This window comes from Miniopterus schreibersii (assembly GCF_964146895.1).
Source record: "Miniopterus schreibersii genome assembly, chromosome: 20".
NCBI lineage: Eukaryota > Metazoa > Chordata > Mammalia > Chiroptera > Miniopteridae > Miniopterus > Miniopterus schreibersii.
This window is the reverse complement of record NC_138122.1, coordinates 12,795,752-13,319,908: the sequence shown is the minus strand read 5'-3', so window position 1 is coordinate 13,319,908 and position 524,157 is coordinate 12,795,752. Positions and strand designations below refer to the sequence as shown.

The 524,157-nt window shown below is 49.5% G+C and overlaps 24 protein-coding genes, 2 long non-coding RNA genes and 1 pseudogene across 55 annotated transcripts; 15 read left to right on the top strand and 12 right to left on the bottom strand.

The window, feature by feature from the left end:
* The first annotated feature begins 17,049 nt into the window (after positions 1-17,049).
* YPEL1 (yippee like 1) lies at positions 17,050-35,043 on the top strand. The gene is made up of 5 exons (XM_081122459.1): positions 17,050-17,199; positions 25,548-25,830; positions 30,134-30,177; positions 30,709-30,817; positions 32,078-35,043. The coding sequence occupies exons 2-5, from the start codon at positions 25,714-25,716 to the stop codon at positions 32,165-32,167; spliced, it is 360 nt and encodes a 119-aa protein (XP_080978585.1). The 5' UTR covers positions 17,050-17,199; positions 25,548-25,713; the 3' UTR covers positions 32,168-35,043.
* PPIL2 (peptidylprolyl isomerase like 2) lies at positions 34,713-61,299 on the bottom strand. 2 transcript variants are annotated; one of them, XM_081122457.1, is made up of 21 exons: positions 61,162-61,299; positions 56,793-56,842; positions 53,836-53,881; positions 52,268-52,330; positions 50,788-50,839; positions 49,804-49,855; positions 47,615-47,706; positions 46,710-46,799; positions 46,215-46,290; positions 45,305-45,462; positions 44,106-44,181; positions 43,442-43,548; positions 42,944-43,033; positions 42,604-42,637; positions 41,865-41,982; positions 38,269-38,325; positions 37,539-37,611; positions 37,379-37,441; positions 37,144-37,283; positions 36,824-36,949; positions 34,713-36,007 (listed from the first exon to the last, which is right to left on the bottom strand). In XM_081122457.1, the coding sequence occupies exons 1-20, from the start codon at positions 61,191-61,193 to the stop codon at positions 36,853-36,855; spliced, it is 1,566 nt and encodes a 521-aa protein (XP_080978583.1). In that variant the 5' UTR covers positions 61,194-61,299; the 3' UTR covers positions 34,713-36,007; positions 36,824-36,852. The 2 variants fall into 2 exon arrangements, with proteins under 2 accessions (XP_080978583.1, XP_080978584.1); XM_081122458.1 differs by lacking the exon at positions 34,713-36,007 and adding an exon at positions 36,057-36,287.
* Positions 61,300-62,790: 1,491 nt separating this feature from the next.
* On the bottom strand, positions 62,791-68,633 carry LOC308549968 (uncharacterized protein). 2 transcript variants are annotated; one of them, XM_081123205.1, is made up of 6 exons: positions 68,200-68,633; positions 67,826-67,949; positions 66,317-66,555; positions 65,629-65,699; positions 65,265-65,369; positions 62,791-63,054 (listed from the first exon to the last, which is right to left on the bottom strand). In XM_081123205.1, exons 1-6 carry the CDS (start codon positions 68,419-68,421, stop codon positions 62,880-62,882), a joined length of 936 nt encoding a protein of 311 aa, XP_080979331.1. In that variant the 5' UTR covers positions 68,422-68,633; the 3' UTR covers positions 62,791-62,879. The 2 variants fall into 2 exon arrangements, with proteins under 2 accessions (XP_080979331.1, XP_080979332.1); XM_081123206.1 differs by lacking the exon at positions 62,791-63,054 and adding an exon at positions 65,004-65,126 and having other exon boundaries at positions 68,200-68,505.
* Positions 68,634-70,688: 2,055 nt separating this feature from the next.
* On the bottom strand, positions 70,689-73,209 carry LOC308549967. The gene is made up of 3 exons (XR_013997822.1): positions 73,011-73,209; positions 71,723-71,792; positions 70,689-71,440 (listed from the first exon to the last, which is right to left on the bottom strand). It is a non-coding gene; the product is annotated as an uncharacterized lncRNA (long non-coding RNA).
* Positions 73,210-73,311: 102 nt separating this feature from the next.
* LOC308549916 lies at positions 73,312-77,123 on the top strand. The gene is made up of 3 exons (XR_013997815.1): positions 73,312-73,768; positions 74,696-74,751; positions 77,029-77,123. It is a non-coding gene; the product is annotated as an uncharacterized lncRNA (long non-coding RNA).
* On the bottom strand, positions 75,845-79,870 carry SDF2L1 (stromal cell derived factor 2 like 1). The gene is made up of 3 exons (XM_081123073.1): positions 77,697-79,870; positions 77,130-77,326; positions 75,845-76,253 (listed from the first exon to the last, which is right to left on the bottom strand). Exons 1-3 carry the CDS (start codon positions 77,881-77,883, stop codon positions 75,972-75,974), a joined length of 666 nt encoding a protein of 221 aa, XP_080979199.1. The 5' UTR covers positions 77,884-79,870; the 3' UTR covers positions 75,845-75,971.
* Positions 79,871-82,166: 2,296 nt separating this feature from the next.
* CCDC116 (coiled-coil domain containing 116) lies at positions 82,167-86,557 on the bottom strand. The gene is made up of 4 exons (XM_081122769.1): positions 86,146-86,557; positions 84,878-85,426; positions 84,233-84,763; positions 82,167-83,071 (listed from the first exon to the last, which is right to left on the bottom strand). Exons 1-4 carry the CDS (start codon positions 86,215-86,217, stop codon positions 82,355-82,357), a joined length of 1,869 nt encoding a protein of 622 aa, XP_080978895.1. The 5' UTR covers positions 86,218-86,557; the 3' UTR covers positions 82,167-82,354.
* A 1,736-nt stretch (positions 86,558-88,293) lies between these two features.
* Positions 88,294-102,022, top strand: YDJC (YdjC chitooligosaccharide deacetylase homolog). 5 transcript variants are annotated; one of them, XM_081122658.1, is made up of 5 exons: positions 88,298-89,137; positions 89,227-89,386; positions 89,587-89,686; positions 89,784-89,961; positions 90,179-90,862. In XM_081122658.1, exons 1-5 carry the CDS (start codon positions 88,974-88,976, stop codon positions 90,546-90,548), a joined length of 972 nt encoding a protein of 323 aa, XP_080978784.1. In that variant the 5' UTR covers positions 88,298-88,973; the 3' UTR covers positions 90,549-90,862. The 5 variants fall into 5 exon arrangements, with proteins under 5 accessions (XP_080978785.1, XP_080978784.1, XP_080978786.1 ...); XM_081122659.1 differs by lacking the exons at positions 89,784-89,961; positions 90,179-90,862 and adding an exon at positions 101,884-102,022 and having other exon boundaries at positions 88,294-89,137; XM_081122660.1 differs by lacking the exons at positions 89,784-89,961; positions 90,179-90,862 and adding an exon at positions 99,051-99,316 and having other exon boundaries at positions 88,299-89,137; positions 89,587-89,690.
* UBE2L3 (ubiquitin conjugating enzyme E2 L3) lies at positions 95,698-127,624 on the bottom strand. Of its 3 annotated transcripts, XM_081122663.1 has the most exons (5): positions 127,562-127,619; positions 115,906-116,835; positions 112,203-112,298; positions 100,327-100,513; positions 95,698-97,127 (listed from the first exon to the last, which is right to left on the bottom strand). In XM_081122663.1, exons 2-5 carry the CDS (start codon positions 116,080-116,082, stop codon positions 96,973-96,975), a joined length of 615 nt encoding a protein of 204 aa, XP_080978789.1. In that variant the 5' UTR covers positions 116,083-116,835; positions 127,562-127,619; the 3' UTR covers positions 95,698-96,972. The 3 variants fall into 3 exon arrangements, with proteins under 3 accessions (XP_080978789.1, XP_080978790.1, XP_080978791.1); XM_081122664.1 differs by lacking the exon at positions 115,906-116,835 and having other exon boundaries at positions 127,562-127,624; XM_081122665.1 differs by lacking the exons at positions 115,906-116,835; positions 127,562-127,619 and adding an exon at positions 112,715-112,855.
* A 9,471-nt stretch (positions 127,625-137,095) lies between these two features.
* Positions 137,096-142,018, top strand: LOC308549684 (RIMS-binding protein 3B-like; the record flags this gene model as incomplete). The annotated part of the gene is made up of 1 exon (XM_081122657.1): positions 137,096-142,018. One exon carries the CDS (start codon positions 137,096-137,098, stop codon positions 142,016-142,018), a length of 4,923 nt encoding a protein of 1,640 aa, XP_080978783.1.
* A 9,020-nt stretch (positions 142,019-151,038) lies between these two features.
* On the top strand, positions 151,039-178,383 carry HIC2 (HIC ZBTB transcriptional repressor 2). The gene is made up of 3 exons (XM_081123290.1): positions 151,039-151,196; positions 169,878-169,976; positions 171,805-178,383. Exons 2-3 carry the CDS (start codon positions 169,951-169,953, stop codon positions 173,627-173,629), a joined length of 1,851 nt encoding a protein of 616 aa, XP_080979416.1. The 5' UTR covers positions 151,039-151,196; positions 169,878-169,950; the 3' UTR covers positions 173,630-178,383.
* Positions 178,384-182,215: 3,832 nt separating this feature from the next.
* On the top strand, positions 182,216-185,778 carry TMEM191C (transmembrane protein 191C). Its single transcript, XM_081122808.1, has 10 exons — positions 182,216-182,429; positions 182,727-182,850; positions 182,980-183,030; positions 183,155-183,232; positions 183,393-183,449; positions 183,574-183,633; positions 183,789-183,853; positions 183,930-184,002; positions 184,260-184,300; positions 184,411-185,778. The coding sequence occupies exons 1-10, from the start codon at positions 182,275-182,277 to the stop codon at positions 184,613-184,615; spliced, it is 909 nt and encodes a 302-aa protein (XP_080978934.1). The 5' UTR covers positions 182,216-182,274; the 3' UTR covers positions 184,616-185,778.
* Positions 185,779-191,279: 5,501 nt separating this feature from the next.
* Positions 191,280-288,333, bottom strand: PI4KA (phosphatidylinositol 4-kinase alpha). The gene is made up of 55 exons (XM_081123072.1): positions 288,108-288,333; positions 273,011-273,127; positions 270,329-270,422; positions 267,875-267,963; positions 266,633-266,705; positions 265,763-266,022; positions 265,168-265,234; positions 261,967-262,115; positions 260,316-260,381; positions 257,725-257,821; positions 255,473-255,664; positions 254,756-254,856; positions 253,967-254,096; positions 252,992-253,124; positions 252,211-252,306; positions 251,653-251,836; positions 251,099-251,202; positions 248,735-248,903; positions 248,145-248,195; positions 228,987-229,095; positions 228,502-228,638; positions 228,192-228,325; positions 225,520-225,602; positions 223,366-223,436; positions 223,157-223,281; positions 222,489-222,570; positions 222,168-222,251; positions 221,048-221,137; positions 218,774-218,893; positions 216,351-216,443; positions 215,060-215,216; positions 214,679-214,806; positions 212,544-212,702; positions 212,087-212,238; positions 210,138-210,245; positions 209,401-209,528; positions 207,811-207,930; positions 207,579-207,658; positions 207,279-207,472; positions 206,225-206,315; positions 205,703-205,870; positions 204,921-204,974; positions 200,391-200,511; positions 199,496-199,625; positions 198,986-199,056; positions 197,340-197,412; positions 197,191-197,261; positions 196,116-196,225; positions 195,602-195,706; positions 195,384-195,509; positions 194,944-195,064; positions 194,352-194,511; positions 193,515-193,604; positions 192,880-192,963; positions 191,280-191,753 (listed from the first exon to the last, which is right to left on the bottom strand). Exons 1-55 carry the CDS (start codon positions 288,249-288,251, stop codon positions 191,702-191,704), a joined length of 6,297 nt encoding a protein of 2,098 aa, XP_080979198.1. The 5' UTR covers positions 288,252-288,333; the 3' UTR covers positions 191,280-191,701.
* On the top strand, positions 232,252-243,618 carry SERPIND1 (serpin family D member 1; the record flags this gene model as incomplete). The annotated part of the gene is given in 6 exon segments (XM_081122960.1): positions 232,252-232,281; positions 232,283-232,302; positions 235,267-236,153; positions 239,461-239,734; positions 241,905-242,049; positions 242,754-243,618. Coding segments are annotated over 6 exon segments (1,548 nt in total). The 3' UTR covers positions 242,946-243,618.
* A 71-nt stretch (positions 288,334-288,404) lies between the features above and the next one.
* SNAP29 (synaptosome associated protein 29) lies at positions 288,405-308,570 on the top strand. The gene is made up of 5 exons (XM_081122583.1): positions 288,405-288,965; positions 297,925-298,121; positions 299,846-299,931; positions 301,977-302,075; positions 304,555-308,570. The coding sequence occupies exons 1-5, from the start codon at positions 288,729-288,731 to the stop codon at positions 304,710-304,712; spliced, it is 777 nt and encodes a 258-aa protein (XP_080978709.1). The 5' UTR covers positions 288,405-288,728; the 3' UTR covers positions 304,713-308,570.
* Positions 308,571-309,769: 1,199 nt separating this feature from the next.
* LOC308549761 (phosphatidylinositol-glycan biosynthesis class F protein-like) lies at positions 309,770-319,901 on the top strand (annotated as a pseudogene). Its single transcript has 4 exons — positions 309,770-309,787; positions 310,638-311,057; positions 311,282-311,505; positions 319,752-319,901. The product of its transcript is annotated as a phosphatidylinositol-glycan biosynthesis class F protein-like (transcript).
* A 68-nt stretch (positions 319,902-319,969) lies between these two features.
* On the top strand, positions 319,970-345,877 carry CRKL (CRK like proto-oncogene, adaptor protein). Its single transcript, XM_081122582.1, has 3 exons — positions 319,970-320,811; positions 330,664-331,129; positions 342,410-345,877. The coding sequence occupies exons 1-3, from the start codon at positions 320,501-320,503 to the stop codon at positions 342,542-342,544; spliced, it is 912 nt and encodes a 303-aa protein (XP_080978708.1). The 5' UTR covers positions 319,970-320,500; the 3' UTR covers positions 342,545-345,877.
* A 7,701-nt stretch (positions 345,878-353,578) lies between these two features.
* On the top strand, positions 353,579-368,324 carry AIFM3 (AIF family member 3). 7 transcript variants are annotated; one of them, XM_081123007.1, is made up of 21 exons: positions 353,579-353,626; positions 356,474-356,645; positions 360,367-360,580; positions 360,821-360,930; positions 361,171-361,280; positions 361,378-361,422; positions 361,649-361,745; positions 361,821-361,933; positions 362,209-362,295; positions 362,993-363,084; positions 363,195-363,325; positions 363,427-363,542; positions 363,642-363,713; positions 363,809-363,872; positions 364,435-364,511; positions 364,614-364,731; positions 365,975-366,073; positions 366,349-366,424; positions 366,969-367,073; positions 367,711-367,731; positions 367,954-368,324. In XM_081123007.1, the coding sequence occupies exons 2-21, from the start codon at positions 356,615-356,617 to the stop codon at positions 367,991-367,993; spliced, it is 1,818 nt and encodes a 605-aa protein (XP_080979133.1). In that variant the 5' UTR covers positions 353,579-353,626; positions 356,474-356,614; the 3' UTR covers positions 367,994-368,324. The 7 variants fall into 7 exon arrangements, with proteins under 7 accessions (XP_080979133.1, XP_080979134.1, XP_080979132.1 ...); XM_081123008.1 differs by lacking the exon at positions 367,711-367,731; XM_081123006.1 differs by lacking the exon at positions 367,711-367,731 and having other exon boundaries at positions 353,595-353,626; positions 362,146-362,295.
* An 875-nt stretch (positions 368,325-369,199) lies between these two features.
* On the top strand, positions 369,200-384,979 carry LZTR1 (leucine zipper like post translational regulator 1). The gene is made up of 21 exons (XM_081123409.1): positions 369,200-369,502; positions 369,971-370,033; positions 373,249-373,305; positions 374,762-374,841; positions 375,221-375,329; positions 375,813-375,896; positions 376,832-376,889; positions 377,507-377,646; positions 378,901-379,102; positions 379,517-379,672; positions 380,053-380,163; positions 380,590-380,682; positions 380,866-380,961; positions 381,043-381,208; positions 381,425-381,594; positions 381,702-381,858; positions 382,626-382,752; positions 382,840-382,989; positions 383,570-383,675; positions 383,763-383,843; positions 384,078-384,979. Exons 1-21 carry the CDS (start codon positions 369,303-369,305, stop codon positions 384,192-384,194), a joined length of 2,523 nt encoding a protein of 840 aa, XP_080979535.1. The 5' UTR covers positions 369,200-369,302; the 3' UTR covers positions 384,195-384,979.
* Positions 384,980-385,696: 717 nt separating this feature from the next.
* Positions 385,697-388,898, bottom strand: THAP7 (THAP domain containing 7). Its single transcript, XM_081123410.1, has 5 exons — positions 388,813-388,898; positions 388,562-388,641; positions 387,995-388,150; positions 387,355-387,495; positions 385,697-387,162 (listed from the first exon to the last, which is right to left on the bottom strand). Exons 2-5 carry the CDS (start codon positions 388,639-388,641, stop codon positions 386,598-386,600), a joined length of 942 nt encoding a protein of 313 aa, XP_080979536.1. The 5' UTR covers positions 388,813-388,898; the 3' UTR covers positions 385,697-386,597.
* Positions 388,899-389,674: 776 nt separating this feature from the next.
* Positions 389,675-409,855, bottom strand: LRRC74B (leucine rich repeat containing 74B). 2 transcript variants are annotated; one of them, XM_081122723.1, is made up of 13 exons: positions 409,684-409,848; positions 409,212-409,354; positions 408,661-408,793; positions 407,531-407,737; positions 404,506-404,615; positions 403,380-403,495; positions 402,959-403,037; positions 401,288-401,383; positions 399,857-399,898; positions 394,334-394,556; positions 393,306-393,454; positions 392,356-393,036; positions 389,675-390,070 (listed from the first exon to the last, which is right to left on the bottom strand). In XM_081122723.1, exons 1-13 carry the CDS (start codon positions 409,814-409,816, stop codon positions 389,774-389,776), a joined length of 2,409 nt encoding a protein of 802 aa, XP_080978849.1. In that variant the 5' UTR covers positions 409,817-409,848; the 3' UTR covers positions 389,675-389,773. The 2 variants fall into 2 exon arrangements, with proteins under 2 accessions (XP_080978849.1, XP_080978850.1); XM_081122724.1 differs by lacking the exons at positions 389,675-390,070; positions 392,356-393,036; positions 393,306-393,454; positions 394,334-394,556; positions 399,857-399,898 and adding an exon at positions 397,876-399,806 and having other exon boundaries at positions 409,684-409,855.
* Positions 409,856-410,733: 878 nt separating this feature from the next.
* On the top strand, positions 410,734-418,436 carry P2RX6 (purinergic receptor P2X 6). Its single transcript, XM_081122533.1, is given in 13 exon segments — positions 410,734-410,906; positions 411,622-411,772; positions 413,137-413,208; positions 413,966-414,041; positions 414,222-414,315; positions 414,391-414,471; positions 414,568-414,709; positions 414,798-414,907; positions 416,273-416,366; positions 416,454-416,519; positions 416,689-416,766; positions 416,853-416,891; positions 416,894-418,436. Coding segments are annotated over 13 exon segments (1,236 nt in total). The 5' UTR covers positions 410,734-410,772; the 3' UTR covers positions 416,993-418,436.
* Positions 418,437-419,021: 585 nt separating this feature from the next.
* SLC7A4 (solute carrier family 7 member 4) lies at positions 419,022-419,718 on the bottom strand (the record flags this gene model as incomplete). Its single annotated transcript, XM_081122766.1, is given in 3 exon segments — positions 419,022-419,150; positions 419,154-419,396; positions 419,668-419,718. Coding segments are annotated over 3 exon segments (423 nt in total).
* Positions 419,719-423,827: 4,109 nt separating this feature from the next.
* Positions 423,828-431,060, bottom strand: MZT2B (mitotic spindle organizing protein 2B). 2 transcript variants are annotated; one of them, XM_081123174.1, is made up of 4 exons: positions 430,833-431,060; positions 430,423-430,571; positions 429,326-429,505; positions 423,843-424,091 (listed from the first exon to the last, which is right to left on the bottom strand). In XM_081123174.1, the coding sequence occupies exons 1-4, from the start codon at positions 430,994-430,996 to the stop codon at positions 423,934-423,936; spliced, it is 651 nt and encodes a 216-aa protein (XP_080979300.1). In that variant the 5' UTR covers positions 430,997-431,060; the 3' UTR covers positions 423,843-423,933. The 2 variants fall into 2 exon arrangements, with proteins under 2 accessions (XP_080979299.1, XP_080979300.1); XM_081123173.1 differs by lacking the exon at positions 429,326-429,505 and having other exon boundaries at positions 423,828-424,091.
* Positions 431,061-431,642: 582 nt separating this feature from the next.
* On the top strand, positions 431,643-453,289 carry SMPD4 (sphingomyelin phosphodiesterase 4). 8 transcript variants are annotated; one of them, XM_081122734.1, is made up of 20 exons: positions 431,643-431,717; positions 433,339-433,422; positions 435,136-435,222; positions 436,076-436,218; positions 436,356-436,431; positions 436,978-437,086; positions 437,204-437,256; positions 437,791-437,942; positions 439,351-439,483; positions 441,730-441,801; positions 444,810-444,896; positions 447,517-447,662; positions 448,372-448,462; positions 448,698-448,798; positions 449,386-449,549; positions 450,026-450,231; positions 451,048-451,281; positions 451,536-451,667; positions 451,856-451,984; positions 452,108-453,289. In XM_081122734.1, exons 2-20 carry the CDS (start codon positions 433,384-433,386, stop codon positions 452,435-452,437), a joined length of 2,484 nt encoding a protein of 827 aa, XP_080978860.1. In that variant the 5' UTR covers positions 431,643-431,717; positions 433,339-433,383; the 3' UTR covers positions 452,438-453,289. The 8 variants fall into 8 exon arrangements, with proteins under 8 accessions (XP_080978860.1, XP_080978864.1, XP_080978862.1 ...); XM_081122732.1 differs by having other exon boundaries at positions 431,667-431,907; positions 450,026-450,153; XM_081122731.1 differs by having other exon boundaries at positions 431,667-431,907.
* Positions 453,290-456,664: 3,375 nt separating this feature from the next.
* Positions 456,665-462,211, top strand: LOC308550007 (coiled-coil domain-containing protein 74B-like). 4 transcript variants are annotated; one of them, XM_081123286.1, is made up of 8 exons: positions 456,665-456,993; positions 458,032-458,076; positions 459,372-459,428; positions 460,358-460,517; positions 461,200-461,386; positions 461,464-461,546; positions 461,628-461,684; positions 461,781-462,211. In XM_081123286.1, exons 1-8 carry the CDS (start codon positions 456,747-456,749, stop codon positions 461,962-461,964), a joined length of 1,020 nt encoding a protein of 339 aa, XP_080979412.1. In that variant the 5' UTR covers positions 456,665-456,746; the 3' UTR covers positions 461,965-462,211. The 4 variants fall into 4 exon arrangements, with proteins under 4 accessions (XP_080979412.1, XP_080979415.1, XP_080979413.1 ...); XM_081123289.1 differs by having other exon boundaries at positions 456,692-456,993; positions 460,370-460,517; positions 461,826-462,211; XM_081123287.1 differs by having other exon boundaries at positions 456,692-456,993; positions 460,370-460,517.
* Positions 462,212-462,835: 624 nt separating this feature from the next.
* On the bottom strand, positions 462,836-518,952 carry MED15 (mediator complex subunit 15). 3 transcript variants are annotated; one of them, XM_081123283.1, is made up of 18 exons: positions 518,778-518,952; positions 497,701-497,788; positions 492,290-492,341; positions 490,278-490,307; positions 488,525-488,737; positions 482,216-482,454; positions 480,514-480,843; positions 479,248-479,352; positions 473,787-473,906; positions 467,701-467,837; positions 467,475-467,602; positions 467,111-467,245; positions 466,958-467,021; positions 465,948-466,014; positions 465,295-465,455; positions 465,030-465,196; positions 464,477-464,575; positions 462,836-463,861 (listed from the first exon to the last, which is right to left on the bottom strand). In XM_081123283.1, exons 1-18 carry the CDS (start codon positions 518,843-518,845, stop codon positions 463,725-463,727), a joined length of 2,340 nt encoding a protein of 779 aa, XP_080979409.1. In that variant the 5' UTR covers positions 518,846-518,952; the 3' UTR covers positions 462,836-463,724. The 3 variants fall into 3 exon arrangements, with proteins under 3 accessions (XP_080979409.1, XP_080979411.1, XP_080979410.1); XM_081123285.1 differs by lacking the exon at positions 473,787-473,906; XM_081123284.1 differs by lacking the exon at positions 479,248-479,352.
* Between the last annotated feature and the right edge of the window lie 5,205 nt (positions 518,953-524,157).

The following is a 524,157-nucleotide window of genomic DNA, read 5'->3' as shown; positions in this document are numbered from 1 at the left end:
CTTTGCTGGTACCCTGGAGTCAGATTGGCATGAAACCACTAACTGCATTCTAGAATCACTGTAGCCATAGGTTGTGTGCTTTTTATTAATCATGCCAAACTTGGTTTAATAGTTCAGAGGATTGTCGGGTACCTGTGAAAAGTACTAGCTGTTATGTGTGATAGACATCATTTGGATCTTCTTGCAAATCTAAAAATGTACAGATTAGGTCATAAATTTATATTGGTGAGACCGAACACTTCTATTACTGGTATGCTCACATAAGCTTTCAGATTAATGGCTTTTTTTGGTGTCTAAAATGTAAGCAAAAAATTCCTGTTGAAACATTCCAATTCTTTCATCTAGCGTGAAATAAAATACCTAATAAGCCAGTGGGATAGATTTGAGAGAACTCATGATGACTGTGTTGACACAGGTCTTCAGAGCTGATAGAGACACCATTTTGATGCATGGGTTGAAGAATAGCTTTGTATTTGTGTGCAGTACATAGTGCTTGGTGTGTTCACAGTGATTCCTTCTGCTGCAGGCAGGCATAGGTGATGAGTGTGGAGGTACCTGTTAGCTTTCTGGAGCCACATGTGGTTCATTAGTGGTTGTCTCTAAGGAGTCACAGGTATACTGCCCATACTGCGTGCCACGTAATATTCAGACCATTCAGAGGAGACTGTTTTACCTTTATTTGCTTATATGTTAATACGGTTTTTAAATTGGTAACTTTTATATAGTATGGTAACAGTGTGTTAATATACACCTACATATGCACACATGCTTTGGGTCCTTCCATAATACTTTTATATTTGTAAATCAATGTTTTGGAGCAATCCCAAGTTTAAGGGAAATATTTTTGTAAATGTAGTGGTTTTGAAAATCAGAGCAATCCTTTTGCTTCTACATTTTTAAAGCATTTGTGCTTTAAAATTGTTATGCTGGTGTTTGAAATATGATACTCCCATAGTGCAGATGAGAAGCATGTAGCAGTAGAGTGAATCTGTGGTTTCTCTAGCTGTAACCCAGCTTGGCAGGGTGGGTCAGAAACGACTGGGAATCCAGAGCAAATTCTCTAGGGTTGCACCAGGTTTACCTAAAGCTCATTGCCTTTTTTGTGCTGTTTATCCGTGTAGAGCACTCAAGAAAGTTCTGAAACTGCTTTGTATCTGCTTTGTACTGTTGGTGCCTTCTTGGTATTGTACCCCAAAACTCTGCATAGATTATTTAGTATAATGGTAAGTTTTAAAAAAAAAAGTTAAAGGAAGATTTTATTAAGAATCTGAATGTTTATTCATTATATTGTTACAATTTAACATTTATTTGTGGTATTTGTGATTTGGTTAATCTGTATAAAAATTGTAAGTAGAAAGGTTTATATTTCATCTTAATTCTTTTGATGTTGTAAACGTACTTTTTAAAAGATGGATTATTTGAATGTTATGGCACCTGACTTGTAAAAAAAAAAAACTACAAAAAAATTAGAAACATTAAATTGTGTCCCTGTGTTATCAAAATAACATAGTATTGTGCATGTATAGTTTAATTGGAATTTTATGTGTGAAAATATGAACTCTTCTAGTCCTTTATTAGACTGTTTCCCAAATAAGTGTATCTTCCTAACCTGACTTTGCTGATGGTAATTAGTGATAGAACCACAAGCTGGAGCTCTCAAGGTCAGTGGCATTTCAGTGTTCCATCAGGTTCTCCAGATTGTTCTTCAGACCACTGGCTATGGGGGAAAGAAGGCAGTGCTGGGAGTCCTAACACAATGCCCATGTGTGTCTCTTTCCACCTTCTTGAATTTCAGCAACACTGCACCATAGCAGATGTCATTAGCAGCCTGTTTTCAGACCAAGAAATCATGACTATATTAGGGACTCTTGGACATGTGGTTCTTGCCAATATTGGGCATCATGCAGTGGGATATTTATTTGCAAAACAAAATATTAGAAATGTTTCTGGTGTAGTATAGAAAGAGCAGAGGTTTTAGGCCCATAAGTGGGCCCTCTGCTTATAACTACAGCTGGTCACTGTGCTGTTTTGCATGCCGGTCCTTCACCTGTAAAGTGGAACCAATATCCTTCTCTTGGATGTGGTAAGGATTATGAAAATATATTTCAACTGTCTAGGACCTCAAAACAGTTAGTAAGTAGCAAATTTTCCTAAATGCTTTTTATTTCTTTAAATTTTGTTAAGGTGGCACTAAAATGTTTGCTAATTGAACTAACTGTTTTCTACTAATCTGAGAGAGGAAAACCTGTCCACAGCTTGCTCCAGAGAAGTGGGCTGATCCCACCTAAGCTGGGAGTTTATGATGAGTATTTTAAATACTCATGAGAGTGTGGCATTTGCTTTACCTTTGAGAGTAACACTCTTCATTGTCCAGATCCTATAGAAAGCAATTAAAATATTCATCTTCCTTATTCAACACAGGAATCTAATAATCATGTTCTTTTCCGCTTTAACTACGATGAATTCTTTGCCTTAGCAGTAAGATGGCCATTCCAGCTGGTGAGACAGACCAGCACCCTGGGTGGCCCAGTGGCTGGCTTTAATCAGAACCAGAGTGTTCAGAGCTGACTAGTGACTGCAGAGCGGTCCTCTGAGAAGAGCAGAAACCAAACCGAGGTCCTGGGGGTTGCAGAGCAAGTGGAGGCGAGTTGCGGACCCCCTGAGTCCTGAGTGTGGAGGGAGGAGAGAGTGGCTGTGTCCACAGAGGAGCAATGAAAGGATTGGTTTTCTTGAAGGACACACTTGACTGTCTTTGAGTTTAAGTGAGGAGGGAGAGACAGTGATGGGATGATGGAGCCTGGCCTTGCAGGGCTAAGAGCATGTAAAGAGTGGGTCTAGGTGGACAGGGACTGTAGGGGCTTTTTCTAAATCTAGGGCCAAGGGAGTTGAAGACAGAAGGTCATTTTCTAGGTGGGGAGGGAACAATGGAGTGAGGTTGTTCCGGTGACATGTCTTTCAGGTGAAGTGGGAAACAGTCTGCGGAGAGTAAAGGAGGAGCCGCCGATAGAAGCAGAGATGGGAGTGCCCAGCACCGTGGAGCCAGCTGAGGCGCCACCCAGTCTATGTGTAGTGGAGTAGACCTGTGGGCCTACAGCACTCTTCTCTTGCGGTGATGCCATTCATTAGCTGGATAAAGCAGAAGCCTGCGAGGACTGGGGAGAGGGGGCGAGGTGACTGACCAAGAGGGCTGCCATGCAGTTGTGGAAGGGGAGCCTGAGGTGCAGGGGATATGGTAAGAGACGCTGAAAAGTAGGAGGCAGTGGTCAAATCCCCGTGATGCTCTTTGAAAATGAAGCTGCATGGCAGGGGTGGGGAATGTCCTGCCCACGGGCCGTATACGACCCTGCGAAATCATTTGGTCTGGCCCTGCCGAGGTTCACCAGAGAAGCAGTTTCAGCCATCACATTAGGGGTGAGTTAATATTAAATGTTTGACCAAATATAGCAGGCTAATTTTTAAGTTGATAATTTTGTATGGCCCACACGAATGATGTTATAAATACCCAAATAGCCCTTGGCAGGCATTCCCCCCCCCCCCCCCCCCCGTATGGGGTCTGGTACCCAAGTTTCCAATGTTGGTGGAGTGGGGTTTTCCATACAACAACAAGCAATTCTTGGGACAACAACTAGGTGTCCAAGAATTTAACTTCACTATGATGCTATCCTCCCAGAGAGAGCATCCGATCCCACAGGTTACGGGCTTAATTGTGCAAGACTGTCTCCCGTCCCTAACTTCAGATACCAGTCACAAGCTCAGGTTGTCACTGGGCTTCTGACCAACAAGTTATAGATTGGAGGTTCCCTACCTCTCCTTTGGTTGAATTAATTTGCTAGAGCATCTCACAGAACTCAGGAAAACACTTAAGTTTATCACATTATTAAGAGGTGCAGTGATACTGATGAATGGCCAGGTGAGGAGATACGTAGGGCGAGGTTTGGGAGGGTCCCAAGCACAGGAGCTTCTGTCCCCATGGAGTTGGGGGGTGTCAACCTCCCAATGTGTAGAAGCTCCTCAAATCCCTTTCTTTGGGGTTTTATGGAGGCTTCAAATAGGCATGATCAGTCATTAACTTCATTTTCAGCCCTTCTCTCTTCTCAAAGAAAGGAATGGGACTGAAGATTCTAAGCTTCTGATCATGGCCGGTTGTTTCCAGTGACCAGCCCTCATCCAGGAGCCCACCCAGAGTGGCCTCGTTAGAACCAAAGACAAGCCCAGCACTCAGGAAATTACAAGGTTTGCAGAAGCCCTGTTTCAAGAGCCAGGGTCGCCCGGCTGGGCGTGGCTCAGCGGTTAAACGTCGACCTAGGATCCAGGCGATCAGGGTTCGATTCCCGGTCAGGGCACATGCCCGGGTTGCGGGCTGCAGCCAATCAATGACTCTCTCATCATTGATGTTTCTGTCTCTCTCTCCCTCTCCTTTCCTCTCTCTGAAATCAATAAAGATACATTTAAAAAAAAAAAAAAAACCAGGGTCAAAGACCAAATGTTAGAATAACAGATGCTCCTAGCACTCTTATCTGTCAGGAACCAGGGTCAGAGACCAAAACATATTTTTCTGCTCTCCCACAGGCACTCACCCAGCATGATTAGAGCCTCTGGGGGAACAGAGAGTCATTAGACTAGGGCCATTCAGAGAACTGTGAGGCTCACAGTGGGCTTTGTCACACTGGGGTGTTTTCATGTGACGGGAGATGGTCAGCAGCGAGCAGGGAAGGAAGAGACCCTGTCCATTTCTATTTGCAAATCACCCAGTGGAAGAAACCAGTTGTGTGGATTTACTTTTGCTGGACTTCATGCTGATTTTACTAATCTGCTCTCAGATGAGATCAGCACACTGAGTACCTGCTATATACTACACCTGATGCAAAGCCAGCCATGGTCTCTAAGGAAATCCTAATGTTGCAGATCTCTGAAGGAAGGGAGGAAACCTTTCAACTGTAAAAGGCCAGGAACTATGTCCAGTGGCTTTGCAAGAGTATGCATGTGGGGTCCACAAGTGTATGGATTCAAAAGCTGAATGATTACAACGGGAATATGAAAAAGTATTCTTATCTAGAAGCAAAGTTTTCTTTCTGAGAAGATCAGGAAGACCCTATGGGTCATCATCACTCCCCTCACCTGGGCCTTGAGAGCCTCTGTGGGTACACATAGGAAATAGCCAGGGACCTCCTTATTTTGAATGAAAGTCATTTTAATCGCCAATGCCTGGAAGAATTACTTCCTGTTTCCTTCTTCCCCTTTGTCTTCCATTTCCTAATTTCTAAACTTGAGAGTCTGAAGACGTGTCTATGCAATAATGTCCTGTGTTCACACAAGGGGTGTAGAGATGCTTTCCACTAGAGCATGGTTGGTGTCCAGCCGTGGTGCCAGGAGCTGTGATATGCTGGGCTGCGCCCAAGGGCAGAAAGCCCAGCTGTTTAAGCTCGATAACCCTGACCGACCGCGCTGTAGCCCACTGGCTTGGGAAGGAAACATTGGGGAATAAAAACATTAGGGAAGGGAAGCACCTAATTCGGTGGGAGTTGGGGAGGATTACTCTTGAATTTCTTAGCCTGAGGAGCAAAGGAGCCAATTCCTTTTTTTTTTTTTAACATATCTTTATTGATTTCAGAGAGAGGAAAGGAGGGGGGGAGAGAGAGATAGAAACATCAATGATGAGTCATTGATCAGCTGCCTAGCCCGCAATCCGGGCATGTGCCCTGACCGGGAACCGAACCCCAATCTCCCAGATCCTAGGTTGATGCTCAACCGCTGAGCCATGCCCGGCCAGGCCCTTTTTTTTCCAATAAGACCAAAAGGTAACGGAATCCTATTAGCTGTGGGAGGACAAGAGAGGCGCATCTTTGTGGGGGGAAGGGAGTGTGCAGTGACCAGGGCCAAAGCTTTCAGGCCCCAGGGAGGCCTGCTGCAGACAGCCAGTGCAGGCACATGAGTTGGGTGTCCCCTTGCAGTGGGCCACCACAGCCAACGGCTGAGGTCAGCTTGGAGATTCAGGCAAGGACTAGTGGCCACATCACCTGTGCCCCTTTTTTTATTTCCTCTGAAGCCCCGACAGTGCTCTTACTTCCCAGAGTTGCCACTGTTTCCACACTAGAGTATTCCCATTCTGTGAGCATGCAGGACTGGCTGACTACAGGCGAGAAAATGTGTGTTTTCTGAGATTGAACCAGCTACCCAAGGAGGAGGCAGGCCCTAGTAGTGCAAGACCTCAGGAATGAGGAAGTGTGAAGATGGCACCAAAAAGCCAGTGCTGGTTTCTTTTGAAGGATTATGGTTTTTAAAATTGCCTTTGAAAGTCTTTGCTGCTTATATACATCCCACACAGCAGTTTTCAACTTTTCAAATATTTCTATCACTGGTGCCCTTTTATGAAATGAAGTCAGTAAAAGTTCACCTGCTCTGAGTAATAAGCTAGGGTGGGGTAGCCCAGCACCCCCACCTGTCTCCTCCCACAGAAGAGCAAATGCCTGCCACAAAGAGAGCAGTTGAAGGAACACCAAGCCACAGATGACTGTCAGCACCTCTGAGGTGGGCCTGCGAGGGGGTCAGGAGTGTGGGAGTCACGACAAGAGGGCCTTGAGAGTGCCTTAGGCAAGGTCAGCCTCCTGGTTTTTAAAGTACAGGAAAAATTCCGGCCCCTGGAGACGTCATGCAAATAGGGGTTGGGGTGGAGCAGTAGGTGGTATTCTAGAAAGATGAACTTTTAAGGAGTGAAGAGCAAAGCATTCAGTGCTGATGCTTGTGTGGGGCCCCACTGCATGCTGTAGGCGTTGCACTACAATCCCTCATGGTGCTGGTAACCTGGGAGGGAAGGTGCATTAAGTGAGTAGTTACACGATAGTGGAAACTACAAATCGACCAAGTGCTTAAAGGAGAACAAGTGCGGGCGTGAGAGAGATGCACCAACTCGAGCACTGTTAGAAGAGGCACCGTCACTGCTAGATTGAAAAGTTGTTGATCTGCAAAGGCAGCTACATTGGCTCTCACTTGGTTAAGGACATGCTGGGCCACAGCAGGTTTCAAAAAGGAGGGTGGAACTCTCAGTAATGGCCTCCCAGAGCAAGAAGATGAATAAAACTGGGGGGACAGTGTTTGCAGGTTCCATCCCTGGCAGGCTGGAACAGCGGCCTGCAGTAGGGCACACAGGACAAGGGTGAGTTACGGGAGGGGCTGGGCTGGCAAAGTTCCTTCCCTGAAAAGATGAGTAGCTACTTGCCTGTGGTGTGCATAGTACAGGTGTGCGCAAAAGTAGGTCTACAGTTGTGAGTATGCAAAACACAGTTTATTATTGTATTATTACTTACTGTATTTATTTGTATTACAACTGTAGACCTACTTTTGCACACCCCTGTATTTTAGTGAAATCAGAAGGGCAATAAAGGCAGGTATGTCGTGACAAGACAAAACAGGCCTTAGCCCCTCACAGGTGAAGGCAGCCAGCACACGTGCATTCAGCTCTGTCCCCTGATCGACAACCGGGGCAAAGGGAGAGAGAGGGCAGGGCTGGCCACGTGGCTTCTGTCCAAAGGAAAGGAGGTCCTGGACTTGCCCGAAGCCCAAGGCATGTCTTCCCCATTTTCAGATGTGCTGGGTTAGACTGCCCTGCCAGTAGGCACTAGAGACCCTGTTGGATGGGTGATGGTGGGCTCACAGTGGCTAATTCCCTCCCCCAGGGTGGCATGTGACTGCACCTGGTCTGCAGGGTATGGGGAGCATGCAGAGCTGGCACGGATGCCCCTTTACCCCCTTTGTTGCTCATATTTTCTACACTGACTGCTATAGAGCTGTGTTCAAGCTCCCTGGTCTCCAACACGCAGTCATCGAGGTAGGATGCCCCCCCTGAGATCAGAAAACAGGTGTCTACAGACAAAGTAGTTCCACAGGGAAGGCAGATGTACCCTGTCCACCCTGAGTGGCCACAGTCTGGCCCCCAAGCTGTTGACTAGGCCCCACTTGGTCCCAGTGCGAGGTGCACAGACGCGCCCTGGGCCAGGTAGAGAACTGGGCCTGATCTTGACCTCACTGCTGAGGAGCTGAGGGACTTCGGGCAAGGCCATCCCAGCCCTCCGTCTCTACTGGTGAAATCGAATGACTGAACCTGCCTCCCAGTGGCTCCCAGGATTCACGAGCACACGTGTGTCCTGCACCCGCAGTGGGTTCCGTCCCGGAGCTCCCCTGCCTTTGCCTTTTCCTTTTCCTTTGTTCTTTGTTGGTTTGGCTTTACGTTGTGCTTTTCCTTGAAGGTAACAGATGTATATTTCTGGTTCCGGAGGTCACATCAGGCCCCTAAGGGAGCCCCCACCCCACCACCACTCTGGGGGCACCACGTCCCCGCCTTCATCCTTCCTGGATAGCAGTCACAGGGAATTAAATCTCCAGGTCAGGTCACAGTGATCTCCCTGTGAAGTCCCTCCTGTGGATGGCCCTGACCTCGCCCCCCTCCTGCTGCTACAGCCCACCCACCCCATGCCCTGCTGGGCTCCCCCCTTCACACCTGCCCTGAGGGTGAATTTGCCCCTGGTGTTCCGGCTCCAGTGCAGAGCAAACAAGGATGGAGGAAAGGCCAGAGGTCCCCACGCATGGCAGCCCTGCCCCGTGGGTTGGCCTGACAGGAACTGTCCCAGTGTCCCCAGTTTCAGGCAGCATCCTGGTACACAGGGGAACTTATGTAGTGCAGTTGAAAGAAAGGTATATCAAGAGGCTTAATACTTGGTATTACTATGGTAAAGGAATCATTAGAACCAAAAAGCATTTTATGGAAGATGCCATATCACAAAGTGGGGAGCCTGCATATAGGCCAGAGAATTCCAGGACATTATCCACAAAAATCTTACATTTTACCTGTTCCTATTGATGCCTTCTGTCCCATGCACCAAAAGGTCGCCAGTTCGATTCCCAGTCGGCACATACCCAGGTTGTGGGTTCAATCCCTGGTATGGGTGTGTCCAGGAGGCAACTAATTGATGTTCTCTCTCTCTCCCTCTCTCTCAAATCAATCTATATATGTATGTGTGGATATATCTTCTCGGGTGAGGATTTTAAAAAAAGATGAAATGCCATTTTGTGCATACCCTACTTTCTGTTTTTTTCAGCAAAAGCAAAATTATAAAAGCCAAATGTGATGTAAGGAAGTACGTAACCTTAGGCATTGCCAATAGTGCTGTAAATTAATACAGGGAAATCTGGCAGAGACTGGAGCCAATCAGAAGATGTGTTTTGACTCAGTAATTCCATTACTGAGATTTTTCCCCCTAGATGATAATTGTAGAAAAAAGAGCCACATGTACAAAGGCATTTGCACCAGCATCATTTGTAATGACAAAAACAAATTAAAGCAGCTTCCATGCCAAGCATTAGGGAATGGCCTAGCAAACTTGCAAGTCGGTACAGCAACGGCAGAGTTTTAAGTGTCTTAATGTTACCTCCTCCAGGCTTTGATCCCCCAACATGCAAATCCCAGCCACACTTCTAAATCAGGCCAATTTCTGTCCACTCCTCTGAAGTGACGTTGCCCCTTCTCTTGTCCCCCTGCCAGGAAATTCCTGGAAAGCACACTGTGTGTGGCTTGCTCACTTTGGTATGCCTGCCACCTACCTTGGGCTCCAGTACAAAAAAGGCTCTATTGCCCTAGCTGGTTTGGCTCAGTGGTTAGAGTGTAGACCCTCAGACTGAAGGGTGTCAGGTTCAATTCCAGCCAAGGGCACATACCTCGGTTGCAGGGTCAATACCCAGCCCCAGTCAGGGCACATGCACAGACAACCAATCAATGTGTCTCTCTCTGACATCAATGTTTCTCTCTCCCCCTTCCACACTCTCTGAAAAGCAATGGAAAAAATATCCTCAGGTGAGGATTGAAAATTAAATAATAGCCCAGCCAGGCGTGGCTCAGCAGTTGAGCATCAACCTAGGATCCAGGAGATCTTAGTTCGATTCCCGGTCAGGGCACATGCCCGGGTTGCAGGCTCAATCCCCATTTGGGGGGGTGCAGGAGGCAGCCGATCAATTGACACTCTCATCACTGATGTTTCTCTCTCTCTCTCCCTCTCCCTTCCTCTCTCTGAAATCAATAAAGATATATTTCTTTAAAATTTTTTTTTAATTAGAAGTAATAATAAAAAGAATCTGTTAAAGCCTGACGCACAGAATGTGGGCCATAGACCCCCTGTATCAGCATCGCCCAGAGCCCATTAAAAACACAGCATCTGTTGCTTAAGATGGTAAGTTTTATGTATATTTTTTCACAATTAAAAATTAAAATGCAGAATCTCAGGCCCCACCTCATACATATGCATTTCAACATCAGCTTTTTTTTTCTTTTTTTAATATATCTTTATTGATTTCAGAGAGAGGAAAGGAGAGGGAGAGACAGACAGGCAGAAACATCGATGAGAGAGTCATTGATCGGCTGCAGCCCGCAACCCGGGCATGTGCCCTGACTGGGAGTCGAACCCCGATCTCCTGGATCCTAGGTCAATGCTCAACCGCTGAGCCATGCCCAGCCAGGCGACATCAGCATTTTTTAACAAGATGCCAGGTGATGTTTAAATTTTGAGAAACCCCATAGTTTGTGTATAGTTACTATTAAAATACAAATTCCCGTCATTAGTTACTATTTCTAATTAAGATATATATTTCCTTTTCCTCCCTCTCTTATTTCTTTTCCTCCCTCTCATTTCTTTTCTCTTGAAATCCTTCATTTGCAGGAAACAGAGAAATCACAGTGGCAGCTGGCAGACTCCAAGGACAGCATGATGCCATGGCAACCGCTTCCATCAGTAACTTAATTTCATCTCTGCTTTTCCATCTTTCTCTCCTTAATCTGAAGCTGGAAATTTTTTAATTTGGAAAGAACATAAAATGGCTTGTGGTTGCTATGCCAACAGTAACAAACGGCACGCTTCCTAATGGGTTTGACTATCAGAAAGGAAACTGTCAGCAAATCATAGAATTTTAGACATCAAGGGGCTACCAAGAGCCTTCATCCCCTAACTTGGCCAAGGAGAGCCCCAGGCCTGGGGGTGAAGCTCCCTGCCTGCTGCACAGCAACCCGCCAACCTGCACTGAAGTCACACCTAAGAAGGCTGCTTGATCTGGCCACCCTGAGGGTTTTAGGAAGAATATGGGGACAGAGGCCAACTGGCAGACTTTAGGAGAATTGCTTTAGATGACACCTACACTAAAAACTGAGCTTGCTGGGCCTGCCATAACAGTACCACAGGCTGGGTAGCTTGACAGATTTTTTTCTTTCCAGTTCTGCAGGCTGGAAGTTCAAGATCAGGGTATTGGAAGGTCTGATTTCTCCTAAGGCCTCCCCTTGGCTTGCAACAGTCATCTTCTCCCTGTGTTCTTACATGGTCATCTCATTGTGTCTTTTCTTACAAGAGCACCAGTCAGACTGGGTCAGGGCCCACCCTAGCGGCCTCCTTTTAACTTAATCACCTCTTTAAAGACCCCCATCTCCAGATGTAGTCACACTTCGGGGGACATGATTCAGCCAGGCTGATCCTCAGGGGATGACTGCCCCTAGCCCTCAGCCATCTCTCTCTGTGCGTGAACCCCGTGCCGGCCTGGGTCCCGCACGGGTCAGCCAACGTGCCATGGCGCCCTGTGGAGCTGGAGAGTCTCGACCCCACAGAGCCACCTGCAATGCTTGGCTTCCATATTCACATCCATTTTTGAAATGTGTGACCTGTGTCCATTCGCCTGTGTTGGGTTTGAGTCCCTAGCACAAGGCAGGCTTGCTAGTAGGTGTTTTATGACACCACTGAACACTGTGCACCCCCCATGGTACACCAGGCTCTGGCGACTGCCCACACTTCTCGGTGCTGCTTCCAGTGCCCTGGGTGTCCTGAGAAGAGAGCTGGGGGATGCTAATGTTTCCTGGGCTGGCTCCAGGACACACCTCTGGGCCGGTTCATTGATCCTCAGTCATCCTGCAGGAGTCAGTCTTCCAGCAAATGCTCTAAATGGCGGAGACACAGTGGAGAATAAACTAAGTCCCTGTCATCAGGGGACTCACATCCTAGTGTGGGGAGACAGACAAACCAAAGAAAATGCAGACTCTGGGGTGGGGTGGAGTCATAAGGAGAAAAAATAAAGCTGGTGGGGGCGTGGTGGGTGAGGGCTGCTGGTCCCCAGAGTCAGGAGGGGGTTGCTTCTCTGCTGGAGACACATTCGAGGAGAATCCTGAAGCAAGAGGGGCCTTCCCGGGGAGGGGACAGCAAATGCCCCATCCCTGAAAGGAGCGGCCAGGGGCCATGTGTCTGGAGAGAGGTAAGCAAGGGGACTGCTGAGGGACAAATTTAACCTCACCTCCAAGGAGTCTGGCCTGTGCCCTCTGCTCAGGGAAGTAACCTGTAAGCCCTGACAGGAATGTCTGTTTGCCTAGGGGCCTGGGTCCACCATACCATATAGTATCAGGGTGGGGCCGAGTACAAGAAAGACCAAATACATGGTTCAGGGTGGGTGTTTTGGGTCACGCACATGATGGACTGGTGGGGGGGATACTGAAGACTTAAGATCAGGCACGTGAACAATTTTTTAAGATTTTTTTTGTTTTTGTTTTAAATATATATTGATTTCAGAGAGAGGAAGGGAGAGGGGGAGAGAGAGATAGAAACATCAATGATGAGAGAGTCATTGATCTGCTGCAGCCCGCAACCTGGGCATGTGCCCTGACCGGGAATCGAACCCTGGTCGCCTGGATCCTAGGCCGATACTCAACTGCTGAGCCACGCCCGGCTGGGCCTCTTTTTTAAGATTTTTTATTACTTTTTAGAGAGGTGAGGGAGAGAGAGAAACATCTATGTGAGAGTGAAACACCCATCGTCTGACTTCTGCACGCCCCTTACCGGGGGTTGAGCCCACAACTTGGGCATGTGCCCTGACTGGGAATCGAACCTTCTGGTGCCTGGGATGATGCCCAACCAACTGAGCCACGCTGGCCAGGGCTGTTTTGAGGGTTTTTTAATCTGGAGGTCTCAGGTGAGGATCTGAGCTTTCCAGGTGTGTCCTTTCAGGGTGGTTGGTGGTCTCCACCGATTAGCCAGCACCAGGGCAGGGGATCATTAGTCATCGAAGCTGGTCCTGATGTCAACCATGGTGTTGCCCAGCTGGCCTCGTTGCTTTTCTGGGCCTAGAGCTAAAGCACAACTGAGGCCTAGATGTTATCTCTAGGGCTTAATGCTTAAGGGAGTGCCCTGCAAGGGCTTATATGGGAGTCTAATGAGGCTGCCCTCCGCCCCCCCTTGTCCTCCCTCTGAGGGAGTCGACCACATGACTAGTGACATGCTAGGGGAGGAGGGGTCAAGGGAGGGTCTGAACCACATGGCCAGTGATACACCATGTGAGGAAAGGTTTTCCCAGGTTTGCTCCTTGTTAGCTACCCTGGGCTTTCTGCCCTGGTGACCCTCCACACCTGGCCTATGGTGCCTACTCTGCTTACACCTGTCTGACTCTGGCTTTTAGTCTGAGTGAACTAGAAAGTTCCTAGAGGCTTTGAGGAGGGACAGATCTGGCTTTTGTTCTAAAAGAATCCACTTGTGAAGAATAGAGCTATGGAGGGAAAGTTTGCCTGTGCTGAAAGGAGGCAGTGCCTTTTGCCAAGGTGGCGAAGACTGTAGCTTAATTCAGGGACACTTAAGCCTGAAGTTCAGGGGGAGTCTGTGCTGAGGTGCGGGGTGGGAGGTGTCAGGCTACGGGTGGTGGTCAAAGGAGCTTGGTGGAGACCCCTTATCACAAGAGCATAGGGGAGATAAGCGGCCCAAGGACTGAGCCCCCAGGGCCTCCAGTCTCAGGAGGGTGGAGAGAGCTGGTAAAAGGGTAGACGGGAATGGGTCTACAGAAAGTGCCCGGCTGTAGGAAATGCTGCTTGGACTTGGCTGAGTCCAGACATGAGGTTTGGCACCCTGCAGGTCGAGTGGCTGAGAGGGAAACTTAAGAATGGGAGAGCCTGGCGCTGAACAGTTGCAGGAAGCGTGATGACAGCGAGAGGGGGCTATGGAGATGACAGCGTGTCTCGCTCTGATGGGACAACCCAGTAAAGAGGGGGTTGGGATGCAGGAGAATGGGGACATCATGACTGAACTGTCCCTTCAGCATGCACAGGGGTGGACTAAATGGACTAGTGACTCATGGGGTCTTGGAGAGAACATAAACGACATATTCATGGCGGGGGGGGGGGGGGGGGGCGACAGGAAGGTGGGGAAGGTCAGTGGTGGGAGCAGGAGGCTTGCTCTCCTGTTGATGTGGATGTTTTCAGTAAACTAGGACACAGCCAGCATGGGGAGGAGACGTAGGATCATCTTCCAGGAAAGCGGGAAGACAGACACGAGGTGGAGCAGGTGTAGGGTTGCCAGGAGGACTGCACTGCCCTAGAAACTAGTCTCCACAAGGAAAGCATCTCTCCGGCCCTGCGGAGTCTCATTTACCCAGGATGGGGGTCTGCCGGGCAAGTATGTGACGTGAGAAAGGGGCTAAGGGAGGAGTGAGCTTATGAGGGAGGACAGCCAGCAGGTAGGTGGAGGGGACAGTGCAGTGTGCTTCCTAGTGTGGGTCAAGGTGGCTGTGATCAGCTCACTACTGGAGGAAGCCAGAGAGGAGCAGCGTCCTGGAGTGGCTGCCCAAAATTGAGGTTGTGATGACAGGGAATGTGAGGCTGATGGGTGCCTTGTGAAATCACATAATTAATAAAAATAAAACAAAAGTATAGAAAATCTTAGGGCATTGCATAAAATAAGAGTACAGTGTGTATCAAATCTTGAAACTATACTGGATCATGAAGAGTATATTTTTTTACTATATTTTTTAAAATATGTGTTTATTGATTTTAGTGAGAGAGGAAGGAAAAGGGAGAGAAACATCCTTTGGCTGCCTCCTGCACGCCCCATACTGGGGACTGAGCCCCCAGCCCGGGCATGTGCCGTGACTGGGAATCAAACCAGCAACCTCTTGGTGCGCGGGTGACACTCAACCAACTGCGCCACAATGGCCAGGGCTTTTTTTTTTTTTTTTTTTTTTTACTATCTTTTATTGTGGTAAAACACAATAACATAAAATTTGCCATTTTTTAAAATATGTTTTATTGATGTTAGAGAGAGAGGAACGGGGGAGAGAGAAAGAAACATCGATGAGAGAAACATTGATCAGCTGCCTTCCATACGAGCCCCGACCGACCTGGGATCAAACCAGCAACCTGGGTATGTGCCCTGACTGGGAATCGAACTGGCAACCCTTCAGTGCACAGGATGACACTCCAACCACCCGAGCCACACCAGTCAGGGCCATTTTAACCGTTTTTAAGTGTATAATTCAGTAGCATTAAGTACATCCACACTGCTGTGCAACCATCACCACTATTCCCAAAATTATCATTATCCCAAACAGAAACTTCATACCCATAATATGTATCTTTTACTGTGGTCACAGTTAAAAGACATTTGAAAGGCACTGGTCAGTGGTTAGCAGGGGGATTCATATCTGGGACCAAGCAGAGGACAGGATCCTTGCTGGAGAGGGGCCAGTGAGCTGACTGGCCAGGGTGCTGGGAGGGCCATCTACAATTCATATACATACTGCAATCACATTTTAGGGAAAAGCTTCTCCAAGAATGAAGCTAGGAACCATAATGCAAAGAACAATAGTAAGTCTGGTGCTGAAATTTTCAGAGAATGAAGGGGTCTGCAGAAATAGAGCAGAAATCATCAAAGTGCCTAACCACCACACAGATATGTAGGTAGGTGTATGTTAAGTTCAATATTGTGCAGCCACTAAAAATATTTACAAAAAGTTGCAATAACAGAAAAATGCCCCTTCAAAAAGCAGAATACAAAATTATGTAAACTTTGGATCATATCAAAATTATAATTTTTTTAACAAAGGGCTAGCTGAGAAAACATTTGCAATAGCAAACAACAAAAGCTTAATATTTAAGACAAAGTAATCCTGACAATTTCCAAGAAAAAGGAAACTTAGTTGGAAAGTGATGGAGACCTGAAAGACTTAACAGTTGATGAAGACATCTCTGAAAAACTCATCTTAAAACGATCATGAGTTCCCACTTTGCAGTCGGGTTTCTGGAAGCAGGGAGCTGGAGACATCACTGGAAGAATGGCTAAGTTCCAACAAATGTTTAAGAGGCAGTATCCAGCTGCTTTCTAGTAATCAGGTGATACCCAAAGACAGATCTTTACAGTGCATTGCGCAAAAACAAGATCTAAAGGTTGCTAACATACATTGTGACTTCAACAGGGTGGGATTTCAAAAGTTATGTAATTTTTAAATTATAGAGAAAGGCTATGGGACCAACAAAATAATGACGGGAGTGGGGAAACAAAGTGTGGCCAACGGGAGAGGGCGGGCTGCCTGGGGGCGAGGGCGCTGTCGGGCCCTATTTAGGGGTTCCAGAACACAACTAGGGGCCAGGTGCAGATCCAGAGGTTCTCGGGTGAAAGGCCTGAAGAGTTCTGGGAGGGTGGTCAGAGCACAAGAGCGCGCAAGACCCGTACTTCGCGGACAGGGTCGAGGGTCTGGCCTGGAAAAACCGGGCGCCGCGCACAGTCGACCCGCACACCCCACGTCGGCTCCGGGAGCTGCGAGCCCAACCTGTCCACGGCCGAACCACGCGTGCGGAGAGAGTAGGTGACCTGCGGGCTTCCTAGGGCGCGGGATCCACAGAGGCGGAGAATCCTGCGGGATAAGCGCCCAGCCCGGGCCCGCACGCGCCTGCGCGCGCGGCGCTCTCCGCCGAGTACGCCCCCCGAACCCCGCCCCGCCCCGCACGGTCCCGCCCCTGCGCCCCTCCGCCCTCACCAGCTGGTTCCGAGGCCAATGGAAGCGCGGCGCGCCCCGTGGCACGTGCGCCCCTGCCCAGCCCCGCCGAGCGTGAGCGGGCCGAGCTCCCGAGCGCAGAGCGCGCGGGGCGGGGGCGCGCGGGCGGGGCGGGGCGCGGGCGGGGCTGCGTGCTGATTGGCCGGGACCGCGTTCCGAGGCCGTTAACGGCGGCGCGGCGGGGCCGCGGCTCCAAAACAAAGGGCTGGCGGCCCGCGGGGCGGCGGCGGGAGGATGCCTCGCGCCCTGGGGAGGTACCAACGGCCGCACGCGTCCCGGGGCGCGCCGGGGCCGCGTGGGACCTGAGCCCGCGCTGACCGAGGCCCGGGCCGGATGGGCACTGCGGGCCGGGGCGCGGACCGCCGAGCGGCCGTGAGTACGGGCGGGCCTGGACACTGTTGCGCGGGCGGCTACTTTGTGGCGACCCGAGAAGCCTGCGGGTGCGGGCAGGGTCTGGAGGCACCTGTTGGGCGCCCAGGCGGGCAGGCGGGGCGCGAGCGGACGCACCTGTCGGCGTTTTCCTTCTGGTTTGGTTCTCTGGTTTGTTGATATTTGGTTCCCTCCGTTTTGGAGCGGACCAAAGAGCCTAATCTCTGATTTTGCCCCCCGCTTTCTTCCCTCCTCTCCGCCCCCGCCCCCCAGCCGTAAACAATGTACAGAGGGAATGAACCACATGACGACAGGCTTTTCCCTCTTTAAAAAAACAAGTCGCCATTGGGGAGGAAGATGCGCACAAAGAGGTCTCCTAGGAATGACTGTGGAAAGGGGGAGACGTTTCCAGTTGCCCGCGTAAGGATCGTGGCTAAGATGAAATGCCCTCGGTGCTAGCTCACCACTTGTGGCACCGGGCGCTGTTAAAGCAGAGCTCGCAAATGCCTTCGCTGTGGAAACCTGCTAGGCAGGGTCCCCTCCCCCAGCCCTGCCTGTGATTGGCATCTTCGATGTCCAAATTAGGTGCCGAGTTTTAGGATGGAAAAAAGGCTGAATTCCTTTTTAGATAGACAGTGGCCTTGGAAGACAACAATTTCGCCACCCCGGGGCCTTTTCTGTTCAGTTGCATTTCTTCTTTCTCTTTGTATCCAAAACATACACACCTTAACCTGCCCATTCCTTGGCCAAGATGTTATTTTTTCCACCAACCAATCCCTCACCTAAAGCCTCTGACAAGGCTTGCCTCCTGGGAAACCCTTTTCAGGGGCTGCACCTGAGCACACTGCCTCGCTCCCTTCACCGGCGCACCCTCCAGCCTCTGCTCTGTGCTAGTGGATGTGACGAATGCTTGCTGAGGCGCTGTGCTGGAGCCCAGTGTTGCTGAGTTTCATAATCCTGCCCTGGTTTCCCCTACCCTAGCTGTGGGCTCCTGGGTGACAGTCGTGGCACATGTGAAGAACGCTAATACTGCGGCTCTCCTAGACCTCCATGCTCCCTTCCTTGTGGGAACCCCTGAGAGCTAGGACCAGGGCACACTCATGTTTTAAAACGACCGTGTAGCACAGGGTCTGGCCTGTTTTGGACACTTTAAAAAAAAAAAAACTGAATGAGTTTAATTAGTAATCTGAGTAATAGTGTTTCTGCTTTTTAAATGAACTTATTTTGGGATAATTTTAGATTTACAAAGTTGCAAAATAATACAGACAATCCCCGTATGCCCCACACCCAGTGTTACCATCCCCATTGTCACTGTCCCACATTGCCATGATATATTTGCCAAAATTAGCAACTGACATGGGTACATGAAGTCAATTCCAGACGTTAAGTCTTTCTGTTTTTGAAGCACTAAAATTTGTAAAGCTCTTTATGTTGAGAGCAGTGTTCCTATAATGTCTGCCTTCGATTCTGCCCGCCTTCCCGAAGTTCCATGGGGACCCTGTGTGGAGGGGCAGGTGTGGGAGTGTGGAGGGCAAGGGGCTATCATGTCGTTTTCTCGTATTTTTCTCCCTAGAAGACTGATGAAAGGAGTATAGTTTAGAATATGGAGCATCAGTAGAAGTCTGCCAACTTGAGAACCATCCTGTGTCACTTTGCATTCGAGATTCATTTGGTTTAGAATTTTTAGAAAAGTAGTTCTGTTAATCAGAACCTCTAGGGAGTGGGAATTTTGACAAGAGATTTCAGCTGAGGTTGGAGAAAGTACTCAACAGCCAAGTCACTGGAGGGCCAAGGGTTCTGGCGAGGGCAGTATGAGTTAGTTTCTGGAAAGGAGTCAAGAGGGTGACATTGTGACAGAGACGGGGCACTGCGGAAAACCTGTGCACTGCTGAGAGTAAAACTGAAATCCTGGAGCCAGCCAACCCACTGCCCCGGGAAGAGACCCCTACCCTGGCACCTGCTGTGCCTCGGAACCAGGCCCAGGACTCCCTGTGGGGTTTGCGAGGTTGTGCCAAGCTTGGTAACTCTGCCATACTATCGCAGTGACACGACCTCTTGTGAGGGTCTCTGGACCACCTTGTGAAGTGTGTTTTGCCCCCATTTTACAGGTAAGGTAACAGCTTGGCCACCACTTTGTGCCACAGTTTGAGTGGAGCCTTGTCCCCACCCCCCACGCCCCAGCAGCCTGGCTCTTGCCAAACCTCACCTGCTGGCTCCTCCTGATGCCACCTGTCTTCCCAGCTTCATCGCTCTCCCCCAGCCCTGGCCCCCTTTCCGATTCCTCTCTGCATTTCGGGTGTTTCCCTCCCCCTGCCCAGCGCAGGGCTTTGAGTGTTTGCTTGTGTTTTATTTAGCAGGTGACTAATCAGGATTACCCACCTCTTTCCTCTTCAGTCCGTCTTCCAGGCCTAGTCCCACCGTTGAGCGTGTGTTGTGGTCCCTGCGGTCTCCCCTTCTTGTTAGCTAGGGAACAAGCAGCCTTTGCTAGAACGTCCCGAGGCCGCGACGGGACACTTTGTTACGAGTGGGAGGACTGAAGTATGTATTGAAGGGTCTTCCAAAAGAAAGGCTCCGTGCAAACTCATTAATCATGGTCTCATGGGTGATGGAGACAGGACCTGACCACGGGTGCGGGGAGAGTTGAGAGAGCCTGGAGGGCAGACATGTCCCGGCCACTGGGCGATGCAGGACCCCAGACCCCTCTGGTTCCCCGGAGAGGCAGGGGCAGTGGAGCCCACAGCGGGGTGAGGGGGTTTTATCTGAGGACACCCGCATAGGTGGTAGGACTGAAGAAAGGGGTTTTCTCTCCCCTCCCCGGGGATCCAGTCATCCACCAAGGCTCCAGTTCCTGAAATGCGGAGAAAAGGTTTTCATTCTAACTCAAGTAGGAAGGAAGGTAGTGTGGGGGGGAGCTGGTCCTGCCAAAGGCAAATTGTACCCATGCCGTCACACCTTTGGATGTCAGGCCTTTCCAGGCCTGTGTGTGCACGTGCCATGTGAGTTTGAATTGTCGGTACATACACTTGGTCTCAAAATCAAACGTTATACACAAAAAAAAAAGACAGAAAGGAAGTCACCTTCCCTGTCCTTCCTGTCCCCAGCCTGAGGTCCCACTTTGGATCTATTTCTGGTTCATGTTTATCAGCACGTTTGGCTAGTGTCTGGGTTAGACTTGAGGCGGTTTCTAATCTTATTACAGGCAACATTGTAATAACTGTTATCCAGTTATATTGCTCGTGTGCAAGTCCAGAGGTAAATGTCTGGGGGGCGCCCGGGAGCACTGATGGGTGTTACCAAATGGCTGCATCGAAGCGTGTTCTCACCAGTGGTGTTACCAACTTTTTAAAAACCTTTGCCAGCCTGCTATGTTGTAAGGCAGATATCAGCGTGCTTTTAATTTGCATCGATGAGTAAAATTCACACCTGTCTGCGGGCACTGTGGTCCAGGGTATAGACTCTCTGGCTTTGAATCCAGCCCCTCAGCTTACTTTGCAACATTGGCAGATTGATTCACCTGTCTGGGCCTCAACTTCCCTGTCTGCAGAGTGGGACTAAGAACACTCATCTCCTAGGGCTGCTGTTAATGCATTTGGTTTTCATAAAGTGAACTGCTTAGAATGGGGCTGGCTTGGCTGTGAGGCTGTTTGGGAGAGTCTACATTTCCTTTTGCATGATGGACGTGATCTCCTGCGCACGCCACCTGCCTGGGGCTCTGCTTTCTCCAGGAACTCTGGCCAAACAGCAGGCCGTGTGAGCACGCACTGTCTCTTTTGAGCTGTGTTTTCTTCCTGGGCTCCCCTGGAGCTCTGTCCCCAGCACAGGGAGACCCCAGTTCCCTCTGACACTGACAAGCTCACTCCTTTGCCTGCCTGGGACTGGAACTCACCTGCCAGGTTGTGGCAGTGCTGTGCCGGGAGGAAGAGCAGGTGGCGTCTCGGGGTCTGCTGTCCTGTGGTGTGAGGACCTGGCAGGGTGCTTCTGAGAGAGGGAAGGGAGCCCTCGGCCCTTGGGCAGCTTCCATTCTCTCCTGAAACTGTCACAGCTCTTTTGTTTGCGGTTTATTTCTCAATGTTTTTGTCTTTAGAAGTGTGGTAACGGCACCATATGGACACGAGCCTGATTCACGTTCTCTTAAAATAATTATACATGCTTGTTTTAGGAGAGAAACTTCTGGAATCAGAATATTGGTTTTGCTCTAAAAAATTAGCCCACATTAATATCTTTTGGGAGGATGATAGCCGCCCTCCCTGCGCGGGAATGTAATGCCCTGGGATGGACGTGGTTCACTTGATGCATTTGCCTTTTAGTTGCTTAAAGGTGGTTCCCAAACCCAGACATGACAACTACTCTGCCAGGACCCCCTTTGAGGGGTGTGACAGGAATGGAGGTCAAGACCGAGATAACGGAACACGTGGTGTGAGCCACAACCCACCCTGTCTTTAAGAGCTGACCATAAGCGCTGAGAATGGGCCAGGCTCTTAGAGGTGACAGGGCCATGAGCAGGGCCACCCCAGGGAAGGGGCCCTCAGGACTGCTGGTGGCTCCTCAGGTAGAGGAAGCCTTAGGGTGGGGGCTGTCCAGTGGAGCCTCAGGAAACTGACCGGCATACATGGCATTGAGAAATTCAAAATAAACAAAACCCTTGGCAAGTTGCCACTTTTAAAGGTGTTGTCCCATGCAAAGGTTAAGAAATGAGGACTGTCCCCCATTCTAATTATAAATGAGTGAGAATCACTTGTTTAAAAGCCACGAATGAAGCGCAGGGCACTTTCCGTAGTTCTCTGTTTGGTCACCGGGAGTAGTGTTTCCGCCACTAAAGGGGCCCGAGAACTCTAAGACCTGAGTCACTGCCTCTGGCTGATCCAAGATTGTGCCTCTCGGGCCCGCACATTGTGCTTCAGAAGGAAGCTGGAGGAAAGGAGAGAAGGGATAAAACAAGTTAATTAACTTAAGGCTCCTTTCAATAAAAAAAACTTGGGGGAAGGCGTTACAGCACTCCAGGTGAGTTCAGTAAGGGGCGACGTCGGGACAGGCTCCCCTTGCTGGTAATTCCTGACAGGTGGGCCGCGTGGACCGTGTTGGACCCCTGCGCGGGGAGGAGAGTCGCCCGGGAGGTGCAGGTGGTGTCCGGGTGACACTTATCTCCGCGATCTCCCCGGGCAGGTCAGTGAGCTTACCGAAGGTGAGGGTAATGCAGGGGTTCAGATGCATCAAGCGTCCAGGGGCCGTAGCAGCGGATGAAACCTGATCAAATGAACCGCAAGGTCTGGGCAGTTCTGAATGTTATTACTCCATGTTATTCTTGCTAAATGTTAAAGTGTAGCCCAGTATTTTGCAGACCAGCTTCATAGGAACCCAAGGGATTAATGTAGCCAACTGCAAAGAAGAAATCAATGTGTAATGAACAAGTAGTGTATCTAGGCAGTGGCCACGCCTCCCTTCGGGAGACAGCTTTGGATGTGCATCGCGCGTCCCTCACTGCAAGTAATAAAACTACCTTGGGACACCCAGGTCTTCTGGAATAGAGCACCCCAAGTGGTGAACCCTTTGAGTTCGGTAACACCTTGTCCTTGATTCTAAAGAAACCCGAGGGAAAAATTCAGGATGGACACCTGATTTAATGGCAGCTAATGGGAAACGTGTGTTTTGGGAATTACTAATTGGGAATATTCGATATAATCGGGCTTGTTCATTAACACCTTCACTTGGTCGTGAAGACCATATATTGGAGAAGGAAACAGGCCTCATTTTAGGAGACAGGTGTGTGGGTGTCGGCATGTGGACCTTGTGTGGAAATTTTCTCCACCGTCGTCCTGCTAGCTGGTTTTCTCTGTTGGAAAGTTTGATAAGCTATTAGTTTTTGTTATGGCATGAAATAGAATCCAACTTTTTCTTTTCCTAGGTACGCAATTGTCCAGCACCATTTAAAAAAAAATTTGCTCTTTCCCAGTGAGCCACAGTGTCACTTTGCTGTATCTGGTGTCCTGTGATATGCGTAGATCTGTTTCTGAGCTCTCTTTCATGTCAAGTCTACTTGTTTTTTGTCCCAAGCCAGTATCAGACTCTTTAAAATATATATATATATTTTATTTTAGAGAGAGAGAGAGACAGAGAAAGAGAAACGATTTGTTGTTCCACTTATTTATGCATTCATTGGTTGCTTCTTGTACATGTCCTGACCAGGGATTGAATCCTCAACCTTGGCATATTGGCACAATGTTCTAATCAACTGAGCTACCTGGCCAGGGCCTGGGTTTTTTTTTAAGTCCTTACCCAAGGATGTTTTTTATTGATATTTAGAGAGAGAGGAAGGGAGGGAGAGAGAAACAAACATCAATGTGAGAGAAACATGGATCGTTGCCTCCTGTACACCCCTCTCCCAACCAGGGACCAACCGGGGATCAAACCTGCAGCCTGGGTACATGCCCACGTTCTAGCCTTATCTGTTCAGCCTTCTGTGTCCTTATGTTTAAGATGCGTCTCTTGCAAATAGCATCTACATGAATTTTGTTTTCTGCTCAGTCTGAAACCTTAAACTCTGTTAACCCGTTTCTCTTTCCTGTAGCATTGATATATTTGGGTTTAATTCTTTCTCCTTTCTCTGGGCTTCCTAGTCTCTGTCGGGTTTCTTTTCCTCTCCTTTCTTGCCTCCCTTTAGACTGACATTTTATCATTCCCTGATATTCCCTTTATGGGTTTGGAAGTCACACACCTTTGTTCTTACAGAAGTTTCATCAGAAATTACATTTCTCTGTAAGTTCTTTTTTGGACCATACAAGGACTCTGGAACGTTCTCACTTCAGTTTTCACCCTGACTTGTCGTCATGTATCATAATCGTACCTTTAAAGCTCTACACGACCTTGTTCAGTTTACCCAGGTATTTACCATTCCCTTCGTTCACCATTCCTTCTCTTAATCTGAAGTTTAGACTTTATCTAGAGTTGTTTTTCTTTTGTCTGAAGCACATCCTTGAATTTCTTTAGTGACATTTTGCTGAGGTCAAACTTTTTAGTTGTCTGTAAATATCATTTCCCCAAATCCTTGAAAGGTATTTTCGCTGGATACGGGTTCTGGGACAGCAGTTACTGTCTTTCAGAACCTTCAGGCCCCTTTCCCTCCTGCCCTCTGGGTTGCATTGTTTCCCTTGGAAGTTGTTCCATTGAAAGGTAATTTTCCCTTCCCTTCTGGATACTTATAAGGCTTTTTTTTCTTTTTCTTTGGTTTTCTGCAGTTTTATTATTATGTGGCCAGTTGTGACTTTATTTTTATTTATTCTACTTGGAATTATTGGACTTCCTGAGTCTGTGGATTGGTGTCTTTCTTCAATTCTGGAAAATCCTCCCTCTTTCTCTCCATGTAATGCCTTTGCCCCATTTTCTTCTAATTTTTTTTCTGTAAATCTGCATGCATGTCTGTGCTTTTGGTGTCATCTAGGAAGTCACTGCCAAACCCAATGTCATAAAATTTCTTCCTATATTTTATTCTAAGAGTTTTACAGCTTTAATTCTTACATGTAGGTCTTCGATGCATTTTGAGTTCATTTTTGTATATGGTGTAAGGAAAGGGTTTAACTCATTCTTTTGTATTCCGATGTCCAGTTTTCCCAGCACCATTTGTTGAAAACACTGTCTTTCCTCCGTTGAATGGTCTCGGTGCCCTTGTTGAAAATCATTTGACCATATACATGGATTTATTTCTGGACCGATAGGCAATTTTTTAAAGATTAATGAACAGCGGCTCCAGCCCTGGCTGGTGTGGCTCATTTTGTCGGGCGTCGTCCTGTGCACGACAGGTCGCTAGTTCGATTCCCGGTCAGGGCACATGCTCGGGTTGCAGGCCTGTCCCCAGTGGGCGCGCAGGAGGCCGCTGATCGATGTTTCTCTCTCTCTGCCCTCCTTCCTCCCTCCCTCTAAAATACATAAAAACATATTTTTTAAAACTAGCGGATCCATCATTTATTCATGAGTGTCGTGGAGCTTTGAGTCATTTATTCCACGATTTGGGACAAGATGTATCCAGTGGTGCCGTCGCCTCACTCAGGCGGGAACCTTGTTGGCTGCTGTTTTCTTTCACTTTTCCTGAAGCCACACATAGGATAAGATGCATTTGATCAAATGTTTTTCTCAAATGTTTTTGTATATAAAAGTAGTTCACCTGCCACGTTGAACTAAATTTGGGATGGTTAAACAGTGGTTAAGTATTAGTATTCTTTGTGTGGACAATTAATGACAGGCCTCGGTCTTTAACTTCTAGTCCCGCCCTCCCGGTTCTTCAGCACACATGCGTCCTAAACGCACCATCGCGGTGTATTTCGCTCTCTCCGTAACTCACTGTCTTGATTTATTGACAGGTTGTGGCGTTTTTCTCTCGTCCCAGCTGTGTGGACAGTGCCACACGCCCTCTGAACAACAACGGCTCTTGCGTGCCTGTCCCAGTGTTTCTTCTGTCAGAGAGCCCAGCAGAGCCGCAGTTCTTTCAGTGCCAGCCCTGAGCTGAGCGAGGAGTGCCCAGGCGAGATGGTAAAGATGACAAAATCCAAAACTTTCCAAGCTTATCTGCCAAACTGTCACCGAACGTACAGCTGTGTCCACTGCAGAGCCCACCTGGCCAATCACGACGAGCTGATCTCCAAGGCAAGTGGTTTGTGTCTAGAAATTGATGAGGTTCCCTTGACAGTGATGTCATTCCTCAGTAGCAGATGAACATTGAACCATCGCGTGGCTTTCTGGGTTTGCTGTGTCCTGAAAGTCTAGAGCCTCTGGGCAGCGTTGATGAAAGTCTTGTGCGTGACTAAGTGTGGCTGTGCCACATGCTCATGATCTTGACACTGTGGGTGGGTTTGGAAGGCCGGCAGCTGGGACTCCCAGAGATCACGGAGCGCCAGATGAGTCAGTTATTTGTCAGAGCAGTAAAATTAGTGTGAAACCAGACACGTTGAAGGAACAAAGGAAGTCAAGAAAATCTGTGGAAATAGTTTAATAAGAGAATTAAGAATTTTTTAAAACTTAGAATGGCTGGGAAGAAAAGAGGCTTTGTGTGGGAGATGGGCTCTTTCAGGAAAATGCCCAGGAGGGAGCTCTGGGCACCGTCTGCAGGACCTGGAGCAGCCTGGTAGATGTGACAAGAACGGCCCCATCCTGTCTTATTGGGTCGACGTCTTTATTAGCAGTATGTAATGCTTGTACTCAACCACTTGTGAACATTTAAAACAATCCAAACAGCCTGGCCGGCGTGGCTCAGCCGCTGAGCATCAGTCTAGGATCCAGGAGATTGCGGTTCGACTCCCGGTCAGGGCACATGCCTGGGTTTCGGGCTCCATCCCCAGCAGGGGGCGTGACTCTCCCATCATCCATGTTTCTATCTCTCTCTCTCTCCCTTCCTCTCTCTGAAATCAATTAATATATATAAAACAATCCAAACGGAGTAGATGAGTGAATGTTCCCTTGGGAAGCAGCAACAGTCCTCCCCCCCCCCCCACAGGTCATGACCCCCCATTCTCACAGATCGGGACGCTCACCCACCCTCACAGGTCTGCCTTCCTGGGCTGCAGGCACCTCACTCTCTTTCTAAAACAGTCTGTCGGGAATCTCCGCTGAGGCTTGTTGTTTCACTCAATTAGAAGAACATTTATCTGCTTGTGTGTTAACGAGGTAGTAATGACAGGTTGTTTCATTTCTGTTCATTATCCGAAATAAAAACTGTTAAACAAGGCAGAGTTTCTGTTCTCCTGCAGCTCCTTTGTTCATTCAGAGGTTTCAGGGCAGAAGTGGAAGTACCTCAGGCTCGGGAGAGCCGCTCCAGGGCCCCCAGATTGGGGCTCAGTGTCCCTGGCTAAGCTCATGCCACCTAAGCAGGCGTCAGTGTCAGGCCCCATTACGGTCTTTGTTCTGAAGCATGTGGGCGGATCCACTGTGAGGTGGGCCGAAAGGAATGTGAGCTGCTGCTTCCAGAGCACCCAAAAGCCATTAAGCTGTTTTAAATCACATCAGAGCAGAGGCCTGCCAGGTGGAAACAGTCATGACATTAAATGAGCACTTTAGGATGAAAGGGAGCTGAGAACCTAAACTCTTCAAGCACACAGGCTGCCAAGAGGTGTCAGACTTGTGTTTCAGCTGGTGCTGAAGTAAACTGCTTTTCCCCCCCTACATCAGCGATTTTCAACTTTTTTCATCCCGTGGCACACACAAACTAATTACTAGAATTCTGTGGCATGCCCAGCCCGTGTGGCTCAGCAGTTGAGCGTCGACCTCTGATCCAGGACGTGACGGTTTGATTCCCGGTCAGGGCACATGCCCAGGTTTCGGGCTCGATCCCCAGTAGGGGGCGTGCAGGAGGCAGCCAATCAATGACTCATCATTAGTGTTTCTGTCTCTCTCCCCCCCCTTTCCCTTCTTCTCTCTGAAATCAATAAAGACATATTTTACCAAAAAAAAAAATTCTATGGCACACCAGAAAATATATATTTTGCCTATCTGACCAAAAAAATAGGAATAATTTTGATTCATTGACACTGGATGGCTATTGTGTTGGCTCTTGTCATTTTTTTATTTGACAGTCTAAGGGAAAAAAGGTCAGTGCCCCTGACTAAGTAGCCAGGTAGTGCATCTTTTAAAAATTCTTGCGGCGCACTGGTTAAAAATCGCTGTCTTATATTGTTATCCCACATCATTTGTAACATAAAGCAGAACCCAGTCCATACGAGGCTAGAGTTACCTTCCTGACAGGCTCCCCAGCCCCTGGTGCATCTGTGCACTAACAAGCAGTCCCCTGGCCCGAGGAAGCCCTCTTGGTGCAGGCGGGTCTGGTTGTTAGAAAGCTCTGTCTGGTTTGCAGACTCTTATCTGCAGGCCACATCTGGCAGACCAGCTATTCTTGTAAAGTTTTATATTTCATCTGTGGCTGCTTTTGTGCCAGAGGGTATATGGCCCTAAAGTATTTATCTGGCTCTAATTTACAGCAGTTTGCAGAGCCCTGCTGTAGTCAGGCAGTGGCCTGAATCTGAACCATAGATCTGAGCACATCTTGGATCCAAACCCTGTGTGAAAAATGAGGATTTGCAGAATAGGTGAGAATTAGGAAAATCATTCTAGAAAACTGAAGGCTGATAGGGATGTGTGAAAAGTTCGTATGATGATTCTTTGTTAAATTGGACAAAATAATGTTCCTCATTCTAGGAAGCTACTTAAGGGAAGACCCCTTTTTAAGTCTGAAAGCTGTATATTTAAAACAGTGGTAGTCTCAGGCTTAGTTTTGCTGCAGTAACAACCCCAAATCTCAGTGACTTAAAACAAAGGTTTATTTCTTTTTTTAATCCTCACCTGAGGATATGTTTTTTGTTGACTTTGGAGAGGAAGGGAGAGAGAGAGAGAAACATTGATCAGTTGCCTCCAGTATGCACCTCGACTGGGGATCTAACCCACATCCTGGGGCTGTGCGCTGACCGGGAATCCAACCCGCCGCCTGTCGGGGTGTGAGACAGCGCTCCGACCAGCTGGGCCACGCGGCCAGGGCCAAGCGGAGGTTTATTTCTTGCTCAGGTGGGGTGTTCATCATGGGTCGGCCAGGGCTCTGCTTTCTTCAGTTATAAAAGATACTTGTTTGAAATTATAAAGTGATGTGTATGTCTAAAGTAAAAAGTGAGAATACCTTTTCCTCCTTCCTATCCCAGCTCCATTCCTTAGAGTAATCACTTAGTAGCTTGGTGTGTATGTTGTCTGGTCTTGGTTGGTTGGTTGGTTTTTTGTTTTTTGGTGTGTGTCCATAACAACACATTTTCACTTTATTTTTTTATTTAATCTATCTTTATTGATTTCAGAGAGAGAAGAAGGGAGAGGGAGAGATAGAAACATCACTGATAACAGTCATTGATCGGCTGCCTCCTGGACGCCAACTGGGGATCGAGCCCGCAACCCGGGCATGTGCCCTGACCGGGATCGAACCGCGATCTCCTGGATCCTAGGTCGATGCTCAACCGCTGAGCCACGCCCGGGCGTATTTTTCACTTTAAATAAAGAGCTCACGACGCACATCGTTTTACAGCTGGCTCCCTTCCCTTAACAGTCCTCTGTGACTGTCTTTCCACACCCTCTCACCCATCTGTTTTGTTTCCTTTTTAATGTCTGCACGAGTCCCGGATGTGAAGTGAAGGCACTTGTTTGCTCACTTATTGGTGGGTGTCTGCCTCCAGTGTTTTTGCGACTACAAACACTAATGGTGACCATTCTTGTCACATTTCCTCAGGCACTCAAGCTGACCTGTTCTTTACAGTTCGTTCTGGGAATGGGATTGGTGGGCCATCCAGTCAGCCTTCCTTTCAGTCTTTTGAATTTTTGGTGACAGTGTTCTTGATTCTGTTTGCATTTCACCGACAATTTTTGTGGTCCCTCTGTTCCGTTTGGTCATTTGAGCCTGGGACCGGAGCAGATGAGCCCCCAGCCAGTGTTCCCTCTTGTTTCCAGGAAAGAGGGGGTTGTGAGAGCTGAGTCTGGGACTGACACGAATACCCCATCCTGCCTCCTGAATCGTCTTAGAGTACATAAATATGCTGTGAGCCATTTCTTAGCTTGAAACACTCTCCTGGGTGAGCTGTCTTTCCTCCAAGTAAGGGGCCATCGTGGGCTGTGACTTTCTATTTCAATGGAAAAGCATGAAAACGTCCCCTTGCCCCTAGTATCGGACAGGCGTGGTGCATCCTGTGCTGGCAGAGCGACCTGGGCAGCTCTCTGGGGCGCCCTGTGACTCCCCGGCCCTCGGGAAGACGCTTGGCCTGCTCGGGGCCCTGAACGCAGCCCCCTCACTCTGCAGGGTGGCCTTTCAACTCACGTCAAGGCCCAAGACCTGAAACACAGCTGCTCCATTTTCATTCCAAAATGCCAAACTCATCATCACTTTTTGTCTTATCGCAATAACCTTTTAAACCTTTTTTCTTCTTTGCAGTCCTTTCAGGGAAGCCAGGGACGCGCCTACCTCTTCAATTCTGTGTGAGTAGCGCTGCGGGTTAGCCTTGCGGACGTGCTGTGCTGTCAGGCCCACTTATCGCAGCTTCTCTGTGCCCGTTCCGTTATTCAGCTGGAATATATAGTGTCCCCAGTGGTCTCGAATTACCCAGTGTCTCTTACGTGATCTTAAAGAATTTCCTCTCTAGTCTTAAGAGTTTCAGGAAAGCATAAGGCTCCTGAGGAATTAGCCCTGCACACATGCTGTGGTTCGCTTCCCATTTGTGGGAGGTTTTCAGTTTTACTACAGCAGAACTGTGGTCACCTCCCCAGAACCTGTCCCATCCTGGGATTCTTGTGGGGAGATAAAAAGTTGTTCCTTCTCCTAAGAGGTGGCGGGGGGCAGGGGCAGGGGAGGCCGGGAGTTAAGAGGAAACACTGCTGCATGTCTGGTAACCAGTTGGCTCAAGAAATCACCCCAGGGTGGGAGCCATCCCTAGGTGGGGGTGGAAATGCTGCCAGCCCGGGCCCCCCCAGGAGGCAGGGTCTCCAGCGCCTGCTGCCTCCTCCCTGCAGGGTGAACGTGGGCTGTGGCCCCGCAGAGGAGAGAGTCCTTCTCACTGGCCTCCACGCCGTTGCAGACATCTACTGTGAGAACTGCAAAACCACGCTCGGGTGGAAATATGTGAGTAGCCACTGTGTTCTGACATTCCGGAGAACACAGATTTACTGTAATAAAATGTTTACAAATGGAAACAAGACTTGCAGAGGTGTAAAAGCTGCCCCGGAAGTGTGATCCTATCAACCAGAGTTCATGTTTTAAAAGAAATTTCTTTTGGGCCAATTAAAGCTGTGTGGGCACACCTGCACGCAGACCCTGTGCCCTGTGGGTCCCATGCAACAAGGGAAGGGAGGCTGTTCCCACTCATCTGGGTGGCCAGGGCTCGGGGCTGGTGACGTTACTTTCCAACAGCCATCACAGCAGACCCTCTGCAGTGCTTGGCGCCTTGTATACGTAGAAGCCCCTGCCTATAGGCTCTTAGTTCCAGCCCCTTCTTTCTCCTGGCGCCTGTGCTGAATGTTGCCACCCTGCCCCATCTTCGGTCTTTACCTCCTGCCCCAAGCTTCCTGCAGGCACAGGTGCCGCTGTCCCCACCAAACCTGACCTGTATCTGGTAACTGAGCGTTTGGCGTGGGAAGTCTCTGCCATTTTCTGCTTCCATCTCCCTCCCACCTTTCTGACTGATCTCCTCTGATCTCAGCTTGTTTTGACCTTTATGTTGACAACTCCCAGACTTGTTCCTGTGCCCCAGCTTCTGTCCCATGTCCCCAGTGTGCCCTGCCATCTTGTGCACGTCCCCCCCCAGATTCGGCATTTAAGAGGCCCATCTGGAGTGGTGCCTGAAGTTGTCTTTTGCAGCCATTCTCATTTCCTTCGTCAGGGCCACCTGCTCTCCCCCTTGGAATTCTCTATCGTTGCTGGTGTCCCATGTCCCCATCAGAGAGACAGGCTCAGTGAGGCCTGCACACTCCCCCAGTCCTTCCACCTACTGGGCCTATCGCATTCCATCCCTGAACCACCCCCAACAAAGGGCCCTGTCTGTCGCCAACATCTTTGAACTGCCCGGGGCTTTCACAGTCACCTTTACTTTGCTTCTACCTGGTGTCCCTGGAAGGAGCGTCTTGCTCTCCCTAGCTCCCAAATTGCCCTGCAAATGGAAGGTGCTCAGTAACAAATTTGAATTCATATTTCCCTTGAAGTTTGACCATAACTTGATGACACGTGTACACTGTCACCCGAGACAGACCCCTCCCAGCCATGAGCCGGAAACAGCTGGGGAGACACGTTACTAAAGGCTGTTTTCTCTGCTCAGAATGCAATGAAGTTGAAAAATGAAACAGTCTGTCCTGAAACCTTCTCTGTCTCTACTTTTTTACCCCCAAGGAACATGCCTTTGAGAGCAGTCAGAAATATAAGGAAGGAAAATTTATTATTGAGCTTGCCCACATGATCAAAGACAATGGTTGGGAGTAGAGTGAAGGCCTCCTGTTCTCTTCTGAGTCCTGTTTTGTGAAAGAGACTTTAATGGAAACATAGGAGCATCCTGGATGACAATATTCCTTGAACTTGAACCTTGCAAGCCGGCCTCTTCTGACCATCCCATGGGTAAGGCTCCCTCGGTCTATGTCTTCATGTATGTGGTCGTTTCTGAAATGTTTCAGTGACCTTTTTCTAATGTTTCACATTCTAGAGAAAGAATTAACCAACTGATGATTTACCCGTCTAGTTAATACCTTCTTTAACCTATGCCTTTAAGATAAAGTTTGGCTGCTCTTTCATGTTTGATAGAAAGAGACCGAATCTCTACAGACCACAGGGACAGGGTCTCTTTAGAGAGCAGGTTCACCCTGTCATTTAGAATGAAGGTTTTATAGGCCACTTTTTTCCTAATTTGCAAAATTACAAATTGGTTATTTCTCTTGCAAATGAGCTGTTAAGTCATAGGGCTCATTTCAGAATCTTCCAGAAGCAGTCACAAATCTGTACACCAAGGGTGTGTTTTTTAGCCTTGTTCGAAAACAGAAGATACCATTGATAACGTTTTAGATAAGCTATAGAGAAGTGGGTCTAATGCAACATCTTGTTATTTAAGCCAGTAGCTTCCTTATCTAGAAAGCAAATGAACTAGTCGTTAGCGGAGACTGTTCCAGGGGCCCGCGGCGCAGCTGCGCCAGGACCACAGCCCTGGACACGGGGCTCCGGAGGTGGGGCTCAGCCGGGCACTGAGGGGCTGCTCCATGGAGTAATAGTTTAACACACTGGACCGAGTAAATCGGATTTCCTTTTCTACTCTGATGTACTTGAAGAAAAATTATTTTTGCATATGAGAGAGGCCAGAACTAACAGGATAAACTTTCAAACTTGAGATTTGGTAGATTGTTTCAATGTTTTCAGAAGAGGTTAAAATTGCAAGACAGGTTTAAACTTTGTAAATGGGATGTTTGCTCAGCGGGTCCCACTGCCTTGCCTGGTCTGTCCCATGGGCTGACACACAAGGGGCCTGGGCAGTCTCCTAAGTCCTGAGTTGCCGCCACGTGTTTCAAGTTTCGATCCACCCGTGCTTCAGCAGGGAGTGGGCCCGACACAGGTTTTGGCCAATTTGCAGAAAATTGAGGTCAAAAACTTTTCCAAGTAAGTTTTTTCACTGTTCTAACCTGACTCCAGCCTGTGGGCCCAGCCTGCTGCTGCAGGTGTGTGGGGAGGCCTTCTGTGTGGTCACCATGGCGTGAGACTCCCTGGGTCCCAGCACCAAGGGCAGGAACAGGGCCCCGGGCAGGCAGTGTGCCCAGGTGTTTCTCGGCCTGTAGGACGGCTCTGAAACTGCCTTTGGGTGAGGCTAGTCCGGCGGCAGCAAGCCTGAGCCCCTCCCCTTAGCACAGAGCTCCCGGCCATGCAGGCAGGAGGCTCCCCTGCCGGTTCCGGTTTGGCCGCTGCCCTCTCGGCACCACCTCTGCCTGTCTTGCCGCCTTGGAACATGGGAACGTGGCGGCCCCGACTCCAGGGTGGGTTCGCACAGAGGAGCCCCTGCCGCTCGTCAGCCGAGAAGGGAAGACCTTTGTGCAGCCGTGGAAGCCTCCCTTCCAGCAGGTGCTCCAGCTGGCGGCCGCTTCCCTGAGCTGTGTCCAAAGATCTGGGCTGTGCCAGCGTCTGTCCGACCTGGCGTCCGGCGCGCAGCCCCGGGGCTCGCTGCCGTGGCCGAAACCTGCAGAGGCCTCAACCGTGAGCACCTGCGCGGCCCCAGTGGCAACGGAAGGGCCTGAAGGACGCCGCCCGTGGGAAGTGAGTACTAACTGCAAACGTGGCCTAAGCTGACTCCCCTTCTCGTTTGGGGTCCTCTACGAGCCTCACGCTGCACCCGGCGGCCGGACCAGGGCAGCGGCCCGAGCGTTTCTCCGTGAGGTCTTCACTTCAGCTGAAGGATCTTTCTAAAATTCTTCTGACCAATTTTTGTATATACTAAACTTATATTTAAAGCTTTTATATGTTCTGGGCAATTTTACTGCTCCTTCCATTTGAGCACTTTGGTTTTGTATCGTCGGTTGTGATGACATTGAAACCTTTTTCCTAGCGGTCTTATGACTTGTGTTTTTTTCTTTTTTTTGGTAATTGATACAAATACTCTTACCACTTTTTTGTTGGTCTTCTAAAAAATCCAAGCTCCTTTTGAAACCAAACGAACTGAGCATGAGCTGGCTTTAGGGAAGGACATCCACGAGCCACAACTACGTGCTAGTGAAGTGCTGGAATGTTCCACCCTCTCAAATTCCTAAACAGTGAATGTCATCCCCTGACTTTTATTTAAGTTATTTAAAATATTTTTTCCTTGAAGAGTGGGAGGTGATGCCAGGATTATAAATGCATTTAACTTAAAATTGTGCCATGTCCTCTGGCTCAGTACATTTGCTTTAGAACTGTGGTTTAGTTTTGTTGCCATTTTTATATACATATATAGTATTTTTATACCTTAACACTTATTCTTGATGGCATCTGTCAGATATTAGCAAGGATCAGAAATGGGAATTTTTCGGAAGTCCTTTAATTTACCTGATGACCTTACCAGGTACTTAAAAAATCCAAGTGCTTTTAATTTCTGGAAAAGTACAATTTAAGCTCCAAAACCACCTACAAAAATGTAAACCCTTGCTTGTCCTCCCATGTGGGGCGGGTCCGCGGGTCCGCGGGTCCGCGGGTCTGCGGGTCTGCGGGTCCATGGGCCACAGCCCGGGCTGGCCCAAGGGTTCACCCCTCGGAGCAGGACCGCCAAGCTTGAGCGCACAAGCCTCCCTCGGCCTCCCTGTGTCCAGCCCTTGGTCCTCTGAGCTTTAAAAATAAAGCTTCCATGTCCAGTGTCTCCTTTTCAGTAGCACTTGTGCTCAGGTGCTCTCCTCTGATGCTGAGGGACAAGGCCCTGGTGCCGTGCAGCTCCCACCAGGAACACAGGGGTCTCCTTTCCGTAGGCAGTTCTGGTCCTGCGCTGTCATATGCAGAAGTAGCCCCTGGGCGCTGGCCACCAGGCTCACCATCTGTTTGGTGTCTGCAAGTGTGGCCTGAGAAAAGCCTAACCCTGCAGTTTCCGGGCTGTGGCTAAGCCACACTCACCTCCTTCTGAACTGCTGAAGGGCTAGGCCTCCACGCCTCAGGAGCCCAGGGCTCTTGGTGTGCTGTACCCACCCCACCCCCGGGGTCTTCACCCCCACCCTGCCTGCCCTCTCCTCCCGTGTCAACCAGGTTCTCGGAGACAGTGCTGGTGCAAACACAGGTGAGTTCTCAGACGTCTGTAGCTTGGAGGGTGGCGTAAAGGGGTTGTGAAAAAGTGAGGGACCACTGACTAAAGGCACGGAGGGGCTAGACAGTCACACTGCAGAGGGACAGGGTATAGGCAGCAGTGTCTGGCCTGAAGCGAGATAATAGGCCAGCGAGCGGATGCGCAAGAGGGCCAGAGACAGGCAGGTGAGAGAGAACGGGGTGGGGCCTGGTGGTCAGCGTCAGGGCTGGGAAAGAATTGCCAAGGTACATTTTGGAAGTAAGAGTTGTCGAGACTTACTGTCAGAATTGAGGTTTTGGGTGAGGGGGCAAAGAACAAAAACCAAGGATGGAACTGGGTTAGAATTTCAGCATAACGAGAAGGGGGGAAGCCTGTGCCGACCTGAGGACCATAAGCACTGAGAGAGGGTGTGAGGGAACAGTGACCCTTGCAGAGCCCAGAGCTGAGGTCCTGGAGGAGGCAGCTGTCCCCAGGTTTCTCCAGAGGCACTTCAGGAAAGCTGAGGTAGCAGAGTCAGGTCAGGAGAATGGAAGCCGGGCTGGCACAGCCTGCAGAACGAACAGAAAACAAGGACGGGCAGGCAAGAGTAAGTTTTTTAAGACATTTATAGAAAAACAGGATCAGGGAAGGGAACTTTTAAGTTAGGGCTTTCGGGCCAGCCATACTAGCATTTCCTAAGAGCTGAGGGCCAGTGTTTGAGCGCAAGGATGGGCCCTGAGGATGGGCAAGGGGGCGTGCCAGCTGGCAGGGCCTTCATGTCCAGCAGGAACAGCTGTCTTCACCTACGTGTGGTCTCATCACCATCCTGAGACAGAGAGGTGGGCAGTCCTGGAGGAGAACCCAGACGCAGGCTTGCAATGGGCACAGCTGGGACTGCCCACGGTCCTTGCTAGGCTGGACTCAGCAAACCCAAGCAAGAGGTGGCAAGAAAGTTTTTTGGAAATAACATGTAGGTTCTAGTCCAGGGTTCTCAAATCACTGGCATCAGAAGCCCCTGAGCTTTGTCAAAACATAGACCTCAGCCTCCAGGTCAGAGACCACATGAAGTAAAAAAAAGACCCCGAGATGATGGAAATGGGTGGTGGTGATAAGAAAACCGCGATCAGGAGATGACAGCCCTTCTCCCAGACCTAGACCCAGTGCCTGGTGGTCCAAGATGTGGGCTCCAGCAGGGCGCAGGACTGGGAAACAGGGCCAGGATACTCTGCACTGGGTGACAGAAGAGGAGGCCCATGGGCTCCTGGGGCCAAGAAAGGGAACCCAAGCAATAGGCAAGGGCTTCATTGAGGTGCAGCCCAAAGGGCAGGTTTATGAGGGCAAAAACCTCAGGGGCGTGGACACAAGCCCCAGTATTGTGTCCCTACCTGGGTCCAGAGCAGCAGGCCTGCTGCTACTACCATGAGCTGAAGTCCCTGAAACCTCCACTGGGCTTTTTCTTGGCCACGGAGACAGCTGCACTGGTTGATGGTTCCTCATCTGCTACACGTTTCCTGGGAAGAGAGCACACCAGGCTCTAGCTGCTATGGGGGCCAGGCCCCAAGCTGGAAGCCATGTTCTCAACATCACCCCCACCCTGCAGAGGCTTCCCAGCACCCGCTCACTGCTCGATCCCCGTGCCTGCTATGAGATCAGTAAGCACATGGACTATACCATGGAAACGGACACCAGCTCCCACCCCACTCACGTGGCTGCTGGGTTGATGTACTTGCCCACCCCCTGGCGGTACGTGGGGGGGCCCTGGCTCCCTGGCTTGGGCTGGCTTTTCTTCACTGTGTTCTCTGGGGCTGCCTCCTCCAGCTGTGTCTTTTTCCGCTCCTCGGCAATCTGTGGTGGAGCAGGGACATGGCTAGTCCGGAGCCCCTCGGGCTGGAGAGGATTCCCCCAAGTCCCTCCCCATGTGGTGGCTGGACACTCCTCACCTGGACATCAGCCTCCTCATAGGGGTCCACAAACACCGTGGTGGATTCAATGCGAATCTCCTCCTATAGCAGGGGGAGGCCAGTGAGCAGGGCTGGCAGGACCCCACGCCTGCCTGGCAGAGCCTGGGGAGTGGCCCCTTTGTTCTCCCAGGGTACATACCTTAGGGCGGTCAGTTTTGGGGTCACTCTCCACATTCTCCATGGCTGTTAGTGTGTCAAAGCCCCCAACAACCCTGCAGGAGAGGGGGGATCTGAATATGAACCTGCTCAGGGCACCCCCAAAGGCCAAGTCCCCACAGCACGGCAGGAAGAGGGGCTGAGAATGGGCCCAGGCCGCAGGCCCACGAAGGCCTCACACAGGGTGAGGGGTGCAGACAGACTGGATTCAGAAAGACCCACAGGGCCAGCCCAGGACTGTGGGCCAGGAGAGGAGGGGTGTAAGAGGCAAGGCCAGCAGGTGGCCAGTAAAACTGTATTAGGACACAGCATCCACTGCTTCCACACTGACATAGCTGCTTTTGGGCTGCAACCACAAAGCAGAGGAGTGTGACAGAGATCATATGCCACAAAGCTGGAAATACCACCTGGGCCTTCACAGGGAAGGTCTGCTGGCCCTGGACAAGAAGCTGGAGAGAGGAGGTGACCCAGATGCGCGATTTGGGATCACCCAAAGAACCCAAGGGGCTGACTGGGCAGGACAGCCACCAGGCAGGGCTAGAGCTGGGCTCCTCTCCTTAGCCAAGGTCCCCTGCTCAAAATAGAAGCCCCAATTCCCTGTTTCTGCACGGCCATAGCCTCAGCGGGGACAGTCAAGAGGGCAACAGAGTACAGGGCCAGGCCTAGGGAAAAGGCAGCAAGACCCCAAACCTCATGCAGGAGCTTTCTCTTACCGCCCGAAGATGGTGTGCTTCTTGTCGAGGTAAGCGCAGGAGCGGAAGGTGATAAAGCTGGGGAGGACAGGAGGGTCAGGAAGAGTGTGAGAGCTTCCCCACTCCTACCTTGGTCCCCCAGTCCACTGGGCACAAATCAGCCCCCCCACACACACACCCTGCCCCAAGCCTGCTCTGGGAAGCTGCTCACTTGTGTACACGACCCCCATACCCTATCTGTCCAGGGCAGGCTATCAACCAAAGTGCCACCCTGGGGACTGGGGCCTCTGGCCCCCCCAGGAGAAATCCTAATGCACAGCCACCAGGAATGGTCAGGGGAGGCTCAGGCCCGGCCATTGCCAACCTACCATCAGGCAGACACTGTGCCCAGAGCCTGGAGGCAGAGGCTGCTCTGGAGATGGAGCAAGCAGACCAGAACCCATCCACTGAGACTAAAGCACCAAGGACTCTGAACCAGCAGGAAGGAGGCAATGAGCAGGACAGGAGTAAAGATTTACACAGAGACATGGGTGCACGTAGAGCAACACTGACCTAGAACATTTCCACTTCTGATTTGGCAAAAAAAAAAATGGAATTAGGTCTTGGCTGGGTACCTGGTTGGTTAGCGCATCATTCCGATGTGCGTTTGATCCCCGGTCAGTACATAACGAGAATCAACCAATGAATGCATAAATAAGTGGAACAACAATTTGATGTTTCTCTCTCTTCCCTTCCTCCCTCTCTCTAAAATCAACAAATGGATTAAAAAAATTGTCTTTAGTGGATGACATAATTCCCGACTACACTGATGTGGATGGTGGGGGTGATTGGAAGGGTCTTGTCTGGGAGGGAGGGAGGGGTATTAACTAGTAACTTCACAGTTTAAATAGATGTACTTGATTTAAGGCTAGAAGTAAAACATCCAATTTCCAAACCAGGAGAAAGAGAAAAGGAAGAAATAGAAATATTGAAAAAGGTTAATCAGAAAGCACAAGTTAAGATAATGGCAGTATACCAACTGGAAAGATAAGTACACACTTAAGATTCTCAGGTTGAATTAAACCAAAATCCGTGTGTGCGCCATTAAAAAGCCCTAAAACTCCAACAATCTGAAAGTAGAAGATGGAAGAAGGTATCAGACAAGACATGAGGGCAAAAAGCATTCCAAGGCAGGCTGTAGTGCACGAAGCCACTCCCCAGGAAGCGGTGCAGGCAGGGCAGCCCTGCTGTGACCATGACACACTGCCCTCATCCTGACACCCCACGGATACAGAAGGACAGAGGTTTCAACCCCCCAGCTTTATCAATATGCATCACCACATTCAACCAGGGACAGTTCTCCCGAGCCCCCAGGTCCGACCCAGCAAGGCCCGCAGACAGGTCACAGCTGTCAAAGCCTGTGGCTGTGCAGACCTGACTGGCCACCCAGCAGGTATCTCAGTAGCTCATTTCTAACACAGGGAAGCTTAAAAGACAATAAAATAGTCCTGAAGAAAATATAAAAATAATGAACGGGGAAAAATATAACAGTAAATAACATCTAAAATTAGTTCTTTGAACTAGAAAGAAACTGAAACTACCAGCAACTAACAAGCAGCGAGAGGGAAAGGCACGCACTGCATGTGTACAGACTTGACTGTCCTTAGTGGCAGAGAGTAAGACGTGAAAGAAGAGATAACAAACGAAGTTAAAGGTGGAAACTGAAAACAGTTACACAAAGTAAAAACAGACAAGCCCTTCACAAACCATTCAGGAAAAAGGAACACAGATGTGATCAGGACTGAGAGAGGAGACGTGAGCACTGAGACACCAGGAAAACCATCTTGGAAATCTAGAGCTGGACGAGTTAATTTCTGGCAAAACAGAAACACTCCAGCTGGCCCATGACCTGGAGCCCAACTAAGGAATTAGCATGAATGATCTGCAAGCTGTCTTTGCCCAGCTAACTTCACAAGCAGCTGACTCGAGCGTAAGTTAAACTACCCTGGGCCATAAAGTCATAGCAGGCTCACTGTATTCAGCTGCACCCCACATCCAGACCCAAGCTGACCAGGTGAGACTGGGAGCCCGTACAAAGACAGGCACTCAAGTGAAACTAGTAGCCAGTGGAACACAGTGCAGCAAGAACCAGCCAGATTTACTCCAGGACAAAACAGTCACAGAAAGGCTGCTCAACCTAGTGGTCACATCCACAGACTTCAGGAGAAAAATCCTATCACAATAACAGATGCTAAGAGAAAAGCATCTGGAAATTCCACCACCTCTCCTAAAAAAGCAGGTCTCACAACAAATTTAAGCAGATGGCAAAACAGCACGTCGTGTAGCGGATGCCACGTCCTCTCCCTCTCAGGCCTCACAGGGAGGTGACTGGTGTTCGCACCAGAAAAGCAGAGAGGACACCACCTTGTGCTGATAAATGTATCTGGAAATTCCAAAGACACTCTTAACAAAAAAACTATTTCAATTATAGAAGAATTTGATAAAGTGGCTGGATATAAAATAAATAGGTTTTCTCTACATAAGCAATAGAACTAGGGAAAAAATTCCACTTAAAACTCCACTTATAATTTGTGGTAATAAATTATAAAATCCCTGTAGAGTAGATTTATATAGAAAGGCAAGGGACCCATGTGAAGAAAACTATAAAATCACATTAGACAATATAAAACATATCCACAGGGAAAGCCAAGTCAAATTCTCAGATGGAAGATGTCACATCTTTTCTTCCAAAATACAGACGTCACGTCATTCCAACTAGACTCCCAACAGAGCTCTAGATAAAAGGATCTTAAAGTTCCTATCAGAGAGTAAAGCCAGAAACTAATGTGAGAGCAGAGTGGAACTGCCTGCATAGCTTCCTACAGAGCCAATGTATTAGTAAGTGTAACGCTGGTGCAGGAATGACAGGCAATGAACGGACAGAAGTCCCGATTTACACAAATGCAGTATGCGGCTCTGGAGTGAGAGGAAAGGGGCCAGAAGCCTATCGGGGAACACCCGCCCCCTGCGCCAGGTTGGGTCCAGCCGCTCCTCTCCCCACACTTGCTCCTGGTGGGCCCCTCACCCCCACCCCACCCCACCCTTTACATCTGGACATGCGGACACCCAGGCCTGTCCCTCTAGCCCATCCGCATCCTCTCAGCACCAAAACTTAGGCCCACTAGGAACAAGGTGGTGTCCCAGGCATCTGACACACAAATGTTCAGAGCAGAATTCCTGTCCCCTCACCAAGTACCCCCATTGTTATAAATGCACCACAACCAACGGCTGCTCAAGCCAGACCTCGATTCTGGCCCCTCCTGCACCACTACCCCTCCCTGCCATTCCTTTGCCTGGGCACCTGTGCCCACACCCACATCTGCTTCCTGTGGCGCCTTCTCCAGGCCTTTCCGGATCTCCTGGGAACTTGTATCTATTTCTTCACAGGTGCATGCCCCAGACAACAGTGCTGCCTGCTGACTTGTTCTGCACGTAGGTACACACGCCTGTACTTGGGCAGATCTGGTCTGAGCTGTGTCACGTGTGATGCTACCACCTCCCCAGGGTGCTGCTGCACACCTTGCTTGGAGCCCCTGGCCGCCTCCCCAGGCCCATCCCAAAGTCACCCAGCAACTCACAACTGAGACTTGTTGGTGTTGGGCCCCGAGTTGGCCATGCTGAGGATGCCCCGGCCCGTGTGCGAGAGGTTGGGCCGAAACTCATCTTTGAAGGGTTTTCCCCAGTACGACTCCCCACCTGGAAGAGAAAGCAGCACAGATGTCAGCAAGAACGACTGGTTGGTCCTAGCTGAGTGCAGCCAGCAGGATGCAGCCCTGCTCCAGAAATCTATGCTAAGTCTCAAGGGGCACCGGGCACTGCTGGGGCTGTGTCTGGGGCAGGGGCACCTTGGAGGGCAGCTCTGGCGCTCATGAGCCCCCCAACCCCTCGAAGCCCCTACGTGGGGTCTTGCCCCGAGAACAAAGTAAAAGGTGAAGCCACACATCGTTACTGCTTACCCACACAGGCAAGGGAATGGGCCTGGGCCCAAGCAGCTGACAAGCTGAGGGGGCCTCTGAGAGGCAGTAAGAGGGTAGCCAGACATCTGGTACAGGGGAACCACCTCCCTCTGCTGTGGGATCCCTGAAGCACCCCTTGGTCCACTGACAAAGGTGGGTGCCCTGGAGGCCTGTGGAGGAGGCAACATGCTCCCACTTCCATCCATCATTTAGGCCTATGACCGTCTCAAAATGAGAAAATAGGGATGTGCCCAAGGTCACCTAACCACATCTGGAAACTTAGCATGTCCCCACCTACCTACCCCCTCATGGCTGATGGAGCAGCCAAAGCTGCCCAGGGAGCCCCAGCACCAGTACCTACCTGTGCCTGTGCCAGTGGGGTCACCCCCCTGGATCTGCAAGAACAAAAACCAGTGAGCAAGCCATGCCTGTGACCCCATGGCCCTGCCGGCACTTCCACAGCCGCCCACAGCCCACTGCCCACAGGAGCAATTCCCCACCTACCAGATGGACTCAAAGGGGTCTGAACTCTTGTTGAGGACATAGGCCCTCCCTGGCCACGTATCTGCACAAGCCCAGTGTGGCCAGGCTGTATGCTGAAGGGGCAGGTGCCCTGCCCCTGAGAAGGGGCTCCCACATATGACAGAAGTCACCTCCAGGATTCACCTGCCCTGAGGCCATCGCTGACCCACATCACTCACCACAAAGTTCCTGATGGATCTGTGGAAGATGGTGCCATCATAATACTGCTTCTTGCAGAGCTTGATGAAGTTCTCACAGGTTTTTGGTGTCTGCAAAACAGCCCAGATACTTCTGTGAGGCATGAAGCAGCCAATAGAGGGTCATGAATGCCACCCAAGCCCTGATCGCACAGTGGAAGAGGCTCAGCTACCCAGCCCAAGCGATGGTAAGGACCCACGTTGCTAAACTACTAGACACTTGCAGCTGCCAAGTCCAAGAAAGGGAAACAGAGAGACGCCAACGGGGGGGGGGGCAGACGGGACGTGTTTGCCACCCAGACTGGGGCCGAGAAAATTGCAGCACATGGCTGACAGAGTCCAGAGTCCCTTCTGGGGAGGGACGTGGGGGCACCACACCTAGAGAACAGAGTTTTCTACTACAAGCACATCCTAGGTGCAGCTCCATGTTTAATACCTGGAAATGACCCTGGGCAGGGGAGGGACGGCTGCCACACCCACCATGTCGCAGTGCAGCTCCAGGTTGAGGTCGCCCCGGCTAGTGTGCAGCCGCACGTAGCCCTTTTTCTTCACAAACTGGTAGCGCAGCACGTCCTCGTCAATGGCGGCTGCAAGCAGAGGCCAAGTGCTGGGTCTCCCTCTACCCGAAGACACCACGCCCACACCGGGCACAGAGGCCTGGAATTCGGCCCCGGCCCTGGGGAAGCCCAGGGTCTGCCCCAGCTGAGCACAGGAGGGGAAGGACGGGCTCAGCAGTTGAGGCAGGGATGCTGGAAAAGCCTGGACCCAGGGTGGGAAGGAACTGAAGAGAGGGGAGTGGAGAGGGGAGGGCTGGGGACCTAACTGGCCGAAAACACAGGTGGAAGAGGGCTTGGGGACAATGACAACAGCAGACTTGGTGGAGGGCTAAGACACCCACGGGCAGCCTGGGAAGAGGCCAAGATGGAGGCGCCAGCAGGCAGGGCAGGGTACAACGCAGGGAGGGCTCCTGCCCCCGGCCTAGCCTTCCCCACCGCAGACGCAAACACACCTTCAAAAGGGCCTGTCCCCCCGACCACTTCTGAGCGGCCTAAGACCCCACAAAGCCCAGACATGAGGACAGGCAGGCAGGGCACCTGCCCCGGCCACTATGGAGCAGCACCACTGGTGGAGCAAAGGCAGCTACCTGCTTCATGTACGGTCTCCGGAACCATGGCGGTGGAGGTGAAGGAGGCGCTGACCTTCCCAGTGGAATAGTGGGCCTGCCAAGAAAACGGTGGAGGAATGTCAGCAGCGTCCTGGGAGGCTGGTGGGCTGGGGACATGGCAGCCAGCTGGCCCAGTGCTAAGGCCCCTGCTCAGCGCCTCTCCTCCAGGAAGGCGTCCCTGGCCATCACCCAAAGATACCACCAGAAACCTCCTGGAGGACAGGATGGCCCAGCCCGGACTGGCCTTTCCCTAAGGCCCCAAAGGATGAGGGACTCTAGAGTCCTTTTAAAAGTTTCCAATTTCTACAATAAACACATTATATTTTTAATCAGGAAAACATAAACCCCAATAAATATTTTTTTCATCCTAGGGAGAATGAAAAAATAAAAGGAGGGATTTCTCCCCCTCAGGAGGAAGTACACCAAAATGCTAACAGCCATTGTGTTAGTGGTGGAACCATGAACAACAAACTTTTTCTTTTACAAATTTTCCTGAATACTTCTTTAAGGAGGGAGCCGCAGAGCTCCACCTCCCCATCCCCACAGCCCCAGCTCGGGAAGCTGAAGAGAGGAAGGGGCAGCTTTAGGGCCTGGCAGACCAGAGCACAAATCCTGGTGCCATCACTGCCAACTGAGGGCCTCAGGGCCAACTACTGGGTATTGTAAAAAGTGAACCTGACTGCCCAGGAGGGCCCGGCATACAGCAGTCCCCAGCACCACTTGTTCCCTCCCCTCAGCACACAGCGCCCCTGAAAAAACCCCCCTCTCTCTCCCTGGGTTTGCTCTGGGCAACAAGTGACCAGCTCAGTATAGCACTGACTCCGTGCCCCACGGGACATCCCCTCCCACAGACCTGAATGCCTGAGGCTACTATATCATGTGGTACCACCAAAGCCACTGGGCATCATCCACCCAGCATGTCTGTTCCAGGCTCCCCAGCTTAGGCCAGAGCATGAAGCAGACCCTCCATGGCTGGAGGTCACCTTTCCTGCATGGACCCCAGTACACCCATCTGTCACCCCCAGCCTCTTCTGTGCAGCTGTCCTCTAGGCCGCCAGGAGCTCCTTGACTCTGGGGTCCCACCTGCTTCCCCTCCAAATGTATCCCAGGAGCCCTCCCAGGGGCCATGAGGGGCAGGTGGCTCAGGCGGGCAGCTGTGTGCCCCTCTACCTACTCACAGCATTCAGCTTGTCCACCTTCTTCTCGGGGGCCTTCATGGTGGCCGCCAGGACCTCATCCCCTTTGAATTCCTTGTAGAGCTCCTGCAGTGTCTCTCGGGTCTCAGCGTTAGTATTTTTCAAATAATAAGATGGGTCCTGTTTGGCCTTTTCTTCATCTGCAAAACAGCACGGTGGACCGGAGGAGCTGAGCCCCCAGGAATGTCCCCAGGTGTGCATGACGGGGACAAAAGGCCAGAGCTGGCTACACCAGCACAAGTCCCAGACCAGGACACAGGCCGAGCCTCCATCACAGTGACACCTTCATAGTTGCGGCAAACCCAGGGAGGCATGTGTAGGGAGACAGTGAGGAACAGCCCAGAGGGCAGCAGTCTGCGCACCAAGGCTTTGGTCTCTGTCCCTGGCCCAGCCTTGGCCCCAACAGTGTTCAAAAACAGCCCCGAACCACAGGACCCTGGTGGTGGTGACTCGCTAGCTGAGCAGTACCCACACTCACCACCCATCACGGGACCCACCTGCCTAACACCTGTCCCTGCAGTGAGAACAGAGACAATTTCTAAGGAGCAGAGACAGGGCACACCCAGGCACCTGAGGGCCTGGGCAAGGAAGGAGCCCAAGGGTCCTTGGAGCTGTCTTGAGTGGGAAGATCGGGTATACCAGCCTCTCCCGCATGAGGCTGTGGGCACTAAGGCGTAAGGCCTGACTGGCACCTACAACATCAGGCCCCCTGTGGGCAGATGTGGTCCTGCCAGTCTTAGCACAGGAGAAGGTGAACGTCAGCTCAGGAAATTCCAGACCTGCCTCTGCCTAATCGAGGCTCTGGTCCCAGGAAGGCAGGGGCTTTGGCCAGGGAGCACTGACCTACTTTGCCGCAACCCCTGGCACTCAGACCACCCCTGGCTGTTCATACCTGGGTCTGTTATTTTCATGTTATTCTTAACATGAAAGAAGTTGGAGACGTTGAATTTGTCCAAATTAGTAGGGTCCTGTGGCAAAAAGAACACACATAGCGGAGTGAGCCCAGCCAGGTCCCAGGCTGTGGCCATGCAGCTGCCCCAGGCAGCAAAGGATAGGTGGGTGGCATGAGGGTCCTGGAGCCAGGAGGGGAGAAGCCTGTCACTGCAAGGAGACCTGGGGGTTGAGCAGGGAACAGGGGTGCCAGGGAGAGGGCTCTGCCCCGTGCAGGGCCACAAGCAGAGGTGGGGGGCAGACTGGCACAAATGGCTAGCTGCTCCCCAAAGGAGAGCTGGAAATGGGGGCCCTGCCAGGAGCAGCTGGGGAACCGCAACCAGACAGGTGGTGAGGAAGCCACTGAACCTGGGTGGAGAGATGGGGCTGGTAGAGGGCAGCCGTGCCAAGGTTCTTGGATGACCCCTCCTGAGAACACAGGGGAAGGGACACTCACCTGGAGGGTGATGATGTCCTGCCGGGAGAAGGGCTCATCGGTCAGCAGGTCTCGGAAGTTCTTGGCCTTGATATTTAGCTGCTCCACTGCCTGAAGCCAGGAAGAAGCCAGTGGTCACGGTGCCTGTCCCTAACCTGGCATTGGGAGCCTACAGCCCGCCCAAATAGCTGGCACTATTCCAGCATGAGGAAAGACAGACTACTCTGCACCCCCCACGGGTGCAGGCCCTGCCACTGAGGAGGAAGCTTGTAGAGCCCCAGAAACTCAAACTCAGCCCTTTGAGCAAGGTTCCTCACAGGACACTCTCATGACAGGTGTTACACATCCGCAAACAGGTTCAACGAGTCCGCCCATCTGTACCAAGCCCCCCAAATCTATGCACACTCGGGTGTCACCTCCAGAGCCGCTAGGGCAGCACTGGCCACCTGGACCCTACCAATGGCCAGGGACAAGCATAAAACAGCTCAGAGAGGGCTTCCTGCTACGTGGGGCCCATGCCCCTGCAGTCTGTACCCTCTGCTGGCACACCTGGAGGAGGACTGGTGTGGAAACCAGAGCTTCCTCTCCCCCACACCTGCCCACCAGCCCACGTCCACTCCTCTTGGGAACTACCAGGAACTGGGGGGCTTAAGACTCCCCTCGAAGCCCCAGAGCCTGCCCTCAGAGCACAGGTTCCCTCCCAGGGCCTGGCTAGTAAAAGTCTTCCCTGAAGATGACTGTGGGGAAGACACCTGGATAGAAAAAAACTATGCAGGTTTTAGGTCAGAGGTCACAGGAAGGCCCTTTCTAGACTGTGCCGATGGCTCTCAGAATGTCGGCTCCACAGGGACAGGCTGTGCAATCCCAGAGCGCCCAGGAGCACACACTTAAAGAGCCTATATGTGACACAGTCACAGAGAACCTACCTCATAGGCATAGACGTTGCCAGTGGTCCTGATGGCTACGATGTGGGTGTTGTTGGTGAACACGGTGTACAGCACTGGGCAGTGGTACTTCTCTAGGGAGAAGGCATGCACAGCGAGACCCGTCAGAGAAAGGGAGAAGGCAGAACCCTGCTTCAGCATGGCCAGAGCAGGGCTCAGAGGGACAGCTGCTTAAGCCCCCTCCTCCCTCACATGGCCTTCCTCAGAGGCTTCTGCTCCACCAGGCCCCAGCCCGCCACTGACAACATTGCCTTGGCCGCCGCCTCTACTTCAGACTCTGCCACGTCCCTCACTCTGTCGCCTGGGATTTTGCAACAAACTCCTGCTGCTCCCCTGCTCCACCAACTGCCTGCAGGTAGCTGGGAGCCTGTTCAAATAAGTCCCAACAAATAAACTGCAAAAACGGGGGGTGGGAGAGACACATAGATTACGAGACTTAGAGGTATCAACCACATGTACTTGTGTGGACTTCTAAAAAATCTTGACTTGAAAACTATATAAAAATAATTACGAGAGCATTCTGGAAATTTGACTACTGGCTGGACAGTCAATGATATTAAGGAATTCCTGTTAATTTTTTAGGTGTGTATGTACTGAAGTATTTAAGCATGAAATGACACAATGTTTGCAATTTGCTTTAAAATCACCTAAGCAGGTGCAGGTAAAATTAGACCAGCTGTGAGTGGCTGGAAACTGAAGCTGGGTGATGGATACTGCCCAGAGGGTCATTATATTAATTTTCTCTACTCTCATGTGTCTGAGATTTTCAATTAAAAACAGAACAAAACAAAACAAAACAAACAAAACAAAACAAAACAAGGTGACTGCTAGGTCAAAGTTGTTAATAGGCAAAAATTAGGACAGATATCATTTCTCCTTTCTGGCTCCCGTCTGAGTCCTCCTGTGGCCACTCAAGAGCCACAGGACTGCTCTGCACCCTGTGCTCCATCCCACCCCAATCCCTCTGACTATGCCTCTGCTTTCCGCCTCTCATTCACACTGTTCCAGCAACACTGAACTCCTCGTTATTCCCAGACTAGCCTCAGGGACTTTGCACTGGCTGTGCCCTCTGCCTAGAATGTTCTCTCCCCACACAGCTCCCTCCCTCCTTCCCATCAGATTTCCACTCAAACCCTGTCCATGAGTCTTCCTATGACCACCCCTCTCCCTACCCTGCTTTACTTTTGTCCCTGGTAGAAGCAGCAGCACCTGACACACTATGGTGATCTGTTTCCAGTTTCCTCCCTTCCCACTATGTAAGTTCCAATCATTCCAGAGAGATCTGGCCTGCTCTGCTCTCTGCACATGGCAGGCACTCCCTAAAGATTTGCTGAATGAGACATACTGTGGGCCTCCCCAAATCAGCTGATCTCCAAGCAGGGAAGCCCACAGCACTTGGCCACCAGGGCGGAGCTCCCTGACACCCAGGGACTGTCTCTGAAGTGCTGTGCTTCTGTTTCCCTGAGACCCATTAACTCATCACTATGAATCAGCACCTACTATGGGCCAGGATCAGGGGTCAAAGATGAGTGTTAGACAGGCCCCAGCCTCAGGTGCTTCAGCATCTCACTGAAATGCACACACCCAGTGAGCATGGACACCAGCCTTGACCATGTTATCTGCATGGGCCAAGAGAACCACGTCAGGCCCAGCAAGAACAGAAAGCAACGCCAGTGCCCTTGGGGGTTGCCTCATCTGACCAATGACAGGGTGTGTGCAGATATAAAGCAGGAGGACCCCCGATGGACTAGGGCTTTACGACCAGTGGCAAGAAGACCAGTCCAAGAACCACCCAACAAATCCATCAGACCCCCACAGCCACTGCCCAGTCACTTGCCCTGGGCCTCTCAGCCTGTGCAGCTTCTGCCTCCAGCTATGAGCAAACCAGACACAGGGCCCACCTGTGCCCACAAAGGCCACCAGAGGCCCACATGGCCCAATTGCCTTTGTGGGAAGAAATACCCAAAACCCAAGGTTTCACCCCTCCACCCTCAGCTTTAAAAACTATTTGGACCTTTAAGAAAAAATGTTGTTATATCTTTAAGAAATTAAAAGCAAGCGTCCAGCCTGATCAGAAAGGAAGTTCTCTGGTTGTACAGAGAACTTGGCAAGAGGCAGAGGCTGGGTTCTGACGGCCAGTCCTTGAGTTGGCTGTAAAAGAGACCCCTTACCTTCGCTGTTCTTTGCAAAGTTCAACTTGATCAGGGACCGCCCATCCAATTTCTGGAAGTAGAATTCATAATTAATAATAATGAATAAGTGGCTGATATGAAGAACTGCTGAGGCTGGGTGACACAGACAGACTGGAAAAGTCTGACCACTCAAGCCTTCACCAGAGGAGGCAGGGGTGCTGACCTGGGGGCCCCAGGACACAGTGATTAACCTAGGTAAGGGGGCTGTACAACAAAAGCCCAGCCTCTGAGCCAGCAAACTGGCCCCAAGCACAGGGGTTGACATCCAGGCTGGAGGTCAAGGCCGAGGCCCAGGTTTGTTTATACTCTATGATGTTCAGACAGTTTCATGGCAATCACTGATTATTTCTGAAACTGAAAAACAAATGTATGCCCTGGCCGGTTTTTCCCAGTGGTTAGAGCGTCAGTCCGCAGACTGAAGGGTCCGGGGTTCAATTCCGGCCAAGGGCACATAGTTCAGTTGCCAGCTCAATCCCCAGCCTGGTCAGGGCAAGTGCAGGGGGCGACCAATCAATGTGTCTCTCTCACACTCTAAAAAAAAAACAACGAATTATTTCTTCGGCTCGGTAGTGGTCGCCTTATTCCGTGTGTAACTATTTAAGAAAGACAAAACACTAAAAAGTAGGGGAAAAGGAATAAACATACCTAAATGCTAAGAGCAGTTGTGATGGGATCCTCTGTTTTGTTTTTAATCCTCACTCGAGGATATGTTTATTGATTTTAGAGAGAGGGGAGGGGGGAGAGAGAGAAACATCAATAGGTTGCCTCCCATACACTCCCTGACTGGGGATCGAACCCGCAACCTAGGTATGTGCCCTGACCAGGAATTGAACCCACAACCTTCTTGGTGTACAGGATGACTCTCCAACTGAGCCACCCAGCTGGGGAGGGATCCTCAGAACCAAAGGGCAGGCGATAGAACAGTGTTCACTAGCATCACTTAACCTCCTGCACAACCCTTACCTCGCCATTGCTGGGGTTGGTCCCATACTTCTTAAGCCAAGGAAGAATGTTCCTGAAGGGAAGAGAACAGAGAGCATCAGCGTGATGGGCAGGTACGGCACAGTCCAGGTGGCTGCTTCCGGGGACAGCTGTGAAGGGGCTTTGCTCCGCTTCACTTCTGCTAGCAGAAGCCAAGGAGAGGAGCACCTTGCCTCATCAAAGGAAGCGGGGGAGCCTGGCCAGCTGTGGCTCAGCGGTTGGGCATCGACCTAGGATCCAGATCGTGGTTCAATTCCTGGTCAGGGCACATGCCTGGGTTGTGGGCTTGATCCCCAGCAGAGGGCGAGCAGGAGGCAGCCGATCAATGACCCTCTCATCATTTGATGTTTCTCTCTCTCCTCCCTCTCCCTTCCTCTCTCTGAAATCAATAAAGATATATTTTTAAAAAAGGAAGCAGGGGATATTTCTGGAAACATGGTTTCAAAGTATATTCAGGGTTTTTATTGAGGTTATGTATAAACAAGACAAACTAGCAAAAAAAAAAAGATGTACATAAACGGTGATACATCTATAAAATGAGATACTGGACCACCATCAAAATTATAACTTCCAGAGAATTCTTTTTTTAAAAAAATATATCTTTACTGATTTCAGAGAGAGGAAGGGAGAGGGAGAGAGATAGAAACCCCAATGAGAGTCATTGATCGGCTGCCTCCTGCACGCCCCCTACTGGGGATCGAGCCCGCAACCCGGGCATGTGCCCTGACCAGGAACTGAACCACGATCTCCTGGATCCTAGGCTGATGCTCAACCGCTGAGCCACGCCAGCCGGGCCAGAGAATTCTTAATGACATGGGAAAAGCTCTCTTCATGACTGAGTAAGGAATGGCTCCAGAACTCTCCATGCTATTATCTCAACCATGTTACCACAAATAAACTCAGAAAAAGAGGAGGAAAAATGGTTATTCCCAAACAGTGTGACCACGGTACATTTTTCTTTTGAAATTTCTTACAATTTTTCTAAAATAAGTCTGAAACGTGAGAAAAGTATATAAGCTGGCTTATGTTGGAACATAAAACTGAACATAATGCTTCAAAATACAGCACTGGAAAAATATGCACCCTGATTATGACTCTTTCAAAAAGTGAAAAATATTTAGTTCATTAACATTCCAAAACAAGTACGAGCGGCAATTAGAACACGCGGAACCCACGTGGGGGGAGGTCAATGCCACTCCAGGAAGAGGCAGTAGCACCTGCCAGCAAAGCCGCCTGCCAGGGGTCACAGCAGCATTGCTGCTTCATCTCTGAGGCCCTGGCTGTCCCTCCTGTGTCCCCAAAAGACCTACCCAGGGCTCCCGAGGCTTCCAGGGACCCCAGCATGGCCTGGCTTGGCACTGCTTAGAACCACAAACCCTCCAGCTGGCCCCACATCCCCTTCCCGAGTGGGTATCAACAATCTCACCCCATTTGTTAGCTCAAAAGTCAAGGGAGAACTCACAGCAAATCAAAGACGACACCTTCAGGGGTGCAGACTGGATAGTTGAAGGGCTGCAGAGAGAGGCTGAGAAAGAACATGGTCACTGCTGGTCATGCAATGGACTAGCCAGGCCACTCCCACATGGCTATGACCTCCCTTTGCTCCTCCCTCTTTCGGTCATTCCTCCAACAATTCTGGTGCTCCTCTGCACAGCATGGGTTAGATGCCAGCACAGAGGCACCCTCACATCCCTGCCTCTCAGAAGCTCCCAGCACAAACCAGTAAGTACAAAGCAAGGGTTCCAGGAGGTGGTAAGAGGGGCTTAGGGACAACTGCAGCCTGGTCCTCTCCATACTCTGTGCTGTGATATGTAATACACATGGGATCATGTTCAAGCCCAAAAGAGGTCCCTGGAGGTGGCCTGGGAAAGGCAGGACTAGAATTCGCTCACTCTCCAAAACCTCACATAGCAGGCATAGGTAGGCCATACTTTTCTACTGAGAAATGCCCTCTCCCATCTGAAGAGACTCTGATGGGGTCTCATAACCGGGGGTGCCCTGCCTGCTCCTAACCACAGACTGTACACACAGTTCTCCCCACATTTCCTAGGGGCAGACACGTGACTCAGTTCTCATATTTGGATGGGGGGTAGAAGGGCCTGCAGAGGCGCAGGCTACCACAGGCCATTTGCCACCTCAGGAACGGTCTCCTTAAGAAAAAGTGCCCACAGATGAAGGGAGACCATACCTGGTGGACTTCCTTCAGCCAATACCCTTTTCCTTGCATGGGATTTCTGTCACTAGCCATCAAGAGCCCTGGCTGACGTGGCTTATTTATGTATCGGTCACCTACAAGTTTGGTCAGCACAGATCAGTCCCCAGGACCTAGACAGCCTGGCAGCATGGGGGAGTACCTACCTGGACGCTGCCCCAGGAAGCCCTCATGGGGCAACCTCACCCCTTTCTATCTGGCCCAAAAGTCTACTCTAACCTAGTAGCGCTGCTAGAGCAGGACCTGGCACCAAATCAAGCTCCAAGCAGCAAGAAATGTACATATATCCTCTACCAAATGCAACCTAAAGGGCACATTCTCAAAGCACATTTTTACCCAGAACCCAGTGTAGTTAAAAAATAGGAGAGACACAGATCAGAGACCTCTTGCAGGAACTGGGAACCAAGGATGAAAGTATTTTCATAAAACCAATTCATACCCAATCTGAATAAGACATTCTCATGGGGCTGATGACAAAACCTGGTGGGGGTGGGAGAGAAATCCAGCCAAAGACTTACGGGCCTCATTCTGAGCACTGATTCTCTCAACAGTCAAACAGGCTTAACAACTCTACCCACCTTGGACGGTACAAATGAGGGTAAAAAAACAAAGCACTTGTAAACACAGGCACAGAACAAGCAGAAAAGAGACATTAGCTCTCCTCATTGTTGAGTCACCTTCTCCCAGTTCAGAGAAGATCTGGGTGGGGGAACGAAGACGGAACCCACATCTGCACCTCCAAGGGTCACATTCACTGTCAAATAACTAAGTATCAGAGAATGATTAAAAGAGAAAAATTAAACTCTCAAAACTCTTACCTGCAGTGGTCAAAAGGTAAACGACGAAAATTTGATTGTGGGATGTCTGTTTAAAACAAAAATAAGAGACAGAATATTTATTCTGTAAAAAATTTCATGTATGCATCCCTACTAACAAATCAATTACATTTTTAAAAATATATCTTTATTGATTTCAAAGAGAGGAAGGGAGAGGGAGGGAGGGAGGGAGAGATAGAATCATCAATGATGAGTCATTGATCAGCTGCTTCCTGCACGCCCCCTACTGGAGATCGAGCCCAAAATCCAGGCATGTGCCCTGACCAGGAATTGAACTGCGATCTCCTGGATCATAGGTCGATACTCAACTGCTGAGCCATGCCAGCCAGGCCCAAATACATTTTACCTAGTGCAGCAATTGCTTTGGATCAAAAACTTTCAATAAATAAAACCAAAACACATGGGGTACATCAGGAAAGAATTTAAGAGGAAAAACAACATACGCCATACCTAGTAGATACTGGGGGTTTGATTCCAGACCACCACAATAAAGTGAATATTGTAATAAAGTGATTCCAACAGATTTCTTTGTTTCCCAGTGCTTATAAAAGTTATGTTTATACTATTCTATAGTCTATTAAGTGTGTACTAGCACTATGTCTAAAAAATGTACTGTACGTACCTTAATTAAAAAACACTTTAGTGCTAAAATTGCTAACCATCATGAGCCTTCGGTGAGTCATAATCTCTTACTTGGTGGAGGGTCTTGCCTTGATGCTGATGGCTGCTGACTGATCAGGGTGGTGGTAGCTGAAGGTTAGGTGGCGGAAATAATTTCTTAAAATAAAACAACAGTGAAGTGTGCCGCATCTATTGACTCTTCCTTTCACGAACAATTTCTCTGTAGCATGTAATGTTGTTTGATAGCATTTTCAGAACTCCTCTCAAAATTGGAGTCAATCCTCTCAAACCCTGCCACTGCTTCATCAACTAAATTTATGTAATATTCTAAATCCTTTGTTGTCATTTCAAAAACCACTTTCTTTGCTCATCCATAAAAAGCAACTCCTCATCCATAAAGTTTTATCATGAGATAGCAGCAATTCAGTCACATCTTCAGGATCTACTTCTAATTCTAGTTCTCTTGCTATTCCCACTACGTTTGTGGTTACTTCCTCCATTGAAGTCTTGAACCCCTCAAAGTCATCCATAAGGGTTGGAATCAACTTCTTCCAAACTCCTGTCATTGTTGATACGCTGACCTCATCCCACGAATCACGAATGTTCTTAATGGCATCTGGAATGATGAATCCTTTCCAAAAGGTTTTCAATTTACTTTGCCCAGGTCCATCAGAGGAATCACTATCTATTGTAGCTACAACCTTATGAAATGTATTTCTTAATAAGACTTGAAAGTGAAAATTACTCCCTTGATCAATCCATGGGCTGCAGAATGAATGCTCTATTAGCAGGCTTTAAAACAACATTAATTCCATTGTACATCTCCATCAGACCTCTTGGGTAATCAGGTATATTGTCAATGAGTAGGAATATTTTTTTTCGGAGCAGTAGATCTCAACAGTGGGCTTAAAATATTTAGTAAACCATGTTGTAAACAGATGTGCTGTCATCCAGGCTTTGTTGTTCCATTTACAGAGCACAGGCAGAGTAGATTTAGCATAATTCTTAAGGACCTTTGGACTTTTGGAATGGTAAATGAGCACTGGCTTCAACTTCAAGTCCCCAGCTGCATTAGCCCCTAACAAGAGTCAGCCTGTCCTTTGAAGCTTTGAAGCCAGGCATTGGCTTCTCCTCTCTGCCTAGGAAAGTCCTAGATGGCATTTTCCCCCAATATAAGGCTGTTCCATCTACATCAAAAATCTTTTGTTTCTTGTTGCCACCTTCGTCATCTTAGCTAGGTCTTCCAGATAACTTGCTGCAGCTTCTACATCAGCACCTGCTGCTTCACCCTGAACTTTTATGTTATGAACACAGCTTCTTCCCTTAAACCTCATGAACCAGCTTCTGCTACCTTCAAACTTTTCTTCTATGGCTTCTCACTTTTCTCAGTATTCACGGTACTGAATATAGAGTTGGGGACTTGCTCTGGATTAGGCTTTGGCCTAAGGGAATGTTATAACTGGATGCTCTTCCAACCAGACTACTGACACTTTCTCAAGGCTGTTTTGCTTTCATGTCATTTGTGTGTTCACTGGAGTAGCACTTTCAATTTCCTTCAAGAGCTTTATGTTGCATTCACAACTTGGATAACTGGTGCAAGAGCTCTACCTAGCGTTCGGCCTATCTCAGCTTTCCACATGCCTTTCTCACTTAATCATTTCTATCTTTTGACTTAAGGTGAGAGACAGGCAGCTCTTCCTTTCACTTAAACACTTATAGACCATTGTAGGGTTATTAATTGGCCTAATCTCAATACTGTTGTACCTCAGGAATGTGGAGGCCCAAGGAGAGGGAACGACCAATTGGTGAAGCAGTCAGAACACATGCATTTATTCATTGTGTTTGTTGTATTATATGGGCATGGTTCATGATGCCTCAAAACAATTACAATAGTGACATCACAAGATCAAAGATTACCACAACAAATATAATAATGAAAAAGTCTGAAATATTGTGAGAATTACCAAAATGTGACACAGAAACACAAAAGTGAACAAAGGCTGTTGAAAAACCATACCCAGACTTGCTCTAAACGCAATGTCTGCAAAGTGCAATAAAAGCAAGGTATGCCTGCCTGTATTAACCTGAGAAAAGAATGTTATTTTAACCTACATTAAAAAAAGCAAAAACACCAAGATTAAGTATTTTCTCATATTTTTGGTGTTCTTCCTCTTTTTTGAATTGTCTGCGTCCTCAGCGCATTTATCTACTATGTTTCCATGTTCTTGTTAATTGTTAATTTTTACAGGTTCATTGTATAGTGAAAACATCATTCCTTAATTACATACCAAGGGGAACAGAAGGATTTCATGCCTTACCTGGTTTCTTGCCACCATAGAAGTGAGTGTATTCAGCACAGGTAATGTACCTGAAGAACAGAGAGAGAATCTTACTTCCACCCCTTTGTGAAGAGGACAGTCTCTGGAAGTAATGAATAACTGAATCACTTCACTCATTCAGTAAATGCTTATTAAACACCTACTATGTAACAGGTACATAATGATAAACACAACAGACCTGGGGGTACAAAAACAACTAAGCAAATTCTACCAGTACTGCTTTGCTCTCAAGAAAATGAACTGAATATAACAGAAGGCTTGATGGTGAGAAGGAGCTAGCTATGTGAAGATCTGGGGGAAGAGCTTTCCAGGCAGAAGGACCAAACAGGCATATCACATATAAAAGCCAGGAAGCAGGAAAAGCTCTTGTGTTCCCAAAAAAGGGTGAAGTCACTGACAAACTATGCGTGGGGGACTGTGGCAGCAGACAAAGGACACAGATGGTGGTTATATCATGAGGGGTCCTGCAGGCCATGCGAGGACTCTGGATTTGCTATAAGCGGGATGGAAAGCTGTTGGAGGGTTTGGAGCAGAGTTCTGACATGATCTAATGTAGCCCTTAAAGCATCACTCTGTTTGCTCCGTGTAGAGGGACAAGCAAGAGAGGCAGCAGAAATCTAATCAGGAGATGGATTTTATCGGAGAAGCAAGATGGCGGTGTAGGTAACAGTTGCACTCGCCGCCTCCTGCAACCACATCAAAGTTACAACTAAAATACAGAACCACCGTCACTCAGAGCCTCCTGAAATCTGGCTGAACAGAAACCCCACAACCAGGGACCTGAAGAAGCACCAAGACCGGTAGGAGGGGCAGAGATGCAGACGGATAGGGGCTGAATCCCGGAGACGCAGCCGGCGGCCCACACCCAGTGCCGCGCTTTAAACCCGGGAGGGAATCTCGGGGTGGAGGTTTCCCGGAGGAGAGAGGGGTTCCAGCCCCACATCAAGCCCCCAGCCCAGGGCTCCAGGGCCAGGAAGAGACTTCCTCACACCTTCGGGCTGTGAAACCAGCAGGGACTGTCGCTGAGGGTCGCGGAGGCTGCAGGAGCCCCAGGCAGCTCCTCTTAAAAGGCCCGCGCATGGACTCACTCAGACGCCCTCCCTCTGAGCCCAGTGCCGCCGGGCAGCAGCCAGAAAGGACCTGGGACAATGGGGAGGAACTAACCTGCCTGAAATCGGGGGGAGAGCTGGAGGGGCAGTTTTCTCCCAGGCAGAAGAGCTGACAGAGGCCACTGCTCCTTTGTCGAGTTGTCCCCGCACAGAGCAGGCAGGCAGGCGCCATATTTGAATCGCCAGCACCTGAGACTCACACCTTTGGCCCCGCCCCTCCCCACCTGCAGCTCATCCAGGCCATTTCCAGTGGCTTTTCTACACAAGTGGTCTCTCAAGCCTCATGCTTAGGACTTTCCTAAAATCTCTCAAACAAGCAGCAGCTGGCCTCAGCATGCCCCATACATCTTGATAAGTGGCCCCAGGCCTGGCACTAGCGGCAGCTGCATTGGTTCATAGCTTGGCCTCTCCTGGGCTCCTCCAAGCCCAGCACAAGTAGCAGTCAACTACGGTTTGCTGTGTGTAGCTCATGCTGGCGGCCCTGGGCAAGGCGCTGGCAGAGGCTGACTTTACACCTCCCAGGAGACCCCAGAGACAGTGCACCTGGTGGTCAGACTCCACCACGCTGGATTACAACCCTACCACACCCACAACTGACACACTGAAGGGGGGCACTTGGTGAACATCAAAGCCCCACTAAAGTAAATCCTGCTCCATAGGGGTGTCCCCAGCACAGCAGCTATTTGGCTGTATTGCAGCTGGTCCTCATAGCCGATTGGCCAGAGGGTTAATTCCTCCCAGTGATGCCAACAGCAACCAAGGCTCAACTACAACAGGACAGTGCACACCGCCCACACAGGGGAGCACCTAGAAGGCCAGCTCAGGTGACGGGAGGCTGAGCCACTGGACCCACAGGACACCTACTACACAAAGCCACTCTACAAATTCCAGGAGACACAGCAGCTCTACCTAATACATAGAAACAAACACCTGGAAGCAGCCAAAATGTGGAGGCAAAGAAACATGTCACAAAGGAAAGAACAGAAGAAATCTCTAGAAGAGGAACTAAATGAAATAGATCCAAGCAAGCTAACAGATTCAGAGTTCAGAATTTTGTTTATAAGGATGTTTAAGCTGACTATTAGGGAAATAACTGAGAAAATCGATAACATAATAAAGGACCAATTTGAAATGAAGGCTACAGAAACTGAAATGAAGAATAATTTACAGAGAATCAAGAGCAGAGTAGGGGACGCTAAGATTCAAATCAGCAATTTGGAACATGAGGAAACAAAAAACACCCAACCAGAAGAGCAAAAAGAAAAAAGAATCCAGAAATATGAAAATAGTTTAAGGAGCCTCTGGGACAACTTCAAGAGGCCCAACATTCATATTATTGGGGTGACAGAAGGGGAAGAAAGAGACCAAGGAATTGAAAACCTATTTGAAAAAATAATTACAGAAAACTTCCCCTACCTGGGGAAAGAAATAGACTTACAAGTCCAGGAAGCACAGAGGGTCCCAAACAAGAGGAACCCAAAGAGGCCCACAGCAAGACACATCATAATTAAAATTCCAAAGGTTAAAGACAAAGAGAGAATCTTAAAAGCAGCAAGAGAAAAGCAATTAGTTACCTATAAGGGAGCACCCATACGACTGTCAGCTGATTTCTCAACAGAAACCTTGCAGGCCAGAAGGGAGTGACAAGAAATATTCAAAGTGATGAAAAACATGGAACTACAACCAAGATAACTCTACCCAGCAAAGATACCATTTAGAACTGAAGGTCAGATAAAGAGCTTCACAGATAAGAAAAAGCTAAAGGAGTTCATCACCATCAGACCAGCAGTACAGGAAAAGTTGAAGGGTCTTCTTTAAGAAGAAGCTAATGAACAAAAGAATCTGACAAACTAAATAGATCCAGAGACATTGACACATGCAACAGACAGTCATATCTCAGAGGAAAGATGGAAGGGGGGTGGAGGGTGGGAAGAGATAAACCAAAGAAGTTATATGCATATATGCATAACCCATAGACACAGTCAATAACAGGGTGAAGTCCTGGGAAGGGGGTGGAAGCAAAGTGGAGGGGGTCAATTTGGGGGGGGGGGAATGAGACACCTGTAATACTCTCAACAGTAAAGATAAAATAAAAAAAATAAAACAAAACTGCTCTCTTGATGAGGCTAAACCTTTAAAAAAAGGAAAGAAATCTAATCAGGAGATGACTGCAAAGGTCCAAGGAGTTGACATAAACTCCGCCTATGTGGGGATTGGTGGGCAAGAAAGTGGTCAGTTCCTGGAAGAGCCAGCAGGACTTACTGATGGACTAGAGGAAAATAATTGCTGAGGGAAAGAGGCACCAAGGCTAACTCCCAGACTTCTAACCTGAGCAAACTGAGATAGGGAAAATGGGGAAGGGGCAGGCTCAGGAACTGAAAAACAAGGGTTGTGTTTGGGGCATATTAAATTTGAGATGTGTACTGGACCTCCAAGTGGAGATGTCGAGTAAGCAGCTGACTATTGCAAGACTAGACAGATCACCCACTGGGAGATGGGAAGGAGGATCCCAAAGAAGGGCTTCAGAAGGAGAGAAGTGGTCAATTGTATCGTATGCTGTTGAGGAGCCCAACAAAATGAGGACTGCGAATTGACCACTAGATTTAGCAAAATTGACCACTAGATTTAGCAAAATGGAAGTTACTGGGATCCTTACAAGAGTAGTGCTGGAAACACTAAAGTCTGACTGAAGTAGTTTCAAGAGAGCAGAAAACAGCAAGTACACACAGCTCTTTCACGTAAGAAACACGGTGGCAGCTGGAGGGAAATATGAGTAAGGTTGGTTTGTTTTAAACTGGAAGATTCTGTACATGTGTGTAAGCTGATGGGCGTGAACCAGCACACTGGGAGGGACAGGAGGCTAATTCAGGAGCAGAGCTCGTGAGTGGAGAGGGGGGCGGTCCAGGGCAAAAGCGAAGTCGAGGGGGCTGTGTCCGAGTAGCGCCGAGGCGGCGGGAAGGCCGCGCCCAGGTGAGGACACCTAAGGTCTATTAGAGGAGACGCCTCCAAAGCCGGGATCCCGGGAGATCTCCGCGGCTCGGGGGGAATTACCCCTCTGGGGAGGAGGCGGAAGCTTCGGGAGGAGGCAGAAGCTTCGGATGGAAGCGACACCTGGGAGGGGCTCTGGGGACCAACTCCGAAAGAGGGAAGGGGGGCACCGCAGAATGCGGAACAGGCGGGGACTGAGGCAGGGCAGGACTCAGGCAGAGCCAGGAGCGCCTGGGTAGGGCTCAACTTACATCTTGTCCTTCTGGTGTTGTCGCTTCCCCATGGCGGCAGCGGCGGCGGCGGCAGGACCAGCGAGCGTGGAAAATGGTCAACAATCCTGTCCACGGCGTCTTGACCGAGCTCCTCTAAGTACTTCCGGGTCCCGCCCCGGAAGCGGGCGCTTGGCATGCCGGGAACTGTGGTCCCTGAAGGCAACCGCTCCCGTCCCTGGACGCCGCCGGACCCTGGGCGGAGTCCCCAATTGGGCTGAGCTGCCCTCGCCTAGAAGGGCCATCTTCCCCGGAGCGCCTCGCCTACCCGCTCAGCCCCGACTCAGTGCCATCCCCACTCAAACCCGTCCTGGGTTCTCAGGTCTTTTTCAGTCCGCCTCGAGCCTAAAGTCCCACCAGCCTCCGCCCCATCTCTACTCCCCTCAATGACAAATGCCTCCAAAGCGACGTCCACATTCGCTGTGTACCCGCTCACCTCCCATTCTCTCTATTTGGTCCCCACAGCTTCCAGGACCCTCTCCTGAGTGGCCCAAGCCAGAAGGTACAAAGTCCTCACTGGTACCCTGGGTCCCTCTCTTCCGATCGACCCTTCTCTTGACCAGATCACGTTTGTGTGCCCCAGCTAAGTCCTGGACCTCTGTCTACACTCAAGCACTGGGCGATCTTGCCCTGGCTCGTGATTTTAAGTACCGCTTGTAACCCTTGGCTCCCATCACTGAATTGCCAGTGCTCCAGACTCCTGATCTCTGCTTGGGTACCCACTGATTTCAAATTTAACATGTCTCCTCAAAGCAGAATTCTCCATCCCTCCCCTCTCCCCCAGTTTCCTCTCCCCTCCACCATTCCACTATCCACCTAGTCACCCAAAGCCAGATGTCCTTGCCTATGTCATGTCATGTCATGTCATAGCTGGCTCCTTCTCATTTCTAGGTTTCAACATAAATGTCATCTCCTCAGAGAGCTTCCCTGCCCACCCACCCACCCCATACATCTCTATGTCAGTTCTCATAATGCTTATCACAACTTGAAATCCTGTATTAATTTGATCTATATACTGGTTTACCACACACACAGAGAAGGATAGGATGTAAGCTCCTTAAGGGAAGGGGCCCCAACTGCTTGGTTTATTATCTCCAGTCCCAAGCAAGTTGTGGGGCATACACAAAGGCTCAATGAATATCTGCTAATGTCCAGCAGTCATCAAACATTTTGTGAGGACTCACATCTCACATGCATGTTTGATTCTAAGGTCAGTGTGTAAGGCAACAACTAGAGTCACTATCTTTGAAATTCCTTAGGGAGGTGCCAAGTTGGAAACTGACACACCAGCTCATTTTCCTCTAGGGAAGGAACACATCACTGTTTCTAAACTTGCACCCAAATAAGGCTTGTGTTTAGGGGCCAGGTGTAGGGGGGGAAAAGGTAAACCTGCAACTCAATGAGGTCAAGTGAGGGGTCACAGAGTTGCTGCAGGGGAAGGCAGCACTCTCTTCTCACTCATTTCTCTTTCAAAGTGCACGTGGCTGAATTCCCATGTTAGATTGAAAATGAGGGAATATCACAGTAGCACTGACCTGACCATCTACTGTATGCAAGCAGGCCTCAGGATGGCACTACCCTGACAACCTCTTCAGGCTGGAGGGATCCCATGGGATTGCACAGCCCCTAGGGAGCACAGCATGAAAGGCAGCTCCATGAGAACTTTATTCACTCCTCCACCACAGTCTGTAGGGAAGAAGTTATGGGCCCCTCTTGTGGGGCACAGACTCTGCGCTGCCAGGGTCATTCTCTGAGTCATCTTTAGGTCTGGGCACAGGCTGGAACTTGAGCAGGACAGGTGGAGTGAAAACAGAGGTCTTCACTGAATGGGATGGTGTCTCCTCAGTGTTGGGGGAGTCACTATAGGGTGAGGTCCTGTGCAGGAGACAATCAAGACATGTCCATGAGAGGTGGGACACCAGCACACAGGGCCATCAGAAGTACACGTGACAGCCCTGGCTGGTGTGGCTCAGTTGGCTAAGTGTCATCCCATGAACCGAGAGGTTGCTGGTTCAATTCCTGGTCAGGGCATATGCCCAGGTTTTGGGCTCTGTCCCCAGTAAGTTGCATGCAGGAGGCAGCCGATCAATGTTTCTCTCTCTCACCCTTCCTCTCTCTCTAAAAAAAATTAATAAAAAACACATTTAGCTGGTTTGGCTCACTGGTTAGAGCACTGGCCCTCGGACTGAAGGGTTGTGAGTTCAATTCCAGCCAAGGGCAGGAATCCATTGCAGGCTCGATCCCCAACCCCAGTTGGGAGTTGGGGCATGTAAGGGAGGCAACCAATAGATGTGTCTCTCTCACGTGGATGTTTCTCTCTCTCCCTCCCTCCTCTCTTCTACTTTCTCTAAAAATCAATGGGAAAAATATCCTCAGGTGAGGATTAACAACAGCAAAACAACAAAAAAGAAGTACACATGAAACAGCCCCGGTCGCAGGCTGTGGGATGGCTCTAAATACATTTATACTTCCAGAAATCTCTCCCAAGAATGTTCAAGGCTGCTCGCTGCAGCAATACTCTGATTGTGAAAACCTGGAAACAATCTAAACTTCCATCAGGAACCAAGGTACAGCCATGCAGTAGACTATTCTGGAGCTGTTTAAAGAATGAGGTAGGTCTGGATATTCCAACAAGTAAAGACACACCAATGGTACAGTAATGGAAAAAATGCCTGAGTTGTGGGCTTGATCCCCAGTAGGGGGCATGTTAGAGGCAGTCGATGTTTCTCCTTCTCCCTTCCTCTCTCTAAAAATCAATATAAAAAACATACATATTTTTTAAAACAGACAAGTGTTAATGAGGATGTGGAGAAATTGGAACCTCATATACTATTTGTGGGAATGTAATGTGATGCAGCTGCTTTGAAAAAGAGTTTGGCAGTTCCTCAAATTACTAAACACAGAGTTGCCATATGACCCAACAATTCCACTCTTAGGAGTATACCCAAGAAAAGTGAAAACTATATACACAAAAACTTATACACAAAGTTTATAACAGCATCGTTCATAAAAGCAAAAAAAAGGAAACAACCCAAATGGATAAATAAAATGTAGTCTATATCCATACAATGAAATATTATTCAACCACAAAAAGAAATTCAACCCATGGAATGTACACCACCAAGAGTGAACCCTAATGTAAACTATGGACTTCAGATGATTATAAAGTATCACTGTAGGTTCCTAGCTTGTAATAAATGTCTGGTGGGTATGTTGACAGTGGGGATACTATGGGGCAAGGACAGGAGGCATATGGGAACACTCTGCACTTTTAGCTTAATTTTACTGTGAACCCTAAACTACTCTAAAAGACAAAAATATATTTTAAAAAACTGTTAAGTAACGATTCATGCTACAACATGGATGAACCTTAAAAACTTTATGCCAAGTGAAAGAGGCCAAATATTAAAAAGCCACCTATCTTGTTATTCCATTTATATGAAATGTCCAGAATAGGCAAATCTATAGTGGTTGCCAGGGGCTGGAGGAGGGAGAATAGAGGGGTGATGGCTAAAGGGCTTCTTTTTGGGGTGATGAAAATGTGCTAAAATTGATTGTGGTGATGGATCATAACTGTGAAATACTAAAAACACTGAATTGTATACTTTAAGTGGGTGAATTATATGACATATAAATATCATATCTCAATAAGGCTGTTAAAAAAAAGTCATCTGATGCAATGAAACAGTCTAAATCATATTTTGGAATAACAATGATACAGAAAATACTTAATATGTGTAAGTGAAAACACGGGCGATTTTTTAAAATCCCATATTCAGTAAATCCCTGCTTTGCAAAACACGCATGCATATAAATCATAGGGCTGCCCACAGTGGATAGAATCATTCCCTTTCTGTTGGCCTCTGAGCTGTTTGTTTCTGATTTCTCACCATTACAAACACTAGGGAGCAACTTTTCCAGCACCTCTGATTACATAAGGGTCCTTCCTAGAAGTGGAAGAATATTTGTAAAAAAAAAGAACATTTGTCCAGCCCTTGGCCACACCACGACAAAGCTGGGCAGAGGTGAAGCAGGGCTGAGCCAGGACTGTTTCTGGCCGAAGAGAGGCTCAGAAGCACACTTACCACGGGAAGCCAGGGCAATGGAGCTTCTGCACACTGTTTCTGGGCAGATACGAGAAATGGAAGCCTCCAGGATTGAGAACCAAGGGGGTCAGATCAACCATGCGGCTGCAAGACAGGGCAGAAAGGCACTGTCAACTCTGGGATCCTCCCAGGCAGGGTGTCCCCAGTCTTGGAGGGCACCACTCTGACATGGGGACAGGGACCTCTGAGCCCAGACTCCTTCCCTGGACAGAGAATAACCACTCAGGACTATGGTGAGGGTTAACTAAGAGGTGGGAAGAAATAATAGCTGAGCCCGGCACAGAGGATGCTCCCCCAAATGCTCCCTTTCACTTGCGTCAAGCCCAGAATAAATTCCCTTTACCTCCTTGGGTTCGATGACAGGCCAGTCCAGTTTAATTTCACTTCAGAACTTGAAATTCCCAATTTCTCTGTCTGCAGGAAACAAAGGTAATCTCAGGACAAGTTTGGGGGCCTTACCATGAAAAAAAAAAAAAATCACCTGTATGAAAACTATGCGACTTTCATTCAATCAGCAAACATGTCAGGCTCATCCTCTGCGCCCACCTTGAGCTTGGCGTTAGGAAGACCAAACTGGATGGGGGCTAGGAGACAACTGAGACGGTCCTAATCCAGCCTGGGGGTGGGGTGGCCGGCTGGAGTGAGTGTGTTGGGGAAGTAAGAGTCAGGAGGAGCAGGAGGGCAGGAAGGGCACTACAAGAGAATGACACCCTAGGGGAGAGACACAGCAGGGGGCCCGTGGTTCTCCACCTGTCCTTTGGCAGCTCTAGGATTCTACCTGGTTCATTTGGGGCTGCTTTGCTCGGCTGAGGCCAAGCAGGTAGAGCTCTGTGCCTTCAACCCCCACCCCAACTCTTCAATCAGAGTAGCCCCCCTTTTATCACTTTATCTGTTTGCCTGTAGTCTTTAAAAGGGCTCTGCTGCTTAGAAAGTTTGAGAGTCACTGCTGTGGGCCCTGAAGAGCTGTGGGGGTGGTTCTGAGCAGGCTGCCCCTCCCAGGGCTGTATGGAGAGGGCAATACACCCACTGACCGACTTGCTACGCAGTGCAGGAAAGGGGCCAAAGACCCTGGGCATAGTGTAGACAGGGGGTGGCGGGGCCACCACAGAGGGTATGGTGGTGGCAGGTGGTGGCAGTGGCGGAGGCGGCGGCAGGGGCGGAGGTGGCAACAGTGTTGGTGGCAGGCATGGGGAGGTTGACTGGTTCCTCAAGAGGATAGGTCCTGGTTTCTTCACTTTTGGCTTCCTTCTCCTCTTCTTCTTCTTGGCATCTGTGACAAAAGGTGCCAGTGAGTGCCTACCCCTCAGCTCATCTAGGATGGGGCCAGGCACGATGGTGTGGGGTATTCCAAGAAAGAGGGGAGGCAGATCCCCCAAAGGGCACCACATAGCAATGTTTAGAACCACTGTTGACAGGCACCAACGTGCACCATCTCAACACCACAGCTGCCCCACGTGGAAAGGGTACTTTTGTCTCTATCTTCAAGGGGAACCAGAAACTCCAACTGTACAAGGCACAGGCAGGATCCACAACCAAGCTGTCTGGCTTCAAGGGCAGAATTTCATGGGAAGTGGTAAGAGTGTCACTGCCAAGGAGGGCTGGGCTTGGCCTGGGCAGGTTGGTCTGCTGCCACCACCCTCTAAGCATCATGGAAAGTGCTTGAATCTGCCGGTACTCTTGGGAATCCAGGTCCTGGACAACGAGCCCACTGACAGTACCCAACCGCAGGGCTGTCCTGAGGGTGTACAAAAGGTCCTTCTATGAGAAAACCCACATGGAGGTCTTGCAGAAGGGGCTCAGGAAGGGAATCTTTGAGCGGAAGGACCCTGGGGTCTGCCCCCTCTCCTCTCTCCATGTTAGGTTGTCCTCCTGTATTCAACAAGTCTGGCTACTTTTACTGTTCAGAGTTGAAGACTACCAGCAAAGTGGAGGTCAAAAAGCTCCTCATACCCCCCACAAAAACAGCTCATCTAAGATTGTGATAATCAATACCAGGGAGCATTGTCCTGGAGGCTAAGAGCCTGTATCCTATAGCAACCCAGACCTGAGTTCAAGTCCAGGTTCCACGACTTACTATGTGACCTAGCCTCCTTAGTGAAGAGAAACCTGAGGCCTAACACCCAAACCGATGTGTGGGCTTTCTTGGGTCCTGAAATGACAGGGCAAGTGTAGAAAGACTTCTATCAACCTTCTTCGAGATCTGAATATGGACTAAGCATCAGTTAATATTAGGGAACTGTTGTTAATTATGTCAGGTTTGACATTGTGATTTTGTCAGAAACTCTTTTTTTTTTTAATTAAGAAGCACTCAAAAGTATTCAGGAATACAGTGATGTCTAAGATTTCCCTTAAAGGGTGTATAGAGAGTGACACAAGCATGGCAAGACAGGGGTAGTTGCTGAAGCTGGTGACAGGTACTTAAGTGCTCCCTGTAGCCCCTAGTTTTGTGTATGTTCATTCTCATAATGAAGACTTCAGGGACAAGGGGTCCTGGGTCAGGTTTGCTGGGTTACTTGGGCCAGGCAGAGATGGAGCCTCACCCTGGGAATAGAGGTACACGCGGTGGATGCCCTTCTTCAGGTGCTCCAGGCGCTGGTGCATCTCCTGGGCGCCCATTCTGTTGCAAAAGTTCAGCTCCCCCTGGACTGCACAGAAGAATTTCGCCTGCGACAGCAGCGTAAGAGGTAGGACAATAGGAAGGAGGCTGGACCGGCGAGACGCCAGCCCCCTGCACTCGCCAAGCTGGGCTGCCTCAGGCTTCTGGAAGACCCAACTCTGCACATCCAGATGGGCCCAAAGCCCTCCCTTCCCCCCACGCCCAGGGTCCCGCCCTAGAGGGCAGGCAGCGGCGGGGACAGCCCCCACCCTCGTGACTCCCACCCCACCCTCCCGCAGCCCCGCCGGCAGCCCGCACCCAGAGGAAGGAGAGCGGCCCGCGGCGCTCGCACTCGGCCTGCTTGACCTTTCGCACCACCCTCTCGGCCAGCGCGGGGTTGCGGTCGAGGCTGCGGAAGAGGCGGCGCAGCGCGCGCTCCGTGTAAGTCGCCGCCTGCCTCTCGAAGTCCTCCTCGGATATGAGCTGGCAGAAGGTGACACTCTGCGGGAACTCCTTGTCGAACTCGTCCAGGACCTCCATCCGGGGGCAGCTGGGGGCTGGCCCCCGGCTGCCTGCGGCCGTCGGGGCGGGCTCACCGAGGGTCCAGGCACGCCGACCCCACCCGCTGCAGGCAGGGGCAGAGGGGCCGCTCCCAAGGCCCGAGCTCAGGTCACCCGGGGCGGCGGGGCCCCTCAGAACGCGCCCGCGGCGGTCCCTACAATCGCAGCGCCGCGGCCCCCACCGCTCCAGCCAATCCCATCGGAGATCGCGGGCGGCCCAATCCGCGCGAGAGGGCCGCACGTGACAATGCGCGCAGCTCTGGGCATGCGCTCTCGCACCTTCGACGGTGGGAACGCCGCCGTGCGGGGCTCGACCCCAATCCCGATGGGGTGCAGCCGGGCTTTGATCGGGGCCCACCTACGGCCACACCAAGAACCTAGTAAGCGCAGGAACTTTCCAACTTCTTTAAGGCCCACATCCCTGGGCTGGTCTCCATCTCCTCCCTGTCTCAGCTGCTCCCCCTCCTCATGGTCTGTAGCCTCCCAGTCCTCCAGCAGGAGCAAGTGCCAGGGGACTTCATGCTGCCCCTACTCCATTTGCCCCGGGACTTCTCACCCTCTTCCTCGTCCTCTCCAGCATCAAACCCACCCTTCTCCAGCTTGCCCTCTCTCCCCCGATATAGTAGGCAGTTAGACATATGAGCATAGTAGGAAGGCCAGGTACGTAAAGTCACCAGGGTGCCTAGAAAAGAGGTAGTTGTAGGATGGGACCTCACTCCCAGGGTGACCTTTCCTCTCCTAGCATATCCCTGGTCATGCCCCTGGTTACACAGTTTGGACTCTCCCCTGACCTTTCCTCCCCTGGCATTCCCTACTCATGTGGTAGACTCCCGTAGAGGAACAAGGGGCTGAAAAGTAGCCTCATATGACTCCCATACAAGCCTTCGCACAACCATTCCCTTAAGCATTAAGCCCTCAAGACAATGAGGTTCTGACCCGAATCTAATAATCTTAGGAACAAAGCCTCTGGTCTGTTGATGACAGTCTTGGTCAAACTAGAGATAAAATCTAGGCCTCAGTTGTGTTTCAGCTCCAGGCCCAGAAAAGCAGCAAAACCAAACACCATGGCTGAGGACTGGCTTTGATGACTAATGATCCCCTGGTGGGGGCTGACCAATCAATGGAGACCAGGACCCTGAGGAGACACTTCTGGAAAGCTGAGGAATATTCTATTAAGATCCTCCCCTGAGACCTCCAAGTAAAAGCTCTTAAAATGAAGGACCCAGAGTGCTCAAGCTTTCTCTCGAGTACGCCCTTGCCGTTCCCCCTCTCCTTCCCCAGGTGTGCTTTCTTAGCCTTTCTTTCTCCGAAGCTGCAAGGGTCTTTCTTTTGCCTCTGTAACTTGTTTCCTGAGTCCATACGGCCCAGCTGGCTCACTTCTTCCATGGCTTATTTCTTCCATAGCTCATTTCTTCTACCCCTGTGACTTTTAAATAAACTTTCACTTGTATTTGAGTCTTGGCTCTGAATTCCTTTTTAGCCAAACTCAAGGACTGAGGTCTAATATCTGGTACTGTTTCACAATTAACACCCCTTTACAGCCACTTCTTTGCTGTATACTCCCTGTTGCGTCTTCTACAGCATCTCCAGCTGCAACTTGCCTGTTTCAGAAGGTACTGTCTCCACCATACCATTTGGACCATCTTACTCACTTCTTGGTCCCAACCCAGAACTGCCTTAACAACCCTAACCTGCCTCTCAAACTCAGACCTCCCTTGGGTTCCAGACCCACATCCAGTGTCTGCTGGGGACATTTCTTGGGCATCTCACACTGAACACATCCAGATTGGCACACAGCTTTTTCTCCCCTCTCCTACTTGGTCAGTGGCTGATACCACCATTCACCCCAGCCACTGAGAGGCATGCAACCCTAGACTGTTTCCTCCCTGTCTCCTCCACACACCTTTCCCCAACCCTCTAAATCAGCCCTGAGCTCCATGGAGTGCACCTAAAAAGTTTAATGAGATTTTTCACCCCCTACCACCAAACCACCAGCCCTCTAGGCCTCAGCTCTCCCCATCATAGGAATTGGCATTCACTTCCTCCTGCTTTGAAGACACCCAAGGAGGAAGATCTGGCCTGTGTATTTGTCTAGGGTTGCAGGCAGATACACCTAGGTTCAAATATCCATTCTGCTTCCTGACCCGTGACTTAGTAGTATGTGCCTTTTCAAAAACAGGACAAGCATTCTCTGAGGGGTCAAAAAGATCCTTGATTAACCCTCCAATCATGTTATGCTAATATTACTTCATATTTATACATTTATTTGTATTTTTTAAAAGTGTAATAGGTCCCTCTCTATGCCAGGCACTGCCAAGAGATTAAAAAAAGACATGGTCCTTGCCCTCAGGGGTTCCCAATCTAATGACTTTGGCCACAGGGAGAACATTTCAATCTAACAGGTTCTGCTGGAGGGACAGTGGATGCTCTTGAACCCAGATAAGGCTTCCCCTAAAAGGGAACATTTAAACAGACCCCTGAGTCCACAAGCCTCACCAAGCAAGGGCTCCAGCCAGTGGGTGCAGAATCTGCACAGGAGTAAGGGTGGCCACCTCCAGTCATGGCACCTGGAGCCAAGGGAGAGGGTGGACAGGCCTGAGTCAGGTGGCCTTGGGATGAGGAACCCCAAGAGATGAGGCAAAGGAAGCAGGAGAGCATGTGTCATTGCCCCTCATCCATCCCATGGACACCAGGACTTCTACCCCCAGGATGGGGGTGAAACTGGTACCCCAATGTGCTCAGCCATGGTTGAGAGGTACTCCCAAATGCCCATCTAGAACCTGGGCTTCCTCTCAAGGAGAAAGGCTTGAATAACTGTCATAGGGCACATAACTGTCATTGTGCATTGTGTCAGGTCTTGATGGTGGAGGTGGCCCTGCCAGCATGCCTATGGCCAGGCACCTTGGCAGTTCAGCTCCAATCCCCCCAATTCCAGCTGTGAGGGTGGGCATGCCAGGCACCTCACAGTCCCTCCTGCAGGTTCAGGGCAGCATATCTCCCTGTAAGAAAATAAGAGGGTGCAGTTGGTGGGCATCACCTTCGGGCTTCATATCCCAAGGATACCTGCCCACCCCAAATAGCGCTGCTCCTGCTGAGAACCCAGGACATTGTTCCAGAGTCTGGTCCTCCCCAAGCCTTCAAGAAGGGCTTGGTCCAGTTCACCTCCACGGGGTCAAGGGTAAGCTGAGTCTGAGCCAGGCCCAGACAGACCCTCCATGCAAAGCAGTGGGCCTCTATTTTTTCTACAAGACCAGGACCAAACCCTGAGTTCCCAATCTTACCCAGGGTGCTGGTATGAAAGATCCTCTTCAAACCAGAGCTTTTCTCAATCCAGGGCCTCTGATTCTGCACCTGTCCAGTGGTGACCCAGATGGAGAGCTTAAGGGCAATCCCCCAGCTCTGCACTCACCTAATCCTCTGATGGAGGGTCCAGCCCAGCTCTGAACCAGTATCTAACTGCTGGGAGGTGGGCTGAGGCAGCAAAACTCCCTCTCCCCAGGTGCTGTGTGTAGTGGGCTGGACCTGACTGATGCCCTTTCATCATTGCACTGCTTCCCAGCGGCCCACAGTAGTGCAACAGGGAAAGAGTGTCAGGCAGGCCTGCCAGTGCCTGCCTCGCCTCTCCCGGTGGTCTGTCGGTGGGGAATCTCTCAGGCTAGGAATGCAGGCCCACTGGGGCGGGGCCTCTGCCTGGGGGAAGGGTGCCCTCTGACCCCAGAGGCCCAGGCCCGGCCAGGATCTCAAGTTTCCATGGAGAAGGGAGCCAGCAGGGCAGGGGGGAGGGGAGACCTGCAGGCCGAAGGGGCCCTGCCTGGGGAGGAGAAGGTGTGGGGGAGGGGGGTCCCCAAGGTTGGTCCCAGATGCCATGACAATATCATTGCACTGCTTCTCAGAGCACAGTAGTGCAACCTCGTCAGAGCACCTGCGGCCAGCAGGAGGGACCCCCTCCCCGAATACCCGTAGTGTGGGAAGCTCAATCGTGGGTGGTGGGGCTAAAGGCCCCGTCCTGGACATCAGGGCCGGGAGGGGGGATTTCAGCGGGGCTGAAGTCCTCTGGATCCTCAGGATCCCAGGGCACCCGGATCTTATTCAGCCCGCTCCAGATAGCGGTGGACGAGAGATCCTCAACTAAGGGGTAGCTCCAAACCCGGAGCGGGATCGGACGGGGGAGGGGGCACACACACAAAGGAGAGGGGCCCATCCTCCACCGCAGTCCGAAGCCCACTGACGCCCGAAGCTAGGGTGGGTACAGCCCGACGACCCTGCGCGCTCACCAGCCAGCGGCTCCGGGATAAGAGCGGCCCCACTTAGGGACGACGCGACCCTGCCAGCTCAGGCCCCCATACCCGGCCCCTGGCCCCCCAACTTGGGCTCTGCGTTCTGTCCCAACAGATTCGCTGCCCCAAGGCCCAGAGCGGCGCAGAGGAATGGGGGTGGGGATGGGGTTCCCGCCCTTCTGGAGTTCCCTGCCTGGAGAGAGCGCCCGGGGTTCGGGCTGCGCCCCTCCACACAGTTCCGCCGGGTAGGGCCGACCTGCCCGCTCCCCTCGCTTGGGACCCTGCTACTCACGCGGCGGGTGACCCCTTCCGCCCCTGGCCTGGGCATGACTCGGAAGGTTAGCGGGAGAGAGGTCCCGGTAGCCGTGCGTGCCAGTGGTCTCCACCAGGAGGACCCCGCAACCTCGTGGCGCCCTCTCGCCCGCCGGCTCCATCTTTATCCCGCTGACAGTCGGCGGGGCCGGGCCCCCAGCTCCTCAGCTTAACGCCGCGCTCATTGGTCGGCGCCGGCGCGGGGCTTCGCCTCCCGCACTCCTATTGGCTGATACCGGAGCGATTTCAAAATAGCCTCCGGGCCGGGATTGGCGGTGCCGCGGCCGAGTCTTCGGCTCTGAGGTTTTAACAATGAGTTCTACAAACACTTTCTCCCCATTCATAACTTATCAAAAGGAACTTTGCCCGCCTTTTCTCAGCTGCAGTGTTGGGGCGCTTTCTACCCGCGAGGACTAGAACACTTGGAAGTCAGTGGGGGGCGCCGGCCGCGCGGCTGAGCCCACGGAGGAGGGGGCTGCGACCCTTCGAAAATGCCCGCGGTGGAGCAGAGCTACGGGTCTGCTTCGTTTTGCTTGCTGATAGCGCTCCCTGTACCTCGCAGACGGGATATTCGACTGCGGCGGTCTTTCTGGCCGGGATAGCTCCCACCCCACTCTCCTATCACCCCCTCGCATCGTCCGGCTTGACCCGAGTGGAATTTGCCAGAAGCCACCCGGGTAGGCCTGGGCTGCGGAGACCAGGTCCTGGAACCCGTGGAACCTTGTGGATCTGTGGGAGGTACGGGGTGTCAGCTTGGGTCCCGGCGTGGTTGCGATCACGCATTGGATAAGCAATTGGATCACTTTGTGGATAAGCATTCATAAGTGCGGCCCCTGGCCCACTGGCCCTCGCATAGCTGTAGAGTGTGTGTGGGGGGGCGGAGGCAGAGTGCTTAGGTCTCCTCCTGTTTTATTTTCTCAATCCAATGGCTGAGAGCAAATGTTTTAGAGGCAGGCAGAACTAGGTTTGAATTTTTACGAACCTCGGTTGCCTCCTCTGCAAAATAAAGACAATAACTGAACTTGCTGTATAGGGTTACCGCCAGGAGCAAACGAGATGCTGTGTCAATCGTTGGCCTGGCGTCTGGCGCTTAGTGTTCAATAAATGAGAGCTCTGCTGCTGCTGCTGTGGTTTTAATTTTTGGTCTTGTCCTCAATTCTGCCCGGAGCCATCTTACCTGCTCCCACCTTGGTTTCCCACAGATTTCTACATGTGTGCACTGTTTGATTCTGTTCTTAACACTCTGCACTTATGTCTGTGGGGACTCTTATGGCCAGGAGGGGCCAGGGATGGACCAGAGTGCCCAGTTGGATGGGCAGAGTGTGGCCCACACTACTGGTGTCCTGCCCACAGCCCCAGGGCAATCCACACCACAGAAAGGAAGCCCCCTGCCAGACTCTTCCTCCGGGGTTTATTCTGGCTGTAGAATAAAGCCCTCAGGCACACTTCTCAATGTCCAGGGCAAGTGGGAAGTGTTGCAGAATAATTCCCCCACCCACCTAGCGGCCCTCAGCCAATGAGGGCAAATACTTTGGTTGGATAACTTTGATGTTTTTCCTACACTGGGTCCCAGAACTCCCCATGGAATTAAGCTCCAGTTGCCCACAAGGGTAATTTGCTCAACAGTGCAACCTTCACCGGCTGCCTCTCCTCCTTCTCTCACAGCCCCACTGTGAGGATCACCCCAGAAACGCTTGGACTGCCATCCTGTCTCAGGTCAGGTGAGTGATGGGAGAGGAATGTAGACTTGCAGACTGCTCAAGAAGTTTGAGCAGAGCAGGAGTGCAGTGGGGAGAGGGTGGGGAGTAATGGGCTTACATAGGACCCTCCTCCCCTCAGGCCTCAAAATTGGCTACAGCTTCTCCCACCCCTATAAGGCCAATTGATTTCTCAAATATAAAGTGCTCTGCCCACACTCCTCCAAGCCCCCTCCCAACCAGTTGCTACCCCTAGCCTCTCCTGGGACTCTTTTACACATTCAGGAAAATGGCGCCCTCTTCCCCAGCAGCAGCCTTAAGCCCCTACCCTCCCACACAGCCCCACCTGGGTGGAGTTTAGCCACGTCCAGGAAGCCTGTAATCTCTGCCACAACCTCTAGAGGTCACCCACAAGCCAGCAGAGCTGTTACCTTCATTAGCGCCCTCCTACTTATTGTTCCTGCCTTTAAGTTGTAATGCTTCACCCGACTAAATTGTGCCTCTTCTTCCAGGAAGTCTTCTCAGATCTATGCAGGTAGCAGTTCCTTGAAGTTCTCTTTCCACGCAATATATTTTGAAGTTTTCTTATCTCCTCAGGACCTTGGAAGGTCGTAGTTGGGGTCCGAGATTCCACAGGCTGGGGTGCATGGGGTGCCATTTACACCAAAAATGAGGGAGCCTGTGATGCTAATATCCAGCAGATGGGGCAGAGTCCTGGACTGGTGCTTGCTTAAAAACAAATGTCAAGGCTTTCACAACTGCTAGGGGAGAGGTGCCAGGAGAATAGGGGGGCCTCAAGGGGTAAAGGGTCTGGAGAGCTTGTACCTCATCCCTGCTGAAAAGAGTAGGGCTCCCACTCATCCTGCTGAGGCCCTGGATCCAGCTCTTAACAGGAAGGTTCATGATGCTCAGGGGTTGGAGAACAAGGGTCACTTGCCATCAGATAGTCTAAGGTTGACAGGGCAGTGTTGGAATGCATGGAAAAGCACCAAAAGGGTTTGGACAGGTTCAATTGTTCGACTGTGTGGGAAACAGCAGTTTTGCACTGAGGAAGAGATGGGGAACTAGGCCAGGGAGAGCTGGGACCTCCTGGTCACCCCCAGGCTCACTCCAAAACTATCACAGACCAACATTCTTTAATTAACAAAGGCACTTAAGAACCCCTACAAACCCAAAGTCTTCACCAAGAGTGGCCCTGCAGATGCCCTCACACTGCCACCCTCCCATCCACCCATCCATGGCACTCAGAGTTCATCATGACCTGCAGAGGGATCCACACTGGGCTTGATGAAGATGCCTTCCATGGCCTTCCATGTATTGTGTGTGTTGGCGCTGGGCATGCCGTGCACCTCATGCTGCCCACGGATGGGGCTCCCATATTGCTCGCCAGTGACAGACAGGAACACAGAGGTGCCCACGTGCTGGAAGCGCACGGTGGCCTCCCGCTCCCAGTGCTGCCCTGAGCAGCGCACCATCCACAGGTCAAGGTCGTCACCCTCACCGTCTTCCCCAAAGGCGCTCACCTCCTATGGGTTGGGGGGGGGCAGTAGTCACCACAGAGGGCACACTGAAACCCCTGTGGTCACTTGCCTGGCAGCAGCACTCACACTCACACCTAGGGCCTGGGCCTCAGGTTCTTCCCAGTACCCCTGAGCCTCAGTTTCCACAGCTGCAAAATGGGACAACACAACCCCTAGCCCCACTACCCAGTAGGAACTCCCCAACACAGGTTCTTCAAACACATGCAAACCCCACCCCACCTGTCTGGGTGGTGACCACTGTCCCCCACAGAGCCAAGGCCTCCTCTCTCCTCCACCATGTCCCCCTCCCCCCACCCTAACCCCTCTGATTCTCAATATAAAGTCCACAGGCTGACGGTCAAGGTCTCTACTTAGCTCATACTTTTTCTTTTAACAGCCCTCCAAAAGCACCCTCTTTTCCACACCCTAACTTCTCACCTTTCCTCCCCTCCCCTCTCCCTCCCCCCTCCCCAGTTCCTGTGAATTCCATGCACAAGCTCTTCCGCCAGCTGGGAAAGATGCTCTGCTCCTCTCTGTGGCCTAAAGGACTCCTACTCATCCTGCCAGAGCAAGCCTGAGTTCCTCCTCCCTGCGAGTTTCCCACCTCAAAAGCCATGTGGATCCCCCTCCAGGGTCCAACTCGCCCCCAGGAGTGGAGCTATCCAGCAGGATCAGATCACTCTTCCCTGTCCCATCTTTCCGCTGGACTGGCGGAGTCACCTGTGTCCCCAGAGGGGGAGCTCAGGAAACATTTCTGAATTGAAATTCCTATTTCACACAGGAAGCTGAGGCCCAGAGAAAGTGTGAGGAAGAGTGGGCTCTGTCCCCAGCCCCTCACACACACACCAGAAGCCTCTTCCGGGGCTGGGCAAGGGGGCTCACCTGGTTATTGGACAGCGGCGATGGGAAGTGGTGCGTGTGCAGGTTCTTGCCAGTGAGCACGTGTGTCAGCCTCACCGCCTGCCCGCAACGCACTGGGGACCCGCGCAGGCACCCGCCCTCCGAGCTGCCGCGGATGCGCCAGTAGCTATTCGCGTCGTCAGACGCCTCCACGCCGGTCACCGACTGTTGGCCGCTGCCTGAGGGCGACACCCCACCCCACCCCCGGGGTCGCCTTCAATCCCGGAACTCGTGACCCTCAGCCCGGACACCATAAACTTTCCAGGACAACCTCAACCCTGGCACCCCAACGGCCCACCCCAGCCCCCACCCTTGGTCCTCGGCTGCACTCCTAGTCCTTTGGCCCACAGCTCCCAGACGACCCTCCTTCGCTCCCAATATACCGACGACCCCCTCCAACTGTCAGCCCTTGTCCCCCCCGACCCCCTAATAACTGCAGCCAGACAACCCCAGACCCTTGGCCCGCAGACCCCCACGTTCACCCAGCCCTCAAACTCCCAGCCCCAGGCCCCGCCCCCTAGCGAAGCCCGGGTCCTAGGCCCCGCGCACCGGATCCGTATTTGACGTCGTGCGAGTGCAGCCGCACCCTGTGCTGCGTGTTAAACAGCTTCAGCACCGACCCGCAGGTCACGAGCCCCGCGCCGGTCTTGGCGGCACCGCTGCCGAGCACCAGGAGCGCCAGCAGTAGCCCCAGCAGCGCTGCTCCAGCAGCTCGGCCGCGTCCAGCGCTCCACATCGCCCCAGCCGGGCTCCGCCAGCTCGGATCCTTGAGCCGCTTCCGTCTCCGCAGCCGGCCAATCCGGCTTTGACAGAGTCCACCGCGGCAGCCAGTCGTGGGTCTGCACGGCGTTCCTCCTACCCTACCATTGGGTCGCCGCGGAGAGGACCCTCCCCCCAGCCTTCGAGAGCCGCTGCTGGGAGGGAGCTGGAGACACGAGGAGGGTTTTGATTGGTCCACGCTTCCGAGGACTCACCAATGAGCACGAAAGGAAGGCTGGTGCGGCTCCATGCTGTGGGAGAGCTGCCTGGGAGCAGCTGTAGGTGAGGGCTCCCCAACCAGCCCCCTTTGAATTCCTGTTCATGAAGCTCCTTCACCCCAGATCCCCGAGCCCTCAGTCATGGCCTCTCCCCTCAGACCCTGGGTTCGCAGCTGCAGGGTCTTGAGGTTGCTCGACCACTAAGTTTTGTGGTCACAAAGTCGACAGATCTCAGACACTGAATCACCTGGCCCTTCAGTTCCCGGACCCAGGGATTAAATAATCCCCCAGTCACTTGGTCATTGTCCCCTCTCTAACATTGGGTCACCTCCCTGGACCCTGGGGTTTCTGAATTCACATAGCATCTCACCCACTCCTTCCATGACACTACTGCCACTGGGCAGCAGATGGCAGCAGGGAGCTGTGGTGGTTGGCACAATGGCATGTTCTCCCCAGAAAGCCCCAGAGCTGTCTTAGGAAACCAGAGCCCCGGTAGAAAGTGACTGTAGAAACCAAGCCTCGGTGAATGTGTGTCCCAGGTTTCTGACATGCATGGGTCCCAGTCTCACTGCCTTCTCAGAGGGCTGTCAGCTCGGTCTTCAAGAGTGGGAAACTTACACCCCTGCTTATCTACCCATTAGTGAAACATTCTGACATTGACTTCACTCCAGGCCCTGTGCTGAAGCCACCCGGGAACTGGCTCTGGGCTACATTAACCAATAGGCTGAATACCCATGCACTTGGGCACCAGCAAAGCAGGGAGAAAAGTTCATGTTTAATTAACTCATCCAGAATTTCACATTCAGAAAATTCAGAGTAGAGCCACTTTAATTACAGCAACATGTTATTTTGGGGATTTCGTGCTTAATATTGTTTTTACTTCAAATTATTTATGGGATAGTGCACCTCCATCTTTCTAGCACTTAAGAGTGTCTAAATTGCTAAAAGTCTGCCTTGGATTTGACAGATCCTACACTTGAGGGGCCTCCAGTCCAGGGTGGAGGGGTTAAAGTACAATCTGGGAAGCAATGGATGTGTCCTGTTGCCCATACCAACCAACACCTCAAACTTAATATGTCCAAAGCAGAATTCCAGGTCTCCTCTCTCAAACTACCTCCTACCCCCTGCCAGGTTTCCACATCCCAGTAATGGCACCTCCAGTCACCAGTTGCTCAAACCCAAAACTTGGGATTCATCTTTGATTCCTCTCTTTACGGCACTCATATCTAATCCAACACTGGCTCCAAAACAGATTGTGAGGCAACTCTCCTGCATCCCTCATCAGCACCCTAATCCAAGCCACCTCTCTTCCCCTCCAGATATCTACCACCACATCCTGATTTCCCTGCTTCTGATACTCTGGCCCCTCCAAGACATTCTCCACACAGGAAAGTGACTTAGGCATTAAAAAGTATAAATCAGATCATTCCAGGCACTTGCAGAAGGAGACAGCTGTCAAAAAGGAAAGTGTTCATCATTCTTTTTGCTCCCTTTTCCTGTTTCTCTCTGGAAATTGAATGACATTCCCTGAGTTAGTACAAGCAACTTCTTCGGGGTCACTGGAATGAAGGTCATGGTCCCAATAACACAACCCTCAAATATACAAGATTTTTTCATTCCCCAATGTCATATTTGTGGGTGTCTATGGCTGCAATAGACTGTATTTCTAGGCTTATTAATGAAGCAAACCCCTAGTTGGAATAAAAAGCATTTTAAGAGAGATATTTTATAATTCAGTTATATGCTAAATGATCAACCTAGTGTATGGCCAGTTTTATAAAAAAATTGCTTGTTTCAAAACAGTGTATTTCTTTTGTGTTGGGTGGGCTCAGGGTTCAGTATATGTCTGAATAGTCAAGCTTCTTGAGTGTTTTGCAATCTCTTGTTTTTTAATCCTTACCTGAGGATATTTTTCCCATTGCTTTTCAGAGAGAGTGGGTGGGAGAGAGAGAAACATTGATGTGATAGAGACAAATCGATTGGTTGCCTCCCACACACTCCCCGACCAGGGCCAGGGATCGAACCCAAGACCCTTCAGTCTGCGGGCCAACACTCTAACCACTGAGAAAACCAGCCAAGGCTGAACTCTTGTTCTTCTACTGAGCAAGTTTATAATAATTACCCCACTCTAGAAGTGAATTATAAAAAAAATAGCCCTGGCCAGGTGGCTCAGTCGGTTGGAGCATTGTCCTGTACACCAGAAGGCTTCAGGTTCCATTCCCAGTCAGGGCACATGCCTAAGTTGTGGGTTCGATCCCCAGTCAGGGCATATATGGGAGGCAACCGATCTATGTTTCTTTCTCACATTGATGCTTCTCTCTCTCTCTCAAATCAGTTTTTAAAACCCCCCACCACATATCCTTGGGTAAGGATAAAAAATATAAAATAAAACCCAGCATCATAACAAATGGTTTGGAGCCACTTAAGTCTCAGAGTGGTTTCTTACACAGCAACAGACACCTGGAACAGGAGCTAAGGTCAGGTGTCTCTAGTACCATGTGCCAATGGTTCCCAAAGAGAAGGGTCTGCTCCCACCCCAGGACAGTCCCTGGACATGTACCTCTGAGGCTGAGGTAGCGATATGTTCAATTCTCCCTTGAGGACTTAGCAGTGGGACCTGGGAAGTTGGTGGATATCACAGCAGCTGCTCTCAGAATCTTAGGGCTCCCCTTCTTGGCTCCCTCCTGCCATCAGGATTTCTTGCCTCTCTGGAGAGGGGTGGAAGATGGCTACACTTCACCATCCATGCTTGTCTTCAGCCATCAGTGCAAACTGAACCAGAGGCTCTCACTGCATCCCCATTGCAGTCTCCTGGGAAAGAACCTTACTGGCCTAGCTTGGACTGGAGATTGTGGCCCCACACTATGGTGGTGGTGGTAGTGGGTGGCCTCAGGGAATAGGTCTTATGGGCTGAACGTGTTCCCTAAAAGATCCTACCAAAAGAGCTCTGTGGAAAAATGGGTCCTTGACCCACCCCCCGACCTTAGGACTCCGGTCCCTCTGACTGGCAGTGGAGTAAGCTCTTCCCCCGAAGTTGTAAGATGTGGGTTGTTGTGCGGAAGGTCCTCCCTCCCAGCTCCAGAGGAAGCTCTACAGTTGCTGTGTCCTTACCCGGGGACCACTGACCATGGTCAGGCTGGGTTGAGCAGGCCAGGCCTCTCTGCACCCAGGTGGGCTCCAGGGGGAGGCGTGAGACACCCCCTGCATGGTGAGGCAGCGTGGAGCATCTTCACGTGTTCTCTCAACCATGGAAAAAGGGTGGTGAGGGGAGAGGTTGCGCTGGTCCCTGGGCAAAGATGCCTGAACAGGGGCACAAACAGGCTGCCCTAAGAAGGCAGAGGGAAGGAGGGTGCTGAACTGGTGGCACAGGAAAGCCAGAAGCCCCAGGAGAACCTTGGAGATGAGATCTGCTGGGCCTACAGACCCTTCTGGAGAAAGTAGCTCTGCCCAGCACCACTAAAATAAGGGTAGTCATGTGGCCAACTTGGGGCAGTCAGTCCACAGCTTAACCAAATAGCAGCCCCCATGTGGCTTGGCATAGAACCCCCAGATTCAGGAGTTGAAGGTAGGAAATACAAATTACGAAAATTACGAAGACAGGTGGCTGTGGAACAGCAGGAAAGGGTGGTTCCTCAGTCAGAATGTGAGGGTGTGGCATGTCACAGGGAGGAGGGAGCTGCCCTGGCAGAGGAGCAGCCCTCTGGAAGCAGAAGCCGTGATGCACAGGAGTTGTGATGTAGGAGCACCAATGACCCAGCGAGGCCTGAAGAGCCAGGAAGCTGAAGACTGGAGTACAGAAACCCACGAACAGGGATGTGTGTTCAACAGAGCACGTGCGGTCACAGGGTCAGAGCACTGCCAGCTGTCATGAAAGCCAGCTGCGGCCAGGCCTGGCCCGCTGGAGGTGCTGTCCAAGGACAGGTGAGCAGATGCGTGAACGGGAGGCTGAAACCTCCAGACAAGAAAACTGTGCTCCATCAACAGAAGCTTTATTTTTCCTGTTGGCTCTCTCGAGAAGCCAAGCAGAGCTTCTTGTGGGCATTTAGCCCATTCCAGCCTCTGCTCAGGGCAGGGGCCGGCTGGGGGGCAGCATTTCCCTGGGGCAGGAGAAAGAGTAGGGGATCCAGAGCTTGGTTCAGCTTAGGGGGGCCTTGGAGAATCTCCAGGGCCATCTAAGGAGTGGCTGATCTCTGCCTACACTTGAGGCTCGGGGTGCCGTGGGTCTCACGCTCATCCCCCCAAACTTTCGTAGTCCTTGTCCTCACTCTGGTCCTTGTCATCTTCCTCCGCATCCTCAATGCTCTGGCTCTCCCCCACGTCCACTGCTTGCTCAGACTGGTGAGAGCCGTCAGTGCTGTAGCATGTGGAGAGCGTGGGCTCCAACACGTTCACGGGCTCTTGCTCCTCAGCTGTACTTTTCTCCTGAGGGGTGGGAAGCTCGGGACCTGGCAATTCAGAGTGGAGGGAGGGCTCCTCGGCCACCTTCTGATCCGTGACAATGGCTGGCGTGGACGACATGGAGGGGGCCTCTGTGCTGTGCTGGGAGGTATCTTGGTTGCTGGTGTCCTGGTGGGAGACAGTGTGCTGGGAGGTACTGTGCTGGGGGACGCCATGCTTGGAGGCCTGCAGAGATATCTGCCGGGCCCATTGGGCCTCCTCCAGCTTTTGCAGCAGGCAGTTCCAGTTGACCTCTGAGGACAGGCAGATGTGGGAGCCTTTCACTTTCTTGAAGCCCAGCAAGAGGTCGAGGAGGGTCTCGGTGATGGGGAAGGAGATAAGGCCCAGCCGCTTGTTGAGGTTCCTCTCAAACTTGTACTTGCAGACAAGCAAGGAGACAGCCTGATCCATCAAATCGTTGACAAGCTCCTCTAACCAGGGGGTGGAGAGGTGGGACGTGGACTTGGAGGAGATGGAGGGCAGTGTCATCTTCTTCATGTAATTGGGGCTCTGTGCAGCAGCCAGGGAGGGAAAGGGAGACAAGTCATGCCACTCTTGCTGCCCTGGGATTCCCCTCACACCCAGAGTACCCTAAATGTCACCCACATGGACACCATGCCTGTCATACTAAGGGTATGGCCTTGACACATCTGCTCTGCTGTCCTGCTCAACAGCTGAGTACAGGTCCTGCATGTGGGCCAACCCTCACACTTATCACACTTATCACACCAGCCACACCAGTCAGGCCCAAGACAAAGCTGGTGACTAGTCACATTGCCAGCCAAACTGGAGCCTGGACAATCTAGGTTCCAGCAGGTCTTGCCCAGGCCAAGGTTCAGAGGAGGGAAGTATGCCTGGGTCTTGATGGATAAGAGAGGGTCTGGGGCTGTGCTGGAGACCCACCAGGGTGAAGCCACCTACATCTTCCCCATACCCTTCCTGGTCAACTCCCTGTCATCAGCGCAGATACACTGAAGCCCTGTTCTAGGCAGCAGGACCAGAAGGTACTAGACCTAGGATTCAGGGCCCCACTCTGGCCTCAGGCTGCTGTCCACAAGGAACAGGACCCTCCCCACATGGAGGGCCTGAGATTCACATGCAAATGTTAAAAAAATACCCAGAATTAAAAATAGCCTTTATTCATCTTTGACAACACTGGCAGTAACTAGGCCAGGGTTCCTAGTCCCCATCAGCCTGTCCCCTGCTCAGGTGGTTTCCATAGTACTGGGCAAGAGACCTAAACCATGGGCACCTGCCAGTGCCAGTGGCTGCTAGGAATGGTGGCTGAAGGGGCCTCTCCCTTGCAAACTTGTCCCTAAACCCCCCAGCCCCACGCTTAAAGAGGTTGTCTCCGGACACAGTGGAGTGATGGGGAGAACTTCCTTACCAAGGAGGCAAGTGGTGAGGACACAGGGAAGTGGTGGGAGGAAAAAGGGCAGGGGGAGGCATGCAGAGGAGCTGTGACTTGGGTGAGGTGGGTCTGGCTGGACACTTCCACCTTGATCCTGGGGGAGGGCAGGGTGAAGTGTAGGCTCCACCAGGGTTGGCCCTTTGGCTGGAGTTCAGGGGCCCAGGAAAAAACATGGGTGGTCTCTGTTCTTTGGGGTCCTGGTCAGGTGCCTCCTGCCTGGGATGGGGTGAAGGAACCTTGGGCTCTTCTCTGGGTATCACCTGGAGCCTAAATCTGGTGGTCCCTTGGGGATTAGACATGGAGGAACCATCTTCCTTCAGCTTGCCCCGTGTTCTGGACTTGGTGTTCTTTCTTCCACCCATCTTGACACTGGAGGTTGTGGTGGGGGCCGTATCATCAAAGGACTCCTCCCCTTCAGCAGGTGTGGCCCGCTTAGAGCCTGGTGTGTCTTCTGAATTGGGCTCCCATTCTGATGGGAAGAGAGGGCAGCCATTCTGGCAGACAGCACAACTGAGCTTGTCCACAGCCTGGCTGACTACACTCTGCAGGGCAGGGAAGAGTTGGTGCTTGGCCAGGAGGTCTAGGGTCCGATGGGGCTCACGGAGCGAAGAGTAGCCAGGCAGGTCTGGCTGGCTCAGCAAGGACTTGATCTCCTTGTTGAACTCTCTCTTGAGGAAGGTCAGCTCTCTCTCTCCAAGCCCCGGCTCTGATGCTTCGGTTGTGCCCAAGCTTGAGGCCAGCGAATCCCACAGCAGGGAGTCTCTCTGGGAGCAGAATTGCCCCAGGCGTTTCTACAGAGAGAGGGGGATTCTCAGAGGTGTCCAGGAACAGCCAAGCCAGGCATGACCCTGGGCTCTGGGCTAAGCTCCATCCTACCTACCCCAGGCCATGGCCCCACATCTCACCCCTCTGTTCTCCAGCTGCAGCAGCCGTTTGAGGCTCTTCTCCTGCAGAAATTTGTCCCTTATGGGTGGCAGTGGGCCCAAGCCGGGGTAGCCCAGGTTGCTGTCCTGGCAGCCAGCTGTGATACTGCTATGTGAGTCGGACAAGGAGCTGGAGCAGGATGGGTAGTTGTTGGGGTGCCCAACACAGAGGTTGGGCCGGACATGGTGCCGGTGCACAGTACTGAGGCTAGGCCGGGCACGCACCCGCCGCCCACCCCTCGGCACCTCCACTGGATCCTGCACCTCCACCAGGGGCACCCCAGTCTCTGTCTTCATGGTAGCCATGCGCTCAGTTGCTTCCTCCACCACCCTCTGCAGGCTGTCCAGCACCTGGCCCTCGACAAGAAAATCCAGGAAGCTACCAAATGGTGGAGGGCCCCTCGAGTTTCTTCGATGGCTGCGAGGCCCTGAGCTGCCCGAAGGACCACACATTGTTGGCGGGTGTGGTATGCGGCCCAGCTTGGAGGTCTGCCCCATTTCCGGGAACACTGGCTTCTTAGGTGGCTGCACCTAGCAGACAGGCATGTCACAGTGGGCAGGAATGCCCCAGAGGAGGAGGGATCCCTGGGGTCCTCCTAAAGTACCAGGAGCTAGGTGGAGAGTGGGCAGCGGAAGGAACTGTGTTTTGGAGTCAGGTAGCCCTGTGTTTAGATCATGATTCTGCCACCTTCAGGCTGTGTAACTATGTGCACAATGGCCCATCTTGAGATCAAGTTTCCTCTTCTGCAAAGTGGGGTCTATTTAGGATTGCTCTGAGCTTCCCTGACCTGTACATTTCACGTACACAAGCCCTGGCCTGGAAATCTGAAGACCCACTTCTGCCCTCACACAGGGTGTGAATGGGTGATCACAAACCCCCTCTGAGTCCCACTTGGGCTCCTCATCTGTCTGTAGAGCAGGCCAGCCCTGTTCCACTGCTGGGCTGCACAGACCCCCTGAGGTCCTGAACCCTGCACACCCCACAGCTACTTCTGCAACTTGAGTCCTAAGCCCTGAGTAGACTCCATGATCCCACTCCGGCGGGGTCTATTAAGCTCCTCCCAGGCCTCTGGAAGTCATGGGGACACAGGATGAAACTGAGGGTGACTAGGGTCAGAGCAGTGGTCAAGGAGATAAGGACGTCATTAAGGGGCCCAATGAGAAAGGGATGTTGTGATCTGGGGTACCGAAGCTGGTGAGGAACATCATGGGGTCGGGCCCTAGAGCCTGGCCCTGCGGGGCACACTTACCCGGGCCCGGTGCGTGATGTGCCCGGCCTCATCGTCCGCAAAGTATCCCGAGTGGTGGCGGCAGCTGGTCATGATGTGGGTACACCGGTCCGCTGCCAGCCTTCCTCTCTCCTTGGTTTTGTCGTGCAGCCGCGGATTCCTCTCCGCGCTGGGCGGGGAGATGGCGTCAGAATGTCCTCAGGGTTCCATAGGTTCGAGTCTCCGTCCGTCTGTTGGACACTGCGTCGGTGGCCCAGGGGTCCACAGGTCCCTCTCCACCCCCGCCCCAGGTCCCTCACGCGTCTGGCCCTTCCCTGCTCGGAGACCCCTGGGCGTCTGCGTCCACGTCCACGTCCAGAATCGTCGGGGGTGGAGTCCCTGAGGACGTCCTTATCCTGTCTCTGACCATGTCCAACCCTCTCCCCTCCCAGACCCCGGGCGTCCTGGCGTCTGTCCCCCGAGGAACCCACAGGCTCACCAGAGTTGGCGCCTCGCCGGGCGCCAGCCAGTACAATCTGCGCCCGCTGGAGGGCAGCGCGACTGTGCTCTGAGTAGCCCGGAGACCACCCCGCTTGCTCATTTGCATGCGGCATCTTGATTGGCTGTCGACGGGCGCTCTTTCTCTAGCTCCCCCGACACAAAGGTTGTGGGCGGGGCCCACATTGGCCCCTCCCCTATTTCCTCCGGCTCTGCCACTCCCAAGTTTGGAGCTGCGAGTGAGAGGCTGTGATCCCTCCTCCATATCTGCCCTGAGGGGAGCCTAAGGGACAAAGTCAAAGTCTCCTCTGGTGACACAAGCACATTCTTCGGCTCCCCTCAGGACCCTGCGTCGTCCTGGGCCTCCTGCTCTTCTTTCCAGTATCCTCCTCTCGCCCAGTGTGGACAACCCCAGGGTCTGTCTCGAGCCCTCTTCCTTCTGCAGTCCGCCTGAGCGCAGTGGAAAGAGTCCTGGCTCTCATTCCCACATCCAGCTTCAATTCCCCCTCTGCTGTTTCCTGCCTGTAGACTCAACCTCTGTGATCCTCTGCTCCTCCTCTATAAATGGAATTGAATGTCCTCCCACATGAGAGTATGGAGATTAAATTTTCATACAACACACCCCGCACCCCATTTGATCCCCATATAGCTTTGCCTCTTCTCCCCCTCTGCCTGGTAAACTCCTCAAGCAGTCCCCCTCCCAGGTGTCCCGTCTCAGAGAAGTCTTCCTAAAAGACTCACCCACCTTTTCCCAAACAGAATGATCGCAAACTCTGTCCCAGATTCTGCCACACTTTGTTACTTATTTGTCTACCAGATGGCCTCCTTGGAGGTAGGAACTGAGGCACTCACCCATGATATCTTATATTTCTAATACCACTAGTAGTACTAAAATAGATGCTCAATAAATGTCAATTCCCTCCTTCCAATCTTCGGACACTCAGGACCCTTGGCCTTTCCAGGATCAGCTTCCTAGTGGAGAATGCTGGTTGATTGAGGCCTGATGATTTTTTAAAAATCTGTTTTTATTGACTTTAGAGAGATATGAGGAGAGAAACATTGGCTGCTGTCTCCTGCACACCCCCTACTGGGGATGGAGCCCACAACAGGGGCATGTGCCTGATGGGGAATGGAATTGGGACCTCTCCTTGCACTGGACCACGCTCAACCAACTGAGCCACACTGGCCAGGGAGAGGCCCGACGATTTAATAATCACATTGGAACCCAGCAGTCCTTATCCCAGGAGCTCAGTGAACTCTTTGAGGCTTCCGATTCTTGCACTGCGTTCACAGAAATTGGTATAATTTGTTATTCTCCAGCTCAGCTTTCCTCCCTGCCCCGACCTAGGGGCAGGCAGGGCCTAAAGGATCAGAGCAGACCCAGAAGCAGGCTCAGAGCTTCGGAGGTAGTCCCAGCTCCACTACTCCTGGGCCACTTTAGGGAAAAAAGTACCCTTCTCTGAACCTCAGTTTCTTCATCTATAAAACAAATTGGTAAACAGAAAAGACATTATCAATGTCATAGGCTGAACACAAATGCTGCATTTCCCATTGGGAAATGGAAGACAGTCACATCATAATGAAAACTCTGGTTATCAATGAGACTATTTGTACAGTCATGGGTAAGGAAAGCTTCTATGGACCACAGAGAAAAAAAGGAGGCAATGAATGTAAAATTAGCCTGGCACAGAGCTCAACAGATAGAAGCAGGGGCTCATGCTTTCTCAAATGAAGCCATTGGTATTACGTTTTTCTTTCATTTTATTGTTCAGCACTTTTGCAAATCACACACACACACACACACACACACACACACACACACACACAGCCTCTTAAAAAAAAATCAGAAAAAGACAAACAGGCAACATGAAAGAGAAGAAATATAAAGAGCTAATAAAAACATGAAAAAGTTCATAGTCATTATAAAAAATTAAACATTACAAAAATGAGATAACATTGATTTGATCATTATTTCTCAAAACTTGGGGTGGGAGAGAAGAGGAATTGGGTGTCTGTTTGCTTAGCGAAAATACTGGAAGGACACTATACCCAGAAAGTTAGCAGAGATCATCTCTGGGAAGGGTAAGAGATTTCTTCCTTCAGGTTTTCTTTTCTGCATTTTTCACGTTAAATATCATTTTTGCAGTCACTGAAAGTTTCGCGTTGCAATAAATCCCGCGGTGGTCTGGTGAGGTTGGAGTCCCCTGGGTAGAGGTGGGAGGTCGTTGCAGGGCCACAGCGGGACCGCTAGGTGGCCAGAACAAAGGCGAAGCGCAGACGCGTCGGGGTGGGGCCTCTGGCTGCGTTTAAGGGCGGGGCCTGGGCTGGTCCACTCCCGAGCCTCAGGTCCCCAGCCGCCCGCACAGGCAGAGATGGCTTGGCCGCGCGTGCGGCTTGTGGTCACTGCGGACGACTTTGGTTACTGCCCGCGGCGGGATGAGGGCATCGTAGAGGCCTTCCTGGCCGGGGCTGTGACCAGCGTGTCCCTACTGGTCAACGGCGCGACGGCGGAGAGCGCTGCGGAACTGGCCCGCAGGTGAGGAGTGACCCCCTACAGAGTCAGGGCGGGATTGGGGCGCGGCCACTCCGCGGCCGCCAACGCTCCCGCTCGCGTTCCACCCTCAGGCACCAGATCCCCACGGGACTCCACGCCAACCTGTCCGAGGGCCTCCCGGTGGGCCCGGCCCGCCGCGGCGCCTCGTCGCTGCTCAGCCCCGAAGGCTTTTTCCTAGGCAAGATGGGATTCCGGGAGGCGGTGGCAGCTAAAGATGTGGCCTTATCCCAGGTGCGGAAGTGCGGCTGCAGGAGGAGGACCACCCCTCCAAGGCTCCTCCCCGAGGGTGCCGTGACGCAATCAGGGGCGGGAGCGGGCGCTGCGTGCGTCCCGGGTTCCAGTTCTGGAGCGGTCACAGGGAGACGCAGGGAGGGGTTCTCTTCCGTAGCTGCTCCCGGACGTTTAAGGTGCCTATTGGCCTCTCATTCCAGGTGAGGGAAGAGCTGGAGGCCCAGCTGAGTCGCTTCCAGGAATTACTAGGCAGGAACCCCACTCACGTGGACGGGCACCAGCATGTGCACGTGCTCCCAGGTTGGTGGTCCCAGGCAGGGGGCGGTGTGCCCAGGTGGGGTGGGAGGTGCTCCCAGGTGAGGAGACCCGCACCTCCCTGACTGTGCCCCGCCCGTAGGCGTGTGCCAAGTGTTCGCAGAGGCGCTGCAGGCCCACGGGGTGAGCTTCACGCGGCTGCCGCTGGAGCGCGGATTGGGCGGCTGTACGTGGCTCGAGGCTCCCGCGCGCGCCTTTGCGTGCGCTGTGGCGCGTGACGCCCAGGCTGCTGTAGGCCCCTTCTCCCGCAGTGGCCTAAGGTGAGGCCCCCCCCAACCGCAGTGCCCTGTTCCCTGCCTGGCCCAGGTCCCAGTGGGTCCAGCTGGCCGATCAGTTGGCCAGCTGAGTCCGTTTCTCAACATCAAAGGGAGTCAGGCTTCTACCAGTGGTGTCTCCACCCCTGATCTATCTGCCCTGGGCCTAGCCCTGCCCGTCATTGACCTACCAGTCCCTGCTCTGATGCCTGGGTATCCACAGGTGGACTGATGTCTTCGTGGGCCTGAGCACCTGTGGCCGGCACATGTCTGCTCATCGAGTGTCAGGGGCACTGGCTCGGGCCCTGGAAGGTACACCCATGGGCCACTCTCTGACAGCCGAGCTGATGGCCCACCCAGGCTACCCCAGTGTGCCTCCTGCGGGAGGTTGTGGTGAGGGTCCTGATGCCTTTTCTTGCTCTTGGGAACGGCTGCATGAGCTGCGTGTCCTCACCGAGCCCACGCTACAGGACCAGCTTTCCCAGGATGGCGTGCAGCTCTGTGCCCTCTATGACCTAGATTCCAAGAGACCTGGGGAAGGGGTCTCTGGTGAAGCCACTCTAGAAACCTTCCTGGAGTCCTCCCAACTGTGACCCTGACAGCCAAGAACTAAGGCCTTAGTGCTCAGGAAGGAGGCAAGGGTTGAGCTTTGGCACAACCCACAACCAAGCCCCAGAGTGGGTTCTGTGACTTCCCTGGGCAGAATGATGGCCCCTCTTTGCCCAGGTCAGAGTGGTGGCCAGAGCTCCAGCAAGCCCTCTTGGCTGCAGGCTAGTCAGCCTGTGACATCTTGGCCTGGGGCCTGCGAAGAATTTTGTACTCTTCAGGTTTCCACATAAGCATCTTTGTTTAGGTGTAGTGGGGAGAGATCATTGTATTAATAAAATAATGTGTCTTGTAAACTTTGAATGATTTATTAACTGTGCCCAGAAAACCTTCTTAGACACACTTATGGACAAAAGCAACTCCTTCGGGGCCCAAACCAGGTCACTATTCCAGAAAAGATATGTAAAGCAAACTCCACTCTCATTTTGTTCATGCTTAGATTTTATTCTTTTGGGAGGTGTAGGGGGAGAATGTCCCACCTGGATACTTTTTGGGAGGTATATGATAATCTCAATTTTTGTTTAAAAGTCACCTGTTCCAAGTAAGCAGCCCTTTGTCATCCTAGAGGACAGGTCAGAGGAGATTCTGCAAACTCAAAGAGTACATTTAAATTTTTCCAAGGGGAACAATCTTCTGTGGAAGTGGGATCCTGGATTCCCAACTGGATCTGGTGATGTGTGGATCCCCTGTGACTAGAGTCCATGTGGCTTTGATCAGGCGATGCAGGGAGCAGATGGGAAGGGGTAGGGAGTTCTTGGGAGCACAGGGAGTCCTGACCCGCTGTAGAGGATGGAAAGACAGATGGAACACCACATGGTCCTTCTTGTCTCTTGTAATACTGCCTAAGTGCAGGCACTAATGTTCCCATTTTATGGATTTTAGAGAAAGGGGAAGGGGGGATAGGGGGATGAAGAGAAACATCGATGTGAGAGAGAAACATTGATTGGTTGCTTCCCGGGGATCAAACCCGCAATCTAGGTATGTACCCTGACCGGGAGTCAAACCTGCAACCTTTCCAGTGTATGGGACAATGCTCCAACCAACTGAGCCACACTGGCCAAGGCATGTCCCCATTTTACAAACCTAGAGGTGGGAGTGGCAGAGCAGGGCCTTGAAGCTACCTGTTCATGTATGTGCCAGGCATGAAATCAGGTGTCAACAGAACTCTCTCCTGGCCCAGGCAGCCTTGAGGAATGTGCAGCTTTCTGAAGAGGTAAAGGGGGGGTCTCATTCTTCCCTGCCTCCACCCACCTACAACCCCATCCTTGATTATGGCTTCAGCGCCCTCTTTTCTGCTTGTCTTCCATCCTAACCTTTCCTTGACCTTTACTCTTCAAGGTACAGCCCCTTTCCTCCTATCTTTCATCCACGACTGTGAACTGGAATCTGTGAGTTTAGTCCCTCCTGTTGCCTCCCCCTCACCCCTTTGTCTCAGCCCATGAGGTCTGGCCATACTCCTGCAAGATGCTGGCTGGAGCTGGTAGGGGGGCCCTGAAGGCAGCCTGTTGGCACAGGGGCACCTCCCTCAAGGGGGGTTCTGCTGTTCTGAGAGGAGGAGGCAGCTGGACAGGTGGTGGACGGGAGAGAGACTTGGGGATCTGCACAGATGCTAGATGAAACTGTCATCCCAGGGAGGGAGAGAAGCATGAACAGAGATGAGGGCCCAGACCAGTCCCAGGGACCATGAATGTTTAACAGTGGGGAGATGAGAGGGCCAGTATGGGAGGACAATCGGGAGACCAAGGTCTACCTCTTAAGTAGAGGGAAGGTGATAAGGCAGAGGGCCACAGGCAGCACAGGACCCATTTTGGGGCTGGCCATTGGTGGCCCACCCACTAGGAGGCAAGGGTATTTCTTATTCCAAATCTGCTGTGCACTGGGTGACTTAGATAAGAGGTTTACTGTTATCCACCAATTCATCAGTCACATATAGAAGCCTTGCTCTGTGCCAGGCCAGGGCTAGGTGCTGGGACACAGCCTGGTCTACAAGGAGCTGTTTGCTACACAGGGACAGTTGGTGTGATCCAGGCTGCAATGAAGGGGGGTGGGGCCAAGGGGGGTTCCTAACCCAGTCAGAGGCAGTGACTTCCATCCCTGGGCCTTGGTTATGGCCTCTGTGGTATTGGGTAGTCATTTTTGCTGTGATCCTATGAGGCCTACATGGTGCCCCCAGGAGCCCAGTCTGCAAGCAAAAACACTTCCAATCACCCAGGATTGGCCATTAACAAGTACTGCCTGGCCCCAGCACTATACTGAAGTCCCAGCTTTAGCTTTGGTCCTCAGGTTGTTGCCACTCCTCCATGTTACATGGGGGAAGCAAGGAGAGAAGCTAATTCTCAGATGGGGCAGGAAGAACTCGGACCAGCTCTGGCTTTGCTCTCCGCTGGGTCAGGTGGCTGCCCTGCAGGGTGAGGACAGAGGAGCTGCCAAGTGATGAGAACAGGGCTGAGGCCACCAGCCTATGGACTTGGCCCTGAGGAAGCCCTGAGGCCCTTGCCAGAGGATCCTCAGGGCTAGAGGATAACAGAAGTCAGGCTGCTGTGGGCACAGGAGTGATAAAGTAGCATATTTTGAGCTGATTAAAACTGAAGGAAGGCCCCGGCTAGTGTGGCTCAGTTGATTGGAGTGTTGCCCCATGCACCAAAGGGTCGCAGGTTTGATCCCTAGTCAGGGCAGATACCCAGGTTTTGGATTCAACTTCTGGTCTGGACACACTTGAGAAGCAACTGATCAATGTTTCTCTCTTAGACCAATGTTTTTCTCTTACTCTATCCCTTCCTAAAGTCAATTTAAAAAAAAAGGCCGGCCAGGCATGGCTTAGCGGTTGAACATATTGTGGTTCGATTCTGGGTCAGGGCACATGCCCGGGTTGTAGGCTCCATCCCCAGTGGGGGGCTTGCAGGAGGCAGCCGATTAATGACTCATCATGTTTCTCTATCTCCCCCTTCCTCTCTCTGAAATCAATAAAGATATATTAAAAAAAAAACAAAAATGAAAGCAATGAAGGCAAGAAAACGGTAACTCCAGGGTTGAGAGGGTCTTCCAGGCCTCTGGCTTTGGGGAGGGGGTAACTCTGGCTGTGTCTGGGCTCAAAGGGACCAGTGGTGGAATTCAACAGGAGCTAGACTAAAAACACAGGCCTTGTGCCCTTGGCTGTCACTGAGGCTTAGTTTGTTCCTCTGTAAAATTAGAATAATGGTGCCCATGGGGTTGTACTGAGCTTCACAGAGAATAAAATGCTGAGACATGGCAGAGTAACCCAGCTGATGATCAAAGGAAAGGATTCCTTGCTTCCCGTTAAAATGACACCCCAGATAAAATATTCCCTCCCAGAAACCTGCACACCTGGCTGACAGGGCAGGCCTGGTCTCAGCTGGTGTCATTACAGGCAAGGAAGTTGGCTGATAAAAAAAAATAGCATTAGATGTCATGGCCAGGTAGCTCAGTTGGTTAGAGCATCGTCCCAATGTGCCAAGGTTGTGGGTTCAATCCCCAGTCAGGTCACATATAAGCAACCAATATATCCGTAAATCAATGTTCATCCCTCTCTCTTTCTCTAAAAAAATAAATTTTAAAAATAAATAAAATAACCCTGGGCTGAGTCAGTGCCTCAGCAGCCCACTGTCCTGGGGACTCAGAGGTTTCTGGGTGGAACCCTTCAAGGAAATGGCCTAAGGATACCCTCAGGCACACCCTCATTAGTTCCACGACCTTTATCAAGAGAACCAGTTTGTTCTGCTAAATGTGGATCATCACTACTTTGGGGCTGATTTGACTGAAGTGATACATATAATACACCGAGGTGCTGTCCCTTCCCGACACCCAAGGCAGACCCCAATAATAGGGACTCCAGCTTTTCCTGCTCCTCTTAGGGAAGGCCTCTGTGAGCCTCTTTTGGAGACTGGATCATGGGAAGAGAGGAGCAAGCAGAAGCTGTGAGAAACCAGAGGCCCTAGGACCTGGGCCCCAGCTACCGCTCCCACACCTCTGAGTGCAGACCCCGGCACTGCCCACCACCAGTAAGGAAGAAACCCACGCAAACAAGCCAGTGTTGGAGAGCATTTTTATTAAGGGCAGCAGAATGGGATCGCAGCATCTCAGTCTATTCTCTGCCATGATGGGCAGGGGCAGGGAGGGAGGGGGAGGACCCGGCCCACTTTGGTTCAGTTCAGGTGGGTGTGAATTCCTGAGTGGGCCCGGGCCGTGGTGACAGCCCTCCCCTTCCCCAGAGGACCCAGCTTGTTTGGTTGCGGAGCTGCCAGGGCACCAGTATGCTCAAAGCCTGTTCTGAGGGCTCAGCGAACACCTGAAACTGCTGCAGGCTGGATGGAGCAAGCCACCCAGGTATTAGGGAGGGACCACCCATGGCCTCGCTCTCCCAGGGCCAGGCCTCTCCTGACAGGGACAAACCAGGGTCCAATGCCAGGGCTGAGTCCTTTGAGGGGCTGCCGGCATTAACAAAGGTACCTCCTGTGGTGAACAGAGAAGTGAGGGGTGACAGGCAGGTAGAACTATGCTGGTAGAAACACGAAGCAATGGGACGGTTTCCAAGAATAGCAATAATTCTGGATTCAGAAAAGCAACAACGATGGCTTATTTGGATTGCTTCGACATAATTTGGCATTTTATTACAAATCTGTGTGTGAGTGCAATAAAGTCCATCATCACCTTCCTGCTAATGATGAGACAGATGTGGAAATGCTGGCCCAGCTCTCCTGGGCACACAAGAGTCTCCAGAGCCTGCCCCTTGAGTATCTAGGACAAAAGAAGCTGAAAGTGACACACTGCAGGGGCCATGAGCCTGGACAACTAAACAACGTTATGCTGCCTAACCTACCCCATTACTCCCATTTCTGCACAAGTAAAACAAAGCTGTCTTACAGGTCATAAGCCCTAGAAAGATCTCAAGTTTTAGAACTAAAATTAACACAAAGCAGTTTCTTTAAGTCATTTCTCCACAGAATCTAGTACCCTGGAGAGCCAAGAAGGGAAGCCCGCCAGTGGCAGAAGCGGAGCTGGTGACACATGGCATTTGGACCACTGGCTTCCTCTGGCTGTCAGTGTATTCTCTACTATTTCAGGGACAGTCCCATTTGCTTTGAAAAAGACATTAACATTCAAATCCTTACAAGTTCATCTGAGGATAATTCTAAGGTCAATTTTTATTTCTACAAAAAAAGGCAGTCAAAACAATATAAAACACATGTAAAGGATATTATTGAGTGAGCCTCAAGTGGAGCTTGACTCGGCAAAGGCTGTGAGTCCAGAGGGAGAGTGAAGGCCATCTTGTTCCTGCGCTGGTCTGGCCGGCTGCTTGGAAGGAAGAGGCCAGCAGGGTGTCGTTGACCCCAGACTGGTTCTGGCTATAGCCAAGTCCTGCCAATTCCAACCCCGCAAAGGGTCAAACTGTGCTGAGGGAGGGCTGAGGTGGGGCTGCTGCACTGAGGAGGTGGAGAATAGGCTCCGTGGCACATTCGGATGGAGCTTGCTGACAGGTGAGCGTGGAATTTCAAATGGACATTCTGGCTTGAGCGTTGTCTGCAATGACCAGCACATCTTCTAAAATGGCTGTAGAGAGGAGCGCCAAACTTTGACCTCAGGAGCCTCTCCGATGAGAAATTCCTCACACAAGTGCAGTGTCCTCTGGCTGACAGGCCCTCCCCTGGTTGGCTACAGACCTGATATTGCAGGGTCTCCCCAAGCAGGCCGGGCCAGGCTGGAGTTCAGTCACACACACAGACGTAAGGGTTGCCATTTAATCAATGTTATTGTGGTAACATTGGCCAGATTTTTACATAAGAGGTGGGCCTCCCTTTTCACAGTTTTTTTTTTTGTGGGGGGGGTGGTTTGCTTGTCTTTAAACTTTAATAAAGGATATTATAAATTGGAACCAGGAAAATTTGAATGAACTCCCACACTGTGCAGTGCAATATGGAAGAGAAGCCACCAGACTGGAAAGAGCTGTCTCTTCTCCTTTGTGGAGGAGACGGGGCCTGGATCTGAGGAAGTGGATGAGTGAAAAATAAACTGAATGCAAGAAAGTGGGAGTTGAAAGGGCATGGGAAGAAAGGGAACCACAACCTTTTATTTTAAACCTTAAGGTCTAAGTGTAAATTGAAGATTTTTGATAAATTTGGACAAGAAAAGAAACACCATTCTTTCAGAGTAGATTGAAGCAGTGATTTTTAAAACAAAGAAAGCAGAACTAGAACATCTTAAATTTTTAATCCTTCTTTACAGGTTACCTAAGACCACTTTTGATTAAGAAAACTGTAGAAAGTTAGTAACTGCCACAAGCAAACGCCAGGTGGTGGCCTGTGTCAATTTTCCACAGAGTCCTGCTTTGCGGGGTGTCTGAATGCACTGCTCGGGGTCTCTGCTCACACTTGCTGGAATCAATCGTGGCAGATTTTAGTCCACAGGTCGCTTTTCCCCATATTTCTTTGTAAACTCTTCAGCATTCTTACAGAATTTTTTACGGTCCTTAGAGTATTCTTCAGCTAGGTCAGCCCGAAGGGGGTGCTCAGGCTGGGGGTCATTCACCAGTGCTATGAGAGACTGGATTACTGCCAAGAAAAGGAGAAGGCATTGCTGGTTACAATAGTCCTCAGAAAGGGCCCAGGCAAGATATGCAACTCTGACTTTAATACTGATTTATATCTACGTGCTTCTAAGACAAAGTGGCCTCCAATTTATCCAAAATTCTAACCACAAGCACTTAACTTTCCTCTGTAATGAGGAGGAAGTCATGGACAACAGTCAACAGTGGATAACTGTTCAGAGCAATGCCGCCTCCTCCTCCTCTTCCAGGAAATTTCCTGAATTGACACCCTTAGGATGTCTCAGCCCCTAGTCACTCCCATCCTTCCCCCAGACTCTGGAGACTTCAGGGCTGACTCTCTCTCTCTCTTTTTCTCATGGGTGCATGCCTGAATCTTCTCCAGAGCAGGGACTGGGTGATATGTTCCAGAGCTGCGCTGAGTTCAGGGTAGTTTCAATGAGTGAGTATGAGAATGAATGGTGCACGACAGGTCTGCACCATGTAAATGCATAATGAGCCCACTCTGAAAGACCCCGAGGAGCTTCTGAACCAGCTGAGAAAGATTCATTTCACTACCCTGCCTAACCATTGGGAGGTTAGCCCCCAGTGGCATTATACTGTCCATTCCAGAGGCAGAAGTCACACCAGTGGATGGGGTGGGTTCTACAATGCTCCCCCAAAGAGCAGTAAGTCCTAGATGCACTGGAAGGCTAACCCTGGGACAGAAGGACCATGAGGGAACCGAGGGTGGGATGGGGAGATTGAGGGAGAAGTATGGAAGGTCCAGGAGCCCCAGGCCTCCTCAGAAATGGGGTACATACAACCACCACACCTCTCACACACAATTCCTCTTAACCCCTGGCCCCATCAGGACTAGTTCCCCCAGAATGCTGCATTCCTTCCCACTGCCACATTCCTAGCACCACATGCCTAGCAAAAAGGCATCTCTCCTCTGGACTGCCAATACCATGGACTCCTGTACTGGGGCCCATGTTTTCACGCTGGCATTACGAGGAATGGAATCAAATGCTAGTGCTGGCTGAGTCATGCACAGAGGCATAACCAGTCAATAGCACCATCCTGAGTGAGGGGGAAAAGCACAAAGTACTTCTGGCCAGGCATCCAAACACCACCTACTCCCACCTCTCCTTATTAGTGACACCAGATGGTGAGACGGGGCAACCAAGGGTTCCTGCCCACCATGGTGGGCACAGATGAAGCAGTGGGGTAAAGGCAAGGACATTCTAACCACTAAGCCACACTGACCAGGGCTCCATATAATTTTTTTTTTTTTTTAAATATATCTTTATTGATTTCAGAGAGAGGAAAGGAGAGGGAGAGAGAAAGATAGAAACATCAATGATGAGAGAGTCATTGATCGGCTGCTGCCCGCAACCCGGGCATGTGCCCTGACTGGGAATCGAACCCTGATCGCCTGGATCCTAGGTCGACGCTTAACCGCTGAGCCATGCCCAGCCGGGCTCTTTTTTCCTCCCATATAATTTTGTTGTTGTGTTGTTTGATACATACAAAAATCAGTATTATGCTGGCTTTGTTACTGGCTGTATTTTATATGACAAATTTCATTAAACCACCAAATTAAGCTCTTGCTCTGCTGCTAAGATATCTACTAGAACCAGGCACATGGCTAAACAAAACTTTATTCTACCTTTCTGTTTGATACAATTTTGCCTTGTTTCTTGACTTTTCTCATGCTATTTTTGCTCAATTTTTAATGCTTCTTTACTTTCTTTTAAAAAATTGAGATATAATTCATATATCAAAAAATAAACTCTTTTAAAAGTATACAATTTGCCTGGCTGGGAGGCTCAGTTGGTTGGAGTGTTGTCCCATACACCAAAAAGGTTGCAGGTTCAATCCCTGGTAGGGGTGCGTACAGGAGGCAACCAATTGATGCCTCTCCCTCTCTCTCTCTCTCTCAGGTGAGGATTAAAAAAAAAAAGCCCGGCCAGCGTGGCTCAGCAGTTGAGCATTGACCTAGGATCCAGGAGATCACGGTTCGATACCCAGTCAGGGTACCTACATCAACCAATGAATGCATAAAAAAGTGGTACAACAAATCGATGTTTCTCTCTCTGTCCCTAAAATAAAACAAAAAACAAAAATCTCTGTCAAACTTTTATAAACATCAACTTGTACATGACCAAGTGCCAAGTCCACTAGAGATCTTTCTATTCTGACTCAGCATTCTGACCCACTCCTTTCTACTATTCAGCTGTGTCGAGTTCGAGGCTGAACTTTCCACATGAAAGGCTTTCAACTCCATCTTTCAGGGGTTCCACTGAAAAATAACTATTTATATCATTCACTGAAAAACCACCTGCAGCCTCGCAAATTCCAGCCTTATCTATTCTCTTTCATCTAAAAAGACCTTATAGTGGTTGTCTGGTAACTTATAAGAAAGCCACCCAAAATATAAAATTAGGACTTCAAAAAAAGTTCTGGAATTAGGAAATAAAAACTAAACACAATCCATAACAAAATCTAATTAACTTCCAGGGGACAAGAGAGAGGCCAACTACAATAATGAATTAAGCACCCCCCCTCTCCCCCCGAAATGAGTATGTATGCTTACACAGAGAAATCCAGACACATGGACACAAATGGCCACATCCAATTCCAGGAAGTTCCAGGCCCGCTATGTGCTTTCATTTGGGCACACAGCCCTCAAGTCTGACCATATCCCCACCCCCACACCACTCACTTTGAGCCACTGGCTTTCTGCTGCTGCCCACCAGGCAGCTTTGGCTTGTATCCTTCTTTTAGTCTAGAAGGCCCTCTCCAACCTCCCTTCTCCCTACATGTCTGACTACATATGCTAACTGCTTTGTGAGGCCACTTTAAATACCACTCTCCTTCCCTGAGACAGCCCCATAATCCCTCATGAAAACTTCCAGGAACAATGCCTACATCCCTCACTGCACTGGCACCAAGTACTGGGCTGGTCTATCTACATGTGCCCCTACTGGGCTGCAAGCACAGGAAGGGCATCCTCAAATGCCTGCATGGGTCAGCAGTTTGAGATGTGCCATGCCCATAGGCTTGGTGGGACCTCAGCTGCACTTGTGTGTGCACTGGAGCTGGTAAGTAAGATTTCTCTGGACTGTGCTTGACATGGCATTAGAAGGCACTGAGAAGCCCCTGTCCCACAGCAGCACCCCCAGAAGAGCACCATCAGAAGAGGACACAGGACCATGCCTTACCTTGGTCAGTTTTCGTTGCTGGCTTCCAGTTTTCAGCACTAATTACTGGCAGACAGACCTGTCCCTTTTCGTCGATGTTGGGGTGATAGATCTTTGTTTTAAATGTGATCTTCGGTGGTTTGAATGGGTATTCTGCTGGAAAGTTGATTTCGATTCTGAAGGCCCCCTTATCATACGGAGGGTTGTCCTGCAGGGAAAGAGATCAAAACGAACACACCATGGTAAACAACTCTGCAGCTGAGCCAGGAATGTTACGTTTACTTGAAAATTAATTCATTTCAAGTGGTAAAGCAACCAAAGCTTTGCCACCTTAGGGCTACCACCAATCAATCAGTGTTTCTAGAGCAAGATGTCTGCTAAGCTGTGAAAAGGTCTGAGATTGATGGTCTGGATTATTTTCTTTAAATAGACTTTATGTTTAAGAGTCATTTTAGTTTCACAGCCAAATTGCCCTGGCTTGCACAAGCACAGCTTCCCCCACTATCAACATCTTGCAATAGCATGGCATATTTGTTACCACTGATCAACCCAAAATGACACATCATTATCACCTAGGCTCCACATATTTTATTTATTTTTAATTTTTTTTTAGAGAGAGAAGGGGGGGAGAGAGAGAGAAAAAGAGGGACATCGATCAGTTGTCTCCCTCCTGCACACATCCTGACTGGGCCGGGAATCAAACCCATGACCCTTTGGTGTACTGGACACTCCAACCAACTGAGCCACATGGCCAGGGCAGAGACTCCATATTTTATATTAGGGTTAGCTCTTGGTGTTGTACATATGGGTTTTGTACAATCATACACTATAGTTGGAATCATACAGCATGCAGCTTTTTCAGAATGGCTTCTTTCACTTAGTAATTTGCATTTAAAGTTCCTCTGTGTCTTTTCTTGGCTTGATAGCTCATTTCCCTTTAGTACTAACTAATACTCCATTGTCTGTATATACCACAGTGTAATTACCCATTCATCTACTGAAACACATCTTGGTTGCATCCAAGTTTTGGCCATTACAAAAAAAGCTCCTATAAATATCTGCATGCAGGTTTTTATGTGGAAATAAGCTTTCAACTCCTTTGGATAAATCCAAGAAGCGTGACTGCTGTATTGTAGTGTAAGAGTATGTTTAGTTTGTAAGAAATCGCCAAACCGTCTTCCAAATAGCTATACCACATTGCATTCCCACCAGCAATGAGAGCTGCTCACTAACACATCTTCCCAGCAATGGTGCTGTCAGTGTTTTAGGTTTTCGCCCTTCTTATAGGTGTATAGTGTTATCTCGTTTAAATTTACAATTCCCTAATGACACGATGTTCAATTTCTTTCAAATGCTTACCTGCCACCTGTATATCTTCTTTGGTGTCTGTTCACAACTTTTTTGCCCATTTAAAAATTAGGGTCTTTCTTATTTTTGACTTTTAAAAGTTTTTTTGTATATTTTGGATAATGGTCCTATATCAAATATGTCCTTTGCAAATCTCAATACTTTTAAGATATAAAGAATCACATCAGAAGTAAATAACAATCCACAGCTAAACACACAACTCTCTTGCAGCCTCAGAAGAAATGAGGATAGTCCTCCCACTCCCTGACTTGGACTGCTGCCACAAGGCGCGTCCCCACCCCACGGTGTGTGCACAGCTGACTGACACCACATGCAGAAGTCATGGCTGACGACGCATACAAGTGGCTCCTGATTTGAATCTACTGAACACGCTGTCCCTTCTTCATTCCAAGCATCAGACAAACTAAAGACTCTGTGCCACTTCTTTTTTTTCTTTTAATTCACTACCAATCTTTACTTAAACATTTTCAACTTACGAACATTCAAAACTACAAAGCTCTGCCTCTGTGCCACTTCTGTCCAGATTGGTAGTGAGCCCTCAGCAGCATCCTTTCCCATGGCTAATCCTTTTTCACTCAGCAAGTTAGCAAAGCCCAAGCTTTGCTACCACAAGGATGTCTAGTCCAGGCGTGCCCTGCTGGCTGCTTATCCCCCCCCCAAGTCCCTGTTTTGTTATAGAGTGACAACAGAAGGTAGTCTGCTGTGTTCTGAATGCCCCAGGCTGGTTTCTATGTTTTCAAACCTTCATGGTCCACCCTAGGATCTTGTCAAGTTCATGGGTATTATGAATACAGACTATATCTCCTTACCCTTCATAGACTGTCAAGTATTTATAATCTGCTATCTTTTCTGAAAACAAGCTTCCTGGTTGCCTGAATCACAAAATCTGCCCAATTGGCAGATTCATGTTATAGTAACTTTGCTTTCTTTCTTTTAAAAAAATTAAAAATTGATTTTTTTGGGGGGAGAGAGAAACGATTTGTTGTTCCACTTATTTATGCATTTACCGGTTGCTTCTTGTATGTGCCCTGACCAGAGATCAAACCCCCAACCTTGGCATATGGGGACAACGCTCTAACCAACTGAGCTACCTGGCCAGGGCTGCTAACTTTGCTTCCTGAAGATGATTTCTCTGTACTGTTTTCAACAATTTGCTTTGTAGGACTTTTCATAGTACAGTCAACAAATATTCCAACATTAAGGAATTCTATTCCCTTTGAAAAGAAACATTAATGGGAATAAGTATTTCCAGAACTGGTATACCAATCTTTCATGACCAAACTACTCTCTGGATTATATCTAAATTTAAAATCACAATCTCCCTTAATTGGAATTAAACAAGGAACTTTCTCTCCTCTGAACTTACATACCTCTCACAGCATAATTCATTTTCCCCTCAAGAATGAAAGTAGCTCTATTGTTTTCATAAAAATATACCATTTATACCAAAAAGGTAGTATTAAACCTTCCATTCCCTAGGATAACAGCTATTAGGCGCCTGCTGCATGGCCATGGTATATTCTCTATGCATATTAGTACACACAAAGGCTTTTCATTCTAGACATCTATATACTACTCATATGTAGTTCTAAAACTAGACTCATGCTGTCTATATTCTTTCATAACTGCTCATGCTGCCATCCATTGTCTTCCAGTCTGCAATGCAGATGTTCTCCTCTTCTGTTAGGCCATAGTGACTTATGGCTTTTGTTCACAAATCCTGTGCATAGGTTGTGAAAGCTCAGTAGCCTCTGATGACATAAAAGTATAACCCCAGTACCCTAAGGTTGGCAGCAAAATTATTTTTATGTGTGGCCCTGTGTCAGAAAACAGGGCTCTCTTTATTTCGCCTCAACCATGACAGTTACAGAAAGCGAGAAAAAGCTACAGAAGAATTAGCAGGAAACACTGTAGGGCCTGAGGGAGGAGGGACATGGCTCCACCTTAAGACCAGAAGAGCAATACAGAAGGAAGGAAGGGATCTGGTGGGTGAGGATTTCCGGTGCAATGGGCTACACAAATGAGGAAGAACACAGAGAGGAAGGTGAGAGATCTGAATTATAAATGTAGCTACAAAGATGAAGGAAGGAAACCAAAGCTTCAAATGCACTCCTGGAGGCAGGGCTAAAGTTGAGGGAAATCTTCCTTCTTCCTTAACAACAACAACAAAAAATAACCTCTAACATTGAAGGAACTTTCATATTGTGCCCAGGACTGTGCCAAGTGCTTTTTATCAAGAACACCACACCAATTACCAGAGCCAAAAAAAATGGGGGGGGGGGGCTGAAAACTGCCTCATAGGTATCGAAATATTCTACTAGCTTCAGTAAGTTTTTAGGTTTTGTTACAAATGGGAAAATATTTAATTGAGGTGACATTCACAAACATACAATTAACATAATTGACATACATTACTGTATAAGTTTAAGAAATATATCATGATGTTGATTTGTGAGATGGTGGCCAGGGTCCCTTGATGTTTTGGTGGGATCCCTCTCTCCCTCTCTCTTCCTCCCTGTCTAAAATCAATCTAAAAAAAAAGTACTGCGGAAACTGTCAGATCAGCTTTGTCAGAACTCTGGAAAACTGTCAAAGGTTTACAGCAACCAAATGCATGTAGAATCAAGAAAAAGGCAACTAAAACACGGTAGGAAATCTTTGACATTTTCACTTGCCCTTACCCCACCCCCTTCCTGGCTGGGAAGCTGACATCTTGAAGATGGCAGCCTCCGTTCTCAGTGTGGGACCCTGGTCCTTAATTTCAGAGGAAGCAGAGCAGACCTTATTCACAATTACTGTGTCTATCCTAACCTGCCTGGGGGCTACCTGCAGGACTAACACAAGGTGCTCATCTGTTTCGCCTAACTCAGAACCCACACAGGTTGGAAAAGCGCACACACTGCTGAAAAAGACTGTATGGTAATGAAAACCCACAGCTCCCCAGAGCAAAAGATAAGTTGAAACATACAAAAGACTGCCTAAAGCCAAGGAATAAAGCCAGGGAGAAATCTGTGGGAAATTAGGGCATTCAAAAGTGTCCAGGTAGGGTACAGAGGGAAGGGGAGACCTGACTAAGGTTTCTGGGTCTTTCACTGGCCAGGGTATTTCTCACAGCCTTCAATCATGTATCTTTCTGCCCAGTTGGCCTTAGCATCCAAGGTCACTCTGCCTCCCCAACTACTGCTATGGGATGAGCCACTGAGGCACCCAGGCAGACAAGAGGAAGAAACCCTCCAGGGATCAGTCGGCGCACAGTGGCTGTGGAACCCATTTCTGATGAAAACTGACATCTGTTCTGTGGGGACAAAGTGGAGGTCCTAGAAAGCAAGGATGCTGGGAAGCAAGGCAAAGTGGTTCAAGTTATCCGGCAGCTGAATACACATTACCACTAAGTTGGCAAGACCAAGGATTACCAGGGACCATGATCCCTAGTGAAGCACCCTAGCTCCACAACCAGTCAAACTTGTGGATCCTGTTGATAGGAAACCCACTGAGGTGGAGTGGAGATTCATTGAGGCAGGAGAGGAGGTCTGAGTTGCCACAAGATCAGAAAGAATTACACTGGAATCTCGGTTCTCAAACTTAATTCGTTCTGGAAGGCTGATGAAGCAATTTGTTCGAAAACCGAATCATTTTTCCCCCATTAAAAATAAGTAAATTTAATTAATCTCTCCAAACCCCCAACTGATTCTGTTTTAACCTTTCTTATATACAGTACATGTCTAACGTACTGTCTAATCTATAAGCAAACACATATCACTACCTCCTAAATACTATCACCGGTTAACTGTTTTTCATTTATCCAAATCAACAATTTCCTATCTCTTCAATTGTCTGTGAATACTTTCATACCCTTAGCAACACCAGCACTCTTTTTTTTTAATCCTCACCTTTTCCCATTGCTTTTCAGAGAAAGTAGAAGGGGGGGGGGGCATTGATGTAAGAGACACATTGATTGGTTGCTTCCCGTACTCACCCCAACCTGGGCCGGGCATCGAACCTGCAACCCAGGTACATGCCCTCAACTGGCAATGGAACCTTCGACCTTTTGGTGCACAGGCTGACACTCTAACCACTAAGCCACATCGGTCAGGGCAGTGTGGTTATATTTAGAATAAGGAAGTAATTAAGGTTAAATGATGTCATAGGGTGGAGCCCAGATCTGACAGGATTAGTGTCCTTATAAGAAGAGACACCAGAGAGCTCCCTTGCTCTCTCTGGCCATGCACTGAAAGGTCACGTGAGGATACAGGAAGAAGCTATGGAGGAGAGTCCTTACCAACAACCAACCCTGCCAAACCTTGATCTGGGACTTCTAGCATCCAGAACTGTGAGAAAATTAATCTCTGGTGTTTAAGCCACCATTTTCTGTTTGTTTGTTTATTTGTTTGTTTTGGGGATGTGGGGGGCAGCCTGAGCTGAGTAATACAGAGGATAAGACTTGCACACTGAAAATTACAAAACACGCCCAGCCGGGCATGGCTCAGTGGTTGAGCGTCGACCTAGGATCCAGGTGATCGGGGTTCGATTCCCGGTCAGGGCACATGCTTGGGTTGTGGGCTTGATCAATGACTTTCTCATCACTGATGTTTCTATCTCTCTCTCTCCCTCTCCTTTCCTCTCTCTGAAATCAATAAAGATATACTTAAAAAAAAAAATTATAAAACAATGCTGAAAGATATTAAAGACCTAAGTAAATAGACATTTTGGGTTCATGAACTGGAAGCCTTAATGTTGTAAAGATGACAATACTACCCAAAGTGATCTAAAGATTCAATATAATCTCTATCAAAATTCCACCCTAAAATTCACATAGGATCTCAAAGGACCCTGAATAACCAAAACAATCTTGAAAAAGATCAGAGATGGAGAACTCACAGTTCCTGACTTCCAAACTCAATACAAAGCTACAGTAAACAAGGCTGGGTAGTACTGGCATAAGGGCAGACATATAGATTAACAGAACAGAGTCCAGAAATAAACCCTCACATACATGCTCAACTGATCTTTGTCAAGGATGCTAAAAATCATTCAATCAGAAAGAGCAGTCTCTTCAACAAATGGTGCTATGAAAACTGGAAAAGAATGAAGCTGCACCCTTACCACATCATCCTCACACCATATAAAAAAATTAACTAAAATGCATCAAAGACCTGAGTTTAAGAGCTAAAACTATAACAAGTCTTCTTTAAAAACATATATATCTTTACTGATTTCAGAGAGAGGAAGGGAGAGGAGAGAGAGAAACATCAATGATGAGAGTCACTGATCAGCTGCCTCCCGCACGCCCCCTACTGGGGCTCGAGTCCACAACCAGGGCATATGCCCTGATCAGGAACTGAACCGAGAGCTCCTGGATCCCAGGCCTACACTCAACCGCTGAACTGTGCCACGCCAGCCGGGCTGTAACAATTCTTAAAAGAAAACAAGGGAAAACCTGCACAACCTTGGATTTGGCAATGTTTTCTTAAATATGACACTGAAAGCACAGGCAATGGACTTCACTAACATTAAAAACTTTTGAGCATCAAAGGACATAATCAAGAGAGTGAAAATATAACCCACAGGAGAAAATATTTGCAAGTCATATGTCTGATAAGTGTTTAATATAGAGAATAAAGAGCTCCTACAACTCAAAGACAATCAATCAATCCAACTAAAAATATTTATAGCAGCTTTATTCATGATTGCGAAAACTTGGAAGCAACAAAAATGTCCTTCAGTAGGTGAACAGGTAAATAAATAAACCGTGGAACATCCAAACAATGGAATATTATTCAGTGCTAAAATAATAATAATTTAAAAAAGAGCTATCAAGCCATGAAAAGACATGGAGAAATCTTAAGTGCGTATTACTAAATGAAAGAAGCCAATCTGAAAATGGGTAAATACTGTGTAATTTTAACCATTAGGCATTTTGCAATTGGCAAAACTATTAAGGCAGTAAAAAGATTAGTAGTTGCCAAGGAGTGGCGGGGGTGGGAGTTGGAGAGAAACAGGGCTAAGTAGGGAAGAATGGGTGAAACAGAGAATTTTAGGGCAGTGAAAATATTCTGTATCATACTAGAATAACAAATATATCATTAAATATTTGTCCAAACTTAGAATGTAGACCCCAATCCTTTAGGTGACTATGTGTCGATGTACATTCAATTATAACAAACATACCATCCTCCAAGGAACGTCGATAAAGATTATGCATATCTGGGGGCAGAGGGTATATAGGAAATCTCTGTACCTTCCTCTTAATGTTGCAGTGAACCTAAATCTACTCTTTAAAAAAAAGTCTTTAAAGGAAAAAAAAGGGGAGCAAAGTACTTGAATAGACATTTCTCCAAAGATATACAAATGGCCAAGAGACACATGAGAAGATGTTCAAGACTCTTAGTCAAGAGGAAAATGCAAACCAAAACCACCACAAGACACCAGTTCATATCTACTAAAATGGCTATAACTTTTAAAAAGGGAAAATAAGTGATAAGGAGGATGTGGAAAAACTGAAATCTGTGTACACTACTGGTGGGAATGTAAGATGGTGCATCCACTGTGAAAACAGTTTGGTGGTTCCTCTGAGTTGAACACAGAGTTACCACATGATTCAGCAATTCTACTCATATACCCCAAAAAACTGAAAACTGGAACTTAAGCAAATCCTTGCATGTTGATGTTCATAACAACATTATTCACAATAGTCAAAAGGTGGAAACAGCCCAGCCGGCGTGGCTCAGCGGTTCCAGAATCCAGGAGATCATGTTTTGATTCCCAGTCCGGGCACATGCCTGGAGTTGTGGGCTCAATCCCTACTTGGGGGCGTGCAGGAGGCAGCCGATCAGTGCCTACTCTCTCATCATTGATGTTTCAACTCTCCCTCCCCCTCTCCCTTCTTCTCTCTGAAATCAATAAAGATATATTTAAAAAAAAAAAAAAATGGAAATAACCCTAGTGTCTATCAACAGATGAACAAATGAACAAAATATGGTATACACATATAATGGAATATGACTCATCCATAAAAATAGTGTTTTGATACATGGTACAACACTGATGACCTTTGAAAAAATTACGCTAAGTGAAATAAGCCAGATAAAAAGGTACAAATATTACATGACTCACTTTTAAAAAAAATTTAATCCTCAGCCCTGGCCGGTTTGGCCCAGTGGTTAGAGCGTCAGCCCGTGGAATAAAGGGTCTCCGGTTCGGTTCCAGTCAAGGGCATGTACCTCGGTTGCAGGCTCGATCCCCAGCCCCAGTCGGGGCACCTGTGGGAGGCAACCAATTGATGTGTCTCTTTCACATCAATGTTTCTTCCCCTCCCCCGACCTCTCTGAGAGGCAATGGAAAAAATATCCTTGGGTAATGATAAAAAAAAATTTTAATCCTTGCCTGAGGACATGCTTATTGACTTGATAGAGGAAGGGAGAGGAAGAGAGAAGCCACAACCTTTTGGTGTTCAGGACAATGCTCCAACCAACTGAGTCACAACAGCCAGGGCTATAAGACTCATTTTTTTTTCTTGTTTTAAACCCTCAGCCAAGCCGGCATGGCTCAGTGGTTGAGCATCAACCTATAATATAGGAGATTGAGGTTCAATTCCCAGTTAGGGCACATGCCTGGGTTGCAGGCTCAACCCCCAGTAGGGGACATGCAGGAGGCAGCCAATCAATGACTCATCATTAATGTTTCTCTCCCTCCCTCTCTCTCTCTCTCTCTCTCCCTTCCTCTCTCTGAAATCAATAAATATATATATATTTTAAATTATATAAAAACACATTTGTTTTTTATTTTATTTTAAATATTTGTATTGATTTGAAGGGAGAGGTTGAAACACTGATGAGAGAGAATCATCGATCGCTACCTCTTGCACACTCCCAACTGAGGATGGAGCCCACAACCTAGGGATGTGCCCTGACCGGGAATCAAACCTTGATCTCCTGCCTCATGGGTCAATTCGCAACCACTGAGCAACATCGGCTGAGCTAAACACACGTGTTTAAAGGGAGCAAACCTGAACTGCCATGGTAACAATGAAGTGTCTCTAGAAAGTGCCTCTCCAGCCTCACTGCCCACCTTCCCTGCCCCAACAGTCTGGTTCTGCCCTCTCTCTGAACCACAGCTAGGGTATATTTACTAAGCAGCTCTCCAAGGACCAGCTCCTGTTATAAAGGCACTCTTCTAGGATACCATGCTTTTATCAGCCTGGCCCTGATTTCACCCCAGCTGGGCAGACCCCAGGTGAGTTTAGGTAGAAGATTCCCCATGTTGACCCAGCCCCTACCAAGCAGGGAGACCCAAGGCCCAGATGTGAGGTACTAGTGGGGACCCTGGAGAGATCAGTTGCCAACCGCATACTTGAAATTCTCCTCAGACCAATCCAGGGACCCTGGGCAATGATTACAGGAAAAGTAAGAGAGGAATCGGAAGAGGCAACATGCAGGGGTGAGGGAAGCCCTAGCCATGGCCTACTGTCTCTGGGCACAGCTTCCCCAAAGGGACGGTGAGGCTTGGGCCTGGACATTCTCCAGAGCCTTGGCTCAAGCACACTGGGATTCTACCAACCAGTCACCACCTTGGGCTTAATGAGACTTATAATAGCCCGTTCCACAGGCTCTGCCAACATGACACCAGAGGGAGGCTTTGGTGTACACTCGGGTCAGAGCCTGCCTGACAACTATCTAGTCTTGGAGCCAGCCTTCAGTCTTTCAGGCCAATGAGCTCACAGGGTAGACTGTCCAAGCCTGACTGCTTAATGCAGTCCCATTCATCCTTATCAGTTTTCAAATGATCCAGACTACCTGTTTACTTCTTATACTAGTAAGATACAAAACCTCAATTAGAAAAGGGCAAGGTGGTCAGATGGTCCTGGCCATCCTTCCACTTAGCACCTACCAACTCCCTATGGCAGGGAAGGGCTGGGGTCACCAGCTGACCCTCCCCAGTCAGGAGCTTCTCCGCTAGCCACACCCAGTGCCCTAAGCCCCAACACCTCCAAGCCTGTAGAAACCTAAAAGACTCCATCTTCCAAACCAGAGTGGAATCTCCCAGATTTAAAATTTTTGAATGTGTACTGGAAGACTACAAAGTATGTTTCCTTAGTTATCCAAATGATTATGAAAATAAACTGCAAAACCAATATTTGCCATTCAAGTTCCAGGGACTATAAAAGAAGTCATGACCTACATCAGCAGCAAGAAGAAAGCATCTATAGTAAGCAGGCTTCATGTTTGGCTTTGGCAAAGTAGCCACGTGCCCATAAGAAAAGATTTTACACAACAATGTAGGGTAGGGTCAGGCACAGGGAAAGGACCTGTGGCTCAAATGGGGAAAGTGGAGGAGAAAAGGTGGGTGGATGCAAAGAACATGAAGGAAAGGAAACACATAGGAAGAAGGCCCCAGTGTAAGAAAGGGAGGCTAGAAGGCAGACAATGTCAAGTTAGGCTGCCTTATGGACAGATGGTGAGGCTCTGGGGAGAAGGCAGGAGTGGAGGCAGAGAAGGGACTTCTTCACTTATAGTAATAACCTAGTAACCAATGATATTGAAGAAGCAGGGATCCCAAGAGATAAAACAAAATGAGAGAAAATCGAGACACTAAATTAGATCCATGTCTAAGGGCTAAGAGGAAGCAGCAGGACAGAAGCAAATGGCACACTGGTTACAGAAAAGGGGGCTGGGACATAGAGTGGGCTCCAAAGGCTTGAGAAGCCAGTGGGGTACACTGTTCCAGGGCTGCAGAGTCAGAGGTGTGAGGACTGAGGGGAGCCTGTGTGCTTGGTGTGAAGCAGTGTCAGGAGAGTGGAAGAAGCTGGGATCACAAACGGAAGTTAGTATAGAACAAGTCTCTTGAGGGGTGAGGAGATGAAAGGATGGAGAAAGAGCAGACACCAAATCCAGAAGGTAGTAAGGTCACAGGAAAGTTGCACTTAGGAGGAGGTCGGAGCATGTCCGTAGGCAGAAGTCAGTGAAACAGGGAGCTGGCACCGTGGGGGGCAGACACTGGAGGCACAAGCTCCAGAAAAGATACCTGGTCAAGGGAACAGGTGGGCCATGAAGCAAAGGGATTTGAGACAAGTGGTAGGGACATACTGGAGGGTACCAGGAATAAAGCCTGGAACACAGGTGTACAGAGGGTTAGAGACACAGATGCAAGCCCAGGCAGGAAAGCAAAGAGAAGATCTAGTTGGGAACACCCACCGTCTCCTGAGAGAGGTCAGAGAAGGCGGCCCTGTCTAGACAAATGAGGTCAGGCTAAGCGAAGCCAGGGAAGACAGGAGCACAGACAACCACTCCACTCCTTTTCCGGGTTGATAACAGCAGACCTGCAAAGCTTGGGGACCCCAGAATGTTACAAAACCAGAGCAAAGTTGGGATTCTACTCAGGAACCGAGGCTATAGGCCCTACCTTATTACCTGCTGCTGTGCATCTGTTGGTTGCCTATATTAAAAGTCTCCTTGGGAGTAGAGAGACGAGCCCAACAGCACACATATCACCTTAAGAATAATCTGATAAGAAGTGAAGTGTTCAATACTCACAGGAACAATAAGCCCTTGCCAAGTCAATAAATTAGCTTCATCAACCTGGATGTTACGGAAGTTTTTCATTCCACATTTGCGGATTTCTTCAAGCTCCTGTTGATTGACAAAGCATAAAGGGGTGTCAAATAGGGGAAAGCACCACATATTAAGATCCCTCCTGACTCCCTCAAATTAAAAACCGAGTGCCAACACCACCGATGATAAAATTTCAGAGTGTGGACTAGACCATGCCTGGTCTGGTTAAGAGGCCCAGGGCCACGGTGGTCCCCTTTACCCATGCCCCAGACCAAGACAAGCCCCCACCTTAGTGAACCCACGGTACTCAACAGGGTAAATAACTGTGCTCCTGAGAAAGCACCACCTCCTTTTTGGGCTGTCACCACGCAACAGGGGCACAAGAAAGGTACTACAGACCTGACTTCTTCTAACCAAGATTTATTAAGCACTGACTATATGTCAGACGGCGAGGATAAAAGATGAATAAAGTGGGACCAGGAGAACACACATACCCACAAAGTTTTCTACCCAACGCTGTAAGTGCGATTTCAGGACTCCACCTCAGCATGGGCACACAGCGAAGAGAACAACTATCCAGTCTGGGATGGGAGGGGGACAGAAAACCTTCACTGAGCCTCGGTTTCCTCAGCTGCAAAACAGGGATAGCAAGACCCAGAGCTGTAGACAATGAAGGGGAAACCATGTTGTAAGCAACAGAACCCCTTGCAAATATAAGGGATTATTATTATACAGTCAACGCAGCATACAACATTTCATCCAGAAAGAATGACCACCCTGACTACTTCAAGGCCCTGCCTGAGATGTGTTTAGTCTACAACTGTCTATCAGTTGTTTTTCAACTGTGCACCAGCCTGACATTTCCTGCTGTTTTCTCAACAACTCAAGTTAACATCCAATAGGTGTTATAGCCCAACATCCTCTATTCTCAGATACCTGGAGTGACGTGCTGCCCCCCCAGTTCCTTAATCTGGCTTCTTATCCATGGCACAACAGCCTCCACCACATCTTTTGGGTGCTTTCTCTTCTGCAACTCTGGAGCACTACCCAGCTGTGCCCCGCCTCCTCTGCTGGGCTGGAAGGACAGCTTAATCACTGGCCTGGCTTCCTCCTTGGTGGTCCAACCCGTGAAGCCCTCCAGACCTGGGAGGCCCCTCCTTGTTTGGTGCTCCAGCTCACAATGGCATGGAGGCTCTGAATCAGTCCCCACATCAAGCCCAAAAGATCTCCACACCCTGTATTCTGATCACACAGCCCACAGTTTACAAGGCACCCTAGGGACAATTTCCAAGGAAGGGGAACTGAGCTAGTGCTACAGGTTCTAGGTTGGAGGATGTGCAGTATGCCTGGCATGGAGTAGGTGTCGAATGAATATGCAAGAGACACACTGACGCTTCGTGGCAGATGACAGGCCCAAATTTCTTTCCCACAGGGTCCTGCTGCTTGTCAACCTTAGCTATCCACTGCAAATGTCTAGGTCTGGACACCAGTCTGGGAAATTCAGGTCTAGCAAGTGTGGGGTGGTAAAGTTTGAAACAAGGATTTTTAATAAGCTACAGTGAGACAAGAGCCACTGCCACTGAGAGACTGAGTTCCATTTCTAAGAAATGTTCAGCTTCAGTGAGGGAAAATGCTAGCAGCAATGGCTGTGACCCCTCCAGTAGGGGAAGGGGTGGCCTGGCCCCTTTTCCTGAGGCTGCAGGAGGTAAAGCATGGAACCTGACAGACCACTCAGCTTGCTAACTGGTCCTCCTACTAATGCCTGGGACTTATCAGAAATGTTTACCTGGGAATTATACAGTCTGGGTATATTTAGGGAAAAGGCCGCACACCCACACTACCACTTTGGCCAACTCCTCTCCAAACAGAATGTAAATTCCGTGAGGGTAGGAATCAGAAAACTTCAGAAGCTTATGGTCATGCTTTGCCACCTGTTTAATGATCAGGTTAGTGAACAGATGGGAAGCTGGGGCTTGGGGAAGGAAAAAGGCTCTGGAATGGGAAGGGATCTCTATGTATTTTGATTTTCTGGTACTTGGCTCAAGATACTAGAGTTAAGATTCCTGGCTAGAGACACAAGATATCATGTCCTTATGGGCTGAGTCCTACCAAGCTATCAAAAATGCAGATGGGGGGAAAATTCCAGATAGAACTTTGAAATTAGACAATCAAACAAGAAGAAACAACAGGAGAATATTCAATGTCCATGGGACAAAATATATTTTTAAATAAAATGAAATTATTTTCTGGCTTCAGAAATCCAGGTACTAACAACATGAAGTATGGGTGATAAATACAACATGCCAAGATGGGTGTCAACTGTAATATAGCTGTGAAAAACTGCATCTTATAAAAAAATAAAGGGAAAAAACAAAAAAGTCCTAGGTGGTTTTTCTCAGTGGTTAGAGTGTCGTCCCTCAGACTAAAGGGTCTCAGGTTCGATTCCGGTCAAGGGCATACCCTGGTTGGGGCAAGGTGCAGGAAGCAACCAATTGATGTGTCTCTCTCACATCAATGTTTCTCTCTCTCTCCCCCCCCCCTTCTCTAAAAAGCAATGGAAAAAATATCAAGTGAGGATTAAAAAAAGAAAAACTACATCTTGCTGAAGAGAAAAGGAAGAACAAGTGGGCACCGTGCACATGGGTTCAGGAAGGGCACCTATTGGTGCTTTGATAGCAAGAGATATATAAACAAAGACAAAAGCCATACTGTGGGAAGAGGAGACCACACACCTACTGGCCAAAGAAGAGGTGGCACTAATGGTGGCTGGGCTAGGAGGCTCAGAGAATCCAAAGCGCAGCTATTAGATAAACGTTAAACTTACCTTGCTGTCAAGTTAACCTCACCAAAGACGGAAGAGGCAACATCTTTTGCATAATTCTAACCAACAAGGAAGATAAGGCAGAAGTGAAAGAAACCAAGACAAACAAACAAACATGCAAGCAAGCCCCTAATCTCCAGGGAACGTTGGGCGGGCAGCCCCCTAAGACAGTTTCTCAACAGGGTGGTGCCAGCATCCAGCAGGACTCAGCACTTGAGCATCCCTAGCCCTGCCCATCAGATGCCAGGCATTGTGATACCACCCCACCCAGATTTCCCAATGTCCTCAAGAGCCCAGCTGCTGAGAACCATTGGCACTATCAGGGGCCAGGATGCTAACTAAAAGTCCTGCATTGCACAAGATAGTCTTGCAGACAAGAACTGTTCAACCCAAAATGCCAATCATACCTCCACTGAGAACAACTTAGAGAAGATGGATTCAAGTCATTCAGAGAAAAAAACAGGTTCATCTTAAGGTATGAAACTTGAAAAGGCAAGATGACTCAAGAGGATTGACGAACCCTCAAGCAAAGCTGCACCCCTATAACTGAAAATGATCCTGAGAATAAAGAACTGCAGAAGGAACATAAAGAAACCAGTGTAAATTCAGAGTTCAAATTTAAAACTTCAAATGATGGATGAAAGGACCCGACAAAGAAAAAGTGTGAGAGAGGCCCCGCTCTAGAAGAACAAAGTCAGGAAGCCCATAGCTAAGAATGATAGAAACTTTACAAAACATGCCCCACAAAGGTTTGTTTCGGTTCTGCACAGAGCAAGCAACAGTCCCGTCAGCTGCCCTGGGCCGATGGCGCAATGCTGACAAACCAAGAGATAGCTCAAAGGAAAGCAGAACAAGCCAACTCACACATTCCTTACCCCGGTGGGGGTAAGCAGGCTTCCCAGCCAGGGTAAGTGATGAGGGAGAAAGAGTGATGCTTCTCACAGTGAGGTCCATTTCTGGGCCCAGACGTGGGTCTGTGTATTGCAGGATGTGGAAGAGCCTGGGTGTGCTTCTCAACTCTTCAAAGGGGGGAAAGCTCATTCCTCAAACTGCAGCTCAGAGAGCCTGATGGCCAGACTCCAGGCCAAAGTGTGGCAGGCAGCAGAAACAGACCACTGCCTAACAGCTCTGCAGGCACTAACAGGGAGATGGCCCTGGCCCCAGCAGGAGTGCACTGCTCCAAGTCCTGCACAGAAGGCTCAGCTCTACCAGTGAGAGGATAGGATACAGCTGTACACAGCAAGCACTCTGTCACACAACTCAGATGTTTGCATCGACATTTGGACAAAGTATTTAACAAAATCTTTTTTTCTTCTTTGGAGGTCTATGATGGGGCCTGGAAAACTGTCCAAAATCTCCCAGAGTAATCCTCACACATGGCCTAACTGAGAAGCCTTCAGAAGCCATGATTCTTAATTAGCTGTGGCCACGGTCCTCTTTAAGAAATTCAGACAGACAGAGGAAAAATCACCTGTGCGAGTCAGGGCTGCTTCAGATGTCAGATCAATGCTCTGCACCAGCAAGTCTCAAGGTAGTGGGTGCTTGTAGTTTTCAAAAGCATATTCTTTATCATTCTGTAACTTTTATTTGCAAAGAAGGAAAAGGTGCGTTGTGCCCCTAAAGAACTATAGGAAGTAAAGTTGAACGCCATCTTCTTGGCTGTTGAGGCTGGGTTGGGAGAGAGAAGCGCTGCTTTAGGAGCCTGCAGGTCAGAGCGCGGGAGGCCCAGCAGGCAACAGCTTCATGGAAGAGAGGCTCTGAGATGGGCCTTGAATGATGGGGAAAGTCGAACTTCTAAAGAGAAGAGAACAGGCGTTCGTGTGTGCGAAATGTACTCAAAGACATAGAAGAAATCGTAAGGGAAAGTGTTAGGGAAGCAGTTGGGAACCGGGTTTGGCTCAAGTGATTATTAACTTTGGGGACTCCACCAGGGTATGTGCCCAAGCCCCTGGGGAAGCTGTTCAACACCCAGAGAGGTGGGGTTGGGTCACGGGCAAAGGGGGTAGGAGATGGAAGAGAGAGAAAGATGGGCTCATGCCCAGGCCCCACCCTAGAACTGCAGAATAAGAAAATCCTGAGTTCAGCTGAGCACCTTTGCCTGGGGATCCTCAGGTGACGATGAGATGCACCCCTGCTTAAGAACCACTGCACTCATCCAACCGGTCTTTTAGCAAGGAAGACACTGAGGCCCTGATTAATTGAGTGTCATTTTCACTGTCAGAAATAAGCTTCTAAAAGAGCAAACATCTCTCACTGAGCCAGCCACACAGAAGCTATGTAAGTTCTGAACTTTTAACATGTGAATGCTGCCCTGGCTGGTGTGGTTCAGTTGGTTCAGTGTCATCCTGTGCACCGAAAGATTGCTGGTTTGATTCCTGGTCAGGGCCCGGGCCCGGGCCCGGGCCCAGGCCCAGGTTGTGGGCTCAATCCCCAGTAGGGGGCATGCAGGAGGCAGCCAATCAATGTCTTGCTCTCACATTAGTGTTTCTCTCTCCCTCTTTCTTCCTCTCTCTAAAAATCAATAAAAACAACTGTAAAAAGTGAATGCTGATTATGGTTACAGTGCTCATTTTACTGTTCTCTATTCTGAAGATTCCTACAGGCAAAAGGATCAGAATATTCCAATCCCTAACCATTCTGTTCAACATTTATTTTACATATTATATAGAAATCATATTTTGATTTGGCAGGTAGTTACTTCAACAGCTGCCAAATCATCAGTGGACTAGAAAGAGCAGAGGCCTCTGGGTCAGACAGGCCTGGGCTCAACCTCCCAGACCCTCCACACCAACCTGAAGCTCCGGGTCTACCATCTTACCTGAAAAAGAAAAATGGTAGGAAACCTACTTCACAAGGCCCTTGTGAGAATTACAAAAAACGTTATATAGTGCTTAACACTTAACACCCCAGTAGGTAATCAATTAATGGTAGTTTCACTCCCTTCCATAATTGTATCACCACATTTCTTAATATCTAAGACAGTGTCAAGGCACCAACATACATCCTCTATTCTACATAACAGGACATAGACATAATATGGCATCAACAGCCTATGACCAGAACTCATGGGATCTTAAATTAGAAATGTTTATGGTAGTTAGCACAAAGCTTTCAGAAATGCCCTAATCGATCATATCTCAATTTTATTTTATTTATTTATTTATTTTTTAAATATATCTTTATTGATTTCAGAGAGAGGAAAGGACGGGGAGAGAGAGAGGCAGAAACCTCAACGACACCAGAGTCATTGATCAAGCCCACAACCGGGCATGTGCCCTGACAGGGAATCAAACCCCGATCGCCTGGATCCCAGGTCAACGCTCAACCGCTGAGCCATGCCCGGCCGGGCGATCATATCTCAATTTTAAAAGAAAAAACAACAAAATGTAAGGTGGGGGCTTGATAACAGCACATCACCACCACCGCCGCCACCTCTGGAGGGCATCAGCTTAAGGTGTCATCACCTTCAAAATCCCAACAAAGAACATAAATAGATGCTAGGGAAGGTGCATGCCTTTGGTGCAAGAAGCATGCACCAAATGCAGCCACATGAAAAGCTGCAGCAAGATACTGAGAAAAGAGAAGGGTGAAATGAAGTGGCTGGTTGCGACAACACCCTGCAACATTTAAAATGAACAGCACATAGGGTATAACTGGAAGCTCACAATACCCTGAGATAGGCAAATCAGGAGTATCAGCTTCATTTTACAGATGGTAAAGCCAAGGTTCAGAAAGGCCCAAGTCACAGACCTTGAACAGGGTAGGGCCAAACTACAGCCAGAGCCAGAAATTACTCCTTTGTAAACATATCAGCCACACAAAGCAGTTAGGGTGGTGAGCACTTACACTGGAAATGGGCAGCACAGGGGCTCCTATTCCTGGAGCAAGATCCTGGGAGGGCTTAGCTTGCCCTGGAAAAGTACTTTCCAAGATTTATAATGACAAAAGCATGAACTTATACAGTATTTGCCCTGGCCCTTCACAGCTAGTCATTAAATGTTTATGTTGTATAAGGAACATTTCTAGGCTCCTCCTGGCCAGGCAAAACGAAACCTGGCAGATGGAGCTGGGTGTCTGAAGGAAAAGAACTCAAATCTGCCTTAAACCTAAATATAGGATCACTCTCAAAATACCAGCTACACAATTGGTAGGGCATTAGTAATTTGGAAGAGCTACTCCTTGTTTTTGTGTGACAGTAGAAAAGTAACTAATTTTGACAGAAATGCACTTTCCAAGCTTGTACAAAGCAACCAGTGGCAATGACACTAAATCATGACTTCAATGTAATTCAATACTGTAAATCTAAATATAAGGCTTCAGAGCCCCCAAACACAATTCTATTTTAATTAATACTCAGCAAAGGGGGTGGGACCCACATCAACACATTACCCCTTCCATGGGTCAGCAGTATGCTAGCTATCTTACACTTAGTTATTATCACAACTAATACACTTAGCTATTCTCATAACTCTATGAAGGTTTCATCGGAGAAATCAGAACTCTGAGGCTCAAGGTGAAGACACAAACCAGTCCAAAGCAGAAATCAAGATCTGAACTCAGGTCCCTGTTACCTCAGCTCCAGGGAGGTGGGCCACCTGTAAAGAGGTCATTCTAAGAGGACATGACTGAAGAGAGCACTTAGCATAGGCTTCAAGGAATGCACTACCTACACACCTCTGGGCAAGTGTGGTCCAAGTCCCAGCTGAGCGAGCTCTCATGCCAGCTCTACACACAGTCAGCTTCCAGCCATCAGCCTCACTCCTGGAATGTATTTCTGTCTCCATCTGAACATGGGTGTGCCTGGCATTCTTGACCTACATTACACACTCCAGAGTCCAGCACCCCTCACCAGGTTGAGAGCTCAAGGGCTGGGATACAACCTCTTCAAGTCTGTCCACACCAGACCCAGTGACAAAGCCTCAAACAGGACAAATGAGAATGGCAACTGCTTGTGTAAAACGTGGTGGATCCTTTTGTAAATTTAGCTTACATGTGCTGATTTTTCTTAACCGGTACACTAGTATGAAGACATTTACAAACCAAACCATCTCAGAAAGGGCTCAGAGGCTGTTCAACTTCTGAGTAACATACAACCTCTCCCTCATCCCATTGACAGAGTCAGGTAGCATCCCCTCTTAGAGAGCAGCACCGTGAGCACTGGCTTTGATGTTAGTGACTGCCTTGGTGGCAAAGGTGCCTCCTGGGCTAGGACTTGTCCAAACAGTATTTCACCTCTCTGCTGAACTATACTAGTAAGAAGTACAAGCAAAGTCTGACATGATGATGAAGCACAGAAAACTATAATCAACACAGACCTGGCACTGTTAAAAATAGAACAAAATCCAAACCACCACCTGACCCAAAATGAATCCTACTCTCCACCCTGTCCCCCCTTGAAAACCAAAGCAGCAGTGTGAAAAACAGGAGCAAGACCCTGAGAGCAGGGAGAGGTGGGCAGTAAGTGCACCTGGCTGCACTGCTAGCCTGTGGGTGGCACCTTATAAGTCTCAGCCTCCTGTCTGTCAAGGGGCCTCTCAAAGCTCTGGAATTCTAAAAAGACTGTAGAGTGGCAGGAGAAATGGAACAGCCACCAGAAGCAACCTTTCACCCTTTCTGCTTCAAGGCTGAAACAGAAAACAAAAGACAACACTATTATTTCCGGGACTGCAACTACTTATTCAAGAGTTTCCTTCAAACCACCCCTGCCTCCCAGCTCAGCACCTTTTGCTGCCTTCCATAGCACCTGGGCTCATCTCTGGACACAGCGACTGTCACTACACTGTATGTATGTTCAGAACAGGAAGAGCAAATTCAGAACAGGGAGAAATTCTGAGATACTGGAAAGACAAATTTTGAATTCCAGAGCCTTTTGATTTTGTTAGAAAAAGTAAACGTTTTAAAACAAAGACATTCACACAGCTGTCTCAGTAAATCTTTCACTAACCCTAAGAACAGGTTACTTCAAGAGGTAGGAGAGCCCAGCGGGCAAGGCTCAGCGGTTGAGAGTCGGCCTAGGATGCAAGCGATCGGGGTTCGATTCCCAGTCAGGGCACATGCCCGGGTTGCGGGCTCGATCCCCAGTCCAGGGCGTGCAGGAGGCAGCTGATCAATGACTCTCTCATCATTGATGTTTCTATCTCTCTCTCTCTCCTTTCCAATCTCTAAAATCAATAAAGATATATATATATATATAAAAAGAGAGAGATAGAGCACTGCAGGTAAGAGAATGGGCTCTGCCTCGGTGGTGAGGTCATGTCCAGGCAGGCCTGCAACTACCTGGCCTCAACACCACTCCTATCATTTCTCCAAATCCTCCCCTCCTGCCAGGCTGCTCTCCTCACTGCCCTGGAACATGTCTTCCTCACTCTCAATTATAATATTTACATGTATCTCGCATTTAATATGTACCAAGTACACTTATTAATTCATTTGAAATAACTAATGTGCAGAGAGGTTAAGTAACTTGCCCAGGTTCACTCAGCTAAGATGCTACAGGCCCATGACTCAAACTCCGGAGCCTGAGCTCTTAACAGCTAAACTGTATTCTCAATAGCTCTCCCCCAAATGAGAGACCCTTTCCTCCCTGCTTTTTAAATTGGGAGAGGATTAAGATTATCCATGCCCTCAAGAACAGACAGGATGGGCTGGCCAGAGGAGACACATGCAGACACAAGTAAGAGGCCTGCCACTTCTCATGGATGTCGTAGAAAGGGACACACCCGATCCCTTAACTGAAAAGCTATGGCATCTCTCTGCCACCTGTCCTTAAACTCATCAGCATCTCCCTTCATGACACCTCTTCGTGGAAAGGCAGTTCTTCCAGTGGCTGGCTGGAGAACTTAGCCCTGCCAAGGCAGAGGGAGGGAGGGCTCCTAGTTCTGGAGGGTCAAGTGTATTGGACATGCCAGCCTACAGTAAAACCAGGCCAGTTCCCCAGTGTTTTTGGCGAGCACCTCAGAGGCTGGCCTAACTAAAACCCAAGGAGGGGACAGTACAAGGTCAGAAGCATACAGCCGTACTGGGAGATACGTATATTGTTCCTGGGGTTCCTTAGAGTATCTCTCATCGTCATGGCCCACATCCATTCTGACGGGTGAAAACTATTCAGCCTCACTGGCTGCCAGGCCCTCCTCTTCAACTACAAAACCATACTCATTCTGAAAAGCCAGACCAAGTTCCATCTCCTCCATGTCAGAGGATCGTTCCCTCCCTGTACACCATTATTCAGCTGGCATATACATCCAGCATACAGTGGACAGACCAGGATTTCTTTGTTCTAGGTACATGCCCTTCTCCCTTACTGAGCTCAGGGACAGAGCCCAGAGGTGGTGTCCCTTGAAGCTGGAAAAAGACAGGTACACCCATCAAGAGACCCAGGGTGTGCAGAGAATGCCATGTTAGGGGATTCCATGGGCAACTGGGGAGAGAAAAGACTGTCAAGACTAGACCTTGAAGAAATATGGTAAAGAATGCAGATTTTTAAATACAGAGTCCTGACCTACTCAACTTGGTTCCAATCTCTGAGAGCAGGGCCCAAACGTGTGCATTTATTTTTCTTGGATGCACTGCTGGTCAGGGATCATGCGGAACTGAGGACAGACTGGTGAGGAATAAGAGGAAACCACTGAGGAATCTGATGCGGGTGTCACACCACAAATGGGGACAGCTTGAACTAAGGGAGTGGCAGTGGGGAATAGAGAAAAGACAGGTAGGGAGCAGGGATAAAAGCATATAGTTCAGCAGAATCTGACAAGTAGCTAGATGGGGGAGAAAGAGGCGAGGTAGCCTCCCCAGGTTCTTCCTTGGGCGACTAAGTAGACAGGTGGATCAATACCTAACTAAAGCAAGAGAGCAGGGCAGGGCACAGGATGAGCTTAGATTTAACCGCTTACAGGTCTATGTGACATTCAAAGGAAAACTCTCAAGATGGTTGGATAGAGTCTGGGCTCAGGAGGGATGTCTTCATGGTTCTCTAAGTTTGACTTCCTACCTTACTGCTGCAGCAAAGAAAACAGAACTATCTCAAACATTCAGTGATATTTCTCAAAGGAATGAGAATATTTTCAATTGTACTGGTAAAATAAAACGTGAAGTCGACAGCCCCTTAGGAGTCGTAACATGATCAAAAAAGTCCGAGCACCCTGAGACAAATGTTTTTGTTCTAGTATAAACCTTAAGAAAAGGTACCAAATGTTGCAATAAACCAAGTATACTCTTTTCCTTTAAAATGTCCCAATTATCTTTTAACAGAGAAATATTTACAAAGTATATCGTTAAAGGAGGCTGAAATTGTCCCAACTTACTGGGATGCACGAATTCAGGATAAAAAGTGCAATGTTTTTCTCCATTCCCAAAAACCCAGTGGATTCAGGACGCTTACAATGGCATAACATCATTTGTAAAACTCCCTTCACCTCCTGGCACACACAACACACCAGTACCAGACACACTCATTGCTCTACTGGGTTAGTTATCCAACCTCATAGAATATAAACCTGTAATCAAAAGCAAACTAGTTCATTGCTAAGTATAATTAATTCCAAGGAATGAACTGTTATTTAGTGACTCCTCCTACTCATTCACAAGTAATTATGGATTGAAAGTATACCAATATGGAGTCCTGAGTAAACATCATTTAAACAGCATTAAAAGAATACTACAAATCTCAAATATCTCAGCAGTTACACAATAACAACTAATAAAATGTCACTCCTCTCTTAAATTCATAAATTTTCCCAAAGAGAAAGTCCTTCTGGAAAGATACTCAGCTGGAGGGCCTGGGCCCTTAGGGGAGATGTGTGCAACTGAGAGGCTGAAAAGAAATGATCAGACTGCAATCAATTTCCTTAGCCACACCTTTAGGTTTCACTTTTGTAGCTACTTCCCTCCTGATTGAAGCAATAGTTACAATCTGGTTGTTGCCATCAATGTTGAATTAGCTGCTTGTACATTAACACATATTTAATGTTTTATTAACATTGTAATTCCAAAAAAGGGTTCTGAAAAAGGCTAATCCAAAAAAAGGAATGGCTAGTCTTTTTGGCCAGCATTTTCAACCTTTTTCATCTCATAGTACACGTAAACTAATTACTAAAATTCTGCAGCACAGCAAAAAAATACATTTTTTGCCAATCTGACCAAAAAAAAGGTATAATTTTGATTCAGTCACACCGACAGCTATTGTTGTTGGCTGCAGTCATTTTTTTTACTTGATAATCTAAGGGAAAAAGGTCAGTGCCCCTGACTAAATAGCCAAGAACTGCATGTTTTAAAAATTCTTGTAGCACACCTGTTGAAAATTGCTGCTTTTAGGAAATGTTATTTTAAAAAATTAGTACTGCCCAGCCAGGCATGGCTCAGCGGTTGAGCATCAACCTGGGATCCAGGAGATCTCGGTTCAATTCTCCGTCAGAGTATGTTCCAGGCATTGTCCCCAGTCGGAGGCGTGCAGGAGGCAACCAATCAATGACAACTCTCTCATCACTGATGTTTCTCTCTCTCTCTCCCTCTCTCTGAAATCAATAAAGATATATTTTTTAAAAAAATTAATACTTTATCATACTCACTTTGCCTAAAATAGATTCTCCACTCCATACATGCAAATCACTCTACCTTTAATAAAGTATTTTACACTATCTGCAGACAGTCATTGTTACAAAGAAATCTCTGACTGAGTGTCCTGGAAAACAGTTTTTGAGGAAATCTAAAGTTTTTAAAGATGTAATCCACTTGATTATTCAACATGCTTACTTTTCACCATTGAACGTCCCTTTTATTTCCACCCCATGTATTGACCAACCTGCCCCAATCCTTGCTTTTTTTAACTAACCAGGTTTAAACACTGACTCTCAGAGCCAATGATCAACACCATGAACCATCATTTCCCCTATTAAATTGAAAGAATTTCCATCCACAACTCAAGAAATGACACACCCCTCCATGCATCCTTGGAATAAGAAAGTATGACAAGGAGCATGGAATTTGGGATTTCTCATCTCTCCCCACTCAGGTCTGCTACTCCACCTTAAGCAACACTCAGCCTATATCTAAGCCTCACAATTTTCTCATTTCTAGAATAAAGATTACAATATACAAAATTTAAGTGTTACTAAAAAGAAAGAGCTATGTAAATGATCTAGCACCTAATAGGTACTCAGGCAATGTTACATATTTTTTCTAAGCTCCCACTTGTTTAAAAACACACCCACAAAAATTCAAAAACCATAGTAACTGCCCTCTGAGACTCCTAGGAGCCTGAGAACCCCAAGTTGGGGCAACTGGGCTAGGCTAGAGGATACCATGATGAATTAGGTCAAGATCCCTGGCTTGAGGAAGGCAGACCCAGTAGGAAAGACAAGTCTAACACAAATCAGATTCTGACAATGCTCAAAGAGAAACATAAAGAAAATACTGTAGGAACATTTGAGATCTTGCTTCTTGGCAACTGTCACTTTTGGCTCAACTGAACTCATAAAAATTCTGAAAGAAAGAAAGGGAAGGAAGGCAGAAGGAAAGAAGGAAGCAAGCGAGTATAGTCACACAAAGGAGGAAACAACTCATTCTGAAGGGAGACCACACACACCCCACAGTGGAGCTGGCACTGGAGTTGAACCTAGGACTATCCTGGAAGGGAGGAGAGTCAAGAGGAGGTAGCTTTTCTCAGGTAGAGCAAACAGGTATGCAAAGGGAGACCACATAACAAAGTAAGTAAAAGCAGGGGGCTTTGCAGTCAGAACTGAGATCACAGCTCACTCTCTCTAATTAGAAAAACTTGAGCAAGGCAACAAATCTCTCTGCATTCCATTTTCTCACCTACGAAATGGGAATAGTGTGCATTTCATTAGGGATCGATCATAAACATGATCATGAATGTGAAGTACAGAGCTATACAGAGTAAAGATTTTTTTTTTTTAAGTAGCCACTGTGAAAGTGAAAGGGCAGTGGGAAGCCAAGACGCAGGAGGGGAGACTAAACAGACTACTTTAAGCCAACCCAAGAAAGGTCTTGCATGCCAAGTAAGAAGTTAGGATTAACTACTAAGGACAGTAAGACCACAGAGGTTTCCAACAGGAGTGAAAGGATTAAATATTTGCTTTAGAAAAGGAACTCTGATGTCCCTGAAGGGGAATCAGAGGACAGCACTCAGGATGGCACGGGAGAGATAAGGGTATGTATGAATTCACGAAATTTCAGTAAGATTAGGAAGGAAGGCCCACACTCAAGAAATCTTTCTACAGTAAAATTCACAAGGCTGACAGGCATTTGGGGTGTTGAGAAGGGAAGTGAGTCCTCTCATCTGGACGACTGGGTGAATGGTGGTGTCACTGACAGAGAAGAGATGAGGGCTGTTCTTTTGTGCCCACTTCCAATCGAGTTTTATGAAGTTAAAAGTCGTCTCCAGCCCTTAGTGAACAAAAGAAAGGAAACGTTCTCAGGGAGGGAGGGGAGGGTCCAGAGGTTGTGACTCCAAGTTCAATGTCCAGATCTACCAAACACTGCTCTGTCCAGGAGGAACCCTAGCTCTTTACATCCCCCCTCAGGAAACCAGCTTCTGGGACTTTTTTTATTTCCGGCCCAGCACTACCCGGCAGCCGACTCACAAACCCTGGCGAGGTCGGCTCTGGAGGACGCCGGCAACCACTGTCGCCGAAAGAACTAAGCCAGTTTAGCATCTGTGTTTCTCACCAAAGGAGCAAATGAGCAAGAAAGCACCCCGCCGCATTCAAGATACAACGTACCAAGTTATTTTTATAAACTTTGGCTGGTTTTGAGTCTTAACGACTGAAGCCAACCCTCACCCTCAACCCCCTAAAATGGCACTTTGCTTCATCAGGGAAAGGAGATCGGGATGACTAAGTGGTGGGTAGGGAAGGAGACGGGGAAGGAGAACCGCGCCGCGACTGGGGCCGACCCCACGCCTTCTTGGAGTTGGAACTAACCGCTGTGTGACTCTGCAGTCACAAGGCGACAGTTTGCTAGAACCCAGCGCAATTTCAAACGACCCACTAAAAACTGACCTAACTTTCGTCGCCCAGCATCCTCCTTCCTTCCCAAGCCTAAGCCTCCCTGTCTCCCGAGCTTTGGCCCAAAGAACCGGGGCTCCGAGCCCGGCGCGCTGAGGCCCAGGGTGGGGCGGCTCCGCGGCGCGGGCTCCCGGCCCGGGCTCCAGCGCTCGGGCCTTACCCGCAGGCGCCCGGTTTGGGTCTCCCGGCCGAGCCCCCACATCAACGCCGCTCCGGTCTGGAAGGCGGGGGACCCAGCTGGGCTCCGGGCTGAGTGGACACCCCGGGCCGGTCTGAGGGACCGACGGCGGCTCGGAGAGCGGCCTGGCGCTCACGCCCAGGCTGAGGCCTAGGCGGCCCCGTTAGCTCCTTCAGTTCGCGCACGGCCCGGGGGGATGGCGGGGCCACTCAGGGTGGGAGGCCAGGCGGCGGCGCCCTGAAGAGCCCCAGCCCACTGCGGGGGCCCCGGGCCCGCGACGCCACCCCCCGCCCGGCCGGCGCCGGAGAATGGCTTTTACCTTCATCAGCCTCCTGCTGGCCGCCATCTTGGATCTGGTGCTGCTGCTTTCCCAGTGTGCACCGCGGCCGGCCGGGCGGCTGGAGCCCCGGCACTTCCTGGAGCGGGGGAGGGGCGGGGGAGGTGGGGCACCGGATGTGCAAACCGCCTACTGTGTGCAGGCCACTGTGCTAGGGAGGCCTCTGGGAACGAAGCAGGCAGAGACTTTGTCCTTATGGGGTGTCCAGTGCGATGGCAGTTACAAACAGTGCCTGGCCTATAGTAGGTGCACAATAAATATTGGTTGCATAAGATCATTCAATAACCAGGATTATTTCAGGCACTGCTAAGAGGTGTGAAGAAAAGAAAACTGGGTGATGGGAAAGTGACTGTGAGGACCTACTTTTAATTGGGAAGTCCGAAAAGCCTTACTGAAGAAGTAGTATAAATAATGATAGCTAACACTGGTTACCATTAACAGCCCCATTTTGTGGGAATCAGAAGCGTGAAGCAGCCCAATGATTTGCCCAAGGTCATGCAGCCAGCTAGGAGCAGAGCCCAACTCCTGTCCACAGCCAACCGTGGGATCTGAAGGATGGGAAGGAGCAGCTGGGAGGCTTGGAGGAGAACGTTTCAAGCAGGGGAAATGAGACTGGACCATGAGGCTATCTGGGTGGTGACTGACCAAAGTGGAGTAAGAAGGATTAGAGGGAGTGAGGGAGGCAGATGACAGACTGGAGGGCCCTGTAGGAAGGGGAGGGATTTGACTTTTCTTCTGTGTGCTGAGAAAACCCGGTAATGGATATGGGTAGCAACCAGGTAGCTAGATGCAAGTGTTTAAGGAGTATTCTGACTGGATAATGGAAATGGAAACAGGTAGGAGGCTTAAAAAGGCATGAGGCAAACCTTTGGAAGGTCATCCAGGCAAAGAGATGATGGTAGTTAGGACCTCAGGTGGCAGTGCAGGCAAAGAGGCTACAGGTTCAGAACAAACTTAGGCCTTATGAAGGAGCCTTTCTCCATTTTAACAGTAATTGGTTTCCCTGGAAAAAAGAAAATGGCACTGGAAATGTATAGCCTGGAATTGAACTGGACTCCTACACGGTGTCCTGGAAGCCCAGCCTTGACACTAGGAGGGAGTGGGTGAGAGACGAGATGACAAGCCTCATGCAGTCAAGAACCCTGTCTGTCTTTTATCTTCCCCCCGGGGCCAGCACACAGTGGGTGCTCAATAAACAACTGGCAAATGTATGAGGGACTCCAGCTACCTCCCTGTTGCCATAGGGGACTTGGAAGTCTGGCCTGGGGACTGACTCCATGGTCCTATTGTGTGCACTGGGCCTGGGTCTCAGTGGGCCCAGATCAAAGAAAAGAACACAGCTTTATTGGGAGCTGCTTGCCCATATGGAGAACCACAGAGGGAAAGGGATCCAGCCCTGAAGAATTCCAAGCCAGTTGAGGAAGCACAATGCTACTCTTGACCTCAACATGCTAAACTGGAAATAGAGGCTAGGATCGGGAGAGGTCAAGTGCCAAGAACTAGCCTTTGCTGTGGCATCTTCCTGCATTCTTATCACTGCCCTGCAAGATGGCTCCCTTGCACCCATTTTGCAGATGGGGAACCAAGGCCCTGAGCAGTAGAGTGCCCTTGTTAAATAAGCACACAGGAAATATACCAACTCCCAGTGGAAGCTGCCTGGTCTTTGGGGCCCCTTTCCTGCTCTGGCTTCTGGTCGCACCAGCTCCACCCTTCACTGAGCTAACCCTGGTCATTCACACCTGACCTTTTTTTTTAATTCTCACCTGAGGATATGTTTATTGATTTGAGAGAGAGAGGAAGGGAGAAAGAGAGAAACATTGATATGAGAGAGAAACATTGATTGGTTGCGTCCCATACGCACCCCAACTAGGGACTGAACCCAAAACCTAGGTATGTGTCCTGACCAGGAATTGAAACCACAACCTTTTGGTTTATGGAGTGATGCTCCAACTAACAGAGCCACCTGGCCAGGGCCAGACTAGACCTTTCTATGCCACCTCTAGAGCCCCCCCATCAAAAGTGGCCTCACCCTGCCTGGCCAGCTTGGCTCAGTGGTTGAACATCCAGGAGATCACAGTTCAATTCCCGGTCAGGGCACATGCCTGGGTTGCGGGCTTGATCCCCACTTTGGGGCGTGCAGGAGGCAGCCAATCATTGACTGCAGGGGAAAGAAAGCGTGACTCCGTTAAGACAGGAAATTGGCAATGGGCATTCACACTCGATAAGTTTGACTGTGTGCCTGCCACTGGGCACTGGACATTTGCACCCACCACTGTGCATTGGTACCACAGAACAATGCTAAGATATTCTATTTCACAGATGAAGAAAATGAGGCCCTAAGAAAGTGGCTTGCCTGGTATTAGCCAGCTTGGAAATGGAGTGGAGGCTCCAGGAGGTAGACCCCAATCTGGTCCATGCTGGTGAGACTCTGTCTGTCCTCGCTCTCCTGGCCCAAAGCTTCGTGTCCTGAATCCCTCTCTTTCTACAAGTTGTGCTCCAGCCACACCACACCCCTGCCTCTGATCATGCTGCTCCCTTGCCTGTGATGCCTTTGTCATTCCCTCCCCCTAACACCCCCTTATCCATCTGGCAAGTGCTAGTCATGCTTTTTTTAAAAATATTTTTTTACTGATTTCAGAAAGAAAGGAAGAGAGAGGGAGAGAGAGATAGAAACATCAATGATGAGAAAGAGTCATTGATCGGCTGCCTCCTGCACACCCTCGACTGGGGATCGAGCCCGCAACCCCGGCATGTGCCCTGACCGAGAATCGAACCGCAATCTCCTGGATCCTAGGTTGATGCTCAACCGCTGAGCCACACCAGCCGGGCAAGTGCTAGTCATTCTTAAGGACTCAACTTACCACGCTCACTTGGGGAACTTGACAGCTTGCTGTGCTGGGCTAAGTGCAAATGCACAAGCATTAACTACCCCAACCGCCCTCTGAGGTCAGAACTATCATTAGTCCCATTTACAGAGGAAGAAACTGAGGCTCAAGGAGTCAATCTTTTTCTCAGTCATGCAGCTGGTCAGAGGCTGGAGCCCAAGTCTGCAGTCTGACTGTGAGGGACAAGTGAAGATCTGGGAGACTCAGCTGACCTAAAGGGCTCCTTCCCTCCCTCCTCCCCTCCTCCTGTTCTACCCTCGCTTCCTTGCTCCCTCATTCCTTCCTCCCTTCAGCAAACCCCATTGGAGGTTCTCTGTGTTCAATGCCTGGCCCCACCTCGCCCTGACCAGGTTAGGCACTCAACAAGCATTTGATAAAGGACTGTCCCCTGACCCAGAGCAACGGCCAAATGACCAGATAAACAATAGACATTGCCACTGATGTTAGCGGGGAGGTAGGCAAGGCCTCGTATTTCAGGCTGCTGAGAAGGAAGGGTGATTGGAATAGGTCCAGAGGGGAGAGAAGTGGAGATGGCAGAAGATGGAAGGTAGGTCTGTCCTGGCAACACTGGCTAGCTGGAACACTGTGATGCTGCCAAGAGCAACAGGGTCCTCAGGAAGCAGTAGTCATTTGAGGGCTTGGGGATAACAATTAGACTCTGGCTGCCAGAGCCAATGGGTGAGGTTATGTGGCACTAGTTCAGAGCCCAGACACAGGCCTGGGCACAAGTCCTTGTGTGATCCTGGGCAGTTTCCTTAAATGCAGAGGACAGTGCCAGCCTCCCTGGCTGTGGTAAGGACTCAGGGACAAGGCATGTAAAGTACAGGTGGGGGCAGGCTGGCCACCCACAGAGGCACATGCCTGAGGATCTAGGCCTGGGCTGCCGGGACCAGAAGCAGTCCAGCAGGCCAGGGCCCCCAGCCAGAGAGCTGAAAGCTGGCACACAGTGTCCCTCCCTGCCCAAGAGGATGTGGATCATCCAGAGCAGGCTGCAGGGCCCAGGAAGCGGAGGCAGAGAGCAGCAAGGCCCTTCTCCAGGTATCCAGCCCCATCCAGGAAGGGGCAGTGGTGGGGGTGCCAGTCCTTCCCATGACCTGGAGTGAGAAGACCTGGTTGGGATCCTGCTAAGTGACCCTTCCTCTCCAAGTTCCAGTTTCTCCTCAGGCAAGGGAGAACCATGGCAGAATTATGAAGAGTCAGTGCCACAGGAGTGTGGGCCTGCCCTGTGTGGGGTGGGCATGGGAGAGGGCCAGTGCAGGAAGCCAGACTGCAGGTCTTTGCAGTTCTCTCTGCCTGAAATATGATCTCAGCTCTGTGCAGACCTCATACACTCTCCTACCTCATTTCTCGGGGAACCTGCACTGATGGGCTGCTTCTCCACATCAGTACCATGCCCCTCACTCACAGTATGTGCCCAAGCTCTGAGTTCACCACGTTCCTTTGCCATGTTTGTGATTAACCTCTGTGTCCCTGTTAGACTATAAACTCCATGAGGACAAGAGGTCGTCACATCTAGCCTGTCTGCTTTTTTTTTTTTTTTTTTTTTTTAATATATCTTTATTGATTCCAGAGAGAGGAAGGGAGAGGGAGAGAGAGAGATAAAAGAGTGAGGAAAGAGCCATTGATTGGCTGCCTCCTACACGCCTCCTACTGGGGGTCAAGCCCACAACCCAGGCATGTGCCCTGACCAGGAATTGAACCATGATCTCCTGGATCACTGAGCCGTGCCAGCCGGGCTGCCTCTGTCTTCTTCAGTCACGTATTTATTGAGCACTTACCATGTGCCAGGTGCTGTTCCAGATACTGAGACGACATCAGAGAACAGACAGAGAACACACTGACCCAAAAATAAGGGAAGTGGAGCGGAAAGCCGGGACTTCTGCAGCTGCAGAAGTTAGGAAACTTAAAACCTTTTGGTGGGCCCTCAGGATGGAGCCCATGGCCTTCATCAAGGTCAGGCGAGCTCTGCAAAGCCCAGTGATTGGGGGGCAGAACTGAAACGGGGCCAGGCCAGGCTGGCACAGGAGGATGTGAACCAGACTCCCCAGGATTCCAGACCCCATGACCAATGGCTCAAAGGTGATCAGCTGGGGCTGTGGGGAGAGGCCGCATGGAATACAGGGCTGGCGATGTGGGGTGAACCAGGACGTGAAGGGGGCACGTGCCTTCTCTCAGGGTCAGTGGAATCACAGACTGTTAGGGTAGCATATGCGTTCGCATATAATTCACAGAAGGATCTCTAACCCGGAGGTTTTCAAATTTGTTTCTAGCAGCACACCTCTTTAAAACACTATTAAACCAAAGTCCTCTCAGAATCTCATAAAGGACACTATTGAAGCAGTAGGGACAGTGTTTCCCCTTCAACTCCTGGCATATCCTCTCCAACCCTAACAGTCCTATGGTATTTCCCAGGAACCTGGAGCCCTAAGGAACCCAGTTTGAAAACCACCCATGTAATCCATCCCTTTCATGCTATAGGCAAGAAAGCCAAGACCCAGAGAATGCAATGACATGGTGAAATAATGCCAGTCTCTATTCTCCCAGCTCAGAGCCGAAGGGGGTGACAGGCAGGTGAATGGGACAATCACTGTATAACATGACGGGTACAGGGATGGCAGAAGCCGGGCCCTGGGGAAACCCTGGTTTGCTCATCCACACAACCACATTCCAAATGACATGCCATGGGTGGTGCCAGCATGGGGAGCTGCTGGGTGGTGACTGTGGGCTTCCCAGAGACTCACCCAGAGTCCTCTTCCTTGGTGGCAGCCTGCCCTCCTGACCTGCTGGAGGCTCTACTCTAAGCTGCAGCAGGACATCCGGTTGTGGAGCCCCACCCACCACCCTGAAGTGACAGTACAGCTCTGGCAAGCCATCTGCTCCCACCCACCCCCAGATCCCCCTCTGTCAGAGCTGTAGTGAGGACTGCCTGCAGAAACCCTCCCCGCAGCTACTACGTCCAGTGGCCCAGCACCAGTTCAAAACTAAGGCCATCCTTGCATCTTGCCTACCACCCCCCGCACACATCCACTCACCTCTCAAAGAGACCATCAGGAGCCATGATTCCCTGTGTTCCTGTTACTCACTGAGGCCCAAAGGCATCTCCTGAGGCACATCAGTGATTCAAGGGAACCTGGTTTGAAAATATGAGTACAGCAAAAACGGTGGTGCCCTAGCCAGTTTGGCTCAGTGGTTAGAGCATCAGCCCGCAGACTGAAGGGTCCCAGGTTCGATTCCGACCAAGGGCATGCACCTCGGTTGCAGCTGGAACCCCGGTCCCAGTCGGGGCATGTGCAGGAGGCAGCCAATCAATGTGTTTCTCTCATATCAATGTCTCTCTCTCTCCTTTCCACTCTCTCTGTAAAGCAATGGAAAAAGTATCCTCAGTTGAGGATTAAAAAAAAAAAAAAAGGGTGGAGCCCACAGGGCCACATGTTGAATGAACACAGCACCTGCTTTTCAGAACCTCAGTTTTTCTTCCCACCTGTGAGATGGGACCAAGAGCACCTGCCCAGCTACCTGGGAAAATTACTTTGTGACAGGGCCTGTCTGTCCTGCACCAGGAGCAACTCGGGAAGATCAGTCACAGAAGAGAAGCTGTTGGGGAATGGAAGATTCACTCAAAGGGGTTGTGTGGGCGTCAGAGCAGCAGAGCCTGAGTTGTGACAGGCTCTAGGTACCGCGAAGGCCAGGTCTACACCATAGACCCAGAAGCAAAGAGGTCTCCAGTGTGACCACAACAATATGGCCTGGATGCAAATGGCCAGGTACCAGACATCAGTCTTCATCTCAGGAGCCACTTGGTGCTGGGGTAAAAAGGGCAGGGAGGAGGCAGATTTAAGTAGGGCTCCTGAGCTCCTAACTACATAGGTAGCCAAGCTGAGAGAAGCTGTGTGTGTGTGTGTGTGTGTGTGTATGTGTTCTGCAGCTCAGAAACCCACCAAAACCTTTACTGAGGCCAAACCCTCACTTCCAGCCCAGCCTGAATCCTCTGCCCAAGGCCCTGATGAGCACCCTGGAGTCTGGGGCCCCAGCCCTTACTGCCAGGTCGGTTGGCAGGTCAGGCAGTGCCCTTCATACCCTTCCTGCCTGCCTGGCCCTGGGTTCCCACCCCTTCTTTCTGGGGAGGGACTTTTTACTTACTCTTCCTCTAAGCCCACCCTGGGCAGGGACACACAAGGGTATCAGACACGCCCCTGCTCCAAAAGGAAGAGGTGCCAGTAGAGCAATGAGGGCACTAGAGTCCTGGGGAGACCAGACCAAGCCTGGAGAGACAGGGACGGCTTCCTGGAGGAGGAACTGATAAGCTGAGGCCAAAGGACAAGACAAGGTTAGTAGTACGTGAGTGCATAGAACTAGGGGTTGTGTGGCATCCACTAACCAGCTGGGTTATCTTGAGCAGAACTCTTAATCCATTGGGGCTTGAGACACCTCATCTATAAATTGGATGGTTTAAATAATATATGGTGCCTGGCCAGTGTGGCCCAATGGTTGAGCACTGACCCATGAACCAGGAGGTCATGGTTTGGTACCTACTCAGGGCACATGCCTGGGTTGTGGGCTCGAATCCTTGTAGAGAGCGTGCAGGAGGCAGCCAATCAATGACTCTCATCATTGATGTTTCTATTTCTCTCTCCCTTTCTCTTCCTCTCTGAAATCAATAAAATCATATTTAAATAATGTATGGCAAGAACTTAGCATGGCACCTAGCAGGTTTTTGATCTACCATGGACATTGTTATTTTTGTATCAGGCAAGGTTGGTATCCCAGGCAGGGGGAACAACACATGCAAATGCCCAAAGGTCTTTGAGCCAGGAATATTCTTCAGACTCCTGGAAGGAGCTTGTGAGGGTCCAGTTCAAGCCCTGGGTGGGAAGATGAGAACTTACCCAAACTGTGGTGCTGCTCCTACTGCACACCCAGCTTTCAGCTGAAAGAGTCCTGCTGTCCTCCAACTCTGGGAGGCTGCTACTATCGATACACACATTGTGTAGAAGCTGGGAGAGGTGCAGTAACCAGCCATGGTTACCCAGTCAAAAAGTGGTAGAGCCTAGATAGAAACCCAGGTCTCTAAGGCTTCCCACCTGCCACAAGGCATCCAGAGTGAGTCCAGGGAGCACAGAGAGTACCTGTGCTGCTTCCACCATGGCAGCCCTGCCCAGTCTCAGCCAAATCCCTGCTTTGTAGTCTTCAGTTTTTCTACCTGCCAAAGGGGACTGGGATTAAAATTAGTCAGCTGCTAACCAGGCCTCTGTGCTCTCACTTCATTGAAACCTCACAAACAGAGGAAATGGATGCTCAGAGAGGTCAGGGAACTCTAGGAGGTCACACAGCCCAGAAAGCTGCTGCATTATTGGTCCATTTTATAGATGAAGACATGGAAGTGGCACAAGAAGCTGAAGAACTGTTGAACTCCAGAGGTCCTTCAGCCCTAACCAGCTGATTGCACTACCCTTGGAGAACCATGGAAAGTTCTCTGGTGTTGCTGTTTCCTGGGAGGTGGTGTGGGGACCCAGCTGGGCCCATAGGGGCCTCTAGCTTTACCTTTTGTAGAAGCAGGCCGACCCCAGCACTCCGGGGCCACACCAAAGGGCAAGCTGGCCCCCATGGCAGCCCCATTCTCTCACTCCCCACACCTGAACCTCTTCCTTCTGCAGATGCAGAATGTGACTCCCCCGGGGAGTGAGACTGGGGAGGGGTCCTCACAGCTGCAACTCTACGAATGAGCCGATAGAGTCTGAATCCCCATGGACTCTGGAACAAGAATTTCGCAGGTAAGGACTTTGGTCCTTGAAGAAGTCCTTCTCCTGTCTCAGCTAGCACCAAGCCTAGGTTATGGGCTCAAAAGTTCCCATCTGGGGGAGGGGTGTGGCATGGGGTGGAATGGGTCATTGGGGAGAAAAGGGGACATCTGTAATATTTTAAACAAAAATAATAATAAAAATAAATAAATGAAATTCACTACAAAAAAATAAAAGTTCCCATCTGTAGGCATAGGAGGTTTAAATAGATAATGTATGCAGGTGCTTAGTACCATAGGGAGACTTGAAAGGGTCGGCACAGTCGGGTTGCAGGCACCACCAGATGCACCCTCCCCTAGCTGGGGGCCCAGGGCCCACCCCCAAGTTTGGGCATATCCTGTTGCAGGTTTTCAGCTACCTGAACCCATGGCAGGGCCAGGTGAGGTCTGCTCACGCCCCATCTGTGATTTTGACACACACGGAGCCTGTTTCTCCAGGCCCAGAGGAGCAGCCTGACTTCCCACCAGCCTGTTGGCCTAAAAGGGATTGTACAGTGCCTGGGAGACTGTCTGGGTCTGTCTCAAGGGCCATGGTGCCAAGAACAGGGAAAGGCCTGGAGCCAGAGACCCCTGGATAGCCTGGGAAGGACGCGGGGTGGGTTGAGCAGGGGTGTCGAGAGCCTATCCCCGGCCTAGGCAGCTGGGAGAGGAGCGAGGGCTTGTGCACCCATAGCAAGGGATGGGAGAACACGCCCAGAGGCGGAAGGGGCGCGCGGAGACCCCCGGGGGCGCCGGAAGGGGCGCGCGGGGCGGTTGGCCCGCTGGGGCGGCGGCCGTTGGCGAGCGGAGGCCTGGGCCAGGCGACCTCAGGCGTCTGGCCGGGCAGCAGCCACCATGACCAAGGACTCGCCTAACTCTTCCGGTGGCAGCCGCGCGACACCCAAGAAGCTGGCTAGTCCGGGCCCAACGGCGGCGGTGCTGGAGGAGCAGAAGCGGGAGCTGGAGAAGCTGCGGGCCGAGCTGGAGGCGGAGCGAGCGCGCGGGCGGGAGGAGCGGCGGCACTTCGCGGCCGAGGCGCGCCAGCTGCGGGAGGCAGCGGAGCGGGAGAGGCAGCAGCTGGTTGACCATCTGCGCTCCAAGTGGGAGGCACAGAGCTGTCGGGAGTTGCGGCAGCTGCAGGAGAAGATGCTGAGGGAGCGCGAGGGCGAGATCCGGCAGCTGCTGCGTTGGAAGGAGGCCGAGATGCGGCAGCTGCGGCAGCTGCTGCACCGTGAGCGCGACGGCGTTGTTCGCCAGGCGCGGGAGCTGCAGCGCCAGCTGGCCGCGGAGCTGGTGAACCGCGGCTACTGCGGCCGCGCGGGGGCGCCCGAACTCCCCGCCGCGCAGTGTCGCTGTCGCCTGCAAGAAGTGCTGGCGCAGCTTCGCTGGGAGACCGACGGCGAGCAGGCCTCGCGCATCCGCCACCTGCAGGCGGCGCTCGATGTGGAGCGCGAGCTTTTCCTCAAGTACGTTCTGGAGCACTTCCGCTGGCACCCGGTTTTGCCCGACACTCCGGATCTCCAGGCTGTGCATTCTTCGGAAGAGCCGCACCCCGAGACCGCCGGCGACTCACACCATCCCCCAAAGTTCGCCTGTCGACTCGAATCCCTCGACGGCCTGAGCGCCAGCGTTCGCGTGCGCTCCCGCTCCCTCGACGTGGTGCCCGCAGCGTGCTCCAACTCCCGCGACAGCCAGCTCCCCGCGCGCGCTGGCTCCCTCGATTCCTTAGCACCAACGCGTTCCCGCTCGCTCGACAGCACCCTGGGTCGTCCCAAGGCCCCCGAATCCGAGGAGCGGGCCTCCTCTTCTCCAGACACTTTCATCCTGGACTCCCCGAGTCCCCCGCCGCTGCCACCACCATCGGAGCACAGGGGACCTAGCGACGGTACAAGAAAAGACTCCGGGAGCCAGCCCTGCGAGGCTCTGACCCTGTCGCCGCTGAGCCTGGACTACCACGAGCTTGTGAAGCAGAACTCGGAACTGTCCGAGGCGTTGGAGGTGCTGGCGCGCCGTTGCTCCGGCCTGCTGCGAGAGAACATGCGGCTGCGGCGCTCGGGTTTCCCAGACAAGGCGGAGGAGAAGGTAAAGCGGCTCAAGGTGAAGCACGCGGAGCTAACTGGCCTGGCTCGCCGCCTGGAGGACCGGGCCCGCAAGCTGCAAGAAACTAACCTGCGGGCTGTGAGCGCGCCTGTGCCTGGGGAGAGCCGCGTTGGCCTGGAGCTGTGCCAGGCCTTCGCCCTCCAGCGCGCCCGGGACTTGTCGGAGCAGGCGAGCGCGCTGCTGGCCAAGGACAAGCAGATAGAAGAGTTGCAGCACGAGTGTCACTTGCTGCAGGCGCGCGTCGCCTCCGGCCTCGGCAGCACCCCGCACCCCAGTGGGGACGCGGCGAGCTCCCAGTGGCTCAAAGTCAGCGACTTGGACCGGCTGCAGCGAGAGTCCCAGCGGGAGGTGCTGCGCCTGCAGAGGCAGCTGGCTCTGCAGCAGGCTACGAGCCGCGCCCTGGCGGAGGCGGGCGGCCAGAGGGCACCCAGCGAGGAGGTGCTGTGCCAGGTGCAGGCGCTGGAGCGCGAGCTGGGCGCGCGGCGGCGCGAGTGCGAGGAGCTGGGGGCGCAGGCGGCGGCGGCGCGGCGGCGCGGCGAGGAGGCCGAGGCACAGCTGCAGGCGGTGCTGCGCGAGGGCGCCTGGCTGGCCAAGGAAAACGCGCGGCTGCAGGCCCAAGCCGACTGGACGCGGAAGGTGGCAGCCGAGAATAACGATGTACGCGAGCAGCTGGGCCGCGCGTGCCAGGAGCGCGACGCCTCCGGCTTGCTGGTGAAGCAGCTGCTGCTGCAGCAGGCGACGTGCGGGGAGTACAGGCAACAGGTGCTGCATGACCTGCAGAAAGCATTGCGTGATCTCCAGGCTAACCGGGAGGAGATGCGGGTGCTGCAGTGTCAGCCTGGTCACCGTCCCCAGGAATCCTGGGAGACCTCCCAAGCCTTGGATTCCCAAGGCAGGAATAGCAGAAGGACCAAATTCCAGCCAGGGCCTGAAGACCAAGATTCACAGCCTCGCAGAGACAAACAGGAGAAGGAAGCCTCTCTGCTAGAGAGCCCAGTTGCCCTTGTGGAGCCAGCCAGTGTCCCCCAAGTGCCTGACACAGTCCTGGACAGCCAACCTCTGGACTGCAGAGCCCAGGCCAAGAAAACCAGCCCCCAGTCAAACTCCTCCTCTGAGGTGGAATCCATGTGGGCCACCGTGCCATCTTGCCTTACTCTGGACATGGACACAGCCAGTGAGGTGGAGGATCTGGATCCTGACAGTGTGTCCTTGACCCTGGAAGTGGGAGACTCAGAGGTCCCTGCCACCCCCAAGCTCAAAGTCTTCCTGGTTCGATATAGCTACAACCCATTTGAGGGACCCAATGAGCACCCCGAGAGTGAGCTGCCCCTCACAGCTGGGGATTACGTATATATCTTTGGGGACATGGACGAAGATGGCTTCTATGAAGGGGAGCTTGAGGATGGCCGGCGGGGCCTTGTGCCCTCCAACCTGGTGGAGCACATTCCAGACAGTGACATCCTTGGCTGCCTGCCCCCAGTGTCACCTGACTCTGACCCTGACCCTGTTCAACTCCCAGCTGGACAGGGCAAAGCTTCAAAGGAAGACACTAGTTGCAGCTTATTGCCTGGGAAAGCTAAGGGAGCTGTGGACAGGGAGACATGCCAAATGGTGTCCAAGACAGAAGTGGCAATAGAGATCTCAGATGCCAAGACAGAAGATGGCTGGCTGGGCTCACTGCAGAGTGTGGAGGAGCAGGGCTTCTCTGGATCCCTTCCAGGGGCTAAAGGGGTCCTTTGTGTGGCCCCCAAGCAACTACACCTTCGGAATGTTGCGGCCACGTCGGCCGAGATCACCTGGGTCTACAGCAGCAGCAGCCACCCACATGTGGTGTACCTCAATGACCAGAAGCATGCCCTGACCCCAGCGGGTGTGAGCAGCTACACCTTCCACAGCCTGCATCCCAGCACACGGTACCAGGTGCAGGTGGAGGTGCAGCTGCCATGGGACTTGATGCAGGTCCACTGGGAAACCATGTCCTCCACTGTCACCTTTGATACACCCTTGGCAGGACCCCCTGACCCTCCACTGGATGTGCTGGTAGAGCGTCACACCTTACCAGGCCTCCTGGTGGTCAGCTGGCTCCCAGTGACTATCGACTCGGCCGGGTTCTCCAACGGAGTCCAGGTCACTGGCTATGCTGTGTATGCTGATGGGCTCAAGGTTGCAGAGATCACTGATGCCACTGCTGGGAGCACCCTGTTGGAATTGTCCCAGCTCCAGCTGCCCCTCATGTGCCAGAAGGTCTCTGTGAGAACCATTTCACTTTGTGGCGAGTCACTGGATTCGGTGCCAGCTCAGATCCCTCATGACAGTTTTAACTGTAACAGATTGCCAGAGACCTCCCCCTTTAGTTACACCTGTGGTGACCCATCCCCCTGCAGAGTCACCTTCCCCATCTACCCTCAGAGGCTGGCGCTGGCTCCACTGAGTGCCAAGGCCAGCTCCCACATCCCCAAAAGATGTGGGGAACCCCTGGCCAAGTTCCTAGAAGCATACCCTGAAGAACCCCCAGGGAAGCACTCCCCAATGCCCAATCTGAGTTCAGAAGAGGAATGTCCAACTACAGGGGCTGGCAGCCAAATCCAGGGGCCCACAGAGGCCTGGGAGGTCCACATAGAAGACCTCTTTCAGAAGAGTTCACAGAACCACAGGTGGCCTCTGCCCAGTGGCCAGTCTGAGGGGGGAGAAGACCACTACTGGCACATGGGCACCAGCCAAAGCCCTGCTCTGGGAGTCGTCCATCTGTCCCCTGAGTATGGGCCCAGGAAAGAAGCCTGTCAGGAAAAGGCTGCCCTTGAGAAGGTTCTTAGACAAAAGCACGATGCCCAAGTGTTCACACCTTCCCAAATGGGCACCAGCCAACGACTGGTGTCTGACTTCCATGACATTTTGCAGGAGGAGGAGGAGGTAGTGTGCTTCAGTCCATGGGCCACAGAGAGGCAAGAGCAGAGAAGGGAACTTAGGACCCAGAGTAGGCGAGGTAAGGCTCTGAGGAGCAAGAGAGAGAGACCGCTCCATGAGCCCAGCTCTGCACTTTGTCCAACTTCATCCAGCAAAGTCATTAAGATGTCTGGTGGAGACCTCCCATTGCTGGAGGCGGGCATGGACACTTCTGTCAGGGTCTTTGTGGCACTCTTTGATTATGAGCCCTTGGTGATGTCTGCCAACCCCAAGGCTGCAGAGGAGGAGCTGGCCTTCCAGAAAGGGCAGTTGCTGAAAGTGTGGGGCTTTCAGGACTCCCGAGGCTTCTACCATGGGGAATGCAACGGTCAAGTGGGCAACATCCCTGGGCACCTGGTGGCTGAGGTGGAGGAGGGCATGGAGAGGACTGATAGGAGGTGGCATTTGCCAGTGCAAGGACACCTGCCCTCTGTGGCCCACCTAGATGACTTTGGGGGGCTCACTGACCCCCAGGACTCCTTCTCTCTGCCCCAAGGGAACCCCAGGAGACCCCCACTGTGCATTCCAGTGACCATGATGGCAGCTCTGGACTATAACCCCAAGGATGGGCAAGCAGGGGGCCAGATGAAGGGCAAGCTGTCACTGAAGGCTGGAGACCTGGTCACAGTCTATGGGCCTGTGGATGACAAGGGATTCTATTATGGGGAGTCAGGCGGCCACAGAGGCCTTGTCCCAGCCCACCTACTGGACCACATGTCCCTTCATGGAGAGTGAGCAAGGTTATCAAAGGGGTAGTGGCCTCTGGCTGCCCACCACCTGCCAGAAGAGAAACAAGCATGCAGACCCTTTCACAGCACCCCTCCTCGCCTCCATGAAAGCCACTGTGTGAAACCGATGGCAGTCCTTTAGCATCCCCCAGCCTCTGAGAGCATCAGGGCTTAACTGAACTCAGATGTTTCCAAAGGAAAACAGGACAAGCAGCCCCTAGAGTGTGACAAGCTGGTTTGGAGTTGTCAGTAACTATGACACGTATTTGGAGAAGTGCCTTTCTGTGATTATTAAATTTTTTTTTAAGAGGTTAACATTATTCATCCGTTGTCATGTATGAAAGTCTCAAGGAAAGACTGCCTCTTAAAAAAAGTGACCAGAATGTTATTTTTCTGTCTTATGTTCAACCCCATATTAAAATGTTGATAGAAAAAAGAAAAATAATATTTTATCTTATTTTTATTGATTGATTTTAGAGAAAGGGAGAGAGAGAGAGAAACATTGATTTGTTGTTCCACTTTTTCATGCATTCATTGACTGCTCTAGGGACCTCATGTAAGTGGCCCGGATATAGTAAACTTGTCTTTTCATGCCTGGCTTATTTCACTTAGCATAATGTCCTCAAGTTTCATCCATGTTGTAGCATGTATCAGAATTTAATTTCTTTTTAAGGCTCAATAATATTCCATTGTATGGATGTATCAAATTTTGTTTACCCATTCATCTGTCAGAGAACACTTGAGTTGTTTCTACTTTTTGGGCTATTGTGAATAGTGCTGCTATGAACATGGGGGTACAAGTGTCTCTTCTCAGCTTTCACAGTTTTTCAAACTATCAGATCCCTGTGAGCTCACAACCCAGGATAGAACCTAAGGATGATGACCAGTAAGAAAGCTGCTGCTGCAGGAGAGGACAGCCCAGCAGAGGCACAGGAAGAGAGAAATGGATTGAGGGCAGGTGCCCACCAACTGGTAGGGCCCCCTCTTCTGGAAGGGTTTCAAAGTCCTCCGGAGCGTCCTCATGCTGCCACTAGGGGGCAGGCTGGGTACACTGAGGGTTGCTCTCCAGGGACCACACCTGGGCAGAGCAAGAGCAGCTGGGCCCACACCTGCCTGCTCAGGTCCTGAGCCCCAGTGTCACGTGAGCAGCAAATGTCTCTGACCCTTCAAGCCTGGGATTCAGGTCCCACCCAGCCCTGTTCTCTCCCTCCTCTCTCCCTAGAGAACCCTGGGGAACCTCCTCCACACAGGGACCCATAAGGGCCGTTCTTCCAGAGGACCCAGGACCAGTGTCAGGCCTGGCAAGTCTGCCACCCAGCCACCAGAAAGCCTCTCTTCATTTTTCTTGCAGTCCCCCTCCTGTAGTCCTAGTTTCCCTGAGGCCATGGGAAGTTTTGGTGAGTGGATAAAGAAGCACAGAGCCAGGTGGGCTATGGAAGGCAGGGCCACTGAGTGGTGGAGCAACTGGGCTCTGGAAACTGGCCTGCCAGTAGACAACTAGGAGGCCTCTCTGAGCCTCAGTTTCCTCATCCTTGGAGGGGAAGGGAGGGTGTTTTGAGTAGATTCTGTGAGCGGAGCACTTGGCCAAGGGTCAGGACTCAAAGGAAGAACAAGAAAGCTGGTGAAGGCACAGGTGGCAGGAGTTTGGGGCAGGGGCAGATGGTTCTGGGCCCAGTCGACCTTCCCCAAGGGCCCTGAGAGCCTGAAGACTTTGATCAGGGGCAAGGGGAGGCCATGCAGGTCTAGTGAGGTGGGCAGGCTGGGAAGGAGTGAATGCCTGGTCATGACCTGTACTGGGCTCCTCCCCGACTGACCAGATGACTTGGAGGCCCATAGCCTGTCCAGGCCTGCCCAGGGGGAGAAAGGGGGATGGAAAGCCCAGCTGGCCAGAGGGCAAAGAGGAGCCTACAGAATGGTGAAAGAGGCAGTGTCTAAGGAGTCTGGAGAGTTCCGGAGCGAGGGTCACTGAGCCTGACCTGGCACTGTCCACTTCTGCCCAGGGGCCTCTGGTCAGGGCAGGTCTCAGTACCTCACCAGCCCTCCCCCAGAGAGGAGAGACTTTCAGGCATTTCTTATCGTTATCTGTTCTCACTCGCCACACATTGGATGCAATATCCCATTTCACAAACCAGGACACTGAGACCCAGTGGCCAGAGCAAAAGTAGCTGCCATAAAAGCAACATGAAGACAGTTAAGTGGCTCCTTTTAGCCTTTCCCTTGGCCCACCTGCTGTGGGAACCCCATTCTTGCCAGAGCCCCCTGGGATTAGCCCATCCATCCCCCTCCACCTCTGCCACTAGGCATTTTTAAAATGTAAGGTTAACTGACCAATTTCAGTCATTAAACGAAATGTGTTCACAAGAACACAACATGAAAGACAATATAAACAGCTCAGGTTCCACCTTTTGGTCACACTTCCTCTCCTTGTCTCAGCCCCATGGAGGTCAGATTTGAAGGCTGGGGGGGCGGGAAATGAGGGGTTCCACCTAAGGTAGAACACACTGGGCCAACCCTGGGCTTGTGAAACCAAACACACTGCCAGGTGGAGCCAGCTTTAGGAACCTGGGCACCGAGGGTTCCCGGGGCCATGGCAGCATCACTTATACCCCAGTGGCCCCCAGGTCTAGCCAGCCTCTGGGCTCAGTCCTGTCTATCCTTGACTCAGGTGGTGGGTGGGGTCTGCCGTGGGTCTGTTTTGGGCTGGAATGCCCTATACTTGGAGGTCCCTTCTCTTAAAATCCCTGGCCTCTGATACCTGGCTACAGGTATGTGTGCCCTGAACACTCAGACAAACTCCTTTTAATTCCTTCAGTAACTGACCACCTGGCTAAACCTCCAGGATACTGACCTCAGCTTAGGGGACCCCATTGGCCACAGCCCCTTGGTTAGGGTCTTTGGCTAGAGGTTGCCCTTCTGGTGGCTTGGCCTCTCCTGCTCAGCCTGAGTGGGTGGGGGCTGGATCTGAATCCTGGACCACCCACTTCCTGGTTGGCCAGTTCCCTGATTCTCAGTCTCCAATTTCTTTTTCCCCCAAACTGGCCTTCTGCCTGTCCTGCCCCTTCAGCCAGCTCACTCCAAGGTGTCCTTCAAAAGTGCTCTCCTCCTATCTTGGCAGCTCTCACTGGATCTAGCTGTCCCTCCGCTGTGCAGGGACAGCCCCCAGGCATAATCCCTGTGCCCTGGAATTACTCATTTATTCCGTCGCCTCCCCCAACAGACTGGGCGTTACTCCACGTTGCACCCTCAATGCAGGTATTCAGACCTGGTGTGGACCATGTGTGGAGCAGGCATTGGGGTTTGTGCCCCAGCAGATTTGTTCCTAAATTAGGAAAAGCACAACTGGCTTGTGACCAAGACGCCCAAGGAAGGGTTGGCCTGGGGCTCTAGGTAGCTGCATTTCCCACTGAGAACTGGCCTTTGCAAGCCTTCAGCATGTGCCTTAGCTCACGTACTGCCCAAGGCGACCCAACCCAGATACTGCAATTATTTCTCCCTAGCACAGATGGAGAAACTCAGGCTCAGAGAGGGGAGGTCATTCAAGGTCATTCAGCCAAGTTGGTGGCAGAGCTGGGTTGGAACCCAGGTGTGTCCCTTTGCCCCATGTCCTTATCTGAAGGATTCCTGCCCCAGCCTGGGGGCAGGGCCTGGGTCTAGGGAGAAGGCCAGAGGGAGGGAGAGTCAGGAATTCAAACTGGAATTGGGAAAGCTGGTAGGGGGAGGGCAGGAGGTTTGGGAGTGGCCAGTAGTTAGGACTTGGGCAACAGGGTGCTCTGCGGAGCTTCACAAGGTGGAGGGGGCAGCCAGGCAGGCACAGATCTGCTGAGTCAGAGATGCATCAGGGTCTCCAGGGCAGGCATCTGAAAGGTGGTGCTGGGCTGAGACCAGTGAAAGCACCCCAGGGTGCTGGACCTTGGGGTTGAATTGGGTGCTGAGGCCTCCCCCAGGACCATGAGGATTTAAGGAGAAAGAGGCCTCAGAAAGGACAGGGGGTCACATTTTCCAGAAGGAGGGAGTGGTCAGCCTCCACAAGGTCAGGCAAGATAAGGGCTGCTGGGCTCAGCCTCCCTCGTGACTGTGGCCAGAGGCTTCTGTCCCAGCCCATGGGCTTCCTGGTGTCCTGGCCATGAGGGAGCTGACCCCCTCCCCCACTGTCCCAGGAAGCTCCACTGGGCCCTGGTGATGGGGGAAGGCCTCAGGAAGAAAACTGCAAAGCTGGAATTTGGAAAACACAAGGCTGCACAGGAGCCACTCCCATCCTCTGACTAAGAAGAGGTTCTCCAAGCCCCAGGACCCTGTCTCCCAACCTGAAATGAGGAGAGGTCTGCAGATATGGTTATCAGCCCCATTTTGTGGGTGGGAAAACTAAGGCTGATAGAGGTCTGTTCTGGGTCAGCTGGCTGGTCAGTGGCACAGCCAGGATTTATTTATTTATTTATTTATTTATTTATTTATTTATTTATTTATTTTTATTTTTTATTCTCACCTGAGGATATGCTTATTGATTTTAGAGAGGGGGAAAAGGGGGAGAGAGAGGGAGAGAGAGAGAGACATTGATGTGAGAGAGAACATGGATTGGTTGCCTTCCATGTGTGCCCCGACCTGGGATTGAACCCTGAAACCTAGTTTTATGCCCTGACTGGGAATTGAACCCAAAAACTTTTGGTATACTGGATAATGCTCCAACTAACTGAGCTATGCCAGCCAGGGTGGCACAGCTGGGATTTAGATCCAGGGGCCTCTCAGTGGCTTCCCCTAGAAACAGAGGTCTGCCAGCCATCGTTTCCACCCCGCCCCACCTTCATTCATCCATTCACCTGGGCCAGGTGTTGTTCAGGCACAGGGGTGACAGCATCCTGCAAACAGACCCCAGAACAGATTCTGCCAGTCTAATGGTGGAGACAACTAAAGGGTAAGTGGGGGGTTGATCAAGAGCAGAAGGCCCAGGGCCTGGGGGAGTTTTTGACCACGCAGGGGGCAGGCAGAGCCCCAAGGGAAGCTTAGAGAGTGGAAGAGAGAGAGAGAAACTTTGATGTGAGAGTGAAACATCAATTGGTTGCCTCCCACACAGGCCCTGACAGGAGATCGAACCTGCAACCCAGGTAGGTGCCCTGACCAGGAATTGAACCAGCAGCCTTTTGGTGCACAGGATGACATTCAACCAACTGGGCCACACTGGCCGGGGCTTTCTACTAACTTTTGAACTTTAAGTGCTTGTGTAAAATTTCACTGGAAGCAGGAGAGTAAACATGCTTGGATTTTATGAAGTGCTCCTCAGGAAACGGGCTTGGGGATGGGCACTGGAGGTGGGGAGATCATGCAAGGCTGCCCAGGAACCAGAAAAGATGAGAGTCTAGCTCACAGAGATTTAGAAATCTTTTCTTCCCTCTGGACTTTTCCCCTGAATTTAAAAGGAATATTACTAAGTGTGTAAAACTTGGAAGGTTTGGGAAAGTTAAAAGAGCAGGAAAAACAAAAACTCACCTGAAGCATATGAATGCTACACATTCTTGGGGAAGTATACCCGACAGGACCTATTAAAACTGAAAATGCCCACGTATCATCCAACCAATAGATTTTACTTTGAGTAAACTATTCTGCACATGTAAAGGCAGGAGTATGTAAAGATATATATCGAGGGACTTAAGAAATAAGTTTAATAGCACTAAACTGTAAATAACCTGAATATCCATAAATGAGGACAGTGTTTATGGAACCCTCATACTCTGGAATCAGTCAGCTATTAAAAGGAATGAATTACAGCCCTAGCCAGTTTGACTCAGGGCTTAGAGCATTGGCCTGTGGACTGAAGGGTCTTGGCTTCGATTTCGACCAAGGGCATGTATCTTGGTTGCAAGCTCGATCCCCAGCCCTGATTGGGAGGCAACCGGTTGATGTGTCTCTCTCACATTGATGGTTTTTTTTTTCTTTCTCTCTCTCTCCTCTCTCTGAAAAGCAATGGAAAAAATATCCTCAGGTGAGGATTAAAAAAAAAAAAAAGAAAATGAATTATGGACTTAAACTAGAAAGGTTTCTGTGATAGGTTCTTAGGTGACAGAGCAAATCTAGTGTAAGTTGTATAGTGATTTACAGTTTATATAATATAATATTTTATAGTTCAAAGCAGTAATATCTTTTTTGTAACATGTGAACAGACACATGTTGATGTCAGAGAAGGAAGTAAAGATACAGGTCAGGCCCTGGCCAGGTAGCTCAGTTGGTTAGAGCATTGTCCCAATATGCCAAGGTTGCGGGTTTGATCCCTGGTCAGGGCACATACATGAACCAACCGATGAATGCATAAATGAGTGGAATAACAAATTGATGTTTCTCTTTCTCTCCCTTCCTCTCTCTCTAAAATTAATAAATAAAAATTTTTCAAAAGGATAAAAACAAGAAAAGCCTGTTAAAAAAAGAGATTCAGGTCAAACTGTTCATGTTACTTCAGAGGACAGATGGGAATTTGGGAGGGAGGAGAATGGGTGACTTACAAAAAATATATTTCGTATTGGCAGAATTGTTCTAATTAGAAATGTTACTTTTTTTGGGGGAATACAAAGTGGGTCAAATATATGGGATGGAAAGAAATTAGACTTCAGGTGGTAAGCATGCAATAGAGTACACAAATGTCAAATTACAAATGTACACCTAAAATTATAGAATGTTATTACCAATGTTACTGCAATAAATTTAACTTAAAAAAGAAATGTTACTTTTGTAGTAAAACACACTAAAATATACCTCTGTAAAAAAAAAATCTCAACCCCTAGAGAGAACCTCTGTAATATTTTGATGTCTTTTCATTTGCTTCCCCATAGATCAATATTTTGCATGCATTCATTACATACAATTTAATAGTTTGCTTTTTCTTACTATCATTTTCACATTTCCAGATCATAAAATATCCTTATAAACACCATTTGTAGTGGCTGCTTAACAGTCCATCATGTGGACTATTGAACCAATCCTCTATTATCAGACTTTAACTTTGTGTATGATTTTTTCATTATTATAAATGACACTTGGAAAAAATGATTATACATTAATTTTCAAATGTAAATGAAACAAGTGACTATTGAATGCCTATAAAGTCTCAGGTGTGCTCTGGGCACTGGAGTTCCAAGCTTTGGTCTGGTTAGAGAGGCAGATAAACAAGCACATTGTTTGCAAATGTGGTTAATTTCTTTAGAACAGAATCCTGAAAGGTGAATTACCACTGGTCCAAGGAGTATGAGCATTTTAAAGGATTTTATTTTTTGACTCATACTGCTAAATTCATGTTCAGGAATTTTGAAGCAATTTATATGCTTCCAACAGTATGTGAAAGTGACTAAAGATTATCATTTGAAACTGATTTCTTTTTTTTCTTTTTTTTAAATTCTCACCAGAGGATATTTTTTCCATTGCTTTTCAGAGAGTGGAAGAGAGAGAGAGAAAGAGAAAAGCATCAATGTGAGAGAGACACATTGATTGGTTGCCTCCTGCACATGCCCTTACTGGGCTGGGGATTAAGCCTGCAACTGAGGTGCGGGCCCTTTAGGCTGCAGGCTGATCCTCTAACCACTAAGCAAGCCAGCTGGGGCAAAAACTGATTTCTAATGTGGTAAAAACCAAAAAACTGGCATCTTGTGGTTTTATTTTGCTTGTCTTTCCTTAGTAGAACATTGACATTTTCCCCCAGCAGTTTCTTCCAATAGTGAGTCCTCTACCAAGCTCTATTCATGGAATATTCATTTTTTCTTCAAGACACATGATATCTCCTTTTTCATGAGTGTTGGATATTTCCTTTTTCATTTATTATTTCTAGGATCTGTTCCTAGGCTTTCTACTCTGTTTCTTGGTCTGCACAGTACTGAATTAATTGCACTAGCCTTATAATTGGTTTTAATATCTGTTACAGCAAGTCCGCCCTCATTCCTTTTCTCGTTCCCAAAGGGGAAAACCATAGCTGTTTTTGGCTATTTATTCTTCCAGGTGGACTTAGAATTTTGTTAGGTCTAAGAAACGTCCTCCTGTTAGGGTTACATTGAACTTACACATTAATTCGGAAAGAACAATGACATCACCAGCTTTCCTGAGGGGTTATTGAATTGGTTTTCAGTCTTGACTAGTGCTAGGGCATGATTTCTCTACATGGCAAATCTGGGTTCCTCTCAGACTTTGACAGTGGTGTGTTCCTTTGTTTGGTGCTGGAAGTAGAGCGCGGTCCCTGAGAGAAGTGGCCGCGGCCCAAGGCCAGCTCCGGCCCCTCACAGGCCTCCTGAATGACCGCCACGAGCCTGGGTGCGGGCGGGCCAGCTTGGGAGCGTCGCTTGACCCCAGGGGCCTTCGAGGGGCTGCGGTCACCGGAAGGGGCTGGCTGAGCACGGCGTGATCGCGACCTCCGTGCCCTCGGAGCAGGTAGGGCCAACCTGAGGAGCTGCGGGCACCGGGTCCTGAGGAAAGGCGGGGGTCAGGGGTAGGGGGCTACCCTCTCTTCGGGACCCAAACATCCTCCGTCTCCCCAGGAGCCCAAACCACGCAGCCTGCGGTCTCCGGCGGCTGCGCCTTAGAAGGTGGGGTCCCTGCGGGAGACACGCAGCCGGGGTGAGGTGTCCTGAAAGTGGGGCGCAGGGTTACACGTCCCTGATGGGGGGCTCCGAGGGGTCGGGGTCAGGGTCAGGCTCAAAGGGGGTCAACTCTGAGTGTGGGGGCTGGGCCTGCGGGGGACTAGAGTCCCCTTCTAGGGGGTGTGAGGTTCCGGGTGTTTCGAGGGTGAGGTAGCGGTACAGCCCCCGCGCCTGGGGTACGGGTCCGAGGGGGCGCCCAGGGTCGGGGTCCCCAGTTCCTCCCAGGCGCCCCTCCCCCATGGCGCGGTCCCGCGGCCGCCCGCCCCACCCAGCGCTCAGACCGCTCGCCCGCCGGCTCCGCCCCCTCAGGCCCCGCCCACAGTCAGGGCCCGCCCACCCCCGCCCAGCCGCTAGCCCATTCAGTTGTGGGTCAGGGGTGAGCAGGCGGCACCGACGTCACAAGCTTCCAAGATGGCGCCGGGCGGGCGGCTGTGAGCAGCGCTCCGGGCGCGCTGGGCGGGGAGCCGAGCCGGGCCGGCGGCGGGAGGACGGGGCGGCGCGGGCTGGGCGCCGAGGACGAGGAGCCGCAAGCAGGGCCGGCCGGCCGGCGGGCGCAACGCCGCCGCCGATGCACATGAGGTTAGGGGTGGCCGGGGTGGCTGGGGGCGCGGGCAGGGGCCGCGGCGGGGCGCGCCCCCGGGGACAGGGGCGTGGGCGGGCGCGCGCCCGGCCGACGTGGGGCTGCGCGCGTGGGAGGGGCGCGAGTGTCCGCCAGGCCTGGGAGGGGCGCACGCGGACCCCCAGGGTGGCCCCAGCTCGCCCTGGCTTTGTGGCCCCGGTGCCCGCTGGGGAGCGGGCGGCGGGGGACCCCGGGCACAAAGCCCCCGGGGCCGCGCCAGGCCGGGACGCGGGTCCGCGGAGCGGCGGTCGGCGAGCGAGCGGGCGCCGGCTCTTTGTGCCTTTTCATTAGCAATCTAATCCGAACAGCGTCGGGCAAGCTGTGCTGCCTGACAGGCGGGCGGGCTCCCATTATGCAAAGGGCCCTGCGCCCGCTGCAGCCCCTCACAGTGGGATTTTGCTATTTCTAGAACTGCGGCCCTGCGTGGTCTGCGGTCCTCTTCTTTTGCCCCCTCCCACAGAAAGACTGGCAAAGGCAGCGGCAGGCCTCGGGGGGCCGCTCCCAGAACACCAGGTCCTGCGGCTGGTAGGCTCGCTGCCCTGCCCCCAGATCTCTCCTGCAGGCAGCCGCTTGGCAGGAAGAGAGATGGGCTTGGGGGAGGGGGTCGGCTGGCAGAGGGAGGGGACTGAATGGCCCCAGCTTGTCACTCTCTGTTTATCTGCCAAGATTGTTCATATTAACACAGGCCTAGCTGGTTGGGGGTGGAGGCGGAGGATGCCTTTCCCTGGGCGGGGGGTAGTGACTTATGGAGAGGTGGGAACCTGGCCTGATAATGCTCCCAGCGGCCCCACCCAGAACAGCGTGAGACTGCCTGGGGAAGGGGGCCCAGTGCTGATCTGGATGGGTAGGAACGGTTTTGAAGTTATTTATCCATGCCTTCTCCTATCCCCTTCACCTCTAGTGTGTTTTCTAGTAGGAGTTGCCAAGCACATCTGGAAAGCTAGGTTCCCGGCCCCCCCCCAACAGCAGGAGGGGTGTAATCCAGGGAGGCCACCCCTCTGACATATGTGGTGGGGGGAGGGGCAGCGCTTTGCCTATAGGAATCCTGTGGCAGGGGCTTGTTGACTGATGTGGGGGATTGCTGTGCCTCTTGTACCGAGGGGAGGAGCTGGCAGGTAGTGGAGGGGCCTCCAGAGAGTCTAGGCTGATCTTGGGGGAGAATTCCAGGGGTCCCTAGATGGAGGGACGAAGTTGGGTCACCCAAATCCAGAACCTTTCTGGAGTTAGCCTTTATTGCTTCCTGGCTTCTGGCTTCACTTCTTCCTCTCCATTCTCACCTGCCAGTGTCTGGACTCCCTGGGCCTTTCAGCAGACATTTTCAGGAGTACAGGCCATGTGGCCAGGCTGTAGCCCTGACTCAAGGAAAGAGTGTACTCTCAGCAGAGCAGGGTTGTTCGAGTGGTCTGAAAAAAAGCAGATGGGCGGCCTCAGGCTGGCCTCCAGAGACAAAGCTGTGTGGTGAGATTGCTGGTTTAGCCTGCTCTTAGCTCGGGGTTGGGGGTGGGGGGTGGATGGGAGGTTGATACTTGAAGGCTGAACTGAGTCCTTTGGTCCCAGAGTAGGTCACTGTGCCTTCAAGTGAACCTTCAGCCCTGTGCAGTTGGGCTTATTATGAAAATGTCTATGTACCATGGGCAGGACATAGACTCAGATACTGGGAGGAGGCTCCCCACCTGCCTGCCTGCCCTGGGAGTCAGAGCTCCCATGTTGGTCTGCTGTCCTTTGGCTCCTGGCTTCCTGTAAGTCTGTTTTGGGGTATCACTGAGTGCCTGTTGCCCAGCTTCTCTGGCTGTTTGACTGGAGTGCTGGTGTGTGCCCAGAATTTTTCCCTGCAGTGTTTTCCTGCCAGTTGTTGGGACTTGTAGGTTAGTCACTCAGCTTTTACAAGTGATTCCTGAAAAGAAAAATCTCCCTCTGGTTGCTGGCTCTATGTAGAGGAAGAAGCAGCCTGAGGGTGCCAGGCCTTTAATTAAAGCAAAACCAAAATGATTGCCATGATTGCTGGAAGTCGAAGGAGGAGGTGCAGGTGGGGCAGAGGTGATGCATCCTCTCCTGCTGTTTGGTACCTGCTCTAGGGACAGGTAGGCATGATCCTGTTCTTGCTCCCTGGTCTTGGCCAGCAGCCCAGCCTTCTCCACAAGCTGCAGTCCTGGATTAATCCTCACGTAGTGTTTTCTTTCCATAGATCAGATTTCTCATTTTGTTAATAAGCACAGCCTCCGATCCACTTGAAGTCAGCTGTCGTGGACTCAGAGCAACAGGGTTTTGCATTATTGAGCTGACAGGCCTGCTGCCTTCCCAGAGTCCTTATTGTCTGCCAGGGTCAGATCTGGGGGTGGGTTCAGTGCCTTTTAATCAGCAGCTAGCCCCTGGAGAAGGGCTGGCTGGGCAGTTCTGGAGAGTCAGAGGAGTGAGGAAGGAATAAAGTTCAGTTTACCCAGGGGACCTGTGGCTCTGCCCTTTTGGTTGGCCTGTTGGCCTCTAGCAGTCAGCTCCACCCGGTAGCTTGCTCGTGTTGCCCACCGGGGCTGAGAGCCACTGCCCCTGGGAAGTGATCACTGTGAGTGTGGGGGCTCTTCTTCCTCGCTGCTCCTGCTTCCTAGGAGGCAGCTTTCACCTGACAAGTCAGGATCCTGCCATCCTGGCTCTCAGAGCCTAAGAGACTCCTGGAGGGCAGTGGAGGGGAACTGGACTTAGAAAGTCTGGAGGGTGACGCTGGCTCTACCGTTTATTCTCCCTGTGACCTTGGACAGTGATTAACTCTCTGAGCCTTAGTGTCCCTGTTTCTAAAATGGAAACAGAACTTGAGTTTACATTCACGTATCGCTGCCCTCCAGAGCTCAGCCTGGGGAAGACAGACAAGCAAACAAATGATTTGTAAGATGGGGTGATAAGGACTGGCACGGTGACAAATGGAGCTCGCAGGGCACCACAGGGATAGTGGATGTGGGGCATAGAGGGAGGGGCCGGCTCTGGGCTGGAGGAAAGCCATGGATGCCATGCTGAGTTGAGGTTGGCTTTAGGAGAGGGGTTTTAATGGGGAGTGCATTCAGTTTTAGTAAGGCAGTGGCAGTGTGGAGTGTGGCTGGGGAGACAGGAGGGCAGTGACAAGAGCATGACCCTGCAGATACTGTTATGAGAAGCTGGCACAGGAACACCCACTGTGTGTTAGGCACCTGAGGCTTGTCAGGAGTTTTTTATTCATTCCACAAAATTTTCTGAGAACTAGACTAATCCTGCTGGTCTCTGCTCTCTGGTGCTCACAGACCTGCCAACAAGTGGTGGGCACCCACCTGAATTGCCTGATAGTATCTTCTTACAGAGGGGTAAATGAGACTTGGAGGTTGAATAACTTGCTGAAGTTGCAAGTAAGCAACTGGTCAGGCTGGGGCTGGAGGGTAAATGCCTTTGACTCCGTAGCCTGTGAGGAACCATGTAGTGTGGAATCTGGAGAGGTCTGAGGTCCCAGCAGGGAGGGGCAGGACCGAGAGCCCCTTCCTCAAGACGGTGATTGTGTCTCCCGTTTAGGGGCTTGGTTAGGGACTCGTAAACAAGCCCGGCCAGTTTGACTCTGCCTGGCACCACCAGGCTGCGCTTCCTTCTGGGAGGGGCCTTGCCCTAAGGGTTAGGGACCTGAGCTGGGGGAGGGCTCTGAGAGACACTGCTGGCTCAGCTTGGAGCCCAGTTTGAGCCAGGAGTGGCAAAGCAAGAAAAGCCTGTGGGGGTGGGAGTTGTCTGTGGGCCCCCAGTAAGTTTGATTAGGGAGAGAAAGCCAGGAGCTGACTCCAGGCTTCACCACAGCCGAGGAAGAAAGGGCCAGGGCTTGGGCACCTCAACTGAGTGGAGAGAGTGACCCTAAAAAACTGCCTGGGACATTTGGGAAGGAGTTCAGAGCCCCTCCTTCTGACTTCACTTTTCATGTTTTTCATGGTAATGTCCTATGTGGATGGAGGGGAGGAGGGGAGTGTTGCCTTGGGCGTAGAGCAGGTCCTCTGCTAGAAGGGATAACCAGCTGCCTCTTGGCCAAAGGGCTTTGCTGCTGCCTGTGAGATTTTTAGCACATTCCTGTTTGAGGGTAATCCACCTACACAAGCATGTGGAGTAGTGTGGGTGAGAAAGGAGAGTGGATTTTGGAAAGGCAGGTGGCCCAGTCTTTCTGTCCATCCCATAGCAATTCCAAGGGCGACTAAGGAAAGGCAGAGCTTGGGCTTGGCTTAGGGGGAGCTTCTAGCACCCAGAGTTGGCCTGCTGTGGCGATGGAAGGGCTGTTGGCTCTGGCATGGGTGTGACCGCTGTACAGACTCCTCCTATGCCTTCCAAGCTGCTTCCAAGGCCTCAGGCTGTTTCCCTGCAGCACCTCTGGGTGGGTGGATTCTCTCTGGCAAGTGTGGGGCCACTCGGTGCCTTGAGTACAGTACCACCATCCCCACATACACAGGTGGAGGTGCTGCTCCCATCACCACATGGGTGTGAGCTCCTTGGCCTCTTCATTAGCCTGGTTGCGGGCCCCTTAAGGGAGAGAACTGTCCCTTAGCCTTTGCAGTTCCCTCACCTGTGCTGCTTTACAAGCTGGTAAGCTCTTGGTGAATTCTTGTTCACAGAATAAATAAGAAGAGAGAGTAGGGCTGATGGCTGAGAGAGCAGGGTTGGGTCCTCAGTGGTCTGCTGCTATGTGGACACAGTGGAACTTTTTGCGCCATTGCGTGTGTGTTGTTACCTGTGCTACCTGGCTGAGACCTGCCTGCTGGTGCCCTGGTTCTCAGCTCTGCATATCAGGATCACCTGGGAGCTGGCAGAGGCCAGGCCAGCCCGGCCCAGCTTGTCTCTGGGGTGGGCCCAGGCATGCACGTGTCCTAAAGGTTTTGAAATGAATCCGGTGTGCAGCCAAATTTGAGAACCATTACTTTAGCAGGTGATAACTCTTTGTCAGTGGAATCAAGCAAGTCACGATTCCAAATATGACCTGGGGTGGTCATAAACTACTTTACTCTGATGGCCTGTGGGATCTGATTCACATAACAAGTCAGGCTGATTCTCTGTTAGTTACCAGGGTCTTGGAGAAGCACCAGGTAGAGAAGGGGCTCACTCTTCATGGTCCGTCTTACCTGGACAGCAGTGGGAGGGACTCCAGGACTCTTGGTCCTGCTTGGCCTTCAGAGTCTGCCTGTCCTGGTTTCTTGGTTGCATTCTTGGGACCCTGTTGGCCTCTGTGTGCCCTGGCAGGGCCTGACATAGTGACATTTGGATCCCTTATGGCTCCCTAACAAGCTCGCTGTGGCCACAGCTGAGGACCCCTGGGACCTGTGTCCCTTCTTTTTTACTTTGACCTCAAGGTCCCTGGGAGAGAGAGAGATTGGTCCCTGAGGTTTGTGTCCTGGGCTGTTATCTGGATAAGGTGTGTGAGGGGGCCACTAACAAGGGGCCAGGAGGCAGAGTGGGAGGGGCGCTGGAGGCAGAGCTTCAGGTAAGGCCTGCTTGCCCAGCCCAGCCCCCTTTGTAGGGACAGACCAATGGGCTGTCCGGGGGTTAGTTCATATCTGTGGGCTGACAGTTCACAGGACAGCCCCTGCCTGCTCCCGGCGTCTTACCATGTGAGGTGAGTGGCAAGGCCCCTGGGTGTGGTCTGCTGTGGCCCTGGTAGGAATTGCCCTGCAAAGAAGGAAGAGCAGCCTGGGCTGGGACAGGGAAGGAGATGGGATTGAGAGTGATCTTGGCTCGGCGGTCAGGGAGGGAGGGGGTGTGTGGGGTCGAGTCAGGATGTCCTCCCTCAGTTCCTTTTCTGCCTGCACACATCTTGGTGGTGGACCCAGGGGGCTGTATTGAGAGTGACTGGTTCTGGGGCTGGATGCCTGTCTCAGGATTTTTGCCTCTTCACTCCACCCCTCCCTAGTACCTCGTTGTCCTTCCCTTCGGTAAGGCAGCTGATGGTTTTCTGTCTGGCAGGTGCTAAAAGCAACTTTGCTCGGAAACCGGGAGGAGGGTGGTTTTTGCCGAGTTCCCGACAGAATGCTGGGAAAATAGCGGCAGATGAGGTCCCCTGCACTTGCCTTTGGATCCCTACCCCGCATTAGGTCTTGTGGGAGGCGCTTTGCACCCGCATTTAATTCTCAGAACATACCTTCTTGGTCCCAACCATTTTCTCAGTCCATACTGTCCAAGTGGCTAGGAGAGGTTAAGTAATTAGCCTCGAGTTGCACAGCTAGGAAGTGGTTAGAGACGTTCTAAAAGTGTGAGAAACACACCAACGTGTGTGGAAGCCTTGAATATGTGTGTGTGGGCTCCTTCCTCTGGGCAGTGCTTGGGCCAGAGGATAGCCAAGGTTTTCATTTGAGTGGGGTGGTGAGATGGCTGCCTGGGACAAAGCCAGGGCGCCTGGTTCCTGGAGCTGGAGCTGGAGGGTAGTCCCTTGTAAGCTGGGGAAGAACCATCACAAGCCTGTTGAGCAAGTGCCCTCCCCCTTCTCCCAGGACCTGGCGGGCAGAGAGACTCTCTGGGCCATTCTTAAGCTTTTAGTCACACAACCCCTTCCTTCCCTTCTGGCATGTTAGAGTTAGAATCCTCTGCCCTGTGGAAACTCTCTCTGGGAGAGCCATGTGGGGGGCGATGTCCCTGAAAACTCAGAGGCAGGCTTCTTCTCTTGGGATTCTTTCAGTGTGGGCAAGTAAGAGTGCTCAGACATTGCCAGCGATGGTGTTGGGGACACAGGCAGGGTGGCCTCTCAGTAATGTGAGGCTGTCTTTTGGTAGATGGATCCAGGGGGGTCCGGCGATCCTGGCAACGAGGGGAGGGGCCAAGCAACAGCCTCCTGAGGTACCCTGGGCCACCACCAGCAGGTGCCTTTCTCCAGGAGTGGGTGGCATGAGCTCTGGGCTTGGGTCGTCCTTTGGTGGCAATAGGTCAGCCTGAGCCCCAGAGGGGTGCAGGCCTAGCAGAGAGGATTGTTTCCAAAGTCCCACATTCCTTGCATGTGTTGACGCTGATAAGGGCAGCAGGGCTGGCTTAGCCGCTTTGGGCAGGAGGGGACTTTGACTTCATGCCCCCAGCAGGCAGCATACACATCCTGCTTCCTGTAGCACCCCTCCCCCACCCCCCACTGACCACCTCTGCCTGCCAGTGCTCTGGACCAAGACTGCCAGTCTTACTCCTGTGTGTCGGGGAGGGGGAGGCACATCTAGACCCTGGAGGACACGTCCGTCCTCTTTCGTATTCTGTGTGACAAAATGGGAGTGCACATGAGGCTTTTCTGTTGCAGACTGAATGTGAAGGCTGTCTCCAGGGAAAGCACTTCACATTTGTTTGGGCTATGTGCTGAACTAGCTGCTTTTCCTCATGAGACATTATTTTTACTTGAATGAATGACTGACAGACAAGGTGTGGTTAGTCAGTCGTTTTCTCAAATGAACAAGGTGAGCCTTGCCACTTTTAGGAAAACAACTGAAAATAATTTGTTGCTAGTGAAAGAGCTGTCAGGAGAAAATGAGAAGTTTGGAAAACTCGCATCCATCACCAGGAGCCTTAAAGACTTCTCTAAAATTAGCGGTGATCGTAAAAATATGTTTTGGTTTTTTATTTTATTTTAATTATTTATTTATTTATTTATTTATTTATTTTTAATCCTCACCTGAGGATATTTTTTCCATTGCTTTTCAGAGAGAGAGTGGAAAGGAAGGAGAGAGGGAGGGGTGGAGGGAGAGAGAGAGAGAGAGAGAGAGAGAGAAACTTCGATGTGAGAGAACATTGATCGGCTGCCAAATGACCAGTGCTTGATGCTACAAAATCCTAGGTGAATATGCGTGCAGGGTAGACCAATGGATTTTTTCTATAACCAGAGATGAGTATATCACTGGCACAATTTCACATTACACATTGCAACTTTTAAGAAACTACCCCTTGTCCAGTTTTAGTGTATATCAATGAAGAGTAGCCACATATCTGAAAGGGTTATTAAAATACTCCTCACTTCTATCTGTGTGACGTTAAATTTCTTCATAGACTAATCAAAACCACATAGCTTAACAGACTGAATGCAGAAGCAGATATGTGAATCCAGTTACTTCTTTCAAGTCAAACATTAGAGATTTGCAAAAATGTAAAACTGCCACTCTTCTCACTAACATTTTCCTGTTGGGAATAGTTTTAAAAAACTATTATTATTTTTATTGATTTAGAGAGACAGAGGGAAGGAGAGAGAGAGAGAGAGACATCGATTGGATGGCTCCTGTACGCGCCCCGACTGGGGATCGAACCCGCAACCTGGGTATGTGCCCTGACCGGGAATCAAACTGGCGACCCTTCGGTGCATGGGATGAAGAAGCTTAACCAATTAAGCCACAGCGGGCAGGGCTGGAATAGGTTTTTTTTGTTTTTAATGTTATTTATGTTAACATAAAATGGGTTATTTTTGATATTTTAGGTCAATTAAATTTTTTATAGTACCAGTTTTTCTAATATAGTAAATAGAATAGTAAATAGAATCACACGGTAACACCTACTGTACAGTAACATAGAAGCCCCATGGAAGTTTGGGATTGATGACAAGGGAGGGCTCTAGGCAGCTCTTCCTCTATCGTTTCCCCTTCACCACCGCCACCTTATCTCCTCTCACGTATTATTTCACCCTCTCTCTTCTCAGCTCTGCTGCTTCCTGACCAGCATTTGCTTACCTAATAAACGTTTATGAGGGCCTGCTGCATGCCAGGTGCAGCTGGCTAGTGGGACTCGGGCTCTAACCTTGGGAGCCTGGTTGGGGGGCCAGGGGGCAGGCTTGGGCAGAAGGAGAGGTGCACAGTGGGAAGCAGCTGGGTAGCTATTGCTGACATTGGCTGGGAGGAGGGAAATGCAGAACAGTCTTCAAGGAGGAGGGGGCACTCAGGCATGACTGGAAGGGGCCCAGCTGAGAGGTGGGCTGGGGGCCCTCTGGGAAGCACTGTGCTGGCCAGTCCTGAGTGTGGACTTTATTCAGGTATTAGGAATCCATTGAAAGCTTTAAGCAGGGGAGTGACTTGATGAGATTGGTGTTTGAGAAAGATAACTCGGGGTTGATTGGACTTCGAATTGGAGGGGGCAGGGGCTGCAGAGATGAGATTTGTGCTAGACTTTGATATTTTCACTTGGAATGGCTTTAACTGCCTTTCTTACCCTCCAGTCCCTGGGAAGAGCCCTGGGATTTCCTTCTTGTTGGGTGAGGCATGCTGGCCTTCCCAGGTACGGAGGCCCTGCCCTACTTCTGTTGTTTTCTGTTCATTAGGGCAGTGATATTTTCTGGGCATCTCCTGTGGGACTAACCTTTGAAGCCCTTGTTTACATATTGTGATGTTCCTCCAGCTGTGTGGCTCTGCTGGTTTGCCAGGTGCCTGGATCAGGTGATGTGAGGGGATGCTCAGCAAGTGCCATATAGCTTTAGCTCGGCTCCTCCCTGGATGTAGAGGGTTTTGTGTCCTCTCCCCTTTCTTGTGGGCCTTCTGCACAGAACATGCTAGCTTCCTCAGTAGATTAGAGATTGTGGTCCAGGGTATTTACCGAAGTGTTAACTGGAGGGTGTAAATTACATGCATACACATAGAGGCATAACTAATGGAAAAACACCCTTGGCTCCCCTACCCCACATAAGAAACAGCCAGTCCCCCAGCCCTGGACACCCACCTGCCCTCATCCTTGCCTCCCCTCAGAAGTCACTGCTCTTCTGAACTTTGGGCTAAGCATTCTTTAGTTTTTCTTTGTTGTTCCCTGCACTTGTCTGGATTCTTGAACTGTGGGTGGCTGGACTTGGCCAGGTTTGCCTCTTTGCATGCACAGAGCTGGACACTAATCTCTGTGTTTTTTTTCAATCTTCACCCAAGGATATTTTTTTCCATTGCTTTTTCAGAGAGAGTAGAAGGGAGAGAGAGAGGTGGAGAGAAAGAGAGAAAACCATCGATGTGAGAGAGAGACATCAATTGGTTGCCTCCTGCACATGCCCTGGAGCCTGCAACCGAGGTAGGTGCCCTTGGTCAGAATTGAACCCAGGACCCTTCAGTCCCCAGGCCAATGCTCTAACTACTGAGCCAAACTGGCTAGGGCACTAATCTCTATTTTTGATTCACTTAAGTACTGTAGCTGCCATTCCTGTTCCCCACTTGGAGTGTTCCAAGGTAATGCTGTCCCACACTTCATCATATGGCCCAACAGGTGGGGGGCAGCAGCCAGGAGAGGAGCTGCCAGCAGGAGGGGAGCGTCTGGGTTGTTTTCAGGGTTTTGGTTTTTGTGTGCCTCCTCAGTAGCCCAGTTTTCACACACCCCTAGATCTACTACTCCAGGTAGAAAAGTGCCTGTTTGCTTTGTTTTCTGTCTCCAAATCCAGTTCCTTAATGCTAAATGGTTCTTCCAGCGCCTCCAAGACTCCATGTAAAAAGTAGAATAAAAACCTGTGAGCATTTTCCCTCCCGCGTCTGAGTGGTGCCCTCTGTCTGATACCCTTTCTGAGCTCTTGGCCTCTCTGTTAGGCCCTTCAAGTTACCTGCTGGACAGGTGAGACCTCTTCTGTCAAGTGCTGCATCTAGAGGCTTTTCAGGCACAGTGCCACAGATTGTAATATTTTCCATAGCAGTTCCTTAATTTTATCCTTAAAGATAGCTTTTTAAAAACTCCAGTGGATGCTCCAGGTGTCTCTACCCCCCCTTAGGATTAAAACAATCTGATCCTTGCCATTGGCTTTAGCTCCTTAAGCCCTTTGTTTGAAGCTCTGGGGGTTTTGGGGGGAGTTGATAGTCCAGGAGGGAGCAAAGGGGCTTTCCTTTGTCTTGCCCAGCAGCAGCGTCCTTTGACCCCAGTCCCTGAGGGCCTCTTCCATTTTCTTCCTGGCTTCTTCCCTTTGATATGCCCAGTTGGTGTATCCAGGACCAGCTCGGACCCTTGCTAGGAGATCCTTGGTTGTGTTTGTACCTAGCCTGTTGGACTCTATTTCCTCTTCTCTACTGGGCTTGCCTGCAGGATCTGGAAGGCCCTTCTCTCTTGAGAAGTATCAACTAGACACTAGGATGATTGAAAATGTCATCGGGTTGTTCCCTTTGGATGGCAGACATAGGTCTGCCCCTGCTAAGATTTTAAGGTAGCCTCTAGGCTTCCTGTGGGTTCCCAGCCTGTCCTGTAGAGTTCCCTCTCCTGAGACAGACACTTCATCCTGGATTTGGTCACCTCCTTTTTTTTTGTGTGTGTCTTGTGATCGTTACTAGTTGGGAGTTCAGGGAGTTTACTGCCTGGCTCTGATCTACTTGCTCATCAGGTCTCAGCCTGGATCCTGCTTCCGCTCCTGAAGGTTTCTGTGCACTGTATGGAGTCCCATAAGAAGTGTGCAGAGTTATGTGTGACAGCTCCAAGGATTCTTCACAGATGGACAATGCTTGTATAACCAGCACCCAGACTGAGAAACATGACCCCAGAAGCCCCTTGTGTGTCCTTTGAGTCACCCTTTCTCCCCCCACCCTCAACTATCTTTCCTCACCCCTAGCTCCTGGATTCTTGCTTTCCAACTTGAACTTACATGAATGGAATCGTACTGCGGAGTCTGTTGGATCTGGCTTCTTTGGTTAAAGTATACTTGAGAGACTCATGTATGTGTGTGTAACTCAACTGTGTGGCATTGCGAACAGTCAACTATTTTTGACCTATAAAAGGCCAATTCATATGTTTCTCAGTGTTCAGTCCTGCTCACTGGTGGGTAGATAACAGTCCCCACACCTTCAGCTGCCTCCCCTGTAGGAACAGGGCTTGCAAGTGCTTGCCTGAGTGGGTTTCCAGTGCTGGTCACCCTGGAGTGTGCTTTCTGTCCCACAAGATTTGCATGCTTTCAGTCTTGGTCTTATTCTAAAATGTGACCTTTATCTTTCCTCCCTGGGAGATAATTCTTTTAGTCGTTGTCCAGCCAACTAAAACCTGTCATTGCTGTCTGGCATCAGTTTTGTTTTGTTTTTTCTAATTCTCCTTTACCATGCCATCTCGGTTTCATCCCAGCCAAGAGGGTCATGCTGTTGGGCAGGGCAGAGTTTCCTCAATGCCAGCCTGCCTCAGAGTTTTTACCAGTCCATGACAATGATGTGGGTGAGGGTTGTCAACCACTGTTTTTGGGAAGGACTCACTCACATTGAGAGGTGGTTCTTCCTGCAGTTGGCCTAAGAAATTGTTGGTTACTAGGGTTGTTTTTTTGAAATTATAAAGTTGGAGAGTCTCTTCCCAGATCTTTGGGCTGGGCAGCTGCAGCTCTATGACTCAGCAGTGACTCGTATCTCCCTCTGGGGCTCAGTTATCTCATCTGAAGGGTATCCTGGGGCAGGTGAGATGATTGAGATAGTCCCTCCCAGGGGAGCAGACCAGCTTCACCAGTGCCCTTTTAGCTCAGTGTCCTGGCTCCGTGTGTGTGGAATTTCCACCTACTTAACCGTTCTTGGTCCCTGCTTGTCCTTCATCTCTTGAGTCCTCTGCCTGCTATCGACACCCATAACTCCCTGTCTACCATCCTGGCTCCCAGATGCCTGTGGTAACCAGGGTCAGCCTCTGTCTCACATTCCAAGCCCACTGATTTTATTAAGCACCCTCTGGGCTTGTTTCTGTGGGAAAAGTGTCTTCCTTGTTGGGACTGTCTCCTTCCTCTTGACACCCATCAGAGGAGCATTTACTGCTTGCAAAGCAGAGTACCTTCTGGGCATTAGAAAGCTTATAACCCACCCCAGCTCTTCCCAGACTTGAATGTGTGTGTGGGGGGGGAGAAGGGGGGTGTCCCTTGGGGTTAAAATATGGGTTCTGGTTCTGGAGTCTGAGTGAGGCCTGAGCATCTGCAATTTTAGGGAGATCCCAGGTGCTGCTGTTGGTCCTTGCACCACACCCAGCAATAAGCAAGACTAGTAGGAAATGGGACTGGGGGCACAGGAACCAGCACACTGGGCCTGTTTGCCTCCTTGCTGAAGTGGCTCCTGGATTTCCACTTGTTCCTGGACTGATAGAGATGACTGATTACCTCTGCTCTGCTGGCAGAGACCCACCCTGCCAGCCTCCCACAGGCTCTCCTGCTTCCAGGCTCTTGTTCCTGTCACTGCCAGCAAGCCTTTTACCAATAGCTCAGGCTCCCTGCAGGAGGCAGTGCGATGTAGGGGACAGAGTCTGGAGGAGAGCATGGTTTTTGTAATAATAATCATAATCTTAAATTATTATTCCCCCTTGAGCAGCACTCACTTGCCTCTTCCCAGTAGTATTCATGGGTTTGGGCCCACCCAAAACTCTTGGCCAGACTGTGTCAAGCCTGGGGCCCTCCTGGCAGGTCCCCCAGGTTTTCTTCGTCTTGTTTCTCCTTGTTGGTACCAAGGCCAGGAGTGATGTGAGGGTTGTAGGCCTGGTGGGAGGAGGAGAGGACCCGAGGCTGCTCTGGAGAAGCAAGGTTTGAGGGTCATGGGGCCTGGTGTGTTGCCGTGTGGAGCCTCCTGTCGACCTTCCCTCAAAGCAGCATTTTCTTGCCTCTTCCTCCTGGTGATGAGGTACCCACGAGCTTCCCCACCTCTCAGATGGAAGTAGCACAGATCGGGTTGGGGCCCATGTGGGACTTGGACCAGCATGGGCAGCATGGGGTCTTCAGTGGGGCCCACAGGGATTTCAGGACAGACTCCGGGTAGTCAGACTAGGGTGGATGCCCCCTTCCTCATTGATCAGGGTGAGCCAGTGGGTGGGCGACAAGGGTGGCCCGAATGGTAGAGAAGGAAGCCAGCCCAGGGGCCCCCATCACAACGTCACCAATCGCTGAGTGAAACCCAAGTGTTTATTTCATAGAAGCTGTGTCCAAGGGAAGGCTCGTCTCCTGGCATTTGTGGAGCTTGTTGCTTTCCAGGAGGATGGTCTGGGAGAGGAGCCAGGAGCTGCTGGCCAGCATCCAGATCTGGGCTGGATTACACGGCTGGGCTTGCCCAGAGCAGTGAGCCCCACCCTCCACCAGCCCATGCCTGAAGGGATGGGCCAGAGAGGTCACAGAGGCCAGGGCTGTTCGCAGAGGAGCAGCAGGAGCAGCCTGGGGGCCCCCAAAGTAGGCTGCATGGTGGGCCCCACCTGTGGCTTCTAGCCTCAAGCTTGTCACTGCCCCAAGGTGGTGGAGGAGCTGGGCCATCCCTGGGCCCTCACATTGAGTCAGAAGGACACAGCCCAGGTGAGGCCCTGCTGTGACTGGCAGGTGGTGGGGTGGAGGAATGGGAGTGGAGGTGCAGACCAAGGCCGCCCTCCAAGTGGCTCCATGTGGAGGGCAGCTCTGCTGTGATTGGCATCCCTGCTCTTGCCTGGGAAAGGGAGTCCCCAAGAGGGTAGGGGAAGTCTGACTGCAGCCCTGGAGTCACACTTTGAGTCCTCACTCTGCCACTCACTTGCTCTTGTGACCTTGGCAAGTTGCTTACCCCCCAGAACCTTGTCTTATTTATCCCGGAGGTAGAGATAGGACCTCAGAGCCTTCTCAGCAGGAGAGAAAGGCAAGGGACAGGGAAAGGAGGCCCCACCCTGCTCCCTGGGCTGGAGGAAGTTTCCTGGAGGCCGGTTTGCATTTCAGTCAAGGTGCCTGAGGCTGCCTCTGTGGGGGCACATTCCTGCCCAAATGAGGTCAGGTATTTAGTAAAGGGACAGCATTCTCCTGGGGGGCACCACTCATGAGGGTCAGAAGTACCAGCTGTGAGCAGCATTGGGAGTGTGGTCCCTACCAGTGGGGCTTGAGGTAGGCATGAGATGTCCTCTTCTGTTCCAGGGCTGTCAGCCTGGTCTTCAGAGGGTGTACCCCTGGAGGCTGAATGACCGGAGCAGTTCTGAGTGCCAGGGCCTCCTGGATCCCAGGCTCTGGGCATAGTGAGTTTCCAGACTGAGTTGGGGGCAGCTCCTGTCAGAATGGGGCAGGGGTTGGAGTCATTCTGGGCTTTCTGTTTAAGCAAGGATTAGTTTCATTTTAAAACCTCCTCTCATGGTCTCTGAAAGGTGTGGGGCCAGAGCACGCTCTCCTGCGTTTTGTGGGGTACTAGGAAGAGAGGCCTCGAGGTGGCCCCATTCTAGCCTTCTCATGAGCCCCTGCAGCTATGTGGACTACCTAAGGTGGTGGGGCCTTATGGATCAGTGGGGGCCCCCATGGGGTGTTGTTGCTTTATGGGTAGGAAGTCATGATCCCACTCAACCATCCTCACTGGCCTTTTGGCTTGATGTGTGTTTGGGGTGGGTATAGGGATCAAGGCTGCTGAGGGGATGGGGGGCAGACCTGAGGGGTGCCCTTGGCTTAGGTCTTTGACTGCCTCCTGTAGACAGGGAGGAGCAAGGGACAGGGATTTTCTGCCTTGGTCACTCTGACCTCATGAGCCATTTTCCGTGTAGCCACTGGCTCATCAGGCTGAACTGGTACCCTTGGGTGGGCTGGAAACCCAGCAGTGGGGCGGGGGGATGTCATACCCATGGCCACAGATGGTGCGTTCCTCCACATTGCTGGCCCCAGGCCCTCTGCCTCTTGGGGAGGTGAGCAGGTGGGATGGGTGTTTGGGCAGAGAGTGGGGGAAGTGGGCTGTAGGAGGGTCAAGGGTGAGTGCGGTTGGTGTAGGGCAGCACCCAGTAAATGTTAGCTGGTGTTGAGCTCCTGAGACAGGCATGTCCTGTGAAAGCCTCTGTCCTTTCTCTCCTTTTATTTGGACTTTACTTTTTCCGTGTTTGAAGTAAAATTTACATAACGTACCTAAATTTCAAGTGACCCTTTGAGTTTTGACCGGTGAGTGCATCTGCCTTCGTCCAGACTCCTTCCAAGATACAGAGTGGATCTCATCCCAGAAAGTTACTCATTCCCCTTCTCAGATAATGCTCACCTCACTCTCCACAGGCTGTTCTGATTTTGTTTCTACCATAGATCAGTTCTGCCCATTCTAGAACTTGACATAAATGTGTAATTCCACCCCCCAGATATAGCTTCATTTAGCAATTGGGGGGGTGTGCCCCAAGGTATTTCTTTCCACAGGATGACATTGCCCAGTGGGGCCTTTCATACCATTGGCTGAGGAGAGTAGATAGGGAAGGAGCAGCAGAGGGGGTGTGAGGAGCTCTGCCAGCTCCTTCTGGCTCAACTAGAAGGCCTAACCTTCCCTCAGGTATGGTGGCTGGGCCCTGTGCCTGCCGCGCGCGTGTGCGTGTGTGCGTGTATGTGTGTAGGGAGAATGAGGGGGCGGTATTCCTCTCTGACTTTTCTGTGGCAGGGGCCTAGAGGGAGGAAAAGGAAAAGAGAAGTCAGCAGGACCTGTCCCAGTTCATGGTGTAACTGCCCTGTTGGGTAGGTGGGTGTTGACCATTCCATAAACAAGGGCCTGGGGAAAGTGATCCAGGTCTTCAGCCAGGTCTCTGTTCAATTCCCCCACACCCTTTTTGTTCACAGGAGGGCAGAGGTGGCTCCCAGGGACTTGTGTTCCTGTCCTTACCTGCCAGGGTCAGCCCACCTGGGGACACCTACCCACACACCTGCAACAGGCCAGGTGTAGACCCTAGAGGAGAAGCTGATTGTCCCATTGCCCCAGATTCTGGGTTTCCTGGAGCCAGTGCTTTGGGTGGGCAGCAGGCCTGATCTCAGCGTGAAATCCTTGGGGCTGACAGGCACATTGCCTGGGCCTGCTGCCTAGGGGCTGCTGGGTGCCAGGTGGTGTCCTCATCCTAGCCTATAGTAGGCTCCTGCCAGGGAGGGGCACCCGCCCTGGGGTATTGCGCTGCCAGCTTGTTGATTCAGCCTCTGCAGTCATGTTTCTACTAACCTGGCCACCTCCATCCCCCCAGGCTGTGGCCTCTAGGATGGGTGCTTGCTATTCCCACACCTGTCTGTAAGTGGAAGGGCAGAGGTCTCTGGCTGTCGTCATTTTGCTGGGAAGAGAAGAGCAGTGCTTCATAGGGGACCTGGCCCTGCAGCAGGGAGGTACTGCGTCATGTGTAGTGCTGTTGCTTCGTTGTTTATAGACACAGCAGTGGCCCACACTTGGCCCAGCCTGGGATGGATGGCTCGCAGGACAGTATCATGTAGGCAACTCTGCTGGGTCCCCACCTAGGTGAAGGTGCAGCAAGGCTGGTTCTCCCCTTTTCTTCTGAGCATCCCTTTGGGGAGGTCGGGCACTTAAAGGAGTCATATCTGACTCAGGTCAGGATACCTTGATTAGTCATTTAGCTATCCCCAGGTTAGTGAAGAGCCTGGCCAGACTGGGCAGCAGGGACCAACAGAGAGCCCTGAGTCCTGTTTTGTTACCCACTCCCTGAGCTGTCCGGTAGTTGTCCTGATCTCTGACAAGGGCGAGTAACCCCTAGTTGCAGCGTCTGACACATGCTGAAGCAGAAGCCACTGGGTAGGACACTGTGCCCGGGCAGGGCTTGGGTTGTCCTGAGGTCCAGAGAAGAACAGGCAGAGTGACATAGGGCTGTGTGGCGGGCATCTCGTTGGCTGTGGCTTCCTGTCAGTTTTTACACCAGTGTCGCAGTGGTCTCTGCTCTCCTTCCCAAGGCTGGGCTCAGCTCTGTCCCACTGCTTGTCTCTGGTCTCAGGCTCCATCCCACTGATCAATTCTGGCCTCATGAGGGGTGGAGGGGAAGCTGGACTCCACACAGGGATTAAACGATGAAGCTTTGGGCAGCTGGACCTACAGAGCTGGTTCTGTTGCCCTCTGGGCCATCCGTGGGATCCAAGACTAACCACCCTGACCAGCCACGTCTCCTTCCCCCTGGGCCATCTCTGTGAGAAGGGAGTTGTGCTAGGGGCCAGAGAGACAGCTGGCAGGCTGGAGTTGAGGCCTCCCAGCCACCCGCACCCCCGGGTCTGGTCACATTCCTGAGGGACCTGCTGAGCCTCCCTTGCCCTGGGGGCGGGGGAAGGGCAGGCAGAGATGGGCTCCAGGCTGCTGCAGGCCTCCTCCCCCACCCTGGCTCCATTCCAAGGGAGCCCAGGTCTGCCCCAGTGGTATACAAGGAGCCAGAACCTCAGGAACACCCCCCTTCCCGCAAGACCTGAAGCTGGGGGCAGTTGAGGACAGAGGACGCCCACCACATCTGGTAGCAGCTGCCAGTGACTTTGGCAGGGTGGTATTGAAAGGCTGAGCTTTGGAAAACTATAAGGGGAGACCATGTGGTCAGGCCCAGCCGGGCTGGGCTGGGCAGGAGGGGCTGGGCCCTCTGGGCAGGGAGGGGGCAAGAGCAGATCTGAAGGGAAGGAGGCAGGAGAGCCAGAAGCGGTTGAGACTGGTTCTTATAAATAGCCCATTGCACCAGTGCCTCCAATTTTTGACCTTTTGTTATGTAAATATGGCCGGCCTGGGAAGGGCCTTGCCCAGGCCTCCTGTCACCACTCCTGCCATGAATTTGCCTGCTCCCAACTCCCCAAACCTAGGTGGCCCTGGAGTACCCTAAAGCACCTGGGTGGCAGAAGGGTGCAGTGCCTTCAAGTTCCCTAAATCTGCCATTTTACCTGTCACTGGGCCTGTCGGCAGGGCATTATGGCTACTGTCTCCTTTCCAGCTGGCTGCCCCTGGTGTCATAGCCAGAGAAATTCCCTGACCTTCCTGGGAACAAGGGCTCCAGAGCACCTTCTACTTCACTGTCCCTCTCTCCCTAAATGATGGCTGTCTGGATGACCATGTCCATCTTCTTTCCAGGTGACCAGGCATTGATGCACCCCCAAGGGAGGACACGTGCTCAAGGAGGCTACCCCCGCTGGCTACTGCTCACATGGTTTCTGGGCCCCTGGCACTCCGGTAGGCTGGGGAGGGGGAGCTGGAAGGACTAGGGGAGGGGGGAGGGAGGCCTGGGAGAGGGAGGGCATCATCTACCTTCTCCTGCTGTGGGATTTCTGGGAGGCCCCGCAGCTCTCAGCCTGCGACCTGGCCTTCAGTCCTTTGTGTGCATGCAGCACCAGGCTGCTCAGCTTGGAGGGGAGGCTGTCCTTGGTTTGGGGAGGAGGGGCCCGCAGTGGGCTTACAGGCTCTTGGAGGATGGGACCTCCTGCCCTCGCCAGTCCCTTTGACAAGCTTGGACACCAGGTGTCCTGGGTGCTGGTGGAGCTAATATTGTATTTCCCTGGGGCCAGGTATCCTGGCCAATGTGGAAGACATGCCTTGGGCTCTTTGTCTCTGCCTGGCTGGCTGTGGGGCAGGGAGTAGGGGAGAGTTGGTTCCCCTGGGACCTGGGCCCCAGCCCCTGAGTCCCAGCTGAGCAGCCTTGCAGGGCTGGGCTGGCCTATAGCCTAGCAAGTGTTTGCTGCCTCCTGCTGTCAGGCCTTGGTTGCAGCCTGACACTCAGGTGTGTTCACAGAAAGCTGTGAAGCCTTTGGGGTGCCAGTGGATGCTAGGATGTTGATTTTTAATCTTTGCAAACAAGGGCATGTGTGGGGCAAGGGGGAGTATTTGTGTCACAGGGAGGCATGGTGAGCGCCCTGGTAGGAACAGGAGGTCCCAGGTGAGGTGAGGCTCAGAGACTCAGTTGCTTTCAGAGATTGAGCCCCAAGCAGAAGGAGGTGAAGGTACCTTTGTCAATTGTGTGGCAGAGTTGCCTGTGGAAGGTTTAATGTTCCCTGAGCAGCTTGAGGGGGCAGGGAGCCATGTCCTTATGCTGTTAGGCCCTGCTACTCAGTGGGGAGGGCGCATGGTGATCGCACTGCTACACAGCCAGCCTGCAGGGTTCCTGATGAGGCCAGAGGCCTCTGTGTGTTTAATACTTAATGATGTCAGTTAGTGCCTGCGCCAGTCTGTCGAAGCCAGCTGGCTGTCTTTCCTGTGCCTAGACAGCACTGCCCTGCCCCGAAAGGACCCAGGGCCCAGGCAGTGCCAGGGGTGTAGCCAGGCCATGTTTTTTTCTCAGCACCCAGAGACCCAGACCGGGAAGTACTCTGTGCCCTCCCGGGGGCAAAGCACTTGTGAGGTTGGGGGCAGGTGAGGGACAGCTTGTGGGCTGCAGAGTCTGGGAGGTGGTAATGTGACATTGGCACGTCTGAAAGCTTGGGAAGTCTCTAGGGTTGTTTAAAGAGGCACCCTGTATAGAGTACAGGTGGTAGACTGGAGGCTGCATATTTAAGAAAAAGAACCTTTGTTTAATATTGGGAGATTTCACCTAAAAATCTGGACTTCTAGTGTGCCCTCAAAGCTGTGTAGCTGCACATTCACATGGGAAGTCGGTCCTCCCAGAGCTCCTACTCTTCCTTAGTCCCTGCCACTTCCCAGCACCTCATGGTCCTATGCTGGTCATTTTTAGGTCCCCTGTAAGCGAGTGGTGAACTTCTTTAGTGTGGAGACGGTTCCTGGGCTGTGAAGTCAAATTCAACCCCAGTTTCTCTACTTGGCGCAGAGTGACTTTCATTGTTCTGCCTTCGTTTCCTCATAGGTGCAAATGGGGCCAGTGCCACTGCCCCTTCTCTGGCAGTTTGAGTGCTAGGTGGCCAGTGTGAGTTCCCTTCCTGTGTACGTGCCTGAGGAAGTGGCCAGGTCAGCTCAGATGCCTCTCTGAGTGCCACTGTGGCCCACCTGGGTCTGGAGCCCTTGCATGAGGGTCCCGGTCAGCTAACTCTCACGTGCCTGTTCTTGCTTGTAGGTGGTACACGTGGACAGGGCGTGGGGACATGGGGCCTGACATGGAGCTGCCCAGCCACTCGAAGCAGCTCCTGCTACAGCTGAACCAGCAGAGGACAAAGGGCTTCCTGTGTGATGTCATCATCATGGTGGAGAACTCCATCTTCCGGGCCCACAAGAATGTCCTGGCCGCCAGCAGCATCTACTTCAAGTCCCTGGTCCTGCACGACAACCTCATCAACCTGGACACGGACATGGTCAGCTCCACAGTGTTCCAGCAGATTCTGGACTTTATCTACACGGGCAAGCTGCTTCCCAGCGACCAGCCAGCTGAGCCCAACTTCAGCACTCTCCTCACTGCCGCCAGCTACCTCCAGCTGCCCGAGTTGGCAGCCCTCTGTCGTAGAAAGCTTAAGCGAGCCGGCAAGACCTTCGGCTCTGGACGGGTGGGGGCTACTGGCATGGGGCGGCCCCCTCGCAGCCAGCGGCTGTCCACAGCTTCCGTCATCCAGGCTCGGTATCCGGGGCTCATAGATGGACGCAAGGGGGCCCACACCACCCAGGAGCTCCCCCAGGCCAAAGGCTCAGATGACGAGCTCTTCCTCGGCAGCTCCAACCAGGAGAGTGTACACAGCCTGGGCCGGGCTGTCTGTCCAGCCAGTGGGGAGGCCGGCCTGGGCAGCTGTAGCACCAATGGGAGCAGTGGAGGCTGCGAGCAGGAGCTGGGCCTAGACCTGTCCAAGAAGAGCCCCCCCTTACCTCCTGCCACTCCTGGTCCCCCCCTCACTCCTGATGACCCAGCCCAGCTGAGCGACAGTCAGCACGGCTCACCCCTCTCGGCCTCTGCCCCTCCCATTGCCAACAGTGCCTCTTATGCCGAGCTGGGGGGCACCCCCAGTGAGCCCATGGATCTGGAGGGGGCCGAGGACAACCACCTGAGCCTGCTGGAGGGGCCTGGCGGGCAGCCCCGGAAGAGCCTCCGGCACTCAGCCCGCAAGAAGGAGTGGAACAAAAAGGAGCCTGTGGCTGGCTCCCCCTTTGAGCGGAGGGAAGTGGGGCCCAAGGGCTCCTGCCCAGGGGAGGAGAGTGAGGGGCTTGGGGAAAGGGTTCCCAATGGCATCCTGGCCAGCAGTGGAGCAGGGGGTGGCCCCAGCGTGCCCTATGGGGAGCCCTCATACCCCTGCAAAGAGGAGGAGGAGAACGGCAAGGACGGGAGTGAGGACAGCGGGCAGAGCGGGAGTGAGGGGGGCAGTGGCCACGCCAGCGCCCACTACGTGTACCGGCAAGAGGGCTACGAGACAGTGTCCTATGGGGACAACCTGTATGTGTGCATCCCCTGCGCCAAAGGCTTCCCCAGCTCCGAGCAGCTCAACGCCCACGTGGAGACGCACACAGAGGAGGAGCTGTTCATCAAGGAGGAGGGTGCCTACGAGACGGGCAGTGGGGGTGCTGAGGAGGAGGCTGAGGACCTGTCGGCGCCCAGTGCAGCCTACGCAGCTGAGCCCCGGCCCTTCAAGTGCTCGGTCTGTGAGAAGACCTACAAGGACCCAGCCACTCTGCGGCAGCATGAGAAGACGCACTGGCTGACGCGGCCCTTCCCTTGCAACATCTGCGGCAAGATGTTCACGCAGCGTGGCACCATGACACGCCACATGCGCAGCCACCTGGGCCTGAAGCCCTTCGCCTGCGATGAGTGTGGCATGCGCTTCACCCGCCAGTACCGCCTGACGGAGCACATGCGCGTGCACTCAGGTGAGAAGCCCTACGAGTGCCAGCTCTGTGGGGGCAAGTTCACCCAGCAGCGCAACCTCATCAGCCACCTGCGCATGCACACCTCCCCCTCCTAGAAGCCAAAGACCTTCTCCAGCCTGTGGGTGGCCTCTGCAGACTCGCCCTCTGTAGGCTTGCCCTCAGGAACAATGGAAGGAAGAAGCGAGGAGGCCCGGCAGGCGGACCTGGACCCCAAATCCAGCGGGGGTGGCTCCTGGTGGCACCTCCAGCCAGCCCCCCCACCCAGAGCTTTAATCCACAGTCTGTACCAAGGGAAGAGAGCAGAGGAAGGCCGGGTCTCGAGCCCCAAAGGTATTGCGGGTGTGCAGTCTACCTCTAGATCCCGCCCAGGCCCCCGGCTCTCTGCCAGGGCGGCCATAGGGCCTGTGGGAGTGGGTCATGGGGCTCGCAGAGACCTGGCCTTTTTCTCGCAGGTCAGGCCTGAGCAGGGGGAGTGGGGACCTCCCTCCATGCTGGGAGGATCAGGGCTGCCTGTGGCCAGGGGCAGTGTCCCCACACGCAGGAGTGCTAGTCTGTGTGCGGGCCACCTTGGCTCTAAGGGGAGCAGTGCTGGGTGGGAGGTGATGGAGTCCCCCTTCCTCAAGTAGGGGGGCCCTCACCGCCTACCTCTCCACAACTAAAGAGCCCTTTGGGCCTGCGTTGCTGTTATTCCTACTGATCTGTTCCTTTTTTCTTTGTGAGTTTTGTTTTTTAAACCAAAACCAACAAGAGTTTATTTTCCTCCCGGCCCCTCGGGGCTGAGCCTGGGTCTGCAGACTGAATGTATGGGGCAGCTGCCCCTCCCGCCCTGGCTGCAGGCTTCGGGGCGCCCACCCCTCCAGGCCCCAGAAGCCCTTCTTGGCCAAAGGCTTCCCTGGGCCCCGAGCCCGCCTCGGCTGCCTCAGGAGAGAGAGTGCTTTTCCTATAGTTTCTGAGGAATCTTTGTTTAGAGGTACTTGTTTTTTATTAAGAGAAAAACCAGTGTAAGGTTTATGTGAATGTTTGAACTGGAAGGTCTGGGGTTGGGGGGGGGGAGGCCGGACTGGGTGCCAGGGCCGTTGGTCCTTGTGTTCCTTTTTGTGTGTGTGGTTTGCGCAGTGCGTGGGGACAGATGTTGCGCTTTCCTTCTTCCTTACCTGTCAAGGTGGAGAGACTTCTGACCTTTTGCTACCTCTTGAAATTCATGAACAGTAAGTTGGTGACTGGCAGTTGAGGCCATGACAGTTGTTTTCCTCTCTTAGTGCACAGACGTTTGGGTGCACAGCCCTGGGCCCCGCCACACACACCATACTCTCAGTGAGGCTCCTGCAGCTCCAGGGTCTCTGTGCTCATGGGTGGGTTTCCTCCTGAGCACAGGGCTAGTTGTGGCGTTCTGAGTGTGCTGCTGAGAGCCAGGGAGCCTACACAATTCCAGTCTGGGACCAGGTGAGGGTGTCAGTTTTCCAGCCCCATGGGAGCCAGGTATTAGGCAACGGGGAGATGGGAGCCAGCTCTTTTCAGCCCCTTGCCAGGATCAGGGTGAGGCAGAAGTGAGCCCCCCCATCCTGTTCCCTGGGCCTGCAAGAGCTTGAGCTTGGGGAAGTAGCAGCTCCATCTAGCTAGTGCTAGCAGGTGCTAGCCAGTATGGAGGCATGGGAAGGGGCTGACCAGAGTGATATGTACCCCCTGGGGGGCAGGGAGGGGACTTGTCCTGCTTGAGCATTGTTCTAGGTAGTCCTGGCCCACTGTCACTCTGTCTTGAGCTGGCCGCCACCCATTGGCTCATCCCTGTCTGGGGTTTCACCCCTCGCCCCTCACCTTGGGTTTTCTCCACCAGCCTCAGATGCCGCCGTGGGCCCAGAGCCTGGCTCACAAGGCCAGAGCAAGGTTGCTGAAGTCGGCTCCGCTGTCAGCTGACTGGAGCCACGGGGCTGAGACAGCGGCTTTATCGTCTTCATTTTGCTCCGTGCTTTTGCTTTTTTTTTGCTTTTTTCTTTCTACTTTAAGTTCAGACCAAAAAATTCTGGAGTCATCCCTACCCCTACCCCTCAACCCTTCCACAGACCCTCCAGCTGAAAACAGAGCCTGAGTTCAGGGACCGGAGTGGTGAATGGGTGTTTCGGGAGTGAGGGCTCCTGGGTGAGCCCTCCTGTGGCACCCGTGGCCCTGAGCTGGCTCCTCTTCCTTTGGGTGGGAAATGGAGGACCAGGCCCAGGGTCTCTTGTCCAGCAGGTCAGTGAGGGGCAGGGCCTGACGCAGGCCCCTTTGCTCTCCCAGCCCCCACCCCACTCAGTCAGCACTTAAGCCACAGGACACAAAGTCTGTACTGCACGGGAGGTGTGCACCCGCCCGGCCTGCGTGTGGCCTCCTCAGCTGTGGGCCGCCGCAAACGTGAGGTGACTTGTGAAAGTAGGCGATTCATTTGCAGAGCTTCAGGGACTGGGCTCAAAGGCCCCTCACTCAACGACGTTTGTGCGACATAGTATTGTACCCACCTGAGTATTGTATCGAGCCTTTTCTGTATTTTAACAAGAAAGCAAAACACTAGTTTCTTATTTAAGACTTTAAGGGTTTGTGGGGCGGGGCGGGGTTGACACAACACTTGTTTTTGTTTTCTTTCCCTTTGATCTCATGTGGAGTGTGCTTGCGAGAGTGTGCGTGGAAATGCGTTAAGAGCCTCACAAGGAAATTAGGCCACTGGAGGCCCAGGGCGGCTTACAGTTCTCTGCTTTAGTCACTTAATTCCTGAATGTTTCGGAGAAACAGGAAACAGAAAACAGCAGATGTCATGTAGGAAAGGATAAACGACAGCAAAAAGAAAAAAGGAAAAAAAAGCTCATACCCAAATTCACAAAACTTATTTTTTAAACCAAAGCACATTTTGAATGAGTACGGAACCTCAACAGGATCAGAAAAAAGATGCTAATATATTTATCTCATTGTTTACATAAACTTTTACAGTTTCAGACCTCAGCAGCTGTAAGGCCAGTCCCAGTGAGTCCCAACCTTCTGCTGGAGGCCCCTCCAAGTTGGCCCTGGTAGAGCTCCCAGACAGAGGGGCAGCTATGGGACTGGAGCAGGTGTGGCGGTCCCTGGATTCACCTGAGCCTTCTTTCCCAGCCCCGGGCCTCTCCAAGCCCAGCTGGCACCAAAGAGCTTGGGCCAGTGCTGACTGGCCCCCAGGCCTCCTGGCCATTCTGGCCAGTTGGCACAGCAGGGGGTGGCTGTCGGCTCTGACCACAGGACCCGAGTCTGGGCTTGGGCCCCGGGATGGAGGTGAGCCCTACCCTGCTGCTCTGCCCAAGATCCTGGGGTGTGTTGATGTGAGGGTCCCTCTCAAGCCAAAAAGCCAGGACCTTTGCACGTCCATTGATCCTGGCTGGTCCCAGCCCCTGGGGACCCACCCTACCACCACCACTACCACCACCACCACCACCAGCAGGAGGGGATTACTGGGCTGGTCCTTACCAACACAGATGGTGCAAACACTCTGAACAGTGTTGTTTTTGTATCAATATGTTTGTGCAGTGATGAATGTATTTATTTCTCAGACTTGGGGCGAGCGAGGGGCAGGCCGGGCTCTGCCACCGCACACTCCTGCCAGACCGAGCCACCTCAAGGGCTCGTCCAGGATTGCAAAAAAGAAAAGATGAACCTTTAAGCAAATAAGAATCTCAGAGACTCGCAGCATAGCCATACACCTCAGCCTGTGAACGAACAATCCGGACCCAGACTGACTTTCAGAACCTCACACAGCCATGTGTGTGTTTCCCATTGGTCACCACTCTGGGGCGCTGGGCTGTCCCCTGCCCCCACCCCGTCAGTATTCACTGGACTTGACCGAGTGCAGGAGTGCGATCTGGGCTGGCTGGCTGGGCAGGCAGACCCCAGCTGCCTTCCCCGCGGCTGTCCCGAGTTGGGGTGAGGCCTGGGCAGCCAGGAGGGTAGGGCTCAGGGAAGAGGTCATTGCATCCGTCCTGTTCCCTCAACTTGGGGGGGGGGACAAAAGCAGAGGTGCCAGGCCTTAGGAGAACAAACAAGGGGTCTCAGCTCTGCCATGCCCCTGAAGGGACCAAGGCCCTTGCTCTTCCCCGGAGCCACGTTGGGGCAGACATTCTTGAACCTGTGAATCTGATGCCAGGAGTGAGGGGATGGAGAGGGACCTACCCAGAGCCTCCGTCTGACATTCCAAATCAGGGGGTGGGTGTGCACTGTGGGAATTGAGGCTGCCCAGTACCCCCCAGCTTCAGTCATCCCACTTTGATTTTCTACCAGGAACCCCTCCCCCTACCTCACCTTGCTATTTATTGCTGTAATTTATTGACCTCAGAAATGCTGCATAACAGACCTCACTTGGGGCAGGGAGGATCCCCAGGGCTCCCCCCCCTCCACTTGGCGGGGCCCCGTGGGGCCAGGTGCTGAGGGGAGCCTCTCTGTACCCTACCCATCACTTGCTTTCCCCCTCCCCCCTTGGGGGACCCCAGGTTGGGCACTTGCCCATTCATAAATACCTCGAGGGGGAGGGAGAGGGATGGGGTTATAGCTGTTTTGTTTAATTGGAACTGGAAGAGGGATCATGTCCTTACTTTATGTCCTTCCCAGAAAGGGGGGGGGACACTGTGATCGCACTCCTGTACTGGCCACCACCGCTGTCAGTCATCACATTGAGTTCACTTCCCTCGAGAGTTTGGATAAATTCAGGTCAGAGCTGCAAGTATGCAGCCCTCAAGTGTCATAGAAAAGCAATTCACCAACGACTGATCTCTCCATTCAGAAGCGTGCAGTCTTAATGTACAGTGATGAGAAACTGTTATTTTATGATCTTTTCATTAAAAGCTTGATGGAAAAACTATCTTTCATGGGGCCTCTGTGTTCTGTGGCTATTCTTTCTCACTAAGTGACAAGCTGCTTTCCTTTGTCCAGCACTTCCAAGATCCAGGAGGGTGGGAGCTAGGATGGGCATCTGCCCACCGCCGTCCTAAGGGCAAGTTTCAGATGGGGCTGTGGGACCTCACTGGGTGGTGTGTGCACCCGGGTGGAGCACTGGTCCGGGAACCAGCACTCGGGTTGGCTTCCTCTTGGGCAGCGTGGGCCTCAGTTGGCTGAGGCAGCTTAGGAACAGTGGTTGTGTAGACGGGGCACCGACCTGGCGGCCTGGAAGAGGGGAGATACGGCTCGTGCCCCAGACCACCTGTTGGAGCAGCGGAGTCGGGCTGGGCCAGGGCAGCAGCTCTCATGGCTACTGCTCCTTCCTGTTGCTTTCTGCTTGGCCTTGGACTTAGAGGTGGGGGGAGGAAAAGATAATATATTATCAATCTCCCGGGGCAGAGCCGGTAAATCAGGTTCCCTGGGGGACTGTCCCTCCCAGCCACCAGGATGGGAATCCCAGGATGAGTGAAGATGAGGGAAGAGGAGAGGGGATGGGGCCAGGAGCTTAGACTCCTGACACTAGACTATGGGCATCCAAGTGGCTCCAGGGCAGCAGCAGATGAGCCTGGGACTCCAGACCTCTAAATCATGGTAAGTGCCATTCAACTGTTTTAACATTTATTCCTGTATTAGTTTCAGGTGTACAGCATAGTGATTACACAATCATATACCTTACACAGTGTCTCCCTTGATATTTCCAGTACCCATCTGGCACCATACATAGTTATTGCAATATTGTTTACTATATTCCCTGTGCTGTACTAAAATTTATTTTTTGTCTTATCAAAGCAATACCTGAACATAGTTCAAGCAATCAAATGGTTCTTGAAAAGGCTTAAGACAATATTTCTTGTCCCCCCACCCCGTCACACATGTAGGCAACCACTTTTTTTTCTTAATTCTCACCAAGGACCCATTTTTATTGATTTTAGAAAGGAAGGGAGAATGGGTGGTGGGGGGGGTGAGAAACATCAACCGGTGCCTCCCATACACACCCAACCTGCAACCTGGGTATGTACCCTGACCGGAAGTTGAACCTACAACCTTTTGGTATACAGCTCCAACCAACTGAGCCACACCAGCCAGGGCTGTAGGCAACCACTTTTAATTCATTTAGCACTAATGCATTTATCTCTACATTTCTAAATAGTCTTATACTGATGTCTTAAGTCATCTTTTTTAGAAACTGGACTTACTGATGAGGATTTTAGTTCATTTATACCTTCTTCCCCTCCCCTGTTTCTCAAATAGTTTAATCTAGGGGTTGGCAAACTTTTTCTGTGATGTAGCCAGACAGTTAATATTTTAGATTTTGTGGGCCTGGAGAAGTATCCTTGATGCGAAATATTTTGAGAAGTGTCTACCACCTGTCCGACGAGGACATTTTCTAAATTGTACAGCAAGAGTAGAGGAAGCTTTTTTTTAAAATATGCCTTTATTGATTTCAGAGAAAGGAAGCAGAGGGAGAGAGAGAAACATCAATGATGAGAGTCATTGATCGAGCCTGCAACCCAGGCATGTGCCCTGAATGGAAATCGAACTGTGATCTCCATTGTAGGTCGATGCTCAACTGCTGAGCCACGCCTGGCCGGATGAGATTTTGATTTTATTCTTTAAGTGAATGGGTTTTTATTATAACCCTTTTTATCAAATAATTGCTTATGTAGAAGCACCTGCATTATTTGATGTCATAGTTAAATCTTTTTCTATTGTGCAAAGTAAGTTTCAAATATAGAAAAAGGGCTTCTACACAACAGGCACAGATTTTATAGTGTTCTTTTACTCAACAGACTCCTAGCATCATATAGATGCTCTTGCAAGACTGCAATAAACATGAAATTACTGCCTTCAGCCATAAAGACTAGGACGAGTGGGCTGCCTGCCTGGACTGCCAACGCAGCTGCCTTTGGAGTGGAGAGCTGGGTGGATGTGCCAAGAAGCAGGGGACCCACAACTGCGGGATCTAGGTGCTGGCTTTATTGGGGTTCATTTAAAAAATCAGTTTTTCATATGTTTGAAAATTTTTAACAAGTTCATAAATTACTTAAATTCTTAACACTCTTAAATGTTGGGGGAAATGCTACCTACGTGTACTAGGCTGTTTATAATCAACTATAATTTTGAAAGTACCAAAATATTAAGAAATATGTAGGGTAGTACAGGGTGGGTCATTTAGCCAACACTGTCCCCTCCTTCCTGTCCTGAGTTTAGGCCATTGTCACCCTAATGGATGCCTGGGAAGCCGACGTGGCCACACAGGGAGAAGACTGGGCCTAACGCAGACGGGCGGAGGGTGGCTGTCTGAGAGGAGGATATTGAATCTGAGTCCTGAAGCAGCAGAACGGGCCACACAGGCTGACTGGGAAGACAGACAGGTGCTTCCGGTTGGAACTGGGGGGGGGGGGTGTCAAAGGTGGGGCTGCTGCAGGAATCAGACCCCAGGCAGCTGCTCCCAGCAGGTCTTGGAGGCACCAAGGCCAGGATGGTTTGTTTCCATGACTGCTGTGGCCCACACCCCATCCCCCCTACCTCCAGGCCACTGAAGGGAAGCAGCTCGGGTTTCAGGAACAGCATAATTAGCCCCCGGCTTTACCTGAAGAGGTTTTCCTTGTCCAGATGGGGGTGTAGGGGTGGATGGGGAGGGGTTGGGCTGCCCAGAGGGACCCCCCCCCCGGGGATCCCCAGAAGCACCCATCAGCTCATCCTCCACAGCTGCAGAAAAGTCACCTAGGGGCAGGCCAGTATCATGGCCCATTATGGGTAGCTGCCGCCCCTAGCTTCTCTTCTGAGCTTAAGCGGGGACGGGTCATTGGGGCTGCCACTGCATAGCGACCTGTTGTTGCTGAACCTCGATTTTCCCATCTATAAAACGAGTCACAGATTTCAGAGAGAGGAAGGGAGAGGGAGAGAGAGAAACATCAGTGATGAGAGTAATTGATCAGCTGCCTCCTGCATGCCCCTTACTGGGGATCCAGCCTGCAACCCAGGCATGTGTCCTGACGGGGACTCCAACCGCAATCTCCTGGATTATAGGGCGATGCTCAACCGCTGAGCCACACCAGCTGGGCAAAATGTACAGGTCTTAAATGTTCTGTGGGATGACCTTTTTCTAAATTGATTTTAGAGAGAGGAAGGGCGGGGGGGAGAAACATCAATTTGTTGTTCCACTTATTTATACATTCATTGGTTGATTCTTGTATGTGAACTGATCAGGGATCGAACCTTGGTGTATGGAAGGACACACCAACTGAGCTACTGGGCCAGAGTGGGATGAGTTTTGACCAATGTCTATACTCAGGTACTCAACCTCTAAACAGGATAGAGAGCATTGCTGTCAACGGGTGTCTTTTGAGAAGCAGAAATCCCTAAATTTGATATAATTGAATCCATCAAGTTTCCACAGATTGTACTTGCTGTGTCTTGGTTAAAATTTTCTGCACACCAAAGTCTCAAGCCTTCTCCATTTTAAGTCTCTGATCCTTCTAGGGTTACTTTTTATATAGAATGTGAAGTAGAAATCTTTTATTTCTCTTTTTATCATGAGCTAGTTTTCCCAGCACCATTTGTCAATGGTAAGCCCTCGCCAGCACCCACCTCATCCGAAACCTTCATCTTAGTTCTATTCCCATTCGCTGGCGGCTGCCGTAGGAATGAGTATGTGCCCTAGTTGGCGACGAGAGAGGAGGGAAAATCTATGGGAATCTCTCCCAAAAGAGACCTGCGCCTGGGCGCCCCCTGCCGCCCATTGTGACGCGCGCGGGCCGCTGGTCCCCGAGATCGGCGGCGGCGGCGGCCCCGCAGAGCTTGGGGAGCCATGGCCGAGACGCAAGAGCTGCTGCTGCAGCTGCAGAAGGACAACCGCGACGGGCGCCTGAGGAAGCAGGAGCTGGAGGAGCTGGTGCGCGGGCTCGAGGCCGAGAGCGAGAGTCTCACCGGGCGCCTGCAGGACCTGCGCGAGCGCGAGCGCAGGTGTGCGGGGAGCGGGAGCGCGGCTCCACTCCGCGGGGCGGGTGCGCCACAGTCGGTCTCGCGGGCCGTTGCACCCGGGGCTTCGCAGAGCGTCCGGCCGACCCGTCGGTTCCTCTTCCCTGCCCTGCCCGAACCTCTGCTCTAGGCCGTCGGGACTGGGACCCACGAAGGGGGGGGTGGAGCCTGTCCCCACGGCGCCCCGACGGGGGCTTCCTCGGCCTCATCAACGCCTGGGCCGCGGGAGCCTGAACATCCGCAGCTTCCCGCGGTGGCACTGCCTCAGTTTTCCTTCTTCAGCCTGCAGCGGAGGCGGAGCCAGGCGGCGCGGGCCCTGCGAGGGGAGGCGCGCGAGGCAGCGCGGGAGCGTGCGGAGCGGGCACGCGGACTGCTGGAAGCGGCCCAGCAGCGCAAGAGGGACCTGGTGGGGACCCGGTCCGGGAGGGCGGGGCCCTGGTGGGGCGATGCCAGTGGAGAGGACAGGCCCTGAATGGGGCGGGGCGGGACCGGGGACCGGGAAGGGCTCCTATCGCCCCCTCCATCCTGCCCGCAGGAGCAACACAACCGGCAGCTGCAGGAGCAGTGGGAAGAGCTGTCGAGTCAGGTACATTAAGGAAATGCCGTTTCTTGCTTCCCTCAGGTAGTCCCGCTCTAGTCCCGCCCCTATTTCAACCCCATCTCCCCCCCCCAAGCCCGTAAGCCCCGCCCTCACAAAGTTCCACCCCCAGCTGTTTTACTACGGAGGGGAACAACTGAGTCAGCAGCGCGCGGAGCAGCAACTCGGGACCCAACTGTTAGCGCTGCAGGTGCTTGGTGGGGCCCTGAGGGCTGGAGCAGCGGCACGGGCGGGACCCTGGGGAGCGGGGAGCGGCGGCGGGGGGGAGTCCCGAGGGCCGGGGGCGGGGCCCCGAGGCGCGGCGGGATGCCGGGCGGCCGGGCCCTGACATTCCTTGGATTCAATGGAAGAAACAACTGGAGTTATTGGAGGCCAAGCATTCGATGCAGGCGGAGGGTCTGCGGCAGGTGAGGGCGGAGCCGGGGTCTGAAGGGGAGGGTCGCCTTCGGGTGTGGGTGGGGTCTGAGCTGGTTTAGGAAAGTGAAGGGGGATGTGTTCCCCCGGAGTCTAATCGAGGCTCCCGCATCCCAGGGCGCACAGCGGACCGAGGAGGCCTGGGCCAGCTTCCAAGAGCAGAGCGGAGTCCTGCAGGTGCCGCCCCCCTCTGTCCTAAGAGCCACTCAGTCACCTCTTGACTCTAATGCGGCCTCCATCCCTCCTCCCCCAGAGCGGCGGCCGCCCGCCGCCCCATTTCCCCCCTCCACGGAGATCTTACCCAGTCGAGACCTCACTCCCACCCCCTCCAGGAGCTGCAGGGGAAGGTGATGGAGGCGGCTGCGGCGCTGGATGCCTCGCGAGGCCTCCCGGAACTGTAAGGGGTGAGGACTGCCGGGGGGGCAGGGCACCGTGGCCGGGGGAGATCGCCCATCTCGACGCCTGTTCCGCAGCTGCAACTCCCAGCCTCGCCGGGTGCAGGACTGCGCGGGCTCCCTCATGGAAGAGGTGGCCAAGGCCGAATGTGTGAGCCGGGCGGGGAGGGCACACCCACGCGGGCCCGCCTCCCCACGTAGGCCAGGGCCCGGATGGACTCGCCCCCGCAGGGGTCACGCATACTCACTGGGGTCCGCCTCCTCACGAGGGCTCGCCCTCGCCGGGCCCGCCACCACGGGGACTCCCACTCTCCGGGGACTGGTCCCGGCGACTCCCGCCCCTTCGTGATAAACTTCGCCTCTCCCCTGCGGCGGGCGCAGAGCTGGACGCCGCTCCTCTTCCCGCAGGAGAAGCGGCTGTTCGGCAGCGCGGGCGCGAAGGGCATCAGGTGAGCCAAGGGGCGGGCGGCGGGAGCGCGGGGCTCGGGCGGCTCTCCCCGCCACACCTGCCCTGCAGGCCGCTGCAGGCTTGTCCGTCCGCGCGTCCTTCGGTCCGCAGGCTGTGGGCGCTGAGTGCGCTGCAGGTGCTGCTGCTGCTGCCGTTCGGCTTCCTGGCGCTGCCGCTGCTCTGCGTGGTGCTGGCCAACCCCGAAGCCCTCGGCCGCGCGCTGCCGCGCCTCGGCTCCGACGCCGCCTTCCGCCGCCTGCGCTACACGCTGTCCCCGCTGCTGGAGCTGCGCGCGCGCGGGCTGCTGCCAGCCTAGGCTCATCACGTCGGCCCTGGTCGCCTGCTCCTCTGTGTCCCGTGTGGTTTCTGGGTGCCCGGGGAGGCCAAGGGGATACTCCTGGGGGTGGGTCGGCTCGAGCTTCTAGTCTCCCAGTGGGCGTGGTGCCTTCCAGCTGGATCCTGCGTCTGGAGCCCCGCAGCAAAGGGGCTCCCCGGGCCAGGACCTCCGGCTTGAGCGGGGGACCCTCTCCCGGCGCGAAGGCCCCTTTCCTGCAGCCGGTGCGGGAGCCAACTAGGTAGTCGGTCAGTATCTTATAACTAAACTTGCGTTTCCCCCCTGTGCTGGTGAAGGAGCCCGGGGGTGGCGGGATGGGGAGGGAGCTGGCGGGTCGGGTCTCCCGGGAGGTCCGTGTCCTTTGACCCGGCGGCGCCGTGGTTATTCGATCCCCCGCAGCGTCCCTTTGTTGGGTGGCTTGAGGTGGGTTCCCCGCGAGGCAGGGGGGTCGGCTTCCGTGTCCGCGTTCGCGACCGCGGTCTTCGTGGGGAATCGTCTTTTGACTAATGTGAAGTGTCCCGCTTAGTGAAAACGGTGAACCTTGGTTTCATTTGGTCTGATGCAAACACTGCTCACATTTTACTTACGGTTTGTTGGTGTTTGGTCGTGAAATCGTTCTGTGCATCTCCTTGTACACACTGTGTTTTTGCTACAGCCTTTAACCGGTCATTTTCTTACAGATTTGTATTTTCTGGTCTTTTGGGGCTTAAATTTGTTTAAGGAATTCTGCGTATCGAATTTTATCAAATTTAAGAATTGTGCAGTGTGTCCTAAAAAAATCCATTTTTGCCTGGAAGTCATAAAGACATTCTTATATTCTAAATACTTTTAGTTGGTGTGAATATTTTGTTTTTCCTTTCATCCATCGGGATGCGCTAGGATTTATGATGTGAGGATCTTTTTCATTTTCATATAAATTTTAGACGAATTGTCAGTTTTCATAAAAGTCTGGGGTTTTGATTATACTGAATTTAGACATCAATTTGCAGATAATTCCATCTTCCAATCCTCTAACACGATGTCACTCTCCGTGTTCCATTTCCCTCAGCAATGTTTTGTACTTTTTCGTGTAGAGGTCTCGCACATTTTTACACTTATCCCTAGGTATTGGATGTTTTTGGGTGCTATTAAAAATGGTATAGATTTTAAAGATTTCATCTTCCAATTGTTTATTGTTAGCATACAGAAATATAACCGACTTTTGTATATTCACCTTTTATGTTGCGCTATTGCTGAACTTATCATTCTTTGGTCTTTTCTGTACATTCCTCAGGATTCTATAGACAATTTTATTGCCAGTGAAGCTGGACAGTTTCTCTTCTTTTCCAATCTATCTACCGCTGGCATTATTGCCCAGCACCCTGTGCCATACTGATTACAAGTGGCAGCAACAAGCTCCGTTGTCGTGCTCCTAATCTTAGGGGAACGCCTTTAGTATTTCAGCATTATTTCATCAGTATTTCATCATTAAGATGTTAGCTGTTTTTCTTAGATGACCTTTATCAGATTGAGGAAGGTTCTTCCTATTTTTAGTTGGCAGAGTTTTTATTAGGAATGGGTGTTGAATTTTGTCCAGTTTATTTGCATGTATTTAAATAATTATACGGTGTTCCTTCTTTAGTCCATTGATGTGAATTACAGATTGCTTCTGGGATGTTAAGCCAACCTGGCATTACTGGGATAAGGCCCATTTGGCCCTTTTTATGCATGGTGTTCAGTTTGCTGACATTGGGCATCTATGTCCACAAAAGGGACGGTGCTCTATAATTTAATTTTCTTGCAATGTCCTTGTCTTGTTTTAATATCAGGGCTATGCTGCCTTCGTAAAAAATGAATTTATTTTCTGAGAGTAACATTGGCATTATTTCTTCCCGGGATGTTTATTTTTTATATTTTTATATTTTTTAAAACTAACAACTTTATTTAATTTAATCCTCACCCAAGGACATGTTTTTATTGAGTTTTTTGGAGAGAGAGGAAGGGAGAGAGAGAGAGAGCGCGCAAGAGAAACATTGATGTGAGAGCTAAACATCCATTGGTTGCCTCCTGTACACACCCCAGCTAGGGATCAAACCTGCAGCCTGGGTATGTGCCCTGTCCAGGAATCGAACCCGAGACCTTTGGGTATATGGGATGACGCTCCAAGCAACTGAGCCACACCAGCCAGGGCTTCCTTAGATGTTTAGGCCAGTGGTTTTCAACCTTTCATCTCACGATACACGTAAACTAATTACTAAAATTCTGTAGCACACCAAAAATACATTTTTTTGCTGATCTGACAAAAAAAAAAAAGGTATAATTTTGATTTATTCACATCAGACGGCAATTGTGTTGGCTGCTGTCATTTTTTTCTCCCCCCAAATTTTAAATTGATTTTTAGATAGGAAGGGAGAGGGAGAGAGAGAAACACCGATTGGCTGCCTCCTGCGGGCCCCCTGCTGTGGTTCAGCCTGTGACCTGGGCATGTGCCCTGACCAGGAATTGAAACAACCACCTTTTGGCGCTCAGGGCGATGCCCAACCTACTGAGCTACACCGGGCAGGGCTGGCTGTTGTCAGTTTTTTATTTGACAATCTAAGAAAAAAGAGGTCAGTGCCCCGACTAGTCAGTTATTGTGTTTTAAAAATTCTTGCAGCACACCGGTTGAAAATCGCTGGTTTAGACTCATCTTGGCTTTATGATGAGAATTATAATTATATATCATATAATACATAATGATATATTAGTATAGTAATAATTATACCTTAATAGTTTTTCCTTTAAAGCAGAAAACTGTATGAATTATAATATCTTCCCAGGTCTGTGGCATGCCTTTCTTTTATATAGTCCAAATTAATCCCTCCCCTTTTTTTGGTTCTATTTAAGAAATCTTTGTGTGTCCTGAGGTTAAGACATTCTCTTCTGTACTTTCTTTTAAAAGCCTTTAGAGTTTACCTTTAGCATACAGCTCTCCAGTGTACCTGAAGTGATTATGTCAGATAGGAGGTAGGTGGTCAAGATTTTTTTTTCTGTACCAGTGTCCAGTTGACACAATACTGTTATTGAAAAGCCCACCTTTCCCCTATTGCCCCGCATGTTTCTGTCTGTGGGTAGGTTCCTGGACTTCATCTCTTTATTATTTATTCATCTTTCCTGGCACCAATAAGCATCATTGTCCTGATTACTGTAGCTTTAGGGTAAGTGTTGGTATCGAGGTTTGCTGGTCCTCAAGATCGAAATAGCCATATTTTTACCTCTGCATTCCTATGTAAATTTTAGGCTTGCCCACTCCACTCCACAACTTCCTGGGATTTAAAAAAAAAAAAGTTTTTATTTCAGAGAGAGGAAGGGAGAGGGAGAGACAGAAACACAAATGATGAGAGTCATCATTTTGATTGGCATTTGAAGTGAAACTACAGGTCAGTATGTCTGTGTAATGTTGAGTCTTCCATCCATGAAAATATTACTCTTTTTAGATCTTTCAATATTTGTAGCTTTCAATACTTTGTGTGAATCTTTCATTATATTTATTTCTTGGTATTTGATGTTTTGATATGCAGTTGTAAATGGTACTATTTTCATTTCAATTTCTTTTTTGTCACCCACACCTACCCACACCCACTTTTATATATTGACCTGTATTCTATAACCTTGAATATACATCACATTTATAGATTACTTTGGATTTTTATGTACATACACAAATGCCATTTCTCAGTTTTATTTTTCCTTTCTAGATTCTTTTTTTTTTCTTTTAAAATATACCTTTATTGATTTCAGAGAGACAAAGGGAGAGGGGGAGAGATAGAAACACAATGATGAGAGAGTCATTGATCAGCTGCCTCCTTCACGCCCCCGACTGGCGATCGAGCCTGCAACCCGGGCATGTGCCCTGACTGGGAATCGAACTGTGATCGCCTGGATCCTAGGTCGATGCTCAACTGCTGAGCCACGCCCGGCTGGGCCTTTCTAGATTCTTAAACTGTTTCTTTTTATCGCCTGACTGGCTGGCTAGGGCTTCCAGGACTGAATGTTGAGGAAGAGTGAAGCAGGCGCAGATTTCAACATTTTGCCTGTAAGCCTGATGCATTTTCTTGCAGGTGCTCGCATCAAGGAAGTTCTGGGCTTTTGGGCTTGGCTTTATTTCCATTACACCCTATCCTGAGTGCAGTCCAAGCTTCCCTAACAAACTCAAAGGGATTAGGCTCATGGGTTGGTCTTCTGTCTCCCACGTCATCAAAATAGAAAATAGATTAAGATTTTTAATTTTTTTTTGTCTCTAAAGATACCTTTTCTTGTAAGTTCATGGATTTAGATTTTCTGTTCAGTATTGTAAGTAGCATTTCAAAATTTTCAAGATAAATAATTTGTCATATTGCCAGAATCGTGTACATAGCATTTTATTTTCTTTTAAAGCCAATTTGGCAAGCTTCCTTGTTAAGTATTGTGGTTTGAAATAATTTCTACTATGCTTGAATGTATTTCTACTATTTTATAATGTTTATCCTGCTTTTTCTATGCTCTTCCCCCTGCCTTATCTCCTGTTTGATCTTTCTGGAAGTCACACCCTATACAGTATGGTATCCTTTCTACTTGAACTTGGCTCAGCTTTACCACCCTCCCCAAACACTACCTTAAAGCATTTTAACGCTGATATTCCCTCAGATCTTTCTTTTTAAACCCTCACCCGGGGATATTTTTCCATTGCTTTTCAGAGATAGTGCAAGGGGGTGGGGGGAACAGAGAGAGAAACATCGATGCAAGAGAGGCACATTGATTGGTTGCTCCCACATGCACCCCAGTCAGGGCCGGGATTGAGCCTGCAACTGAGGTACGTGCCCTCGGTCAGAACTGAACGCAGGACCCTTCAGTCTGCGGCCCGACGCCCTAACCACTGAGCCACACCGGCCAGGGCACTGATATTCCCTCATATCTTACATGTATTTTATCTAGTATTTTAGTTCCACTCTTAACTTCTCAATATTTAGGGTTCTTCCAGATATCTTATCGATTCCTAACTTAATTCCATGTGATCAGAGGATGTACCCTGCACGATTCTGAGACCTGTTTTGTGGCCCCGTGTATAGCCTGTGACGGGAACGCTGTGTTGCCGATGCTGATGGCGTGTTTTATAAATGCCCATCAGGTCAAGGTGGGTGATGCAGTTGTTCAGGTCTCCTGCGGTTCGCTGACTTTCTGCTAGTTCTGTTGTGGAGAGAGTGGTGTTAAAATCCCCAACTCCGACAGCAGATTTACTTCTCCCCTGAATTCTGTCACATTTTGCTTCATAAACAGCCACACACGATTATGGATGATGCATTTTTTTTCCTGTTTACTTCCGCCTTAGGTCCATGTCTTTATATTTAAAGTGCATTGGTTTCACATTTTGATCCATGTTTCTAATCTCTGCCTTTTAATTGGAGTAGTTAGTCCATTGATATTTAACATAATGATGCAGTTGTGTTTCTCTGTCCCATCTGTTATTCTTTTCTTCCTTTCCTGACTTCTTTTGGATTAATGTAATATTTTTAATTGCATTTACTGGGGTGATACTGGTTAATAAAATAATATAGGTCTCAAGTGCCCAGTTCTATATACATCATCTGTATGTTGCATTGCGCCTTTACCACCGAAGTCAGATCTCCCATCGCCATTATCTGACCCCTTTACTGCTCCCCCGGCTCTTCCCTCATAACCACCATACTGTTGTCTGTGTCTGAGCTGTTTGCTCATTTGTTGCTTTCAGTTTTGTATCACACACGAGGGAAATCATATGGTTCTTGGCTTTTGTCTGAATTACTTAATGTAATATTTTAAAAAGCTTTTTAACTTACATATTGGCTTATTTCTACTTTAATTTATGCTGCTCAGGGTCCAACTGCGCCTTCTGAAGCTGAGCATTTGTTTTTCACCAACTCTGGAATCCCATCAGAAGCTGACTGGAGCTTCTCATTCAACTTCCTTTCCTTTCTGCTTCACTTTTTAAAATTTCATTGTTGTCTATCATTGATTAGTTTTCTCCTCGCCTATATCTTATCTGCTATTTAACTGACAGTTGGCATTTTTAATTTTAGTGCCTTATTTCTAGATGTTCTGTGTCTTTTTTTTTTTTTTTAAGTTTCAAGTCTTTACTTAGCTGCTTAAAATAGAGGGTCACAGTGGGTGGGAACAGATGGCTGCTGCTAGGGCCTAGTGGCACAAAGATTTTGGAGTCCCAGAACAGAGCACTTGAACATGAACAACAGGAATAGGAAAAGACTAGAGACTACAGGACGCTGAGTGATATCTGCTCTGAGGAGCGACGTGGACAGGCCAGCCAGGTGGCCTCCACGGGAGCCTAGTGGAGACAGCTTTGGAGTGGGAGAGCGGTTAGGGAAATGCAGTTACTTCCACACAGCTGCACCGTGGTGAGTCATCTTTGGGAAGCTCATAACCAGAGCGCCTGGTGCTGACGCCTGCAGCTCACGCAGTCTGACCTTCCCCTACAGGGCGCAGCCCCAGCGGGGGGGCCCTGGAAGCCTGTGCGTGCAGGCTCCACAGCGGGCTCGCCCTTACTCACCCCCTTGTTTCAGGACTCTGAGGAAACACTGTCCTGCTCTCTTTCCAGCACATCCAGGAATCACCTTTCAGCTGAATGTGCACTTGGGACCAAACAATAAACCTGATATTCAATTCAAACAGCACTTCTGTTGGTTTTTATTTTCTTCACGTTGGTTAAATCTTAAGTTGAATATAATTTTTTAATACACAAGAAAATACTTCATGTACCTATGAAATAAGACAGGTAGGGAATGTGTTCAGTGCAAACAAAGTATTCCACCCATGCAGAGACAGCGCCATCAGATGATTGTCGTTTTGGTCTCATATGCCACACGTGGTCCACACCAAAGGAAGGAGTGGTGGCCAGGCTCTGCAGGGGTGCACGTTTGTCATATAAAAATAACTCCATTGGATGAAATGACAGGGCCACTGGCAGTTCACCCCCTTTGACCTCGCACAGCAGTGGGGCAAGGAAGGGCTCAGAGGGCTCCATGATTGCGAATGTCTTGGGTGAGGGGGCCCACGATAGCTGGTGCTCAGTCACCATCCTCAGTAGGGGATGTCATTTTGATAGTACTGGATCATGTCGTAGGTCCGGCTCCTGGAAGGCCAAGAGTTAAAGGAGGCTGTAAGGAGTCCGTGCCAGTCTGGTGCCTCTCTCCCCTCTGAGCCCTCCATGTCTTCACAGCTACACTTTGGAGTCCCCCTACTTCCCTTCCTGGAGGTGCAAATGCAAATTGCAGACCCTCTGGCCTCCTGCCAGCCCCTCCTGTGCATGGGACATTCCTTCCCTGACCAGTAGCCATGGCTGTGCCAGCCACATTGTGCCCCCATCTCCTGCTTAGCCTCTAAGGCCACCTCTTGCTCAATGGGCCCAAAACGTGGGCTCAAGTGGATGGCCCTTCCTCAGCCAAAAGCCTGCCCTTGGTTCCTGGGCCCAGCCACTGGACCCAGGGGATCTGTCTATAGGAGCTTCCCCTGTGCCAGGTGCCACTCTAGACCTTTCCTGGCATGTAGCACCCAAACAAGTGATACTGTGCTTAGCCACCTACCTCATTTCACCACTAAAACAATTATTAGAAGAGACTTTCCTCACAGTGCCTTCCAAAGCTTTCTTGCTGACTCAGATGTCATGTTCCCCACACCCATCCAGAACTACCTCCTGTTTCTCTGCTTCCTTGTCAGCAGAACCACATGGCGCAGCTCCTGTGCTGTCACAACCCAGACTGTACCCACCTGGCCCTTTTCTGGGAAGTTCTTGTTAGGACCCACTCAGCACCAGTTCTCCGTCTTCTCACATTCCAGCAGTCTCTGCACCTCCCTGGGGCTCTGCCCATCTCTTCTCACAACTCCACCATTTATCACAGCATTGGCTGAATGGCCTGTCCCCACCCTCCCCCTCCCCCTCCTGCCATTGCTCCTCACCCTGCCCTGCTGGGCCCTGCACACCTCCCTTGAGGCCCTTTTCATCTGTGGCTCCCACAGCCTCACAGGCTCGGCCCCAGGTGGGCATGGTTTCTGGCCTTCACGCCTCTGCTGGGTGTTCCCCTCAGCACGTCCCAGCCCCTCTCAACCGGCACCCTGTTACCCTGAGAGAGCTCACTTCGGGGTGTTCAGGACAGTCTCCCAGAACATCAGCTTGCTTGTCACCTGGCCCAGACACAGTCCCAAAGAGCACTGAGGTGTGGTGGGTAACACAGGAGGGAGGGCAGGAGGGGATGACTTGCCTGTTACTGAGGAAGCAGTTCTGAATAACCTTCATGATGAAATTCGCAGCCTCTCGCTCAGTCATGTTGGGGCTGAACCTGTGCCTGGCAGAGAGGCTGTGTCAGGGCTGTTGTCGCCAGAGTCGCTCCCTCTAGGCTGCCCTCCCCACAGGATGTGCTCTTGCCCAGAGGCTAAACTTAGCACTTGCAGGGATTTGTTGGGCTGAGGGTCAGGCCCCAGGAATGCTTCCTCCTGGGGATAGTGTTTTAAGGGCCAGGCCTGGCCTAATGTGGGGAGACTTCCCAGCTGGCCTAGAGGGCTCTGTTCTCTTCCCCAGCACCTCCTGGGCTAAGTGGCCCCATGGCTGGGGGAGGACTAGCATGGGGGCCAAGCCTCTGCACCCCCAGGGCTCTGGGATGGCAGAGCCTCCTTGATCAAGGAAGGGGCATCTGGGTGTGTCCTCAGCTGTGGCTAAAAGAAGCCAGGGCATTTTATACAGTCTGGTAATAATACCTCACCCTGGAACCCTGTCTGCTCTGGGGTTCCAAGGAGAGCACTCAGCCTTGATAAGAATCACATTTACCCCCACTCAAAAGGCTCCCATCTTGGGGCACAAGTGCTCCCCAAATGGCCTACATGTCTGCCCAGGACCTACTTTAAGAGCTTGATTGTCTGACCACGGAAGCAGGGCAGGCCCGTGTCCAACATAAGGGTGACCAGAGAGACGACTGCATCCATGTAGGGCCTGGGGAAAGGCAGGGAGGGAGGTAGACAGAGGCCGGTGAGTGAAGTGGCCCTGCTCATCGCCTGTGCTCACTTGCTGGCTCCCCCCCATCCCTCTGCCACCTTTCATGTCTCACCAGGGCAGGCTCTGAAGCATCCAAGCTGGGTCTTACACACACCCCTGAACTGAGCAGTCACACTTTGGTCTCCCCACCTGAGACCCCCAGCCATAGTTTCTGTGCCCAGCTGAGGCAGTGTAGGCTACGGCACAAAGGTGCTCTGACCCTTTTCTTCTGGGGCGGTGCGCAACAAGGGTTGTGATGTAGGCTCTGAGAGACTCCAGGTTGGAGTCCAACTGTCACTACTCACTGCTGTGGGGCCTTGGCCACATGACACTCTGAAACCAGGACAGTGAATCTCTGGCATGCAGGCTAGGGTGGGAGGTGCTCAGGCTTGGTGAGTGAGGTGCTTACAGGGGGACCTCCAGGCACTGACAAGTGAAGCCAAGCCCAGGAGGCTGCAGGACATGGCTGGACTAATGCCCAGAGCAGAAGACACTGGCCCAGGTGGACAGATATTGGCAACAGGAAAGCAAGGCCCTGGGCTGCCAGGTGGCCTCCCGCACCTCCCTTGCTCTCTTTGAATCTAAGTCCCTCCATCCATAAAGGAACATAAGAAGGCCCCATGGGAACTTTTCAGGTCTGGCCCTACTGGATGAGTGGTGCCCAGGACTGGTGCCAGGCTGCCCACACTGCTCCCCAGGGCTCACCGCACGGCCAGGTAGCCTCGGACACACATCTCCATGAACCACTTGAAAGGTGTGGCCTCCATCTTGCCTCCCATGATCATCACCATCTCATCTGTTAGCTTGATGTCCGGTTCCCAGCCAAGGTTGCCACCTGGTGAGCTTTCAAACATGAAGCCAAAGTCTGCAAAACACCAAAAAATCATTTGTAATAGGATTCAGATGGCAGGGCAGACATGTGGGAGTGCTTCAGCTAGGGTTGGGAGCCACTAGCTCCCCATTCCCCAGGAGCTGGCCACAGGTCATGTTTTCTTAGGGACAGCAGGGAAGCAGCAGGCAGAAGAGAGTAAGTGGAGGCGGGGAGCCAGGCCAGAGCAGAGAGACCAGTGCCAAGGCTGGATGAGCTTGGCTCCAGCTTCCAACCCCAGAGCTCTCCATGCCCCATGGCCCCAGCTGCTCCTCTCACCCCCCACTGCCTTCCTGGTAGCCAACAGCTCAGCTCTCAAAACTGGTCTTGAACCCTGACCCTGATGCTTCCCAATGGGGGCTCCAGCATGCTGGCACCTCGCAGGCTCCAGGGGTGAAGGGAGAGGAGGGAGGCACTAGGTTGGCTGACCGATATGGATGATATGGCCCTTCTTGTCCAGCATGATGTTGCCATTGTGCCTGTCCTTGATCTGCAGCAGGAACAGCAGGAGGCTGTAGGCGGCCATGCTTCGGATGAAGTTGTAACGCGCCTGTGTGAAGAGAGCCAGGTGCTGACGATGGTCCCCAAGGACTGTGTCTCCCAGGGCCTGCAGGTTCTCTCCTGGCTCCGTGCCTGGGACCTTGTAGCAGGGGCAGTCGGCCCCTCCCCTTATGCCCATGAATTAGCTTTCTCCTGGGGATTCCATCTCAAGGGTTCTTTTAAATTCCAAGGAAGGTTGCCAGGTGCTCTGGTTTTACCCCCAAATGTAGGAGGACTCAGAAAAGCAGAGACGGGGGAAGCAGGGTCACCCTGAGGGGCAGGGTAGAGAGCACAAAGCAGCCCAGTCTGGGAGCTGTCCTGCTGGTCACCTTTTGGAAGGCCAAAGTGGACTCGTCCCCATACTGGCGTGTGAAGTAGTCATACATGCCGAAGTCTGTCTGGCGGCCCAGCTGGTCCCGAGAGGTGCAGTCGGGGATGCACTCGATCACTCCGCACTGGGGGGGGGAAGGCCAAGTACCAGGTCTGTGAGCTGGCCACTCTTGGCGGAGGACTGACGGGCAGCTGCCTGGGCTCTGTGGGCACTTACCCCGGGGGCGGTGGCCACCACTCGGTAGGGGAAGACAAAAAGGTCCAGGCCAACCAGCTGGAAAATGTTTTTGAAGAGGTCGATGATCTGCAGGGCCAGCATGTCCTGGGAACCACGGAGACACAGGGTTGGGGACCCGCCTCTTCCTGCTCAGATGGCCCCTGAGGGCCCTGCCCAGGGAGAGAGGGATGAGGGCCACAGGGAGCAGGAAATTGGAGGGCCTGGCCTCACTGACCACCAGGTGCTGAGCTGAGCCATCCTGCCTGGAGTGGGATAAAAGAGGCCCCCAACCTCCAGGGAAGCTCCCTCTGGGCAGCTAGTGGGTACAGAGCAGGAGTGGTCCCTAGACAGGACCCTGGGTTTGGAGAAAGCCCTGATTTACTCTGCAGCCCCTGAACCAAACAGAAGCAAAGATTAGTGTTTCTGCGCATGAGGTTTGACTGTGAGGCGTGCCCAGAGACCTGGAGAGAAATGGGCCCGCCTCCCCAAGCCTGACCTGGGCCTGGCCCCTTACCTGTCGGCAGTCATCTCCCACTTTGAAGATGGCCGCCTGCCAGGAGATCTTTTGGCCATCGGACTCCTGTGTGCCGCTCTGGTCCTCGGAGTCTGAGCGGCACCGCAGACCTACAGGTGGTGGGTGGAGAGGCTGCCTGTTAGCCCAAGGGCAGTGAGAGGCCCTCTGAGGGTATCAGGGCAAACTCTGCTCATGTGCCTGGAAGGAGCCCTGGGAACCTTGGGGATTGTTACTGTGAAGCCCTGGGGAGGTCAGTGAGGGCCCAGCAAATGTCTGGGGTCAGCTGGTGGAGTCACAGGGCCCAGGGGCTTTTCCTAGAAAAAGTTACACTTAAATGGAACTGAAGACAGAGCCCACTTTTCATTAGAAGTGAGGCCATAAGTGTGCCCGGGGTCAGTGGTGGGCACTGTGAGCTGAGGGGGAGGGGCAAGGGACTGTGTCTATACCCTGGGCTGCCTGGGAGGACCTGGTGGCCAGTGTTAGGTAAGGCCATGGAATCCACATCTCTGCACTGGCTGAGGCCACACCCCCTGTACTGGGTTGACTATCATCCCCCCAAATTCATGACCACCTGAAACTAAAGAATGTGACTTATTTGGCAAAAGGGTCTTTGCACATGTAAACAAGTGCCTGAGGCCACAAGGAATTAGGGTTGGCTTTTTACCAAAAGGGGAGACTTTGGTCATGGCACACAGGGAGAAGGCCAGGTGAGGACAGAGACAGAGGTTGGAGCGATGCAGTTATGAGTCAAGGAACTGAGAGAATTAATTTCCACTGTTGAAGCCACCTAGTCTGTGGTCATCTGCATGGCAGCCCGAGCAGATGAGTACACTTCCCAAAGCCCTGGCTACTCGGTCTCAAGAAGAGGTCTCTTGGACTGACTTTGGGGCCAACCTTTAGGGGTCTCTGTCACTGCACACAAGGTCTGTGCTGTCCCCAAATGAGGGACCACACTAAGAGTGGATGGATGACCATCATCTCTCATGGGGAGCTGGTAACAAACGTGCCAAAAGAAAGTGGCATTAGCAAGGGGAGACACTTAGATTCCCAACTACATCAGAAATTCGCCACTGACCTTCTTTTTCAAGTTCACTAACTCCACATCGTTTCACCTTAAATTTAGCCAGATATGGAGCTTTTGCAGCACTGCAAAACAGAAAGAAGTCCACAAGTGATACAGCTAACAGGAAGTCCATGTAGGAGCGGCTGAGGGGCGGCCTTCACCTCTGCATGGGAGTCCCCGACTTGTAGTCAATGTCTAGCACGATGGCCTCAGGGTTGCTGGGCAGGTAGCAGCCTGTGCAGGAAGAGAGGACAAGTCACAGGGAGCCTAAGTGTGACAAGAGTGAGGACACAACCCACCTTCAACACAGAATTCTCCTTGCAGAGTCCACCCTGCAGATGGGGTGGTGCATGGGGGCCTCTAGGCCCTCATCTGTGGCACTGATAACTATTCCGTGGCCATGAAAGGTCCTCCCTGATTCTGTGATCTCTCCCTGGGTCCTTCCTGATATCTAACAAAGGAGCCACCACCTCTGGGAGGTGTTTCTCTGAGGATGCACTGAGCCCTCAGCTTAGACCCAGCATGCTGCTCCTGGGGCCCTGATGGCTGCCCAGTGCTGGCGTGGGGTGGCCCGCTCTCACAGGACCATGCAGGGGCTTCCTGCCCTGTTCTGCTCTGCTCACCCGAACACCTTCAGTTTTTGGACTCAGCCCACTAAATGCAGCTCCCTACTCTCAGCACATGTGTCAAGTAGGAAGACAAGAGAAACCCTTTTCTTGGCCAAGGAACTGACAGTTGCCCTGGGGGAGTGTGCTCCCTAAGCCCCTGGGAGGTGGAACAGCTCTGGGAAGTGGGCTTCAAGGAGGTGCCCTGAAACAGGAAGGACTGGGTCTTCTGGGGAGAAAAGTGCGGCCTTGCTGTGGGGTGCAAATGGGCTGTCGTATCAGGGGAAAGGGGCAAACCAGGACCACATGGTCTCGTCCCCTCCCTCTCACCCTCCTTTACCTGCCAGCTCTAGCCTCTCTCACGGATGCAATCTCTACTCCTCTCCTCTAGAGCCCCAGCTGGCTCCCCAGTGCCTCCAGGACAAGCCCCAGGAGCACGGTGTGCAAAGAGCTGGGGGCTCACTGATGAGGGAAATAGAGGCCCCTTGTGGACGTCAAGCCTTCTCTTGAGAAGCTGAGCTACTGTATGTGCTGAGCAGGGCAGGGATCTCAACAGAACAAGTCAAGGAAAGGTCTAAACTGAGGCCCCATCCTGGCAACCTTGCTGAGGCCAGCTGGTGTGACATTTGCACAGGATGCTCAGGATTTTGAAAAAACAAGTTTGTACCAATGGTTAAAAATAAGAGAGCTGTGCAGTAAAGCCTGGATTTGCACCTTGACTTGAAAAAGCACAGATCTGACCACAATGGATTCAAATTCCAGCATGGAAACAGCTACAGGCACCAGGGAGCAACTTTCCACCCAGGGGACATGGGTACCCTCATCTTGACAGATCCTAAGCACACCTGTGATGCCCCTAGTCCAACCCTATGTCTACTGTCTGTGTGGCCTACACTGCTCCTGTTATACTAGAATTTAGGAACCTTCTAGAATAATGGCTACTAAGACAGTGTCTTGGCCTTTAGAAAAACTGTAGGCAACAAAGAAGAGAAAGAGTACCCATTAAGAAGCAACTCCCAGCTCCCCAGGGGCAGATTTTGGAGAGAGGCACTCTCTGGGCACCCAGGGCCCAAGCTCGAGTAGGGCTAGCCCTCCACTGGTCTCCATGCCTGCCCCACACTCCTTGGGAAGGGCAGTGCCCAATCCCTGCCTGCCTGTAGAAAGAGACCCATCTCCTTAGCCTCTTGAAGCCACCTACTCACCAGGCTGTACTTTCACTTCAGATAGCGCCGAAAGACAAGCCTTCTTCCTCTCATCTCCTTTAGGGTAGGGCCTGTGAAACAAGACAGAAATGCCATGTCTTCTGGGGGAACTGGCCGGTAGGACTTCTAGGGGACATCCCAGGTCCCCCCGTCTGACTGCCCTCAGTTTGTCTCTTTCTAGCTCTAGCTCCTCCTGGAGGCCCTGCCAGGCTCAATTCCTGTAGGAGCACAGCAGTTCCTTCCCTGTATTCCTCATGAGAGGTAAGTTTAACAGTGGGAGCTGTAAGGGAGTCTGGTTTTCCAAACTAGGCTCCTTCAGAACTTGGAGACAGCAGAGTGGCCTCAAGCTGTAGGACAATAACTGGAATGAAACTAAGATATGTTTTCTGAAGCTCGCATGGCCGTGCATTTTGCTGTACTTTCAAGAGAGCAGACATTCCTACCCCTGACTGTTCATTAGCATTCCCCAGGCAATTCCTACGAGACAGGACTGGCAGGAATGCCACTTACTTGATGATGGCTGACACGTTGGTGATCTTGTTAAAGAAATCAAATTCTCGCTGGTAGAAGTCCTTCGCTGGGCCTGACAAAGAGCCTGTGATCTCCTCCACTAATTGTTCGAGGAGGTCACCAATGTCGGCTGACAGAGAAATCAAGAGGGTGAGTCTGCAGCTGAGCCACAAAAAGGTGTCCTGGAGGAACCCCACATTTGCTGGACACAGTCTGGATATTCCTCGGCACCTAGACCAGCTGTCATCAGTGTGTGGTCTGGAGACCTGGGGATTCCTGGGAAGCTCTCAGTGAACCCCAATCAAAATCACACCAAGAGGTTATTTGCCCACCTCAGTGTGTTGACTCTTGTGAGGCTGTGCACAATCAGTGGGGCCACGGGTGTGTGTGGTCAGTGGCTCTGCTCTGATGGCTCTCCTCTAACATTAGTTAATAGTGTGGGCTAAAGCCCATATAAACCAAAGTTCTGTGAGGGTCCCAGTAGTTTTTAAGGGTATGGGGATGATTAAGAAGTCTCTGTGACAGTGAGAAAGAACCACTTCCCTGGGTGGCTGCCTTGTTCCCACATGGGGTCACTGGGTCAAGCACATAGACTACTGCTTGGGAGAAGCAGCTTGGCTCGAGCAGGAGGGTCTCACAAGTGGGGAGCTGCAGAATGGGGCCAGCAGAGGCATAGGGCGGCAGGGAATCTGGAGGGTGGGCTAGCAAAGGCTTTGTTATGGGTGGGGTCCTGCTTCCACTGTGGGTTAAAGGTGAGGTGCTGCAGCCAGAGGGAACTACAGGCTGGGGCAGACTGGGCCACAGAGGGCTCTGGAGGTTGAGGAGGGCTCTGGGCAGCTGCGGAAGGTGTTCAAGATGGGGACTGAGACCTGAGGGAAGATGACAAAATACTCACGGTCTTTCTGGTGCCCCTCTTCATCTAGATAGATGTTCGTTTTCATGTTCCAGATAAACTGGTGTGCCAGAAGCTGGGATTTGGATGCTGCCCACAGAATATACTCCCGCACATAGCCCATCTGTAGGACAGCAAAGTCACCGTCAGCCCAGGGCTTGGGGCCCCTCTCCAAGAGAGACTTTCTAACACAGGGCAGGAGCTGACTCTCAGCACTTGCAGACCCGGCAAGAAGTGAGGCCCAGAGGTTTCTGGCAGTGAGCAAGTTCTCTTCTTGGGTCTGCAGTGAGTACAGCCCAAGTGCCAGGTCAGGTTCTAGCAGGCTGGCCAGTGGGGTGGACGGGGCCCCCAAGTGGTGGGGTCTGCAATACAGACATGAGTTAGCTTTTGTCTCCTCTGTTCCTTCCTTTGGATTCTAAGAACTGTGACTCTTCCACTAATTTCTGCTGTTGTCAAGTATGAGGAGTGAATAGTCTGGGTACTAAAACTCATCTGTAAGCTGGCTGCTTAGAACCATGGTCCACAGTGACGTAGGGGTTCCCAGAAAACTCTTACCTAATGCACAGATACTACATGAGTTGACTGACCGTGGCGACCATCATAAGGGACCACTCCTCCTCCTCCTCCTCAATCATTTCCCACCACTCAGAATACTAGTTTTAATTACCATGTCCTAGGTTAAAAAAGTGGTTGGCCTTTCTGGAATACTCCTGCAGGAGCAGCCTCTCCCCTCCTGTGGTAGTTTGTGGCCCCCCCACCTGGTAAGGTCTTACTTGGACAGATGTCCTCAACTTGGGTAGCTGGGCTTACCAAACAGGTCAAATTTCAAACAAGTCGACACTATGAGTTTCCCAATTCTAATCCAGCAAATGGATCTAAAGATAAACTATGAATATTCAACCTGTGTTGTGTTTAAGTATAAGTTTGCAGAGTTTCTGGGTTGGTGAATGTGTGGAGGTACCTGAGAAAAGTGTGCTTGGAGAGCAGGGAGTTGTGCATGCTTCCCACACACCCCTCACCCTACGCATCTCCTCCATCTGGCTGTTCCTAAGTTATATCCTTTTATCATAAACCTGGTAATATAGTCAATTTTTCTAAGACCATGAAAGGGGACTCAATGAAGTAACAAACTGAAGATGGTAAAAAAAAGGAAACTGAGGCAGCACAGTATGAATAAGGAGAAGTTGTCATCAGTCACTCTGGACCATAGAGGCTTTCAGCTTTGGGAAAGGTTACAGCATTTTATTCCTGGGTTTCTTAATCCATATAATATATGCCTTGCTAGTCAATTTGGCTGAAAAACTATATATAAGTTTGCTATAATTATGGGTAGGGTGACACAGTTCCAAAGCCACATTTTACTAAGCATGGTCACTTCCACCATTTGCTCCCTCTCTGGCTAGTATTAGTTTTGGTTTACGCTTCTTTTTTAAAAATCAAGCAAACACATCTATACATTTGTATCCTCTTAAGCTTAGACTTAAACATAATTCCTAAAAAAGGAAAGCAAGAAATTCTTGAAACCAATGAAGCTGAGTCCTGAATGATATAACCACCCAGAGAAAAATAATTTCACATGACTTTAAAGTAGTCTAATCTGACTGTATGTCTCTAATGTAAAATATACCAAGGACAAAAAGGCAAAAAAAATCTGACCCAGTTTTCAGTAATCACATCATGAATAATAATGTTGGTATTGTTAATTTGAAACTATTAAAGTAGAATAAAGCAAAATTTTAGTGTTAAAAGAGTCAAATATAAAATGAAATAAAAGTAAAAAAGCTTTGTAATCCTACATTTCAATTGAATATATCAGTATAAAATTTTTTTAAAAGCTCTGTCTACCCCGGCCAGTGTGGCTCAGCAAGCGGTTGAGCACTGACCTAGGATCCAGGAGATCGCAGTTTGATTCCCAGTCAGGGCACATGCCCAGGTTGCGGGCTGGATCCCTAGTGGGGGGTGTGCAGGAGGCAGCCAGTCAATGACTCTCTCTTATCACTGATGTTTCTCTCTCTCTCTTCCTCTCCCTTTCCTCTCTCTGAAATCAAAGATATATTAAAAAAATAATAAAAAAAATAAAAATACCTACCTACCAGAAAGGCCTAAAAACAATGACAACTCAATGGCTGTGAGCATGCTTAGCATTCAGGTAACAGTGTCACAAACCATTTCTCATGAAGTGAACCAGAGCTCCTTGGAAAACGGATGACACCAATTCTGAGGCAGGAAAAGAACAAGAAGAGCCTAGAGTGTCCTGTCATTCAGGAAAGCAAGGAGACTTTCAAAGACGAAATAAAGATCAAAGTCCAGCCACAATCAGGAGTTCCCAGTCATCAGAAAGATGGGCCTCAGATAACTGCAGTAGCCCTGTTTGGGTAGCTCAGTTGGTTAGAACATCGTCCCGATACGCCAACGTTGGGGGTTCAGTCCCAGTCAGGGCACATACAAGAATCAACCAACAAATGCATAAATAAGTGGAACAACAAATCGATGTCTCTCTCTCCCTCCCTTCCTCTTTCTAAAATCAAACAATAAAACAAACAAACAATAACTGTAGTAGACTGGTGCACATCAAACACATAAAAATCCACGAGTTTATGATATTTGGAGGAAAAAAGAGAAAAGCTTATTGGTATCTTTGGATAACGCTAAGGAATTAATTCATTATTTTGAAAACTAGAAAAAAATAAAGAAAAAAATCGGGAAATTTTTGAAAAGCAGTTTATGTACATAACCAGATAAAACAAACCACAGCCCACCTGCATCTCCACATCTCCACACGCTAGCCGCTATAGGCTACCCACAGCCCACTGTGGCCTGCCCCTGCTAAGCGCTGAGACTGAACACAGAGCCCACCCAGGGGCACAGCGTTCTCTGGTGGACACCACTGTGCTCTCGCATGGAAACCCTTGGGGTCCACTCCTACTCCCTCCTCCTCTGGATCAGGCCCTTTTGCTAGGCCCATATAGAAGCAAACACACTGGAGGGGAGAGAGGGGAAAGGAAGACGCTACCTGGAGGAAAGGTGCATCACGACAGTACACAGTGCTGGGACCTGTGTAAGAGCCCTGGCTTGGCGAACGTGGTCCTACATGGTATCAGAAACACCTGCTCAGTCCTAGCCAGTTTGGCTCAGTGGTTGGAGTGTCGGCCTGTGGACTAAAGGGTCCCGGGTTCGATTCTGGACAAGGGCACATGCCTCGGTTGCAGGCTTGATCCCCAGCCCCGGTTGGGGCGTGTGTGGGAGGCAACCAATTGATGTGTCTCTCATATCCATATTTCTCTCCTCCTCTCTCCCTCCCAGTCTCTCTGAAGAGCAATGGAAAGAATATCCTCAGGTGAGGATAAAAAAAACCCAAAAACACCTGCTCAGAGTTGGGAGGTTTTTAACAGCCACCTAGCTAGGGAAAGACTTCGTCTATCAAGAAAGGTTGGCTGTGATTCTAGAAGCACTCTGGTCTTTGAAATGTGATGGTCTACGGCCATACCACCCTGAACGTGCCCGATCTCGTCTGAAATGTGATGAAGCATCCTGCCAATCTATGGAGAAGTCAGCCTCGGACAGCCAGCCACTGTGCTTGTAGCTGCTATGGAGACAGGAGCAGTGGGAGGTGGCCCACGGTGGGCTGGTGCCACAGGGCTCAGCCGGGATGCAGTGGGAATAAGGCTCTGGGTGTGGTCAGCCCCATGGCTGCTTTCTGTGCCAGGCCACTGCTAGACATCTTACGTACGTGTGTGCTGCTAGGGGCTGAACTGTATCCCCCCAATTCATATGTTCAAGTCCTATGCCCCAGTGCTCCAGAATGTGACTGTATTTGAAAATGGGTCTTTAAGGAGGTAATTAAGTTAAAATGAGGTGATTAGGATAGGCCCTAATCCAATTTGACTGGTGTCTTTATAAGAAGAGACACACGGGGGACAACCATGTGAGGACAAAGGGAGAAGACGGCCTTCTACAAGCCAAGGAGAGAGGCTTCAGGAGAAACAATGCTGGCTGATACCTCGATCTCAGGCTTCCAGCCTCCAGAATTGTGAGGAAATAATACACTTCTGTTGTTATAGACCCCCAGTCTGTGGTACTTGGCTATGGCAGCCCTTGCAAAATAACATCATGTGATCTAATCTTCCTCATCACTTCCCACTGAAGAGACGAGGGTGCTGAATTCAGGGAGTCAGGAAACTTGCTGAGACCCCCATCCAATGAGTGGGGAGCCTGGGCCAGGCTGCCCAACCTGAGCACATGGCTGAGAACACTTCTAGAACTTGCTTACTCTGCAGAGTGAGAGTGGGCTGCAGGGTGAGTGGGGGCCTCCTGGCCATGGACACTGTTGACAACCATGGCGGGGATGGGTGTGAGAGGAGCTCAGGGACAATGGTCACAGGTTGGTGACCCTGCTTCCAAGGCAGCACACCTGATCAGCAGGCTGGGTATGAGGGCTAGACAGCATGTCCTTGTTGCTAAGGGCTCCCTCCCCAGCGCCCAGCATAGCTCTCAGAGTGAAGTGAAGGACGGCATGCATAGGCACAGCCTTACCTTGTCATACCTGAGGGCCTGCACGATCTGCGGGATGTAGAACAGGATGGCGTCCTGCAAATGAAGAGTAGAAGTGACTATGACCCCAGAGAGGGAGGAAAATTCCTTACCTCTAGAAAAGGTGAGAACTCAACATGGATGGATGCCCCAGGTTCCCTCCCACCCAACCTGGGACTGGCCCTGCTGTCACTCAGTCTACAGAAATACTGTCCTCAATGGAGACCACAGAAGGACTGAGAACCTGGGAAAGACCAGAGGACAGCAAGGAAAATGACCAATGGCTCAAAAACATGTGATCAGTGAGAAAAAGCAAAAGGAACAAGGCTCTCATGCCTACAAGGAGAGCGAGAAGGGCCCACCTGTGTTCACTGCTGCAGGACTGCTTGGAAACAAGGGCTGAGGCTACAGCAGACCTGTGGGTGGGCTGGAGCTGCAGTAATTCAGACTCTGGAACATTCTACCAAACCCCTGTCACTGTGCCTGTCATGTGGGGTCACTGGGCCATGAGCCCACATGGCTGTAACTGGAACCAAACTCAAAGTAAATTTCATTTTTAACTCAGACACTTAAAAAGAAATATAGGTAGGAAACACATCTGAATTAGAACTAAATCTATTTTCTATGACTACTTGAAGAGAAATAAGGAATGAAGATGGTGCTAAGATGGACCAATGTTTAATCAGGCCTACATTAGGGTTTGAGATAAAGCCCGTCTTTCATCTCTCCACCTAAACACTGTTGAGTAGTCCCACTGAGGCCAACTCCAGCAGGACAGGGCTTACCGGTGGGAAGGACCTCAGGACTTTCACCCCATACTGTGCCGTGAGAGGATGCGGTGGGTACATGCTGGAGAAGTAGGAGAGACCCGTGGGCGGGTCTGCAGGAGCCCAGCACAGCACATGGCTGAGCTCAGGTGCATCGGCATCAATGGTGTGCCAGGTGACCAGGAACTGGGAAGGAAGCAAGGAGATGGTCTGCCTCAGGCAGTCCCAGGGGCCTCTCGGGAAATAGTTGACCTCATCCCACATCACAAGGATGGTCCCGAAAGGTGATAGTTATAAAGTATTTAAAACAAAGTGGAAAAGGCTTCTGACAGTTATGTAAAACAGCATAATTTCAACTACGGTGAAGCACACTCAATAACATAATAAATCTCCATACGAGTGGAAAACACAGGAAATTAGAAAAATCACTGTACCACTGAGGTCACTAGGTTTTTGTTACATTTCTAGTTTCCAGGCATTTCTGGAGGCCATTTTGCTTTTGTGCATTTTGAACCCAGGCCCTGGTGCACACTATATTACCTTGATAGCTTCAGGAATGTCACTAACGGCTCCTGGGTCCAATCGAACCAGACGGGTCACTTCACTGCCAATGGCTTCTGTGTTCTTAAACCTACAGCCACAGAGGGAATGGGTGAAATGGCCTCACCAGCAGAAGGGGAGCCAGAGGGAGCCCTGAACTGGAGGGATGCAGATCAATCTCCAGCAATATCTATTGACACATTGGTAACTACAAACACAAGTGTTTACAATAAAGAACATTATGATCAGCTATGATGAAATGCCAGAATTCTCTCAAACAGGAATTATCCTATCTCACCATTCAAAGGACGCCTCCCTTTATAGTCCCTGCCTTCAGAATACCCCCTTGCCCTGACCCCCAAAGGGGCCCATCCATGGGCCAGAAGGCACCTTAGCAAGTAGGAGGGCAGGTATAAGTTTTCAGGTGTTACTGGCCCAGGCTAATACAGATAGACTTTCTATAAACACTGTCAGGCTGATCCAGAGAACTGAATTAGAAGCAGGAGGAGGAAGCTGTCAGTAAGAAAGTATGGGATGACGGGAAAGAAAGGTCCAACCTTGCAAGCATCCACGTGGGGGGAACGCAATCCCTCTGGAGGGGTTGAATGAGAGGGCTTGGAAGTCTGCTACCATCAGTCTAAGAGTTCTGTCCCTGTAAGAGCTTCCTTGGGAGAGTTCACAGTACCCTCAGCTGCTGGCTGTCTCCTCTGAGTAGCCTGCCACTGAAAGATGACATCCAGGAACAAACCCCAACCCTCTCCAGGTCGACTCCCTGAAGTGACAGCCTCCATGTACTTTCTTTCCTCCTCAAATAAGACTGGGGCCTGAATGTGCTGATGTGACTTCCTTGGGCTCCAGGGTACTGGGGTACCTAGACAGGAGTCTACGCTGTGTGACCATTGCACAGGAGGACTGGGCGAATGTCCAGGGTGGAGGACCAGCCCACTAATACTGCTTCCCCAATTGTCCTTGATGATGACATGTCACACTCCTCTCCACTAAGGCTCCCTTCCTCTGGCAAAGCCCTTGTCAGGCAGGTGTGAGTTGGGCCCACCTGGCTGGCAGCTGCACGGCCAGGTAAGGAGAGATGCTCCAGGCAAGGTTCACATTATCTTTCCACTGCTTCTCACTCAGGCTGGTGTACTTGGACCTCCAGTTGGCCACACTGTTCTCCCCAGCCTGGTCCAGCTCCAGCTCTGGGGCCGACAGTGGGTTGTACCATGTGTTGAGACGCTCAATCTCAGTGGCCTGGCGAGATGAGAAAGATGCTGATGTCCCTTCTGCACATGCCCACATGCTGCTCTGCTCCCCTCTCCTCCCTGGTGCTGTGGGAACATGGTGGGTGGGGCCTTACCAGCAGGGACAGCAGCAGCGTTCTGCGTTTCATGTAGTATTTGTGCAGCTGGGACCCCCGGTTGGTTTTCTTGGACATGCCTGGGGAGGAAAGAGGAGCCACACGTGTGTTCCTTGGAGGTCACTGGCCCACCCTTTTGTTTCTAGAAACCCAGGGGAAGCTGTCTTTCAGCGCTCTGTCCACCATCTGAGCTGCCAGGATGTGACTCAGACCTGAGGGACCTTCAACTGACCTGACTTCTTGGAGATGGTGGACATGCCGCTAGATAGGGGGTAGGTGTTGATCCAGCCTTGTGTGGCCTGCTGGCGAGAGCCGACAGCTATATCCAGATTGCTCCGGGTGTCTTGGTTATCTGTGGGCAAACACATTGTTGCTTCTAGAATGAGGTGTCTGAATTTTCACCAGAGATAAGGCAATCAGTGGAAGAGCAGGGGGCATGGCTGATGACGGCTTTGTAGAACTAATCCAGACATCTGAGAAGTTCTGTATTTAATCATTCTAGATGAAAATCTTACTAAAATTTGTATCTTCCTCCTAACCTTTAAGATAGAACAAAACAAATATGGTAGTCATCTTGAGAAATGACGGCAGTTTTCTTCAGCATTGTGTTGTCTTTTTTTTTAATATATCTTTATTGATTCCAGAGAGAGGAAAGGAGAGGGAGAGAGAGATAGAAACATCAATGATGAGAGAGTCATTGATCAGCTGCCTAGCCAGCAACCTGGGCATGTGCCCTGACCAGGAATCCAACCCCGATCACCTGGGTCCTAGGTCGACGCTCAACCGCTGAGCCACGCCCGGCCGGGCTCGTGTTGTCTTTTAATATAGCAATAACTCGAGGACCTGTGGGGCAGATGATTTACCCTGTTCTACATGGAGCCAGGAAGCTAACTTAGGAAATCACTGTGCCTGCTTTTTCATTTTTCTTTCCTTTTCCTGGCAGTCAGGTTGTCAGCTGTGGGTCTGGCTGCAGAAACTCCACTCCTCATCTCTAATTTATGGTGTGTAATTGGCTCCATGCTTAGAGAAACAAGAACATGGTTTCCTTTTGGAGGTTTGCTGCTTGTTTATACAGCAGTACCTCAGTTTTCGAACGTTTCTATTGACAAACACTTCCATTTACTAACACTGTAAACCCAGAAGTCAATGCTTCGGTTTTTGAACATGCCTCGGAAGTCGAACATGTCACACGGCTTCCACTGAGTGCAAGATCCTGAGGCCTAGCTGTAGGCTGTTGATCCCTCGGTTTTCAAATGTTTCAGAACTCGGTCTTCTGGAACAGATTACATTTGAAAACCGAGGTACTAATGTACTTCAGCGCCTTTTCCGTATCCCTCACCCTCACCCACCCTGGCTAGCTCCTATTCATTCTCAGAAACTTGGCTCACATGTTACCTCTTCCAGAAAACTGTCCCTGGCTCCCCAACTCCAGTGGGCCAAGTGCCTCTCCTTGAGGGGTGCTCCCACAATCCTCTCCTGCTGAAATCACCTGTCAATTTGACTGTCTCCTATCAATATAGGCTGTCAGATATGCAGCAGACACTTTTAAATCAAGCTGGTGCTGGGAGGAGCTACCCTAATGGCATCTGCTCAGAGCCTCTTGTGCTCATTCATGCTCCTCAGCTGGGACTGGAGAACTGCTGGCCAGGCAGGCTTTGGGCCTTTGGTAACTGTGCAGCATGGCCAAGGCCAGGACTCAGCTGGGACCTACGTGCTCCTCTGACTTGGCTCCTTCACGGCTGTCCACTGCACACCTCTGTCCTGCACCCCCGCCCCCTCAGCCCCACCACCCAGAAGCAGGTGCACTGCTCAGAACCCTCACCTGGAGGAACAAGTTGGCTGGCAGTCAGGTACTTCTTATCTGAGAACATAGCAGTCCAAAATTTAATCATTGTGCTTATGTCTTCACGCAGCCTCTTTTCTCCTTGAGTAGGGAACTTCGGAGGACAACTTCAAACAACCACAAGAGGACAAGAGTTGAGTGCCTGGAGCCAGGGACTAGACAGCAGCACATTATAAAGCAGTGAGGGGTGACACCTGTGATATCTGAATGATGAGAAGTTAGCCCACAGCAACTATCTTAATCTGCGTGAGAAAGTGTGACGTTCTCAAGCCCTCTTCTGACCACCTCCACCACTATGCTCAGCAAGTCTCTAGCCCTCAGCAGAATGGTATGCTTGTGGCAGGTCAAGCAACCTGTTGTCTCCATGTAACACCACCACCCATACTTGCAAAGCCCCAGGAGGCAGATATTTGAAATTCTTTGCGCAATAGCCATTCATATTAATTGGAAAGTTAAAAGGATGCACTTAATCTCTAAAGTCAATTGAACTGAATTGTTCATCTCATAGGGAGGCTAGCTAAGTAAAACATGGAAATACAACATAGGGCTGAAGATACTCAAATCCAGGGGTGTCAAGGTTGCTGTATGAGGTTGGTGGCATAAACCAGGCAAACTGTTTCCTCCTGTGAGTGACTTTCAGGGGCCCAGGACAACCAGAGCCACTGTCTGGGGAGGGCTATCACTGGACACTATGCACAGCACAGTGGGGGGAGTACCTGAAGTAGTCAAAGGCGGTTGAATAGATCTTCTCACGCAACACGTTGCGAATGGTTGCATTTGGAACCACGTCAGCATGCAGGAGGGACAGCCCCAGGGTCAGCAGTCTAAGAGAGAACCAGGGGCCGAGTCAAAGGCATGGAGCCTGGATCAAACCTCTGTGTGGTCTACCAGGGCTACCCTTCAAACTACTGGACCCTTGAGATCAGGGCACATCTCCAAATGACAGAGCTCTGGGCTGCCAGGACTGCAGCATCAGCCAGGTGATTACAGTTCACAGACTTACTGTACCTGAAATATCTCAGGAAAGGTTCTTCATATTAAACCTTCACTTTTGTTGGAGTAAAATGAATAATGTGTGTGTTAATCTGCCTTGGCATAAGCTTCAGTTAAACAAACTATCTGCAAACTACTCCCTGAGCCCTTGCTGGATGTCTCAGTTGGTTGGAGCGTTGTCCTGTATACCAAAAGGTTGTGGGCTCGATTCCCAGTCAGTGCACATACATAGGTTGTGGGTTCAATACCTGGTCAGGGCAGGTACAGAAGGAAACCAATCGATGTTTCTCACATCGATGTTTCTCTCTCTCTAAAATCAATAAATAAATCTTTAGGTGAGGATTAAAAAACAATAAAAACAACCTACTCCCTGAGATGCATTCACCTACAGGTGCTCTGAAGGTAGAACATTTAATTCAAGTTAAAAAAAGGAAATTTACCAAGGACCTCGTTCTGCTAGCTCAGGGCTCCTGACTGAGTATCTACAGACAGTGCTGGTCTATGACGAGATTAAGTACGGGAACAGAGAGGAAGCACCTAATCATTTCTACAGCAATTCCACACTGCTATGTAGATCCTTTTATAGTAATTCATTCTCATTGCATTTTATAAAGGTATAGGTCGGTAACAGATTTAAAGTTATGGAAAAAAGAACTAGCTCTTCCTTGCAGTGGTTTGAGAAGCACAGCCCAAGCGGTGCCCAGTGGGCTGCAGGAATACAGGTCTGGAGTTCATGGGTGGGGCCAACAGAGCTAGCATTACTGGTAGGCAGCAGGAAGGGGTACAGGCAGAAGAAGTGGTATACCCCAGTGTGGGGCTCTGCACCTTCCCTCCATCTGACCACCTAGGTACCTGCAGGTCCAGCTCAGACCACTCCTCCCATCAGGCTGGCCCTCCCTGCTAGGTCCAGAGCATCCCTGGTGCTCTGGCTTGAGGTCCCCCCACCAGGCCATATGTCCCAAAGGGAATTATGTGCCCTCTCCTTGTGTGTCCGGTGTTTTGCACAGGATTTGGCCTGCAGTCGGCATGATCAGAAGTTTTCTGTAGACATCTCAGAGGGATAAAGTGACGTGACCAAAGTCACAGCTGGTCTCCCAGCCTAACCTTGTCATACCACCTGCTATTTTTTAAAAAAATAGTTTTTAAATTTGATTTTTAGAGAGAGGAGTGGGGAGGGAGAGAAACATTGATGTGAAAATGAAACATCGATCAGCTGCCTCCTGCATGCCCCCTAACAGGGATTGAGCCTGCAACCTGGGTATGTGCCCTGACCGGAAACTGAACCAGCAACATTTTGGTGTATGGGACACGTCCAACCAACTGAGCCACAAAGGCCAGGGCATCACCTGATATTTTTCACTCACCACTATTTCATTAGAATGGTGACACCATTTTGCTGCCACCCACCCCCAACCAATTTAGAAAGGCTGCCCAACATTTGGCTGCCCCAGGTCTATGTGTAGATCAGTTCCCTGGATACTCCCCTGCTGTGAAGAGAACAATGCCTGACTTCCCCATCCCTGAAGGGTGTGGTGAGCTAGGTCATTTGCACAGATACTGAGGGCTCGGTCAGTTTCTGGTGAATAAATGACCAACCATGGGAAACCCCCTTGGAGAAGGCCCACAGCACCAACAACTCAGCCCCCCTTACAAGAGGAGGAGAGCCCCTCACTTGAAGCGGGGCCCAATGGCCGCCACGTGCCGGTTCATGCTCCCCTTGGCCCCGCCGATGTTCAGGGACATGGAGCGCTGCAGCAGGCTGGAGAAGATTTCTACTTGGTCAGAACTGCAGTACTTGGCGATCTCAAACCGTTGCACCAGGAACTGAGAGGGGAGGACAATATGCTGCCATGCTGGGGCCTGGCTGGCTCATCCCCAGAACCAGCTTGGCCAGCTGGGGAGGGGCTCTGTGCTCAGGAGGGTGGGTGGTGGTCTGAGGGAAGCAAAGAGAGGCCGACAGGGGCCTGGGGAGAAAGATGGAATAGCCATTGCACCCCCCCGGTAAGATAATCGTAACCTGGAGCCCCATGCTCACTAAGCCATGGGCCCCAGGGGGAGTCCCCACCCCTGTAGCTAGAGTGAGTGGAGCACAGCTGAGCCTGGAGAGGCAGTGGGGCACAGGCACATACGTCAATCCAGATGTAGTGAGGGGTCACTTCAGGGGCACAGGGTTTGGGCTGACTGGCTTCTGACGCTGCCAGGGGGTCCGCTTCCTTTATCTCCACAGAAAAAAGGCCGAACTTCTGCTCCACTGTCATCTGCCAGGCCCCTGCCATCTCCCGCAAAAACTGCAAGTACACAACAACTTAAGAAGCTCAGTGAATCCCAACAAGATAATACACAGAAAACCACACCTAGGCACATCATAGTCAAACTACTAAAAATCAAAAATAAAGGGGAACATCCTAAAATTAGCTAAAATGGGTGGGGGGAACCCCTATAGCACATACTGAGAAACAATAAGAATACTGCTGACTTCTTCCCAGAAACAATGCAAGCCAATAGACAATAGAAGATGCAGTTACCACGCTAAAAGCAACCAAACTCCCCTCCCAATAACTGTCAACCTAGGATCCTAGATCCAGGAAGAACATTCATTTGCATAAAAAAATGAAGGTGAACTACAGCTAGGAGAATTTATTTCCTGTAGACCTATACTATAGGAAATACTAAAGGAAATTTTTTTTTTTTTTAATATATCTTTATTGATTTCAGAGAGAGGAAAGGAGAGGAGAGGGAGAGAGATAGAAACATCAATGATGAGAGAGTCATTGACCAAGCCCGCAACCTGGGCACGTGCCCTGACTGGGAATCGAACCCCGACTGCCTGGATCCTAGGTTGACGCTCAACCGCTGAGCCATGCCCGGCCGGGCACTAAAGGAAATTCTTTAGTCTAAAGAGAACAACTGTAAATTTGGATATATAGAAGAGCGTGAGAAATCGAAAATATGTGAATAAACACATAAAGCTTTTAAAAAATCCTTTTCTTAATTTCTTTGAAATGTTTTTGACTTTTAAAAGCAACATTATAAGGTGCATAACATATGTAGTAGTAAAATAGAGGAAAACAGAACACACAGGATGACAGGGAGAAAATGGGTACATGTGGCAATGCTATACAGCTGTCACTGAGGAACTGTTTTCCTGACAGTAACAATAGCCACCCGTACAATAGCAGTTAGCGTTTACTGATAGCTTATTACACGCTGGGCACCGTTCCTGGCTGGTGACGTGAGTTAGTCCTGTAATTTTCACAACAACTTCATGCTGAAAGTGCCCTTGTTATTATTCTCATTATACAGGTGACAAGCATTGCTCTGGAGTCAGAACCCTTCAGGCTGCAGCGTGATTCCCTTAAGCCCTTCTGCACACTCTCTGATGAGAGTAGAGCAGGCCAGGCTGAGAACACAGTGCCCACATTAGTTCCTGCTAGGAAGAATCCAGGAGCCACTGGTTAGCCCAAGGCACCAGCTAACTTCTTCTGAGAGGCAGGGACAAGTGCCTCTTCCTGTATAGGCAACTCCCACAAAAGCCAACTGAACCAAAACATTTCCTCAAACTCTGAATGGTGTGCCTGACACAAACTCCATACAGTTATAAAATAATGTGAAGTATTATGATTACCGCCACTACCCCCCTGCCTAGAACATTCTAATTCCATATTTGGAAATACTCCAATTTCCCTCAAGGGACAAGAAAAACAAAACACCCCTTTTGACCACTTTACTGATCTTAAGAGAAAAAAAAAAAACCCCACATCAAATTCACTGTTAACATGAAAATTAATAAGATCTTTGAAAAATAAAACTCTTCTTAGGTGTTCATTCAATCAGCTGAAAGGGAATACATGGCCTTCCCTGTGGGCTCCCTCTCGTAGCCACTTCAGAAATACAGACACAAGGAAAGCTGCTCCTCCCAAAATTAGCAGGCCAAGAGAAGTATCCTTGTGGACAAACACAAAAATTCCCATTCCCATTCGATACTGATAGGCATTCCAATCTCAGGGAAATGGCTCCCCCTACTGAGTTTTGGAAAAATAACAGCTTCTAGGGACCACTGGGATATTTTTAACATATATGCCTCTCTGGTCACCACAACACCCTGTGGTCAGGCATTAATATCACACTCTTACACATAAGGAGACCGAGGCCCCAGAGGGTGAGGGCCTGGCCTGGGGTCTCCAAGCTCACCAGCTGTGGATAAGCTCTCTCCATCTCTTGCCCTGCCCCACCCTTTAAGAGCAGACTACCACCAGTGTCCTACCGGCACTTCCACTCCATTCTTGCCAGCCAGCAGCCACTCCCAGCAGGCCAGGGCAGTCTCCATGCCATGCTCATTGAACATCCGGAGGGGACCCCAACACAAATGATGGAGAAGCTGTGGGTCACAATCTGGAACCAAACATACACTGTTCAGAGGCCTCAAACATGGGCTGAACACATAGCCTCCCCAGGTGAGCAAGATAGCACCAGTTGGGCCAATGATGGCCCTTTTATTTCCTTCCACCCACCAGAGAGGCAACAGAGATCTCTACTGGGGGAGCTCCAGTTCTTTCTTCAGCCAGAACTCCAGTTCACTAAGGATGATGAAGGCCAACAATTTGTTTACAAATGAGCCCAGAGGTCCACAGTGCTGGTCCCTTACCTTTGCTGCTGATGAGCATCGCTGTCAGCTTGAACATGGCCTGTGTGTAGTGCTGAGGATTACTGAGGTCAAGTGCTGTGTTCAGCTCCTGAACCATCATTTTGTTTAGGTCAGATATCTGGCCTGTGGCATCGGAGAACCGAATCATTCCATACACCTACAAGAAGCACACCATTTCAGCAGAGGTGTACGTAATTAAGGCACATGGGCGAGGCCCTGGCAGCCACCTGACAAGGTAGCACAGAAGAATGCTTCGCTGTCCCAAACTAGAGCTTATGCACGCAGAGAGTGACAGGCTTATGTCAACAATTCTACCACTGCTCACAGCTTTTTGGGAACTTCTCTTTTAGAAATGTGTGTTAGTGTTCCCACCATTGTAGATGGTCGGTCCTTGGGGGCAGGGACCTGATCTTGTCATCTTTGTATTCCAGCACTGAGCCTGGGGTCTGACTCCCATAGGGACACATGAATGTGGGTTGATAAAGTTCCTTCAGAATCAATCAGTGACTTAACAAAATCAGCCTCACTATTTTAAAAGTGATACATACCCACCCGCACACCAAGTACAGACTTCCCACCACTGGGAATTCAAAACATGTGGAACAGGCCCTCAGAGCAATTCCCAGTGACTAGGAATATCAAGTTGGTGGCAGCTGAGCGGAGCATGGGTCCCACTGCTGGGGCTGATGGGAAGAGCGTCTGCTAGAATAAGCAAGTTGCAGAGCTTTCGGGGCAGGTGAATCCCTTACTTAGACCAGGCCACCTACAGACTTTCAGGGACCTCTGAAATGGGGAAGGCTAGCTTCTATGTTTTATGGGTGAGGGAACTGGGGCAGAGAGATAGGTAAGTGACTTGTCAGACTGAGATAAACTGTGTTGTGGTGGACAAAAGCCCTCATGGTAGTCAGATGTGGTTCCCAATCCTGCTTGCCTGTGTGACTTTGGGAAGTTACTTAATCTTGGGAGCCTCAGTTTATCTGTAAAACTGAAATAATAGTATGTACACCTCACCAAGATAATGCATGGCACTCAATGAATGTTTGTTACCACTTAAAACAAACAAACAAACAAGAAAAATAGAATGCTTCAGTGTAGCCAGTGTGGTGAGTGACTGCCAAAAATTTCTAGGCTATGCTGATAGTCCCAGGGCCCTAAACCTTCAAGTCCACCTAAAATGAGTAAGTTCCATATTCACCAGACTCCTTGTTCATTTTCTACTGGGAAGCAGCTGACTGACATCACAACATGAGGATACTTTGAAGGGCCTTGGACACAGGGGCAGAAGAAGTACCTCGCCTGCATAGCGGTTGCGCAGATTCAGGGATGCCATGAAGTTGGAGTAATCTTTCTTCACACAGGCTGGGCGCTCAGTGAGCTGAGTTGCCTACAGACAAATATCAATAATTACTTCAGACCATTGCAATGTGTCTTCCTCATGTTTACCTATGTTCAATTAAGAAGTCAAGTTCAGATCCAGGGGTTATTAAAAATCTTCAGTAATGACAAGTTGGTAAAATGAAATACTTTAGAACACCCTCTAGTCTGGTATGTCCCATGGAAAAAAAAAAAAATTTAGTATGAAAAGTTTCTCTGGAAGGCAGCCCATACTATAGCTTCACTTTGCCATCCTGATTACTTTCACCCCCAGCGGCAAACAGGCCTTTGCAACAGAAACAATCACCTGATTGCTGTGAAAATCATCATAAACTGCAATGGCAATGTTGCGAAGTTAATGGTCATGGGATGTCCCCTCTGTGATGGTACTGGTGTGTAAATATGACTTAGAAATGGTAGAAGGTGACTGAAGTGTGAGCAGTGACAGAGCTAGCAAAAGCTGCAGGGACTCTGAAACATCCACTCACTGCTGACTGTAAAGGGGCACACTGAGTAGAGAAAACCCACAGAATGGGGAAAACATCCTCTCACTTCCTCTGCTTCAGCCTCAGCCCCTAGCCCACCTCCAGGACTCTGGGTCTCAGTGACTCCTCTCTTTAACCTTGACGCTCACTGCTTCGCCCAGTGTCACTGAAGAAGGCTTTCTCATAAAACTTGTAAGCTGGTTTATGGGGGGAAAAAGGTTACCCAAAACTGCTTTATGTTTTTTGGAGACAGTGTGTAGCCTTTGGCATCAAGCAGGCCTGCATTGGGACCTGGCTCTGCCACTGATGAGCTGTGAGACCCTGGGGAGGTCCCTTAATGCCTGAGATTCAGTGGGCTCCCCTCTGCAAAGTGGGGATAACAGTGCTCACATCAGGCTGTACAGGGACTCAACCATGCCTGCAGAGCCCTGGGGCAGCAAATGGCACTGGCGGGCCACAGGGAAGGCCAGCCCCCTCTCTTGGGTAACCCTCTGCCTGCAGATGCCCAGTGCACTGAGGGACAGTGGATGGCCTGTAGAAGTCTTCTGATTCAGTTCTCTGGGCAGCATGACCTGCTGGCCTGAAATTGCATTTCTGAAATGGCTCCCTGAGTGATGGAGAGATGTCACTCTGGGGCCTGCAGACTGCCTTGCTTTCCATGGAGCGGGGGCACCTAGGCCAGGATATCCAGCACAGCAACAATCAGAGCACACAACAGAAAAGGGAAAACCTAACCAAAATCTAATTTTCTGAGGAATAATACCTAAGTCTTTCAGGCAAAATTAATCTCTCACAAGTCAGCTGGCTAGAGTCTATAGAGAAAGACTACAAACTGTAACATGCATTCTTACTCTGTGAGCCCTGCTTCTGGCTTCTGCCTGTGTCCTCAGATTGGTGGAGAGACCCAGGTTGGGGAGCTGAGCCAATGCCACTTGGCCCTGCCAGAGCAGGAAGGCTGCAGGTGGCAGCCTAGACTCTGTTGCTTGTGTCTGGGATGCTGCTTTCTTCAGAGAAAACGCAGTAACCTTCAGGTGAGTGCTCCAAGGATGGCAGGAGGTAAACAGACACTGGCTATCCTCCCTGCCTCCTGAGGTCACAGAGCAGTCCTGCGGCCCACCCTCCCTGGCGCGCAGCTGCTGCACCTCCAGCACACTGAATCTTTACAAGATAGGCAGGCAGCCTCCCCCACACCATCCCAAGAGAATTAAGAAGCACCAAGGGAGCACAGAGCCATGCTGGGTTCAGACATGGACAGAGGCCCTGCACTGGGCCCCGAGGTTGGGAGACACCAAAGTGCAACACAGCCAGTCAGATCACCAGTTCTCAACCCCCTGCTTTGATCCCAGGCTCTAATTTAACTCAGAAAGCACTACTTAGTAGATGTGCTGCCCTGTGAGTTAATCCTGATCAGAACAAGATGAAGCTGAAGAGATGTATGTGCAGTTCAGCATCTGCTGAATACAGGACTATCAGGAAGTTGCCGAAAATAAACATGACTATAAAATGTTGATTGTGCCTAACAGATCAGTTTCCTTCTTCATGGATGTGGACTCGCAGAAATCCAAAACTGACCTTATTAATGAATCAAGCTTAGATCTCCATCAGTCCTTCTTGTCAAAACAGAAGCACAGTAAGGAAATGCCTGCTTTACTGACCAGCTGATCTCTGAAACTGGGGATCTCTCACAAGAGTCTGAACTACTGGAAGACATTTCGAGCACCCCATGCAGGCAGCCTATGGGTGCCCAGGTGGCTTTCGAGAAAAGCCAAAGCCACACATCAGCTTTGGCCCTTCCCCCCACACTGCCTTACACAGTTGAAGAAGCTCACTGCTCCCCAGGAACTCCTTCACGTACCCCGAGAGTTGTGTTCTGCTTGTTGTAGCCGGCAAAGTGAAGAATGCTCTCGGTGGCCATAGCCAGCCCCGTGTGTTGAGATAGTCCCGATACCCAGTTCTGATGTTTGTTTAGATATTCCTGAAATAGAGAAAAATGTTTTACTTTAAAGGTAAAAATAACACTTTATAAACTGAGGTGTGAGGTAGTAAAGCAAACACTGGTTCTAGTGCTGGGTCTGCCCCCCTCCTGACTGCTGTGGGATGCTCAGTAAGGGTGAGCCCCTCTCTGACTGGCTGCTGCTTCTGTGTGAACAGGGACAAAATTGGTCCCTAGAGTGGCTGGCACACAGTAAATATGAGAGGACCACGGATTCCTTAGCATGTTCTTATAAGGATCTGCTATTTGCCAAGTGCTGGGGAAATAGCTGCAGAGCCCTAGTTCTGCTGTAGACATGAAGCAGTTTGGCAGTTCCATTGCTGGGCAGCCCTGCTGTGAAGGGCAGACTGCTGGACAGCAGGAAGGCAGAGAAAGTGCCTGAGTCTGGTGGAAGGGGCCATAGAGGTTGAGGTATACCTGACAGAGCCTGGAGGTGTGAGTGGGCCTCCTGCCCTAGGGATCTCCAGGGGTGTATACTGCAGAAGCGGCAAGTATAAGGGGCAGAAGGCAAGGAGCAAGCCCAGGCTAGAGACAGACCAGGTTTGAAAGGCCTTGTGTGCTAGGCAAAAGAGTTTACGGAAAACCATGTAACTCCCCTCAGGAAAATGCAAATTTACACACAAAAGCATGCCAATGGTATTGGCGAGTTTCTGGAACCCCAGAAAACCAACCATGATCCCATGGTGATGGGAAGTAGCTAATGAGCACATGTAGCAGAGAGATATTGAACAGATTTGCTATTGAAACTAACTGGGCTTGTGTGGAGGACTGCTCAGGGTGGGCTGAGGCAACAGGCAGGAAACCTAGGTGGGGCGGGGCCGGTGAGGCCAGGCAGTGAGAGCTGGGCGGCAGGTGGGGTAGGGATTCAGACAGATGGATGTGCAGGGGAAAGAGACACGGAGGGCCAAGGAGATATCTGGTAGACATATCAAGACCATTTCAAGCCTGTTCACTTTCCACTTCCTTCTTAGGCCAGGCCTAAGAAAATAAACATCTCTTTCTACCGATCCCTTTTTGTCCACTGAATCCTTTTAGGAATGAAAAAAAGCTTCCCCTCTTTAGATTGCAGCCTTAGGAGTTAAGGTCCCTTTCCTCTACATGAACCAAAAGAAATCAGACATTTTCCAAATATGAACAGTCTGAGAAACTGCCACAGTCGATAGAATACTAGTATACACAGTAGATAGCTACAAGTCATGTTACAGGAGTGATTTCATCACAAGGCCCAGCTTTGTCCAGCTTAGCTGGTAAGCCTGCCCGATGTAGGGCTCCAACTTTTTCATTCTCCAAACATCTTCATTCTCACCGTTCCAACATCTTTGTGAAGGAATAACTTTATAGTGACCCCAGGCAACATCCACGTATTTCTAAACAGCCTCCAAGGCTCTTGGAGCTAGCTACTCTACCCTACCCAGAAACACTTCAGAACTAGTTTTATCTTGACAAGTGTTGCCAAGGTCAACTTCAAAAGCTCCTTTTGACACACCCGCTCTTTGTTAAGCCAGATTTCTTCTAGTGACATTTTTATCTTTGATCCCTTTTAAGGTGACTCTTTCCTCCTACAAATTGTGGCACAGTTTCATCTCTGCTTGACCATCTTCAGAGCAATGGCTCACCTTGTAGTCATTTGCATTTATCAGGCAGTGCTTTGGTTTGAAAGGACTCACATACAACTAGCTACACATGCAGCCCAGATGGAGCTCTAATAAACATGGGTCCTGACTCTGCTTCAACATCCTCACTCCAGCTCCTGCACCCCACCCCTGCACCTTGCTGCTGCTGCTGGCCTGCCAGGCCTCCCAGCCCAGCATGCCTCCCTTGCCCATCTTGCAAGCAGCCCCAAGTCCTGCCACAGACCCAGCACCTCACCTGGAGTGCGCATGGTCTGGTTCCCTGGGCCCACCTGCCCACAGATCCGATCGCACCTGCCTTCCTCACCCCCACACAGCACACTTACCCCGCAACATGCTCCTGATGCAGATCATTTTGAGGATTCTTTTATTCTCAGGCACTAAACTAATGTTTTGGGCCTCTGTTTATTCACACTAGTGCTGTCCGTACTGAGTTTGTATAAAGGTCTTGGGATCGTCTGAAAGAGCTTATCAAGATTTCTTTTTGATAATTTAAAAAATGTACCTGTAGGTGTGATTTGGTTACCGTAGGTGCCCACTTCATCGCCTCCTGTAGGATCATCTCACAGCGTGCAGCAAAGTCCTTCACGATGCTCTGAAAAAGGGTGTGATCAACCCGAGGTCAGTGTATCTGGGCTGTCAGAGAATACCACCAGTATACTGTGGACAATTATGGCCTAACTGTGTTCCTCCAAATCCATGCTGAAGAAATGATTAAGTTAAAATGGAATCAGTAGGTTGGGCCCTAATCCAATAGGACTGGTGTCCTTGTAAGACGAGCAGATGAAGACATAGTCATGTACAGAGGGACAAGCATGTCAGAACATAAAGAGAAGACAGTCATCTACCAGCCAAGGAGAGAACTTCAGAGGACACCAACATTGCTGGCACTTTGATCTCAAACTTCAGTCTCCAGAAATGTGTGAAAATACATCTCTGTTGTTTAAGCCACCCAGTCTGTGATACTTTGTTTTGGCAGCCCTAGCAAACTAATGGAGGGACTGTGCTCTAACACCAGGCTCCTGGGTCTGGGGAGCCTGCACACATTGTGGTCTCTAATTCTTGCATGAGGCTGTGTGGCAGAGCCCACACTCACAGCACATCACACAGCCACTGTGCAACATAAGTTCTGAGTCAGTGACTGAAGAAGAAGGAAGGTCCAGGAGGTAAAAGCCATCACAGGGGCCTCATTGCTGTGCACGGGGAACTCCCTGTTGGCAGCTGGTTTAGCTGGGAGGCCCTGAGGTTGGAAAGTGACCAGCCCCAGCCTGGTGGAGTACTGGTCTGAGTTGGGCTTCAATCTGCCACAGTGAGGGCTCTGAGTCAGACCATAGAGCAGTAAAGCTGGTCTCAAAGTCATGCTTGCTCATATGGCTTTGAGAGGCTATAAACTCAACTGAAAACTTGTTTGGCAGTTGAACCAATGAAAGAGTGGAGAATCAGCACAGCTGAGTGGCAGACAGACCTAGGAGTTGGCACCATTTATACCGTGTGACCCTGGGCCTATACTGCTCACATCTCAAACTTCTGGGGACTGACTTACATAATGTGTGGAACATGCTGGCCCTAAGACACAGGAGATGGCAGTGAAATGGCCCTTAAGAAGGGGACCACTCTGGTCCTACCTCTCGAGCTTCATATGTGTCAGGAACGGTGATCCGATAGGGGGCGTCGGGGATGTTGTAGTAAGGCTGGTCCTTGTGAATATCCTGAAAGCACAACAGGACTTCCTCTTCCAACAGCCTTCCCCAAGCTGTCCCTGCCAAGCTGTGCCTCCAGGGACACTGGGCAGCAGAGCATTTGCCTTCCTTCCCCCAAATTGTCCTGTCAGTGACGGGCTTCCAAACTTGCTGTGGCTTACTGGGAAAGGCCAGGGTAGGATTTGGGCTGCCTGCCCCCAATTAAGAAGAAATTAGGCTCAGTATATGGTGGGCAGAAACACTTACTGCACTCAGCGACAGTGACAGGGTCTGGAGGATGTCCAGCATGGTCTTCAGCACCGTCCCGCTCCATAGCAAGTGGGGAAACCTGCACCGAGAGCCACTTCTCAGGTCCCAGGAGCCAAATCCCCAGGGCACCCACATTCCTTAAAGTGTAGCCTCAGGAGGCTAAGAGTCCCACCTCTGGATCCCCAGCTGAGGGTCAGAGGAGGTGAGGCAGCTTTCAAGGCAGAGCACCCAGTCAGAAATGCTCCCAGGCTCCAGTCAGTCCCACTCCTCAGGGCCAGACATAGGCCCAAGTGATCTGCTTCCAATCTGACTGTCTGTTACATAGTAGCCAGGCCACCTCACCACCCTCCAAGCGATCCTTCTCTTTTATGACCAGGGCTACCCGATCATGGCACAAATAGAAAACGGCAATATTTGCATGACACCCTGGGGTAAGAAGAAGCTGCTCCTGAAGGAGGGGCCCTTGGGCTGAGGGGAGCAGACTGCACAGCTGTGACTCATAGTGACTGCAGCAAACTCACTGACATTCTGTGTGAGGCTGCATCACCCTTTGAAAGTTTTAATTCTGACTCCACTTTTTTCTGGACTGACAATATAACATTAACAATGATAACACATGTCTACGTGTACACACACACAAAGCATTAAAAGGGAAATAAACGTACTTATCCACCAGGCCAGACAGGTACTTGTCTGCCACTCTCCGTATCCTCTTGTGAATGTGGTTGAAGTTCACCAGGAGAAATTGCGCGTGCCGCTCCAGCTCCTCTTCGTTCTCCTTGGTCTTTGCCTGGAGAGTCAGAAGAGACAGGTACATCAGGCACCCTCCCAAGTGCCCCCAGCAGACACGTGCTGGCTCTCTGGCAAGCCTTACTTTATCTGCCATCATGTTCAGGAAGGCATCAAATACTTTGTCTGCGACGGCAATCACACACTGCATCATCCCTGAAACAAGAAGGGGTTTCCATGGTCAGGAGCAGCAACAGAAAGGACCAACCCCTGCTACTTCCAAATGTTTTGTTTGGACATGATTTTAGACTTACTGAAGAGTTCCCATACACCCTCCACCCAGCTTCCCCTGATATTAACATTGCATTTGTCAAAACTAAGAATCGAATATTGATACGATATTATTTTCTGAACTTCAGGCTTTATTTGTTGTTGTTGCTATTTTAAAAAATGTATCTTTATTGACTTCAGAGAGAAAGGGAGACAGAAACATCAATGACGAGAGAGTCATTGATTGGCTGCCTCCTGCACACCCCTGACTGGGGATCGAGCCTGCAACCCAGGCACGTGCCCTGACCGGGAATCGAACTGCAATTTCCTGGATTTTAGGTCGATGCTCAACCACTAGGCTGGGCCAGGCTTTATTTGGATTTCTCCCATTTTCCCACTGGTATATATCCCTTTTCTATTCCAGGATCCAATCTAGGATGTCACGTGGCATTTACTCATCATGTCTTCTTGGTCTCCCTCAAAATCTATGTTGATTCCTCAATCTGTTCTTGTCTTGTATGACCATGACATTTCTGAAGAACACAGGTATTTTGTAGGAGGTCCCTCAATTTAGGTTTGTCTGATACTCGCTCATGATTAGACTAAGGTTATAGGACTTCAGGAAAAATAGCACAGAGGTTAAGTGCCCTTCTCCTCGAATCAATCAGGGCATGTGTGAAATCAGTATCTCCTTTCGCTGGTGAGTTGGCCTTGATCACTTGGGTGTAGTGGTATCTGCCAGGTGTCCCACTGTCCAGTTACTATTTCTCCCTTCCCATGCTCTACTCTTCAGAAGTGAGTGAGTCACTGAGTCCAGCCCACATTGTGGGAGAGGAATTAAGCACCACCTCCTGAAGAGAATCTGTGGACAAAGTTAAAACCACCACAGTAACTGAGAAATATTCTGGGGAAAGTACTTTGAGGTTATGTAGATATCCCATTTCTCTTTAAAACTGCGCACACTAATTCAGCACCCCTCAGTGAGTTTCACCCACAGCAGTTCCTGAGCTTCTCACTGGGATTTGCTGTGTGCCTCATTCTTTCTACTTTTAGTAACTGGAAGTTTGTCAAGACTGTCTGTCCCTTCTTCCCCATGTTTTCTGTTTTATTCAATCATCTAATCAGTATGGAGCATTTCTAACTGGCTACTTGGTAGGATGCCTTTGCCCATCACCTGCCCTTTCTACCTGGTCCCTCTGAGACCAGGGATGACCTTCCCTGGACTGTGTGGCTTTTTCCTGATTAAAGAGAAACAACTACATGTCTCTATTTCACAAATACTTAATGGAAGAAAATAACATTTTTTATACACCCCACCCTTCCCCCCAGTATATGTGACCTTCTTTTATTTATTTATCCTCACCCGAGAATATTTTTTCTGTTGCTTTTCAGAGAGTGGGAGGTAGGGACAGAGAAGAGGGGGGGGAGAGGGAGAAACATCAGTGTGAGAGACACATCAATTGTTTGCCTCCCATGTACCCCGACTGGGGCCAGGGATGGAGCCTGCAACCAAGGTACGTGCCCTTGGCTGGAATCCAACCTGGGACCCTTCAGTCCACGGGCTGATGCTCTAACCACTGAACCAAACAGGCTAGGGCATGTGACCTTCTTTTAAGTAAAATAATAAAAATATTGTATTCATGTTCAAATTATGATAATTTGTCTACTGGGAGTTCCTTTAAATTGGTTTCCGGTAGTCTCAGCCTGCTCCGGACATTAAAAGGCATGACTGCTCCCTAGCAACAAGATGCTCCAGGTCCATCAATGACCATCCAAGAGGCCCAGGATCTTTAGCAGAGGATAGTAGTAGGGACTGAAATCTGGGGGCTGGAGCACACTTGAGCATTGATGACGGGCTAGAATAATGCTTTTCCTGCTCTCAGAGTAGTGGTAGTCACAAAAATATGTATTTTTTAAGGTTATATGTTTTATACTGATTTTTACACACAGAAAGAAAATAGGGAATAGTATTCCTTTTTATCCTATCAAAGCTCAGTTGATCAAGAGAGTACCACAATAATAAACTTACCAGACTTGTCTTTCTGAATAGCTTTATCCTCAAAGTAGCAGAACATGACCTGGAAGCGGTCAGGATCTGTTGAGCGCAAAACCCTAACAAAGAGAACAGTTTTGAGTAAATTTTGAAAGATCCAGGCCCTCCGTATCACAGACTTGATATTGCCCAGAAATGATGAGGCTATGAGGAACAGGTGCTCTACGCCATTTAGAGGGACAAATGCTGACGTGTACTTTCTGAAGAGTGATGTCCATCATGTATCATAACATTCCCATATGGTTACCTCCAGCAACCCACCACTAGTGATAGATCTTAAGGGTTACATGCATGAGGATTCTCCTAACAACACTGGCTGAATGTCCATTGTCAGGAGACTGGTCAGATAAACCAGAGTACATCCAACCAATGGTGCATCATGTAGCCACCAAAAGGAGAGGTAGCTCTGTATGTGCTGCTACAAAAAAAAATCCAAGATGAATGGTTGGGGAAAAGAGCACGGTGCGGGGGAAACAGTTTTCCTAAAGGCCTCTGTGTACCCACTGAGCATGTAGGATATATGGCTTGCATATGCACAGAAGACTTCTAGAAGGGAAAGTAAGCAACTATCAATAGTGGGCATCTCTGGATTCAGGGCTACAAAAGTGATGCTTGTATTTTTCATGTTCAGCATCTTCTCTATTATCCTAATGTTTCTATTCTCTTTTTTACTTTATGCACTTTGAACATTTTTATGTTTAGAGTAAAAACTGTCTTTAACCTTGGGGGAAAAGGAAGAGAAAGGAGAGAAAGGCATGCGCTTGAACCGTGGCCCCTGTGGCGAGCTATTCAGGGTGCGGGGAGCTCCACAGGAACAGTGCAGGCACATACAGGGCCAGCTCTGCTCAGTGTCTGTGGGCACCCACCTTCAGAGTTAAGCTTCAGTGGGGCAGGCCTGGTGGCTTCAGGCATATGCAGTCTCGAGTGCTCATGTGTACACAGCTTTAACATAATTTCTCTCATTTCCTACTTGTTTTAAAGTTCTCCCAATAACTAGTGGCTGGGAATCTGAGCCAGGTTCTTGAATAAAGGCTTCAGGGTTGCTTCTCCATGCTTAACAGAGTGCTTTTGGGGACTGGCAGGTAGCCCAAGGCAGGAGCTGGGCTCATGGGAGCCGCTATGGGCCGTCCCCTTAGTCTTCCTCTGCCAGTCAAGTCAACGCCTGTACAGAGAACCTGAGATCACCAGTCACAGGCACGCTTGTGAGGAAGCAGGAGATGGCCCTGCCTGCAGGCACATGACACTGAGGGCATCTGTTGTAGCCACACATTTGCTATGACTTATTCTGTTTTTCTTTAAAAAATGTATTCTTTATAAAAAAAAAGACTAGAAGGAACTATACTAACATGCTATAGGGGATGGTGGTGAGATCAGGGTTTTTTTCCCCCTCTACTTATTTCCAAATTTTTGTGTAATGTTCTCATATTACTTTTATAACAAAAAAAAACAAAATTACAATGAAAAAGGAAAAGCAAGTCAACACTCCCTTAGCTCTGTGGGACTCTGGGGAGAATTAATAGTTTTCAAATTCTGCTCTGCTATGGGGTCCTCAGACTGCCAGAAGCAGGGAGGAGGAGATGGAGTGGGAGGGAGGGGCGCATTTCCACTTACTCCAAACAGCTTTAATCTATTTTATATGTTGAGCTTCCAAGTATGATTTCTTTTACCAGAAGGTTTTGTGGCACCAAATAAAGGTTAAAATAATGGTGTTTTCCAACTATCCCTCCTTTTAAGAATCAATCCTTTCTTTTCCAAACCATTTGAGTAAGACATTATTCTATAATATTCTATCCTGTCACTTAAACAAAGAGGCTAAGTGTAACCTGACCTTTCTGTGGCTCGTGGATTTGGCTACAGTGCAGCATGCCTCAGCCTCAGCATAGTGGGTCTGCAGCGTCCACACTGGCAGCCATAGGCAGCTGCATTGTGCGCACCCTGGCTGCTTCCTCCAGCTTTCATTTACAAGAGGCAGCAGGATACAGTGCTCAAAACTACTTATGTTTCAATCACAATTAGGGATTATCTTGGGAAACTTACTTAACTGCTCAGTCTGTTTCCTTATCTGCAAAATGGGTATGTAAGAGTGCCTACCTCATAGGCTTACTGAAGAGAGTGTCAATACACTAAGGTACTCAGTCGATGCTAAACTAATATTGTGATGATGATAATTACAGATCATTACAATTACTATAGCTATTCAGTCCGCTGTGGTTATGATGCATCCCAAGCGTCAGGCCACCTATGGTATTATCTTGGAAGAGGCACTTTCCCACTTCTTGTTTGTACTCTACTGTGGTCCTGGAAGCCAGCTCAGTGAGTGTCTCAGTTAGGGCTGGTTTCTAACAGGGCTCTTGGCCAATCAACTTGACTGAGTTTGCAGCATGTATTGTGACTGCTCAGAAGTCTATTCCCTATGAGGAAAGGATAATACCAGAGTTTAGACACCTGGGGAATTATTAGATGTAGTGTTTGGTGCTCAGAATGGCGGAGCACACAAGAAAGGCAAAGGGTGTTTTTTGCTTATTTTCAAGAAAGCTTTCATATCTTGGGAGGGACTGAAAAAAGTTCCAAGCAAGTCCTATGCCTAGAAGGTACAGAAATGTAAATCAGCTCAAATGTAGCTGTATGGCAGGCAAAGGCTTGTCTACCTCATGTATTCCAGCCGGTAAACAGAGAGGAGATAGGTTGACATGGCGAAGTCCAGCTTGTTGATGAGGGCGGACACTTCAGGAGCAGGGTCCAGCAGGTTGATGATGGTGCTGCGGAGCTCGTTCAGTTCAGCCTAGAGGGGAATGAACACTTGAAGTCTCACGTGTTCTGTCCCCCAGGAGACAGAAACCCCAGTGACTAATTCTGGCTAATCCGTGTTGAATGAAAGGATCTGCTCTCATTATTCAAGAGAGCTTAGCAAAACTCCTGTGCTGCACAATCTATCCTTGGGAGGGCAAGAATCCTTACGGGGGTGACTGTGTCGTTCTTCATGGCTGAATTATACTGGAGGACAGATCGCAGTGGCTCTTTGCTGGGAAAGGTGAGCAGGGGTGACTTGGTGGCTATTTCACAGACCCCCTCGTACCATTCTTCTGGCCAGAGTCCTGGAAGAGAGTGCACACAAGTGAGATGACAGCCCTGGTCGTGAAGCACTGCAGTGGGGTTGACGCTGGTGATTTCTAGAGTCATGGGTCCCTTGTTTAATTATCCCCCAAATTGGGCACAGAAACAAATCTGTTTCCTAACTTGGGCACGTTTTCCTAAGATATGTGGCATTCTTGGAACCATAAACCCCATCTGGGAAGTGTAACATTTGCAAATACTTACAGGAAGCAGCAGCTGCATTGGGCTAATTTCAAATGTGTGCACATTCATAATTAGGTTGAGTTCTACCTCACTTTTGTTTTTACTCTGCGTTCTTGTCTTCCCTGGAAAAGCAAACATGCCCCTACCTGACCCCTCCACGGCGAATCCCATCAGTACGGAATAGAGCCAGAAGTCCCGGAAGAGCTTCTGCAACCGTGGCTTAGCTTCCTTGATGGGCGGCAACCGTCGGGTGAGCTGATGTGCCAAGGAGAGAGGGCGAAAAGGTGGTTATTTGCTCACAAACACCTAAAACCTTTGGATGTGAAATCAACCACAGATTCATTCTCCAAGAGCATTCTCTGGGAACCTGTCAGTTAGATTGCATAGAAAAAGGCAAAATGAGCAGTGACTGACACTTCTCGGTAAGTTTCCTGGTAAATGTTCATTCATTCAGCAAAGATTTATTAGTATCTAATTTTCATGGGGGAGGTGAAAAGCATGATTCCTACACTTTAAGATCTTTCTACCTAATTTGGAGGCAGGTAAGCAAGCACAGTGTGGTGGTGATCCTGGAAAAAGGTGTCATGAGTCTCAACGTTAGCATGTGAGTAAACCTTAGCCAGGCAAAGAAAAGAGAGCAGCCTGTCCAGCATTCAGGTCCAAAACCTGGCAATGTGGAGGGCATGGAGTGCTTAGAGGAAGGCAACAATAAACTGGGGCTAGGGCTCAGGTGAAGGGATGTGACTGAAGAGACTAAGATTGTGAGAAATCTTGTTGAGGAGAAGTGGCCTTCAAATCTTTTCCAGCAGTCCAACTTTTCAAACAGTAATCTTGGGAAGAATCCCAAGATGTACAACAGGTATAGGCAGAGCTGTACACATGTAGGAGTGAGAAACTAAAGGCCCTGCACACCTGCTCCAGCCAATGACATGTGTTGTGTGCCACGCTCCCCTCCCCTGTGAGAAGCAGGGAATGGCCCTCAGGTATGTAAAATGATTAAATTTGTGCACAATGCCTGCTGAACAAGTCAGTCCTTACAGAACCCCAGCAGACACTGAGCCTCCATACAGTGATAATCAGCCTGCAGTGAAGGGGGACTCTGTGCCTGTACATATGAGCACCAAGTACAGGCCAAGTCATGGGCCAGGGACACAGAGGTAGGACAGATGATAATCCCCATTGCTTGGGGGGGGGGGGGGACCTTAACACATGGATGGTAGGATTATAAATTGGTACAACACTTCCTAGAAAGTTATTCAGTAATACACATCAAAGTTCTAAATATCCCCATTTTACCTAAAATCTCATCTCTAGAAATCTATTTTTAAAAAATCTAACTTGTAACTACTTGTGGAGATGCATGTTAACTAAACTTATTGTGGTAACCATTTTGCAATTTTTCAAATATCAAATCATTATGTTATACACCTGCAACTAATACATCAATTATATCTCAATTGTAAAAAAATATGGCCCTGGCTGGTGTAGCTCGGTTGGTTGAGCGTTGTTCTGTGCACCGAAAGCTCAACAGTTTGATTCCGGGTCAGGGCACATTCCCAGGTTCTTGTTTGTTGCTTTTTGTTTTATATCCCACATATGAATGAAATCATATATGGTTCTCGTCCTTTTCTGACATATTTCACTTAGCATAATACTCTCAAGATCCATCCATGTTGTTGGAAACAGTATGGAGGTTCCTCAAAAAATTAAGAATACAGCTACCATGTGACTCAGCAATCCCTCTTCTGGCTATCTACCTGAAAATTCTGAAAACACTTATTTGTAAAGTTCTATGTACCCCCATGTTCATCGCTGCATTAGTTACAATAGTCAAGACATGGAAACAACCTAAGTGTCCTTTGTTGGCTGAGTAGATAAAGAAGATGTGGTACATGTACAATGGAATCCTATGCAACCATTAAAAGATGAAGTATTGCCGTTCACCCTCATTTAGAGTGGAGAACACAGAGAATGGGAGGAGGCGGGATTCCCACCTGGGTGGACAACATGGTTTTGGTGAGGTTGAGAACTTATGGTGAGAGAGCAGCAGTCACATGAGGGTCCAGAGGGATGATGTTCCACACAGAAAAAAAAGCAAGTGCCAGGGGCCAGGAGCACATCGGCTCTTAGTAGGCTCCTCTGAGGAGTCTGACAAAGGTCACAGTCTCTCTCTCCAAGCCATTATGAGAGAGCCTGTGCTGAAGACTTAGTATTGAGTAGGAATGATGCAGGCTCTGAGAAAATGACGTCTGACTGAAGCTAAGTGTCAAGCCAGGCCAAGATTCAACCACCTTTTTGAGTCCTAAACATAACAGCCCTTTAATATGCTAGAATTTGTCACCATAAGCAACATACAGATGCCCCCTGCAGCCCCCTTGCACACCTGCAGATTCCCAAGTCTCACTCTCACTTTAGAAGGCTTCTGGGTAACACCACTACCAAACACACTCACGGGTACGGAAATCAGGAAACAGCGCTCTGTGATAAGTTGGTCTTCCAGACAATCCCGAATGTTCTTATAACAATGTTTTAGATCTCAAAATTAAAAACAAAAACAAATCATAGCCCCACAGATTATGAATGCCTAGATGGAATTGAATTTAGGAAGCACTGCTCAGTAATGTCTTACAATGGGCAGGAGAGCTGGGCTGCAAATTATGGCAGAGAACACAGTGACTTTTGACTAAAAAAAGGTCTCCCTATAAGTCACAATTCAGTCACAATTCTCATTCTCTCTCTTCACTTTTCTTTTTCTTTAAAATATGTTTTTATTGATTTCAGAGAGAGGGAAAGGGAGAGAGAGATAGAAACATCAATGATGAAAATCATTGATTGGGTGCCTCCTGCATGCCCCCCTCTGGGGATTGAGCCCACAACCCGGGCATATGCCCTGGCCTCTAATTGAACCATGATCTCCTGGTTCATAGGTCGATGCTCAACCACTGAGACACATTGCCTGGGCCTCTCTCTTCATTTTTCACTGAGCTCATGGAAGGATGGGGACACCTTCCTGCCTAGCAGCCACATCAGCCCTGGAGGCCAAGGTGAAGTCAGACTCTGCAATTACCCTAGAGGCAGAATTCATAGCTGGAGGGCAGACAGTGGCCTCTATTTCCATGGAAGCAGTACAGCTACCACCCCTGAAGTAACCCAGCTCCTGAGCTCTGAAGAGCATCCCTACAATGTGGTGGTTTCAGCGAGACTACTCCATCAGCACATCAACACAGGGATAAGGATAGTCATGCAGTCAAAATATCAGCTACATTAGAACTGGAACCAAGGAGTCACAAAGACACAGTTGAGGGGTTTGTGCTGACAAAGCTAGTTGAGTGGTGTTTGATTTGGGACATATTTACTTTGGAAGATACACAACAACAGCCCAGCACCAAAGTTCACTTTGAAACTGTCCTGATGACCTTGGCTGATTTCATCTCTGCAACGCCACTTCTCAGAAGCACAGAGGTGAGTTTGGTTTCTAAAATTTCTGATTATAAATTCTCATTTGTGGTTAGAAATGGGCAACTGGTGCATTTCTCTATCAAATTACAAATTCAAAAGCTTTCTATACTACCTTAGAAATGGAAAACTTTTTATTTTTTAATCTGCCTATTAATAAATTTTTTCAGTTACATTATTGGGACAACTAATGAAATTAAAAACAGGAATTAGACCAGGAAAAGATTATACCTATGTTAAATTATTTGAATTGGATAACTGTACTGTGATGATGTATAAGAATATCCTTCTCTGACATTTTCCCCTAAAATATTAGAATTAAAAGTTAGAGGAACACAATATAAGTGATCTACTCTCAAATGGTTCAGATAAAAAAAGGTATATGAGTGTGCCTGTGTGTGGACACACACACACACGTATATATGGAGAGAGAGAAAAAGAGAATAATAAAACCACTATTCTGAAATATAAAATCTGGGGAAAGGGTACACCAAGTTTTTCTCTCTGCTGTTCTTTGAACTTTTCTGGAAGTTTAAAGTTATTTTGAAATTAAATGTTTTTAAAACTTCAGGCAGTTACTTCTCTTCCATTATATCTGCCCTGTTTTGGGCCTGGAGATAACAGCCACAAGAACAGGGGTGTCCCAGTGTTATGCTCTGATGTGTAACCAAAAATAATCTTCTCTTCAAAGATAATAATCTAGAGTTAACACAACCTAGTGGAAGTTTAAAGTGTCTTATATAATTCTTGTTATACTGAATGGCAAAACAACAGGAGGTTTACCTTTTAGACCCTGAGTTTCAGTCCCCAGGAAATCTCAGGTGTATTTTCTCCCTCCTTTGACAATGGAATAATGAAAACGGCTTTCGGCTTTTTGTTATATGACGTAGGAACAGGGTGTAAGGAGTTTCTGAACAGACTATCTGAACACAGGGTACAAACATGAATGTCTTCACCTCTGCCTTCCCCCGTCTCATTTCTTTTCCTGAACTCTTATTCAAGTTGGGTTTGTTTGTTTTTTAACATATTTTTATCTGAAAAGGATACTTTTCAGTGTAGCCTAGTAAGGAGACTTTCATCAAGTCGCTTACTTTCTTCTTTTCTAACTTTTAAAAGTGTATTACCATCAAAACCTATGCCCAATTCTATCTGGAAACTGGGCCCAGTTCTGCTTGCAGCCACACACATTAGAAATTGTTTCAGGGGCAGGCTATGTATGTGGCAATGCAGCCTCAGCTAGATGCTTGGGGGTGGGGGGTACAAGAAAAAAACCCCAGACATTTTCAAAGCCAGAAACTATACAACTTTCCCTCTCCAAAACATGCAATTCAAAAGCCTCTCAGTTGTGAACTGAACAACAGTTGAGCTGGTAATTTTAACAGTACTGTAGGAGAAGACCCAAGGAGGGAGACTAAGGAAGGGTAGGGACACCAGTCCTGGTGCCTTAGGGCAAATATGCAGCGTGATGGACGATGAGGGGGTGGAGGGTTCAATCATCTTGGTTCCAATCTAGCCACAACCAGTCACAGCAATGTAATGCTCAGTATCCTGATCTGCAAAATGCTGCAAGGACAAAGTTAAGTTATATAGACAAAGTTCCTTGTATGGCGCCCAGCATCATCATCAACAGAGCATCTCAAGTGGGGTATCCATACAGTTAGCCCCATCTTCAGGCCTAACAAGTCCAAATAATTACTTAACAGGAGCAGTAACTCTCATCTGGCCTCAACTGGAAGCAGGTATTCTGGTCCTCAAATATCTAACAGGAAATGGGGATATACACAACAAATTTAATAAGTCACAATTCCTCTTTCTGGGGTGATCAGAAGTTGGGATAACGTGTGATTGTATAGCATTACAAGTACTGTCACTGTCCTGGCAATATACAGAAGCGTCAAATAACAGCTCATCTACCCAGGATGCAATTAATAACCAGGAAACCAGCAATAGAAAGACAAAGCCATTTGGCAGTCCAAACTGATTTAACAAGCCAAGTCACACCCTTTCTTGGAACAGGCAGAGAATGAGTAGATAAAGACGGGCTTTTCACAGGGTATGTATTAAAATTTATCTTGTTTTACGTAAGTAAAGAGAGTGCCCCTCAGGCCTTTAGTAAGAGCTCTGTGACATCACCCTCACACAGACTTTATATGCCTCGAGAGATTATTTCTAACTCAGTGCTAGAAGCAATTAAATAGAAAAGATATAGCTCCTCCTTAAAGCAGTGGGAGCCAATTTAACATACAAAGGAGAAAAAAAGTACACCTCTGGCAAGCGCAGCCTCATAGCCTCCAACCATATTTTAGCTCACCAATCACATTTCACTGTGGGGGGGTGTCTCTGTTATAGACAAGTTCCAGATCTTATGCAAATCAACCCTATGTTGACTACACACATTTCAAATACCTTTAGAATAGCTGTTTTCAGAAAGCCTGGCCCATACACAATTTCAACTTCTCCACTCAAGCCCCACCTCTTGGTGAAAGCTTCCTGACTCTCTAGGACCCCCACTCCTACTGCAGGAGGCACCCCAGATCTGCATTACCGCCCCCTGCTTTAGTGCACATCTGTCCCCCACCTGGCTGGTGAGCCTCTTGGTGGGGGGACCTTTATGCTTCCAGTGCCTAATATGTTGTGTGAAGATAGGACACGAAGTTTAGCAAATAAATGAAAAAGAAACTCCCAGGGCCTGTGAGCCCCTGGGATTCTAGATGGCTACAGTTCTGCAAACCCTTAATGAAGAGATTCTTATCTAGGGGCCTTCAGGAAGGTTTATGAAGCCCAAACAAATGTTAGTATCTGTTTATCTTCACCAGATTCTCTTAAAGTCCATAATCCTAAAATGGTTCAGGACTGGCACTCACAGGACATCGTCCAGGGTCAAAGTTGCCCGGACTGGCTACCTGAGCTCTGCAGAGGTGGGGTGGGGTCTGCTAGGCTGCCTCTCACATGCTGTTTTCTCCCTGCCAGCTTTAGCTCTGCCAAAATGAAATGTCCGTTTCAACCCCTCATTGTTTCTCTCATATTAACATCCATGTGTGGGAACAATGGCCTGGCGGATCAGCTTGAGAAAGGTCCTAAGTCTGTGGATTCCCAATGGGGGCAGTTAAATAGCAAAAACCTGAGCATGCCCCTTCTCCCTGCTGACTTCCACAAGGAAAACACAGTCACCAATGACTGGATCACAGAGGGGGAGGAGGACGAGGATTATCTGGACCTGGAGAAGCTATTCAAAGAAGATGACAATTACATTGACATCATCGACGTGGTTTCGCCCACAGATTCAGAGCTCAGTGCTGGGAACATCCTCCAGCTCTTCCAAGGCAAGAGTCGGATCCAGCGTCTTAACATCCTCAATGCAAAGTTTGCCTTCAATCTTTACCGAGCACTGAGGGAGCAGACCAGTACTTCCGACAACATCTTCATAGCCCCTGTGGGCATTTCTACTGCCATGGGTATGATTTCCTTGGGCCTGAAGGGGGAAACTCATGAACAAGTGCACTCAATTTTGCATTTTAAAGACTTTGTCAATGCCAGCAGCAAGTATGAGATCACAACCATTCATAATCTCTTCCGTAAACTGACTCATCGCCTCTTCAGGAGAAATTTTGGGTACACACTGAGATCCGTCAATGACCTTTACATCCAGAAGCAATTTCCAATCCTGAATGACTTCAAAGCTAAAGTAAAAGAATACTATTTTGCTGAGGCCCAAGCAGCTGACTTCTCAGACCCTGCCTTCATATCAAAAACCAACAACCACATTCTGAAACTCACCAAGGGCCTCATCAAAGATGCTCTGGAGAATGTAGACCCAGCCACTGAGATGATGATTTTAAACTGCATCTACTTTAAAGGTAAGAAATAGCTTTATGTTTCTCAAAGTTCACAGAGACAGGCAAGATCATAATAAGGTAACAGTGGAGCTAACACTTACTTAAGCCCTAACTTCATGTTGTACACTCACTGAATCTTCACTGCCTTGTGAGGTTGTTACTATTGCTAGTGTCCCCATTTTATAGATGGAGCCACCAAGGTACAGAGAAGTAAAATGACACTCCAAGTGCACAGCTAGGAAGAGTCAGAGCCAGGGTTGCCCCAAGTAGGCCACCTCTAGCCCTTTGTTAAATTGGAAAAAATAATACAGAAACCTTTTTAGTATTTGGTCAGTCTGGATTTTTTTCATTTCCTTGCCCAATTATCAGTAAGTAGGAATATGGACGAAAGGCTGAAGTGAAAACTGTTCAGCTTGAGTAATTGACATTAACACCAAAACTCTTTTGGGGACACTTCTGCATTAAGGGGTAGGTGTGGGGGTGAAGAAACTATTATTTCTAGAGCAACTGTTCTGGGTCAAGTACCAAAGTACTTTTTTAAAGAGACTATTCCCCCTCACTATACACACACAGGACCCCTGGAGTCCTAGAAATAAATGGGCATAGATTTGTAAAATCCAGACCTCTCTTTTAATATGCTCTCACCAGGACTTGAACAAGAAACATCTACTTCACTCTACGAGCCTAGAGAGCTGGAGAGCAGACACAGGAATGAGTCAGCATCATAACTGGTCTCTGTGACACAAACCACTTTCCTTTCTACCACCAAGAATTAGTGGGCACTAGCTAGGGTTAGCCCCCAAGGCCTGGGAGGCCATACTTCCTGGGTTGTTAGTTCCAGGGCAATTGACAACAGTCCAGAGGGACAAAGGACTAAGGCCCTCTCCTGGCTGCTGTTGGGGAGCCAGTGTCCCTCAACGGGCCAATACACTGCTCTGTACCTATGCCAAGGCCTCCAAAACAGTTGTGCCAGGCAGGCATTCTGCCAGATGGGCAAAGGAGGGCTGAAGAGCCAAGACCACAGGAATGAGCTGGAGCCCTGGGCATCCCCCTCCGCAAAAGTCAGGCACAGTGCTGTGCTCGTGGTGGGTGGAACTAAAGGCTAAGGCTCTAACAGGCTTATGACAGACACACAGACACATACACTCTAGACAGGTATCTCCAACTTTCTAAAAGTTACCACTTCGCTTTCACAAAAGACCTACATTAGTACAGTAACAACTTTTTTCTGTCAAAGTAAAAATCCTCTCAGATTTTTTTCAGTTAAGGAAAATAGATACTCTTCACTTTACACCGCTTTAGCTTACAAAAGGTTTCACAGGACTGCTCTACTTTCGGATAGTAGGGGAAACCTACAGACATGTTGAACACTCACATATCCTTCCTAATACTGGCTAACAGTACAAGTTTTAGAAGTGAACAAATTGCATTCTAAGCTCTGGCTTCACCACCCCTTATTTGTGTGGTTTCAGGTAAGTCATTCACCATCTCTGTGACTTGGTTTCCTCATCTATCACAATGATAACATCTACTCTGACAGGGACATGGGCAGCACTACAAGAAGTAGTGAAGCCACACTTTAGCTCAGTGCATGGTATGTAGCAAGGGCCCAATGAACTGGGATGAGTAAAACTAAAGATTCTAATATTATACATTAAGTATGTATGGTGTTGCTAGTGACATTTATTTAACTTCTATAAGCAATTACATTTTGTTTTGGAGTGACTTTATAACAGGGCAGAGGATACATTTGGGCACCAAAGCCTTCAGTCCTACAAGTCTATGGGGCACCCCTGGGCCCCAAGGGCCTCTGCATTAGGTTGGACAGGTTTTGAGGAGCAGGCAGACACACAGCAGCAAGCCATCCCAACTGGAAAGGGGCTGGAGAAACAGCTAAAATGGTTAGTTTATAATCTCCTGAACTTAATAACTAGTGTCCCACAAAAGTGTAAAAGTGGCAAATATATGTGCTTCTTTTTCCCATCATATTGGAACGGTCACTTAATTTAGCCCTGGGAATCAGGATGAAATGCTAGTAACATCCAGTCTTTTGTGGATGCTTATCAAAGAAGAGAGTCTAAAAAGTAATTTTAATCTCTAGCTCCCAAATTTGTTACTAATTTGATTTTAATTTCAAATGTTATAACCACTTTGTAAAGCACAATAAAACAGAGGTTGGGCCTCAACAGGAATTCAAAGGAAAGAATCCCAGGAGACACGAGACAGCTTCAGCAGAACTGGAAGAGCAGTGATTCTCAACTAGGGGATATTTCTGCTCCCACGGCAAATGTCAGGAGACATTTGCGGTCGTCACAACCTGGGGTGGAGGGGGAAGTACTCCTGGCATCTAGAGAGTTTCAGAAGTTAGGCCAGGGATGCTGCTAAAAATCCTACAATGCATAGGATAGCTGCCCATCACAGAGAATTGCCCATGTCAATAGTGCTGCAAAGCCCTGGGCAGAGGCCACCTCAGGGAGGAGGAAACTTAGCTATAATCAGCAGTTGGTGTTTAAATCTCCTGCAAAGGAACCTCCTGCTTATCTCATCCATCTGTTCTACCTACCAGCTGGAAACCTTGAACAAGTTGCTCAGTTATGTGCCTATTTCTTCATTTGTAATGGGGCTAATAATATTAAACACCTACCTCCATTTGGTTGCTGGAGGAGAAAATGAGGTAATACAGGAAAGATGCTTAGAAGAATGCCTGACACATCATCAGTTCTCAACCGTCAGGTATCCATCATTACTAGTTATTAGCACCTTAGAGTTAAGTTAGTAATGTACTTCTTCCTGGATATACAGCCCTGCACCCAAATCTAAAGAGAAGAACTTGATGGCAGCATTGCATCCCCAATGCGTCTTGCTAGTTCTTACAGAATTGCAGAGTGTGAGGGATAAAAGCTATCAAAACAGATCTGCCATGAACTCAAAGCTACTCATTTTACAGATGAACAAGTAAAGGCTCAGGCAAGTTAGGTGTCTTGCAAGGATCAACAACTATTTAGTGTCATAATCTAATTCAGAATCTACTCTGGTCTACTCATCCTCTCCACCATTACCATGCTTCCTATAAGTATGTTAGTGTTCTGATCTTAGAATCCTCTAAAACTGTGGTTCTCAAAGTACGGTCTGCAGACCAGGAGTATCAGCATCACCTGGGATGCTGATACTCCCAGTTCTTGGCTCAAACCAGGCTTTTGGGATCAGAAACTCTGGGGCTGGGACCAACAGTCCTAACAAGCCCTCCAGGGGCTTGATGCTTACACGTTAAGGACCACTGCTCTAAAAGAACATTTTCATGAAAGCCCCATTCCTGTTGACTTTACAGGATCCTGGGTGAATAAATTCCCAACAGAAATGACCCACAACCACAATTTCAGGCTGAATGAGCGCGAGGTGGTCAAAGTCTCCATGATGCAGACTAAGGGGAACTTCCTGGCGGCAAATGACCAGGAGCTGGACTGTGATATCCTGCAACTGGAGTACGTGGGGGGCATCAGCATGCTAATTGTGGTCCCACACAAACTGTCTGGAATGAAGACCCTCGAGACACAGCTGACACCCCAGGTGGTGGAGAGATGGCAGAAAAGCATGACAAACAGGTACTTCAAGTTGAGTGTTGGTTCTTTTGATTTCCAGGACCTTGAGGGAGCCCAGGAATACTAGAACTTTGGTCATTTTAAGAAAAAGGGAAAAGTATGCATGAATACCCAATAACTACCACATTGGGCCACTCTATTAATTCAGCCCAAATTTCTTGCTCGGTGAGAGGTAAGCAGAGCATCTGTGAGAAACACATCTGCTCTCCATAATGACAGAAGTTAGGGACAGGTGACTCAGAGCCAGCTTGGAAACAACCCTGGCTCTGCCATGTATTTGCTTTGTGGCTTTGAGCCCTGGCTCTGTCATCGGTAAAAGTGGCATGATCCTATAACTTCCTAGGGTCACTGGGGGAAATAAACAGAAAAACAATGTCAAGCATCCCTCACAGTGGGAGGTGTTTAATGAAGATGAACTCTCCCCTTCCCCTTCCCAAGAAATCCTGAGGTCCTCTTAACTCATTAAGAACATGTCATTCATGATTTTCCTCTATTATTTATTACTCCATAGTAAAAACTACAGGTTTCAAACATTTACTAAGATTATATTATTGGATCATGGCAGAAAATGGAGAAGTTACATTTCTGTTTCATTGGATACTGGCTAGCTAGGCCCATATTAAGTGAATCTGGTGTGGATCTCCTTTCAGGACAAGAATACAAAGAAATGTAATAAACTAAGAAGCGGGCTCTTAGAAGAAGGCATTTGCCCAGGTAGCCAATTAGTCATCAAGCTCTGACAATTTTTCTTTACAACTGTCCCTTCCGTACTTGCCTCCTTCCTAACTACCTTCTACTCTGAGCCCAGAGGCCTAACCAGCCTGCCCGTTTCCATTCCTCAGTCTGCCCCAGCACTGGCTACCAGAACAGCATTCTCATGAACCATCTCCACCTGTCTCTTCTCATAAACTCTCTGTGGACCCCCACCCACAGGATACAGACCAGTTCTTGGCCTGGCCCAAAGCCACAGCCCCATCTAGCCTGCTCTGTTCCTCCTCCTCCTCTCTCCCCTCCCCTCCTGCTTGGTGTCCCCCTGCGCCCCAGCTAGACCACAGGAATACCCTTCTCCACGTCCCCTCTTGGATGGCTCCAGTAGTTAGATCTGTTATAGTCGGTCAGACATTTATATTTTCACTGCTCCACATGAGAGTCTTGGTTTACTAAAAGGAAAGCAAGCTCTTGAGAAGGGGAATGGCATCTGAATCTCTATCTCTGTGAGGGATAGATTTGGCCCCAAAGGCACTATTGTTGCTGTTTATCCAGTTGAGGACTGACTGAATGAGTTGTGGCAAGGACTAAGAATGCTTAGCACTCTGGTATATATTTATTTATTTATTTATTTATTTATTTATTTTTAATATATATCTTTATTGATTTCAGAGAGAGGAAAGGAGAGGGAGAGAGAGAGAGATAGAAACATCAATGATGAGAGAGTCATTGATCGAGCCCACAACCCGGGCATGTGCTCTGACCGGGAATCGAACCCCGATCGCCTGGATCCCAGGTCGATGCTCAACCGCTGAGCCACCCCCGGCCGGGCCCTCTGGTATATATTTAAAGGGTTCTTTTTTTAAGTACACTGACCTTGATTAATAAAATAAGAAATGGCTGAGTCTGGCCAGTGTGTCTCAGTGGTTGAGCGTTGACCCACGAACCAGGAGGTCACAGTTAGGGTACAGGCCTGGGTTTCGGACTCGATCCCCAGTAGGGGCGCATAGGAGGCAGCAGATTGGTGATTCTCTCTCATCACTGATGTTTCCATCTCTCTCACCCTCTCCCTTCCTCTCTCTGAAATCAATAAAAACATATTTTTTTTAAAAGAAAGAAAAAAGAAATGGCTGAAATTAGGGACCCAAACAGAATAATTTTAGACACCTTCTCAAACCATAAACCAGTAGCAATTCTGCTGCTGACCTGGAAGACCAGCCATGAACCATACAGTGTCGAGGAAATGACCACTCAGCAGTAACTGTGCCTCAATTTTCAGTAACTGAGATTATGATAAGATGGTCTTTCCAAAATCCTCAAGTGACAGACAGTACCAGGATATAATTTTAACAGGGCTGTGTCAATTCTGTGGTAAATGCACCACTCCTGGGTGCGTGTAAAGAAAAAACATGATTCTTTTAACTTGTGGTTCATGAAACTTGGTCCCCTTTTATTCTCTGAACAGAACTCGAGAGGTGCTCTTGCCCAAATTCAGGCTGGAGAAGAACTACAACCTGGTGGAGGCCCTGCAGTCAATGGGGGTCACAGCGCTGTTTGATGAGAACAGCAACATGACAGGAATCTCAGACCACAGGATCAACATCGACCTGGTAACCTCTCCCCTCCGCCCTCTGCACTCATCCCCCAGGGTCTGCCCCAGAAAGCCTCCCCCCACCTGGCCCAGACTTCACATGTTGGGGAAGCTAGGTCTGCACTCTGAGTCTGCTAGACACTGGGCAGGCAGGGTGGTCTGTCTCAGGAAGCAGCCTGGGGCTGAGCCCCATCCCAGCTGACACCAGAGAGAGTAGATGTGTATTCCACTCTGAAGTAGCTACTCCCAGCCGAATCATGAAGGACCCGTTAAATACATGCAGAGACACTGTACTACCTGTACACTGACCTAAACATACCAATGATAGGCATTCCACACAAAAAAAGAGAGACCACCAGTCCAAATCATGTGCAGTTCCAGGCCCAATCCGTCTCCTGGCAGTGCACCCGAGTGTAAGGACATGGCACCTGCAGCCTCTGTCTTGACTCAAAGACTGCTCATACTGTGACCACACGCAAGAGTGATTATGATGCTAAAGTTTAAAGATAAGTGTTGTTTAAATAACATGGCCTCTAAGCACAACTACCATATCTGACAAGTGATTTGAAAGTGTTTCAAGGGTCAATCTAACCAGCTGTGGTCTGTGCCTTCCATATGGTCTTTCAACCCAATCCCTGAATGAGATGCAGCTCCACCATATCTCATATCCCTCTGCGCTCCAACTGACAGAATCTGACAACTTTCCTTTCCATTTTGAAACAGTTCAAGCACCAAGGTACCATAACAGTGAACGAGGAGGGCACCCAAGCTGCTGCTGTTACCACAGTGGGGTTCATGCCACTGACAACCCAAGTCCGTTTCAACGTCGACCGCCCTTTCCTGTTCCTTGTCTATGAGCAACGCACCAGCTGCCTTCTCTTCATGGGGAGAGTTGCCAACCCCACCAAGTCTTAAAGGTGGAGGTCTGGGTGTCTCAAGTTTTGGGGGCGCTCTGTGATTCTGTTTCCATTCTAACAATGAGAACAGAGATGTCTAGCATCGTGACTTTTGTGGTTTATGCTGCCGTTCTGAAATTGAGGCCCATACGCGAGAAGGAATCTACCAACTGAGGAGCTTGCCGGAGTCAATTCTGCATCATGAACAATGCTGTAGTCCACGGAGGTTAATGTGTCTGTAGCATGTCAACTGTTACCCAGAGCATGACAGCAACACAAGGACCAGCTCACATCCTGCCTCCTCAGAGCCTCCCTGGGCACCTCCTTCCCTTATAGTCCCCATCCTTGCACCTCTGGCTCTATTACTCAAAGCCTTTCTCAACCGGGGCTCCTCATCTAACACAGAACACAGAAATGAGTGGCATGACTAATTTCTCACCTTTCTCAAGGACAGTGCACAGCTGGCACCATTCCCGATGCCCAGGAGAGAAGCCACCTCTTGATTTTCAAGGGGTGCCCTGGGCATTAGGTCTTAATTCTAGCAAAGGCCCAACCTTCCAAACTGATGATGTCATCTGTACTGTTGCTGTTACCTTACTGCTGCCCAGAGGACAGTATATATATGTGGCCTTGCCTTCAATCCTAGAGATAAATAAGTATCACCAGAGATAAATATCACCACTTTCACTGTGTATCTGTGATAATTCTAATTTCTGAAACTCAAATAACAAAGAAAGGCTAAACTAAAAATAGCTGACATCCCCAAGAACGACAGAGGTTGAGAAAAAGTAATTTGAGTTCTCCACAGTGACTCATGTGCAGGGCATGTTCCTGGGTGAGTGTTGCTAAGGCCCAGGGTCAAGGCTGCTGTGGATGAGGCTGCATGGGGAATTCCTGAGATCAGTCTTTACATGGGGCACACATTTCAGCTTTCATCCCTGGATGCAGGGAAACCTTCAGATGTGCTCCTGTCTGGTTTGATAAAGCAGGCAACATCTGAGGAATAAATTTCTGGATTCTTTGCTACCTGGGTAAGACAAGTGGAATCCAAAGAAGTTGTTCAGAATTCAAGAGTGCTGGGGATGATGGGCAGTGGCAGGGGGAGCATAACAAGCATTGTGCGTGCAGCTGTCCAACTGTGACCCCCACAGCCCTACAGGAGAGGCTTTCTCTCTACAGAGGAGAAAGATCTGGTTTAGCAGGGTGCAAAACCTGCCAAGATGCTGCTACAATGAGTGGTGTGGCCAGGGTTCAAGTGCAGGCTGGCCTGACTCCAGGGTCACATGGAGAGTCTTGTCACATAGGGGATCTGACTCAATGAGACCACCACCAGTCATGGAGATAGCAAAAGGGGAGAACCTAGTGCTCTCCAAAGTTGGGGGCACTGTGATGGGTATGCCTTGGGTTATCTCACACCAACCCTGACTGGTTTGCACTATTATCACCTTCTTGCAGCTAAAGAAACAACTAAAACTCATAGAGGTAAAGTGATCTGCCCTAGGCTTAAATTCAAACCCAGGCCCTGCTTTTGCTGCTAACCTCCTCTGCCTGCTCCCTTCCCAACTTCCTGCACCAGGGCCTGCCTCTGCATCCACCGTCTACTGACCAGTACAGGATTGAGACCAAGTCTTTCCTTGTCACACCCTCTTGATTGCTAGGTGAAAAATGAGGTTGCTAATGACCCACTCCTTGAATTCCTTCTCCAATTTGCTTCAACACTGTTCTTCTCTGGTGCTTGTTTTACATTTCTCATCCAGCTGCTGGTTCCTCTCGCTGCTCCCATTCCTAAATTTAGCTTCTTCAAAAAACTCTGCCTTTAGCCCTTTGTCACATCTGTCTTCTACCCAGAAAGGCAACTGCCTCACTTTTAATTTGCTGGAGCCAGCCCAGGCTCCTCTATGACCCTGCATCTGCACAGGTCAAGGCTTCCACTCTGCATGCTTTTTGTTCACTTATATCCGCTCAGAATGCCCTTGAATCCCCTCTTTTAGAAACCAGCTGATCCATGTTTCAAGGCAGTGGAGTATTAATTCAGAGCACAGACCCAGGGCCAAGCTGCCTGGGTTTGAATCTTGTCTCTGACATTTAGTAGCTGTGGGACTTTGAGGCAAATTCTGTGCCTCAGTTTCCCCATCTGTAAAGTGGGGATAATAACAGTACCTACCTACCTTGCAGCGCTGTTGTGAGGGTTCAGTGAGTTAATGCCTGGAAAGGGTTTATATCTGTGCTTAGTGTTTAACAAGAGCTAGGGAAGGACTTCTTGTTACTATCTTCATCTGAGACAGTGTCTACCCAAGGGTTCCTAACAGGGAAGCCTTGGCTGGGTTTCTCCCACTTAACTTCCTGAGGTTAAATGCTAAGCCTTGTGAACAGATGCGTTTCTATGGAGGGAGAGGGCACGGCTTTCAAAGGAATCCATGATCTAAAAATTGTTACTCCATAAACCTCAATTTACAGGCACTGAGAAAATAAGTAACCTGCTACTAGTGTTACAGGTCAACTACCTCTAAGTGAAGGGCACAGATGTTTTTTGAGTAGGAGACATGTCATTAAATCACTATTTCATGACAATGGAGCAATCAGGACTCTAGAAGCAATAGGTAACTTTCAAAATGCTTACTTAACTAATGGGCTAGACACCAAGGGAAGCAATTTAGTCAGTGATATTTCTAAAGAAATACTGATAAAGTTGCAGGACAAAGATCACCAAACCTAAGCAGGAAGGAGCCTCAGAGATTACAAGACCCAGCCTCCAGAGACTCCCTCCAGGTTCCTAAGGTCACTGATAAGTGAACAGCTAGCTGCACTAGGACTGACACCCAGGTTTCCAGTCCTAAACCAAAACCGACACTTCCACTGAACAAAGTAATTTGGACACTTTGTCATCAAAAGATCCAAAACAGAGTATCTTTTCTTAAAAAGAAAGAAAGAAAAAAAGAAAGGAAGGCAGGAACCACAAAAAATTAAGAAACAAAAAACTTTGGAAATTAGTTTATCCTAAAAGGTCCAAGGGGTAACCAGAAAGCAAATTCAAGAGCCCATGATCTCTGTGCTCTTTGTTAAGCAACAGAATCAAATATTTGTTTCCTCCCTGATAATATAACCATTAACTTTTGTTAAAACAACAATGCTTTATTCATGTAAAAGGTCACTGCAGCAGAGGAAAACAAGCCTATTTTAAGTATGTTCTAGCCTATCCTTGCTAATACCTATGCCTACACTGACCCCGCCAGAACTTCAGAGGGTCATCTCCATCTTTTCTTAGAGAGGCTGAGGTGCTCACTCAGGATTCCACAGGCAGGACCAGAGGTTCAACCCTGGCCCCTGTGACTAAAACCAACCTCACCAGTCATCGCTCCCCAAAAGTGCTACGTGCCTCCTCTAGATTTGTTACTCATTTATTAAACTCTAAATGATAACCACTAAACATGTTTAAAACTTCACATGCATATGGGTCATAGAATTCTGGTGTACACTAATTCAAGTGTCACCTCAAGCATGCTCCCTGTCTGCCAAAATCTGCTCTCCTGTGGAGAGGTCTACCCTCCTTTGACCTTGGCAGTGTGGTGTCCGCCCTTCTCCCCTCTAACAGTCTAAGAGAGTACCATGGACTTTATACCTCTCCCTCGAAGTCAAATAAAGAGTCCATGTGCAAAGATACTTCCAAAACACAATTGTAGCCCAGCTGCCGTGGCTCAGCAGTTGAGCATCAACCTATAATCTAGGAGAATGTGGTTTGATTCCAGGTCAGGGTACATGCCAGGGTTGTGGGCTTGACCCCCCTGTGGGGGTGTGCAGGAGGCAGCCAATCAATAACTCACTCATCATTGACGTTTCTATCTCACTCTCACTCTCTGAAATCAATAAAGACATATTTAAATAATAATAAAATAAAATAAAATAAAAACACAATTGTACACTAGTCAATATTAACTATAAAGTGAAAAAATTTATGTTTTAAAAAATTAACCAATGAGGGTGTTGATGGAAAATACCATGGCAGAAAGAGTCCCAGCAGTCATTAAATCTCAAAGGCTGTGGGAGAACACGTACGAAGGTAGTAAGGATCCCAAAGGAACATGAAAAGTCATCGCAGTACAGGTCCAAACCCTTGTCTCCGCAAGCATACCTGGGAAGAGGAGACTGTCCTGACATAGATGTGGGCAGGGGAACAAATGACTGTGCTTCCCCTCCTGAATTAACCACTTACTGGAGGGAGGGACAGGGGAGAAAAGGACAGGCAGAAGGAAGGTGAACTGGAAGCAGAATGTTACACAAAACGCAATGTGTCATCTTAAGGGTGTCAGTCAGTTACTAGTTTTCATCCATCTTGGCCAGCTAAAATTAGACCTCCTAAAGGTCCCCAGATTCAAATGATGAACACCCAGACTGCAGAAAATGTGTTGCAGAAATCAGGAGAGTCTCCTGCCTGCCTGGCCTCTATGCCCAAGTCACTACCACAGCTCAGATGTCAACCCCTCTGGTGTTCATGTGAAGGGACATACATGTAAGTGCCCAAGATTCAAACTACTAGGGGTGGGGTGGGGTGGGAAGAAACTAGAAGGCAGAAGCAAGGGCTTAACTAGAAGGTGGGTTAAAATACTAGAAAATATGGGGCCTGGTTTAGGGCTGGTTGTTGGGAAAGACTGATGAAGGGAAAAATGACTTTTATAAAAATCATTTGAGAAGTGGCTGCAGGTTAAGACAGAAAAAGATGGAGAGGGACTCTCTACCAGACAGTTACGGCAGGGGAGAGGGCCTGTACCATGAGCGGCCTGGCTCACTGTGCCAACAATGCCCTCCAGGGGACACTGACAGCTGCCACAACAAGGTCTGAGCACCAACCAGAGGCATCCTTTTGCAGGAAGGGGCTGGGGAGGAGGTGAAAGCAGGTGCCCATCTGTATTAGGGGTACCACAGCAGTATGAGACACAGGAGAAACCCAGAGTCAGACCATGGACCTGGAGCCATGCAAGAGGGAACTCAAGTGGGTTCCCCGGTAAACCTGCTGAGCACGATCGGGCAGGGCTTAGAGAAAGAAAGGTGGTGTGGCCACAGTGGCCACAGTGGCACATACCTATGGGACAGTCACCGAAGAGCTGGTGGTACTAAAACACAAATCACATCTACAGAATCACTGGCACCTCACAACAGCAACACTCAAAACATGAGCACAGTATCTAGGGTTTGAAACCATTCCATTAAAATGAATACTTACCACAGCTATTACAGGAATGAGTACACCCAAGTTCCCTGCGCTGCTAGAAGCCTAGAAAAGAACAGAATTGAGTCAATGATAAGCATGTGTTTATTAAATTTTAAAAAAGACAGTGTTGTGTAAAGCTGAAATTCCTTAATTTAAAAGAAGTGATGAAGATACAGGGAAATGTATAAAAATGCTCATCCAGCATAATTTTAATAGCAAAGCAACTTAAGTGTCAAACAAAATGATTACATATATCATGGCACCTCTGCATAATTAAATACCACACAGCTATGAAAAAGACAACATTCTGAAAAATATTTAGTTACCTTGGAAAGTGCCCCAAAAATGTCAAATGCAAAAAATTATCACCCTAGACTGCAGGAGGTGGCTGCCATGAGCTGGATACTGCCTGACAATGAAGCTACCCTCTCCCCGACCCCTGCCAGCACCCCTGAGAAAGAACCTCATCCCCTTTGTTCTTGTACTATATCAGGATGTGTTTAAATCTTTTAACATGGAAAGCACCGTATTTCAACCAAGATGGAGCCTGAGGACTCAGCCCTGGACAGCAAGGTGACACACTGGGCGACCTTCCTCCCTACCTTCAGTGCGGGCCCCTTCTCGCTGGCCCTCTCACTGGCACGCTTTCCCTCCAGCCCCAGCTGCACAAACAGCTCCAGCAGATTCATGAGCAGCTCATCCACGAGGTGCTCATCCTGGATGTTGGCTGCGATATTAGCCAGGGCGTTGATTACTGCCAGGGAGCAGTGCCTAGGGAGGGGGAGAGAAATGACAGCCACCACCAGGCAGGGACCCCTCGCCCTCCTTCCCCCACTGCAGAGGGAAGGCAGGCTTACTCCACTCAGCCTCGGCCAGCCTCACCATCCCTTCTCAGTGCCTATGAAGAAAGAAGCCCTCCAGAGGAGATGAACACACCAACTTTGTGAACAAAGGCCCGTGATGCAAAGTCAGTTGCTGCAGAAATGACTGTGACCTCTACTGACATGCATTAAGGGTCTCAGGGGACTCTTTAGGTTCCAGAAATCTGCCTGCTGGGGACTTGGGAAGGTCTCAGGAAAATTTCCTCTGAGTGCCAAAGTCCTACTACATAATTAAAAATGAAAGTACTCCCAGACATTTCTTGGACAGACCCTGTTTCCCCCCTCAAATTATAGAGAGCCTTAATTCACCACTATCACCCCTACAACTTTTGTCTGATGATCAGCTTCTTCCCCAAACTGCCTCCACCCTAGGGTTGATGTTAGTATTAACTCACATCAGACACTTTGGAAGTGTTCAGTCGTCCTGCAACAACCTGCCATGGGATCATACATGCCAGCCCCACATAAACTCTAGATACGAAGTTGACATACCCCCTCAACCAGACGCTGTGAACCAGCCAGGCTTGCCAGGCTTCTGTGAGCACTGAGGGCAGCCAGACCCTACCATTTCTATGCTGTGTGACTCTAGGTGAGTAGCTAACATTTTTTAGCCTTTTCCTGAGTTTGAGTTTCTTCCTGAGTAAAACTAGGATCATTCCCTCCTCCCAGAGTACAGGAGGAATTAAACACTCTACGTGAAGCACTAAGCACATCGTCTGGCCCCTAGTAATCTCAGAGCAAACAGCAGCCATGATAAAGGCACCCATTTCACTAATAGGTGAATTCCTGATAGGTGAGGAAAACGAATGGCAGTAAATGCTTCAACCAGTGAGGAAGAGAACAAGTCGCTTTTGGTGGCAATATCAGAAGTCTTTATGGAAGAAGAGGAAACTTGAGTCAGAAGTTGAAAAACTGGTAGGCATGGGAAGACAGAAGGGCCAAGAGCAGCAAGACAGATGTGAGGATCAGAGGAAAACAGAGCAAATACAGGGTAGGGAAGGCTCGAGGAGCAAGGAGGTGCAGGAGTCACTTTCAGAGCAAGGAAGCAATGTGGGAAAGAGGTATTTTGGTCTGTGAGTCAGTTTCATTGCACAGATCAAGATGGATGGACTCAGAAGGAAAGGGTGATGAGCTGGCTGCCTCCCCAACCCACTCCACAGGCTGTTCTAGTAGTGTGGGCTTGTGATGATGGCAGTTAGAACGCAAATAATGAGAGTTGGAATTTATCGAGAGCTTTCACCTATACAATCTCAACTACCCACACAACTGGAGACATTTGATGAATGAGGAAACTGAGGCACACAGCCACACTCCCACCCACTGAGTTGGATAGGAGAACAGAAATGCCAACAAAGGGGCAATATCTCTTCCTCCCTGCCCCAACCTTCTGTCTTCCTGACTTCACTTCCTTCTTTCCCTCTCTTCCCTTGATCTGACAAACTTCTGTGAGATCTTCCAAACTTGGAAAACAAATGTCTCCATCCTTAAAACATTCCCAGAAAGGGCAATGGACAGACAAAGAAATATTTCTCAGTCTTCCAGAGAAAACTGGCCAGATTTTACACAAATTTCAAACATTCGAGAATATAAAATACCCATTCCAACTTCAAACCTCCAAATTCTACCTCTCTGAATCTATCCTGAGGAAAGCATCAGAGATGCTCACAGATATATAGCTATTATGGTATTCAATGCAGCACTTACTAGCAGAGAAACTGGAAAGCTATCTAATATCCAAGCTAGGGACTGGTTAGATAAATCATAGTGCTGCTATATGATGCGATACTACGCAGCCATTAAAGACAACATGCAGAGGAATCTTTATGGGGTGGCTGATGTGTTATTACATAAAAAACCAACAAAAAACCAACAATAGGCCTGCCTAGACTGGGGGGAAGGCAATGAGCACTGTGCTCCAGGCAGTGGGAATATGGGGTTTTCATTTCTCACCTTGTGTGTGCACTGATCTGTAGCATATTTTCTTTAGTAAGAAGAAAAATTTAAGACAAATCTTCAAACCTCACATTTTCAAAGGAAGTTAAATACTGTCATGATCTAAAGCAACAATGAAGTCCAAAGAATTACCTATAGCCATGATCCTTGTAATCTTTAGTGGCCGAGTACACAACAGAGCTGGCCTTCACGCTAATCTGCTGGAAGAGATTCCACACTTCCTGATAAATGTATTGCTGGAAGACAGCAAGGAACACCATTAACATGCCATAACTACTCCATGAAAGCCCCTCCCTGGAACACAGAAAAGGCCCCTCTGTTGTCATTTAGAGGGAAAGCTCCTGGAATCATGGAACATAAGGGCCTAAGACCATCCAGGGCATCCATTCCCAAAATTTTAAGCAAACCTCAAATTAAAAGCTAAAAAGAGAACAGCTTCTATTTAAATCCTATTATTAACATCAGCAAGAAATTAGCCTAAACTTCTGTTTTCCCCAGCACTTACAGAACCGTTACATCAGTTTCTTCTTTTTAAAAAACAACAACTCACTATTCAGTGGTAAAACAGTTGTGAGAATTTACCTGATCTGCAGGGTAAATTTAATCTGTATATTTCACATTCCTGATAGTTAAAGGAGTTTAACGAAACTTGCTCAGGGTTAGTGGGTGGCTGGAGCCTTCCTTACATTTCCGGTGATAACCAGGCAGCCCAGCTGGTCAATGATAAGTACGTCAAGCGGGGAGGGAGGCTGGCAGAATTTCTGCTGCAGGATCTGTAGAATTGGCTCCATGACCTTTGGGGTGTCCCTCAGAGCCACTGCGATGTGTCCCAAGGCTCGGATAGTATGGTCAGGAATCAAGTGAGCATCCCTACGGGAGGGAAGAACAGAGCGCCCTGGGAACAGTCCTCTGCATGCAGCCGTGAAATAAAACCTGGAAGCTGGATGTGGACCTCAGCATCATCACAGTCTTTTACATGAAGCATTCATCTAAAAGTGACAGCCTGGGATCCTTAACCACCAGCAGAAACACAAAGTCCTGGTTACCAGGTAGGAAGACAGATATGTCTCTCTACTCCCAAATACTGGTCCAGAACAGACATTCCAAGGTGAGTTTCTTCTGAAATCATGGGACAAACCCAATGCACAATCCACTTGCACAAGAAGGACGCAAAGAAGTGCACAATGCCAGCTACCCCTTGACCCCTAGAAAGCACCTGGCCGCCCCTCTGAGATGGGACATACTTGTCACTCTCCTGGGAGATGTAGAGCCTGTTGGAGAGGCTGGCCAGGAAGGCCTCCACAATCACTGCATCCACCGTCAAGCCAGCTTTCAGGCACCTGTGCAGCAAGGAAACCCCCACGGCATTAGGCATCACAGCCACCAGATGAATGTTTTGTTTTAATTTTTCCTTTCCCAGGTTTACAAAGTTTAAAGAACTGCTCTGAACATTTCCCCTCAGAAATCTGAAAGTCATTACATAGAATGAGTTCAAAGAACTGCTGCAGATTTTGCCCACTTGATAAAAATATCTCAGTCGGAACAGTATCTTCATTATTTTGCCCATAACAGTTTCCTTCAGAATGTCATATCCACCCTAATTCCTGTACTGTTCCTTAGTCATTGTAACTGATTCAAGAGACAGATGGTCCCACCCTAGCCAGCGTGGGTAAGCTGGTTGGAGCGTCATCCCATACAAGGTGCACAAGACGGTTGAGGGTTTGATTCCCAGTCAGGGTACATACCCAGGTTGCAGATTTGATCCCCGGTCAGGGTGCATACGGGAGGCAACTGATCGATGTTTCTCTCTCTCTCCCTTCCTCTCTAAAAATCAATAAGAAAGCATATCCTTAGGTGAGGATTTAAAAAAAGACAGATGGTCCCAAGATAGCTGAGGGAATATTAAAATTATATTATTCAGCTTTACAAAATTATAAACATTTCTTATTTTGTAAAGGGTTTATTTTGTCTAAAACAGCCTTTCCTTCCTCCTGGGTCACCTGTCCCTCAGGCCCAGTATCCCACCTGCAGATGTTGTCAATAGCAATGTCCCGGAGCTGCTCGTACATGGAGGGCTGGCTCTTCTTTCCTGACATTACATTCAGGGTCGACTCGGAATGCTCGTTGGTTACACTGATTTTTATATCATTGCCAGCAACTGAATGTAAAAATTCAAGTAAGTACCTGGTTAAACCTGTCACTTTCCACCCCCGTGTCTGTAATTCAAAACCAAATAATATGCTAATCATTTTTAACTTATAATAGCAATCACTCTTAAAAAGATTCAACCAAACATTTCAGAAACAGAAGTGTCTGAGAACAGGAAGGATGAAACAAGCATGTTTCAATCAAAAGGAAGAACACTTAGATTACAAAGTGATAAATACATAAAACAGTAATTTCTTAAGAAATGGTTCAAAAGGCATGATGAGCATCCACAGGCATTTATCCAGAGAGTTATCTAATACTGTGCACAAGCTGGTAAAGGTGGAGGCAAGGGTGAGTGAAGGGACCTTAGAGCCAGAGGAACCCCTCTTTGCTCTAGGCCACGGGGAATCTTACAGGTTACTTGGAGTTTGGGGCTCTGGGCCTATGACCTCGTTTGGGCAAGGGGACTAGAGGAAACCGTGTACAGACAGTTACTGGTCCAATGTCTGGGACATGAAGAACTTATACTTCAGACAACCTCAGTGAGAGATGGGGCCAAAAATAAGTGGGACCAGAGAGGGGCCTATAGGAGTGGTGGGTGCACATGACAGGGAAGGCAGAGGAGGGAAAGGCATGGAGCCCCCAGGGGTCCTGTAGAGAAAGCCATAAGAAAAGGGAGGAGGAAAAATGAGCCCACATATAGGAAAGTGCATAGCCCAGCCACAAGCTCTGTCACAGAACTGTGCTGGGCTCACACACAGTCACATGGTCCTTTTCTTGGATTCTCAAGGGCACGGGGGGGGGGGGGGGGGGGGGCTAGGGACACGACTTCAGTTGCAGCCAACCTATTACCTGTATGGTACTGACTGTGATACTTATAGAGTTTCACCAGCACAGGAGATGGAACAACCAGGAAATCCCGCAGAGACGGCGTCACTGAGTGCACCACCACCGGGAACCTCTCACACAGGCGTCCCAGACCCTGCAATACACCATTGACCTGTCACACAGTCCAAGGAAAGGCTGGTTGAGCAGTGAGATGCTCAACAGTTCAAATACCCAAATTTGATCAGAAACTTCCAAAGTTAAAGCTCTCAAAGGGCCATTTGACCATGGGGCACAAAGACAGGAAAGGGAGATGGTCTTGATTCTCCTCCACGTAAAAGGGAGATATATTTTTAAAGTGTGTCCATCTGTTTTTGAAGCAAATTAGGGGAGAAAGGGTCTAAAACATGATTTCTAAACAATGGCAGACATGGAGTCACTGGGGTTTTCAATAGGTTAAGAGTCTCAGCAGAACAGAGCTGGCACCACAGATGTCAGAAGATGTCCTCTCATGAGGCCCTCTGGCAAACATCTGCAGCCCTTTACTTGTGAGCTTGAGAATAGCCTGGATGGCAGATATCGGGCAGCTCCCCACAAAGGAGGACCCAGCTGCTCCTGGACCCCTCACAGAAATCCCAGAACCCTGTCAGCAGCATCCACCACTCAGTGGTGAACTGTGTCCACACAGGCTCTAGTTCAAATTCCTAAAGACAACAGCTCAGACTCTGGTGCTGGTATGCCAACCACAGCCTGAATGGCAGAACAAGGTGGCGCTATTGATGGGATCTAAGCCTCCCCAGTGTCTGTGAGACTGACCTGCAGACAGCAAATAAGCAAGGGCAAATGAGCAATGATGACTTTGCTGGACGTCTTGGACTGTAGCTTCTCAGACAGCTTGATGCAAAGACTTTCTGCACCTAAATTCAAAAATCAGGGAGGGTATAAATGATTAGCAAAAGGCCAAAATTTACAAAATACTCATTCAACAATTAATCATACAATTTCACTAAATCCCAGAGACACACTTTTTTTGCAGGACTTATTAATACTGAGAGGTTACACCAGAAAGTGTTAGAAAGCAGGTGTTTTTAACTGAAAGCTTATCTCTGCTTCTTTTCTGCTATTGTGAAAATACTACCCTGCACAGTGTGTGACTGCTTTTTCTCTGCTGACCCCGAACCTTCTCATCCCCCGTCCCCACAGTGTTCTGTGAATGGCAGCCATCTGCAAGTCTGCTGCATGCTTCTAAACAACGGCAGACGTGGAGTCACTGGGGTTTGCAACAGGTTATGAGTCTCAGCAGAACAGAGCTGGCACCACAGATGTCAGGAGACGTCCTCTCATTAGGCCCTCTGGCAAACACCTGCTGCCCTTCACAAGGGCTGAGAAAAGCACCGAGTTCCCAATTCTCACACAAAAGCCTCAAGGGCCAGCAATAGCGGAGAGAACACACAGGCCCTGTGGTCTCAGCCAGCACCATCCTGCCAAGTCCAGACACTAGATGTCCAGGGCATGGCAGAAGCTGATGCTCACCCTGCTCATCCTTCACAGCCCACACCATGAGGTCCACACAGGCGGCATTTGCCTGGCAGCGTAGCTTGAGGGGGCTCAGCTCATTGTGGATCCTGTCTGCATCGTGCAGAATCTTCTGAAGCTCTCCCTGGCTTGTGTTGAATTGCTCCAGCACAAAATCATGGATCTCCTTCACAAAGGTGGTCGAGAGGTCTGTAGGAAAGAGAGTAGGCATTGCAGCTGGAAACAAAACTGCAAGAAAATTCAGGTAGCAGCTGTGAATTTCTACAGTCTTTTCCTCTCTAAAACTTAAGAACATGTTTGCTGCTGGCTGTAATGGTTCCAAGAATGTCCTCTGGATAGGCTGTGCACGCCTGCCCTCCACATACATGCCACCTGGCACTCAGAGCAAATGATCATTTCCCAGGGAAGTGAGAGCCATGCTTTGTTTCAAAAGGTCAATATACTAAAACCTGCCCAACCAGCGTGGCTCAGTGGTTGAGTGTCAACCTATGAACCAGGAGGCCGGTTCGATTCCTGGTCAGGGCAAATGCCCAGGTTTTGGACATGATCCCCAGTAGGAAGCATGCAGGAAGCAGCCAATCAATGACTCTCTCTCATCATTAATGTTTCTATCTCTCCCTCTCCCTTCTCTCTGAAATCAATTAAAGCATATTTAAAACACACACACACACACACATATGTCTATAAACCTGAACATATGAAACACATAAGTTGAGATTTATCATACTGTAACTGATACAGTTAACATCAGGAAACACTTTAGTGATATATATTTTATATTTACAATTCTCTTCCAGCTTTATTGAGATATAGTTGGTACAGATCACTGTGTAAGTTCAAGGTGTATGGCACAATGATTGCACAGGTGAACAGTAATTTTTTAAAAGGCTGCCAGTTATTAGATAAGGACAAAAACTGGCTGTAGCCTGAAAAAGAGAAATCTCTGACTACAAGGTTAAATCTTCAGAGTGCCCAGAATTTGCGGCATTTTCAAATTCTCATCCTTAGGGCCTGGAAAACTTAGGAGAACCAATGTGGACACAAGTCAGACCAGTCAAGGCAACACACAGCTCAGGTGGGAAGGGAGGCCACGGGAGCTCCCGGAGTGAGGCTAAGCTGAGCAGGCTCTGCCACCCTCCTTTGTAAACCTAACTAACCCTTGCTGTGGCCCCAACCACACTCAGTCAGCCTCCACCTCCCAAGAGCCCTTGGAATCAAATTAGGAAAATGGGTTAACTAGATTCTGGTACATCTACATGACAGAATATTACATGGTCATCAAAACTTATGATTATGAAGAGTGTTCCATAATGTAAAAAAAAGCATAGGAAAAATGTTTTTAAAATGCACGAGAGAGAGACTGGAATGAAAAGCTAAATCTGTGTGTGTGCTACACTATTAACATATTATCTCTGCCCTGGCCAGGTGGCTCGGTTGGTTGGAGAGTCGTCCTGTACACCAAAAGGTGTGGGTTTGATTCCCAGTCAGGGTGCATACCGGAGGCAACTGATCAGTGTTTCTCTCTCACATGGATGTTTCTCTCTCTCTCCTTTCCTCTTTCTCAAAAAAATTCATTAAAAACATATCCTCAGCTGAGGATTTAAAACACACACACAGAGCCCTGATAGGTGTGGCTCAGTGGTGAGCATGTCAGCCTGCACACAAGAGGGTCATGGGTTCGATTCCCAGTCAAGGACATGTAACTGGGATGTAGGTTTGATCCCTTCCCCCAGGGCACGTGCAGGAGGCAACCAATCGATGCGTCTCTCACATCAATGTTTCTCTTTCTCTCTCCCTCTCCCTCCCTGCCTTTCCCCCTCCCTTCCACTCCCTCTAAAAATCAATGAAAAAAAATACCCTCTTACTCCTTGGGTGAGGATTTTTAAAAAAAAGATATTATCTCTGATTTATAAGATTATAAGTACCTCATTTTCTTTCTTTTCTTACTTGTTTAAATGTCTAAAGCACACATGTTAAACTGTATGCATGATCAGGACAATACAACATGTCCATGTGAGAAAAACACCTGAGGAAATAAACCCATCAAAGAAGCCATCACTGATGGCACTAGGGGCACAGGATCATGGATAGATTATTTTTTCTTAGTTGCATTTTCTCCAAAGTTTCAGTGACATGACCACTTGTGTTTTGCCTATGTTTTTAAGTCCCCTAGCAGAAAGGAAGCACAAACCTGAGGCAGTGGCCCTGAACCCAATCTCAATAAATTCACACGTGTGCAAAGTCCTCACCTTTCATGTAGTACAGAGTATCGCGCAGCATCTTGAACATGGCCACATAGAGGGGATCACTGAATGTAGTGTAGTAGAGATCAGCACTGGGGTTGGCCTGCAGGAGAGGCAGAGGCACGTGACCACATCACAGAAACCCTCCTCTGGGCCTCCACCTTCGTGTGGAGACCCAGTTAAGTAATCCCTACACATGCAACTTAGCATTATCAATGGAATAACAGTTTATCATTAATCACCACTTGGAGCACTTTAATTACTCTCTTCACCCTCTTAAGCATCAGGCAGAGGAAAACACACATGTGTGCAAAGGCTCACACAGTCCAAAGATGCCTGCAGGGGAGCAGCCACCTGCACCCTTCACCTCCTCTCACTGAAAGCTGTCTTTAAAGTCAGGGGGACACAGGAGGTGGAGGAGGAGAGGGACAGCCAAGGGACCACCAGACCACGGGATTCAATCCTGTCTACTACTCAGGCAACAAACACTGCAGCCAGGGAACCTTCAGATTCAACTTATGTTTTGTAATGAAAACTCATTTTAAATTATTTTTTAATAATCTAATCTAAAATGTAGCACCATTTTTCTTCCAGGGGAAAAAATTCACACAAGGTCTACTGCGATGAGTAAGATACTGTTCTGATGAAAAGGCATGGCTTCTTAGAACTCGGCACATGCAAAAGTGCTCTGCAAATATGGGTAAGAGGGATGAGAGGGATGAGAGGAAGAGAAAGTGAATCAGTGTCAGGCCAGAGGTTGGGTCAGAGGGAATGGGCCTGTGGTGTGAGGCTGGTGGAGGGTGCAAGAGTCATGTGGAAGGCATGAGAACTGCATGGAGGACTTGAGTGTGATGCCAGATTTCAAGTGGGTACTGATAACAGGAGCTGTGGTTAACAGTGTCATCAATGGGCACTAGCTCACTGCTTTACAGACATCACTTCACACAGTCCTCATAGCATCCTTGTGTAACAGAGATGAAGAGATGAAGAGATGAGATTTGCTGATTAAGGTGATCCAGGGGTCTGACTCTGGAGCTGGGAAGAAGTCACTGCAAGCAAGGAGCAGAGGAAGGGGGCCCAGATAATGCAGTCTGGCTTCATTACTCCATTACTCACTAGCTATGTAACTAAAGTTCCTTAACCCTGCAAGCTTCAGTTTCCCCATCTGTAAATGGGGGATTGCTGTGGAACTCAATGAGTGAGTGAGTCAAGTCCTACACTAGTGTCTGGCACATAAGCATGTAATAATTGCTAGTGATTATTGATGATGAATATATTCAGTAATACAGGTCATGGTTTCGCTCTTTTTTAAGCAACAAAACCATTTCTTAAAATGGACATTTATACTAAAGCCCAAATTATAAAACAAAAATACCAAAAACTGCTCTGGTTCAATGGGGAGGAGGATCCCAGAGTCCCATATTCCCAGCATTCCCTCTACCCATAAAATAAGCCCTAAAAGGGATCCCCACTGAGCTCTAACTTCCCCCTCAGGACCCAGACTGACATTTATTACAGATGGCATGCAGGCCAAACAAGTGACCAGGAGTTCTGACTGCCCAGCCCAGCTGTTGGCCCTGGTCATCCTGATCTGTACTGGGTCCTACATGACCAAATACTGACAAAGGAAAACAAGAGCCCTCTGAAACTGCAAGCAGTGAGAGAGCTACAGCTCAGGCCAACAGGCAGGACACAAACTGTAAAAAAGTTAAATGTAAAATAGGAAGGGCCAAACTGCAACCTGGAGAGTTATAGGAACCATGCTTTTCAGCCAAGAACTGACCCAAAGTAAATCACACCTGGCACATACACCTAACTCCTGCAGACAGCCTGCTGAGTGCATTTGCAGGGCAGGAGAAGACACACTCTGTAACACAGGAAGGTCCCTGGGGGCTCCCTGCTCCTTCAGAGCTGAGCCCCAGTGGTACCAGACACTGTGTCTCACAGTCAGGTGAGAGAAAGAACACCAGGCTTAACAAGGAATCTGGGTCCAGCACATGCCCACAGGCTGGCAAATGGCAATTGCTCTGGATCCCAACACTAAAAAGAGAACTGATCCAAATATTTCCTGTAGTTTTGAGACCTCCCAACACCAACACTTAATAATTTTATAAATAATGCTGTAGGCATGAGTTCCAAATACATTAAAGACAAAAGTTCCCTAAGTACACACCCCTCACACATAAAAGCAGGGGCTTGTAACATGCCTAAAAAAAGTGTGAGAGGTGTGTATTGAGCCCAGAGAAGCAGCTTGGAAAGCATCAGAGGAGCAAGGAAGACAAAGAGCTTCAGAGTCAGAGCACCCAGTGCATTCCCAGCTCCCAAGGTGACTATGTGACAAGGGCACAGTAGTTAGTCCCTTAAACCTCTCTCTCTCATGTGTGAAATGGAGACATTGACCACTGCTTAGAGGCACTGTGCAATGATATATTTAAGAGTCCAGCACAGAGCAAGCTTTTCAAGTGACAGGTGTTGTCATTTTGGGACTGGGAAGTTAAGATGAAAACTCACTGCCCCCACACAAATCCTCCCTGCTCTCTCCACACAGAGACTCACAGCAAGTAGATCTCAGTGTGATGCCCTCAGAAGGGACGTACCTCTATTACACTGGCTGCAACTGCATCTAAGGATTTGAGAACAGGCTCTTCAACGATCTTCTTCACCTATCAATGAAACAAGACCTCATGAGGCACCTGGCAAACACAGTGGGAGACAGGAATGCCAGCTCCTTTTACTAAAGAACAAATGCTGACGGGTAAAACCACAAAGCAGGCCCAAGTGTGGAAAATGTGCTAGCAAAATAGGCTACAATATATAAATATCAAACTATACACACAAAATGCCCTTATAATTCTGCCATCACTTGGAAGTTTTCTTATCTAGATTGGAATGACATAAAAACAGAAAAGGTACCAACTCTCTCAAATTTGCTGACATTAGATTTCCATTTTCAGGATGCAAAAGTGTTCAGGCTCCAGGGATCACTGATATTTCATCCAAATCCCCTCCCAGATGTCAGCCAGTCCTCTGGTGCTGACGGCTCCTTCCTCTTCCCCTGGGCTCTTCTGAAGCTGCCCAGGTACTCAAACTGCAGTAGACATTTTAAATTTCTAATAGAAGTGATTATTTCTACCCATTCCCTATACCAGCATTTAGTAGAGGAATTGACTATTCTGCCAACTGTGGGATCACCAGATGAAACCCCCCCCCGCATAATTGCAGTACTTTAAGAAAGCATTTTGTGCCAGGAGAAGAAATAAAAAATTAGAAGAAAACCTAACCTTGAAAAGTAAAAATGTAGTGGAAAAAATAATTCCCCTTCTTTAAGAAAGGATCTGAAACATTCAATTGGGATTTCTGAGATGATATTAAGAAGAGCCATTTGAGAAAGCAATGGGCCACGCAGGTCATCATTTTCTCTGTAACACTGACAGTGAGGAGCAGTTTAGGGGGAGTTTTCCTTCCCGACAACATCAAAAACATCCTAGGCTATTCAGTAATTCATTATGGCTCTATCCTCATTAGTTATCGCCAGTGCTTTGATATCTTCTTACATCTTCAGTCTAAAGCCTTTCTCTGAGTGATTTCCATTCACACCCCACAGGAGGAGATGGCTACTCTCTCCAGTGTCTGTTTCAAGTTTTCGGAGGTGCCATTCTCATCTTCTTTCATTGTTTCGGAAACAGAAAGGCCAATCTTTAGAGTCTGTCCCTGATAATGTCTTCACCACTACTCACCTGAATGTCTTGAAGCATCCCAGCTCAATCATAAGAACTTCAGAGTCCCTGGATCAAAGTCCATTTTAGGACTCAGACAATGGCACCAATGCCTTCTCTGATATCACCTCTAAGGCCATCCAAAGGTATCCAATTTGGAAAAAGTTAGGTTTTGTATTAAATTGTATAGAGCACCCCTGAGACAGAACCAGGTACCCAGAGCTGGGCTTTGACCCTGCCCTTGGCCTATGGATCCTTGATGTATTTGACACTGATTTCCTTGCCTCTAAAATGGGGAGCATGGTGCCTCCCCAAAATGACTGCTGTGAGGATTAGATGAGAACATAATGCACAACTGCTCTGTGAATGTTACTTTCCTTCCTTCTTTAATCTGAAAATTATAACTACTAAATCGTTCATTTGAAAGACTGAAAAACTCCTAGTTTTTCTTTTAAAAAATACAGGCTTATACCCCTGGCAATTTTAGTGATTGATATACCCATGGTCTGTTTATCCACAGTGCTCTGCTTACCAAGTTTAAGAGTTCCCGAAGCATTTCTAGTGGAATATTGAACTCCTTATAGGTGATGCCATTGAAAAGAGGAGAAACTGAGAAGCTGGAACTGATGGTGGAGAAGTAGTAATCTGGATCCAGGGCACTTCCATCAGGTAAGTAAGAGACTGATGAAGAAGAAAACCAGATAGTCAGTCACAGTAACACATGACCAGGATGCTTCCTTAAGCTGATTCCCTCAATAACCAACAAAGACATAGGTTTTGCTTTTGTTTTTACTACAATTCCTTGTTTTCAAATTAAGAAGTAAAGGCTGGATTGCAAATCCTCGAGGAGTGATGCCCCTCACTGGGGTGTTTCATGTCAAAGGCTCAGCTAATAATCATGTCCTAACATTTTCAACCCAGACAACGTAACACATGGGAAGAAAAAAAGAATTACACCATTTATTTATTTATTTATTTATTTATTTATTTATTTATCCTCACCTGAGGATATTTTTTTCATTGCTTTTCAGAGAGAGTGGAAGGGAGAGAGAGAAACACCAATGTGAGACACATCAATTGGTTGCCTCCTGCATATACCCTGACCAGTGCCAGGGATGAGCCTGCAACCAACTGAGGTATGTGCCCTTGGCTGAAATCGAACCTGGGACCCTTCAGTCCATGGGTCGATGCTCTAACCACTGAGCAAAACTGGCTAGGGCTACACCTTTTTAAAGATGTAGTCCTCAGGGCTCCAAAGACATTTTACCACCAATATTAGAAAAAAAGTGAAAATTACTAGAACTTTCAAAATCAGAACAAAATAGTCCATCATACAACACATAATAATATAAACCCAAAAGTATATAGTCATTTGAAAATCCATTATTTAAAAACTATGATATAAGACTATGACTGGAAAATAAGCTTGTAAATATTTTCATATTAAATATGAAAATTTACAGTGTCAATCTGTAAAGAACAAAGAATTTTATGACTTCTTTCAAGCACTAGAGCATAGAAAGAGCAAAGAATTGAGTTTATTCCAATTGTGTAAAAGTTGGTGTGTAGTTCTATGATGCTGGTGACACACTGCTGACATGACTAAAGGTGGATGGATCCCAAGACAGCAAACCAGCAACTTACAATAGAGGGGATGGGTTGGGCAATAATACTGAAAGGAGTTGAGATGCTGGAGGCCAGCATAATAAATGACCATTGAAAGAGGGGATGAATGAGGAAAGAAGGGAGGGAAAGAACAAAGCCAATTTAAAGGAAGAAGGTGTGTTTGTGGGTACAAAATGTATGTAAAGACACACACACACAAAAACACACACACACGTATATATCCTGTATATGTGTGTGTGTGTGTGTGTGTGTGTGTGTGTGTATAAAATGGAATATTAATCAGCCTTAAAAAGGAGATCCTACCCTTTGTGACAATATGGACAAACCTGAAGGACATTATGCTAAGTGAAATAAGCCAGACACAGAAAGAAAAAAACTACAGGATCTCACTTATATGTAGAATCTAAAAACATCAGATACATAGGAGCAGAGAGCTGTGCAGCGGTTAGCAGAGGCAGGGAGGTGGGGGAAATGAGGAAATTTTGGTCAAAGGGTATGAAGTCGCAGTTATGTAAGGTAAGTCAAGAGATATAATATACACCATGATGACCAAAGTTACAATACTGTATTGAACACTGGAAATTTGCTGAGAGTAGATTTCAGGTGCATTTACCTACCCCCCCCAAAAAAGAAAAAAATGGTAGCTATGTGAGGAGATGGCTACATTAATAGCTTAACTGTAATAATCATTTCACTATGTATATGTGTATTAAATTATCATGTTGTACACCTTAAGTATATGCAAGTGTATTTTTTAAAATAATAATAAAAGGTAAGAAGTTTGTTATCAGAGGGCATCTCCCAGATAGACACTATGACAAAAGGATGAAGTCCTGTGTGGCTGAGCCAGTGTGTGGTGGGCATAGATGGAGGCAAAAGATGGAAACTGCAGGGACCAAGGATCTAAGATTTGGGATTTATGTAGGGGGGTGTCACTGAAAATTTTCAGCAGGAAATTAAATGATCAGATATGTGCTTTTAAAAATTGATTCTTAAAAAGAATTCTTACAGCGCTGTGGAAGAGGAGCTAGAAAGAGAGAAGGGGAGATTAACTGTAAGAAACGTCTAAGTAAAATGGGAAGCATGGGAACAAAAAAGGAAGGAGCAGTGGTTTCCTGTCTCTCTGACAATTAGGTACCCTTCAGGCGGTGAAAAAATTGTGTGTCCAGCTCACCCCTGCAGGAGACCAGTGCTCAGCCTGTACCTGATGAATGAAGCTCAAACAGTGAGCCCACACCTGGGCATGCCCCAATCCTAGGCACCCACTGGAAGTGCTTAAAGGCAAGGAGTCCCAATGGGGAGGGGAGTCTAAGCACAGTGGTTTACCAAGGAAAAAGAAGCTTTTGAGGACACATCATGGCTGTCCTCGGATGCTCCAAGGGCATACAGGTGGCAAAGGGGTTGTTTCAAGTCTGGAGGAATATATTCTAGGACATAAATCCCTAGGAGATGGGATTTTGAGTGATCAGACTTGGCCTTTACATTCTAATATACACAGAGACCATAACATATGTTTTCTCACATATCTAAGAAATACTGTATGCAAAGTTGCCCAAATTTATTTATTTGAGTTCAGATACTCCCCTTTAAAAAAAATTCCCTAACATCTTTCAAGATCCTGTTAAGAAATGCTTTTTCAGCAATTAGTAACATCTGAAAATGCAATAGATGGCATTATGAGGCATGGAATTCTCATGTCCCCATCTCGTTTCACTTAATCAGAGTCTTACTTCCCTTGAGGATAAGTTGAAGGCAATTTTAACACTCGTCTGACACTGCACATCGCTATCATATGAATCAAATTTAGTAAATTCCATGAAATTCATTTTAACTGTAAACTGAAAGCCAGTCCTTTCACAAGTTAACATACTAAAATTGTGACCACAGGGACATAGGGGTCTATATATTATTTTCTGCACTTTTCTCTATGTTTGAAATATTTTAAAATTACATTCTAAAAAGTTTAAAAGAAAGTAAGTGCTTTCTAAAAGCGTGACACTCTAGATGCATGACAGCAGAGCATTAGTATTACCACCCCAGACATCACAAGAAGTAGTCACTATGACTACTTATCCAAGTGCTAGGTCAATACGATGGTGAAGCTCACCTTCAAAGTAGTGAAAGGCGGATCCTCCAGGGGAGCTGGGAGGGGGCATCCCACGTTCAGGGCTGACCTGAAACACACAACCATACTTCCAGATCAGAAAAGGCCAGTCAAGCCTCAGTCAGATTTGTCTTCAACAAGGTTCTCTCTGCCAGCTCAATAGTAGTTGTACTTCAAGTTGTGGTCTAAGCCTCACCTTCTCCCTGAAGCCCACTACACCTAGTATTCTCTACTATATACCAAATCACTAAATTCTTCCTGTCTAGACATACATTTTATACTTGATTACTAAGCTGAATTAGTCTCATGTTTTGTATCTATTCTCCATGAGTCAATTATATACTTTTAAAGGCACCAACTGCCTCCCACTCAGAATAGATTTTGGCACCCACTTGCTAGGAAACAAATACTTCAAGACTAGGAGATGAAATCACTTATAAATTGTAAAAAGAACAAGGAAAGTTTTTATAATAAAGAGAATTCTAGTGAGAACACTTTGTTTTCTAAGTTTCCCCAAGCTACACACAAGTAGGATTGTGTCCATGTGAGCACTTAGCAAGGCCTCACCACTCTGCCCTCCCCAGGAGTGCAGCCACACCTGGGAGATGCTGGACACGCTGCTGGTCTTCCTCTTCAGGGTGCCCTCCTGACACACGGTCAGCAAATTGCTGGGCAGAATAGAGCGGAAGTCATTGAAGGAGCGCCTCCGAACGCCTTCCAGTTCCTCCGGGACCCGGAGGGAATGAGGAGGGATTTTGGGAAAGAGTTTTGAGAGGAGAGACTCTTCTGTGTTGCTGTAACGTCCGAATGCTCGTGAGATTCCGATTAGGCATGGGATGGCATATTTGCAGAGGTATTCTAGAAGACAAAGAAAGAACGTTTTGATACCAGAAAGTTGCCTGTGAGAGAACTACACCGCACCAACTTATAACACTGGCTCACATCTCACCAACAACAAATCTGCAGGATAGGAACAAGCAAAGGGTCAACGCCAAAGGCTGATCGATGGTATTTTCAATCTGGCATTAACAATAACTTCAGACTGCATCTGTGTCACACACAGGAGGTGTTGGTCTATTCATGGCTTATCCATATCATTTACACAGGTAAGTCATGTTATCAAGCATCTTTACTATACTTAAACAATATATTTATTGCTCCCAGAATCATATTGTCAGCCTTACCCTAGAGGAAAAATGACCTTTGGAAGTCAGACATGGTAGAGATAAGAAACATAGGCCCAGAAGGATGAGGTGACTTGTCCAAGGTCACTCAGTATTTTTAGGTGGAGAGTTGTGCTCCTGACCCACATGTGACCTCTTAGCTAACACACAACACAGGCAACTAATATAAGAAGGTTTTATCATGACGTACATAGGGTAGTAAAGAAAAGACGACTGAGGAAAAGCAAGGAAAAAAATAATCACAATACCATTTTTTAAAAAAAGCCTTGGATCTATAATCATACCTTTTTCTTGAATCTCCAAGGCCTGGCACATTCCCAAAAGGACATGCAAAACCTGTAAAACTGCCTCTAGGATCTGTAATAGCCAAGGAAACAGAGCAAACTTATAAATAAAATCAGAAAAACATTACAAAATTAATTCAGAATTAGAAGGCACTTCAGGCATTATCTTGTCCAACCTTATATCTGATATGTGACTCCCCACATGAAAGCTCTGCTGAGGGGCCAATCAGCTGACCTTCTAGGGACAGGAATCCTTCCTCTCTGGGCTGGTCCAGAGTTCCTCCTAACACTGGGCCAATGTTTTCCTCCTGGGGCTGGCTTGTAGCTACCAGCTGTTCCTCTATCATATTCTGCAAGCAGGTGATAGGCTCCCGAATCCTTTTCTCATGGCTAAATATCCCTCCCTAGTTCTTTTCATCCATTCCTTATGATTACAAGTCCTTTATGATGCTAACTGTAGGCTTCTGATTTTACTGTAGTCCACTGTGTCAGAAACCGTGTTGAATTATAGCACTCAGTATAAGATTCATTAATATTCTAGGGATGCTGGGACTCACTGAGTAATCACCAAACTCAACACAGATTCTAGACTTTCATGTATGTGTCATTAGCTTTCTGGCAGCTACTTTACACTGCTTGCTCAATGAGCTCACAGATAAATAAAATACTTAAATTTTTTCCACACATGCTGCTCCCAAGCTATGCCACCTCTATTTACGTAGCTGGTATTTTTTGCCTATCACTGATCCCTGCAAAGCTCACAGTATTAACTTTAGTTCATCATACTGGTTGTTTGTCAAAGCCTAGAGTTGTATTTTCTGCAAATGAGGTCAACTTGGTTTCCAATCTTCATTCATAGACCTGGCTCATTTTGCTTCAACAGTAGGGGGCAGGCTACTGGAGGCTCCTGCTGGGCTGGCACCTCACCAGTCACCCTTTGGAGTGGTCCTTTAGACAGTCCTTTATGAGTTGTTCTGGTGCTCAGACGATATTACAGGATGTCAGGAGAGGGTTTGCACAATGCCTTGATGAAGACCAGCTAGACTATATCCACTTCATTTCCCTCTACTAGTACCAGTCTTAGAAAACCTAGGCAAGCTTCGAACATTTCTTAGGTCTGCTATTAATAGTATGGAATAAATTGAACAATCCAATCACTTCAAATTTGTTTTTTATTCTTGTCACCATTTTGGGACTCTTTCTGATCTTACAGAAATACACAACAATTAGCCACACATTTACCTCATCCCTAAGTGAAGGGTCCCTGTAAGCCACATCAGACAGCAAGGTTACCAAACAGAAGCTGAAGCTCTCTGCAACTGGGAGGGCACCTGGAATCCATAAAGACACAAATCAGAGCAACACAAATGAGACACTGGGACACACCCACTGGTCACCCAATTCAGTATGGTGCTTCTCTCACATGGCCTGCCAAGGGACCAATTTGCAGTGGTGAATGCCCTCGCTGAGATGAACAGCAGAAAAGTAGATATGGGCCCAACATATTTGCTGAGAATACTCCTACTTTTCTTTCAATAAAATGTTTTCATTCGATAAACATAAATGTTTCCTGAGTCAGTTTGAGATTATACAGCCTCTCCATATGACGAATTCCATTTTTTATTCCTGACCTAAATAAAAGTGAGAAATCAATCTTGATAGCGTATGAGAGACAGAATATGGAGGCTAATTTTCTAATACCTATTACTACTGCTTTAAACTGAATTAAACGCTTTCTTTTCTTTTCTGTTTTGACAAATAAAGACAATCCTAATAAGAACTTCCAAAGAGTTGCTCTTTCCTCATAGGTTTTTAAGCACTTCCACTACTGAGCCTCCTAGCAAGGAGGCTCTCAGGAGCATGGCCTCGAGGTCAAGAAGGGAGCACTATACCCAAAAGACCAAAACCTAAGCAGCACTTCTGTCAAGTGTGCCTTCAAAATGTTAGCACCTCTGATATGTAGGTCCAATCACTATTAAATATTTAATCAAGGACAAAGAACTTTCCAGTTTTATGGCCATACGCATAGTACATGGCAGAAAGTTGTTACATTTCTACTTTTGCACTTATTTTAAGATTCAGTTCTAGGTCATTCTCAGACTTGACTGTGCATCAGAATCATCTGGAGGGCTTGTTAAAATGCAGATTTACTGCTTCTTGGCCCTAGTTTCTTTCTTTCTTTTTTCAATTTTTATTAAGAGTTTACTTGAGCCAAACTGACAAATGTGCCAGGGAACAAGGTCTCAAATGCTCCCCGGCCTCGTTTATAATTCAGTGGCTCTGAGGGGAGCTGAGAATATGCATTTCTGACAAGTTCCCAGGTGATGCTGCTGCTGCTCTAAGGACGGCACTGGAAGAACTATTGCTCTAAAGTTTAAAAGCATAAATAATACCGCCTTAATAAAAATTAGAAGAGTGAAATGTTACCCAATAATTGGAAATTTATACATCTCCAAAAATGTTTCAAATAATGCTAAAACTTCCAACTAATAAAGGTCTATGTATATAGAAGTATATTTGTTTTAAAATAAAATAATAGAAAAGTAGAATCAACATCTACTGGCATTCTATTTCTTCCCAAATTAGATAACAAAGGTGGAATAGTTGTTTGACTTTTTAGCAATGTTCTATTTATTTTATGGTCCTCTAAATTCCAGGACACATGCATAATTTGGGGTGCATCAGTTTTAGGCACAGTAGGTAACCAGAAATTATGAAAACCCAAAGGTCAAGAGGAATACAGGAATAAGCAGATGTACATGAAAATAGCAAAACCCATCTTTAGCAGACTGAGCCTACCTAACAAATTAGGACCCTCCCACCAACAAAAACGACAAGGGCCTTCTTTACAGCCACCAACCCCCTGCTATATCTGAAGGTGGGCCTCAAGCATGCCTCAGAGAGACACATTACTAGGAAACTTCAGTCTCATGGGTTGTGAACTCTAAAATGTTGAAGGTCTTCCAAGCTGATTTTGGAATCTTGGGAAAGCAGTATGGAAGCACATCAGTATTTTAAGTGTTTAGCACAATGCCTGGCATATAGTGGACCTATGTAAATATTTCAGAAGGGAGAGAGGAAGAAAGCAAGGATGGAGAAAGGAGGAAGGGAGGGGAGGGCAGTGGAAGGAAAGAGGGAAAAAGATGATCTAACTTTTCCTCTGACCTCAGAGAGAGAGCAAAATAAAATACAAAATAAAAAGAAATACATATGAAGTTATTCTATTTCTAAAGGTGCAAAGTTTAACTGAAACTTAGCAACAGCAACAAAGTCATAAAAATACTTATAGTACACAAGAGGTTGAGTCCTGAACATCCATTTCACTCCTCTTGGACAGCAGCAAAGCAATTTGGAGAACTGACCTCATTCCAGGAGTGAACCTATTCAGGACAGGCAGGTGACCCAATTCTGCCCAATAAGACATGAGAAAAGGTTCCTGAAGGTCTCAAAGTTCCTGCTCACTCTCAGAGTGCAATGGAAAGCTGGCTTGCTCTACCCTGCCCTCTCCCTCCCTCACCCATGGGCCCTGGACAACAGTGAATAGGCACAGCCCATGTGGCTGCAGGCAGGCAGTTGTCCCACAGTCAGGAGTGGAACCAGCTAGAAGCATCCTAACAGATGTGTTAGCACTTGATTCTTACAGGTAATGAACATATATTCTTCCTTGCATTCAGGGAAAACATTATACAAAATTACCTCTGCCTTTCCGAGCTGTACTTTCTTCTACCCAATACACTTTTGGAAGACCTTTAAGAAGTCGAAGAAGGTAAGGAACCACAGAATCTTTGTGCTTTAAAAAAAAAAAAAATTTATATTTAATAAAATACGTGACTGATAGCTTTTTAACACAGATTAAGCCCAAAGCCAAGTATATCCACATCCTAATCATCTCAAAGATGAATATTCACATGGCGTCACCCCTTCCTGTTTCCCAGCCTGCACCACAAGTACCTAGGGAAAGGCTAAAACCTGCCCTTCTGGAGATGAGTCCCCAGGCCTGGCTCTGACCTCCTCTAGAGGGTTGGGCCCCCATGAGGGCATCTCCAGAAGAAAGTATGTGTGTGCACACACACTCAAAACTGCCTTCACTAAAGAGGTGTTGACTGTGCCAAACCCTTCAGTGGGCCCAGGATCAGATCTTCTGGACTGGAGAAAAGCTCACAGTCACATGCTTCTAAACTTGGTGATGCTTCCATTGTTCATGGCTCTTTGTAGTTTTTTGTTTTGTCTTAATATTCTGCTTCATGTTTCCTGTGGCTCTTCTCAAATTAAACATTAGACTTTATAGCCATCATTAGCCAAAGAAAATTTACTTTCTTCTAGTTTCCAAACTAGTCAATCAGCATATGACTTCATAGCCTTCCATTATTGGCTCTTTTGGTTGTTTCCCTATTTACAGATGCTCCAGTTAAAAATTAGGTAAGTGTGCTCCAGAGAAAGGGAATACTGTTTGATGTTCTGAAATACTGAAAAAACATGTGGTGGTTTTAAATACATGGCTACAAGTTCTGTTACACTCCTTCCACTGAAAGGTGGAGTTGAATTCACCCCTCCTGGAAAAGGGGCTGCCTTAGAGACTTGCTTCTAGTGGATCTAGAGGGTAGGACACATGAGACTGCTTTCCCCAGGGTAGGTTAGAGAAGGCAGTGCAGCTTCTACCTGGCCCTTTCTCAGGACACTTGCCCTGGGAACTCAAAGTGACACAATGACATAGCTCAGGCCACATGGAGAGGCCATGTACACAGAGGTGACCTTGCCAAGAGCCCCAGCTAAGGTCCCAGCCAAGAGCCAGGATCAACCCCCAGATATGATATGAATGAGCCTGCAGGTCATTCCGGCCCCCAGCCTTCAAGCCACCCCAGGTGATGCCAAATGGAGCAGAAATAGTAACTCTTCTGAGCTCTGTCTAAATTGCAGAGTCATGAAAAAAAGAAATTGTTGCATTAAGTCACCAAGTTTCAAGGCAGTTTGTTATGCTGTAATTGATAACCAAGCAGAGAACTTCCTTTAGTGGAAACAAAACAATTTCTCCTCTAAAGGATAAAAAGGAGCCAGCTACAAAATCTGTCCAGGATCCTAGTATACTAACAGGCACAGAGCTCCAAAGGGCCCTGCAAGGCACAGCCCCCTAACAGGAGGGGCCCCCGCCTCGGTGCTCTTCTCTGTATAAACCGTTATGACTTCTGTAGTATGTGGTGAGTCAACTACTTCTCCTACTCTGGCCACATCTGCTGCCAGGCAGCCCACTGACTGAACTCAAGGAGGCCAATGCCATAGCCCTTCCTGAATGGAGGCAAGGAGCATAAATACCAGGTACACCAAGAGAAAGCTGGTTCCTAGGGCCCAGGGGGGTTGCAAAGCATGTTGGGCTCCTCTCCTGGTGTCCATGAGGCAGACCAGATTTGGGGAAGCACAAGAAAACAATATGGCTTAAGGGACATCAGCTGCCACCCCAATTCTTACCCAGAGCCCAAATCACACCAATTGTACTTGTGTCTTCCTTGCCACCCTAAAAAGCCTAATATAAGTATTAGGGACCTACAGATAAATTTATCAAGTAATGTGTTTGCCAAAGATATTTTTCAATTAATTCACATTTAAACAACAGTAGTTTCTTATAGAAAGATTTTTAGAAAATTCTTTTACTCCCTTTATATTTATATTTAAATTAGGACTTGGCAAACAGAAAAGTACAAATGATTTTCTTTCTTTTCATGGTTAAAAATAAATAGCAAAAAGAATAATTAAAATGGCCCAGCTGGGTGTGGCTCAGTGGTTGAGCACCGACCTAGGATCCAGAAGATCAAAGTGCGATTCCCTGTCAGAGCACATGCCTGGGCCGTGGGCTCGATCCCCAGTCAGGGGTGTGCAGGAAGCAGCCAATCAATGACAACTCTCTCATCATTGATGTTTCTCTCTCTCTCTCCCCATCTCCCTTCCTCTCTCTGATATTAAAAATAAATAAAAATAAATAAAATTTTTTAAAAAAGAAGAAGAATTAAGATGCAGCTTACACATCTAATTTTGTTTTTTCATGTGGCCTTGGCCAGAAAAACCTATTTAATTTTTAAAATATTGCTTTAGCCCTAGCTGGTTTGGCTCAGTAGTTAGAGCGTTGGCCAGTGGACTGAAGGGTGCTAGGTTCAATTCCAGCCAAGGGCACGTACCTCGGTTGCAGGCTCAATCCCGTGCAGCATGTGTGGGAGGCAACCAGTTAATGTGTCTCTCTCACATTGATGTTTCTTTCTCTCCTTTCTACTCTCTCTGAAAAGTAATGGAAAAACATCCTCAGGTGAGGATTAAAAAAATTTTTTTTAAATTCTAATTACATCCCCCCTTTCATATGGTAGAAACACTTTCAATTTAGTTAAGACTTACCTGAAGATCAGATTCAATGAGAAAAATGCCCAATGCAATCACTGCATCTCTCCGCCTTTCATCTAATTGGAAGATCCCATGGAAATCTACTGGGCACATACAAAGCAGCTTTTGGACCTAGAAAATGAGACCAAAAAAAACACCCACAGTTAAAAAAGTTATCAACTCACATTCAGAATAAACCAATACCATAAAAGGCTAGTGAATCTACATAACCAATAAGTTTTTTTTAATTTAAAAGATCATAAAAAGGACATCTCCAGCTTCTAAAATTATCATACATGTGCCCCCAAAACACACACACATTCTGGGGAACCTGGGTGGTGGGTTACAATGATGTATATACACAGAGGAGGTAAAGCACAATAGCTAATAGCTAACGCCTGCACTTTGGTGTTAGGACAGCCCGCAGTCCCCACTTCCCAGTGGTGCCTATAAGGAGGTTACCCAAACCTACCTACAGGCACAGTTACTCCCCTTAAGGCTGTTTAAAAATCAAATGTGTGTAAAGCACTTAAGACCGTGCACAGCACACAGTAAGTGCTCAGTAAACAATACCTATTACTACTGGATATGCCATAATAGTGGCTAGCAGAAGGCAAGCAGGCAATAAATCAGCAACTTACTGACAAAAATGGAAAAACTGGAATTATCTTCAAAACAAACAGTAAATATCTGTCATAAAGGATCTATTATAAATAGGAAAAAAGATGATCTCAATCTTGAAAATCTCTGCCACAAGAAGCTCTTGAACAGGGCATTAACACACACCAGGAGGCCCTAACCTTGCTGTTCAGGCTGTAGACCCAATGGGTAGTCACTCACTGACATTCATATGGTCCTGATGAGATGTCTTTTTGTTTGTTTATTTAAAATATATCTTTATTGTTGGAAGTATTGCAGATATCCCCTTTTCCCCTCATTGATTCCACTCCCATCCCCTCCCCAGGCCTTCTCCACACTATCGTCTGTGTCCATGGGTTATGTATATACTAATGGGATGTTTTAATGGCTGAGGAAAGTATAGTGCTTGACATTTACTCTGAAAATTCATCAATCAATTTCCATTGTAATTTTTAAAAAGAAAGCAAACTGTTTTTGTTTGCTTGGATTTTAAAAGTGCAAATACAGCCCGACCAGGCATAGCTCAGAGGTTGAGCGTCGACCTAGGATCCAGGAGATCGGGGTTCGATTCCCAGTCAGGGCACATGCCCAGGTTGTGGGCTAGGCAGCTGATCAATCACTCTCTTATCATTGATGTTTCTATCTCTCTCTCTCCCTCTCCTTTCCTCTCTCTGAAATCAATAAAGAGATATTAAAAAAAAAAGTACAGAAGTGCAAATACAAAGAGACAACACAGGCCTGAAAGAAAAGCACCTTCTAACCTGAAGAGAGCCAACAGTCTTTGTCCTAGCAATGTTCCTTCTAGGAATGATTGATTGTAAAGAAATAATTAGAACCTTGGGCAAAGATTACGTAAAACACTTTCATCACAGTGTTGTAAATAGTAATTGGAAATCTGAAATAATCTATTTAACATAAGGAGACTAAATGATTCAACCACTGATGAAATATTAGGTTGAATCATATGAAATAGCTGATATTCAAACCATTTTTGAACTACAAAAACAATGCTTTCATAAAGTTTAACCTAGTACTACAGACATTAAAAACAGTGTTTTTCTAAAAATAAGCAATGACAGAGAACAACAAAGTCACAAACGAAATGATCTGAATTACCACACACAGAAAAAAATATTAAAGAAAATATATCAAAATGTTAATAGTTTTGAGAGGCAGAATGACCAGTGGTTTTACATTTCTTCTTCATGCTGCTTCATATTTGTCAAAATATGTTCTAGGGGAAAATATTACTTATGTAATCAGGATAAACATCCAGTAAGTTAAAATAAAAAACATATACATATGGGGGGGGGGGTAGAAGTTCATGATTTTTTAATTAAATTTTCAGGCAAAAGAACATAAAGTAATAACAAGAGAGGAACAGAAATGCTAAATTCCTACTTTTCTTCATGTTCCTTCACAGGAGAATGCTTACAACCAAAGGGAAAAAAAATACAAAAAAGAGCTGCAGATCAACTACAATGAAGTGATCATTTCAGAGGTTCCAGCCACTTTCACCAGACAATCATATATCTTGACAGAAAGAGTAAAGTCTTTCAATAAACATCCCTGTAAATAAGAAATGAAAATAAGGTAGATTTCTATCAAAATGAGTCAGTGTGATGTAAACAATGTTGATTAATGAATCAGAGAGGAGCCTGGGGCCCTGTTAAAGTCCATGTATTTTGCCCTGTCCTGTGCAATATTTAATCAACACACTGCTTTAACACGGAAGGCACACTGTCCCTCAGATCTGGGAGGTAAAACGAATGTACTAGAAGACAGAATGGAGACTCAGAAACCCATCAAAACTGGCACAATCTCACCATTAAATATAGAAAGGATGTAACCATACAAAAAAAGATAACTTGTCAATGTTCCCACATGACACACAAATATGACGCTTAAAATTTTAAATATTTTTGCTCTGAGTCCCTTTCTCTGACCCTAGAGATTGCTTTAGGGGGCAGGGTAAAGATTGTGTTTTGTTTTTCTGTTGTATATAAATAAATCTAATCTTGACAATTTTTAGGGGAGTGAATTGGACATGGACTTTGGAGTTAGACCCAGAGTCCCATCTTGGCTCTGGGAAGGCCCACTTGAGTGACACACTAATTCTCAGCTTTCCTGTCTATACAGCAGTCCTCATGCAGCTATATGACACCAGAACTCAGGACTCACTTCACATTACATGATAAACATTGTCCATGCTACTGCTCTTCAATAACGTCTTTCAAATGGCTTATATTAATCAGCCCTGGTGGGTGTGGCTCAGTTGACAGGAGTGTCGTCCAGTACATTGAAAGGTTGTGGGTTTGATTCCTGGTCAGGGCACAGGGCTAGGTTGCAGGTTCAATCCTGGTCAAGGTTTGTGTGGGAGGAAACAGATGTTTCTCTCACATTCGTGTTTGTTTTTTCTCCCTCTCTCTTTTTTCCCCCCTTCCCCTCTCTCTAAAAATGAATGACAATGTCCTCTGGTGAGGATTAAAAAAAAAGTTAATCAAGTCAATATGCCTTAACTCATTCATTCACTATTTACTGGGCACCTATTTCATGGGAGATACTGTCCTGAGTACTGTGGATGCAAAGCAAACCAGGAAGACTGGGCCTCTGCTCTCATTCTAGACCTGAACAGACAAACCAGGTGAATATCAGATGAGATAGGGTAAAAACAAATACAAATTTAAAATAAGAGGCTTAAGCCCTAGCTGCCTCAGTGGTTAGAGCGTCGGCCTGCATACTGTAAGGGTCCCAGGTTTGATTCCAGCCAAGGGCACATACCTCGGTTGCAGGTTAGCAGGTTCAATGCCCCGCCTGGTCGGGGTGTGTGCAGAAGACAACCAAACAATGTGTCTCTCTCACTCTCCTTTTCCCCTCTCTTTGAAAAGCAATGGAAAAAAATATCCTCGGGTGAGGATTAAAAAGAAAAGAGGCTTAATTTTCCCAGCTGAAATAAGGGAAGCCATTTCTGTCTCCCCTTTTTCTTTGCTCATTTACACAGAAAACTCACCATTGTACTTTCTTTCTCTGAAATGTACATAAATCCTTTTGAAAACTAGATTGGCAATTTGTAAGCTTTATGACCTGGGAAAGTCTTTCTCGGGACCTGGAGGCCATCTCTTTGAAATGTAAATATCAAGGGAGATAACATCCCATCTCCCAGTTTTTTGGGAGGGTGGGAGCCTAACTTTAGTGGACTCCTTGCTCCAAGTTGCAAAATAACCTTCTGTCCTAAAAATAGAAGTTTGGCCCTGGCCGGTGTGGCTCAGTTGGTTAGAGCATCGTCCCATACACCAAAAGGTAGCAGGTTCCATTCCAGGTCAGGGCACATACCCAGGTTATACGGCATGTACAGGGGGCAACCCATTGATCCTTCTTCCCTCCCTCCCTCCCTCCCTCCCTCCCTCCCTCCCTCCCTCCCTCCCTCCCTCCCTCCCTCCCTCCCCCCTCTCATCAATAAATAAAAATAAAAACATATCCTCCAATGAACTATGTGTGACAAATGGTGCTGTCAAGTCCTCTTACATGTTTTCAAGGTAAACCTTGAAATGTTTGAGGAAGAGTTTATAGACTTGATGATGGATGGCATGCAGAAGTGAGGGAAAGATTATTTTAGTTGCCTCTGTCACACTAAAAAGTACCCAAAGATGAACATCCAGAACATGTGAGGTCTAGAAACATTCCATATAAGGATCACTCTAAGGAATGTTTAGCCTGGAGACAATCAGGCTGTAAGTAAACACAAATGCAGTCTCCATGTATTTGAAGGGCTCCAATAATAACATCAAAAACAGCAGCTACCCCATTGTCAGTATTACAGTTATTAGTACATTTGTCTGTCTACACACTAACCTGTAAGCTCCTCAAGGGTAAAAATCATATCTTATCTTTGTATCCATATCTCCTCCACTGTGGACATGAATCATAAGAGAAACCCTCCCTTTGCTCAGGCTGCAGACCCTGCCGTCTATTCTTACTTATTGCTCAAACTTCACTCTGACCAGTGTGGCAGGTTCTCTTCTCATTCCAGACCCTCCCCTACTTGGGGGGGCTGGTGCCAGCCTATCCTGGCACTTGTCCCAGAGGGTAGAGGCAAACCCCAAGGTCCCCTCCTTTACGTCAAATGTAAGAAATGAATTTCTCCTCCCAGGTCAGGTGTTCTGGGTGTAGGTAAGGTATTTGGGTCAAAATAAAGCTACAATAATAGCATTACAAGCTGGCTAATTAAGCAATTATTTAAAAAGCATACAACTTTTGTTATGTGAAACCTCTGGGAATAGTCTTTCTAAAGAAACAAAATTCCTTGAGAATTAAAGATGAAGTTTTCAGTATTAGTGGTAGTTTTTCTCTTTGTTTGTTAAAACCATTTTAAAATCGTTCTTTCTCAAAGGTACTGCTCCTGCACTGGCCAATGTAGCTCAACTGGTTGGAGCATCATCCTGTACACAAAAAGGTTGAGGGTATGATCACTGGTCGGGGCACATGCAGAAGGTGACCAACTGATGTTCTCTCTCACATCGATGTTTCTCTCTCTCCCCTCCCCCTTCCTCCTCTCTAAAATGTCCATCTATTGATGAAGGGATTAAAAAATTTTGGTTTAGGCTTAGAATGGAATATTACCCATCAATAAAAAATAAATTAAATAGTGATATGTGATACAGCATGGATGAACCTTGAAAACATTATGCTAAGTGAAAGAAGTCAATCACAAAGGATCACATAGTATATGATTCCATTTATATAAAATGTAAATGGGGTACAGGGTTTCTTTTGGGGGTACTAAAAATGTTCTAAAATTTGTTGTGGTGATGGGTGTGCAACTTTGCAACATCATTGAGGGGAAGTAAAGAAGACCTAAATAAACAGAAAGACATCCCACATTCTGTGATGAGAAGAATTAATATTGTTAAGATGGCAATACACTTCAAAATGAACTATAGTTTCCGAACAATCCCTTTCAAAAGCCTAGGTAACTTCTTCACATAAATTGACAAGCTGACCCTAAAATTCACATAGAAATTCAAAGGACCCAGAAGAGCCAAAACAATCTTGAAAAAGAAAAACAAAGTTGGAGGACTCACTCTTTCAAATTTCAAAACTTACTCCCAAGTTATAGTAACCAAGACAGTGTACTAGGGCAAGGACAGACATATGGACCAATGGAATAGAGCTGAGGGTCTAACATATTTACAGTCAACTGATTTTTGACAAAGGTGCCAGGACCACTCAATGGGGAAAGAATAGTTTTTCCAAACAGTAAAGAGACAATTAGATATCCAGATGCAAAAAGAATGAAGATGGATCCCCACACCTTACACCATATTACACAAAAATTAGCTCAAAATAGATAAAAGACTTAAATGTAAAAGCTGAACTGTAAAACTTTTGACAGAAAACTATATGTAAATCTTCGGAACTTTGGGATTAGGCAATGGTTTCTTAGCTATGACACAAAAAGTAAAGCAATAAAATTAAATAAAATGGACATCGTCAAAATAAAAAATTTTGCTTCAGCCCTGGACGGTTTTGCTCAGTGGTTAGAGCGTTGGCCTGTGGACCAAAGGGTCACAGGTTCGATTCCTGGTCAAGGGTACGTACCTCAGTTGCAGGTTTGATCCCCGTCCCTGGTTGGGCTGCGTGCAGAAGGCAACCAATCGATGTATCTCTCTCATGTTCGATGTTTCTTTCTTTCTCTACCCTCCTCCCCTTCCACTCTCTCTAAAATCAATGAAAAAATATCCTCAGGTGAAAATTAAAAAAAAAAAAAAATTTTTAAATTTGCTTCAAAGGACGCCATGAAGAACAAAGATACCCCACAGAATCAGAGAAAATATTTACAAATAGGTCTGATAAGAGACTTGTACATAAAATATATAAAGAACTATTATAACTTATTAACAAAAGACAACCCAATTTTTCCCTGGCTGTTGTGCTCAGTAGTTGGAGCATCAGTCCATGCACTGAAGGGTCTTGGGTTCGATTCCCTCCCTCCATCCCCCTTCCTTCCTCCCTTCTACTCTCTCTAAAAAGAAAAATCAATGGAAAAAACATCCTTTTGTAAGGATTAACAAAAACAAACAAACAAAAGACAACCCAATTTTTAAATGGGCCAAGGATCTGAATAGATGTTTCTCCAAAGAAGATATGCAAGTCTACAATAAACACATTAAAAAGAATGGTTGTCCTAGGATAGTATAGGATGGCTCAACATCATTAGCCATAAGGGAAATGCAAATCAAAATCAAAAGAACAATGTTTGAGGAAAACATGAACAGAATGTGAAGAGAAATGAGAGATATAAAAAGAATCAAATGGAATTTCTGAAGATGAAAAGTATATTTCAAATAATAATATCTCAAACAAATTCTTTTAAAATCACTGGTTTGGATTACCAACAAATGAGAGACTGCAGAAGAAAAGGCTGATGAACTTGAAAACATGGCTGTAGAAACTAGATGAAATGAAACAGGGGGGAAAAAGACTGAAAAAAAATGAGCAGAGATAACATGTGGAACAACATGTAACATACATGTAATCAGAGCCCAGGGGGAAAAACTAGGGAAAGGGACAGATGAAAATGTTTTAAGAAATAATGGCAGAAGTGTTTCCAAATTTGATAAAACTCTAGTTCACAGATCTAAAAGCCTCAATGAACTCCATGTAGGATAAATAAAAAGAAAACCATATCAATGCATATCACAAATAAATGCTTATATTAGAAAACAAAGATCCAAATTCCTATGATCCTATAATTATATAACTGTAATTATAAGTTCCCCCAAAAGATCTAACAGACTCTTTTCCGAAGTGAGAAAAGACAACTAGAAAAATAATACCTAACATTCATACTAAATGTAATTTTCACAAAGCTATTTAAAGTGATCTTAAAATAGTTCCATCTCTATGCTAATCACTTATTATTAACATTTTAAATTCTTCACCAATCCCCTAAAGGCTATAAAAAGATTAAGTTGCTTTTAGGATAAAGCTGAAAATCATTTCTACGACCTGCCCTGGGTGATCAAGCCCTGCACTCTGCCTATTTTTGTGCCCCCCTAGCTCCCTAAGCTGCAACCACTGTAGCCTTCTTTAAATGTCATCAAAAGAGTAAAAAATTTTCCTACCTCTGGACCTTTACACAAGCTGTACTCTCTGTTAGGAGTATTCTTTTCTACACACTTCGTTGGCTAACTTCTCATCCTTTAGCTATGTTTAAAATCTTCCGATATCCACATAAATCAGGACCCCATTTTATCTCCCCTCATACCATGTACCTTTTTAAAATTAATTTTTAAAATTGATTTTAGAGAGAGGAAGGGAGAGGGATAGAGAGATAGAAACATCGATTGGCTGCCTCCTGCACGCCCCCTACTGGGGAACGAGCCTGCATCCAGGGCGTGTGCCTTGACCAGGAATCAAACTGGTGAACTCTTGGTTCATGGGTAAATGCTCAACCACTGAGCAACACCAGCTGAGCCCTTTTTTAAAAATTGAAACAAAATTTACTGACACCATTTACTTTGCTTCCTGGCACTTGTTACCATTTTAAATTCTATTTACTTATAATTTTTTGATTAATGCTTTTTTGTCTGTCTCTCTCTCTCCATGGTAAACTCCATGACAACAAGATCACATGTATTTATTCATCCCTCTAATGGGCCCCTTCTGGGCCAAGCACAGTGCTTGGCACACAGCAAACACTCAAAAATATATTATATGAATGAATGAATGTCACCATCTTTTGCTTTCATATTGGTATAACTTCTGAATCCAGGCTTTCAGACCAGCTCTAAAAACAAAAACATTGAGGAAAACAGAATGGCTTCAGCAGCAGAGATAGAGCTTCTCAGAACTCAATAAATAAATGCAAGTGAGAACTGGGGATTTTTCCTCAACCCTATATTTATGTGTCAGTTTATCACACAAATAATAATAGTATTTTGGTTGGCTTGGCAATGTTCAAAAAAGGCCAAGTATTTTTTCCAAAATACCAAGTTACATGAGAGAAGCAAATACAAAAACAAATAAATATATAAATAAGTCATCAGGAGAATGAAATACATAGATAAATTTCAGCAATTAAAAAAACACACACGGGAATAGATGCTGGTGAAAGGGATTGAAAGCAACCACTGGGTACAAACTGCAAACACAGAGAGCAGAAGAGAAAATCTGCAGTGAAGAGTCAAAAATAGAACATTTCTGCCCTCTGGGGGGAGCAAACAGCTAGTGACGCATCAATTCTGAGACTCTCTAAGGCCAATGATATAAACAATCCAGCCATAATAATCTTAATGCATATCACTCTCAGGCCCTGAAACATTCAAGGGCTCTTACCTGTCTCATCAGTTAAATCCAAACTCGAATAAGTCTGGGACTACATATGAGGTCACCTGCTTTCTTCTCCAGCCTCGTCTCCACTCTTCCCTTTAAATGCACTGTTTCTCCTGACCCGTTACCAGTTGTTCTCTGTGCTTTGACTGTCCTTCGCCAACCACAGTTAGCATTTACAAATGCCCATCCTTATCACTGCCAGGTCTGCCAAGTAAGCTCCCAGCAAGGCCCTACAACATTTTCACCTTTAGAGCATGTTTCACTTTTTTACCTTGTATTACATTTTTCACATACTTGTCAAGAGCCACAGAGAAAAGGTTTAGGCCCCCCCAAATTATCTGTACCCCCCACTCATACACCCCAGTGAAGTGCAAAACAGCTAAATAGCCTCCCAGAGGACTTTTATTAAAAAGTCACTTAGTGCACCACCACCTCCTATTTCTGGACAGACAACTAGCCAGCCCTGGACTATCACTGCCACTACTTATCTGTAAATTAAAGGAGGACTGGGACTGTGTGCATGTAGACCCAACTGTAGAAAATAAGCTACCTATAGCAAGCACAGCTAGGAGTCAGTATTCATACAACAGGACGGCAAGTATGAAGAGAACGCTGAATTCAAGTTTCTATGGAGCAGAAAACAGTATGACATAATCACCTCTCCCTTATGGGTTTTTTTGGTTGTTTGTTTAATTCATAATTTAACAAAGACAAGCATGGTCAAATATCATTATCTTGGCATCAAAAGAATAAGGTACCCTTTTATGTATACTGAATTGGCAGGAAAAAAACAAATAAAATCCAACACTAGTGAAGCTATAGGCAAATATGCACAAGGTGTCCTGCTGATGCTGTCATAACTAAGTGCAGTCCTTTGAAAACAATTCGGTAGTAAACATCAAGACCCACCTACACTTTAACAGAAGTATGTAATTCAGAAGACCACAAAATGCTAGGTGTACAAACATGCTGTTTTACAAGGGAAAAACTAGAGAATCTAAACTGAGAAATGCTTAAGCAAATTATGGTCTGCTGCTCTGGCCAGGTGGCTCACTTGCTTGGAGCACCATCCAGTACACCAAAAGGTTGCCAGTTCAATTCCTGGTCAGGGCACATACCTAGGTTGCTGGTTTGATCCCCAGTAGGGGTAAGTACAAGAAGAAACCGATCGATGTTTCTCTCTCTCTCTCTCTAAAATCAGTACAAACATATCTTGGGTGAGGATTAAAAACATATATATGGCCCTGGCTGGTGTGGCTCAGTTGGTTGGGTGTCGTCCCATGCACCAGGAGGTTGCTGGTTCAATTCCTGGGTTGCGGGACCCATCCCAAGTAGGGGGTGTGCAGGAGCAGCTCATCAATGTTTCTATCTCTCTCTCCCTTTCCCTCCCTCTCTCTAAAAACCAATTAACTATTTAAAAAAATTATGGTCTGTCAATATGAAAAATGGCATGCAGCAATGAAATAATAAATGTCAGCTATTTTTGAAAAAATACCATAAAATGAATACAGTTATATATGGTTAAAGACTAAAAGGTGCTCTAAGAAATGAAATCTCTGACGGATTAATATTATGGGCTGAATTGTGCCCCCTCTCAAATTCACATGTTAAATTCCTAACTCCCAGGTACCTCAAAATGTGACTGTACTTGGACAGAGGGTCTTTGGAGAGGTAATTAAGTTAAAATGAAGTAATGAGGGTGGGCCAGGTCTATCAATCTAACTAGTGTTCTTGTGAAAAGAGATCAGGACACAGACAGGCACCGAGGGAAGACTATGAAGACACAGGAGAAGATGGCCATCTATAAGCCAAAGAAAGAGGCCGCAAAAGAAACTAACACTGCTGACATTTTCATCTTGGATTTCTAGCCTCCAGAACTGTGAAAAAATCAATTTTTGTTGTTTAAGCCACTATGATACTCTGCTATGGCAACCCCAGCAAACAAATATAGTTAGTGTGGCATGTTTACAGGTAAAGGTTTTCTTCTTCCAATTTCTTCTTAAAATATTTTAGATTTAATAACAATGATTCTAGCAACATGATACCCTCTGCTGATGCTCATTCTCTCTCCTCTCACTCTATGGAGGGTTCTTTTTAACATAGCCTCACAAAGGAAAGGGAGCAAGGATGGAAAATTTTCAGCTTCATGATGCTAAAAAAATGCTGTTACCATTCTTTTTTACTTCATGGCAGACCACTCTAAAGGACAGACTGGATAACTGTGAACTCCAGAGAGTCCACTGCCCTCAGCATCTGGCCACACATTCCTGCAATTATAGATAAGAGCTAACCAGCTCATATTCTGAAGAACATCTGTCTACCAGGGAGGGTCCAGCCTATCCCTAATGCCGAAGTGCCATTTAAACATCAGATCAATAGTTAGCTAAGACTACCCCGAGATTCTGGCATTCTAACTGAAGAAAGAAAGGGTATTTTACGACCTGGGAAAGGAAAAAGCCTCCTGAGGGTGAGAAGAGGAATGGAAGGGCAAGAAATGCTGCCTACTATGCAGCTCTGCCCAGAACTCTCCATGTTCCAGCATTTGGGGACCATTAGTATGGCACACGACAGAAGAGAGACAGAAACAGGTCACCTGATTTCCTGAACACAGAGCAGTATAAGTAGGCAGAGCCAGGAGGAGGATTGGCAGGGGCAGTTCAACAATATTATGAAGACAAACAAGAACCAGGAAAGCAGAGCAAGACAGGTAGGCATATAAAATCAGAGAGATGGAGTCTGGAAGCCAACCCTATGTGGAGATTCCAGTATAGACAGGATTCTCTTTCTTCTCTATTTTTTCCTCCCATCTTTCACCTAGAGGGGAGAGTGTTGAGAACTAAGTGGAACATGGTCTAGAGGGATTCACTGAGAGTGTCCTGAGAGTTAGATTGTAATCCTGGAGTTGGGACTCAGGGCAGAGGCTCCAGTCTTAGAGACAGCCTAGCAGGAAAAGGTCAAAGCTCAGATACAGATCAGAGAATAGATGCCCAGAGCTCTTGGGTTTTGGCTCTGAACATGGCAGGAATCTGGTCACCAAACCTGGGATACAAGAGTAAGTGGAGGACCTGCAGGAAGTCCGACTTGTTGCTGGTCACCTGAGTGATGAAATTAGGACTGTTTCTTATTTACCTGGCTTAGCATGTACCAATTAACAGTAGGTGCTCAATAAATGTTTTCTGAATGAAAGAACAAATTAAGTAATTAGAAAATAAAATCCACTGAGTGTTGATAGGCTTGGTTTCACAGCCTGGGATTAGGATGGAGTAAGTAAATACAACTGTGGCATACAGAGGGACAAAGCTGGGGACAGTTATGTCATTAATGTGCCCCAAGTGCCACTAGAAACATGTCAGGGCTGCCTGAATTACCAAGGTTGGAGCTGAGATGTCATGTCTAGTTCAGAAAACTTAGCCTTCCTTGGCCTTGGCCGGGTAGCTCAGTTGGTTAGAGCATCGTCCCAATATGCCAAGGTTGTGAGTTTGATATCTGATCGGGGCACATACAAGAAGCAACCAATAAATGCATTAATAAGTGGAACCACAAATCAATGTTTCTCTCTCTTTCTCTCTCTCAAATCAATAAATTTAAAAAAAAGAAAACTCAGCCTTCCTCAGATCAATCCTATTTGGACTAAATCCTCCTCAGTCCAATGCCTTCTCTTTGGAAAAAGGAGAAAAGGGAAAATAGAAACAAAGAAATGAGAGAGAAATTTTTCAATACTCGTCTCCCCCCTTAAGCCTCCACCTTTATTTCAGATGGGTACTCAGAAATTCCTTTACTCTTTATTTTAAAAACATATCTTTATTGATTTCAGAGAGAGGAAAGGAGGGGGAGAGAGAGATAGAAATATCAATGATGAGAGAGTCATTGATCGGCTGCCTAGCCCACAACCAGGGCATGTGCCCCGACTGGGAATCGAACCCCGATCTCTTGGATCCTAGGTTGACGCTCAATCGCTGAGCCACGCCTGGCCAGGCAGAAATTCCTTTACTCCTAAGAACCTCAAGAATCTTTTGCTTAGGAATGCTAAGGACTTCTTTTTTACAATTTTAGAGTAGGGATATGTAGTAAGCAAACAAATACTATGAGACTAAGTAATAACAATGATTTCCAGCCTAATCAAATCTCAATATCCTAGATGAGGCTAAGAGGAATTCACATATACATATTTGATGGAATCAGCCACCTACAGAAACCTCCTCTAAGAAAGAAGTTGTTTCAGGGTCCCCAAGACTACCCATAGGTACATAGTGGTACTTGTGGCTAACTGTTATTACAGCGAAAGGATAGTAGCAAGGGGAAAAAACCACAGGTAAAATCTGAAGAAACTCATACACAGGCTTCCTCATGTTTTCTCCTCCCTGTGAGGGTATACCCTGAACACACTCCAAAGGTTTTCATTGGGGGCTGGTCATACAGGCACTGCCTGCCTGGCAACCATCAAAATTCCAGATTCCCAGAAGGAAAGCAGGTGTTCAACAGAAATCATATTGTTTGTACAAAGGGTCGAGGCATAGTGAACCACCCTTATCAATTAGGGAATGGAGGGAACAGTTTAAGTGCTAAGTTCCCAGATGCCAGGCAGGAGCCAACCTCAAAAGCAAGCCCCTCTATAGATAACAGCCTCAGGCTTGTTCTGTGAACTCTTTTCTGAAGAGATTTGTAAATGTTGCCAATGAGACTGAAGTACCTCCCAAATTAAGAAATATTAGGGAGCTGCCAACCTAAAGTTTATATTAATTAGTTGTACTTTGCAGGAAAAAGCAGAGGATAAGATTGGAGAAATGACCTGCCCAGAATTATACCAACATAAGCAAATGACACGGTTTAAATTCAAGTGGTCCTCTCTCTATAATTCATATTCTTTCCATTCTATTGTACTCCTTTAACTAGAAGTCAGGTTGGCATCAGTCTCCCAAGACCTGCTTGCCCTGCATTTGAATGGTAAATCAAGTTTGAGAGCTACAAAAGCAAGGAAGAACTAGGTGACTCTGCCAGAGCACCTAAAATGGCATTTGAGCTTGCCCCTCACCAGAACCACAAAACCACTCCCATCTACAGCAGGCAAGTCTCCAGTCACCACTGTTCTTCTCCTGCTGTCAGACAACAGTCCCTTTCCATCTGCCAGAAAGCCATGTGTGTGTGTGGGGGGGGAATCCCACCCTTCAACACTAACACCCCATAATGAGTCTCATCACACACCGGTAGGGGAACAAAGCTGGCATTTATTGTTCACCTGCTGTGCCCAGCTCTGTGCAAGGTACTTTATGCTTGAGCTCATTTAATCTTCAAGAACCACTTCATTTCACAGATAAGGAAACAGAGGCTCTGAGAGTTGAAGTAACTTGTCCAAGACAATGCACAGTAACAATGCAGGAACCAAACAGGCCTGACCCTAAAATCTGTGTTCTTTCCACCATCCCAGGCACACCCTCGAGTTGCCTTTCACCTTTCTCCCAAGATAAGGATTCCTCTGGCATAAGTTCTTCCTCCTCTGAAGCAATCCTCAGTTCAAGTCTCTGCCCACTGACAGTTCACTCCTGCTTCCCTGCCACCATCCCTTCTTCAAACACAATCTTTTACCCCATCTAACGCCCCCTCTAGTGTCACAGAAAAACAATGCGCAGTAGATTTGCGTTTCAGAAAGCACTCTGATACACTAATTCATCCGCCCTTCACGACAATCCCGTGAAGCGGACAAAGCAGGTGGAAGCACCCCCATTTTACAAGAAACGTATCTCCTCAAAGTCACGGAATAAAAAGCAGGGAAAGTTGGAAGCAGAGACCCAGATTTTTATCCTGGTCCTCGGCTCTTGCCACTGCTCCTCGCCGCCGCCCCCGCCCCAGCGATGTCACAAGGTATCCCGTCGGCTCGAACCCCGGCCTGTAGTTCACACGTCCCTCTCACGGCCCCCCACCCGCAGCGTCCTCGCCTGTGCTTCCACACGGCCCACTCCCCGACGACCCCCTCCGCCCACAGGCTTCCTCACCCCGCAGGCCACCTCGGCTCAGGAAACCCCTCCCGTCACAGACAGTACGCGACCCTTCTCCACCTCCTGCAGGCCCTTGCCCAGCATCCCCGCTTCGGCGCCCCACTCCCCCAGTCCTGTCAGCCCGCGGCCGGGTCGGCCTAGGCTACCTTCTCCAATGATGCAGGTCTCTGCACCGCCAGGGAGCGGGCCAATGACAGGACCGTGTTGAAGTAGAAACCCCGCGAGGCGCCGGAGCCGGAGCCGGAGCCACCGCCACCGCCTCCTCGGGCTGCCGCTGCCGCCGCCATCATCGCGCGCACAGCGGCGCTGCCCGCCGGCTTCCCGCACCGGCCCTTGAGCTCCGCAGCTCACCGCGCAGGCGCGGACGCATCCGGCTTCCCCACCACGTGACCTCTCTGTTGCCGACACTGGGTGCGGCGTTGCCATGGGACGGTCCCACCACTAGAGGGGGGAGAGAAGCCTTGCGATCCGCCGGGTGGCGCGCGCCCGGCGTGGTTTCCCCCCCAAGCCTCTGGGCACTTTGGTCGGCTCCAGACGCGGGGTCACCCACTCACGACGCGCGGAAGAAGCTCGCGCTGCGACCGCGGAGACGACTGGCAGAGCGAGGAGCTGGACGCAGGGTGGCGGCGCAGTGAGGCTGCAGGGCGGTGGGCGCTGCTCGAGGGCTTCGGGAGCGCAGCCGTGACCCCTGCGGACCCGGAAAGGCCGTTCCTCACTTCGGCCGAGCACCTCCTGCGCCTGCCCACCCGGAGCCGAGCGCCGGGACCATGTCGGCCTACCCCAAAAGTTACAACCCTTTCGACGACGACCCGGAGGATGAGGGCGCCCCTCCGACACCGTGGAAGGACGTCCGCGACCTCTCCGACGGGCCCGGCGCGCCGGCGGATCGGCAACAGTACCTGCGGCAGGAGGTGTTGCGCAGGGCCGATGCCGCGGTCGCCAGCACCAGCAGGTCCCTGTCGCTCATGTATGAGTCCGAGAAGATCGGGGTCGCCTCTTCAGAGGTGAGTCTGGAGCAGGGCTGGGCAGGACCGGCCGGTCTGCTTTGTCACAGGGGTCAAGAAATGTTTTATTCACGATCTTTGGGGACTTCTCTAATTGCCTAAAATAGGTTCTTGTACTTTAGTGACTTGGTGATTTATAATAATTTGTAACTCTGTAAGATGTACATCTTGAGTACTTGAAAGAGGCAGTTTGCCCCCAGGAATCTTCCTTAGCCATTAGACTGCTTAGTTGGTTCTTTTCTTCTCCTGGTTCAAAGGTACACTCCATACTCTCCTGTCCAGGTAGGTAAAAATTCTGAACAGCAGAGCCTGGGTTAGGGAAATGGAGGGTCTGTTTCTTTTACATAATTTTTTGGTCAGAAGCCTGGTCCAAGGGCTTCAGCCATTCCTCCCCTGGTGACCCAGAATGAGTGAGGACTGTGTGCCTGCTGGTGTCTGAACCGTGAGAGCAAATGGGCCTTGAGTTTTTTCCCATCAGTGACGACTTCTCCACCTTGCCAGTAGAGATGGTGAGGTCTTGTCTGCCTGGACACCTGCTGAGTAAGCCAGAGCAAGTGGAGAGCCTTATCTTTACTTTTCAAGTCCAAACAAAGATCTAAATAGACGGTGTGTGGCCCATCGTTCCAACTCACCTTTGTCAGTTCTTTCCATATCTATAGATGATTTCAGAGGAGGACCTTATGTGCAGATTATTCTTTCTTTTCTTTTTATAGAGTAGTTTATTGATTTTTAGGGGGAGAGAGAAACATTGATGCAAGATCGGAGCACTCACCCCACCCGGGATCAAGCCTGCAACCCGGACATGTGCCCTGACCGGGAATCAAACTGGCAACCTTTTGGTGCACTGGACCACCCCCACCAACTGAGCCACACTGCCAGGGCAGGATTGTTCTATGTCAGCTAAGAATAATTAATCTTAAGCATATGTAGCTTTGAAAGGTAATGCTGGAAGCTAATATCTTTCTCCATGGGTCTCCCTGTAATTCTTTTCCCTGGCAAAGTTCATTCTGACCTGATCACTTACAGTCTTGGGCAGTTTTGAGGTTTATTGATTAACTTCTCAAGTAGTCCTCCTACATTTCCCCATTGGCCCTTTCTTGGGTGATTTACCTTCCCTACTTTTCCTTGTTAACAGAGCCCTCATTGGCTCAGCTTCCTGTCCTTAGCCTTGTTGAGGAAGTTTAGCTTGTGGTTCTTACATGTCATATCTACTGGATTCTTATTTTTGAGTCTAAATGGAAAGTGTTGACTCGGATTTAGGAAAATTGCTGACGTCTTAGGGCACTGGCGGAGGGGTCATTTGATTGAATGCTCCAGGCCCAAGGAAGCTGAGAACTGTTGAAAGAGATGTTTTTGGAAACAGAATAAATGAAGAGATCAGAATGACACAAGGTCGGTATCATAAGAGGGGATAAACTTGAATCTGGCCTTTTAAGGCTAAGGTTTAGAGCAGAGGAGTGAGGAGGAAGAGGGATGTTCCCAGGGGAAAGAGGGGCAGCGCAAAGGCACTGGCCTGGAACCGGGGCTCCGGGGCTCCTGGGCTCCGGGGCTCCTGGGCAGGGAAGTGATGTACAGGATGAGTACAAGTAAGAGCCTAGAGGAGCCAGCTTAGGAGCTTTTTGTGGTCTAGAGGGAAGATCTGTTCTCATAACTCAGGAGAGCCAAAAACATAGAAGATGTGAGTTGTTTCGTAAGTATTATGTTGATACACCCCATGCTGCCCCCAGAGGTCCTTCTCTCTATATAGTGAGGACTGTGAGAACAGACACAGATTGGCACCTCAGGCCTCTGAGGCTTAGCCTGAGCCAAGCAGGTGTTACTCTGAGAGGTACAATATGATCATGAATGGTCAGTGATAGGCTGTCTCATTAGCATGATTGCATGTCGAATTTTTCTAAGTTCTCAATTATCAGAGGCAGGAATGGTCAGCACCCCTGCCCCACTCTACTTCATGCTCTCCAAACTGTCTTTGAATCTCATCACTGTTTCATTCCCCTCGGAGTGGTGGTGTGACAGGTAAGCTCTTCCTGCCATTCAGTGCACTGGGTAGTTTCCAGCAGACCTGAGTAACCTGCTCAGCTCCCAGCTTAGACGGGTGCCTTCTGGATACCCAGCACTATGAAACAAGCCAAAACAAGACAGATTTTTATAGAGGATAGGAGTTTACAGATAATACTGGGTTGGGAAGGTCATCATTTAGTCCCAATGTGGCAGAAGTAGGAAAATTACTTAGTCAAATCACCTTTAGCGAAGGAGAGCTGCCCTTCTGTGAAACCTGGCGAGGTTTGTTTTTCACACAGAGGTCATGACCACCAGCGGACAGAGGAGTAGGCAGAGCAGAGTGGGTCATACTTGGCTGGCCTGATGAACACATAGAAACCATAGAAAGACTTGTAGACCGCTCAGCTCTTCTCCTATTTCGCAAGTGTGATATATTTATTTTCTTTTCCTAAGGTTTAATTTTTGTGAAGCCATAATCCAGTCACATGGTTTAAATTTAAAAACATACAGAGGGGTATGAAGTTTACTCCTATCCCTCTGCTCCCTCTTACTATCAGTTCCTTAGATGTTTTTATAGAAATATTCTGTGTATACAAGCATACTTACAGTCTTTTGTCTTTTTTTGAATTTTAACTTAAGCAGAAACATTCTATACATTTTAGTCTGCTTAATAGGGTTGGAGTTTATTCCATAGCAATATATGATGTGCTGCTCTTTGTTTTGGTATATTTTTATTGATTTCAGAGAGGAAGGGAGAGGAAGAAATAGAAACATCAGTTATGAGAGAGTCATTGATATCTGCTGTCTCCTGCTCACCCTCTGCGGGGGATCGAGCCCACAACCTGGACATGTGCCCTGACCGGGAATCAAACTGTGACCTCCTGGTTCATAGGTCGATGCTCAACCACTTAGCCACACTGGCTGGGCTGCTCTTTTTTTGTTTTTTTAGACTATGCCATATTCCATTGAATGATGTCTTCTGTTTATGTATCCAGTGCCCTAATGATAGGCATTTGAGTCATTTGCACCTCTGGGTGAGCCTCTTTGTGTCCTGCTTGGATGCTGTTTTTGTCCACCCTTTCACCACCCTGGCTGAGGAGCCTGCCCAGGGCACTTCATGTCTTCTCTGGCAGCGAGCTGAGCATGCTCCAGTGACATTTTGTGGGGTCCAGGATCTCAGTTCAGGGGAATCCAGCAACATACTTTAGACCCAGGCCTGAACAGCTGGTGCGGTAACATCAGTGGAAAGGGAGTAGTGTTCAGTGGGATTCAACATGATGCACCCAGCAGCTCTGGCCACAGCTTCCTGCACACTTGTTTTGTGCAGGGGCCACACTTGCCTTCTTGGTGTCTTTCCAACATTCAGTAGTTACTGAAGCCACACTGAACATTTAATTCAGAGAGGTGGACAAGAGGAGAATACTCTCCTAGCCCAGAAACAGAGGCCAACGTGACCATCTTTTCAGGGTGTCTCCGTAACTTAGGATGGGGTCCCCATTCTCTTGGACACTGTCCTTGGAGCAGAGCCTTCCCCTCTCCAAATGAGGGTTTGTACTGACCAGAGCCTCCCCTCCAAGGCAACCTGTGGTGGTTCTGATGTCACCATAGTTCTTAGCACAACCCTGTCCTGACACAAAAGCTGATGGAGGGGTAAGACGTCTGCTAGGTTAAGTAATTCCCCGGTAGGTTTCTAAATATTAGCTATGGGGGAGGAGCAGTCTCTTGCTCAACCATGTACTCCCACACTTCTCAGCACAGGTGCTCCCCAAATAGTTTCCAGGTGAATAAATGACCTGAGGAAGGGAAGGAAAAAGAAAATGGGGGGAGCAGAGGATCAATTGGAAGTTGAAGTGAGATTGATGGGAAGAATTAATTGATCTATATGGCTGTGGATGAAATCTCCCTCCTAATGGCCAGAAAATGCCTCCTTAGGCATTTCAGGCTTTCTACCAGGTGTAAAGGACTCTGACAGAGAAATGTCATTGGACTACATCTTCACTAGTAGGTTTGTTTTGGATTTTTTTTTTTTTGACTAATTTTTCATGAACTGTCAGTGATTGAATTTGACTGGAAAATTTTGGGATCTCAGGTAAACTTGCTCCTTGTGAGGATGAGTTGTTACCATTCCATTAGGTTAGACATCCCACACCAGAGATGTGGCATCTGGCCATATCTGCTGCTCCTTCCTGAAATGTCCACTGGTGGCTGCCATGTTGTCCTGAGGGACTTTGCTCTGCTGACCAGGTTATGTGCTTTGGGAAGCTGAGGGGCTGTATGCTCTCCAGCCTTCCACCTCCAAGTTGGTGGTTCTGAGAGCAGGAGATGCTTTTGGAGATGTTATTTGAGGGTCCCCAAAACCACCCTCAGGTTCAATCATTCCTTAGGACTAACAGCAAAACTATTAAACTTGTAGTTAGGCTTGTTACAGTAAAAGCATACAGATTAAATTGTCAAAGGGAAAAGGCTCATAGGGCAGAGTCCAGGAGAGACCAGGTGTGAACTTCCAGCTGTTCTTTGCCATTGGAGTTATACTGACAACACATACTTCTTTCTCCCAACAATGATGTACAACACACACAGTTATTGCCAGTCAAAGAAGCTCACCCAAACCTGGGGATCGAGAGATTTTATTGGGGGTTAGCCATGTTTACATGGATGCCTACATGGCTTCCTGGCTGCCCGCCTGGCTGGCCTAAGTGTCCTAACACCTCCAAAAGTCAAGCCAAGGCCCTAACCATAAATCACATCGTTTGCATAAACTATCTGGCCTAAGGACTCAGAGAAACAAAGACACTTATCAGGGTAATTCGAGGAAGGGTAAGACGGCACACAAGGCCTTTCTTTGGAATCTGCAGGATGTGGACATTCCAGTTCTGCTGAGATAGTCCTTTACTTGGGCCCTGGGTCTGCCTGCACACATGCTGTGAGGGGCACCAACATCACCACCTTGCCCTTGGTGGGTTTTTTATGCAATTAAGATTCAGTTTATGATTTTGAATCACTTCATGCTATCACTATGAGACATGCTACAAGACTCAAGTGCTACTGCACTGAGCCCAGATTTGCGCATGTTCCACACATGTTCATGTGCCCCTGCCAATGCCTGTGCATGTGTGTGCTCTTTGGGAGAGGAGCTACATGATGAAGATAAATGTCAAGTTTCTAGATTCATCTTTTTTACTCCCAATTGACATCTGCCTACTTACCATTTGATACCTAAGTTCAGTTACAAGCTCAATATGAGAAACAATATTGACACCTTTCCCTCAGGAACTCGGAGCATGACTTAGGGAAGATGCTGAGATCCATCTGACATTATGAGATGCCTTGGCTGTGAATTGGGGTTGGAGTCTGGTGGTCACTGCTGCCCTTTGAAGGCAATTGCTCTGCCCCATCACAGCCCTGCTGGGTCCTGCCCTGCATCCCCACCTGCTCCGTCATGCTCACCACATACAGTTTCTCTTCCCCTCTCAGTTCCCCCAGCGGGCCCTGCCGCTCTGGGCCTCTGCACTAGCCACTCCCTCTGCCCGAATGCTCTTGCCCCACCCTGACCCTCTGACTGCCTAACTTCTCAGCTTTCAGTTTCTCACCCCATTGGGGAGCCTTCCTGACCTCCGCCCTTAAACCAGTCCCTAGCAGAGCCATCTATCGCGGTGTGTGATGGCTTTCTTTTCTGTCTTCCTCATGAGGCTGTAAGCTCAGTGAAGCAGGGACCCAGCTGCCTTCCTTGGATTCTCAGCACCGCAGCGTTATCAACAAATGAAAAATCAGATTTAACTTCCCTTTTATTGTCTTCTGCTAAACTGTCAGCTCCATCAGGGCAGAGATTTGGGGTATTCACCCCTGAATCCCACGCACCTGGATCAGTGCTTGGCAGAGAGGGGATGCTCGATAATAGGTGTTGGTGGGTATCTTGCAGCACCTCTGTCATTTTGTGTGTTTTTCAAAGATCACGCTGCCAGCCATGATTCCCTGATGTCTTCACATCCTCACATGGCGCTTGGAATACTCCATCGGGCAGGTGCCACCTCGCATCGGGCAGTGTACACCCTTACAGGTCTTCACCTTTCTGCTTCCTCTTATTCTGTCAGGAATCTCTGTGCTTGACAGAAAGCCACAAACCAAAGAGGAATTGAGACTCTTTCTCTCTGTTGTCCCTCAGCATTGTACTGCCAGCCAACCAGATTTTTTCTTCAACCATCTTTTCTAGTTTAACTTTAGAAAACTTTTTGGGGCTCAAGGGAGAGGGGGAATCACCTGTAATGCTAACACCTGAGCTAAGAGCTTTGTATCTGTGCCCTTTACACTGAGGGCACTTTGCAGAGCTCACAGCCTCCCCCCGCCCAGTTTCTTAGGTGACCTCCCATTCTCATAGGAACTAATAGAGAAGACATGACGTGACCCCCTTCTGAGGGATGAGAGCATGCCATGGGACAGGAGCATTTGAGGCCTGCCTCGTAATGGCTGGAGTGCAGGGCCTATCCTTTCTGTCCTGACATTCTTGGTATTTGTTCTGCCAAGCCCTCTTCCTCATTGGTTAGAACTAGGTCACAGGTACAAGGAGTCCTGTCCTTTCCTCTGCCTTGGAGGAGGGTTTTAGTAGAAGGTCCTCCTCTGCTGGCCTCCTGACCAGCAGATCACCTCTGGTAAACACCAGCTTCCAGTTCACAGAAACGTCCAGAGCTGCATTCATTTCCTGGCCTTCCCGCCTCACAGCAGGATAAGCCACCCCCACATATTTCTCTGCACTTCTGTCGTAACACCTAAATAAGATGTTTGATTTCCTTACTGAGTCAGCACAGTGACGCAGACTCAAAGTTTGAAAGACTGTGTCACTTGTAAACAGAAAAAAATAAAATATCACTGTAAATTGAGGAAGGTTTTGTCAGGTGCTTGTTAGTGCTGTGGCTCTCCAAATTGAGGTGGACAGGCCAAGGTGGGAGGGCAAGTAGTTTGTAAAACGAGCTGAACTGTGATGGGAGAGTTCACTATTAGGGAAGCCAAGAACCTGCCTCCTGGTGGGCAGCAGAGCCCTGGCCACCACTCCCACCCCTAGCTGCACTAAGTACCTCTTCAGCTTCAGATTCTTCTGTTTTCTGCAACATATGAAATAAGGTGGGTGGGATTGGACCGTTATAAATATATTGACTCAGCCCTGGCCAGGTAGCTCAGTTGGTTAGAGAATCGTCCCAAGGTGGCAAGTTCAATCCCTGGTTGGGGAACATACAAGAATCAACCAGTGAATGCATAAATAAATGGAACAACAAATCAATATTTCTCTCTCTCCTCTCCTTTCCTCTCTCTCTAAAATCAATAAATAAAATTTAAAAAACTACATCGCCCCCTAGCTGGTGTGGCTCAGTTGGTTAAACATTGTCCCGTGCACCAAGAGGTTGTCTGTTCAATTCCCATCCAGGGCACATGCCCCTGTTTGGGGCCCAATCCCCAGTAGGGTGCATGCAGGATGCAGCCAGTTGATGTTTCTCTCTCCCTCTTCCTTCCGCTCTCTAAAATCAATAACATTTTTTTAAAAAAGGAGAGAGAGAACATCTCTAAAGATTATTTGCACAGTTACTTTGCTGAGCCTCAGGGAGACACAGGGAGGCAGCTGAAGGCAGGGGCTGCATCATGAAGTAAAAGAAAAAAAAACTTGGGAGGTTTGGAAGGGAGGTTTCCGGCTAGAAAGGCATATCACTGGGAAGGGACATGGTTAGAATGGCCTGAGATAGGCGCTGGAACAAGTTTGGCACAAATAAAGGAAAGTGTTAGTGTTTCTTTGGTGATGAATTTACATCCCCAGCCAGAAGCATCAGATCTTGAGGAATAAGATCCAGGTGGTTCTCATGGGCACAGAGCATGATTCAGTAGGCAGATTTGCAGTGAGCAAAGCAGGTCCCTGCCTCATAGAATTTGCATGCTATAAAGGAAACTAAAGCAGGTCAAGGGCTGAGGGTGCAAGGAGGAGTTCTGCTTTAAAGAAAGTGTTCAGGGAAGGCTCTTTGAGGAAGTGGCCTCTGAATGGACACTCAAATTAAATGAGGAATGGAGTCATACAAGTACCTAGATGGGGAGCATTATAGGCAGCAGAAGTAGCATGTGCAAAGGCCCTGTGACGGTCATTCTTGTTACAGGTTTTATTTTATTTTTTTATCTTCCCCCGGAGGGTATTTTTTCCATTGCTTTTCAGAAAGATGGGGTGGGGGGGGAGAGAGAGAAAGAAAGAGAGAGAGAGAGAACATTGATGTGAGAGAGACACATCCATTGGTTGCCTCCTGCACATGCCCCGACCAGGCCCAACCAAGGCTAGGGATGGAGCCTGCAGCCAAGTTACATGTTGTGCCCTTGGCAGGAGTCGAACCTGGGACCCTTCAGTCTGCAGGCCAGCGCTCTAACCACTGAGCAAAACCAGCTAGGGCTTGTTACAGGTTTTAAAACTGAAGCTATGGATAAGCTGGAATTAGGCACTAACAGGGCCCAGAAAGGACCCCAAAATTTAGTCCATGAAAGTTTAAAGACAGGACCCAAGCCAGATGACTCCATGGGAACTTCCATATCTAAAAAGAAAGTATAAAACCATAGCCCATGGGGCAGTGCCAGGTCAAAGCCAATAAGGGTTACTGGGGCCAAGGGGAGGGCTAGAGAGGATTTGCAGCCAGTCCAGGCCCTGCATTCTGACCCCCACAAGCACATTTCATCCATCTTAACAATGTCCTAAGAACCAGCGTCATGGGCAGGAGGGGAAAGAGACTGAAGAGCAAATAAGAAAGCAAGCAAGTAGAGGTAGAGCAGGGAGGGGAAGACAAAGGAATGTGTTGTCAGAGAGGATAGCACGCCCCTCACAAATGATGGTTTCTGTCCCCATATGTGCTCACTGAGGGTTTTTGAAGAGCCTGCTGTGTTTGGTCCTATAAAGGAGGGATAATTACAAAAATAATGTCCTCACCTCTGGTTTTCCCAGGAGCTCGTCCGTCAGCGAGGAGTCTTAGAACGCACAGAGAAGATGGTGGACAAAATGGACCAAGATTTGAAGATCAGCCAGAAGCACATTAACAGCATTAAGAGTGTGTTTGGGGGGTTTGTCAATTACTTCAAATCTAAACCAGCAGAAACTCCACCTGAACAGAATGACACCCTCATCCCCCAGCCCAACAGCAGGTGAGTGGGTCTTTAGCCATCTTGATGTGAAGTAGCAGAAAGTGGGGTTTAGTGCAAATGGCCAAAACTCTCAGGCCACTTCTAGTAGTGCCTTAAAGGAATCCAGGAACCTTGTCAGTTTCTCAATGGGAGGGATTCCTCTTCATACAGTGTGGAACAAGAAACATTTCTCCAGCACTCCCGATTACCTTCACTTAATTGACATCTAGTCTGCAAATTCGGCATCAGTTGGGTCTCCAATAAATTACTGCTCCAGTAACTGTCACCCCAGTAATTTGAAAAAGAGAATGTTCACTTCAGAAAGCTTAATCAGTACAAGTGTGACTCACTTCACTGAATTTTTGCTTTGAAAAGTCTTTATAGTGAACTTGTCCATATTTAATCCAAGTTGCCAATTGATTTTCATTTTAAAATACACATAATTTTGCCCTGACTGGTGTGGCTCAGTTGAGCATCATACCATGCACTGAGAGATGGTCAGTTCAATTCCTATTCCAAGTTACTGGCTCAGTCCCCAGTAGGGGGTGTGCAGGAGGCAACCGATTGATGGATCTCTCAACAATGTTTCTCTCTTTCTCCCTCTCCTTTCCTCTCTCTTTCTCAAATCACTAAAAACATATTTTTAAAAAAATACACGTGATTTTGACAGGCATTTTAATGCTACGTGTTTAAAAGATAAAAGAATTAAGTTTCTGCTAAAATAGTACTACTCGTATCTCAGATCAATGTCTGTTTATTATAAAAGCAACGTGGCCATGTTACAGAAAATTTGCACCTTAACCTACCATAACACAAAAACTTCAAATTAAGTTTTTCGTCTTCTTCAGTGATTTCATAGTTGTATTGTATCTGTATTCTTTTGGTTTTGTAGCCTGCTTCCCATTTAACCCATAAAAAATGTTTGATGTAATATTATTACACAGGTTCCATAACCATCTCTCTGTGTGTGTCTCTTTTAATTCAGAGGGATTTTGTTGTTTGCTTGTTTTTTGTTTTGTTAATCCTCACCTGAGGATATTTTTTTCCCATTGATTTTTAGAGAGACTGGAAGAGAGGGAGGGAGAGGGAGGGAGAGAGAAAGAAAGAGAAACATCAGTGTAAGAGAGACACATTGATCAGTTGCCTCCTGTACATGCCCCGACTGGGTATCGAACCTGCAACCTAGGTATGTGTCCTGACTGGGAATCAAACCCAAAGCCTTTGGTGTACAGGATGACGCTCCAACCAACTGAGCAGCCCAGCCAGGCCCATCTCTAAAGTTTTGTAATACAGGTCTACTAATGAGAAGACTGAAATTCTTAATTGAGCTTCATAGTTAGTGTTCCCTATCATTTAATTAAGTGATTGCCAGTGGACATCTGTAAAGACCATTCTCTGCGTGTGGCCCTACAAAAACAGGTGGTGGGCAGGATTTGGCCTGCAGATCAAAGTTTGCTAAGTCCCAGTCTAAAGTACCCAGTGGGTGGTTTCATATGCTTCTCTTCTACCTGGGGCTAGGATTCTTGTTTTCCTAAGGGAGGGCCACCAAACCAGATGCTTCGCTTCTGAAGTAGATGTCTCGGAAGCTTGTGCATGGCTGGTGGGGCTCCCAAGTGGTGCTGGTGGAATCCCTGCTTTAGTCAGAGGAGGCATTTGATTTCCTCACACAGGCATTACTTGACAAGACTGTACTGTCATAAGTGTTTATCCTTTCTAAAAGTTTCCCTTTTTTCTTTTATCAAAAGGTTGAAAGAAGCTATAAGTACAAGTAAAGAACAGGAGGCACAGTACCAGGCCAGCCACCCAAACCTCAGGAAGCTGAATGACTCAGGTTAGTGGGGACCTGCACGCCCTCCCACATTTGAATTCTATGGGGAGACCTTTGGATTTGGTGTTGGCCCTGAGTGGGTGGTGGGTGGGGGCACACAGGGGCTTCAGCTACTGTCATCCCACATGCTGGATGAGGCGGGTTAGGGACCCAGTGCTGCTCTCAGGGAGCTGGGGGTGTGTATTACTTTGGAGGGTGGAATAACAAAGTGATAGCCTATGACCTATTAAAAATGAGCCTGAGTTCTGGCAGTGAAAAGCCAGCTGCAGGAAAACCCCTGTGGTAAGTAGAATAATGGTCCCCTGAAGATGTCCAATCCTAATCCCAGATCCTCTGTGAATATTTATATGGCAAAAGGAAATATGCTTGCAGTGGGTATTATAGCTGCTAATCAGCTGACCTTAAAGTGGGAAGATTATCCTGGATTGTCCAGTTCAGCCCAGTGTAATCACAAAGGTCCTTTCTAAGTAGAAAGGGGGGCAGAAGAGGGAGTATCATAATGAGAGACTGAAGATGCTGTGCTACTGGCTTTGAAAATGGAGGAAGTGGCCATTACTAAGGAATGCAGATGACCTCTGGAAGCTGGAAAGGCTAGGAACTGGATTTTCCCCAAGAGCCTCCAGAAGGAACAGAACCCTGTTGACACCTTGATGTTAGCCCAGTGAGACCCATGTTGGACTTCTGACCCCCAGAACTGAAGGATAAGTCTGTTTGTTATAGCAGCAGTAGGAGACTAATACAGCCCCCAAGCTTGAGTGGAGGGAGAAGCAGCAGCATAGAAAAGGTGTGGAAGATAGAATGTTTTGTGTGAAATCATCCTGTTAATATCAAATGGCAGGCCCTTTGAGACATCCCTTACCTGAAAAGGAATTTCGGCCTCCTTGGGGCTCCTGTAGACCCCTAGAAAGTCAGGCACATTGGGAGGGCTCCAGAAACCAAATGTTTCCTGTGCACTGGAATCTACCACTGTCATGGTTGACACAGCTAAGGAGATGCCTGAATGGAGAAAGAGCCTGGGGTCAGGAAAGACTAAGATTGACACAGTTCAGTTTGGAAAGGAAAAAACCACAGGACAAAATGAAAGAAAAATAACCCTGGGAAAAAATTGAGCTTTTTATACCCTGGAGAAGTGGAGCAGGAGCCGTACACCTAAAATACATGATTGTAATGAATTAAAGGGAGTTTTTATTTGTGTGGTGTGTATTGAGAAACTCAGAAACAGAAAAGGACACTACGTATAGAATGGCTTTGGTAGGTTGTGCTAGAAGAAATACACTAAGTCTGAAGGGGATATTTCCCCTAAAGATGTAAACTGGAAAACAAACATTGTTTTCTCTGCATTTAGAAACTGGAGTTCAAGGAAGATTTATTTCTAGGCAAATGTGCATAATTTAACATTTCTTTTTTCCTTATTTTGTTTGAAGTGAGAAGACGATATAGAAATAAATTTCAAAAAGAAAAAAGTCGCCCATCATCCCATTTATAAAACAACAATTTTTTTGTTGTTGTTAAACCTCACTGGAGGATATTTTTTCCATTGGTTATTAGCAAGAGTGGGAGAGAGGTGCGGAGAGAGATAGACAGACAGACTGATTGGTTGCCTCCCTCATGAGCCCCTACTGATGGGACCGGAGATCGAGCCAACGCTCTGACCACTGAGATGCACCAGTCAGGGCAGAATTTTGATTTCTAAACCTTGTCTTTTAGACCTTGTCCATGAGTCTGTGTGGTTGTGCATTCTTGCTGTTCCAGTGCCATATTATTACTTATATGAATTTTTGTCTTCTGAGCTTGTGTGCCAGTATCTGACCAGTCACTCATAGGTTGAAGGTCTTTGATCTCCAAAGGGCTGCCCTGAGGAAGCATCTCTCCCTCCCTCACAAGCCTGCCTAGTGCTCCTGCCCCTGCATGTTATCCACTCATCTCTTCGAATGGCCTCTGGTCCAACCACCTTATTCCTTCCACCCATTTTCCAAATTGAGATTAATTTGGTGAAGTAGAATTTCTAGAGACATCAGTTGATGATTGGTATTTCTTTCTAAACTCAGACTCCATCCCTCAAGGGGCCGTTTCTGCTGTGAATACCGAGGCTTACCCGAAGAACCCACACCTTCGAGCCTATCATCAGAAGATCGACAGCAACCTAGGTAAGACTGGAAGCTTCACCAGCCTCCACAGTCCCTTATTTGAGATACTTGTCTTCTAAGTAGCTCGTGCTGAGCCAGTGCAATAGAAGGTATCCAGATTCTCAGGACTAAAACCTGGTGTCTGCCTCTCCCTTATCACATGTCAGATCCAATAGATGTGTGTCCATCTTACCCCTCACTCTTTAGAGTCTGTTTTCTTCCTTTCATTTTCACCTCCCATCTGGGTTGTGACATCAGAATGAACCCAGAGTCCCTGAGGAGCCACACAATGGAGCCTGGGCCCTGCTTTACCTCATTCTTACCACCTGGCATGTGGAGCCCCATTTCCTCCCCTGCAAACCATGCTAAGGAACAGAACCTGCCTTGGAGGACTGGGGTAGGGGTACATCAGTGACACCATCAAGCACATAGGAAACTGCCTGTCCCGGTAAGAGCAGCACTCATCTGGCCCTTTGAGCACATTGGCAGCCAAGTTCCTTACAGTGCAGGTCTCTTGCCTTGGCCTCTAGCCCCTGCTTGCCTCTCCACCTCTCCTGCCCTCACCACTTTGTAGCTCTGAGTTCTTTTCTTGCCAACTGCCCCATCTACCTGGAGTGTCCTTCCTCCCACTCTGCAGGCTTGTTCCTTCTCATGCTGTTAGCATTTCTTTAATGTGGCCGCCTCTTGTCTCTCAGAGCACCCTATTGTTCCCACTATAGTGGTATATCTGATGTCTTCCTGATCAGACTATAGCTTCCCAGGAACACAGGAATATTTCAGTTTGTCTTTACTTTACACCCAGAGCCTAGCAGACAGGCACTCAATGATTATTTTTTTAATGGAGTGGAAGTCAGCTGTTTGAAGTTCAAATGGATTTGTGTGGTGCCAACAGTAGGGGTTGACCAGCGAGCAGCTTTCATGAGTTTATTCTAGGTGGTGTCTCATCAGTGTTGCCTCCTCTGACCTTTGCTCCATGAACAGGAACTGCCTAGGGGAAGTGTAGTTTGTGGGGAAATCCGGGCTAATTCCACTGGGCCTGATTGCAAATTCTGACCCTGCTCCTTAGGTGAGCTCTGGCCTGCCCAGGACCCCTGGGGTGGAAGTGGGGCTCTCATTTAATTTAAACTTGAACTTCAACAATAATGATGTAACCTAGCACAAGGGTCGAACCTTTGTCAAAAGCAGTATACTCCACAGTTACCTGGGGCTCAGCCAGCTGGCCTCTCTGAAGGAACTCAGCATCTTCAGCACTTCATTGCTTTTGACATGGGGACACCGGGCTGCAGGGATCTGTGCACCCAGCTTGTTCAGAGGCCACTGCCTTCTTCCTGACCACAAAGTAAGCAAAGGAAATGGTATCAGGCCAGTTCTGGGAATTGCTAGCTAACTGTTGTACCCCAGAACATTCGCAGCATCCATATGTTCATGGTTCTGGGAAACTGAGTGAATGAATGTGGGGAAATGTGAATTTTCATAACATAGGTAAAGGGACCTCACAGCATTTAGGTCCAGTGGGAACATCTGTAGTTCATGTGTTTTCTGGCAGAGCATCCCAGGTGGCAGGGCAGGGACTTCCCCCGTCTTTCTCCTGCCACTTTGCAGAGTGGACCAGCAGGGTACAGCCTGGTGGATACAGGGGCTCCTGTTGGACAGGGCTTCCAAGGTCTGTCTCTCAGACATGTTTCCAAACAGGGATCCTCATATTTTTCACTCTGGATCTGTGCTTGCTCTAGCTTCAGGAAGCTAGAGATGGAGGGAAGGAAAGCAGTCACTACCCACTGACATGGGGTTTTTGCTCCTGAAGAGCAAGTCTGGCTGTTAACCAATATACCTCTCCCAGATACTCACCATGGGGTCTAGGAAGGGAATTTGTTTCCAGGCCCCTCTGCACTCTTTTCCATGGTTACTAACTGATCTTGCAATTTGCAGCAATTTACTAGTAGGTTCAAAGGCTGCTGAAAATTTGTGTAGACCTATATGCACTTTATAAAACACTGGAAGGACAAACACTACTATATTAACAGTGGTTATCTTAGATAGGTGGTGTGGGGAGGACTGGCTTTTACATTAAGAGCATACTACTTTTGCCCGGCTGGTGTTGCTCAGTGGTTGAGTGTCAACCCATGAACCTGGAGGTCACTGGTTTGATTCCCAATCAGGGCACATGCCCGGGTTGCGGGCTCTATCCTCAGTAGGGGGTGTGCAGGAGGCAGCAGCTGATCAATGTTTCTCTCTCATCAGTGTTTCTATCTCTCTATCCGTCACCCTTCCTCTCTCTAAAAATCAATAAAAACATTTTTTTTTAAAAGAACATATTTTTATTGAGTAAACCTATTTTCTTTTCACTTGCACATATTTTGGAAAATGCACCCAAAGCTCTGATATGTGAGGAAGAGGACTTCCTAATCTAAATGTCACTGAACACCTGGGAAGAACAAGCAGCAGTTCCCAATGCCATTACTGTTTGCTTAGGCCTGCATGTTGTTTCCCTCTCCCACAGATGAGCTGTCCACAGGACTGGGCCGGCTGAAGGACATAGCCCTGGGGATGCAGACAGAAATTGAGGAGCAAGATGACATCATTGACCGCCTCACAAACAAAGTGGACAAGTTAGATGTCAATATAAAAAGCACAGAAAGAAAAGTTCGACAGCTTTAAAGACAGTGAAGAATTTCCCCTCCATTATGATGAAAAGATCTGAAGGATCTTCTTTTAAACTCCCAAGAAATTTCATTTATAATTTTAGTATGTAATTTAACATGTTTGCAAATGTTATAATAGAGTGGGCCTTAAGAGATTTTGTTACGAGGAAGTGTGTATCCCACTTTTTCTAAGAGCCAACACCTCGCTCACTTCTTTGAACTGAATGCTTAGAGTTTTAGTCTGAGCACAATCTCCTCGAATATCTTGGGCCTTTGATTATTACCATGCTGGAATGAGAAGAAAAAGTTGCATTTCTCACTTCAGTGAGCATATGGAAAGATGTGGGCAGAATTTCAGTCCCTGTTTGTTGTATATCTCATTCCTAGGCCTTACTGTGAGTCAGAGTGCTAAGGGACCCTGTGAACCATTGTTTGTGCGGGAGGGTCCTTCCTTCCCACACCTTTATTTAGCAGTCATCATCCCTCCCCCATACCAGACACACACGAATGCACGCTGAGCACATAATTCTCTTAACCTCCTGGAAAAGCATCAGTGTGAGGTTCAGAAATGGATTGTGTCAGCCTTTTTTGTTGGGTTTTTGTGTGTGTGTGTGTGGCTTTGTTTTTGTTAATCCTCACCCGAGGATGTTTTTTCCATTGATTGTTAGAGTGGAAGGGAGGAGTGGGGAGAGAGAGAAAAACGTGGATGTGAGAGAAACACAGTGGTTGGTTATCTCTAGGACACTCCCCAACCAGGGCAGGGATCTAACCTGAAACCCAGGTATGTGCCCTTGACCAGGAAGCAAACCCGGGACCCTTCACTCTGCAGCAATGCTCTAACCACTGAACCACACCAGCCAGGGTGGGATTCTCTGCTGTTTTGTTGACAAATGTCATCTCTTCCCCTCCTGGCCTCCATCCTTGGCGTGCATTTTAGCAGGGATTCAGACCAGCCCTGCCCGCTGTGACACCTGGAAGTACGTAGGGAATTGGGTAATCCCTTCTCCATGCACCCTCATCTCTGACTCTGTGTTCCTAATTAAGAGTAGATTCTCCACTAGCTCAAGGCTGTGCTGGCTGACCAACTGGGGGCCCTGTGAAGTTGGTGGGAATGGTGCATTACACAGACGTGGCCAAGCAGTGGTCAATCTACACTGAGCCCTCTACTCCTCTGGGGCTCTCCTGACCCATCCAGGGTTCCCACTCACTCTCGTTGCATGTCTTACAAGGTGACGACTCAGTGCCTGGTTCTCTACCACCCAATTTCAGGACTGGAACTCCACAAATAATGCTAACTTGGTATAGAAGGATTTGGCTAAAAGAGAAAGCCCAGACATCATCATATTTAACTGGCCTGGCTTGTTCTTTCATTTTACAAAAAGAATCACTTAAAAGCATTAATTACAATTGATTTCTACAATTAAATGAGTTTTTTTGTGTTGGTACTTCCAACAAAATAATTGAAGCCACAAAGCCCTTGTCGTGTTTTTTTTTTTAATGTTTTTATTGATTTGAGAGAGAGAGGAAGGAAGAGGGAGAGAGAGAGAGAAACATCGATGAGAGAGACATTGATTGGCTGCCTTCTGCACACCTGCCACTGGGGATCAAGCCTGCAACCTGGGCATATGCCCCAACTGGGAATCAAACCGAGATCTCCTGGGTCATAGGTAGATGCTCAGCCCCTGAGCCATGCCTGCTGAGCAGGCCCTTGTCCTTTTAAAAAGTAAAGTAATTAAAATACTTTGAAGATGGTGAAAATGGTCAAAGGGACCGATTTTAATAAGGACAGTTTAGATCAGAAACTTTCAAATAACAGTGCCTTTCACCTTGAAACATGGTACTGGCTAAGTGACCTTCACCACATCCATTCTATAGCCTATAAACAAAGTCCCTTAAAGCAAAGGAAACTTCTTTAAAGTGCTGCAGCACTTCATCAGTATTTATGTAACAATTTGTTTGGTAAAGGTACATCCCATAATGCATGTCCTTCCTAAGAATACCGACAGCCTCCATCAGTAGATACTTTCTGTCAAGTTGCAGCCACCTCCAGGAATCTGATGCATGTCATTATGAATATCCCAGGACGTGAGGATGCAGTTAAAGGTAATTTAGACATTTATCAGATGAGCTCATGATTATTCTCTTCATGACTGGTAAAAGAGAAATTTTAAACATACCCAGCCCAAACTAAACAAGTTCACAGGGCTTTTAGCAAAAAGGCTGCTAAAACATGAATCCAGAGTACAGAGCAGCCAGTATGTACATTTTCACTCATTCTCATTGTTTTTTCCCCTCTCTTAACATCTTCCTCCATGTAATAATTGTTTCTACTTATTATCATCAGGCATGGACTCATGGGGATCAGTCATCATACCTCAGACCTAAGGGTTCTGCCCCTAAAGGCCACCCACTGCCAAACATTCTCTTCAGCAGCCTTCCATCTGCCTAATGGGATTAGGGATTTAACTGACTTGAAGCAAAGTAGCACCTTATTTTATGTACCCTCCCTGTCTTTCTTGGATTGAAGAAGCCAATCACCCCATTTTTTTAACCCAAGCATATGGAAGGAGAGTTGCCCTCACTTTTATAGAAGTTTGTCTTCCTCTGACATATTAGAAGGCCTCATATCTTTCATTTTGTTTTGTTCAGATCCCCTAATTCTAAGGCCTCTGCCGAGGGACTGCCTTTAAGCCATGTTCTGGCCAGCAGCAGCTCTCTGCTGGGTCTTCACCCCTGCTCCCATGCCCACAAAGGACCTGTTGCTGCTTCTACTTTGTAAAGCAAAGTTGTTTGCACTTTCAGAGAACAAAGGGAGGCCTGAGGAGTCTCTAGGATCTTTGCACATGATGGTGGTGATTAAAAAACAATTCTAACCCTCTAGAGACATTCAGAGGTACCCAGGCTGGGGTTGCGTGTGGGGTGGGCTTTGGTACTACAGACAAGACCAGTGAACTCATCCTTCTTGCCAGATGGGGCCCATGAAACAGGTTTTTATTTCCACAGTCAAGCTGAAAACAAACTGTGCCTTCAAAAAAGTGGCTTTTCTAACTTTAGGTTGGTTGTGTTAAGTGTGCTACTAACTTAAAAATAAGTGCATTCTCCTCCAGAGGAAACGATTTCTAACATCTAGTGATTTGTAACTTAGCAGTGGGGTTGTCTTTTTTGCATTCTGTAGGAAAAGAGACCTGAATTTAACTCAGGTGGCAAGAAAAGAACTGCAGAAGTGCATTTTAATCTCTAACTTTTTATGAATATGTAATTTTAAGTGTACACTACACCAATTTAGTAAAAACCTTATACTTTGCCTATAGAGACCTTTTCTGCAGAATTGTTAAAGTTAGCAATGTTGTTGAGCATCTTCCGCTCTGGTGGATGAAATGTCTTATGTATAGAATCATGATCTAGTTATTAAAAGTGCTCATGTGAAGGTGGGCTTTTTGTTTAGAGTCTAAATCAGAACAGCTCTTATGCTCCATGCTTTCAATTTAACAATGACCATATTCCATAAAATAAAATGTGAAGTTTTTTAATAAACTTCTGTCTCCTACAAAGTCATTTTCAAAGACTTGGTGGAGGGGAATCCTCCTTGTTGAGTAGTCCTACATATGGACTACTGCCACATTTAGCTCCCTGCCACATTCAGCCTATGAAGAAGCTTCCTTCTTGAACCCTCATCTGTCTCCTGCCTCCCTGCCCCCTCTGCAGAACTGTCTAGATCAGGGCTCAGCAAACTGTAAAGGGCCAGAAAGTAAATGTTTAGGCTCACAGGCCAAAGAGTCTGCCACAACTATTCAATTCCATGATCGTGGCACAAAAGCAGCCAAAGACAACATAGTAAATGTCCATGTTCCAATAAAACTTTATCTATGGACACAAGTTTTAATTTCATGTAATTTTTACATGTCACGATTTTTGGTTTTTTTAACTACTATCAAATGTAAAACCACTTAGTTGACGGGAGGTATAAAACATGGTGGCTGCATTTGGGCCATAGTCATCCCCTGTTTACACTGCCAAGAAGTACTCCTGTTGGGGGCAAGGGGATAAAGAATTGCTGGCCATTCTACTTTGCAAGTGGGTTCCCTATCAGGGCTTCAGGCTTCTCTCCTGGGCAACACTGCAGCCAACCAAGAAAGGGAGAACAGGCTGGGCCTAGCCTTGGCTCCACTCTCCTGCCTCTGTCTTCAGTCTGACCACACACCTAGGAATTGAATCTAGATCTGAAATACCTGAGAAAGCACCTGTAGGCCGGGCTAGGCCATTTTGGAAATTTTATCCATCAGTGGACTAGCTGCCCACGTCCCAAAGGCTACCCTGGTTTTATCTTTGGATAAAAGATACCATCTTTGGGCATCATTACAAATAATGAATGATGAGGGGTCTGAACATGGGCAACGTACTTTTCTGGGAAGTCAAGGGAAAGAACCTTATATAGAAAGAAGTACAAGTGAAAAAATCAGGTAGCTCACATTTGGGAGCTGCAAGTAGAGAAAAGGCTAAAGTTTGGGTAGTGGGTAGGAGATGACATGAGAGGGTAGGCAGGTCCCAATCTGAAAGGCTCGGGGGGTCATGTCAAGGAGTCAGAACATTGACTTCAATGGCAGGCATATATGGATTCTCAGCAAGAAAGTGACATATTAAGAGTCGGATATGAAAGAATCATAAAAGATGCATCACCACATTATAAGAGCAAAAAAAAACCACTAGAAACAAACTAACTGATTAAGGAAATGATAGAATTAAATGATGGTTCACCCATAGCTGCAACAGACAGTTGTAGCTGTGAAAAGCTTTAAAAGAGCATATAGGATAATGCTTGCAAGATTAAGATTACAGTGGAAAGAATGGACAAAACTGATTATAGAGCATGGTCCAAATTGTGTGGAAAAGCAAACCAATATGTGCATTTCAGGGCAGGGAGAGATCACCCTTTGGTGAGAACAAGCTGGGAACAGGTTAAAGAGAAGACTTTGTAATGGCAGGAACTGAAGAAAGGTCCCATACTAGAGCTGTGACAGGACAGGGAGGAGGGTGGGTGGGTTCCAGAGAGATTAGGTGGGACAGCCTTTAGTGATGGATTTGCCAGTGAAGGTGGGTTGAAGATAATACTCAGGTTTCTGCATGAAGGAACTAGTAGGAGTTTTCTTTTACAAAAACACAAGCCCGTCTGGGATTAGGGACAGAGGAAAATGACGAATTAAGTATTGGGCATGTATCCTAAGAAAACTGAAAGACGAATCGAAAGAATATATGCACCCCTATGTTCATAGCAGCACAATTTACAGTAGCTAAGATCTAGAAACTGCCCAAGTGCCCATCAGTGGATGGAACTGGACAGTATTATGCTAAGCCAAATAAGCCAAGCAGAGAAAGACAAGTATCGCATGATCTCACTCATATGTTGAATCTAAAGAACAAAATAAACTGATGAACAAAATAGATCCAGAGACATAGACGCATAGAACAGACTGATGAATCTCAGAGGGAAGGTGGGGGTGAGGGAGCGGGTGGGGAGAGATTAACCAAAGAATTTATATACATAACCCATGGACACAGACAATAATGTGGTGAAGACCTGGGGTGGGGGGTGGAGGTGGGGTAGAAGGGGTCAATGGGGGGGAAAAGGGACATCTGTAATACTTTCAACAATAAAGATAATTTTTTTTAAAAAAAGTATTGGACTTGTGAAATCCTTGGCCAACAGGTACATGAAAGGTGCTCGACATCACTTACCATCAGGGAAATGCAAATTAAAACCACATGAGCTTTTTGCCAGCCCCTCCATTTCTGTGCGTGGCTGTGCAGCCCTGGATCTCTGCCCCACAGGCCTGCACCTGTGCAATGGTTCAGGGGGTGAGCTGTACCTGATAGTGGGAGGTAGTAGTTCCCCCCTCCCTTTTGTGGACAGGAGAGTTAGACAGCCACTCAAAAAAACACCAAGAAAGATACTGATATCAAGAGACTACTGTATACCCATCTTTTATGCATTTTCTCAATTATCCTAAGCATCTTCATTCCATCATTCTTCTTGGAGAATTTCTCAGTATTGGAAACATACTTGACATGGTTATGCATCTGTTCTGTTTTTGTAACTGCTGTCAATCTAGTATTATATTTAGTGGTGAAACCAAATACATCCTCTAAAAGAAGTTCATTATCATACAAGGTAACCAGATTTTTGAAATGCTGTATCTACTTTCTTAATGTCGTTTCCTCTTTCATGTAATTTTTTTTCTACATGGAGCTCCATTAATAGAGTTGTTGGAAATATTTTTATTTGCAGTTATTTTGTCTACTTTTACTACTGTACCTTTTTGTGTTTGTTAGGACCAAACATCTAAGCATGGTTAAGGCCCAGCTGGTGTGGGTCACCGGTTGAGCATTAACCTATGATCCAGGAGGTCAAGGTTCGATTCCCAGTCAGGGCACATGCCCAGGTTGTGGGCTTGATCCCCAGGAGGGGGCATGCAGGAGGCAGCCAATCAATGACTCACTGTGATGTTTCTATCTCCCTCCCTCCCTCTCCCTCTCTCTGAAATCAATAAATATGTATTTTAAAAAAAAAGCATGGCTAAGTGTTTTCAGTAGAAATAAAGTTACATCTGTTTGGGAGAATAGCTTCCAGATCACTACAATTTCTAGTTTTGTGGGAACATGGCTTGGAGCCTTTCCTATTCCACTCAATTAGGAAAGACCATAGCATGTATGGCCCATCTCTTGTAAGCTTGAAGTGACCTTTGGCTACTTGGCTGGCATTATTTCAACACCTGGATATACTGGAATAGAAAGCAATTTAATACAAGAACAATGTATTGGAACAAAGGAAGAAGTTTTTTGGGTGTAGATTCCATAAAGACTGCAGAAATGTATATGGTCCAAGCCCAGAAGTTCCATTTACAGCACTGTTTTTTATGTAGTTACGTGATGTGATTGTAGCTTTTTAAACTATGAAACCCCTGAGAGATTGTATCTTTTAGTTGAAATAAAGTATTTATAATTGAAATAATACCCACATGAGATATCACCTCACACCTATTAGAATGGCTATTATCAAAAATAATAATAAGTGGCGCCCATGGATAAAGAACAGACTGACAGCTGTCAGAGGGAAGGGGGTTTGTGGGGCTGAGTAGAAGAGAAGGGATTAAGAAAAAAACACACAAAAACTCATAGACACAGGCAACAGCATGGTGATTACCAGAGGGGAAGGAAGTGGAGGGAGGTAGAAGAGGGTACAGGTGAGATGCATGGTGATGGAAGCTTAACCTGGGGTAGTGAACACAATACAATATACAGATGATAGCTTATAGAATTGTACACCTGAAACCTATATAATTCTATTAACCAATGTCACACCAATAAATGCAATTAAAAAATAATAAGTGTTGGCAAGGATGTGGAGAAAATAAAACTCTTGTGCATTGTTGGTGGGATTTTAAATTGGCACAGCCACTATGGAAAACAGTATGGAGGTTCCTCAAAAAATTAAAATAGAACTAGCATATGATCCAGCAATTCCACTTCAGAGTATATACCCAAAGGAAACAAAATCACTATCTCGAAAAGATATCTGCACCCCCTATATTTATTGCAGCATTATTTACAATAGCCAAGATATGGAAAAAACCTAGGTGTCCATCAATCGATGTATGGATAGAGAAAATGTGATGCACTTGACTATTTTTCAGCCATAAAAAAAGAAGGAATTTCTGCCATATACAACATAGATGGATCTTGAGGGCATTATGCTAAGTGAAATAAGTCAGACAAAGAAAGACAAATACTCTATGATCTCACCTATATGTGGAATCTTAAAAAACTGAACTCATAGATACAGAGAACAGATTGGTGTTTGTCAGAGGTGGGAGTGAGCGAATGGCTGAACTTGGTCAAAAGGTACAAACTTCCAGTTATACCAAATAAATAAGCTCGGGATGTAACGGACAGCATGGTAACTAAAGTTAACAATAATGTATTGTATAGTATTTGAAAGTTGCTAAGAGAATGAATCTTAAAAGTTCTCATCACAAGAAAAAAAATCTGTAGCAATGTGAGGTGATGGATGTTAACTACACTCATTATGGTAATCATTTCATAATATATATTGGATCATTGTTGTATACCTAAAACTAATACAATGTTATAGATCAATTATATCTCAATAAAATTAGGGTGGGGGAGTGTAAGTCTCATCACAACTGAAAAGCCCATTTTCTTTCTGTAGAAAAGTTATGTGAGAGAAAAAAAAAGAAAGAAAAGTTATGTGAGGAGCCAGGTTAAAAATCAGAAAATTACAAAAATAAATAAAATAAAATGAATTTTTAAAAATTTAATTCCTTCTATAAACTGAGCACCACCAGACAGGGCTATATAGTACAGTATTCACCTTTGCATCCCCCATTCCAGTTCTCAGAAGATACTCAGTACATATGTGTTGAGTTTATTCATCATCTAAATGTCCTTTATCTCAGAATCTTAGGGCTTCTATTTTTAAATTGTAGTTTAAGTCCACATTTGCTTGCACACCTACCCAGAATTCTTTCTTCTTCTTGAAGCCAAACCCAGAGTCTTGTTTGGTCTAACTCAGGCCTCGGTAGCCCCACTCTTGCTGGCGTTTGCTTAGGAATGGGCATGTAACCCGATGGGGTGGGAATAGGAAGGGGCATCTCTCGTAAGGTTTCTGGAGGAAGTGCTCTTTGTTCTTAAAAGGAAACACAGAAGTGCCCTGGCTGGTGTGGCTCAGTTGGTTGGGTGTAGTCCCATACACTGAAAGGTCAATGGTTCAATTCTAAGTCAGGGCACATGCCTGGGTTGCGGGCTCCATTCCCAGTGTGGGGCATGCGGGAGGCAGCAATCGATGTTTCACTCTCACACTGATGTTTCTCTCGCTTTTTCCCTCTCTTTTCCTGTCTTTCTAAATTCAATTTAAAAAATTTTTTTAAAGGAGGGGGACACAAAAAAATAGTCCTTCTTCCACTGGGCATTGTCAGGACTGCACTGAATGAAGTCTGGGGTGACTGCAGCCATCTAGCCACCAGCCAGAGGATGAAGCCAAAATCTGAAGATGGTTAGAACCAAGAAAATCAAAAAAGCCAACCCAGGGTCTGGATATTCTACAACCTGAGCTGCCCTATAAAACTACCACAGACTTCACATTATGGGAAATGACAAATGCCCTTACTATTCAAACTATTTCAAGTCAGAGTTACTGTTGCAGCAGAAAATTTGCCTGGTTAAGATAGTTATACTGTGAATCCCTGGTGAATAAACTTTTGTAAGATCACTGAGTCACTGTAGTATTGCAGGTATAGACCCATCTGATTGCCTAATCCAAGGAGGGCCCCTGACCTAAGTCATGACTACTTTATGAATAGGTTTTTTTACTAGGAATTGAATGAGAGGTTTCTAGGTGACCTGGGGGTTTAAACAAAAACAAAGTCTTCATTTTCAGAAGGAAAGGTGTCCAGAGGAACCACTATTGTGATGGATAGGAAATAAAAATGTGAAAACAGGGACCTGAGTGGAAAACACAAGTGTTCATGCTTTTAAACCAGTTTTTGAAGTTTTAGTTTTGTGTGAGACAAGGGGGACTTGGGATTCAAGTCTTCTGTCCACTGTCTATATCTTTAAAAGGTTTTACTCTTATAGAGATGAGAGTACAATGAAGAGAATTATAAGATACTTTCCCCCTCAAGTAGAGGTGATGATCCCAGGGATTGATGCAAACACTCATAACATGTAAGCATTAAGTCTCGGTTGTTTTTAGGCAAAGATTCTAGTTCTGGCTCTGTTACAGAATGACCATCCTGCCTCCCATTATGGTACATAAGTTATATGGCATAAATGGTATGGTTATTGATTGAAGTTATTTTATAATTCGAATCAAACTATTACCATTACTTAAAAGGCAGAGTCTCAGCTGTAGGACAAGTTCTTATAGGGTTAATCACCATCACCCTAATCCTACTATTCATGGAGGAGAAAAGATGTTTCTCTCAGGTGAAAAATCTAAACTGAGTAGAAAATCTCCAGGAGATGCAAGTCTGGTTGCACATTAGAATTAACTAGGAGTTTTTAAAAGTACTAATGATGGGCCTTGGCCAGTGTGGCTCAGTTGGTTGGAGAATCTTCCTGCAGACCAAAAGGTGGCAGGTTCGATTCCCAGTCAGAACACATACCTGGGTTGGGGGTTTGATCCCTGGTCAGGGCATGTGCAAAAGACAAGAGATTGATACTTCTCTTTCACATCGATGTCTCTCTCCCTTTCTCTAAAATTAATTTTTAAAAAATTAAAAACTAAAATTTAGTTGTTTAAAGCCAAAAAAAAGGGGCTATATATAAAACATGGGGGAATAGTAACTGAGAAGAACTGACAAATGAGAAAGAAAATGTATTGCTTAGAAGGGAAAGGTCTCAAAGAATTAGGTTAATAGATGCAGTAGACACTAAACAGGTCAACCAATTCTTACAGAGAGAACATCTGAGAATGGCTGACCTTATCAAGTCAGTGAAATAAATATATCACATACTTCCACATCTACATGGTCATGCCTCTTCTACTCTCAGCATCGTTGCTAGAAAAGAATCAAGGGCAGATGACTACAAGGCCTTAACCATCACCCAAAGGGTTGCACTTGCCCAGATAGAACAAAAGTCAATAGTGGGTCACAAGGTTGTAACCTCTGTACAGAGGCAGCCTCAGGGCTAGAAGAAATCCAGACAACTTGCTCTAAAAGCTTTGTCAGTCCTTTGAATCTAGATTGTAAATATCTTAGAAAGTAAGTGTAAGTATAATGCCATCTGGAAATCCTGGGAATGAGCAAACTAAGGCAAAATCATATCTTTATGTTACAGCCCCCCCTTTTTAATGCTCCTTTGTTGTTTCTCCATTCATTTCCATTTTATCTCTTAGAATCTAGAAATATCTTAAAGCTTGCCTCAGCTGTGTATAAGGAATAAAGGGAAGTACTTTTTAAAAATATTTGTGAAAAATTCCAAACATATACTAAAGTAGAATAATGCCCCCTACCTCAAACACACACACACGCGCGCGCGCGCGCGCACACACCATGCCACCCAGCTTTGACGATTATCAACACAAGGCCATTCTTGTTTCACCTTTATCCAATCCACACCACATTTCCCACTGGACTATTCTGAAGCAAAAGGAGAGTTATTCTGATCCATCTTTAAGAGGAATTTTAAAAAAGGAGAGCATGGCACTTTGGCAGAATGATCGTGCTATCTGAAATCCAAGCTGGGGTACAAATCCAACCCCTATTTCAAAACTGAATCCCTTCCTGGTGCTAGAATTTACTTTGGAGGGCCTCTGTTTCCCTATCAGCAAAACACACAATATGGACTAAATTATAGGCAGCTGTGGAACAATGAAATGAGAGCTTGACTTCAAGTCAAAAGACCTGGCTTAATAGTGCCAGCTCTGCCTCTTGCAAATTCTATGACTTACAATTTATGTAAGCAAGACACTTAACCCCTCTGAGCTTCTGGATCATCTATAAGAAGGTACTTCATGGGATTTTGGCTGGATTAAGTAAAGCAATGTATTATTTGAAGTGTTGTGAATTGAAATATACTATATAAATTAAATATTATTGACTTCTTCAGTTAAGTAAAAGGTGATTCAGATTTGAGTCTGCAAATCAGGAAAACAGTGATGCTATTGACAGAAAAGAGGAAGCTGAAAGGCAAAGTTTAATCCAAATGGAAGAATAAACAGAAAGGGAGATATGGGGCTAAACCTTGGGTCCAAATACCTATTTATTTTTATGAGAAAGATTACTTAGAAAGTCACAGAGGTAGAAGCAGTGAGCTGTAGAAGAAATGGGCTCAGGAAACAAGTTGCAGAATCAAAAGAAGGGCCCTTGGAGCTTAGGAGAGAGAAGCAAGGAAAACAGGTCTAGAGGGAGAGGGCGGGGAAAGGCACATAGAGACAGCCACCCCAAATATCTATTTTAAATACATTTATTATGTTGACAACTGGAAACAATTGCACAATCTCCTTACCTTCACTAAAATAAATTTTCAGTTTTCTCTGGCTTCATCCCATCTTTATCCACCTACATTCAAAAACCACTTATTAAGTATGTATTATGTGCTGGGCACTGGGAATACAAAATAACACATCTGCCTCCAAGATGCTCAGATTAGGAAGGATAGACACAATTACAATAGAACAGAATAAGAATTAATTTGGGCTATGACTACAGTGTTTGCATAGGGTGTGGACAGTTTTTGTTCTACTTTTTTTTTTTTAAATATAATTTTATTGATTTCAGAGAGAGGAAAGGAGAGGGAGAGAGAGAGAGACAGAAACATCAATGATGAGAGAGTCATTGATCGAGTCCACAACCCGGGCATGTGCTCTGACCGGGAATCAAACCCTGATTGCCTGGATTCTAGGTCGACGCTCAACCGCTGAGCCACGCCTGGCCGGGCTGTTCTACTTTTAGAATGTAAGTGTTTTGTAATCACTGACAGAGAGGTGACCCCTAAAACCTTCATGATGGCCTACCAAAGGAGAAGCTATAGCCAGGTTATGGACTGAGCTTCTACACATAGAGGCTGAAGAAAAAACTGCCACAGAAAAAGACTGAGAAAGTACATTTGGAGAAATGGAAGAAATTGTGAGTGTCCCAGAAGGTAGGGGGAGGAATCTTTCCAGAGATTTTCACTATAAACATATAAAGTCAGGTAGATCAAGGAAAATGATGGACTCAATGGAGATCAATGCTTGTTACTGGACAGGAGACCTGGCTCTTGGTAGGTCTGTGTAGGGCCAGCCAGTAGTGAGTGGGTTCCTGACTTTCTGCAGGAATAATTTCACAATGCAAGTCTAGATAACTATGAGGGAACATTTTTTAAAGCTGGGGATGTAGCCCAGCCTGTGTGGCTAAATGGTTGAGCATCGACCTATGATCCAGGAAATCTTGGTTTGATTCCCAGTCATGGCACATGCCCAGGTTTCGGGCTCGATCCCCAGTAGGAGGCGTGCAGGAGGCAGCTGATCAATGACTCTCCCATCACTGATGTTTCTCTCTCTCTCTCTGAAATCAATAAAGATGTATTTAAAAAAAAAAAAAAAAAGCTGGGGAATGTAAAAGAAAGGACTTAGCATAGAAGCAGCAACAGGAGAGCCTAGGCAGGGCTGTCCTAGCTCTCTGGGAAGTCAGAGAAAAGGGGGCCTTGGGATCAGGTTCAGGGGTTAGCCTGGGACGAGCTGCTGCTGCCCATTTTCCCCTGGTTGCAAGCCTCGTGGGGTCCTTTAGGGTTTAGGAGATGCATGCCTGTGGGAGAAGAAGAGAGGAAAGGGAATGACAGGGGCTGCTCCTCAGAGGGAGAGCACCCCCTGGGTCCTTTGTCTTGAGGCTTTATCTCTTTCTCACAGGCAAGAATCTTAGGGGAGGTGTCAGACAAGGGTTCTGGCAGAACATTTATCAGTTTTCTAAGTGTGCTCCTCCAGCGCCATGGTCTCCACCGATTAGTCAGTGTCAGGGCAGGGGGTCATCATTGCAGCTGGTCCTGGTGTCACCCACCTGGTTTTGCTGCTTTTCTGGGTCTGGAGCTGAAATACAACTGAGGCCTAGATGTTATTTCTAGGGAGGTGACCTTCTGTATCTGCTGTAAATTGCTCTGTCATTTTCTTTAGCTATCTATCTAGTTTCCCTATTTCACTTGTCCTGGCTTACTGGCCTGTCTCATGATGATCTCCAAAGACCAGTTTCAGGCAAAGAGTAGAAGCCAAACCAAGAAGGCTCAGCAAGGAATGGGTGATGACGTGAGAAAATCTGGCAGTGAAAAGCAGCTAGAAAATCAAATGGAGATTTTTCTCCCCATTCTCACCCACCCATTTTAAGATCTACACACTTTTAGAGTATAGAGGTAAAAGCCCAGAGAGGCTGAATAATAATAATGGAAAAACATATATATGATGCTTAATATGTGCAAGGCACTATTCTAGGCACTTTACGTGTATTAACTTGTTTAATAATACATAGACATGGATGGAATGATTAAGTAACTGGCCCAGGCCCAAGGTCACTCAGCTAGTCAACTGACTGAGCCAGGATTTGAACCCAAGCAGTTAGCTTCAAATTCTGTGCTACTCAAATTGTACCTGAGAATAATACAGCATGAAAGTATTTTGGGGATTGTTGAAAACGTGATGTTGAATCACAAAAGATACAAGGCATTGACCCTTTAGTTTACCCTACGATGGACATCACCTATCACCCTAGTCTAGAATATGTTCAACCTGGGGGGTAAGGGCTGTGCAAAGGGCCAAAATGAAATTCCACTGACAGAGGGAGTTAAGTATGAGCTTGCATTGCTTGCGTCTCCCTTTTTGGATGTGCCTGTCCAGTTCCTGGGGTGGTGCTACCAATAATGGGGAAGCTTGGAGGTTTTTCTCAATAGTAATTTGTTCAACAAATATTTGAGCATCTACTCAGGGCCATGCATTGTGCTAGGCCCAGAGGTGAACAAGACAGACAAGATCCCCACTTTTTAGAAATTTACATTCTAGTTGGGAGGTAGGAAGCAGAAAGGCTAGGAAGGTGCAGCTGGAGAGGGGTAAACATGGGGGGAATGAAAGACTAACTCTGAGAAGCAAGCCGAACCCCCAGCAGGCAAGGCCTTAAGGCCACGCCCGAGAGGTGTCTGTATTTTATTTGCATTAATTCAGTGACAGTGATGACCACATTACCTCAGGCTGTACTTCCTAGACCACTTAATCCGGTCAATCCAACCTTCACACTCCCTACTTTTGCCTGTCGGGTCATCTGGCCACTCCAGGTCCCTCAGCCTACCAGGACACCTCGGGCCACGGTCACCTAGTCTTTATACGGTGGTCGCCTCAACCCCCGCGGTCATCTTCTTCCTGAGCCACCTCAGTCCACCCGGAACTGTCCCCTCGGCCGGCCAGGTCACCTCAGTGCCACGCCTCCTTGGCCCAAGATTCGCCCTGCACTTTACGCTTTGTTCCCAGAGCAGGTTTCGAAATGCCGCTCCCTCTTGGCTCCAGCTGTTTTCCTGCCAGTGCGCGGAGACCCGGGAGCGGCAGCGCCCCCGGCGGCGTGCCTCGGTCCAAGAAATGAGTGCCCGCTGCTGCCGCCTCCACCGACTCCTCCCGGAACGCGGGAGCAAGAGCGGGTGGCGCACACCCGGACAGTCAGGATCACGCTTCTGATTGGCTGCGCCGCGAGACGTCACGGGGAGGGCCCCGGCAGCCACTGGGAGCGGAGCCCGCGCGTGCGCGACAGAGCGCGCTGAGCGGAGGGGGAGGTGGCTGGCGGCTTCTCCTGCGTCCGCCATTTTGTTGCTGTGGCTCTTGGGAACCGGCTAGGCAAAACTACCCTGGAGGCGCGACGCTTCTTCGAGTTCGGTGCTTGGTGTGGCAGCTGGGATCGGTGCAGAGCCGTGGGGGCGCGGAGCCGGCGCGTTTCAGGCCAGTGGTGACTGGAGGGAGGCACTCCCAGTACGTGGGGCAGCCCAAGAACCCCGGGGCGGCCTCCGCTGCGGCTCGGCTTCGCCGCCCCTACCTCCGGCTCTGCTCCGCACTACCTAAGCCGGCTCCTTCCCTGAGGCGGCCCCGGAGTAGGCGGGCGAAGGCGGAGGATGCTGCGGGCTCGTAGCCGAGAGGAAGGTGCTGGCTCGGCCCTCTAAGCGCGCCTCGCGGTGTGCCGAAAGGCCCTTCTTCGATCCCAAAGCCGTTTGCCGGGCAAAGGCATCCAGAGCAGGCGAGAGCAGCCGCCGCCCCGACCCAGCCCAGAGCCTCTGCCCGACACCATGTCCTCCGCTAGGTTCGACTCCTCAGACCGCTCCGCCTGGTACATGGGGCCAGTGTCTCGTCAGGAGGCGCAGACCCGGCTCCAGGGCCAGCGCCACGGCATGTTCCTAGTCCGCGACTCCTCCACCTGCCCCGGGGACTATGTGCTGTCCGTGTCCGAGAACTCGCGGGTCTCCCACTACATCATCAACTCACTGCCCAACCGCCGTTTTAAGATCGGGGACCAGGAGTTTGACCACTTGCCGGCCCTGCTGGAGTTCTACAAGATTCACTACCTGGACACCACCACCCTAATCGAGCCCGCGCCCAGGTACGCCAGCACCCGCGCTCCCGGGGCGAGCAACCCACCCGACCCCCGAGGAGGGTCGACAATGGCTGGGTTGTGCATGGGGTCAATCCAAGAGTATGTGTGCGCGTGGGTGATTGAACTAATTTCTCCCTGTTCTGAACCAAATTATTAACAAGAAGGCATTCCGAATGGAAGGCTAGTGTCAGGATCTGGGTCACTGTGGATGAAAGGATGCGTCTTAAACATGTTAATGGCGGTTCCTTAGTTAAAAATTAAACTGTACGTGTTTTGTTTTGTTTTGTTTGCCATTCGTCACGTTCCCTATTTGGTTATCATACTAAAGCAGGGTTTTGTTGTTTTGTTGTTAACCTTTTTTGGACCATAGACTTCTTTGAGAATACGAAGAGAGCCGTAGCGTCCTCCCTGCCCCCCAAAATGCACGTACACACACGTTTGCACACCATTCAAGGTTCTTCGACTACCTGCAGATCTCTGAAAGCCACTTTAAGAACTCCTGTCCAGCAGCCTTTAGAGCAGTCGACAGAATAAAATGTTTTAACATTTAGAAACAAAAACCTTTTAAGTATGAAATATTAAAATTGTATATTGATACCTTGGTGCCAAGTTTGAAATAGCCATACAGCTCTTATGTCATACATTAAATACAAAAAATTTAAAAGAAGGCACAATTGGTTTCAGTGAGGACTTTTTAAAAAATTTTATTTTATAGCTTTTCCTAAAGCTGGATCGTTAGTAGGTTAGAAATTCGTTTGGTTACATTACAAGGAAAAGTAAAACTAGAATGTTTACTTACTAACGGAAATTTTTGAATGACACTTTTTTTCTATCCTAGTTGATTTTAGGTGTACTTTTTGTATTAAGGCTAATGACTTAATATTTATTTTAGAGTTAAGAACCCTAAGTGACACTGAGCATCAAGCATCCCCTTTTCCAATGTTCTCTCTTGGAAAATAAAATGCATTCTTTTACTTGGTTATTTGCTTTAATTTGCCTTAGTATTTTATCAGAGGTTTCTTCTACTTAAATATGCCAAATTTGAGTTGAAGAAATTGCCTAGAATTTTAAAAATGTATATCACTGCCCAATTTGTTTCTTAAACATCTATTTTAAAAGGACAGGGGTGCTAATAGATTTGGGGGGAATGATATGTTTCTGATTTTATAGATTTTGCTTACAAAGTATTACTATGAGCTTTAAACGTTAAAAGTTATTATAATTAATTAAGGAGCAGTCACTGAATGCTTAGCCTGTGTTGCATCTGTGGAATAGAGATAGAGAAGAAACAAAGCCATGACAGTATAATGGCTATAAGATTAACTGCTGACCTAAATGGACTTTAAAAAATGAGAGAAAGTGATTATAAATCAAATACTATATAACAAAGACCTAGACATCAAAATCTGATTGGTGAAACTGCCAGGTCCCCGAAGATGCTAGTAATTGGACTCAACTTTGAGCACAATATAATTCCAATATAAGGAGTTGGAGAGAATCTTAGAACCCACTGTAATGAGAATTTGTAATATGTTTTAGTAAATGACTTCCTTAACTTGGGAAGGTGAATTATATCATTAACTTCAGACATTTATTAAGCCACACTATGTGCAAGGCACTGTGCTTACATTAAGGTGACAGGTACTATATAATACAAAAGTGTGAGTAAATAAAAATGGCTTGATCCCCTTCTAGAGGGAGAAAAAGGAATGTGTGGCAGTGGCTTCCTGCTACCCACAAAAAACTATTCCAGATTTTCCTTATACTGTGTCTTCCCAAATACCAAATCTTATCTTTGACGTCTGTGCTTACCTCATCTCCTAACTTGGTGCAGCCCCATTAGTCTTCTCACTCATTCCTTGGGAACCTCTGCTCAGGTTGTTGGCTCTTTGTTAACTGCGCCCACTTCTCACCTATTGAAAGCCCACCTGTTGTTCTCACAAATAACAGGGGCCTTCCGCTGCCCCTCACATTGAGCCTTGTTTCTTTTCTATGCCCTCCACCCTAGACATGTTGCTGTAATTTAGCTTTTTATTTTCCCTGATATCTCATAGACCTTTCAGTGCAGGTTGAATTAGATCTTGACCTGGATATACTTTGTTATACTGAGTCTTTGGAGTGCCTCTCCCAAGCCTGAAATGTATGGATTTGGTCTGATGTGTTATTAGCCTTTGTAGAAAACTAGAGGCTAGTAAAACCTTGGCCAGATGCAAAAATCAGTGTAATGCTTCTTCATGCCCTAAACAGGATACATTAAGTGGTTTAGCTTTCTAGGCATCAAAACTGAGCTCTTAAAGCCAGAATTTCATGCCCCTTGGATAATAATTCATTTTTTGTTTATTGGTTAGCAGAACGTCATATTGTATGAGTTCCTCAGAATTTAAAAATCAATGCTTGTTTTGTTCTAGTCTAATTTTTTTATTAGAATGTTCCTTAATGTTTTTATTCCTCACTGGAAGATATGCTTATTGATTTTAAAGAGAGGGGAAGGGGGAGAGAAAGAGCTAGAGAAACATCAGTGTGAGAGAGAACATCAATTGGTTTCCTTCCAAACATACCCTGACTAGGGAATCTGCAACCTTTCCATATACAAGACAACACTCCAACCAACTGAGCCACACTCGCCAGGACTGTTCCTTAACTTTTAATTTTATATTTTCATTCAAGTATTTACAACAGAATTTTATACAGTGATAGGTACTGGGAAGAATGGGTGATATACATACTTTCTCCATCGTGGAATTTGGAGGCAGACTAAAAACTAGAAAAGGGCCTGGCCGGGTAGCTCAGTTAGTTAGAGCATTGTCCCAATAAGCCCAGTGGAACAACAAATCAATGCTGCTGCTCCCCCCCAAATCAGTAAAAGTAGCCTGGCAGGCGTGGCTTGGCTAGGATCTAGGAGATTGAGCTTCTGTTCCTGGTCACAGCACATGCCCGGGTTGCCCGCTCCATCCCCAATACGGGGTGTGCATGAGGCAGCCAATCAATGACTCATCATTGATGTTTCTCTCCTTCCTCTCTCTGAAAACAATAAGGACATTTAAAAAAATCAATAAAAAGTAGAAAAATAAATAAAATGCAAGGTTAATAAGTTCTATGAAGGAAATAAACTTAGGTCAAGAGAATATAATGGAAGGGACTTACCTGAGGTACTGTGGTCAGAGAAAGAATGAAACTACCTAAGGGTAGAAAAGAAAAGCAAGCCTTGGAAAGACCTAAGCTAAGGAGGGGAAGAGCCTTCCAAGCATAGGTTAGAGCTTACACAAAGCCCGGAGATAAACCCTGGCTGGTGTGGCTCCATGGTTAGAGTGTCAGCCTGCTCTCGGAAGGGTCACAGGTTCCATTTCTGGTCAAGGGTATGTACCTGCGTTGCAGGTTTAATTCCAGGCTCAGATTGGGGCGCCTGCAGGAGGCAACCAATCAGATGCGTCTCTTTCACCCCCCCCACCCCACCCCTCTCTTTCAACACAGGATTAACAAGAACAACAAAAAGGTCCTGAGGTGAGAACGACAGCCAGTATGTTGGGAGTATGGTGTGTTTTTTTGGTTTGTTTTTATTTTTAAAGATCGAGAGAGGAAGGAGGGGAGAGAGAGAAACATCAATTTGTTATTCCTCATATATATGCATTCATCGATTGCTTCTTGTATGTCCCCTGAGGGAAGATCAAACCCACAACCCTGGCGTATCTAGACGATGCTCTGGGAGTGTGGTTCTTAAAGGAAGAGGTGAGGAGTTTGGAGATTCAGTGGTCAAGTTAAGGAAATTGGATTTTATTTAAAGTGCAGTGAGTCCTCCCTATGTTCATGGCAGCATTATTTACAATACCTAAGGTCTGGAAACAGCCAAAGTGCCCATCAGTAGAAGAGTGGATAAAAAAGCTGTGGGACATTTACACCATGGAATACTATTCGACTGTAACAAAGAAGGATCTCGTACCCTTTAGGACAGTATGGATAGACCTGGAGACTATTATACTAAGTAAAAAATAAGCCAGTTAGAGAAAGACAGATACCACATGATCTCACTTATATGTGGAATCTAATAAACAAAATAAACTGATGAACAAAATAGATGCATGGGACAGAATAACAGATCTCAGTGGGGGTGGAGTGGGAGGCGACAGGAAGAGATTAGCCAAAGAACATGTATGCATATATGCATAACCCATGGACACAGACAATAGCATGGGGAAGGCCTGGGGTGGGGTGAGGGGTAGATGGAGGGGGGCAAAAAGGGAGAAAATGGGAGACATCTGTAATACTGTCAACAAAAAATAAATGTAAATAAATAATAAAGTGCAGTGGGTGCCATAGGAGGAGTTTGAACCTGGGGACCTTACGGTAATCCATGTGCAAAATGATGGTGACTGATGATGTATGTCGTAGGTCAGATAGACATCATATATACAGCTTGCTGGAAATGCCAGTTTGGAGATCAGATTGATCCTGGTGGGAAAGAGGGTTATAGGAAGAGAAAGGAAGAAACGATAACTTGGTATATTTGTAACTTTGTCCTCTAGATTTATCTTATTACTGTAATTGCTTTTTGTATTTGTGTATAGTAAACTTAACCCCCAAAAGGTATTATGTCAGATGGCTTTTGTTGTGTTTTTTTTTTAATACATTTATTAAAGTTGGGGACGGTGAAACAAGGAAGGCCTTAGAATAGAAGAAGAAGCAACAGGAGAGAGCTTGGGTGGAGCTGCTTTGGCTCACTGGAAAGTCAGAGAAAAGTGGCCTTGTAGACAGGTTCAGGGGGTTAGCCCAAAACGAGCTGCCACTGCCTGCCCATTGCTTCCCTGGTTGCAAGTCTCTCTAGGACTCTTAGAGTATAGGAGATGCATGACTGCAAAGGAAGAGAGGCAGAAAGGTGTGGCCATGCAGGAGCCAGCTTTTGTTAATTTTGAATGACCCTTTTTCTGCATGTGAGTGTAATTTTTACATTACAAATCATTTGGTAAACATCTTGTGGTGGTTTTCACCTCCATTTTATTTTAGTATAAACAATTTTAACATTCTGTGCATTGTTATAGCTAGTAGTCATGTATGCACTAGTGTGTGTTTTTTTTATACTTATTCGAGGCTGTTTCCAGTTTAACAACAGAATGTTTCCGAAGGTGTCTGAGTGGATTGTTTAGATATGAACTACATTTTCCCGTGGTTCAGAAACTTGAAAGTGTGTTTTGTGTAACTTGCTTTTCCAGTTCTATTTTATGTATGAAGGCTAGGAGAAAAATCATAAGAAGTAAACATTTAAAAACTGAGGTAGGTTAACCCTTAGAGAAAACCTTGTTTTTTACTCAACAGACATTGCACATGGTATATACCTGATAATATGGAACTCACATTAAGTCAACAGTCCCATCCTGGTCAGGTAGTTCAGTTGGTTAGAGCATCCTCCCAATAGGCCTGGTTGTGGGTTTGATCCCCTATCAGGGCACATAAAGAAGCATCCAATGGCCCTAGCTGGTTTGGCTCAGTGTTTAGAGCGTTGGCCCTTGGCCTGAAGGGTCCCAGGTTGGATTCCGGCCAAGGGTACATACCTCGGTTGTAGGTTTGATCCCTCGCCCGGTCAGGGCGTGTGCAGGAGGCAACCAATGGATTTGTCTCTCACCTCAATGTGTGTCTCTCTCCCCCTTCCACCCTCTCTGAAAAGCGATGGAAAAAATATGCTCGGGTGAAGATTTAAAAAAGAAAAAGCAGCCAGTGAATGTATCAATAAATGCAACAACTAATCAATGTTTCTCCTTCCTTCTCTCTTTCTCTCCTCTCTCCTCTCCCTCTCCCCCTTCCTCTCTCTCTAAAATCAATAAATAAAAAGTTAAAAAGAATTTAAAAAGGAAAACCAGTCCCTGTCATGCTCTTAAGGAGCTTACTGGTTACTGAGATTTTTTAAAGGCTATTTTCATGCTAATATGGCAAAGTAGTTGTGGGAGAACTGGAAAAGGATGCTCAGCCTAACCTGAGCCCCCAGAAGAGGGCCCTCGCTCCTATGAAGCAGAAAGCAAACTCTGCATGGACCAGAGGATACCACAGACAGCAGGGTCACACCTCCTCCTACACGCCCTCATTCTAAATATTTAAGGAAACTCAAATCTGGACTTTTATAATCAGTGCAGAAGGATTACCAGTACAGTGGTACATCGGTTTTCTAATGTAATCCATTCCGGAAGACCAAATTCTAAACATTCGAAAACTGAGGGATCAACAGCCAACAGCTAGGCCTCAGGACCTTGCACTCAGCAGAAACTGTGTGGCATGTTCGGCTTCCGAGGAATGTTCAAAAACCGAAGCATTTACATCTGGGTTTACGATGTTCGTAAACCGAAGTGTTCATCAACTGAGACGTTGGAAAACCGAGGTACCACTGTAATTTAAATTAGCATAGAATTCAACACTACTGAATGAACCTTTGAGTTTCTTCTTACCGGGCATGAAAGGAGGCAGTGCTTATTAGTGGTAGTTCAGATTATCCTAGAGTGGGGGTGGGGAACCTCTTTTCTACCAGTGGTTTAAGTCACCTAAATTCAATTCAGATGAGATATAAGAACGTTGTCATTATGCCTGGAATGAAAGCTTGCCCAGGTACGAGTTATGTTCCTGTAGCATGTAAAATACTGGTAGCCATTTGATTTGTGACATCTTGTTTGAGAGATTCGAATCCAGAAACTCTTTTAACCAAAGAAAGAATTTTCCTTTTGACCTGAATAGTTGGACTAGGTTATTTCTAAGGTTCCTTCTGGCTAAAATATTTTAGTTCTTTCTGATAAGTAAAAGGAGGCAGTGCTTATTAGTGGTAGTTCAGATTATCCTAGAGCAGGGGTGGGGAACCTTTTTTCTGCCAAGGGCCATTTGGATATTTATAACATCATTCAAAGGCCATACAAAATTATCAACTAAAAATTAGCTTTGAAAAAAGCTCCTAGATTTATTGAATTTCGAGTCCCACCTGTGGTTGCCTTGGCAGTGCCAGACCAAATGATTTCACTGGCCATACTATTCCCCACCCCTGTCCTAGAGTCTGAGCTAAGATCCTAACAAGTAAGGTGGGGCCCAGGCATGTGGCAGCTAGTCTGGATTGATGGAGTGAGTGGGTCAGTGTTGAGGTGAAGAGGCTTAGAAGGCAAACCCAGGATTTCCTTTTCTGTATAACTGAATTAAACTAGGTTTAGGGAATTGGAATGGCAAAGCTTTTGTGTTTTCAGAAGGAAAAAAAGGATAGAAACTGGAATGGGAAAGGCTTCCCTGTGTCTTTGTCATTTTAATATTATTAGGAATTTCAATATATATAGACATACCCTATACCAAATCCCAGTACTAGATTCAAGACATATTATGTGAATAAACCATGATTCTAGTCTTTGAGAAACTCAGTATATTGAACAAATTAACATACACCGTGGGAGCTTAAAAGCAAGTATGATCAACTAAAGGATCAGGGAACACTTGAAAGAGGATGTGCTCTTTCGAACTGATTCTTTTTTTTTTTTAATAGGCAATGCCACTTATTTATTTTTTATCCTCACCAAGAATATTTTTTCCATTGCTTTTTAGAGAGAGTGGAAGGGGGGCGGGGGAGAAACGTCCATGTGAGAGAGACACATCAATTGGTTGCCTCCCACACGCACCCCAACCAGGGCTGGGGATCGAGCCTGTAACCTAGGTACATGCCCTTGGCCAGAATTGAACCCAGGACCCTTCAGTCTTCGGGCTGATGCTCTAACCACTGAGCAAACTGGCTAGGGCTAAATTGGCAGTTTTTTGAGAGCTGGAACTTGGTTTTAATTTTTTGTTTGTCTCCCGGATTTATAGTACATATCTGGGTAAATGGATTTCATTAGGGTTAATTCCCACTGAAGCTGTACTAGTATCCTCATGATCTGCATTGTAGAACAAACTGCTTTTAATTTTTAACCATACAAACAATAAAATACCCTTGGATGGGGTCTTAGGTGCAACAGATTGTGCTGTTAGTAAAGTATCTGAGACTTATGTACTACCCAAACTTTTTTTTAACCCTCACCTGAAGATGTTTGGCTTTTTTATTGTTTTTTTGTTTTTTAATTGATTTTTAGGGGGGGGGAGAGAAACATCGATCAGTTGCCTTCCATAAGCGCCCAACCAGAGATTGAACCCACAATCTTTTGGTGTATGGGACGACACTCCAACAGACTAAGCCAGCCAGGACATTACCCACACGTTTTACAGAATCTTTGTGGCCTTTGAAATAAGAACAGAGGTATACTTTAAAGGGTGTGGTGTGGGGAGCTAATTGGATTCTCAGTGCCTGGTCAGGAACTGTTGTGAATGATTCACACACATTATGACATTAATTTTTATACACCTGAAAGATGCAGGGTTAATTCCCGAGGCAGCTGTTTGAGTGCAAATCTAACTCCTGCTTTGGCTTCCTCATCTGTAAAATGGGGATAACATCTACTTCACTGGATTGCTGTGAGGATTAAACAATTTAATGTCTGCGAAGACTGCAAATAATGCCTGGGATAGGTAATGTGTGTCAACTCTTTATTACTGTTGCTGCTCCGACCATTCCTGCTATCTCTCTTTATTTTTATTTATTTGTTTGTTTGTTTATTTATTTATTTATTTATTTATTTTTAAAATATATCTTTATTGATTTCAGAGAGGAAAGGAGAGGGATAGAGAGATAGAAACATCAATGATGAGAGAGTCATTGATCGGCTGCCTCCTTCACGCCCCCAACTGGGAATCAAGCCCACAACCCAGGCATGTGCCCTGACAGGGAATCGAACCCCAGTCGCCTGGATCCTAGGTCTACGCTCAACCGCTGAGCCACGCCCAGCTGGGCTCTTTTTATTTTATTTATTTATTTTTGTTAATCATCACCCGAGGATATTTTTCCATTGATTTTTTTTTTTCCAATAGGGAGGGAGGGAGGGAGGGAGGGAGGGAGGGAGGGAGGGAGGGAGGGAGGGAGGGAGGGAGGGAGGGAGGGAAAGAGAAAGAGAAAGAGAAAGAGAAAGAGAAAGAGAGAGGAATATCGATGTGAGAGAGACACATGAATTGGTTGCCTCCCGCACACACCCCGACCAGGGCTGGCGATTGAACCTGCAAAGAACCTAAGGGGGAGACCTCTGTACTTCTTTTGTAGAAGGGACATTACAAATGGAATGTTGGAGAGCAGGGGACTGTGCTTGTGTAATTGTCTCTGGGAGTACATTAAACAGGGTACTAGGCAAATACACATTGAATCTGTGAGCGCAGCAAAGGGATGTGGTAGTATCTTTGAACTAACTGATGCTTAGCTGAGAGTGCTGGCAACTTTCACACGCTTTCCTTTGGCTGTTTAGATAATGATTTCTTGCAAGATGCAATGTGAGGTTTTTTAAGTTTGGAAAGCATATAAACCTTTTTCTGGTTTTTATATTTTGAGGGACACAGAGGCAGAAGTCTTTGTCATCTTCTCTGTGGGTGTCCAGGGAAGTGTGCAGGATGCATTCCATAGATTAAGACGGTGAGGAAGAGTATGTGATGGTTGTGACAGGGTCCTAAAGAAGACAACTACTGAACTTACCCGAAATTTTTAAAATAAATTCAGACCAGGTATCTCTGTGTATAAACAAAAGTTTCCTGTAAAACGTAGGTATGGGGGGTGTGTGTGTGTGAACTTGGCATGTGATTTAAAAAGGCATATTCATGTATTGACCTTTGTTGCAATTCAAATGATAGTAAAACAGTGCAACAGAACCTTCTTAACTACTGAGAGAGTTAATTTAGAAAGGGAAATAATTTATTATAGAGAATGGTTTATTTAAAATTTTGACAAACACTGGTGTAGAGTAAGATTTTTCTCTTAAAATAACTTTCTTTCTCAAGGTATCCAAGCCCACCAATGGGATCTGTATCAGCACCCAACCTGCCTACAGCAGAGGAAAATCTGGAATATGTACGGACTCTCTATGATTTTCCTGGGAATGATGCTGAAGACCTGCCCTTTAAAAAAGGTGAGATCCTGGTGATAATAGAGAAGCCTGAAGAACAGTGGTGGAGTGCCCGGAACAAGGACGGCCGGATTGGGATGATTCCCGTCCCTTATGTTGAAAAGCTTGTGAGATCCTCACCACACGGAAAGCATGGAAATAGGAATTCCAACAGTTATGGGATCCCAGAACCTGCTCACGCATATGCTCAACCTCAGACCACGACTCCTCTACCTGCAGTTTCCAGTACTCCAGGGGCAGCAATCAACCCTTTGCCATCCACACAGAATGGACCTGTCTTTGCAAAGGCAATCCAGAAAAGAGTACCCTGTGCTTATGACAAGACTGCCTTGGCATTAGAGGTAAAATCTACTAAGTTTATTTTTGGGGGGTTCTTTGACATTTGGTTTGCATCTTTAGTTTTAATTTTGTTTCTACAAAGTTATATTCACGGGAATAAGAGAACTGGGTGATTTTGGAAGATCCACTGTGAGGGTCACATGATTCTTTCGTCCTTTTCTCTTCCAGTTTCTCAGACTGCTTGCTCTCTTTTCTGCTTCCAAAGCCTCATAGATTTTCTTTCCAGTAAGGAGAGATGATGTTTAAGAAAGACCCATAACCTAGAGATGATATCAGTAGACAGATACATAGCTACTTGTGCATTTCCATATTTCTAACATTGTGTTCAGTTGAGTTGAGGAGAAATATGAATATCTTAGAATTTGTCTTCAGGCAGAGAAATAATTTAAAATTTTTTTTTAATTTATTGATTTTAGAGAGAGGGGAAAGGAGAGCGAGAAACATTGATTTGTTGTTCCATCTATTTATGCATTCATTGGTTGATTCTTATACCTGCCCTGACCAGGGATTGAACCTCCAACCTTGGCATATCAGGACGATGCTCTAACCAACTGAGTTACCCGGTCAGGGTTCAGAGGAATAATTTTTAAATGTCTCAGATCTTACTTATGAGATGTTTTGTAAATTATAATAGCATGAAATGGAATGTGTTCTTCTAACGTTAACTGCCCAGCTTGCAAAACTTAGCATATTACTGTAGCTTGCGGAAATAAAAGAACCCCTTAAGACCAATGTTGATGAGTCGGGGGTGGATGGTAAAACTGCAATACCACAGTTTCTGCCAGAAGGTAGAAAGAAGTTTGGTGAAACATCTGAAGTAGATTTTTAAAACTTATATTTTTAGAAGAATGGTCCCATAAATTTTTTTGTGTTGTTAGTGACTTATAAAATACCTACAGTGAGGTGGGTTCTAAATATTATTGTATCAGTACGTGAGATTTGGTACCACAAATCCTAACTCTTTCATTTATTGATAACTGAAAATGCTTTGTGAACTACAAACTTGCATTGTATCATTATAATATGATTACAGTTGAGTACTATTTCTTTATATTATCAAATTGCATATATGTTAGAGAAACAGATTAAGTTAGTGATTGTTCTCTGTATTTACCTCAAGTTCAAAGCAGGGCAGAGTTAGGAGACAGCCTAACTGCATGACAAAAGAATGAAGTAATGGAGCCTGTTGCTTCAAAAAAGCAAAACTTAACCCATAAAACATTCTGCCCACAGATAAAAATTAGCTATAATTTGTTTCGTGTATGTTTTTTCATTGGTTATCTTCAATATTTGCTAGACCAGGAATTATATGTCAGTGAACTACACCTGAAGGTTTGTTTCAGAGTCCATGGTTACTTTTCCTTCTCATGTTAGCTGTAAGGAAAAAGTGAGGCTATGGCAGGGACCAGCAACAGCCTGGGTAAGACCCAGGTGCTTTTATACTTCCCAGTGGAAGACTAGGGGGGAAAAACAGAGGAAACTGCCTCCACAGATAAGAGTCCTGGCTAACTAGGCCTCTGGTTTTCTCATCTCCACACAGACTTGCCCCCTGCACAGGTATACACATCTGGCCTAGTCTACTCCTCAATACCCTAAAATAAGTTGGTTAGTACTGGGCTCTTAATACTTTGCGTAGTAGTTTCTGCCTTCTGAGGCATTTTCACATCTTCATTCCATCATAGGAGTGGGGAACTAGAATTCAGAGTTGGTGTAACTCTCATGTATTAGACAGACAGTTTTTGGCACATTGGGATGAGAACCTTGGGGGTCAAGATTCCCGGTCAGAATTCTAAGACCCGTAAAGGAAGTCGGGAATTGGATTCTTACCTGAGCTAGCGGTTAAAGCCTCGCTCTATTTAGGACACTTGCCTCTTGACCTCTGCCTCTAAGATGTGCATTTTAGAAACCCATATTTAGTGCATTCCTTGGAGTGTGCCCAGGGGGGTTGTAGAGAGGAAGGTCAGGTACTATAGAGGGGATCACTTAGGCTTGGTGAGTGAATACATAGGTAGGTGCCTTAAAGAGACCAAGATGAGAAAGCCTGTCTGGTTAATGATGTATATTTTAAGAAAACCCATATACTTGACCATTACTTAGCTCTCTTAGTCTTCCAGACCTCAAAGAGGTCTCCATACCTGAGACTCATGACACTAGCCTGGCCTGGTAAGCCTTGTCAAAGTCTCACTTTGATTGCTTTATGGAGAGAGTGTAAGTGGGACCCAAGAAATACACCTTTGCCAAATTCTACTTAATGGTATTTCTCCTTCTTTATGTTTAAGTGAGACTTTCAGCTATAGCGTAAGTGAATATTTCTATGAATTGTGTTATCTTATTAGTGGTGCCTATCTGGTCTTGTTAAAAATAACTCTCTTGGGACTGTTGCAATTAGGTTACCAGAAAAAGTATTAAAATTAAAATGAGAAAGAGACAAATAGGACAAAATGTACCTGTAATTGAAGCTTTGTATTCCCTTTGGTAGCATTACAGAGAGTGGTGATGGCTTAGGTGAACTTTGTTTCTTGAATTATTTCACAACTTTTTTTCATAAAACTTGATTTTCAAGAGAACATTTCTTGCAAGTAAAGAGATTTTTTTTCTTTTTTTTAATCCTCATGATGTTTTTTTCCATTGCTTTTCAGAGAGAGAGGAAGGGGGAGGGGGGAAAGGGGGTGAGAGAGACACATCAACTGGCTTCTTCAACCACAGGTGCCCTCACCCAGGGCTGGGGATCGAGCCTGCAACCAAGATATGTGCCCTTGGCTGGAATCAAACCTGGGACTCTTCATTCTGAGGGCCCATGTTGTAACCACTGAGCATAACTAGCTAGGGCAAGTAAAGAAATATATATATGTTTTTTAATATATTTTATTGATTTTAGAGAGAGGAAGGAAGAGGGAGAGAGAGGTAGAAACATAAATGATGAGAGAAAGTCATTGATTGGCTGCCTCCTGCACTTGCCCTGCTGGGGATCGAGCCTGCAACCCGGGTATGTGCCCTGACTGGGAATTGAACTGTGGTGATCTGGATCATAGCTCGATGCTCAGCTGCTAAGCCATGGGGCCAGGCACTTTATTTTTTTAAATCCTCGCCCAAGGATATTTTTTCCCATTGGTTTTAGAGAGCGGGGAAGAGGGAGAGAAAGGAGGGGTTGGAGAGAAAGTTAAACGATGTGAGACAGAAATATGGATGGGTTGCCTCCCCGCACACACCCCGGACGGGCTAGGGAACAAACCTGCAACCCAGGTACATGCCCTTGATCGAGAGTTGAACCCGAGACGCTCTGGTCCTCAGGCTGCGGCTCTAACTACTGAGCCAAATGGGCCAGGGCAAGCTTCAGTAGCTTTGATTCAGGTACAGGTGGCACTGAGAACACAAAGGCAGGTGTTAAAACAGCTGAAGGCCTCAGGCAGCTCCATGAGGGCAAGGCAGTCTCTTTTGTTCTCTATTATATCCTTCCAGGGCATTGTACATAGATAATTCAATGTTAAATGAAAGCCACAGATAGCAGAATGAAAACTTCTGATTGTAGGATCTGGGTTTTTGTTTTGTTCTGTATCTTATTTGGATTATGTTCTGCTTTGAGAATCTGGTGAAAGCTGTGGAATCCTCCAAAAAACAACAACATACACTAATGTATTTACATACAATTCTGCATATACTTTGAGGATATTCTTTGATAACTGGGACCCATTCATGTCACCTAAGTTAGAACTTTTTTTTTTTTTTTTTTTTTTACTATGTCTTTATTGACTTCAGGGGGAGGGAGAGAGAGATAGAAACCTCAATGATGAGAGTCATTGATCGGTTACCTTGCGCACGTCGCCCACTGGGGATCAAGCCCATAACCCCGGCATGTGTCCTGACCGGAAATCGAACTGCAATTGCCTGGATCATAGGTCAGTGCTTAACCACTAAGCCATGCCAGCTGGGCCCAAGTTAGAACTTCTGATTTCAATGTGACCCATTGTGCTCCTGATCTTATTTTTATGTAACCTGAGAGTGTACATTCTTGAAATATCAGTATGGGGAATGGAGACTGATTGGGGAAGCATAAAGCTGCTGTGACAACCAGTGCTTGGGCCCTTTAGCTCTTTGTTCTTTGAATCAAGTGCTAGAAGTCAGGCAGTAGAGTTATTTCCAGAACCCTTCTGTTCATACCCTGGACAAGGAGAGCTATAGGAAACTATTGCCAGTATCAAGAAGTGCCCTGTTGCCGTTCAATTCTTGTCTTTTTGCATGGTCCTCACTAGACACAAGAATGGTGCCTACTATGTATATCAACTTATGCCTAATTTTAGAGTTAACATGTACTCCCCAAGTGCTAAGTGCAGCCAGCCACAAAGATAGTACTGTGGCTCTTCTAATAATGATTAAGATTGTCATCGGGTCACAGTAGTAAAGATGGTGCATAAGATATGTGTTTTCTCTTGATCTGTTGATAGGGTCAGCCACATCTTCCAGGCTTTGAGTGCTCCTTGAACTGAGTTGATTGATACCCAACCACTTAAAGATTTACCTGCTCTCCAAAGCCAGTGCTTCTTTGGGCTCAGTCCTGCCATGAAGCCAAAGGAAGGGCATTAGACCAGAATTGGGAGTAATGAGAGGAGCTGCAAGATGGTTGAGAAGCTACTGACCGTTTTAGGATTTGAGCCAGAGCACCATTCATTAGAGATATGGAAGAAGCTGGTCCATAGTCAGGCCTGTAATTGTGGGCAGCAGGCAAGATAACATAGCCAGGGCATCTTTTCTGTGTTGGTGTTCTGGGGCTTGTTCCCCATGTAAAGGGCCTTGGACTGAGGTAGAAAACAGCACAAGGACTGGTGTGCTGTTTTCACATGTGAGACAGAGCTCCTGCAAGGCCAGAAGGAGGCATTAATGATCAAGTTGCCATCAAGAAGCCTTCTGATCATTCTCTCATCTTAGGCTGAACCTTGATCTACCTCTGTTGGTCATGGTTTCCTCAGCCAGAGCTATAGCTCCTTGCTCCTGTGCTCTGCATTGTTGACTCAATACTGTTTCTCTGCCACTTGCTGCTTTTTATAAACTGCTTTCATTGTCTAATACATTCATTGAGTATCTACCATGTCTGGACAATGAGTTACTTATTGTCTGTCCCATAATGAAGACAGCCATTCCTTGAGAACAGAAACTGAGCTGTTCGTTTTCCATGCAGATAGGCAGTAAGTCTTACTAGATTGATTAGGTAGAATTGTGTGGAGACCAGAATAATTACGAGTTATTGGAAGGCATGAGGCTTGCATGTTCTTTACAGTTTTCAGCACGTGGTTCACCCTTTTCTTCCTGTTGTCTTCCTCAGGAATTTATTAGGACACACACACACACACACCCATCCCTTGTTTTCAGGCCTGCCCCCTATCTCCTCGCATTCTAATATGGCATCCTTTCATCTGCTCATCAGTTTTGAAAGGATCCTTGTTACTTAACAAGGTTGAAAACTCACTTTAATACAGTGCTTCTCCATGCTGATTGCAATTCTTCCCAAAGTGCTCCCAGAAGGCAGTAACCACCTGGGGGCGTGAGCATAGGGGTGGGGGCTGGGTTTTATTCAGGAATCTTCACTCCCATAACATCTATTGTTTACTTAGTTGGGTGTTCTGGTTAACAAATTCCATGTAGTACTTTCCTTAATTATTGCAAGAATCTTTCAAAGTGAGAAGGAAACCAAGACTTGGACAACTTGAGCAGTTTGCTATGGTCATGTAGCCACTAAAAGTGGCAGAACCAGGATATCATCCAGTCCTGCCCCACACTCCAAATTATACAGCATGAACCACTGTACTGTGTCACCTTATATCTGTTTTAAGCAGATGAGATTGCTTACATCCTGTTGTTGTAGAGCCTAGTTTTAGGTAGGTCTAATATTCAAGTTGTGTTTTTATGTATCCTAAGTACATAATATAGAACCTAGCCCAGTACTCTGAGCAGAATAAGTACCCCAGCTACCACCTGGGTGTCCTTCCTGCTCTTCTTGTCTACATGTTCAGCTTTATAAGGGGATTTGGGTTGTCCTTGAGATTTGTTTGATTTTGGTCAGGGTTGCTTCTGTTTCTTCAACTGTAAAAGAAGAGCAGAGGTCCAAGTTTCCTATTCAGGACCAGCTTGGTGATTCTGGGCCATAGCCAGAACATAATTTTTTACATCTTAAGATACACAGTTGTATAATTTCATTTCTAGCACATGTCCTTGCATCTCTAGTATAGTGTATAGTTCGTATCTGGGAAAGAGCTTGACAAGTTTGAGAAATTGAAAGGAAACCATCCAGGTAGCTCAGTTGGTTAGAGCATCGTCCTGCTACGCCAAGATTTCGGATTCAATCCCTGGTCAGAGTACATACAAGAAACAACCAATAAGTGCATGAATAAGTGGAACAACAAATTGATGTTTCTCTCTCTCTCTCTCTCGCTCTCTCTCTCTCTAAAAAAGCAATAAAATTTTAAAGGGATGGGGGGAGCCAATGTGATTGGAGGGAAGGGCTAGAGAGACATGAAATGAGGTCAGAGATGGGAAGAGTCAGGAGCCAGATCAGACAGAGCCTTGAAGATGGGAATTTGGATATTGCTGTCGTGCAGAGAAAAGGTGTTGGGGGTGAAATAAAATCTTTTTATTTATTTTTAAAGGTCTGTCTTCTTCTGTCCTTAGGCTCTTGTGCCTGTCACTTCTATCCTCAAAACCTTGCTCCTCTGCTTGGCCATCTATCCCTAGCATGTGGGGACATCAGTCCATAGCTTTCTCTCTATTCTGCAGATTTCTCTGGAAAGTAGTTTATGAGAGACCTGTGACATGGAGTGCAAAATGAGCAAAGCAAGTTCCCTCCTTCAGAGAGTGCTATATTGTGGTGGTGTGTGTGTTGGGGATGGAGAGCTGACCATGAGGTACAAAATGGAGCACCTCCATTGTAGGGTAATCTGCCAGAATCCTGTAGGACAAGGCACCTGACCTGACCTCACAGGGCCTTGCGTTCCACAAATGCCAAGTGGGAGGTGCCCACCTGGTAGAGTTATTTTACAGAACACACAAAAAGAGGAGTGAGGCAATGGGGAATGAGAGCTCCCACTTCAGGTACCATATAGCATCAGAGGTAGAGAAGTGGACTTTGGTTGTTGACTTGTGCCATCAGGAGTTCCTTTGGTGAAACAGTGGGAACAATAGCCAGAGGGTGGTAGGTAAGGGCTGGTTGTAGGAGAAGAGGGAGATTGCTACTTGGCTGATTGGGCTGGGGTGACACAGATGATGGAAGGTGGCTCCGGGCAGGATGGCTGGGCTGTTAGAGCCAGTTTGCAAGACAGTGGGGAGACCCAGAGGTAGGGGCATAAGCAGGAGGTCAAAACACATTCTTAGCCCACAGGCTAGAGGGATGAGCTCACCCAAGAAATGGGGAAGGGCAGTCCAGGGCCAGGTTTTCAGGAAGGTGACACTTTGTTCTCTTACACATTCATTAAACATCAGCTGAGGCAGTCTTAAGACTTCAAACTTTTGGCAAAACGTACTCTCTGGGCATCTGGAGTCTAGTTGAAGATAGCAAAGGAATAGATAAAAAAGACAAAATTCCAAAGTGTTTTTTGTAGGACATCAAATAAGTAGGGCAGACAAAAACTTCAGTCACAGGGAGGAGCCATTGATTCTGACGTCTGCCGGCATCAACTATCAGCGCCAGTTGTAGCTTTGTTTCTTTTTAGTCTCAGCTCATTCTTGCCATAGCCTTTTGTTTTTAACATCTTGTCAAGGTGGGATCTGGGGTCTGGCTCTGAATGCCTGCCTGCCAGCAGACTGTTCAGGTGCCCTCTGACCATCGTCCCTCAGTACAGCAGAGTCCACCTGGGTGTTTACCTAATCCCCCTCCCCTCTCCTCACTAATCCTACCTACAGGTATATACCCACAACACCCTCTTACTTGTCCTTGCCTTTTTATGTGTTTATTTTAATACATTAATTATATTGTATTTTCTGTAAGTGTAATTATTTAATAATAACCGTGTGGCTCAGCGGTTGAGCGTCAACCTAGGATCCAGGCAATCAGGGTTCGATTCCTGGTCAGGGCACATGCCCGGATTGTAGGCTCTATCCCCAGTTGGGGCCGTGCAGGAGGCAGCCAATCAGTGACTCTCTCATCATTGATGTTTCTATCTCTCTTCCTCTCCTTTCCTCTCTCTGAAATCAATAAAGATATATTTAAAAATAATAATAATATATAGAAGTAAGTAGTTTTCTATCCATGAGTTTTCTTTTCTGTTTCATTATTTTTAAAATAAAGGCAACCTGTTTTCTTGGGTGAAAAGGAAATGAGGAAAGAATATGATCATTTGTTGGAGAGAAAAGCAGGACAGTGAAGCTCCTCATCTCTGTGGCCTCATTGTAGACAACAAGACAGCAGGTTCCTGCCCTGAAAGGCTTAAAGAGGCCAAGGTTCTCGAGGAGATGCAGTGCAGCACTCAAGGAAATCAGGGAGTGTGGTCTGGCTATAGGGGCCTATGATGTGTAGCAACCCAGTATCTCCTGCCTATGGAAGGATTCTCTCCGTTCAGCTAGGCCTGATTTTAATTTGTGTGTTATTAAATAAGCATTATTATATCTTATGTTTGTGCTTCAATATCCCTTTTTAAAAAATGGAATAAGATTATTAGACACAAGTCATGATTCCAGATTTTCATCAACTTCAGCTTCCAGCTAATGATTTCCACAGTCTCTAACTCAAGATTCTCATTAACAATGGAGTTTTCCTTATGTGCATATCTGAAAAATGTCTCTACTAGAAACAAATATGATCATAAAGTTTTTCTGTTTTGTGACTTCTGTATGGTAGAGAAAGGATATACAAATCATAAAACTAAATCCTTGGTCCACTTCAAAGAATATGAATTTTTTCATAATTATAAAAAACATTTATGTGTTTACCTTAGTTATGAATAAGAAAGACATTTCTCTTCCTACTATCTATAAATAAAGACATTGTAACTTGGAGTAGGGGACGAATACTTGGACTCCAAACACTAATCTTAAAATAATCTGGCCCGGCCAGCCGTGGCTCAGCGGTTGAGCGTCGACCTAGGATCCAGGGGATCGGGGTTCGATTCCCGGTCAGGGCACATGCCCGGGTTGCGGGCTCGATCAATGACTCTCATCATTGATGTTTCTCTCTCTCTCTCTCCCCCCCTCTCCTTTCCTCTCTCTGAAATCAATAAAGATATATTTAAAAATAATAATAATAATAATCTGTATTTCAGAAGTCTTTAGTATGTCTCAGATATTTTAAAACTTAATTCTTATATTAAATCAATTTACTCTCACCTCCAAATTTTTATTTCCTTTTAAGGCAAAGCCAGAGAAAACATGTCTTTTCAGTTGTAATATTCTCTACTGAAGTATTTTACAACTTAATTTTTAATTGAAGTCTGAAAAATAGGACTCTCAGTTGCTAACCCTCAAATTTTTTTTCAATCTTTTTTTTATCCTCACCTGAGGATATTTTTTCCATTCTTTTTCAGAGAGAGTAGAAGGGAGAGAGAAAAAAACATTGAGGTGAGAAAGACATGTCAAGTGGTTGCCTCCACTTGCACCCCAACCAGAACCAAGCCTGCAACCCAAGTACATGCCCTTGGCCGGAATCAGACCTGGGACCCTTCTGTCCCTGGGCCAATGTTCTAACCACTGAGCCAAACCGGCTAGGGCTAACCTTCAAATTTTTTAATTGTTCAACTAACTTAGGTGTTTCAGTTAAACCTGTAACATTAACTATAATAATTTACAAATACAGTTGGCTTTTTACATTTTAAAAATATACATATTTTTACTGATTTCAAAGAGAGGAAGGGAAAGGGAGAAAGATGTCATCCATGATGAGAGTCATTGATTGGCTGCCTCCTGCACGCCCCCTGCTGAGGAGCAAGTCCACAACCGGGGCATGTGCCCTGACCGGGAATTGAACCTCTATCTCCTGGATCATAGGTTGATGGTCAACTGCTGTGCCATGCCAGCTGGGGTGGCTTTTTATATCTTGTTTTTCTCATATACTTACCTAGTACTTGACTACAAAAGTCCGAATACTAAAGTACATTTTGTTTTTGTCTTAGAACTTTTCATTGTTTAAAGTCTAATTCTTAATTACCAGAATAACTTTACAAGCCATCCTGCAGTTGTCGAATTGATGGTTCTTCTAAATAAAGGAATTTAAGTCAGAATTCAGACAGGAAACTTAAAGAAAAAAAAATTTTTTTTTTAAACTGATTTTATACTGTGTTCTAACCAGGAAGCCTCAGAGGATAAAGTTCTTTTTTCCGTTGTCATTTTGGTGAGTACTCAGAATAAGCCAGTTTCCATAAGATGAGAAGTTCCATTTGGTAATAGTGGTTTTTTCCGTGGAAATGTAGTGACTGCAGTCTTATTTCTCAGTAGGTTTGGGGAATTACAAGTCGTTTTATATGTCTGGGCCCATACATCCCAGTGAGCAAGTAGAATGATAAAATCAAACAATAAAGGGTGGGAAGGTAGAAAACTCATGGCAGCTAGTCTGAGTTCTCAGGGTTTGGAAGTTAAGAACATAGGACATTAAGGGCAGAGGGTATCTTGGTGAGAAGAGCCCGGAAAGGGAGCTAGAGTGTTGCTTGGTGGGCCCTGCTGCCTTTGCAGTGTGCAAAGTCACAAGGACAAAAGAGGTCAGCACCGGGTACTGCCTGCCTTTGTACCCCTGCTTCATGGTGAACCAGCCTGTGACCTTGGGGAGGGCTCTAGTCTCTGGATCTTTATCAAGCTTACCTTACTGGAGATGGGGGTTAACAGGGACAACATGTCTGAAAAAGCCCTGCAGCTCTGTGAAAGTGGGGCCACACATACTTACAGGGTTCATTGAATTAGAAACCCAGGCCTATGCTGCATACTCTGGCTCTTTTCCTTCTCCATCCTGTTTGGGCCTTTCCCTCACCTCTTTGCAGCATGATTTCCTTTTTTTTTTATTTGATATGTGGTCACATCAGGACAAAATTACCAAGTTTCCAAACTTGGTAGACATTGACAAAATGTTAAGTTGTCTGCTTCCCAATGGCATGTGTAGAGACACTCTGTCACCTATGCAACTGGTGTTTCCAACCCGCCTATAAAGGGAGTTATTTCTTAGAGCTTTCTTAAAATGGTTGATTGTGTAAGTTGAGTCCTAAAAAAATGTATAGTTTCCTTTGGATAGGACACTGTGTGTGATTTAATGTTAACTTTCTCTTTTCTTTAGTTTGCAGAGAACATGCTGACTTTGTTTTCTTTCTCCATTCTTACAGGTTGGTGATATTGTGAAAGTCACAAGGATGAACATAAATGGCCAGTGGGAAGGTGAAGTGAATGGGCGCAAAGGGCTTTTTCCCTTTACACACGTCAAAATCTTTGACCCTCAAAACCCAGATGAAAATGAGTGATTGCCGTTGGCCCTGTTTTCTGCTGCTTCGTTATTCTGCCTGTCATAGTCTCCTTTGAGTGGGAAAGCGTTCTATTTCATAGGCAAGTTACACTGCATTGCCGACGTCCAGCTTTCTGCAGACTGGCGGTCTCATCCATGTTTGGAATGCACACAGTGGCTGCCTCGGCATTTGTATCATAGTTGTATTGTCAAAGAGTAGCCGATTTTAGAGTTTTTTTGGATCATAAACTGGAAATACTGGTGGAAGCACACAAGTGAAGAGAAGTTGATGAGGAAAGGGTCCTTCTTCTCATCACTGCCCTGTTTGTTGTACTTATGACTGATTCTGTCATGTTCATCAGAGAAAGCTTGAGGCCATGGCGAGACATTGTGCGTTGCTGTTCCACAAAGCAGTGGCTCAGTTGCTAGTTTGTTTTTCCTTTAAAGAACAGAGCAAGTGAACCTTAAAGAAGAGGAAATTCTGTCCTAAACTCCCCAGATCTGGCTTTTCTCTTTTGTTTCTTTTGGTTTGGTTTTGGAAGACTTAATTAATTAGACTTGTGTGTTCTGAACAGGTTTTTAAGTAGCAGGTTGGATTTTTGTGATATCACAAGAATGACACGTGCCTCTGAGCTTCTAAACTGAAGCTGCTGTAACTAAGGAAATGAAAACAACAACCCTGAAGTGGAGGCTTTTATTGTCTTGGTTGGCAGTAGTATCTTTTAGCCATATAGCAAACAACACCAAAAAAGTCAGCAGTTGTGGTATGCCAAGCTGTGTGGGCAGCCTCTTGGATTACATTGTCCCCAACAGCAACAGTTTGGGGAAACCGTTGCTCACCTTGTTTGCCAGTGAAAGAAACATTTGGGGAAGGGGGTACTTGGCCAGTTTTCTTTACTGTGGTTCATTGAATGTGCCCCTTTAAGGTATAGGACTTAAGCTTCGTTAAAAAGTGAGGTGGTTCATAGAATCCTTGGATTCATTAATGAACCTTTAAATTCTGCTCTCTGAAGCCCAGTCCGCCATGCCATAGCCTGGGCTTATCAGGTTGCAAGAGAAAGATGGTGCTGCTAATACTGGTTCCACTGGCTGTGTGCCCATGATGCTCTCAAGCAAAGAAAATGCAGACTCTGGAAATTGCTTAATATATTTGATGTCTAATGTTTTAGTGACTAGAGAGAACCATTAACCAGTTTACCATTAACCATTTACCAGTTTGATGCTAAAGTTTCCCTGTTAGCTGAAAGAGGCCTGTTCATACAAGCCAACTGCTACAAATGGCTGTAGCAGACTAGAATGCTAGAACCTTCTTGGAGTTCAGTCTGCTCTACCTTCTGGACACTGATAAAGACAGGCCTCAGCTCAGAATGAACACAGCAGACCTAGAGATGTAGCAGCAACCTAATGAGCAGGTCTGTATCATTTACTGAACATCTGCGGTAACTGTCTCCCAAGGGTCTTAGATTTTGAGGGTTAAAGCAATATATTCTGGTGAGAGAACCATCAAAACAATTTAAAATTTTTCTTTAAATCGGTATTCTATCAGGCAGTTAACCACCATATTAAAGAATCTTGAGAGTGTTCCTGTGTGACAAAATTAATGGTCAGTTGGGGAAAATTTCATTGTGGCTGCCTGCCTGTAGTTTTCCTGAAAGAAGATAGCAATCATCACTTCCTAATCAAGTGAAAACTGTGGCCACCCGTGGCTCTGAAGGTACCCAGCCATTGCATTTGCTTCTTGGTCTAACTTCAGACCCAGCCTTGCACCCACAACAAGGTGACATACATGTGGCAGAGTCCGCGCCCTCTGCCTGGAAACAAGCCTTATGGCTAGTGGTCCAGTATTTTGTTGTCTAGCAGAAGGTAGAATATGTGCCTTGCTCACATTGGAAGGGGGGGAGCACAAATCGTAAGGCTTTTTAAAACCAAATTTAGCTGAGGGGCTTGCCACCATTTATGACAATAGTTGGCTCAGAACACAAGAAGTAATGTAGCCATTTTGGAAAGGAAGGTTTCCCTTCAGCCATGTCTGCTGACCAGTATAGCAAGACCCACATCATGTGGAGCATTTCAGAATCAGAACACTCACAAGCTAGGTTTGGCTTCATAGTAAGTTTGCTCATCACTTCAGCCCACATACATGTCTACAGGACTGTGCTGGAGACTCGGAGCCTCAAATAAGGTGAGCCTTTGAGTCCTGCACTCTCAAGATACGTGCCAAAAGTAACACCTTTTTGACTTAGAACCTTACTAGTTTTTTAATCAGGCAGGGAATTTCTCTTTTTCACACTAAACATACAAAAAATAGCACCCTTGCCTCAGCTTCATGTCTGGGTTTCCCAGTGGTCTGGGAAGACTGCTTCAGAAAGTGATGTGAATCTTCTAGAGGAGCTACCTTCCCTCCTGAGCGCACTTCCCTTTTAGGATTGTTCATCATTGCTACTTGCTCTACTCTACTGTTTGTCACTTAAGAAAATATTTGTATGTTAAATTAACTCAGAAGTTGAACAAGTTACATACTAAAGGGCATTGACAGTTCGAAACTTATTTATCCTGGGAAGAACCTCCAACACAGGAGTCATTCTTGTCATTTCTGCGAGGTTTGTTACCACCTGATGACATGGTTAATGAAGAGGAGGACACTTTGGCTGCCATTTGACAACTTTGGTCACCCAGATGAGAGACCTTATGTGCTCATGGTCAAAAAGCTGAAAGGAGGGAAGGACAGCTGCTCCCTCCTTGGAGCTCAAGCATCCCTGGCACTGTGCTAACTTTCTTTTACAGCTGTTTACAGACAAGGCGGGCCGAGGCAGACGGCCACTGCTCTTGTAATGTTTGCTCAGAGGAAAATGAACATTTTATTTTTGAAAAGGGATGATGTGTTTTTGTGCCAGGTGTTTATAATTTAATCCTTTAATATTATGTTCATTAACTTCTTAAAATGAGTGAATTCTTATTTTAACACAGTACCTAAGACTAATGCTCTCTGTGGACACCACTGAGCTCTGCCTCAAACTCCACCCTCTGGGACCGGAGACCAATGTCCCTGCTAACTGCTGACAGTGTGGACACTGAGTTAGTTGTATATTCTAAAGGAGTAGGAGGACAGTTCTCTGAGACAGGGTCGTTGTCTCTGCAGGAGGAACAGTGGCCTTGCTTCTAGACGGTCTTCACTGTGTGTTTTAAAACAACAAAAACAACACAAAACTCTTTTGACCTGTAACTTAAAGATCGTAAACTTCAGGCAATAATATTTTCTGTGTAAGCTTTTAAAATTATTTTTGGGGATCATAGCTTGTTTTATTTTGTGCTATAAAATTAACAGTATTAAATGACTTATATTCTTAGAACACATCGAGTGTCTTTTCTTAACAGATTAGTGCCTTTTTATTTTTGTATTTCATTTTACGTTACTGGTCCTGGCATCAGAACCCTTGTTTCCATGGCCTGTTTGTACATTGTCTCAATAAAACTTGCATCAGCCGGTGGTGGCAGCAGCTTCAGTGTTTCAGTGTCTCCTCAGTAGTGCTGCCTGGAGGCACTCAGCCCCCACCAGCCTCCCAAGCAGTTCCTGGTGAAACACCTGGTACTTCACCAATGATGAATCCTGAAACCCGAAATAGAATGGGATCTTGCATCGGCCCCTCTGCACCTCGGGTCCTCCCTACAGAAGAAAGCAGCTGGTGCTTAATCTCGGCCTTCTGAGGATGGGTCAATAGTTGCTACGCTTTATACCACTAAGGTAAACTTGGATGTTTTCCTTCATAGACTCCCATATCTGAAGGCTTCTGTTAAATATTTGTTCAGCACAAGCTAGTCAGAGTTGAATGGTTTCAAGCAGAAGTCACAGAAAATGAGTAGCTTCATCCCAGATCAGGGCATGATATCTGTCTGGCTTGTTAAAATCCTTTTCTGTTTCTGTATGTAAGTGGACCTCCTGATGAATTCTGGGGCCTTCAGGTGGACAGCTTGAGGTGTTGGCAGCCCACTGATTTCCCTGACATGCCCTCAGCCAGAGTCCAGTTGCCATGCCTATTTATATGTGTATTAAGAGCTCCAAATTTTGTGGTAAATCCTCCGGAAATGAGTTTCAGGAAGTGATACCAATCCATATTTATATAGAACTATTGCACTTCCTGTCTCCTACTTTCAAGATTCTGCAGAATTTGAGAGAAATGTTTGTCTTAAAAGGAAATACCAAAACTGTCAAATCATTCTTGGGGGGAAAAAAGTCCCAAAGACACCTTTGAAGACTCCTTGTAGTTTGAAAAGGTTTATTTTGGTCAGCAATCCTGGGCTGGGTTCCTCTGAAACAGGGAATACTTGGCAATGGGACTGGATTTGGGGGGGGGGGGGCTGCCCTTCTACCTCTGCCCTCCTTTTGCTAGATTATCCATAGTACTTCTCCCCAAAGGCAAGGGCCCAGGTCCTGAAACTTCACCCTGCAGCAAAAACCATCACCCTGCTGGGCTTCTGGAAGGCTCTGTGGCCAAGTCAGTGATCCCTTCTCAAAACCTGACCCTACTCTTGCAGTCTTCCATGCACACGTTGGTTCCCTGGATGGTACACAGCCATAGCTGGAGCACGGAATCCCAGCTATGCCTTGGAAAGCTGCAGGGTGCAGATGTGGTAATGATGGCTCTGACAGTGAGTGTCGCTGTGGAGCCTGGGGTGGGGTTCAGGAAGGCTTCCTGGCTGCCCAGGGAAGGGGAAATAAAGGTAATCCAGCCTGGAACCTAACTGCCTTTTGTCAGCCCTCGTTCTCTCTCTGATTTAGGAGACCCCTGGGACTTGACCTCTCTGGCCTCAACATTTTTTGCCCTTCACCCAGGGCTGCACAGTGGGGACCCGGAGACCCCACTCTAGGATCTGATTGAATGGACTTGTTCACTGACTTTTTAAATTCTCTAAGGGTTTGAGAAGCATTGTGCCATTAAACCCCTTCACTCCTGCGCATCCGGCTCCCCGAAGCCCTCAGCCAAGGGGCTGTGATCCATCTGCTGCCTATTGTGAGAGCGAAACGGGGGGGGGGGGGGGGGGGGGGTGGCCCCGAGCCAGTGGGAGAACTGAGACCCCGGGACTCCCTGTTGGGGTGCTCTCCCTGCTAGCCCTTGGTGGGTAGGGGCAGGGGTGGACAGCCAGGCACCATCAGGGCAGCACTCAGTTCTGGCACAGTCTCCACGCCCCTGGTACTCCACAGGCCCCTCCGCCTCGGCAGCCGTGGGACCCTAGGGAACTCCTGGTGCTCGGCCGGGTCCAACTTAGAGCACACGGGAAGGGGTTGCAGGGAGGGTGGACCCCTTGAGAGGTGGATGTGGAGGACCTAAAGCTCTGGGCCCCCGGAGGCTCCCTCGCCACCCTCTGGTCCCAGAAAGGGTAGACCCTTCCCCACTTTGGAGCGCACGGGTTCTGGCGGCAGTAGTGGGGCCGTAGTGGGGCCGGGGCGGCAGGGTCTGGCGGCCAGGCACACAGTGGCGCTGGCATGTCGGATGCCCAAGCCCCAGGGCTCCCTGAAGGCAGGCGGAGGGCTGGGCTGAATGGGGACTGGGAGGCGGGGCCATCAGCGCTGTTTCTCTCAGTGGCTCTGCCCCCATTTCCCAGGCTTTTGGCCCTAAGGAACCTGTGTCCTTTCAGCTCCGGCGGGGAGCGACAGGAGCGTCCCAGCTCTGGCATTGCTTAAGTAAGGGCAGGCACTGGCAGAGGAGAGAAGTATGGCGCCGGTGGCTAAGCCGCGGCCCAGGGAGGACAGCCCACACCCACTCACTCGAGGCAGCCCTGGGGAACCCACTGTAAAGGCCAAGGGGTCTGAGGAAGGGGGTCGGGGAAGGGGAAGCCCTCCAAGTGGGTGCCCATAGCTGCCCAGCAGCCAAACCCGAGGCGTAGGGAGTAGATGGTCTGCCCAGTAACTGTGTAGAGGGCGAGTGAGGGCTGAACGCCAAGAGAAGGAGGGACCAGGACAGGTCTGTGCCAGGCCAGTTACCAGAGGAGGGTACTCAAGCCCCAGTGCCAGCCCTCCAGGAATGGAGGTTTGCAGCCCAACTGAATTCACCAAGACAGTTCAAGGAGTTTGAAAAATCTGGCTTTGGAAGGAAAACATCCATAGGTGCAGCGTTCAAAAGATGGTGGTGAAAGGTCTCCCTTCCTCTGTCCTTTCTATTCCCCACAATCTCCCTGTTCCCAGTTTATTATATATCTTTCTAGAGTTATTATATAGCACACAAGCAAATACACCTGTAAATATTCTCTTTCAGTTTTCTCTGCACAAAGGTAGCACAGGTTCCTTATTCCTCTGCACCTGCTTTATTCCCCCCAATCTATTTGAGACTGTAATGAATCAGCACATTGAATCTGTCCTTTTTCATCACTGTATAGTATTCAACTAGGTGGCCATATTGTCACTCATTTTTGTTCCCCTATTTTTAAAAAATCTGTTTTTTATTGATTTCAGAGAGAGGAAGGGAGAGGGAGAGAGAGAGTTGAAACATCTATGATGAGAGAGTCATTGACCAGCTGCCTCCTGCATGCCCCCAACTGGGGATCAAGCCTGCAACCCAGGTATGTGCCCTGACCAAGAATCAAACCCCGATCGCCTGGATCCTAGGTTGATGCTCAACCGCTGAGCCATGCCTGGCCGGGCTCCCCTATTTTTTAAAATATATCTTTATTTATTTCAGAAAGAAGAAAGGAGAGGGAGATAGAAACATCCATGAGAGAAACATGGATCAGCTGCCCCCTGCACATCCCCTACTGGGGATCAAGCCCAAAACCCTGCATGTACCCTGACTGGGAATCGATCCAGCAACCTCCTGGTGCATGTGATGCTTAACCAACTTAGCCACACCGGCTGGGCTATGTCCCTCTATTGATGGGCATATAGGTCCTTTCCAATCTCAGGTGGTCAGATTCATTCAAATGAGTACCTCCAAGTGGGATTGTTTTGTCAAAGGCTCTGGGTATTTGCAATTTTGAGAGCTGTTGCCTAATTGGTCTCTAAGGATTGCCTCAGTTTACACTTTCAACAAGCACCATCTAAGAAAATATATATAATGCCTTTATGTACCCTGTGTAGACAGTTATTTATTGCTAAACAATATTCCACTCTGTGGATGAGGCAGTTTATATTAGCTCATCTGTCACTGGGGGTGGAGAAGTTATTGTCAAAATTTTGATGATGAAAAATTCTCAGGTCTAAGTAAAAGCCACTGGGGCAGGGCCCACCTTCTAGCCCTTGGGCTGACTCTGACCCAGTACTTGCCCCAGGTGTCTCCTGACCTTCTGGCCTCCCTGTTCCCTTCCAGTCCAGTGCCAGTCCTAGTTTCTGGTATGTTTTATTCCTAAAGACACATATGATAAAAACCCCTTACCTACCTCCTCCCTGGGCTGTGATACACTTCCATGTCACGCCCCTGCCCAGAACCCAACACTCAGGCCAAACTGGACTGACACATTCTGAATTCCCCAAAATTTGACACCTTACCTCCTTGCCTTTGCCCACATATTCCTTCTGCCTGGATACCCTTCTCCTCTCCTTTGGTGAACTCCAACTGGTCCATCTGTCCTCAGCTTCTGCCACCTCCTAGTAAAGCCCTCCTGAACTTTCCCTCTCTCCATGAGGACTGGAACTAGGACTGGTCCTCCCAGAGCCTGAGAACAGAACTTGGGGAGGGCCCAAGCTGGGCTGAAGAGGCTTGGGGGAGTTGAAGCTAGCCTCGACAGAGTCAGAGCCCTCAGAGAGCCCAGACTGTGTTAACCAACATGAGCAGGGGAGAGACTGGACTGCAGTAGCCAGAGCAAGCTAGGGAGTCAAAGAGGAGACTGGGGGTGGGGCTTGGCCTGGGCTCCCAAACCTGAGGATTCCCCCAACCTTTGCTTCTATAATGAACAAATCATTGTTTAGCTCTGGACACCACTACCACACATCTTGCTCCTGAACACAGCTGGCCTCAGCTCAGATGTTGGCTTTTGCTATATCAGCACCTCAACATTTCCTGGGGATCTTTTAGTCAAACCAAGGTCTCCCTATCTGGAAATCCACCTAAGTGGGCAGGGAAGAGGCCCCACTCTCAACCCCTTCCCTCAGAACCCCAAAGCTCAGGGAGGGCCCTGTGGACCCTCAGACTAGCCTCCAGGGGGCGCCAGTGTCAATCCCAATGTTCAACATTGCAGTTAGAGTATCTCATTTTCTTACCTAAAAAAGGACCATCCTGCGCACTGGGCTTTGGAAACCCTAGGCTGAGGGGAGTGGGGAACAAGGAGACTGACAGGAGAGGGAAGATGTAAGGAGGGCAGAGACAGACTTGCTGCATGTTGGGGGTGCTCCAGGGGTAGGGGGGTGGGAGCAAGGATCACCCACCTGCTTCTCAGACCTCAGCAACCCCCTCCCTGCCTTTGGGGTATCTCCTGGTCTAGGGGGATCCCAGATGCCCCAGGTCACCTCACTACATCTCAACCTGGAGCTTCATTTCCCTCTTTGCTGTTGCCCCATTAGGTATTGTCAAGGCTGCTGGGATAGTTGCTATTACCTTGTCAGAATCATCTTTGGGGCTATACCCAGGAGGACCTCAGGCTACCCAAGGCTCAGCGGCCTACTGAGTGTCTGTGGGTCCCCTTGTCCATGGGCACCACCCCAAAGTCTGGGCGCCCTCCATGAGGCAGCACTCCTAGCCTAACTCTGGTCTAGCTTTTGCTCCAGGGGGATCTTGCAACTTTTGCCCCACCATGGGGCAGTCAAAGCCTTGAGCTCAATCCCCAGGACAAAGGGTACCATGATGGGCTCCCCCATGTCAGGGCTGCACTCACCCTACATCAGGATATCTCCCCAGGTTGTTGGCCTCCTCAGCCCCCACACTGACCTGTCCCCCAAATTTTACCTCTGGTACCCCAAGCTCAGCAGCTCCCACCCCACAACCTGAGCACCTGGCTCTGCACCTGTCATGGTGTCCTGGAGGCAGCCCCATCCGGGGGCCAATGCAATTACTCCCATGTTTCCTGGGGAACCTAAGGCAGAGGGGTTCACTTATTGAAAAGATCACAGAGCAGAACTTGAACTCTATACTGGAGACCCTGAAGCCTTGGTTGAGCCTAGAAGCCTCTCCTGTCCAACTCCCACCTCTCCACCTTGTAAGCCCAGTACAGCCTAGCCAGCCTGCCAGGATTCAAGTCTGGTCTGCCACTCACCAGCTTTGTGACCTTGGAGAGTCCCTAACCTCTCTGAACCTCAGTTTCCCCATCTGTAAAATGGAGATGATACAAAGAGAAACTTACTCCTCAGGCTGTTGTGAAGATTAAAGCAATAAATGAATGTGAAGCCACAGCCATGGTTTTGGGGCACACTGTCTTCCTGGGTCAGGGGTAAGGAGTGGGGTGAGGGTTGGAGATGCAAGGTCAGCACATGTATGGAATGGAGGCAAGCTGGTTTGGAGGCCAAGGGCACTAGGCCCAAGCAATGCCATCTGCCCAGTGATGGGCCTCTCCTGTGGCAGTGGCAGCAATCAAACTGTGAAAACCACACATGGCCACAGAGGGATGGCCTGAGCAGAGCCATATGTTCCCCTCCATGCCTGGGCCCCATACCCATCTGCATGACTGTGACCCATGCAGGCCCTAGTCCTGTCCCTAGGTGAGACTCAGCCTCTGACCATCCCCATCTGTTAAATGAGGAGGGAGTTGTGCTGGCCCCCCTGGGCAAGGTATGGCATAAATAAAGGATTCCTCGGAAGGCTGTATTGCCATCCTTATAGGAGGAGAGCAAGGCCAAGAAAGGGAAAAAAACACACACAAAAAAAGGAGGACCCAACTCACTCAAACCACCAAAGGAGCAATAATAGGACAACAGAGTCGGTGGGCCCTAATATGTTTAGTGATAGATGTGACATCACTAGAATGTGTCATTCATTCCTTTTCCACATAATTACTGAATTCCAGTTTGCTAGTTGACAAAACCACAATGCAAAGATCTGGACAGTAGGGGCAATGAAACACTGAGGCCCAGGAGTCAGAATATCAGGTCCTGATGGAGTCTGGGGATGTTGGTCAGGCACAGAGGGCTTCCTGGAGGAAGGGATACAACCAGGAGTCATGGGGACCCAAGAAGTTCTCTTGGTATAATGACAAGTGGGAAAGAGAAAATGTAATAAAAATATAAATTAAAATAGAACATAGAAGCCCAGCCAGCGTGGCTCAGTGGTTGAGCATTAACCTATGAACTAGGAGGCCACCGTTGATCCTGGTCAGGGTACATGCCGGGACTGCAGGCTCAATCCCCAGTAAGGGGCATGCAGGAGGCAGCCGACCAGTGATAAATGACTCTCTCATCAGTGATGTTTCTATTTCTCTCTCGCTCTCCCTTCCTCTCTCTGAAATAAATAAAAACATTTAAAAAATAAAGTAGAAGGTAGAACATATTGTGTGTTGGGAGAGAGGAGAGAGGGGGCAGGCGAGAGTGACCTGAGTTTTCTATTATCCTCCCCAGAGGATATTTTTTCCATTGCTTTTCAGAAAGTGGAAGGGAGAGAGAAAGAGAAAAACATTGATTGGTTGCCTCCTGCACGCGCCCGGAGGCATCAAGCCTGCAAGTCAGGAACCGCTCTTGGCAGCGATCAAACCCGGGACCCTTACTCCGCGGGCCAGTGCGCTAACCACTGAGCCAAACCAACTAGGGCCTTGGGTTGGTTTTCTTGGAGAGGTTTCTCCGGGTGATTCAACTTTCCCCATGCTGCCCGCGGACGGTTGGAAGACAGGATAAAAAAAAAAAAAAAAAAAAAAGGAAAAGAATCAGACCCGGTGTGCGTCCCAGCTTGGCGTCCCTCGGGGTTCCCAAGGATTCCGGGGTCCCATAACCCGCCAACGCGTCCGCGGCCAGAAGGGCCCCCGGCTGCCTCCCCACACCCGCATCCGGACTCCCAGGCCGCCGGCCGATCCCCGACGCCCGACAGCTCCCACCTGCACCGCCTGGCCGGGCGGGGCTGGACGCGCCGGCTCCCCCGCCGCAGTGTCGCCGCAGCGCTGCCCCGCCCCCGCCCGCTCCCTGCTCCTCCCCCCCACTCCCCCTCTCGGCCGCGGTCCCGAGCGGCTCCAGAGCGGACGCCGGCGCCCAGCCCAGGTGAGCGCCCGCCCCGGCCCCGGGACCCCGACTCTGCCCCCGGGTTCCTGCCCCGCAGCCTCCGCACCCCGGGCTAGCGAGCCAAAGGTCTCGGACCGGGGGCCAGCACTCTGGAGGCCAGGGGTAGTCGGCAGGGGAGAGAGAGAGACGAGCTGGAGCGAGAGCGCCCCCCTTCCTTCTCCCTCCCTTTGCCGGCCGCGCGACCCTACTGTGTGGCATTCCCCATTCCTGGGCAACCGGTCTGGTGGGGGGACCTGGACGGTGCCTGAAGGCTGCCTGAAAGGACATCTCAGATAGAGGAACTGCACGTGCAAAGGCAGGGAGAGTGCACAGACGGTTTGTGCTTGAGCCCCGTGGGGGAGGAGGGGAGGACCCCTAGCGCCCCAAACTCGAATGCCTGACTTGGATGCCGTCTGGAGGAGGGCTGGAAGCCGCTGAGGGCCTGAGCTGGGAAGGAGCCTCCCCAGGTGGGTACGGGAAAGGCCCATGTGACCCTTGGTGAAGAGTGGGACTAAGGGGAAAGAGGGGGCAATGCAGAGGAGCGGGGGGAGGCTCCTCTCCAGCCTGTACTAACTGGGGCCCTGGGAGGGGGTTCTGGGACAGGACACAGTCCTCTAGTAGATAGTTAGCGCTCAGGCACTGTTACAATTTGTTTGCATTGGGAAGCTTGCAGGCAAGGGACAGCACTCTGCAAAAACTTGGGGTCCTGCCCTGGCCAGTGTGGCTCAATCGGTGAGGGCACCCTCCCGAGCACTAAAGGGTCTCCAGTTTGATTCCTGGTCAGGCACATACACAAGTTTGGGGTTTGATCCCCATCAGGGGGCATATGGGAGGCAACTGATAGATGTTTCTCTCTCACATTGATGTTTCTCTCTCTCTCCCTTCCTCTCTCTAAGAAAAAAAAAATCAATTAAAAAACCCCCACACATATCCTTGGGAGAAGATTTTTAAAAACTCTCAACTTGGAGTCCCCTCTTGCCATGCCCCTGGCAAGGACTTTTGCCTTTGAATGGGGGTATCTGAGACTGCAGGAGGCAGGAGGACTCCAAGCTGGCTTAGCACACAGTAGGCCTGGAGTAAGCCTGGAAAAGGTTCCATCCCCAGCATTTTCTGTTTCCAGGCCCAAGGCTCTGGAGGGTCCAGACACCTGGACACCTGGGAAGGGAGGAAACAGCCTAGACAGGCATCTGGTGGCAAGTTGAGGTCCCACATTTTCTGGGACCTGTGGTCCAGCAGGTGAAGCCTGACACCAAGCTGGAAGGAAGTGGGCATGGCTGAGCTAAAGGTGAAGCCAGGACCTGGGGAGGGGCCTCTTTGTGCCCAGGGAGGTGCAGACAGTGCAGATGGTGACCATACTTTGCAGACCTGCCTTGGTGATGAGTGGGGGAAAGAATATGGGTATGGCCAGGCAGCCTTTGGGTGCCACTGCTTCCTGGCCTATAATGAGTGCCACTAGGGCAGATAAGATAAGATCAGGTGCCAGGCAGTAAGCAGTCCTTCTTCAACCTTTCTCTTCTATTTTCTTGACCCCCTTGCTCTCAGGTACCCACCCAGGGTCCTTGCTGGGATCTGGGCTAGACCTAGTAGGCCCTCAGCCTCACATCAAGTTAGACTTCAGGAAGAACTTTCAGGGGAAACAAATGGGATGACTGTGGGATAGACTGTGAGGAGGTCAGTTGTAAACAGGGCAGCTAAACTTTTGTTCTGAGTCTTCCAAAGTCCAGTCTTCTGGATGGCTCATCCTGTGGCCTTGAAGTCTCCTTGGGTTCAGGGACCTCTTTGTTGACCCAGTGACCCCTCCCCCAGCCCTGTGGCTTGCAGGGTGATATGTTGGCTTTTTGGGTCCCTGCCCATCTTGGAATTAAGGCGGGGGTGGGGGGTGGGAGGCCACCCAGATGCCCCTACCTGCTGCTTGACCTTGGCAAGTCCTTGGCCCCTCAGTTTATCCATCTGCTGTTAGGCATGACCTCAGCATCATGGGCCTGGTGGGCATTTGTAAAGAGTGCAGGTGGGGGTGGGAGCTCATGTCTGCTGGGCATGGTCTGTGGCAGGACTGTGTGCCTAGCCTCACTTTCCCCCAAGCCCATCAGGCCCGGGCTTGTGGCCCACTTCTGTTCACCATGGAGCTGGGTTTCCCTGGGGACCAGTGGACTGGCTCAGCCCCACCCCCTAGTCCCTCCTGTCCACAGCTTACACTGGGAGGAGGGGTGGAGGCTGGGCTGCCTCCTGGACCCCTGCCCCCTTGCCCTGCCTTCCAGGGCCTGGCAGCCTAGGTCTACTTCTGGGCTGGGAGCAAGAAGCATTGGCCTCCCTTAAAGGAGGTGGGTATCCAGGGGCTGGAAACCAGGGTGGGTGCAAGGACCAGGGAGAACTTAATGTCATCCCATTGTAGGAAGGGGAAATCCCAGGACCAGGAAGGCTCTGCTATGATCTGCGGTTTCATCCCAGCCATGGTGGCCTCCCTGGAGAAAGGAGGGTCCCAAGGCTCCCAGGCGGCAGGATTTTGAAGGGGGAGCAGAAATTGTGGGGGGTAGCTCCTGGACAAGGCAGCTGGGGGGCTGGACCTAAAGTCTGGCAGAGGGGCTCCCCTGGCAGTGCGCCCAGCCCAGGCAAAGGTGGGAGTGGGGAGTGAGGGTCCTGAGCCTGGAGGCCTCAAAGGGGAGGTGCCCTCCAGGGTCCCATTGTTCCTTTGGGGTCTGGCTCCCCTATTTCAAATATTTCCCGCTTCCAGTGTGGGCCTCTTCCAGAAGCCCCTCCCCACACTGTGTCTGTCTCTCTGTGTCTCTACCCACATCCCCCATTTAAGCCCTGATCCCTATAGATGCCTCCTCTTCCCCACCCCTACAGGTCCTGAAGGCAACTCCAGCTGGGATGGCAACGCCAGCGTTTCTAAGGGCCATGGGGGGTCCAGCCCCACTGGGGGCACCCTAGCCTCCCACAGCCCACCATCTGTGGTTCTGCCCCCTGCCCATCTGTGGGCCACTCACCATGGGTGGCTGCTTCTCCAAGCCCAAGCCAGGTACCTCCTCTCTTCTTGCTTCCCCCCTCCTTCCACCCTCCACCCTCCACCCTCCTTTCCTCCTCTCTCTATCCCTCCTCCCTCCTCCTGCCACCTTCCTCCTCCCCCTCCCCCCGCTGCCTCAGAAGTAGGTCAAGCTGGGTGGCAGCCTTAGCGAATGTTAATGCGCTGCAGGCAGGAGGGGCTGGGGGGCCTGGAGCCATACTTCTGCCCCCCTTCAGTGACCCTTCCTCTTTATTTGGGACTTTGGGTGCTGGTGGTGGGAATAGCAGCTGAATCTTTCTTAGAAAGGGGAGGGGAGGGTTCCTCCTGCTGCAGGGTAGGGAAGGGCAGCTGTGTACCCCAGGGCCAGGCAAGGGGACTCAGGGGACAGACACCTTCAGCTGATGTGTGACCCAGGGTATGCAAGGTACGTCTCTGAGCCTCACTCTCCCTCTCTACAAAATGAACCTCTCAGAGTTGCTGTGAGAGTGGAGTGGACAGATCCCAGCCCTCTTCATGTCTTCTGACCCCTGTGTGACCCTGGGCCACCTCCTCAGCCTCTCTGGGCACACTTTCCCATTTGCACAGGAAATCCCCACCCTGTCTGGCCCAGGGAGTTGCAGCGCAGGGTGGGGGCGTTGCAGGGCAATGGCAAGGCCTGGGTTTGCTCTCTGATGGAGACTCTTCTCCGCTGGGCTCTCCTCCCTCTGGCCCTTTCCCTCTTTTATTCTCACTATACTCAGGAAAGCAAGGTGTGTGGGCCTGCCGCAGATGAAGAAACTGAAGCCAAGAGAGGCCTCTCTAGTGCCCAGCCAGTGCCCCGCCCGCCCTGTCCAGGCCACCCTGCCCACTATGGCTTGCCCCATCTCCCCTTACCTGATACCCATCGGCTCCATTACCTTGGAACGCCTGAGCCTTTTCTCCTTTTCCTGGGTCTGAGGGGGAACTCGGGGGCAAGAGGAGATGTATGATGCCCTGCCAAGCAGGGGGACTCACCCACACCTGCCCTCCCCTCACTCCTGTGCTGTGGACATCCAGCTTGGGCCAGATCCCACCACCCTCCCTGCCACCATGTATGACCTGGGTAAATGATGCCCATTGTCTTGACCTCAGCCTTCCCCCCATCAGAAATGGGCAGGAGGATGCTGGCTGGCTGGCCCCAACTGGCAGGAGGCCCTGGGCAGAAGATGCCACCTGTAGTTTCCTTTAAAGGAACACAAAGGGCTGGTCTGCCTGAGACCCTTGGCCCCGGACTCCTAGTATAGGAGCTGGTCACACTTACCACACCAGAGGCAGTGCTAAGAACTTGGCTTCTTGAATCCAAATCCAGCCTCCCTTCCTGAGTGTGTGGTCTTGGGCAGATGACTTCACCTCTCTGAGTCTTTGTGTTCTCACTTGTAGAATGGGGCTAATAATAGGTAAGCTGTTGTGCTTAGCAGAGGGTCTGGCACATAGGCAGCACTTGCAAAATGTTATTATGTCCCCTTTTGGTGCTGGGCTGTCTGCAGCCAGGACTCCCCTGTGGGGCTAGGGTGGGAGGGCAGGAACTCAGGCCCCAGGCACACGTCCTGGGCAGGTCAGGGGTGAGGCTCGGGGAATTGCAGGGTGTAGGAGTAAGAGCATTTGACCCTGAGGGTTTAGCTGAGGTCAGAAGGGACCACAGGGAAACCAGAACAAGTGGAAGATCTTTGTGCAAATTCTTCATTTTCTGCCTTGCTCTGCTCTTGGCTCAGAGCACATAGGCACACACTTCCTGAGCTCCCTCTGCACTCCCTGTGCTTCAGTGGCATTGTGCTCCTTATAGGAAGTGTCCCAGGCCAGACCCTTGCTAAGCTCAGGACTAAGAGGAAGTGCACCTCTCAGTCTCTGGTCACCTGCCTTTCATTAGGCTACAAGTGCTACCTAAAGGCTTTTCCTTTTCATCACATCACGGCTGCCAGGAAGCTCAGAGCTAACCATTAAGTCCCTATTACCCAGGCTCATCTGTTGAGCTTCTGCTCTGGGTTACATATTACATATATTATCTCCTTCAGCATTCACTGTCACCAGTGAGTAGCTGGGAATCATGGAGTTAGGGTTGCTTTGGCTCTATGCGTGAGCAGATACCCCCCCCCCCCCGTTCACCTTTCCACCACTGCTCCTGACTTAATGGCTTCCAGTTCGATTGCATTAGGCAGCACCTCAGAGCCTTCTGGAAGGAGGTGGAGGAAGAAAACAGCCTGGCTTGGCAGTTATCTGGGCCCCTGCCAGGCTGTTCTTGTGAACTCCCTCTCTAAAGCTCACATAGCTGGTTTCAGCTGAGTCCAAAGTATTTTTCTTTTTAATTCTTCTGAAAACATTCTAACACTATTACATAAAGTGTGGAAAACAGAGGGAAAAACCCACTCCACCCATAGCCACCCCCACCTGACACAACAGCTTCAGCGTGTGGTGTGCTCAGGTGGCCGTCCTGCCCAGCTGGAATCATGGAGTGGACCTTCACCCCTGCTGTGCCCGGCCTGAGCTGGGGGCTGGAACTTGAGTATGGGGGGCCAAGCCCCCAAGGCTCCCAGGCCAGGCCAGGGTAGGGGATTAGCACAGCATGCGATGAGGGACAGGCAGGGGCTGGGTGGCCATGGGAGGCAACACCTGAGCTGTGTCTAGGTGGATGGGCAGGAGTTAGCCAGAGCCAGGAAGGATGGCAGCCTGGGCCAAGGGAATTGCATAGGCAAAGGCCAGGAGGTATGACTCTGTGTTCTTTGCTTCTGGAGTGTCAGGTTTGAGGTGGAGGGGATGAGAGGCGAAGCCGGGAGATGCCTGGAAGCTCTGGTGCCTTGGGAGCTGGGAGAGGCACCTTCTGCTCTCTCATTGGGCCCATGCTGTGCCAGGGGCTTAGCTTTCAACACTCAGCCTTCCTCCCTGCAGCAGCAGCCCAGGGGGCTGGATTATTGCTGCTCAAAATTCTGTTTGTTGTTTCCTTCTAATTAGAAAAATACCCAGGCACATTGTAGGGAATTTGGAAAATGCAGAAAAGTATAAAGAAGAAAATGACAATCTCCAGCTAACTCTTCCCTAGAGTTGGCCCCCCGGGCAGGCTGGGGAAGTATCGTCTGTGTGGAGGCTGGCGGGTGTGGGGAGGGGGGTGCTGTGCCCTCTCTGCTCTGTCCACATGAACTCCCCAGGTGGGGGTCACCTCCAACGCCCCAGACCCCTGCCCATGAGGACACTGAAAAACCAGTGTTTGGTAAATGCTGAAGGATTCTCAAACTGGTGAGAAGAGCTACTTCAGGAAGTTGAAATTATGCCTTATACACTTTTTTTTGAAATTTGACAACATTTTCAAACCTATGGGAAAGTTGCAAGCATAGAACAATGAAGCCTCGACTTTCTGTCACCCAGATTCACCAGCCCTGTTCTCACTGGAGTCACACTCTAAATGTGCCCCTGATCCATCAGGGATGTCCTTGTCCTCCATTGCAGACAGTGCCCTTGGAGTCAGAGCAACATTCAGGTCACCAGGGCTCTTTCCTCCACACAGATTCCTGGAGAAAGGGTGATTTCAGGGTTGGAGGAGTTTTGTGTCCCCCTCACTAATTTTATTATTGGGGGGGAAAAATCATGCAGAAGTCAATTCCAGCCCACCCAGCACCCATCCCTGCTGCCCCTGCCCTGCTTCATGCCTGTTTTAAGGCTCTTTTCTGGTGGAGTGGGCGAGGAGGTGGGTGGAGGGGGTCTCACAGTGCCCCCCACCCCCCCACAGTGGAGCTCAAGATTGAGGTGGTGCTGCCAGAGAAGGAGCGGGGCAAAGAGGAGCTGTCAGCCAGCGGGAAGGGCAGCCCCCGGGCCTACCAGGGCAACGGCACTGCCCGCCACTTCCACTCGGAGGAGCGCCTGCCTGCCCCTCACCCCTATCCTGGTGCTCAGGACTGCGTGGAGGCCGCCGTGTGTCATGTCAAGGACCTCGAGAATGGCCAGTGGGTGCTGGGCCTGGTACAGGGGTCAGAAGGCCCAAGGTGGGAGGGCAAATACAAGCCATAGACAAGGTGGGTAGGGAGGCCTGGAAGGGGACCATGGCTAGCTCCCATCCTGGCCACAGCCTTTGTGGCTTTTGCTGGTCTGGGCCTGCTCCCCAGAAGGCTGGACTCTGGGAGGAGGTGCTGGCAGGAGGTGGTGCCTCACATCTGGCCTGAATTCTGAGTGCAGCCCCTCCCCAGGATGCGGGAAGTGGAGCTGGGCTGGGGGAAAGTGTTGCTGGTGAAGGACAACGGGGAGTTCCATGCTCTGGGCCACAAGTGTCCTCACTATGGTGCACCCTTGGTGAAAGGTGAGTTGTCTGGTACACATGGGAGGTAGGGGCAGGGTCTCCTGAAGTGGGTGTGGCTTTGCACCATCAAGCCCCAGCCCTAGAGGCCCCAGCTCAGCTTGACTCCTCCCTGGATCTCCAGTTCCTCTCACCTACTGGTGGGGTCTTCAGGGCTGCGTAGAAACCAGCAGGTGCTGGGACACAGGAGTCCTTGGAGAGGGGCTCTTGCAGGTGATCCCACTCAGCACTGCCCCCTCCCAGGAGTGCTGTCCCGTGGCCGGGTGCGCTGCCCCTGGCATGGAGCCTGCTTCAACATCAGCACTGGGGACCTGGAGGACTTCCCTGGCCTGGACAGTCTGCACAAGTTCCAGGTGGGGCCGGGTGTGTGGTGGGGTGGGAGCCCAGGGGGTACAGGGTCAGGGACTGGAGCACCCCAAAGCCTGGTTCTGAGCAGCACAGCACTTGCAGGTGAAGATTGAGAAGGAGAAGGTGTATGTTCGGGCCAGCAAGCAGGTAAGGGTGTGGCTTGGGGCTCAGGTAAAAGGGAGAGCCCAGGTGGGCATCTAGTCCCGAGGAACAGCATGTACAAAGCCCTGTGGTGGGAGGGAATCTGGTGAGTGTGGCTGTGGAGCAGAGTGAAGGGTGGGTGGTGGGGATGAGGCTGGACTGCTGGGATATGGCAGGGAGATTGGCCATGACCCCAGCTCCCAGCTGCCCCCCACTGTCTGGCGATTCCCAGGCCTTGCAGCTGCAGCGAAGGACCAAGGTGATGGCCAAGTGCATCTCTCCAAGTGCTGGTCACAGCGGCAGCACCAATGTGCTCATTGTGGGCGCAGGTTGGTGGTGGGGTAATGAGAGGCAGGGTGGGGTGGGGGAGAGGTGGTTCCTGACCCACAACACCCTCCCCGCAGGTGCAGCTGGCTTGGTGTGTGCAGAGACCCTGCGGCAGGAGGGCTTCTCAGACAGGATTGTTCTGTGCACGCTGGACCGGCACCTCCCCTATGACCGGCCCAAGCTCAGCAAGGTGGGGGTGGGGTGAGTGGGGGTGGGGGCAGGGCTCTATCCCTCTGGGTGCACTCAGGCCCACTCAGAGCTTTGCTTGCTGTCCATTGGGGGTCTGGCCAGCTGCCCTCTCTGCTCATGCCAGGCCTCGGAGTTTGAAGATCTGGGTTTGTTGAGTTTTGTCCTGCAGCCCCTGTGTAACCTGGGACTGGCTTCACCCTCCCTGGGCCCCAGGTCCTCTGCTGCAAGTGGAATGATGGCTGCTTGGCTCTGTCTCAAGTTGGCTCTCTCCCACAGTCTCTGGATGCCCAGCCCGAGCAGCTGGCCCTAAGGCCCAAGGAGTTCTTCCGAGCCTATGGCATTGAGGTGCTCACAGAGGCCCAGGTAAGGGACAAAGCTGGGCAGCCATGAAGGCTGTGAGGTCCTGTAGGCTCCTGAAGATGTGAGTGTGCTCTTTCCTCCTGGCCTTGCTGCCCAGGCACTCAGGGGTGCTTCTGGCCTGGGAGGCTGCACTGGACCTTCTTCTCGGTAGGGTCATGGGCACATGCATAGCCCCAGTGTGGGGACATGGATGATTTGCTCAGGGCTGAGATGGAAGAACCTGGTGGGACTTGGAAATATAAGGAGGGCTTTGAGGGAAAGGTGATGTTTGAGGCTTAAAGAAAGGAGGGCCCTGGCTGGTTTTGCTCAGTGGTTAGAGCGTTGGCCCTTGGACTGGAGGGTCCCAGGTTCGATTCCGGCCAAGGGCATGTACCTCGGTTGCAGGCTCCAGCCCCCAGGCTGCATGCAGGAGGTAGCCAATTGATGTGTCTTTATCACATCACATTGATGTTTCTCTCTCTCCCTCTCTCCCCCTCTCTCTCTCCTGAAAAGCAATGGGGAAAAAAAATCCTCAAGTGAGGATAAAAAAATAAAAAAAGAGTGAAGAGGAATTGCCAGGTGAGGGAGGAAGGACAACCCAGGTGGCCAGAAAAGCCCCCATGGAGCTGCTTAGAGGGTCTAGCTAGGCTCTGGGCATACTGCAGGACCCAGGAGTGGGTGGCCAGGCCCAGGTCCATGCTCTGCCTGGTGCGGATTGCAGGTGGTCACAGTGGACGTGAGAAACAAGAAGGTTGTGTTCAAGGATGGCTTCAAGCTGGAGTACAGCAAGCTTCTGCTGGCACCTGGGAGCAGGTGAGACAGTGTCTCCCCTGCTGGCCCTGTTGGACACCGGGCAGGGTACTCGCCAGGATGGGAAGGCGCAGGGTGCCAGGAGCCCCTCACTGACACTGGCTATTTCTCAGCCCTAAGACCCTGAATTGCAAAGGCAAAGACGTGGAGAACGTGTTCACCATCCGGACACCTGAAGATGCCAATCGCGTGGTGAGGCTGGCTCGGGGCCGCAACACAGTGGTCGTGGGGGCCGGCTTCCTAGGTGAGCAGCTGTGGATGGTGGGGTGGAGGTGGCCAGTCCCAAGGCAGTGCTGGCTCTGGAAGGTGCAGGGTGCCAGCCCGCTGCCTACAACCCCGGCCCAGGGATGGAGGTGGCTGCCTATCTGACTGAGAAGGCCCACTCAGTGTCCGTGGTAGAGCTGGAGGAGACACCCTTCAGGAGGTTCCTGGGGGAGCGTGTGGGTCGTGCCCTCATGAAGGTGAGCCCACCCTGGTCCCCAGCCTCTCAGAACCCCGGGTGCCCAGCCCAGTCCTGGCCGGGCTCTTACCTACTGCCCATTGTCCACCTGCCCTGACAGATGTTTGAGAACAACCGGGTCAAGTTCTACATGCAGACAGAGGTGTCGGAGCTGCGGGCCCAGGAGGGAAAGGTGGGGGCCCTTCTCCCCCTCCCCTGCCGCTCTCTGTCTCCTCTCCCCTGTGCCCAGGAGCTGGGCCCACCTACTCACCTCTCTGCTCCCCACAGCTGAAGGAGGTCGTGCTGAAGAGCAGCAAGGTGGTGCGGGCTGACGTCTGTGTGGTGGGCATTGGTGAGTGCGTGGGCAGGTGGGTGTGAATGAGCAGATCTTTTGGCCAGTCCCTTCCCCTCCCTGAGCCACAGTTTTCACATCTATAAAATGGGGACCATAACTGTACCCACTTCAATGAGCTGTTGGGGAATGGGCATACTGGGCTTGGCCCAGGCCTGGCATGGAGGATGCCCCCAGTGACCACTGCCCACTCATACTTGACTCCATGGCCTGCTTTGTGAGGGCTGCAGGACACAAACATGCCTCTAACTGGTTCCTGATGCAATTGAGATGCCAGTTTGAGGAGGAACAAAGCTGGGGGTGGCAACACGGGCTGGGGTGGGGTGGCATGCCCACCCCTATCAGAGGACTTCCTGGACCGCTTCTCAGAGGAGGCGATACCTGAGGCCTAATGGGAGGTACAGGGATCTTTGGGCCCAGGCAGAAGGGACAGGACACACAGAGGCTGCGGGGTATGCTGGCCATTGGATGATCAGTCTGGGGCTGGGTTGTGGCAAGTGAAGGGTGTGGGTCATGCAGAGCAATGAGGTGAGAGAAGTGGACAGTGGCCCCATCCCGTCAGGCGCGGTGCCCTCCACGGGTTTCCTGAGGCAAAGCGGCATCGGCCTGGATTCCCGAGGCTTCATCCCTGTCAACAAGGTGGGCCTGGGTAGGGTGGGAAGGGTGCCGGGCTGGGGACAGGGGGAGGTCCAGGTCAGGGCCCCCTTCCCACCCACAGAGTCCTGTGCCCTCTCCCCACAGATGATGCAGACCAACGTCCCAGGCGTGTTTGCAGCTGGTGACGCTGTCACCTTTCCCCTGGCCTGGAGGAACAATCGGAAAGTGAACATCCCACACTGGCAGATGGCTCATGTCCAGGGTATGACCAATTCCACAGCAGAATAAGGGATGGGAGACTGTCCCAGGGTCTCAGCCTTCCCCAGGCCCCTCTCTCAGTTTCTGGGTCCTGGTTGCTGGTTGCAGAACTATTCAAAACTCTGTGGTGGTCTGTCTGGGCCAGCCTCATCCAGGTGATCAAGCCAGCTCACAGAGCAAGCCCTGTGTGTGGCTCATCTGCAGAAACTCCCTCCTTTGCCCTCTGGACACCCCATTCAGCCAGCCACAGCACCCCACCTCACTTGTCCTTCCTACAGCCTCTCCTTTTCTTTTGTACTCAAAGACACATGTTCATCAGGCAGAGAGAGAGGGATTTAGTCGGACATGGGCCAGCTCCCCACTCAGTGCCTTTGTCTCCCTTGGGCCACTAGACTGACTCTGGGAACCCAGTTGCCTCATGCAGGCCCCTGGGAGGTGGCCATCTGGGCCTGGAAACTGGGGACTCAGTGGAGAACCGTTGTGCTCTCTGAGGAATAGATTTCCCCCCTCACCAAGCCTCTGAAGATGTGTTCACTGTGCACACCTGGTCTAGGCCCCTAAGCTGCAGGTGCCAGCAAGTTAGCTGCCTTACAGGGAGGACCCCAGGCTCCCCGCCCCCACCTCCTCTCCCCTCTGCCTTCACGTTATCTGAACCACTGCTGCCTGAAACTCCACTCCTGGTACCAATTTCTCTTCAGATCCAAAGTCTGAAGTTGGTGCTATTTTTTAAGGAGCCAAAGGCTACTCATCAGTGTAATAAAAGTTTAATTGGGAGGATCCAGGGGACTCACAGACATCCAACCACAGGGTTCTAGTGGGGCTTCATGAACTGGGTAGCCACCCACGCTATTCTGGCTGGGGCCCTGGGGTGTGGCTGTCGTCTCTACTTCCCGGTTACTTGTGCTTGGTCTCCTGCCTCCCTCTTCAGACCTGATATATCTGATTAGTTGTCTGTGTGCGCACCTGAGATGGCCAGGCAGCCCCACCTCCCCAGGAAGACCACCTTCCAGACCCAGGGCACTTCACTCAAATTCTCCAGAGAAGCCATCTAAGTGGCCAGCTTTGAGCTAGGTGTTTGCCTCGGTACCAACCAGCTGCAACCAAGCTCGGGCAGTGGGCTGCACAATGATGACCCCTGGGGAGGCAAGGAGCAGCCCCACATGTGAGGGGTCCCCAGAGAGCTGGGCCAAGCAGTGTAGGGGTGGTGGGGGCTAGTGTCAGGGCTTTCACTATTGTGGGCCCCGCAGGGCGTGTGGCGGCCCAGAACATGCTGGCGCAGGAGGCGGAGATCAGCACCGTGCCCTACCTGTGGACCTCCATGTTCGGCAAAAGCCTGCGCTACGCAGGTAACAGAAACCTCTGGACGGGGCGGGGCCAGGAGCGTTTAGGGGCGGGGTTAATGAGGGGGCGTGGTTATGAGCATCCTAGGGGCGGGGCCACGACAGCTAGAAAGCTGTAAAGCCCTTACTGGGGGCGGAGCCTGGGCTACCTAAAAGGACAGGGAGCTAGGCCTGGAGGTGGGTACAGGGGGGCAGTTAAGAGGGCACAGGACCCTGGCCCGGTGGAGTCCCATCCCTTCGGCTGAGCTTACGTGGGTGCCATCCGCTTGCGCGGCCCACAGGGTACGGAGAAGGCTTCGACGATGTCATCATCCAGGGGGATCTGGAGGAGCTGAAATTCGTGGCTTTTTACACCAAGTGAGAAGGACCGGGTGGAGCAGGGGCACGAAGCAGCAGGAACTCGGTCGGTAGGGAAAACTCATCCCAGAGAAGCCTTGCTCCGGACGAAGGGGGCTTACCCGAAAGGTGGATGGAGTGGCAAAGGGAGGAGCTAGGCAGGAGACGCTGCTGAGGAGAGGTGAGGAGGCAGGGCAGTAATGACTCCAGTTGCCACGCATTGACAGGACATTTTATTTTTAGCACAGCTCTTTGAGGTGGGTGTTGATACCCTGCTTTTACACTGAGGAGAGTCACACGGGTAGAGAGTGGTCATCCTAGGACAGGAGTCCAGCCCTGAACCCCACTGAGGAGTATGGCTGGAACCGCCATAAGAATCCCACAGTAGCCCAAAGCCCATGTTGTGCTAAAGTGCAAAGCAGGGAGGGTTGGGTGCTCAGGACATTCCTGTTGTCCTGGGTAAGATCTCTTCCTGGGTCCCAGGTGGACAAGGGGTGTGTCAGGGTCTTCAAGAAGAGGGGCCACTGCTGGGCAGTTGTCAGGCTCAGCCACCCTCTCCCTACAGAGGCGACGAGGTGATCGCCGTGGCCAGCATGAACTACGATCCTATTGTGTCCAAGGTGGCTGAGGTGCTGGCCTCAGGTCGTGCCATCCGGAAGCGGGAAGTGGAGTGAGTGTGGGCATTAGAGGCCTGGGGAAGGGGGCAAGTAGTCTACCAAAGGACTGGCTCAACCTTCCTATGGCAGTTAGCTGCCCCACAGTCCTCCAGGGCCAGTCCTCTCACTCTTGGTCCCCATTAGTCTGAGGATCCCAGGGCTATGGGGCCATGGAGGGCATAGGTTGTGATTTGGGAGTGGGCTGGTTATATGTCTTCTTGGAAGACAGAAGGAAAAGGGGCCATGTCCCAGGGCAAGGCCAGTGCTGTGGGGAGGAGTCAAGGCACACTCCTTGGGCAATCACTGAACTTGGGACATCTGACTGGACATGGTTGTGTTGAGCCTGGCAGAAACCAAGTGGGGAAACACAGCCAGTGATTGCCCCTGGGGATGCCTTGAACAGATGTGGGGTGGTTGTTCAGGGTCTGGGAGACACTGGACGCCAGTGTTTACCCTCATCCCAACAGGGTGTCAATTCGAGTCCCACTGTAGGCTCAGCTTGCCTACAAAAAGCCCCCAGGGACTTGGGAAAGCCTGGAGGCCATGGGGTGGGGGTAGAACTCAGGCTAGCAACAATGGAGAATCTAGAGGGGACATAAATGACATGCTCTTCCCTGGCCTTCTCTGTCTCTCCCTCTTGCACTCGAAAAGGCTGTTTCTGCTGCACAGCAAGTACGTGTGTCCTGTCCTTCCTGTTGATTATTTTGAGCCTTTCCCACCTCAGCTGAGTCTGCACCTGATGGTCTTTCTCCCTTTGCCCAAGTACACATCCCTGCTGGGCACCAGGGCCTGGCACAGAGCAGGCCCCTGCTGTCCTCAAGGGCCAGCTGCTTATGGTGCTGAGTGGGGAGCTCTCTTCTTCTGCCCTGATTCCTCCTCCCCTCATTCCTGCAGGACCGGCGACATGTCCTGGCTGACAGGGAAAGGATCCTGAGCTTGCATGCAGCAGACTTGGGCAGGCATGCTGGGGCACCAGGGACAGAGGCCAAGCCCTGGGGGCAGGTGCCAACCTCCAATTTCCCAGGATCCCTCAGGGCAGAACCTGAGCCCTTCCAGTGTTTGCCATCAGCTGCCTGGTTCACCTCCAGAGAGGCTGCTGCTGCTTCCAAGAGATGCTCACCACCCAAGACCTCGACTGCCACAGATGGTTGGCAGTGGAGGCTGTACAGGCTCTGCCTCTCCTCCCTCTATTGGGACTGGTCCCCTGTAGGACCCTGCAACATATTAGACATTATATCAAAATTAAACCACACACATTTGCAGATCTGTGTGACTTCCACTGTAATTGGGCAAACACTCATGAGGGAGAAAGTGGATGACAGGGAGACAGGCACAACCACAGAATGTTCAGTGCCACACCAAGGAAGTTTGACCTGTGAGTGCCCAGAGAAGGGAGCAACTGATTCTGCTCCCGGGGGGTTAGGAAGGGCTTCTCCAATCAGAGCCTTGGTTCTGGACTTTGAAGGAAGGGTATTCCTGGTAGAACAGAGTGAAGGTGCAAAGGGCTTGAGACTGGACGTGCTTCTTCAGAGCACAGCGGCTGCACGCATTTGGCAGTTTGGGGGCATTTGCCCACTTAGGGCTGCAGGAGCTGGGTCCTGAGACAGACCTCATGCTTCTCAAGGCAGCCGGAGCTTCCCAAATCCACATTTCGCAGATGAAGGAACTGAGGCTTTGCTGTTAAGTAGAAATGAGAATGCAGAGCCTCTGCGCCACGCTGCCTCTCAGCCAATAAGAAAGTGGAGGGTAGAACGGGGGTGGGGTGTGTGCGTTCGGGCTGGGGTCGCGAGCAGTAAGGGGATAGTTGGGCTGCCTGCGGAGGCTGCTGAGAGCTCGGAACCGTCCACCAGGGATCCTGGGAGCGGCGGACTATCACGGCCGAGCCCCGCGCATACAAGACATGCCGGGAACTGCGGCCGATCTCTCGGCGGCGTGTGGCAGGGCAGGCGCGGGGAAAGTACAGTCGCCCGCGACGGGGGATCGGGAACCCGCACTCCGCGGGAACTGTTTCCCAGAAAAAGTTACGCAGTTGCCGCAACCTCGGGTCCTAGGTGCAGCTCCCGCCACCTGGGCCACGACAAGCGCTAGGCTAGTCCGGAAGCGCTGACCGACCTAAGCGCGGCGCTAGCGGAAGTGCCGCGCCGTCGGCCCAGTGCTCGCCGGGAAATGTAGTCCCTCGGGGCTGCCCAGGGCGGTGGCCGCAGGGCCCGCGGACCCGGTGACTGATCCGGCGTGGATCCGGGATGGCTGGGACGGGCGGCTCGGGGGGCCCGATCGGGGCCGGGGCCCTGGCCGGCAGCGCGCGGTCCAAGGTAGCCCCGAGCGTGGACTTTGACCACAGCTGCTCGGACAGTGTCGAGTACCTGACGCTCAACTTCGGGCCCTTTGAGACAGTGCATCGCTGGCGGCGGCTCCCGCCCTGCGACGAGTTCGTGGGGGCCCGGTACGGCGTGGTTCAGGGATCTTGGGGGTGGAGGGATGCCTGAGAGGGTTTCGTGGTGGGTTCCAGGGGCGAGGCTGGGGCATGGTGTCCTAGAGCGGGCTCTGGTAATGGAGGGAGGAGTGGTGGTGTCCAGGACGATGCCCAGGGCAGTGGCGGGGGCTTTTAGGGAGTCCCGGAGCGAGGTGGCCAGGGGCAGGGCGCTAGAGTTATGTTGTGTTTGTGGGTCTCCAGCTGAGGTCCCAGGTGCTCTGCAGTGGGATGAGGAATCCAGAGAGTCCCAGGGCAGTGACAGGGGTCCCCCACATGCAGCGTTTTTTGGGTACTGGTGGAATTTAGGGGTTTCTGTTAATCTTGGTTGTTGAGAGGTATTAACCAACTTCTGTTGCCGCCCCAGTGCTTGGTCTCATTCCTTGGGTACCCCCAGGAGGGTCCTGGTCTCACCGATACCCACCCTGTTCTTCTTTCCAGGCGCAGCAAGCACACAGTGGTGGCCTATAAGGATGCTATCTATGTATTTGGTGGAGACAATGGGTGAGTGAGTCTGAGCATCAGGGTATTTGGACAGGGGAGGAACAAACATGGTGGTTTGGACTGGGCTTCTGCAGCTCCGCTGCTATCTTTACAAATGTTAGCTAAGCATTCAGCCTCAGCTTCCCTATCTGTAAGGTCCCCTGCACTCAAGGCCCTCAGCACAGCATCCGGTGGGTAGCATATTCTCAGGACACAGAAATTTCCCTCTTGTTCTGATGAGTGGACACAGCCTTGAGAGAAACACATTCGCCCTGGTGCCACCCTGCCAGGCACTTTTCCTTTCCTGCACTCCTCTCTGGCCCTCATCCACATGCTCACATGGCAGCTGAGAAGGTATGGAGGGCAGTTTTTATTTATTTCCCACATTTTTCACTTTATGCAAGGGTTTTCCCACATTGCTATAAATTCCTGGCAAAAAACTCTCCTTGCAGTGACCAGATGTTCTGTTGGTGATCCCACCTCTATCCCCTGAACTGCTCCCAGTTAAGCTGTGGCTGGTTTCCTTTGCTGAAAGGTAAAACCTTGGTTTGTGCAGTCACTTCCTTCTCCTGGCATGTTTCCCTCTGACTCATTCCCAGGAGTGAAACCTCCCCAGAGGGAAAGAGCTGTCTTAGTGAGGGCTGGGCCACGTCGGGTACTGGCGTAGGCACAGGTGCAGCAGGCACAGGACCAGGAGAGGGGGGTCTGGTCCTGTTAGGGAAGCCTTTATGGAAGGGTTGATGACCTGAGAGATGAGTAAGAGTGAGCCATGCAAAAGAGGAAGAGTGTGCAGATCAGTGTGGGCAATGGTCTGGAGGGAGGAGAGTGCAGAATAGCACTGGTTCTGGATCTGAACAGGGTTTCCCGCCTTCATTTGTTGAAATGCTCAGGAAAGGCCAGGGATGCCTGTCAGGTATCTGGAAGGGTGGGAGCCTGCTGGATGTGGGGCTGAAGCTTGGTCTCTTAGACAGGCAGGGCTCAGTTCAAGGTGGAGCTTTGTGGCTTTGGGCTCAGGGAGGTGGCTTAACAGCACTAACTGCACTCTGGTCTCCTTCTCTGTATGTGGGCCGGCCATGTGTGCTGCTTTTGCAGGGTGCTCCTGAGGGTGAGTGAGCACAAGGGTGTGAGGGGCTCAGCATAGAAGTTTCTGTGTGTGGAGGGTGCAATGTTTACACACAGCCCATCCTGTTCATGAGCCCATCCTGTTCATGAGTCCAGAACCACAGAATCTGCCTAAAGCCTGGGAAGGGATGGCCTCTGATTGGTACTGCAGCCTTGGTCCTGCAGGACTCCCTGGGGAAGCTCATTTGGGGCTGATGGGATAGACAGGATCCCATGAGGGCCTGTAGAATGGGCAGATGGTCTCCTTGGGCATGGTCCCCTGGCTTCCAGCTCATCCCCCCTACAGCCTCTTCCTCATGAACAGCCAGAGGAATCCATTTGAAAATACAAGTCAGAGCATTTTCCTCCGTGGCTTATAACACTGGGATATTTCCCCACCTCTCTGATTAAAAGCCCCAGCCCTCTTGGGAGTCACTGTGCCCCCACCGCTCCTCTGCCATCACCCTGCACTGCCACTAGGCCACACCCCTGCCTTGCTGTGTTCTGATTGTACCAAGCATCCTGCTCAGGACCTTGCACTGGCTGTTCCCTCCTGCTCACCCTCCCGTTCTTTCTCTGAATCACCTGTGAGTGAGGCCTTCCCAGACCACCTGGAAGACCTACTGTACCTCTTTCTGGCTCTGTTGGTCCCAGAGCACACAGGTGTTTGTTACCTGTCTCCTCCTGGGCTGGGTCTGTATCCCAGTACCCAGATGATTCAACAGATGTTTGTCACATGAACGACTGAAATAAAGACATTTACTGGAACCTTAATGACAATCCCCCAAACCAGAAGATGCCTGATGTCCAGCACAGGGCAGTGGGTGGGAACATCCCCAGAAGTGTTCTCTAGCAGGAACTGTGGGGCAACAAGCAGAAATATTTTTGCTACGCCCGGCCGGCATGGCTCAGTGGTGGAGCATCAACCCATGATCCAGAAGATCGCAGTTCAATTTCTGGTCAGGGAACATGCCTGGGTTGAGGGCTCAATCCCCAGCAGAGGGTGTTCAGGAGGCAGTCAATCAATGACTCATGATTGATGTTTCTATTTCTTCCTCTCCCTTCCTCTCTCTGAAATCAATAAAAATATATTTTTAAAAAAAAATATTTTTGCTACAGTGTGACACTAAGAAACAGGATACAAATTTTTCTCAATCTAGTTATAACTTTTTAGACTAAGTGAGTACAAAGAAAGATGGCCTATAGCTTGGCACTGGGTTGCGGTGGGGCAAATAGGGAGAGGAGAGTAATTACTGTCACACCTCTGCTTCCCAGCTCCTAGCTTCCTGGCTGTGTGGCCTCAAGTCCTTTTATCTCTCAGGCTGTTTCCTCTTCTGTAAATGGAAGTGGAGAGCCCAACCATCTGGTGAGACTGAGCTAGGCAGTGCAGGGGGCACCCAGCACAGGCCTCATCTGGCCTGGTATGCAGGGAATGCTGGGCTCCAGTTGGGTTTGTCAACCCAACCCTTCTTTCTTCTTAGTGATAAGGGCTGGGTGGTAACATGCAGGTTGTTAGGTGGTGTCATGGCCAGTGGATTTATTTTCTGTTTCATTGTATCTTTTTTTGTTGTTTATTTTTAAATTGAATTTATTGGAGTGACATTGGTTAATAAAATTATATAGGTTTCAGGTGTACAGTTCTATAATACATCATCTGTATATTGTATTGTGTGTTCACCACCCTGTTTTATTGTATCTTTAAAATGTAGTTGCTACATTGGCTTTGTGATAAAGAGGTGGCCGGAAGATCAGAGAGAAGGGAAGGGGCCTTCCCTGAGATGTGGGCAAGTGTCTGCCTTGTGGCACAGCCTTAGAGAAGGGGGCACTGAGACATGCGAGTGGGGATTCTGGAGCCTGGGGTGAAGTGTGAGCCCTGAAGTCAGCTGTGGGGTGGCTAGGAACATGCTTTGGTCCTGACTCTATCAGGCAGCCCCTATGCCTGCACCAGCTCAGGAGCTTCCTTTGTAGTCACCTCGCTGGTCTCTAGGGCATCAGCTGGTCGTCTGGCTCTGGCTAAGTCTCCCAAAACAACTCCTCCATCCCCTGGGCTGCAGTACCCATCTCTGGGTCTTGGCTGGGCAGTGCCCTGCAGAGCAGACCAGGACTGAGCCCACCTCTCCCTGGCTGTCTTTCAGGAAGACGATGCTGAACGACCTCCTGCGGTTCGACGTGAAGGACTGCTCCTGGTGCAGGTGGGTGGCCTCCTAAGTTCCAGGTCCCTGCTCTTTCTCCTAGAACTCAGTAGCACTGTGTTGGCCCCTGATTGCCAGTGGAGTCACGTTCCTAGAAAGGTAGAGAGAAGCTTCAAGGAGGAGACAACACCCTTCCCTCCCCATACCACGAACATGCCCAGTGCCTCTCTCAGTGTTCCCTCTGTCTCTTGGGGTTTTTTCCCAGTCCATGACTGAGATTTATTATTCTGAATCCTGTTAATTAGGGATCTGTTTGATCGGGTTGTGGGTCCTCAAATTCTGCCTCAGGAGAGCCTTCAGTCACCAAGCCTATCTCCCAAGCCAGGGACTGGAGCCAACATAGAGAGCCATCGGTTGATGGGTCCTTCTAGGACTGACTCTACTGCTGAAGGGGCTTCTCTCCCCCCTCCACCCCATGGGGCCCATCCTCTGCCAGGAGACCTCACACAGGCAGTGGGCATCCTGCGGACCCTGGCCTCCTTCCGGCAGATGGTGCTCCCCAGCTGTGTAGCCTTGGACAGGACACCTGCCCTCTCTGAGCACTGCATATTTGTGCCCTGCAGTCCAGCCCCTGACCAGGAGCAGCTCACAGATGAGAAATGGATCCTGGGGTTAGGTGATACTGGGCTTCCTCCTAAGCTCTGCAAATCTGCTTGTGCAGAAGCCCAGATTCACCGTACCCCTTGGGTGCCACGCTCTCTTCAGGAGCTCTGTGCACAGCCCACTCAGTTCCCAGCAGCCCCCTGGGGTGGGGTCTGACTGCCCCCCTTTCACATAGGAGGATGTTGAGTCTCAGGGTCCACAGCTGCTGAACCTGGCATGCCAAGGTGGTATCACCCCATGCGGCCCACACTCTGCCCAGGAGGTCTGGGTAGCACTGGGATTGCCACATCAACTTCTACGTTGTTTCTCTCACACTTCACTTTAAAGTACGGCGAATAGTTACAAATACATTTTAAAAATCACTCTGAAGACTTTACAGTTCTTTGTAAAAATTGCTTAAGTATAACACTGGAAAGGAGCAGCCCCCAGAAAGCAGTATAAATGGGTTTTTATTTTTATTTTTTTATTATTATTATTTTTTAAATGGGTTTTTAATTTGACAAGTAAAATTCGTGGACCACCCATGCTGCAGAATACAGTGCAGCTGTGAGAATGGGGGTCATGAGTCTAGTGTAGCTTGAAGACCTACTCACAGTCTACTATTTAGTTGAAAAAGCTTATTATATCTACCACATGATTCCATTTAAAAAAACCTCTCAGAGGCAGAATATGCATAGGAAGATATAGGGGAGATCTCCAGGTCTGGACAGTGGTTTCTGGCAAAGGTTTATACATAAATTTGAGTGCTATTTTTTTTTTTTCCTTATTGGCAACTTTCTTAAAAGTTTCTCTAATGATACAAGTATTACCTTCAAAATATTACTGACACCATTGCCTCTTGTTACCCTGCCAGGGCTTTCACCACTGGGACCCCACCAGCACCCCGCTACCACCACTCAGCCGTGGTCTATGGGAGCAGCATGTTCGTCTTTGGTGAGCTGCCTCTCACTTCCCAGGCCAAGGGTTCCCCTGCCCTCCCTTCAAGCCTCGGACCCACATGCTGTGCTCGGCTGGCCTCTTGGCTCTCTCTGTCCAACCCTTGGCCTGATCTCCTTGGGTTGGAATGGTCTGCCTCTGTGACTGGGCTGGAAGGTGGCTTTCCCTCCCTGCCAGGGACAGGGAATGGGGTCCTGCTGATCTCTGTGTCCCCAGAGCCCAGCACAGAGGCAGGCACCCGGTAGGGGCTTCCGAGGTATGCGGAGGGAGTTCTGGAATGCATTTTCAATGGGGCCACATTCTGCCCTCACCTTCTGGGGTTTGAGGTCTCTGAGATGCTGCCTTTGGTTGTGACTGTTTCTCTGTCTTTACCCAGGGGGTTACACTGGGGACATTTATTCCAATTCTAACTTGAAGAATAAAAATGACCTCTTTGAATACAAGTTTGCAACTGGCCAGTGGACGGAGTGGAAAATTGAAGGACGGTGAGAGACTGCTGGAACCTTTGGGGGTTGCTCTGCGGGCTCTCTGGCCCTTTAGCATTGCAGATGAAGAGCCTGAGGCTCAGAGAGGCCTGGGAGCTGGGAGTTAGTGCTGACTCCCAGCTGCGTCTGTTCGCAGCCTCCTCCCAGCTCTTAGATTGCCCCCTTTTGGGAGGTAGGAGGGATCCAAATGTCCTATGATGGGCCCTTCAATGGTCCTGCCTTGCGAGCACCTGGTTGATATTTTGGTAGCACCTGGGAGAGGACTCTGTTTTCTGTGATGCATCATCAGTGACCTGGTGCCACATGAGCTCAGCCCCTCATCCTGTTGACTATATTCTGGAGTCCCAGTGTCAGCAGATGTGGACACGGCAATCCTGGGGCCTGGCAGGATTTGCAGGGCTGTGGCCACTGGACCAGCTTGTGGGGCTGTGAGGCTCAGGCCTGCATTGAGTGGCCTCATCCCTCCTCTACCTCATGCTCCAGGTTGCCAGTTGCCAGGTCAGCCCATGGTGCCACAGTGTACAGTGACAAGCTATGGATCTTTGCTGGCTATGATGGCAATGCCAGGTAGGTGGTGGCCTGACCCATGCACTCCGCCTCTAATCGGCCCACTGTGCATAGTAGGGCACATAGTAGGCCTTCTTGGTCTCAGACGGCTCAGGCTGGGGGTTTCTCGGGAGGGTGGGTGTGTGAGTGGGGGTTGGGGGAGGGGAGAGGAAGATAGGCAGGATGAAGGTGATGGCCACTGAATGGAGCCCCCTCCCTACCCCCACATTGGTCAAAAGGACTGGCACCCCTGAGGCCCCTCCCAGGTCGCCTGAGGGGTGTCAAGCCTGGCCCGTGTTTGTACAGCTGTTGTGCAGGTCTCCAGAGCAAATAGCTGGGGGTCATCTGAGCTTGGGGTGGGAGAGGTGGCCCCTTGAATTGCTGGGGTGAGAATACTTGGCCCACAGCAAGGAATGATCCTCAGGGGCGAGTGAGCAGGGGGGTAGCAGCAGCAGGGCTCTGACTTGGCCCCTCGCCTACGGAGAGCAACAGACTTCTTTCCTATGTCATAGGCATTTTCCTCCTTATTTCAGCAAAATGGCTTTGCTGCATTTTTCTGATTATAAAAGCAGCATGTGCTCATTCCCCCAAACTTCAGCATTATGGAAACTAAACAGTACAATTTCTGTGGGCGGAGCCTCTCTGAGGTTCTAACCCCAGGGATCAGCCAAGGAGCTGACCCTGTCCCCTGCCCTAGATGTTGGGAATGAGGCCTTTCTTTGAATGAAGCCTCTTTTTCCTGCCTGGGCTGGGCAGGGGATTGGCACAACAGGGACTCAGTGTGCAGCCCCCTCCCCCAACTGAAGCTCCGGCTTCATGGCTGCCCCAGAGGCCCCTGGTCAGAGTCCCAAGTGATGGGTGGTTCTTCCCTGGAGCCATCCCTCCTGGCCACGCCCAGGCCCAGCCTGACAGCCAGCCCCAGTGGTGGGCATCCTGACCCCTTAGTTCTCATGCAGGTTGAACGACATGTGGACCATTGGCCTGCAGGACCGAGAGCTCACGTGCTGGGAAGAGGTAAGAGGCTGAGGGGCTGGGGTGGGATTGTGGGGAGGCAGGGATGTGAAGGGTTCAGAGAGGGCAGGGGGGAGGCAGGGAGGTGAGGGGCTCAGGGACTGGGGTGGGTTGGCGTGGAGGCTGCTTTGTTCCCTTTGCCAAAGCCCGGCCTTGTCCTCTGCCTCACCCTTCCCGCTGACCCTCACCACGATTCCTGGCCCTCACTCCGGTTCCAGTGTCAGTTCCCTAGTGACTAAAGGCTCTATGCTTTGGGTAGCAGCCTATCACAGGTTCTGGTGTAACTGTGACTGATACGGTCCTGATATAACCCATCCTTATCTGAACATAGCAAGGACAGCAGGCCCCCCGCTGTCCTGCTGGCTGCTGTTTCCAGACCAATCTGTTCGATCGCTCTATTGTCTTTCTCTTGGGGGGTTTCTTTCTCCTTTGGTGATGATTTTAGCCTACATTTAGGAGGGTGAGGTGGGGCTTTAAGATTCTGCAAAAAGTGAAATATGAATCCTCATTTACAGAAGAAACTTCAGGAATAAAAGCAGCGCCAGCTCAGCGATGTTGGCACAGACATGTGTGCTGGGTCCTATGAGGGCCCCGGGCTGAGCTGCCTCCCGCCCCCACAGGTGGTCCAGAGCGGTGAGATCCCGCCATCCTGCTGCAACTTCCCGGTGGCCGTGTGCAGGGACAAGATGTTTGTGTTCTCAGGGCAGAGTGGAGCCAAGATAACCAACAACCTCTTCCAGTTTGAATTCAAGGACAAAATGTGAGTGCCCTGGTGGTGGAGCCCTTGGCCGGCACCCCATGCCTGCATCTGGAGCTATCCTTTTGAGCTCCAAAGTAAAGTAGGGCCAGTTGCCCTCCCTCCTGGAGTGGGGTGTGTGGTGTCTTCGAGCAGACTGGGCCTGGGTGGCTCCCTCTTTGAGTAAAGAACACCCCAGCCCTGAGAATGGCATGGTCAGTGCCACCAGTAACAAATGTGGCTCGCATAGATCCCATATGGTGGCAGAAGACTGGAGGGGTGCCTGGGCCCTGAGAGCTTCCAGATTATGCTGTCCTTGACTGTTGGCCAGCCTTGCCCCCTGTGATGGGGACTAAGGTGAGGGCCGGGCATTGGCTCTGGGAGTTAGTAGAGGAGAGGAAACAGCTGCAGGTCAGGGAGGCTTGGGAGGGGACTTGGAGCTGCCCTAGATGCCAGGGTGTCAGCTGGGAAGGAGGAAGGCTGGGCATCCTGGGCAGGGGAAGCCGTGCTGATGCCTGTCCAGTTCGCCTGTGTTGGGGTGGCCAGGCCTGGGAGGAGAGCCACACTGCACACAGGCCCACTGCTGCACCTGGCCTTGGCCCTCAGGACAGTGGGTGTCACAGAGGGCTTGGGGCAGGCAGTGTATAACCACACTGGGGAGGGTTTGGGACAGACATGCATGCTCTGGCCAGGTGGCCAGGTGGCTGATCTGCAAGGGGGCCCTCAGGGAGGTGCCAGTATTGGGGAAAGACACAGGGCCTGAGGGCTGCACAGGGGCCTGGGGGTACCTGTGGGGCAGGCTGAGGAAGGAGCATCTAGAGGGCAGAGGGCTGCAGGATGAGGGGCCCAGGCCAGAGCTGGGGCAGAGCTGCAGCTTGGGGTGAAGGGGACGGGGTAGGAAGAAAACCATGGGAGACGCAGCTACCAGCAGCAGCTCATGGGTATTGAGTGACTCCGGTTGCTTCTCCATCAGGTGGTGCCACTATCCTCACAGGTCAGCCCCACGCCAGCCCCCAGACAGCCTCCCACCCAGCCTCATGCTTGCACCCTTTGTTCCCCCACACAAAGAGGTGGGAAGAGCTGGTTCCAAGCAGGATGTGACAAGGGACACTGGGCACATGCACTGTAGACCCTCCCTCGGCCCGGGAAGGTCTCCTAGAGGTTGCAGGGCACTTCGCAGACTAGGCCTTATGTGAGGGGGGGCCTCAGCGCCCAGGTGGAGAACACAGGGGAGCAGAAGCCTCTGCCTGGCACTGGTTCCTTGTCATGTACTTCCAGGTGGACACGCATCCCCACTGAGCACCTGCTCCGGGGCTCCCCGCCACCCCCTCAGCGGCGCTATGGGCACACCATGGTGGCCTTTGACCGCCACCTCTATGTGTTTGGGGGCGCAGCCGACAACACTCTGCCCAATGAGCTACACTGCTATGATGTGGACTTCCAGACCTGGGAGGTTGTCCAGCCCAGTTCGGACAGCGAAGTGAGCACTGCCAGGTGTTGCTGAGGGGACCCAGGGCCTGTGGCCTGGGGTGTGTTCCTGACCCACCTGCTCCCACCTGCTCACAGCCTCAGGGTGCTCCTGGGGCTCCAGACAGACGGCAGGAAGGAGTAAGGCCAGGATGCCCTCAGGCCTGGACACCCACCCTGGCCCGACCCTGGGTCCTGGGCCTCTTTGCCTGTTCTCCATCTTGCAGCCTGTGGGCTTGTAAGATTCTACTTCCCACCATGTTTGCATTGTGCTGAGGATGTTCTTCTGGCTCCCAACTCAGCCCTCATCCTGTGGCTCTTCCCTGCCCCCAACCTGTCCCCACAGCACTCTAGGTGGGGGTGGCGAGCAGTCTCTGGTGCCTGCCTGGCTCTTGTTGACTGGTTGCACCCCCACGTCTCCCACCAGGTTGGTGGGGCCGAGGTGCCAGAACGAGCAGCTGCTTCTGAGGAGGTGCCTGCCCTGTCCTCTGAGGATCGGGGTGGCTTTAAGAAGTCCAGGGATGTGTTTGGCCTGGACTTTGGCACCACCAACACCAAGCAGCCTTCCCCACCAGCCTCAGAGGTGAGGGCCGATACCCTTGTTACCGCTCCCTCACCCTCTGAAGCCGGGCCTGTGATCAGCCCATCTCAAAAGTAGGGAAACTGAGGCTCAGAGAGGTACATGTTGGGTCACACAGACATGCCCTGCTGGCTGGGCCATGTGCAGCATGTGAGACTGAGCACCTGCTGTATCCACTCTGTGGCTCTGTTTACCTACACAGGCCCTGCCTCCTGCCTTGTGCCTACATATGTGTCCCAGGGCCTGCTCCAGCCCCTCTTTCAAGGCCAGTGGTGCCATGTCCTTGGCTACAATATGGCCCACTCCAGGCCTCAGCCAGCCCCCTGCTGGAGACCCAGCCCCGTCCTTTCCCACCCTGCTGACTTGCCCCCCTCTCCACCCAGCTGCCCAGCGGAAGGCTCTTCCATGCGGCCGCTGTGATCTCGGATGCCATGTACATCTTCGGGGGCACCGTGGACAACAACATCCGCAGTGGGGAGATGTACAGGTTCCAGGTGGGGCTCACGGACTTGTGGAACAGGTGGCTATCTCATGAACTGACTCTGCAGTGGGGCCAGCCAGGGTGAACAAGCCCTGATGATGGAAATAGACCCTGTTGGTAGGGGTGGAGCTTGTCCAAGGGTGTCCAGAGCCAGGACTGTACCTGGTGGGATGGCAGCCTTTCTGAGGAGTCTGGCACCTGGGGTGGAGAGGAGGACCCTATGCTGAGGCAGTTAGGAGCCTCAGTGCAGGGTGAAGTTGGGCAAGTATGGTGGGTGCTCATAGCAGAGCCAGTAGAGGTCTGGGAGCCACCTGGGTCAGTGGAGGGAGCCGGGCTGAGCTGAGCTTGGCATTGGGGCCTCAGAGGCACCCGTGGCCTGGAGGGGCAAAGCCAGGATGACAGTGTCTTTACTTGGTAACACCCGGGTCTCCTCCTGCAGTTCTCCTGTTACCCCAAGTGCACACTTCATGAAGACTATGGGCGGCTGTGGGAGAGCCGCCAGTTCTGTGACGTGGAGTTTGTGCTGGGTGAGGTGGGTGCCCTTCATGTGCCCAGCCCCACCCACTGTGCGGAGGAGTGGGGCCTTTGTACCCAGAGGCACGCTGGCTGCTGCTTGGTACCTGGAGTCCCCAGGCCCCTCCCCTCGCCTGCTGGGCCTGTGCCCCTTGGGGCAAGAGTCTTATGCCCTTTCACCAAGGTGTCATTCTTGCTGCAGAAGGAGGAGTGTGTTCAGGGCCACGTGGCCATTGTGACAGCACGAAGTCGCTGGCTCCGCAGGAAAATAGTACAGGCGAAGGAGCGACTGGCCCAGGTGAGGTGCTGCCCTGTCGGGCCCTGCCTGGGCAGCAGCATTTATGGAGTGCCCCTTAAACTCCCCTTTCTCTTCCCACAGAAGCTGGAGGAGGAGGCAGCCTTGGCTCCCAGGGAGGCCCCTGGTGTGGCTGGGGCTGGGGCCCGGCTGCCCCTGCTGCGTGTGGCCATCAGAGAGGCTGAGGCCCGGCCCTTCGAGGTGCTCATGCAGTTCCTCTACACCGACAAGATCAAATACCCGAGGAAAGGTCTGCCTGGGCTGGGGTGGAGCAGGAACAGGGTGGGGTGTGAGCAGTCCTACTTGCAGGTGGGTAGCCTGAGGCTCAGAGGCCGAGCTTACCTGGGCATGGTTCAGTTACTGCCTAGTGGCCCCAACCCACACTTGTCTACAGAGGGAGCCCAGGGCCCTGTCCTCCCGTCCCCCTGCCCAATGTCCCTAAGGCTCAGGGAGCTCTTGGGTCCAGGCCACGTGGAGGACGTGTTGCTCATCATGGACGTGTACAAGTTGGCGCTGAGCTTCCAGCTGTGCCGCCTGGAGCAGCTGTGTCGGCAGTACATTGAGGCCTCCGTGGACCTGCAGAACGTGCTGGTCGTGTGCGAGAGTGCTGCCAGGCTGCAGCTGGGCCAGCTGAAGGTGCATCGCAGCCCACCCCGCCCACTGCTGCAAGCCCCTTGCCCTGCCCGGTGCCCTGTTGGGGCTGAGGCCTGACCCCGCCCGCCTGCCTGGCCTGTCTGTCCCAGGAGCACTGCCTGAACTTCGTGGTGAAGGAGTCCCACTTCAACCAGGTGATCATGATGAAGGAGTTCGAGCACCTCTCATCCCCACTGATTGTGGAGATTGTTCGGCGGAAGCAGCAGCCGCCGCCCCGCGCCCCCTCAGACCAGCCTGTGGACATCGGTAGGGAGCTTGGTCCCTTCCCTGCCAGTAGCTAGTCAGTGGCATTCATCTTGGTCGAGACTTGGGAATCACCTGCTAGGCTCTCAGGCAGTGGTGGGAGGGGTGGGTGCAGAGAGGACCCCAGGGTGCTCCTGCAGTACAGGGGCAAAGAGGGAGGCAGTTCAGGCTCAGTTAAAGGAAGAACGAACACCAAGCCCACAGGGCTTTCCACAGTGTGCCTGAGGGTAAGGAACCTTCTGAGCCCATTTCTGGAGGCAACATGGGGCACAGCTCTGGCAAGGGTGCCTGCCCTGAATGACATCAGGTCTGAAAGCCTCTGATGTGGTCACAGTGATTAGTCACCAAGCTTCTCTTCTAGGCGTACACATCTTGGGTCCAGTGAGGGGTGAGCACAGTCTGCAGACCTCAGATGCTCCCACTGCCCCCCTGAGTCCCCAAGCCTGGGAAAGGAGGGCATAGGCTCCTTCATCCCTGGGGCCTGCGCTGCCACTGGGTCTGGGTGACAGCAGACACACAGGGTGTGCTGAGTTTCAGAGATCAGGCTCTGGGGGCACAGGGGCCTGAGGGCTGTGTTTGGAGTTGAGGACAGGGCCTGGTGGTGCCTCAAGGGCCAAAATGAGGTCTCTGGCCTGGAGGAGGTTCATTCAGGCTGGCAAAATAGACAGATGTGCAGGAGGACGTGCCCTGGGGCCCTGAGGCCCAAGTCAGAAGCAGGGTCTACTAAGGGGCAGGAGGTACCTGCTCAGGGTCCCTCCATGCCCCTCCAGGCACATCTCTGATCCAGGACATGAAGGCATACCTGGATGGGGCAGGCGCGGAGTTCTGTGACATCACGCTGCTGCTAGATGGGCACCCTCGGCCAGCCCACAAGGCCATTCTGGCCGCCCGTTCCAGGTGGGTGGGGGTGCAGCTGCTGGGCAGGGTAGGCCCAGGCACTGGCTGCATCTTCTGAGAGCCAGGCCTCTGCCGCCTTGTCTGCAGCTACTTTGAGGCCATGTTCCGGTCCTTCATGCCTGAGGACGGGCAAGTAAACATCTCCATCGGAGAGATGGTGCCCAGTAGGCAAGCCTTTGAGTCCATGCTACGCTACATCTACTATGGTGAGGTCAACATGCCTCCTGAGGACTCGCTGCATCCTCACCCCGAGGGTTATCACTGAGGGTCCCAGCACCCACCTTAGGCAGCCCAATAGATTTCTTGGTGCCTGGTGCTCTCCTAGGGTTCTCTGAAGTAGTTGGTCTGCCAGCACTGAGGTGTCTGTAGCCAGGAGGGACAGGTGGGTTGACTCGTGACTGCTTGGGAGTAAGGGGCCGGTCATTGCTCTATGTGACAAGTGAGCAGATGGATGTAAAGTGATTCCTGGTCACATCACTGCAGTGGGGGTCTGAACATGGGGTGCAAGGATGCTCTTTAGGGCTCTGGGAGATGTGGACAGTTCTGCAAAAATGCATATGAGTATTTTCCTAGGAAGAGGATTCTGCGGTATTCTTTGAATCTTGGTCAGAATCTGTGTAGAGATCAAGCCAGTGCCAGGACTGAAGCCCATGCCAGACCCTCCTGGTGGGGCGGGTCCCCTGGTGCTGAGCAGATGCAGTCTCAGGTTTTCTCTGCCCCTGGCAGGCCGGGGCTCCAGGTGCACTCTCCCCGGGGAGGAGGGTGGTAAGTGGGAGGATGGCACCTTTGGCAACAGCTCCTTAACCAGCTCCCCCAGCTACCTGTTTGCGGCCCCCTACTACTATGGCTTTTACAACAACCGACTGCAAGCATACTGTAAGCAGAACCTGGAGATGAATGTGACGGTGCAGAATGTGCTACAGGTAACACACCTGGTGCCTGCTGGCCTCCGTGCACCTGGGCGGGTTGGGGAGAGGTGGGGCAGCACCTCAACGAGCCTGCCGTTCCAGATCCTGGAGGCAGCCGACAAGACTCAGGCACTGGACATGAAGCGGCACTGTCTGCACATCATCGTGCACCAGTTCACCAAGGTCAGGGCCCACTGGCTCACCCCCCATATTCAGGACCCACTCTCCCACGGCAGCAGCCACGGCCAGGTGGGGGGAGGGTGCCTGGAATCTGGCTATCTTCTGCAGCAGTGGGCCCTGGGGATAGCCAAGCAGAACCACCTACCCACTGGCCTCTCCTCACCGTCTTTGGAGCCCACCCAGCCCTCACATGAACCCAGTTCCATTCTGTTCTGGCCTTTTGGTCACCTCCCGCAGGTCTCCAAGTTGCCTACACTGCGGTCCCTCAGCCAGCAGCTGCTGCTCGACATCATAGACTCTCTGGCCTCCCACATCTCCGACAAGCAGTGTGCAGAGCTGGGTGCCGACATATGAGGGCCCAGGTGGTGCCAGCCCACACATGGAGAATAACCGTGCCTGCCCTCCCCCCTGCAAAAACTGTGCTGGCAATCCTCAGGCCTGTGACAGAGTGGTCAGACCTGCCGGCCAAAAGACAGGGTGCCCAGAGCCTCGGAAGAGAGCTGAGGGGACATGGGGGGCTCCAAATGCTCCATTTCACTGCTGATGCAGCAGGTCCCACAGGAAGTGGATGGTGAGGCAGGTCCTCACCAGCATCCCCTCCTGGGGTGGAGGTATGGGTGGGAAGCTAGAGCTCAGTGATGATAGCAGGAGGAGGCAGGGGTCCTGGCCAGGGCCCAGTGGTGTGGAGAGCCCACCAGGGAGTTGGCTTTGGGTCCCCCACCTTGCAGGGACCCAACATGGCTTGTAGATCTGGCCACAAAGTCATTGTGAAGGTCTCTCCAACATGGGGGCCACAGAGCACCCCCTCACCCTCACCAAGGTCAGTGTAAGGGGCCTCTCCTATCACCTGGAGTTTGTGTGTGGGCAAGAGGGATGGGCAGATACAGTCTGATTCAAGATGAATTCTGTTGCCCTTCAAGATGAATTCTGGAGTGTGAAGGGCTCACAGGCCCAACCACTCTGGACTGGGTCTGGATTCCAGAAGGGCTTCAGGATCCCACATATATATGTGTGCATCAGGGCCCTGGGCTGTGCCAAGGAGAAGTCAGCAAAGATGCCCCCCAGGTCCCTGTGTGTCCCTAAGTATTCTCTGTTATAGACATGCCTTCATTAAAGCTACAACAGTGCTACCTACTACACATACCTTGCCAGTGTGGTCCACACCAGTGGGCTCTGGCCTTAGTCTTTGGCCTTCCTAAAGCTGTGAACTGGCCATTTGGCCCGACTGCTGGGGATTGATCAGTCTTGCCTGATTCTGTTCATGTCAGCAACTAACCCACTCCCACCTGAGACAACCCAGACACATGGGAGAAGGGGCTGTGGCAAGAATGCAGACTGGCTTCTCCCCTCCTAAGCCTGGGGTAACCCTACCCCCCTATATGCTGCACCATAGGCTCCTGCATGGGCTGGAAACGTCCTTCCCTGCCCCAACAGAAGGCCCTGTGTGATTCCATCCCAACTTGGCACTGTTCAGCCTCCTGAGAACAAGAATCCCAGGGACCCTTCTGCCCCAACTGCCAGGAAGCCACTTTGGGGGAAATGATCTCTCTTACCTGCCTCAGAGCTCATGTCCTTCCTCTGGCTATACCTCATGCAAACACAGCACCTGCCACTCCTCAACCCTTGTTGAAGAGCCTGGATGTAGGTGGATGGGGAGCCCCAGTGGCAGGTGAGCACCCTTAGGCAAGGGGAACCCATCCATAAGGCCAGAAGCAAACCCGGGGCAAGAAAATAAGCCTGGGGCCCTGGGGAAGGATCTGCAAATCCTGTTCTGCAGTGGACCAGTTGAGACCCTTGTAACTGGCCACCTGACTATCTTTTCTAGACATGCTATGAATAAACGAAGCCACAAACTAAGGGCTCTAAAAAACAAATTTCAGAACACTGGCAATTCACAGCACTAGAAAGAATTCAGCTGTGCTCTTGGGGCTGTTGTGGCCAAGGCCCAGCAGGGAGATGTCACTTGTGCAGTTAAAATCACGCCATGCACTGAGCTGTTTGCCATGATTACAGATGCAGGGAGGCCTTCTCCATTCCAGTCACACTGAAGAAAAATGGGGACACAAGTTGAGGCCAGGACTGCTGCCATATGCTTCCTCTTATCCAGGCCTCCAGGGACCAGAAATGTCATTTGTTGAGCCTCACTACTTGCCAAGCATAGCAGCCCCAGGAGGTCAGAAATCAACATTCCTGTCCCCGTTTTCAGATGAGATAGGCCCAGTATTGAGTGGGGGGCTGGTCTTAAGGCCAGTACTCAGGTTGGGCAGATTGGACCTGTGGCTGGAAGCCTGTTGTGTCCCTGCAAATGCACATTCTGGCCTGGGTTTTAGGAGTGTTTTCAAAGGAACCAGCTTAAGTCAAGGCTGTTTTAGGTGCCAAAGGAAGGATGCCTAGTGCTACCCCCAGCCTCTACTTACACCATCCCATCCCTCACAGAACCCTGTGGGGCTTGAAGCTGCATGGGGAGGAGTGGCCAAGAGCTGGACTCTGCTCTCACAGCCCAGAGCTTAGACTCCAGGATCTGAGACCTCTAGGGGCTGCAGCCATTGTCTGGGGGAACAAGCCTGGTACTGAGGGAGGGGCCCCAACCCCCAGCTGAACCAGATATAGGGCCTCCTAAAACCCACTTTATTATGGCATCCAGTAGGTCTGGTGGATGCAGCGCAGATCAGGTCCCTTTCCAGGTGGATTCTGAGGAAGAGGCTAGAGCCCTGAAAGGCAGCTCATTTGCCAGCCCTGTGTCCAGTGGCCCCTCACTCAGGTCATGCTGCTGCTCAGCTGCATGGCAAAGTCCTGCACATGCTCCTTCAGAGTCTGGCGGGCATCTGCCTGTGCCCGCTTCTCCCGTGCCCTCTCCTGCTGTAGCTTGGTTAGCCGTAGCCGCAGCCGCTGCTCCCGCCGCTTGCAGGCCTGCAGCTGGCGCTGGGCCTTGTCCAGGGCGTCGAGTGCAGCCTCAGCCCGCCGCTTCCAGAGCAGGGCACTGCCTACCTGGTAGCTGTGCTCATTCTGGATGTAGGCTCCAGCGGGTGGTGGGAGGCGCAGCATGTAGGCTGAGGGTGACACAGGCCGCGGCTCAAGAGGGGATGGCTGCCGCTCTGGCTCCCGCTCCGGTGAGGGCTGGGCGCTGCAGCCTGCTTCCTCTGCTTGGGCACCCAGGGGCCCCAGGAGGTCTGAGAAGGGGCTGCTGAGGCCAGGCTCCAGCCTCCCAGTAGGCGAGGCAGGCAAAGCAGCAGGTGCTGAGGCCTCTTCCACAGGAAAGCAGGTCACCTCAGCAAGTGGAGGTGGAGAAAAAGGAGTTGTGGGCCCTCGGCCCTCAGAACAGCTGTGGGGAGAGAGACTGACAACTCAGGCTACGGGCTTGCCAGACCCCACTTCACCAGCCCCCCTGAACAGGAGCATTAGCCTGCTCCACAGGCTCAGGACCGTGTCCAGCACCACTGCTGGTAGACACTCTTAAAGCCCAGTTCCTCAAAATTGGGGTGAGTGGGGCGCCCCCCCCGCCCATAGCACATACCGCTTCCTGCATCGCCGGAGCCGGCTGACATCGGGGGGACCAGGTGGGTAACTGTGCCCCTTGGTCTTGGTTGTCCGGCGCAACTTGGAAAAAGACTCAAATATCGTGGGAACTGCCCCCTCCTTCAGCCTGTGATACCCACTGTGGGGAAAAGCAGCCTGAATGAGATGGCGAACAAGCACTGCCACCCCCAGATGACCTGCAGGGCTGAGTCGGCATGCCCTCCAGCACCCCGGGGCAGGCTCCCCAGTATTAGCAAACAATGTTTGGGGGGGTGCCAAGTTAGGCAGAGTTACACCAGTCTCTTCCCTGTAGGACTCCTCAAGTTAAGGTGCATGGAAGGGCTCCACCAGAACTGGGTTGATCAGCCAAAATAATTATTTCATTTGTGAATTTGGTGGGAAGACGGGTTCTAAGGAACACCTACAGGAGAAGGTAATGTTTTTCTCTTGTGTCACTGGCACAAGACATCCTGAGGGGATGGGTCTTACTGTCCTCATCTGTCAGAAGAGGAAACTGAGGTACAGAGCTGGGAAGAGGCAGCCAAACCACCAGGTCTGCCTATCCTCGTGCCAGGTGCTTCAGGATCTCCTCAGCAGGCCCTACAGATGCCCCAGTGCTGGCTGGCAAGGAGCCTCACCTGATTCCCACCAGCTCAAAGCAGTTCTCCTCGAAGTGTTTGGAGCAGAAGTAGATGTACTCGGATGCTGGGTCCCATAGGCCCTGGCCGCTGGGGTCCAGCCTCTGGCAGTTGGCCAGCCACAAGCCTCGCCTTGGGTTGTCCTTTTTGGGAAGTCTGTGGAGCCACAAATCGGTGAGCCCCAGGCTTCATGAAGCCCTGGGGCTATGCTGCCTATGCTCCCAAGATGGGAAGAGCTGGCCCTGCACATGCAGCCAGGAGACCTCCCTTCAATCCTACCAGAGAAGCACACAGACGAGGAAACTGAGGCCTCAAAGAGGCGCAACTTGCTCAGCGTCATCTAGCAGATAAGAGGCGCAGAGCAGAGAATCCAACGGTGGTGTTTGGTGCATCCTTCCTTTCCCGTCCAGACTCAGTCCCACCTGCACCGCCCGCTTCACCCTCTCCCACCCACAAGTTCAAACCTCGCCCCAACCAGAGAACGCGCATGTGCAATCGGGGCTTCGCGCCAGCAAAACGGGCACATGCGCAAGTCAACCTTGGTAGCCAGCACGCAAGCGCGCTGACCTGTGGAAGGAGATGCCGCGATTGCGCGTCTCGCGCGTATCCCGTGTGCAGCAGCCGGCGGCGGAGCAGTGACGCGGCATCTGGGGAAGAGGCGGGAACTTGGTCGCGGGCGGGTGTTCGGACTGTAGGGGCCGCAAGCCCCCAGCCGCCGCTCCCGTTCAGGCGGCCCTGTCCTGCTGAATCTCCCACTGCCCGATTTCGCCCGAGCCCCTTCCCAGCCCCTACTCCTGACTCCCATCAGCGGAACTCACGGTCTCGCCATTGCTGAGCCGCCGGAGTCTCGCGAGGTGTGACGAGCGGCGGAAGTTGCTACCATAGAGACTGGGAGGGAAGGGGCGCTGGCTCGGGGGGCGGGGCGGGCCCCGGAAGCGGTGGGAGGGTGGAGTTACCGCTGAACGCTTGAAGCCCTAACCTCCCCGGACGCCCCACATCTCAGAGTAGGCCCCTCTCCTTTGTTCTTTCGGGGCTATTGGCTGTCGACCAGTAGTGCCCTAGGGCCAGGCCCTGCAGGTCTTCTCGCGAGGCCCGGATTGCCAGAGAAGATATTTCAACGGCCAGAAAAGGGGCTGAGACTCGAGTTCAAACCTGACATAAACCGATGCTCACGACTTCTGAAGAGGTGCCTCTAACCGGAAGGGTGGACAGTGGCCACTGATTACATTTGGGAAAATGTGACGGGCAGAGGTTCTGTGCTAGGGATTTCCGGCAGGGACCTGAAAGGGAGAGCTAAGGGCCTTACTGAAAAGGGAGGTCCGAAACTGGGTTTGTGCTGGGCGGGGCTGCCTCCCTGGTCCTTCCCACAAGACTGAGGTTGAAAACAGTCACTCCACAGCTTAGAAAAAACCGGGTTACTATTCCATTTTCCAAAGGACATGAAGTATGGGACAAAGGATTTAAGAATGTTTAAATATAAAATAATCGAAACACATTTTCCTAACCCTCAGCCGTGCCCTTTGAAGCCTAATTTCTGGAAGTAATGCAGTTAACTAAACATAGAAACAGTGCTTAATTTTTCAGTTTGAAAGGAAACATTTTTCCCCTACAACCGCTTGGGAAAAGGCAGGTATCTGGATGGGGAATTTTGTCAAAGTGCAGCACAAAGGACAGATAGATGATGCCTCAATACAGAAACTTTAATAGGTAAACATATCTTGTAATGTTATAGTGTGTGGGGGGGATACAAAGGGATGGGTGCCAGCACAACTCTCCCCTTCAGTATTCTTCCCCTTCTTCAGCCTCTGCTTCCACGGAATCCACACCCACCTCTTCATAATCTTTCTCCAGAGCTGCCAGGTCCTCCCGGGCCTCAGAGAACTCCCCTTCCTCCATGCCCTCCCCCACATACCAGTGCACAAAGGCTCGCTTAGCATACATGAGATCAAACTTATGGTCCAGGCGGGCCCAGGCCTCGGCGATGGCGGTGGTGTTGCTCAGCATGCACACAGCCCGCTGCACCTTGGCCAGGTCTCCCCCAGGGACGACGGTGGGGGGCTGGTAGTTGATGCCCACCTGCCAGAGAAGGGGAAAATATAGAGTGAAGTTTATATTGTGGCCTCAGAAATGGTAGCTTGTTTTTCAAAACTGGAGCTGTGGGCCCAGTTTAAATGATGCCCTATAGAAACTGGTACATTAGTTTTTGGCAGTATCTATCAACATTTAATACTGCTTTGACCATGTACTTTCTTTTTGTAAATTTATTGATTTTAGAGGAAGGGAAAGAAACATCAATTTACTGTTCCACTTATATGCATTTCATTGGTTGATTCTTTGTGCCCTGACTGGGGATCAAACCTGCTACCTTGGTGTACAGGGATGACGCTCTAACTAACTGAGCTACCTGGCCAGAGCCAACCATGAACTTTCACTTTTTGGATATACCCACACAAGAGCACAAAGCTACATGTATAGAGATTTCTATGTATTTAATTTAAAGCACTGTTTGTAATGGCAAAACTGGAAACAAATGTCCATCATAGGGAGCTATTTGAATTATTTTATGCCCATATAGTGAAACACTATATACGATAATGAAGAATAAGAAATCTGTCCTGGCATGTAAATATGTCCAAGGTATATTGTATACTCGGTAAAAAGAAAAGCAAGTTAAATTCTATGTATATATGTTAGAAATACCTATAGCGTAACAAATAGACTAGAGCCTTGCACAGCTTAGGGAACATGCTGGAGGAAGACAAATGCCTGGAAACGTGCTATCCATCCTGGTGAGCAGATAGCAGTACCCAGGCACACCAGTCTCCAGAAGACTTGGGAGAGGCAGGAAGAAGGGCACAGTAAGTTCCGACCCTGGTCAAGGGGTCCCATGGCTCTAAGGCCAGGCCAACTGGCCCCTGCTCGTGGGAGTGCTGCAAACTTCCTGTTCTCTCTGGCCACCTGTGTGCAGCAACTTGAGTCACCTACATGGAAGGAATGTGCATCCTTTGCCCATGTTGCTAGGCTCTCTGTCAACATCACCCATATAACAAGAGGCATAATACACCTTGAATATGCACAGAACATCTCCTTAAGGACAATCAACACTCTGGGGAAGAAGACGACTTTAATTTTTCAGCCTTCTCCGTTGTTTTAATATTTTGCCACATATGTACATTTTTATAATAAAAACCTAAACATATTTTAACATGGATGATTCTTTGAAAATATCATATCCCTGAGCAAATGGTTAAACAACATGGTGAAATCACACTCACACTGCCAAAAAAAAAAACTTCTAAAGGAATGGGAATTCAACATGGTGCATCTGGGGTTGGACTGTCTTCTCTGGGGACAGCAGAATCTTTTGACTTCCTGCACCTCCTCACAGATTGGCACCCCTACTGGCTCATAGGAGCCAGAGACAGCTAGAAGAGGAACCTGGGCACAGCAACTCCCACAGTGCCTCCCAGCAGATGCTGTCTTGGCTGTCCTTACTTTCCAAAGGTCACAGTGACCGAAACAAACTTTATTCCATTCAAGAACTTGGAATGGAAGGTTTCAACTCCTACCTAAAACCTCTTAAGGTCTGCAAACCTATGTAAGATTTCATGATTCTTTCTTCTTTTGTGTGATTCACTTTAAAACATCGATTTTATTTCCTCAAAGACAATCTGCATCACAGTGTCTTAAAGTGAGACTGACAGAGGGCTAGATACCTTCAACAACTTGTGTGTAGTCAGAGGCAAGCTACAACCATTCCAAATGGGAAAAGATGACATATTTCTGCTACTTGTCATTTTCAATATGGCATGACCCTGGAACTTGCAAATCCCCAAATGAGGGTTTACAGATGCGGGGTCTACACCTTTAACTAATGCAGAACACCAACTGTGAACAAGGACTTAAAGAAGATAGCACAAAGTTAATGAACCCAAGCACAACAAAGCACTTAGCCTGGTAATCACAATAGGTCTAGAGCCTGACATTCTGTTATTTGGCTTTTAAGTACATGTTGGAATCAGTTTATAGTAATGCCCCAATTTCAAATATCCACATGAATTAGCAAAATGCCCAGGAAACATCTATATTTCTATTATAAAAATTTTTCTATTTTAAGGAAATTTCTATCATAAGAAAAAATATATCATTTCTAAGGCCAACCTACATTTTCCACACCAATTTTCATCACCCAAATAGGAACAAAGATCCTTCAGAAAATTTCCTGCTCTGTTAAAAGGTACACTAATTGATGACCAAGAGCCTAGCTGCCATGGAACAAGGTATTCTCCACAAGGCCCTCCTCCTACACAGGGTCTGCTGCATGCAGAAAGGTAAAACCACTCATTATCACCCATTCCTACCTTAAATCCAGTTGGGCACCAATCCACAAACTGGATGGTGCGCTTGGTCTTGATGGTGGCGATGGCAGCATTGACGTCTTTTGGGACCACGTCCCCCCGGTACAACATGCAGCAGGCCATGTACTTGCCGTGGCGAGGGTCACACTTGACCATCTGATTGGCAGGCTCAAAGCAGGCATTGGTGATCTCAGCCACGGACAGCTGCTCATGGTATGCCTTCTCAGCTGAGATGACCGGGGCATAGGTGGCCAGGGGGAAGTGGATGCGGGGATATGGGACCAGGTTGGTCTGGAATTCCGTCAAGTCCACATTCAGGGCCCCATCGAAGCGCAGGGAGGCTGTGATAGAGGACACGATCTGCCCAATCAGACGATTGAGGTTGGTGTACGTGGGCCGCTCGATGTCCAGGTTGCGCCGACATATGTCATAGATGGCTTCGTTGTCCACCATGAAGGCACAGTCAGAATGTTCCAGGGTTGTGTGGGTGGTCAGGATGGAGTTGTAGGGCTCCACCACAGCCGTGGACACCTGGGGGGCTGGGTAAATGGCAAATTCCAGCTTGGACTTCTTGCCGTAGTCAACCGAGAGCCGTTCCATAAGCAGAGATGCAAACCCAGAGCCGGTGCCACCCCCGAAGCTGTGGAAGATGAGGAAGCCCTGCAGCCCTGTGCACAGATCCGCCTGAGAGAAAGCAGAGACCATGAGCAACACCCCTCAAAGCCACACTGCCAACTGCCAACAAGCCTAAGTCACTTCTCTTTGACTCCACAAGATCAAATGGATTCCAGTCATCCCCAGGGAACATGCATTACACTCAGAGGTGAGGCAAAGCAGACACTAAAGGCATATGGATACACTGCAGCTACACCAGAAAGCAAGACCACAGGTTCACGATTCTGGCCTGGGTGTTGCCAAAATGGCCCTGGAAGGCTTCCCAGCGCCCTTCTTACCAGTTTGCGGATCCGGTCCAGTACCAGGTCAACAATCTCCTTGCCGATGGTGTAATGGCCTCTGGCATAATTATTGGCTGCATCTTCCTTCCCGGTGATCAACTGCTCAGGGTGGAAGAGCTGCCTGTAGGTCCCTGTGCGCACCTCATCTGCAAAGGGGACACATGTGCCATGGGTCTTTAAGGATAATTGCTATAATTACCAGCACGGGAAGATCTGGGGACCATTCAATTCTACTAAGTACATGGTGTTCCTTGTAGGTCGACAGCATCAGTGTATCACAGGGTGTCTCTATGTCATACACAGAGCACATCTGTAATCTATGGCTTAGGGTGGTAAACTCAAGTCATGGCACAAATACCAGCTTGACTGGTTCCCAAAGAAGGGAATAGAGCTCTCTTCCCTGCACACAGGCAATTCTACATGTCCTTATTTCTTTCACATCAAAAGTTATAATTTTAACAACTCTGCATACTGGACAGTCTCTAGGTCGGCGTGATTTTTGCCAGGCAGTCCTATGTGGCCTGGGTCTCACAGAATTTAAGGTGATGTTCTGTCATCTCCTAGATGGCCACTGACAGGTGTTCTCTTTGCAGCTTTCCTTGGAAACTATCTCAGGCATCTAATCCAGAGGAACTCAATGAATGTTCTCTACTTACCTTGCTATGTGTGAGATGCAGGCCAAGACTCTCTTGCACCAGCCTGAGTGTACACAGCATTAAGGAGGGATGAGCACCCAAGCACCCTGCAGGCAGGGTCTACAGCTGTCTGGGGCTGAGGCAGTCACAAAAGAATCTGTCACAAGCCCAGCTTACTACTGGCAGAGCAGCTTTTTCTGTATGTTAGATTTTCCTAAATCAGGAGCCTAAGCCCCACATTTCAAGCACTAACTTTTTAGTTTCTCACCTAACATGGTCACAGTGTACCTGTGTCCTACCCTTTCTGCAGAGGGATTCCAAGGAGCACCCATGGGGACTTAAGCTCTCCCAGCCTCCCTGAAAAGCTGCCCTACTTGCCCAAGTACCTACCGACCACAGTGGGCTCCAGGTCCACAAACACTGCTCTGGGCACATGCTTGCCAGCCCCAGTCTCACTGAAGAATGTGTTGAACGAGTCATCCCCACCACCAATGGTTTTGTCACTTGGCATTTGCCCATCAGGCTGAATTCCATGTTCAAGGCAGTATAATTCCCAGCAGGCATTGCCGATCTGGACACCAGCCTGCCCCACGTGGATAGAAATACACTCACGCTGGGAAACAGAACATAAATGTGAGACCAATTCGTTTTCAAGGCAATTGTCACTATATGCACACAAAATATAATTTAATATATATGTGTTTCAGAGTGTCTAAGGCTTTCTCAAGTATTTTCCCTGACGCTTATGTGACCCACTTATCCCTGTGAAAACTGAGGTGCTCTAAACCACCTAGCTATGTGCTAATGTTAGTTCCAGAACCTAAGTGTTTTCTACTATGCAAACGTTAGGTTATTTTATAACTTGGAAACCATATGTCAATAGTAAAATCCAAATTACAGATAGTAACAGTAATTCTCTGAAGAATAGAAGTGTTTGGTTGTGTCCTGACCAGAAGATAAGGTAAAAACAATAAAAGTTGAGGAAGGAAAAGTGAACTAGGACACAGGTAACCATGGCCCAAGCACTGGCTGTCATTCTGTCTGTGTCTTCTATCTGCCCCTCTAAATATACACTGTTTTCCATCCATCTCTGTGGTCCAGGAGGCCGTCCCATATGGACTGCATCAAACGGTTTTCTTGCCCATTGGCTTTAGCCAATGTCAGGCAGCAGCTAGAGACCAGGTTAGAAGGTGTGGTCAGGGTGCTCATTCCCTGGGCTCTCTCTCTGCCAGACTGCCAATGGGTTGCTTGAGTCAGTTTACCAAGCCCACAAACTTTCAGCAGTCAGCCTTCTTCATAAAGCTACCCTCTCAACTTCTAGTAACCACTCTCCCTATCGCTTGAAGCCACTGTACCAGTGGTCATTAAATTTGTCACCCTTATGCACTCAGAGTAAAAAGGAAAGAGGAAAAAAAGGCCAGTTTCATTTTTCATTTAAGAATGTACTGGCCCTAGTCAGTCTGGCTCAGTGGGTAGTGTCGGCCAGAGGTCTGAAGGGTCCTCGGTTTGATTACAGCAAAGGGCACAAGTACCTAGGTTGCAGACTGGATCCCAGCCCCTGTTGGGGCACATTCGAGAGGCAACCAATCAATGTGTTTCTCTCACAATAGATAGTTCTCTCTCCCCCTCCTTCCACTCTCTCTGAAAAGCAATGGAAAAAATACTCTCAGGTGAGGATTTTTAAAAATGTCCTGGATGAAGCAAAATTATTAATTTTATTAAATCTCTACCCTGTGTACTGTGACAAAAATGTAAAGTACATACAAAGTACAGCTGTCTTGAGAAAAAGCACTTGTGTATTTGAGTTGCCAACCGTAAACTAGCTGTTTTTTTCATGGAATGCTATTTGTACTTGAAAGAAATGACAAACTGGCTGTTCAGACTTGGATATTTGTTATTTATGTTAACGTGTTGCTTTATAGTGAATAAGTATTTTTATAGTCCTGAGGTTTAATTTCTAATGGGACAAGTGTAAGGGGGTCCTGAGACCAGAAATTTTGAGAACCGCCCTCCAGTCTTCAGAAACCCAACACTGTGGTTTGTCCTCTCAGAGATGGAGTCAAGGCCATCCAACAACCCAGCTGCCACCCTGGCTCTTTACAGCACAATTCTCCGGGAGCTGCCTGTCCTTACCGACCCTCCCTCACCCTGGCTACTCCCATGCTGGGGGTCACCGCCGCCCTCTGGGCGCACAAACTCAGAACGAGCCCACGTCCTCATGTGCCTGTCCAGGGGGCCTCCAGGCCTCATGGTGCCCCCTGGGCTGGCTCCTCCGTCGCCCCCCCCCAGCCCCCTCTCTCCGCCTATACCCGCTCCTGCCACACCCCACCCCCAGTTTCTCTGTCGGCTTCCTCACGTGGCGGGCTTCGTCCACCCTTCCGCCTGGGAGTCCGCAGGCTGCCGGTTTCCAAGGTCCTGCCAACACGCGCCAGGCCGAGAGTCCCCGCACAACCCGAGGGCCTTACCATGGTAAGCTCTGCTGCTGCCGGACTCTGCTACTCGACCAACAACTGCACCGCGGCCACCGCGCGACCAACTGCCACCTGCGCACTACGCACACGCTGCCTCTTATAGGCCCGCCAATGCCCAGGTGGCCATTGGTCCAGCGTGTCTTGGGCGGGCCGAGGCCTAGAATCCAGCTCCTAATTGGCTGTTGCTCCACTCATGGAGTGTGGCGCTTTCTGATTGGGTGTGGGTTTGGCGGGAAGGCTGTGGGGGTCGAGGAAGGCCTAGCGCAGATCCAGGTGTTCCGGGGGTGTTCTCAGAGATTGAAGCGGCTGTGGCACCCGCCTGACTGAGGCATAGGGTGTTACCATGCATGTAAGCACCTGGGGGCATGCAAGTGGCTTGCTGTGGTCCCCTCGCCAGGCACCCCAGGCCCTGGCCTCCCTGCTTCTGACGCAGGTTTTTGCAAACATGGCCACCTCCTAGAGGTGTGACGGACATCTACTCAAAGTCTGCACCTTCTCTCTTTTCCAGCCCTTTCCAGTGCAGAAAAGCCTGTCCCGGCCAGCACCCTGCAATTAGGCAGGATTTGATTACTTCTGTAGTGAGGAATGGGTGTCCTGGCACAAGGGAGGGGGGTTCACAAGAGCTAGGTTGGGGCACAGTGCCCATTTTGGAGGACTTTAGAACAATCATTTGATTCTCCCATTCTGTGAAGATTGACTGAACTTTCTTTAGGACCCAAGGTATGTTTTTTACTTCTGGGAAAAGTGGCGGAGGGATCCAGGTATACCCCCAGCTCATCACCAGCCAGATCCTTACTTCTCCGTAGAGTGGGGAACCCGCCCCCTGACATGGGACATGTGAAAGGATTCGGAACTTTCCTGTAGGACTTGGGGAGCCTCTGAACAGTGCCATCAGGTCGGACCTTGGAAAGATGGCACTGGTTATAGGGAGGAAGGGGATGTAGTGGGGGGAGCCAGAGAACCAGGGAAACCAGGAGAAACCCTCCCTGCCTCTTCTCCCAGCGAAAGTGAATCTTCTTGTCTTATTCAGCTTAGGCTGCCAGAACAAAATACCACAGACTGACTGGCTTAAACCACGGAAATTATTTTCTCACAGCTCTGGAGGTGAACAGTCTCAGATCAGGGTCTGGGAGCGCTGGGAGGGTTTTCTGATGAGCGCTCACTTTCTGGCTTGCAATGTCTTGCTCTGTCTACACATTGAGACGACAGGGAACAGAACGAGCTTTCTGGTACCTCTTCTTAGAAGGACACTAATCCTATTGGATCACAGCCCCACCCTTATGACCTCATTTAACCTTAAATTACTTCCTGTCTCCAAATATAGTCACATTGGGGATTAGGGCTTTAAGATATGAATTGGGGGGGGGGGGGCAAAATTCAGTCTGTAGCACCCTCTTTACTCAGGGCTCCAACTACGCCATGCACACAATTGAATTGTATCCTGTATCAGGTTGTGTTTTTAAGTACTATTTATTTTTCTGGTTATGAAAGTAACACATAAAGTAGAAAGTGTGGAAATGCAGGAAAATATAAAGAAAATGAAAATTCATAAACCTACAAACAGGGTCATTTTGAAGGGTATTTTTCTGTGTATATTTCATCCTTTTCTAAAAAACAATTTGGATCAAACGATATGATTTTTTTGGGGTAACAGCTTTCTTGAGATATAATTCAGATGCCATACAATTCACCCATTTAAAGTGGTACACAATTAAGTGGGTTTTGGCATGTTCACAGAGTTGTACAACCATCACCACAATCAATTTTAGAATATTTCATTCATCCCCCAAATGAAACCCATTCCCTTTAGCTGTTAACTCCTATTTCCCTAGCCCTAGGCAACTCTACTTTCTATCTCTGTAGATTTGCCTCTTCTAAACATTTCATGTAACCTGAATCATACAATATGTGGTCTTTTGTGACTGACTTCTTTCACTTAGCATACATAATGCTTTCAAGGATTGTCCATGGTGTAGCATGTACCAGTACTTCATTCCTTTTTCTTTTAAGCAACTTTATTAAGATACGGTTCACATACCATACAATTCACCTATTTAAAGTATACAATTAAATTACTTTTAGTATATTCATGTAATTGTGCAACTATTGCGCAATTGTCCATAATAAATTTTAGAACACTTAAACATTTTTAAAAAGTCATTTAGAGAGAGGAAGGGAGAGAGAGAAACATCTATATGAGAGAGAAACATCAATCAGTTGCTTTCCTCACACATCCAGACCCAGCATCGAACCTACAACCTGGGTATGTGCCCTGACTGGGAATCGAACCCACAGCCTTTCAGTATATAGGATGATGCTCCAAGCAACTAAGCCACACTAGCCTTGGCAATTTTAGAACATTTTTATCACCCCAAATTTCACTCTTTTTTATTGCCAAATAATATACCATTTTGTGGGTATATCACATTTTATTTATCCATTCTTCATTTGGTAAACATTTGCACTTTGTGCATATTATTAATAATGCTGCTATGAACACTTGTGTACAAGTTTTGTGGACACATGTTTTTATTTTTCTAGAAGTGGATTTTCTGGGTCATATGGTAATTCCATGTTTAACCTTTTATGAAATTGCCAGAAAACAATGTGATTTTTTTTAATCCTGATTTTATCACTTAACATTATTCATGTGTATTTTCACAAATAGTTCACTGTACTTTGAACACTAGCTTTCAGTGTTTGCAGAGTTCCAAATCTTAGTAACCAATCCCCTCTTATTTGGCATTTAAATTATTTTCAGTTTTCATTATTACGACTAATCTGCTCTATAGCATTATTTCTGTAGAGCAGATTAGTCAGACCATTAGATCAAAGGACACAGGCAGTTTTAAAGTTCTCGGTTCCTAATGATAAATTGCCTTCCAAAAAAGTTGTAACAGTTTGTATTAAGGCAAGCTGAGTTTGGGAATGCCAGTTGCACACCACCTTATATTTTAATTGTCTCCTGAGGTAAGTCACCAGAGCAGGGACTTGTTTGGGCATCTTTGACCCTGTGCCCAGCTCAGTGGGGAGCACATAGTACAACTTCATGTTACATGAATGAGTGAAAACAAAAGAAGACCCAGATTAGTGCAGTGGTCGGGAATGGAGAGGAGGGCACAGGTTTCTGAGTCATTGTGAAGGTTGGCTCCATAGGACTTACCACCTGTTGGTTGACATGGAGACTCAATTTGGACTCAAGTGGTAAGAACACATTGTGAGGCTACACTCCACAGTCATTTAGGGGCAGACGCTGGTAGGGATGGTCTCAAGACTGCCAGTAACTCTTTTTTGTATTCCACTCTGCGGGCATCAGTCTTTATGCAAAGCCCTGGAAGAATTACCTTCACTGAGCTGGCAAGGTCATCAAACTCTCTGTTCACCTGGATATCCTGAGGAGAAACCAATTATCACTTTCTGAGAACTTAACTTTTTTACTTACATACATGAGGTCCTGAAGAAGCTCCTCAGCACAGCTTGTCTCCTATGGATGACAATGGTATTACTCCCCAAACTATTAAAATCAAGAAGAGAAGGTGCTCAAGGGAGGCATCTAGGGACCTGCTCTATTTCTTGAACTGGGGGTTGATTATTAGGTGTATCCTGTTTATGAAAATTCACCGAGCTCTGTCCTTAATCTATGTGTACTTTTCAGCATAAATGTTGTTCTTCAATGAAAAGTGAAAAATAAAGGGACTGGGGAGAAGAGAACAGTCTTCTCTGTACAGGCCCTTTCCGGAGGGTCCTATCTTCACAATGATCCTGGGTGGTAGGTATTAACCCCATTGCACATAAAGATAAGACTGAGTTCTGGGAAGGGTTTTATGAGAACTGTAAGGATTCAGAGGTATTTCCCTTAAAGCTGAGGATAAAATCTGAGTCAGATTAGACTAATGCTAGCAGTTAAGAACAGGAAAAGAGAACACTATCTAGATTAGTGTTGCTCTCTAATTCAGAATCCAAGATCCCATATAATGGGCTCAGGACTTGGTTTCAGGCCTGATTCAAAATCCTGTGGTATTTTCATTATATAAAAGCTTCTGATAATAACCATACATTGTATCAAATAAGCATGTATTTTGGCAAGACAATTTTATATATCATTCTGTTTTTTAGAGTGATAGAAGCCAGTGCTGACAGGAATTCTCAGAGCAGAAGGAACGTGGACATGGCAAGCTATTCTCTGGCTTTGGAGCCATAGAGACCAGGCAAGTAGAAGAAAAAATAAGGATGTTCAAACCAATTGTCTGAAGCCTGAAGGATGGAACTCTAAAAATATATCTCTGGAAAGACTTTGACTCGCGTCTGGGTTGAAATAAATCAGGGTGGAATAAGCAGTGATTTGTGACTAGACTTCCTTTTAATAATTCATATTTGCGGATTCTCTTCTTAATGTTAACTGCCTTAGAAAAGAGTGACATTTGTTTTTACATTAAAAAGGCAAAATTGAATTAAAAGGGGTCCTGGTTTCGCTCACAGCCACACAAATGAAACTTCCAGCACCATGATCGCCTGCAGGCAGTACAGGAAGGGTCGGGGGAGGGGAGTGCCTTGCAAGTGCTAAACCTGCAAACCCAAATATCAGTGAGCAATGAGCATTGTGCCCCCTGAGCCACTTATTCCCCCTCAGCCAATGAAGAGCCCAGGCAGGGGTCAAGGTGAGATCACAGTGTACCCCCAGTCAGGAGTGGGAGTGGAGCCAGAGTGGCGTCATGACCTACTTTTGGCCTGGGTTGGAACTCAGGCTCAGGCTCAGCCACACCATGGATCTGGGCAGGGGCACTCTATTTCTCTAAGCCCCACTTTCTTCTTCTAAATGTACCTCAGGGCAGTGGGAGGAGTCTCAGAGGTGAGGTTTATGAAAAGTTCTTACAGAGAAATCCAGCAGTTCCAGGCTAGACACTGGATTATCCCGGACAGACTTGAGAACACGCAAGCAGCCTTCACTTCGCATGGGATTCCTGGACATCTAAGAAATACGCACACAAAACTGAGAAAAGCTGATACTGGGGAGGCCGGGAGAGCACCACAAAAGGGAAATTAGGGATTCCTCATCTCTGATGATGTGCCTCAGACAACCCCACTGTCTCAGCTCACAGAAAGCCCTGGGTGAGGCTGCAGGGCCAGGGAAGAGAGGAAGTAGCACTGAGTGCCCACCCAGTGCCTGGCTCTGCAGCATGCCAAAGATACAGACACACAAGACCCACCCCTGCCCTTAAAGAGCTCACCCACTGGGGGAAGAGAGAAAACAGAAACCTGGGAGGTAAAGGTTGAGTGGGTGGTCAAATACCTGAGCAGCAGGAGCAAAGAGAAATGACAAATTGCACAATGTGTCTGGAAAATTCCAAGGAGCTTGGGTGAGAGAAATAAATTTCAAGGCAGGAGGCAAAGGCAGGTTGGCAGAGCCCAGATCCTGATGACATGCTGCAAATGACACAATACTAAGCTTGAATTTATCCAGTGGGGAGCCTCTGATGGGATTAAAGGAGGGACAGAGGCATATTTCTGGCTGAGAAAAATCACCTGGTAGCAAGTAGGAAGGAAGGGCCAGAGATGGGAAACCAGGAGGGAAAGTGAGAAGGGGGAGCAGGTAGCCTGAGTGCTCTGCTTTGCAGGAGGTGAGATGAAGGAGGGAAAATTGGAAGAGGGAGGGACAAGCTTCTGACTGGATGAGAGGGAGCCCTCCCCTACACACATACCAAGAAGCAGCCGAGGGAGATGATTCGTTTGTGTTGGACTCTCAGAATCCCTCGTGCCTATGGGACATCTGGGGGACCATCAGCAGATGGAAATTTGAATCCAGAGCTTAAGAGAGAAGTCTGAGTTCAAGTGCAGGAAGGGATGGGGCATGGGATGGGGTAGGGGTGGGAGAGGAGGGAGCTTCAGGCTGGGGATGGGAGTGATGCAGGGGTCTCCTCTGCCAGTTGAGGGAGTTGAGGGCCAGGCAGGGCTGGATGCCCCCCAGGAGCTGGTGGGACTGTCCTCTGAGCACATGCTGTTAGCACAGTGGTTCTCATGGAACTGCTGCACCCTCATTGCACCCTCACTTCTCTGTCTTCTGCTCAGCTGCTCCCTCCCCACTGGCAACCCTGGAGGAAGGAAACCCCTGCTGTGCACACAGGGCCTTAGGTAGGTCTGAGCAGTGGCCAACAGTACACCTGGGCTGATCCTGGGTTCTAGGAAGGCCAGAGGAAGGGCAGGGGGGAAGTGAAGGGGAAGCAGGGGTGCCTCAGTCATCATCAGCAGAGCAGCACTCTGGTGGGCTGAGGAGAAAGGACAGCTGGGAGATGCGGTGATGCCATTGGGAGGGAAGCATGGAGCTGGGAGGAGTCTGAAGAAGTGCATGGGCCAGGCCAGAGATGGGCAAGTGGGTGGCAAGGGGGAGAAGTGGTAAAAGAGTAACCCAGGAGGCCCCCTCCCCATTTGGGCTCTTGAGCCTGTGTTCCCTGCTGTCACTGGGGTGGGGACATGTGACAGGGGAGGTATCTGTGTGGACAGGCTCAGGAAGGTCTGCTGGGGCCTCTCCCATCAGGCTAGCACTCACAGCAAGAATCCTCAGTGTCCGGTTGACCCGGAGGCCCAGGCCCAGGTTCTGGGCTCCCACCACGGAGATGCGGTTGTTGCTGTAACAGAAAGACATGTGCATTGTGCCACCTTCCAAGTAGCTGTGCAGAGCCAGCTTGTCCCAGAGTCCCAGCTGGCACCAGGATCTGCTGAAGAGACTTTACATACATTTGCAATTCCTAGTCCCTGCCTATGTGGTAGGAATTATGAGCCCGGCGTATAAATGATGACCTCGAGTGAGAGGACAGAGCTGGGTGCTCCTGGATTGTGGATCAAGCCTCATCATAGGCTGTGGTCAGCTTGGGAATTAAAGTGGTAAACAGCAAGATCACGGGGCTCCTGGTCCCTGGGGTGGCTATGGGCCGAGAGACTGTGACATGGGGGTACCTTGTGCTCCTCACCTCATGTTGAGTTCCTCCAACACATTGTTGGTTTTAAGTGCCTCACCCACTGCAGAGGCTCCAGGATCTCCAAAACCATTGTATGAGATGTCCAGGATTCTCAGGAAGATGTTTGCCTGGGATACAAAAGAGCAAAGCCATGGGACCACAAGTGACAGTGGAGAAAGCCAGGGCCACAGCCTTCAAACCCAGGACACTCGCAGTGCAGAGCACAGACTGAGAGCAGGACAGAGGTTCTAGGGAAGAGCCTCATGGCTTGGAAGGTGGTGACCAGTAAAGCTGAACAACTGGAAGCACAGCACAGAGGGTGAGTGTGAGTGTGAATGTCCCTGAAATTGAAGGGTCTGCTTGTTGTAGCAGGCGCCAGAGACATGATGAGCAGCATGGTGAGTGTTAGCCTGATGGGGGAGGACCCACATCTGCTTGGGGACCTCTCAAGGGCAGGTACCCCAAGGCATAGAGCAGCTCAGGGGCCCAGAGTTGGGTGAAACCTGCCCAGGGGGCTGGGATGAGGACAAGGGCGGAGCTTGTGGATATGCTGGGAAGACAGACCTGTTACCTTGTGGGGCAGGACCCCAGCTCAACCTCTGTCTGAGAGCAAGGCAGCAGCTGCAATTCCCTGAGGAGAACCGCCAAAAGATAGCTGACATGGGGGGCATTACAAGTGTTTTGTGTCACCTTGGCGGGGGCTGCAGCCACCCATTCCTGAGGCCTATGGACTACAACCATGGGAGCAGGTTGCTTGTTAGAGTGTGTGCTGGGATCTAAGTGTGTCACTAAAAGAAGCACCGGTGCATGCCCCATAGTGAGCATGTGTCATCCGACTGCACGCTATCCCACCCCCCCAGCGGAGAGTCTGTGATGTCTTGGGAAGGTGTACAATATTTATCTGCAGACCCCTCAGTAAGTGACAGGAGACTGGGGCAGTGTATCGAAGTCATTAAATGGGTCTGGGAGAATTAAAGACACCTAACAAAGTATTCCTTAAGTTCTCCTTAAAATACCCAAGGCTCCTTTCTAAAGAGCTGCAACCATGAGGAGCTGGCCCCTGGGAGACCTACCTTCAAGGGGCAGGCTGGAGGGGCTGGCTATGGGGTGGGGTGGGGGTGGGGTGGGAGCCTCATACCCCTAGTCCTCTGGCAAAGGAGACAGCTCCTGGGCCTTGAAGGTGATTCCAGCTTATGTTAAGCTCCGTGAGTCCTGTGTTTTCTGCCAAGGCTGGTCCAAGCATCTCCCCTTCCGAAACACCAAGACAGACCTTCTTATTCACTGTTCATTCCTCAAAAAATGACACTGATGCCTTCTGTGTGACAGGGTCTCTGCTGGGCATGAGGGTCACAGAGTTGAACACAACATGGGCTTGCCCTGCCCCCAAGAATTTCATATTTAGTGGAGGAGACATAAGTACAAATGAGTGGGGTGTGAGCTATTATAAACTACAAACAGGAGGCATGGGAACAGAATGGGGGCTAACCCTATTGGGGGGGTCAGGAAAATGAAGACAGAGGAGATAACCTTGAATGTCTCCACACATGGTGGAGAGCAGTCAAGGAAAGGCCGAATGTGCAGAGGCACAGGAAACATGGGGGACTTGTGGAAATGCACGCAGGCCTGGCACTGGGGGCAGGATGAGGGGAAGCCAGTGAAATGAGGTAGGAGTGATGGGCAACTGAGAGGTGCTGAGAGGCCTTGAATGCTGGGCCAAGGGTCTTGGGCACTGCCCTATCATTGGTGAGGAAGCAGGGAGGGATTTAAGAAGTGACAAGGCTGGATTCCTTACTGGGTATAAGGGATTGACTGGGGTAGGTGGGAGCAGAGAAGAGATGTTGGGGGGGCTAGTTGAAAGGTTCGTGCCATAGTCTAGGCAAGAGGTGACAAGACTGGCAAAGCTGTAGTGAAGAGAAGGGAGTGGTAGCAGAGAAAGGTAATAGTGTGTGGGGGTGAGAAACCCTAAGAGATGTTTAGTATGTAAAGTGGGTAGTAGCTCCAGCCACCTACTCACCCTGCTTTTCACTCTGTCAGCACTCAACCAGCCTGACCTCTTCCAGGTCTCAAAATTGCCAGCACCAACAAACCTCCTGGCTGTCCTCCTGCACGGAACTGATGGTCTCCTCCACCTGGCTAACAGCTCCTCATTATTATTCTAACCTGGGCTCTTGGCATCAGAAAGCCTTTCCTGCCCAGCTGGGCTGGGTCACCTTGGGCTTCATGTCAACTGCTTTCATCCTCCCAAGCTGTGGCCATTAGACCCGTCTTTGCCTGGTGTGTCTCCCCCATCAGCCTGGGAGTCCCACAGGGATCTGAATTCGACCCCTCTCCATGGTCCCAGCACCTAACACAGGTCTAGTAAGCCTGGTTTGAAGAAATGCACAGACGAAAAACATGAATTAACTGAGCAGAACGCTCAGCCAGAACACCACCGGCCGGCAGACACTTTTAGCACCTTGGAGAGCTCCCGCAAGGCAAGGAGGACTCCCTGTGCTGCCTCCCTGAGGACAGGGTTCCAGACTCCCTGCCCAGCACTAGGTCTGACTCCTGAAGGTATGCAGGCTCTCAGATACCGTACTTTCTTCTTCCTCAGACACTTCCAGGGCTGGGAGGAAAGGGTGGTGGCCCCTCACTTTGTAGGGAAGCCCCTACTTTGCTGAACAGCTGAGGGTGAGAAGTTTCTTTTACACATATGCATGAACCAATCTCTTGTAGTTCCAATGCTTGGTCTTTGTGACCCCTGCAACCAACCTATGAAGTAGGTGCAACCATTACCATGGGTCAGGTGTGGAGACTGAGACCCAAGACCTCAAGGGAGTGAGGCGCACCCACAGATGCTTTCTAGGGAGAACAAAATTACTCCACTATGTCTGTCTTTTTGCAGGCTGAGGACCCTTGACTCCATATTTGTGCAGCTTTTGCAGGGCCTTAGCTTCCAGCCCCCTCCATCCTGGCTGCCTCTCTGGTGCTTGTCCTCTGACTGTGCAGGCCCAGAGGGATGCCTATACTTAGTTTGTTAAAAGTCTGAAATGAGCTTCTCTTTTTCACTGGCTTCTCACAATAACTTTCTTATAAGGCAAACTGGCTCTCTGGCAGTTAAATTCTAGGGCTGATTCTCACAGGCCAAGGCTGGTGCCACCCCACCTGCTCTAAGCAGCTTGAGACAGAGCAGCGATTCCCAAACTTTCTGAACAAGACAAGTCTCCTGGGGCATCCGGTAAAGTGCAGATGCATGGGCACCCCCAAGAGTCTGGTTCAGCAGGTGCCCAGGGATCTGTATTCTTAACCCATGGTACCAGGTGATTCTTATAATTGATTGGAGTGGTTGGGGGCAGGCAGGCAGAACAGCATGTTCTTGGCAAAGCAGACAGCCTATGCAAAGGACTGGGGCATGAGAGAAAGTAGTAAGATTAAGAAATCCCACTGATGTCTTCCACAACACTGAGAATAAAGTCTTCATGCCTTTTGCCATGATTTGTAGCCCTACAGCCCCGTTGCCTCTCTACCCCCTGGCCTAGCCACTGTTTCCTGACTCACTAGCCCAGACACAGTGGTGTCTGTCAGTCTGGGAAATGTCCCTCTGCTTGAAATGCTCTCTCTCTGATTTTGCCATGGCTGATTCCTCCCCACCTTGCTCCTCTGCTTGAAATGCTCTCTCTCTGATTTTGCCATGGCTGATTCCTCCCCACCTTGCTCCTCTGCTTGAAATGCTCTCTCTCTGATTTTGCCATGGCTGATTCCTCCCCACCTTGCTCCTTTCAGTTTAAATGTCATCTCTGCGCAGAGGCCACCCTGGCAACCCCTCCAACTGGTGGTCCCCATTCTTCTCTAGAATCATACCGTTCGTCTCTTTTGCAGCCTCAATAATTATGGAGAATTATCTTGTTAATATGTGTTCCTTGAGGCCAGGGCCTTTGTTTTGTTCATGGCTAGATTCTTAGTGGCCAAATCAGCACCCAACACATGTAGCAACAGGCAGTGAGATATTTGTGGAATGGATTAAGAGTTCTGTGTGGAAGGAGTGGGAAAGGGGCAGGTCTATGTGGGACATGGGGAGCAGAAGCCAGAGCATGGATGCTCAGATTGGTCCTGTCAACCTCCATCCACCTCTGTCCCAGGAAGATGAGCTAAAGTGCCCCATGGTGGCCCTGACTGGGTATTACCTGCTTGGTCATTTAGCTGGTTATAGCTCAGGTCCAGGGACTTCAGGCCTGTGTGGGCCAGCAGGAGTTCAGCAAGGTACTGGGCTGCCTGCTCCTCCAGGTTGTTCCCTGCCAGATGTACCTTCTGAATGGCTGGGTTTGCCATGAGAGCAGCACAGATGACCTGGGCTCCCACGGCTCCCAGCTGGTTCTCCGACAGGTCCATATCTGGGGGTTGGCACCACTCCTCAGTCAGTGGGATTCAAAGCCAGGCACCATCCTCCTCCACCCTCCTTCATCCCCCAAACTTCCAGGCCTGAGGCAACAGAAGGGGCTTTGTAGCCAAACTGTCCTGGGGTGCATGGTGACTCTGGCACCCATCAGCTGAGTTCCCTCAGGCCCCAGGCAGCTTCCCTGATGCCCGTCTGCACCCGATGTGTCCATGAGCTTCTTTGTCAAGGGGCTAAAATCACCTACTTCCTGTTGCTATGGAGAATGGCTGTAATGGAGATGCAGTTGCCCTGTTGATCATTAGTGCCTGGCAGCAATACAACCCACTCACAGGAGCTTTCACTGCCACATTTCTGGGGACTGACAATAATAGTCAAGGTGGCCATTCTCAGAGCATTTATGTGGGCCAACTACTCAGAGCATTTATGTGGCCACACAGAGCTTCACTGATTCTCATCACATCCCCAAAGTCTAAGAGGTATTGTTGCGCCATTTCACAGATTGGAAACTGAGGCTCAACAAGGTTGAGCTTCTCGCCCGGGTCACTCCACTCATTAATGACAGAGGCAGCATTTGGATACAGGCCCACCAAACACCCACCCAACCCTCCCTCCTCTCACTCTGCCCAGTCCCCACCTACGTGTCAAAGGACTCTCCCACCTGCATTCAGGCATTGCGAGGCCACCATATGAAGAGTGTGCTGGCTAGGGGAGGAGGTGAGTGGGTGGGGTGGGGTTGGTCAGGAAAGGAGTGGCATCCAGCATTGGGTGTACCACAGAGGGTCTAACTACACCCTTGTGAGGAGATCCCTCCTCAGCACCACCAGCAGATCCCAGGTGAGAAGGTCTGGCTAGGGGGGGCACACCCCTCAGGAAAGGAAGGACTCAAGTCTTCCCATCTGCTTTAGGCTCAGCACCTACCACAGATGCTGCTGCTTTTGCTCAGGGCATGTGCCAGAGCCTCCGCGCCAGCCCCACAGAGCCCGTTGTCCCGAAGGTCCAGCCGCTTGACATAGGGATTGGAGGTTAGTCCAGAAGCCAGAGCCCGGGCCCCCTAGGACAGAGAGGGTCCTGAAGGGCCTGATCCTTCCTAGGGCTGAAGGCCCCAGACACAGATAGCTACTACCCTGGCTCATGTTGCCAGGGCTCAGCCCACTCGGTTCCTTCCAGCAGGAAGGCCATCCATCCCTTTCCCACATGCCCAGGGGACACCTGCTTCTCATTCTAGGCTCCATCCAGATCTCACCTCCTGAAGCCTTTCCTGACCCCCCAGGAGGTTAGGTGTGCGCTGCAGTCTCCCCAGCCCTATACTAAACCCTGTCATAGCTCTGACCCCACTCATCACCCTGATGTGGGGGTGGGACATGCCAGGGAGTGGCATGAGATGGGCTCAGGAAGGAGGCTACACCCATGGCTGCTGCCTCCCAGGCCCTCTCCCTCCAAGCCTGGCTCCAGAGTCCCTCCAGGGGTACCTGGGGCCCCAGGCCACGGTGCCTCAGGTTCAGCTCCGGGGCTCTCCCTTGGCGCAGAAAGCAGGAAGCAGGCACAACACCATGGGCCCGGCAGGACCTCAGGTAGAGGGTGTTCTTGACCAGTTCCTCATGCCCATGGGTGCCTAATAGGAGACAGAGAAGAATGTGGATCCCTCTTCAGGCACAGCCAGCCCTCTTCCAAGGGTTCCCCTGTCCTCTGTCACTACCCAGCATTTCACTCTGCAAGTGTCTTCTAATGATGGAACTTCTGACGCTCCCGGGAGCACTGCAGGAAGGGCACGCGGCTAGAGCTGCCGCCACCGGGTGCGCGGAAGGTGTCCCATGAAGGGGTGCACCGCCTGCTCTGCTGGAAAGGGGCCCCTGTCCACTCGATCCCAGCCTGTCCCCGCCACTCCTGCGGAAGAAGCCCCAAAGGTGAGGAGACCAGCCTGGAATCCCCTCCCCGGGGCACCTTCCGTCTCCAGGTAGGAGTCCGAATCTGTGTCCGAACCCTCCTCAGCCTCCGGGACCCCAGCGGCCGCCTCTTGCTCCTGCTGTCCATTCTCCCCAGACTTCTCGCGGGGACCCCTCACAGTTACGTCCATTTTGCATTTGCCTGCACCAAGGCAGGCGTGCGCGCCGCGACCCCCAGAGCCAGGGAATTTGGGCGGGCCCTCCAGCTCCATCGCCCAATCGCTCGTGGTGTGCGGCGGACAGGCGTCTGCGGCAGCAAATAGAGACGGGCGCTGTCACCCCGGCAACCCGGTGTTGTTGGCCGTCGCCAAAACCGCAGCTGGCCGGCGCTGACCTTGAGTCGGCCACTGGCTAGGCGGACGCGAGCGCGCCCCGGGCCAGGCGCAAGGCTGGGCGCTTTGCGGGCGCAGGTTCTCCCTGTCGTCTCATCGCCCCCCTTCCCACGGACTGGGGGAGATGCCTGCCTCTGGGCTTTTAGTCCCTGCGCTGGCGGCATGTGGGCAGCTTTGGGAGGGCATCACACAGGAAGGCAGAGCCTGGGGAACTTGCAGAGCCTGGCCACCCTCCTCTCAGGTGCCGGAGGCAGGGCTCTCTGTGGGTCCCAGTTCTCTCATGCTCTAGGGTCGTATACGCAGCTTCCTCCACCAGGAACATTCCTCCACAACTTTGTTGAACTTCAGAATCTTCCAGTGTGAGTTCATAGGTCACTTCTTTTTGAAGCTTTCCTTGGCCCTTCCTCTATTCCTGCAGCCCTCAGGCCACCCTCTCACAGTACCCATAATACCTATCATCTCCTCATCACCCAAGGAAGTGAGGCCAGAGAGCAGGGGACAGGGGCTGCTCCTCTGTGTGTGCCCAGGGTCCGACAGAGGGAGTCTGGAGAGGCCCAGGGCCGCTGGGGCTTGGGACTGAGCCCAGGACTGGGGTGGGGGTGGGGGTGGAGGCTGGATCCTGCCAGGAGTGGATCCTGTCCCTTTAATAGCTGCTGGCCAGGTCCTCCTTGGTCTCCTGCTTTATCTCCTGTTCAGCTGTGACTGCAGCTGCTCTGCTGACTCATGTGCCCCAGCAGCCAGCAGGAGCTGGGAACATGGGCTCCCCAGGGGTCTTGGCAGGCTGGGGGCTTCTGGATTATAAGACTGAGAAGTATGTGATGACCAGGAATTGGCGGGTGGGCGTCCTGCAGAGGCTGCTACAGCTTGGGGCCATGGTCTACATGGTGGGGTAAGAGAACGGCTCCTGGACACATTGGCCGGAGGGACCATGACCGGTCCTGCTGGGCTGAGGGTTGAGGGTTTGGCTCTTCGGGGGCTGGGCTGATGGTAGTGGAGGCGGGGGCAGGTTGGAGCAGGGTAGTGTGTTGGCAGAAGGAAGCATCTGTGTCTGTATAGTTGCCAGTGGGTGTAAGAGCAAGCCGTGTGTTTGTGTCCTCCTGTGTGTCCACCTGCCTCTTTCCCTGGGCCTTGTCCCTAACCCCATGTTGGGCTTTGGGCACAGAGCAGGATGGACTCCACCCTTGCTCAGGAGGCCCTGGGCAGCAGGATGTAGTCCCTGACACTTGTGAGAGCTAGAACGCTAAGGCCCCCGATAGAAACCACCAGTTCTGGCTGAGTCAGGGGAGTCTTTAAGGAGAAAGCTGGGTCTAGCTGGGGCACGGGGAGGATGTTGGCTGCTGAAGGAGGTGATAGTGGGTATCTCCAAGCCCATGGGTACCTAATAGGAGACACCCATGTGGGCACTGGCTCTCTGATGCATGGCCTGTGCTTCTGGCCTGTGCAGGGTGTTTGGGGGGATGAGAATGGAGAGGAGGCAGGGGACCTGAGTGGTGTACTGGGAGCCTACAGGTGTGAGGGAGAGAGGCTGAGAAAGTAGGGCGCAGCTCCACCACTGCTCACATTGTGCCAGGGACATACCATACTGCCCATTGCCTCCTCCCCAGGTGGGCCCTCGTCGCCAAGAAAGGCTACCAGGAACATGACCTGGACCCCCAGATATCTGTTATCACCAAACTCAAAGGGGTTTCTGTGACCCAGATCAAGGAGCTGGGGAATCGACTGTGGGATGTGGCTGACTTCGTGAAGCCGGCACAGGTGGGTGCTTCAGTGCTGTCGCCAGGTGACACCTCTGATACCACTGTTGCAGCAGGCATGTGCAAGAGAGGCATGTGATGCCAGACAGGGGTGGGGGCTGGCACTGTCACAGGGCTGGGCTTGGGAAGGGCCTTACAGAGGAGTGGCACCTGGACAGGACTATTGGGGATGTGTAAGAGGTTTCCAGGTGACTGAGAGGAGTGGCCAGGAAGCCAGGCCAAGGAACTACATTTACAAAGGCTGCATCTGGAAAAGAGTGGAGTGTCTGGGAACTTGACATTGAGCTTGAGCTTGAGGGTGGGGGTGGGAGGGGCATAGAGGGGCGGGGCCAGGCCCTGGAACTTTCTGTATACTTGCCTCGTTGGGGTGCTGCTATCAGGCCCTCCTCCTCCGCGCCTCCCACACTGCATTTCTGACCGTTTCTTCTACCCAGATTGTCCACAGCCTGTTTCCACCTGTGTCCTGCTGATGCCCAAATAGTAGCTCCAGCGACCACCTGCCCTGAGCACAGTTGCTTCCTCGGTGCACATTCACCATGTACAAAGAGAAATCACTTCCCTCTCCCAGGTGGCCTCTTTTCATCCACTAGTGCCAAAGGTGGACACAGTTTGACCCCCGTCCCTCACCCCGTCCTATCCACCTCCCAACAGTATTCACAGCTGCCCATGCCATACCTGGACGAGGCTGTGGTCTTCTAGTGGGTCCCCAGGTGCACCCATGCAGCAGCCAGGCTGAGCTTTCACATGTGACATCATCAGAGCCTACTAACCCTTGCTTCCCACCCTTGGAAGGCTCCTTGTCCATGATGGTGGCCACCAAGTCCCTCCAGATCCTGACCGCTGCCATAGACCTCAGCCCTCTGCCCAGGCCTTGCCTCGCCTTCCTGGGTGTATATTCCCCCCAATTCACAGAGCTCTCATGCTCAGCACATGGGCATCAGCCACCTTTCCTGTCCTTGGCCACCTTTGCCCAGGCAGAGCTCACCACCTGCTCCCCTGGCCCTTGACCATGTGTGCAATGAAGGGTCCATCTTCCTATCAGTCTGAGCACGTGCCCAGCCCAACTCAATTCTGGATCTTTAGTGCCTGGAAATAAGAGGCTCCTAGAAAATTTTGGTTAAGTGAATGAAAGTGAACATGAAAAATAAACTTGTCTCAAAGAGGCAGACATGGGCTCAGAAATGGCCAGAAACCCAGCCAGGCTCCAATCTCTCCTTCAACACTCCTCACTGGAGGCATTTTCCTGGGGCACAGGGTTGATGACTCGATGAGGCCAGGGCTCCTTCCATCACAAACCAAGCTGCCAGCTTCTGACCTCCCGCTGAGGGAGCCATGCAGGCGCAAACCCTGACATTTGTCTTCTAGGGAGAGAATGTGTTCTTCTTGGTGACCAACTTCCTTGTGACGCCAGAACAAGTTCAGGACAGGTGCCCAGAGGTAAGGTTGGCTGGGAGCCTTCCAGCGGGTCCGCAGTTCCTCTTCTAGCCCTGAGTCACCAGTCATGTCCTCCCTTCTCCCTCCCAGGGTGACTGAGGGCTCAGTATGTGCTACTGTATTCCAGGCACTGGGATAAAATTTTGTGTGAATAATTTCATTTAGTTTTCACAAGTATGCTGCCTGGTAAGAATTACTGCAATTCCTCCCAGCCTTTGGGTGACCCCAAGAAAGCTCACCACCTCCCCTTTCTGAGCTCATCCCCAGAACTCTGTGACTGTGTGCAGGCATTAATGACCATGTTTTACTGAAGAACAGGCAGGGAAGGGCTTAGCCTGTGGGGTCCTACTTCCCTACCCAGGCCCCTTGGACTAGGGTCCTGTCCTTTGTCTGCCACGCCCAGTGCCTCCAGCATGAACTTACCCTTCCCAGGGTCCCTCCACCATCCCTGTTGTGTGATCTGAATTGGGATCAGAGGAGCTGGGCATCGATGAGTCACTTCTGCCCTGACCAGGGACAGAACTACCAGGCAGAAAAGGGTCTTGCCTTGCCTTGGTGTACAGCACCTGCATTCCATCTGGCCAGGGGCTGCTCACGCTCCCTGCTCTGACTACCTCCTTCTATTTACAACCTCCAGCTTTTCCATGTGCCCCAAACCCAGGGAACCTTGGGGGACTAAGGCAGGTGGGACAGGTTATGGTGGACTGCAGAGCTAAGTCACCCACTAGGCCCTTGACAACTCTGCTCTCACCCACCTCAGCACCCCTCCATCCCGCTGGCTAACTGCTGGGCCCATGAAGACTGTCCTGAAGGGGAGACGGGAACACACAGCCATGGTAACTGTGGGTCCTGTCTTCCAGTGCTTCTACTTGGAACGGGGTTAGGGGGGGCAGGCTGGGACCCTGGGAGGCTTTTGGTGCAGGCCTGGCAGTGCCTCTGCATGTCTCCTTCTTGTCAATAGCCCCTTGTCCACCCATCTCCCACTTCAAGCCTAGAGTTTGTCTTGTGTTTTCAAGGCATAAAAACGGGCCAGTGTGTGGTGTTCAACGAGACCCATAGGACCTGTGAGATCCAGGGCTGGTGCCCAGTGGAGAGCGGCACTGTGCCCATGTAAGTCTCCCCCAACTCCCAAAGCAGGGTCCCAGGACTGGCAGATCCTTCCCCTCACCTCCCCCCAACCCACAGAAAGCCCCTGCTGCTCCAGGCCGAGAACTTTACACTGTTCATCAAAACTACTATTACTTTCAGCAAATTCAACTTCTCCAAGTAAGTGTGGGAGGCCAAGTAAGTGTGGGTCCTGGCAGGCCCCAGACCCTCCTTATCACCATCCTGGCCTGACCTTCCCTCCCCTGGCTCTCTCAGGTCCAATGCCTTGGAGACCTGGGACAACGCCTATTTCAAGCGCTGCCAATATGATCCCCTCTCCAGCCCCTACTGCCCGGTGTTCCGCATCGGGGACCTCGTGGCTGCAGCTGGAGGGGTCTTTGAGGACCTGGCATTGCTGGTGGGTCTGTGGGAGGCAGGGTTGTGGGAGGACTCAGGGAGAGGGTCGGAGCCTGTGTGACAGCGGAACATTGGTGTGCTGTGTGCAGGGAGGTGCTATAAGCATCCACGTCCTCTGGGATTGCAACCTGGACACCGGGGGCTCTGAATGCCGACCCCAGTACTCCTTCCAGCTGCAGCAGAGGAGCTACAATTTCAGGTGCCACTGCCACAGACCCCAGTGCCCACGTGCTGCTCCTCAGGCAGGTCCACCTCCACCTGCCTTCCTGGGGAGGTCAGGACAGACCCAGCCCAGCCCTCTATATGCTCCGCTCTGTATAAGAGGGGGGGGTCCCAGTTGCAGGAGGGGGTATTCTCAGCTGCGGGACCCCCAGCACAGACCCTGTGTAACCTCCCTCCTGAGCCCTTTCCCTTTCACCCCATCTGTCCCCACACCCTGTGTTACAGCTGGGACCCCTCGCATCCAGCCTCCCTTCCATCCACCCTGTCCCCAGCATCTCCCCTCCACAGCACAGAGGCCTTTCTTTTTCACATTTCCCTTAAGGTTTTATTTTTAAAATTTTTTAATCTATAGAAAAGGTCAAAGATTAGTACTGTGAATACCCACACGCTCTTCATGAAGGTTCACCGGGATTTTTCGTTTGTTTTTACCATTTTGCCACATTTGCTTCTCCCTCCCAGATATATTTAGATAAATTTCAAACGCAACCATTGAAAAGTAAGTGGCAGACATCCAGACACTCACCCCCCCTCAACACTGTGCTGAGAATGAGGACCTTCCCCATGGGACCACTGTCCTATTGTCATACTCGAGAAATTTAGCAGCAGCAGAATAAATCTCATATTTAAATTTCCCCAACTGTGCCAGTAATGGTCCTAAATCTTTTTATTTTCCAATCAGGAAGCAGTCAAGGACCTTGCATGGCATTTATTGTCTCTGTCTCCTAAGCAGACCTCCCCTCCCCTGCCCAGCATCCTTCTGCCACCTCAGGTCACCTTCTCACTGTTGCTCAAATGCATATGTGCACACGGCCACCAGGCCTGGAGATGATGCTCCTGACGTTGCTGCCTGGCCTGGCTCCACTGATCTCGCCAGCCCTTTGCAACTCTATGGGGCTGGCTCCCTGCCCACACCCTGCTCCCCTCACCTCTGTGCTCTCTCACTGGCCCCGCTTTCTCTGCCTAGAACTCCTTCCTGAACCCTGAAAAACAGCCTGAAAATCTCCCCTGCAAGAAACCTTCCCCGATTCCTAAGGGAGACTGTGTTCCCCCCTCTGGCTGCTCACAACCCTGGCCTAACCTCCCTCACCCCCCTCCACTGCCGGTGTCTGTTTAGAAACTCTTCTTCTGTCCCTGTCCCCTCAGGAGTCAGGGAGCTTCTGAGAGGCAGGTCCTGGTTTGATTTCCCCCTGTGTCCTCAGCAACAATACAGAGCTGAGACCCAGGATTTGGGGCTGGGGCTAGGGGTTGATGGAGTCAATGGATGAGCACAGTGGAGGCCTGGGAGGGCCAGCCCAGCCTGGGAGAGGGCAGAGCAGGTCACCAGACTTTCTCTTGCCCACAGAACAGCCAATCACTGGTGGAAAGCCTCAGGTGTGGAGGCCCGGAGCCTGCTTAAGCTCTATGGGATTCGCTTTGACGTCCTGGTTACTGGGCAGGTAGGAGGGGCTGGGTGGGGTGGGCCAGGTGGGGGTGGGAGGAGGCGACAACCATGGCCTGAGATGCTCAGCCCAGGTGTCTCTCAGGCAGGGAAATTTGGACTCATCCCCACGACCATCACTTTGGGCACCGGAGCAGCTTGGCTGGGCATTGTGAGTGTGGCCAATGTGGCCTCCCTCTGGCTGCAGACAGCCCATGCCCAGACCCGCCTGCATGCACACTGAGCCCTCTCTGCCTGCTGCTGGGTCTTGGAGTGAGGGTTGGGGAGGTGGCAGGAGGGCAGGCTGGGGCAGGGACACAGGTCTAACCTGCCTCTCCTAGATCACCTTCTTCTGTGATCTGCTGCTGCTGTACGTGGGTGGAGAAGCCCATTTCTACTGGACAACCAAGTATGAGGAGGTGAGCTGTGGGCCTATTCTGCCGTCAGGTGCTGCTGCACTTGGAGGATGTTGGCCAGAGCCCCAACCTAATGTCCTCATCTGTAGGCAAAGGCCCCGAAGGTGACCGCCGAGCCTGAACAGACAGAGCCGGTCTCTGCACCCCCAAGCCCGGCTGCCCAGGTGGCTTAGAGGAGGCCCACCACCTGCCCCTATGGCCCCTGCTGCTGCTGGGAGCCAGACACTGATGCCAGGGTGGCCCTTCCCTGGCTCTGGCCCCCACTTGCTGGCCCATTCTTGAGGCCCGTAACCATTCCCTGTGGCTGGGAAGGGTGGGGTCCCACCTTGGGGACCTCATGGATGAAGACACTGTAGAACCAGGGTGTGGGTAGGGGGAAACTCTACCTTCAACTCCCAAGCAGAATGTCCCTCCCCTGACTCCAGCCTTGGCAGGGTGCTGCCTGGGAAGCAACAGAAGCCAGTTTTGCACAGAAATCTGCAGTGGAACAGGAGCCATGGAGAAGGGTAGAGCCCTGGGCACCACGTGGCAGGACGCTGGTGGGGCTCCAATGGGGCTCTTGCTATGTCTGTGTCTGGAGAACTCTTTCCTAGGCTCTGTCTCCAGTGCTCCCAGCAGTGGCCCACTCACCAGCTGTCAGCTCTGACCCTCTCACTGACTAGCTAACTCCAGTCCTGCCTGGCTTCTTCTCCCTGCCAGCACCCCCATCACAGGCAGAGCTCCCATCCTCTCAGCTGTGCTGCACTGGGGGCTGTGTGGCCAGAATCCACAGCAAGGTAGAAGGAAGCCTGACAAGATGGGCTGTCTCTGTTGCTTTGGTGCTGCGTTGCAGGGGGTGAGGTGGGGGGTGGGCAGGTCTCACCTAGACTTGGGCTTCGTCCATGAAAAGGGCAGTGGGTTGGGCAGATGATCCAACCCACCAGGACCTTAGGCAAGGGCACAGGCATCTCTTGGGCCTATACCTGCTCAGTTTATGATCATCTGGGTCTTTATGACCTTCTATATTGCCTTGGTGAACCTTCAAGCCCAGACCCCTGGAACCTGTTCACTGGGCTTCCTGGGAGCCATGAGGGTAGGGAAGATGTACATCTGAAATTCAGTCCTTCCCAATGTCATGACTAAAAACCTGTTGACTATGACCCCAGGTGAAGCCCAGTGGCTGGAAGAATGTCCCTAACAAAAGACACAGAAGCCCCAGCAGGTTGGCCTGGTTTGGGCTCTGGAATCCATCTGGGGTCTGTGTCCTGCCTATGGGAGAATTTCTCCAGGTCTGGGAGATCCACGGTCAGAAGGGGAGGCACGGGGGCTACAGGAGTCAAATCCTCTCTTAGTCCCAGGGAAGGGGCAGGGACTTGGGAGTACTTACCCCAGGGAGATGAGGGGCTGCTTCTTCATGGCTCCCCGGTGACCAGGGGTGTGCTAGCAACTTGCCAATGGAGTGACATGGACCAGTTGGAGAGGGCTGGGAGGGGGCTCAGGCTGGGTTAGCATCTGGAATCATCTGGCGCCCAGAACCTCAGCAGAACCTTAGGTCCCTGCTGACTCTCAACCCCCAGAGCAGTGTGAGGCCTTGTTATTGGAGCAGGGTCACATGTACTGTACCTGGTTGTCCTCGGGGCCCAGAGAAAGCCAATGACATGACTGCAGGAAGTCAAGAAGTAAAGCCTGCCAAAGCCAGCAACCTCCTGTGTGGTTCTTACAGGCAGGAATGGGGGAGTTGGAGATGTCTGTAGTCGACATAGAACAGTCTAGGGGAGACCAGTGGGGGAGGGGCAGAGTGGGCCTGGGAACCGTGAAAGGCCTGGGGCATCACAGCCATCAAGTGGGCTGGAGGGTACTTGGAGCAGATCCAGGCGCTTGTGCACCCATACTTAAGCGTATGTACCATACCCATGTACCTTCGCAAGCATTTATCGAAAAGCCCTTGAGGGAGTGGGCAGAGAGAGAAAATGAGCACCAGCTGTGACAGCTGGGACTGAATTTGGAAACAGGTATGGCCTCAGTCTGCACCCAGGGCAGCTGTGTAGATGATGCAGGCATGTGCCTGAGAGGTGTTCGTGCCCGGGCAAGTGTGCCATGACATCCCTGAGTAGGCTGCAGGCACACACCATATCCTCTGGGAGCCCTGGAAACTAAGGCGCTGAGGAACCCTGAGCATGGGCAGGCCTGCAAACATGAGCTGCCCCAGGCAGAGGGGCCTCCCAGGTCCTCTGGCCTCCTGGGGAGGTGGAGGAGGGTGGGCAGGCCCCCAGCTGTCCTCATGGACCGGAGGGATGCTCCTTGCAGCTGGGCTCCTGGGCCAGTGTCTGGCTTTGGGGCTGCAGGACCTGCACCATCTCCTCCAGGCTGCCGCTGGGGAACAACATGTAGTGTGTGGCAGCCAGCTGCTACAGCTCCTGCTGGTTCTCCTTGCTGTGCCAGATACCATAGCCAAAATACACCATGAGTCCTGCGCAAGCCTGAGGGCCAGGTCCCAGCCCTTTGCTCTCCTTGCCCTCCTTGGCCCCAGCCTGGCCCACGCTCGCCAGTGAGCAGCAGATGGAGAAGCACAGCCAGGTCAGGTAGGTCAGCCTCAGCATGAGGCAGATGTTGAGGAGGCTGCTCAGGGCTGGAGTCAGGGGCACCAGAGGGATCTGAGAGAAAGGGCAGGGCTGGGCTGCAGTGGCCCCGGGCAATCCCTGACTTCTCCTGTGCAATGGAGCCACCCTCATACATTGGTGAGTGAGCGTATAGCTTTTGGGACTGTTCTATGAATTGGCAGAACTTGTGCTGGCTGTTCTGAGCCTGTAGCTATATTCAATGTCCTGAAAGGAGGCAAGCAGACTCCTAGGGACAGCCTACAGCTCAGGAGATCCACTAGGGCACCTCAGATGCCAATGGCAGCCCTTCCTAGCCTAGAAGTACCTTGTAGGCCTGGAGGACCCTGGGGAACCACAACAGCAGCCTCCCATTCATGGATAATCAGTGAGAGGTACCATGTCCTGAGAACCTAGTCCATGCCAGTCCCCACACCATGGGCAGTCCCTGTTGTCCCATCCCATGGCCATCACAACCTTCCCTCAGGCTTATTTATTCCTGGGGCTGAGGAGTCTTTGTCCTTCTGCTCTTCCCACTTCATTGAAAGTGAAAAAGTTGGTGTGACAACATGTTAGCTTGTTCACAGCAAAATGGTGGCAATTCATTCAAGCAAAGCAAAACCAAAACAGATATCCTCTTTCCCCAGAACTTTATACATGTTTCCAGGTTTATGGAATAGAATTTTAGGGTAACCTATAGCCTGTCTGGCTTAATGGGATGCTGATAGTATGATAGGATAGTGGACTCGTAGACAAGATAGTGCCACTTGGAACAGTGCCTTGGCCAGCCCTCTTGGTCCCTTCTGATATTTGCTTGAGGAACTTCTCAGCTGGACTCCCTCTTCCTGCAGGAATCACAACTCCCTTAATCCTCCCATGTGGCCTAAACATAACAGGGCAGATGTTCCTTGTTCTGAAATGCCTTCACAAAATTCTAGACAAATGCATTTCAAGCCAAAAGACGGGCAGTTTTGTATACCAGAGACACAGTTTCTGTATACAGGAACTCCCCTAAAGCCTTACCGATGACCACCTGAGAGCTGGTGTGCAGTGTTTTGGAGCAATGACTTCATCCAGCCAGAGAAGGGTTCTCACCATACCCCCTCTCACAGGCACCTACAGTGGACACATGAGGCCAAGCATGGATGGCATGGTGAATGGTTGGGACAAGTGCAGGGACCCCACTGAGCAAGGCAGTCACACAGAGCAAACCCACGAAGATGTGGTGAAGCTAAAGCTCTGAAGAAGAAGCAGGCAGGTGGAAGATGAATACTCTACAAGGCCAGGATTACCCTGATGCCAAACCCAACAAAGACATCACAAGAAAAGAAAACTACAGGCCAAGATCCCTTATGAAAATACTAGCAAACTGAATCCAGCAACATATAAAAAGGACCAAGTGGAAATTCCCCCAGGAATGAATGCAAGGTTGATTTAAATAGGGAAGTCACCCAGCCAGGCATGGCTCAGCGGTTGAGCATCGACCTAGGATCCAGGAGATCGAGGTTCGATTCCCAGTCGGGGCACATGCCCGGGTTGCGGGCTCGATCCCCAATGACTCTCTCATCATTGGTGTTTCTATCTCTCTCTCCCTCTGCTGCCCTCTCTCTGAAATCAATAAAGATATACACACACACACATACTATATATATATATATATATATATGTTTTTTTTTTAATTGACTTGAGAGAGAGAGGAAGGGGGGAGAGAGGGAGAAACATGGATGAGAGAGAACCATCAATCTGCCTCCTGCACCCCTACTGGGCATGTGCTTTGCACCAGGAATTGAACCAGCAACCTCTCTGTGCATAGCACGATGCTCAACCAACTGCACATCGGCCAGGGCTGTTTTGTTTTTGTTTTTGATTTACTTTAGTTCTTTCCTATATTCTCTATATTTAACTCCTTTTTGGTCCTGCCCCCCAGAGGAGTCAGAGCCAACAGCAGTTGTGCGGGCGATGTGCCAATCAGGACTCTGTGCGTTGCGTGAAGGGCGGGCAGTTGGTCGCGTGGAGTTGGACCGAGTGGAGGTGATAGCACAGCGTGAGGCTAGGCAGTGACCACCATGGTACTGCGGGGCCATGTAGTGGGGGTTAGGCCGGGGTGGCAGCAGGGCAGGAGGGTGTCATTACTGACCCGGTAGCGCTGGGACCCTGGGCGCTACCCAAGGTCGTGTCTGGAGTATGTGGGCCCTCTCAGGGCCTAGTTTTTAAAATTGATTTTAGAGAGAAGGAGAGAGAGAAAAAAATCAATGTGAGAGAGAAACATCTGTTGGTTACCTCCCGCGTGCACCCCAACCAGGGATAGAAACTGAACCCCTGGTATGTGCCCTGATGAGGAGTCAAACCCACCACCTTCTGGTGTACAGGATGACTGAGCCACCAACCAACTGAGCCACCCGGAGGCCTGTGCTGGGTTCTTAACTAGGCCTTCCTACACTGGGCTCTCTTCCTCCAGTTCAGGGCTCGGCATGGTTGGTGGACCAATGCCTGATTATGTGAAGTTTAACGTGAACATAGATCCATTCAGTGGCCTATTGTTGTGGCTGCTTTTGTGTTAAGACATAATTGAGTGGCTGTGACAGATTGCATGGCCCATCCAACATAGAATATGTACTATCTCACTCTTTATAGACAAAGTTTGCTGACCCTAACTCTAGCTGACCCTGTGTTCTGCCAAAACCTCTGGTCTTCTCTCTCCTGAAGCCTGGAATGCCAACCCCTTTGAGCTCTGGAATGTCACCCCTCCTCCTACTTAGCACACACACAGACCACCTGCTGCTGTAGTCCGAGCAGTGGTCCTAGGTCCTCTGGCAGTGTACCTGTCACCCTGCTATGCACACACTGATTGCAGGGGGTATGACCTTCCCTTGCAATACAACGACACGTGTACTGGGTGGAAAAGGCTTCTGCTAGAGATCAATTCCCTTCTTGTTGAAGCCTATGGAGAAAGTAACCTATGAAGAATCCAGGGCAGTGTCCTTCAGAAGGAAGACATTTTAATCACCAGGGTGTCTATCACATGTCACAGTTGCTGCGACAAAGCCCTTCAAGCAGCTTGGGACTGAGCCAAAGTGGCCGGCTCTGGCCACTTGTCTTTCCTTGTCTGGAAACCATCACCTTGCTTTCCTGGAACCTAGCCTGGCACAAAAAGGGGCTCAGAGACTGCAGATTGAACCAAGCTTTCTGCCAGGTCACCAGAGGGTACCTGCACGCCTTCCATTTCTGGGAAAGCAGCCACCATTTCTGGATTCAACAGAAGCTTCACACAGTGCTTTATGACTCTTCTCTAGCGGGTGGGCATCAACTACCAGCCCCCCACCGTCGTCCCTGGGGGAGACCTGGCCAAGGTGCAGCGGGCTGTGTGCATGTTGAGCAACACCACCGCCATCGCCGAGGCCTGGGCCCGCCTGGACCATAAGTTTGATCTCATGTATGCTAAGCGAGCCTTTGTGCACTGGTATGTGGGGGAGGGCATGGAGGAAGGGGAGTTCTCTGAGGCCCGGGAGGACCTGGCAGCTCTGGAGAAAGATTATGAAGAGGTGGGTGTGGATTCCGTGGAAGCAGAGGCTGAAGAAGGGGAAGAATACTGAATGGGAGAGTCTGGCTGGAGAGTGTACCCCTCTTCTGCTCTCTCCTGCCACCCCTCAGCTTGACTGGTTTCAGGTTGTTTGCTATTAAAGTTTCTATATCTACCCTGTCTGCTGTGGTGCTCGACTGGGAGACACTCGTCTGCCCCCAGGAGTGGATACCCCAAAGCCTGCAGCCTTGTGTGGAAGGCTGGTCTGGGCTACACGGTGCTGTGCTTTGGGGTAGGTGCAACACTACCCACACCTGTAAGGAGCTACTGCTTACATGGCATGACCCCAGGGGAAACAGTATTTCCAATCCAAGATTTCAAAGCATTAACATTTACTACATTCTTGGAAAACTGAGTTAGGTTTTTCAATTGAATTTGCCATTTTTCAGGCTTGTCCACTGATGAGACACATAGACTAAAGTACAAAAGCTTGGAACTGGAGTTTTAGAATCTGAAGTCCATGGAAGGGGTGGGGATACCCACAGAATCCCTAAAACTCTGGGTCAGATGTGTAAGGTCAGGGCATTTTGGGGGTGATGGGTTTTATTGGCTTCTAACAGAAGGTTAGAAGCTCTGTACAATTCAACTTTGTCCTGTCTGTGGTAACTTGACAATGTTCCCCCCTCCGTGCTCAACCCCCTGCCACCACTGCACCTGAGCACCCTGGGAATGGTCTCAGAGTCCCTCCTTTCACTTCGAGCAAAATGCGTTGAATTCTGTTAGTAAAAGACCTAATAATATGGACCTTTTCTCTGAGACTGAGACTGAGGCCCAGGAGGACGAAGGCACTGGTTTCAGTCACTTGGTTAATTGAGTGGTAGCAGCTCCAGGATCAGCACGCACACAAATTCTAAATATCTGTGCCTTAGTATAGTCAAAAGATGACAGAAAACATCTTGAATGGACCCTCAGTTTTTCAAAAAGGTTTATTACCAACTGGAGGAAATAATACATGACCTCTGTTAGGAGGCCGTGGAGCCCACAGCAGGTGGGGGTGGCAAGTCTCTGTTTGGCTCAGGTACTGCTCCGGGTGGGGCTCTTCCCTGGCCCGCCCCCCTTGGGCAGCCTGGTAGCACTGGGCTGTCGGGGCATCCTCTGGCTGGATCCTTCCCGGCAGCTTCGTTCTGCCAGGGCTGGGCCTCCACCAAGAGCAGTGCTGCCTTTGTTTCTCCCTGTGCAGACACAGAAAACAATCATTAAGAACCAGGGCGAACTCCACAAGCACAGTGCATCTCTATTTGTGTTCCTTGAGCAACATTTACATCTAGTACGTTTCTGTCACAGTCCTTTCCACCGGGGACCCTATGTCAGCCCAGGATTCTGAAGACTACCTGGAATTGGGCAAGACCAGTCCTTGGCAGAGTGCAGGAGGCCCTCAAAGGTGTCCTAGGATGGAAGTCGTGCCAGGAGTGGGGAGGAAAGTGTCAATGGTCAATTTAGGGGAAGGGAAGCTCAGCACTGACTCCTGCCCTGGGAAGCGTACGGGGTCAGCTAAAGCTGCCAGCAGCACAGGAGGGCTCACTACCAGCAGGGCTGCTGTCTCACTGCCCCAGGCACTCTCCTCTGGATTACCCACGGCTGAGTCCATCAGACTGATAAAAACCACAGGAGCCATCAGCAGGTGACGAAGTCAGGCTTTTTGATCTGGATCTTGGAAGCTTTTCCTCACACATTTTCCTCCCTCCCTCTATTCTGCAAACATTCAGTGGTCAAGCCTCTTGCTCTCAGGTTCACTCCCAGATCCCATGGTTGGGCTCCTGCAGAGGCCTGACTGCTCAAGACTTGCTCTGACCCCTGGGTAGTCACACTCAGATGGAGACTACTGGTCTATTTCGTGTTTTGTAATTTGCTTATTTCTCTTTTTTTGTGAAGACGTTACCATACCTGGACTAGAGCTTTATTTTAAATGAGTGACTTCCCTGGGCTCAGGGTGTTGACAGCATCAGCATGACTAAGAGGAACCCCCAGGGGACAAAATGTACTGGTGAACAGGCTCACACACTGGTTCACAGTTCCTCCCTTTTAGGCCAGCCTCGGCCAGGGTCTGCTCTGTGGGCTCTGACCAGGGTATGTGTCCCCTGCTTGACTCCAAGCCTCCCTCAGGGTTCACAGTCAAATAGCCTGCCTCAGGGAAATTGTGAATTCTTGGAGAAAAGAGAGAATAAAGTTTCTTAGGGACCTGTTAAATCATTTCTGTTTCACCATTTGTCACCTTGAGCAAGCTGAGGCACCTGCATTTGAGACTCTGCAGGCCCTGACTCCTATAGGACATCTTCACTTTCTATGCTCTCTAATACTTAAAACTAAGTCCTTCCCAGGATTCCTGAAGGGATATGACTGCCCTTCTTAAGAGAATTTCTGGAATGTTTTTCCTCAGAGAGCGGGATCTTTGCTGCCTGGCGTAGTGGGAAGGGTTACAGCCGTGCCTTGCCTGGAACCCAGGCAGTTCCTTCCCCTGCCTCACCTACCTGGACTTCACATTCAAGTGCTCATGTGCACTTGATCTGATGGAGATGTAATAACAGGTTACCTAGAGCCGAGGGGGAACAGACAGGAACATGTTGTGGGCTAAAGCTGGGTCAACTCAGCCTGCCTTAAAATTGGACAAGGCCAGTGATTCACAAAAAACACACAGAGAACTGTCACCCACATTTTCTTTGGTACAAATGCCAATATTCTGGTCAGTGGGCAAGGATCCCTGTGAGTGCATGAGCCCCGCCACCCTGCAGCATCTCCTAACATGCTAGTGTCCAACTCTGAGGCCACAGCACCTCCCCAGGCTGGGCCATGCGGAATTAGGTCTCGTAGCATCAGGGTTAGGGATCCTAACCCTGGGTTCCTGGGCATCCCACAAACTCTCGACAAGGGGCATTAGCTGAAGGACTCAGAAATACAGCTCAGGCCCAGCTCACCCCCAGCAAGTGACAGGGTAGGTCTCGGGTGGGCCTGACTTTTAAGCCAGCTTCTCTTCAGCCTGTTACACGAGTTCCCCCTTCCCCCCAGTGTAATGACAAGGGTCCTTCTGAATCTTGAGGATGACAGCAAAATAGAAAAGGGCAAATGTTTCTCTAAATTTGACAAGGCCCTAAACCCTGGAAATGACACTACCATGACTTTGAGTCACAGAAGGTGTTAAAACCATCTAACAATGAAAGACCATTTATCCAGCTCTGTGCGATTCATGGAACCCTCAGGAACCCTGTGCTCCTGGGGTGAGTGGGGCGACCCATTCAGGCCTCTTTAAGGAGCTGGAGGGTGAGGGTGGAGGAGGGTGGTCTGCGGGGCCTGAAGTGGGAAGACCTGCTGCATTCAGCTGGGCTCAGGCTTAGGCTCAGCCATGCCCTCCCAGGGGAACCAGCACGGGACTTTTTGGAGCTGGTCACATGGAATGGAGGGTGGGGTTGAGCCAAGGATGACCACAGGCTGGGGAGGGGTGGGGATATGCCCGGTTCCTGAGGGCACAAGGACAGACGACATCACTGAATATTAAAAAGTGGTCTGACTTATTGTCTTCAAAAGTCCGTGTTCCTCCTATCCCTAAAACCAGCTTGTGTCTACTCAGGGTTTTGTGACCCCCTAATGAAGCAAACTCCCAAAACACACCAGCCAATCGTTCCCGTGATGTGGGAAGCCCCCGAAGCTGGGGAGATGGCCAGACCCGGTGGGACCCTGTATGTCATTTACCTTTGGTGTGGCCAATGTAAGTCCCACTCACTATTCCCTGCAAGCTCTGCCAGCAGAGCTGGTTAGGAAAGAGGATTTATAAAAAATCGAGCAGGAGCTACTGGTCCCCAAGAGAGGTCTTTCTCCTTTGTGATCACAGTGCCCCCTAGTGGTGGAATCGGCCAGTGGCGCCACCAAGGCAAAATATTAGTGACTGGCCCTGAGCATGCACTTGAGTGCCTGTTGTGTAAGGAAGGAAAAGAACGGATTGTGTAGGGAGGACAGGTGAGTGAGAAATGAGGAGAGGGGAAAAAAGCACTATAGCCCTGCTCCAGGAGTGCACTACACCCTGGCAAGGCAGCACTGCAGGTCACCCAATGTATTCAAGGCCACTGGCCGTTGCTGGAGAGTCAGAGAAAGGTCTGCATCCACCAGCTAGTTCTGCTGCCCTCTCTGGTTGGGCACACAGTAGGGGCTTAATCAGTGCTTCCAGAACACATACAAACAATGACAAAGATTGACATACCACATGAATGCGCACACGTGCACTTTTAACCCTTAACTTAGCCTATGCTTCTTGGGGGGTGTTTGCCCTTGCAAGACCCCTCCCCGAATGGCACACAGCACTGATGAGGTGTTTCAGGAAAGTGTTACTGTCAATGTTCTGGAGCAGCGCCGTCCAACAGAAATATAATGTAAGCCCTCTATATAATTTTAAATTTCCTAGTAGCCACATTAAAAAGTAAAAATAAATAGGAAATTAATATATTTTAATTAACCAAAAATATCCAATATATTATCATTTTAACACATACTCAATATATAAATTATTTGTGAGGTGTCACATTCCCTTTCTGGGCCAATTCTTCGGCATCTGGGCCTGTGGTGTACTTATATCCTCAGGGCCTCTCAAGAGCACCAACCACCCCGGGGCTGTGGTTTCCCTATTGGACAGTGCAGCTCCACGCGAGGCTCATGGCTCCACACCAAACTTCACCTTACACGTTCTGGATGGACAACTTTTTAAAACTTAGTGTCCTTGAACTTCAACAAACAACACTCAATTAAAATTTTCCTCAGTGACTCCACATCCTCCCTGTGACAAAAATTACCCCTCTGTGCTTTTGGGGGTCTTGTTTCCCCTTTTTCTGCCAAAAGAGGCAGACCCATGGCCTGGAGCAACTCTACACTCCAATTCTGTGGGAAACGTAAGGCTGTTTGGCCCCAATAGTCCCAAACCCCCATTGTCTTCCTCGGCCACCATGGTCCCCACAGCAGGGTCACTCTGACAACTCTTATCTTCTCTATCCCAGATCCTGAGGTGGAGATTAATGAGGCAGCTGGAAGATCTGTATGAACAGAGGCTGTGACATGTGGCCTCAGAGATCTGTCTTGTGTGGTGGCCTCTGCCTCAGCTGTAGCACAGTCCTGGCATTGCCCCTTGACTGCCCTGCTCCCTCCAACTCTCCCCATCAACAACCTCCCCCCAATCTACCCACACCACACATCTCCTCAGGGGCTCCCTGTCCCCACATCCTGGCTGCTGGCCAGCAGCCTAGTAGGACCAAAGGCCTGAGCACTCAAGGAGAAAATAACCCTGTGGGGCCCCAGCGCTCCACTCCTAACCCCACCTCCCTCAGGGATTCCTCTGGTCTTCCCAAACCCTCTATGCCAGTGCTCCCAGCGCCATGCCCAGGGCACACCTCTTGACTCTCCACCCTCCTCTCTCCCCCCACCCTCCAGCTCAGGCCCAGCTCCCACCAATGGCCTGGACACACACCATGCATCTCTGCCTCACCTTTCTTCTCTCAGCCCCCTCTCTACCACCCCACCTCACAGGGCTCTGCAGCTCACACAGAGGGCCCTGCCCCTCAGTCTGCTTAACCCCTGCTGCTCCCATTTCTGTCTCTGTCACTTTTCTAGCCATCTCCCTCACTGGACTGAGAGCGTGTCCACCCTGCAGCCCCACTGTGCCCTCAGCACTGCAAGATGGCCTGGTACCCAGTCACTGAGTTAGTGGTACCACCTTCTTGAGTGAGGAGGGCTGTTCCCAGTTTCTTCCTCCCTCTGGAAACTCACCCATCAATTCCTCAACTCAGCCTGTAGTCCACCCACCCCTATCTGACCCACGTCTCAGCTTTTCCCTACCCCTCTCTGGCCCAAGCTCAGGTGGCACCTGGAATGGCAAAGTGGGGGATGTGGGGAGGGGTGTGTAAAAGTGCAAAGCCAGAGCACCTGTAGGATCTCAGGGCCTCACACACCCCTGGCACTGGGCCCCCAGCCTCATCACACCTGGCAATGCCTGGAAGGTATCCCCATCTCAAGAACCAGGCAGAAAGGAGAATAATGGTTTTGCCTCCAGCCTGTCCATCCATGTACATGACAGCATCTAAAAGACCAAGGTGTTTCTCACACCTAAGGCTTTGCTGTTCACAGCATGCCCAACATGCCTCTTCCCTGCCCCTCGGCCTCCTGTCCTCCCCTGGTGCAGGGGCACCTCTATAGCGCGCAAGTCTTACCCAGCAGAGTTAGACTCTGGGGGGTAGGGGGTGCTGGTCCCATTCTAGAAATACTGCAGGTTGTCTCTTACTAAACCATGAAATCATGTCCTCAGTCTCTAAGCTGCGTGGCAGTAGGATCCTGCCCTTGCAGCTAAAAGCTGTTCTGGCTTTCTTGGGCCACAGCAGTTTTCATGGAAACAAGAGAGCACACCAACCCCCAGAGATAAACCAGTAAATGCAACCTGCAAAAGGAGAGAACAGGCAGCAAGAGAACCGGAGGGAACCAGGGGGGGCCGGAGAGAGAGGCGAGTGCGTGGCAGCTGGGCTGTGGTGCAGAACCGGAGAGGCTGCAGGCCGCAGGGCCGAGGAAAAGGAAGGCCTTGCAGGGGGGCTACAGTTCTTGGCAGAGAGAAAGGAGGCCTCTGCAGGTCAGAGAAAGACACAAAAAGAGCAGATGGAGCATGGGTCAGTGAGGAGGCCAGGGCCTCTTGGGAAAGGGGGGGTGAGTGCCTAGGGCCCTGGCACTCCCACCCAAAGGGGCCAGCCTGCCCTCCACTCCAATGTCAGCTGCTTCTCAGGATGTCTGTAAATGCCTGAGTGTTGTGACCAAGGAGCCAGCCCAGGAGGTTCTGCTGCATCTCAGAGGGTTTCTGATAGTCATCAGGAGCAGAAGTGACACACAGGGAGCTCTGCTATGACATCCTCATTGCCAGTACCTGTTCATAACCCTTCAGAGTGAGGAGGCCCCTTGAGCCTGAGCCCAGTGCTCTGCCACTCAAGCCTCTGCACCCTGAGTGTCTAGGGCAGCCACGACTGCCACACTGACTCCTGTCCAGCAATCCGACAAAAGCTCAGAGGGCCAGACTCCTGGGCAGGATTTGGAGCTGGGTGAGGGGGGTTCAGGGGAGGGGGTTGTAGGAAGGCCTCCCTGCCTGCCCACTCCCTGAACACTTCCCTGGAGACTGTACACACTATGACCACAGGAACCAAAGCAGTCTTGTCCCTGTATTTGTGGTATGAAGGCATGAGTTATGAGGTAAGAAGAGAATGGGACGGCAAAAGTCCCAGATGAGGCCTAGCCTGCTTGGGCCTCGTTGGGGCACCCTTTCTGCCCCCACCTGATCTAGACATGCTCTCTCAAGGCTAGCATTGAAGCCAAAGCTGGGGACTGCACCAAAGGGGAGAGCCCTTGTATGGACCCAGTGGGTCATGGGAGAAGACCTACAGAAAGGCCTGACCACTGAGGGTTTAGCCTGTGTTGTACTGGGCACTGCCCACCTTCTGGCCCCTGCCACCCCGCCGCCTGGGCCACAAGGGCAGAGAGCACCCCAGCTCTGACCTCGGGTCTCTAGTACGGTCGATGTGGGCAGGGATACTGCAGCAGGGTCCTGGGGCTCGCTCGCCAGCCTCTGCCCGGCACACATGGACTTGAGCATCTGGAAGACTGCGAGGGGAGCGACGTTCAGCTTCAGCAGGTCCACCAGGATCCTGGTGAAAACAGACGCGGTGAGGCAGTGAGCGCTACTGGACGCGGGCCGTCCGCTCGGGAGAGAACGGGCCGGGCATAGCTACCAGACTGGCGCTGGGTCCAGGGCTACCTCCCTCAAGGCCCCGACTCTACTCTGGGCCCCCAGGGGGTCCCGACAGGGACAGGAGGCTCTTCCATATAGATCAGTGGCCGGGCGGGGGCTGAGAGCGGGGTTGTCTTGGGGTCGCACGAGCGCGCAGCCCCCACCCGCGCCCGCTCACTTGAACACGTCGGGATCCATGGCGCCGCCCGCCGCCTGCGCCAGCTCGTACAGCTCCATCTCCTCGGCGCTCAGCACCTTCTTCCGCCGCAGCGCGAGCTTCTGTAGGGCCGCCTCCAGCCCCGGGGGTGGCCCGGGCCCGGGCCCGGTGCCCGGGGCCGCCATCTGCGGGGCCGGTGGGAAGGTGCGCGCCACAACCTCGCCTCGCCCCGCCCCACCCTGCCCCCGGGCGCTCCCACAGCGCCCTCTACCGGCCCTGCCGGCTGTTCCTCTCCCTGCAGCGTCACACTGGCCGCGGGACAACCGTACGCCGAAGGACTGAGATCAGTCCGTTTCCCCTACGCCATTCGACCCGCATTTACGTGCCGGGCAGTGTGTTAGGCGTGGGGGACACCGCGACAGGCCAAAGAAACCCTCCCCTTGGCGATCAGGACTTCCCTGCTGGGCTGCATTGGTGGTTCTCGCTTAAGTAGCAACATCCAGCGCAGTGCCTGGCATATAGTGGGCGCTCAATAAATGCCCGTGGGACGAAGGGCAGGCAGTGCACAATGTGTAACTGTTCCTCGCCCGCATGCCCCATTGGGGGCGCGCCCCGAGGGCCCTAATTAACAGCCTCTCCTTACGAGCACGCGCGTTCCTCATCGTGCGTACAGTACGAGAGCTCGGGCCCCCACTGCGCACGCACCTACAAAAGTGAAACCCTTAAACGCGGCCGGCCTTCGCTTTGCGCACGCGCCTTTTGAGGGAGCTGCCCGGAGAGGTGGCGGCGAGTTTCCCGCCAGGCCAGGGGGCGTGGCGCCACGCGCAGCTTGATGACGACATTTCGGCGCCGGAAGCCAAATGGTAGCCACAGTCCCTGAGATGAGGGGCGCTTTAGAGTCCACAGGTGAGTGGCGGGAGCCGCGCGCATGACGGTCCCGGCAGCCTCTCTGAACTTCTTCCGAAGCTGTCTCCGTTCCTCCGCGAGCCCTGGGCCGGGCCTCGGCGTCTCTGCCCCGGCCCGGCCGGCGGAGGAGCCTAGGGCCTGGGCTGCGCCTTCATGCCACCTTCCCGCGCGGCTCACACATCCCGTCCCGGTGGGTGCTCGGTTAACGTTCGTTGAACGAGTTGGAGGATGGAAAGATTCGAGTTAAAGTTGAGCCTTGGACTCAACAAACCGTGTAGAAGGAAGAGCTGGGTGTGGGTCCCAGCCCGAGCCTTCCTCGATGTGTGGCTCGAATTTTCCGAGCCTCAGTTTCCTCATCTGTGGTATGGGGATCCCGATGCTACTTCACAGGACAGTTATGAGCAACAAATGGGAGCATGCTCTGCTTCTCAGAGCAGCTAGAGGGTATCCTTGGCAGTAGCGTGATTTGCTTGGCATGATCAGCGATGACTGAGGGCTGCCGCTCTCAGAGGAAACCCCCAAACAAGGTCCGAAGCAGCTCCTGGAGAAAGTGGTTGTTGAAGTGGTGGGATGAATCAAACGCTTGGTGCACAGCACTGAAGGGTGTGATGGGGGAAGCCTGGCCAAGGCAGGGTCAGTGTGTAAGAGACACTGCCCTCCCTTGGAAAGACCCCTACTTTGGCCCCTCTGGCATTCCTTCAGTCCCTGCCTATACAAACTTCCTCTGAGCAAGGAGGTGCTGTCCCCTCATCTCTAAAGCTCTGCCCTTTGCAAACAATTCAGGATTTTATGCTGCTTTGATCATTTAAGTCTTCGTTAAAACTGAAACTGATAGCTAGTTGAAAAAAAGAAACTTGGAGATGTTTATATTGCCAAATGGCAGATATGTCAACCTCTCAATTGCCTACACAGCCTCCTTGCACCCAACCTCTCCATACACATTAAGTTGTCAGTTGCCACCTCAGTGCCCTTACCCAAGCTGTGGGAAAAGCTGTGCCAGGAAAGCCATCAGTAGCCTATCATTAGGACTAAGCATGCTTCCTCTGCTCAGTCCAAGGCTGAAATCAAAGTATTGGCCAGCTTTGCTCTTACCTAGATGCTCTGGAGAAGATCTGCTTCCAAACTTATTCAGGTTGCTGTCAGAATCTAATTCTTTGGAGTTGAAGATCTAAGGTCCCTGTTTCCTTGCTGGCTGTCAGCCAAGACTGCTCTGTATGTTATGGTCCACCAACTTGAGACTGTAAATTGTATCTGCAAAATCCTCTCACAGCAGTACCTAGATGACTATTTGAATAACCAGGGATGGGCACTTGGAGGGCTATCTTTAGAATTCTGCCTACCCTTGAGAATTAAATGAAAAATATATGGAGATCCCCTAGAACCAGGTCTGGTACATAGCAAGTGCTATACAAATGTTACCACGTGTTACCAAGGTTCACCACCACAAACTTGCCTCTGAAGCTGGCCCCTGTGGACTGCATGAGAATGGCATTTCTAAAATACATGGGATGTGGCAATGCAGTGTGTTTTGAGTTATACAAATGTTCTCCTGGGCATTGTGAAACGCTACAGTATTCTGTTGTTTGGCATATGTTGAGATTTCATATTTGCTTTTCCACAGTGGTTTCCTAGGACAGCCATTTTCAACTCTCCACGGGAGGTTACCATGGCATTCCCTCACCTGCAACAGCCCAGCTTCCTACTGGTAAATATCAACTCCCCGTGTGAGTGTCAGTACTACCCTGAGAACTGAGGGACATGAGGGATCCTTTCACTGACTTTAAGAACTCTCCAGTGGTTGTTTTAGGGGGCATATGATGGAAATTGCACTGGATTCGAGGTTGAAATCCTTAGGCTTGACTCTGCCTCTGCAGGACCTTGGGTTCACTCAACCACTGAGCCCTCATTTTTTCATCTACAAGGCCTGTTATTTCAAATAGCATTTTCTCTGCTTCCCAGGGTATGGGAAGGAGCAACTGAAAAAGATGTACCTTCGAATTTTTATGTCTTGTAAATCATTACACAAAAGTGTAATAATCATAACTGTCATTAGTGAAAGATGGAGGGATACTGCTCTGCTGAGAGCAACCAGGATTGCACTTTAGATATTAAACATGAGTCCTGGCTGGTGTGGCTAAGTGGTTAGAGCGTCAGCCCACACACCAAATGGTCACGGGTTCGATTCCCAGTCAAGGGTGCATACCTGGGTTGCAGGTTTGATCCCCAGCCCTGGTTGGGGCAGGTACGGGAGGCAACCAATGTGTCTCTCTCAAATCGATGTTTCTCCTCACCGCCCCCCCATTCCTTCCTCCCTTCCACTCTAAAAATCAATGGAAAAAATGTCCTCAGGTGAGAAGTAACAGAAAAAAATTGTATATGTGTGTGTATATATATGTTAAACATGATGCTGAGAAGTTAAGCATGAGACAAATATCAGTGGTGAGAGTTTCAAATTTCAGTTCCCAGAAGACACTTGACATAAACATTTATGTGGAAGGACATTCTTCCGTGGTGCACCCTCTAGAGCCAACAGATCCAACCCATGGCCTAAGCAGCCCAAGTCTTCACATCTGACTAGGCCCCGTGGACTCCACCCTTGTTTGGAGGTGGACAAGGCCTTCAATATTGTTGGGCAAAGCCCTCTTCATTGAAACTCTGGCATTTCCCTTATCTTCATCCATTTGTGCTGAGGCTTCTTTTCTTTGTGTAGTCGGGATACACATACCGAATAACCTCAGGTAGATTTCCCTAATTCTTGTTCTGAATGCTTTCTGGTCTTTCCATTGCCTTCATGATTAGTGTTAGCACTTGGCTGAAGCCATTTATGGATTTTAACCTGCCTGTTTCTTAAGGTTACGAAGGTTCATTAGGTTCATTATCTACTGAATAAAGGACATTTTGGTTAAGGGCTTAAATGGCAACAAATAACACCCTCATTTTATTGGGCATTCTTACTGACGATCACAGTGGTGTAAATCATGGGTGGACAGTCATGTAGAGAACTTACAGGTCACTGCATACACACTTGGTGAACACTGTGTGGTCTGTGAGGGGAGCTGTACTCAATCCGCGTCTCTCCTAGATGTGGGGCTGACCCCCTGCTTCCAGATCAGGCAGAAGTCAATTTTATTTTGATAATGTACAATTCTTTGAGGTAACTGGGGATGCTAGCAGAGGGTGCTGGGAAGCAAGCCTGATAGTTACTGGTCTGTAGAGCATGGTACCTCAGCTTCTCTTCTAGTAGCATCCTTTAGGTCACTGACATATGCATGACCTAATGTATGAGGTACTAGGGAATCAGGTTGGTGGTGTGTATGTCACTTCTGCCTATCACTTGGATTTCTTTTTTGACTTGAGCTGGAATATCATCAAAAGCTGCAAAGCGAGTATGCTCATGATATTTTTCGGTTTCTCCTAGGCTAGCCTGAAAGCTGACTCTATAAATAAGCCCTTTGCACAACGGTGCCAAGACTTGGTTAAAGTCATTGAGGATTTTCCAGCAAAGGTACAGCTCTACTAGCATCTCTTTGGGGCATGTGTTATACTATCCTTGAAAAATGTTCTTACAGGCCCTGGTTCCCATGTCTGAGCACTGCCCTGCACAGAGGCATGTGACTGTCAGATTTTTGGACACATTTAAACGTGAACATGTAGACCAGGAGTTTTTGACCGTGGATGCTTCTGTCTCACATGGGATGCCTTGCAATGTCCAGGGACATTTTTAGTTGTCACAATGGGGTGGTGCCACTGGCATCAAGTGGTAGAGGCCAGGCATGCTGGTAAACCATCCTATAATGCATAGGACAGCCCCCACAACAGAGAAGTGTTCAGCTGAAAATGTCAACAGTGCCAAAGTTACGAAACCCTGATGTAAATACTGAAAATGTGTATTTACATCACACCCAGAATTGTCAAGTAGTAAATGAGATAAGTTCAAGAAGTTGACCTGGACAAGGAGTTACTACCAAATGGCAGTAAGTCTTTTTCAAGGGCTCACTTTGAGAAAGAATATTGCCACCCTTTTTAATAAAGCTGTCTTCAGATCAGAAGTTTAAAACCTTTTAAATAGGGTGACTAATTTAACTGGCCCAGATATAAAACAGTACTGCTTGATATGCCACATAACAACAATGAAAGAAGACAAAGCTGCTGCTCCTATTGGCACTGTTGTGTCAGGGTTCCTGTGGGTTCTGGGCTGGTCCTCTGGGCCTTTGAAACAGGGAGTGACATCCTCAGAGCTCAGGTCCAGCTATGGAAGTGGGCAGCATGTGGTGCAGTATTGGAGCTGACACGCAGCCCATCAGTGGGCACTGGTCCTCAGCAAGCCTACCTAAAGCCTCACCCGCACACTGTTTCAGGAGCTGCATGCCATATTCCCATGGCTGGTAGAGAGCATTTTTGGCAGCTTGGATGGTGTTCTCATCGGCTGGAACCTCCGCTGCTTACAGGGACGTGTGAGCCCTGTAGAATACAGCATTGCGATGGAATTTCTAGACCCTGGGTAGGTAGGTTTGTCACCTGAGGAGCTGGATGTTTCCTCCGGTGATCCCATTTTTATATTGCTGTATTTTTCAAAGTTAAGAAACAAATCAAGATGGTTTGCAGTTCATTTGCCTTGTCTTTGTTGTTCATGTTCAGTGGCCCAATGATGAAGTTGGTTTATAAACTTCAAGCTGAAGACTATAAGTTTGACTTTCCTGTTTCCTACCTGCCTGTAAGTAAGCCATGGTGGTGAAAGCTGTGGTTGGAGCAGAGAGCCCCAAACAGTGGCTGCAGTGGTGGTGGTTGGGCAGGGGCTCAGGGGCTGTCACAGTGGGCAGGAGAATGCCATGGTGTCTGTTTAGGGCCAAGAAAGCATCACAAATTGGAACTTCAAAGGTGTTTTTTTTTTTAAAGATCATTCCAAACTCTGCCAATGGTGAAGGCACCATGCTGCCTGGTTTGTTCCTGGCTATATGGTAGACAGGGCCATGTGATTGGCTACAAAGGGTAACTTGCTCAGTGGGTATGAAAAGTAGAGATGGGATTCATCAAGTGACTGGCTGGGCTCACAAATGTGCACAGCTGCTGCCCTTGCTGTTTGTGGGTCTTTATGAGGATAATATGAGAGATTTTAAATGAAGGCTCTTTTGCTCAAGTGCTATGCAGAGGGCAGTACTGTTCCCACAAGCAACGCTCCTCAGCAGCCTTCCCAAACAACTGCACCACATGGGGCACTGAACCAGAGCCTGCCTGCGAGCCGGCCTCTCTCTCTCCACAGGGCCCTGTGAAGGCATCCATCCAGGAGCACGTACTCCCTGATAGCCCTCTGTACCACAATAAGGTCCAGTTCCCTGCCACCGGGGGCCTTGGCCTGAACCTGGCCCTCAGTATCCTTTGCTGGCCCCATGGGTAGGGAGGCTGGGGGTGGCCAGCACAGTGTGGGGTTGGTGAGGGGAGCAGGTGGCCCAACAACCCTACCGTTTTTCCCCTGATGCTGCCTTCAGATCCGTTTGAGTATTATATGTTCTTTTTCGCTTTGAGCCTCATCACTCAAAAGGTATGGAAGAGATTCCTCTGAACAGTTTGCTTTACTGGAGACCCTTGCGAAGGGTGGTGGCTGGAGCCCTGGGCTCTTGTTTTCACACAACGGGGAGCTTGGGATTTGCCTGGGAGCCAGCTGCCAGCCTTTCTCTGTCTTCCATTTCTCCTTTTCCCTTCCTGCCTCATTTCCCTGGGTCTTTCTTTCCTTTCTCCTCCAGCCTTTGTCCTTCAGGCTGTCCTCACTTAGGGCAACAGACTGGTGGGCAGATTTAACAGGTGATGTGGGGTGATCTAGGCACCTCAAGTGACAGGGGGCTTCCCACAGGAGGTACTTGCTAGACAGGGCAGGGTGGAGGGCTCACATGCAGAGTAGGACTGAGAGTTTAGTCAGGCTGTCTGTGATGGGAGCTTTTTTCCTGGCACCACCCTCGATGCTCTTTGGCTGGCCTCAGGGTAGCAGCCCACATCCCAAGGCTTTTATGTGATTGCTGGGGTCAGCAGCCTGGGGCGGTGCCCAAAGCCACACACTAACTCAAGTTTTATTTCCTAGCCACTCCCTGGGGCCCTCCATGTTCGTACTTCAGACTGCGCCTATTTCATCCTGGTGGACAGGTACCTATCGTGGTTCCTGCCCACAGAAGGCAGCGTGCTCCCCCCACTCTCATCCAGTCCCGGGGGGCCCAGCCCCTCACCAGCTCCCAGGTAAGGCTCTCCGGCTACCCTGGCCCTTCTACAAAGGAGTGGCCTGGTCTGAGCTTTGCTTATGGGACAATGGTGCCACTCTTTGTCCAAGGCTCCCCAGTTTTTCTTATGCCTGAGATTCCCCTACCCCAGCTGCCATAGCACAGACTAGAGGGCAGGGTTGGAGAGGGTGTCTGTTTTTGTTTTCAGTGGCCATCCCTGACATGGTCAGGTCCTGTGGCTGCATGGCTCTGCTATGGAAAGAGGCTGTGTTCTGCCCATAGCATCCCTCCCCACGTGCAGTATCCATGCCCTACACTGAGGCGGTGAACAGGGTGGTGGGAGGCTCGAAGCCAAGAGCCAGTTGATGGCGTGATGACACTGGGCTGATGGTTCTGGAGAGAGAGGACTTGTAGGCAGGCCACAGAAAGGTTGCCCCATGGACGAATAAGACTGCAGTTGTGCATCACACACTGCCAAGTGGTTCTCTGGGCCTGGTTTTGTTTGCTTGCTTATACATATTTAAGACTTATAAAAAAGTTGCTACGCGTAACAGACCCTCTGCCCAGATTTCTGAATTGTTTTTATCCTCTGTATGTTTTTCTGGGTCCTTTAAGCAGGTTATAGACATGATGCCCATTATCTCTTAATATTTCAGAGTGTATTTTCTACTAGCCAGTGCACTCTCCTTCATAACCAGAGCACTTCTATCCCAATCAGGGAGCAGGTATTGCTACAAGGCCGCTATCTAATCCTCAGGCCCCATTCAGGCTTTACCAGCTACTCCATTAATGGCCGTTACCTGGCTAGGATTCAGTGCAAGGTCACTTACTGCATACAGTGGTCTCTCTAGTCCCCTCCAGTCTGCAATTGGATCTCAGTCTTTCCCGACCTTAACACCTTTGAAGCAGGCAGTCTAGGTGTGTGCAGAATGCCCTTGACCTGGGTTCTCAGGCATTCACTTGTGATTAGGACCAGGTTGGGCATTGTTTGGTAGGAGCTCTGCAGCGGTGACCCATGGTGTCCATGTGCTCCATTACAGGTGACATTAGCTTGATCACTACTAGGCTAAGGGGGTATTGGCTATGTTTTCCTGCTGTAAAGTTAAATAAGTACTTTGTGCCTAAATTAATTAACAAGGGGAATTTAATGGGAAGATATACTGAGATTATACAGTTAGCATCCCTTGGTGATCCTTGGTCAAATCAATTATTAATAAGATGGTTGCCAAGCAGTGATTTTTAAAATTTCATCACTTCTGTGTTCTCTTTCCATTTACTTATTTGTATATATCAACATGGACTAGGGAGTTGTCGTATGATTCAACAGGTTGTAATTGTTATTGTGGTCATTGATTTTGATGTCCAGGTTGCCCCTGGTTATGCCAGCAGGAGCACCTAATGAAGGCCTGTTTCTGTGTCTTCCTCAGGACACCAACCATGCCTTTTGCTTCCTATGGCCTCCACCACACCAGTCTCCTGAAGCGACACATCTCTCATCAGACGTCTGTGAACGCAGACCCTGCCTCCCATGAGATCTGGAGGTCGGAAACTCTACTTCAGGTGAGAACCGAAGCGGCTCTTCTCTGCTTCCATTTCAAAAGAAACTGCATACCATGGGGCAGAGGCCTAAAGACTGCCCACGAGCTGGGTGGTGCTTCTAAATTGTCAGTATTTTCCTTCTGTGACATTTAGAAAACAGATGGGAAGAAATTTACTCACCTGTCTAACCTATATCTCATTGGTAGTGTTTTTATCCCATGATTCCCTATGTAGAGTTCTGTTTTGTTTTTCTCATGTTGATGTAATCCCTGCCCAGTCTTGTAGTTTCTAGTAGATCTGTGTAAATGCTTTCACCACCCCACCCCATCTCTCTGACCCGTTCACATATGGTTAGCAATGTTTCCTGTGATCGCTGTCATGTGGATATTAAACCCTGCCCCAGCTACATTTTTATGATGCTGAATAGAGAGGGATTTCAAAGCCTTCACCTTGGTCAGCAGGCAGCCCCTGACCCTTCTATGTCAGGGATCCACATGGGAGGTGGCAGTGCCCCTTGTCTGCCCTTGTGTGGCTCCAGCCTCTCCTGCAGGCTTGGTCTGGCTCACTCCCACAGCTCAGCACTGGCCACCTTCCGGGCCTTGCTGTGTCACCTTGGAGAGTGAGGTTCGGCTGGTTCTGACGCAAGATTCTGGGGCTGAGTTGGTAACCACAAACATTGCTTGTTGGCAACCTGGAATGGATAAGATGGGGTTCTGTCCCTCCCACCATGTACATAACTCTTGGCATTTATGTACAAGGCTTACATGTTATTGTCACAGCAGCACTGGGAGGTGGGACATCTGGAATCATCTTCCTTGTTCACTGAGGAGCCTGGTGCTTCAGATGGCTCCCAGCTAAGTGGGCTCTGGGCTCTGCCGGCCCGTGAGGAGGGCAGGTGACCAAGGAATGGACTTATAGGACAGAACTGGAGGGTTATTTCTTGGACTGAAATGCTAGTGTGTTTTTTTTAAAAAAAACTTTCTGAATTGTGGTAAAATGCACATAACATACAATTTTAACCATCTTAACCATTTTAAAGTATATTTACATTGTTATAATTGATCTCTAGAACTTTTTTATCTTGTAATACTGAAACTCTGTACCCATTAATCATTAATTCCTCATTTCTCCCTCTCTCCAGCCCCTGACAACCACCATGCTACTTTATTTTTATGAATTTGACCTACTCTAGGTGCCTATATAAGTGGAATCATATGGTATTTTTCTTTGTATGATTGACTGACTTCATTTAGCATAGTGAATCTTCAAGGTTCATTCATATTATAAAATGTGTCAGAATTTCCTCCACTTTTAAAACTTAATAATATTTTGTTGTATGTAAAGATCACATTTTGTTTGTCCATTCATCTGTCGATGGACACTTGATTTACTTCCAACTTTTGGCTACTGTGAACAGTGCTGCTATGAGCAAATATCTCTCCAAGACCCTGCTTTCAATTCATTTGAGTATATACCCATAAGTGGAATTGCTGGACTATATAGTAATTGTTTAATTTTTTGAAAAACAGCCATACTGTTTTCCACAGTGGCTGCACCATTTTACATTCCCACCAGCAGTGCACAGGGGTTCCAGTTATTCCATATCCTCTCCAACGCTCATTATTTTCTGTTTTTTTATGATAGCCATCCTAATGGATATGAGGTGGTATCTCATTGTAATTTTGATTTGTTGCCCTAATGATTAGTGGTATTGACCATCTTTTCATGTCCTATGGCTATTTGTCTATCTTTGGAGAAATGTCTATTTAAGTCCGTTGCCCATTTTTTAATTGGGTTGTTTTCTTGTTGAGTTTAAGGCACTCTTTATATATTTTGAGTATTATCCCTTATCAGAACATGAATTGCAAATACTTTCCTCCATTCTTTGAGTTGCTCTTTCACTCTGTCAGTGATATCTTTTGATGCACAAAAGTTTTTCATTTTCATGAAGTCCAGTATCTGTTTTTCCTTTGTTGCCTGTGCTTTTGAAGCCATGAATAAGAAATGATTGCCAAATTCCATGTCACGACGGTTTCTCCCCGTGCTTGCTTCTAAGAATTTTATCGTTTTAGCCCTTACATTTAGGTCTATGATCCATTTTTGAGTGATTTTTTTGTTTATGGTGTAAGGTAAGGGTCCACCTTCATTCATTTGCATGTGGATATCCTGCTTTCCCAGCAGCATTTGTTGAAAAGACTATCTTTTCCCCCATTGAATGGTTTTGACACTCGTACTAATTCATTTGACCAGCTAATGCTCTTTTGCAGGTTTTTGTTGAAATGTGGCTTCATCATTATTCCTTGGAGATGTATCAAAAAATGCAGTCCCCTCATGCCAAGGTATGTTGCCACAGTTTTCTTTCCACCTCCTGCTCTGGTTCTGGTGTGCCTGGCCAACCTGCTACTTCTTGTCTTTGATGTCAGTTAGTTTTCAAGAGCTGGATGGTGGGAAATAGAAACCCACCACCACCCCTCACTGAGATGCTGAACAGCAGGTGGGGTTTGTTCTGAGGACTAGAAGCCTGTCCTCTCTGGGATCCTCCCAACCTTCTTCCAAAGTCCCCTTTCTGGCAGCAGGAACAGATAAGGTAGTGGTGCTCATGCTGTGGGCGCAGGGGACCCGCTAATGCTTCTGAGAGTCATATCTGGGTCTGTCCCCTCTACCATCACAGCGCCTCCTGCTTTCCTGCTGAGGGGGTGCCTGAGAGACCCTGACCATCTTGGTTCTCCACCTCCTCCTGAGCATTGGCAGGCTTTGTGGTGGGTAGGGTCTGATGCCCTCCTGCATGTGGCCTGGCCTATTTCCTCCTCCTCCTCTCCTTGCCCCCTTCTTTTGCTGGGCGGCATACTTGTGTGCAAAGGTGTGGAGGTAGCTAAGACCCTGGTACCCTCCTGGGGTTGCTGTCCCCAGGACCCATAGCCCACTGGACTCGTTGGGATGGAACAGTTCTGTTCAGTTAGTAAGATGGGCACTTAGTTTCATTCTCCGTGAGACTGCAGTACATGGCTCCTCTGTACCAGGTTGCTTCTTAGATTTTGCTTCCGTCACTGCCAGACAAAATTCTCATAAGCTTCCTTAAGAATTAAGGATCTATGGTTTTTTTAAAAATGGAAAATGGCAATCTGTAACTTCCACTCTGTAATTCTGGAAAGAAGTGGGGGTTCTGCTCCTGCTTCAGAGTCTCAGCAACCAGTTCTGTGCTCTGCTGTGTGGAGGGTTGGGGTGCAGCCCTCCCACTGCCGCTCTTTTAAAGTGCAGAGCACCCAAAATCTCTTTCCTTGGTGTCACACAGGAGGAGGAGGAGAAGGAGAACAGGGGACTCCATCCTGGGCTGGGCCTTTCACATCACAAAGCTCTTGCACTGCTCTTCCTGCTTCCAGAGTGGACTCTGCATGTTCTTGACTGGTGCACGGTGGTCGGGGGGCCAGGCTTCCTTGTGGGGTCCTGGTAGGCTCGCTTAGCCCCTGTGCATGTGATTTGATCTTGCAGAGGCAGAGGCTACTTCGCTGCATTGCCTTCCTCGTCTGCTTGTTCTGTCTTTCGAGCTGGTGGAAGCATGCCTGCTTTAATTTTTAGCAGATATGCGAGGCAGAAAGGCCTTTCTGGTCTGAGTCCACATGGGGAAGGGGCAATAGCCTGTCCCTGGCAGGGTAGGAGGGCCTTCCCCTTCTCTCCGCATTTGCTTCCTCTTGGCCAGACCACAGGGTGGGTTAATGCTGCTCAGAATGGCTGGCGAGGGCCAAGGATCATTCCCACCAGGGGTCAGAGAGGTCTGCCCTTTGCCCCCTATTGAGGCAGAAAAACAAAACCTGAAAAAACTGGGTATGTAGGAAGCCGGGAAAGACAGCTGTGGAGGGAGGTCTGCTTCATCCGAGGCCCCTTATCATTTATCCAGGCCCATGCTGCACCGCACCATACGGAAATCCTTGTGAGTCCTGGTTTTAGGGAAGCAGGAAGTGTAGCTCCTAGAAATCCCCCAGTGTGTCCGTGGCTGGGTTGGGTGCAGAGTGCATGCTTGCTCGCTGGAGGCCCAGCCTCCACTCCACTCAGCTTGCTGAGTGAGGCTTCTGGAAGGGTGTAAGGATGGCCACAGCCCTGCAGGCTGGTATAGGGCTGCCCTGTGTCCCCACAGGCCAGGACAGGAATCCAGCAGGAAAACTGTGTGCTCTGATTCTTCACTGAGAGCTGCAGCTGAGCCCAAGGTCTGGCCTGGAGGAAGGCTGTGAGTGGCCAACATCTCCTTGCTCTGCTCATTCTCACCCCTGCTCTGCGTGTCTCTGCTGTGCCTATCTCCTTGGAGTCTGGCATACTCATTCTGACCTCCTGTGTGAAGCATGCAGCTCAGGCAGGAGGCATGGCCCTCGCAGGGCAGGATATGTGCCTCGACTGGCTGTGGGCTGTGCTTGGCTGATGGAGTGCTGCTTTAGCAGGCTTGATGCTGCAGGGAGGTAGGGCGGAAGGTCCTGGGGGTGGGGCCAGGCTGCGTTTGAACTCAGCTGTCATCCCCAGTGTCCCAGGCTTAGGATTCCAGCTGCCTGTGGGAGTATGTGACCATGGCCAGATTCTTGCCATTGGAACTGTTGAAAAGCTCTGTATCTGGAGAGTTGGGATTTCCAGTGAGGTAGAAGCTGGTCTTCCCAGAATTAGAACCGAGGAGTATTTGCATCTCCTTTAACCATTTCCAGAATGTTGAATGTGAAGGGTGTTTGATGAGGCCTAATAGGCTGAGCCTATGCTCACCTCTGCTGCCTTTAGGAACCCGCCTTCATTAGTACAGAACACTGATTGGATCTTAGACCCATAGGAATTGTGCTGGTAAATTTTTCCTCAGGACAACTGAGGGAAGTCCAGTAAATTACTTATTTTTATTTTCTCGGCAGAGAGGCCTCCATCTAGAACTGGATCCTAAAAAATTTATTTCCTGAGCCTCTGGCCTTCAGGGCCTTGGTTGTTGGCACCTGGGCTACTAGTGGGCTACAGTGTGCATGTACGGTGCCATCAGGGTCAGGGGAGAGCGGGGCCCTCAGAAAAGAAAGTGAGTCAGGGAACTGGAGAGGCCTTCAGGCCCCAGTGACATGGAGGGGGCCTCCCAGCAATCTAGAGGGCCCTCTGCCTGGCAGGTGCCGCTGGGAGGGGCTCGGTCTGGGTTGCTGTAAGGGTGGTCTCACTGGCCTGAGGTTGCTGGGCCGTGATTATTAGGATTGTCACTGACGTGCTTTTGTTTTTGTTTTTTGTTTTTTTTTCTCTCTTATTTCTGGGCTCTCACTTTTTTCTTTCTTTCCCCACTCTCCCCTTCCCCTCCTCCCCTTCCTCTGCCCTGTCTGGCTTCTGTGTTTTGTTGTCTCAGCTGGAGGTTCTGCACTACCGACTCAGTGTCTCCAGCGCCCTTCACAGCCCTGCCCAACCCAGCCTCCAGGCCCTCCACGCCTACCAAGTACTGGCTGCTCTTGATCTGTTCCATTTCACCCCTGCCCTGTGGTGTAAGCCACAGCACTCATGTCAGTGCAGTGGTAAAGCGAGGGCATGGCTGGGGGCCTGCCGGGGGTGATACAGAGACCCGTTCCACACACAGCGAGGCCCTAGGGGTCAGGGATGTGGGTGGCCTGGCCCTTCAGCCTGGCCTGGCCTCCAGGTTTGGAGACTAGCCATGGTTTGGCATGTGCGGCCATGTAGCAGGAAGTGAGGCACATGATCCCTGCTGACTATGGGGTCATCAAATTCTGGCCAAGCCTCAAGCCAGCTGAGGTGTCACAAGTTCTTGGGTGTTGTGGGGGCTCTGTTCTTGGCCCTGGTTTGAGGGAGCAAAATATTTCTGCTTTTGCCGTAGCCCAACTCACCCTGCAGTTCAAGCCTGGCACTCAGGAAGTGACTGAGGACACAGAGGCCCATGGGTTTGTGGGTGGTACAGTTCTGCTGACCTGAGCCTGTGTATGAGGCAGAGGGGCAGGAAAACTTTGGGCTTGTTCCTCCAGTCTGGAGATGCTGCCTGTTCCTGGGTGACCCAGGACCCGGCCTTCTACAAGCCCAGTCTCTTATGGACTCATGTAGTCCTCCAAAGGTGGACAAGAATGAGCTGTGACCTCATGGAGATTGTGGTCTGCTTAGGCAGAAGTGAACAGTGTGATAGATTGGAGGTCAGCAAAGTTTAGTTCAGCCCTGTAGGTTGTTTCAGGGCTGACAGTCTCATAGTTCACTGATTTATGAGATGAGGCTGGAAGTCTGGGTGAAACAGCTGAATGGTGTATCTCGAGCCATGCTCACAACCAGGGACCTGTCCATTTCACTGTCCATGGGAACACACGACATTGAATTTGAACACAAGGTGAAAAGTCTTGTTTTGCTGGGATGCAATGGTTAGCACGCAGCACAGATTGGGGTTTCTGCTCAGAAGCAGCAGCTGCAGTGAGGAGGGAAGGGAATGTTCCAGAAGGTTCAGTAAGGGCCAGCTGGGCACAGAAGTTGGTACTGTTCCAGCCTTAGTCTCGACTAAGAACAGGGTCCCTGGAGAAACATTTGGCTGCATTCACTCCACAGCAGGAGGGCCGAGAGCCCTGGCATGGTCTTTGGAAAAGTGACCTTACAAGGTGGAGGAGGCCACCTGCAGCTGTAGCCAGAGATTCCTGTGGGGCTTTGGCTCAGGAGGGTGTGCAGCTGGAAGAAAAGATTGGCTTGACAAATCTAGAGGGAACATAGCCGATGGGGTTACAGTGATTGCTGGGGGCCTGTGGCAGGGAGCCTGGCTCTCCAGAAATACCAGGAAGGATGGGTCAAGATGGGACAGGGGATCCCAGTCCCCCTGTCCATGCATGGCCAGGTAAGGGTGAGGGGCCAGGAATGAGAAAGGGGAGGGCTCTCAGCAGGAAGTTATGGCCTGACATTGATGCCCTTCTAATCTTTTGTTATTAAAATAGCCCATGCTTTTTTCTTCAGGACAATACAGATTCATTGCATAAAGACTTAAAAATGCAGATAAGCAAAAGAAAGTTATCTTAGTACCATAGTGCCATCCCTAGATGTAGTGACCTGTAGGGTGTGTCACCTGGGCCTGTGGAGGCATTTCCATGACTGGGAGAACTGCATGGATGGTGCTGTGGGCAGAGCCCAACAGGCTGGCTTCCTCAGCCCATGAGAGGTCTACATCCTGGGGTGTGCCAGGAGGTGTGGCTTGCCCCAGCCTCAGCACTGCTCTGGGTTGGGATGAGGGTGCCAAGAGCTCTTCCAAGTTTTTTGAGGCCCTAGAGAGCTGGGGATGAGTGTGAGGAGAGGAGCACGTCATTCTGGACAGCCAGAGTGTGGGGGATGGGGGCAGTGGGTCCTGCCTTACCATGTGTCCTCAGGGGGCTCCACCCTGCACTCATCCCTGAACAGCTGGCAAACAGGGTTTCCTCTCTCGTCTGGCTCTCAAAGATCCTGTAAAGACTCTGAATCCAAAGTCCAGCTCACAAGTTGAGGGTGTTTTTGTCTTTGGGGTTGTGCTGACCAGTAGGTCCATTAGCAGTGGAGGGAGGGATGTAGGAGGGGGAGCAGGTAGAAGGGAGGGGTTGCAGCAGAAAGAAGAACTGGGGAGTGGTTCACCTGGAAAGGGGAAGCTATGGGCCGCAGTGGCCTGTCTGCATTCACCTGGGAGGCAGGGGAAGTTCCTGAATCCAGATCCCAGGTGGGTTGCCAGCTGCCCCCCCCCCCCATCCTGTGGCTGGCCAGGAAGTGAGGACCCCTGACGACCTGAATGCACAGCAATGACAAGTCACCCATAGAAGTTTCAAAAAAGAGGTTTGAAACGTGTAGGGAAGCACTTGGCCAATTAGTTTGTTTCAGCAGCTGTCCCAGGGTACACCGTGCAGGCTTCACCACTCTTAGCTGGTCTCAGACTCTGCAGTGCCAGGGTTATTAGCAGGTGGCAGGCATGGGTGGGGCCCCAGCTGGTCCCACTTCCAGCCTGGCCCGTGCATTCTGTGGGGAGAGCAGAGAGATGGGCCCCAGCGGGACATGGTCAGACCTGGGGTTTCTAGCTCAGAAAGACCTGGATCCTGACACTATACCCCTTTCAACCTTAGGAGTCATTCACGCCCACCGAGGAGCATGTGCTGGTGGTGCGCCTGCTGATCAAGCATCTGCACGCCTTTTCCAATAGCCTGAAGCCCGAGCAGGTCTCTCCCTCCGCCCATTCCCATGCCACCAGCCCCCTGGAGGAATTCAAACGGTGGGTACGGGGCTGTGTGCAGGGCTGCTGTGCTTCAGCCTGCCTCCTTGTCCATACACGTGCTGCCCACGATGACCTTTCCCCAGGTCTTGTGGGCCGGGTTAGCAGAGGCATGTGGGGCCCCTGCAGGGTGGGGCAAGTGAGAAATCACCTTGTCCCCTCCTAGTTCTGTCTCCTCACCCCATCCCTGGCCCCAGAGGTAGGTGGGGCATCCAGCTGCTTCTCTGGCTGCCATGGCTTTTCCCTCCAGGCCTGCCCTTTTCAATGGAAAAAGCCAGGCTGCAGTTGGTTAGAGAGTTGTCCTGATATTCCAAGAGCCAGGCTCGCCAGGGAAAGGCCCTGTCTTGCATGCTCTTGTCCCTTCCTCCCGAGTGGCAGACAAAAAGGCCAGTGGGCTAGGAAGGCCTTCACAGCAGAGTGGCTCGGTTGTCACAGGAGACTGGGCTCTATGCTGCCCCCTCCCCTTCCTTAGGCAGGGAAAGGGCTGGGGTGTGAGCCAAGCTGACAAGTGTACAGGAGCCATACTGGACCAGCCACATGTGTGCTGTGTGTCCGTAGTCTCTTCGTCTGAAGACAGGGGCTAAAAATAGGAAGTCTCAGCCCCAGCAGGAGCCCATTGCTGCCCCCCCCCCCCCCCCCCCCCCGAGCCAGTCCTTAAAATGGGAGCTGCTGGACTCGCCTGTGAGGTGACCCAATTCCTTTCCTGTAGGGCCGCTGTCCCGAGGTTTGTCCAGCAGAAGCTCTACCTCTTCCTTCAGCACTGCTTTGGCCACTGGCCCCTGGACGCATCCTTCAGAGCTGTGAGTCGGTCCTGTTATACCTCACTGAGCTGTACTTAGCCCCACTTCTAAAGGGATATTGATAGGGTTAAACATCCTAGGGGTGCACTGAGTCCCTCCTATGTCCTCTCTGGGGAGTGCAGGAAGAAGCCAGAATCTGGTGGCTTCCCTGAGCTGCCTCCTGGACCAGATAGCCCAAGGATCAGGCCCAAAGCTGCTCCCCACAGCCCATTTGTGTGCACACATGTCCCACCAGGTCCTGGAGATGTGGTTAAGCTACCTGCAGCCCTGGAGGTATGCGCCTGAGAAGCAGACTCAGAGCAGTGATGGCCAGGCCCGTTGCGTGTCAGAAAGATGGTGAGCCTGCACCCTGTCTTCCCCCAGGGGACCTGCTTCAGGGCCTAGTAGGGTTCTTCTCCGAGGTACTGCAGAGTAGGAACACAGGCTGCCCCTCCTTGACTCTACTGTGTCTTTCCTGGGCCCTGGGATTGGTTTCCCGCAGAAATAGCAGGTCACCCTCTTCCCCTCTGTCCCCTTGCCATTGTTGTCTCACTCAGATGTATGTTCATGCTCACCCCCAAACCTTCCTAACCCTTCCTCACCAGCTCTTTCAGAGCAGCCACTGCACTTCCTCAACATATCCCAGCTGGCCCTGTGCATCTGATCGCTTCCTCCTGTGCACACACCTCTGGTGCCCTGGCCAACTTGTGTCATGGCGGCCTTGGTCTTCACAGAAAGGCCCTCATTCTGGGGAGGATCCATTGTCCTCAGGGGGCCTAGGTCTTGCCAGTGTTGGTCCTGCCTCCTCCTCTGACACCCCCAGACCTCCTCAGCCACCATTCTTGACACCTCCATGAGGTCATGACTAGGAAGAGGGGACAGGGACACATGCCTCCTTACCCTCTGTGGGAGGCCTGGCCCCTGACTAGCTGCTGGGTCCCCAGGGTGCCCTTTGTGCAGGAGAACCTGTTGATGTACACCAAGCTCTTCGTGGGCTTTCTGAGCCGCGCACTGCGCACTGACCTGGTCAGCCCCAAGAATGCACTTATGGTGTTCCGAGTGGCCAAAGTCTTTTCCCAGCCCAACCTGGCTGAGATGATCCAGAAAGGTAAGTCCTTAGCCAGAGGGACCCCCAGACCCTGTATGTGCCTCATGGGCTTGTGGGGGACCTGGCAAAGGGTGGTGTGGGGAATCTTGGTGCCCAGAGCAAGGTGAATGTCTGAGCTTGGCTGAACCCCGTCTCTCCCGTAGCTCAGCATGCTGGGCTAGGGTCTGTGGCATGCCTAGCAGGAAGGGAAGCAGATCTCTAAGCTGTCTCCCTGGTGACTTGTGGCAGTCTTGGTCCCTGTCCTGCTTTCGTCTTAGCCAGCTTTGTTGGGCGTAAGCTTCTTGTGCTCCCTCTTGGCTAGTGTTGGCCTTCCTGTTGAGATTGGCAGGGGCTCTGGGAACATCAGGACCTGGGCCCCTTCACTGCATGTTCATTGCCGTTTGGGAACCTCAGGAGACACTTAGGGAGCCTGCCAGCGGCAAATAGATATTTTGTGTCCTTGGAAGGCAAAGCCAGACTTGTGTCCTGCCTTCCAGGCGAGCAGCTGTTCCTGGAGCCTGAGCTCGTCATCCCTCACCGCCAGCACCGACTCTTCACGGCTCCCACACTCACCGGCAGCTTCCTGTCGTCTTGGCCACCAGCCGTCACCGACACCTCCTTCAAGGTGAAGAGCCATGTCTACAGCTTGGAAGGCCAGGACTGCAAGTACACCCCGATGTTTGGGCCAGAGGTCCGGACACTGGTGAGTGAGTCTGGGCGCTGCCAGTCACAGGGCCGTCCTGAACCTCTGGGACAGTGAGTCAGGAAGGTGCACACATTTGGGGGCAAAAGAGACAATTAGGTGTTGAGTAGACACTATTACTCCCCCCACCCCTTTATGTTCAGTGAAGGCTAATTTCTTTTCTAATAATAGAGGCAATGTTTGCCCCAGCCGGTTTGACTCAGTCGTTAGAGCATCGGCCTATGGACTAAAGGGTCCCGGGTTCGATTCCGGCCAAGGGCACGTACCTCGGTTGCAGACTCGGCATGTGCGGGAGTCAGCCAGTCGATGTGTCTCTCACGTCAGTGTTCCTCTCTTTTTCCCTCCACTCTCTCTGAAAAGCAATGGGAAGAATATCCTCGGGTGAGGGTAAAAAAAGGGGGGGAGGCAGCGTTTGTTGGGAATTTTCCATATTTAGAACATGCACCTTTGTTTTTGTTTGTTTAACCCTCACCCGAGGATATTCTTTCCATTGCTTTCCAGAGAGAGTGGGAGGGCGGGGCGGGGAGAGAGGAAACATCTATGTGAGAGAGACACATCAGTTGGTTGCCTCCTGCAACCGAGGTACGTGCCCTTGGCTGGAATTGAACCCAGAACCCTTCAGTCCACAGGCTAACGCTCTAGACACTGAGCCAGACTTGCTAGGGCTGCACCTTAGTTTTTTTAAGTCTTTATCACATGGAAGTCACCCCCCCTGGCCCTTGGTAGGCTTCCCCAGGACTACCTGCTGGTCTGTTGGTGGCTGGGTGCCATAAGGCGGCCCCACCAGAGCTCACTGACCTCCCTTCTGCCCCACAGGTCTTGCGCCTGGCTCAGCTCATCACGCAGGCCAAGCAGACAGCCAAGTCTATCTCTGACCAGTGCGGGGAGAGCACAGCCAGTCGCCCCTTTCTGTCATGGCTGGGCTTCTGCCTCTCGGACACAAACAGTTCCTACGCAGCCAACGACCTGGACGACATGGGGCAGGACAGTGTCCGCAAGACAGACGAGTACCTGGAGAAGGCCCTAGAGTACCTGTGCCAGATGTTCCGAGTATGAACCATGAGGTTGTCCCCTCCCCAGATTTGGTCCCATGGCCCTCATGCCACTGCTCAGCCCGGGACCAGCCACGGACCAGATCCAGCACGGGTTGTGCCATACTGGGCTCCTGGGCTCATGTGGGAGATGCAGACCTGTGTCTGCAGTGTTATGTCTGGGTCCCTTCATTGCCACTGTTAGAGGCCCAGTGGTTTGAAGACCAGTTTCCTCCCTTCACCTGGAAACTGAAAGCAGTTTCTCTCTGACAGCTCAGTGAGGCCCAGCTCGCCCAGCTCACACTCGCCTTGGGAACAACTCAGGATGAGAATGGGAAGAAACAGCTCCCAGACTGCATCGTGGGGGAGGACGGACTCATCCTCACACCCCTGGGCCGGTACCAGGTAAGGCCCATGTTCCAGAGGGGCCTGGCTCTCCGGGGCTTTCCAGGCAGCACAGCTAGTGGTCCCTCCAGCCTGTCCCCATTCCTCATAAGCAGAGATGACTTCATTGAGTTGTTTGCAAAGGTGTGTTTTCTGGACTGCTCTTGTGGCCCAGGTCCCATGGGGCTTACCTCTCCTGCTGCTTCTAGATCATCAACGGGCTGCGGAAGTTTGACATCGAGTACCAGGGGGACTCAGAGCTACAGCCCATCCGGAGCTATGAGATTGCCAGCCTGGTCCGCTTGCTCTTCCGGCTGTCCTCCACCATCAACCACAGGGTGAGTGTGGGTGGAAAGGCGGCATCCTCTCCTCAGTGTCCCTTCCATCCTAGAGCCTCAGGGAGAGGCTGGTGGAAAATGTGGCCCCTGTCTGTTGCCCACTCCCCTGTGTCTGTGTTCTAGTTTGCAGGCCAGATGGCAGCCCTGTGTTCCCGGGCTGACTTCCTCGGCAGCTTCTGTAGATACCACCTCATGGAGCCTGGGCTAGCAAACAAACACCTGCTGAGCCCCGTGGGGCAGGGGCGTGTGGTGAACCGTGCCCGGGGCCCCAGACTCAGCCTTCGCTTCCTGGGCAGCTACCGGACGCTGCTGTCGCTGCTGCTGGCCTTCTTTGTGGCCTCTCTGTTCTGCATCGGGCCGCTGCCCTGTGCCCTGCTCCTCGTGCTGGGCTATTTCCTCTACGCTGCAGCCATGACACTGCTGACAGAGCAGGGCAAGCTGCACCAACTCTGAACACAGGCCACCCTCTGTCCCCACATGGCCACTCCCCTGTACCTGGGAGGCCACCTCCAAACCTGAGCCTGGTCACCTTCATGTTTCTAGGGGGCATTTTCCTGTAGCCTCCAAACCATTTGGAAGGGAACCTGAAAGAGAAGGGCACGCAGGCCATGCTTGGCCAGGAAGAGAGCAGCGTCCAGGGGCCTATGAGCTGCGAGGGACAGGGACAGTCCAGGAACCAGCCCCCCCCCTTCCTCCTTCCTCAGTTGGAGGCTTCACAGTAGGATGACCTTTGAGGCTTTTCTCTTTCTTTTCAACTGGTTCAGGACTTAGCCATGTGAAGCCAAGAAGTCAGTGCTTCCCCTGGAGGGCCCTTGGCCTCTGGCCTCACTGTCCTTGAGGTGGGCAGTGTGACATGAGTCTCCTCCCCCTGGGTTACACCAGGGCAGCAGCTCAGCCTCTGGGTCCAGAGAAGAGATTCCTGAGAAAATTAAATGACAATTCTCTGATTCCTAATTTTAAAACTACATTTTGCCACCACACTTGGCAAAGCAAGGGTCATTCTTCATAGTCTCCTCGCGATTGGAAGTCTGGGCCATACAATTCCGCTTTTGAGAGAAGATTCTTCAGGTGCTCAGTGGGACAGTGGCCCCCAAGTCAGCAAGCACCTCAGTCGTGGCCCACGTCACCTTGTCCTATAGGACGGGCTCTTGTCCCCTACTGGCATTGGGGATATGATGGGACCACCGGCTCCATCCTGCCAGCTTCTGGTCTACAACCAAAGATGATCAAAAGCATTTGTACCTGCAATAAAATCAAGTGTGCGAAGGTAGCAACCTTGTGATGCCACTTAAATCTTCAAATTACACAACAATTACATGTTCACTGTCAAAATTCCCCACAGGGTCTCGCACACCTTTCATTGTACAGATGACACCAGAGAGAACAGCTGTTTGAACAGTGATTTAAGCCAAGCCATTTTGGGGGGGGGGGGGGTTCTTGTTTTAAGTTTTCAAACTAGAAGTTGGGCTTTGTATTTTGATGTAAACTCAGTATACTGGTATTTGGCAGCCTCTGACCAAAAATCCAACCAGGCTTGTAACCGACTATGCAGCTAAAGAAACCCATTCTTAACCCTGAATCTTGCAGTGTCTGGGCTCAGCCTGCTGGGTGTCCTGTCATCCCTCACCCAGGCGTCAGTGGATTCACTTCAGCAGCAGACAGGCAGGAATAGACACAAGGGGCCGTGATGGGGACAGTGGGCCCCCAGAGGTTTGGGGATGCAGCCAGCACAGCCCCCAAGCTAGGTCTAGCTTAGACCTTATAAGAATTTGCCTTCTATCCCTCAGCAGGTGAGAGTTGGCTTTAATACAAAAAAAACATGATTCTGGAACATGTTGCACTTTGCCTTCTGGAAGCTCAGAGGGTTACGTGCAGATGGGAACTGAACTGTACACTTAGCCCCACATAAGCATCTCACCAGAAGTGCTCTTGCTGGCCTGAGAGTTAAATGTCCCAAGTTCAGTATTGACAGTTTACAAGAGTTCATTACCAGACTCAGACTCATTAAGAGAAATAAACACACTGAGATGATGACCTGGGATCAGATACCAATGGCATCATTTCCCTGCTGCATCCCCTTCAGCTTCCCCTGACGTTGAAGTCCACCCTTGGCTACAAGGATGGGGTCTCCTCCCCTTGACCATCCCAATGCACAGCCTTCCTGTCCACATTTCTCTCTCGCTTTTTTCTTCACCTGAGAACATTCTTCAACACCCTCAAAAGCAAAAATGAAATGCTCTGTTCCACCCACACATCCATCAACTGTGAAATAGCCACCTGCTACGAGTACCTTCAGTTGTGCTGGGGACACAACAGGCAGGACCACCTGCTGCTCTGGACCTCATGGTGCAGAGGCCAGAAGTCAAAGAACCAAGAAGAATGGTAAGATCAGGAGGAGACTGGGTTCCAGTGAGGTGGGAACAGGTGGAGCAGATGGCACAGGTGGTATCGGGGAGCAGATGGCACACAAGGGCAGCCTGCAGCACCTCATGGCTTGTGTCTGGGAAGTCAGGAGTAGGGCTGTGACTGGGGTATCAGTTGCTTCCATGTGGGGGCCATGGGGACCTGCCCAGCACAGTGATCCCAAGTTAAAGTCTGCCAAGAGTTCACTCAGAGGTGAGAAAGAACTAGGGGGACAAGAGCCACGGCTGAAGTGCAGTTGGGGGGATGCTCATGTGGGAGAAGCACAGGCTGGTCATGGGCTGTGGAGAGGAGCAGACCTGGGGCACATCGAGGAGGAAACAGCCGTCGCTGGGGGAGGCTGCCGGCCGGGACTCGGGCCAGGGGAGGCTGGAGATGGGAGTTCTCACCTTGCCATTTTCTACCTCTTTCCTGGAAGTCTCAGTGGTGGTTTATGCGAACTGCTTTCACCTCCTCAACCCTTACTGGCTGCCACCGCAACTGCTGCCAAAGGGCCAAATCCAGACCACGTGGCCCAGGCCTTCCGGCAGCACTGGGTGCGGGACCACAGTTCCGTGGTTGTCCCGAGGCTTTGCTCCACCCCCCGCACTGCTGAAACTCACCAGCTAGTCAGGCTGTATTGTTCCTCGGAGCCCATGCTGGACCCACTGTCTTTCGTGACCCATTTATCCAGGGGCATTTAGTAGTATCCCAAGCATCTTGTGTTCTACAGAGCACCATCTAGAAAGTTCTCTCTAGGCAACCTAGTAAGGTGGGTGAGGTGAGCTTTCTGCTTCAGTTGGTCCCCTAAACTCTCTGAGCTGAAAAGATGCAGTCCAACTCATCAGGTAATCTACTGATTCCATTTATGTTCTCCTTAGTCATATCTATCCTCTAGTTTTTTTAAAAATGTTTTTATTGATTTTAGAGGACAGGAGAAGGAGAAAGAAACATCATGAGAGAGAACCATGACTCTAGTGCCTCCTGCATGCCCTCTGCTGAGGATTGAACCCAAAGCCCGGGCATGTGCCCTGACCGAGAATGGAACTGGCCATCTTTTGGTGCACTGGATGGTGCTCAACCAACTGAACCACACTGGCCAGGGCTTCTGTAGCTTTTTTAACATATTTATTATAAAGCACTTTTCTGTTTATTACCTAGAATAATTTGTGAATCTGTTTCTGTTGATTGAATCTGAATTTTTTTCTATTGATTCAAAAACATTTGTTTCTTTGCATATCTTGTATTTTTATTGTATATCAGATATTGTAGATAATATGTCATAGAATCTCTGGGTTCTGTTATAGCTCTCTGAAAAGTGTTGAGTTTTTGTTTCCTCTTGCAGAGGTCAGAAATGTCCGGCCCTTGGGCCATATACGGCCTGAGAAATCATTTGGTCTGGCCCTGCCAGGGTAACCGCAGGTGGGACTTGAAAGTCAATAAATCTAGGAACTTTTTTCAAGGCTAATTTTTAAGTTGATAATTTTGTATAGCCCTCGAATAATATTATAAATATCCAAATGACCCTTGGCAGAAAAAAAGGTTCCCCACCCCTGCTAGGGAGTTGAATTACTGGAGGATCACCATGACCTTGTGGAGGCTGGGCTTTAAATTTTATTCAGGCAGATACATTTTGATTTTGCCCGAAACCTTAGTGCAAAGCCCTTATTTCTAGAACCCAGTCTTTATTCCCAAGGTAATGCCCTTTTAGGGTTTAAATGGAAAACTGAGGTGTTTACCAAGTCTCCCCTGGAGTTTATAGCAAATGAATCTTCTCAGTTCCATGCCCTTGCAGCTCTGCCTTTCCCTGGGATCCTGGAATCTTACCCATACATGTGCAGTTTAGGCCAATCACCTATTGGAAGGGAGTTACAGCTTCTGGCTTCTCACCTGCTGAGACTCCAAGCTACCCAGCATTACCCCTCTATTATCAGCTCCAGTGCCTCACGCAGCTGTCTTCATATATTTTGCCCACATTTCATAATGCGTGAGGGTTTCTGCAGTTATTGGAAGTGGAAACATTATCTTTTGACTTTTGAACCTGTAATCAAATCATTTATTTAAAAAATGAACCATTAAGACACAGCAAGCGAACGAAATGAAATATTAAGGCCTGCTGTAAAGGAGACAATTCTCTGACGGTTAATTAAGCCCGAGGATTCCTTTTAATTTACGTTGCACTCACCCCGGCAGAAGGAGGCCTCAGGCCCCGCCTCCACTCGCACACCCCGCCCCCCAGCGCCCAGACCCCGCCCCGTTCACGCCCCGCCCCCTAGGTCACGCCCGTTTCCATGGCGACGCGGCACTAGGCCGGGGCTGCCCGGCCACCGAGTGGACGAGCAGCGGCAGCAGCTGCGGCGACATGAGCTCGGTGGGGGTGGCGGCCTGCCAGCCGCCCCCCAGCTCGGACACCCAGGTCTCCCAGGGCGCAGCACGCCCGCGCCAGCGCCCGTCCGCGGTCCTCCAGCAGCCGGGGCAGCCCGGGCTCAGCGAGGCGCAGAAGCGGGTCCTGGACCTGGAGAAGAGCCTGCAGTTCCTGCAGCAGCAGCACTCGGAGACGCTGGTCAAGCTCCACGAGGAGATTGAGCACCTGAAGCGAGAGAACAAGGGTGAGGCCGGGTGGCGAGGCCGGGGCGCGGCGCCCCCCGCGGTTGGGCCCCCCAGAGAAAAGATCTGCCTCCCACCCCGAGTCCTACCCCGCAGGGCTCAGGCTCCCTGCCCCAGGCCAAGGCTCCGCTCCCCCCATCATTTCCCACAGTTACCTGGCCAGCCTTCTCCTCCGTAGGCAGGGCCAGGCCCACCTCATTTAAAAAAACTTTTTTAGAGAAGCAAAACATACAAGTATACAGCTTCGTGAATTTTCACACACTCAGCACACCCAGATCAAGGGCAGACATGCTGGCCCCAGAAGGATCCCTGGGCCCCATCCAGCCCCTCCCCAGGCATCTCTGGCCCTGTGCCCTTGTGTCTCCTCGGGGCAGAACTTCCTTCCTAACTCTCCACCCCTTGAGGCTCCGCAGCCCCATGAGCCAAGCCTGAAGTGGAACTTGGGGCCTCCGCCATGGGACCCTGCCCCTCTCCCTGGCCTTGGTCAGCTTTAGCTCTCCCCCCACACATCTAGGCCTGCCTGGCTTTCTCACTCCCCTCCTTTCTCCTGCTGCCTCTACCTGGAGTGTCAAGTCCTCCAACACTGGATATCCGTTGTCAGGATCCTCCCCTCCCCGTGTCTTCCTGAGTCTCACCCCAGTCCCTCTCTGATACCAGGCTGGATGTGGCCAGCTGTCTTGGGGATCACTTGGTTGTAGCACTGACTACATCTGCTCATCCATGGCCAGGGGCTCCTGGAAAACTGGGTCATCCTGACTCACCCCTCTACCCCTGGAACCAAGCCCCCACCTGGCAGAGGGTGCCCGTAAGACATCAGGGATGAAGGGTGGGATTTCTGGCGAAGCTCTCATTCATGCAGGGGCTTTGGCTCAGGGAACAACTAGAGGCATTCCTGGCCCTAGGGTGCCCAAGGCAAAGGGTGCCCTAGGGTCCCTGAGGCCTCTTGGGGACTCAGCCAAGAGGGGGTGAGTAGGGCAAGCCAAGCTTCTCTCAAAGTGGCTGTAGCTTCGAAAATGATGAGAACATGTGCTTGCTTCCAGATCTCCATTACAGGCTAATAATGAATCAGAAGCCACCGAAAAAAGGTAAGACTGAGGCCCTCAGGGCCTGATGGGAAGTTACTAATGTCAAGAGTAGCCCCGCCAGCCCAGCAAGGCATGGCTCAGTGGTTGAGCATCGACCTAGGATCCAGGAGATCAGGGTTCGATTCCCGGTCAGGACACATGCCCGGGTTGCGGGCTACAGCCAATCAATGGCTCTCATCATTGATGTTTCTGTCTCTCTCTCCCTCTCTCTGAAATCAATAAAGATATATTTAAAAAAAAAAAAAAAAAAGAGTAGCCCCTCCAGACTGCCTGTGCCCACTCAGCAGCTGCACTGGCCCACACACTGTCCTAGTGGTGAGGGGTCCTGGAGGATCTGGACACCACTGCCCCCAGCAATGGTCTGGGTGACAAACACAGAAGGTGCCATTCTCAGGGAGCCCAAGGCCTGAAGTCTGAACAGTAGGGTCAGTGGGCAGAGCAGCTGCAGGTGGGGGGCTGGCCAGGCCCTTCCCCTGCCCTCCCCAGCCTCACTACCTTGGTGAGCTCTTTCACTTGGCTTGCAGCCCTGGCCTACTCATTTCCCTCTGAAACACTGGGGAGCTCAGCACAGCACAGCCCGAGCCCTGTGGCTCTGGTCCCTCACTCCCTGGGACAGATGGCAGGGATCCTTCCTACCATCTCAGAAGCAACTGTGGGGGCTGGGAGAAGAAAACACAGACACAGAGACCTGCAGCCACTTGTCCAAAGCCCTTCCTCATCTGTGGCCATTCACTTTGCCTGTCCCCAAGCCCAGCCCAGGCTGTTTTGGCATGTTCTCCCCACTAACCTTTGGGGTCAGGTCTGTTAGTGGGAGGTAGCCTGAGTGGTGAGTGGTGCCAGCCTGGAATGCCCCAGTCTGGGGGCTGCCCAAAGCTTTTTCTTCCTGGAGGACACAGAGAATGGGATGGTGAGGGCCCTTCTCCAGTGGGGTGGAGCAGCTCCAGTGAACTGTCCTAGATAAACAGTGACGCCCATTTAGCGGTTCCAGTCCTGCAGTGTGTATGTGGGGTCCCCGATGGGACATCAGGAGAGGTTGTATTCCTTTAGGACCTGCCTACTTCTAAGGCCCCAAGCCCCCTCCTTTGTGGATGACCCTTCGGAAACCACTTTTCCCACAGTTTTGGCTCCCTCAGGCACTGGCTAGGTCTGGGGCTGCCTCACCAGAGTGTTGGGGAGGGCTCTGCATGAATGCCCAGGCCCAGGGCCTGCAAGGCCAGGAGGCAGGCACAGGTGGGCCCAGCCCCTTGCTGTGCAGAAGCTCGATCTTGGGTTGACCTCTGCGTGTTCACCTACAGGTAGCATCTCCAATTCCAGCTTGCAGTCCATCAAGTCCATCTCGAACTCATCGTCAGGTGAGCGTGCCAGCACCCTCAGCGTGCTCGGAGGGCAAATGTTGGGCAGCCCTAGAGGTGGGGGCAGTGCCTTTGCCAGGCCCCAAGGACCTGAGGGTTAAGGGGCAACTGAAGGGAGCCAAGGAGGGTGTGGTGAGCTGAAACCATCAGAAGGGGGGCTGAGGTGGGCGGGACAGGACTACAGGTCGGCAGAGGCTGCAAAGGCTGGGTGGACCTGGCAGCAAAGAGTGATGTGATCGAGTGAGGCACACAAGGTCCCACAGCAGTCCCACCCTGCGGCATGGTGGTGGGCAGACTCACTGACAGAACCTCTCTGAATGGTCTTCCGGAGAGGGAATGTGAGCTGGCTGCCGAGGACGCCCTGCTTGTAGCATCCCTGCAAAGCAGGCAGGACGCAGGTACGATGGCCCTGCCTAGAGCCCTGGGCTTGTGGCGTCCTTTGCAGGAGGAGCAAAGTCAAGAGCCCCTTCTCCCCAATCTGCCTCCCCAAGAGGCCAGAGATTCTTATCAGGAGCGGCCTCTGCTATTTCTAAGTAGGACCCAGGCAGGCCATGGGCCTTGTCCTTGGGAAGTAAACTTGTGCAGGCTGGGTCAAGACCTCTCATTCAGTTTCATTTTGTCCCAGATGGGGTGCTGCTTCAGTTAGGGAGCAGCTTGCAGGGCCACCTCCCCTGCCCTCCAGCACTTTCCGAACCCTGGGAGAAGACTGGCAGTTTCAGGTGTCAGGGCATTCAGCAGGCACGGCCCACAGGCTTCATCCTCAGGCCCTCACTCATGTTTTCGAGCAAGCTCTGTTACTATCTCCCCTTTACCAGGAGGAAACTAAGGCAGGGCGGGGGTTCCTTGGGTGAGCACAGCTGATCCTGGAGGACTTGGGAACAAGCACTTGATGGCCGCAGTAACTGGCCCTGTCTGGGTCTGACCTATAGCCAACTCTCAAGGCAAGGCCAAGCCTCAGCCCAGCACCAAGAAGCAAGACTCGAAAGCTGACATTCTCCAGAAGACGGACCCGGAAGAGAAGCCCCCGGCTGCGGCCCCGCTTCACAGCAGCAAGCTGGACAAAGCCCCCGGGGCACAGAGGCCAGCCAAGTAAGGCATTTAGTAGGTTCACACCCTGGAACCAGCCCATCGCTTTGCCTTCCAAATGGGCTGGCCTCCAGCATGAACCAAGCTGGGGATCCTACAGGGTCCCTGTGCTGACCTGAGCCCACGGGGGGGCCAGCAGCAGCCCCTTATTTTCTCAAAGATTCTGGCTGCCACCAAACGAGCTTGCTTTTCACCAAGAATAGTGAGTCAGGTTTCCAGGCTCCACCCTGGGAAACTCTCTTGGTCAATGGAAGGCACAGTCAGCAGGATACCCCAGGTTTTGGAACCTTCCCTGGAAAGCAGCAGTCTGGACTTTGCACAGAAAAGGGACCCCATTGTCTCCCAGGTAGTACAGCCAGCAGGAGAGGCTCCTGCTTCTCTGCAGCCCTTAGATTCCCTCTTGACCAGCTTTACCAGGTTTGGGGTCAGGGCAGCTTGAACTACATCTGACCCTCAGTGTACCTTGTGAGGGGCAGAAGAGATGGGCCCAGATCACAGCTGGTCCCAGAGGCCCCCCCCCCCCCAGTGCACCCTGGTCAGCAGAAGGCAACCAGGATCCTGAGGCTGTATTGATGCCCCTCTTCCCTACACTGGCCCCATGGTGAGGGGAGTGCCCTGAAGAGTTGGTGGGTGGTTAGACCAATTCCAGCAGACCACCTCTGGGCTGCTGCAATGACTGTTTCAGAGACGAAGTGGAGACCTTTAATCCAGAGGCAACCTCCGTGGCGGGCAGCCAGCACAAGGGCAAGCAGGTGACAGGGACGCCCCGCCTGATGAACCTGCCCCCCCACTTGCGCAAACCCACCTCGCTTCAGCAGTGTGAGGTGGTCATCCGCCAGCTGTGGAATGCCAACCTTCTGCAGGCCCAAGAGGTGAGGCTCGGGCGGTGGGGGGCAGCCCTGGTGGCTCTGCAGCCTCAGCCACCATGCCTTTTCTCCCTACCTTTCAGCTGCAGCATCTCAGGTCTCTGCTGGAAGGGACCCACAGGTCATCCAAGGCTGCCCCCGAGGAGGCTGGCCTGAATTCTCCTAAGTGAGTGCCCAGTGTGGCTCATGTCCCAACAAAGTGGGGGCCCAGTTGTATGGGGCTCACCGCTTACTCTCCCTTCACCAGGGACCAGGAGGCCATGCAGCTCCCCAAGGTCCCCACCAAGGGTGTCTCTAAGAAATGGTGAGTCCAGGGGCAGGGGATGGGTGGGGCACCTGCAAGGAGAGGAGGGTGGGACACAGCAGAAAGCACGTCCTGGCTCCGAGCCTTGCCCAGCAGCCGCTCCCAGGCACGCCTCCGCTGCCCGCCCTCTGCCCCTGCCAGCCTGATCCTGAGCCCAATGCCCGGGGCGGAGCGTGCCATCCTGCCTGCACTAAAGCAGACCCTGAAGAATAACTTCGCTGAGCGGCAGAAAAGGCTGCAGGTGGTGCAGAGCCGACGGCTGCACCGCTCCGTGCTCTGAGTGCCATGAGCAGTCCTCAGTGGTCCGAGGCCAGGTCTGGATCACAGCTGGGGACACTAACCCTCTCTAGGTAGCATTCCAAAAGAACTCTAATTCCACATAAAACAAACTCACAGCAGATAAAGTCCTTGGTCTGAGAACTGAGAAACGTTTATTTTCTTGCTCAGTATTTTGCTATTCTGCATTTACACAAGAACATGTTAAAAGTATTACCTCAATTGTTGAAATAAAGCTTGTTTCTCCCAGTCCTGAGTCTAGTTCCTTGCTGGCTGTCAGGTATCACTGCCCTGGGAGGCCCCTAACTCAGCCCTATAATGGGGGGGGGACGACGACGCTGGCAGCCACTCTGGAAACAAGCTTAGTGTGCACTCCCGTTGGATACAGCGGGCTTTCCTGGCCCAGGGCTGCCTTCCAGGTGCATGGGCACTCAGGGTCTCCTGCCTGACCAGACACTCCTCGGGAAAGACACCGTCCACCTGCCTCAGCAACATCTTGTGTCTACATGACGATCAGTCAATGAGCCACTCTGCCAAGCCCACTGTCCTCTGTGGAGGGCCACAGTCAAGGGTGCAGGAGAATGGTCCCCACCCTGTGAGGGCCTATCATCAATCGCTCAATCGCCAGTACAGCAGCTTCCTCTTACATCTCATGGGTGCTCCTCAGTGCTAATCTTTGCCTCTCCCAGCTTCAGAGAACAGGGACTTTGCCAGAAACCTGGAGGTGAACCAGGATGAGGGTGAACTAAGGTCTGGGCGTCCATGGCCATCTCCAAGGAAGGGGGCCTGGCTCAGGCCTGACAACACCCCTCAAAGAAAGTGGGCCTTGGACTCAAAGGGGTGGTGTGGCACACAGTGACAAATTCATGACAAACACAGGAATAATAAATTTATTATAAGAACCACAGAAGACATGGTAGTGCACATACAAAAGAGGGAATCTCCTGTCACCAGAGGGTCAGCTGTGCCTCATCAGGGAGCCCTCACTCTGGAGTGGCTGTGAGGACGCCAGGTCCAGAAGATGGTACCCTGACCCAAGAGTGAGCCCAACTAGTGCACAAAGTGCCAGGGACAGGATTTCCCCAGAATCTTCTGCTCCCCAGCACCCCCACAGTGCTGAGCAGGCCCCCAGGGCTTGAAGGGACAATGCCGTGAGGTATGAGGTCCAGTTGGTAGTGGGGACTTGCAACCACCCACAGGCCACACTTTCCTCTGAGACGTAGCCGGCACCCCTGGATCTGGGAGCCTCCCTGTGGCATGCCCCATATGCTAACGGTGGCACACTCTGAACCCAACCCTATGAGCAGAGAATTCTGTGTGTTTCAAGGGTTTCCTATGTTTTCCATGTTCCCCTACAGAAATGGGTTGAGTGTTTTCTGGCACACACACAAGGACCTGTAACAGGGCCCTGACTTCTCCCCAATGATGCTGAGGAAGGGCATAGGCCCTGCAGATGTCAAAGGGACAGCAGCTGGAGGAGCGCAGGCCCCGGGGAGGGCGCATGTCCGCCACCCCCACCATTGATGCAGCCAGTTCCACAGCCACCTGTTCCAGTCCTGTACAAGTGTGGGAAAATGTTTGGTGGGTCCCCACAGCAGAAGATAAAAGCAGGAAAGCTAACCTAAGCCCAGGCTCTCTAAAGGAGCCAACACCTAGAAAGGTCCAACAGGAATTATGTATCCTCTGTGGCCCCAACAAGGCTGCCAGCTGACCCCATGGTCCCTGGTAGGCTGGCAGCCCAAGATGCAGCAGTGGTGGTGGCGGCTAGGCAGCAGAGAGACAGGCCTGGTGGATGCTCTGCGCCCAGGTGTTGAGCAGGGCTGTAACTGAGTGTTTATCAGGGAGCTGCAGCAGCCTCGAGGTCATGCATCGGTGCACCGACTGCAGGAAGGGGTTGGCGTCTGCAACAAAGCAGAGGGCCTTGAGCACTGTGTCCTCCACCATGACTACCTGGGATGCCATCTCCCATGCACCGCTGGTGGCTGGTAGGTTCTCCTAGGCCAACATGTCACTAGAGAACTAGAACATGAATTAGAGCGCAGGGCTTTCCCTCAGGGACAGCCTCAGGGTCCTACTCCTGGTCCTCTGTGTGCCAGCCCTGAGCCTCATGGGACTCATCAGGGAAACTCTCTGGGCCTCTGTCTTAGACCCATGTCACCCAGATGGGCTCCCATGAGCCCGGGCTCCTGTCTGTTCCCCCATGTGGGCCCTGCAGAGGCGCACAAGGGCTGCTGGAACAGCTGGGCCTGGGTCTGCTTGCTCCTCACCTATTGAACAGATGCCCTGGAGCTGCAGGACAAGGGACACAGTGGGGGCAGAGACCCTTCTTTCTCCAGTGGTTGCTAGGCAACCTGCTCCTGTCCACAAAGGGGGAGCCAGAGGAGGAGAGGGAGGGGCCTCAGCTTGGGAGGGAACATAGAGGAAACCTTGGTTGCCCAGAGTTGACCCCACCTGCCCTGGATCCCCAGGCAGCAGCTGTGAGGACTCCCTCACAGCTGTCCTCTCGGTTCACCTACCATACTGCCACTGCCGGTTGATCCACAGTGGGCTCTGGGCAGGGTAGTCAGCGGGCACACTGAGCTCCAGTGGTGGGACGCTTGGGAGATCCTTGTCATCTGTAACACAAGAGGCTGTGCCTGTGACCCGCTCACCCTGCCTCACAGCCCTGCTCTGGTGCGGCTGCAAAGCCTGGAGGGCACTCTGACTTGGGTTTCCAAGTCTCCCCAGGGCCTCAGGGAAGAAGAGCCACACCTGGGCAGGAGGGTGGGGTTTCCCTGGCACACAGGAGAGAGGTGAGAGTGTTGGGCTCATGGTCCAGCCCTCAGGAGCTGTCCTGGGGCCAGGTGTGTGAGGATCAAGGACACTGCAGGCAGGCTCCTGAGAGGGACAAAAAGACTGTGGGCCTAGGGTTGTGGTATGAGCCTGCGTGTCTGCGGGAGGCTAAGCCAGTCCTGAGGCGAGGCTTGGTAGCTCTGTGTTCTCAGCACCCCCACGGCCTGGGGAAATGGAGCCCTGGGGCTACAGTGCGGGGCTCACTCCCCGCCAGCCCTGCCCTCCCCCTGTACTCACCCAGCTTGCATATCAGGTGGACGGTGCCGTTGTTACTACAGTGAGAAGGGTCCAAGTTCACCAGGAACTTGGGGTCTAATCTGGCCACCTCCCCCTGGAGCACATTGGGAATGCTCTGCCGCTCATCCTCTTCAAACTTACGCTTCCGGGTACACACCACCGGTGCCCTGGAGGAGGCGACCGTGGTGACCACACTGGGCTACGCTGTGGCCTGTAATCCGCCACCTGCCGCCCACCTCAAGGCTAAGCCCTGGGCTGTACATACGTGATGGGTGGGCCGTGGATGGCAGTCATGGCTGGCACGAATGTGCGGTACAGGGAATGGTTGAAGACGGGTGAGCGGATGTTGGCCAGGACGGCATCCAGGAGCGGCTGGCACAGGTACTGCTGTTTGGTTGGTGGCACCGGGGGCGGTGGGGGCGTGGGCTGGTACAAGATGGGCGGGGTCAGCAGCCTCCTCTTAGGAGGGCTCTCCAGACCCCAAGGCCCTCAACCTTATTTACAGCCATGCTTCCCAAGGCTTCCCCACCACTTCCAACCCCTGCAGACAAAGATGGCCAATCCTGGAGACATTCTCCCCAAGTCCCTTCCCACCAGGGCCTGGCCCTGGCTAGGCAAGTGGAGACAGGATGGCGGATGCAGCTTAAAAGAAAACCCACAAGCCTGGGAGATGAAGGAAGCACCCACAGGCCACAGCTGGAGGACAATTTCTCCCACATCCCCAACACCCACAGCAGACCTACCTGGAAGAAGACCCCAAGCAGGGTCCCCAGGCTGAGCGACGAGCCCCCTCTGCCCACCCTGGACTGTGAAGACTCCTCCCAGTGTGTGGTTCTGAGTTGCCGTCGGATGAGCCCTGACATTCCCAGAGATGCCTACGGCCCTCAGAACCTCACCAGACCACAGCACCCCACTCACCACGGCCATGTCATTCTTGAGTTTCTCCAGGGCAATCTCACACTTCTGCAGAGTTTTCAGGGGGCACCTGTGGGGAGAGGGTATGTGGCTGACCCTCTGTGCGAGAGGGGAGCTGGCAGCTCTCATGTGCTTATCTCAACTACACCCATCTGGACTCTCCTGGATAGAACCAGCCCTGGGGCCTTGGCTACTAGAAACCTCCACAGGAAGCCAGAGTATAAGGCACGGTGGTCCCACCCCCAGGAGCTGCTCAGTCCTGACTGGCAGAACAAGGCATAGGTGTAATGGGCCAAGAGGTGGGACAGAGGCCCTAAAACCCCAATGAGGGGTCAGCCCAACAAGGCCTGGTGGGCCACTGAGTTCTAACAGGCCAGTCCTGCAGTGTCTAGCATTCTGTCCAAAAAAGCAAATCAGGAAGACCTTTAAGAAGGAGGGTACAGCCTGAACCAAAGGAAGTAACTGGAAGGTCAGTCCACACCCACAGTTCTGTGGCAGCCTGGGATCCTCTATGGGGCTGTGTCAAGAACCTGGAACTCTGCTGCCTTCCGAGTGCCTCTTAAGGCACTGTCTTATTTCATTTTCATAGCTAATGCAAGTGAGCCACAGCTACCCCTTTTGTAGATGGGATAACTAAGACACAGTTGCTTGCCCAAGGCTACTGGCAAGTCAGGGGCAGGACTGAAGGTCAGACTGAGGCCTGTCTCGGCCAGCAGGATTTGTGAGGGTCACTGAAAGCCCAGATCTGGCCAATGGCCTGATGAGACAAAGCTGTGACAGCCACAGGGAGATGTGACAGCCACACAGAAGTGTGAGGGCCCTAGCAGCTGCCCACAGCTGGCAAAGGTGGGGGTAGGGGCTTGGAGTCCCAGCAGACACAACTAAGTAGAGCCATAGGCCCCTTCTCTAAACTCTGCATTGTCCTAGGCTGGGCCGATAAGCAGCCTGGGACCCCCCATGAGCTGTGGGCACAATACCACCCTTCCCCTGGGGGGCCTGAGGACAAAGCTCACCGCTTGGAGGGGTCAGTCAGGATGTCCAGAAGGCTCTTCATCTTACTCAGGTCCTTTTTTCTATCTGGAACAGAAGAGGAGATGCTAAGGCACAGCCTGGGGGTCTGTAGGTCCTGTCCCAACCCCCGTGCAGGACACAGGTGCCACCCTCACCTTCATTCTTGTCAATCTTGTTGATCATGCGGCGTAGGGGTTCGATGTACTTGGACAGCTGCTTCAGCTTGTCCAGGTACTGCTGCTCCTCAGCCTGGCTGGAGCCCGCTGGGCTCATGACTGAGCTGGGGTTTACTGCAGGACAGAGCCTAGTGAGCCCAGCCCAGCCCACAAAGGCCCGACTCTCTGCAAACCCTCAAGGTGGGGTGCTTGGGCTCCGAGGGGTTCACGTTTGCCCACCCCTTACACGTGAGGCCTCATGAGGGTGAGGGTATTACTCTCAGCATCTCAACTCCCAGGGTTACATGTGAGCGACACGATGGGCTCTGGGCCTCAGGCTATGCCCACCCCAGGCCCAACTTACCAGGGGTGTTTAAAGGTCCTGGGGAAGGTACACTGAAGTTCTGCGGGGTACGAGCTGTCACTGGACTCTGGGAAGGCTGTGGTGAGGGGCTGGGCAGGAAGCTACTGGGGGATGGGGCAGGGCCGGAGCTGCAGCAAAGGGAAAGTGAGCGTGTCTGTGAGCTATGGGCACCGGGCAGGGCCCTCCCTGTGAGCCAGGCAGGCAGAGGCACCCCGGCCAGGCCTACCTGACGTTGGAGTTGGGCTGCGAGCTGGGTTGGCCGGGCTGTGGGGACGGCTGTGGGGGAGGGGGCATCGACTGCGGGGTCTGCACCTGCTGGCCCGGCGATGGTGAGGACAGCATGGTGAGGCTGTTCTGGCTGACCTGGAAGGGGAGGGGGCTCAGCCTGCTCGCCTGCCACACACTTTCACTCCCACTTCCCCTTGTTCCCACCCACCCAGGCTTGCGGACCCCACGTGGCTGTACACACAGCCCCTTCTCGTCTCACTGCCTCACTGCATGCCCTTGTCTTTCTTTGATGCCCTGCTTCTCAAATACTAATGCAGGCACACGCCCCACCTCGTGGGCACACACACAAGCATACAGTGGTCAAGACCAGGCTGGGTAGCCTTTGCTCCATGGTGGGAGACCCATGAAGAAGTGGGCTTCTGCGCTAGGACAAGCACCATGTCCCCGCCTCACAGTGTTGGAGACTGGAGTGGGAAGCCAGGAAGGCTTATGGCCTTGGATGTGAGCTCTCCTCTCTTTAAGTCCCGCTCAGTGACGGGTGAGATCATCTTCCTGTGTGCTTCCGTGAACTCCCTCAGCCCCCAGCCATAGCAGGAAACTGAGTCCTGCAGTTAATGGGAGCAAAGTGACCCCTGTATCAGCCCTCACCAGCACGCCTCACCTGGGGCTCCTCAGTCTGGACCCGTAGGTCCCACTGAGAGAGGCAAGTGTCTCGGCATCATTCTCAGAAGTCGTTTCCTTGTCTGCAGAGCCAGGGCTCACCCTACTCCCTGCAGTTCTCATTGAGGAGACACAACAGAGTCAACTGCACCACTGTCATCACTAGGGAAGTGCCCTATTCCCGTGTGACCTCCACAGGATGAAACCACACTGCCCCAGGAATCAGGAACAAGGATGTGTGAGACAACCACTGTCCTTCGGGCGGTGAGGACAGCTACGGGGAGATGCCTGCCTGCCTGCCAGTCCTGGGTAACCAGCCTCTCCTGGAATGAGCCCTAAAGAGAGAGCTGCCTCGCCCAGTACTTGGTGACGGTGGCATAAAGGTCCGGCCCCTCGACACACTGGGGTCACCCCAAAGGCCCTGCCAGCCTCAGCACTCCCAAGGGCTGGCAGTGGTTTCTCCCACAGCCTAGTCACCTCCTACACTCTGGGGCCACAGCTTTATGCCTCTCCCACACACTCTTCCACCATGGCGTTGTGAATACTGGGTTAGGATCACTTGGAGTGGTTGCTGCATCCAGTCCTCTTGTCAGGGGGCAAGAGGAACATTTGGAGAAGCCCAGATCCCACCAGGAAAACAGGATGGCGCCCTCATCTGCCTACCTCACTGGCCAGGGAGGGCATGGTGCCCTACCCTTTCTCCCGTACGGCCTGAACCAAGCTCCAGGAGAGAAATGTCCTTCCTGTCCTGTTCTTTGGCTTCCTACCCTTCTCACCGAGTGTACCAAATGAAGCTGCAGGGGCACAGAGGCCACATCATGACACTTCCAACATGGCTGGGTCAGAGAGGCACAAACCCAAACTGGAAGTAGAGGGGCTGGAGTGAGGGAACTTGAGGGGAGCAAAATGGTTCCAGGTGTTTCATGTTGACATCAGCAGGGGCACAAACGGGGCCTGGGGCAGCTTAGTTTACTGAGTTGAACCAAGCGCAGACGCTTCTGTATAGGACTTGCCCTCACGGTGCCCAGATTCACTGAGTCCTGGGGCCTCATGGCCCCTGCACTAGAAAATATGCTCTAGAATCTACTCAGGTGCCAACAAACTCCCAGGAAGGTGAACAGGTTGCCTCAGCAAAGTCCGTTCAGAGAACCACATATGGTGCCAAGGAGGGGAAGCAAAGGCCCTAGGGCGCTACCCTAGGTCCAGCCTGTCAGGCATGGGCACCCTCCCTGTAAAGCCCTGCTCCTCACCTGTCCCCCCCCCCCCAGCTCCTACCCTTCCCTGACTCCAACCTGCTGCCACTCTGCCCTAGTCCCTGAAGCTGCCTCGTGCCTTGCCCTCTTCCTGCCCACAGGTCGGACTGCTTCACCAGGCATCTCCCTGACCACGTGGGACCCACCAGCTCCCCATGTGCCCCAGAGTGTTTTAGTCTCTGCTCAACCAGCTGTCCCTTCTAGAAGGTGTTCAGTTGGTGCTTCTCTGAAGGAAAATGAGGCACTACTGGCATGAGGCCACTGCAGCAGAAAGGCTACTTTCCAGTCGACTTCCCACCTGTGTCTGAAACTGCAGAATGGGGCAAAAGTAGGTTTACAGTTTTGAGTACACAAAACAAGAGTTTATTTTGATATATGTTTTTATTGATTTCAGAGAGAGGAAAAGAGGGGAGACAGAATCATTAATGATGAGAGAAAGTCACTGATCGGCTGCCTCCTGCACCCCCCCCTACTGGGGATTGAACCCACAACCTGGGCATGGGCCCTAAGAACTGAACCATGACCTCCTGGTTCATAGGTTGATGCTCAACTACTGAGCCATGCCAGCCGGGCCAGAGTTTTATTCCTGTATTATTATTTATTAATCACTGTATTATTTTCCGTACAAACAACTATAAACCTACTTTTGCTCCACCCTGTATTTTAAGAGGTACCTTCAGCACTCAGACCATGGGGAAATAGGGCAAAGTTTGCCCACACCGTTTTTGGGTTCTACGGAACCACTGACATGCACAGCTCTCCGAGACATGAAACAGAGGGTCTAGGACAGTGAAGAACAGCCTGCCCAGGCTGGGGGCACGAGCTCAGTGGTTTTGCCTCTTCCCCAAGCTGACCTCTCGTGTCCAGCCCTGGGCTCTGTCCCTCTGGCCACTGTGGTTACAAGGAAACCCTTTGGCCTCCAATATCCAAACCAGGTCTCTTTGTATCTGACAGCTCCTCTGGAAAAATGCGCAATTTCTGATGGCAGCAAACATTACCCTTCAGAGGACTTCTCTACAATGTCAGCGCTGGGAGGCCCACAGCTCCCAGGACCCCTAAATACTGAGTCACCAATAACACACCTGGGATGGGAAGCAGCCACCCAAAGGCCCATGTCAAGAAAAGCTGGCCTAGTGAGGCAGCTAACAAACAGTAACCCCTGGTCTTCAGGTTTGTGCCGGGTCCGACTGGCCTCTGGGACAGAGGAGAGAGCAAGACAGCTGTGCTCCCTCAGTTCTGTGACGAATCCATCAGGGGAGAAAAGGTCCAGCTCTGAACCTTTCACCTCTCTGGCACATTCTGCTACAGGCATGGGCATGTCTACCATAGCTACTGGCAAAGCCACAGAATGCTGTACCTCCCAGGGAAGGGAACTTGAGGGCCACCCCATCACTTGCACATCACTCACAGGAAGTGAAAGCCCAGATGGAAGTGACCTACTCAAAGTCACATGGCTAGTGGGGAGTACAGGCACCTCAGAGCCATCTGTTTCCCAGGGGAAGGAAGGACAAGTAGAAAGGGGGCCTGCATGGAGCAGGATGGAAGGCAGGGTGGATGCATAAAGCAGGCAAAGGGCAAGCAACCAGAGGCAGAGGGGCAGCGGGGCTGGAGGGCAGCAAGGCAGGTCTGGGGAGCCTTGTGCTGCAAAGAAACCTCAGGGAAGGCTGATGGAACTGTGCACTCTAGCCCTCTTGGGACCACGCACATCCACTGGACATCCCTGGAACTGCCCCATGTTCCTGGTCTCCTGCACATGATGTGTCCCCAGAGTCACTCTCCAGAGCAAAGTGAGTCCCATTGTGGAGCCACCTGCTTATACCCACCAAGGACGTGTTGGAACAGGAACCCATGTCACTCTTGGTGAGGGCACTGTGCCCTGTGTGTGTCTGGCACAGAATTCTGCTTCAGTTACAGCCATCCACATCCCTGAAGCATCCGCACATGAATGAGACAGGGGATGGAGAAGAGGTGGAGACAATGAAGCCTGTCTCAAGAAGGGCTGATGAAAAAAGAAGTTTCTATTCTGCCTGTTTTCTTGAACTCAACTGTTGCCAAAGGTAAGAACAAAACCAAACAGGCATTGAAGATGATGAAGCACATCCCCTGTGGGCTACGTGCAGATGGCCGGGGGTAGATAGCAGCCACATGACATGCCATATAGATGTGCCAAGGTGTGAAGGTGCAGGCTGCTGAGAGCTTGGGTGGGAACCATGTTGGAGCAGCAGGGGTGGCTCCTGGCTATGTTTATTTTTTTTTAAAATTGATTTTAGAGAAAGGGAGAGGGATAGAGAGAGATAAACACCAATGTGAGAAAGAAACATCGACCGGTTGCCTCCCATATGCGCCCAGACCAGAGACTGAAACCACAACCTGTGTATGTGCCCTGACAGGGTATTGAACCCATGACTCTGCCTGTTTTCTTGAACTCAACTGTTGCCAAAGGTAAGAACAAAACCAGACAGGCAATGAAGATGATGAAGCACATCCCCTGTGGGCTACGTGCTGATGGCCGGGGGTAGATGGTTCAACAGGGTATTGAACCATCGTGCACAGAACGATGCTTAACCTACTAAGACACACGGACCAGGGTTTAATGATACATTCTTGGAATAAGCTATCTTTTTTCAGAAGAGACTGGATTAGAAATACACTAACCCAAAAGCAGCTGCACACCAATTCTGGAACCAGCTCTATGGCCCAGCCAAATGCCCAAGGTGTGCCTGGCCCTAAGTGTGTGTGTGTGGGGGGGGGGGGTTTAAACCCTGGAAATGTTAGGGAAGTGCAGGAGCTACTATCTGCTAGGAATATACATGCATCTCCCTTACAACCTAAAATGAATGTTAAGTTTTGGCAAATCTGAGGTTTCCACAGCAAACCCACTAAAATGGAAAGAAAGTCCATAAGATAAGAAAACTTCATCTAAATTTTATTCTCAGAATCTTAGAAGGGTGTCTGTCCCATGGAATGCACATGAAAGAATTCCAAGTTTCCTACCATAATAAAGAACCAGAAATTTATATCCCGAAAAATGTGTAATGTACACAGAAGTCTTTAACTACCTAGAAAGAGGGGTGTGTGTAGTAAATTCTATATTCTACACAGCAAACTCTAGAACAGCATGGTCTGAAAACTTTTTGCTTCTGTGGACTTACTTGTTTGACAATCTGTGCTGTCCAGTATGAGAAGTCACTGACTTCCCCATGGGGCTACTGGGCACTTAAAATGTAAATGAATTTCAACTGACTGTAACTTGAGGAATTAAATTTTTAGTTTTATTTTATGTTAATTAATTTAAATGTAAATAGCCAGATATGACTAGTGGCTATAGTATTAAGATGGCACAGCCCTAGAAAGCAAAACTATTTGCTTAGCTTCTGTTTTATTTTTACCACGAAAATGACAACAGCATAACTAACTAAAACGCTAACACTTTTTAAAAAATTATATGTTTTTATTGATTTTAGAGAAAGAGGAAGGGAGAAGGAGAGAGAAACATCCACTGGCTGCCTCCTGCATGCCCCTTACTGGGGAATAAGCCTGCAACCCGGGCATGTGCCCAGACCAGGAATCAAGCTGGAGACCTCCTGGTGCATGGGACGATGCTCAACCAACTCAGCCACATCAGCCAGGGCTAAAATACTCTTTTTTTTTTCTTTGTTTTTTAAATCCTCACCCAAGGATATTTTTTCCATTGTTTTTTTTTTTTAGAGCGAATGGAAAGGAGAGAGAGAGAGAGAAACATCAATGAGAGAGAGACACATAGATTGGCTGCCTCCTGCACAAACCCTGACCAGGGCCAGGATCAAGCCTGCAACCAAGGTACATGCCCTCGGCCAGAATCAAACTCGGGACCCTTTAGTACATGGGCCGATGCTCTAACCACTGAGCCAAACTGGCTAGGGCTAAAACGCTAACATTTTTAAAAGATATTTTGCTCCCACATTCTCTAGAAAATAAAAACATCAGAACTACCCAAAATATTAATATAAAAATAAGCCCAGATATTTACTCACATCCCCTCAAGAAACAAGCTGGGTTTGGCCTCATGTAAGCTTGGTTAGGCACTCTGAGAGCCACTGTGAAGGAAGTCACAGAAATTACAGTGTGCCTCACAAAGGCGCTCAGAGGACCCCAAGCTTCCCAGGGGCCCTGGGCACCGCCCCGTAAATACCTGTGCTGAGGGCTGTCCGCCCAAAGGGATGGAGCTTGACTGGACGGCAGACACAGCGGTGGTGGGCGGGAACCGGGCTCTTACTTGCATCCCGCCTTGGGCCAAGGCTGCGGCAATCATCTTGAGGACAGAGGGACAACAGACAAGGTGATCGCAACAAAGAAACGCAGTGCAGGGGCAGGTGGAAAGGGGTGTGCAGCCTCTGTGACAAGGAGCTCCATGACAAGGGTGAGAGGCCTTCAGGGTCCAGGGGCAGCCTGGTCTACGTGTTCAAGCCCACAGCACTGAGGCCCATCCAGGCATCAGGAATCTAGAGGAGCCGCCAAAAGTGCTGCCCTCCAGACCTTTCTATTCTGTTGGTGGCTCTCCTTCAATAAGCCTCTGGCTTGTTGTGCCCACAGAGCCTTCAAGACCAGACCTCAAGGGCCAGGGGTGGTGTTTCTGAGAGACCAGGCTCCTGGGACAGACTGAAAGAGTATACTCCACCAAAGCTGGTTAGAAGTTGGCTGTCATTAAAATGGAGGAAGAGTCCAGGTAAGCTGGCTCACAGTACCTTTCATTCCCAATAGTATGAAAACACCTCAGGGGCCCTGAACTCAAGCTGTCCTCTCCTCCAGGGGGCCCTGAACTCAAGCTGTCCTCTCCTCCAGGAGTCTGAGTTTCTACTGGGGAACTAGTTTATAACTAAAATCAGGGGGAGGTGGGCAAGGGAAGCCTAGGAGTCGGCCTGAAGTCTCCTGAGGAAGTGCACCTCCCCCAGGGACATGGGTCAGGTCTGTTCCTAAACATACAAGAAGACTCCAGACTCCAGAATTCCAGCAGGTACCAGGACCACTCTCCTCATCAACTTATACTTCTGAAAGCACCAGGGCAGCACTGTTGTAGGTCAAGGCCTGGCTTGCACTGATGATAACCAGTGGTCTCCTGAGACGTGGTCACTCTCACTCTGGGCTCTGAGCTGGGGATAGAGAACAGGCCTGCATACACTCACAACTGTTCGGATGAAACTAAACTATAACAACTCAGCACCTCAGAAAGAAAGTGGGATGATCCATGGAAAAACAAAACATCTGTCCCAGGGGGTTGTGAGCCAGTCTATGAGATTGAAACGAAGCGGCAATGATGACCATTCAGTCCGTGCGGCAAGGTATGCCAGGACAGAGCTCTGAAGCAGGGGAAAGGCCCTAGGGGGGACTTCTGGCATCATAAGTGTGTTCCACACTCACATCCACGGGTCACATGCAGCAGGCACCGCAAGCTGGGGGTGACATAAGCAGTAGCAGATTCCAACCTGAATCTTCCAATAGCTGTGGGAATGGGGCAGCCCTCACATAGGGCTGGGAGCAGACATTTCTGCAGCCACCCCAACAAAAGAACTACCTGGGGGTGAGGGTCGAGGAAGCCATTCTGGTATCTGCCAAAACACGAGCACGGTCCTGAAGAGCCCACCATTCACCACCCAATTAGACACAAAGTGGGATTTGGTGAGGGTGTGAGGTCAGGAAGCCTCAGGAAACACGACTCTTCCCCCGAAGGCCTACTCCTGGAACCCAGGGAGGGGCTGAAAGCAACTCTCTCCTGGTTTCAGCTCTCAGCCTGTGGTCGGACAAGGGTAACAGTAAACAGTGTCCATTTACACCAACCAATGCATTGCACTCAGAGGAGCCCATCTGAGCCGGTGTCCACTCAACAGTGCTCCTTCCAGAGGGAGAAAGACCTGGAAGTAAGGTGGTACAAGAGAGTTGCAATTTTTTTCCACAAAGAAACAAAAGAAATAAGGAATGAATGCTTAAATCTAATTTGCTGCTGACTGGTTTTCTTGTAATTGAGGACTCCTGGGAGGAAAAGCTCATTTTCTTTTAACCACAAATTCTAATGAAAACAGCAATAGTGTTCACTGGATTAGATGAGCTAGGAAGAGAACACCTAGCAACGCATTCTCTCATTCTTCTGAGTGACTACATTTCTCTACCTTCCAACACACATCCACCCAGAAAGGAATTCAAGCTCTATCCTGAAAGCTGTGGGCCTGGCTCCTACATGGTCACTAGGCAGGAGGGCCTGGGAGGAGAGAGGGGTCCATGCAGGTGGCACATTAGGGAAGTATCTCTGATGATAATTCTTTGTAACTTGAGAGTTATATTAAGTTTCCATATACCAAAAGAATAGAATGTTAAAAGATAAAAACATAGGGACTGTTGGAAATGGAGAAATATTCTGTTCTGGTTTTATCTTCAGTGACAGATAAAATTTAGGAAAGAAGTAGAAGGTAGTGCAGCTACCCTGTGTACCCTAGTAAATCCCACTGTAGTGACGGTGATGTCAGCTTTCTCATTTACACAAGTAACGTCAGATACAAGAGCCGGGCATACACAGAACAGGGCACACTAATTTTCCTAGTACACCAAAAACCCAAACTCAGCCCCTGGTTGAGCTCTGGCCATTCATTGGGCCACAGCACCATGGAGCATTCAACAAGGTACCTCTTTTCTGCTCTGAGGGAGCAGACTTGAGAGATATGGCATGGAGGGCTACCAGCTCAGGCCCAATCTCAGCACTTCTTTCACAGACCCAGCATTTGCCCCTGCGTGCAATAGCTCACATATGCAAAGTTGCGACATGTGGCCACTGTGTCCCAATGTCAAATGCGTGGGCACCACATAGGAGTCCTAGCTTACATCTTTGAACTCCTGGTAGATGACTGGCTGATACAACTCAAGGGCACCAAAGTGACCCAGTAACTCACTTCTGGGAAGTATCAGGAAACAATCCAAAACCCAGCCATGCATTAGGAAATGCATCCCTGGTAACAGCAAAAACTGGAAATAATCTCAGGATCCAAAAACAGGACATTATGGACGGCAGGATACATTCATGAGAGGAACACTACCAATAAAATAATTTTGATCAAGAGATTTTAATTATAAAACCTTTTATTTCTATTGTAATGTGACCAGGAAATAAGCCACACACAAATATGCATATCCTATGTCCTCGACTAAGTGAGAACTGGAAAGATGCCAAATTGTTTCTTCTACTCTATTTCCCTTATTTACAGTTCTTTTAACTATCCACATTCTACAGTCACCACATATTTTTAAAAGTTTTTGGGTCCGTGTATCTCTAGCTTTGTCTTGTCCAGGTTACAAAGGTAGGCTGTGAATCCAGACATTCCCCCAGGAGGCCTTGTCCCACCCTAGGGACCCCGCTGCTAATAGAATGCAAGGATGCCAGCCAACTGGCCTCCATGAAACTATACTGCCTGCCATGAGCCCAGAGACGAAGCAGCAAAACAGAGGCAGAGGACTGCCAAGGTCCTGCATCTGTGCTGAAAGGCACAGCACAATCATGCACTCGTACGCCTGGGCTTCAAGAACATTTCCTCTGCTGCCAGCACCTGGGAATCCCACCTCACACAGGGTGAGACCTCTCACCCACCCTGCCTGACACTGGTTGTGATACACAGGAATGAGGTGGCCATTGCTCCTAAAAAAACACCTAAAGGCACATTCTTTGTAAAACCAAACCCACCCATAAGTACTCAAGTGGTGCTCCCCTTCACCCTTCCTAGTTGCCAGAGTCCCCCACCCAGTCCCCCCCTTAGCTCTGCCTGCCAGCAGCCCTGTGCGCTCCGCATGGAGAAAAAGAAAGTTAAAAATCAAGGTTACTCTAGAGGTGACTGAGCCCATGGCTGAGCCCATAGCCAAGCTCCCGAGCTGGCTGGACTGGTCCCAACCTCCAGCAGAAGCAAAGGGCAGACAGAGTAAGTGCTAGGAAAAGCAGCACCGCACATGGGCTCATGCAGGGTACTGAGCACGCACAACTGTGCCTGCTTTTGGAAGGTGGTGAGGCACTGGGGAAGTTATACTTCCTTGAGCGAGAAACCTAGGAAAAAACCAGCAGGATGGGCCCAAACCATTGGAAGATATCAACTTTTCCATGGCGGCTCAATCCCAGAAACCAAGAAATAGGAGGAAAAGGGAAGGTCTGCTTCAGGACAGCCCAGTGCGAGGTAAAAAATGCCAAGCCTCTCTTTCCTACTAGACTGCACCCAAGAACCAGAAGTTTCCATTAAGAATGGTCCTGGGACAGAGGAGGGAAGGTCACAAAGTGGCTAGGACAGTGGCTTCTGTGGGCAGGAGGGTAGTGGTTCTCACCATGTAACACTTCCTTCTCTGCATGAGACATCAAGAAGAGAGAGTCCTAGGAAGCCTGAGGACAAGCACAGGACTCACAGTGGCAGCAGCAGAGATGGAGTCCAACCTCATCACATGGGAAAGCCAGCCCCCTCCCCAGCTACAGATGTGAAGTCCATAGTGTGTTTTGTACAAGACCACGTCCTGGCACGCTGGTGACGTTCGGAACTCTGGGCCCAGGTCATTTGGTGCAGTGACCTGGGAGGCTGCAAGGCTGGCTCAGCTGCATCCAAACACCTCAGGCTCCTCCCTCGGCTAGCTTCTCCTCAGGCAGCTTCCCACGACTCCAGCAACGCAGCTGGGACCAGGAAGGACTGTTTCTGAGCCTCCCCCATAGTGAAATGTCATCTGACACTAAAGGAACACACCAAATCCCAGAAGTGCTTGACAAGTGGCCCTGTGCACCAGACAGGGAGCTCAGCACACTTGTGGATAACTAATGGAACAGGAGTGCAGTGTGGCACCAAGTGACTGTAGTCTCAGTTTATCAACAAGCACGTCTGCTCCATCTAGAGCCAACACCCTCTTCTAAGCCAGGACAGCGCTCCTATCACTGAGACAGAAAAAATCAAGGCCCTAGACTGGATGTCTCCCCATCTCTGCACCAGCATGAGGGCAAGGGATGGTGTCTATGGAGAAGTCACAGGGCCAAGCTCCAACCCCTAGGAACCAATGAGAATCTGGCCTGTAGTATGAAAGGCAGGGCAAGGCCTCCTCTATCCCATCAACATCCAATACGCAGAGGGTGGATGTGGCCAGCCTTGTTCACACCTCCCAGCACAGGGGGTGAGCACCAGGAGTCAGCAGGGCAGGAGACCATAGCACAAGCCTGCGATGTCAGCTGGAACCAGATGCCACCTTTCTCATGCTCTTTCTTGTTTCTAGACAGCTACTCTCCACCCCTTGCTAGCCCCATACTCAGAGCTGAGGCAAGCATGAGACTGCAACACTCCGCTCTCCAATGAGTGGTCTCAGAAGAAGGAAAGAGGTAAGATAAAGGACATCAGAGGAGAGGTGGGAATGACACATGCACTATGCAGATATGATCAAGCAGAGCTGGCAGATTACCCCATGACCCGAGGGACCAGCTCCAGGAAAGCCATCGCCTCACAAAGTGCCAGGGGAAGAGGAGACCCATGCTTTACCAACCTGGCCCCTGATTCAACCAGGACCCTCACCACAGAGTGCCAGAAATCCAGCTCCATTCACAAGTGGACATGCACCTGCTAGCAACTACAGAAGCCCTTGGCTCTGATGGCCCTCACCTGGACTCCAGAACCCACTATCTGGGGGGCCTGAGCTGTCGGCGCTGTCTGCTGCTGCACCTGGGGCTGCACCTGGGGCTGCTGCACCACCATCGGAGCTCGGACCTGAGGGAGGAAGGGAGAATTCGATTTGGAGCCACAGAGAGTAGAATACCCACTACTTCTGGGGGAGCTTTGAATCTTGAAGCTTTTTGTAAGGAGGAGGATGGGATCATTATGTCTTTGCTGGTTATGATGTCACCTTAATGGTTGTTCTTTATCCTTTAGCTTCATCAGAAATGTCCCACACCAGCCTGGCTCTGAGTTGGCACAGTAGAGTCCCACCTCTTCTAACTCTAGAGGAGTACAGCCTTCCACTGAGATGTCACCACCAGCTATCACTGCAAGCAAAGCAACAGCTCCAAGTGCACAGCCCATTCTGCCCAACCTCTGGCCCAAGTGCACTGACAGCCTAGAGTTCCACTCGGAACCATGACGCCTCAAAGGAAAGCAGGGTGGCTGGCCAGCCAGCAGAAGGATGGGTCCCAGGTGACAGGCATACTCATACCTGCTCCCCTCGACTATACCCAGCCTTCCAGCCTGCCCCGATGGGCCTCCTATTCACTTGCCACTCAGTGCAGGCATGGTATGTCCCTACTCCATTCAATGAATCGCAAATAGAAAAGGCCATGAAAACCAAGGACACAAGCCAAAAAAAAAACCCCCACACATTTAAATGGTTCCTTGATGTAGCTACTAACTCAGTGACAATATTCTGTCCTCTGTGTAAATGTCACAGACTAGATTTGCTTTGTACAGAGATGCATAATGAAACTGAAAGTAACATTTTATATTAGTGCCCTCCTCAGAAATATGGTAGTGACAGGGATCTTTGATCAGGAACTCTGAGCAGGTAGGAAACCACTATGGATGCTCAATGGAGGTGACATGTCCTCCCCACAGTGAGAATGCACGTGCTGCCATCCATCTAAATATCCACAATCCTAAAATGGCCATGGCCACCACCCAAATCAGCCATGCTACTTGGAAGACAAACTGCTACTCCTGCAGCAGGGCCACCACTGTGCATGGTGCAGCAGCTCTTTGAATGCAGGTTCCCTTGCTGAGCCAGTCATGGAGGCTAGTGTGGGAAGGGCCACTCGAGTCCCAATGCTTGAAGAGAGGATGTGCCATCTACAGCAAAGGAGCCCCAGAAACTGCTAATGGCCACAGCTACATGCAATACTAGAGAAGAGCTACAGCCAACAATGAGTCACGCATACTTACAAGTTTCAGCTGTGGTTGGGGGTACAGCATCTGTCCAGGGAGGGCCGGAGCCTGTGATACCAAAGGCTGGTTCTGTGACTGTGGCGGGAGCTGCGATGGTTGGTTCTGAGCAACGGGTGGTTGCTGGGGCTGCGGCTGGGGCTGGTGGTGCTGTGGGTGATGCATCTGCTGCAGCTGCTGGGGCAAAGCCTGAGAGGAGGGAGGCTGTGGTTGCTGCATTGGTGGCTGCTGCATTGGTGGCTGGGCCTGCAAAGCCTGCTGCTGCTGCTGTTGCTGCTGTTGCTGTAGTTGCAACTGTGCCATCCTCTGCAGCTGTTGTTGCTGCTGTATCTAGGGGCAGAACAAGCAGCACTCAGTCACCCCATCGGGCTCTGGGCCCTGTGCCAGCCTTGCCCCTAGGAAGCCTGCCCAGGCTGCCCTCATAAGGGCGGAGGGAACACTTTCCACAGAAGGACACTGAGGACACACCAGGAGTGCGCCTGTGCCCTGGCCATCAGATGCTGGTCTACCCCTAGACCTGAGAGAATGGAAGATTCAAGGGAAATATCAGAAGGGTTTAGCAAGAGTAACATATGGGTGCAGCCCCATGGAAGCTGGGATAAATGCTCAGGTAACTCAGATCTCTGACGTCTCTTACAGTGATGCTGCTTGGTCTCTACACAGGTCAATACAAGCCTCATGAAGATGGCCAATGTCTGCTTTTCAGGATGAGGATGGTAGGTGGCACTGAAGATTCACTGTTGGCTCTAGGAGAGGGGCCTCCAAGATCCAGGAGGGTGGCCACTGGTAAAAGGAGTCAGCGAGCCAAGGTCTAGAGGAGGTGGCAAAGTGGAGAGGTCCCTTCAGGGATTCCCTCCCTCAGCCAAGAGCAGACCTAACAATAGATGCTTAACATGTCTGGATGCTGACTGTAAACCATGGGAGAAAAAAATTGTTTTCTTTGAAGTAGGGCTTCTAATGTGACATTGCCATGACCCTGCAGGACACTAGATGGAGGTCGATTAGTGTTGTGTCCAGACACCAAACAAGCCCATGCGATGGCTCAAGCATTCCTGCATCAAGACTCCAAAAATAAGTGAGTTCTTCTAACTTCTTGATTCAGTTAACTCTTTTTTTTTTTTAATCCTCACCCGAGGACATTTTTTCCATTGCTTTCCAGAGAGTAGAAGGGGGAAAGAGAGAGAGAAACATTGATATGAGAGAGGCACATCAATTGGTTGCCTCCTGCATACACCCTGACTGGGGCCAGGGACTGAGCCTGCAACCAAGGTACATGCCCTTAACTGGAATTGAACCCAGGACCCTTCAGTCCATGGGCCGAAACCCTAACCAATGAGCCAAACCAGCTAGGACTGATTCAGTTAACTCTTACATGAATCATGAATTGCTTACACCCAGAGCCTCCACTGAGTCAGCCCCCAGCACATAGTAGGCCTGCAGCTAGACACCCAAGTCTGGTGGAGAGGCCCTCCTTGTGCGATCACAGCACACTCCTAGCAAGTCATGGCCTATTTTTCCTTCGTGTCCCAGGCTTGGTGGGAAGCTCATGAAGAAGGAAGGCACCAGGCATCAGGAGGCACCAGGTGTCAAGAGGATCCACTGCGGGCTCTGGGCCCCTGCACCCAGCACAATAGCTGGTGCGTGTCCAGAGTTCAAACATCACAGAAGGGAGGCCAAGTACGGGAACAAGAGCACTTGGTACCTGTTGCTGGTTTTGATGATGCAATTTAATCAAGTGCTGCTGTTGCTGCTGCTGCTGCTGGAGCTGCTGCTGCTGCTGCTGCACCGCTGCCTGGAACTGCTGCTGCATGGCATTCTGCTGAGCCTGGAACTGCTGTTGCTGCTGTTGCTGCTGCTGTTGTAATGCCACCTGCTGCTGCTGGAACTGCTGTTGTTGCTGCTGCTGCTGCTGCAACGCCACCTGCTGGAGCTGTAGCTGGGCTAGAGATAAGACCCAGAAATCAGGCCCAGTTGTACAAGCCAAGCAGAGCCCACTGCCCAGTGCTGTGCAGACAGGGAGGTGGTAAGACCATCTGCTGCCCTGCCTGCTGCTGAGATTGAACAGATGGTGGAAGCAGCATTTGTGTTGATTATGGTACTATTAAGAATTGCTCTATAATAATAAAGAAAAAAGAAAAGGGCTAAGTCTTTTGGATGGCCAAAAAGCCCAGCCTCTGGTGAATACTCATCTACTTTCTGTCTTTATGAATTTGCCTATTATGGATATTTCAAATTAATGGATTCTCACAATCTGTGGTCTTTTGTGACAGGCTTCTTTTGCTTAGCATAATATTTACAAGGTTCAACCATGCTGTAGTACCTATCAATATTTTATTTCTTTTTATTGCCAAATAAGAATCTACCATACAGATTTACCACATGTGGTTTATCCATTCATCAGCTATGGTCATTTGGGCTGTTTCCACTTTTGGGCTATTATGAATAATGCTGATATAAACAGTGATTCACAAGATTTTCTGAGGAGCAGCTTCTTTTGGAGTAATGAAAGATTCTAAAATTGATTGTGGTGATGGTTGCACAACTCTCTGAATATACTAAAAACTACCAAAGGTTTCACTTTAAATGGGCAAACTATATGGTATGTGAATTATATCTCAATAAAGCTGTTATTAAAAAACAAAAAAGGCCTGGCTGGCGTGGCTCAGCAGCTGAGCATTGACCTATGATCAAGGAGATCAAGGTTCGATTCTCAGTCAGGGCACATGCCCAGGTTGCAGGCTTGATCCCCAGTGGGGGGCATGCAGGAAGCAGCCGATCAATGACTTTCTCTCATCATTGATGTTTCTATCTCTCTTTCCTTCTCCCTTCCTCTCTCTGAAACCAATAAAAAAATATTATATATATATGTGTGTGTGTGTGTGTGTGTGTGTGTATATATATATATATATATATATATATATATATATATATATATATATAAAGAATATGAAGAGATCCTTTGTATACTTAGACCAGTTTCTACCTATGGTACCATTTTCTAAAATTATAACATAATAACACAACCAGAATGTGTGCTCATTTGTGCAGGTGTGCATATTAAGTTCTATATAATTTTCCCACCTGGGAAGATTCAACCACCACCACAGTCAAGATACTGAACAATTCCAATACCACAGGGATCCCTAGTGGTGCCATCCCCTTCAGCAACCCCATCCCTCCACCCCTGGCAACCACTAAGGTGTCCTCAATTTGTGAAATGTTGTCATTGATTTTAGAGAGAAAAAGGAAGGGGAAGGAGGAGAGACCGATTAATTATTCTACTTATTTATGCATTTGTTGGTTGTATCTTGTATGCACCCTAACTGGGAATAAAACCTGCAACCTTGGCATATCAAGACAACACTCCAACCAACTGAGCTACCTGGTCAGGGCTGTTCCCATAAGTTTAGAATTTATAAACTATGTTTATTGATTAGCAATAGCTTTTCAATTTTATCATGTATACTTAGGTAAATAAACTATAAAGTTTAGGCATATTTTAATGTCTTTCCCAAATACAAGGACCTGAGAACCCTCTCGACTTTTTTTTTTAAAGAGAGGGATGGAGAGAGAAACATTGATATGAGAGAGAGACAACAATCAGCTGCCTCCTGCACGCCCCCTACTGGGGATTGAGCCCGCAACCTGGACATGTGCCCTGACCGGGAATCAAATAGGTAACCTTTTGGTGCATAGGATGACACCTAACCAACTGAACCACACCAGCCAGAGCAAATCCTCTCTATTTTTTAAAAGTAGGTTTTTATGTACATATAATAGACCTGATTTCCTTGATAGATTCCCTTCTTTGACTTCCTTTTATTTTGGTCCCTGTTTATTGACTTATGCCCAAACAGCAGACTTATAATAAGAGAAAGGACAGAATAATGACTAGGGTTACAGCCTCTGACCAGACTACCTGACTCAATCCGAACTCTGTCACTGCTCTATGCCTCAGTTTCCTACATTGGACTAATAACCTATTATAGGTAGAGCGCTCAAAATAGTGCTCAGGATGTAGGAGAGGTTCACATGGAGGTTAGCTCTGAGCATTATTATTCTACAGAGGTGATTTTTGTTTATACCAAGAATTCTCAACCTTTTCGCCACAGAATTTTGGGCCAGACAATCCTATATTATTGGGGCTATCCTGTGCATGTAAGATGTTTAGTAGCATCTCTGGCCTCTACCCACTGGATGCCAATAGCACCCCCCCACACAGTTGTGACATCAAAACAGTCTCCAGACATTGCCAAATGTCCCCTGGGGTGCAAAATCACTGAGAATCATTGGTTTAGATTTATACACATTTACTACCTTATATGAAAAACATTTCTTCTCCCATCTTACACTTGGCATCTTGAGAAGGATGGTCCAAGAGGTAAGAGGAAATGGTGAGCAAATAAGAGTATGCCCTTAAAAAACCTTTTAATGAAGGTCTCTTAGGCTTTACTTATCTAAAAATGTCTGTTTCCCCCATTCCTTGGAAGTTTTTCTGGCACACAACTGTGGTTGGCAGCTCTATTCTCAGCACTCTAACCACCTCCTACTATTTTCTTGACTTCATCACTAAGTTGGCTTAGTCTACCTCTTGCTCCTTACAGAAATCAGCTGTTCCTAAGATATTCTTCTGGCCTTTGGTATTCTGATGTTTCAAAACAGGTTAAGGAACGCATGCCTTATTTAACCTGTGTCACTGTGCTGAACTTTTCGAAGCCATCATCTCCTCACATACTGCTGTGGTTCCATTCTCTGCACTTGGTCCTTCTATTAGATACTAATCAGACTTTCTGATTTTATCCTCTACATTTCTTTACCCTCCTATTTTCCACGTCCGCTTCTCTGGGCTACATTCTACGTTATTTCTTCAAATGTAGCTCTAGTTCATGAATTCTTTCTTCAGCTATATCTAAGGCACTGTTTATTCATCCATACTTTTTTTCTTTCATTAATTTTATTTCTCAGTTTCTAAAAGTTCTATTTGGTTCCTTTTCAAACCTGCTTGGTCACTCCTGATAGTATCACAGTGTTTGTTGATTTGGAATTCCATCCTTTATTTCTTTATCACACCAAGCCCATATCTAACAACTGCTATGTGTGTGGTCCCTGGGAATTTCCACATCTGTTTATTGTTTCTGTTCTTCCTCATGGTGCCTTTGCTTCCTTTCATGCCTGTCGATCTTTGATTGTGTGCTCAATGCTTGACCTTAACTGCAATTCCCACATTCCTAATCTTGGAAGCATTCTCCTCCAATCTGCCCTGCTTCTGGAGGAGCTAGGGATGTCAAGGGCCCCAGCACAAATCCTGCTGGACGAAGGGATCCCAGACTTGCTTTCCCCCATCTTGCAGTGGGCCAAGGCACAGCAAGGCAAAGAGTGTCCCCTATCTTTAGCCAGCCCAGCAATCCAAATTGCAGCCTACCCAGGATCTAGTTATCCAGAAGAAGGAGGGTTCCTCAGAACCCAGTGTGTCAAACAACCAGAAACAGGACTTATTTTTAAAGTAGGTTTTACACATACATAATATAAAATTCATTGAGGAGCCCAAGCTGATTTGACTCAGTGGTTAGAGTGTCGGCATGTGGACTGAAGGGTCCCAGGTTCAAATCTGGCCAAGGGCATGTACCTTGGTTGCTGGCTCGATCCCTGGCCCCTGTCCAGGTGCGTGCGGGAGGCAACCAATTGAAGTGTCTCTCTCACACTGATGTTTCTCTCTCTCTCTCTCCCTCTCTCCCTCTCCCTCTCTCTCTCTCTCTCTCTCCCTCTCTCTCTCCCCCCACCTTCAACTCTTTCTGAAAAGCAATGGGGGGAAAAATTCATTGAGGAACAAAAATGCACAGAGTGCTATGATAAGTCTCACTCCAACCCTATACCCCAGATCACAGCCTTATCCACAGTCAGTGTTTGCGTTTCTTATGACTAACCCGGGTCACTTGGAGACTATTTGCCCTGGAGAGCCATTTGAGAGCCCTGGCAAAATCTCTAAGGCCCTGCCCTCTGGGGGCACTGGATTAAGGTTTGAAGTGGCCTTAATCACACAGTGGCATTTGGAAAAATTGTTAGAAAAGAATAGCAAATGCCCATTGGGCCATGACACCTATTTCAGGTAGATCAGGCAGGCAAGAGGGTCTCTAAAAGAGGCAGAAGCAGGGCATGAAAGTAGAGAACCCACTTCAACCTTCCTCTAGTGCCACACAGGAGACCAGGTCCCTCAGAAGCTGAAAACAGGATGTGGGTCAAGGTCAGATTGGGGAGGGTGCAGGCAGGATACCAAAGCTTTTGCCACTGAACTTCTAACAAATAAGTCTTAAGTGTGAGACTACAAGAAAAATCATGAGAGCATTCTAAATGCACAGATTTTAAAACTACTTTTTATTATAAAATATAAGTTTGTGATAAAAGAAATTCAACCAGTACACCAGAGTATAACATAAAAAGGAGCCAGGGCCAGCACCTCTCCTGCATATTCTTCCATAAGCTACCCAGTGTGTGTACCGTGTGTGCTGCTAAGACAAAAGGGGACAAAGGAGTTCAAGATGAAGAAACGAGTGAAGAGCTAAGGGTCTGATGGCAAGACATCAGCACGAAGGAAACCCAAGGAGGAAGAGGATGGCTGGGGATGGAAGGTTACAGTTCAGGAGTGGGGGGGAATGAGGACACGTGTGCCATCTGAGAAGAGCAAGGCAATGCTAATACAGTAAACCCAACAAAGAACAGGGTGCTCGTGTCAGGCAGCCTGGGTTCAACCCCAGCTCTAGGACACATTATCTTCTGAGCAAAGCAGAGGCAGTGACACTGCCCTCTTCATAGGGTTACTATGAGGGATATATGACAAAAAAACATCGAAACACCACAACCTGTACACAAGTGTTCACAGCAGCTTTATCTATAACAGTCCCAAACTGGAAACAACCCAACTATCCTTCAAGGGTAAATGGATAAGTAAACTTGATACACTCAGTCCACGGACTACTACTCAGCAATGAACAAGAATGAATTATTACTACAACGTGGAGGATCTCAAGGGCATTATGTTGAGTAAAAAGAGCCCATCTCAAAAAGGCAGACATTACATGATGCCACTGATAAAACATTGGCAAAGTGACACAATTATAGAGACAGAGAACATATCGGTGACTGCCAGGGCTTAAGTTGGAGGGCAAGTGTGATTATTAAGAGGTATACAACAGCTTGTTGGTGGTGATGGAACAGTTCTCCATGCTGACTGTGGTGATGGTTACTCAATTCCACATATGATAAAATCTCATAGAACTACACACATGTAAGTACATGCACAAGAATGCATATAAAAACTGGTGACGTCTGAATGGTCTACCTTAGTTGATAGTACTGTCCTTATGCTCATTTCTCAGTTTTGATGATGTACTAAGATATTATTATTGGGGAAGCTGGGTGAAGGGAACTCTGTGCTATTCTGCAACTTCCTGTGACCCAAAGAATTTCAAAAATAAAATGTTCTATAAAGGAAAAAAAGTACTGAAGCACTTTGCAGTCCTGAAGTACATTCCAAGTACTAAATAACTGTGTATTAGAATCAAAGGTCCATCAAGACGGGTCCTGGAAAAGAGGGAGACCTGCGCTATAGTCCAGCTCCTGGAAGGGGCAGCTGAGTGCAGAAGACAAGGGGTCGTGTCCTGCAGAGGGCAAGGGCAGCACTAGAACAGACAGTTCCTGAGATCGGGGAGTCCAGGGGTTGTGAGGTGCTAATAGCACTTCTTTGTGACCAAGAACACTCTGAGACATAACTGTCTCTATTAAAGCTATAAAATGCAACTCCTTGGATGGAGCCCCAGGCCACTCCAGCCTCTTCCAAGTCCTCCACTCCCACCCAGCGGTAGAAAGAGAGCCTCAGTGTCACTTAACTTTTCTCTCCACACCAACAGAGATAAAAAGAGCTCCTTGGAGCTTCCCCAACCATCTTAAGCAAAGGAATAAAATGCATGTTACCTCCAAAGAAAGTGGCAGGTTCTCTGAGAAGCATGGTACTCACTCTGTGGAGTTGCCGTGGACACAACAGCCATGCCATGGGGGGCCATCCCTGAGGTGCCGGGGGGCGGCTGCCCAGAGAGGGGCATTGGCTGCCCCATGGCGCCAAGGCCTCCCATCCCGCCTAGGGACTGTCCTGGGCCCCGAGAAGGCATGCCAATTCCAGCTGCTCCTGCAGCAGGTCCACCAGTCAGGCTCTGTAGTGCATTCATAGGGTCTGTAGGAACACAAAGGCATAGCGTCTTAGGGAAGTGCGCCCACTGAATCAGGCGAGGCTCTGAAGGCTGGGAGGCCTCATGGAACACCCACTTCCTGCTGCCTTCAGGCTCAACTCCCTCAAAGCCCCAACTGGTCAGAGACCAGAACCCTGGAAGCCTCCCAAATGTCTGTCACAACCCAGGTGGCAGGACACCTTGTGTGTTACTGCTTCTGGACCATGAGCCCTCCTGGGCAGGAAGCATGTCCCACACTCCTTAGTCTAGCCTGTACTAGGTTCCTAACACTGAGGGACAAATTTGCCCTCCAGGGAAGGTGATGGCCCCCACCCCTCCTGACTGTACAATACCTTCCTGCTGGGTGAGCACTCAAGGCCCTTCTTCAAGTAAACAAGAACACAGTGGTGGGGTGGGGGGAAGACATTCTCCAGGGAGACTACACATCTCTTTGTACACCAGAAGTCCACCTCTGTTAATCTGTGTAGAACCCCCACTGAGGAGTTGTCAGGATACTCCTCCTACACCCAGGGCAACCACACCAAAACAAGCTAAGGCATGAAGGAGAGGTCCACACAGTGCCAAGGAGCACCACGACAGTGGCCAAACCCACAAGGTCTGCAGTCTGAGCACAGTGAGCAATGCTGAACAGAGGACAAGGAACCTAATGCTCTTGTCACACGCTCTCATGAGTGTAGGCTCACAGCAAATGGTTAGCTCACATATAGGTGTAGCCTGGCCTGGGCACCTTGCCAGAGGACTGGGTGCTCAAGGACCCTATGCCCTAATGCCAAGAGCCCAGACGTTCTCCTGGCCATGTACTCTGATCCCACCCACCCCGGCTGGCTGAGAATCACTAAACATGCAAAGAGACCCCGAAGGGAGATAGGGCCCACATGGACAGGTGCAGCTAGCTCATCTGAGGCAAGCATGGGCATCTGGCATTTATAGTTCTGCTGCCTATGGTAAGACAAACAGCATGGAAGGCTAGCTCCCTTCCTGAAAGGTTGGAGTCTAGTTGGCCATGTTGGACCTAAATTCCTTTACTGGCAGCTTGGTCAATGAAACCAAGACTGAGTCATCAGACAAGGTCTCCCTTATGTGATAAAACCTTGAAATTAAAAAATAAAAAATAATAATTTTTAACTTACAAAGAAACTTTGTAACTTAAGAAAGATAATCCACAGCTATTCTCTAAGAACTCCTACACACTGTTATACTAAATATACAATAATAGTTCTCTCCCAGAGCAAAATTTTAGATGTCTCAATAACTATGTGAATGTTTATAACGTTTTTGCTGGGCAAAAACTGTATTCAAGTGAAATGTGATGTGGCAGCAGCATCTTATAGGACAGGAAGAGGAAGGATAGGGGGTATGGGGCACAGCTCCACAATTCTCATGGCAGCCACAGGTTTTCACTCTGTGAACTTGGTCCTCTAGTAACAGTTTAACCCCAGGTACATGTGGCATCCACAATCTCATTCCTGCTACCCCAGATCCAAGGGTGGGAAGAATTTGAATTCAAAAAGGAAAACTTCTTACCACTGACAGAAGCTTGAGATTTCTTGTTATCTATATTTAAAAAACAGAAACAAAATAAACCAAGTTTTATATAACCACATATTTCCACAGTAAGTCAGTTTTACAGGCATTTGCCCAGAGGTCATTTGCTAAAACTGAGCTGACCCTGCCTAGAAACTAGATAAAACATACCTCAGAGCTTCAGTGTATGTACGTGTGTGTGCACGCACGCGCTCACGCACATGTACGTGTGTGTCCCATTCCTGGCAGCGCTGACGCACAAGGGGGTCTGATCTGGGGGAAGAGGGTGCAGAACCGCCCCATGGTCAACCTGGGGCCTCAGAAAACTGCCCCCAGGCAGAGGCTCACTCTGGGCCTACTCTAGCTCTCCTTCCTTCCCATGTCCATAGTCTCAGCTCGTGCCCTGAGCAATAAACAAGAAAGCTATAGGGATCCATGATGGGCCCAGAATGGTGCTGAAAACTCCACGAAACCTCCATTTTCAGCTTACGCTGGTGAGGCAGAATCTCCATTTTCTAGAAGAAACTGAGGATGGCCAAGGCTGGCTGGAAGCCAGATCTAAATGGCCCTAGCATCAGGTAGGGAACTGCCACACCAGTTCCACTCTTGCCCGAGGAGCTGGTGAGATGGCTGCGGACACCCTAGTTCACAGGCCTGTGTGTGCCAATAGGCCAGGGCCACTTCCTGAACAGACGAGTCCAGCCTGAACAAGCAGAGTCCCTTGACAGGACAAACCAGGGCGGTTCATCCAGGCTGCTCATTCCCCAGGCTCCTACTTCCATCTCCTCTTGTCCTATACTCCATAGGACCTTCCCAAACACAGCAAGAAAATGAAATTAAGTGAAGTTCACCTTGCTGGCTGTCCTGGTAAAAAGGGAGTGTAGAAAGAAGCAAAACCTACTGGCCACACAAGAGCTCTGGGGTTGTCCCTTAGCCCAGGATTACTGACTGAATCTGTAGCTGCCTCTACAACCATGGGGAATCAGTGACTGGACTTGCCAAATGCACACTCTAAGGATAGACTATGTCAGGAGCCCATCTCCCATGGTAACACAACTGCAGACAGGCAGGAGGTGCTATTGGCTGAAACCAGAGTGCCCTACCAGCCTGGTTCCTTTAGAGACTGTAGCCATCAGGAACACTCAGTGTCTATACAGAAGACCACCAGGACCCTGACCCTGGGCTGCAATGACATTCATTTCTGAAGAGCCATGGCTGCTGCTGGGCCTGGCTGACAGGACCACAGCAGGACCCTGGGAATCAGAGGTGGAATGTGGCAGAACCTGTGTGTCCCTCACCATGTCAGGGAGCTAGATAGATGCAGGACTTAGGAAGTTGGCCTCAGAAGCTTTCAGCCTGACAGGAATACGCATTTAGGTCAGGCCTCTGTGGGTCAATAAAACCAACTATTAGGGAAAGAAGTTTCTGTTCCAGGGTAAACTGCTTATTTAAGAAGAACTGCATAGAGATAAAAGCAACAGTCCTTTTTTTATAAAAAAAGAATTCTTTTTTTTGTCCTCACCAGGGGATATGTTTATTATTTTAGAGAGAGAGGAAGGGAGAGAGGGGAGAGAGAGAGAGAAACATCTATCAGCCACCTCCCATACACACCCCAATGGGGGATCAAACCTGCAACCTAGGAATGTGCCCTGACCAGAAATCGAACCCACAACTTTTTGGTGCACAGGATGACGCTCCAACCAACTGTACCACCCGACCAGGGCAACAGTCCTTTTTAAAAAGATTAAATGGACAAGCAAAAACAGCAAACCGGTTTAAACCACTTTGAGGCTAACATTTCCATTATGCCAAAATCAGCATTTTTGAGGCTGAGGCTCTGGGGGGAGGGGAAATATGGAATCAAATGCAAAGCAATGAAGAACTTTCCAGAAAGCAGGCGCTTTTTTTATACAGACATTCTGACTCAGGCACTGTGGCCAAGTAAGTCTCTACCGCACAACAGGGCCAGCCTCTCACAGAGATCACAACCAGAAATGTAAAATTTTACTTACGAATGTCTCGAAAATGGATAATGAGCCTGGCCACAAGAGAAAGGTATTCGTCCTAAAAGTAAAAACAGGAAGCAGTTTAATCCCAGATGAAGAAGGGAAGCAGTGTGCCGCCTCTTCCCACCCCCTTGAACCCTGTGCCACCAAGCTGAGGGCTCTTCCTGAAAGGCTGCTGGGCTGAGGCCCACTCACACCTACGGCAAAGCTCTGCCCAGCTGGGCCTCCTCTGGAATCTGGCTCTCAGAGAAAAGCTGTCAGTGCTCAGCTACAGGAGGCCAACAAAAGGCAGAGAGAAACAGAAAAACAAGAGACTTCAAACTGCTGCTCCTTCACCTTGCTGTAAACACTTAACCAAGAGGGCCAAGCACCAGCTCAGGCACCCCTCTTTTCACAGAGGGGACAGTAGGTCCAGTGGGAACAAGGGGCTGTCCTAAGGTCACACGGCATATCAGAAGTAGAAGTAGTCATGGGCGGGCCGCTTCTGTCTTTGCAGTATTTGTATCGAGGTACTTTCGCTTTTAATACCCAGTCTGTTGCGTTTTCATTGCTGACGTAGCACTTACATGCAAATCTGGATGTTTGCCCCTGGCTGTGCTTTCAGAGATCTGTGTTAATCTGAATTTACAGCACAGGCAAGGGAGAGGACACAGGGCCACTCAAGGGTGGCAGGTGAAGGCCACGGCTGAGGACCCTCTTTGTCCCAGCTGTCGTGTTTCTGGAACTGCTCAGCAGGGCCTGCCTTCCACCAATTGTACTCTTTGTAACCAAGGACACTCACTACCGGGTGTTCTGGGGAAATCACTACTGTGAGTTTGTCCTGGAGTCAACAAAGGGATGTTTGAGTTAAAAATCTTATTTCACAGAAGCTGCCCATCCTTTCCCTCCTTAAAATGCCCATCCTTCCATCAAGGAAGCTCAGAAAAGGCAAAGTTTTCACTCTCTGCCCTGTTCACATGACCCAGGGACACACACCTGTGAGCCCAGGGACAGACAGTGAACCTCTGTCATAAGAGTACCTCCAGGAAAAGGGAAATAAAATGAAAATGATCTCAGATGGATGTAAAACTATAAGCACACTTTCTAAATCTTTATTTTCCTTCATCTATCTCCACACTTCACCCCATCACTTTTTTCAGCCAGGGGAATCAATAGAGGAAATCATGAGGGGAAAAGGCCTGGGGCGGGGGGAGGGAGGGAAGCTGGAATCATAAGTACACCTAAGGAGGCAAGTACAGGAAGAGGGAGAGTGAGGCTCTACTGGAGCAAAGAGACACAGGAGGTTGTCAACACTACCAATTTCCAACTGCCGCCACCAATCTCTGGTAGGAAGGACAATGTACTGGAAGTGGTCACTGGTGTCAGGGCTCCTGCATGTGGACCACCTACTAAGGCTGCTCCCTGAAGGACAGAAGTTTGGGGAGTAGATATCAAAGACGGTTGGTGGGGGGGATGGGGCTAAAGGAAGCTCAGGAAACAAGGTGGCCAAGTATGAGGTGACGAGGATTGGGAGCTTGCCAGGTCAATATTTGATGTCTTCTTAGGGCCTTGGACCATCTTTTAGGTGGGTGATATCTTTTTTTCTTTAATCCTCACCCCAGGATATTTTTTCCATTGATTTTTAGAGAGAATGAAGGGGGGGGGGGGGACAGCAACGTGAAAGAGACACATTGATTGGTTGCCTCCACATCGATTAGAACGCTCTAACCACTGAGCCAAACCGGGAGAGGTGAGCGGTATCTTAAAAGAATCTGTGGAGTTTTCTTCACTTCCATAAAAGGTAAAACAAGAGGAAGCAGGTTTTAAAAGCCACGCCCTGCTGGGTGGCCCAGTAGGTTGCGGCGTCATTCCGCACACCAAAAAGGCTATGGGCTTGATTCACAGACAGGGCACATACTTAGGCTGCAGGTTCAATCCCCAGTCGGGGCACATATGGGAGGCAACTGATTGATGTTTCTCTCTCCCTTTCCCTTCCTCTCCCTCTAAAAATACTCAATAAAAACAGTTAAAAATAGGAAAAAAAATATGAAGCATCACATCAGGTGTATTCTTGCTCTTGCTAACAAGACCACTGCACCCTCTACTCTTTCAATCTAACACCCAGTTCACAAGAAATAAGGGGAAGGCAGAAGTGAGTCAGGCAATAGGGAATGCTGTTGGTAGAAACATGGATGTTAAAGGGCCTGCCACTTAGGAGTCGGAATTGAGAAACCTAGTAGAAAAAGCTCATATCATCTTAGAGAACCCATATATCATCAAAAACAGAATGTTAGTAGAAAGATCAACATTAAAGGTGTTTCTGCTGAGGGCTCAGAGGAAATGAGGAATATGTTATTACAAACTAAAGCAAAGAGAATCTTTGTCATATAGTGGCATAAAGTTTTGCTGAACTGTATCCTAGTTGTGTGGAAAGCAGAACTGGTAAGCAATAAAGCTGATATTTGGTTGAGTAGACTTCCAAAATGGCCTGGTTTTTTCTTACTACTTATAGGAGTCTGGACTGCCACACATTAGACAAAATGGAGCAAAGGAGCACTATCCTCTCTACCTTTGTCATGAACCTGCTAGAAAGGCTGTGCCCCAGGCCTTTCTAGCAGATCTCAGCAGGTGTTAAGAAAATGCTAGACTTTTCACACATACTTTTTTTTTTTAATATGTCTTTATTGATTTCAGAGAGAGGAAGGGAGAGGGAGAGAGAGAGACAGATACATCAGTGATGAGAGAGTCATTGATGGGCTGCCTCCTGCACACCCCCTGCTGGGGACTGAGTCCGCAACCCAGGCATGTGCCCTGACCAGGAATCGAACCACGATCTCCTGGATCCTAGGTCGATGCTCAACCACTGAGCCACGCCCAGTCGGGCCATGTTCACATTTTTTAATGTACACAATTGTGCTCTTCTCAGCTCTAAGACAATGCTTCTAATGCCCAAATTCTTGAGCAGTCCAATAACTATCCTTGATTAAAGAGGAATAGCAGGAGATGTGTTCAGATTCAGACAAAAGCCAGAACCTAGGCTTGTAAGACCCCTTAAAAAGGCTAAAGGTAGGAAAGTGTCTCCTTTTATCAGATGTTCATGGGCATCCTCCTCCTTCCTTGCTGGGAATGCAGCTGGGGCTGACCCTATTTCCTCTCCTCCATTTATTCCAGCTGGTTGACTGTTTAGCTCAGGCCCTCCTTTTTGATTAGTCCCAAGGTTGCTTTCCATTTCTGATGCTCTCAGCCTCCTTGGTCCCTGAGTTTCATCTTGGCCCTCCCCACCCCCCACAGTGGGGATTCAGGTCTGCTCTGGTCATTTCTACACTATAAATCAGAAACATGTACTACTTTTGCACAGTACTATATTAAATGTGAAAGTGTTGATGTGTGTATAACATATAACTTAATTTAAAGGCAATCAAGTAATAAGCAAATGTTCAGAAATGTCCCCAGTTGTAGTAAGCATCTCTACGCACTGCCGCTATAGGTACCAACACAGAGGTCCCAGGACCCCTGACTGTGTTATCATCCAGTGGATGCCAAATTCTTCTGAACCTTCAGAAGGCTGGTTCAAGTATTTGGAGTTGTCACTATCACTATTATCCACCACCCCGGGCACAGTCATTTTTGCTTCTGTCAGCCATCAACTGATGAATACAGAAAATGTGACATATCCATATGATGAAGTATTATTTGGCAATTAAAAGGAATAAAGTACATGCTACACCATGGTCCATGGATGAGCCTTGAAAGTATTATGCTAGTGAAGGAATTGAGCCCGAAAAACATATACTATATAATTGCTTTTTTCTTTTTTTTTTTAAATATATCTTTATTGATTTCAGAGAGAGGAAAGGAGAGGGAGAGAGAGAGAGAGAAACATCAATGATGAGAGGGTCATTGATCACCTGCCTAGCCCGCAACCCAGGCATGTGCCCTGACCGGGAATCGAACCCCGATCGCCTGGATCCTAGGTCGACGCTCAACCCGAGCCACGCCTGGCCGGGCTATAATTGCTTTTCTATAAAAAGTTCAAAAAAGGCAAATCCACAGTAACAGGAAGCAGACAAGTGGTTCCCTAGGGCTAAGGGTCAAGGACAAATTGAGAGTAACAATGGATATGGAGTTTCTTTTAGAAAATGTTCTAAAATTTAGATTGTGGTGATGGTGGGACAGCTCTGTGAATATACTAAAGACCACTGAATTGTACACTTTAAATGGGTAAATTGTATAGTATATAAAGTAGATCTCAATAAAGTTATTATTAAAAAAAGAAAGAAACAAAGAAAATGCTTATCATATATACCCAGGGCACAGAACCCTCCCTGCCCTGCCTCAAGAGCTCTTCCTTTCACTTACGTGTGCGCACACACACTCATGTGCTCTGCCTTTAAGACCAAACCGTATAGATGGTTTCTGTTTTGGAACCTGCCTTTTCTAACCAATCATCTTTACCTTTCCATTTCACAAAATGTTCACCTCATCTAAACATTCAGACCATGCTCAAATTTCCCCAATTGACCTCTAGATATCTTGACAGTTATCAAATCAGTATCCAGTCAAAGGCCATAAATAACATCTGCTTTTAATTTGTGACACATACCATGTCTTAGAACTCCAACACCACACTCAGGCACAAGATGCTCAGAGCATACCTAATGCATCGGAGCGGGGATTGGAGGTAAGGATCTATAAGGAGGACAGGGCAGGTGTGAGGCAGAACAAAAGCCCCAGGCGTTAGCCCCACACTGCAGGAACTGGGTAACATTAGACAATCAGCGTGGCTTCTTTATGCCTGTTCTGCTTCATTTTTCCTAAAACAGCTCTGCCTCAGGGAGCGTGCACGTATGGAAGGAGGTGGTCACATGAAACTGGTAATGCTTAGCCCAGGATGAAAGCTTACACATTGGAAATCCTTCCCAACTACTCCACCGGTAATATTCCTATGCATGGTTCCTCGATCAGGGTCTTGGTCTCCACTAGCACCACCTTCATCACTTAACAAAAGGGGACAGAAACTCTTCTGGGCCCACATGTCAGGGCCCTGTGGGGCTTAGGTGAGGACTCCCTGGTAGGGATGACACTGAGGCAAGAGCCAGTTCTTACTCAGGGCACTCGATCCTTCTAGAGAAGCTGGGGCCTGAGTGAAGGACCTACAGGATTCATGGGTGCTAACCACGAATGGAGGATGCTGGTAGTGATGTCTAGGGTGAGACGCTGGGCCTGCATAATGAATCCACCCAGTAACCTCCCTGTACCTATACCATGGACACACAGAAAGACCCACAGAGTGATGCAGGCAAAGCTGATAGTGCCCGTGATCAATCAGTGAGTAGCCACTCCTTCCCCACTCCTTAGGCAAGGAGCATCCAGAGTCCATATCACACCTTCCCCTTCCTGAGCCTCTCTGCCATGGGCTCCGCCCACCAGAGTCTTACCCGGGTCTTAGCCTTCAGGAATACATGGCTCTCCATATCCTTGCTGGATTTACTGTGGGCCACACCAGCTTTTCTCATGGCATCCTCTCTGAAAGACAAAAAAAGAGATATTGACACACCTATGGGTCTGCTCCTGCAGGGTTCCCAGACAAAAGGCCCTGCATAGCAACTGCACCTGGGTGGAGTGGGCCTGTCCCCCAGCACATCAGCCTCACTGAGGTCCAGAAAAAGCAGAGCAATGAAACGTGGCTGAGCAAGGGAGTCAGAGGACAGGGCCACAAGAAGGAAGGAACAGGAAAGATGGTTACCACAAAGCAAAACAGCCATCCTCGGCACAAGGGGATAGAGGGGCCAGGCCCTAGGGATAAGTCACAACCAATACAAAATCAAGTGCACATTAGAAGGCTGAGTGGCCAGCCAGCCTCTATTTCCTGCCTTCTGAATGGCCTGGGTCCCCACCTAACTCTGGCATTAAGAGCAGTGGGACTCCAGCTCCACTTTCCTTCTCTGTAAAACAAAGGGGCCATGACAAGTTATCTCTCAGTCCCTCCCAAGGCAAAGGTCCCTCCCTATGTGGGGTGTGCAGGTTTGCCAGGTAGGACCCAGGAGATAAGCCCCAACTTCAACATCTTCTAGCTGGGGACAGGAAGAGACAGACCACAGATACGAGAAAAACATCTTAAAACCACATTTGCCAATATACGTACAATAAAAGATGAAATCCTATCACAACTTTTCATCATGCCAATGCTCTGCTGGGATAGAGCCGTGAACATTAGCTAAGCTTGAGCTCCCTTTGAATGGTAGCGTGGGCACAGGCGCACACACACACACACACACACACGTAAGAACACGTGTATGTGTTAGAAAGGAAGGGGCATGTTAGACTCGGGTCCCCAGGCCTGGCCTCTCTGCTCACAGACTGTCTTCTTTCCTGCAGGATGGGTCTCCCTGCCCATCTCCCCACCATTGGGCCTACCGATAGACAAATGTACAAACATATCAGGGCTCTGCTGCCTCACCCTAGTGAATTAAACAAGCCCAGTCCAGCTGGTGCTAGAAAGCTTTCTGACCATTCCAAACAAAGAAACCACAGGCTATTGGAAGAGTGTGCACATGGGGCTGCAGAATCAGATTTGTGATCCTTAAAGAAATCCCAGAAAAGACGCTAAATGCTAAGAGATGGACAAGAAAGATAATATGACACTGACCCACCACACCAATAGATAGGGATATAAGACTAGGACCACAAGAGAGATGGAGAGAAATAATGCAGGACAACTCAAGATCCAACTCACAGGGAAGTGAGGGTGGCAGACCAGGAGGACCCGGCACCCACGTGCTGAGGCTAGCATGGGGCAGGTACTCCACACATGAAGATCGAGAGGTGTCACCTGGTAGGCTCTAAGTCAATGAGCATTTCCAACAAGAAAAGTGACTAAGCAGGCCTGTCTTCAGAAGGGCGACTCACCTGTGCCCCACAAGACAGTACCTGTTCCCCTTGCCACCACTTTCTGACAGCAATTTGAGGCAAACACTGCCATAGAACCCAGAACCAACAGGGTGACCCAGAGAAGAGCAGTGGACACGGCAAGGGGGTACTTGCTGGTCAGCAGGACAGCCTAGAAGCTGACTGGGTGTAGAGTGGGGAGGGTATGGGGTAGAGGGTGGAGCCAGGAGCCACGGTTTGTAGCACAAAGAGGCAGAGAGGGGTGCTGAGGTCTCTCAAGATGAGACTTGCTTACACAGATGGGCTCTGTGCCCAAGAGCAGCTATCCCCAAGGGCTTAGTCAGGCTCCTGGCTGTGTAAAAGCTGTCTTCCTGAGTTGCTGGCTGGCCATCTTTTATAGGGTCAGCAGATTCACAGGCCCCACAGACCCTGACCCTGTGCATCTTAAATGCAGCAAAGACACCTGGAACATTCACAGAGATAAGGCACAGACACCAGCTTACTTTAATAGCTTTCAGGTAGGAGAACCTCACCAGGCCCAAAGGCAACAGATGCCAGGGGATCTGCTGGAGGAGTCCTATCCCATCCTCATCAGGGCAACATCATAGATGACATGGACGGCATGGGCACCGGCTATCAGTGACTCAGAGCCTGAGGAGCACTGACAATACGGGAGGCCAGAAATAGGCATATCTTGACAAGCTGGAACACACGCCTTAACAAGAAACGGAACTGGTATAAACGTCCAGTTCTGCCCATGAGCCATAAAAGGGGTTGTGCCAGTACAGAGCCGAGGAGGAAGGCTGTTCCTTGGCCAGGTATCAGGGCCCTGCGAGGCAGCACCATGCCCATGTCATGCACTTGTCCCCTCCACTGCTGCCTACAGAGCCTGCCCAAACAGGCTGTGCGTGTTTGTTGGCTGAAGAATAAACAGGTGTCCTGTGCACTATTTTCAGTTCTACAAATCTTATTTTTAAAAATGTTTTTGCTCCTGTTTCTAGTCTGCAGATCATGCTCCATAACACAGAAGGAAAAAAAGAAACCAGGCAGTTATGCTGTCTGTTAGTATCTTACATTTTCCCCCAAGGAGACAGCCTGTCCTTTCCTATTCAGCCACCTCAACATTTTGTCTGAGGCACCTCTCCATTATCGGGGTTCTAATTGCGTGTCACACCACATTTCATACGCGTGCTTTGGTGTGGTGTCCCTCCTTTGCACTCAGGACCTAACATGTCCATTGTATGAGGCTGTCGCTGGGACCCAGTCCCACGCTGGAAGCAGCCCTGCACAGGGGGAGAACCGGCTGCTTGCCAAAGCCCCCTCCATTCTCCCCGAGCTGGGCTTTGCTGCTGTCCCAGAAAGCCAGCTGGAGAAACAGCCTGAACGGCCACTCCTCAGCCTCCACCTCCAAAAACCAAACCCCTTCCAGCAACTGTATCTAAAAGAAGGCAAACTACCATACAAGGAGATGGCCCCAAACACGGAGCAAAGCGGAGGTTATGGCCTCAGAGACACAACTGAAAAGAACCAACATGTCAAGGTGAGCTCTGCCCTACACAAGCCCCAGGTCTATGCCACCCAGCTGGGGTAGGTCAGGGAGCAAAACTGGTGTCAGTTCACAAGGACAGATCCTAAATGGCTGTCCTGACAAAGTTCCAATACCAAAGCATCCACCACCAAACCCAAGGCTGCCAGGGAGGTGTTAGCACTGTAAAAGAAGGGCTCTGGTGGCCTAGCCCGCATTCTAAGAAAATGAATGGAGGACTGAAACCGGCTCAGAGCACACAGCCTCCTGCTCTGACCTGGGCTCCACAAGCTCCCTCAGTCTACCTTCTTCCTGATTACCACAGCTATACCAGTCTGCCCAGTCAGGGTTCCACTGGTATCTGGTTTAAACCAGAGTCTGCTAAGGGAGGACCTGATCCATCACACAGGCCCTGTAAGCTCCCCCATCCAGGACCGGAGGACGCCCTTACCATCTAGATCCTGCCTGAGCAGAAGGCGGTGACACCTCGAAAACACCCTGCAATCTTAGCTCTGTGCCCACCAATCACTCAGACCAGAAACCTGGGAACCCCCTCTTCAGTTCCCAATTCTGACCTCCATTCCCTAAAGTTCAACTCCTCACCCCATCTCTCACTGAACTTGTGATGATCCCTCCGGACAGGCTTGTCTCCAGGACCCATTCCTCCCCCTACCACCACCTTTGCCAGCTCCTCAAGCCACATGTATGACAGTAAGTATGGGGAGCAACTCAGGCTATGTCCGTGCCCACCTCAAGGCAGGCAGCCCCTCAGCAAGGGAGTCTGCACCCTCACCCACTCTACTCGCTATCCCAAGGTCCTGCTGCCCTATACACTGCCCAACTATGCCACCAGCCCTGTATGCTGGGCCCTCTGACCTTGCTCCCATTCGAGCACCCTCACTCTCTACTTCATGGTGGACACTTCAACCACACCCATGGCACCTCCTCTGTGAGAAATGCTGGCTTCCTGTTTGTCAGCCCCACTGTCTTATGAGCACCTTGAGAACAGAGACTGTGGCAGCCACCTCTGTATTCAGCAGGCAGTAATCAGTATCAGACAAAAAACTGGCTATTTGTAACACAAGGAGTGGTTAATGCCATATATTTTGATTAAACGTAATGTGCAGAACCTGAGAATCAGTGTGGTAGGCACCAGAGAAACCAGACCTCAAACAAGCACATTCAGGTTGCAGAGGCCAGGGTGACTGGAGAAAGGCATATGCTGGGGCAGGCGGAAGTGCTGGGCAGCTGGACCTGGCAGGAAGTAGAAAGAGGAAGGGCCTGAGCTCCGCAATCATACAGACTGGGGTGCAAATTCCAACCTGGCCACTTGCCAGCTCTAGGTCTTGGAAGAGGCACTCTACCCCCCAAGCACATCCTCTCCATAAAGGACCACTCTGAGGGAGGTGTACAGAAGGGGCCAGGATGTGAGGATAGGCCCAGCCTCAGCATGGCCTGCTCTTCCTTACCTTTCCCTGTCCCCATATTGGGAAACTCACTGGAGCACAGTCCTAGTCCTTGTAATCTGAATCAGGGCAGAATAAAGCCAAAAACCAGCAACTGCATGTCCTTGGGATGGTATGCATGGACATATGCTCAAAGTGTGCCAATGCCCCAGTCCGCCCCTCCCCACTCCTCCCCACTGAAGGTGACCCTGGATAAGGTATCACCTTGTAGAGCCTGCGTGTCCTCATCTGCAGAGAGAAGATGGTGACAATGCCCACCTCACGGGGTTCTTCTAAGGATTACAAAAGTTAACACTGTCAGGCACTTGGCACACAAGAAGAGCTAATGTGTGTTGAAGAAATCAGTCAGAGAACAGTCCACCTCACTGCACAGTAAGACTGCATCCCAAAATACATCCAACAAGCAATGACGTTCATGTCACCCCCTTCCTAGATGACAGCAGTGAGCGCACGTGGCTCCCTCAGGCAGAGCTGCTCTCCCACTGGAACTCTGAACCATCTGGAAGTGTGCCCCATGGGTGCCCCGCTCTACAGCCCCTGTGGGCTGCCCATTTCTTTTTCTTTTTTTTTAAAGTCATAGTCTTCATACAATTCCTTATTTTTTATTTTTAAGTACATCTTTATTGATTTCTAAAAGAGGAAAGGAGAGGGAGATAGACAGATAGATAGAAACATCAATGAGGAGAGAGTCATTGATTTGCTGCCTCCTGCACGCCCCCAACTGGGGATCGAGCCCACAACCTGGGCATGCGCCCTGACCAGGAATCGAACCCTGATCGCCTGGATCCTAGGTCGACACTCAACCGCTGAGCCACACCTGGCCGGGCTGCCCCTTTCTTAAGGAAGATCTTCACACACCCGTGCCTACCCTCTAGCTGCCAGACCCTCCCATCCACACTCCATTCCTAAGAGCCCTGGGTCATACCCAAAGGCCCTCTCATCTCTCATGAGATCACCCTCTTCAATGCTGCCCTCTTCCCCGGGTCAAACTTCTTTTCCGATTACTGAACAAATGCATGAAACCCCAGGAGAATGAGCTCCTCCGGTCTGCTGCAGGTGTCTAAAGCAGAAGGTTCTTTCCTCCCTGGTTCACAGACTCACCCACCTGACCTCAAGTGCACAGGACAACTTCTGCCCACCTATCTGTGTGGCAGACTTTCATTCTGACCAGAGGAAACTTCTGATTTGAGAACCACAATACCCATCAACCCACTGACCTCTCATGGGGCAGTTTTTGCCAGTCCCACCCCACCTCCAAGAGAAACATCCTGGTGAACTGCCACCTACCTGCTGTGGGACAGGAGCTCGAAGCTCGTATGTGTGACCCTTCACCCTGTGTGTGTAAAAACCCCAATCATAAAAGTAGCAGATGACAAGAGAATAGTTATACAACAGTGGGATGAGGAAGGCTTTCCTAAGCACATCACCAAAAGTAGACACCATAAAGGGGAAAAAGATCTTGCTAGATTAAAAAAGATTTTTACCAGCCATGTGTGAAAGAAACAGGAATAGATTCCCTGATAATCCAGGCCCTTGGCAGCTCAAACCCAGCCCTGATGTTCTAGGGGTGAGGTTCTGGAAGCCCTGTTTCCTTTCCGGGGTGCTCAGAAAAGTGACAATCCCACCCTCACCCCTACCCTGTACAATGGCCCACATGTTTGGGGGCAAACTCCCAGCATTTATGGTTCAGCCCAGGGAAGCTCTATGTTTAGTAAGGCACAGCTCAGGCCAGCATAAAAAAGAGCTGTCCCACCCTCCCTAAATGCCAGCTGGGCACATGGATGAGGACAATCCCGAAACTTCTGCCCAGCTCTAGCTCCAAGGAATTCCGTGAGCCTGCCTACAGGAGAAGGGACAGGAAGTGAATAAAGACAGACTGGAAGGAAAACAAATCACCACACAGGCACTAAGAGGGAAATACAACCTTGACTGATTCTTGTTATATCTATGGGTTTCACATTTTCAATTCAGAAAGGATCTATTTTTCACTGTAATTTTGGCTTGTTCCCCCAAAATATTATACTCCCTTAGGGGCCAAATTTTTTTTAAATCAAGAATTTATTTGGAGAACAGGATGATAAAGGATCAGTCAGAATGAAAAACATATAGTTCCAAATATAATGTTCTGGACTTCTAAAAAGAAGAACTCCTATCTGCAGAAGAACAAAGCCATATGAGGGGTGAGGGACTTGACTTAAATTAAGCTAGCTTAAGTCATAATCCAAATAAATACATTCCCCATAACAAATGAGGAACTGAACCCACACATCTAATTTTGTTCTACCCCAAAACACCACTAAAATCACAGAAAAAAGGATTTTGTTTTTCTCTAATGCAAACTCACAAAATTGGGAAGAATGGAAGTAGTGGCCTCAACACTAATTTTAGAGGCTGGAAAGCCAGCTGATGGTCAAGTGGTGATGGACACAGCAAGCCAACCAAGAAAAGGACTGAAAGACAACCAGGTGACAGCCCGGATACAGGCATGGCTCAGGACCAAGGGTGTATGGAAGGATTCCTCGGTGAAAGCGACCCCATATCCCCTTCCCCACTTATACTCTTAGAAAACCAACCTCCAAATCAGGAAACCACTAGAGAGGTATTCTCTGGAAAATCATAAAATGGAGAATCACTGGACTAAAGCGTCAACCCACCCAACTGAAAAGGCACAGGGAGGATAATGAAAGAAGCGGACTGCATGCCCATCCGAGTGACTAGATCCATACTAACTGCTGAGAGCCACCCACCACCTGCCCACCTGCTTGCAGCCTCCTCCAGTGCAGCACCCAGCATGCTGGCACCCAGGCCTTCACCCTCAGCCCAGCATTTGGAAGACAGTACTCTAGAAGAAAGATTCAGAGAACCCGAAGCTACATGAGCCTCCAACGAACCTCCCAGTAGACAAGCCCAGGTGTGCAGAGTGTCCACTCATCTTCACAGTGCCCCTCTCTTGGAGTGAGCAGCCAACCAAGGGCTTCCAGACACCCAATGTGACAGATAAAGATCCCATGAGAAATGCTACTTGGAGCTATCAGAAACTCAGCATGAAGAACAAAATATCAAGAAATTATCTTTATTATCCATATAGAAAAGACATTGCATCTACTTAACAAGAACAGGATGCTATAAAATAAAAAAAAATCAGATGACTAAAACAAAGTATTCTTATAAATAAAAGCATGTTACATTGAAAAGTCAGAGATAAAATTGAGGAAATCTCCCAAAGAGCAGAGCTAAAAGACAAAGAGATGGGTAAACAGGAGATAAAGAAACGGAACAGGCCGGAGTGGCTCAGTTGAGTGTTGTCCTGTACACTGAAAGGTTGTGAGTTCAATTCCCAGTCAGAGCACATTCTCAGGCTGTGGGTTCGATCCCTGGTTGGGGCACATACAAAAGCAACCAACAGATGTTTCTCTCTCCCTCTCTCTCCCTCTCTTTCCCTCTCTCAGCATGTCCTCGGATGAGGATAAAAAAAAAAAAAAGAAAATGGTACAAAGTGTCAACATTCAAACACTGGGAAGAGTGAGCATAGGGAATAGAGGGAATTAGATTCCCATGAAATGACTGGAAGGAACCTTCCCTAAAGCGTAGGGCATGAGTTTTGGGATCAAGGCAAGTTGGTGTGCTAGGCCATCACAACAACTAGAAACAAGAAAGCAGTGGGATGGGACATGCTTCTCAACCCTTGAGGAAATACTTCCAACCTAGAAGTCTATATGCATGTAAATTGACACAGCCTACAGAAACTGAACTCCCATGAGTCCTTTCTCCAGAACAAAGGAGTGAACCAAAAAGAACAAGGCACAGGATACATAAAAGTAGACCCAACACTGGAGCCATGCAGCCATGCAACTTGAGAAACAAGCACACTGAGGACTGTCCTCACCATGCCTCTAGCCACTGCCAGTGAGGGCTCCAGAAGGGAGGTCCAGGGGAAAAGCTGGAACTAACAGCCTGGCAGCACTGAGCACAGGGATAATTTTATCAAGAGGCAACTAGAAGATATGGGAAGAGTTAACCACAGGTACACAGAAAACCAGGCACATTTTAAGAAGGCAAATTTTTTCTAGGAGAAAAAAACAATCACAGTATGCCACTATGCTCAGCTGTGAATATCATTTTGTGTAAGCATAAAAAGAAGCATTCATTACCCATTTACCCAGAAGGTAAAACACTGGCAGGCCAAAGGAGAAGCAGAGATAACAGCTGTGTAATGGGAGCTATAAAGAAAGTCAATAGATAATTCATAAAACTCATAAATGGGATGACTCAAGAGAGAGAGAGCAGCATGTGCATATTACTTAAGAGTCACAGGCATATGCTAAGACTCACAGGGGAAGAGTTGGTGAGGGAACCTCCACAGTTTCTTATCTTTCATAATTCCTTGACTTTTAAAATTTATGTTTATGTATCATTTTGTTAAAATAAAAAGTAATTAAAAATTAAATGACAAAATTCACCTAAAAAGTGCACCACAAATTCTACCATAGGGAAATACTCAATGAACACCAGCTACCCTCTGCCCTGGCCAGGTAGCTCAGTTGGTTAGAGCACTGTCCTGATATGCCAAGGTTTCAGGTTCAATCCCCAGTCAGAGCACATACAAGAAGCAACCAACGAATGCAGGAATAAATGGGACAACAAATTGATATTTCTCTCTCTCTCTCAAATCAATAAAAAAGGGGGGGGAAACAAAAAAAAGTCTCACCCTAGCCAGTCTGGCTCAGTGGTTAGAGTGTCAGCTCATGGACTGAAGGGTCCCGGGTTTGATTCTGGCCAAGGGCACCTACTTCGGTTGCAGGCTCAATCCCCAGGCTTGGTTGGGGTGAGTGCGGGAGGCAACCAATTGATGTCAGTGTCACATCAATGTTTCTCTCTCTCTCTCCCTTCCACTCTCTGAAAAGCAATGGAAAAAATATCCTTGGGTGAGGATTTAAAAAAAAAAAAGTCTCCCTCACCTATCTAAACTTCCTTACTCTGTTAACATGGAGACAGGAAGCTTCCATTTCATCAGCAATTTTAACACCCAGGAGTGTCCTGAAAAGCCTACCACACATTCATTCTGCAGTTCTCCCAGTGGACTGCTCAGCCTGAGCACAGTCAGAGATGTACTGGAAGCAGTCTTCCCACCATCCCCACATACCACATCTGAGAGGTGCCTCACCATACCCACAGCAGGAAAAGCCCCTTCCTTGTCATCCACCAGTGCAGGACCTTTCAGGCTAGTCGGGTGACCTTCACCAGGTCCACAGATAGCTACAGAGCAGCCTCTTGTTCCTCCGTTGGTCTCCCATTTTGCAACAGGCAGTGGTTTAGTGCTCCAGTGCCCAAGTGGTTTCATCTTGGAGGCAGGAAAAGATGAGACACAAATTGTACAGTCACCAGCAGTAACCAAGGTAAACACCTGGCCTTGACAGGGAGGGAGCCTTCTCAACCTCACAGGTAGCTGGAAACATGTTGGCCAAACTATATCCCAGACTGCAACTTCTTCCTTTTCTTTGCTAGCGTACTTCTGCATTCTGGTTCTCTGACTTTTTTTTTAATTCTCACCCAAGGATATTTTTTCCATTGCTTTTCAGAGAGAGTGGAAGGGGGGAGGAGAGACAGAGAGAGAGAAACATCAATGTGAGAGAGACACATGATTGGTTGCCTCCTGCAAGCTCCCCGAATGGGGCTGGGGATGGAGCCTGCAACCAAGGTACGTGCCCTTGGCCAGACTCATACCCAGAACCCTTCACAGTCTACAGGCCAACGCTCTAAACACTGAGAAAAATTGGTTAGGGCTGGTTCTCTGACTTTTAAAGAAACATAAAAGTGTTTTGTTTTGTTTTTATCCTCACCTAAGGATACAGATTTTTAAAAATTGATTTTATTTATTATTTATTGGAAGGGAGAGAGACAAAGAGAAACATCAACGTGAGAAACATTGATTGGTTGCCTCCAGCATGCACCCCGACCAGGGATTGAACCCACAACCTGGGTATGTGCCCTGACTAGAAATTGAACCCACCACCTTTTGGTGTAAGGGACAATGCTCCAAATGAACTACACCAGCCAGGGGTTTTTAAATTGATTTTAAAGAGAAAAGGGAAGGGGAGGGAGAGATAGAGAGAAACATCAATGCGAGAGAGAGAAACATCAATCAGTGCCTTCTGTATGCACCCCGCCTGCAGGTCGAACCTGAAACCTAGGTATGTGACTGACTTGGAATCGAACTGGCAACTTTTTTGGTGTATGGGATGATGCTCCAACCAACTGAGCCACCCAGGCAGGGCAAAAGTGTTTTTTAACAAGATAAAAATATGTATTTCAGAAGTAAACCATCCACCTATATGTAGGAAAGGGTTACTTTAGTCCTGCAAAAATAAACTTTTTAATCATACAAACACAAGAAACTTAAAACACTTTCTCCTCACAATTACTCCTTTTGTTTGATTAAGTGCTCCAATTTCTGCTCTCAAGCTTTCTCAATTCCCAAAAAACTGTATCAATGAAAGACTTACACCTAAAGAAGATACCACTGTTCTTAAAAGGACAAGTTGTTATTAGATTGAGCTAGTTCAGACTACGCAAGTGTCTCTGAGGTTTGGCCACAACAGAACCAGGAGAGCTGGAGAGGCCCTTGATCCCTGTCCAGGTGCTGCCTCTGGGCTCCAGGCCTGGAACCACTCTGGCCCCCCCTGTTCCAAACCCCAAGCATGTCCCACTCACCATCAGGCCACCACATGGGATGGACACTCTCTGCCAACCCAAGAATTTATTAAAATGCTTATCTCACGTGATTTTGTGGTATTTGGGGGTAGGGGGAAGCCCTATCTTTTAGAGATCTGCACACAAGTACTGGCATTTGAGAACATATGGTGTCTGGGATATGATTTCAAACAGTCCAGGAAGGGGTGGGGAGGGATAGGTGAAACAATGACTATATGTTGCTAACTCTGGAAGTAACTGGGAGACATTTTCCTACTATCTCTACTGCTGTGAATGTTTTGAAAAGTCCATAATGGAGCTTTTAACAAAGTAGTACATAAAATGCTCACATCAAGCATTTTGAGGGGACTGTGAAGAGGAGGCTTATCTCCAAGAGCGCTCCACAGTCACCCTGGCTGGGCAGTTCAGTCAGTTGCAGCAGCATCCTGGACACCAAAAAGTTGCGGGTTCGATTCCTGGTCAGATCACACACCTACATTGCGGGTTCAATCTCCAATGAGGGCACGTATGGGAGGTAACCAATCGATGCTTCTCTCTAACATCTCTCTCTCTCCCTCCCACTCCCTTCCTTTCTAAAATCAATTTAAAAAAACACACAACATATCCTTGGGTGAGGATTAAAAAAAAAAAAAGTGTTCTCCAGTGAGGATATCTGGACTGTCACACAGGGAGTGACCATGCACTCCAAGTCATGGCAACCGCAGGGCTCCAGTCAGCCTGAAGGAGCTTACGCCTTTGGAGGGTGGTAACTGATAAATCAAGTCTTAAGAAATTTGTTCCCACAACCAGAGGTAGGTCTAGTTCTTAGCTATCCAGACAGAGCCTGACTATGTAGAAGAGTCTCACCAGCTAGACAGCTTGCTGTGTGTGCTTGGTCCATGCCTCACGTGAACCTGGATGTGGGCACACAGGTCCCAGCCAGAGTACACCCAGGAGATGAACACAACCTAAGCTATGAGAAAGTCACAACTCAAACTAAACTCAGAGCTTAATTACACTTAGAAATGCAAATGTATCTACATGTACTTACATATTCAAAGTACATACAAATAAAGTTATATGCATACAGAAACAGGACTGAAGGAAATAGATCAAAATGTCAGTAACAGCCATTTCTGGGCAGGGAGATTATGGAAAACGCCTTCCTGTTTTGAAATCCCCTACAATGTTATCTGGAAGGGAATGAAGTACTGCACCCACGAGGCCTGGACACACTGACCAAAACAGGAGGTGGAGACAGGCCTGAGCTGCTGGGACTGGCTTCCTTGTGCCCACATCCTCTCACCCCAGTTTTGTTCCGCCATCTGCTCTGCCCCCTCAGCCCTCTGCCAGAGGGAGAGCCCACCCACGTCATTCCTGCAGCTGACTGCTCTTCCAGATTTGCTCCGTGCATCTCCCACTGGCTGTCGGACTTTTCTCCTTAAAAGGGTTGAGGCTCCCACACACTCTGCACATCACTTTGCACTCCACGTCTCAGAATCAGGGCTCATCTTCTTTTGGGGTGCATACCTGTGGCTTTCCCCTCCCTTCCTCCTGCATGTATGTATACACAAAACACACACACACACACACACAGTTGCCAAATTCTACAGCTTCTTTCCTTATAGTTTCATTCCCCGTAAACTATTCTTTCCATTCCTGTTGTCACTGCACCCAGTAGGTATTAAATTTGAGTGTATGTTTAAGATCAACAGGGTGCTGGTTATGAAGGCAGGTTCCCTGACAGTGCCAGGTGTTGTCAAGAATGTCTAAAGCTGAACTTCTCCAGATGGCTTGTGGGAAAGTAAATTGGTACCCCCTGAGAAAACTGGCTGACCATGCTGTAGGTGAAGGCCACACCCCTGAACCCAGCCCTAGGTGCACAGCCCAGAGAATAAGCACATGTACCCATCAGAAAACATGACCCAAAACACCCCTAGCATTGTATTCGCAGAGCCGACTTCTGGAACTAACCCCAACGTCCACCAAGCGTAGGACAGAAAAGTAATCTGGGATAGAGTCATGCAATGGAATGACATAAGGGATAAATAAGAACTGCTACCTACAAGGATAAATTTCACAGGCATGATGCTTAATGAAAGAAGCCAGATGCAAGACTGCATGGTATGTGATTCCAATGACAGGAAGTTTAAGAACAAATGTCTCCATGGTTGGGGAAGTCAGGAGTGGGGCAGAGTCTGCACTGGCTGAAGCATAGGAAGGAGACTACTGGGTGCTGGGACTGTTTAAGAGGCAGGTATTGGTGGTGGCTATGGGGACATTTATGTGTGAACATTCATTTGGAGGTGTCATGCTCAAGGTTCATGTCCATAAGTCATTCACTGTAGTAGGTTTGTTATATTTAACATAAAAGAAACACTTGTGAGATAAGCAAGAGCCCTGACCCCAGGATCCTGCCTGTGCCCCATCCTTGGTTTTGGACTTGAATGGCCTCAAGTCTGAATTCCTATTACAGAGCACCTGGCAGGGATCTGCAGCACTTGCACAGGCAGCACTTGCACAGGTGTGAGTCCTCCCTAGCATGACTCAAAGCAGACCTATGGTGACTGAAGGGCCCAGAGTGATCCACCAGGGACTCTCAGGGTAAGTCTGGCACTTTCTATTTTGTAACAGGGACCCTATCCCACACACAGCAGCCAGATCACTTCCTCTAACATCACCACTGGTTAAGACCGAAAAGTTGTTAAGAGGAGAACAGAACAGAAGGGCAATGGGAACAAGGATAAGCCATTTCTTAACCAACAAGCACTGCCTTCCCACACCCACCGGAGCCTGCACAGGAAGAAGTAGGGGGTATACTGGCAGGGAAGAACAGGAGCCCGAGGCTGGGGGCCTTTCTGGTCCAGGACCCTTGACCTGGATGCTACTCACCTGCCTTGCTGTCCATCTCCCGGACTGGACTCAAGTGGCTCTGCTCAAAGGCTGACCAGCCGCCAGGTCACACCTCACCCATTCCCACCTGCCTCCATCCCTCTAGCAGATTCCCACGCAAAGATCCTGTGGGGCCAAAGAATCCAGAAGGAAGGAGCATGACAGCACTTGGCTACCATTCATTAAGCATGAGCAACAGAAAGACATTTGTGAGAGAATCAGTGAATCTGAGGGAAGGGTATGCCCAAGCATTCTCTACTATCCTTGCAACTGTTATATTTGAAACATTTTTGAAATAAAAAGCTCAAAGTAAGGAGAACTGGGACTTAGAGGGGTCAAATGTCTTTTCCAAAGACTCAATACCCTAAATCCACCTCAAGATACTTAACTAATTCAATCCCAGATCTTTATTAACAGGCCCTCACCTAGACTAGGAAGAGGTTCATTATTAATGTGGAGGGAAACTCCCTAGCTGGTTTTGCTCAGTGGTTAGAGCATCAGCCCAAGGACTGAAGGGTCCCGGGTTCAATTCCAGCCAAGGGCATGTACCTCGGTTGCAGGCTCAATCCCTGGCCCCAGTTGGGGTACGTGCAGGAGGCAACCAATCAATGTGTCTCTCTCACATTGATATTTTTCTCTTTCTCTCTCTCCCACCCTTCCACTCTCTCTGAAAAGCAATGGAAAAAATATCTTTGGGTAAAGATTAAAAAAAAAATTTTTTTTTAAATAAGTGGAGGGAACCGTCTCCCTCATAGGGGTTTTCAAGATGATTCTGCCTGGGCTTCCAGTGCATCTCCCTTTGTTCTCTGGAACTGAGTACTCATCTGCTTATCTGCTAAACAGAACCATCTAATAATAGTCTGGACTACCCTTTGTCTTTAAATATAGGTCTCAATTTAAAAAAAGGCTCAGAAAGAGAAGCTGTTCAGTGTTTAGGTAGCATTAATGGAGAAAACTTTGGCAGGCTGCAAGAATATAAGGACAGCAGTGCTTTCCACAACCCTACCTTCAATTACCAAATGCACCTCTTGTCTAAGCCAAAGCACTATGCTAGGAGTTAAATGAGATGTGGAGGTATACGACCAGCTCCTATACTCAAGGAATTTATAATGTTTGCAAAGCAAAATAGTAACAATAACAATGAGTGTAAAAATAGCAAAAAAGGCCCTGGAGGGTTTGCTCAGTGGTTAGAGCATAGGCCCATGGACCAAAGGGTCACAGGTTCAATTCCTGGTCAAAGGCGCGTACCTCCGTTGCAGGTTCAACCTCCGACCCCAGTTGGGGGCGTGTGTGGGAGGCAACCAGTTGATGTGTCTCTCTCACACAGATGGTTCTCTCTCTCTCTCTCTCTCTCTCTCTCTCTCTCTCTCTCTCTCTCTCCTGCTCCCTCCCTTCCACTCTCTCTAAAAATCAATGGGTGAGGATTTAAAAAAAAAAAGCAGTGAAAAAGAGTTCATCTGCTCACTTCATGCCAGGATGCAGCCAATGAAGGCTCTATAAACTCAAGAGGAAGTAGGAACTGCAGTGGGCTGAGCTATCATCCCGTGAGGAGGGTCATGGCCAAACCTCCAACAGGGAAGAGAAAGAATGACAGAGGTTGAGTCAGTCATGATGGTGACCAGAGGGTGGAACATGGAGCAGGGAGCATTCTGGCTGGGGCTCTCACACCAGCACAGAGGGAGTGTCAGCTGGAAGGACAGTTTCAGTTTGAAAGGAGAATGCTTCTTAGCAGGGGTGGGAAGGATAGAATCATCTTAAGATTGTGCTGGCACTCAAGGCCCAGGTGAGAGAGGACACCTGCAGGCAGAGCACATGGTGACTTTCTGCCTTATGGTAGCTGTCTGTGACCACAGTCACCTCCTCCCCACTGGCAAACAGGTCTTCCTAATCTTCAAAAGATTTCTGATTACAAAAGATGTATATTTACTGTTAACAAAAATACACACATACATATATGTACTAAAAATTACAACAAAAATTAAAATCACTCAGACAACCAGCTAAGGACAGCTATTCAAAAAAACCCAGCCTGTACCACGGTGTCCTGCTTGCCAACTTTCTCTTCTCGATAGCAATGTGTTATGGAGTATCTTCCACATCATTTTTTCTTTTTTAAGTATATCTTTATTAATTTCAGAGAGAGAGAGGGAGAGAGAGAGATGGAAACATCAATGATGAAAGAGTTGTCATTGATCGGCTGCCTGTAGCCAGGGCATGTACCCTGACCGGGAACCAAACCGTTGATCTCCTGGATCCTAGGTCGATGCTCAACCGCTGAGCCACGCCCGGCTGGGCTCTTCCACATCATTTTTAACAGCAGCACCAAGCCTGTCATCTGCAGCTACAATAACAAATCTAACCCAGCCCCCACTGCTGGCTTGTCTCTCCCGTCTCATTCCTGACATGACGTGGAGACTAGACTCATCACCACCAAACTTTGAACACTCTCCTGCTTATAACCTTAGAAGAAATGCCTAAGGAAAGGAACATTTTAAGGTTACTAGGATCAACAGATTGCTAAACAGCCCTCCAGAAAAATGACCTAATTTAGTGTCCCAGCAGCAGCTTGTGAGGATGCCTGCGTCTTCATTTGTGTGGTGTTACGACTTTCTCCAGTTCCAAGGTGAATGCCCTTCAGGTTAACTTCCAGCTGCTGTTTCCCCTCTACACCCCCCAAAACATGCAACCTCTCTTTCAAAGATTAAAAAGCAGTTTGCCTCTCCTGTCCTGCTACAGTTCAGCAAGCATTCATTTATAACATGCAGAGTATAACTTTTATAAGCAGCAGTGGCCTCTCTTCTATGCCTGTTTCATCTTAAAAATGAGAGTAGTAAGTACATCTACTAGAAAGGTAAGCATGAAGAATCAACGAGCTAACATGTCAATTCCTGCAACAGGGGTTGGCACAGCACGCCCATTACATGTCAAATGCTGTTGTTGCTACTACTGAGAAAGCCCCAGACTCCTGAGCAGCTAGATGACTGAGGACTTTTGTCCCCTCAGGTCACTCACTCCTAGTCTTGAGGCAGTAGAGAGCCAAGGGTCAGGACTCTGAAATCAATGTTTCAACAATCACTTCCTGGTTGCCAAGAGAGGCACTGAAGTTTGAAGGTAATCACATAGGGCCTGTGGCCTCAGGGAATGGACATTCTAGCAGCGGATTATACACAGAAACCAGCCGTGATTTAGACAACAACCAGGCTATGAAGAAAGCAGCAGGGCTCAGCAGCTTCCCTGCTGGAAAATGAGGGCCAGAACTGCACCAGGAGAGCACAGGGCTGTTGGGAGGCCTGAGTGGGATAAGCCACAGAAAAGGCTCAGCCAAGGCCCTGGCTTCTGCCTGTGGCATGGATCACAACTCACAGGCAGGATCTGGATATGCAAGTTTCAGGGCACTCTCCATCCTTCTGAAGGCCTCTCCAGACCTTTAGAAGTTGCTGTTCAGTTTATTCTTTGTTTCTTCCGGGGTTTTTTTGTTGTTTTTGCTTTGTTTTGTTTCTAGCTATATAGTACTTGACTTTATCCTGACAGTCTAGGCTAAAATTTTCACATCTCCTAAGTCCCCAACCTGGAGATCACATCTCCTTTGGGGGCTTCGCGATAAGAGGTGGCTCACCTGTCTGCCCTCCACTCCATGCTCCCTGAGCCCCTCCTAGCACTTGACTAGAACCCTTACATGGGGGCTGCCCTCCCCTCAGGGTCTCTTCCCCTCTACAATCTGCTCAGCCCAACAGACACTTATTTATTCCACGCCTATATGTGCAATCTGCTATACTGAGGAGTGAGAGGCAGAAAAGTTTGAAGAATAAGATAGCAGAAACATTTTAAAGAATTGGGAAGAAATGATTGATGAAGTCCTTTCATTTATTAACTGCTTACCTACTCTATGTCAGGCACATGCTGGTCACTACTCATACAAGCTTGTTCTCTGGGAGCCTACAGAAAAGACACACGCTCAACACTAACCCCCAAATCCCACAAACCCCTGGCAGGGTAACTCAGTTGCTTAGAGGGTCATCCGGAGACACCAAGGTTGCGGGTTCAATCCCCAGTCAGGACACATACAAGAATCAACCAATGAATGAATAAATAAGTGGAATAATAAATCAATGTTTCTCTCTCTTCTCCTCTCTCTTTCCCTTTCTATTGAAAAAAGAAAAGTTTTTGCCCAGCCAGGCATGCCTCAGCAGTTGTGCATCGACCTAGGATCCAGGAGATTGCGGTTCAATTCTTGGTTAGGGCACATGCCCAGGTTTTGGGCTTGATCCCCCAACGGAGGCATGCAGGAGGCAGCCGATCAATGACGACTCTCTTATCATTGATGTTTCTATCTCTCTCTCTACCTTCCTCTCTCTGAAATCAATAAACATATATTTAAAAAAGAAAAAAGAAAATGAATGAATGGGAAACAATAAGTCATGCTAGGAAGACAGCCTTTGAAACTGCTTATGCCAGCAGTGGTAGGCAGAAGGACTCCCCAAAGATGTCCATACCCTAATCCTAGGAACCTGTGAATATGCTACATTACATGGCAGAAGGGACTTTTCCAGATGTAATTAAGGTTACAAGACTTCAAAATAGGGACATCATCCTGTACTATCCCAGTGGGCCCAATCTACTTGACTATTTAATAGAGAATTTTCTCTGGCTGAAGTCAGAGAGATGTGGCAAAAGAGTCGGCCCTTGCCGGAGGGGCCACATAAAAGTATGAGGAATGCAAGCAGCCTCTAGGAACAAAGACTGACCTCTGGCTAACAAACAGTAAGGAATGAGGACACCTCAGTCCTACAACTGCATGGAACTGAACTTGGTCAACAACCCAAATGAGCTTAAAAGCAAACTCTACCCCAGAGCCTCCAGGAAGAAATGCACCCCTGCCAATATCATGATTTCAGCCCTGTAAGCCCCTAAGCTGAAGACTCAGCTGAGCCTACCTAGAACTCTGATCTACAGAAACTGTAAAGTAATAAATTTGCTGTTTTAAGACACTGTATTTGTGGTAATTTTTAATGGCAGCAATAGAAAACAAATAAACAAGCAGCAATCTGGCAAAAAAAGAAAGAAAAAGAGCCTAGTTTCCTTGGAAGCAAAAGGAAGCTGAATTATGAGGTATCTAGTCAGTCCCTGACACCCAGAAACTCTTCAATTGCCCTCCCAGCCCTCTGACACTCCCCCACATTCCCCATTTTGTTTGGTTGCAACTCATTCTTCCTGTTCTTAAATTCTAGGCTCCTCAAAAAGGAATCTTTCCCTGTGGGTTGGGGGGGACACGGGGGTTTCTTGCTAGAGCCATGGAATGGGCCATCCCTCAAGATTTCATCCACAGACAACTCCAGTGCATCAAAAAAACAATGTCCACTGATTCTGCAGTCTGCAGATTTGTCCCCAGACTATTCCACAGCAATGCCCAGAGCCGCTACCTCTACAATGCCCACTCCTCCCAATGTACTAAGAGGTTTCCCAGCATTCCACCCCACACTTCCTTCCTTCCACACAGCTGCACCCCACCCCCTCCATGCAGTTAGTCATCAAGGACAACTGTCAATGGTCGCTCTTCCCTTTCTTTGGAATCATCTTCCTCTTTCAGTTTCTACGTGTATAATGCAGGCCTTTATAATCCCTTGCTTGACTAGGTCATTCCACAACCACTTTATGGAGCAATGTGACACACTGTGATCAAACAGTGGAAATACAGGGATGAAAAATGGCAGGTCCCCAAACCCCAAGAGCTCAAAAACTCTCATAATGGCCTAACCAACCTCTCTCCTGTTCTTGATCCATCTCCTGGGACTCAGGGGATCTTCCCAACTCTGGCATTTTACTACTTCAAAGCAGGCCACATGCCAATACAGGCTCAATTCCTTAGCACAGCACTAACATGTCGGCACCTGTTCACCCTCATTCCATTATCATCTCCTGAACCTCCTAAATCCTCAAATCCCAGAACTCTCAGCCTACAGCAATATCCTCCATGCAGTCAGTGCTCACACTTCCTCACTCCTTAGCCTGGAATGATGGCCCATCACACTCCTACTTGTCTTTTTAGGACTCAGTTTATTCAACTACTTCACAGCACTGTTCCCGGCCTGCTCAGCAAGCTGTCAATTTTTCCTTTAGGAGAAAGACAGCACTCTAACTGTTCGTTTACCGTAGTACAGTACGTTCCCTGAAGGCAGGGGCTGTCTCAGGCAAATCTGTGATTGGCACAACATGCCAGTAAGCTCAGTAAAAGACTGCTAAATGAAACAAGCAGTGGGTGGTGAGGAGCTGGAGTTCCGCTAGGGTGAAGCCTAGGGCGCACTGGCAGCCCCTGCATTGAGTGGTTCAACAGAGACTGAGAAGGCACTAACCCCAGCTCCTCACTCCCTCCTCCCAATCGACGTTGGCTTCCTGACAGCTTGCTTCTTCCTGTCACCGTTCGGAAAGATCCACTCTAGGGGGCGGGGGTAAGGGCCCAGACCGGGGAGGGGGGGCGAGGGACGAGATGGGAAGGAGGCGCGGCACCAGCGACACCGGTAGATCCTCAGTTCCCACCGCCCATAGCACAAGGAGCTAGCCTCCCAACCTCATCTTCCATCTCCCCCCGTCCAATCTTTCTCTCACCCTGATACGCTTTTCTGGAAGAGGAATCACAAAGCACCCAGACCTGCTAAAGCCAGTATGGGCTGCCCCATTTCTTTTTCTTCAGTGTGTCTTTCTCATTCAGTGTGATTCAAAGCAGGGGTAAGTCTGCACCCAAAGCACACAAATGACGAACAAGAAAGCTCAGGACGATGACTCATAAGCCTAGGCTCGGTGGTTTTCATAGTTCGGCCCCAGGAAAGCTAACAAGCAGTCCGTGCCGGCAGAGAACACAGAGGACCGCCGGAGGACGACCGCACCCTGGGACACACACGGGTCCCAGACGCTTTCGGCCTCCCAGCGCACTCAAGCCCCCGCGGGTCCCGGGGCCCTAAGTCTCCCGCCGGTCCAGCCCGGGCCTCGCCCGCCGCGCGAGGGGGGGCTGAGGAGGGCAGGTCCCGCGATCCCGCCTGCCGCCCCGGCCTCTACTCACATTTGACTGACCAACTTCTGCCGGAAGGCGGCGCTCCGCCAGTCCGTCTCCTGCCCCGAAACGTCCATGCCGGTCCTCCCGCTTCCACCTCCCGTGTCCCACTGGCAGCCGCCGCCACCGCCGCCGCCACAACCGCAGCACCAGGCCCAAACCCGGAAGCCGTTCACGGCGCCTCCGCCGCGCCGGAAGCGGAGCGGGAATTGTGGGAAATGGAGTTGCGCTTGAGGGTCTGTGGGAAACGGAGTTCCGGCTGTGCGCGGACGTGCTCGGCGCCCCCAGGGTCCCTCAAGCCCCGCGCACCTCTCCCAGCGCCACTGTCGCGCGGGGCGGGGACGCCACGAGCTGAGGAGAGCGGATGCGGGAGTATCGTTCCGCGTGGCCCTACTATGTGCTGCCCTCGCCAAGTCCAGGAGATCCGCACTGTTGGCGGTGCCGGGCCAAGCTGCCAGCTGTCTCCCGCGGATGCTAAGGAGAGATTGATTATCAAGTATTTACCGGTACCTACTGTGTGCCAGGTACTCTGCCCACATAATTTGGGCCCACCTTTCCTGCGACAGCCTTCCAGCGCCGCATAAAAGTGACCAGATATACTTTCTTCGTTGCTCTTCCCTCGGTTAAACTTTTGGATTCTTGTATCCCACCAATGGCTGTATTTTGTAGGGATTGGGATGTGAGAAACCTAACCCACATTTATTAATTTTTAGACACGGGCTTACTTGTTTGGCCCAGCAACCATGTCCTTCCTGTTCTTGGAGAACACAGCCCAGATCCTCGCTGGGGGCCAGATGTATACAGACTTGCTGGGTGGAGGCATGCCTGATGGAGGCCGGATGGAGGGGGATGGTGGAGCCTTTTGGGAAGATAAAAGCTCTGCCAGATTAAACCTATGGGGCCTTTGTCTATGCTCCTGGCACGGACGTGCTAGGCGCCCCTAGGAAATGAAGGCAGGTTACAAAAGCCCTAAGCCCAGATGGTCCACAAGTACCAAGTGGACAATCACCATTATGGGCCTCAAAGAGTGTGAACTAGCACCTACTGATGCCTAATAAGTGCCAGGCCCAGACTGGGTTGTGTACACCCATTGTCCCTGTGCCCCAGACAAGAGCTTGGGGTGAGGAGTGGCTATTGGGAGAAGAGGGAGTGAGCAGCTTTTCCAAAAGGGCCCCTCTTGCCTACAAAGTTTCAGGTCTTGTGTTGATAGGAGAATCGTTCACATCTTCAAATGTTTTTACTGTCATTCTCCAGAAAATATATTTTTTTAAACTGTATCTTGGGTGACCAACTTGTCCTGGTTTGCCCAGGACTCTCCCAGTTTTAGCTCTGAAAATCCTGCATCCTTGCAACAAACTCAGTCTCAGGCAAACCTGAATGGTTCATCACCCTGTCTGTATCCCTCTAGCACATTTTAAAAAATTGAAATAGCCCTAGCCAGTGTGGCTCAGTTGCTTAGAGTGTCATCCTGTGCACAGGAGAGTCGCAGCTGCAATTCCCCGTCAGCGCACATACCCAGGTTGTGGATTCAGTCCCCTCATCATGGTGCAGAGGAGGCAACTGGTCAATGGTTCTCTCCCTCTACCTTCCTGTCTCTCTAGAATCAATGGAAAACATATCCTCTAGTGAGGATTTAAAAAACAAACAAACCAAAAACCTTTCAAATAAGTAAATAAAAATAAAAATGGAAATATAACTGACATACCATATAATTCACCCTTTTAAAGTGTACAATTCAGTGAAATTTTTGTACATTCACATATTCATAAGATTGTGCCACTGTCACCACTCTTGCACATTTTATTTATTTTGTTTTTTAAACATATCTTTATTGATTTCAGAGAGAGGAAAGGAGGGGAAGAGAGAGAGATAGAAACATCAATGATGACAGAGTCATTGATCGGCTGCCTAGCCCACAACCTGGGCATGTGCCCTGACCGGAAATCGAACCCCGATCTCCTGGATCCTAGGTTGACGCTCAACCGCTGAGCCACGCCCGGCCGGGCATCTTGCACATTTTAAATTTGACATCTAAGTATTTCTCTGTGAATCATTGGAAAAGTATAACCATAGTGTATCCTATATTGTATATAGATTTCAGATGCACTTTGTTATTTATATCCTTGACCCTGCTGATTCCACTCATCAGTTTATGGAAAACATTCGCCTCATATAATCTCATTGGCAAAGCCGGTTCTCACTCTCAAACTCTCTGGCAAATTAAACTCCCTAGGGCTTTTGGGCAAAAAAAGGTGGACATCACACACAAACCAAGTGAGCATGTTAATAAGGTCCCCAGGACAACTCTACCCATTCTGCATTCTGGTTCTAGGAAGGCTGATAGAGCAACACACACATAGATTTCCAGACAGATAGAGGCCCAGAGCCTTGTCAAGAGTTTGTCATCAGGATAAAAAGAAGTGCTACCGCCCGGCCGGGCTTGGCTCAGCGGTTGAGCGTTGACCTGGGATCCAGGCGATCGGGGTTCGATTCCCGGTCAGGGCACATGCCCGGGTTGCGGGCTCGATCAATGACTCTCTCATCATTGATGTTTCTCTCTCTCTCCCTCTCCTTTCCCTCTCTCTGAAATCAATAAAGATATATTTAAAAAAAAAAAAAAAAAGAAGCGCTACCCTCTTTGGTGTTTGCTCCAAAGTTCTATTCTATTTGGGGCCCAGAGATGGTGATGCCCTGGGCAGTGGTCCTTGGATAGAGTGGCCGGAGGAGGAGAGGTAGAGACAGCCACAGACCTCCTGGCCTCCTGCCACAGGAAGGAACCTGTACTCTCTTGACATCTGCAGCCCCTTGGGTTATCCCTAGTCCTAAAGCCGGTGGGTGGTTTAGACCCTGAGAAGGAATGATGGAGGCAACTGAAGCTGTGCGGAAGCCTGACCTGTATCCCACACCATTTGAGGTTAAGTTTCCACCTTGCTAGTTTTTGCAAGCTACTGTGTCATGGCTGGATCTTTTCACCGGCCACACATTTTGTGGATACCATCCTGGGCCTTGCAGGAGGTGGGAGCTGGAAGTATCCCAGGCAGATGAAATATCCCTCTAGAGCAGGGGTGGAGAACCTTTCTTCCAAGTGCCATTTGGATATTTATAACATCATTTGTGGGCCATACAAAATTATCAACTTAAAAATTAGCTATGGCCCAGCTGGTGTGGCACAGCGGTTGAGCATCAACCTATATGATCCAAAAGATTGAGCTTTGATTCCCGGTCAGAGCACATGCATGGGTTGTGGGCTTGATCCCCAATAGGGGGCATGCAGGAGGCAGCTGATCAATGACTCGTCATTGATGTATCTCTCTCTCTCTCTCCCTCTCCCTTCTCTCTGAAATCAAGAAAGACACATTTTTTTAAAAAAAATTATTGTTGATTTTGTGTGTGAAAATGGAATTGTGTGGGAGGAAGGGATCAAAAGCAGGATGTTTATACAGGGTGGGGCAAAAGTAGGTTTACAGTTGTGAGTACAGGGAACTCAGAGTTCATTCTTGTATTATTATTATTTTACATACAAACAACTGTTAACGACTTTTGCCCCACCCTGTATTTCTAAGGCTTTGGGAGTGGGTCTTTCAATATTGGAGCCTGATCATTTTGGGGCAGATCTTCTGATAGAATACTTCAGGAGTGATGGACACCTCTAGCTGAGGGGTTGGAAGCAGCCCTAAAGAGTAAACAGGCCTTGAAGGTGCTCAATTGACGTCTCTGTTGTTCTGAAATGGGACTATTCCCTCTGATGGTACTAGTTGAGTAGCCTATTGTTCAGATAAATAGATTCTCAGGAAGTTCTGAAACAAGACAGTTATTTGCAACTTTACCCTCCCAAATTAAGTCCTGTTGGAACAGCATGGCATCATAAGAAGTCATCTTGATGCAGACAGTGAGCTGAAGGCTGTGGATGGCTTCAGTCCTCAAAGCTCTGGTTGTTTCCTGCATAAATACTATGTTTCTTTTCACAATTTGTCCTTATCATTTTTGTTGTGAATCCTCACCCAAGGACATTTTTTCCCCTTGATTTTCAAAGAGAGTGGAAGGAAGGGAGGGAGAGTGAAAGAGAGAAAGAGAGAAACATTGATGTGAGAGAGACACATTGATTGGTTGCCTCCCGAATGTGCCTGACCAGGGCTGTGGATCAAACCTGCAACCCAGGTGCATGCCCTTGACTGGGAATTGAACCCACAATCCTTTTGTGCACTGGCCAATGCTCTAACTACTGAGCTACCCTAGCCAGGGCTGTCCTTGGTCACTTAATAAAAATTATTGCTACATCACAGCCCCTAGATCACCCGCTACAGGTCCTTCCACAGGACCAATGCACCATAGTTTATTTATGGACATTCACTTTTTCACAGTTGAAAATATGCTGCAATAAATATCCTCTGCTGTGCTGCCTCAATTCCATCTGGGGGTATTTCTTCAATATAGATACCCAGAATGGAATTGTTGGTTTGAGAGCCACTTTCCATTTTATTTAAATGGTAATAGCTACTGCCAATTGTTGTAGGTATTGTTATGACATAGTAAAAGCTAAGAAAATCCCAGGACAAGTGGAGTAGGGAAACAGACAGATTGTTAGACAGCAGTTTGCAGCTACCTAGTAAATCCTATCTTCCCTAAACCAAGGACACTTAAAGGTAAATGGTTTTCATTACTTCTCCATGTCAGAGGGTAGATAGTTTAAATCACCTTATTAATGGAGACAGATAACAAAAATCCAATTGGTGCCATTTGCCAACCACACCCAAGGACAGACAAATTAAGAATAAACCTCATTTTGGTATATCAGCATAAAGCTGATGAATATTCTATTGAGACACTATCCTGAGACCTCCCCTAAGATTTACCGCTGGAGGGAAAGAGAGAAGTACACTCAGGATAAAGGACCCCGATGAGCATAAGCCAGTGCCATCTCCTTCCTTCCCCCTTCTCTTCTCTGAGGGGACCCCACAAGACTTGCAACCAGAGGATCAACGGGCAGCAGCAGGCTTACCCCCTGAACCTGTATCCAAGGTCTCCAAACCTGTCTCCAAGGCCCCCTTTTCTCTCTGTGACTTCTAGGTGAGCCAAAGCAGCCCCACTTAGGCTCTCCTGTTACTTCTCCTATGCACCTTCCTTGTTTCATTGTCCTAAGTACAGTGGTACCTCAGTTTTCAAACATCTCAGTTGGTGAACATTTTGGTTTACCAATGCTGTAAACCTGGAAGGCAATGCTTCAGTTTTCGAACACACTTCAGAAGTCGAACATGCCACATGACTTCCACTGACTGCAAGATCCTGAAGCCTAGCTGTCGCTGTTGATCCCTCGGTTTTCCAACGTTTCAGAATTCGAACGGTCTTTGGAACCGATTCCATTAGAAAACCGAAGTACCACTGTATATTT

Coding starts and splice junctions, on each gene's coding strand:
- YPEL1 (XM_081122459.1), top strand. CDS start 25,714: ATGGTAAAGATGACAAAATCCAAAACTTTCCAAGCTTATCTGCCAAAC. Junction 25,831..30,133: donor ACGACGAGCTGATCTCCAAG/GCAAGTGGTTTG, acceptor TCTTCTTTGCAG/TCCTTTCAGGGAAGCCAGGG. Junction 30,178..30,708: donor GCCTACCTCTTCAATTCTGT/GTGAGTAGCGCT, acceptor TCCTCCCTGCAG/GGTGAACGTGGGCTGTGGCC.
- PPIL2 (XM_081122457.1), bottom strand. CDS start 61,193: ATGGGGAAGCGACAACACCAGAAGGACAAGAT. Junction 52,331..53,835: donor TTACCTTTTGACCACTGCAG/GTAAGAGTTTTG, acceptor GTTCTTTCTCAG/CCTCTCTCTGCAGCCCTTCA. Junction 49,856..50,787: donor CCAACCCCAGCAATGGCGAG/GTAAGGGTTGTG, acceptor TTCTACTTCCAG/AAATTGGATGGGCGGTCCCT.
- LOC308549968 (XM_081123205.1), bottom strand. CDS start 68,421: ATGGAGGTCCTGGACGAGTTCGACAAGGAGTTCCCGCAGAGTGTCACC. Junction 65,370..65,628: donor CTGTCATCGAACCCAAGGAG/GTAAAGGGAATT, acceptor CCTGTCTTGCAG/CCGCATGGTTGATCTGACCC. Junction 63,055..65,264: donor CATTGCCCTGGCTTCCCGTG/GTAAGTGTGCTT, acceptor TCTCCTGCACAG/GACCTCACCCTATAGTGACT.
- SDF2L1 (XM_081123073.1), bottom strand. CDS start 77,883: ATGTGGAGCGCTGGACGCGGCCGAGCTGCTGGAGCAGCGCTGCTGGGG. Junction 77,327..77,696: donor CGACGTCAAATACGGATCCG/GTGCGCGGGGCC, acceptor TGTCGCCCTCAG/GCAGCGGCCAACAGTCGGTG. Junction 76,254..77,129: donor CGCCGCTGTCCAATAACCAG/GTGAGCCCCCTT, acceptor CCCAACCCATAG/GAGGTGAGCGCCTTTGGGGA.
- CCDC116 (XM_081122769.1), bottom strand. CDS start 86,217: ATGACCAGCTGCCGCCACCACTCGGGATACTTTGCGGACGATGAGGCC. Junction 85,427..86,145: donor ACATCACGCACCGGGCCCGG/GTAAGTGTGCCC, acceptor CCTGTCTGCTAG/GTGCAGCCACCTAAGAAGCC. Junction 84,764..84,877: donor TGCAGCTGGAGAACAGAGGG/GTGAGATGTGGG, acceptor CTCTCTCTGTAG/AAACGCCTGGGGCAATTCTG.
- YDJC (XM_081122658.1), top strand. CDS start 88,974: ATGGCTTGGCCGCGCGTGCGGCTTGTGGTCACTGCGGACGACTTTGGT. Junction 89,138..89,226: donor GCTGCGGAACTGGCCCGCAG/GTGAGGAGTGAC, acceptor TTCCACCCTCAG/GCACCAGATCCCCACGGGAC. Junction 89,962..90,178: donor TTCTCCCGCAGTGGCCTAAG/GTGAGGCCCCCC, acceptor GGGTATCCACAG/GTGGACTGATGTCTTCGTGG.
- UBE2L3 (XM_081122663.1), bottom strand. CDS start 116,082: ATGAGCTTTCCCCCCTTTGAAGAGTTGAGAAGCACACCCAGGCTCTTC. Junction 112,299..115,905: donor CCCACCGGGGTAAGGAATGT/GTGAGTTGGCTT, acceptor GTCAATCAACAG/GAGCTTGAAGAAATCCGCAA. Junction 97,128..100,326: donor AGCAACGAAAACTGACCAAG/GTAAGGCATGGT, acceptor TTTTCTTGGCAG/TAATCCAGTCTCTCATAGCA.
- HIC2 (XM_081123290.1), top strand. CDS start 169,951: ATGGTTTCTGGGCCCCTGGCACTCCG. Junction 169,977..171,804: donor TCTGGGCCCCTGGCACTCCG/GTAGGCTGGGGA, acceptor TCTTGCTTGTAG/GTGGTACACGTGGACAGGGC.
- TMEM191C (XM_081122808.1), top strand. CDS start 182,275: ATGGCCGAGACGCAAGAGCTGCTGCTGCAGCTGCAGAAGGACAACCGC. Junction 183,031..183,154: donor GGGAAGAGCTGTCGAGTCAG/GTACATTAAGGA, acceptor TTCCACCCCCAG/CTGTTTTACTACGGAGGGGA. Junction 184,003..184,259: donor AGGTGGCCAAGGCCGAATGT/GTGAGCCGGGCG, acceptor CTCTTCCCGCAG/GAGAAGCGGCTGTTCGGCAG.
- PI4KA (XM_081123072.1), bottom strand. CDS start 288,251: ATGATGGCGGCGGCAGCGGCAGCCCGAGGAGGCGGTGGCGGTGGCTCC. Junction 248,904..251,098: donor TACAAGGATCATGGCTATAG/GTAATTCTTTGG, acceptor CCCCCTCCCTAG/GCACTGCTCCCTGGCAGTAA. Junction 199,626..200,390: donor AGAGGGGCACCAGAAAGACC/GTGAGTATTTTG, acceptor TTTCTCTGTCAG/CCGACATTGGTGACCTCCTC.
- SNAP29 (XM_081122583.1), top strand. CDS start 288,729: ATGTCGGCCTACCCCAAAAGTTACAACCCTTTCGACGACGACCCGGAG. Junction 288,966..297,924: donor TCGGGGTCGCCTCTTCAGAG/GTGAGTCTGGAG, acceptor TGGTTTTCCCAG/GAGCTCGTCCGTCAGCGAGG. Junction 298,122..299,845: donor ATCCCCCAGCCCAACAGCAG/GTGAGTGGGTCT, acceptor TTTTATCAAAAG/GTTGAAAGAAGCTATAAGTA.
- CRKL (XM_081122582.1), top strand. CDS start 320,501: ATGTCCTCCGCTAGGTTCGACTCCTCAGACCGCTCCGCCTGGTACATG. Junction 320,812..330,663: donor CTAATCGAGCCCGCGCCCAG/GTACGCCAGCAC, acceptor TTCTTTCTCAAG/GTATCCAAGCCCACCAATGG. Junction 331,130..342,409: donor AGACTGCCTTGGCATTAGAG/GTAAAATCTACT, acceptor CCATTCTTACAG/GTTGGTGATATTGTGAAAGT.
- AIFM3 (XM_081123006.1), top strand. CDS start 356,615: ATGGGTGGCTGCTTCTCCAAGCCCAAGCCAG. Junction 363,873..364,434: donor CGTCTGTGTGGTGGGCATTG/GTGAGTGCGTGG, acceptor CCATCCCGTCAG/GCGCGGTGCCCTCCACGGGT. Junction 367,074..367,953: donor ATCCGGAAGCGGGAAGTGGA/GTGAGTGTGGGC, acceptor TCATTCCTGCAG/GACCGGCGACATGTCCTGGC.
- LZTR1 (XM_081123409.1), top strand. CDS start 369,303: ATGGCTGGGACGGGCGGCTCGGGGGGCCCGATCGGGGCCGGGGCCCTG. Junction 373,306..374,761: donor AAGGACTGCTCCTGGTGCAG/GTGGGTGGCCTC, acceptor TTACCCTGCCAG/GGCTTTCACCACTGGGACCC. Junction 380,683..380,865: donor TGGAGTTTGTGCTGGGTGAG/GTGGGTGCCCTT, acceptor TTCTTGCTGCAG/AAGGAGGAGTGTGTTCAGGG.
- THAP7 (XM_081123410.1), bottom strand. CDS start 388,641: ATGCCGCGTCACTGCTCCGCCGCCGGCTGCTGCACACGGGATACGCGC. Junction 388,151..388,561: donor CGCGGCATCTCCTTCCACAG/GTCAGCGCGCTT, acceptor GTGGCTCCACAG/ACTTCCCAAAAAGGACAACC. Junction 387,496..387,994: donor TTTGAGCTGGTGGGAATCAG/GTGAGGCTCCTT, acceptor TTTTCCCCACAG/TGGGTATCACAGGCTGAAGG.
- LRRC74B (XM_081122723.1), bottom strand. CDS start 409,816: ATGGACGTAACTGTGAGGGGTCCCCGCGAGAAGTCTGGGGAGAATGGA. Junction 409,355..409,683: donor CTCCTACCTGGAGACGGAAG/GTGCCCCGGGGA, acceptor GTCTCCTATTAG/GCACCCATGGGCATGAGGAA. Junction 393,455..394,333: donor CCTGGAGCCCACTGTGGTCG/GTAGGTACTTGG, acceptor TCCCCTTTGCAG/ATGAGGTGCGCACAGGGACC.
- MZT2B (XM_081123174.1), bottom strand. CDS start 430,996: ATGGCGGCCCCGGGCACCGGGCCCGGGCCCGGGCCACCCCCGGGGCTG. Junction 430,572..430,832: donor ATGGATCCCGACGTGTTCAA/GTGAGCGGGCGC, acceptor TGTTTTCACCAG/GATCCTGGTGGACCTGCTGA. Junction 429,506..430,422: donor GACCGTACTAGAGACCCGAG/GTCAGAGCTGGG, acceptor TCTGACCTGCAG/AGGCCTCCTTTCTCTCTGCC.
- SMPD4 (XM_081122731.1), top strand. CDS start 431,740: ATGACGGTCCCGGCAGCCTCTCTGAACTTCTTCCGAAGCTGTCTCCGT. Junction 436,432..436,977: donor TTCCTGTTTCCTACCTGCCT/GTAAGTAAGCCA, acceptor CTCTCTCCACAG/GGCCCTGTGAAGGCATCCAT. Junction 451,668..451,855: donor CACCCCTGGGCCGGTACCAG/GTAAGGCCCATG, acceptor TGCTGCTTCTAG/ATCATCAACGGGCTGCGGAA.
- LOC308550007 (XM_081123286.1), top strand. CDS start 456,747: ATGAGCTCGGTGGGGGTGGCGGCCTGCCAGCCGCCCCCCAGCTCGGAC. Junction 460,518..461,199: donor GGGGCACAGAGGCCAGCCAA/GTAAGGCATTTA, acceptor TGACTGTTTCAG/AGACGAAGTGGAGACCTTTA. Junction 461,387..461,463: donor ACCTTCTGCAGGCCCAAGAG/GTGAGGCTCGGG, acceptor CCTACCTTTCAG/CTGCAGCATCTCAGGTCTCT.
- MED15 (XM_081123283.1), bottom strand. CDS start 518,845: ATGGACGTTTCGGGGCAGGAGACGGACTGGCGGAGCGCCGCCTTCCGG. Junction 479,353..480,513: donor CCCAACCACAGCTGAAACTT/GTAAGTATGCGT, acceptor TTCCTCCCTCAG/GTCCGAGCTCCGATGGTGGT. Junction 467,246..467,474: donor AGGACCTTTAAACACCCCTG/GTAAGTTGGGCC, acceptor TCTGTCCTGCAG/TAAACCCCAGCTCAGTCATG.